Below are 558692 nucleotides of genomic sequence, written 5' to 3' on the forward strand. Positions count from 1 at the left end.
CCCCCCAAATAACTCCCCAAATAACCCCTCAAATAACCCCCCAAATAACCCCCCAAATAACCCCCCAAATAACCCCCAAATAACCCCCCAAATAACCCCCCAAATAACCCCCCAAATAACCATAAATAACCCCAAAAAACCCCGAATAACACTACAATAACACTAAAATAACCCTAAACGACCCAAAATAACCCTAAATAACACTAAGTAACCTCCAATACCCCCAAATAACCCCGTGGAACCACCAAATAACCCAAAATAACCCCCAAAAACCCCCCAAAAAACCCAAATAACCACAAAGTAACCCTAAATATTCCCCAAAATAACCAAAAAAAAAACCAAATAACCACCAACCAACCCTAAATAACCCAAAACCCTAAATAATCCTAAAAAACCCTAAAAAAACCCCCACAAACTTCCAAATAACCCCCAAATAACCCCCAAATAACCTCCAAATAACCTAGAAACCTTAAATTACCCCTAAGTAACCTCCAAGTAACCCCCAAGTAACCCCCAAGTAACCCCCAAGTAACCCCCAAGTAACACCAAAGTAACCCCCAAGTAACCCCAAAATAACCTCCAAATAACTCCCAAATAAGCCCCCAAATAACCCCAAATTACCCCCAATTAACCCCAAATTATTCCAAATAACCCAAAATAACCCAAAAAACACTAAAATAACCCCTAAATAACCCTAAATAACCGTAAATAATGCTAAATAACCAAAAAATAACCCCCAAATAACCCCAAAAAGCCCCCCAAAAAACCCTTAAACAACCCTTAAACAACCCCAAGTGACCCCAAATAACCCCCAAATAACCCCCAAATAACCCCAAATAACCCCCAAATAACTCTAAATAACCGTAAAAATAACCCAAAATAACCCCCAATTAACCACCAAATAACCCCAAAATAACCTCCAAATAACCCTAAATAACCCTCAAATAACCCTAAATAGCCCTAAGTAACCTCAAATAACCCTAAATAACCGTTAATAATGCAAAATAACCTGAAATTAACCTCCAAAAACCCCAAGTTACCCCAAATAACCCCCAAATTAAAAGTCAAAGTGTAAGGAAGTAGAAGTAAATATAAACTCTTCGTTCATCAGTATATATAATAACTCTTCGTGCATCAGTATATATATATATAAAGTCTTCGTACATCAGTATATATGGTATTTTTTTCACCAAGGCAATATATTTCCTGGGTAGTAGCAAGCTCCCAGTTGCTAAGCATATTGTACAATTTGCTTGAGAAATTATTATATACCTATATAAATTTCTGGCTACGTTATAACCCATGATACATAAGTGTCCTGTGCAAGGAAAGAATCTTACCTTGGCTATCGAACAGGGTAAATTCCAATCATCAAAGTATATATCTCAAAATGCAACGTGGCAACTAGGAAACCTGAGAATGTTACAAATAATAAGCATAAGTCACCATATTATAGTTAACTCTATGTAGACTGTAAAATGGAAAGGTTAGTCAACTCTCTTGATATAGTAATTGTTGGTTGGTTTTTTCCCCATCAGATTTCATGAAGAGTAAAGTGCTAGCAACTTTCCTTACATCCAAAATATAAGGTAAATGCATCTGGATTGATCACACATACTGGAGCAACATTAAGCAGATATAATAAGATGAATAGTACATATTTGAGTATCAATATTCAATATGTGGCTTCAATTCATGAATTTAAAGCCTGAAAGTTTCCAGTTACTAAACAGCTGGTACAAATTCCTTGGGAATTAATTAATATACCTTTCTACATTATAAAACCAATATAAGTGTCATGTGAAAAGGAAACAATCTTATCTTGGCTCCTGAAGAAACAGGAACATATCCAACACAAATCTTGAACAAAAAACAAAGTGCAGGTCAAACTATGATTAAGTACATGAATTTCAATGAATAAAGGTGTGGCTGTTTTACAAAGCAAAAGCAGTCAGTTTTACAGGTCTCATTGACAGAATGCTGCCATTTTAAACTAAAATCGCTACTTGCCCAGGTAATAAATTACCTACAAATAAACACATGGCAGAGAAGATTATTACCTTTTTAATTTTGTTCAAATGATTTCAAGCTTAAGTATCCTTTCATCCAGGGAAATACAGCATCCAGCACGGCAAATTAAAGAAGGATTTAAAAAAGAGCCATATTACTTTCTGGGCGTACAATGTAACATGCCATATATCACTAAAATGTTATGAATTTAATACCTTTACTGCCTAGCACGTTGAAAGATTCCCTCGAAATCGGCTTCATCTTCATATTAGTTATTAAAAGAGAAAATTCGTATTAAAATCGAAGCTGAATTAGCTAGCTTTTTGGGAAGAGTATTTCATATTGTACATGGTTTTTCTGCATTATTTCTGACCAAACGATTTGCTTTAGAAGATTAAGAGGAAAACAAAATACTTAACTTTGAACACACAGCACGACCAGCTTACCCACAAAGGTGAAAGTCACAAGTTCCACATGGCATCATCTCTGTGGCATCGCCATTTTGAAATTCACCTCCACAAGTTCCCCAACTGAATCAGTTGAACTGATATTAAACTATCACAGCTTTAAGAAAATATTTCTACTTCATCTTTTGACAACTGGCTGTTCAGATAAACTTATATACAACGAAAAAAAGCAAAGAAACCCTGAGCTACATTCAGTAATTCAGTGGGAACTAGCAGAGTGCAATGATCGTTGCATACCACCCCAGCGGGGGAAAGAAACCCCCACCGTGGCAGCATACAGCAAGTCGAAGAACTCAAGCCAGAACCCACCTTTTAGTCAACGGCGAACTCCTTCTTCTTCGAACAATCTTCAATTTTGCTGACAATCGTAGAAGATCACATGGTATGATAATGCCGATAAACTTCGGTGATAATTCAAAGTGGTTTGCTGATTTTAATTTGCGATTCCTGTGCGAATACTTGACCGATTTTAATAAAAATGGGACCCTTTTAAAGAAGAAATTGTCCTCAGTGGATACATGTTTTTTTAGGTCGATATGTTGCCAATTCGCTATGATATTCACCTTAAAGTGCATGCGTTTTATATATTATTCAATATTACACATCAAAGCAGCCTAATCCTTAAAATATTGCCCAAAATGAAATAATAGAAACCTTGGATCAAATGAAAATCAGACTTTTTGAAGATGGTGTTCCTGTACCGAGCACCATATCACTCACAGAGGGTTATTTTAAGGCAGCTGGAATGCTGATAGCTTGCAGAATTGTGCAAGGGGGTCCTGCACCAAATTTTATGGCACAGTGGGTGTTCGATTATTTTGCTCATGGTTTGCATCAGGTGCCTTTGTGCACTGATTACATCCAAAATGAGCTGCCAAAAAAGGTAGCTGAAAAGGTACAATTCACCCCATTATATTTAGGCTTAAATATTGTCACAGCAATTGCCATTGACGAACAACAAAATGCTGCCGAATCATTTAGGCAACAACATTTGAATTACACATGCACTGTAATTTTTAAACATAATAATTTTTTTGATAATGAGTTGCAAGAAATAATTTGTGATGATGAAGAGTTAATTACAGTGGTAAATTCAGTTGGTTAGGTTTGGTAAAAATATACTGCAAACTATTCATTAACCCACCATTTTCCTTCTGTTTTTAACATATCTGACTTCTAACTCACTCTATGAAATCAGTAAAAGCTTACATACGTGTTTATTAAGTAGTGTGCTAAAAAATGTTGTTAAGGACCAGATAATGAGGCAATAGATAATAATGAGCTTGCGACTGTATCTTTGACAAATATAGCCGAATATTGGAGCAAATATCATATAGCTTGCAATAAATATTGTCTGGAAAAGGCCTCCTAAGGGATAATTTATGCTGAAAACAATAAATAAATAATGATTGTGTAAAAAAATTATATTACATTCACATGTGATAGCAATTCTAACAGCATTGGGTAATAATAAAGGATTGTAATTATATCTTGTGTAATAATTGCAGTGAAATTAACAACCAGCATTTCCAAATTTTGCTTGATTGCATACAAAATATTAGCTTGAATTTGAGGTTGATATTGTTATTATATTCTAACTACAATGTTTAGGTTGAGATGTTATACCAGGAAATTACATGACAATTATCAATTAATTGTCCGATTTTCAGAAGTCTTCACTTCAGTCTCACCATGCACAAATATTAAAGCATCTACGAAATTTTGCGAGGTGAAGCGTCAGAAGCGATCCATATAGTTGAGTAAATCAAGAATAAGATACCAACAGTGACTTATTAAAACACGAGGCGTGGTTGTTCTTTGTGGTGAATATGGTTGAATTTTCGGGATTGTTTTTTTTTCTTGCTCAGGGAAGTGAGAGAACGAATAGTGAAACATCATGTAATACGATAGGTAGCCCAACACTGGTGTTCTGCGCGCGTACACGCTACTCAGTGATTAGCATATATTAATTTATACTAAGGTTGGCAACTTTATCACCAATTATCAATAATATATCACATACATACATGTCAAACTTCGATAATTTGGATCCAAAACCATAGTCAAGAACCTCACCAGTGTCAACAGAAATAACAAAATCAATTCCAAAGTTTGCAGTGAACCCTTGCTTAGCCCATGTGCCATCATAACTCACAGCAATCTCTGCAACATCTGACTCAACAATGACTGTGTTATTTCCATATCTACGAGACTAATTATTGGTAACTTTCAACTCTCCACCTAATTCCCAATTATGCAAGGACTGAAATGCACTTGCTAGGTTTGAAAGTTCAATCATTCGATAACCATACTCGCCATCAAAATCCTCTCTTCTATCTACAGGGTGTATAAAAAAAAAGTAGACAATTTTGAAATGTTAAGAAAACTATAAATTTATCAAAATATCTCATAGATTTATGCAAGTATGGGTACTTTACCATCTTCAGGTCATTCTAACACTAAAAACAAACAGAAAAATTAACCTCGAAAAATGGAAGAGCGGTTTGTGGAAGCATCATTTTGAATGGCTTGTGCAAACATGAATGAGAGGTTTAAAATCCAATTTGAATTCAAGGGCTGAACGTTTGGGTAATTGTTTACAAAGAATCGAAATTTCAGAAATTTTGATGAAAATTAAGTCAGCCGCGCAACTGCGTAAACGTGGGCTTTTTTCCGTTTAACTCGCAGCTTGAGTAACTTTTTTCATGCACGAATGATTTCATGCACGAGTGCTTGCTCGGGTGATTAAACTAACAATGGTGTTGTGAAAAAAGTTACTCAAGCTGCGAGTTAAACGGCAAAAAGCCCACGTTTACGCAGTTGCACGGCTGACTTAATTTTCATCAAAATTTCTGAAATTTCGATTCTTTGTAAACATATACCCAAACGTTCAGCCCTTGAATTCAAATTGGATTTTAAACCTCTCATTCATGTTTGCACAAGCCATTCAAAATGATGCTTCCACAAACCGCTCTTCCATTTTTCGAGGTTAATTTTTCTGTTTGTTTTTAGTGTTAGAATGACCTGAAGATGCCAAAGTACCCATACTAGCACAAATCTATGAGATATTTTGATAAATTTATAGTTTTTTAAACATTTCAAAATTGTCTACTTTTTTTATACACCCTGTATATCTTCACTTGTAAGCTTTCGTATTGAAGCAGTTTCATTCAGTGATGTTGACCCACATGGCGTTGATGTCACTGATGAAACACACTCAGAAGAGCTACTTTGACCATTGAAGCACGATTGTCTTGCTCATAAATCTGAATCCTGCAATATTAGAACAGAGTACGAAGGTATTTTATAAACAAAATCATTATCTGAGTATAATCTTTTATCCAAATTTAATAAACATCCAACAATCACTGTAAACATAAGTATACACAGTATCTCAAACTTAGATAAAATCGAACTTAGATAAAACTAGAATAAAACTTAGATAAAACTTACAGGAGATATCTTCCAGTAGTTGTTTTTCAAAATATTTATTTGGTTGTCTTTTAAAAGACAATTGTTGAATGGTTTTATAGGTGGTTTTAAGGTCCACTCTTCACTCTTGATGCGTCCGCCATTTTAATTTAGTTTTTGAGATACTTCATGTTGTGCAAATGAAATGGATTCACACCAAAACGAAAAATGTAAACAAAGCTCGCACATGCGTAGAAGCGACTGGAAATTGCGGTGAAGAGCGGTGAAAATTGCGGTGAAGAGCGGTGGAAATTGCGGTGAAGAGCGGTGGAAATTGCGGTGAAGAGAGCCGAAATTGCGGTGAAGAGCGATTGAATTTTTTTTTTTTGCCTGTTTTAATATCATAAAAAGTATATTCGATATCACATACTTTTTATAAAGCATGCACAATACAAAAGAAAAAAATTACGCATATAAACTTAGATATAAACTAGAGAAATCTACTTTATCTTATATTAGAGTTCCATTCCGACAACGAGATATCTGTAGTTGAAGGAATGTTTACAGTTCTCTAAGAAGGACTATCACGAACACACACAACGTGTTTTTTCAAGTCACAAATGCAAAATACACAAATATTAATAGAATAATACCCATTATTCGCTGCGAGCAAGCCTTTACGTTTCTCCTTCCCCATCTTTTGGCGCCATAGTTCGTTCTGAAATCAAATAAGCAAGGAAACACTAAATTAAAGTAACCGCTCACTTGCATTTGACATTTTCAACCGAAATATACAAGATAAAGCAGTGAAAATGGGCAGGAATATCACCATGTACCTAAGCAAGACTTCCAACTTTTCTCGAACTTCTTTGAGACTGCAAGTGCAAAGACTTCGTCTAGATTGTAGGTTCCACTGCCTTTTATTACTTCAAAGACAATGTTTTAAGCAGTGGTTTTTAAACAGGAGGCCTGGTAAATTTCAAAATTTTCTTGGGGGAGGAGATACCCCCATCCTTCGTTCCCGGGTTTTTGGAGTACAGGAGATGCCCTCCCCCTTGACAGTGCTCTATCCTTGCGGCCCTGACCATGAGGACCTATTACGTGCTAATCACAATGTCAGATATTTCCTATTTATTACGTAAATTACGTAATGATTCCACAACCATCTTTTTAAAATTCTTTTACGACAGTGTTCTGGGAATCGAACCCAGAAGCCACAAACGCGTTTTTATCACTATCAAACAACACGTTTTGGTTTGGCCCCAGGCCTGGACACTCTTTTGTAAAGCCAAACGAAAAGGAGGGAAAATGGAGTACCCGGTGAAAAACCCTCCAAAGGTAACCTGAATTTCAGGTTACCTGACCGGCGGTCCGAATTTGGTATTTTTATTAGATATCGTCCGCAATGACATGCACTTCAGTTATATTTCATGAACTCCGGTCGAAATATATGAAAAAACAAGCGGTATGGCTTACCTATTTGTGCTTCTGATCACCTTTAAACACTATGGGTACACCCCAAAGTAAGTGAAAAATGCACCCACGGGACCCCCTGAAGGGTGCCGTCCCATAATACCCCTGTGGCTTTTTTACCTTGTGCTTCGCTCACCGACAGGTAAGTTTTTACAGAGGGTTTTTTGGTCTTTTTTTTGTCTTTTTTAGGCAATCTTTTCCATTTTTTTGGCCTTTAATAGATACCTCCACTGTTTTGGCGAATTATGTCTAGCCAACATATTCGTAAACGCTCTCGTTCTCGAGATTCGTCGCGTCATTCGTCGCATGCGAAACGACACAAGTCTTCACGCTCTAGCGACGAGCGTCAGGAGATGTTCTGTACTGTTTTGGCTAATCTAAAGGATTTAAAATCCGACATAAGCTCGTGTAAGGCGAGAATATGCGACTTGGAAAACCACAGCTCGTTTAATGGCGTCTCAGAGCCCCTGCAAGACCAAAGCTTTGAGCGTGACTCTGACACACTCTCCGTTTCGGCGGGAAACGATTTCGACCGCCCAGACTCGTTACAACAGGGTCAAATGGCTACTCAGCCACCAAATTTGGCTATTCAGCCACCAAATTTGGCTATTCAGCCACCAAATTTGGCTATTCAGCCACCAAACTCGACTAATCAGGCATCAATACCAACAGCTATCAGCGCTCAAGCGGAGACCTTCCAGCAACAACCGGAAGCGACAGAGAATATTCCAGCCAGTCTTTATGACCCTGAAGCCTCGGCCACTTCTTGGGCCCCCTCTAGTGAATTTACTACCTTTTTGGAAAAGAATTTCCGAAGAAGGCTATCCTACGACCAAGTATGTGACATACTTGACGAACAGGCCGTTCCCGCCGTAGATTCACTTTTGGCTCCAACTTTAGACCAGTCCATGTTCCATCACGTCGCTCCTCAAAACAAAAAATTCCTTCAGGAGCGAGACAAGGAACTGGCTAACGTCCAACGATCTATGCTTAACGCTACTGGCCCATTGTGTTCACTGCACGACCAACTCGAACAGGGCGGTAATCTAGCTGCATCGGAGCTAAAAATAATTTTGGAGCAAACGCTTTGCCTCTTAGGCTCCGCCAATACACAACTGTCGACTTTACGTCGCAAAAAAATGCTTGCCTCTATTAACAAATCGAAAATCGACCTAGCAAATCAACCCTTGCCCAATGCAAGGAAATCGCTTTTTGGCGAGGATTTCCCGTCTATCGCCTCTAAAGAGGCAGAATTATCCCGCGGCCTCGCTAAAAATTTGGCACCATCAAAGGCGGCTGACAAAAGTAAGCCTAACTACCCAGGGCCGCGTGACTCAAGGTACTCAAACCTCCCGTCCAATAATGCTGCCTCAAAAAATGGGAAATATCAAAATTTTCGTCAACGACCAAAATTTTTTTCGTCCCCCCCGGCTACAGCCACAGCAGCGCAACTCCCACAGTTCATCGAACAGTGGAAAAGCATAACGTCGGACCCGAGGGTGTTAGAAATTGTTTCAGGAATAAAAATTATTTTTCGTTGCGTTCCTTTTCAAATGTTGCCTCAGGTGACAAAAGCCTTTCCGGAGACAGTTTCCATTTTAGAACAAGAGGTTCAGACCCTTCTAGAGAAGGGCGCAATACGGGAAGTTCCCTTCACAAAGGACGGGTTTTACAGTCGGTTGTTTTTAGTCCCGAAAAAGGACGGCAGTATGCGTCCCGTTATAGACCTAAGTCACTTAAACCGCTTCATAGAAACCTCTCATTTTCAGATGGAGCACTTAACAACAGTGAAGTCTCTCCTGAGACAAGGCCATTTTATGACCAAATTGTATTTAAAGGATGCCTACCTTTCGGTGAGTATCCACCTACAGAGTCAGAAATTCCTTCGATTTTTATGGAACAACAGAGCGTATCAGTTCCGTTCTCTCCCATTCGGTCAGAACATAGCACCTTCGGTGTTCACCCGCCTGATGAAACCTGTAACAGGGTTTCTGCGAAAACGGGGCATACGCCTGATCCTGTATTTGGACGACATGTTACTGATAGGTTCCACCCATCAGGAAGCCCATCTTTTCACTCAGATGGCCATGAATCTCCTAGAGTCTCTAGGATTCACAATAAACAGGGAGAAGTCGGTATTAACTCCTACTCAAGTTATAACATTTCTCGGTTTCACGATCAACTCGGTAACAATGCTCTTCACTCTTCCTCCCGAGAAAATTCAGAAATTACTGTCTCTATGTCGACAGATTCGCTCCGCCGACAAGATCCCACTTCGATCTCTAGCCCAACTTCTGGGCTTGCTCGAATCATACCGCACAGCGGTTTGGAAAGCACCCCTTTATTTTCGACACTTACAAGCCCTCCTCATCAGGGGCCTCAGTCAGTCGAACCACAACTACGAGACTCATGTTCCATTATGCTCCCAAACCAAAGAGGAGATCAATTGGTGGCTGAAGAATTTGACATATGTAAATGGCAGCCCAATTGTTCTCCCAACACCCGATCTAACAATCTTCACCGACGCTTCCTCGAAGGGCTGGGGGGCAGTTCACGGCAATGCTCGGACCAACGGAAGGTGGTCTGCCACAGAAAGACTCTTACATATAAATGTTCTCGAGTTGAAGGGTGCGATGCTGGGAATTTAGTCTCTTTTCAGGAGACAACGTTCAAAGATAATATCCCTGAACATGGACAACTCAACCGCAGTTGCGTACGTGAATCACAAAGGTGGAACCCACTCTCCGGACCTTCTCAAAGTAACGCTAGAACTTTGGGATTGGTGTATCAAGCGCGATCTCTATGTAGTAGCATATCATGTACCGGGGAAAACCAATGTGATTGCAGATTGGGAATCGAGAGATTTTGGGACAACAGCGATTGGATGATAGACCCAGTAATTATTTTCTCTTTCCTGAAGAGCTGTTCCACAGACCTGTTCGCCTCGCGTCTCACTCATCAACTGCCCAATTACATCAGTTGGAGGCCGGATCCCGGGGCACTTCACTCGGACGCATTCAGTGTGGATTGGAAACACCTAGAAGGATATGCTTTCCCCCCATTCAACCTAGTACCACGAGTTCTCAGCAAAGTAGTGTGGGACGAGGCGGAAGTGGTTCTTGTGGCTCCAATATGGCAGGCTCAGCCTTGGTGGCCCCTTCTACTCGGTCTGCTAGTGCAGTATCCCATTCTCCTTCCATCATCAACGAAACTTCTGATAAATCCGACAGACCCTCATCAGATCCACCCAATGAACTCCCGGCTCCATCTGGGCGTGTTTTATATCTCAGGCAACGATATCAGGCAGAAGGCCTTTCGGAAAATGTTGCCCAATTACTCATCTCAGCAACTCGACGTTCCACTCAAAAAACATATGACTCCAGCTGGAAACGCCGGTGCAGCTGGTGTCTTTCAAGGGAAGTTGATCCTTTTTCAGCATCTCTGAGGAATGCCCTCTCCTTTCTAGCCGATTGCTTTGACGAAGGTCTCCAATACCGATCAATTAATGTATTACGTTCTGCGTTATCTTCTACACACCCCAAGATTGATGGGTTTGCAGTCGGACAACACCCTTATGTTCTTAAATTAATGAGGGGTATCCTCAACAATCGACCCCCTAGACCTCGATACTCCTATACATGGGACGTGCACCAAGTAACAAAGCACATCAAACAGATAGGTAACAATTCTGCTTTGTCGTTAAAGCAACTCTCTCTTAAACTAGCAACATTACTGGCTTTCACATGCCCTAAACGTGTCTCCTCACTCTCAAAACTCGATTTGAATCATTACCGGCTTTCTCCGGAGGGCGCTATCTTCACGTTCACAACTCCAACTAAAACATCTCGTCCAGATGAGACGGTTACAGCTTTCTTTGCCAGCTTTCCACAAGATGTGACATTGTGTCCAGTAGACTGCCTCAAGTCGTATATTACGCTCACAGAACGAGTTAGGAGGAAGACCACAGAGGAACCTACAAACCTGTTTATCTCATACATTAAGCCTCATGGTGTAGTAACCACAGCCACTGTGGCTCGTTGGATACGTTCGTTTCTAAAAGAAGCTGGGATTGATACATCTATCTTTAAATCACATTCAGCCAGAGGCGCAGCTACATCCGCGGCAGCTAATGCACTCGTACCATTGGAGGAAATACTAAAAATCGCGGATTGGACTAATGCCAAAACTTTTAGACAGTTTTATTACAAACCTGTTTTTTCAACAGACTTCGGACATGCTGTGCTTTCATAGTCATGTACATTTTATTGTTCTTCCTTAGGGAGCTTTGTGTAAATTGTAGTTACAGAAGTTATTAAACGCTCTCCCTTCGTTGACTCATTGTAGTGTTGAAGTCTACCGCTTGTTTTCTCATATATTTCGACCGGAGTTCATGAAATATAATTCCAATTATACAAGGGCTGTAAGCCAGTTAGTATAATTGGGGTTATATGAGTGAACGAAGGGAGAAATATATGAGTCCCACCACGTTAACCCCCCCCCTGCAGAGTGGTGACTACGCTAAGTGTTAAAACGCCACAGGGTTATTATGGGACGGCACCCTTCAGGGGGTCCCGTGGGTGCATTTTTCACTTACTTTGGGGTGTACCCATAGTGTTTAAAGGTGATCAGAAGCACAAATAGGTAAGCCATACCGCTTGTTTTCTCATATATTTCTCCCTTCATTCACTCATATAACCCCAATTATACTAACAGGCTTACAGCCCTTGTATAATTGGAATTTTTATCTATAATTCATCGTTTCAGTTCCGCTAATTTCAAACCGAGTCCCAGGAATTGCCATGCAATTCTTGATCCTCGTTAATTCGATTCTTTTGGTGGTCTAACCTGCGGAGCGCCGCATATTTAGAGCGCGCAAAACATCATGCTCTTAGACATTCAACTGCGCTTTGTCCGACAATGGCAACGAAAATTATTTCCGAATTATTCAAATGTTCATTTTATGATAAAAAAATACTTCGTATTCACGACTTGCATGCTTTTTCATATCAAACTGATGTAGACGATAACACTTTTCTTCTACCCCTTTTTTAAGACATGCCTCATGCACTGTTTTTATTTTTATTTTATACGTTCTGGATTACGGTTGACCGAATATGAAGGAAATAAACGTAATCGGGCTAAACATGCAACTTACTCAATATGGCTAATCAATAATGTTCCCTTACCTTTAAATTTTCGTAACGTATAATTACCTTTGGTAAACAATGTATCGAATTTCACTTGCTTCATTGCTCCACTCCAAACAGTTATCTTCTTCTTCAACAGCATCTCGACGGTTGGGCGTGTAAGAAATTAAACAACATAGTAAGTGTGTCAAAATGCAAAGGGTTTTCTTTAAAGGGTTTGTTTTCCAGGCAAGAGAGTACTATACAATATTAAACCTACAGTTTAAACATTATACCTCGAGATACCCCCCACTATAAGTCCAGTTATCATGCAATGCAATTTGGGAGGTATGTTTTCTCCTCTTATACAAATTTCATCAAGTTAGTGAAAGTGATTAGATTACGTTTATTTCCTTCATGTTCGGGATTAATCGGATTTTTTAAAGCTTACAACTGCAAACCAAAAAATTAATACGAACAAGGGAAAAAGAAGAGTACTAGTGTCTAAACAGCAAAGCACTTATTTTTTTTCACTTCAAACTTCAAAATTCCATGCTAAGGTATAATTTTTGTTGCCACTGACGGACGGTCCTTCGAAACGCATTATAACAGGCTGAACAGAGAACTTTTATAATCATATAAGTACTCGCGATTACCTTCGTATTAATCTAAAATTAGGCTAATACGAATTTGATATTTTCTCTAACAAATTGCATTTTGTTAGTTTCTTTTGAACGCTTTAAAGACATCATGCATACGCAGACGCTACGTCGTTGGATTTCACACTTATTCACACAAGTGACAAAACTAGGAAATTTTTTATCGAGAAAACTCGAAAAATGCCCTCGTAAGAGCTGTAAGAAATTTCCTGTTATCATGCATAGTCGAAAAGGTTGAAATGCCACTTAATGTGTGAATGTACTAGGTTAGACCACCAGGAGGATCCAATGCCATGCAGCATGCACATGCACTAATCATGCATACCTATAGTATATACCTCAACCAGCTTCCACTTGATCCTGCGACGCTCCTCCAACATCTAATTCATCACTGATCCTGCGACGCTCCTCCAACATCTAATTCATCACTGATAATGCGACGCTCCTCCAACATCTAATTCATCACTGATCCTGCGACGCTCCTCCAACATCTAATTCATCACTGATCCTGCGATGCTCCTCCAACATCTAATTCATCACTGATCCTGCGACGCTCCTCCAACATCTAATTCATCACTGATCCTGCGACGCTCCTCCAACATCTAATTCATCACTGATCCTGCGATGCTCCTCCAACATCTAATTCATCACTGACCCTGCGACATTCCTCCAACATCTAATTCATCACTGATCCTGCGACGCTCCTCAAACATCTAATTCATCACTGATCCTGCGACGCTCCTTCAACATCTAATTCATCTCTGATCCTGCGACGCTCCTCCAACATCTAATTCATCACTGATCCTGCGACGCTCCTCCAACATCTAATTCATCACTGATCCTGCGACGCTCCTCCAACATCTAATTCATCACTGATCGTGCGACGATCCGTCTGGTCCTGCGATGATCCTTCAACATCTGATCCTGCAACGATACTTTAGAACAAAGATATGATATTAATTTCAAAGTCACAAATATCACTTAGATACCAGTATCATACCATACCATACCATACCACACCATCTGATCCTGAGACGATCCTTCATCATCTGATCCCGCAACGATCCTTCAACATCTGATCCTGCAACGATACTTTATCAAAATGATATGACATTAATTTTCAAGTCACAAATATCACTTAGGTAGCAATACCATACCATACCATACCATACCATTTGATCCTGCGACTATGCTTGAACATCTGATGCTGCGATGATCCTCCTGATCCTGCGACAATCCGACATCATTTGACAACAAAACTATGATATGAATAATTTCCAAGAGAGAAATGTCACTTATGTATAAAGCACTCACGATAAATTATATCGAACCTCCAACACTCCAACGTCAGTCACTCGTGGCCTTCGCATTGCGCACGCGAATACAAAATGTCATGCACGTTTGAATACAAAATATCATGCACGTTTGAATACAAAATGTCATGCACGTTTTAATACAAAATATCATGCGCGTTTTAATACAAAATGTCATGCATGTTTTAATACAAAATGTCATGCAGGTTTTAATACAAAATGTCATGCAGGTTTTAATACAAAATGTCATGCACGTTTTAATACAAAATGTCATGCACGTTTTAATACAAAATGTCATGCACGTTTTAATACAAAATGTCATGCACGTTTTAATACAAAATGTCATGCACTTTTTTATACAAAATGTCATACACGTTTTAATACAAAATGTCATGCACGTTTTAATACAAAATGTCATGCACGTTTTATTACGAAATGTCATGCACGTTTTAATACAAAATGTCATGCACGTTTTAATACAAAATGTCATGCACGTTTTAATACAAAATGTCATGCACATTTGAATACAAAATATCATGCACGTTTCAATACAAAATGTCATGCACGTTTGAATACAAAATGTGATAAACGTTTTAATACAAAATATCATGCACGTTTGAATACAAAATGTCATGCACGTTTTAATACAAAATATCATGCACATTTAAAAAAAAAAAGTCATGCACGTTTTAATACAAAATGTCATGCACGTTTTATTACGAAATGTCATGCACATTTTAAAACAAAATGTCATGCACGTTTTAATACAAAATGTCATGCAGGTTTTAATACAAAATGTCATGCACGTTTTAATACAAAATGTCATGCAAGTTTTAATACTTAATACAAAATGTCATGCACGTTTTAATAGAAAATGTCATGAAGGTTTTAATACAAAATGTTATGCAGGTTTTAATACAAAATATCTTGCACGTTTTAATACAAAATGTCATGCGCGTTTTAATACAAAATGTCATGCAGGTTTTAATACAAAATATCATGCACATTTTAATACAAAATGTCATGCACGTTTTAATACAAAATGTCATGCAGGTTTTAATACAAAATGTCATGCTGGTTTTAATACAAAATGTCATGCACGTTTTATTACAAAATGTCATGCACGTTTTAATACAAAATGTCATGCGCGTTTTAATACAAAATTTCATGCACGTTTTAATACAAAATGTCATGCACGTTTTAATACAAAATGTCATGCATGTTTGAATACAAAATGTCATGCACGTTTTAATACAAAATATCATGCACGTTTGAATACAAAATGTCATGCACGTTTTAATACAAAATATCATGAACGTTTTAATGCAAAATGTCATGCACGTTTTAATACAAAATGTCATGCACGTTTTATTACGAAATGTCATGCATATTTTAAAACAAAATGTCATGAACGTTTTAATACAAAATGTCATGCACGTTTTAATACAAAATGTCATGCACGTTTTATTACAAAATGTCATGCACGTTTTAATACAAAATGTCATGCACGTTTTAATACAAAATGTCGTGCAGTTTTCAATACAAAATGTCATGCACGTTTTAATACAAAATGTCATGCAGGTTTTAATACAAAATTTCATGCAGGTTTCAATACAAAATGTCATGCACGTTTTAATACAAAATGTCATGCACAATTTAATACAAAATGTCATGCACAATTTAATACAAAAAGTCATGCACGTTTTAATACAAAATGTCATGCACGTTTTATTACGAAATGTCATGCACATTTTAAAACAAAATGTCATGCACGTTTTAATACAAAATGTCATGCACGTTTTATTACGAAATGTCATGCATATTTTAAAACAAAATGTCATGAACGTTTTAATGCAAAATGTCATGCACGTTTTAATACAAAATGTCATGCACGTTTTATTACGAAATGTCATGCATATTTTAAAACAAAATGTCATGAACGTTTTAATACAAAATGTCATGCAGGTTTTAATACAAAATGTCATGCAGGTTTTAATACAAAATGTCATGCACGTTTTATTACAAAATGTCATGCACGTTTTAATACAAAATGTCATGCAGGTTTTAATACAAAATGTCATGCACGTTTTAATACAAAATGTCATGCGCGTTTTAATACAAAATGTCATGCACGTTTTAATACAAAATGTCATGCACGTTTTAATACAAAATGTCGTGCAGTTTTCAATACAAAATGTCATGCACGTTTTAATACAAAATGTCATGCAGGTTTTAATACAAAATTTCATGCAGGTTTCAATACAAAATGTCATGCACGTTTTAATACAAAATGTCATGCACAATTTAATACAAAATGTCATGCACAATTTAATACAAAATGTCATGCACGTTTTAATACAAAATGTCATGCACGTTTTATTACGAAATGTCATGCACATTTTAAAACAAAATGTCATGCACGTTTTAATACAAAATGTCATGCACTTTTTTATACAAAATGTCATACACGTTTTAATACAAAATTTCATGCACGTTTTAATACAAAATGTCATGCACGTTTTAATAGAAAATGTCATGAAGGTTTTAATACAAAATGTTATGCAGGTTTTAATACAAAATATCTTGCACGTTTTAATACAAAATGTCATGCGCGTTTTAATACAAAATGTCATGCAGGTTTTAATACAAAATATCATGCACATTTTAATACAAAATGTCATGCACGTTTTAATACAAAATGTCATGCAGGTTTTAATACAAAATGTCATGCTGGTTTTAATACAAAATGTCATGCACGTTTTAATACAAAATGTCATGCACGTTTGAATACAAAATGTCATGCACGTTTTAATACAAAATATCATGCACGTTTGAATACAAAATGTCATGCACGTTTTAATACAAAATGTCATGCACGTTTTAATACAAAATGTCGTGCAGTTTTTAATACAAAATGTCATGCACGTTTTATTACGAAATGTCATGCACGTTTTAATCCAAATGTCATGCACGTTTTAATACAAAATGTCATGCACGTTTTATTACGAAATGTCATGCACATTTTAAAACAAAATGTCATGCACGTTTTAATACAAAATGTCATGCACGTTTTATTACGAAATGTCATGCATATTTTAAAACAAAATGTCATGACGTTTTAATACAAAATGATCATGCACGTTTTAATACAAAATGTCATGCACGTTTTATTACGAAATGTCATGCACATTTTAAAACAAAATGTCATGCACGTTTTAATACAAAATGTCATGCACGTTTTATTACGAAATGTCATGCATATTTTAAAACAAAATGTCATGAACGTTTTAATACAAAATGTCATGCAGGTTTTAATACAAAATGTCATGCAGGTTTTAATACAAAATGTCATGCACGTTTTAATACAAAATGTCATGCAGGTTTTAATACAAAATGTCATGCACGTTTTAATACAAAATGTCATGCGCGTTTTAATACAAAATGTCATGCACGTTTTAATACAAAATGTCATGCACGTTTTAATACAAAATGTCGTGCAGTTTTTAATACAAAATGTCATGCACGTTTTATTACGAAATGTCATGCACGTTTTAATCCAAATGTCATGCACGTTTTAATACAAAATGTCATGCACGTTTTATTACGAAATTTCATGCACATTTTAAAACAAAATGTCATGCACGTTTTAATACAAAATGTCATGCACGTTTTATTACGAAATGTCATGCATATTTTAAAACAAAATGTGATGAACGTTTTAATACAAAATGTCATGCACGTTTTAATACAAAATGTCATGCACAAACTATTACGAAATGTCATGCACGTTTTAATACAAAATGTCATGCACGTTTTAATACAAAATGTCATGCACGTTTTAATACAAAATGTCATGCACATTTGAATACAAAATATCATGCACGTTTCAATACAAAATGTCATGCACGTTTGAATACAAAATGTGATGGACGTTTTAATACAAAATATCATGCACGTTTGAATACAAAATATCATGCACGTTTTAATACAAAATATCATGCACATTTTAAAAAAAAAAGTCATGCACGTTTTAATACAAAATGTCATGCACGTTTTATTACGAAATGTCATGCACATTTTAAAACAAAATGTCATGCACGTTTTAATACAAAATGTCATGCAGGTTTTAATACAAAATGTCATGCACGTTTTAATACAAAATGTCATGCAAGTTTTAATACTTAATACAAAATGTCATGCACGTTTTAATAGAAAATGTCATGAAGGTTTTAATACAAAATGTTATGCAGGTTTTAATACAAAATATCATGCACGTTTTAATACAAAATGTCATGCGCGTTTTAATACAAAATGTCATGCAGGTTTTAATACAAAACATCATGCACATTTTAATAAAAAATGTCATGCAGGTTTTAATACAAAATGTCATGCAGGTTTTAAAACAAAATGTCATGCTGGTTTTAATACAAAATGTTATGCACGTTTTATTACAAAATGTCATGCACGTTTTAATACAAAATGTCATGCACGTTTGAATACAAAATGTCATGCACGTTTTAATACAAAATATCATGCACGTTTGAATACAAAATGTCATGCACGTTTTAATACAAAATGTCATGCAAGTTTTAATACTTAATACAAAATGTCATGCACGTTTTAATAGAAAATGTCATGAAGGTTTTAATACAAAATGTTATGCAGGTTTTAATACAAAATATCATGCACGTTTTAATACAAAATTTCATGCGCGTTTTAATACAAAATGTCATGCAGGTTTTGATACAAAATATCATGCACATTTTAATACAAAATGTCATGCACGTTTTAATACAAAATGTCATGCAGGTTTTAATACAAAATGTCATGCTGGTTTTAATACAAAATGTCATGCACGTTTTATTACAAAATGTCATGCACGTTTTAATACAAAATGTCATGCGCGTTTTAATACAAAATGTCATGCACGTTTTAATACAAAATGTCATGCACGTTTTAATACAAAATGTCATGCACGTTTGAATACAAAATGTCATGCACGTTTTAATACAAAATACCATGCACGTTTGAATACAAAATGTCATGCACGTTTTAATACAAAATATCATGAACGTTTTAATGCAAAATGTCATGCACGTTTTAATACAAAATGTCATGCACGTTTTTTTACGAAATGTCATGCACATTTTAAAACAAAATGTCATGCACGTTTTAATACAAAATGTCATGCAGGTTTTAATACAAAATGTCATGCACGTTTTAATACAAAATGTCATGCAAGTTTTAATACTTAATACAAAATGTCATGCACGTTTTAATAGAAAATGTCATGCACGTTTTAATACAAAATGTCATGCACGTTTTAATACAAAATGTCATGCACGTTTTAATACAAAATGTCATGCACGTTTTAATACAAAATGTCATGCACGTTTTATTACGAAATGTCATGCATATTTTAAAACAAAATGTCATGAACGTTTTAATACAAAATGTCATGCAGGTTTTAATACAAAATGTCATGCAGGTTTTAATACAAAATGTCATGCACGTTTTAATACAAAATGTCATGCAGGTTTTAATACAAAATGTCATGCACGTTTTAATACAAAATGTCATGCGCGTTTTAATACAAAATGTCATGCACGTTTTAATACAAAATGTCATGCACGTTTTAATACAAAATGTCGTGCAGTTTTTAATACAAAATGTCATGCACGTTTTATTACGAAATGTCATGCACGTTTTAATACAAAATGTCATGCACGTTTTAATACAAAATGTCATGCACGTTTTAATACAAAATGTCATGCAGGTTTTAATACAAAATGTCATGCACGTTTTAATACAAAATGTCATGCAGGTTTTAATACAGAATGTCATGCACGTTTTAATACAAAATGTCATGCACGTTTTAATACAAAATGTCATGCACGTTTTAATACAAAATGTCATGCGCGTTTTAATACAAAATGTCATGCACGTTTTAATACAAATTGTCATGCTTGTTTTAATACTAAATATCATGCACGTTTTAATACAAAATTTCATGCAGGTTTTAATACAAAATGTCATGCGCGTTTTAATACAAAATGTCATGCACGTTTTAATACAAAATGTCATGCACGTTTTAATACAAAATGTCATGCACGTTTTAATACAAAATGTCATGCACGTTTTAATACAAAATGTCTTGCACGTTTTAATACAAAATGTCTTGCGTGTTTTAATACAAAATGTCATGCACGTTTTAATACAAAATGTCATGCACGTTTTAATACAAAATGTCATGCAGGTTTTAATACAAAATGTCATGCACGTTTTAATACAAAATGTCATGCACGTTTTAATACAAAATGTCATGCACGTTTTAATACAAAAGTCATGCACGTTTTTGTACAAGAAAGCAAGAACACTGGACTATCATCTCCTTCTAGAAATACATATTTCATTTTTTTATGTTTTAGGCGCTCTCTGAGCGATATTTTTGTCCGGACTATATAGTCGTCCAGATGGAGAAAACACAAGTGATTGGGGCCCCAGAATCACTCGTATTCACCCCGCATGCGCTTGATATGACCAGACTTCATGCAAAAATCATGCACAGGCGAAAAACTTGAAAATGAAGGAGGTAAAAAGAAGAGTGTTCAGTTTATATCTCAGTCAAAAAAGCCAAATTCGATGCAATTTTTACTCATGCATATTGTCGAAATCGAGTTTTGTATTTGCGTGCATTAATGTCCCAAGGCATGTCCGACATCTCCTTACGATTCTTTCGTTCTACAAATACAGAACTTCGGTAAAACAAAAGGACAGGGAAGTCTAGCATACTACAATCATATAACAATACAAAAAATTATATAGGCATTGAGTTTCAATCCGTCTTTCCCTTTCAAAACGAGCATTCCCTTTGGGCAACCCTGTCCGAAAAACGAATAGGCCAGCCTGGAAAGTTAGTTTCAGTCATAAAGTCCGAATTCATTTCTATATATCAAAACTATTCTAGTTTTGTCCACCCCGACTGTCCGTAAACAAAGTACAAACGTGTTTTTTTCAAGTCACAAATGCAAAATACACATATATTAATAGAACAATACCTAATTCGTTGCGAGCAAGCCTTTACGTTTCTCTTTTCCCATCTTTCGGCGCCGTAGTTCGTTCTGAAATCAAATAGGCAAGGAAAAACTAAATTAAAGTAACAGCTCACTTGCATTGGACATTTTCAATCGAAATATACAAGATAAAGCAGTAAAAATCGGCAAGAATATGATTCCATTCGCTCACGTCTTCCCACGCTATTTAAATCAACACAGCGATCAGTAAATTTGTTTACAAAGCCAAAGATCAAGCCAAAAGATGTTCAACCAACTATCACCATGTACCTTAGTAAGCAAGAATCTTCCAACTTTTCCTGAACTTCTTCGACTGATGCTTGCTTTTCGAGACTGCAAAGACTGAGTTTCGTCTAGATTCAACCGCCTTTTATTACTTCAACGACAAAGAAAATTCCAACGGACAATTTTAGCATTGACAACAATAGATAATCAACTAACTCATGGCAGATTCGCCCGGAATGGATATAAATTAGCTAAATAAAAATGTTTTGCATATTTCTATTGTCCGTTGTAAGTGATTAGCAAAATTCCGCTCCGTGAAGCGATTAATGGATATAACTCTTAGTTTGATTTAAAAGCCTTCTCTTTTCGCGTTAATCTTTTCAAACTAAAACTACAGGGTGTCTCAAAAAAAACGCAACCACTTATTTTCTACAATTCATATTGTTCATAAGCTCAATAGATTTTATGCCCCTGGGATTTTAAAATGGCTTCTAATCGTACAGTTCAACTGCTAATAGTCAAATCAGCTAAACTAATAATGGTGCAGCTAACAACCGAACGAGTTTTTATTGTCGTGCATGATAACTTGAATGCTAACTGTCGACCTTGTCAAATAAATTGTAAATAACATTTTACTCGTTAAATACTTTCAATTCAGCTCGTTGGTTTACGCACCCGACTTTGTTTACCGACGATTGTGCCGCTAGAATATGATTACAACCTTTCTCGCATTCCAGGGGCCAAACGTCTTTTGTGTTGTAGACCAAAGAGGATATCATGAATATTAAGTGGTTGCGGGTTTTTTTATACACCCTGTGTGACAACTTTTTTCTCGGTACCTTCTTTAACGCTATCTTAACGTAAAAAATGATCATCATTGGCCATTGCAGGCAGAATCAGAGCTCGAAACTTTTCATAACCTTGTACGCAGAGTATTTCATATTGAAAAAAAATAATACAACAATTATGTCAATAAAGCTGAAGATAGATGTAAGAGTAAAGACACACATATTACAGAACACATTCCAGTTCGCCCAATGCAAGCACACTTTACCAAATTATGCTAAGAGACCGGGCAAATAAAGACAGACAACACAAAATTAAAAAATACGACGGTTGAAAAAAATTATCCTAACTGCATCATAGTATTTTTATGTATATAAATATTACAAAGTGAAATAAATAAACGTATAGGTTAAAAATGACTATCTACGAATGTGATCTAGTGTTGGAAAAAGTTATCTATAGTGACCATTAAGTGTTGGAGCAGTTCACCAGCAGTGCATGCTCATGTAGGTGCAATGAAAAAAAAATTGAAGTTCAATAATATTGCGAGATCATTGTAAAAACATGCTCCAAAACTGTCGAACAGTGTTCTATTGTGGAAATTGATTTGCGAAGATATTATGTGAGGTTCTTTCCAGTCTATCTCCTCCAAATTAGATTTAGGAAAGAAATGAAGTTCTATTTTGGTGAGAACTCAAAAAAATCCTAGGTGAAGTGATTTTATTCAAAAGTCGGTTGTTTATAAGCATCTGATTTGCCGCCACATTTCTGCCAACTAAATTCAAATTCACGTTTTGTTATTTCAGCGCCACGTTTGCGAGTCAAACCTGTTTCATCCAGACTCAGCTGGTACATATCAAGATCGTCTGTGCCCGCGACCAGGACAACGTTCACTCCGCTCGGGTGTATCTCCAGCTGGCGGGCTATCCATTGCCCGTCAAAATGGGCGAACCAGTACCCGCGCTTCTTGAAGTCGTTGTCACGATACTCGTCACCGGGCTTCACAAAGGGAACGCGGAAATATCGCTGTGATCGACGCGGGGGAAGTCTGTAAGTTGGCTTACTAACGCTTGCATGACTTGCAACTAAAACGAGAAATTAAACGTTTGAGAACTGATACAGAGCTATCCAGTATGAAAAAAGTTAATTTAGTAAGAGATGATCCTTACTGGACCTCTAGGAAGAACAGTTTAGAACTGATAGAGCTATCCAGTATAAATAAAGTTAGTTTAGTTTAGGTTTCCTCCTGTAGTAACACTGGATCAATAAAAGATGATTCTTACTGGACCTCTAGGAAGAACAGTTTAGAACTGATAGAGCTATCCAGTATAAATAAAGTTAGTTTAGTTTAGGTTTCCTCCTGTAGTAACAACAGTTCAGAACTTATTAATGAACTTGCTAAAATAAAAGCATATAATGTTGATATTATCTATTTGCCAACCTTCTTCCACGACCTCTTGAGGTGCTCTTTGATCACCAGCACTTTGACCCGTCGACTTCGATGCCTTATTTTTATTTTTCCACTGATGATAAACCTTAAGACGGCGATGGAACTCTTGTTTACAAGCTTCTAATAACTCGACATCTAGAAAAACAAAAACAGAAGTCCATATTTTGTATTCAAAACTAAACTTTCCACAGGAACCAAGTAATGACAACAACACATACCGCACGAGGTGTTGATGGCGTCTCTTAACTCAGCATATTTCCATTTACTCAGGTCATATTTCTTATTCGGATCTTTCAAGGAAGCCGCTCTGTGGCGAAACAAGTTCATTTTTTTAGTATCTTGTTTGTGATAGCTGATCAGAATAAAGTATGTTTAGGTTTCCTCCTGTAGTAACATTGGATCAATAAGAGATGATCCTTACTGGACCTCTAGGAAGAACAGTTTAGAACTGATAGAGCTATCCAGTATAAATAAAGTTAGTTTAGTTTAGGTTTCCTCCTGTAGTAACACTGGATCAATAAGAGATGATTCTTACTGGACCTCTAGGAAGAACAGTTTAGAACTGATAGAGCTATCCAGTATAAATAAAGTTAGTTTAGTTTAGGTTTCCTCCTTGTCGTATAGTATCCAGCGGATTAACAAAGTGAATTATAGGAATGAGGTGCAGCTAGCGCCTAGCTGTTGATTCTTGGGACGACGAAGTCAATTCAACAAGTGACTGAAATACTGGTATTATACAAGAATATTCATGCACCAGTTAATTTTTACCATATGAATGCAAAGAAACTTTTCTTACGAACTGATTATTAGGCTATATACTCAGAAAGGAAAATACATATGTTCTTGTACTGAGCCTTTAGTAATCTTGGTACTTCAAATGTGAAGTTTCTATTTAATTGCTAACCTTTGAATTTGTTTTTAAAATAATATGATTTTTACATCAAACTTTGTGTTGTTTGTTCTTTGTTTCACAATCTCCGGGAAAACACGCGTGTTTTCAAGCGAGATTTAATGCGCGGCCATGTTTGCAGCAAGCTTGTCGCGACAAGCTTGTAACGGCCTTGTTATAACAAGCTTGGAACAGCTCAAGTTCAACAAGCTTGTAGCAAGTTGTTGTCAGACTTGTAGCAAGCTTGTTGGCAACAACCTTGGTACAGCATTGTCACAACAAACTTGCTACAAGTCTGACAACAACTTGCTACACGTCCGTCACAACAACTTGGGACAAGCGGTGCGAATAAATCTTGCAACAAGCTTGTTGAAACGAGCTTGCGACAAGCTTGCTGCAGGCTTGTTACAACTCGTGCGTTTTTACGTGTGTATATTTAGAAATGACGGACACGTGAACAGCGCATGCATATGATTAAGATAAGGCTTGGGAAAATAACATTAGTATTGTAAGCGAGGAGTAGAAACATAAAATAAAAACTTTACTAGAAAATTACATCGATTTAAATCATCAAGTTACGACACTCCTGTAGTAACAACAGTTCAGAACTTATTAATGAACTTGCTAAAATAAAAGCATATAATGTTGATATTAACTATTTGCCAACCTTCTTCCACGACCTCTTGAGGTGCTCTTTGATCACCAGCACTTTGACCCGTCGACTTCGATGCCTTATTTTTATTTTTCCACTGATGATAAACCTTAAGACGGCGATGGAACTCTTGTTTACAAGCTTCTAATAACTCGACATCTAGAAAAACAAAAACAGAAGTCCATATTTTGTATTCAAAACTAAACTTTCCACAGGAACCAAGTAATGACAACAACACATACCGCACGAGGTGTTGATGGCGTCTCTTAACTCAGCATATTTCCATTTACTCAGGTCATATTTCTTATTCGGATCTTTCAAGGAGGCTGCTCTGTGGCGAAACAAGTTCATTTTTTTAGTATCTTGTTTGTGATAGCTGATCAGAATAAAGTATGTTTAGGTTTCTTCCTGTAGTAACATTGGATCAATAAGAGATGATCCTTACTGGACCTCTATGAAGAACAGTTTAGAACTGATAGAGCTATCCAGTATAAATAAAGTTAGTTTACTTTAGGTTTCCTCCTGTAGTAACACTGCATCAATAAGAGATGATTCTTACTGGACCTCTAGGAAGAACAGTTTAGAACTGATAGAGCTATACAATATTATAATATTTACCTTTTAATAGCTTTTTGTTCCTCCATGGGTTCTACATTCGAGTTCAGGGATTATTTTAGTGTGCAGTGATAACCAATTTGTGCAGTGATAAATGAGATTTGTGCAGTGATAAATGAGAATATGTGCAGTGATAAATGTGGTATTTTTCGACAAATTACATTACATTTCATAGTTGCTTGTTAGAAAATTCTTTAAAGATGAGTGCTAAGTAATGTAGATGCATTGACATTTTGCAAAAAATAGGCCTATGTGAGAAAGTGTTGATATTTAATATTGCTAATGTTATAAAAATAGAGGATGGTGATATAGGCTCAGCTGGGATTTTGGCTCATTTGATAGCATGTATATAGTGTAATGCATGGGTTGAAGAATCAGAACAAGTAGGTCAGTCAGAAGTTTTTCTGTAATGTGGGGAAAATGATACAAATTTTATCCTTTTTGCGCTTTTGTGCAGTGATAAAATTTCCTTAAAATAATCCCTGTTCGAGTTGGATTCCTAAAATGAGAAAAAATTAGTATAGGCTTAATTCTGTCTAGCAGAAAGTGAACATAAACTTCCACACAGTTGAACAGTTAAACGGAAGCATTTAGTAGTATTAATCGCCAAAGAAATTGCAAAAATATTGAGATATAATACCTTTGCCAAACGCAAGGCCAGTTCGTGATCTAATCTCTCTTGTTCAAGAGCAGCTTGTCTGAAATAATAAAATTTTGCATTGAAAAAAATATCAGATTTAAAGCATTACGTGTGAGTCTATAAAAAGAACTCGGGAATTTTTTTGTAAAACCTCGCAAAGATGTTTATGGCAGCAAAAATAAGTTCATACCGAGATTTTGCCTCTTCTTCCTCTTTCCTTAATTGTTCCTCGATTTCTTTCTAAAAAACAGGAAAGATTCACGGTAAAATATTGCCAGAGGTGATCAAGTATGGTACGACATTAATACATAAAAAGCTTTGAAAATAATTCGCTTTTTTAAAATAATGCTATTATTTTAGCTATTTTCATTCGCACATGCACTTACAGAAATCAATCTTGTGGCGCATTACTGTAATATTTTGTTGCAAATTTTTAATGCCAATGCCTTATGTATATGTGCCAACAAACAAAAACAATCATATGCATACCTGGTTCTTGTTCACAGTTACCTTTGTACGAATTCCATTCTTCAAGTTGAGTTCTTGCTTCATCATTTTTAGCCGCACCATTGGACACTTCAGTAATATCATGCATTAATTTCACCAATTGCATTACACATTAAGTGATAAAACAGAAACATGCATTTTCAAAGAATCAAACATGCTGTATACATTAATTTAATTGTTCTGCATGCAATCCGGAATTTTTATTTATCATCAATGTCAAAATGGGAATTTCACTTAATGTATTACACATTTAGAGCAGACCACCAGGAAAACAAGCATGCACAGGATAGAATGTATGAAAACTGAATAATACCACCCATCAAACCTGTCTTCAGCCCATCATCTTCTGTCTTCGGGCGGCCCATCATCATCTGTCATCGGGCGGTCCATCATCTGTCATCGGGCGGTCCATCATCATCTGCTGATCATCGTCATCAGGTGGTCCATCATCATCTGTAATCGGGTGGTCCATCATCATCTGTCATCGTCAGCTGGTCCATCATCATCTGAAATTATTCATTTCTTAACATCTGAAATGATATGAAACAAGCTCACTTATGGTATGTTACCTGCATGAGCTCCACCAACATCATCTTCACCACGACGCTCATTGTACATGCGAATACAAAATTTTCATGCATTTTCGAAATTACATGCAAATTTAGCAAGATTTAACACATGCTTCATTCAAAAATGGGACAGACATTTAACACTCGACCATTATACCCCCTTTTTAAGATCATATCTCAACATGCATCTCTTTTTTTGTGTGCTCCAAGAGCAATATTTTGCCTATGCCGGACTAGGTCAGTCGAGCATACAGAAAGTATAAATGACCCCGGCCGCTGATCACTTATACTTACTCATTACTCCTGACAAAACATGCAAGATATAACCAAGGGTTGGGATCTGAACTGCATGCAATCCAAAAACAGAGGAGCCTCAAATGTCTGGGTATATTATAAAATGTCTGGTTTGATTTTGATTTCATAAAATGTCTGGTTTGAATTTAATTTTAGATTTTGTATTTGCATGAAAAATGGTAACATTTCTCCATCATTACAACTAAAATGAATAAATGAAAGAGTGATAATAAGTACAGTATAGGCACAATATCTACGTACCTATCAATCCATACTTCTGATGGTAGTATATGTTTATACAGGATTATTTAGGGTGTTCTAATAAATACTCCCAGTTTCAAGTAGGAATACTACAATAGGTGTTTCTATGTTGGTTTATTGTATTCGTTTCAAATCAGAAAATAGATTTGGTATACCACTCAAAACACAAAGTAGAGAAAATGTTAGTTTTCAGAAATACAAATCAGTCTAAACATAACATCAGGTTTTTACTTTTCACATAAAATAGAAAGAATATTCCGTAATGCAAAATTAAGGACATTTTAAAGGTGCGTTGAGGAAACACTGGTGATGTGATTGGTTTGCAAAAAAAATTGTCGCGAAAAAGTAGAATCGTTTCTTACGTTTGTCTGGGTGAAAAACGATTTCTAGGCACCTGTCATTTGGGGCTTTTAAACGCCCATTTTTCACCTTTTGACACACCAAGTAAATTCTAGTTAATTTGCCTTTACTGAATGACTGGCAAATGGCACAAAGCACATGCGAATCAACTCACATTTTTACGGGATCAAATAGAAACGCATTTAAATGAATAAACATAATATATCAATTTCTCAATGCAGTTATATTAGTAGCAAACGTCGATTATCTATCGTATAGCTATAAATGCAGCGCGCTTCAAGACCTTCATTTAAAAAAAAGACGGTGAGAAGCGAGATTTAAACAGCAAGAAGCCCCGCACGGCGGCACCAATACGCCAAAAATACCTTATTCTTCTGCAAATTGATACGAATACTCAGGCAAACTACTATATTTTTGCTTACGATGTAAGAAAGCTTCAAAAACTAAACAATATGTTCTAAAAGTTAAACCCGCAGTTGAAAAGGACCCGCGTCGCAAAAACACGCACATGCATGGAAACTCGCTAAAAACACTTAAAATTTGGACCTAATTCTTCTGCAAATTAGTAGGATCACTACGAATACTATGCTAAGCTATTCTAGCTTTGCTTACAACAAAGGAAACTTAAAAAATCAAAGCAATATGCTCTAAACGGCAGCGCCTAGTAGCGGCTTAAATACGCTGAAAAATTGGACTTAATTTTCTGCACTTAATAATTGACACTTATTGCCTTAATAATTGACACTTATTGATACGAATACTGAAGACAGAACCATTCTAGCCTGGCTGATAAACGTTTTAGTTCAATAACTAACAGATAAGAGACTATTTAACACATACTGTAAAACTCACGACCATTGAATCCAGCTTTCGTCGACAGATTTCGGCCTAAAATGAAACAGTAAAAGACAAAAAAGTGTTTAATAACTATTTAAATATTTGAAACATTGTTTGAATAATATCTGCGTTCTTTTTATGAAGAGTATTCAGAGATATACACACCTGGTTTTCTTTTCTTGAAACGAAGAGCGAATTTCCTTGCCACCGCAGCGTCCACATGGTCTTGAAAACTGACTGTCAATCACTCAATCTGTCAAAAACTGTCACATGACCGAAACTGCAGCTTGTGATTGGCTAATTTGGTAACACCACATTGCCCACAATGCAATAGACCACTGACCTGTATTTATTATGGACCAGTGAATTCGATTCTTCATCTGGACTATAACCTATTTTTGAGTGGGATAATGTTTCATATCTTTATTTCACTGTTTGGTAGTGTTTGCAACCTAAAACAGAACAAATTTAAGCAAATTCTTGATAAACCTCGCAATAATTGGTGCTCAGGCGGATCTGAAATAGCCTCACTGCCCCCATGACTGCCTCTCACCACTGGCCCCCCACCCACATTTATAGGTCAGTGAAGCCCAACGACCTCAATATACACTAGACAGCTGGATAATTTTTACGTTGGTTGAGACCGCTGATGGTGGAGACACAGAGATTAAGACATGTTGAGAGGTTGGTTCAGAAGCGCACGCGTCATTCTCAGTGAACTCTAATTCTACGCCATCCTGGTGTGTGCAGGAACTTTGTACCCCCATGAAAAAGTTCCTGCACACACCAGGATTGCGTAATCGCCATAATGTTTAAGTCATTACACACATTTTTCTCGGATAGAAACCAAAAAAATTCGTTGAGTTGCAGTAAAATGGTGACGATTTTTGTCAGATAGCTAGGTAGAAAATGTTTATGGCTCGCCAGACTTTTACTATTCAAAACTATCGCAATAGATCTAGATCACCTCCTAAGCAAAGATATTTAAAACAATTGCATGTTTTTGCCATCAATATTTTGTAAGATACGTTAGATCTCTTTTGCATCAAAAGTTTCTGATTTTTCGCAATGAAAAGGAAAAACTTTCTTTGTATAAGAGTATAATAAGACCACCTTAAGTCGTTCACACCAATAGGCCGTAGGATGAGCATTCAAAAGATGCTTAGAAAACGGATTCCGTTGCACCCCTCGTGAAACTACATAATTTTCACATGAATCAATAGATAAAAACTTACTTTATCAGAATCCGTCGCTCCCCAAGCGAAACAGGTGCACAATTGGGAAAACAATCCCTCCAAAGTTTGCTATATTCGCGCTTCGAAATATTCAAATCGCCATTGTTTTAGTAGCAAATGCGCATGCGCTTGTCAGCCAAACTCGCACTGCGCACGCGCATAAGCACGCACATGCTTCGAGTTATGCAAAATAATCATGGCTGAAGATATTTATAACACTCGAATATCCTCATGTTTTATTCATTTTCATGGCGTTACGGAGCAACTTTGCAAAGTAACACGCCAAAGGCTTAAGAAATTTCTTGAGTGTAGGTCCAAATGGGCCAAACTTAAATGTCAACAAGCTGAAATAGCTAAGAAATCTTACGAAAACATCGATGACGGATCTGTCAATTCATACATGGAGAAGAACCCTGACAGCATTAACTTAGAATGGTACCATCATATGAAATGCTGGAAGAGATTTTGTGATGAAGAGAAGATCCGTAGACAACAGCGAAAGGAAGAAAAAGGAGAAGGCACTAGCTCTGAAACTGTAACTCCTACCGAAGGACTACATGTAAAAATGGAACCAATGGAACCAAGGCGAAAAATTACACGACAATCAGTCGCAGACGTTAATAAGACCCTGCCTAAAAGAAACGAGCATGTACTTCCAGAGATATGTATTGTTTGTGGAAGAGATTCCTCTTAGTTCTCACTAGACAAGGTATGGTCATTTTGATAGATATAATTATACCAGAGATGGATAAAAGAAGATTTTTTTGAAAACAAAATCTTCTTTTTTCTTTTATTCATTAAAAGAAGATAAAAGAAGATAAAAGAAGATTTTTATTGTATTCATAAATCCAGATTTAACTATCCATAGTAACAAATTTTGGACAAATTTGAATATCAAGTCTGGTAGCAAACCATGAATTTATGCCTAAGACTGCATTTCCTGCGTTTTAAAAAAAGTATTTTTGAATAAATACAGCTAAATTGACTGAATTTTTAAATATAATTTCAATATTCTTGGATTAGAAATTCCTTGAAAATAAAAGAAGATAAAAGAAGAATTTCTTTCGAAATCAAAATCTTCTTTTATTATTAAAAGAAGATAAAAGAAGATTTATTAAAAGAAGGTTTGCCATCTATGAATTATACTAGTGCAATGTGCACTAGTAGCTGGTGCAATGTGCACTAGTAGCACAGCATTCTCGAGTTTGGTTTTAAAATATCTTGAATTGTGGTCAATTAAGTTTATATAGTCTTAGGGTAAAGTAGTTTCTAATGCTACAAACATCCAACTGTGTTATTAGCAGATATTAAGTTTAATAGTTTTGTTCACACCAGGTGACTAAGAAGAGAAGAAGAACCCCACTCATGTTGGCAGAAACAATTGATGCTGGTCTTCTACGTACAGCTGCCGAGAGAAAGAATGATGAACGGATACTCGTGCAAATCCGGGGGGAAGACTGTGTAGCACTGGAAGTCCGCTATCACAAAGTTTGCTACTGCAATCATACAAATTTTCTCACCAGAGAGACAAAGAAGCAATTGGAGACTGAAAGATCTACAGTGTACGAGAAGTCTTATGATGTCTTCTGTAAGAAAGTAATCGAGACTGAGGTCATCGCAAATAAGCAAATAAGGTACATGAAAGATTGCTGGAGAAATTTGTTATCATTGCTAAGGACACCGAGAATGTGGATGCATCTAAATATAGAGCTTTTAAACTCAAGCAACGACTGATGAAAAGCTATCCCCAACTTGTGTTCTATGTACCGAAAATGAGAAATGTTAGTGAGATTGTATATGTGGAAAATTTGGATTCTTCCGAATTGGTTGAGGAACATATGTCAAACAAGTCAGAAAACAACAATGAAGACTTTGATGAAGAGAGCTATACCGGTACCATTGATGATGATGATCTGAATTCCAACACAGAAACTGAGGGAAATTCTTAAGTCAATGAGTTACAAATTCTATACAATGCTGCATTGATTCTTCGCCAAAAGGTCCAAGATATACCAAAACTGAATCTTCCTTGGCCACCATTGGCATCTGATTTGACAATAGATAATGTGCAAAAAGTGGTTCCATGTGAACTTTTTAATGTATTGGCTTGGACTTGTGGATTCTCTTCAGAGCCAACTTTAAGTGAGTATGTGCCAATTGAGGGCAAGAACAGTTCCAAACTAACATCAATTGTACAAGACCTTGTGAATTTAGCATCTGGGGGAAGGAATCTTACACCCAAGAGCATAGCACTTGCCATGGCACTTAGACAACTGACAGGTTCAGCCTCAGTAATTTCTCTAGTGAGTGGCTTTGGACATTGCATGTCACACTCATTTGTATTGTGCCATGAAACTGCCCTTGCACAGATGAATACATCCAATGATTCTGCTATTCCTCCAGGCTTTGTTAGTGATGTTCCAACTACTCTTGCATGGGATAATGCGTTTGGCCAAGGCTATATTTAAGCGAAATATTTAACCTGTTTCTTGATTGTGTGAGTTGTATGTATATTTATATATTCTCCGTCCTGTTTGATACAGGTGGGTTTTTTACCTCACAAATTTTTATTGAATTAAGATGTTAATAAGTAGAATTATACGTTAAAACGGTATTTTGAAACAATAGCCAATAAATTGAAGTGATTTAGCATATGAGCAAGCAAAATGTACAATGTGTTTTAACAATATTTATTGTGTGTGTACTTATTCGTTAATATTACAAGGTTTGATTTTTATTCCGTGATTTTATTTTGTTATTTTTACATGGGAAATCGGGGAAAACCCACAGGGAAAATCCATTTTTCCTGTCTGCGCGTGCGCAGTGCGAGTTTGGCTGACAAGCGCATGCGTATTTGCTACTAAAACAATGGCGGTTCGAATATTTCGAAGCGCGAATATAGCAAACTTTGGAGGGATTTTTTTCCCATTTGTGCACCTGTTTCACTTGGGGAGCGACGGATTCTGATAAAGTAAGTTTTTATCTATTGATTCATGTGAAAATTATGTAGTTTCACGAGGGGTGCAACGGAATTGCATCTTTTGGATGCTCATCCTACGGCCTACAAGTGACAAAACTTTTCCTCGAGAAAACTCAAAAACACCCTCATACGAGCTGTGAGAAATTTGCTGTTATCATGCATTGTCGAAAGGGTGAAAATGTCACTTGATGTGTGAATATAGTAGGTTAGACCAGCAGCAGGAATAAGCCATGCACTACATTAATCATGCATTACTCTACCTATGATATGTAATAATACCTCAACCAGCTTCTACTTGTACATCCGTCTCATCGTCCAACATCTGATCCTGCGACGATCTTTCAACATCTGATCCTGCGACGATCCTTCAACATCTGATCCTTCAACATCTGATCCTGTGACGATCCTTCAACATCAGATTCTTCAACATCTGATCCTGTGACAATCCTTCAACATCTGATCCTTCAACATCTGATCCTTTCACATCTGATTCTTCAACATCTGTTCCTGTGACGATCCTTCAACATCAGATTCTTCAACATCTGATCCTGTGACGATCCTTCAGCATCTGATCCTTCAACATCTGATCCTTTCACATCTGATTCTTCAACATCTGTTCCTGTGACGTTCCTTCTACATCTGATTCTTCAACATCTGATCCTGTGACGATCCTTCAACATCTGATCCTTTCACATCTGATTCTTCAACATCTGTTCCTGTGACGTTCTTTCTACATCTGATTCTTCAACATCTGATCCTGCGACGATCCGTCTTATCCTGCGACGATCCTTCAACATCTGATCCTGCAACATCTGATTTTTCAACATCTGATCCTGCAACATCTGATTTTTCAACATCTGATCCTGCAGCGATCCGTCTTATCCTGCGACGATCCTTTAACATCTGATCCTGCAACATCTGATTCTTCAACATCTGATCCTGCAACATCTGATTCTTCAAAATTTGATCCTGCAACATCTAATTTTTCAACATCTGATCCTGCAACATCTGATTTTTCAACATCTGATCCTGCAACGATCCGTCTGATCCTGCGACGATCCTTTAACATCTGATCCTGCAACATCTGATTCTTCAACATCTGATCCTGCGACGTTCGTCTGATCCTGCGACGATCCTTCAACATCTGATCCTGCAACGATACTTTATCGCAAAGATATTACATTAATTTCCAAGTCACAAATATCACTTAGGTACCCGATCGTTCATCATCTGACAACAAATGTATAATAGGAATAATTTCCAAGAGAGAAATGTCACTTATGTATAAAGCACTCAGGATATATAATATATTATACCAAACTTCCAACACTCCAACGTCAGTCACTCGTAAGGCCTTCGCATTGCGCACGCGAATTTAAAATGTCATGCACGTTTTGGTACAAGAAAGCAAGAACACTGGACTATCATCTCCTTCCAGAAATACATATTTCATGTTTTTATGTTTTAGGCGCTCTCTGAGCGATATTATTGTCCGGAATATATAGTCGTCAAGATGGAGAAAACACAAGTGATTGGGGCCCCAGAATCACTTGTATTCACTCCGCATGCGCTTGATACGACCAGACTTCATGCAAAAATCATGCACAGGCGGAAAACTTGAAAATGAAGGAGGTAAACAGAAGAGTGTTCAGTTTATATTTCAGTCAAAAAAGCCAAATTCCATGAAATTTTTACTCATGCATATTGTCGAAATCGAGTTTTGTATTTGCGTGCAATAATGTTCCAAGGCATGTCCGACATCTCTTTAAGACTTCTTTCGTTTTAAAAAAACAAAACTTCGGTAAAACAAAAGGACAAATCAAGTCTAGCATAAAGTACATTCATATACCAATACAAATAATTATATAGGCATTGAGTTTCAATCCGTCTTTCCCTTTCAAAACGAGTATTCCCTATAGGACAACCCTGTCCGAAAAACGAATAGGGCCAGAGTTAGTTTCAGTCATAAAGTTCGAATTCATTTCTATACATCAAAACTATTCTAGTTTCGTCCACCCTGACTGTCCGTATACAAACTACAAACGTGTTTTTTCAAGTCACAAATGCAAAATACATATACATATTAACAGAACAATACCTATTATTCGCTGCGAGCAAGCGCTTGTGTTTCATCTTCCCCATCTTTCGGCGCCGTAGTTCGTTTTGAAATCAAATAAGAAAGGAAAAACTAAATTAAAGTAACCGCTCACTTGCATTTGACATTTTCAATCGAAATATACAAGATATGGCTGTAAAAATCGGCAAGAATATGGCTCCACTCACTAACGTCTTCCCGCGCTATTCAAATCAACACAGCGATCAGTCAATTCGTTTACAAAGCCAAAAATCAAGCCGACAGCTGTTCAAACCAACTATCACCATGTACCTAAGCACTAACTTCTTCGACTGATGCTTCCTTTTCGAGACTGCAAAGAGTGAGTTTCGTCTAGATTCAAACGCCTTTTATTACTTGAAGGTGAATGTGCATACATTATAATTTCGTAGTATAATTTTATTTTGAAGATCATAAAATATAGAGTTTTTTACGTTTTTACAACACTTTAATCATGTGATTTCAAAGATAACAAAAAATTCAGACGGCGAAAGATCGTTAAGGGGGGGGGGGGTTAATATTCATATGTTCAAAATGCTAACAAGTTATGAACTTATGCATGATTAAAAATATATCTGAGTACGCAAATAGGTTATATGTTCCATCTCCACAAATTATATATAAATTGTTCTATAAGGCTAGGATTCCTCTGGCTATATTTCATTTTGTTTTTCCGAATCTGTTAATTTCTTTTTGTGATGAATAGATTTTGTTTCCACCCATCTTTCTCGTAGTTTAAATCTAGAAAGATAAAGAAATTTACATTACCGCGCGTATATTAAATCAACACAAGCTACTTCATACTCGATACTGTTTTCAAAGATTCCATTGTTCAATCACTTTGGCACGTTCAAACAACGCACTTTTATGATTTATTCCAGAGATATTGGGGTTTTATATATCTTGATGTCTCTACTTTTGAATCGTATTAGTTTTAGTAACAGATCGTCCGTTGCAATGGCGACATACGTGTACAAAATTCACTCCAAAATGACCAATCGCCTCGGATAGTTGGAAAAGAACGGTGACCCCAAATTTTTTTCGTTCATATTTTAGTTGGAATAAAAACAATTAACAAAATATAAAAAAAATCAATAATGCTACATTTTTGAAAAATGCAAAAATGACATTTTTTCGATAATTTTTTTTGCCATTATAGAATCTTTAATTTTTGATATTATGAGAGACGTGTGTAGTACAATACAGCATGCAAAATATCCGCATAGGTCACCGTACGAGATAACGAGATATAGCACGCTTTTTTGGCCAAAAATTTAATCACGTGTGCAGTTTCACGCACGGGGTCCAAAACACGCATCACGTGAAACAAACACGCGTCGCGCGTGCTGTTCTGATTGTTCTGATTCTGATAGCAGCATTCATGTTTATGTTTCTTGCTGGTTTTGGCAGTGCGTTCGAAAATAAAACTAGACAAATATCGCGAGGCTATTAATGTTTCCACGCGCAAGAGAGCAACTAAATATACTGTATAGAGCCATCTTAAGTGCCTTTTTAACTGACCATATCAGAATGGGAGCATGTATACACTTCAAAAATATATAATGTTTTCAAAAATCGTTTGAGACAACGAACTAGGGGAATTTTGAAAAACAGGTATAAGAAATGTTATAATTCGGTGTTGTTCTTCTCATCTTTGTAGGTCATGTATGAATGATGCTTGCGATTTAATGATTTCAGTGAAACTTATTGCTGCTTCCTTCTTGGTTATCGTCAATCGAAAATCAGTTGTAATTGACTACATTCAAGTTATAATTAAAGCTTCAATTTTGCAACTGTTGTAATTTGCAACTACTCACAACGTCATCCTCTGTATCTTCGTCAGACAACATGACAGGAGGACATGAACTACTCCGCACAGTACTTGCGTTACTTGTACTTGAGCTAAGACTGTGGCTGGGATAGTTCGGTGTATAATCAGGAGTACCCTCTGCTTGAACCTGAGGTATGGTTTTCACGATAGCGTATTTCTTCTTTACTGGTCCGCGGTTTACAGGTTCAAGTTTTCCCAATGCAGAAGTACGTGTAAGCGCTGGAACATAACCTGTACTAACGTTTGTTGAACTTAAAAAAGAAAAATGTTTATCACTCACAACAACACGTCATTTTCATAAGGTATTTGTGAGGCTATAGAGCACAAAATTGAGAGACAGTACATCCATAGTCTACTTACCCATCAATGACATTTCTTTGTTTCCCATTTTTCTTATTTTCAGACGCATGAACGGATAAGGATGAATTTTCTTTCACTGAGGTTAAGCCTACATCACGCGAATTTTCAGATCTAGAGCGACGTCCACGAGATGATTCTCGCAAACTATCTCCATCTTTGGTTACAGATTTCTTTGACGGTGGTTTAATACTGCAAAAAAGGTATAGTTTTAAAAGCCGTTCTTTTTAAATGAATGGATAAATCTTAGGCCTGTTTTTCACCTTTACCGTACCGTAGAAAAATTTGGAATTGGAAAACTGCCTTGCAGAGTTTTTCCAGAAAAAAGTAACAACAATCTTTAAGCCTCGTTTGCAATCACACTCCATTAATCGGGCACCTGTGCCCATTTCATCCGTATCAGGGGGTTGTACGGGCACGGGTACCAATCTCATCCATGCTCGGCCTCTGTATTGGTAGCCCGAACACTAATAGAACTGGGTAAGGAAACCAATTTTATCCGTGCCGTACCAATAAATCGAGTGTAGTGTAAATGGGGCTTAATTAATAACATACCTGCTTGTAGTCTCAGGGTTGTAAGTTGATAAACTTCCTGCAAATGGTTGAAAACTAATAGGATCCATCGCTTTATACATATTTAGATCAATATCAATATTAAATCCTCCACACTCTGCGGCAGCTTTAACAGCATTTGCAAAGTCAGTGTCAGTGAGGAATGAGCCATCGCTACTTATACCACTTCTACGATCGGGACTGGAACATGGTGATTCGTCATCAGAACCACTTGTGTTAGTCACCGAATCAGCCCATTGCATGATAATATCACTGGTTATACCAGCGAGATCAAACGGTAATTTATTTTCAGATTTTCCTTTAGATTTGCCACTGCGTACAGAATCTGCAGTGTCTTTCTCAAAGTCCGACGCCATGTCGGCCGAGACGACGGAACCTGAGCGGCGGGGGTGGAAAGAAGAGGCATGGGAACGACCATACGTTGTCTCACTGCACATTGATGTAGCAGTGGGTGAGGGGGGTGGTGAACGTGTTGCCACACTAGAAGGAGGAGGGTGTGAAGGTGGCGGGGGTAACATATCTGCCCAGTTCACACTTGCAATTGTCAACCGAGGTAGAGGTTTAAGTCCTTTCCTACGTCCTGCTATAGAGCTACCCTGATTCGAACACTCACTGCCAGGACTACACGATGACTGACGACTCGAAGGATTACCATATCTATCATGTTTATACGGCAAGTGACTGTCACGCGCATCTTTATAATTATTCCGAGATTCTTTATTTCGTGTTTTCCCAGGATCAACCTCATTGCAGTTTTCAGAAATAGCAGTTTCATAATCAGGAGGAGCTTCTCCTGGGTATGGACTACGTGTGGTAGCTGTTCGCGAGGTTGAGGGTTCAGGCGTGCTCTCACACTTAGACTTCGCATTATCATAGTCACTTTGGCTATCAATGTTAGGACATGAAGGTTTTGGCGCAGAGGAGTAAGGATTGCGAGCTCTTTGGTTGTATCTTGAGGGACTGTCAAAATCATTTTCCGAATATTTTCTTGCCGGACGATTGTATTTTGCTACAGGTGAAAACAGCTGGTTTACAACTTTGATACAAAGAAATAGAAAAATGTAAATATGGCTCGAAGAATGGCCTCGCACAAGGATAAAAGAATCAATTAATAAAAGATGAGTTCGCTTTACATAACACTTTTAGCGCTAATCACTACACAATCTTGCAGCAACTATTTCGTGCACTGATATGAGAGTATATATATTAATAATATTTAAATTGTGCAAAGAGTCTCTGATGTCCAGCGGATACTGTTAATATAAAACATTGTATCAGGATCACCATGTTGGCACTAAATGAACACTGCAATTTTTTAACTTTGTGAAATAGCATATAATTTTGGATCGTAAATCACCAAATTCCTTGAATATCATGCATACACCGATTATTGATGAGGGAAATTTCCACATCGGTGTAGGACTATGAGAAGCTTTGCATATGAAGATGGTCAACGCTGTCGAGGAAAACTTTGGCATGCACAAAGAGTTTTGCAAACGCATGTAAAGGTCCGTTGTATAAAAGAGACTATACAACAATTAATGTAATAACACTAAACATTTATAAACAAGTCTTACCAGTGTCATCTCTTGTTAGGGATCGATACATTCTTTCATATTTGTTCGGTGTAATAGCAATGTTGGAAAAATCCAGATCACTACGTGTTTGTGACTTCGGTGAACCGCCTAAAATATAGAAAATACTGTTTTAAATATCCAGTATTTAATACTTATCTATTACAGGTAAATTAATGTGCTTTCACAAGATTTTACTACAATCCTTATTTAGTGTGTAACTTCACATCATAACTACTGGAACAAAAGTCTTGTCAACTCATCAACACCTTACATAAGTAACTGCATTAATTTTTTCGCTAGTAATTAATTTTACATTTCTTACAAAATTCGCTGTAATTTACACAGCCGAGTGTCTCAGAATTCATGATTATAACACTTACAAAAACAGAAGAACCTTCCAATTAAAAGTGTAACGAAATAGCGTTAACTCGAAATAACAAAATACGACGAAAGCGCGATAAACCTATTTGGTGGCGACACCGTTAATAACAATCACTGCTTTACTGTTCAGCCTGCGAATGGGCATTGTAGCATTCCTAATATTCCTTTTTGAACTAACAGCTATAAACACTAACAACCCGATAGCAATATATCAGCGCGGAACCGTCAAAATTCTAAACTTCAAATATTTGTTGTAACACATTTTATTAACGCGTGATTCAACACATTACGGCAGCGAGCTGAGATGATTCAGAAAGTGTTTCGTGATATATGCACATTGCACAGGCGAACAACTCTTTGTGCTGAAATGTTGAAGGACATGGGACATAGCTTGTGAACATTTTTTTATTGTAATCTCTGTAAATAATAATAAACCGTTTATCAAATTGTTTTATAGCATTAAATTAGTCAAATTACTTTAAACGCTTTCGCATTTCGCTTTTAACTTTATTTAAGGACAAAATTGGGCAATCTGAGTCGTAACTAAGGCCTGTTTTAGGCCTAGGATAAACGTTGCATTTCGGTCGCGTCAAATGCAATTCAAACACAATAGATAATAAGATGATAAGATGATCATGTGCCGAATCGAATGTAAATGAACTTAAACAAAGATTTTAGGTCATTAAGGCCTAAGTTATACGTCCCATGCATGTTGATCGCGTCGAATGCAATTCAAACAATAGATAATGAGATGATATTAACCATTATTAACCCATGCCTAAACTAGGTTCGTCAAATGAAATGTTCGACGTCTGAAACGGGCCTAACTTATACAACCGATCCCAGATTTGCCAGTTGGCTTATACACGTGATACCCCTTTTCAAATTCAAATTTGCACTGACTACAGTATTTCGAAAAGCACCTACTCTATTTTCCAATAAAGACAAAATTTAAACTTTAATTGTGTACTCACTACATCTGTAGACACTGCTAGATCTGCCATCATCAGCACCACATTCAGACAAGCTCTCCCTTCCTGTACGACTTGCGGGTGTTAGTGCATCGCCTTCAGCACTTGCTCCTTTACTAAACAAAACAAAATACCAAAAGATATTTAATATGTTCGTATAATAATAGTTTATAGACTTGGTTGTACAATATATATTCAATATAATGTTCTTGGTTTAATAACCACGCCATTATCCACTCCATTTTTACCACATGTGTAAGATTACCTTGGAGCCTTACGAACCGCTTCGGGTGAATTTGCGTCCTGTAATTCAATGGAGTCCACATCTTTCTTCGTAGAAGAACGTCTGCAGATACAGCACATTAATAAAATCAAAATAAGAAGAAGTATTACACCTCCTAAGGCACCAAGAAACCATGGCTGGATGATGAAATCTTTGATTTGGTCCATTTTCGATTTTTTGGTATTAGCAACAGGCAAGCGAAGTACAATGCTTTTTTGAGGGCTAGTGTAAGTGCGACCAAGTGTTGTTGCGACGCTCATCCAGATTGTATAACTTGCTCCAGGAGTTAAATCACCAATGATATAGTGATACAGCTCGCGAGAGGCAGGAATTAGGATACCATTTTCTGCTCTTCTTTTACGACGACGGGCTTCTTCATGATTGTTGACTGGACTACACCAAATCTAAAACAAGACAGGCATGATACAAGTTTATTAACACCAAAAAAAACATTCCGGTACAGAAGGCGGAGATTAATACCATCCTTAAAAACAGGATGTTTAATTTACAGGGTGGTAAAAAAAATGGTAACCAAACTTTTAGCGTGGAATTGTGCGCAAATTACTTGATAAAATAGCGCAATTCTTTCATATTATGATAGATCAGGCATTTCGCTTTTGAATGACTCATTCTTGTACTATTTAGAGAAAACCAGCACTCATTATTCGTGGCTTTGCATAGTTAATTGCCCCGCCATGTTCATGATTAATTGCTTTTCTATTGTCTGTCTTAGAGCAATTCTTACCGTACTTACGCATATTGGTACGCAAAACAAATCATTCAACACATACAAATCTTGATCTATCATATTATAAAAATCCCGCTTGCTAATGTAATGTAATGTAATGAAATAATTTACGCACAATAGCGCGCTTAATTGGGTTACCATATTTTGATACACCCTGTGTAATTATATCTAACTGCTTCGTGACAGCTCTTTGTGATAGAAAGGTATCCTAAGGTGGAAATGTTAAGCCTCGATCTAACATTTTTGTTTCTGAATCTACAATACCATGCAAAATCAAAGTGAGAGCGAGCATGTCTTTTAATAGCTGAAAAAGAAATGAGATGATTGTAAATTACCAAAGCGGAAATTATGGGGAGAATTGCGTTGAGTTGAATTGTGAACAGTCAATTTTTGGTTACAAGTACGATCGTAGTATAATTGACGTGTGTGAACAAGTTCAGACGTTGTAAAAATTGTTAAAGGTTTTTAGCATAGCTGTTTAAATCTGCATGAGGTCACAAACACTAACCGTGAAACAGTTACAGAGTGGACTTTCAATAACAATAACAATAACAAAAACCGACAATAACAATGACAATGGCATATTTACAGCATATGTCTTCAAAGTATCTTCCCCACTGTTTTTTTTCCACAGCCGTTTCCACGTGACCGTCAGACTATCCGAATCATTCTGTGTAACACTCATCTTTAATGTCACGGGTTCCTTTGACGTAGACTGATCCTTGTTTGTACTATTAAGACCCTTGAATGAGCCCTTAAACACCTGAACATATACACTGTACGTGGTTGAGTTTTGCAAATCACTAATCTTGTATCGCGTCGATAAGTTATTTTGAAGCGTTTCTATCTGATATTGCGATCGTTCGCCTTTAACTTTCCAATAAATATAGTAACCATCATATTTTTCTGGCCCATCTAACCTGTCCCATGAAACAACAAGCTCTCCTGCTCCTGCAGAACTTAAATTGATCTTTAATTTTCGCGGTTTAAAAACCGTAGGTATCCTGACTGTCGGACCTTAACAATACATACATAGTATCAAATGACCTTCCAAATAAAACTGACTTCTAAAATAGGGGTTATGGGGCACCAGCAACATAAAGAGCAATTACATGGAGAGTTACACGAAAAGATATCAGGGAATATGTATAAACAAAAATGTGTTACGCTGTACATTTCTAGATGAACTTACTTGTGGGAGAAGCTGACTTTGTCCTGATAACACTGGACAGTAGACTAGGTACACCATCTCCAATGTTATTGATTCCACATACAAAGAACATATATTGAGTGTTTTCTTTTAACCCCTGTACAACATATTTCCTTTCTGTAGAAGGGACATCGCGAGATGCATAATGTTCATCGCTTCTCAAATCAACATTGATATACCCAACAGCATAGACTATCACATAATCATCACTACGATCCCACGTGATACACGCCGAGCGATCGTTAAACTCTACAACTTTTACATTCTTTGGCATGCTTGGGACACCAGGTCTGATATTTTGAGACAAACGTAACTTTCCTAAAATAATGTATTTTTAATTATAATTAATTTTGCTTTTGTTAATTAATTATAATTAACACTGCTCATACAATATTTTTTACTCTCTGGTTCATAAGCGGAGGTACATTTACAAAGGTGAATAGCTGTGAAAAACTAGAAAATGGAGTTTAAATAAATACAGCAATCTTAAAGTGGATTTTGAGAAACCTATATCCCCAAGACCATAAAGCTTATAAGCTACCATATTTTTCCTTTTGGAAAGAGAAGTTGCTACTGCAGTACAGTGAAACACTCAAGTGTCTGCGAACACAGCAGATACCGCAATAATACTATTACACAATATCTTTAAATTCTATGAAACGAGTAACAAGTAAAAACAGGATTGGAAAATTTGAAAAACGCGCAATCGCGGGCGACGGTTAATCTAATCGCTTAGATTGACTTACCTGACTTAAGGCCCCGTTTACACTTGCGATTTTTGCTGCGATATTATGTGCGATTTTCCTCATTTGACAGATGTGAATTAGTAATTAGCTTACGAATGCTCTGATGTACAAGAGCTCCTGTTTGAACAGTAGTAACTAATTCACTCGTTCACATCTATCAAAAGAAAAAAATCGCACATAAAATCGCAACAAAAATTGCAAGTTTAAGCGGGCCTTTACCAATCAAAATTTCAACATTACGTCACATTGGAGAGTTGTTCGCAAGAGAACATCCGGTTTAACTGTAATGGTAAACCACTCTCACCTCAATATGAGAATACCTATTCATACAATCAATATATTCGACTTATTTATTCTATATTATATATACATACACTATAATAGACTTACCAGACACTTGCAGAACAACATTCTGGCTGACAGACTTAATTATATTGCCAGCAACACACTGATACGTTCCTTCATCACTTTGTTGCACTTTATTAATAATCAGTGAATAACGATGTTTTCTTCCTAATTGTTCATCTTTATAAATCACCCCATCACTCGGAACACCATCTTGACCAAATTTGAGCCATTTTACAGTCGGTTTTGGGTTCCCATTGACATCACAGATAATTGTTGCATTACTGTTAATATCAGCAGAGATCTTCCGTTGTGGTGTGGCTATATTTGGAGCATATTGGGTCTTTCTATAGACCCGAAGATTGATGTGACGTCTTCTTGCCCCTATCTTATTGCTAGCCTCGCATGTGTAGTTTCCCGCGTCAGAAATCTTTAGTGGTTTAAATATTAGGTACGCAGTTCTGCCAACTAGTTGAGCTTGAATATGTCCATACCAATGATTTACAACGTAGGGTTGATTATCCTTACGCCAAGTTATTAATGGAGAAGGTTCAGCATTTGCCAGGCATTTTAGTTTTACAGTTGATCCCTCTTTTTCATTAACGTTTGATGACAAATCTGTAAACTCGGGGATGTCTGAAAAATAATATAGCTTGGAGTTATGCATTCTTTGACTTTACGTCATTTTACAGCCTTTGTTTACACGTTATGATTTGTATGCTTGAGACAAATTATTAGATACAGGAGCGTCAAGAGATGGGGCGGACCTTGGAATTAAAATTAACCTCTACGGGCCAGAATCCACAGGCGCTTTTTCTCGGCGAATTTAATAAATTAATCCTGCTTGACTGCTTACAATTTAAAAGAAGCAAAAATTTCGTCCGCGGAATCAGGGCTTAATACGAGAACGATCACACTAGCTAGCAGTTTCTACAAATTTCTCGATTTTGAAGATAGGGATTAAAATAAATAAGAATCTAAGAAAAGAAAGGGAAATAAAACTAAATGAGAACAACCGCAGAATCTTCACATCCTTTCCTAGCATTAACGCTTTTGGCAAGAAGATAATTTCCACTCTATCCTACCCTTGACTTTCAAACGCAAATTATCATATTATCTGTCTGGGCGAACTTGGGGAAACAATATGATTCTTCTTATAATTCTTTCATGGTTAAAAAAGCTATGCCCGTATGTAATTTCGCTTAGAAAAAGCCGTCGGTATTTATGTTTTATTTTGTCATTTTGTCACAATTATCACCATATACACCTTATAGCTTGCATTTTAAAGAAACTGTATGTATAAGTCTGTTTATATATTCCACCAAAACCGTCTCTGTTATCGAATGGCATTAAAAAATTTAGATCGGGTGGCAGACTTTCTCCCAACTAATCTTAGGTATATACTTACAATGTAACATGAGATTAACAGTAGCCGAGGTATTTCCCTCACGGTTAACAGCGATACAAATGTACTCCCCAATATCCTGTCGTTTTAACTTTGTTAAAGTTAACGTTCCATCAACACTGGGCAATATCGTGTTATTCCCCTTCTTTTTCCATATTATCTTCGGGGATGGTACTCCGTTAGCTTTACATGACAGTGTAGTTTCCTCATATATACTGATATCAATGACTTTGTCTTTTGGTACAGATACAATCGTGGGAGCAACTACAAACGGGATGTCAATAAAATGCAATAATATATACAGGACATCTTAGGAGAACGGCACAGAACTATTATCATAAGAAAAATAAGTGTTATACAGGGTTTTCGCCTGTAAGAAAAATCGTATTTAAAGCTTTAAACCGACGTAAAAATACCACTTTCGCGTAAGATGCATGTTTGACAAACCAAAAATGTTGCCACGATCAGACACGCTTGACAACAGACCATTTCAGCATTTTGCGCTCGATCGTTAATATCAGTTTAACATCCTCTTCAAAATTTGAAATAAAATCCATATTTACGTGCAACATATTCTGTATATATTATTTTCTATATATACTCTTAACAGGCACACTATGTAAGCCATCTGTAAGCCATCGTGCTGTCAATCTGCAACTTGCCTGTGCACAGATTTAATCTTCTAGATCATGCAAACAATTGGTTTAAGCAATCCTTCTGACGAAAAGTTAAGATTTGACTTCAACAACGCTACCGTTACGCCAACGCTAACGGTTACAAATCTCAACCCGCTATAATACCTACATGACTGCGAGAATACAGAAAAAAAGTGGAATCTTTCTAACCTGTACTTGTAATAATAGCTGGATTACTGAGTATCCTTCCAGCAACATTCGTCGCTTCACATCTATAACTTCCTTCGTCATCTTTCTTAAAATGCTTAACAATCAATTTTTGTGAGCGTTCTTCGAGCAATACTCGAGTTCCGTCAACATCAACATTTCTCTCATCCTTTAACCATCGTAATTTAGGTCTAGGCTTCGCACGAGGTGGATTGCAAGTTAATGTCAATCGTCCTCCACGAGAAATAGTTTGACTGACAGGATGACGACGAAATTCTTTACGGATGTCTTTAAATTGGAATAAAAAATAACAATAGGTAACTGTGACGTAGATTGCACGATTTCAACAATAAGGACATTGATGACATTTTTTTGAGAAAGAAAATAACTAAAACTTCAAATAATTTTCGGGTGTTTTTGAGGCCAAAAGTAGTGGAATGATATGACTCGATCTTCAGATGCAGTACAGATTTCATTCAAGTAGTTCCATTACCACCTCATCCTAAAGAGGATTTAGGTGGACAATTGTCAAACAATAATTGACCACAAGTCTAAGAAGTCGAAGAAGACGACAAGTCTAAGAAGAATTTAACGTGACATGAGTGATTCTAGAATTTTTACAATTATCTATATTTCTATTTCAATAATACATCTGGTTTTAATGCGTTTTAAATAAATAAATAAATAAAATATTTTTTTAAAAACGTTCTCTGGTTGAAATATTAATTTATCACAAGCTTTTGGCTATAGTCCTAAACGTCAGTCTATATCAGTCTATAGCCTTCAACGTCAGTCTATATCAGTCTATAGTCCTAAACGTCAGTCTATATCAGTCTATAGCCTTCAACGGGTGGAATACAAATGTAAAAAGGACGCTAACAATGTAATATGAAACTACATGTATGTTAAATGTGGTATAACAATTGCCTAAAATAGACAAACATGTACGGTCATAATATTGGACCACGTGATTGATTTTGATGCGGCAGAAGTTAGTGACAAGGTCATTTTCGATTTCGATAATCTTGGCACACGGCTCTATTTGATCAAGCTGATAATGGCGATGCTTATAAAACTTTAAAAAAAGGGTGGGTATTTGCTTGTAAAAATTATATATCTCTTTCAGAGTCAGCACATCATAAATAAACTCACATGTAGTTTCATATTTCATTGTTAGCATCCCTTTCACATTTGTATTCTACCCGTTGAAGACTGGAGATTTAATATTACCCGAAAGCTTGTAAGTGCAAAAATTGTGTAAACCTGGTTGCACATGCATCTACTATATTTAAAATACTTACGTCCCAAACTGATATTAACAGTTCTACTTCGTGCTTTTTTACCATGAGTATCCGACACCAAACAATAATACTCTCCAGTATCTGAAATGCCCTTCTTTTTCTTATGAAGGAAACGCTTTATATATAAATGTCCATTACTCAGGACTCTCTTTCGCTCAATACTCTGAACAATTTGACCGTTATGATACCATTTATACTTTATTGGACCTGTGCCATTTGCCTCACAGATCAATTCTGCAATCCCACTTTTAGCTGCGTAAGTATTCGATGGTTGACGAGTGATTAAAGGTGCTAAAATAATATGATGAACCAATGTCAAAATGATTCAACCATGTTAATAGCCATGTGAGTTTGAATAAAATATAATTTGCAGTCAAAGAGAAACATGCGGTTGAACCGTAACTGGAAAAAAACAAAATTTAAGGTTTGGTGTGTGAAGTTTTATACGCCCTCAGTTGTTTGCGACAATCATGAATTATTGCTAAATATATTTCGTAACATTGCCAGACCTACCTTGGGCTCCAGCGAGCCAGTTTCCTTGGAAAAATATCCACAAGACGGTGGTGACCCAAGGAATTCGAGCCATTCTGCCCTACACAAAGCATTGATGGACAAATAAAATTAAATTTGATTGACCCGAATACACTTTACTGGGCTGTTAACGGGGCTGGTCAAATTTTTTTAGGTAGCTAATAGAAGGGTGTAAAAAATTTCTTGGTTAGAAATCCAAAAAATCTATCAAACCAATTGTCTAATCCTTAACAGCTTTTCGCTATTTTACATCAATTGACCAAACTCTTTCTAGTTCTTTTCTGCGCAGTTTGGTACAAGACAGATGGAAGAACGAGCCACAACATTATCGTCCTGGATCCTCAACTCCTTTTGCCAAAATTTCAGTGCGCAATTAAAAAGAAGTGAAACTACGAAATATGAGCAACTTTTATTAAAAAAACTGTATGCTAATTGAGCTTTTTTGAAATTTTTTTCATTCTTTATTTACTTCAAAAATTAACTTGGGATCAAAATATCTAATTTAATATAATATATATATTGCGGTACTGGGAATTCTTACCCTGTATTGTGACCAAGATGGGTTGTTTATTATAATATACTTAGGATAATCCAATGGCATGTTAAAGTGATAAAATTGAGCACTTAACATTACTTATATTACAAGCAAAACCAAGAAACATCAGGCTGGTTGTTAATTAGTAAAAACACAACTTTCAGGGAAATTGCGGCTCCCAACAATTCTTCACCTCAGAGTCATTAATACCTTTTCATGTCATTAATTTCCACAGAAATAACTGTACTATAAGGAAATCTATTAACATGTGTAAGATACCTTGAAAAGCATTCATGTCACTAAGAACATAGTACAAAAAGCAACTGGAAGGAGTCAAACAGTTCATTCAAATACTAAAGGAGTGTATATGAACTTTTCAAAGGTATTTTAATAATTGAAGGTACATATACTAAATGCCAAATATATGACCACTGATTTTGTTATAATGCACATTTAACCTCTGTGGTTCTCCAGCTAACTTTGATTCAGCATAATTTCTGTGTTTTAAATCATCATTACACTTAGGGGCGTAACTAGAATGATAATTGGGGGGGGGGAATATTCATATATTCAGTTCTGCCCAACAGACTTCTATCGTATGTTATTGCACTTACAAAAGAAATCTGTAGGGCAGAACTGAATATATGAATACTCACCCACCAATTATCATTCTAGTTATGCCACTGATTACACACGTGTGTATGAATGTATGTATGTGTAAATTTAAAAAAATGAATTGTTATAAAAATATAGACCTACCTAAATCCTTTTTAGGATGAGGTGGAACTGCTTGAATCAGAGATTTTATTGAATTTTATAATAATATATAATTTTATGTTACATGTGTGACTTGATTTTAACCATAATATTGTTATAAAGGTACAAACAGGATGGAGGGGCACATTTTCATTCAGGAAGAGGAAAGTGCAATAGGCTGAAAATGGCTGCAACTAGCAGCAGTTCACTGTTAAGGCCACTAACAGCTGCCAGGAGGGTTAAAATGTCTTATGGCTAAAATAGGATTAATTTGAACATTCTAATGATTTTACTATTTTATGTTGAGGGTTGAATGACATTTTGAAGGGGTTAAACACTTTATAAGAGGTTACAGGGTTTCTTGGGCAGTTTTAATTCCAAAGGGAAACCCTCAGGTTGGATAGGTGGCTCCCAGTTATACAATCCAGAAAGACTGTATTATCTATTATTATTATGGATGACGCGGACGCTCTGCGCCCGGCAGCGGCAGTAGTGGTATAAATTACTGTATGTTTTTTATGGTATTGTTTAAGCAATACTAGCCATACGTTTAGCACAGAAATCAATCTTTTGTCCTTAGCAGCTGGGTGTAATAGTTTTCTATTAACATATCTAATAAAGTGCTTGAACAAACTTGCCGACCGGCGCCAAGAAAACTAAACTTATCACAGGTTGTAAGAATCCTAATGACATATTTCTCCATAGGATTTCTCGCTTTAATATACCACTTGTAATACATATAGGGTCTGTTCAGGTTTAATCTATATTCCTTCGATATTTTACAATGCTTATAGCAATAGTTTATCGCCATTTAACCTGCGAGAAAGGATATATAAGCAGATATTAGGCGAAAGTAAATGAGCACTTGTTTAGGCACACAGAAATATTAAATTTGCAAACGAATTTTGAAATACAAGATGGCAGGCGTCCAAAAACTACGAAGCGTCATTGTCTAATTATTACAATCACATCTGCTACTAAATACGGAAAATATCAATGGCGATTCTGTGTCTCAGTTAGTGTTTTTGATGAAAAATCTCCATTAGATATATATTGCTTTGTTAAGGGCGCACTTCAGGGTGCTGTAGCAACCAAAAAGTATTACGCGTTGGTTCTGTGGTTGGTTAAATGGCCAAGTGCCAAGCTAGGCAATAAAATGATAGAAGGGTTGATAGAAAAAGTAAAACGTTTCGACAATAGAAAGCTAAAGCACCAAACCGAACGGGTTATACTTTGTAGTAATAACGATTGGGAATCTCGGTCGAAACCACGCTACATAATACAACATCAACACAACATCACATATATGCTTGATTTTGATTCATATAAAGAATATGAATAATCTAAAAGGGGTAACAATTATTACATATATCGTCTAAAGGTTTAAATGCACTGCGATGAACTATAAACTTGTGTTTTCGGGAAACTAACGGGGAACTGTTGCGTGAGAAGCACGCTGTCTCGCAGTTGGGCTTTACATATGCAAGACGCTTTACACAATAATGACAATATACATTTTTGATATGATAAAAAATATTCAAATAACTTCGCTTATAAATCATACGTATAGTATACCTTATCATATTGTGATGCAGCAGGCTTTTGCATTTTTTACATTAAACAGCAGAATTCAAAAAATATTAAATATTAAGTATACAATATCTGTGATTCGATGTTTAGTTTATAGCTTTATATTGTTGTACTTGTTTGGTTTAAGGATTCGTTGAAATTTACTATCACAAAACGTTTGAGTAAATAGATCAAGGACTATTCAAAGCATGATATAAAGTAATATGTAGAACAGGTTTTCAACCGAATAATACTTCAAAGCGCAAACGGAAATGTATTTAAATCAAAACAATAATACAACTTGACCCAACTTACCTCAGGACAACTTTTGCAACAGAGAGCAATTGTACTTACTGTAGCAACAATATAGCACAGTCATATAACTCTTAGTTCTTATAGGTTAACCAACCTCAAATTATCGAAATTTCTAGGCATATCTTACACGACTTTCCTCGCTTTTGTCTTGTGATTATCTACTAAAAATCCGATCATGATTCATGAGTTGTCGTGGAACACGGGAAAGCAATTCAATACCTCCTCTAAACAATTAGTAAAATCTAGCCAATCAGAACGGCGTATAATTTTGGGTGTATTATTTAAATTACCTCCCCCATTTTCCGGTAGTAATTTAATCCTTGTAGGATATCCTCTTATTCTATTGCATTCTAGCCTCGTTGGTAGTTTTATATACACGGCAATCGTTCGTCATCAGGCCAAAAGCACAAAAATTGTGGGCAACACTACAAAGGGTGAAATAGCCAATATTGGGTCCATAAATCTGTTTTGGGCCATCCGTCGGAAAATGTTTAATGAAGTCGTGATGACAACATGAAACGCATTTGATAATTCAAGTGGAGGAAAGGTGGTAGCAAAAAGCGGATTGAACCTTGAACCATTTTCGGGGTTAACTATGCAGGGGGTGCACACCTTAGTTACCAATAATGCTAGTGCGGGAGTAGTATATATTTTTGTTGTATAAAAAGGCACCTTTTGGAGAAGGTCTACCTCGTAAATTTTATGAGTATTATCAAACATATTCAAAAAACGTAAATGAACGAAGGATGAATTTTTCCCATTTATTTATTTCATTTATTTACTTGTTTAAGGAATTTTATTGAAATATAAGGACTTTTCGCCCTTTTCCTAGGGAAATTGAAAATTTGTTTGTGAAAGCACTGCAGTGTGTTCAGATCAGTGTGTTCAGATCAGTGGTATAAATACCGTATATTATTTTATTATATTATATTAACTGTGATATTATGAACCATGTTACATGGTCCATGTATAAAAATTCGGACCCTCGCTCCAGGGCCAATCAACATAAAGCGTAATAATTTATCACTTAATCCGATGTGACGAGACAAACTGACAGCTCGAATAACAGAGACATCGCTCACTGATCCGCTCACAGGCAAAGATATTATAACTTGGACCCGTAATACTAGATAGGTCAGTACTTTCGCCCCAATCATTGCCACATCATATTAATCGTATGGCTTCTTTGATTGTTTTTTAATATTTCGCTTTTTTGGCTTCTTTTTTTTCGCAAGTTTGGCTTTTCCCGAAAATAAGCGTTGTCACCTCAGTGGTTGTCACTCCGAGAGTTCGAGAGTGGTATCATCTATGATCGTAAGTCCATGCTACGACGAGGTCGTGACATATGAAAACTGCTACTATTGTGAGGAAACCAGTAATACTATGTTTTACATACGGCTCTGGCTTTACCTCGGGTTATCAGTGAGGTATAGACAGCCCAGATTTTGACTTGCGCGTGTGATACAACCACTAGCGCGTGTGATATTACCACTAACGCGTGTGCAGACGAGTAATAACAAAGCCAGTGAACAAAGCGTAGAAAACAAAGTAAGCGCGGCACACGCGCGGGTATCACACGCGCAAGTCAAAGTCAGGCTGCCTAGGCTAAGCTATGTTGTCGTTTTAATACTTTAAGGAATAAAAAAATGAAATTCACTTTATGCGGGCAATTGTATGTACTGTTTGCACTGTTTTGGATTGTAAAAGCCAACTTCAAAAGAAGATCGCCATGTTTTGCGAACTATCACAATGGTACATTTGGCAGTCAAACGAATGGAACTGTCTCTGTTAGCAAAGAGGACATTTATAATTTCCACTATATAGACCATTTAAGAAACGATACGGTATGTTTATGAAATCAAGTTTTAAATAATAGCAACTGACTGAACAGTGAAATAGGATTCAATAAATATTGAAAGCACTGCAGTCACATTCAAGTTTGTTGTTTACATTTTGAACTGTTCTATTTTTGAAATATGACGCACATGATTTGCTTTGGTTTTTTATAAGCTAGAGTCAGAAATTTTAGCGGCCGGCATGGCCCCACATTCTTATAAACAGAACAGAATCAACAGCTGCACAAACCCTGGCAATTGCACACTACCCGTCTGCAAATTGTTACCGAATTTTATTTAGGAGCATAATCTCAGAGTATATAGTACCAAATATAAATTAGGAATCAAAATCAAAATATTTTTGAAGTACCGTTATTATATTGTTTTTAAATATATACTGAGAGATAAATAATTGAACGTATATATAAATATGTAAGACTGTTGTGTGCATGATAATTAGATCATGCATATCTATAAAATTCCAGCAGGACCCAACCAGAAAAATGTCTTATACTGTTTAAAGCTCCCTTATTTTTTTAATAATTGACGAAAAAGATTGTGGGCTATAGGCCCCTTAGACCCTCTTCTCCATGGTCCCCATGGAATAGCTATCAGCACTCTATAGGATATGTTTTAGTTAATGCTAAAACATAGACCAATGGCGATGTCTGCTAATGAGTAGTTTGTTAAATGAGCAGTGGAGTAGCCAGCCTGACAATTTTGTCCCACTATGTAAATTTCATGTTATTATAATTATTCATGTCTTTAGAAATTTATTGTTTTAAAATATTAGCATAGCAGAACAAATCACCAGGCTGACTACACTACTGCCAATGAGCAACTAAGCAATATGTTTTGCTTGACAAGTGACCATCCAATCTGCCACAGGCATGTCAGTTGTTAAAAAGAAGAAACGTTTGTAAAAGAACAAACATAGGACAATACTTGATAATTCAAAAAACTTGGAGATGCAATGTTCCATTTTTCAATAGTTATTAAAACTAACTTTTATGTTGTTTTTTTAGTTTTTAAGGTATCATCTAAGCATATATTTGTATTTCATGAACTAATTAAAACAAGACAATCATGTCTGTAGATAATACAAAAGCTATGGAGGGCATATTTTTCGTTCCCCAACACTATTTTATTATTAAAAATTTTGAATTTACTGGATTTGTGGTGCTCTTTTAGCCAATAGCCATGATCATGAATTTATTCCAATGTAAAATAGGTCCATTGAACAATCAACCTCCCAACCATTTGAAATTCTTTTATATAGTCAGAATATTTGTGATGTATTAATTATACTATGAAATATTTAGGCAGTGATTGTTCAAGTTAATTCTAATGCAAGTCACAACTTTCCTTTACTGGTTGTCATACAACAACAGAAAGGTGTTTTATCTTGGACAATTCCATTTTCTGGCCAAGAGAAGTAAGTGTTGTATGAAACTGTATCTGTTAATATTAAACAACCTACTCACCATGGGCTGTTGGGCAATGTACAATTAACCTAGTCTACATCGCCAAATTATCTTATTGAAACATTGTTAATCACTAATAGACATAGCCTTTCTAAAAAGAGTGCTCATGCTGTTTATTTGGTTTGATAAGATTATAATTAATTGAAGAAATGAATTTGCTAAATAGAGCCTTGAAATTTCATTTTTTGCAGGTCAACATACGAAACAACATCTCATGTTTTATGTCCTGATAATCAATTCATAAAGACAAATATGACAAATCCTTTTTTCTGGGTGTCATTGTCGTCTTCATCACCATCTGTCGTTGCGTATTCTCTTTATCCCAAACTTTTAGACAATTTTATGTTAAAGTAAGTCTTTGTGTACACACACATTGTTATATCTACACTCCACAGTTGTTTTGCGGTTTCGGTATTATTAAAGAGTGGGTGCGAAAAAATATGTGGAAAAAATGATCGACCGCTCGTACTTTTCTACGTATAATATTGGTTAACATTTACAAAGGTAAATTCAGTTATGCCAAACGTAAATTCAGTTATACTATTGTCAACCTTGTTAATGCTACTACTCAGTTTTCCACTCGGTCGAATTCTCACAATTGAAAAGAAAATCGAGAAATTTTGTTCGATCGAAAAATTCCGCCTGGTGGAAAACCGGCTTAGGGGCTGTTTACATGAGCCCGGTTACCCGAGATTCAACGGAGCATGAGAAGACTTTGAGGTATTGAAATAAGTCTTTATGACACCAAACAAGGACATGCTATTGTTGTGGTGATTATACGACTGCCTGGATCATGTTATCTGCTCATTTTAATACCTCAAAATCATCTCACGCTTCGTTGAATCTCGGGTAACCGGGCTCATGTAAACAGGCAGGCCTTTATATGATCCTGCTTAGCTGAAATTCAACGAAGCGTGAGATGATTTTGAGGTATTGGAATAAGTATGCATGATTCGGCTGAGTTTTGACAGTAATGTAATCATTTAATATCTAGACAATATCATGTTCTTGTTTGGTTTCATAAAGTCTCTAAATTTCGGATCGATTAGGAGGCATTTCGATACCTGTTTTAACAGTGACATACAGTGTCTTGCCACAATATGGTTGCGTGTACATGCATGCCAAATGTTTCATACTCTAATTCTTTAAACGTTTCCAGACACAAGAGTCACGAGAAAATACGTAAAATTCTCTAGCGATCCTTTTTCCTCTCTCTGGTGTCCCATGCTGGAATATCTCTGTGTTATAGCTAGTATATACATGCAGTGTGTTTCAAAAAAGTACCTTTAACTGCAAAAGAATGATTTTAATACAGGGAACTTTTTGCAAATTTTAGGCAAATTCTTGCAAATATACTCAGTGCACATGTGACTGTAAATTCACTGATTAATTTTTAAAACAAGCAGTCGAGTTGTCACTTGTCATGCTAATAATAGCAGGTGCTTGTCGAATTGTTTTTAAATCTTGTGAACAGCCCCTAACTAGCATTTTGCAATAGTTCGAGTTTGAGTTATAGGTAAATAATGTTGCCTCCTTTGTGCTAGTCTTACAGAATACAGGAAATGAGCGACTGGTTTAAAGTAAAAACATCTCGTGCAAGTGATCACTAGAGAACAATTTCCTTTATTACCCGATTTTACGTACACAATAGAATTCGAAATGCTAAGAAAACGTCAGCAGATCGTAAGGCCTAGGTTATACCTCGCATTTTCGTCGCGTCCAATGCAATTCAAACAATAGATAATGAGCTGATAAACCTCTTTAAGCTTCATTATCATCTTATTATCTATTGTTTGAATTGCATTGGACGCGACCAAAATACGACGTTGAACCTAGGCCTGAGAAATATGTTCGTATTTGTCAATAAGGAGTGCAATTGCATTGCAAGTTGCGAGGAAAGTTGCACAGTGTAACAGCGTTTAAACGTCTATTCTGCCGATTCTCGTGTGAATAAATTATTGTAATTCTATTATGCTATTCTAAGATCAATAACGATGTTTCCAATTCAGTTTTTCTTAGAGCGCGCTAAACCAAAGTGTGCTCGAGTTTGAAATTATTCTCTTGACATTGCTTAATATAATTTCCTTCAGCCTTGATCACTCTCAAACAGTTTATGCGTCACCTTCCGAACCGATGGTATGTCACAGATAATTATGTCCTGTAAAATGTAAATATTTCCCCGGGTAAAATGTCCTGGGGTATAAGTCCAGTATATTGATACAGTATATATAATGTAAAGTTAATTAAGTACCTATTTATGTTTTATTAATTCCAGATAAATGCTTTTGAGTTTTCTAAAGATGTTGATACAGTGCTTGTGAAGGCAGAATCTAGGATGTCAGCTTGCAGTATTCTCTCAGTGCAAGGTACCAAGGTAGTAAACAAATTTTTATGACAATAGATTCGTCTATATATAGACTCTAAGTAAGGTCACAACCACCAACTGGTTCAACTTCGCGCTTATTCACGATGAATACAATTTGACATTGGATGCAATATTTTGCAATCTTATTTCACGTTTGTACTTTGTAATTGTTGCGTTCATGTTAATTATTTTACTGTTCATGTTCAAATATTGTTATTCTTATATTCTGTTCGTGTTTAAATACTGTTATTGTAGTATTCATGTTTAAATACCCATACAGATCAGCCGCTCGTACTTTAGTAATGCTTGAATATTGTAACAGGTCACTAGCTATAACGTAATTGGCTCACGCTGTGTTAGTGTTCTTGGATCGTTTTCTTGTTTATCTTCAATTTGTAATGTAACGAATAAATAGTTAAATAAATAAATAAATATAATATATATAATCACCAAGCTAATTTTTCATAGTGTCCGATATTTGATCTTGAACGAAATGTCGAATTTACTGGAAATTTTCAGACAATGAGATACAAATCTGGAATAGTCGTGAAGGTGAGATAATGTACACTTAAAGAAATCTTGAAAAATTCATTGTTTTTTGTTTCACAGAAAGAATTCACAATTTCTGTTCACAGAAAGACGATTTTCCTTCGTATAAGTTTTACATTGTAACTGTCGTACTGGTTGATAACGAAAGATGCAAATCGGGGAAAAATAATAAAAATCCTTTTAGAAATGATGATATCTTTAGAGGTAATTTTAGCACGTTTTATGTGCGCAGCATTGGCAGATGATAAAATAAGCTCTCATTAAAGATAAAACAGAATAAGTTGAATAGAATGACTTGCGGTTTGTGTGATTTTGGTGTAACATAGAGTTTGTGTTCTTTATGAAGGCAGTAGTTCTGTTGATCATGGTTTGAAGAAAAACAATGTGAAAAATGATAGAAAGAAATCTGTAACTCTTAAAATAGTCAAGATACCATCAGGTCAGTTACCATGCATGCATGCCTCGTTGTTAGAATACTTTATACAAACACTAGCCTGAGCTAGACAAATACAGACTATATATAATAATTTCGATCAACTTTCCTTGTTTTGATTAGCTATATCAACATTCATGCAATTCTCTCATAGACAGACTCATATTTTGATGAAATTGTGTATAAAGATAGGGTTTAATTTTGAATTGTTACAAATATTTAGAGAAACTAAAACGAGGGTTAACTTTAAAATATTTTACCCTAATATTTGCAGCAAATTCAATTTATCAACGTAAATTTGTCAACTGTTTGATTAGAAACCTTGACGCGAGAAAACCTTTAACTACACTTTCATGATCGGGATTTAATTTTTCTTTCTTAAATAGAGAATGAATATACCAAGGCTATTGTGATTCCTATTCTCGTATTTTCATTTGGATTCTACGTCCCCTCGGCATTATATATTTTATATCAGTAAGCAGTGTATATATTACATGCATGGAGCTCATTAAAGCTGAATGTCTGAATGTCTTTTAATGTTTTGAATATAGGGGGGCCATTTACCGTTACAATTTGTAATAATAATTTGTTTACGTGACAGATATAAAAATGGGGCGAGAAAACTTTCTGTTCCATCTCAGGATATTTTAGAAGACGAAGGTTAGGACCCTTTATAATAAATTGATTCCATGCAAATATATATTAAACCACTGCATGACATTGAAACCACTGACATGCAAATATATTTTAAACCAGAGTCTGTAGATCGTATAAGAACCTCTGTACAAGTAGAACAATTTAAACTATGATAGAAAAATTCAACATTATGATCGATATTTGGAACAACTGAAAGGCAATCGTTACATTTCAATAGATGAAGGTATCATGCCTGAGGGAGGTGGTACGATTTCCAACTATGGAACTACAGAGAGAGGTTTGTTTAATTGTTTTAAATTACTTTCTCAACCATGCCACTATACATGCATGGTTAATGGGATAATAATATTCTTAAGAAATCCTTATTGTTTCTGATGTAGTATCAAATCATATATGATTTAGGCAATGTTACGACGACGAGTGCCCAAAGCCAGACTTCAGAACTAAATGATATGCAAACAATACAACAAAGCATTGACGATGGTAGTCAGGTGGACGGGGAATTTGATTTTCTTCATGATATCGAAGAAGACAAAGAAATCTACAGATTGAAGGTTTTTATTGTTTCATTATACTTCCTAGAACACCAGTCGACTCGACTGCCAATTATATATAGCGTCACAACTTTGAAGCCCCATGCATGTTTACATATATCAATTTTGCACGTGCATGTTCTCCATCTTCTGTAGGAGAAAATTGTAAGCTACGAAATATCATGTGCATGTTAGAGGCCATGTGCCATTATATATAGTTCTCATTTGAACCAAACTATATATATATAGGCTATGCAGTTTTATAAACACTTTGTTTTTAGAAAGATCTTTGTTTGTCGGATTTATCGAAAAAGAAGAGAAAGCGACTGCAAAAGAAATATAGTCTTTATTGCTGGTTTGTTGCAGTTTTTTGTGCAAAACTGACTCACAATGTGTACTAATGATCATTATAGTTTATGGATTGATCGGGAAATATATTTTCTAGGAATCTTATCATCATTGCTGTGTTCTACGCTTTACCTGTCGTTCAGCTAGTCTTTACTTATCAAAGGGTAAATTAACTTATATATATACAATCATTATGGCTATAGTATAAGTTTTCTTTTCATATATGTATATAGTACATATAGTCTACAGTCAAGTCTTTTTATCAGGTATTGAACGCTAGTGGTGACCAAGATATTTGCTATTATAACTTTTACTGTAGTCGTCCTTTGGGACCTGTATCGTAAGTAATGAAAAGATTCTATGTTGTATGCATATATTGCATTAAATTATTAGCCTACTTAATTTTTGTGTCTCAACACCAAACGTATATATTTGATGTTTATAGGTCATTCAATAATGTCTACAGCAATATTGGTTACGTCATGTTAGGAATCCTCTTCTTTTTATTGGTTTGGAGAAGGTACGAGATATAACAGCTGGAAAAAACTTCGACTCAAACGAAAGCATACGTACAGCTCTGTATTCAACATTTCCTATTGTTGTTCTATTATAGAGATTTACAACACCAGAGAGAATCTGTTAATGACGAGGTAACGTGATGAAAGAAATATTTATGCATGCAACCTGGCGAAAATCTTTTTATTTTTTTTCTTTATTAATTTATTAAAATTTTAGCATCTAGGAATTCCACAACACTATGGAATATTTTATGCCTTAGGTAGGCTATAATGCATATTATCGATGTAATCAGAACTGTAACTTTTTTGTATTTATAATTTCTTCTCTGATTTATATACTTTATTTTTTCTTCAGCTCTATCTTTAATCATGGAAGGAATATTAAGTGCCTGTTATCATGTTTGTCCAAGTTACACAAATTTTCAATTTGGTAATTGTTTTTTATGCTGATATTTTCTCTCTGGCAATGAGTCAGAGTAATTATTGTTGAGAACAAATGACGTACCAGTCTTAAATCGTTGTAGCCAAGGATCGAAGTTATTCAAGCGATATTCTAAAATGCTTTCTTCTTTTATTTTTGTGCTATTATTAAATTATATACTTTTATTTTAATCCACTCGCCTACCATGGATACCCAGTTTATTTTGCAGGAAATCGTTTTTACAAGTGAAAGTATAAAACAACAACTTTAACGGTGAAAAACGGTGAAATCTCATGATCAATAGTTTATGGAAGGGCACCTAAGGGGATATGCGCTGGAAGACTTTTATGACTTTACTTAGCTGTTTTCTTTATTCTTTGTAGACACGTCGTTTATGTACATCATTGCCTGTTTGATCATTGTACAACTATATTCAACCAGACATCCTGATCTCGCGGCCAAACCTCACATCGTGTTTGGAACGTTTGCAGCTATTATTTTGGTTGCTGTTTCTGGTGTGGTAAGATCTAGCTTTATGTTCAATCACCTATGACCAGAAGGAAACCGCTCATGTATATGTACAGTGCGAAGCACCATATTAATTCAAATAGAAATTTTCATAAAATGGTATTAAATTTACACAATCCTGGCGGGAAACTATTCAAGGTTGTATAACTTCCAAAATATTCCTTCTAAAAATTAAATTGAGATTTAAAGTCCTACTGATGAAAATATGCACCCTTATTTCGATTTGGCAATTTTTCTACTGACACACGATATTAGTTTCATGCACTGATCTCATGTCGGAAAAACGGCGTTAATCCCATCAGAAAGATATAGAAAATCATTTATTGCCTAATATTTTATTGATATTCATTTATTGCCTAATATTTTCATTGTTGATACACTGACACACAAAATTGAGTTATTTGTTGACATGAGCGCCGTGAAGTCTGATCACATCAAATAGTCGGTCGTTCACTGAATCTGTGAGTTTCTTAATGGTAGACTTAGGGATGGAAGTTGCGGATTCTTTTATTGCCATCCACAGGTCAGTTTTTGAGGAATACTGCTTCCCATCATCGGCATAAACCTGGCGCTTAATGATCGACCACAATTTCTCAATAGGATTTAAGTCAGGGGAGTTTGGAGGCCAAATCATTAGGTTATCATTCATGAATCCGATAGATTTCAAAAACGCTGTCGTAGCCTTTGCCGCATGGGACGGAGCGTTGTCATGCATGAAGTGATGAAGATGATCTTCTTCAGTTGTGACAATGGAAAGTCATCCAGCCAGGGTTCAAGCACATTCTTCGAAAACTGGCAATACGTGACGGAGGTCAGTTTTACGAAATGGACCGACGAGCTCATCCTCAATAATACCACTCCAAATCATTACGCCTCCACCTCCTTGTTGCCGCCTTATCCTCGTGGGTCAATCATCACCGTTGAAACCCATTTTTTTCTAACGTTGCTCTTGATTCTTCAGTGAATAGGACAAACTTCGGTAAAAACAAATTCCGAAGAAACAAGACATCTTGAGAGTCAAAATATGAATCAAGCAAGACACAGGTTAAAACTGTAATAGGAATTTGTTTTTACTGTACTTTTTAAATTGTCGGCTGGTTTTTAGGACAAACTTCATTTCAGTTTTCATATATTTCTTGGACCATTCTACACGTAATCTTTTATGTCTCGAGGCCGGGCAAGGCCTTTTAGCCGGACTTTTGATTGCTGCAACCTTTCTAAGGAGACGGTGTCGGGTTGTTTTCGTCACATTTGGTAGACCATTCTCTTAGGAAATTCTTGCACTTGTTGATCCAGGTAATTTACGGACATCATGTCTCGCTTTGATACTGATACTGATTAAAATGTAAACATTGGATGTTTCCACAATTTTCCCCAAATGATCACAAATTTTCATGAATTATGCGGCTTATTTAAATGAGTATTGCTTAAATCTATTATAAAACTAATATCGGGTTCGCACTGTATATAGCCATGCAGGCATCAGATAAGTCGTATATGTACGATTTTGATCCGCGTCAATAATCTGTCCTTGATGCATGGCCCTGTATATAATTTGTCCTATACGTTGTTTGCAATTGTAGGTTTTTACGTCATTCGCGTTCTGGACAATATTCTGCTTCGTTCTCATAACCTTCAGCGTTTACTCGACAACTCAAATGTATTACATGGGAAGAATCCGTCTGTGTAAGTTTAGGTCTTAAAAAGTAAATATTGCTTATAATTGCTATAAATATATAAACGAATCTATTATTATTCATCCTTCTTTATTTTAGCTTTTTCGGAGATAAAAAGATCTTTTATTTTTTTAAAGCATGATATTTTTTCGTGTCCTGTCTACAAGGTATTTACGGAAACCACTTCACTTAACAATCTTTACTTTAATGTATCATCAGTGCATTCCATTGTAATTTTCCTCTTTTAGGACCGGATGGTTTTGCTGCTGTTGGCAAATCTTGTAAACTGGGGATTGTAAGTGAAATTATTTAAAACTTTAAAACAGTGAAATATCTTATTGACATGCATGACTACGAGTTATGACAGGAAACGTTTTTAATGTTGTTCATTTGAAATTTCGTCTGAATTACATATAACCAGAGATATAAGCCCCGTTTACACTACACTCGATTTATTGCACGGCACGACACGGCTAAAATTGGTACCCTAACGGGCCTAACCCAATTTTTTGCACAAGCTTACGTGATCGATTTTTAAGGCAGTATATCAGCTAGGGAAAATCTGCTCCAAGGTATTGTTAGGATAAGGGCTATTCCAGCCCCAATTTAACTTTTCTTACATATCTTTTCAAAGTGTTGCTCCCAAGTCATTCTCTTACCTAATTCTTGCACAAAGCTATAAAAACTGAGTCGACGTGTTTAATTAAGGGCAATTAATGGTATGGCGACTGAACCTAAAGATTTTGCTTCTTATTTACTGGCGATTTTAATCGTGAATGGATTAATATATTTATTATTCTACGTGGTTATGAAGGTATTTTCACTAAGTTTCAGACTTAAATATACTATATATACTATAATTTAACTATAATGCTTCATCTTGGGTCAAATATAAAAAGGCAAAAGGAAACAATGTTATATTGGACCTGAAGTAACTTTATGCATGGCTAACTGCAAAGTAGAAAAACAGACCGTTTTCTATACGACTTCAAAACTTATATTAAAACCAAGCTTTAATTTATTTTTATTTTCCAGATAAGAAACGGAGAAAAGATATTCTTAATATCTATTCTTTGTTCTCTTCTAACTCTTATTTGTTGGACTGGTTCTCTCGTGTTCTTTTTACAAGGTCTGACATCATGGCAGGTAAGTCATTGATTTATAGATCTGTTTGTTGCAGCTCTCGAAATGTTCTAACTGATATGTGTGAAGACAATGTGATCCATTCATTAAAATTTAGTGCAGGCTTATCGTGAAAGGTAAGCAGCGCATTTTGTTTTCAGACAGTGACGGGCGTTATTCCGCTAACGCAATGGCGGGCTGGGAAAGGGATCAATCGGTGGCAGAAATTATTCATAGCTTGAACCGAGGTCAGCCCGAGGTCTAACCGCGGTGAGACGGAGGTTAAAGCACGGCCTAACTCGGTCTGACAAATATTCCTTAAGACTTTTTCGATTTAGTTATTGTGTTGTCCTTCTCAGCTGTTCATAACATTTTGTTTGGAAGCAAACGGCCACTGCGAAATTATATATTTTTTTTACTTGCGGTCGTCTGCGGTTTCCATCGGTCGACTGCAACCGAATAGGTTATTTCTGGATCAGTAATGTAAAATAAAACTGTATAAAATTACCGTGGTCAAGTGATGTTTTGTTTGGCGAATTAGGTAGATGTAAATTGCAGCTTGTTCGATAAAGGTTATAGCTGTAATAATTGTATATGTATACATTTATCCTTAGAAAAGTCCAGCTTATTCAAGAGAAAACAACAGGGATTGTATTTTATTTAATTTTTATGATGATCACGATGTTTGGCATTTTCTGTCTGCTATTAGTCTCTTCTTGTCTTTTATGGTAAGTCATTTATCCATTTTTAGATGCAAGATAGCTAAGTTTATTTAAAACGTTTCTAAACTTCTAATATATTTGATGCGATCACCAGTTCGTTCCAGTTCACATAGATTTGGAAATACGCGTATTAATTCGAAATCACTTGACCAGTCAGTCACTGGCTACAACTTTCGGATGAATATTCTAAATAATCACATGTATATATCTATAATTTAATGATGTTGTATTTTAGATACTGTTAACGCTAAATGATGATCTAACAAGAACACCAAGAAATCAAATACGAGTGTTCTGAGAAATCTTTATTGATGTTTTGTATTCAATATACTTCAAGAATTTCAGGAATAGCAACGCTTTAATTTTAAAACTAAACATAATACATTCAGTGATTCAACTTACTGTCGTATTTCAACTTTTAGGCTATTATTCATGTAAACTGCCTGGTCTGAAAAGGCTGCATTAACGTGGGTTGCCACAATATTAGCAGTCAATGGCAATTATATATTCATATGTGTTGAACTATTGATGGTAAAGTAAACAATGATATATTTATTTACTCGTGTCGTGAAAGAGATCGCTCGTTATATCTTGAGATTCACTAATTTTGCGCGCCTAGTTCTTCAAAAACTACAGGAGTTTGCGGACTTATTCCTCATCCGATTCGGATCTAAAAAGTATATCAGCAGAATTTTAGAATATTATCTTCGTAAGGATAAGGATAAAGATAGTTATGGTGCACTTGGATTCGACGAATTTAGTTTTAAGGTATTAGTGCATGTAGTGGTTCAGCTAGTGTAGTGACAGACGTTTCATGTAATCAATGTAGTTCCACGATTTAAACCCGCGCGCATGAAGACCGGATGCGATTTAGTAACGTGATTTTTTCGAAAAAAACAAAACAGTTTAATAAAACCAAATTGCAATAAATTTCAGAAGCAAATAAATTTTACCCCGCCATAATTGTGCATTGTGACTGCTCTGGTATCCATAGCTTCCACAATTTGCTTTCATAATTATTTTTTTTGCATACATTTGAAAGCTAAAAATTCGCGCGACGTTACCCCACGCGTGTTTGACGTTGAATGTAATTGTACGAAACTTTGGATCGGAAAGTTTGTTGAATTATCGCTAAGCTCAGTAAGGACTATATACTGCATATACGAAACATGTGGAAAAATACCAATCTGTTGTTGAACTATCTATCATACGTTGTATTCGTAGAAACAAAACTATTCACTTACGAACTCGCAAGATGCTTTGATTTTTTCTTTTGCGCTGGAACTTCATTTTCTTCATCACTTGATAACTCTTTCTTCCTGCTTGTAGTCTCATCTTCTGAATAACTACCGTGTTTATTTTGTTTCTCATCCGAATCTTCCTCACTTTCTGCATTTTCCTCCATCCTCTCAGTTTCTGATTCTTCCATTTTCTCTTGATTTTTTTCACCATGCGATTCCTGTTCCTTTGTTTCTGTGTCTTCTTCATCCGAATCCTTATCACTTTTCTCCGCATTTTCATTGTCATCTCCGGACTCATTATCACTCCTCACATTCTCATCTCCAGATTCCTGATCGCTTCTCTCATCCCTAAATTCTTCATCATTTTCCTCAAGCTCATCTTTTGATTCCTCCACTTTTTCATCCCCGGATTCCCAATTGCTTTTTCCAACGTTCTCATTGCCAGAATCACTGTCACCTTTTTCTTTTTGATTTTCATTCGAATCATCTCGTTCTTCTATTTAGAAATAAAGATATTTTATTAACCAACTATTTTTATTTTTGATTAAAATATTCTTCCCAAACCAATTATACCCCATTTATTGACTAATAGTTCTTTTCTCTTTAACAAGATTTAACAAAAGGGAAAGGAAGTTCACAAACCTCCGCTACTTTGAGCACTGTCCCCAGTCGAACCTTTCTCGCTGTCTGACTTTTCATCACTAAAGTAAAGTATGAAAATTACCATACGTGTACTATGTATAAAGTGATGTATATATGTATTTCGAGAAGATAAACGAAATACACGAAGTTATCAGGTGCAAGTATAGGAAGTGCAATGTTTAGGTGTGACACCAAAACTGTAAAAATATAATGAAATTGAATTGGTGACGCTCAGAAAGCTGGTCAAGCCAGGAGTAAGGATTCCTTACCGTTCAATATCTTCAGATATTTTCAATTTATCGACATCGGAATCTGAATCTTCATCAGATGAAGTGATTATTGCTTTTGACTTGATCTTACGACGTCGTTTGGCAGATAGATGTGCGTCCTCTGGATCAACATTTTTCCTCTTACGCTGTGCAGGACGTCGCGCTCTACAAGCAAAAAAAAAACGGTCAAAGCGAATAAAGTTAGGTGTTTGTATGATATTACTCACTTCTTTTCTCCAAGTTCACCATCAGCTCGTTTCTTTTTCCTTAAAGCAATTTAAAAAAAAACTAAACGAAATAATTTTAACATATTTTAAAAATTCCACAGTTAAACCAACTTTTTCTTAGGCTCCTTCTTTGCTCTTTCATGGTCCTCAACTTCACTTCCGCTCCCGCTGGAGTAAATTTCACCAGTATCTCTTCCTCTCTAAATAAAAATATATTCCTTGATACATAACTGGCGGCAATGTAATAGACACTAACCTCCTGTGCATGAATACCCGTACTGTCATAGAGTCGTATATAACGACAATGTAGGCAACTTTCACGTCAAAAATATCCAAAAATAAGACTGTACAGTAAATATAAATGTGCTATAATTCCTTTCTATGCTACGCTTATTTACTACCTTTTTTTTCGTTTTCTTTTCTTTGACTTCTATATGTTCTTGTGTAAAAACCAACAAGCTCTTCGTAGCTTCTCTGAAGGTAGCTCTCTTTTCAAGCATAACTTTTTGTTGTTTTTCATTTTCCTCTTTCTTAAGACGCTATACAAACACAACAACACATTAACAAAACTTTCCCAAAAGAGGCATGATCCCGTAAACAATACCGTAAACAATACATACTCTATATGTCTAACGTATAAATATAACAAGTTTAATTTAATGACAGAACCATCCTCAAAAGATAACTTCATACGAAAGACAAAGACTGATATTCGTTAATTATTTTCAATAACGAATATGTTCTCGATTGCAACAAATTATCGAGCCAAGTAAAATTCTTTTCTAAATCGCCAACAAATACGCACTATAAATTTTTTTTAAAAATCAAGATTACCCTCAGGCAGTAACGGCATGGATTGTATCATAGTTATTATGTGATTGTTAGTTGATATTACTTGTTGTGTTAGTCCAAACCATGCATGCATGCATGCATGCATGCAGTGTATTTACATCTATTTTACCTCGTCTTCCTCCTTCTTTTTGCGTAAAAGCTCTTTCTCTTCTTCTTGCTTTCTTCTCATTTCTTGTTCTTGTTCATCTATCTTTCTCGCTCGACTAACGTGATATTGAGCCTGACTGAGCAAGTCTTGACATTGTCTAGCCTCGGATTGAGCCCACGCCAGATCATATTTCATACGATCACCATGGTGACTCAACCACTGGAAATTTCTAAAAAATGGAGGGTTAGCAAATATGAAATTCAAAATTACATTTGCCTGTTGCCAATTACTGTTGAATATCGATTATTTGAAATAATTACAACTTAGTTTAAGCGATACCTCTGAGCGTTTTCTAGTTCTCCAACAGCAGATAAGACAACTTTAAGTTGACTTTTTTCTGCCTTGAGAATTAATGTTGCTAATTTCTGCTGTACAAGTGAAGCATTAAATAGAAGTATTGTGTCGTTCGGAGCAATATGGCGAGCCTTAAATAAAAAAATATTGAAATCTTGCATGGTGAATTTATAAATCAATCATCAATTTTTAGAAAAAATTCCAGGGTGTATTTGTTATGCAGTATTTTCAAAAGTTATTTGTCTCAGTCTTTTGTCAGTGCTCCCCCCCTATCTATGCGAATAAGTTGTGGAAGCCCTGAATAATTTCAACATGATAAATTTCAATAACTTCAAATTTTACTCTTAGTAAGTTTTATCGTGACAAAAAATTAAAAATTATATAAATTGAAGTTCAATACACCACTCGCATAATAGACCAACTTGTGATCTAGGTAACAAAAAGGAAATATATTGTATATACATTTTGGAAAAATGGATACGAAAACAATCTCTAGCTATACTTCTGGTTATTTACGTTTAATTACGTATACTGTGACCAGCGGCATGCATGGCAGGCCCCGGCAAACGGATCGAAAACTCTGCATAAAACAAATACACGTGGTGTTTCCATATTGTAGAAAAGAAGCATCCTGACACTAGGATACGTCTTTGCTCGTGTAATAAGGAGCGTTCTAAGCACAATAAAACCATAGTCCTCTACCTTAATTAAAATATGACGACATTCCTTGAGTTTCCCACTTAAATAGTACGCTCTTGCCAAATACAACAAAACTTCGACATTGTGATGACGAAAGAACTTCTTTAGACAATTTTCATACTAAAAAATAAAAAGAAAACTGTAAAGAGAACAAGAGATCTTCAAAACCATCTTGTTGCACTCCCAACCCCCTCTCCTCCCTATCCTTCTTTCAAAACAACAGCCAGCCACGCTATAGCCTGCTTTCAATCATCTCTCCCGTCTCTATAACTCTCCAAAGCAACACCATATTTAATTCTTTCCTCCTCACAAAAACAACAAAAATACCATTTGTATGGCAGCAACATATTGTTTCTGCTCCACATAACTGTGTGCAAGATTTAACCACACATCGGCAACGTCTGCTGTCGCTTCCCGAACCTACAACAAGAAAAAGAAAATCACAGCTGTTGTATAGATTCGTGATCTTGGCTATTCCAGAAAACTAATGTTTCAACGTCTACACATAAGTATACCAAGTACTCTTTATTTAACAATTTACTTTTGAAAGTGTAGGCCTGTCATAGTTTTCCACACGACAAATTTGTATACTGTAGGTCTCCATGCAATTACACATGAAACATGAGTTCTATACAAACACACGTTAGTTTTACTTATCCTCAGGAAAATAGTGTTTGGTTTAATTTCTTAAAACCGTTATTTTACATGTCACATGCATGGAAAGTTATTTAAACAGCAATCACAGCATTCAAAAAACAAAGATGCATGCAATTGGAATAAACAAGACACCGTTTTCTTTGAATACCTGAGAAAAGATATCCCGTGCTTCTCTTTGGAACCCTTTATGAGCTAAAATACAACCTGGCACATAGGAAGTTAAAATTATACGAAATACCATGAGTTGTTGCAGGACACAATATATTTTCTCATTTTCCTAAAATCCAGCCTGAAAGACCTCGAAATGTCGACGTTCTTGTAATATTTTTCATGTAGTCTGTCTTATCAAGTACAAGTAACGAATGTCCACGAGTAATAGTTTAGTGAATATATACAACAGTCGTTATGTATGACATACCTATACCGTTGGCAGCATAAAGATTTCTTGAATCTTGTCTTAGCACTTGTTTATATAACGCGAGTGCTCTGTCTTGATGTCGCTTTTCTTTTGATTTATCTTTCGTTGGTTGGTGAAGGGTTTGCAGCCAAACGTTACCCAAAGCAAGCAATGAATAAGAATCATTTGCTGTGGATGGTTGTTTCAAAATTCTTTCAAACTTCTTTTGTCCTGGTCCCCACTCTTGTTTAGCGAGATGAAGATTGCCAATTAATGACCATGCGTCTGGATGATCCTGGATTGAAAATTCTAATTAACGTGGCCGGTAGTATATCAAGCATATTAAAAAGAATGAGAGCAATCTACAGACGTCTGATCACATGAAATAACTTGACTACCTGATTAATTTGTAATGCTTCTTTATACCAATCTGAAGCTTCGTAAATCTGACCTCGATCACGCGCCATACAACCCAGGCGAAGATAACCTGAGACAACAAAAATATAAACAGGAACTATGAACTTTCAAAATATGAACTTTCAATTGCCTCCTATATGATCAATCAATGAATGTAAATAATAATATACAGTGTACGTATGAATACTTACAGTCAACATAATTTGGGTGTTCCCTGAGAATATTTTTATATAGTTTATCAGCAAGATCAAATTCTGAAGTAGCTTCATGTAATCTTGCTAAATTGTAGTTTGTTGTCACTGATATAGCGTTGTAATAACTCTCATCATGTTCGCCTTCTGTTTGGGCGCGATTTAACGACGCTTCGTAAAATTTCTGAATAATCAAATTTATGATAATATAAAACAAAAATATTTAAAATAAAATATCTTAAATGCTAACGAGGATTAACCCTCGCAATGTGAGGTTGTTTATTTCATCCATTTCATCTCCATGAGAAAAATGTACCAAACTCACCTTTGCTTCATTAAGATTTCCCAATCTAAAATGTAAAGCTCCAACGTTATTTAATATTTCCGGAGGTACGTCAGCTCCTACTTTCTCTTTGAGTAATCTTGATGCTGTACCATACGCTGATAACGCAGCTTGCACATCAGTTTGTTCGAGGATACCAGCCAACTCGATCCAAGCCTCCACATCATCTGGGTATTGTTCGGTGACTTTCTTCAAATGACTCTGTAGCAATAAACACCAATGACAAAAGATACTTATATTTAACCCATTAGTGAGGTTTGAATGGACGATGATGAAAAACGTTTTGAGAAGTGTTTATACCATGCATGCTTGCGGATTTTGAATAGATAAAAAGTTCAACGTATTTTAAAAAATTTTGCCAAATAATAAGATATATTGCAAAGTCCTTTAAAATACCTTAAACTTTTGATATATTCAAAATCTGCAACCACGGTAGAGTGTAACTTTAAACCTAGAGCGTCTCAATGGTATATACCCTAGCTTAAGATGTGTTCGCAGCGATTTAATCAGCCAATCATTGCGTTCCCAACGAAAAGTTAACAATGTAATTAAGTACTTAGTAACGTAATTAAGTAACTCGTCCTATTAACACAGTAGTCTCAGGGTAATAATGCATTAACTGCATGTAGACATTTAACCTTGGCCATCTCCTTCTTCTCCATATCTTCAGAATTACTGTACAGAGATCCCAGAATTTTCATTGTTTCATAATTTCCAGGCATCGCTTTTAGCACCTTCTCAAAACATATAGCTGCCTGATAAAAACCCCCGAAAAAAAGTTTTATATCAGACAGAGTTATATACGAGCTATATGCTATTCTTAATGGTTCTACACACACATTGCTACATACATTATTGGTGTCCCCACGAGCAATATACATTTGTCCGAGACCAAAATATGGCAGGATAAAACCTGGAGAAGCAAACTGAGTAGCTTGATAGTAATACTGGAACGCTTGATCAAAATCACTCTAAATAAATTTTAATCAGCTATGAAAGACAGAAAATGACATGCAAAGATTGGAGTTATAAAAACAATAGATTGCGGCATATTAGGCATCGTGAGAAAGACGAATTTTGTTTAACAAGCATGCACATTACCTGCACATGGAAAGCTCTGGCCATTTGGTAACAGCTTTCTGCTTGCATAGCTTCAACTTCAGTACCATGAAAAGCGTGCAAAGCTAAATGTTGAACTTTTGTGTAATCCTGAAAAAAATAAAAATAACTGTACACCACATGCACTTGTCAAAATGATAACTAAACGCCACTGATAAAAATAATTTAGTAATTCCGCGATATCTCTGCACTCTAAAACTTCTCTGTCTCCATGTCTCTTCTTCAACCTGCACTCTTCGTTTATAAAATATATAATACAATTATATACATTGATGCGATTGTATACTTACTTTTTTGAAAAAGAAATGATTTGACAAATGATTTAAAACCATCGGATTTGAGTTGTCAATAGAATATGCTTTTGAGAGCAACTGTACGCCAGTTTTAATCGCATCGGGCTAAAATATACATTCTGAATGATAAATGCTTTTATACCTTTATTACCATGCAACTGTGATCACGAGATTAGTCTGTTAAATAATGCAATGTGCGCATGGATGGTAACGTTTTCGAGCGTTTTTATTTATGTTTTCACACCAAAATGGTTGCGAACACCATTAATTTAGGATAGAACTTAGAGCTAATTTAATTACCCGTTTTGATCGTGTGAACATACATGAAGGGCGTACGCGTTATTCCACAATAATTTACCTTTTTTGAGCTCAGCTCCATAATCGCAAGACCAACCATAGCCCCAGTACAATATGGATCAAGTTGCAACGCTCGCTCAAATGCAAGTTTTGCTTTTCCATCTTTACCAAGTTTGGCAAAGCAATGGCCCATACCAAGACGAACAGAGGCTAAATCAAGAAAATTTTCAATCGCTTCGATCATTATATACTGTATATACTGGGTCTCATAAAACATGGCCCTAGCTTTCTTTGTTAACATGTCCCTTTAGAATAGGGATACAACGTTATAAAATGGGATCTATATATAGATGTGAATGGTCTAAGCTAGCGATCGGGCCATCCAAAAAAGGAAATTTAATTCGCTTTTTGAAATCAAACTTGGCACACTACCTTGTTAACAACAAGCACTTGGGTATGTTGCGAGAGTTACCTCTCGCAACATTCCCGCGTGTTTGGATCAGGCCATCCAAACACGGAAACCATTAAGTAATTGTTTATTCCAAAATCATCAAAACTGAGATATGTTTCATTCGTAAACCCAGCGAGTTTCAATGTTGTGATCAAATTTCCCCGAAAATATACCTGGACAGTTAGGATTGGTCCGGAGAGCTTTCTTATAATATGCCAATGCTCCTTTATAATCTTTCTTGTTGAATGAAATACAAGCTTTTCCTAAAACCCGAAAAATGCTGATATCATTGTAGTAAAACCATGGACAACCTGCATGAAATGTTTGTGACACAAGAGAAGAATGTGTAGTATTAAAATCACGCTGAGACAAGCAACATATCGAAAACGTCGTGTTATTGTCTTTACATTATCTTACCCAACAATGCAGGAATATTGTTTCCAGACTAAAAGAAAAAGATGGAGATTCCTAATAACTATATAAACCTTTCTCCAACATTTCTTCAAAAACAGCAACAAATATTTGGCATTGAGGTACTACAGTACTTTAAAAATAAAGTTAGATTAAATTTAATTAGCTACAATGGAATACCGCACGTGCAGCTTTTTTAATATGCAAGGCAAATTTTTGCTATTTAGCATACTTGAAAAGTATTATTAACAAATATCTCGGAATAATACCTGAGCAAGAACGAAGTTAAATTGCGCATCAGCTTGATCGATCTTGTCTCCTTCCAGCAAACAGAAATATGCACGACCCAAGAGATGGTTCTAGCAAATTACCAATAAAACATAAACTTGCATATACATCATATACTCTTCAACAAAGGTTTTGTCAAAAATTTACCTGGTCATACATAATGATCTTGTCAGCCATTGTAAACAGTTGTGTCGCCTGAAAAGTGGTTTAACATGCATAATTTGAATAACAAAGTAGTTATATATGTACAGATGCACTATTTGTATATGGCGGAAATCCAGCATATATCATGGCTGATTTCTGATGAACTACTATAGAGTTGACTTCCAATGCAATTTTACATTCGAGAAATGTAAATTCTTACCCGTGTATTCTTCTAATTTGTAGTTGCCAAATTTACATATTTCAAAAGTGAAATTGGATTGCAAGTTGCAAGAAAAATTGCATGGTGTAACACGGCTTTTTAAAGAACATACTATTTAGAACAGACTCATATCCGCGCTATAGATTTGGTGGGCATTTAATTAACATCGCGCTAATAATATTTAGAACGGCAACGCAACGACAACGGCTGAAAATTAATAAACTTCTTCGAATATTTACATTAGCTCTAGATCACAGTTCAATGAATGGTTAAAAGAAAATCTTTTCTTATATTATCGATTCTACGGATGTAGTAGCCACAATAATATAAAAGTCAAATCCGAATCCTTAAACGATGAATTCATTTTCTTTTATTATTATTATATATTTAAATTATTATTTCTTAATCTTTTTGAAAAACAGTAGCTCTTCATTAAAAATTGTAGCCTCGTAGACGAAGAGAAGAAACAGAAAGAAGGCTTTATTATATACACAGATCATTCCTCACTCAATTTGAAAGAAATCTGTTCAAATTTTTGTAAATTTTAAAGAGAATTTTAAAAATATATCGCGACATGAAACTAATTTCTCCTTATATTTGAAATTCCTCATAAAATCATGAACATATTCGAGAATTAGGGATCATAAAAACACATGCACACACATGTTAATGCATGCAAGTATTTTCGCGAAATATTGATATTTTATATATCCATATTTATGTTTCACACTTCCTGACACAAGGAAGTATGCAGCCATAATTATTTTTCGACATATTATAAATAATTGTACAGTAAGCATGATTTAAGAAAAAGCAGATAAACCATGCTCTCCTGGATTCTTGGACATGCACAAAATGTAGCTACGTTTTTTTTTTTACTATACTGACGCCAGTTTCGGAATGGCATTAAAAAATATTTATTCCTACTCCTAAAAAGAATGTGTGCTTATAGCGAATAATCCATGCATTCTGGTCCAAACAACCAAATTCCTTGAGCAGTTTACTCATTCTGATTGCTTCTGGTATTTCGCACCTTTGTGAACATTTCTTTCTTTCTTTCTTTATTTTTCTCTTTCTTGGCTTCTTGAACGTAATAGGCAGCCAAAGTATCCAGGCAAATCATCCTATCTCGATCACTATTTGTGTAGTTGATGTTACTTTCTATTATAAAAATAGTTATCACATGCATCATTCTGTGGCTAATATATTATCTTTTAAAGAATATAGTCAACGAATCACTGCAAAAACACATGTAACAGTTAAAATAGTTCAACGTGTTTTTCACACTTGTGTTGGCTCAATAGAGACACAGACCCCGGGAAAGATTACTCCGGGATCACCTGGACCAGTTGACCTGAACTGGGGTACCAACTCTCTAATAGAAAGTGCAGTGGCCACATGGGACAATCGTAGTGCTTCTACATTCATCGGTATCTTAATTTAATGTGCCATGTTGTGCTGTTTTGTGTTATTTGTAATCTTTGTAACAGGTCACTAAAGTAATAGCCTCACGTTGCATGTTAGTGTTCCTGAGCTTCTTTTACTGTATTGTATCTAAACTATTGTTCGTAATTTTAGAAATTAAAAGCCATCATCTGCACTTGCATAAAGTTAGAACAGAAATTGCGAGACATCTCTATTATAACAGAGACTTGACTGTACAGAAGAGCTCTTGAAGATATAGAACTATCAATATCATGCAGTAATGGCAAATGAATAAACCGTTTTTATCATGCATTGACTTATGATTTTTTATTGTGTGCATCTGTAACAATAAATTAGTTTGTCGCCCTATACTTGCTGCCGGTGCTGTTGGTAGATATCTCAATTCACCGCGAAACAACAGGCAGATGGATGCAAGTGTCTGATTGGGCGGATTTGTCAGGCCATTACCCAGCCAAACTTGGGTATGACAAAATGTATCGCCCATCACGCTATGCTTTATGGTACAGGGGTTTAGATCACCTCGCAAGCCAGGCTTTTCTACCTACGCTCCACAGCCCACACTGTGTGTTAAGAAGTCTTAGATGACCACTTACCTGTCTTTGCAGTCTCTAACAACTGAACAAAATCTCTGGTTCTCCCTTCTTTAAAATATTGAATCTAAACAGAATATTTTACTATACATTAAGACTAGTGCACCTTCAACACAAGAAGTATTACTATATGTTTCACCTTTTCTGTTGCTAAATAGAAACACTGAGTTCAGATACAGAAAAGCTTAATTATCATTGATTCAAGGTATATCAATATTGATTTATGTTGTAAAATTAAATAATAATTGCATATCTTAAACATACCGCTAATACATTCCATATTTTTAGTTGGGCATTTTCCTGCTTCAGAATACTTAATACTTCCTCCCCTTCTGGTAACTGATCAAACTGCAGTTCTATAACCTAATGATTGAAAAAATGTATATTAATTAATTGCTTGAACACTAATTTGTCTCAGGGTGGTTTCTTAAAATATGGTTAACAATCTCAATTATAATGCATTGTGACTAATTCAATTTGTTTGCTGTGGCAAAATCACTTGAGATAAATGATCATCCATTGTATTCAGCACATAAAAAGAACAACAACAGAAACTAGTTTTTAAGGACGTCAGTTTCTTTTGGTAAAAAAGTAAGGAGTTTTTTTATTAAATTTGATGAACTATGTAATTCAACAGAAAAATATAGGCAAATGAACTTTGGGGTAAATTTTACAGAGTGATAAAATAAATTTCTTAGTAGTTTAGCTTGTTCTGATTCATTCAAGAACAGAACTATTACCAATGGTGGAAAGTTTGTATTGTGCAACCTAGATATCAGGCACATTTGATATTTCTTATATATTTACTAGTATTATTTTGAAATCTCAGTTGTGCAGTTTGCATACTTTCCAGCATTTTAATTACCTTTATTTTTAAAGACAAAAATAGTTAAAAAAAAAACAACTTGAATTTATATTGCATTGGTGTGGAGCATGTCAAATTGTCACTGATATTTAATTGACCAATCCATTTCTTTTAAAATAAATTAGGCAAAATGACAATTTTGCTATAAAAGCCACAAAATCGATTATGACAAAGAAATAGCATTCTGGAGCTCAGGTATTCAAATTCTAATTTAGTTTGCAAAGAATTTATCTTCACAAATAGCAGATGTTTATACCAAGTCAACTGGCAATGACACCCCTAATACTTCGTATTGGTAAAAAACTGATGAAAAAGATAGAGCATTAAATGCGTTACCAATGCTCAAAATAGTCTGTTTCCAAAGATCTAGAGGAAAGAAATTGGAGGAGAAAAACACTCTCTCCAAATAATATCCAAATTTCCTAGCTATTCAGAATGCCGGGACGTTATTTCGATATTCCTAAACCACTACATTTATACAATATAAACTATAAGTTCCTACAAGGTACAACTAACAGCAACAAATAACCACTTACTTCGTCTGTATCTCTCAAAGGAATCTCCACAGAAGTCGCCATGTTGCTTGTTTGTTTGTTTGACACCGCGCTCGATACCAGGCCATTGTACCAGTGAACCATAGGTAGAGATTATAAATAAGTAAAATAACACTGTTATTTATAATCTCTATAGCTTGAACACTGAAGCAATGACCAGAGGCTATTTATTCGCCATTTTTCCTCAAGCTAAACATATTCGTTCGTTCAAAATCGTTGAAGTGTTACGGCAAAACCCTCGCGTCATTCGTTGTAAAATTGAAGAAGTTACGATTTTTCTATTAACGATTTTTCTATTACAATCAAACATTTCTAATTGGAGATATATGGACATTAAAATCACAATATCAAAGAATTTCGGAACCCGAAACAGGGACAAAGTATTTTCCAATGCATTCCGGAATCTTACTGCTTAAGATGCTATCCCTGTCAGACCTCCCAAACACTTTGATATGCTATTCAATTCAATCTAATTATATAGCTTGTCTCCTCAGCAGCCATTTTAGTATGGGAGGTATAATATCAGGTGGGAAGATTGATTAGAAATATTAAAATTATGCATATACTACCACTCTGTCACTGGAGTGTGAAACAGCTGGGGCAACATGCAGTAAATGTTCCGTGACCTAACGGTAATCAGGATACTTACAAAGGTGATTATTGAATATTGTCACCACTGATTAGTTAAGCAGATATGGCCGGATATATTAAAATAGCGGGAAGTCGTTTTTTCGAAGACCATGATTCATGAAATGATGAAAAAAATGCTGCTTCTAACAGAACGAAAGCGACAATATGGGTCAATTTTGTAAAAACCTTTGTAATTTTCCTGAAACCATTTTTCACCTCCAGCTCGGTGAATATCACTGACAAAAACTCGGGCTTTTTGGTTTTGATTTTCAGCGATATTCACCTCATAATTGTGGGTTATTTTTTCACTTTTCAATCACGGCGAATGTTTGTTTTAACAAAACGAGGAGTTGATTCAAGCATCTCATAGCTAAACAAAGGTGACTGCAAGTTCGACAACAACATGGACTATCGTGTTCTAATGTTTCTCTGACTACGAAATTAAAACTGTTTTAATTTACTGTCTGGACATTTTTATCCAGTTAAAAGTTAAGAAGAGTTATGGCAACTAAAAAATCCCCGCGACAGTGCTTTGAAAGAAACACCGAAAGATCTCATCCGACTACACGAGCCAACATCAGACCATCTCATCAGACCAACATAATAAAGAGTTCAACGAGTTCTAAATGTTGCTTTATACACCTGTCCATAGGCGAAAACTTGAGACAATTGGACCAGTGTTGTTTTGTCGAGACAAATTGTTGTTGTCCTGTAATGATGTTTGAGAAAGTTCATATGAACAACATGTTGAATGTGATGGCAACACTTTACCAAGTCTAAAAATCTATGATGTGTTTAGACCCATTCTTTTTCGTGTCGGTGAATTCTGTTTTTAAACAGTGTCAGTGTGAAGACTTTAATTCACTACTTGTTTGTGTTTTTTCCCGCTACAATATTCTGAGGAATCTCTTAGGGGAGTGATAAACACAACATGTTAAGGAAATTCCTTTCTTTGTTCAGAGGCACGAGTCACAACTCGGCTACTACATCCATGAGGTCACAGATTTCCTGGAAAATATTGCGAAGATCTTTCTATACGTTTCGGAAATGCCACCACTATGTTGAGATTTTTACACACCAAACGAATATGATACATCTATAAAACAATCTTCATCTTTTTTCACGCGTTTGTTCAACAACCATACCTAAAAACTGTTCACTGCACTGGGAAAGTTCGCAGTAACTTCATAAACACGTGAAATTATCTTGTAATGATTTCATAAGCACCACTCTGCAGCTAATCTTTAAACAGTTCTCTTACAAGAGGTGGCACGTCGATCTTTCCAAACATTTCAAACGCACGATAGTTTTCTGTGGCATTAGCACTGTATGTTCTGAGTGTCGGTAAGCACAACAATACTTTAGCCAGTCTATTAGGTTGATCACTGTATTGACTTCGTACGTATTCTTGAAGAACTGACGAAATCTGTGACTGAAGATAACCTACTCTGGCCTTATTTTCTACCTCGGGACAATCTGAAATGAAATAGGCAGTTATTACCACAAAACCGGTGAATAATGGGGTAAGACCCTAGGAACATTGAGGGCCCATGCAGCATTCAACTAAAATAACGACAAACTACTTTTTCGCAACTGCATAGAATATTGCTTACTATAATATTAACTGTACTATTATTGTTTTATCAACATACTAATGAAATTACCGTGAGCATAATTCTTCAAAGTTAATATATTGGTCAGATTATATTACTAACCGAGGTTTTGCCAGACCACATCAACATGCATGCTGTAATAGTTTGTTAATACAGTATGTTTGTATTTTACACCTACTAATACTCATCGTTATATATCAAAAATATTTTATGTTCTATATCTAAATTTTTTATTGGTTTCCTCCTTTACTTTGTATATAACCTGTCCACGAACTTGACAGTACTAAAATTAGTGTCGTAAAGCGTGTTTGGTGATTATAATAAAGTATATTTTGGTGATTATTATTTGTATTTTACACCTACTAATACTCATAGTTATAATCACCAAACACGCTTTACGACACTAATTTTAGTACTGTCAAGTTCGTGGACAGGTTATATACAAAGTAAAGGAGGAAACCAATAAAAAATTTAGATATAGAACATAAAATATTTTTGATAAATCATTTAGATATGTCTATTGAGCAAAGTTAAGCCTAAAAGTTGTCAGATTTGCAGGTGCAAACAAAGATCTGAAAGTATATTTTAGGACACGATCTAGATATCTGGCAAGCAGTATGTAGCTACAAGTAGGTATATATAGAGAGACCAAAGACACTAATTGCATACCGTACCTGAGGTGAGTAAAACCAATGCACAAAGACAGGCAAACTCGTTTCTGTCCGGATGAAGAATTCTTAATTTGTTTGTGAATTCGTCATGATCATCCATCATGCCTTGCGACCATCCCATCTTCTTCACTTCACAATGATTCATGACTAACCTTCGACCAAACACCGTAGTACCTTTAGGATATCCTAGAGATCTGTAGGAAAGTCTGAGAAGGATTAGATCCATCCACGAAGCGCGAATCAAACATACTTTATCTTCCCATCCCAATTCAACAAAACCAGGAACACTTTTCGTCCAACGTACGCAATTCTTGAGATCTTCCAGTCCCGATGCCAAGAAGACATTGAGATTATACTCGCCATGATCATCTTGTATGTGCGAGGTATCAGCATCTGGAATCTGATCTGGCTCACCCTCTGTAAGTTTGCCTAAAATAATACATCTCAGATTCAGGGCATCAACATTCCTCTTCGCAAATAAAAAAATATTCCTCAGCTTTCTCATTTCATTGTGGGAATTTTCAATATATCAATGTTAAAAATGAGACCAAAAAATGACGGATAGGAGCTACGGTGTCATAGAGAAAGGATATAGCTACAACCGTTTGGATTGCAGTTAGGCAATTTAAAAAGCATTGGATCACTACATTTCTTTTCTGGGTAGGGCAGAGAAAAAGATTGCATCTGAGATAAACACCTTCGTGATATATCCACACAATCGAGGCAAGCATTGTTTTACAACGCCGCTCTACTTACTTAACATTCCCGTGACGTCAATATCATCAGTGGGAGATCTAGGCGAGGCTGGATCACTACATGAAGAACAAGAACTTGGACTATTTTCTTTACTTGGACGTCGCTTCTTTCCCTTATCTTTAACATCTTGTGTTTGAGATTTATGCCGATGCCGTCCACCCGGCATTCTATCTTCACGTACAGCTGAAAGAAAATACAGCTGGATTAGAGAATCATTTCGCTAACATTTTATAAAATATATATAATACTTCATTTCTTTAATGATAGTGAAATAAGTATTTACATTCCATGTAGTAAAATGTATCTAGCTAATACAATGAAAATGGAAAGACATTTTACACTAGGAGTAGCTTGTATATATACGCTTGCGTGCATACAGTTTCTTAAAACATTTAGGAAATACGAAAACAACGAAGGACATAATCTTACCTTCTTTTAACATTCCAGTTAAAACACATTTCTGATAGCGACATGCTTGACATTTGTTTCTTGTATATTGATTAATATCACATGATCCACTTTCTTTGCATGTATAAACCAGTTGTTTTTGTACAGTTCTTTTAAAAAACCCTTTACATCCTTCACAGGTGAAAACACCATAGTGGTAACCCGAAGCTTTGTCAGAGCAGACTACACAAGCTGGACCGATTTCATTATCAGAAAGAGGTTGTAAATTTAAGTCCGTGAAAACATCATCTTGTAGAGACGCACTTTGGCCATTCGTCTCTTCCTTGGGCAATGGAGGCATAGGAAAGTAACCTGAGTCAAACTTCGCCATTTATTTTACCTAAACATATGAAAATATGAACTATTTGAAACATAAAATTTCCGCAAGAGTATACACGCCACAGATAACATGAATTTTGCTAACATGACGACAATTAAGATACGGGCTTCAAAAAGGACTGAGAGTAATGACTAATGTCATGGTTATACACTCGGGAAATCCTCTAAGATCGACGCATTATGTCCGAAAACAAATTGTATTCACATGCAACCGAGTAGTATTACTATTTTATTATAATAATAAACACAAAAAAAGAATATATCACTGAAAAACCATTGCTGGTGTACAGGGTAACCATCAGATGAAAGATCCCGTGACAAGTAATGACTTACAGCTGCTGTGAACACCTCGAGCTAATGTACACGCTTATAGAACAAGCTGTGACAAACTGTATTAATGACGTCAGAGCAGCTGTGAGGAAATGGAATAAATACCAAGGTATATTCCACTGGGTTCGAAGTCATCAAATACGGACAATAGTTTTTATAATTAAGGCTGTCATTCATAAAACAGCGGCGTATCTTACGTAAGCAGTTGTGAAAACTAACGAGCAGGGTGTCACATTGTGAAAGACTACAATTGAAATTTCTTTCTTTTAATTACTTTCCCCAATTAGAAATTTTAACACACGAGTATTGCTTGTTCCAGTTTTATTGCTGGTACAACTAATATAAATTTGGCAACCAATTTAGAAAGAATTGTGTTTAGAAAGAATTCTTCAGTGCATAAAACACATAACCGCGTTATGAATGTAAAGAATTTTGGACAAAATAAGCAGTTTTGCTATCAATTCGTTTTGTTATAATAAAACAAAATATCCATCATAATAAAGAAACGTGATTTACACGTACAAGAAACCCAAAGAACTTTAGTCGCAGTCTCGTAATGGATGATTCGTTGTAACGAAATCCAGAAAAGAAAGAGCGATTAGTTGCGACATGTTTTTGAACAAGGAAAAAATTAAAAAATGAGAAAGAGTTTAGTTCAAGTACGAGTGTGGTGTTGTTGATCTCCACAGAAGGACACTGTCAAAACCCGGAAAAACATACAAGACAAACTAACAAAGTCAATCAAGATAAACTCCCCTTAGCAATTTAATAAAAATAATTTTTTTGATCAACAACTTCCGGATATCCTCAGACGGTATCACAGAACGGCTAAATAGAAGCTCCTATTCAAAACATTTTAATGAAACCTAAAAGACTGCACTTTAATAAAAAAGACCCCCAACAGCTTTTGTTATTTGGAAAATATGTCAACTTTGTGAAAATATACCGCTCTAACATATGGTGTACATTTATCGTTGTCCTTAAAAAATACCAGACGTATCTTTCCAGCAGAGATATAGTTAAGAAAGAATGCGGGATATATAAGGCAGAATGAGGTGCTTTAAAATTGATGTATGAAACCTTGAAAAAAAAACACTTGACTTGCGATGTAATTTTCCAAAAATGTTAACTATTTTCTTCCTTAATTTTGACAATTAAGTCACGAATACTTGTGGGTTTAAATCATTCGCATGTTAGCTATAGTAGTATGCATGTAGTCTAGCGTTGATTTAGCATTGAGGCACTATGTCTATAATCAATGCTAAATTAATTACAGACAATGTTTTTTTATCATGGATATGGAGAAAAATAAGGCAGCATCTTATTACTCTCAAATTTATATAGTAACACAGGTAGCCCGCTATTGGATTTGCTTTTAGTTAAATATTAAACACATTCTATGCAAAACGACATGAAGTGTCATCTTCCTTCATTCACTGCCGACATATTATCGCAGGCGCCAATTCGTGCGGTGCAGTGTAACCTTTATGTATATATTAATATATATTAATATATTTATGTATATATAATATATATCAACTATTTTCTCCACATCTATTGCTTCTAATCCAAAAAAATATATAAACAGAAAAGCTTTAGGTTCTCTAATAATCTTTCCCAGGTCATTTTCCAATTTTCTGGAATTAAAAATATAATGAACCTTTAATATAATAACTGATAAAAAACGTTAATAAATGTAGTGAGATGCCCTATAATCTTGGGATATTTATGTAGACAATAGTAGAACACTCACATCATTTTATCTTCTTAAAAATTAATGCTTAGCATTGCTTGTTTTAACAGTTTATTACAGCTACAAGGGTGCATATCTTCACCATGCCAGCTGGGCCTGACCTACTTTCAAATATTCATAGTTAGGACACAAAGAATGTAAAATATTTTATGAAAGTCTTTCATGGACAAAAACACAATTCAATTGGATATAAATCAAGCCATCCTGCAAATTGACATGCCCCATCAAAAAATTTAAAATATATATGAAATTAAAAAAATGTTTTGAAATCTGAACACATAAATGAGTCCATTTGCACCAAAATACATTCCATAGTTGTAATAGTATACTTGATTAATAAATAGAAAGAAATTAACAACACAGCATCATTCCAATGAGCAATGGAACAGGTAAAATATATCAGCCATGAATGTTGATTAATGTAAGTGGTATCAGAACTTCGCTGGAGTTACCACAAAGTCTGACAGAATCTTAATTACACCACCAGTCATGATGACAACTATTATAATGACTCTTTACAGTGCTCTGGTAGACAGCCTTTCCTTTTTTGTCCAAACATTTCCTGTGTTTTGTCTAATAGCCTTCTATTATAAGATATACAATAAATGTTTACAAACATCTTGAAAGTTTGCTTTCAAATTTTTCAACTGCAACTATAATCTACTATATTTAAACAACAGTAATTCAATTATTGGTGATTTACCAGTGAGTAAATATTTAATTTTAACCAGAAAATGGCTGAATGGTGGAATGCTGGTATATTTACAATGGATTATGTATTTTTTGTGTACACTCACAACACTGGTAAGCAGAAATTAAGCTAAAACAAATCTTGTGGCATTTATGTAGCAATATTTTCCTCTCTTAGCTAAATAATGAAGTTCAATGAAGCAAAGCAATACACAATGTATTGTAAGCAGCTGTCCTGTGATATGTGCTTATGCATGTCCTATTGTCTGCGATACATTTGCGATGTAGTCCGTTGATTGAAATATTACTCTAAAACGCACCATTTTCATATCTAGTGATTAAAATACATCACTTTGTAAATATTTCCGGAGATTTTTAATACAGGAAAGTCAAGCACTCACGGTTCAATATTTAAACATAAACTACTGATGTACTCATGCGTTCAGTCTTGCAAAGCCATAAACAACTTCGTCATTGATATAATTACAATTTTATATTTTTAGCCTAAAATGCGCGCAAATTTCGCTACATCTTTGAACAAATATAACAAATTCCTATAGAAGATAATATAAAAAGGAAATCTTCGCAGTAAAGGATGACACGTGCGACACGAAAATTTAACACATATATATATATAATATATATAAATATATACGTACTTAAAAACAAACGCTAATATGGCTTGGCGTCGGGTGAAGTATCAGAATATTTTAGCACTCACGCTTTACCCAAAACATCTACTACACGATAAAGGTATTTCAAAGCTAAATAAGTAAAATAACCAATCCAGTATATTATTATAAGATTTGTAATAATTACTTCTTATATTAAACTTGACGGTTTAAATCAAAGCAGAATATAGATGGCCGACTCTGCTAAGATCCTTAAAAAATGCAAATTATATAAACTGGGAACAGATCAAAAAAAGAAAGAACAATAACTGACAAACATATTATATTTAAAATAAAACCAAGACAATGTAGAGCACATTGTTCGTTTGTAAATCGTCATTTTAAGTCGACATTGAATTAGAAACAAGGTCCGGGGATGGGTTCCAACGGTTCTTACAAACAAGACCTCAGTTATCAAGAACGAAACAACACTAGATTTACGGCACATTCACAATAGACTTTTCAACGGAAATAATTTGCCTTCACACGTTTTGAGATAGTAGGAAACAGATAGGAAGCAATGCAGACACAAGCTGTCGCGATTTTACCATAAAATGCTGACAAGTATGAAATAAAACATCAATCCGCGGACGTGCTGTATGTATTGTGAATACTTCAAAGTTAATCGGGCCAAGATCTCCTTTTCTTCACAATGCAAATCACAGGGCTGCAAGTGGTTAAGTGTGTCGCTGTTGCAATGCACGAAGTGAAAAAGTACGCCTAAACGCTTGCTCATATAAACACGAATGCTTGTCGCCTTAGGAATCCCAATTACTCTGAGTAAACATAAAATATCGTATCTTACACTTACCTTTACATGTCCCGTAAACTCTGGTGTTGTGGTTGTTGAACAAAAGGCTTAGATTTGAATCAAATTCAACGCTTTCTTTCTTCCCAACAAACAAAACGCAAATCGAAAATCTTGCTTGAATAGATCACAACAGGGCTACTAGTGTCCAGTCCTTTTCCGGTTACGCAGGAGGAAAATGAGAAAAGCTCGCAAAATTTTGCGAACAGAATTTGCCTATGATGGGGAGCCTTTGAAAAATAAATCATCTCTGATCATCAAAACCTGCAATTGCTGATAAGTATTATGAAAAAAACACTCCCTGTTTCATCAGTCGTTCTTCTTCTCCAGAAAACAATTGGGTGGAGCTGCTGGTATAAAGGCTATTACATGTGGGCGGAAATCGTAATATTACTATTTTCGATTCTGTGTTTTCCGGTGACAAAATTTTCAGTCTACTAGATAAACAAGTAATACGATATAATATTAAGATGTTACTTTTATTGAAAAAAAACGAGTATGCAGAGGTACGGACTGAAAAGTGCATGAGAATAAAATTGGAAGTGCACAAGGGAGGCAAGTAAAGTTAATGCAGAATTACCAAGTCGATTCAATCGATGTGTTTACAACTCGCATAACCATGCATACCCCATCTCTAGGTGTGTTATTAAAAAAATGAACTATCAACGCGATTACTTTGTAGGCACGTGGTTGGTCCTGCTGATGAAACATGAATGGCTCGGGGTTGCAGTGATGAAGCATGCGCCACCGCTCCTGGGGCTAAATTGTAAAACTGTTTTTTTCTTGAAGAAATATCCCTTGGACACTGTATTCTTCATTCTTAGCAGTAAAAAACTCTCTTAAGTTCTCTGTGAATAATGTGCATGCAACACTAAGAGAGTTGATATTGATGCCTAGTCAACCTCTTGTGCATAGCCATTGGTCCGTTGAATTTTAATATCACCTCGTTAGGATTGCATGCAAATTGTTTGCAGTTTTTGTTTCCAGTCTTTGGACGCTCCAGTAAATGAATTGATAGCCATAGAATGATGTATCAAAAATAGCTAGTTTTTTTTATTCAAATTGTACCAATTCGCTAGTGCGACGCAAATCAGTAATTATCCTTCACGAATAGACTACCATTTTAATACAATAGGCTTTAATTAACTGAAGTACAAAGCCGTCTTGATCTTCTCTTAATAAAAACTATTTTCTTGTTACAAACTGTAAGTTAAACGACATTGCGGTTATAGCCCTAACTAATAGTAATATACAATAATTGTTGTTTGGCACACTCTGTCAAGACTTTTATTTCATGTCTAATTATTGGCATGACTGTGCACCACATCAGAGGCACCACATGTATAGTGTTATCATCGCTGAAGTGGAACGGACATTCATCGGAATCTCAGTGGTAACATTGTGTGTTAATTTCGTATCTTCTGTTGATATCAGGCCGTGTACGTATATTGTTTGTGCTTGTCAGGCTTAATTGCCATCAATATACTAGGCTTAGGTATTTGATTTTGAGGGTAACATGCCAACTCAGGCTCCAATGAATCTGTGGCTAAACGAGTGTGGTAGGTCAGAACTAAGACGAGTTAGTGTGCAAATTCATATTGTTGCACAGCTGCTGTGTATTATAATCTGAGACTACACGAGGCTCCCCAAGAATTACTTAATGAATAAGCGCCATCCAGACTCCAGAGTATATGAGAACGGTTGAAACCATGTCGACTATGGCATAGTCTGCCGTGATGTTATAGCAAGGGTGACACGATTAGACGTTTTGTATGGTACATGCAGTACATGGAAGTTTCAAATATTTCAGGCGGGAGCGTAAGAATCGATGATATTTCAGCTAAAAGCGGCAGCCGGAGAAGTTTATAATTGTAGAGGTCTAGAAGGCAACTAGGCCCACTACGATATACTGTATATGCTATTTTCATCGTTACTGATGGCGTTATTGAAGTGAAATATTTGAACATGACCAGAAACTTTATTTTAAATATAAATTATTACAGCGTTAATAAATCATATTTTGTTAAATTAGATATGTAGTATAAATATTTCTGCCAAATAGCTTGAAATCGACAAAAATACGAGCCTCAGCCAGGTGTCGCCTCTCAGACTCAGCTTTAAATAAAATATATGGACGTGCTGTAGAAATTTAAGCAGAAATTTGAAGAAAAAACAAAATTTGTAACTCGTGGATGTAACCGAGGTCAGCTTTTCAAGGTTCACTGTTTATGGTTACAGTAACGATGTCATATTTTGGTCAGCGCTATAATTTTCCACTCTGCTTGTAAAGATAATAGAATTTATCAATTAATCATAAGAATCGTAATACTAATATAATATTTATATATAGGTACATACATGTACACTCTTTGCATCGTCAGCCAAGTCTACGAGACAAATGACATTATAGGTTACACAAGAGTTTCATCTTTCTCATAATATGTATTTAGTTGTTGACCATGAGGATTTCTTTTACGATCTCTGGTTCTCAGTCGCTGGTTTGGTGGCGGGGGTAATATGGCGACCGGAATAAAAAAAGGCCGTCCCACTGACAACTCTGATGTAAAATGGCATATTCCATCTTTTTCACTACTGGCTGTCTCGCCTGAACTCGAGGCTGATTCCAGCGTGGGTCTACCATAAAAATCATCAAGATGATGTAACTTACCAAACTCATACGCCTGAGCTAATTCGTCACGTGATGAGCTATATTCTGAAGACGTTGAATCATAACATCTGGGGGGTCTGTACGCCAGAATGCGATCAACATCTGGAGCAATTATGAAATGTCCATCATCATATTTTGGTCGTCCTGGAGACATATTTAAAGGAAAGCAATGTCCCATTGATTGAAAATATATTCTCTCTTTCCCCTTTGGAGATGTCTCTGGTGAAATATCTTCACTTTCATTTGACTTAATGTCGTCAATTTTGTGCTCTTCATCTATTTGTCCTTTCATTGAGATTGTTCTGTGTTCAATTTCCTCTGGATCTATGTATTCCCTAAAATAAGATGTATATATTCTACACTAAAAGACTAGAAATGAGATTGGTGAGGATTTAACGTAATTCACTGGATGGTAGTTCAAAAAGTTCAAAAAGAAAATCTCACCTAGAACTCATCATTAGAGTGGGTGGTGCAGGTGTACCATTAGATGATCGTGGTGGTAAATACGGTTGATGATATTCCTTGTCACCTGTCCCGGGACGAGTATGTATTTCACTACGTGTCTCTGGCCCAATTCCTTCATCTGAAGACCCACTTGCCCTAGCTCCGCCATTAGGACCTATATGTGCGAAGACAGGATAACGTGTAGGTACCAAAGTCCCGTTTCAAAATAGGTTTGTGTGATCCAGTCAGAGAAAGGAAACGACGAAGTAATTGATGTAGTGTATAAATCTGGTGGGATTTGTGCTTGTAATTTATTTTGAGAGAATGTTCTTTATTAATTATTACCTGGTGTATAGTTACTAAAGGGTGGTGGGGGGTAGCCACTGGTAGCGTAACCTGATTCAGTTACTCTACCAGAGCTTTGTGGTAAGCTGAATGTTGAACCATTGTTTGACGCCGGTTCTTGACTTAATGATGACGAAGATCCGCCAAGATGACCATCAGTTGATGAACCTCCTGAACGACGTTTTACATTTCGTCTGCTGGAAAAAAATCGTTTGTAACTTATAACTTGTCTCGTAAAATAACGAAAAACCAATTGATCTTTTACTATTTTCAGGATAAAAAGTTGTTAACGAGGAGGTCGCCTTTCAAAAGACTGCGGTTATACACGTTATAATGGAGCTTTTAAGCGGAAAGTAACGTTGCAAAGGGCGACAATCTATATTGAAATCACATCAACTGGCGTGATATTATTTTACCTCCGATCTTTTGCAGAGATTCCCTTTGCAACAAACCACCTCCAGGCCTCAACAGACCCTAGATTGCAATTAGTAAACTTTTTTAGGAAACGAAAGTTGAAAAGAGCATTTTAGCAAAAATGTCTTACTATTTGACTTACTTTGAGCTAGTTTAGAACCAGGATTATATCCTAATTTCGTGAGCAAAACAAGAGTAACAATAACAATAATGATGAAAAGGCTAACTCCAATCAAAGTTCCCAAAACTGCAGAATCTTTAAATATTGTCTTCTTTGATGACTTCGTTTCAACTTCACTCTCTACGTCTTCCCCTTCCACTGGTTTCAGAATCGCTTTAACGATATAAAGAAATTTTTCTAACAGAAGATATGATTTGGTAACAGAAATACTTGCAATATACTTTCTGTATAATAGCTCCTAGTTCAAGGCATCTGTATTATCATTTTTATGATTGACACAAAAAGAGTATTTACATGCATCTTTACTAACCTCCTTCGACAAATATCATAACCTTTGGTTTGGTGAAATTCCCAGGTCCTATGTCATTCCTAGCTCTAATCTTGAATTCATAGCTTTTTCCAGAATCAACATTATTCATAATAAACTCGTTCGAATAACCTAGACGTTCTGCTTTCCATTTAAGGTCAATACGTCTCTGATATTTCAAAAGAAATCCAGTAATAATGGAATTTCCGTTGAAACCGTTACTCCATAAAATTTTGACTGCGGTTGAATTGATCCCAAAAAATTCGATATTTTGGGGCGGATCTGGCGGGGCTAAGGAAGAAAAGATAAGTAGAAATATATTTTCTCTTTCGTTATCATTTTAAAATCTAATTTAATGACTTACTAGTAACTTAAGGCGTGTTAGAGTGTTCAAAACAATAAGAAAACGTTAAGAAATGTTCGTATTTGACAACTTTACATGCCTCAGGAGTAGAATTTTATTTTAGGTTGCAAGGAAAATTGCATAGTGTAACAACACCACCTGTAGCGCAGCTTGAAAAAATTTTGAATTAGTGGAGACGAAACGCTTACCTTGAACCTTCAGGGTAATTCCTTTCTTTATGCTACCCCATTTGTTAGCCACCATGCACACATAACGTTTCGAGTCTTTTCTGTTTAAGTCATGAATAACTAAATGTCCTTCCATAGTCACATGATATTTATCACTATTTGTAACATCTATAGGCTTCTCTTTTGAATCTAACCACTTTATCTTTGGTTCAGGGAATCCAGAATAACTACATCTAAGACGAACTTTAGTTTTCCATTTTGCTGTGACGTCTCCACTGTGACTGTCAGTAAATGATGGAGGACCTACAAATATAAAGAAAAGCAAACAAGCTAACCTAGCGTGATTTCGTTTCCACGAACGTCAGAAACAACAGCCAAAATTACATAAATAACTTCTCGACGTTTCGAGTGCATTTAAAAATATCATTCTGATATCATATTTCGTTCAACCCGAATCTCAGAATCTACATTATGTACTTACCTCTGCTAGTGGTTGCCATGACGTCCTCTGTACAATTCCCTTCCCCTTTGCTAGTCTTAGCACAGACTCGGAAATAGTATGTTCGGTTTTCTTTCAATTTCTCAAACTCGTGAGATGTGCGCGTTCCATCAACATGAATAATATTGTAGTTACTTTGTTTGTGATGACCGTCGTCATTTGTGACATAATAAACCTTATAATGAATAATTCTTCCATTTGGTTCATCTGGTTTAGACCATGTTAACTTGATACTGTGTACTGATGTGGTCACAGCGTTTAGATCTTTAGGAGGACCGGGAACTAAATAATGATAGAGAATTGTAGATATAAGCTGGGCGATATTTTATTTTCTATTCTGCATGCATGTAACGATCTATAAGTATATCTAATATATCTAAATTCGTTTTCCTGCATGTTTTGTATATATTTCGTGAACATGTTACTTGTGGTTTTTTTGTTAATTGTGGAACAAACTTACCGTCTTCATCCGTAAGAATATTGACGGGTTTACTTGATATACCAGGGCCTTTGACAGTATATGCAGCAACCGTGATAGTGTAGTAAGTATATTTACGAAGGTTCGTCAACATGAAATTTGTTTCGTTACCACTAGCGCGACATTTCATAGCATTACGTCTGTCATCATAACATACATGGTAACCAACCAGAATGCCATGAATACTCTCTTTTGATGGCGCTAGCCATGATAGAAAAATGCTGGTCGACGTTTTCGAAATCACTGTAATATTTGTTGGTGGTTTACTTGGAACTGAAATTAGAATTGTGCTATATCAAACTTTTAAAACAGCATAAACGATTTTTTGTCAGTCTTTCTGTATTTCAACAGTTCTGGCAATGACGGGCGAGAGAACTAGAAGCGATTCCCGGAGGTATTACTTATTATAAAATGAATATAAAACGTCTCCTAAGGACCATTATACAAGAGTATTTTAGATGTTTAATCGTCCAATTTTCGTAAAATCGTCATAATAACAAATGCAATATTTAACAAAATGTCGCTATTATATACCTCCTTCCAAAGTACGCGTGGTTACAATGCTCGAGTTAGGACCACGCCCTGCGCTGGTAAACGCCTGCATCTTTACTATGTAATACGTGTATGGCTTTAGAGAATGTATTGTGGTTTTTCTGCCATCGATCAGTTTTACCATCTTCTTTGCGAAAGCTGAATGACTTGAATTTATCTTATACCAAACTATATAACCTTTTATAACACCATTTGCAACCTTTACACTAAGAGTCTAGAAAATATAGACAGTGTAATCTTTTAATGAAAGGAATAACATATATTTTAAAGCACGGTAATATACAATTAACATAATCATTTAAGCTGTTCAAAAGTTCACTGATCATTTTTTTTTATTAGTTTTTGCAGGCTTAATCATACACAAACAAGGAAGCCTACTTTGCAAACACCACACACTAATCAGAAATATAAATTGACATTGAATAAGGCTACCTCTCATGTCCTGGAAAGAACCAAGTCAAATTTCAAAACACCGAAAGCTTTTAATACTACACTCCAGTGTCGAGAGAGGGGGAGAAGACTTATTACACCGTGTTAATAAAATAAGGGAGTATAATCAAGCTAGATTCATTTGAATTAGGCAGATATAAACCCGAAAATCATTTTGTGATGATCTAAAGGCTTCAAATCTGTTTGGTGCTAATCATGATGGCGTCTGGTTCATAATTGTTCTTCCCAGGCAATCTCTCGACCATAATTCATCGAAATATCACCCTGGACTGACTCAGCGAATCATACGAGCCTCTCAATCAAACCATTGTCACTTGAATAAAGATAAATTCGTGCTTCTGTGTACCAAATTGAATGAAGATTTTAATTACTTGTGTGTATGAGAACAGTTGTCGAAAAATGCGTTTAAAAACATTAATTTTCGCGAACATTCAAACAAAAAAATGGCAAATGTTATGGCCTTAATCATTATGAGCCTTTCAATACTGCAAATTCACCTGCACACTGTACCGAGCGTTTGCCTGGGTGCAAATTGTACATCAGTTTTATAATACCACAGAAATCATGTGTGAAATAAATTATTATAGTATATTCACCTTCCATTTAATTCGAATACTATTATCACTTGGCACGAGTGTCAGATTTGGTGCAGCGGATGGAACTATAGAAGATTTTTAAAGAAGAGGATGCAAAGATTCAGTCGTGACCCGGCTCTAAATTCAACAGGTAATAAATAGATCGTAACATGTTTTGTTGCGGAGAAAAATGAATCTCACCGTCTTCCTCCGTATCAACGTCTGCAATGTCAGATGAACCACTCAGTCCCAGGGCATTTCTAGCTCGCACAGAGATTTTATAACTTGTGTATGGTTCAAGACCAGTGATGGTATATGAATTTTTCTCTGCGGTAATTGCTACAATCGCTCGTCTTGATTGATAGGTCGATACCCTATACTCAATTTCATAAGACAATATTTCACTATTGCCGTCAAATGATGCATTCCAGGAGATCGTAATTGATGTTTTTGTCTTAATAATGGAATTTCTGTATAATCTTGGAGGATATGGCCGCTCTGAAAACAAAAAAAAACACCAAACGGTATTAAATATAAAAGTACATGCAGATTTTGTCAGCCAAAATGCATATAATTGGAAATAGACTGGACTGTTCGTTTGAAGAAACAAGCAACTACGAGTCGTCAGATAAAAAATTCTTATTTCACCATTGCCATTCAACCTCTTATGCTAACCTCGAATTTCCAATGTCAACGTTTTTTCGTCTTTTCCAAAGGAATTGGCAACTTTACACATATATTTCCCGCGATATGTAGCAGCCGTCGACAAAATGGTTAAACTAGATTTAGATTCTTTTTGATATTGTTCAATGATAATATTCGAACTTCTTAAAATTTTCCGTCTGTCTTTTATCCAGGTAAAATTGAGCATCTTGTCTCCGGTAACTTCGCAAGTAAGTCTGGTGATATTTCCTGCATCAACCAAAACTGTGCTTATCCAGTTAACAATTCTTGCTGGAACTAAATGTATAAGAAAAAAGGCGTACTAAACAACAGCTACAGCCTATACGTGCAATGCTGATTGTTGTTTGATCATCATTTGAATGTGTCATGTCTTTCTGGTGGTTATGCATCATAAACGGGGTAAGTACACGAAGAAGTTCTGTAATTTTATGTCTAGTAGGATATATAATATAAACGTTTCTTTTTGTTACGTGCATGGGAAACTCACCGTTAACATTCAGTTTAATTGTTAAATGAGGACTAAAGGTATGAGCATTTTTGATCTCACACGAGTAATATGTTTCATCTTCAGCACTTGCGTTCAAGATAGTCAAAGAGCCATTATTTGTCAAGACAAAACGAGACGAATCCTTTACTTTCTCATAGCTTCCTCTTTCTAAACGTCGCCATATTGTCCTTGGTGTTGGAAATCCTGCTCCATAACATGCCAGTTGGGCGTTTTTATGTTCTAAGACGTCAGTTGTGTTAGGACTGTGAGGATTGATGAAACGCGGCCGAGCTGGAAAAAAAATCATTGTAGATGAGAAAAATGAAGGTTTTCAACAGTTTGACTACACATGGCGAAATAAAGACTTACTTATTACGAGTATCTCTTGAGTTTCTTTGTGAATACCATATTCCGTTTGTTTATGACAGGTGTAATTTCCCGCCTCACTCATCGATATACCATTAAGCCGCAATAAACATATATCACCAATTCTTTTAACGGTAGTTCTGGCCGATTCCTTTACTATTTTACCATTTTTTGTCCATTTGATACAACGGTCACTGCATAAAAAATTCAGTTTCGAAAGGCCTTCATCCATAATGTGAAGCCTGTACGACTCCTGTGGGGCGCCTAATGAATAGTATATTGAACATTTAACAAAAACCTTTCTAGATTTTTATAACCATAATTAGAAAACATTATTCAGTTTATCGTGTTTTTTTAAGAAATATTTTGATTTCTGTACACACCCCGGCCAGCCGCGGGCTGTTAAGCAAGACTGGAAGTGAATATTACATTGTGATACATAAGATATATTTTATGCTTGACAGCAAAACTATACGACGAATTAAAGATTATAGATACAGAACTCGATTGCAAAACGGTATGGAATTGAAAGAAATATTAACAGTAGCACGACACTAGTCATAAAGGTAAACATACCATAAACAGATAGATTAACACTGGCATAATCAGGAGATCCTAGTTTACTGCTGGCTTTACATGTATATTGTCCATTATCATGTCCCTGCTGCAATCCTTTGATCGTCAAAGTACTTTCACCGTCTTTTATTGATACGACCTCCTGTCGAAAACCTTGAGGTGCAACACCACCATTGTTATCAAACCACACTATTTCAGCCCGTGGGAAACCATTTGCTCTGCACGTGATGCTCACGTCCTTTCCAGACAGTCCAATGACATTTTTTGGGACATAGATCACTTTCGCTGGGCCTGAATAAGGAAATCATTCTATTTGGCGGATGTGTACGAACTCATTATCTATTTCAGTGTTTTAATCTCGCCGGAAATTATTACAACTTGGAAAATTCATTTTCCATAACAGGTAAATTTTTGACATAATTAACTTAATATAGTCGCCTGTACCTTTAACTAGAATTCTTGCCTCGCTAAAGTTTGAGCCAGCTCTGTTCATAGCTTTACATTTGTACATGCCACTATCAGCCGCAGTTACATTTTTTATCTGCAATGTCCACAAGTCATTATAATGTTTTAAATGTATGCGACGATCTGATGACTTCTTAATCAGGATACCATCTCGATACCAGAATAATTTCGCTTGTTCTTTGCCGCCTGTTGCTTTGCAGGAAATGTCAAGTTTTGCGTAAAGAGTGACGTTTTCTGCCTTAAATGATTCTGTTATTCTTGGCGCTTCAGCTGGTTTAACAAAAAAACTGACTGAACAGAACTGAAGATTCAAGCAAAAAACTCGTCCACATATAATATTGATTATAGCAAAACTCATCAGAATATAAAAATCTAATATTTTACCAACCTCCGACAATTAGCGAGGCAGCTCGATGGATGGTTTCGAGGCCATTACTAGCAATACATTGATAAATTCCTTCGTTTTTTCCCCAAACTGATGTAATAATTAAATCGTCTCCTTTTCTCACAGCATTGTAGTTGTTTTTCTTAGTGATTTCCTTCGCATTCTTATACCAAGTAATCTTTGGTGGAGGGTAGCCAGCAACTTCGCATGGAAATGTCGCATTCACAAGGTAGGTTTTACAGATTTTTGACGGTCCAGTAAGAAACACAAGAGGAACTAAAAATAGGACGTATATCACTAACGAGAAGTTGCATTCACGTTCGAAAATTACCAACTATAGTTGCATATTTGATAAATTTCTCAGTTGGCATTCAAGATGATTATTGGTGAAGTCAATTAAACCGTGAATAGTTACAGTTACACGAGAAACCAAAAGTTTTACAAACGTTGAGATGTTGGATACAATAGAGATTGAAAGCACTATTTTCTCATGTATTGCTGACGAAAAGGAAAAGGAAATACTTCGTAAAAACAGCTGATTTTTAAGCAAAAAAAAACACAGGTTACCTCGAACAAGAAGAGTGGAATTGACTGAAATTTCTTCATTCGTGGATTTGTCTCGGGCAATGCATGTATATTTACCGCTGTCTTTCACAATCGTTTTTATAATCCTCAGAGAGCGACTATTGACCATAGAATAACGACTATCAAAATTTATTTTCTTATTGTTATGTTTCCATACATATTCAACGTTTCTTGTTCGAGATGCCAAACATTGGAATAATACCATTTGATTTTGTACAGCTGTCATGTCTGCATCTGGGATAATATTAAACTTAAAAGGAACGTTTTGAGCGTCTAAATGGAACAAAATAAAGCTGTGAGTAGAAAAATGCTTTGATTGGATCAGAACAAACAGTTAAAATTGATAACAGCTAGATAACGGTGAAAGCCCAAGATATACTGACTACTGTATAGACCTTTGTAAACAATCTGCGTTTTACATGAGTTAGTCAGCTGGACTGAGCTTTTTTTTCATAGCTGGATATAGCCATGACTCAAAATTTTGTTACAAATCAGTTATTAGTCAAACAGGTCCTTATTATTATTTGAATTCGTGTCATTGTGAAAGTGGTGAATAGTCATGCAAGTACTGAAGCTGAGTACTTTGCGTATAGCATACAAATTTTTACCTGATGCGTCTTTTATGAAGAGCCTTGCGACATTACTGGCCACGATTTCCTTGGTAAGAATATTTACAACTATACAATAATACAATTTAGTAGAGTGTTCTCTTTGTACATCATGAATAACAAGATTTTGAGATGGTTTGGTCTTTTCCCTATCTGCAAACCAGCTTCTGATTTGAACATACGAGGAAACATCAGGTGGGTAAAGACAGGTGAATGTTGCTGTCTCCCCAGCTCCGTATACATACTGATCTGCCACCGAAACTCGAAACGATTTTACGATAACTAAAAATTCAGTAAAAATAAGAGTCGTAAAAAAACGAACATGATTTTGCTTAGATTGCCACTGGACAGAAGAAAAGGAACGACAAACCATACCTCCATGAACCAATGCTGGTCTACTCAATATCGCCTGGTTATTTAGTGTTAGGTTAGCCAAACATTGAAATTTTGCACGATGAACACCGGGAACTAGAATCTTAAACGGTTTAAACAACAATGTTCCGTTAGGAAGAGTTTGCAGGATGTCTGGTATGTTTCCAACCAATGAACCATTTCCAAAACGCCATGATATTAAGATCTGATTGTCACTAGCATAACTTGAAGTAGCTACAGCACTACAGTGAAGGTGCGCTGAGGTCTTGCTTGAAAATTGAATATCTGAGGGTTCTTCTGTGAACTGCAGAGGAGCAGCTGATTCAGCTGCAAAATGAAAACGTATATCAAATTGGCTGAGCCATGAGTGAACAACAAATATCGTTGCCTGCCTTAAAAATATACAATTTCGATTTGGTGGAAATTGTCAATCAAGGCTACAGGCCCAACCTGCAGATTTTCAACGATACATCCATGCAGACATGAAGTTATAATGATCTACGTATTTTTAAATAAACTCTTCCATATAGTTCCATCAGTTGTCATTTATTGATGTGTAATATATGTATTATCGTATTGTATGTTATGATCGCATGCAGCTATACAAAGACACTTGTGAAAGTCTATGAATGAATCTTGGAACTATTATTAAAGTTTCTTTATTAATGAATAAGAGAGAGAGAGAACTTTTGTTTCTGAAGACGAAGATGCATATTTTGTCATGAATATGTCGTGAAATATATCTGTGTCATAAATAATAATGATCTGAGCATGTTTAAATAATTAAAGAGCAACATTAATACAATTTATTAATTAATACCGAAAAAAATGAGTGAATCACGATGAATCACGTAAAATACTATTCTTTCTCAGTGCTAGTTTTACACAATTTAAAAATTAGGAAAGTAAATGTTGAAAAACCAGAATTGTTAATCTTATGTTTCCTATAGTTCCTATAGCTAAAAATATCATGCATGCCATTAAGAATGATATTGTTTCCTGGTTACCGCTATTGCATGCATGAGAACTTCTTGATTATTATGTATAATGAGACATTTCTCCACTTATTCAGTCACTACCGACGATAATTAAACTCTTAAAACAAAATCTGCAATAAAGTCAACTGGAAAGTTGAGGTTTAAAATTAATACGTTTAAATATTTTATATGTTTATCTGTGAAATATTAATATCCTGCCTTCGTGTGGAATGCACAGATGATATCATCTGAGGCTATTAATCTTACTGTCAAACCAGTTTTATCTCGAGTTTTATTGCAAAAGCGCAAAATAATAGTTACGTTGTTTTGGTTTAAATAGACATATAAAGAAACATGCATGCATGCACTGGCGAACCATGCCTTATATACATATTGTCACGATTTTCATTTGTATTTTCGAATTGTCTTTGATAAATATTGTCTTTTTGAAACTATAGACAGTATGAACATTATATTGTACATTGTCTGAAATACTTACGAACGCTTTACTTTTTCAGGACTGAAATAAATAGTCAGAACAAGACCCTAGCTGGGTCCTAGGACACGCAAGAAGTTCATTGAAACGACGCGGCGGCATAAACCACGATCAATCAAGATTAGATGACAAACAAGAACTGAATTTCAAATTTTAAAACGAAATTTCTCTTGAAAACACAAATTGTCGGATATCGAAAGCTATAAAATAATAATCTCAAAGATACTATATACCTCATATATATCCATATATTGGCATTTTTTGCCATAGCCAGAAACTGCATGTCAGTGTCATATACAAAGTACTGCACACGTTTTGACGAAAGTTACCTATAATTATATTATTGCTATAAAACGAACCTTAAATTGTCGAAACAAGAATAAAACTCTCCTTGCAATATATTAACACCTCAACACTAGTCACTCACTGCTTACTATAGATAGAATTTTACGATATTGGGCCGGTACATGGATTTAAAACCTAGACTAAAAAGAATTTTCCGTGTCATTATCTTTGAGAACGTGATATGCGACGAGTGATCCACATCTGACCAGATCATATACGACGGTAGTATAGTTATATTATTCTTTGCAAATAATTGCACTATATAATTATTTAGCCAGTTCTTTGGAAAACGCAGGCAAACACTCAGCGATCAATATATCTATTTTGATCCCTGCATGCATGTAAAAATACAACAATCTTTGTCAGACGAGAAAGTATAAATTGACGCTTAGACTCACGCTCAAACGATGATTATATAAACTGTTGATAAATATATATAATTTTCGATCATACCTGAATGTACAAGAGCAAAATCTTTTGTAAACAGCATCAAGAGAAACAGCTCCACCAGAATCATGTTGATGTCAGCTTCTCAACACTTCATATTATCTTGCGACCTCAGGAACTCGTTCATTTGGCTACCGTGTAGAGTAGTACGCATGATATCGTCAAACTGCGGTTACACACAGACTGTTTAAGTATGAAACTGGGCTTGACACAGCCATCACTTCATCTCATATGAAAGTAAACTATACGATGCTGCATTATAACAGGTGGCATTTGAATTTATTTACACAAGCTGGTAAATCCACGTTTACTTGAGACTACCTTGTTGAGTTGAGAGTCATGCACGTTTGAACATGCCCAACCACACGATGGTTTATAGCAGTGAATGATGACAGATAAGCTGAGATCAAGTTTCTTTATAGTCAACTGAGTATTTCCCTAATTCAAGAAAGAAACTAATATTAATTAATTGAAAGACACATATTGAGATTGTGTAAAATCCGAAAGCATGGACAACAATGACACAGTTACTGAGATAGAGGAATATATTTACCGTCTTGCAACACATGCGGAGAGACACAAGGGAAAAGCATTGAATGTATTTAGATGGTAAACAATCGATTTACCTAAACACACAACTTTTTTAACGACATAATTGTTTTGTACGATTGAACTGACAGGAAGCTTCTCAACATGCATGCCATATAAAGAACAAAGAATACGTTCAAAGTTAAACATTTGGCCCATTGTCATTGACCAAGATATTATATAGCTTCCTTGCGACTCCACGTCCTCATGACTCGTCGGTAACAACAAATGTAACTAATTAAAACATTCAGTGCATGTGACATGATGACCGTGCATGAAGGTACTGAGTAGAAAGATGTCACACTGCCACAACGTCTTTTTTTATGTTATAGCTATATGTATATTCAATAAAAACATTTATATTTCTAAACAGCCAAATTCGACATACAGATGGTAATGAGCCAGACCTAATTTGCTATTCTAAACAGAAAATTTCCATACTATAGGGTCGATAACAATCAATATACGCATGCATGCATGTATATGAATGTATTTGTAACAGATATTACTACATCCCATTCCCATACAATCAAGCAGCGACGTCGAAAGAACGCCACTACAATTGTTTGACGTTCATAATATGCCAGGAGTCTTAATTAGGTCGAAAGTAAAAAAGATTTCCTTATATTACGGGCAATTATCGAACCTTTTTCAAAGGAAGATATTCTGATTTTCTTGGAAGTAAGCCCCTTGAAGCAAGCCACACCTATATATAGGCTATAAGTCTGCTTTAACGTTTGTGCCAGTTTAAATATATTGATCCTTGCCCACCGAATACAATATGACATGCATGTATATATGAGTTATATATGTAAACTATATTATACTTAACATGGTTTTCATTTCAAATAACCTTCCCACGTCCCCTTGTATAAGGCGCTTAGCAACTTATATAGGCTTATGCAGGTATCGTGGAGGGTAAAGTCGAAGATTTAATATGATCTTGCAGTATATTGGTTTAAAACTGGTTATTATCATTAAACAAATCTAATGAAAATTTAAGCCATCACGTACAGACGGGCAAGTTTTCCTTGACAAGGAGCTTTGTGTGCCAGCTTTTCAACAAGGAAAAATGCTCGTGTGTACGGCCGTCCACGAAAACTTGACAAGGAATTGCGCAGTAGGAAACACCGCAACAATCTTCGAGCCAATCGAGCAGGTTTTTTGAAGTTTTTCAATTTCTGTTGGTTTTGAGATTCGGTCGTATACTCCGGAATTTTATCATGGCTCATATTATCGTAAAATATACTCGACGTATACTCATACCTATTATCGTAAAATTTGTCAAATTTTTCGCGTTCACATGCACGAGCAAATAAACTTTTCAACGAAAACTTGTTCGTCATACACAACAGCAAGTGAACTGGTCAAGAAAACTTGTCAAGGAAAACTTATTCACTAATCACTATATTACCCGGCAAAATTTTGTCCCTTTGATCAGGAGACAACTCTCTGAAGGTATGCATGTAGCTATTATTATACACAGGCAAAATTTCCACCATTTAACCTTCTTGATAACATCAATCAGTTGCGTGTGTCATGACAGAGAATGGGCAGCCAAACAATTTAAATATTTAAAAAACGTTAACGAATGACGATTTTCCGAATCAACTGTATATATAGATGAATGGTTATATATAGGAAATGTTCGGCAGGCGTTGGGCTGCATCACCCCAAAAACTTTTTAATCTGTGTGCCTAAGAAATGTTGATAAATGATATAGTGACTGTCGCTTTCGAAGAAATATTCGAAGAGGAATATTCATGGTAAGAATATATTGCCACCTAACTCTGAAACCTTTGCAAACTTATAAACGGTACGACGGAAGTATAATGGTATCTAGCTACTATTCCAGCCATTTCTGCATGGCATATTTCATTCACGCGGCTGCATAATAATTATTTATCAAAACTTGTTTCATTTGTCCGAATTCTCGGATATTTCAGATTGGTAACGAAGTTGTCGCATGAAATTTTGATATTTGAAATATTGATGGTTTAGGAAAGATTGCATGTTCATTTTAAGTAAAACAGAATGAACTTTAGACCGAGTTTTCTGAGTAATCAAGGAGCCATGCATGCATGGTTGTTATTGGTGGAATTTTTATAAAAGACAAAAAGAGCTGGAATAAACAAATTCACAAAGAAACTCATTTCATGTCTTCTTGCGTACCGTGTGTACACAAACTGTCTGGGAACGCCAGCTGTTGCTGGTGGTCTTTTGTCATCTGAACACACGTTACATTAGCGAGTCAGACAGGTAAAAGTTCTACTTTCAATTTGTCAAATTTTACTTTCAATTTATAAAATTTTCTAACCACCGGATGGGGATACAATATTCTTTTTTCATTCGCTACAATATATCTACATGTCTTTCTTACGCACATACTCATGAAGTAAACGAGCCAGTATATCATTGATATGACCATTCACTATGAAATAAAATCGGAATAGCGTGTACGAACTGGGATAAACGATGATGAATATTGAGATATAATGCTCAACATCAAACAAGTGTACAATAGGTCAGGCTGGTAAAGCCAATATTAGGAACGCCAAAGGACTCTTTATTTCCAAGTCAAAAAATCATGTTTGTATAAAAACTTCTTAAAGTCGAGTGACACTTACATATGCAATAACAACAGCATCATACGATGAAAATATTGGAACACCTTTCCAAATCATATTCCTTACAATTTTACAACTACTTTTGAAAAAAATATATCATCGAATAAATAGACCGCGAGGTTTATACCTAACTCGGTTGAATTAATGCTTATCATGGCCAGCTCTACGCATTTACGAGTAAAACCTAATAGAATAATATAAGTAATATTCTAATGAAAATTGTCATACCTGGCTAAGTAACTGTTTCTTGGCTGATATTCTCGTGTTAGAGCGAATAGCATTTGAATATGAATACATATCTAAGACTGAGCAATCATAAACAAAATATACAAACATACGTCACTGAGACCGCTAATTTCCGCTTTTCCTTTTGTTAGTCAATGAGGATAATAATTAGATATTCATGCACGTCTATTGTATGCACAGAATTGAAATGTTTTCGAACTTACAGAATCGTTATAAAAAGGCCTATATTGTTGCTATAAGCTGAATAAAGGATGTGAGATATCTTTACAATTTAAATAGATAATTTGATATATATACAATTAATTGTCCAAAATATTTTCGTAAAGTTAGGAAATCCAAATTAAAAGTAAGCTATATACTATATATATCAGTCACCAATAGCGAACTACATTTCCCCAGTTCACTGATCGCACAGGCCCTCGACCCCAGTACGTGAGAATTATCTCTATTCACTGCTATTTACCTCGGAGATGACCGATCACCTCGGAGATGACCGATCACCTCGGAGATGACCGATCACCTCGGAGGTGACGGACCATCCCAGAGAAGACCGTCGACAGAATCGAAATATTATTGCATTATTAAAAGCTTTTTTATTATTATCACCTGCGACATTTGAAAATGAGGCTTTAGTAGCATTGGATTGCAATCGCTAAGCAAGCAAATAAAAAATTTGCGACTATACGAAGTTCGAAAGGTCATGCATGGATTTAAAAATTACGAATAACTGGAGCAGCACATGGCGCATGCCCATTTCAACTGCCCTGTAGGTATCGTCGAAGCTTATAGACTTGAAGTATATAAACACGATTCAGAGGCAAGTGTTCGTCGTGCAAGTACATTTTTCCTACGCCTAGAATACATGCAAAGTAGTTACAGTAAAATTAAATAAAATATTTTTAAGTATATCCATGCATTTAAGTATACCACTCAGGTCTGTACCAAATAAAAACAACAATGTAAAATATCACATATTTTATATTTAAAACAATATTATTTATCCCCGTATTAAAAAAAGATGTATAGAATATTCTCCCATATATATATACATTAACTAATATATCACATCCTAAAAAGATCATTATTTAAAAAAATATGCAATTTTTTTATTATAGTGCAAACTTAGTGTGTTTTTTATTCCTTAAAGACAACACTATACGTCTCCATGCATGCACCATATTTCAAATTGAGCTTTACTTCATGTCACCGTAAATATTCTCGGTAAAAGGGTGACCATGCAGGACGAATTCTGTAAACTTATGAACCATGGAATACAATCTCTTACTTTTATCGATAACTAAATTAAAACCCTTGGCTTATGTAAAATGTGGATGTTCAAGTGCGTGCGTGCAATGTTTTACATTCTTTCTAATTAAATCGTGCATGTATTTTATGGGAAAAATCGTGTATACGTAAGAATCATTCATCTGCAGTCTCTTCATAACTACCTACGTTTACATAATCATCATCACCAAAACTCTCGGTACTGATAAAATTCTAAAAGACAACAGAACATAATAAACGGGCAACTAAAAAGCGTAAACATGTAAGATGCTGGTGTGGTGAGGAAGAGGGCCCAGAATATTTTGTAATTCTGACTTTTCGTCTTTTCAAAGAGAAACGAAACCAAGCCCTTACAAAAATTTCACATAACCATTTCACATATGAAATATTTCATATATGAAACCTTATGTGGAATTGAAACACTTCATATATGAAAATTTCACATGTGAAATTGTTTCATATATGAAAATTTCACATGTGAAATTGTTTCATATATGAAAATTTCACATGTGAAATTGTTTCATATGTGAAATATTTCATATATGAAACCTTGTGTGGAATTGAAACACTTCATATATGAAAATTTCACATGTGAAATAGTTTCACATGTGAAATCATTTCATATATATGATTTTTACCCAAGAATATTTCATATATGAAATGATTTCAAAAATGAAATGTTTCACATATGAAATAGTCAGAAGATAATAAAATGGCTGCATGAGTGAATTTCAATGTATGGATTGAACATTTATTGGATTAAAACTTAAGAGGTTTTATACAATAAAAATCTAAATACAAAAGTTAATCATATTAAATACATACACATATTTACATACACAATTAAAATACACAATTAAAAAAAACAATTTGGCTAACATTTAGAGAAGAACACTTATCAAGTTCAATTATTATTTTTCCTTTCCATGGCATTTTTTCATGATTTCATCCTTCATCTGTTTGCACATAGCTTTCCTTTTCACTATCTTTGCTGTTCTGCCTTACACATTCTAATAAAAAGTAAATATATCAGTTTATTCAAATGCTCTTAGGTTATCTCACTTTCAAAATTATTATAAACTAATTTCATCATACAAGACTATTCCTAGCTACACAAATTTTTACCAGCTTTATCACAACTTTAGTATATAAAGCTTCTACGGCTAAGGAAAAATCATGCCTGTTGCTATTAATCATATTATAAATATAAAAAACGGATATACATACCTTTTATCATTTAGCCAGATCAAATTGTTTGTCTTTATTTCCCTTGCCAGCCGAAGACTGATGATTCCTAGTGTGTTTCTAACTCAATGGCTGCCAACAGAATATTTGCCCATTTTTATTCATTTTTGGCTTGGTTCACTTCAACCCAAGCAGGTGATGTGGGCATCAACTAAGAGCAAAAAAAAATTATTGTGTTACTATTATACAATGTATTTGTATACTAGTTCTTACAGATTTTGTCAATATGTTATTAGCATTCATTCAATATGCCATGATGTGCAATGGACACAAGTCTATCTTTGAAAGACCAAAGTTCTTGTAAAGTTCAATTACCTGATCATGCAGCTATTAGGTCAATGTAAAAAAAAAAAAATGAATGACCAATACATTATTCGCAGCATTATTTTGCAACAACAGCACTCTGGTCAGTTCATTGTGAACAAATCTTAATTTTCAGCTAATTGAAAACAACAAAATTTTAAAAATCTTATTCCACTGATTGTTATTCCTGGTGATTGATGACTGTAATGATTTTGAGTCAGCCTGAGTCTGACTCAGATAAGACATGGCTTTCCCATCAATAATTTCATGTGTAAAAAATAACATAAGTCATAAGGAACAATATAAATTCCCTCGTATTTTCATATTACTGTTATATGAAAAAGGATTAAGAGTAATCAATATAAATTGAACAAATTGCCCGTGATTTATCTGTGATTACCGTGATTTTATATAATGTGTATATAAGATCAAGTCAAGCTGATCAACACAAACAATAACATACCCGACAATTTCTTTAAAACCATTCTTTAATAGACCACATGAACACAGCTTAACCACAGCTTAACCACATATCCCATTTATATCTATATTTGGACTATTCCACACGGATATATATTAAATTTTTACGCTAAAACAAGTTTCCCAAACCATATTTACGACAGCCAGCAGAAAGTTTGAGACGTGATGTAATATGAGACGTTCTTCCGAAGCACGGTTCGTTTACGAGCAATGCCGACTAAGCCGATCGAGGACTCTTCGGGTAGCAATCGGGTCATCCTCGCTCCCAGGCGCTTTAAAAATGGCTATCTTTAAAATAGGGAATGGGGAATGCGGGAATGCGGGAATGGGGGAATGGGGGAATGCGGGAATGGGGGAATGCGGGAATGGGGGAATGCGGGAATGGGGGAATGGGGAATGCGGGAATGCGGGAATGCGGGAATGCGGGAATGGGGGAATGCGGGAATGGGGCAATGCGGGAATGGGGGAATGCGGGAATGGGGGAATGCGGGAATGGGGGAATGCGGGAATGGGGGAATGCGGGAATGGGGGAATGCGGGAATGCGGGAATGGGGCAATGCGGGAATGGGGGAATAAGGGAATGGGGGAATAAGGGAATGGGGGAATAAGGGAATGGGAGAATAAGGGAATGGGGAATAGGGGGATGAGGGGATGGGGGAATGAGGGGATGGGGGAATAAGGGAATGTGGGGATAAGGGAATGCAGGAATGGGGGAATAAGGGAATGGGGGAATAAGGAATGGGGGAGTAAGGAATGGGGGAATAAAGGGAATGGGGGAATAAGGGAATGTAGGAATGGGGGAATAAGGCAATGGGGGAATAAGGGAACGCAGGAATGGGGGAATAAGGGAATGGGGGAATAAGGGAATGGGAGAATAAGGGAATAGGGGAATAAGGAAATGTAGGAATGGGGGAATAAGGGAATGGGGGAATAGGGGGATGAGGGGATGGGGAATAAGGGAATGGGGGGATAAGGGAATGCAGGAATGGGGGAATAAGGGAATGGGGGAATAAGGAATGGGGGAGTAAGGAATGGGGGAATAAAGGGAATGGGGGAATAAGGGAATGGGGGAATAAGGCAATGGGGGAATAAGGGAACGCAGGAATGGGGGAATAAGGGAATGGGGGAATAAGGGAATGGGGGAATAAGGGAATGGGAGAATAAGGGAATAGGGGAATAAGGAAATGTAGGAATGGGGGAATAAGGGAATGGGGGAATAAGGGAATGGGGGAATAAGGAAATGTAGGAATGGGGGAATAAGGGAATGGGGGAATAAGAGAATGGGGGAATAAGGGAATGGAGGAATAAGGGAATGGGGGAATAAGGGAATGGGGGGATAAGGGAATGGGGGGATGAGGGAATGAGGGGATGGGGGAATGAGGGGATGGGGAAATAAGGGAATGGGGGAATAAGGGAATGCAGGAATGGGGGAATGGGGGAATAAGGGAATGCAGGAATAAGGGAACACAGGAATGGGGGAATAAGGTGAACAGTGAAACCGGTGAACGAGTGAGTGGGAGAACCAGGCAATGGGGGAACCAGGCAATGGGGGAACCAGGGAACAGGGTAAAGGTATAACTATGGACTCATTGAGCAGCTAAACTAATAGTAACAATCTTGAGCCTAGCTGTACAATCCTAAATCATTATGCATCAAGTAACTGACATCAGCAATATATAGTCAACATATTGGCTCTTTCCTAATCAGCATACAAAGCTTAAAATCTTATAAAATATTTAATGAATCTCAGTCATTCCTTGGTAGTTATATGAAAACATTATATCAGAAAATATATAATCAAGTATATAATCAAGTAGGGCATTTAGATATTTATTGTAGTACAGGAAGTATTTATATGTATTCCAATAAATGTCATAAAAAGGTAATATACATACATAGTATTCAGTATTGCAATGTTTGCATGCCAAATTATACAGTGCAAACATTGCTTATTTACATAATTACCAAGTTATTCACAAAATGCACATTGTTGTTTCACTGTAACCAAAAATGTTTCTTTCAACAAAATATATTCATCATAATTATATGTTTCCCAAAAAGTTTGTTGTCTAAAATCAGTGGAGTAAAACACTCTAAATATACTATTAATTTTGAAAAAGCTATAGATTTAAATAGTATATATAGGGAAAATACTTTCTGATATAATGTTTTCATATAATTAGCTATAGGCCTGAGACTTCCTAGCTACCAAGGACTGACTGAGACTCATTAAGATTTTATAAGATTTTAAGCTTTGTATGCTGATTGGGAAAGAGCCAATATGTTGACTATATATTGCTGATGTCAGTCACTTGATGTATAATGATTTAGGATTGTACAGCTAGTTCATGCCTGGTCTCAGATTTTAATGATGAAAGGATTTATATTGTTAATAACACATCATTTTATGCAGTTACCCTACCCTTTTCTCTTCAGCCCCCAACCCGCTAATAAAGGATGACGGTCCTTAGTTATTAAGGGTCAGTGGGTTCATTTATAGATTTTGTTGAAAGCAAATGCAAACATACATGGAAATTATATACACAGAACAGTTTCTTGCCAACTAAATGAACACACTAGCACACAACAATACCATTATCTTAATTATAGTTTTAATTTTTACTGAAAGGCAAGTATATTTTGATTTTTCACTTTGGTAAAATCTAATACAAGAGTGCCTGAGTTTCACAATAACAATTTTAAAACACTTAATTGCCAGGTTGGCATTTAATAATAACAATAATTGTCAATAAATATATTTGCAAGTAGCATCCTAGATGCAGAGAGCCATAATACTGTATACACGCCTAATATATACTAACAATTGTTCCTTTCAGGCTCAAGACTGTTACTATTAGTTTAGCTGTTCAATGAGTCCATAGTTCCACCTTTATCCTGTTCCCTGGTTCCCCCATCCCCCTGTTCCCCCATTTCTCGGTTCTCCTGCTCACTTGTTCACCGGTTACCCCATTCTCTTATTGCCCCATTCCTGCATTCCCTTTTTCCCCCATTCCTGCATTCCCTTATTCCCCTATTCCTGCATTCCTTTATTCCCCCATTCCCTTATTCCCCCATTCCCTTATTCCCCCATTCCTGCGTTCCCTTATTCCCCCATTGCCTTATTCCCCCATTCCTACATTCCTTTATTCCCCCATTCCCTTATTCCCCTATTCCCCCATTCCCTTATTCTCCCATTCCTTTATTCCCTTATCCCCCCATTCCCTTATTCCCCCATTCCCTTATCCCCCCATTCCCTTATTCCCCCATTCCCTTATTCCCCCATTCCTGCATTCCCTTATTCCCCCATTCCCTTATTCCCCCATCCCCTCATTCCCTCATCCCCCTATTCCCCCATTCCCTTATTCCCCCATTCCCTTATTCCCCCATTCCCTTATTCCCGCATTCCCCCATTCTCGCGTTTCCCCATTCCCGCATTCCCCCATTCCCCCATTCCCGCATTCCCCCATTCCCGCATTCCCCCATTCCCGCATTCCCCCATTCCCGCATTCCCCCATTCCCGCATTCCCCCATTCCCGCATTCCCCATTCCCTATTTTAAAGATAGCCCTTTAAAAATAAATATAAGAACACTACAGGCTTTAGTGGGATTTGACCAGTAAAGACGTTTGACAGTCCAATTAAGAATTTTGAGATGCAACTGCATCACGAATTTTGAGATACAACTTGTGTTGCCCGCTTCTTGTATAAACGTCCCTGTAGCGACCAAGGCATTTCATAAACAGCTTTGCGCTCGAAAGTAATTTCCTAGGTAACCAAATTCCTTTTACATCAAAGCCCAGATGGGTAATATGTTAAAATACGCAAAAATGTTATGAAAATGAAAACTGATAATTTATGAACTTTTTACAATCTCACGTGTGAAAGAAATTTCATATTTATGAAATTTACTTTTCACATGTGAAGGTGAAATTTCATATGTATCAGCTTTTAATTATTCATATGTGAAACAAATTTCACATGTGAAGCTGGCATTTCATAAATGAAATTTATTTTTCACATGTACAGGTGAAATTTAATGTCATGAATGGTGACCATTTAAATCATTTTATTACTAAAGAAGCCAAGATTTCATGTATGAATCGTTTTACTTATAGGAAAACGTAATATAAAAAAAATAAATAAATTCATATGTGACAGTAGCAATTCATATTATGAAATTTTTTTTTCCAGACGTGAACGTAAAATTTCATATGATATTTAAAAAAATTCATATGTGAAAAACCAAAATTTGACAAATGAAACAAAAATTTCATATGTGAAATTAGCACTTCATATATGAAAATTCACTTTTCACATGTAAAAACTAATAAACGTCATACACGGTATAAATTATTTGATTGGAGACGCCAAAATTTCATGCACGAATCGTTTTACATATAGGAAAACTTCATTAAAAATTAATTAAAATTCATATGTGAAAGTAGCAATTCATATTATGAAATTTATTTTTCACATGTGAACGTAAAATTTCATATGATAATTTCATATGTGAAACTAAAATTTCATATATGAAACAAAAATTTCATATGTGAAACCAAAATTTCATATGTGAAACCAAAATTTCATATGTGAAAATAGCATTTCATATATGAAATTTACTTTTCACATGTGAAAATGAACGTCATACACAATTTAAATTATTTCATTGGAGAAACCAAAAATTTCATGTATGAATTGTTTTTTTACACAGGAAAACTAATATTAAAAAAACAAAATTCATATATGAAAGTCACTTTTCTTATGTGAAAATCAAATTTCATATATGAAGTTTTTCATTTCATATATGAAAATGGTCATTTCATATATGAAACTCCTATTTCATATATGAAATGTTATGTGAAATTTTTGTAAGGGAGTTTACTCTGAGAATACTAATAATATCATTTTTAAATAAGTTATGAAAAAGAGCCTGCAAGCGGCGACGGGAAGGAGAGAACAATACTTTTTTCCTGGTTTATTCATTATGCATTTATTTAAAAAGTAACTGTTTATCAATTTCGAAGCTAGATGAAACTCCCAATGCGATATCATAAGCGCATTAATGCATGGTTTATGTGCATGAAAGCAAGTTGACAGATAATCCCTGATCGATCATTTTGCACTATTTAATCTCGACTTGAAATTTATATAGTTTACTTGCATCTTTCAATTCTAATATTTATTTCCTTTAAAGAAGTGCTAAAAGTGTTTCTTGTATAAACAGTGAAACACGTTCATGCACATCAAATAATATCTGAACCAAGCACATGGTTCAATGCCATGCAATGGCAATGCATGCCAGGCCTATTAATATTGACGCGTACTAATATAGAATTATATAGAAAGTTTGAAATGATGCATGCATAAATATAAGACATATATATACTAATAAAGAAAGCTATCATTTCGCAATAATAAAGGAATAAAAGCATTACTGAAAAAATCATAAAGAGAAAAATTATGGGGTTTCAGCGATAAAATGCATTTCTTACCTGCTGAAGAGAAATTAAACGCAAGAATGTCGCAGTAAGTTCTGCAAAAGTCGGACGTTTATCTGGATTTTGTTGCCAACAGTCCCACATCACAGAGTACCTAGTTTTAAATACAAACACTGAAATATATAATACGCCTACACTTATACCTTACCAAAAACGTTTGACGCGGCTTAGGGTAAAACACGCGGACTTTTGTTTTAGCTTGTTGTATAATATAGAAAATAGAAATACAAAAATATAATATTTTATCCATTATTGAAACTTACACTTCATCAGAACAATGATGTGGCTTGGGCATCCTGTATCCTCTTTGCAAACCATCTATAACCTCGTCTCTGTTGAGGTCTGGGTATGGATTTCCACCTAAACAACAGATTTAAACAACAGAATTTATAGCGTGTGTAGATATTAATATATTGGTCACATTCTCTATTCCATGCACATGCAGGCCCTTCATTTATCATATTTAAAGAAAAGTGCTATATAATATTTACCAAGTGTTACAATTTCCCAAAGAACAACACCAAATGACCACCTATAAGCCAAAAAAATTAAGTGGTGAGGATTCGTACACTCTCTTCGTTGAAAAAAGTCCTAAACAGTCAGTTGAGGATACACATATGCATGAAATGCTACTACCGCAAAAAATCAAGAAAGAGGAATCGGCTTCATCACTTCCCTAAAATCGTCAGCGTTATCATTGACATTGGGTTCACTGGGCAGGCACGGAAATATTTGTAGATGATTTAAATCTATGATGGTTGATCTACACGCGGTACGATTTCACAATATAAATCTTAGCCGCTTTCCACAGCTTAAGTAATGCTTATAATAACTAGTTTCATTTGATAGGCTTTTTAGGAACAAGGAGCGTTTAAAAACTTACGCGTCACTTTGGTTGGTTGTAATCCCATTAAATATCGATTCGTATGCCATCCATCTTAAAGGAAGGCGACCCTATATGAAATTGTAGTTTATTAATGATAATAATCAAAGAAAACTACTCAGTGACGTAATTAGAATTTTCTTTTTTCCAACAATTAAATAAAAATATTCAAAATATCCACGTTGATAGACATCTAATCAAGAATAAATGCAGATTCTCTGGAATCTAATTAAACGTACTGTAAGAAAAGGAGGCGAAACAGACAAGGCTATAGACGTAACGTCCATGTTAATTCAGCGTAATTGAACTTACACCATTGGTCTTTCGATAGTAATTTTCGGCATAGATATCTCTGGCTAGACCAAAATCTGCAATTTTACATGTCTTATCATCACCAACCAAAATATTTCTAGCCGCTAAGTCGCGGTGAACACACTAAAAAAGTCAAATTTACAGTCATGACAAATAATATAATCACATGAAGCCGTTTCATTCACGCATAAAAGCCTTAGTCAAAAATAAATGACTGAAAAAGCAGCACCCGCGCCCGCGGTGCAGTGTAAAAACTCACCTTAATTTGTTCAAGATAGCTCATTCCTCTCGCAATCTGGTAAGCAAATGTTAACAAATCTTTTGATGTTAAGGTAGCACTGAAAGGAGCCAGATTGGAATAAACATCGTTAGTGTTTCCACGACTGTATAAAAGATAATCCTTTAAATTACCACCAGGGACATATTCTACTACAATCATCACTGTCTCTAAAAAAAAGAACGATCCAGTCAAAACCTCGGGAAGGGGAAGCCTGGCAGCCGTAAAATTTAAGATCATAAGTTACCTTTTCTACTATGTAATAGAAGCGTTTATAACAATTAATAATAATCAGGAAACACCACAAAAACATTTTTAAATACTGATAATATACAAATCATAATTTACAACTGAAATACCAGAAAAAGAACAAAAATAAAAGAATAAGAACCTGATCTAGTACAGCAACCAACCAAGCCAACAATATTTGGATGAGGCGACATTGTTTTCATGAATTCCAATTCATCAATCAATGCTTTACGATCTTTAATCGAAGCTCCTTCTACATTAAACGTAATAAAAACACGGTTTAATAATCAGCGTGGCGTTGTCATTCGTTGTTTTCTATAAACGAATGAAAAACTATGACAATAAAAAATAGCATCATTTTAGTTGAAGCCATCTTTTGTTTGCGTAGCAATTTACGGCCAAAATATTAGTTTTGTGCAAACTTTCATCCTCCCACGATCGCTACGTAGATCCAGGACACAGGTATGCACTTCTCTGCAATAAGATATGTTTCCGATATATATATATATGAATTCGTGAATTTTTAAACGTTTTTAAAAATATTCTCTCACACTATACAGGGTGTCCCAAAAAAAAGCAACCACTTAAATATGCAGAACATTAATACAGCTCTAAAGTGCAATAGATAAGCACCTCTGGAAATTGAAAATGGCTCTTAATCCTTCATTTACAATGCTAAAAGTCATTTTAGCCGAACTATGGTGCAAACCCGAACAATATTAATATTCTTGCATATTTAAGTGGTTGCGTTTTTTTTGGGACACCCTGTATGAATGTGCATGTGTGTCTCACGCAGAAACAATTTAAAAAACAGGTAAAATATTTCGTACCGCGTAACATCTTAACAGCCACAGTTCTTGAACCTTTTCTAGCCAGAATATCTGCTTTCCAAACTTGCCCAAACTGTCCTTCCCCAAGTTTCTTATCAAACTTCACACATTCATAAGGAATTTCCCATTCTCCTTTCGCTCGAGGTTTCAAACTTTGATATTTCGCTTTCAGTCCGAATTGTTTCGGTCCAGGCTCTAAATTTTTGCGGGGTTTAAACGAGATGTGAGGTTTTTGATGAGGAGCTCCAACATCAACTGTTGTATATTCCGATTGACTAGTCGATTGAGCAGGCTAAACAAGACAAAACAATTATAATATTTGAGGCTTTTCAAAAGAAATACCCATTATCATTTCAGCAGTTTGTCACTTTGTCTGAATCTACAATCTCATATAAACAAAGCAGAAATACTATTACGAAAACTGTCCTTTAACTTTGGTACTCACAAATACGTTCTATGTCGAAACACTGGTTTAAGGTTAAACGTACCGTGGCTGTATAACGAACTGAATGGTAAACACCTTCAGAATTATTATTCACAATTTCTTTCTTTCGTCGACAGAACAAGCATACGCACAAAATAACCAATATTCCTAATAATATTCCACCGACAACACACAAAATAATTATCAGGGTCACATGAGATGTCCCATCGGATTTGTTTCCAGCTGAAAATGCAATATAATTTAGTTAAATCAGGCTTGATGCGATTATTCAAAGGATATCCCAGAAATAATAAAAAACGACGAATGTCCAACCTGGAAATGTAGGTATAAATGAACGGGAAGAAGTTCCAGCTGAGTTGAAGGCAACGCATGTGAAATTTCCAATTGTCTTTTTAATAGATAAAGATCTTTCGTTTTTTTTACTTTTTTCAACGTATTTACTGTCTTTATACCAAATAAGACTTGGCGGGGGGAAGCCAGTCGCATTACACACCAACAAACCATCAATAATATAAATGGTCACTTCTGGTTTGACTAAAATATAAAAAAAATCAATAAATAAATAATGTGTTGTATTTGAGTTACCATGTGATCTACGCTAATTCACACAAAAAGTTACCAAGCAAAAACATAAGATATAAGACCCAGAGTCCTAAGGAAAGTTGTGAGGAAATCATCATGCAACAAGAATAACAATATAGTATAGGACAGTGAAAGTATCAACAATTTTCCTCATTAGTCACTGGAAACAAACCAAGACACAAGAATGTACAAAATATGCACTTGCCCATAACTTGTAGTTTTCCTTGAGCTTGAGCTAATTTTGACGTGTATTTTATTTCACATGAGTATATCCCAGCGTCACCATAATTTACCGATTTAATACAAAGTTCAGTTGAGAACTTCTTAATATATATTCCAGGTGTGCTAACACGATTTATTTGATATTTTGGGTTGCCTTGGGGGATAGGAGTCCCCATTTTTGACCAAATAATTTCAGGACTTGTTTTATTAGCGAACATTTGACAAGTTAGACAAACGTCTTTTCCAAACAATGCACTTTGATTTAGCGAATGTCGAATAATGGACGGATCTGAAAAAAAAAGTCGCAAATATTAGTATTTTGGGAATAATGCTCACTTTAGTTCTTTATCATGGCAGTAAATTACCTTTATAAACCTCAATTATTGTCGAGGCAGTAGCTGTTTCCCATTGATCTTTCACAACACATGTGTAGTTACCAAAACTTGTGATGTCAGCAAACGGAAAGAACAAAACATTGGAGTAAATATGTAAAGACAAACCACTTTTCCCGTTGATATGTTCGCCATTCTTTAGCCAAGAGTAAGTTGGTTTAAAAAAGTTTATTCCTTTGCATTTCACTTTGACAGTCCCTCTTTCTGCTAGGATAACATGTGTTCGATCAATTACAACTAAAAGATCAATTTGAATATTAATGATTTAACGTATAATCCAGTGTCCAATTCTTTTTCAGGAGGCAACTTCTAGAAAAAGTCCAGGATAATTTGAATTTTTTCTCTTTTCTCATTTTTATGCGAATTTTAAAAATATTTTTGGAAATCATTGGAGGAGGTGCAGAGAGATTATTCTAGGGCTTTAAAACCCGACAAAAAGTAGATTAAGAAAATGTGGCAGATAATCATTGTTGGCCTTGATATTTTTTTAAGAAACTACATCTTCTTTTGTCCTCTAGTTAGTCTCCTGAATCTCATTGCCATAATCATCGTCCTGTCGTCTTAAAAAGAGCGCCTAGTGCAACTATAGTTGATAAAAGCTAGAGCACTAAATTACTTTTGCCATCACATATTTAACGGAAGGCCTTACCTTTCCTGTTTTCAGAACAGATATTGTCACGTGTAGTATATTTAACCCATCGTGATCCAGGTCCAGTCATTGAGGAAAAAACGATATTTTCTTTGGAATCACAGTTTAAATATAAATCATGACCTGGTATCGTTAACAAATCATGATGACATTTCCATTCTTGTGTCGTTCTATTCAAGCAATTTTCCAGTTTAACAGTTTTCCCTGAGACAACAGGTTCAGTTGTTGATATGCAGGTAAAGTCTAAACCACTCATGAGTGCGCCATTACCACCCCGCATCCATTTCTGTCTACAATTATGTTTATTGCAATCTTCTAAATGTAATGAACTGAGAATGTTGCTCAAACACTTATCCTTCTCTTTGTTGTAAATTTGAAAAAACTCTTTATTATCTAAAACGAGGAGAAAGCATGTTGAAATGAGTGAGTTTCTGAAAATAAATGGCGTTCGCTGCTATTAACGCATCATGGCTTCTTTCAGTTTCTGCTTATTTTAAGCGTGTAAGTTATAAAAGTAAGCGTATAAAAATGTGATCTATTGAGTATTGAAGCAGATCTATTGACGACTACAAAAAATATCTTACAAATTAAACAGTACTTGTAGAATTAGACAAAAGAATTTCGCGACGTTTTGACCAAATGGCTTGATCGTCAGGAGAATTTTTTTGAAATTTGGGCAACAATTTCGGTTTGAAATTTATACAACGTTTGTTGATAAATAAGAGTTTTACTTTTTAATATAAAGGATGCTAAAACAGCTTTGTTGTAAAATAAGTTACTTTTCCATTTCAACATTTATTACATTATACTTTACCAGGATTATTAACAGTAAGGTTGAACTGTCTTGGTTTATACGCATTCAATTCATTTCTACACTCATAAATTCCACCATCGGATAATTCCACACAAAACAGGTGCAAATATGAGGATGATGGCTTCACTCGTGCTGTTTTTTTTAATTCTGTTCCATTCTTCACCCATATTGGTTTATCCATATTGCAATGCATAGTAGCTGTATCTCCGACATTTACAATTATATCTTCTATTTTTGCATAAACACCTGATAAAAAAGGTTCAGTTACTAAATTTACTGTTACTTGCCACTTAATTTACTAGCCACTTATTACCACTAAGTTTACAAGCCACTTCTTTAATAAGCTCCTTTAATAAACTAAAATGACACAGCTAAAATGGGAAGCCATACTAATTTTATCTGTGCTTGACCTTTGTATTAATTGGTAGCCTAAACACTATTAAAACTGGGCAAGGATACCTGTGCTGTGCCATGCCAAAGCTAGGCTGGGAAGATCAATGATACTAGTGATTGCCATAGGCACATAGCACAGAAAAATTTAGGTTAAGAAAATCAATAATTCAGATTAAGATGCAGAATGGTACTGTAGGCATGCAGGTAACAAGAAGGGATCAAAGTAGTTAGACTGGATGAGGAGATATTACATGCTGGAAAGTTTTGTAGTACAGACAAGGAGAAATATAAGTCTGATTGGAAAGATCAATTCAGAATGATGGGAACATACAAAAACAATGAGAGATATATAGGATGGGGACAATCATACAGATAATGGAGGGAATAAGGTCTGAGCTTTGAATGATTTAATCAACTGACAGGCATGCATTAGGGTTGCAGATTCCTCCCAGAACCACAATGGAATACATAGCTAGTAGCACTAGCCAATCAGATGCTCCACATTTGCATGCAACAGTACTTGAGTAATGTAATAGCTTCTAGTGACAGCTTAGTCCACAGCTTAGTGTAAATACTATCCTGACCTGAGGATATCATCAAATATATTGCTGCACACAGATAAACAAGGTTTTGCACCAAAGATTTTTGCACTTTACGGGACATATTTACTGAGAAATCTACAAAAGATAATGAAAGAAATGAACACTTAAATACCGCATCATATGTGTGCGTTTATATAATACTTAATTATTCATGGGACAAATATTACCTATCAGGCTATCAATATTATATTAAGTATGATCACTACCTTTTATATTTTAGCGTTAGTTTTTTAAAAACATTACTAACATGGACATATTTCAATATTATTAACACCGATATATTACAATTGAAATGGCATGAAGGATGGACAGAGCCTAGCTCAAGAAGTAAATGTATTATTACTTTAAACCTGGTGTTTAAACAGGTTCAAAGGCACGGTTAGAACAATTGATAAAATATTGTAAACAATGACCAGAAAGATTTCAGTTTTTCTTGTTAAAACAAGAAATATTTATAAAAAGAGATACAAGAAAACGTTACATAACTAAGTTTACCTGGAACACTAATTAACTGCAACTCGATAGTAACATTAAAACCCAAGGTTGAAACGTTTTATGGCTTGACATTTAACTGCACCTTCCGTTTTTGAAACTTGGCTGACCTGATGACAACGTCCTGAACGGAAGTACCTCTTCGACACAATGGGAATGGCAACCGAACGCCCATATTTGGTTTCATTATCCATTTAAATGAAGGAAATGAAGGTCATTCGGTGTAGTTCGGCAAATTCCAACTCGTCATTTTCACGGTATTAAATGCAGTTAAATAAATTTATTATCCCTTGTTAACCATAATTGCACCTCGCAATAAAACGGTAACCTAGCTATAAATGTTCTGAAACAAGGTTGTATGTTAGCAATTTGCGCACGTTCAAGGACAAATGCGCTTTCAAACTACTTTTTCTGATTTTCTGAAAAGCCGACATTGAGGCAAGCAATTTTGCAATGGGGAACGAAAATACAACTATTTGTGTTAAATTCTATTTTAATGCCATGACGGATCCCGAGTTGCAGTTAAAAATAGGGCTGACACATTGCAAGTGTGAGTCTGTGGGACGTTGCCAAGTCAGCATTGCCTAGTCAGTACATCAGGTTTCATACCTTTCTTAGTCTCACCTTAAACATCATGCAAAAAAATTGCAAATGTAGTCGGCTGATTCCGATTACCCGAGATGATTCTAAATACCTGAGTTTACCTTTGAAAGCGGTTTTTCATTGGCTCATCGCAAAATGTTTGATAATGAACCGTGAATGAGTTAAAAGGTAGAACTCTCTCTTTGTAAAATGAAGCTTTTATTGGAATAAATCTTGTATCCAGAGCCATAAGTAAAGAAAAGATATTTGAATTATTGCTTAGCCTTGCGTGTACGAGATTGTTGTTGCAATTTCAATGTTTAAGTGGATTCTTTTTATAGGTAGGTACCTGGACAACAAGGTGCAAAAAAACAAACACCTGGGATCACGATTGTTATATTATTATAGCTTTTATGTACCGTAAATCCTTAATTATTTGTACATCTTACTTAAGTAGAATACATCAAAAGATTCTTTCATACAATTAATTTAGTGAAACTACATTTTACAATCTAAAAATCATCCCTCAAAAAGTTTGTACAAAATACGTAAATTCTTTCAAGAACAGGCCTACTTATACCATCGAATATCAATTATATTTACAGTAAATGTGTATTTAAAAATATGTAATAATATTCTAAAAAATGGTGATAAGAACACATTCCTAGCATGTTTTCGAGACGGTCTAAAACAAAATCCTTAAACGAGGAAACACTTTTCTGATTTCACTCTTAACTGATTTCACAAATTTTGATCAGAAATGACTGAGATACAATAAAGGAAAGATGAGGTCTTTCCATTTAAGAATTAGTAGCCTTGTTCACCTGGTATTTGGATAAAGTAAAATACCGCAACAGCCGCCGGTTGGCAAAAAAACTAGGATTACCATAGGCAGCCCAAAAATGTTGGAATTACACAAGATAACTGACCAAATTACTTTCATCATTGTCTACATTGACATTACGCGATCTTCTTGTAGGGACCTCGGGTTCCGGGGTCCGTTGCTCAGAATCAGAAAAATGCTCAGATGAACTGTGTCGTGAACCAGGACGAACTAACTTGCCGCGAGCATTTATATACGGCTTACTTCCCCCAAGACTGGAATGGGACTACAAAGGAAACGAATTTGGCAGGGATTAAAGTCAAACATCTTTATATCAAAAGAGGAATTTAGTAAATACGGCTCTCTCTGGTGAGCACATATTCTGCATTGCACAGTTGTTGGAATAGTTGTTGGTAATAATTTAATAAACCTGCTTTTGAGCTGCTCTTACAAATCATGTATAACAATTTAGAGCCTCTGTTTTGCCCTCAAGCATGCAGTAATCAATATGAATAATTACTTACAGGAGATTTGTGTCTCTCCAATGTCGTATCAACAGAGTCACGTGGGTCATCAGAGTAACGATCGTTCCAAATTCCTTCTGAACAGAACCCATAATCAAGTTTACATAAAAATAAATTATACCACTAGCAGTAACAAATTTTAGAAGCCTCTACGATATACGTCATGAAATCTAAATGAAATTATGTAATAACCGAAGTTAACGAGGAAACCAGTTTAGTGACGACGTGGAGCAAACCACGTGGGCAAACCATGGGGGCTGGTTGCAACTCATATGACAGGGGGGGGGGCATTAACAACACAACTGCGAGCGAGCAGTAACGTTGACCGTATCTTAATATTTTATTTTTCATCTTTGGTTTACTTCTTGTTGGTTTACTCCTCGCTGTTGCTTCCACCGACAAAGTTGGTGTGAAGGTTCAGACTTCAGGAAGGGGTTCCAAGTAACAGTACTCGTTCAAGGCCAAACATCAATTACACTGTTTAACCATAAAATATTCAAACATGAAACATTCAACAATACCTGGTATAGAATGTGAATTTTGTAAAACTGGCATAGGAGGAGGTAATGGGTCGTCAAATGGGACGGCAGCTGGGTCATCAAGATCTAAATTACCATCAGGATACGGGGGGAGGGGAGCATCTGCTGTTGAACGTGGTCGATACGGGGGAGGAGCCCCACCTAGGCGAAAAAAATACAAACTTAATTAAAATTTTTTATAGTTTCAAAACACTCGTGAGACCAAAATGTCATCATAGACGAGTTTAAAACTCCATGGAACGCAAATGTTAATCCGTGATCTACGAATACTATCGGTGTAATAAAAAACGACTATTTCACTTAATACTTACGTCCATTTGACATTGGGAGATTGTTATTACGTCCTTTATTAACTTTGGCATAAACATCGTTTGGGTTAGCGCGGGGTGCATCACGTGGTGTATCAATATTATCACGTGATATTTTTCCATTCTGCCCGACTTTAGCATAACCTGGTTCGGAAGATAATTCTTCATCTGACAATTGTTGTTTTTGTTTCTTGTATCTGTATGAATCATCATCACTACTTGATCTTTCGTCATCATGCGATTTCTGGCCAAATTTATATGGCTGGTAAGCTTGACTATTTTCTGCAGGGTTTTTTCCTGTCTCGTCTGGGGTGAATGTATTCATATCTTCAGAGTCAGGAAGATAATAGCTATCTAAAAAATACACATCAAATATATACCTCAAATGTATTATTATACTATTTGGATAGGGGGCAGCATGAGAAGAATTTGAAAGAAATATTATTATGCATTATGCTATTATCGGCAGTTACTCCCCTACCTCTCGCCTTTTTCTTTTTTTCATGATTTCCATAATAGGCTGATTCAAAGGGATCATCTTCAACAGAGCCTATCAAACTGCGTCTTGTGACTATTTCAGCATTTTGTGTTTGCCTGAAAGTAGAATGTAAGTTCCTGATTTTCTTTGATTATGATTATCACTACTAAAGAATATGGACTATTTCAGATATGATTATAATTTACCGTCGCATAACAACAACTGTTTCGTCTGAAATAAAGAAAAAATCGGTAATTAAAACGTTACGATACTTAGAGAACACAACAAGGGATAAACTATTGAGAAATGTTTACCTCGTTTTGGTTTTTGTCGTCTTCGAATGAGACACAAAAATAAAACAAGGATAACAATAAGCAGAAAACCACCAACACCAGCGATGACAGCAATTATTTCCTCTTTACTTAAGGTACTTTCGGTTCTCTCACCGACTACGTTAGATTTCCACGGTGCCACTGCAAGAATGAAAACTTACATTAAATACACTTTCCCATTTTCAATTTCTACATTACAATTGTAGTAAAATTGCAATTTAGCATGAATATTACAAATATTTGTTTATTTTTATGCCTATATTTATATACCTTCCCCTCCGTTAGTAATTTGAATAATTTTTTTCGAGTTTCTTTCAACCGTCCATAAAACTTGAAACAAATAATGTTTCTCGGGGTCTAAATCTTCAATAATGAGAGGTTGTTGAACATCAGGGTCTGTCGCCCTTGTTTCCCAGGAAATTTCATCTTTCTTCTCACGATATCTAACTTCCTTTGTCAAGTTTTCTCTCGTGTAAATCACAAACGAAACTTTAACAATCTCTCCTCTGTGAAGTCGTTCTACCGATGCTATAGCAAAACGAAAGTTTTATAATTTTGTAAATATTTTCTTGTTCTATTTTTTTTCAATCCTAATCCAGAAATCTTCCCATATATACAGTAGCTATATAGCATAAAACAGTTTTAAAAAAAAACACATAGAACGTACCTGAGCCATAAAACGCTGGAAGGAGAAGAAAAAATATATTAGCAATAATTAAGAAATCTACACAAGTTACATGGCTAAATTGATTACGCATGAATTTATTCTTTACACTATAGAAATCATAGTTTACCTTCAGTCCTGAGTTTTATGTGGTTACTACTATTACTCGCTCCATCTTTATTGCGAGCTTGAACGTAAAATACATAATCTGTGTTTGCTTCAAGACTTTTTTCTATTGTTAAACAATTACATGGATCATCGATATCGTCGCTGATCACTGTTTGGTCAGCTCGTGATCCATAATAAACCTTGTACCACACGGCCTGTCCCCCATTGTATCCAGGTGTCCACCTCAGAAAAGCGCTTACGACGGAGAGTTTATCTTCGAAATTTTTAATGTTACTTTCCACTACTTCAAGTATTGGAGCTTCTGGTGGGCCTGAAATAGCATTCCACCTTGTTAAAAAATTCAGCCTCCTTCCGCCATGTTAAAAAATTCAGCAAATTTTTTAACAAGGCGAAAGCCGGGCAGCGCATAGCAGCGTCGATCTTCAAACAAGCGAAATGCAGAAGACGAAGAAACTGGGAAAATGAGAATTATCTCATAGTGAAGTTAGGACATTGTCCTTTTCTAATATGGTTCATTGAGTTGGATTATAATCGACATTTTGCTCCCTAACCAGCTAATCTAAGAATATTTTATTCAATGTAAGAAGAAACATTTTCTTCATTACAATACAAAACACAAGATGAAGTAATTACCTTTAGGACGAATTTCATAGATTTGAGTATCATTTCCACGATTATTGTACGCATAACATAAATACTTCGCACCGAATCTAGCTCTGACCTCCATGGTTAATGACGTTTCACTGGATGATTGTATACTGATAATATCTGTCATGCTTTCGTTCAATTCTTGCATGGCAGGATATGAAAACCACTTAAATTTGGAAACAGGCAAAGCATCAGCAATACAAACTAGTTTCACAACCTCTCCCGATTCTGCGCCTAGTAATGTGTCAGTAGCTGACGTTGTTGTGATAACAGGACGGGCTAAACACGATAAAAAAAAAAGGTTGAATATAACAACGATTTGTCAAGAGAAGAAATTTGTAAGAGTTAAATGAGGGGTTTTGTCGGACTCATTCTTCCACGCGGCCTATATCGCTTTCTGCTCGACTGTTGCGCTGGATTATATTCCAGGGGGGGGGGGCGGACATAGTTGCTGATAATGAAGGAGTAAAAATGACGGTAAGGTGAAAGTGGTGACTGCATGTTAACAACTATAAAAATGCAGTAGGTACTTACAATATATAATGACCTCACTCGATGCAGAAACGTTGGGCGGTATCCCATTGTCAGCGGTACAAGTATACAGTCCTTTGTCCGTGTAATCTACGTAAGATATACTGAAATAATCTCCCGTATAACGAAGTAGTGCACCATCCTTGATCCAATGTATTTTGGGCTTTGGTACGCCACTTGCATTACAAAACAGCAGTAATCTTTTTGACTCATTAAGGAAAACTCTTGGTTGAGGAGGAACAATTATCATCGGAGGAACTGAAATACAATTATATAGTTTTGTTGAAATTATGAAAAACAAGACGCCGTTCTGGCGTTAACTCCGGCGCACGTGCCAGTCTTCAATATAGAGCTTCTGAACATAAACAATACAGTTCGCGTATTGTTTCGCATACATATTCGCATTTAGATGCCTTGCGAACCTAAATGTTCGATCGCGAAATTCAGAAGCATATCGCAGTATAGAAGTTCAATTGTTCAAACATGTAAATAAACCGCATGATACATTCGCTTCGTCTTACAGTTTGCCTTTGGAATTTGCGCTTATATAGTTATATTAAATCTCCGATCCTGTGCAAACAACGCGACGTGTCAACGCGCCCATACACGACCACATCATCTTGTTAAACGGCGAAATAGCAGCGATATTATTAAAATAGGACCGGAATCTACATGTATTAAATATATTCTTACCCCAATTCTATCTAAACTTAATCGAACAGCATGAAAAGAACGGTTTATTTGTTCCTCTTGGAGAAATTGCCGTATCATGCGAGCGAAATCGAATCGCGCATTGGAAAATTAGCCAAAGCTGTGCACCACAACTCTTGGGAGATAAGACTGGGACGTAGATAAATACAGTCACATACACGTTTTAAATACAAGTAATATTTCGCGCCATTACACACTTGCGACGACGAAAAATAAAAAAAAAAAAAAAAAAAAAAAAAAAAAAAAACCGGGGCGAATTTTCAACTCCGTCGCTGACGCCGGAGTAATAAAAAACAAATTATAAATGATGTGAGTGATTAAAACCATTATATCGTTATATTATTAAACAAAAACATTACATTTATTTTATATCCCAAAAATATCATCGCATGTAATAACTAGAAGTGACACTAATAAGTTCACGGCAACCAGGTATTACTATATACTGTAATCCATCGCAATTATCGCTACTCTTGTTTAATCAATGAGAGTAGTCATAACACAAAGATTACATTAACGACCCAACGTTTCCTCACTCCGGTCTAGTGTCTTCATCAGAGGTGATCTGATGTTATGACGTCATCTATTAATCAGATGTAAATATTATTTTGCCAAATGGCTTCCGTCATCCCTATTTAGGGCACAAAGACTCGCATTAATATACCAAGCTTCCAAACAACGCCTTTGTCCATAACGATCGTTAGTGGTAATGACTTTAGAATCATTCCAAGCAATGTTATGGACCGTTTGTTTGACACACATGTTCTGCCAAGGCTGACTTTGAACTATCTAAGTTCAAAACAGCCTTTTTGATTTTCATAAACGTGTGCCGAACTGACGTTTTGTTTCGCCAAGATATTCTTTCACCACAGCCAATAGAGTATACAGCATGATTTTTCTGTTTGGTCGCTACGCGATCCTTGGGTTTGCCGAAAATATGTTCCAATGTCTGAAAGGCTGATTGATAAATGACGTCATGTTGAGAGTATATATATAAGGATCAAAGTTTGAGCGTCAGATCACCCCTGATGAAGACAGTAGACCGGAGATTACTTCCATTAATTAAACCAGAGTAGCGATAATTGCGATGGAACGGTGACACTGCTAAAGGAAGAGTTAACTCAAACTTACCTCTAACTAAAAGGTTTATATATTCTTTTTTTCCTTCGCCAATATAACTGCCACCAGCGCAAGATAAACGACCTCCTTGATGAGGTTCGATATTTAAGATCTGTAGATCTCCTTTAGACCTGTTTTGTAAAACCGTGCCATTTTCCCACCTCCAAATATGGTAAGTTGTTGCTGGATTTCCATGGGCTTCACACTTCAATGTGACGTCATCGCCAGCACGAACTTCTCGTTGTTCGAAGTCATTTTTATTTTTTACTTCTGGAAGATCTGCAATGACATATTTAAAACAATCATATTGACAACTGCATGGGAACTACATCAGCTTTCTTTCTTGATCTCTTCTTCAATGTACAGGTTTGTTTGACAGGTCATATCTTAGCTGCTGATATTCTTAGTTTTGAGATACTTTATCGAAACAATTTCCAGTAACCCTTTTCAAAAGCAATGGGAGGTCACAATGGCAGACAAAACCACTTGTTTTAAATATGCACAAAGGGATTTCTATTTAAAGTAGTGATCATGTAAGAATTCATTATGTATACAGTGTTCAAAACTGAGCTTATTTGCACTTGCATGCGAAATACTTTGGAATTGCTATAGAGCATTATACTCAATTGTTGCTTGCATACTCAATTAATCTTAAATGAACTGTCACACGCTGTTGTGTGCCGGGAATCTCTTCTGTTTTCCATTGTTCTATTGTTTTAATCATTTACTGTATATTCGCTTGAACGGGGAGTGAATATTTTTCAAATTATCTTTTGGAACTGTCATCTTAAATTGAAAAACTATTTACGCCACACTTGTCTGTTCTCTATGACTCTATACTTACACATCAAATTAAGTTTAACCGCTTTCTCATGACTTCCATAAGGTAGATTTTGCGCTTGACAAACATAATTGCCATTATCGTCTCTGGATGCAAACGGTAATATGAGAGTAGATACAGTCTGATACGTATTGTCTGCAAGTCGGCCAGTGATATAATGTGGTGGTGTATATTTTCTTGGTGTGCCATCTTTGAGCCAAATAATCTTAGCTGCGGGTTTTCCTTTCGCTTTGCATGTTATGGAAACGTTCCTTCCTTCAATTGCCCTCAACTTATCAGGAAGATCAGTTACTTTCGCAGGAACTAGTTAAAAAATGAAGAAATATAATGACAACATATTGTGTTGGAGAATGACAAACTTGAATAACGAGTCAAGAGTCAAGTGCATGAAGTTATATAAATCTATTAATTTTGTATGTTTAGTTTCCCAGTCTTCCTTGCAGTGCGAAAACAAATGTTACTGTACCTCTACTGGTCAATGGTTTAATTACTACATGCTGCAAAGTGTATTGTTTACATTTCCCATCATATGAAAAGCCAAATAAGGAGTGTATGTACAGTATATAAATTTTTACCTTTAATATCAATTACAAAGTCAACGGTTGGTCCGTTACCAAGTCTATTAAATGGAGTACAGCTCACAATTCGGCCATCAATACTAGCTTCCAACTTCACTTTTATTTTTCCTGTTTCGCTATTGCTCACTGGAGCCACGGCTCCCGTAAAAGAAAATCGGGCAACGGGATCGGCGTCGGCAGAACAATGTAGAGTGACGGTTTTACCAATGAGAAGAGCTTCAGTCGTATTGAACTTTGTATTCACCGGTTTATCTTGGAACAAAATATCGCACATTTAAATTTATGTGTTTACACAGAGCCCCTTTACATGGCCCTTCACGCGAATGCTACAGAAAGTTATGCGAAGAAGTTGGTCTATGAATTTCTATTTGTTAATGATTCTTGTAATAAATAATATTAAAAACTTACATCTGACAGTCAACTGCACCGAAGGTTCTTCATCAGCGCTTCCAGCTTTATTACTTGCTTTACAAACATATTTTCCAATATCACTTCTACTGACATTGTTAAACACTAAATCTGATCCTTTTGTTGTATCAGTCTCTAAATATCTGACATTATTCTTTTCCCAAACAATTTTTATTGGCTGTGGACTTCCTTCTGGTTTACATTTTAGTGTAACCTTGCTTCCTTCATCAACCGCGTCTAAGTTTTGGGTGTAACTACCCGCTGGATAGTGTGGCTTTACTAAATAGAAATGTTGAATATGAAAATATTGACAGTGTTGATTGTGGCCCGTCCTGCCGTCCAGTCAGACCAGTCTTATCAAAAGACATTCATTCTATCAGACAGCTACAGTAAGAACCAGTTAACTTCAAATTTAGAGTCACCATGCACAGTTAATATTTTGCACTGGTTGATCCGAAGAAAAATGAAACAACTTAGTGTTATTACTATTTACTATAATAGGGCAATAGTGATCTCTGCAATACTCTACAACGTCCATAACCCCCACGCAGGATAACCGTTTATATGTGAAGAACGCCCGCACATGCAAAATAAACATAGATCGAGATTAAGAGGTCTTAATTTCGAGTGGAATTATACACACTTCAAATTCAAGCCAGGAACAGTTAAAGGAAAAATTAGTCAACTATCGGTCCTCCGGCAGGAATCGAATCTACGCTTTTGCGATGCCGGTGCAATGCATGCTCTTGCCACTGAGCTACAGAGGTAGCTTACAAGAGCAAGCGTCGTTAATTTGTAGATGATGGTAATGCCGGTCAGTGCCAGAAATAAGTTAAAACTAAAGTTTTAAATGAATATGAGCAGGAGTGGAATTTTAGAAAAATAAGAAACATTTAACTAATTTTATGCAATTTTGGCCAAAGTAGCCAAAACCTCACATGTGATGTGAGCAGAATTACTGATGCGCACAAAATCGTCAGTCGATTCAGTCTAGATATTTTAGATTAAGAACTAAGAAAGACATAAAAAATAGGAGATAAAGCTGACTGTCAATTCCCTTCACTGCCAAATTCCTTAAACTAACTAAATTACGTAACTTACCAAGAACATTTAGTCTAATTCCACGTAATTGGGTTGATGACGAATATATTAATTTCAAGTAATATGAACCATCATCTTCTGTTTTAGCATCTTTAACATTCAATACAATCTCTTTACTGCTTCGACTGCGTGAAGCCGTCCATTTTCTCTTCGAGTAGTCAGCATTAGTAATAATATTGAATTCTGAACTGGAGTGTGCAACACTGACCAGTTTTCCTCCAGTTTGTATTACGTCGATGGTGGCTAGGCTAAATGTTTCACTTCCACTTGTAGAAAATGTCCATTTTAATTGAATATTACGACCCTCAAGGACATCCACCTCATCTGAATCTGAGCCAAATATTTTTAGACTTACTAAATGAAAAAATATATTTTTATGTGTTAATATGCAAAATGTGCTGTCCTACTGACATATTTTGAAGGAGACAATCAAAGAAATCAAAAACTTTTCATGAAGGATAGGAGAAAACAAGTCAACTTGACTTAACAAACAATGTGAGGTGATAGCTCTATACATGCAAATATGAAACATTGTAATTCAAATTCAAGAGAAGAATGAGTTAATACAGCAGAGGGAAACTGCACTGCAACTGTAAAAAAGAGTGAAGAAAAGAAAAGCATTGTTTCTAAATACAATATTTTCACTAAGGTTTTTTATGGTGACATTCTACCAATGTCTGAAAATGTCTAAGAATTATTTATCAATTTTTCAGTTTTATAGTTTCCATCATATCTTGACTATTCAATCTGATGTCAGTTTTGCATTAAAGTTTATTGGCTAGTTAACTTAAAGATTGGGAATAATCTATCATAAAATTATTGGACAAATTATATTACCGCTTTCATGGCCTTACTGTTCGACCAAAGAATAAAATAATAGCACACGTTAGGTGTATTATGTTAATAAGATACTGTTGATTTGTTCACTGAACCGTTTATCCAACACAAATCATCCACTGACCAATAAAATTTCTGGGACGAATGAAAAAATAGAGGAATACCTGAAGTAGCCTTTTGCAATATTTTAAAATTTACAGTATTAGCTATTTCCATTGGATTATATTTGATGAATTAAATATTGTAAATGATAAGGCTATATAAACAAAACACTTGAGACAGACAGCAGTCTCATAAAATATTGCACCCTACTCAATATTAATATTATAAGTACCAAAAATTTCGATTATGGCTTAGTTCTATTTTACAATGCAATATTAGTTACTAGGGTGAAAGAAAAATTTAAAGATAAAAGTATTAAAAAATCATTTCAAAGGTGTATAAGCAGTTGTGGTCTTAAGCCTTTAGGTATGTACGCTACAAATGTTTCTCTCATTGTAAAATGTCACAAGGATAAGAATAGATTGAGGCAATGGTTGAGAATGAGTCAAGGAATTAATTTATACAAGTCTACAAGATGGAGTCAATTTGCCTTCAGGAATAATGATTAACAGCAATATTTTACATCATTTTATTGAACTAATATACTTTATCTTACTATGTATATTGTTTATGTAATACTGTATAAAAAGACTAAAATTTTGGCAAACACGAAGTTGTATACCAAAAATACAACTAAGATATAAACAGTTGTTTTTATATACTAACATGCAAGAACTTACATACGTCATAAAGATCGAAACTTTATATTTGCTATGCTGCACTAGGATAAATTTGGGAAAACGGTGTCGGGTGGTTGTGTTGGAGGGAAACAACAATTAGAAATGTACAAATGTATCTATCATTTGTGATTATCCCAGTGTTACTAGTAAAGATCTTAAAAAACGAAATTGGAATTTTAGAATTACATAGCAAACAATAAACATTCGATCAGAATGCTTTGAAACACAATAATTTATAATTACTTTCACATAACTAATGGAGACAAACTTGTTTATGAAATACTTTCTCTTTCTTTATATGGTTTTTATCAATTTAAAATATTCGACCACCTCTGATAATCATTTCATGAACCAGTGAAACAAGGTAGGAATAGATCAACATTTGAACTTACCTGCGATGTTCAACAGACAAAACAAGATTATTATCGAGGACATACTGGCTCTTGACCACAATCACGCTTCCTAACTTATCAATTATGTAGCCATAGTTAGAACAGTGTTAAAATATAATATAAAAACAAAACTTATAGTAGTTCTTTGAAACCATAAAGAGTGTACAGATTGAATAATGAATTTGTAGCTTGGTCCGAATGTGCGAACATTGAACTGTAAACTATTCGTAACGACGGAAATAAGCCTGTCAGATATTTCCGCCAGTAAACCAATAAGATGACAGTATTTAAGCCACGTGATGCATACTCTATAGATAAATTATTCAGTATTTGTTCATAAGCGGAATACGAATGTTGGTAAACGCGGATAAGGGATAACGGATATCAGATGCTTTGTGTTTACTGAGTATAAAACCGAATACACATTGTCAGTATATTATCAAAAAGGATATGTCCATTCACTCTTTTTCACACTAATTATTTCTAACTATGTACTAATAATGCAATATTGAAGTATGTTTTTTTCATATCAACCTTATAGGCTAAAATGTGGTAATTGTGGTTTAAGTTCTTAGTTCTTTCACAAAACGCCAATAGCCTGTATGCAGACGTATAGAGTCTAGATCTACTCTGTACGTCTTCACGCAGGCTAGACGCCAAATTCTAGTGATATTTCGACTTGGTCACATGGTCATTCGGCATGCATCCGGCATCCACGTTTTCGTATACCCTCGCGAATAAAATTGTCCTATAGTGTTTCATGACATACATGCGACCACCCGACGATTACCTGATTACCTGCTGGTAGTTTCTTTCAGGCTTCGGAGTGATTGTTCTTTGGCATTTCTTATATTAAACACATCCTTCAATGAACTAAATTCACAACCTTCGAATATAACCAAAAACAGCGTGGCTGCTTGTCCAAAAAACTTCGCATCAAATGTGGTATAACAAGTACAAACCGTTTACCATCTCTCCTTTCCCGAAGGTTTTTACGTTGTCGAAAGGTCGAGAAATGATTTTGTTCACTTTAGACAGTTGTTATACGACATTTGATGAAAAGCAAAAAGACATGTTATAAGCATGCATTATGCACACGTAGATTAATATTCGACGTCGTTTTACTGAACACTATACTTATTATCGTGCAACACATACTGGGCAACAAAATATTATCAGCTGCGGCACAAATTTATTTTGCTAGTGCATGCAAACTGCAGCATGATTTGTGAAACCCGATCAAGTGCATAAGTAAAATGCCTGAAAACTATTTGGTGCATTTTCTCATCAGCGGGGAGTCGGGGATGTAAAACTGAAAGACACCTGTGTCGTTTTTAATGCTATAAGTGCGTCTTCCTTTTGTCTAAGCAATATTTGTTATTGTTTAGTGCTTCAACAACGGAAGAATAATTTCTATAGAATACCGATTCAGAAAGATGCAAACGTGCTGTGTATTATAATGATCAATTAATTAAAGTTAGGAAGGTGAGAAATAAGAATGAAGCAAGGTTAGTTTGGTCTAATAAAATCTCTCGCGCATCTGCCCAACTTCCTTGCTTTTATTTAATAAAAGAGACAGGAGTGCCTGTGCACACATTGAAACCTCTTGACAGTAAAACAAATTTTATTGGGCAACGGAATATTCGACGATTTATCCAAGGATGAAAAGGCGTACATCGTCGAATATTCCGTTGTCCAATAGAATTTGTTTTACTGCCAAGACGTTTCAATTGTAACAGCATGTGTGAGAATCAGCTTCAGCTTTCTTGTGAGGACAACAAAACTAAGTGGGCAAGAAAATTCAGGACGACTACGAGAGATTCTAATTTCATGCATGCGTTACGAACTCGTCCAAATTTTTGGCAATGAAACAAGATTGTTAGATCTGGTGTTACCAATTGATTTATCAGAGCCGGAACACGACGTCGACGTTTCAATCCACTCAGGATATGTTAACTAATCCTCGAAATCATCTGTATAATGCAAAGAATTTTGTCATACTAAAAATACGCCCCTCCTCATCGTTTTTTAATTAATCTTCCCCATTCACTGTGCTTTATAATCCCTAGTAGTTGTAACCATCGGGGTCGGCTCTATACTATACTAGTAGAGTATACTATAGAGTGAACATGAACGGTAATTATATATTGTTTCTTAAAACAAAATTTAAGGTCTAATCTATGGGCTTTTTTCAGATGATACTTTTCGTCTGTCCACGAAGTACCGCCTTCAACGAAGGACCTCTAGAACCTTCAGTCAGTCACCCAGTTTTAATAGACCAAGCTAAAAGCATGGAGTAGACATGTGTGTGCATATTTGTTGCGACCGGCCTTGTCATGAACCATATTTCTATATTTCGATGCGGAGCGTCGAATTGAGTAAGAATAATAGGTTAAAATACAGAAGAAAAAACATCTGTTGATTAAAATTGATCTTATCTGTTGACATTGTAATATGAACCAATATATGCAAGACTCGATTCAAGCCCAGACAACTGATTAAACTAGATTAAACATTTCCACACAAAAACGGACACGACGGAAGTTACAGTTCACACAAGCTGCATGTGTATAAATAAAAGCTTCTACAATATTGTCCTATTTCAGTTATCGTGAGAAAAAGCTCAGCATCCAAGGCATAACCAAGGCAAGATCCAGATACTCTCAGGTAGCTACAATCTTTGCCAGCGTTAGGTAGCAATTCTTTTATATCAGTTCTATTGTTAAGTACGTGGTGGAAATCAACTTTTTTTAAGTTATTGTCTAAGTAATAATATATCTATTGTTCGAATAATATTGATAATAATTAAAGACACCTCCTCACTGCTCCTTTGTTTTTTGGTTATCCGAAATTTCATGACGACTTTAAAATAAGGTGGAATATTGATTCCAGAATGAATTCATATCTTGAATTTCAAGATGACCTTATTTTCGGAATTAGTTTTTTTTGTACGAGCTCAAATATTCAACAAGCCATGTTTTCTGCTTCACTGGCTCGAATCGTCAGATTTATATAATGTTATATTCAGTAAATATCTAAACGATAAAAACAGTATTTTGGTTTTATTATGTTGCATGGGTATGTTTATCCATCACCAGCAGTATGATCAGAAATTTGATGTTCATATCTCATTATTCGCAAATGAATACAGGATAGGCTTGAGAATAGAGACTTTAGAGTAAAATTGATTCGATATATACAAAAGCAAAGCAACTAAAAAATATCTATTTTGAAGCTGGTATAACCGCATCCTTACCTCTTTTTAGTCAAAATCGATTGCTTGCAGACAACCACGGCCTTGTTCTATTAAATTATAAAGGCCTTTAAGTAATCAGTGGTGAAAATAGTCAAACCGGCCGTATTTTGAATTGAAATACAGCATTTCGGTGAAACTTCATTTCTCCTTAATTAACAGTATCTTCCCTAAATTTAGAAAATGGTCCAAGTCAGAAACTTCTTCCTTATTTTTCTGTTACTATTAGGTAATTATTTATTTTATTTTAAATTTATTATGCTTTACATGTCGTAACATTAATGGTCGCATAGAAGTCAATTTCTAAAAGGCGTTAAAACTATATTTCCCTGCCGACTGCAAAGTTTATATGCAACTTGTAAACTTACTTTTATGCATGAAATTATATAGAATAGTACATTGTTTGAGCTAATTAGCTGTCAGAGAGAGGTTAGTCCAAAGACAAAGTTTCGCTCCACTTATTTGAAAATATTTCAGGAATTTCCCTCTCCTCTTTACGAAGATCAGCTCTCCAATGAGTTTATTTTATCTAGGAATTTTCAATCACGATCATGTGTTATGTTTAACTCAACAAGACCTCAATTATATCGCCTCAAATCTGGATGTATATTATGAGGTTGTTGATAACTTAGCCAGTGACCAGATCTACACATCTAGACTAACTCTCACCAACAAAGGGAAGAAAGAGATAACGAAAGGACCTTGGGCAATTTATTTCAATTTCATTCGTCTTATTGAACCTGACCATTTAAAGGATAATCCAAGTGGATATGTTATACCAGATACCGGCTTAAAATTCGTTCACGTCAGTGGATCTCTTTTTAAATTTGAACCAGTTCAAGGTTAGTTATTACGTCTGCTATATTTCCGGATCTATTTAATATTTGTGGTGGATCAATGTTTTCTCAGAAGAGGACTTCCGGTCTTCCGCGTCTGTACCTCGCCCGTACAAGAAAACATGCATAGATATAGTTATTAGCTACCATGCCGCTGGTTTTCTCAATAATTTTTTTTGCGCGTTCAAGGTTTTCAACCACTTTCATCCAGTCAAAATTTATCAATCAAATTCAATGCACAACATCACTCCGTTGCAAGAACAGATGCGATGCCTAACTGGTATGTTTCCGCCGATGGACTTGATGCTGTAAATCTTGAAAGAACAGCTGGAGAAGAATTAAGTTTTGTTGGCAAATTTGACACGGCAAAAAAATGGAAACGTGGCAAAACGGATCAATATAATCCTTTCACACCAACACAGCGATGGGAACGAATAAAAACCGAGGAAAAGAAACCTGCTTTGGGATCGATCATCCCAACTCCAGTTGAACTTAATGCAAAAGATGAACTGTATGTTGATATCCATGACTGGAAGATTGTTTATACTTCGACAAAATTCGTGAATGAAGCAAACTATCTAGGACAGAAGCTAAAGCTTTCTGTGAATAAATACACTAGCGGAATGGATAGTAAAATCATTCATCTTTTGCACAAAAATGTTGATGTGAAAATAGATGGACAAAGCAGTACAAGTGAAGAAAGATACACAGTTGATGTAAAAGAGAATATGATAATTATATCGGCACCAAACCCAAGTGGCTGTTTCTATGGCATTACATCACTTTTAGCTATTACAGATATTGAAAAAAAACAAGTACTCAAGGTAAGCTTTGGAAGAAATATTTATTTTCTCAGATTTGCCTGTAAACAAAACAAGAAGCGTATGTATAGCTGCACTGCATGTATCTTGAAAAATAAAAAAAAATTTAAAGATTACCCGAAAGCTGGCTTTCAGATGACCTGTCGTCACTTCACACCAGGACCAGGAACATTTCTTATTATTATTGTTAACGAATCTCTACAGAGGATAGATATGCCTTGAGACTAACTAGTATACGTAAACACTGATTCTTTTTATAAAGGCATCAATAAAAGACGCACCACGCTTCAAGTATCGAGGTTTGATGTTGGATATTTCACGTAATTTCCACAGCAAGAGCTCAATTTTAAAAGTATTAAAGGCAATGGCGAACTACAAATTGAATAAACTTCATATCCACCTTTCTGATGACGAAGGATGGCGTTTAGAGATTCCTGGTTTAGAGGAATTGACAAAGTTTGGTGGATTGCGCTGTTTTGACGCGAAGAAGTGCTTAGCCCCGCAGATTGGGTCTGGTGCGGAAACATCAACTTCTGGGAGCGGTTATCTTACTGTTACAGAATACAAAGAAATTCTTCAGCTCGCAAAGACGCTTCATATTGAAATAATCCCGGAATTTGACATGCCTGGCCACTCTCACGCCGCAATAAAAGCTATGGAACACAGATTTTTGTTGTATAATGCCTCGAGCAATGAAACAATGCGAAAAGATGCTTCTGAATTTTTGCTAGCAGAACCTGACGATCCTTCCAAATATTTTTCAATCCAAATGTTTAGAGATAACGCTGTTAACCCCTGTTTGAATTCAACGTACAACTTCATTGAACATGTCCTATCCGCTTTAGTTCGTATCCATAAAAATATCTTACCGTTAAAACTGTTTCATATGGGAGGCGATGAAGTAGCGAAAGGTGCCTGGGTAAACTCTACCGCATGTCAGACACTTAATATCACGGATAAAGAAATTGATTCACTGAAGAAATACTTCACTAGTCGACTTTCAGCGATTGCTGCAAAATTGAATATAAGTTTTGCTGCTTGGGAGGACGGTCTTATAGAGAACGGTACATTATTCAACAAAACCCATCTTTCTCAAAATAGTGTGTATGGTTATGCATGGGATAATGTATGGGAGTGGGGTGCATTTGATCGAGCATATCGCCTGGCAAACGAAGGATACAAAACTGTTCTTGGCCATGCAACTCATCTATATTTTGATATGCCCTATGAACCAAACCCTGAAGAACGTGGATATTACTGGGCGACGAGATTCACGGACACTATGAAGACGTTTGGATATATGCCTGATAGTGTTTACGACAATGCTGAAGAAGATCGATATGGAAATCCCTTAAATAAGAAAGAACTTTGTAAAAAGGCAAGCAAGTGTCCGCCTCTTGTGAGGAAAGATAATATAGTTGGAATCCAAGGTCACCTTTGGTCAGAAACTGTGCGTACTGAAGACCAGCTATTTTATATGTGTTTCCCAAGGGTACTAGCGTTAGCTGAAAGAGCTTGGCATAAAGCAGAGTTTGAAAAAGATGCAAGTGGTCGGAGTGAAATGTTAAAAAAAGAATGGAGAAAGTTCGCAAATTTACTTGGTCATCGTGAGCTGAGAAAATTGGATGAAATGGGAGTGAAATATCGAGTACCATTACCTGGGGCAAAGTTGGAATCTGATAGATGGTTAGTGAGCTCTGCATTCCCTGGATTGAAGATAGAGTATAACGCTGGAACAGAATGGAAAGAATATAATTCTTCAGTGCCGAAGTTGTCAGGAAACGTAAGATTTCGTACCAAGTCAGCTGATGGGAAACGTAGCAGTAGAGAGATTGATGTATCGACCAGATCAGTAGTATCGACAGTATCAGTGGTATCGACAGTATCGTCGTATGGTTCGAAGATTGTCAGCCATTGTGCATTGGCTCAGTTCGTCATCTTTGTGTCAATCCTCTTCGTTACTTAATGACAAACATAAATGCGAACAATGGCAATAATAATCATAAGTGACTATATAATTGGTTTGATTAAAAATAATTTCATAGTGATCGTCAAAAAGGTAAGAAAGAGAGAAAAATATAGCCAATTAAATAAATTTTGAATGAATGATTTATTTACCCATATTCCTGAAACATTTGTGCCACTGAATTACAGCATTAAAAATGGTATCTGCGCTCAATTGTGACCATTTTAGTTTTAAATTTCAAGACATCGCCGCGATAAATTTCATTTGGTGAGAACTCTGCGTCAACTTTCTAGTCAGTAGGTTAAGCCAGCTTCCAGAGATTCCTTGAAGTAAAACACACTGACTTCGTTATTCAGAGTTTCTTGATATTTTAAAGTATCACCCAACATTCCTAAATAGACGCTATATCCGTATGCTTTCTTGCTCCGTACGCCTTCACTGACCAACATGAGGGCATCACGATTGTGCTGGACATTTCAGCTATTTCGCGGAACTAAAGCAGATGTTAACCGGCGATTCAGCAAGCAGCGATTAAGCTATAATTATGAACAATGTCTTCAAAGCCTGCGAAAAACGTTGTTCAAAATCAGGCTGCTATAGTGTAACATTGGTCATTCATATATATATTCGTCAACCGCGGGAACAATTATTTGCTTATACCTGCGAATTATGTAGTGTGTCTCTAAATATTCCAAACGTAAAAATTCAGTAAATTCGTACATTTCCAATCAACGTTATATTTCTTAACTTTTCCTGCCAGAGCGAAAGTTTTCTTTTTAAACTTTCCAGCATTTGGAGTTAGAGCACCAGTTAGGGCAATTGTGTTGTTTTTTATTGGTATCCTGTAGCTACCAATTCCAGCGTACGTAAAGCAGTACACACAAAACGCAAAAGTTGCCTTCACAATCGATTTCTTCAGGAGCGAGGTTACTTCAGACTTGATGGTAATCACCCTTTTCCGTTAGTTTTCATTGCAACATTTCGTGACAATGTTCCGTGTCTACCAATCTTTGTTGGTTCACCATCAGGTTTTAAGGCATATTTATAGGACTGCTGTAAATCCAGTTTTGAACAAGCGCGAGGTATTAGTTTCTGCTTTAACTTGAGTTTGAGCATGGCTACCGTCATTTTGTATATATACGGCTCCAACATGCACTGATAATGAAGATGGTTTAACTCTACTGTGCATTTACCGCGACCATTCAATCTGTAAACATGGAGTTTTTGAAAACCAAAGTGGTGGATAGGAGTTACATATTTAAAAATTCAAATGATTATCAGTCAAATATTTAAAAAAAGGTCGATAGCCAATCCTCGAGAGAGAAGTGTCATTTAAAAACATTATTAACCTAATTTTTTAAGGGGTTTTTTTTTACCTGATACAATCATTTAATTGCTCTGAACCAGCCCTTGCTCTGTTAATTGTATTGAGGCGTATTTCTTATATAAAGCTATCCTCAGCGCCTTGCGAGATAATCGCCCACTACTTCGACTTCATTCCACCACTCCAGTCGTTATATTCAAACAAATTGTTTTCTATAAAGTAACATTCAAGGCCGCTAAGAAGGGGGCTAGACGGGGCATTTTGCCCCGGGCCCCAAACCTGAAGGGGCCCCCGACTTAAAAAAGAACCTAAATTTAAAGAACCTTAAAAAGCCATTTTCTGGCGAACTCGACCATGGTCGAATTAGCCATTTTCCAGCCAATTCGACCATGGTCGAATTCGCCATTTACCGGCGGACTCGACCATGGTGGATTTTCGCCATTTTCCGGCGGACTCACCATGGTGGATTTTCGCCATTTTCCGGCGGACTCGACCATGGTCGAATTCGTCATTTTCCGGCCAATTCGACCATTGTCGAATTCGTCATTTTCTGGCCAATTCGACCATGGTCAAATTCGTCATTTTCCGGCCAATTAGACCATGGTCGAATTCGTCATTTTCCGTTTAATTCGACCATGGTCGAATTCGCCACTTTTCGGCGGACTAACACCCAATCCGAAAAAATTCAGAAAAATTCTGCGCGATCGCCGTGAAAACTAACGAAATGCCAAAAAAAATGCAAGAGCAAGTTTTTACCAATATAACTTACATATTTGAGTAGTTAGTATTTCGTATGTTTTATTTTTTATACAGTTATATATACATTATACATTTTCTTTCCGTTAATTCTACAATTTTAAAACCTGTCGGCTGTCGTGCCATTTCATTTATCCTTTTTTACAGAGTATATTCAAACAGAAATCTGCCTGCTGTTTAATGAATAATATCCGCTCTTCTGTTCAACAAATTCTCATAATCACAACAATTATATTCAGACAGATTCAGATATTCCTTGAAAATAAAAAAATTCAAGTTAGAAAAAAATTATAAATGAGTACAAAACAAATTATTGACATTCTGCTTACTTCGTGACAAGGTTCAAGTCTTTTCAATGTACACACCAACTGTTCGAATGTTGGCCGTTTTCGGGGATTCGATTGCCAGCAATCCAACATGACTTGATAACTGTTTATCAAAAAATTTCAGTCAACACAGCCACAGCTTGTGTGTCTGTCTCCAACTCAAGGGGAGATACACCATCTCAACTGTGGACATTGATTGTAGAATTTCTGGCTCAATCATGGGAAGACAGTTTAAATAAATCATGAGCAGGGAAAGCTAAAAGAGGGGTGGGATTCCAACTGTCATGCAGTTACACAAAAGAAGTGACGGTTGGATCCCTCCAACATATTTCTCTCAGTTTAACAGCAATTAGAAAATTCATTTAGTCTGAACGAAAACTGGAGTTCTCTCAGGTCTCTCCAACCCCCCCTGGCTACGCTGCTAATCACAAGAAGTGATAACTGTATTGGAACATAAGGCAAGCAAGCTTAGGTTCGTGCCAAGGATTGAAAAACAGAAAATAGACGTGAATAACCTCGAAAGAAGTTCACAAATAAATTTACTCTATGCATTTACATACTTACAGTTCGTTATCAACGTGCATTGGTTTTGGTATTCTGCGTCCTTGAGATATAAAATCTCTCACTTGATAACCATCCATTCCAGGGTAGGGATATCCACCTGTTATTTAGAATCACAGAATGCTAGATATATATTAAATATTATACGATCTTTGGGCAAACTAAACAAAAATCAACTACTTGGTCTTGACTTTATATTTACTATACTGTCTATATACTTACTTTCTCTACCATCTTACCTACTGTAAATATTTCAAACAGCAGAACTCCGAAGCTCCATCTATTAACAAATGACAATTAAGATTGCTGACTGCATACCAACAAGGTTATTTCTGGGTTTATCAAGGGTTCATCAAAGTTCAATAACTTACACATCACTTTTTGTCGTGTAAATACCACGAAGAACTGATTCAATAGCAGTCCATTTGATTGGAATAAGACCCTGAAAAATTTCGTTTTCATAGACAAAACAGGAAAGTGGAAATGAAATGTATTTACAAAGGAAGTTACGAGATCAAGATATTTCAACTACGATTAATTTAAGTTAAGGTGAACTGCATGACTTCTAACTTCTTAACCATTGTATTAAACTAACAATCTTTCATCTTTACCCGTGTTGTTCTCATGTATATTTCATTTCGTCTGATATCCCTCGCCATGCCAAAATCCGTTATTTTACATGTCCGACCAGAACCAACCAAAACGTTACGAGCAGCAAGATCACGATGGACAATCTTGATTCGAAAAAGGCAAAATTGTTACCTTATTAATCAACATGAGGTTAAATAAAGAAATATATAAAGAGATATATAAAGAGATATATTTAACAATTTTCTCAATATTGTGTATTCCTGAATATCCCTGAATATTTCTACTGTTCCGTAGACGAAGCATGCAGTCGATCGACCAAAGTGATTTCCAAACCGAAATTTTAGTTTTCGCAATCAAAATTCGTAACAATTTCTGCATTAAATATGCACATCGCGGCGTTTAATGATTAAAGTTTTTGAGTACATCGCCAAGTTATATAATATGTGGGGCTTAAGGATTGCAGCGCTGCCGGAAAAATATTTGTGGAGTTGCATCTCTGCGAAGAGAGGTAATAGGAAATTAAACAAAGTGGTTTGTTGATGTTGATGGTTGTTTTCTTTTTCGTTCAAAATGCAGTTTACGTATATATCACCTGCGAAGCACTCAAGTGTCTCAAGCCAATCACAGCAAGCGAACGATACGCCATCATTGCCACTGATGAGGTTAACTGAACCACACACCTTTTTTTTTGATAAGTACTCCATTCCTAGTGCAGACTCCATCGCAAATTTCATCAATTCCTGAGTACTTAATTCTGCCGCTGGAAGATGATCAGGATCAAAATAACATGAATCTTGAACACCTCTTAATTTTCTCAAGTATCCCAGTAAATCACCATATGGGACGAATTCAACAATAACCAAAGGACAATCCACTAAAAACATTATCACAAAAAAATATGGATTGGTAGATGGCGCACGCTGCTATGAATTTGAGATAGAAATACTAGTATGAAAATTAGGGGCAAAAATACGATTTTTAAGTGGTAAGTGGAAACAAAAACACTTCCATGTTCTATGATGCCATACTCGAATACATAGTCATAGATAATATTTTAATTATTAACCTCGTTCGCTTAAATAGATTGGCATAACCCGAAGCATGGTATTGTCTTGATTAACAAAAACTAACCTTCATACAGAACTGCGCCAATCAAACTAACCACGTTTGGGTGAGGTTTTAGTTGCTTCATAATCTCTAGTTCAGCTAAAAGATCATCTTTATCGCTGGATGATGCATTTTCTGAGCAAAACCAAAAAAAGTAATATATATCAATCTCACTTATTACTTGCATGTCTCCTCTTGGAGTTCCTCTATTAAGAATTATTATATATATTAAGCATCTAACTAATAAATGGCTTATCGCCAATAGGCTTACATTGAATCAATCCAAAACTGAATTTATGCTAATTGGCTCACGACAAAGAATAGCTACTTTCCAATCAGACCCATGTTTTAAAATAGACGGAATTCCTATAGACAAGGTTTCACATACAAAATCTCTAGGAGTTCACCTTGATGAAAATCTATCTTGGAATATACAGATCAAGGAATTAACAAAAAAAATTGCTTCTGGTATTGGCGCTTTAAAACTCGTTCGTTCATTTGTCCCAGTTGCAACATTGTATTTAATTTTTAATTCCCTTGTCCAGCCATATTTCAATTATTGCTGTACAGTTTGGGACAATTGCAATAAAACCTTGGCAGATAAACTTCAAAAACTACAAAATCGCGCAGCGAGAGTTTTGACCTTTTCAAGCTATGACACTAATGCCGACATCTTACTCGATAGACTTGGCTGGAAAAAGTTATCTTCCCAACGCCAATTTCAAAAGGCTGTCATGGTTTATAAATCACTCAATGGACTTGCTCCACAATACATGGGTTCCATGTTTGTAAACCGTGACAGTGTCAATCCTTATTCGTTGAGAAACACAAATAGTAAGCTGGCTGTTCCTAAGCCTCGCACAAACTATCTGAAGAATAGTTTTAGTTATAGTGGTGCGATGCTATGGAACAGCCTACCGATTGGGCTACGGCTAGCAAATAACCTATCAAATTTTAAAGCGGGCTGTTCCAAATTATTTTAATCTACATTCACATTTGTATTATATTATATTTCTTGTATATATTCCTTACACGGCTCTCATGAAAAGCAGGTATATTAATTATTTTTGTAATCTTATTTTGTAATTCATAATCTTGTCATTTGTCAGCATGAAAATCCTGATTGAGAATACCGTGTGTAAATAAAGTTTAATAATAATAATAATAATAACCTTTCACCATTTTAACAGCAACCATCTTCGTTTCACATGAATTCTCGTCATTTGTAATAGTTGCTTTGAACACAAAGCCAAATGCACCTTCTCCAAGCTTTTTACCAAGTTTCAAACGATCTCTCGATATCTTCCAAATATCCTTACGAAGAAGGGGTGCAGCTGGTAACTGGAATTCAAGGTTTAAAATAATTTTGATTATACAGAATTGTTTCACCTTTTTACTATAATTGCAAATAAATTATTAATCTATTTTGCTTACCAGAGGAACCTCGCCATTAGTTGTTGTACTACAAACGAAGTTTTCAGCGGAAAATTAGAACTTAGAATAATATGCAATGTTAGCACAACAGAAATTATTTACCTTGAAGTCGTGCTTGGCGTTTCTAAATATTAAGCAAAAGAATGAAATCATTATCGCTGAGTGGAAAAAAACTGCCCAGACTCCCCCCCTCCCGTTCCTCTTTCAAGAGACTCTCTAAATGAATACAAACGATTTATTTCACCAAATATCATGCGGTGATACTTACTTTTTCGTTTTCTTTCTGTACGGCAAAACCAAAGGACAATAAATAAAACAGACAAGAGAGAGAAAGCAGCAACCGAGACTGAAATATACATTATTAAAATTTGGGTTCTTTTCGATGAATTTCCTAAATAAATTAAAAAGAACAAAATAGCTAAATAATCTCATAGAAAAACATTACGCTCTTCTTTATTACATTGCAAAATTCAAATAGTTTTCCCTCCGTCTCTCGCCGAGGTATACGAATTATTTACACCGAATACACGCTGAAAGTGATTTTCTTTGTTAAATCACATCAGCTATAACCATAATATGTCGACTTTTACTACTTTTACCTGGCAGAGGGCTAACATCTGCCTTCACCAAGGCATATTTTAAAAGTATCAATTTAGAAACTCACCAGAAGTTCCAGCAGAAGATTTAATGTTTCTAACATGTGGGTACTCTGTCACTGTTGACCTACGTAATGTCGTTTCAGTTGGGTTATATGTAATCAAAGTTTGGCCTTTTGCATGTGATGTTGAAGAAGATGTAGACAGGACACTTGAAATTATTTTGCTTGACTGCAACGAGACGAGAACTAAAAAAGTGGGGAAAGAACTCAAAATTTTACCGTCTTTGTTATCTGCAAATCTGCAAATGACAATTGGTGAATTTAGCCTGATTTCAATTTAGTCGTAATTGTCGTGAACAAGTCCTTTTTGCAGATGAGAAAAAGTCTGGATGTAAATTTGTCTTTATTTCTGTATTTATATCGGTCATTGTTGACCGCACACACATAGAAATATATTCTATCACATCAATCACCTTGACATGTTTACAGTTTACGACAGTTACGACAATATGGAAACCAGGCATCAAAACTACAAATGACGACCGGTGAATTAAAGTCTGATAAATGACGACTGGTGAATGATCGCTTCAGTTCAAATGATGACCTATGAATCAGATCAGCACCTGCAGATGAAGACTTATATGAAATAGCACTGGCAAATGATGATCTGTGAAGACTGATAATGATGGTATGAAATGAAAGTAAAATTGATAATAAAATAGTTTTAACTTGCGCCATAACTGAATGTGAGATCGTTTATCTGCATACACTCTACGTGCATGTAATGTCTTCACCCTATTTCATAAGCTATAGCTATAGCAATATAAAAAATATTTAAGACACGATAACGTGGACGGGCGTATCGGATCTAATCTATATCATGTCAAATTTATTGTACGATGCCTTATTAAACCTTCGAGGCTTAAATGAGTAATGAGTTAGCATATATTTTTACCCTTTGTTTCCACGGCTATCAGTACTGTAACGATGATTATCCGTAATTTGACCATAGTGACAAACTAGCAATGACGCTGAACAATTCTCCCAAGGGTTAAATACAAATGGATTCAAACAAAATTTCCTAAAAATGTCAGAAATATTGATATATTCTCGACGAATATACGTTTTAAGTGAATGCGCATAGCATAGTTATTTTCATTTTCATTTATACCGTAGTAAGAGTATATAGTATATAGTGTACCAATGCCACCTAAATCAGGGCGACTTGTACGGATATCGTGAGATAGTTGCAGACTTTCAGGAACACAGCAGGATATCCGCTTAAACTTGTAATTCTGTCATTCCACCAAGTCGAGATGACAAATAATGACTACGTTGGTTGTCTGTTGTTGGTTGTTCAGTTACCCAAAATATTCACGCAATGAAGATCATTTCAGAATTAAGCAAATTTATAGGCAATTTGTAATTTAAAAGTGAAAGAGGGCGTGACTTTTTCTATTAGACTTCCCAGAAATGACCGACTTACAGTTCGCTTACACCTTTCACGAGCTATTTATAAAATTCCATATTAAATGTATCATGTGATTTTCCTTCTCAATTTCCGTACTACAAATTACTAACATCTTCTAAATGGTATCTACCGCATGTACTAATGTATAAACGATTATAGAAATGTTGAAACGTGTAACTTCAAAAGCTAAAACTAACAGTTACACGACGTATATTGAACAGCAAAGTATACTAGCATGAGAACGATAAGTCAAAGTTGACTGAAACCGCTATTTATGGTACTTCACAAAACGACACAAGAGTTAAGTAGAAAGTAAAAATGTTTCCTTGTCGATTTACCGCAGACGAATTATCAGATTAAAGAATACGATGAACTAAGTAATGATTGCCAAGATATTTCGTATAACCAGAGAGTCTGCATGGCTTTACAATTACAGTGCAGAAAATCAACCGATATCATTCAAAGCATAATTTTATCAAGCATAATTATAAAATATACTACTTGTTAAATTGCATAAACAACACCACAATCATGCCTATATATACACGAAACTGTTCATCGTTGTTCATTTTGCAAATTGACCAGCCAGCAATCTGCATTGCCATTGGGCATACGCCATACATGCATGCAGCGATATAATTCAAATACATGTTCACAATACAACGATTCTCGTTAGCTGTATAGGATTAGCTACAAAACGGAATTCCATAAAGCACGTAAAGAGCCACGTATTATAAACAATCAGGGTGTTAAAAGCGGAGGTTTTGAAGTTTAAATTGGTCACAATAAACCTTTGTTCCAAAATGCGTCGGATTTAATGATATGTGATGACGAAAACAATGCAAGATGACTTATTTTCACAGATTTTCATTAAGAAATTTAAATCATCGTTCATTCAGAAAGGTCAAAGTTTTCTTTGTATTTCTCAGGTATCGCTTCGTGAAATCAGTTCGAAGTTACAACCTAGCAACCCCCCGTAATAAGCATTCAGGAATGATTTTGGTGCCAGTAAAAGGACACTAACCTTTCACTAAGTACTGGTATAATACAACACACAACTGCACTGCAAGTCTGCAACCCCTTAAATGACCAACCTCACTTTTTACGACAATTTTTATTACTATTTTATGGTCTGCTTCGCTAGCGCGGTATGGCGTATGCCCAATGCAGATTGCTGGCTGGTCAATTTGCAGAATGAACAACGATGAACAGTTTCGTGTATATTATTTAGTATATAGGCATGATTGTGGTGTTGTTTATGCAATTTAACAAGTATATTTCATAATTATACTTGATAAATTATGCTGTATATACGTGAACGTTATCACTATATCAATAAATATCAATAAATACCTATTGATTAGTTATTACTATACTGATAGTAATGTTAACCAAAATCCACGATGGTATACAAATGAAACTGACGTTTGATACTGAAAGATCCTAACAAACACACAGAAATCCTTACGCTACCTTGAAGTTTGATTATCGTTTAGTAAACCAACAATCGCTGTATTAACATATAATTATATTTTCGTTTTCCTAGTAATAATAATAGCTTGACTGTTGAGTTATCGGTCGAGCCTACCTCGATGAATGTTGCTAACCACTACATATGTTCTACAAGTACATATGCCTCGTGCCTTTTTGTTTTATTTCTGAAGTGGTAGTTATTTTTATTTTGTAGATATTTTCTGGTCAACTTCCTCTGCTATTCTGAATCAATATAATAAAAAAACCGGAAGCTCAAAACAATAGTCACAAATACATATAACTGGAAACGCAGCTTATTTCCAAGAGGTCAAAATAGAAAGTATCGAACCAAGTTAATGCATTGTGAACAATAGACTAAAGTCAAGGTCGACACCAAAAGTCAAAACGTTGAACAATTTCACGCTTGGCCTAAGAATAAACGATCAGAAGGTTTGTCCTGCAAAAAGAAAAGAAATGGTCAAACCAAATGAACAGAGGCGTAGGGTGATTATCTTAACTGGGTGGCGGGTGCAACCCGTGCGTTTTCCAGACGAACACGTGGCACTTGAAGTGCGTCCCACTCACGTCGTATATGACTAAAGAGTAAAGCCCGCCGTACACGTGAGCTGAAGTAAGGATCACGCGTGGCTGTTCCCTTACGAAAAAAACACATGCGAAAACCACATGTGGAATCACATGTGACTCACATGTGAAATTGGAACCATTATATCACATGTGGTTCACATGTGGTGGTATCACATGTGGTTCACATGTGGTAGTATCATCACATGTGGTAGTATCACCTGTGTTTCACATGTGAGTCGCATGTGGTTCAGTACATGTGGATCTGGAACAACCACATGTGGTTCACATGTTAGTCTGTTTTGACGTTCACATGTAGTTCACATGTGATCCACACAAACTACTGCATGACACCTTTAATGATCATTAAATCACTCAAACACAGTATTACAAGGTGAAGTAAATTAATGCACATATATTAAAAACCATATTACAAAATGAAGTGAAACATTTGACTATGTTAAAGAGTAAAAGATACATCTGTAAATATAAAATAAAATGAATTATAATACTATAATTTATTTAGTCATCCTACTGTCCTTAATTGTTGCTAAGATCTTCCTGATTCTTTTTTCGGTTTTCCATTGACAGCCTAAATTCTTTGCACTCTTGTGTCATAACAGCTTTTAAAATTGTATTATTTGCTTGAGGAAATTTCATGATGACAAAAGCTGGAAAAAATATAAACAGGATTGTTAATTAATAGCAATTGCAGTTCATTGCAAACAATAAATAATTTAAAGTCAAATATAATTTCAATGCCTACAAAATAAAACATTAAATGGAAAGTGAGAATGTTATCTACTGTATACAAAAACATTAACAAAATAACAATCCATTCTTCTGAGAAACTGCTGTTGTTCATGGTCAACAGTGAATAAGGTTGTGCAGACCTAGGGAATGGCTAAGGGAAGGAATGGCTGAGGCAAGGAAGGGGCTTGAATCTTAGGAAAAGATGGTGGAACTTTGATGGTGTACATATTTTCTTGGTTTCAGCAAGTGCTGCTAAAACTGCCTCTTTAAAGTCTTAAATCCATCTGGCCATGTTGCTCAGTTGGTAGTACCAATCTGATACTGTGAGGCTTTTAGACCCAGCCAGAACATACAAAATATTTGAAATATCATATGTAAAAATACCTTAATTTCTTCTAAATTAGGTGTTTAGAAAAACAAAATACTGCTATACTGTACACAGAATATTGCTACTGTTTATAAGAATCCAAAGGTTATTGAATTAAGTTAAGGTGCAAGGGGTATTCCCTAATTTAGACCATATTGTGTACCGGTATATATCAAATGGTAATATGTTTCAAACCTTTATATTCTTCTTTGGTTTCTTATTGTCAGCACTGGTCACATCTAATCGCCTCTTCTTGGCTTTATTATCATCACTGTTATTGTCACTGTTATCCTCCAACTGCTCAATTCAAGCTAAGTTTTCATTAGTAACTCATTCTTGCTATCTGTGAAAAAACACAAATACTCGCTTTAGAAAATTTTATATATACACAAATATTTTATTGCTATACACAACTAAGTATGAGCGAGCGAGATGTGCACATGTTTGGAAGACAACATTCCACACGATTATATATCCCAGTCTCAGTTGGAAGGACATGTTGATCTAGAAAAAACTATAAACAATATATTTCTAGCGCATATAATGTCACTATGTTCTGCTTCTTTCTTTGCTAAAACATTATTACACCGCTATTGAGGATATTTCCCGGCTATCACTAGTGTGTATGAGCGAAGTATTTATACGAAGATGAATGATGATTGATAAAGTTTAATAAACAATCTTCTGATTACAATAATACAATTCGATGCGGACCGAGCTTAAATTATTATTTATATTATTATATAAGTGTCACTGAGATGCTTACCACTTTCTGCCAAAACGTTTCAAAATACGATTTCCATGCCGTCTTTGGGGAATTCATCTTTGAGTATCCAAACAAAACCATGCGATCCTTCTCGGGATGTTTTAGGGGATGTTTTGACTCAATCCAGTGAACCAGCACCTATTTCATTTCCAATCGTATTAGGAGAGTGACAAAGATTATCCTTTTATGTCTTTTATCAAATAAAATTGCAATCTCCTCGTCGAACAGCCAAGAATGTCGTTGTAAAAAATTTGAATTTTGAAACGAATGCGCAACCTCGTTCCCAGGGTTTTCGCCTAATGTGGCGTCACACTTGTTGGTCGTTGGGTTATTACACCGGTCGGAGATTGGCCTCAGATTTATAAATATTAAGACGAATGTATTATTACAACGAGGCTGAGTTTACTATTCGCTCATAGCCAACGAGGCTGAGTTATCTTATTGTTTTATTGTAAACTATAGCATTTAATAAGCAGCAGAATTTTGATATACTGTAAATAACCCGGCATATATAGACAATCCAATGAATCCACAAGACATCTTCTGGATTGTCTTAATCAGCAGTGTTTTTATGTAAATAACTTTATATATAGATTACCAAATATGTTAGATAGAGATTAATTGTAAATAAGAAGAAAACTTAAATATACAGTGTTACTTAAACTGAGCAAAGCAGTAACTATTATTTAGATGATTATGCACGTGTATTTGGGGAATAGGTATGTGGTATATGTATCCATTCACATTACAGAAGTTTGCTGATTCATTATAAGTTTGAAATACATTTTCATGGCAACCACATTTCGTTCACATAGGTTTATTTTCACATGTAAGCCTTGTGTGATCGCATATAAACCACATGTGATCACATATGAACAACTTGTTTGTAGAGACATTTCTCATGTGAACCACATGTGTATCTCATATAACCCCATCTGCATCACATGTGGTTCACATGTGCCCTCCATAGAACCACATGTTTTCACATGTGAACCTCATGTGTATCCAATATAACCACATGTGCATCACATGTGGTTCACATGTACCCTCCATATAACCACATGTGAACTACATATAATCACATGTGATCACATGTGATCACATGTGAAGCACATGTGATCACATGTGAAGCACATGTGGTTCACATGTACCCTCCATATAACCACATGTGAACCACATATAATCACATGTGATCACATGTGAAGCACATGTGATCACATGTGAAGATCATGTGATCACATGTGAAGCACATGTGAAACACATGTGGTTTGCATGTGTTGTTTTTTCGTAAGGGTTAGCTCAGCAAGTTACTCTCGTGTGCGGATAGTTTTTCGTGAGGAATTCGCGTCGAAAGGCAGGTTTCTCACGTGTGCGGATAGTTTTCGGGCTGAGCTAACAACTATAGGACGTCGCGAAAATGGCGTTTGGGGCGTATATGGCGTAATATGTCCATGTATGGTTGGGATTACGCCATATCCACGCCATTTTCACGGCGTTTGGTCGTCATGTCGTGTTAAGAGCTAAATTTCGCTAATAGATTTCGCTCATAGTACAGTGATCGTCAGATTTCAGCGCATATACTACTTGAGTTCGCAGAATAACTGTTAAATATTCCCTTTTTCTCAATCACAAAAGGTCGTAGGTCCCTAGGCAATGTTGGTGCAAGGTTGAATTAGTATCACTCTAGTGATAAATACATCGATAACACCAGCACATGATTATTGATTGCAAAACTTTCAGAATCTGTTTCATCACTAAACGATTTATCAACAGATGAGTGAGACGACATTTCAAATTACCGCCAGCAACTAGGCAACTAGGCAAGTTGAGCAAAATTATACTGTGACGACGTCGACTGACCGACGTCGCGTTTAACTGAACACCACAAGTTAAATAATATTGTCACACAGCCTGATCTCCAAATTAATCAAGTAAAAATTAAACTTGTCTATAAAGCTACCATACTTGGGGTGGAACTTCATGATAAATTAACTAACAAAGTCACCTCGGGAATAGGACCACCAATAAATCGAGACACTTGAATTTCGATTTATAATACCTTCATCAATCCTCATTTCGACTATTGTAGCGAAGTCTGGGATGCCATGGGTGTCAGTCTTTCACACAGGCTACAAAAACTTCAGAATAGAGTTGCAAGGGTAATAGTGAATTTTAGTAAGGATATTTCTAGACCAAATGCAATAAAAGGAGTAGAATGTAATGCATGGGTAATCTCATTGGACTCGTCGAGCCAAGTCTGAAAGATAAACTGGACAATGTACAAGGTTTTAAACAATTTAATTGACCCCGAGTTCGCTTACGGAACTGTTTGAACACAAGACTAAAGCCCGTTTTCCACTTGGCGAATTTATTCGCACAACGCGAAGCGATATCTGAAATCCAGTGATGTGATTGGCTTGCGAAAAAATTCGCCGCGAAAAAGTAGGATCGCTTTCTACTTTTTTATCTGTTCGCGCGAACAAATTTGCTTAGTGGAGAACGGGCTTAAAGAAAAGTTTTTTATACGAATAATACGATGGCGCTAAAATTTGGAACTCTCTATATACGAATTCGGATACATTGATAATCATTCAAAGAACGAATTCGTGCTCATATATTAAACTCTTTCAGCCATAAATCTAAGTTTCGTATTTTTAAATATACTATTGACACGTGTGTTTGCTCACGTGACGTATTGTAGCGTGGTGTATATCGTACATCGTATCGTTTGACTACTACTTCTACCAAAACTGAGGGTGTAGCACCGGAACCCCCGTCAGTTCCCCCCACGCTACGCCCCTGCAAGTGAATGTAAATCAATTAATCAAATGGTCAACATCAAAATCTTTTGTAACCAAAGAAAATAATTAAGACAAGGAATAACTGATGTCAAGATCGAAGAACTCAGCAAAATTGTCTTGCAAAGAGATATTCCATAGGTTTCAAATCTGGTGTGTAACATCTTTCAACAGCATAATTCCTCAACATTGTCATTGTTTAAATAGTTTCAAGATTTGTAGATTATTCATTGTGAAATTTTTAAACATGCTTTTTAATATGTAGACAGTGCACTGACTGAGATTTTACTGACGGCCATACGGAAAGTTAGGATATGTCTTGTTAGGATATGCTTGGCAAGCATTTGATTGACAGTTGTCAAAAACGGCAGGTGTATGTCACTTCGCGGGTAACTTTTGGGCCGGTTTTTTGAATATGCTTCTATAAAATGGAAGTCGGTTACAACAGCGAAAATGCTGGCAAAGCTTGAAATACTTTGAAAAATAACTGATAGCTACTCGTTCTGTTACTTCTCCGACCTCATTCTCATTGAGCGTGAGATATTAATATTTCGCAGTAACCAAATACAAAGGTTTTTGCGGTAATTATGTTTGAGTTTTCTTTGAGCAGGTCAAATTACCTTTCGCTTAAGCGTTTTTCCTGTCTGTCAAACTAAGCCGTTAAATGGAAAATAATAAAATCCTTTCAATTTTACGCCATTGCCATAGGCATGAGATCACTAATATTAATGAATGCCTGGAATTTTTACATGTTTTGTATATATTCGCAGAAATTAGAACCAAGTGACAAGTGGATGTAGCTTGTTATATATAGTTTAAAAGTTACAAACACAGCAGGGGTAATAGGCCATTTAGCCATTTTGCGCGGTTGAATATCTCAGAAGAAATTAATTTTACAAAGCCAAAGAAATTAAAAACGGAAAGGCGGGTGAAAAGTGGGACGTGTGCGACTGTGAACGGAAGCTGCAGCTTAATTACTTAATCGTCACATATTGTCTGCTGTGTCAACTGATATACATGGTCACACCGTCTCTAGTTATTCACTGCATTAATCTCGCGAGACAGCACAAGTCATAACAAGGACAAGGCTGAGATTTTATTGTAAAAACCTTTTAAATATGGTTGATTTCTGGTTTTATCTGCTATTCTCATGTGCAACATTTATTTATACAGGTTAGTCCAATTCATGTTTATCAAATGAAATTGCTTGAGCGCTCATTGTGTGTAGTAAGAACTAGCCTGACTGTCGTGGTTATAAAGTTATATCTCCTGCTATCCACATTTGCCTTTGCATGACTTAATTTTCAATTCATTGCATCCTACATTGAATATTTCAAAATTTTGTAATGAATATTGACTTATTGTGTAGATTGTAGTTGAAATTTTCCCTTGATTTAACTAATATGACTTCGCGTGATGTTAAAAACCCGAAAGTGAGACGAAATTTTCTGAAACAATTACATTTAATGAGACTCGATTTACTAAAAATGATACGGGCATTATTGTGATTATGTTAGGAAAGATACAGTCGCTTTTAAATTCCGGGTAATTATTTCGCAAACTATCATTTATCTAATGTTTTCATGATATGTCATTGAAGGCTTAATACAATCCCTGCAAATACCTCAAATACATTGCAAGTCATGATCAAAATTTACGGGATTTATTTTAAGCCAGAATCGTACTAGGGGTCAAAATATGGCATCATTGTGACAAGGTATTAAAACTGTTGACAAATATTACAAAAAACAACACAGGCGGCCTCCGCGTTGTATAAAAGACGGTGTAAAACGAAAAGAATGCTAATAACTTACTATTTCGAGAGGTATTATAATCGTTACTCATTACAGTATAAAATAAATGGGTATGGAACGTCGTGGAAGGTAATGTTAACTGTGTGATTATATGGTGATTTCCTGAAACAACTTATATACTCTGGAGTCTGGCTCTGCTTTTCTGGCAAGAAAATTTCCGCATGCATACGCCCATTGGCTATGCTCACACTGGATCGTATTACAGAATATTTAACTCGAAAAACTTTCACAGAAGGCAAAAGTTTTCAAAGCGTTTTGTCTGTAATAAATGCGTTGTATATATCAAGACATAAAGCCAACAAGGCGAACTTTAAGTTGGTAAAACACAGTGGATTTAAGAATTTGCTCAAAACACTATTTCGGCATGCAATATTTACTGAGGGGATGAAAAGTGTATAAGCTCAGGTGATATTTGATCATACATTGTTTGATTTACCTGTTTACTTTGACTGTTTTTGTTTCGGTGAGATAAAATTTAATAAGTCATGTTTGGACAGCTCAAGAGACAAGACAGTATATATTTTTAGTTGGAAAAATACATCAGTTAAAATAAATTGGTTCAAATTTCCAATTATAGGAAATTCGATAAATGCGAAAAAGTGACAAATGCATGTACGGTGCATTGAGCTGGTACGGTGTAGTCACCGTTTGCCAGCAGGCGTGAATTTACGTCTATGCGAGGGCAGGCAGGCTGGTGTGCATGTTCGCTATTTTTACCATTATGACAATTATTGCAATGAAAATGCTTAGGTTTTATCACTCAAAAACTGTATATTATCGCATAAAACACGATCTACCACTATTCAACTTACACCATTTCAACACACGGTTCAGTATTCACAAATTGTGATAATTACATGATTTTAAATGTTGAATAAAAGGAATTCACAATTTGTCAATTATCTTGTTTTTACATTGAAACGTTCAAATTATAAACAAACGTATCTCAAATGACGCGACGACACGCCTTTCATAATTGTGGCATCATTTCTAATCAGGATATAGTGTCGATTAGTTTGATGGTTAAATGATTATTATTTGTGATATGGTGCTACTATGATCTGCCAACCTGATAAGCTGTCAACACAAACCTGGAGTCTAGGTTTACTAGTTCAATAATGCTCTATGAACTGCGCTACTAACATTTGATGCAGTGTGAGTGGCGGCGTAATTGTGAGGGGTGAAGCGCTATTAGAAAAGGCTGGGTGGAAAGTATTTCAATTTAGACTCCGGTGAATATATAGCTTTATGCATTTGCGGACTATGTTTTTTAAAATTTTGGATAATATATGGTGGATATGAAATTATTTTTCATGCCACAAATTCCAGCTTGTTTGTACATGACTCCTGAGCTGTCGTTTGTTTCATCATGCACTGTCAGCAGACACGGCAGGTACTTCAGAATGACACATATTCCGAAGCCTGTTGACTGGTTGATAAATTAATTCCATTGGCATTGACGAGTTTATGACTGCATGTGACGCGGTCAGCTCGACGTTGCTAGCCACATTTTACTTGAAATATGTTACGGGGAATTATAATAATGCTGCCACTAAGTCTTGCCAGGACTTTTAAATAATCATACAAACATTTCCATTGTGCTAAGAACCTCCGATATCTATTTGATATTGCCGCCACATTTACGCTATAAAATACTTCTCACAATGCAATTGCTTTTATATCGTCGAAAAGCCGTAAAAACCTCTTATTTGAAGGCCCGGCGTTCTTCATTCATACTCGTATCTTTTGTCTCGCATGAGGTATTTGTTTGTTTTGTGAGTGCGTCATCCTGCCATTGGCCGCGTCTTCTGCATGTGCGGCCAAATTCACACAAATTCTACGTCCTAAGCCTAATCTTAAAATGTTAGCTATAGAAATTAAAACTAAATCAAAGCGTACATGTATTACTAGCTCATTCCACAAACCATTCTGGTTTCTATTTTTATTAATAGCAACCAAAATAGGTATGATGACATGCAGGCCTTCATTGACATTGTATATTTAAGAATCAGTAAGTCACAGTAACAATAGTTTATACGATGAAAAAATGAAATATCTTCATACTCAGGACTTTGTGAATAAAAACTCGTGCATAAAAAGCTAAAATTGCTGCTAGAAAGTATTCAGATGTTTTGCGTGCCGAATTTCTACGTAGCGTGACGGGCGAGTGATTATATTTTGTAAAATGTAAATATATTTACTCTGTTGATCAACGTGTATACATTTGCTTTGGACAGAAAACAAGACATATTTAAATCAGACACAATCCAAAATAAACAGACAACAGCGTGGTCTAATTACCACTGCCTTGGCAAAATTCCTCAGATCAAAAAGTCAAAAAGTTTCTTATACAACTTTCAAGTCTTTCTGTTATTGTACAGATGTAGTGAAGATATCCGTGAAGATATGTTTATGTTAGTATTTTTTAAAGCTGTTTATAAACAAATAATATATCAAACAAGAACATTATTGATTTTTCATAATCTTCTACCATGTGCAGTTAGATTTTGAAAAACAGCTTTTGAATATTGACCGCTTTCCTCCACCCTCATGCATGCATGATGCATCATTCGTGCTGCTTTCGTGTTCATACGACAAAGATAAAAAACGCGATCTTTCATCACAACCTGAATATTAGAAAAAAGGAAATAAATGTAGCAACATTCATTAGCTGTTTAAAATGATGTTTTTTAGAAGCATTTTAGAAGTATTTGCGGTCATTTCTGAGGCCGAAATTTTAACATTTTCCGGAGGGCACATCCTCCCTCCTAACTCTCACTACATTATGTGTCCACGTCGTCAAAATTCTTAGCTTGAAGTTGTTTGTAAATGGACCTCTTCTTTATCACAACAGGTGTTATAAAACTCATAACTCAGTTTCTCATGCAGGACTAACGAAGTTATCATTGAAATAATTTCCTTTTTTCATACAGAAGCAGCAGTGGAATGGATCAGCAGACCGCGAAGCACGTTATTCGTAAACGCTGGAGAAACAGCAAAAATAGACTGGAGATTTCCTTCAGGAGCGAGACTTATAACTTATAAGAAGAAGTCAACAATTTTCGAGGATGGAATTACTATTGCTTTTAAAAAAGGTTCAGTGAAACCTGAAATTTTAAGCGCCACCAAGAGTATCATCAGAATAGAAGATTCAGGAGCATTGAGCATTTTGAAGGCAGGACTGAAAGATGAAGGATATTACGCCATTGATATCGTCTACAACATGGGCATAACTCTCAAGGATGAAGTACGAATTAAAATTCAAGGTAAAGCACTGCTCAAGCGCAATGTATTGAAGAAATCGTTTCGTCTGTTCTTATAGAACTAAATTTGCTGCAGCGATTTTTTATCCCGCCTGTTTTGTTTTGTACATGAAACAAAAAACAATTGAAAACAATTTTTAAATCATTTTCCATTTCAGAGGCTCCTGCTATAACAACATTCCCCACTCACGCAAAAAGTGAAATATTCTACGTGGGAATTACCATAAACCTGCTTTGCATGGCCAAAGGTCGTCCTGTGCCTAAAGTACAGTGGTTTAAAGATAACAGTGATTCACCTCTAAAAGAGTCATCTGGATCCATTCTTTATCAAATCAAATCTGCTTCCAACGAGGATTCAGGGAAATATACATGTCTTGCAACAAACAGGGCTGGAAAAGCAAAACGTACCATTGAATACATAATCTACCGTGAGTATCACTTCACTTTTAACAACAAGCCTCAGGAATTGATCAATTTATTTTGTCTGCAAGGCTTGATAAATCAATATTTCTCATGTTTCTATAGGTCGACCATACGTTAGAGAGTTCTTTCATAACACGGCGTTAGATGGAACAATTTATGAAGGAGAAAGTGTTCGCTTGACATGTTCTGCTAAAGGAAATCCTCCCATCACTTATTACAAACTTCTACACAACGGAAAGGAAATTGCGAAGAGTTCAAGTGGAAAATACGTAATTGAAGAAGTAAAGTTTGAAAACAATGGCACCTACAGTTGCATACCAATAAACAAAGCTGGTCAGGGAGAAAATAAGACCCTTGTATTGTATGTTCTAGGTTAGTTACCAAATCTCCTGTTTAACAACATATAACAACAATCATTAACAGTCTTTATTTCGGAAGCATGGTTTGAAGTAAGAGATACAATCGCAGTATACGCTTAATCTGCAATGTAAATTTTTTGGTTGAACAAGACATCCGCAGTTCTGACCGCTTTGCATCAAAAAGATTTCCCACTTTATCCTGAAACTTTTTAACGCTCAGCCATGACTTATAACCACTTTAAATGTCATTTCGCGTTCAGTGAGTCCTGAGAATATTCCAAGACCCTTTGTAATATTTTTTTCTATTTTCACAGCGAGACCTGGTTATTGGGAGGAGAAACTGAAAAAAACTACATCTCCGCCAACTGTTAAAAAAAGTAAATAATTCTTCTCTCTATCTCAAAATATTACATTTGCATGCACAGTATCGTATATATAACAAAAAAAACTATCGCAGAAATGGACCCTGACAGGTAATTTGGGTCACCTGCTTTGGAAAGATCACAAGAGAAGCCAGAATAGTTATTTCCTTTTCAGGCTTTTCTGATATTTCATTCTAAAACATCATTTGTTTCCAGAGGATGAGAGTGAGACCGCACTAAAAGTCTGGGAACGATGTTGATAATTTCAACAAACAATTGTACTTTTTATTATTAAGCGACGGCAGTGACAAATGATAAGACAACACATGCAGATACAACGGAGATACCAAGTATTGTAACACACGAAACTCCAACTCAGGTTCAACGAGGGACCGGAATCATCGTGAAAGAAAATATATTTCTGTCAACTCTGCTCCTTCTACTGGCTGAAATAATTAAACTCACTGCGTAGTTGAAACAAAGAACAGTTACGGGATCAATACTTCATGTATGTATATACGGACACAATGGGCATATTCGTTTTATTGTAAATCTATCATCCCATGTATTGTTTTCCCAGCATCAATAACATTGCATGCAAGATTGCCTTTGAATTACTTATTGTGATGCAATCTCATACATACACAAAACGTATAGGAATGAAAAAAGGGATGGTTCACATTTCCAATTACCATAAATATATAAACACATCCATTATTGTTTTTGGTCCATAATTGAACTGGTCGAAGGCTATTCAGACGAATTAGACAATATCCCCTAATCTCTATATATAGTCTCTACGATACGATTATCGTGCATGCACAGGCATATATCATGCATGTAATTTGCATGTGTTTATATAATAACTGGGAGAAAACTCTTTGATATTTATTGTTTTATTATATGCAACTAAAGTTCAATGGGTAATATTTTATAGGTCATGTGTATCACACACCAATAAAATAATAATAATAATGATTCATTGTGTATTCAGTGAGTTCAATGCATCGAAACTGCGCGTCTTCTCATCAAAACGTTGCATGCCAAGAGAAAAGACTATACATTTGGGAATTAATCTCCACATTTTTGGTTTTTGGAATAGAACTAACCAGAAAGTAGAATTCCTACAAAATATCACTCATCGCAAATATTTATTTGCATGGTAAAGAAAAACTGAGTGTTTCATTTTCCTATGCACTTTCTTGTATATCATATTAGTAATTAAAGTATTGTACAGGGAATATTTAAGTTTCCCAAATTAGAGAACTGACATGCTTCGCCAAGTCAGTATTACTGTTTTTGTCACTTTATTACCTAAACATTACACTGCTCGTTACAGTGAGTAATATTCACAATCTTCAAAATATATTATTAAGTTCGAAATTCTCTGCTATATATAACCACGCTATATGCCTATCCTGACTGAATGCATATCCACATGCTTCAACACCTATTCAACACCACATCTAGCGGACAATTCCAAAAAATATTAAAATTTCCGAAGAATAATAAGAATAAACGAAATTTTGAAATTCGAGATACGAATAAAAAGAAGGAAGAAAAATTTGTTTAATGATCGTCTAAGGCCTGTTTTAGACGTCGAACGTTTCATGCGCCGAATCGAATAAACTTAAACAAAGACTTTAGCTCGTGAACATTAGGTTCGGCACATGAAAAGTTCGAGTTCGACGTCTAAAACAGGCCTTATAATACAATGAAATATAATTTCAGATGAAGGGTCCACCCAATGTAACGAAAATCTTCAAATGGTAGAATATCAAATTTCAAAAATTCTACATTTGCATTAATAAATAATAAATTGAAACACGATATTGTCTAAGGGCGAATACTGGGAACTAGATATAAAGTATTCTAAGAATCGATATAAATTGGCTTCTGCGAATGGATATTTCAAAGAATTGGTGGACATATAACCGTTGCTGTTGGTATTTTTTAACAAATTGCATGATTCCATACAAGAGAAGAAGACGGCAACTTGGTCATAATGCAGTTTAAAGTTTTTTGCTACTTCGTCTTAGGCTACAGCTTTTCCCAGGTCTCGCCGCGGATATTCAAAAATGGTTAGTAAGATGATAATAATAATAATAATTCATAGGAAATCCACAATAAACCGTAACTGCATAAACGATGGCGCGTACGACACGGCCCGTACGGTTCATGTTATCAAACAAATTTCAAACAACCGTACACAAGAACAAATTTTCGATTGTCTTTAGCGATATAAAGTAATGTAATATGAGTTGCAACGGATGTTTATGTCATTTAAATGCTGCCAAATTTATCGAATGTTGTTTAACACCAGCGGTTTAAGCATGCTTCACATAGCTTTGTGTAACACACAGAAGCATGCAGCAGGATCATAAGTACAAGTCATCATTAGAATGCATGTGTATTCACGTAAAATAAAATATATGTGTGTCCTTTTGTATCAGCAGGAAATGGCGTGATCAAGCGTGCGTGGAGATTGTATAATGTATGCAAGCATTAACAACCATGTTGTCCTAAGTGACTTCGATCAGTTCGATGTTTGATAGTAGTATAACTGTAGTATAACAATTATAGCAAACTAATTGTTTTATAACAATTTATTTAAGGTGGCGCTGAAAAACTTTTGAATGCTAAAATGCGAACAGTACTTTGTAAACCAGGACAAGAAGCAAGACTCACTTGGATCTTTCAAACTAACAAGAAAATATCATTTTACGGGATTGTATGGACCATTTACGATCGAATACATAAAAATTATACGAAATTGGTTTGGATTAACAAACACGAAAAGGTGTATCGACATTTCCACACTAAAGGACGGTCTGATTTTGACGTGAATGTCGCAACCAAAACAATAAATACAACAAAAGTACAACTGACAATTATTATTCCAAATGTTCAGGACATACATGAAAATAAATATGTCTGTCATGTTATAAGATCTAAAATTGGACCCAGTCAGATTGAACTGAAAGTTGAAGGTGAGCAAAGTGAAATTTTGATCATACAATTTCAATTCGAAATAATTTCACTTCGATCGAGATAATTTCAATTCGATGATTTCACTTCGAGATAATTCGCTTTCCCTTGAATTCGCCACCCAGGCAAATCGGGGAAGTTATTGACCGAAATTTTCTAGGTACTCTAATAATAGACCCGTATTTTGCGAGAATTGTTTTTCTTCAGAAACAGTGAATTTGTGGCACTTCCGTCACATGCAGTAGTAATATTATCAAACTTTAATTCCACGAAAGCACAAAAATGAAGTTTCCAAACATCACAGCCGCAGGTCGTAAAACTATATTGATGTTCGAGGAAAGCTAAAAATATTTTGGATACATGTAAAAACGCGTATATTGCACGGATATATGGCTTGATGAATGAAGTTGATATAATACACGGAATTGACGGAAGGAGATTTAAGACTGGACTGAGTGGCAATATTCATTCCTATTTCGTTTCCGGCTCATATAAACACGATCGTATGGGGTGTTTTAAAAAAATCTTAAAAAATATTAAAAAAATGTCAGAACGCTTCTAATATTTTCCTACGACGGCGTATATATAATCTAAAACTTTACGCATTGCATGGCAACGATTTTTGTGCGTAATACACTGAGTATTATTATTATTATTATTATTTGAGGTTTATTAAAACTTCTTGCAGCATAAGCTGAATTACAAGTTGAAAGGAGTGATATTACAAACATATTACATTTCGAACTTACTATCATACGGTTAAAAAGTCCAGAAGGGAAACTAAAAACAGTTCAATTCAGGTAGATCGATGATACCTTAAGGGTTCTACACTATATAGAGAATATAGTTACTTATCAATTGTATTTACAAGTTACGAAGTTTAAAATTCTATCAGTATTTATAGAGTTTAAACAACTTGGTTCATGTATCTGCCGTAAATAATATTCATGGTTAATACCAGCACTATTATTATTATTAAGAATTTCCTTCAAGGGACCAGCTAGTTTATTATCTCTGACGAACTTCTTGCAAATATCTTCTCGTCTTTCTGACAATGTGCGGAGACCAGCTTTGCACAATGACTCCTCATAGGGTAAGCCAGGGGCAATTATTTTCAAAGCTCTTTTTTGAACCTGTTCTATTTTTGCACTTAAGTACTCCGGGATCGCAGACCACACAGGGGCAGCATACTCTAAAATAGGTCTAATTAGGCTGCAATATACCATTACTAGTTTTTGACATCCAACTCTTGCTTTCCGCAATACACGAAGAATGTAAAAACGTTTATTAGCTTTCTTGATGATATAATCACAGTGTAAATTCCACGTGAAATCACTGCTTAGATAAACACCCAGTAGCTTATACGACGTTACTCTTTCTATTGTGTTTCCACCTATTTGTAAGTCTCGCAGTGGCAGTCTATAATGGAGGAAATCGATTACCATCTCCTTACATTTCTTTGGGTTTAGTCGCATACCTCTTGTGCAGGCATACTCCTGTATATGATTAACCAAAAAAGAGGTAACGCTAGGTGAACATCTTGGAACAACTTCAGCGGTTGATAAATCGTCGACAAATTTGATTCTAAGATCCCAGTCACGGAGTAAACTGTTCACCAACACAGCGAATAGAATGGGGCCTAGTTTGGTGCCTTGGGGCATACCTCCATTAGGGCATTTAAATGAGGATATCGTATCACGAAGTCGTACACATTGTTTCCTTCCCGACAAGAAGTCTCGAATCCATCTTACTACGGGAGGGCGCACATTCAGTTTTTCTAACTCAGCAACTAGGACATTGTGGTCGACTAGGTCAAATCCTTTGCTAAAGTCAGCGAAGAATACCCGAATCGAGCAGCCTCCTCTATCTAAGGTCTTTAAGGCGTTGTGTAGCAAGAGGACTAATGCTTGTGTTGTGGACCGACCTTTTATTGCGAACTGGTATGGATCAATCTGGTTAGCAATATCGTTTAATAAATGCTCTAAGGTGAAACTCTCTATTACTTTAGCTATCTGTGGTGTTAGTGCTAATGGGCGAAGATCATCTTCAATCGACTTCGGTGGCATACATTTGGGTATTGGGGAGATAATTGATGACTTTAGTAGATCAGGTATCGTTCCCTCAACCAGAGTACTATTATAAATGTCAGCTGTCACTGATGATAACTCAAAGGCAAAGTCACGAAGTACCCTATTAGGGATTTCGTCGGGACCGACAGATTTGTGCGATTTGACTTTCTTTAAGGTGCGATACACTTTATATGGATCAACAAATAAGTCGGAGTCAATTATATAGTCATCTTGGGTATTCAGCTCATCGCCAAGGGGAATAAAGTCCGCTGTTAAATTCACGAAATAGTTATTTATGTTCTCAGCCAAATCATTTAATGTAATGGCAGACTCACTCAATAACTGTTCGCACCAGTCGATCTGACTAGACCCAGACCCGAGCTTTTTCACTTCTTTCCACCATTTGGATATATCGCGATCTTTGATATTGTGAACCTGATTATGATAATATGTCTGTTTGCAAGATTTTACCTCAGCTTGGACCTTGTTACGCCAAAATTTAAAAAGGTAGGAATGTTTTCCATACTTTGCGAGAGATGCTTGTCTTTTAGATACAAATCGTTTTAGTTTATTTGACACCCATGGTTTATCACAAGCACGTACGTTTTGTTTTCTTAACGGGAAGTGAGTATTGATAGCCCTCATAATGTCTTTATAAAAAATGTTGAATTTATTTTGTGGGCCGACTTCATTGAAGACATTGGTCCAAGACTTGTTACATATCCATCTGCCAAATGCACGCACGTTACTATCTTTCATTTCTCGCCTATAGACAGTTCTCTTACAATCTTTACGCTTATCCTGCACATTTTTAGGGTTGATAAGTACTGCATAGTGGTCGCTACTACCAATATTTGGGAGTTGTACTGGCTCATTAAATAATTTAGGTTTGTTCACAATACACCAATCCAATATGTTATTGCCTCTTGTTGGTATTTTCACCAGTTGTGTAAGACCACAGGTCCTTGTAAACGAGGACATAGATATATTAGTACTGCAAGGATTAAAATCACCAGTTATAATTATTAGTGCGTCAGGGTACTTATTAAGGAATGAAATCAATGAGTCAACGTTTAAGTTAATGTGCTCAATCAATAGATCATTATCCTCTGCATTCGCGGACGGTGGATGGTAAATTACGCCGAATAAAATGGTCGATGTGTGACGTGGGAGCCGATACGGTTTAAGATGGATCCACAATGTCTCCAAACCAGGAGACTCCAATCTGTTCAATCTTTCTGCCGGGAGAGATTTGTGGGTATAAACACAGAGACCGCCACCAGTAGCTTTATTACAATTTAGCCTATCTTTCCTCATCAAAATATAGTCAGGAATATTGACTGCCCGGTCAGAAATTGCATCATTCAGCCATGTTTCAGTAATAGATACTACGTGGGCATAGTTGAGGTGGACAACGGTATCTAGTTCATCAATTTTTGACATTAAAGATCTAACATTTGCCATAAGTATAGGGGGAAAGGTTTGAAAGAAATGATTAATTATAGGTGGAACGGAGCTGTTTGAATTCCATTCACAGTTCAATTTATCGGATGATGGATTGGATAATAATTCGGATGGGGCACAGGGATATTGATCAGGGGCTTTAGTAGATGTGGACTCCTCCATGGGTCCCGGTAATATTCCTGAGGTAACAAAAAAGGATTGCGGTTAAGATATCGTGTCTCGGGGCATTGGTAAATAGGAGGGTGAGGATACACACGGCTATCAAGGTTAGGCTTAGGAGGTGGATTCTGCCCCAGGTCATCGTGAGAGAAGTCACACTTATTCCCTTTCAAGCAGTATCCTCTTCTGCGCAGAAAGGGGCAAGATATGTTCCGTTTCAGTACTTGAGATGGTTTTGGGTGTTGGTAGTCGCACCTGTCCCCTTTTAAGCACCGACCGCGGCGGGCAAGAAATGGACATGGGATTGAACTTTTTCGGGGGAAAGGGTGGTCTGGTTTTCTTTTCCCATGTTCACTCATTACCTTGAGAGGGGATTGCCGTTCCGGTTTTTTAAGTTTATTTGCATCATCATTTGCGATCGGGACTACACGTACTTCGTTAGAAAATGGAGTTACGGAATTGTCTGCGATATACACGATATACACAACCTGTGGAGACGTATTAACATTGGAGGATTCATCGGGGGATAGCGTTAGAGGAGATTCCTTATTGTCTGAATTCTGTTTGTTTGTGCCTACATTTGCATTAGTAACTTGATTGTTGGTCTCTCCTGACTCTCTTTCAGTATTAATCCCTTGGTTATTAGGTTGGGTATTTATATCTTGATTGTTTTTTGCACGTAGCACATAATCAGCTAATCTTATGATCACGAAAATGCACAATAGGGGTTTGTTCAACAATAGACATAAGTTTCGCTTTGAAGAACATGTTCTCATTATTCAAATTACATATCATTTCTTCTTGCCTGCTAATAATGGCTTCCAAGGATTGCTGTTTGCTTTTAAGTGAGTTTAACTCTGAAATCACAGTATTATACACACTCACCGCGTCCGGTCGTGATTCAAGGATTGCTATATCCTGCTTTATGCCTTCTATATCAGCCACGGAGACTGTACCCGAACAGTTACATATATAATTACACGCTTCTGTAGAGCAAGGCGTAGTAGCGAGGTTTTCGAACTTCAGTTTTAAAAGCTCGTTATTGTTCGCTTGAACTACAATTTTCTTCGATTGGGCGCCGTACCATTTAATTATCAGGTCCGATTCTTGGTCTTTAAACTGTTTAATATTGCCTCCTGGGGATTTCCAGCTCCCTCTGACTGCCAAATTCTCTTTTACAAATAGCTTTAACTCATCAAATGAACCAGACCACTGATAAACATCTCCGTCGACCGATAAATGTTTGGCAAGACTCATAATAATGTTTTTTGTTAGCTTTTATGCCTTTATCATGGATTAAATGGTGGAAATCACAGAGCTCAAAAGGGCACGTCTGCACTGCTCGGAGAGTCGATATATAGAGTAGCTGATTCAAAATTTGTAAAGTTAAATTTTCCGCATTTTACAACATATTCCGCAACCAACCTCTTTTCCTAGATCAAAAAGTAGCCTAATGCAAATGACTTGCCATTCTTTTCTACCAAGTCTTCAAATTTTCTAACTTAGGATTCGATTTGATATTTTAAATCACGTTATCTTTGTGTAGACCTTCCTCTGTCATCGACCACTACTACTTCACCGAACTTTAGGTCACCACAAATTTCGTCACCAGATGACTTTCGAATTGCATTTTCAAATTGGAAATTAAATGGTAAAATTACAACTTTATTGGGAGATGGCAACACAACTATTGTATTGGAAAATTCTAAAGTTACTTTGACGTGTTCTGTTGCTCACCTTGTGCGTTTGGCTTGGTTTAAAGATAATGTTCACCAGTTGGTACCATTTAAAGGAAATAATGTCAGTTTTACAAAAACGTTTTCTAAAGAAGATGAGGGGAAATATGAATGTGTTGGCAGAACACACGAGACTGAAATAACAAAAACAATTACGATCTACGTACGAAGTAGAAGTCTAGAAACACCTACAAAAATTCACTATGGTTCTCCCGTCACCAGAGGTAACAACTCAGCGTCCTCAAAGGTTTCAATACAGTCTTGTTTAAAAGAAAATTACTGTATGTAGAGGTTCTCCTCATACCCCATACTCTCTTTCAGTAAGTTACTCATTTTCCACGACGCGACATATACCGCAACCGCTTCACCTGGATTTACGTATGTGTAATATCCTATGTCGTTTTATAACTTTTTGAAAAACAATTTCATGCAGTCATAAATGAGTCATATTATTATTATTATAGGAACGTCTTCTCATTTAAACATCAAACAATCAATTATTGTTGTCACCTCTTCAGTTGGGTTGGTCCCTGTGGTTGTAGCGGCAATATTGCTGTACAGAAGACGACGGAGATGTATGTTTCAGGATTGTTTGTTTTATCACTTTTGTAAACTTTCACATGTTTTGCACAAGAAAATAGTAAAGTATAATAGTGATCAAGATTAACGCCGTCGTGAAAATTTCTAAACTGATATGAAAAAAATTTACCGACAGGAAAAAAAAATAACATGATGAAACGATATTGTATAGAGATGCATATTTTACCAAATTCGAAAGAGAGTTGAAAACATCAAAACTGGTTTGTTTATGATCTCCGTTGTAAGACCAAGAAAGTAATTTGACAGTGAATGGAATCGATCATTTACAAACCGCAATAAATAATATCTATAATGGAATAACTAGAACTATATCTATTTCGAATATTGTACCTCACCTTTGGAAAATTTGAAATTGTTTGGAAGTATACTAAAGCAGCGCTGTTTATTTGGGGCATAATAACATGTATCGATGTATAACTATTATTTAATGAATTTTCTTCTTGTTTTGGCTTTCCTATAGGTATGGAAACTAAAAGGTTCGGGATAACTTGCAAACATTTGCATAAGAAATAAAATTATTTACACTGGCTTACTGATATACCCAAATGTTGCATGGCAAACTTTCCTGTTTTAACTTTTTTCTTTACCAGAAATGTCAAGACTTCAGTTCAAAATACAGATATGGAGGTGCTGTTGAAAAAATTACTTACATTCTAATTCGTATTTAATAATACATAAACAAGGGGAGATAAGCGATATAATCTCTCGACGTTTCGTTTAATTTTATTTCATTTTGTATCCTTAATTCATAATGGTGTCATGAAGATGCTGAGACGACGAGAAATTATATCACTTATCTTTACTTGTTAAATGTTACTTATCCTTGCAATATAGCCAATTATATCACCAGAGAGCAATCACTTTAACACAAGTGGAGAATCAACCGTGTTTTACAAAAGAGACAGTCTCGATGATGGAATCACGACAATTACGTTTGGCGATGGATTACTTTTACCAGAAAGTACAGTGCGTTTCTCTCGTGTTCAACAGCGATCAGACAATCTTATCTTGAGAAATGGTGAATCGTATGAAATTGATCCTGGTTTACTTCAAGACATGGTGTTAATTGGGGAAGGTGCATTTGGAATCGTCGCCAAGGCAACATTACTGAAAGAAAAAAATGGCCGGGAAAGAAAAACTGTTGCCGTAAAAATGTTGAAAGGTTGGCACATGCAGTAATAAAGCCTCGTGTGTTTTATTTGCTTTTGTGAACGCGAAATAATTGTGGTTAATAATTAAGTTTTACATGACAAGCATGGCACCCTTGTTCAAAAGTTGGTAATGCCAGAAGAGTAACAAAATTATGCATTAATACAATAAAAATAAATCTTATTAATGAATATATTTTCGGCGACATTCAAACAACTATAAACTTCGTGAAAAATCAACTCGTCAAGAAAACTAGCCAACAGTTTACGCAAAGAAGGGCCAAGAAGTGAATTAGTCAAGAAAATTTGTCAAAGAAAGGGTTGGGGTTAGGGTTCTGTGCAAGGCTTATTAAATATTCGTATTAAAAATTCGTATTCATGTAATATTTGCTAAAACTCACAACGAAATTCAATCGCAACCCTGTTTAAGAAATTAAATCATTCAAATCAAGACCGATTCTACGTTAAGTATTAAATTATACTTTCTGTATAAGAAGAGTGTTTTATCTTTATCTCTACTGCATGTAGAAATTGCCTCACCAGAAGACAAACAAGATTTAATATCAGAGTTAAAAATAATGAGAGACCTTGAACCACACAAGAATGTCGTAGGCTTGATTGGATACGTCACAAAACCAGGTAAAGATCAGCTTCAGTGTGGTATTCTATACTCAGTAGCAGAAATCTCTTCCGTTATAAGATTATTATAATACAGGGCAGTCAGGGCTTGTATAGCTTGCGGGGATGACGGTAAAATGCAGCATCTAAAAAAATTCCAAATTTACGAAGCAAGAATTAGGCATGCACTGAGGAGAAGCGTATGATCTAATTACATCATTCACAATGATTTTAGCAGTGCAACAGATAATTGCCCTAATGTATTTCGAAACTGATTTAGCTCGAAAGACCAAAGACGGGTGCCACCGCGTCTTAAGATATCTTGCACCATTCCCTTGCCATGCATAGAGCCTTTTTAGAGGTATAGCTAGAGAATGACAAATTACTAAACATTCAAGTTGCGCTATTTATTCATTCAGGTCAGTTGTGTGTGGTGATCGAATATGTTGCTGGTGGGGATCTTCTGGGTTTCTTACGTAAAACTCGTGGTTTGGTTGACACTATTTACGTTGTACCAAATCACATTCAACAATCACATTTATCCCAATGTCAGTTGCTAGAGATGGCGTGTAATGTTGCCAGCGGAATGGCTCATCTATCTCGTAATCATGTATGTATGGCTACAACTTTCAGCGTATTTCGGTCAGGCACAACTCTTCGACTTGGAATTGTGCTTAAAAACATTATGCATCAAGATAGATCTTGATTATTGTGTTTTATCAAAACGAATAACTCTCCACATTCATGCAGCCAAAACGATTAATATTCGTTAGGTTATCCATCGCGATTTGGCCGCCAGAAATGTTTTGGTTGGAGCAAACCTAGCATGTAAGATCACAGACTTTGGAATGGCAAGAGATGCTAAGTCAAGCAATTATTATAGAAAAAAGAGTAGGGTAGGTAAAATTGATTGGACAATATCAATTATATATAGTATATCTAATTGAATGCATGCATGTTATCAACCTATATATTATATAAATTTAGGGTCGAATCCCATTAAAATGGACGGCCATTGAAGCTCTTGTGGATGAAAAATACACCACCGAGAGTGATATGTAAGTGCTACCATTATAGAGAAATTTGTATTTAAATCCATAATTATATTTACTGTTCGCTGTAATAATTGTAGATGGAGCTTTGGAATACTCCTGTACGAAATTGTAACAATGGGTATGTCATGATAGAACTGTAATTCATTTATGTCATATATATCAATGCAATATTAGATTTCACAATACTGAATACTATATTGCTCTTTTTAATCGCTGTAATGGCCAGTTTTTAACCCATTGTAAAGTTATAAACTGTTTTATAGGGGGCAAACCCTACCCAGGTTTGGGAGCAAGTGGAGTGATTCGGCGATTAAAAAGTGGTTGGCGGATGCCGAAACCAGCGCACGTCGATTCTAAATTGTAAGATATGGCTTGTACGTGTGATCATGAAGTTTTAACACATATTGCGATCATATATAGTACGCGATCATATACAGTACTGTGCAAAAGTTTTAGGTCACCCCTTAGTGATCACAATTTTAGAAATCTTCACAGTTTTACACACTTCACATGTTACATTCAACTATTGTGCAATTATGAAACAGCAGCGTATTTATACAGGTATAGTGACTCCGACGTTCTAGTATTTGCTACTACCACCACGAGCAGCGATTACTGCCGCACAACGACGAGGCATCAATGTTACCAGGCTATGTGTTTCATGGCCATCAATACCGTTCCATGTTTCAAAGATGGCTGTTTTAAGTTCCTCTAAATTCTTGCACAGCTTAGTTTCTAACTTCTTTTTTATCAGTTCCCAAAGGTGTTCAATGAGGTTTAGGTCAGGGCTTTGCGATGGCCAGGGACTGAGTGATATTCTCTTTCTTTCAAGCCATGACTTCGTCCTGTTCGCTGTATGACATGGAGCACCATCCTGTTGGAAAATGAAATCTTTACCACACAACTTTCTCTCATCTCGCCCAAGGTTGGCGCATCCAGCCTGCCATGAACCACTTTAAGGGTACCAACCCTACTGGCAGCCATGCAGCCTCAGACATGGACTTTCCCCCCACCGTGTTTAACTTTGGAGACTAGACATTCTACTCCAGTCTTTTACAGTGCCTGTCTCCTTCACTTTCTTATAAATTTCTTGAACAGCATACAGACCTATTTTCTGCCTCCTTGCAACGCTCGCTCGTTGTATCCTTCTTTTTCCAGAACAACAACTGCAGCTCTCTCTTCCACTGTCAAGTTTCGTCTCTTTCCCATCTTTTCTCTGGACAACTTTTGGCTTGTTAGAATATCTGTACTTTAAACTGCGAAACTGTATGTTTTATTTGTTGGATATATGTGAAGTGCATATTGTAGTCATTTGCGCTTGTACACATTTTCTATTGACTGTTAGGATGGATGTTGTACCCAACTCACCAAAGCTGAGAAATCATGATGAAAACTAAAATATCGGGTGTGACCTAAAACTTTCGCACAGTACTGTATACATATTGCATAAATAATATTCACAATGTTGATGATAATGACATGGACGGAATCAATCATTTTCACTTTAATCATCGCAACAATTGTTTTCAACCGTGTAGCTAACATAGCTATACATTACTATACCTGAAATGTTATACCTGAGGGGATCGCAGTTTTTGTACCCAGCTGATACTTGTTATGGATGGCTACCATATAAATATATATATATATATATATATATATATATATATATATATATATATTATATATATATATATATATATATATATATATATATATATATTTGTAGATACCAAATCATGTTAAATTGCTGGTCGAAGGACCCTGGTAACAGACCGTCATTTTCTGTCCTTGAAAGAACACTTGCTTCGTTTAGCAGAGACGCCAGTGTAAGTAAAATATAATCTGATACTGATATAAATTATAGATAATTGTGTTCACTTCACTTCGGGAAACAAAAAAACAAACCGGCTTTTTAAAGCCACAACTATAACACAGTGGAAAGCCACACAAGCCCACGAATCGCATTGGCAATGGCATTCTTTGCTCCTGCATGGAACCTATTACCTTCAATAAGCTTTTTACCATATAACCTGATGCATGGTAAATTAAATGCTTTAATTTTAATAATAATGATTAAATTTGTTGATTACGTTCCAGGATTATATCAATATTTCGGATTATGATGGCAATTTATACCTCGATACAGAAGGAAATAATTCATTGCAATCTGACAGTCAGATTGACGTGTAGCAAAGACATTAGAATTACAACAATACGATAAAAAGTTGGGGAATTTTCTTGAAACAAGACGCCTGCTCTGGCTTTAACCCCGACGCACCGCGCATGTGCCAGTCTTCCCAACACAAAGTTTCTGAACATAAACGCTACAGTTCATATTCATTTAGCGCTGCGAACCTAAATGTTGTTCGATATTCAGAGACAGCACATCGTATTCTAAAAAGTACAGAAGTTCAAAAATGTAAATAAACCATGTTTGCATACAATCATGATCGTGCTTATATTAAAAACTTTTGTTCATATGATAACCTTCTAGTTTATATTAGCGTTTGAATGCGGACATGATCGTGCGTATATTATTATCATATGATAGATATTAGATAACCTTGTAGTTTATATTAGCGTGTAGCAAATATGTAATAAAGGACATTATCAATCTTTACATTTCTGATTAACTGCTCTTTCAGTGTTGCACTGTGTTGAGCCCATAAAATACTAGCGTCAAAAATTCCTCGCGCATTTTGAAAATGTATTTAATGTTTCAGTCAAGTTTCGAGGCAAAATACTTCCAGAAAACTTTTAATTCAGACGAGAGATGATCTTCAAACTCTTCCAACCATAACTAGTATAAGAACCAAATATCTTATTTCTAAAAGTAAAAGGGAATGCATGTGTACTATGTAAAAAAGTTGCCTGAACTTAACCTAACCCTGAACAAGCAAAGTAATAATTATTACCAAAACTAACTACGGTGGTAAGTGGTGAGGGGACCTAGCATTTTACATTTATTTTTAAAGTTATCTCTAAGTCTCGATCCTTGTTTGAACTACATATTCAGTCATATTCAGTCATATTATAGAACCGAAGTAACTAAAAGCAATTATCTGTTATCTGTTTGCATGCATGACGTCATAATCTGTCATAAGGCGTCATCTTGGTTGACAGACACTACAAAGTAGATTTCTACTTTTTCTTTCTTTGTTTATTATATACCTATCTAGTATCTATACCTAAAATATCTCGTTGTATTGAATGGTATGTATCAACCAAGATGGCAGCTATTATAGCCTATACTGGCTGTAGGTTAGTCGTGGCCAAGGATACATGCTTGCACAGCCGGTGATGTGTCTATAAATAACTGCTTCAACTAGTGTTCGTGATGGTGAGTGCTTGCTCTCGTGCATGACAAAGAGTGGAGTTGCTGAGTACTGAGTAGTAAGTATAAGTATTTACATAATATCACGGCATTATTCATTATTTATGAGGTTCACAAATGAATTGATGCAAGAAGAATACTGTCAGTAGAGTCAACAAAATGCTTGAATGTGATTTCTGAACTGCACCAGATTGTGGACCTTCATCTAAATGAAAAATATATACAATGTGTTAAAAAAAATTGACAAGTACCGTATATATATATATATATATATGGCATGCCAGCCATTAAACGCTATGAATAGCAAATTTAAAAGTCAGAAATAATTGTTTTTCTACCAAAATTTAAGGTGTGTTGGCAAGATTTTTCCATTCCCGCACTATTGTTGGCTGTAAGACGGACATTATAATGATCTCTGGTTAACTCCACTATCCCTCCATCACAGTCAATAATACCCGTAGACGTACTATCATTGCCAGTTATATTATAACTGCACACAGGGGCAGGCGCACCAACAGCCTTTAAACTCACGAATACTGTATCGTTGCCGTTGGAATGAAGTACACTGCAATGCATGTCCAAGTCTAAAAGAAGAAAAAATCTATCAAAATTTTACAACTCATGTCTGTTATTTTGTCTAGAAACACAAGTTCAGTTCAGGCATGCAAACGTTGACTATATATAATATAGTTTTACACTATCCGTTACATCTTGTTTGTGTCTGCATGACTAAATTTTAAAATGTATTTTTTATACGTTAATATGTGTTCGTGAATAATAGATAATAAACGCAATATTAAATTTCTCAATAAACAGTTAATTCAGTTTACTTACAAATTATTTTAATTTTAATGTATATGGAACTCTGTACTTGGCCATCAGAGTTTTTTCCCTTGCATGTGTATCTTCCCTCGTGTTGTTTGGTTATATTGTTTATACGAAGTACAGCAATTCCATTACCGACAGCAATTTCTCGGGTTTCTTTGATCCATGTCACCGTTGGAGTAGGCACCCCAGATACCTGGCACCTCACATACAACGACTCTCCAATATCTTTTGTAATATCGCCAGTGTTGTTAACGCTCATACTATGCGGCTTTTCTTCAATAAAAAACACTTGTGTGACGTGATATATGCGGAAAGATTGAAATTTAAACTCACAAAAATAAAAATCTTACGAGAAAAAATTGTGATCATGGACGGCACTGTTCCATACACGAGTTTTACGTGCACATGCATGTACACAATAATACACAAGAATTCATTCTCCTCATCCGGAAAAAATAATAATTCTGCCATATAACTGCCGTGCATCTGTGTTGTACATCCTATCATTTACCCAAAAATATGCTATGATGCTTCAGCCGAGATGCACTTCATGTGTGGTTTTTTAATAACTACCCCAGACACAAGATGCATGCCTTGAAAGAAAATTTGAAACACGCTAAATTTTATTTCAACTGCCCTAAACTGTGAAACCCCCTAAAACCAAGACTCTATGAAAAAGTTACCCTAAAAAGGAAACACCCTAAACGTTTTTCCATAGCCATGTCACAAAGTAGAAAATAGCTACAAAGCTGCAACTTGATTCTATTACTTGATTCAGGCGAAACGTTTTGAGGCACTAGTACTAGTTGAAAAATATTCACCATTGATAATATATCCCTGTTTGCATAAAAAACAGCAAGAAAATAAATAAAAATAAATGAAAATAAAACAGTATGGAAAAATTTCTTACCAGTAACATACAAAGACACATTGGATGTATTAGACTGACCATCTTTCCCCAGACTTAATACTTTAAAACTGTAATAACCCGTGTCAGCTGTAGTTATATTATTTAAAACCATTTTAACAGAGACAGTAGTAAGAGTGAGTGGAACAGCCAAGGTGATGTTAACTCTAGTTTTGTCATCAAATGATTTAAAACTCTTGGTATGAGGATCAACTTTGAACAAAAGTGAACTGTCCCCACCAATGTGACTGAATAATTCTCCCCTCAAAATATCTTTATTAGTATCCTCAAATATCCAGACAAATGTCACTGTGGAACCTGTTTTATTGATCTTGTCATATGGCTTCACACGAAAACGAGCCTCTCCTATAGACAATGCACAACATAAAGGATGTATAAATATTTTTGTTATTTTGGTGCTGTGTATTTTAAATGTGATTGGCTCATTCATAGTCACATGACTTTAAATAAATGCAATGTTTCCCCCCAGGGAAACAGGTGAAAAACTGTTGCCTGCATATTATCATAACAAAGTAAAGTGGGTTTTTTAAATGAAATTGTTGTGTAACATGTATGTTTTCGTTCCTATATAACAAAACACTTAGACATGCAAACTCGGGAAACATTCAGCCTCTTGGAAAAACAAAACTCACTATTTCCCTCGGGAGCATACATTAAGTGTATAATAACTTGTACCTATATGCAATATTGATGCATAATGTTAATTTGATGTCTTGTATATGAACAAGACATTATTGTAACTGTCATGTCTATGATATATATTGCAAAAACAAGTCTAATGCTATATGGAAGATCCAATTTACAAATATAAAAAAATGTTTAATCAGCACATATACATACAACAATTAAACAATCATATTGTTAATGTGTAAATATGCTTGACTCAGTAACACTAAACAGATGAAAGGTCTGATGAAATATAGTCAGTTATTGATAAAGCAGTACTGCATTAATGGCTTCAGTGGATTTTGCTGCTCATATAAATTACAAGACAACAGACTATAAAACATCCATAAGAAGTGAATTGGATCCAACAAAATTGGATCCAACAGAATTGGATCGTGTGAAAATTGGATCACGTGAAAATTGGATCGTGTTAACAGACCTTAAGAGTTGATAATTAACTGGAGCAAGTTCTGCTGGTTAGCTGTATGAGATCTAGTTAATTCTTTAGTTAACATGATATATGCAAGTGATATATGCCAATAATATGGGCAGGGGTAATGTTGTTAGATTTATAGTAATGAACATTACCGCAAATATTACTTATTTAATACGTTGCTGAAACAATATAGAATTTCCTTGAATGTAGAATACACACACTGTTTGAGTTTTAGCACACTATTTGTCCGGGAAAAAATGATATAAATTATGAAATTAAAAGTAAAAAAGGCAAAACAAAACACAATAGAGTCATGAATATATCAGCTGGAATATGGAATAAAGCTTAAAAGAAGAAAATAAACACTAACTGATATTAATAAATCCAAATAAATATAAAACATACCATTTCCATTAGAGATGTGTATTACAATGAAAGCACCTATTAAAAGAAATGTCCACATTGCGAGAATTTAGTTCTAAATTTGTGAGACGCTTCTTCTTGCATAAATGCACCTGATTAAAATATTTTATTATTATTACGCCGGAATTCCAGGAGGTGTGACAATTGACACGCCGGGGGACCAACCCCTATATTGATGTGTATATACACGATACAACATACTGTGAAATACTGTATAAAGTGTATATCTCAGAGTATATACCCATATAAACATATTTTACTCATAAACGTACAGTTTTTTGGGAGATGTATGTCAAATGTATCGTATTACAGCATAGAAATACGACATTGATGACGGAAAGATTGATTATCACACTTGCACGAATGAGAGATGTTCCTAGCGTGCATTGCTTGTGGTTTCTGAATTTTTTATCAATTAAATCCTCACACTGTGAGATTGATAAAACGTCGGGCCCATGGTTTGCGAGGTTTATTTTTTAGGAGTTAGGCCCGCTTTTATAGACTTGGTTTTTTTCATGAGTCATGTCTCACGACCACTGCTCACGACCCGAACCTTATGGATTATGGCTATGACTAATGCAAATCAAATGATCCAATAAAGAACTTTTATAGAATTAGGCTCTGCTTCGCTCGGTTCATGAGAGACGTGACGTATAAACTAGAGCTTACAAGAATATTAGTGGTGAAACACAATACTTACTACAGACTACAGTGGATTCGTATAATCTATTACAGACAGAAAAAAAATATAAGTTTACTTCGTCAGTGGTATCTACAAAAATAGAGCGGAAACAAACACCTGACACTCTAACCACTGGCACGTCCGTTTCTATGGCGTCAAGCCCTCCTTGCTCAAGCACATGCTAATTAATAACGCACCAGCGTCCAGCGAGTTATCATCGACTCCTAATCGAGACACAAGCATATTGTATATTGTTTTTAAAGCCTAATTACTCGAGAGTTGTTGAGAAGGATTAGTGTTCAAAATGTTTTTAATATTTCTGTTCTATCTCTTGGGATGTTCATTTAAGGAAATAACAGGTGAGTAAACCCGCAAAATAGCAGTTTTAATTGAACCTCGGTACCTGCGACGGTATAATTATATCACATTTTGCTAGTGTTATATAAATTATAGCTATAGTATCGACGCGGTTAGGAATTAACTACATTGTGGGCAGGCAGTCCGCAGTCACATATGCCTGTTTATAATAAACAACTATAAACATGTTGCACTTGTAGTAACATTTGATTTCTAACAAAGTTAAAATGTTTTAATTGTGAAAATTGCGATTGTGTCAAGTACAAATTTTATAACAATGTATTTGATACAGTGATTTAGATTTTAGACGTATTTTCCGCATAACTTAGGTTTGATATAGCATAACAACGCCATTAACTAATCCAGATATTCAATAATGGACTATAAGTTTCAATTGCACAAGGAAATTAAGGAACTTCGGAATAGGAAACAATGTTTGTCAAACAACCACTAAACCAGTGAGCCAAACTCACAAACATTCTTTCCGTTATATCTAGATTATAACCCTAACCCTGTGCCATATGAAATCACTGATGTAAAAATGCATTCTGAATTATCAAACACATAGATTGTGTTATCAAGTATCACATTTTTATATTAATTGCAAATTCTTATACTTCAGTTTTCGTTGTAATATGCCAGGCAATGTTCAATTATTGTTTAACACTTATTATTGTTTAATCTAACAGCTGGATCTCCAACGCAATAACTTACCTTTTGATGGTAACGTTTTCCAAATGTTGAGTGCTAAAATATTGAACGTGGCACCTTTTTAAGTGGTACTCTCATTTTAAGTCTAAAAAATGCAAAAAGTAAATACTATATTATTAAATGATCTCTCTCAGGTGGATGAAGTCACCAATGCAATTATTCATATTAACTAACCAGATCAACAATAAAAATAAAAGTATTTTATAATATTTCAGCCTGATACATGTTTGACTACATTTTTGTATTACATATGCAACTCCTACTAATAAAATTCTGAAGTGATATGGCACCCCTATTTATTATTGAAAAATGGTTGGTTCATTTATATAAGTTTTATAGTGGTTGGCCCTCTCCTCCTGCTTACTTTAACTTGATCAGTTCCCATGTAAAGATTTTATCTTCTTGTCATGGTGCTTTTAATTTCATTTTTAGGATCGATATAATCATGGAAATTTACGAATTATAATATCAAAATCTGCCAACAGGCCTCCTTTTTGTTTGTAAATTATTAAAAAACACTCCTCCATCAGAATGCCCTCAGTACAACCCTGCCTAAGGGTGTTTATCAGAAAAGTCAATATATGACTAACTTGCTTATAGCTATCCTGTTGAAGAAATCCATTTTATTATAATGCATACTATGTATATTTGATGTGCAATCTGACACTGTCAAACCCTTTCATAATTGCATGGTATGTTCTGTACAGTAAGTGATAATAATCAATATTCAATACTTCCATGTCAAGATGTCTTCTAGTTTATGCTACTACTTCACACTAACATTTCACCAGAAGGAGACTACCCACCTCTGCATGACCCCAACATCTGATCTGGGCTACAAAACATAACATCTCATCAGTTGATAAATGGATAATTAATAATACAATATCAATAAAAACTTCAAGTGCAGTTTACTCTATCAAAATACCAATTTTTTTACAGGCATTACCTCATGTTCAGCACACACAATGTAGTAATTCAAAACGTATTTTTTCTGAAAACATGGACGCCATTACTGACGTCATCAGAATAGAGAATAAACCTATAATAAACTGAAAGCGTTATGATTATGGAAATTATTATACAACCAAACATTATTAATGAACTAAACATTTAGGAACTAAAAAAATTCGAAAATCGTGTTTATACTAGCCTCTCAGGACAGCACTTAGCACATCATATTTTGGGAGAGGGCCGGAGGAGATGCAGATCTAAATTTTGCCGACAAAATAGGCGTGATTTGTTATAGTTGGGTGTTGTCATTTATCAACATCAGCAGTGTAATTATAAATTATTCGCAGAACTAGGGAATCAGGATGACCAGTGCCGAGCTTTAACCCTATCCCCCGACAAATAAACCCGTTTAAAAATCAAACGGGTTTATTTGTCGGGAAATAGGGTTAAAGCTCGGCACTGGTCATCCTATATTATAATTATTATTTTGCAGAAATTACAGAACCGTGCCGCAAGTGATATTAGGCATATTAGTATTTTTATGCAATATGAATGTATTTTTATTTCAGGTGAACCCAGCATTACAATTGATCCACTTTCTTCCCCGGTACAATACGTATTTAATACAAGTGAAGTTCACCTTACGTGGTATTTCAAAGTACGGTTTTTATTTTATTGTGACCCCATGACAATGACCATGACAATGACCATGACAATGACCATGACAATGACCATGACAATGACCATGACCATGACAATGACCATGACAATGACCATGACAATGACCATGACCATGACAATGACCATGACAATGACCATGACCATGACCATGACCATGACAATGACCATGACAATGACCATGACAATGACCATGACCATGACAATGACCATGACAATGATCATGACAATGATCATGACCATGACAATGACCATGACAATGACCATGACACCGTGTGCACACCCGGCACTGGCGTAGCCAGGCTGACAATGAATTTCTAAAGAATTTAATAATTCTAATGACTTGAAATTTGCATAGCATGACCAAATTGTCACGCTGGTTACGCCGCTGGTACACGGTTACGTTTTCGGGCGTTTTCTTATTTGTTTTCACGCGAAACGATAGCGTAAAGTTGAAACCAGTTTAATGTATATTGAGCATATTTCCCTTTTATCGCGTATGTGTACAGGTAGGTGAACAGGGATTTAAAACGATATTTGATGAACGAGACAAAAACGATGTCGAAAACGCATGAAAACGACGGTCGTAAGCACACATAGCCTCAAAAACCTTACATGCGGTTTGGATATTCTAAAATAAATATTTAAAAACGTGATTCAATTGCAACTCTGACTTTAAGCTTATTGTTGCTTATATTTATCATACGAATTCAATTCTTTTTAGACCAGTGGTATCTCTTTCAAACCAACAGTGTACCTCTATGTTTACACAAGTAAAAGCTATAAACGTGCTTTATTACTTATTGGCACGGGCGAATATGTTGATGATCTCTACAAAAATAGATTGTCAGGATGGAGAAATATGTCTTTGGTGACAATAACTATAAAGAATTTCAATTCTGATGATTTTACAAACTATAAAATACGTATTGAACACACACTTGTAGCGAAAGCAGTTGAGTCGGTTAAAACTCTTCAAAAGGGGGGTAAGAAATTTTTGCTATAAAATTATAGTGTTGTCGTAGGGCACAGCCATCTCTGACTATTGCTCAAATAGCTGGGCTTATTATTTTGTGACAAGTTTGCTCTGTAATTGCTCACACTTCCATGGCACCACATTTACATTTTAAAATGAAATTCTGGAAAAAATCCAATCAGATTTCCCTAATTTCCCTAACTGACATTCTTAATATTTATAATTAATTGATCGTCACGAACATCTAATTTCAATACAGTGAAACCAACACAACCTCGAATAACATGTGACAGTGCAAAAGACGACGTTTCCAGAATAATCGTGAAAGAAGGTGATGATCTTGAGTGTTTGTGTTCTGCAACAGGATTACCTCTGCCAAATGTTGTTTGGAAATTAGCTGGAAAAAGAAGTAATAGCTCCGTGTTGAAGATTAAAAAAATATCGAGAAAGGAAATGAATTTTTACACATGTGTAGCAAATAATCAATATGGATTTCACAACCAATCTGTGCTGAATGTCCATGTTCAATGTAAGTTTTAGTATTTCTGTGTGAAAGTGAGTATTACTAATAAATTTGAGCAAATTAATTGCTCGATAATTTCCGGAACACTTCTATAATACCGCGTCTGGAACTAAAAATGTGTTTTTGCAAAGAATATAACAGAATTAATAAGTATTATATTTTGAACTGGACTGCAATTATTTGAAACGAAGGAAATGATAATTTACTTATTTTGTCGAGGATCTGATGTCGGATCTGATTTGTTGATTTTTGTACTCAGATCAGCTGAATACATCATTTCTTGCATCAGCGGTGATAGATGAGTTAGTTATACTTATAGGAAATATATTCCTTTCTCCGCAGATCCTCCAAGACTTCCTGTAATTACTTCGTCTAATACAAGTTCATATATTGGGAAGAAGATAAAATTCTCCTGCACCACAGATGGTGATCCAGCACCTGTATACTCCTGGATAACACCAGAAAACAGAATTTTGGTAACTGGCACAAATTCATTGGTTGTGACGCTGAATAGTTCTGCTCAGTTTGGCGCTTACATTTGTATCGCAAGTAACATACATGGGAACAATACGAGAAACATTACCTTAAGACAATTACGTAAGTTATCAGGTGTATATAACTATGAAAAACTTCATACCATAGTCCCTGCAAATTGTTCGGGCTTGTTCTCTTTTGATAAAACAGACTAAACTGTTATTGCGCGGAAGAACGTGAGCGTTTTAAGCTTGTGTTTGTTTAATATCATCATATAATTCTGTATCTTAGTTGTCCCTGGTAAACCAAAGGCTTTGACATATATTAGAAAAACATTTGAAATCACTATAAGATGGCACGAGCCAGATGACAATGGTGGATCTATCATCACAGGATACTTCATTAAAGTGAAGTATAAAACACAGGTCATTGCAAATTCAAAGACAAGAGAACTTCAGTATAGCATAGATGAACTTCAACGAAATACGACGTATACCTTCTGTGTAACAGCAGAAAACATTGTGGGAACTAGTAATGAAACATGTGCGGAGGTGTCTACATTGTATGAAGGTACATTTTAATTACTTTACAACGCAGTTCAACTGCAAATTAATACAGGAAAGTAATAATTATATAAAAACTCGTCAGTGCATGAATTCTATTACAGCAAACAGCACTTGCGTTTTTTTCTCAATTCTCGACTCTTCACTTTTATTGATTAGCTCTTTTAGTGGAAATAATCACATATATCAAGTATTATTACTTCAAAGCAGACAATACTTGAATATCTGCTTGTATAGTCACGCAACTGAAGAATACATGACAATGTTGTTCTACGTTTAGGTCCACCGGGTGTGTCAGAACCGCCGGGACTGTCCCTTAACGGAGACAGACTTGTTGTAAAATGGGTGAAAGTCGTTGGAAATCCAGATTATTATTTGGTGGAGCACAAAACAAAAGAATATGATTGGATGATATCTGCAAAACAAGGAGTGAAAATATTGCGATATGAAATACAAAATGTTGTTCCTGGGGAATTATATGACGTCCGAATATTAGCCCAAAATAAACATGGATTAACCTATGGAAAAGTCGCTCACTTCTCAAACTTAAATCGTTAGTATACAATCCAATGATTTTCGTTTTCGAAATCGAATCTGACGCCAAGGATAACTAGAAATTGTCAGTTTAGAATGTCCATCATGCAGTAAAGGACCAATTAAGGCAGTGTATTTCAAGTGTTCCCTAGACCTCAAATTCCATACAACCATTTTGCAATAGTCAGTGGGTGTAACCATGTGACAGTTTTAATTACGCATACGTATTAATATGACAGTAATAAAACTTTGCTAAAAGTAAACCTTTACTGATGATACCAATTGATAGCAATTATTTCATGACACCCATGATGACGTACACTGAACACACCAAACTGAACGAAGTTAGAATCATAAGTAAAGGAAAAAGACTATCAGTCGTAAACACAGATGTAATTATTCTCTTGTTTATTTAGTTTACCAAAGTGCTGCATCGGTGAGTACAGTGACGTGGTTAATGACTTCAACTGAAGCTAGTAGTAGCAGCAGTACAGAAAAACCAGTGTTGGATGAATCATCAGACGACTTCCCCATCCACGGCATTATTGCTATTGCTATTTTGTGTGGACTGATAGCTATTGTTGCTGTCTTGTTCATTGTGATGTTTTGCAAACGTAGATCTCAAGGTATGCTTACTTATACAATAACTATTATGTAAATGTCAAGTACTCATAGAGTAAAGTAAAAGTAGTGGAAAGAAAGTGACTCATTGTGTGGGAATTTTACTAAGAAAAAAATAAGCTCGTTAAATTTTTCAAAAATATGCAGCAGAATAGAACCTTGATTTGCGATGATTTTCACATATTCTTTAACAGGAATAAATTCTATAGCCGGTCACATGCAAGCATTTTCATTACTGCAATCATTATTTTAATACTTGCCAAGATCAAAGTTCGATTTTACAGAGAAATTAAGAGAATTTGGATATTTTTAACATTTCATGGGAAACAGACTCTAGAGTTAAAACGCCATGAGAAAATAAACTTACCTGTTTCATTTTATTTTTGTATAGGCAATGAAAGAAATCAGCCGTAGGTATCCTTTATTTTTTAGTTAGATACAACTGTAGTCTGCATGGTCTAAGCTTAGATCAGATTGAGAAGCAAAACAAAATATAGCTTTATATCATGTATTGCTTAATCTGACCCCTTTTTTATTTTTCACCGCAAATCGCCATTGTTATATGAATGCGTGCCACCAACCTGTAATTCACTTCAATTGCAAAATTATTAAAGTTCTACTACAACTCTGTCCCTCGGTGGAATTTCCTATAAGCCTCGCCAAGGTTTGTGTGTTGATCTACGGTACAAATCATATTTTATTATTCTTTTGTAAGAAATGTGGAGCATATAACAGGACCACTGGGTGATGTGTATGCTGTGGTTGAGAGAAAAAATACCAAGAAAAAAGACAAGGTTAATATGAAAAATATTGATATCTCCCTTGATGGAATCATTCGGATAGTTATTTTTATTTTTAAAAACCGAAATCTATCAGCAGAGATCTCTTATCCAATCTGTCTGTATGGACTGGATCCACTGTTGGATTTTTAGTTAAGACAGAATGATTTGGTCAGGGTCGTCGTTAGAATCTTAATTGCGGGGCTGGGTGTACTCGTATATATATGATCAGACAAATGTATGAGATATGACACTATATATGATCAGACAAATGTATGAGATATGACACCCCCTCCCCCTCAAATAAGTCCAGGATTTGTGAGTATTTTAATCCGGACTTCCGACTTTGACAAGTGGAGAAAATTTCTTTTAACACCATTACTACGGAGGGAGGGTAACTAATAGCATATACATATTAGTTCTTCGTTTTATACTATTGGCAATTCTAGTTCCCTATGAAGACAGCTATGCCCAAGCTACTTATTTCAACTTAAGTAAAATATCTTCTTTTTTAGAATGACAGGAAGGATTTGGTGTACGCTGAATTATCAGATTTTGTTCCCAGATCCGATGACAGTAGGCCACCTCCAAGACAGGATACTGACTATGCAGATATTGAGCATGTTGTAAAAGAACAAGCTACAGCGGCCAGTACTGATAACGATTATGAAGACATACCATTACGTTCTGACGAAGAACCATGCGCAAGTACCAAAGATGTTGAACGATCAAATTCTATATCAATTTAAATTTTATTTCCATGAGGCAAGAGGTTTAAGCAGTGTGACAGCACATTTTCTAGTTGTATATATTGATAAAATGGTGTTGAAAAAGTGGGTGCATGACAACTGTATTGCTATGGACGAATAAAATTCGCCAAGTTGCGGTTTTCACCTTAGTGGCACTGTGGGATATCAGCTGTGGGACAAAATAGACTAAATATTATATTAATGAACAATGATGTAATATTTTTACGAGGCCTGGCCCAGCGCCCAGCGGGTCCGCTAGTATTTTATGTTGAAGAAATAACAAACGATATAGATTATTGAATGTTAACGAAGGATCGTTTTTAAATTACTTGTAGATGGTGCTTTAGAAGAAAAAAGTGATATTCTAATTCTTCGTTTTCCTAATAAACAATCTACGTGACTGCATGCATTTAGTGGAAAGACATATAACGTTGCATTCCGTTATTATATATAGAGGTCAGCTGAGAAAAATCGAGCGCACCACCCCAAACACCCCCGCGCATGAAAACTATGGTTTTTTTAAGGTTTTTTTAATGCCAATATACATCGCTACATAGAAAAAACGCTTTTGAGTCAGTAAGACAACACTGCATGTATGTACACTAGGTGCATTCCCAAATTAGGGTCTGAGCTTCCTCATTATAGATGTCCTCTGATAAGTCTGATCTGCGCAGCCACATTGAATTACTTAACCTTAGGTATATGGTTTCCCAATGGGTGCTAAATTATTCTTTTCACTAAAATATCTATATACCGTCATAGTATATATGCATGCTCATAACTAGGGCGACGAGCCCTCTCCATGTATAATTATCTGTTTCAGTTTATTCAACTTATACGTCAGTAAAGGTATGTTTATTACATATCCAATATTGTGCTTAGACTGAACAGCTTATTTGAAATGCAAATTTTTATGAAATGACAGATGAAAAGATACATACAATCGGATATTTATACACGGATATTTCAACATCATGGTAAATTGATAATGTGAAACGGAATATAGCTGGATTTAAACTTTATTTTGAATGGTAGTCGCGTGTATTTAAAAAGATAATGAGTATGTGAATGAATGTGTCCTTTTTCTTAACCAAAGATCGAGTTAACGTTAGGAACAATTTGGTAAGTCATTTGGAGGTGAAAAATATTCATATTTCAATAAGAGTTTAAAGATAATCTCATTAGTTGGTATATAGGCTAAACAGTTTTTAAAATATTATACGAAACAAAGTCACGACCGATGATAGCTAAGACCAATGCAGGTATGTTGTGAGATATCAGCTAATATCATGTTTTACGATCAACTTCCTTCCTTGAACGCTAATTTATTGAGATTGCTTCACTTCTTCATTTACCTATACCTTGATATGTGATTTGTGCTGCTAGCTCTGATTTTGGGAAATTAAATACTGCATATTTATACATGAATACATTTCAAAATGCTTATGTGTCATACTTGCGTCTGTCTTGATAAAACTCCTGATATTCCGTCGGTATATATATCCGACATATAATATCATTATAAGTATAGGTCTGTAAGTCAATTTTTGCAAAGTATATGACTGATAGGATTTAGGGAAATTGTGGACCATTAGCCACTCGTTTAGTCAGTTTTCAATTAAACAGCAAACTATTAGGATAAGAATATATCACTACAGACAAAATTCGACTGACCTGTACATTGAATAGCTATATCATGTATATATAATATATATGTATAAATATTTCATTCAAAACAAATGAACTGCAATTTTGTTCCACAGGCAGACACTATAGGTCTATATGGTGATATATCACTTATATGAATGGAAACATTTTAAGACAGAACATGAGAATAAAATACAAAAAATTATATATACTGCAAACACGCAGTAAAGAGAGATTCCTTGTCACTAGTGAGCTGTATCCTGTAAACAATATATAATGAGCACGCCTATGTTGAGTCATGACAATTTCCTGGTTGATGGTACTTTGTTATTCATGCATTGTTCGTATGCATGATACCAAGGTATATCTATGGATGTAGCTACCATCTTCTTCCATATATATAGCTACCCCCTGCATGCATGGTGGGATTCATTTAACTATCGTGAAACTAATTTTTTTTTTACCAAGGATATCATAAACAAATTTGCAAGCATCGGGGGCCCAGTGGTAATGAGCATTTTTAAATATGATAAAAAGCATCAAAAGTTTAGTTAAGGCATTGTTACACGCGGTAACTTTTTTCATGCGACATGCATCGAAATGCAATTGCCAGACAAGCTGCATCAAGCGGTAAACGTTAGTGCTATACTTTTGCAATATTTGATAAAACCTTGCCTCGTCATGATGATGGTCATTGCAAGGCATGTTAGACCGCGCAATAACTTGTGCAACTTTTGAATAAAACTGAATTGCATCATCGTGTATAACAGCGCCTTTAATCATGGAGTCTCTCCAAAGCATTCGTTCAAAACATATTCTTTTGTTCATGAATAACTGATCATTGCGAAAGAAATTTCTTCTGTTACGAATTATTTTCTATATGAGAAAGCATTTACTGTGTTCTTTCTTTTCAAATACAGAACAATGAACATAAAGGAAAGTTTGGAATTCTCATCAAGTTACCTCAATGTCGTGAATGTAGTTGGTTCACTTCTTGGTTCATTTGTAATAATGATTATCGTGATTTTCGCTTGTGTTTCTCGTAAACAAAGTAAGACACAACGGCTTGACAACGACTAGAAAAAATTTTTAATATTCAAAGCATTTTCATTGAAATTTAGGACCCTGCATGCATGAGACGAATTGTCTCCTAAACTTCTATTATACCCCTGTCTAAGAGGCCACATGCACACGTACGTATATAGTTTTACCCACGTTAGCTTCTTCTGTTAGTTCTGTAATCAGTATAACATATTCGTTTCTTTGTTCAAACAGAAAAAGATAGAAACACAAGTCAGGCAAGGTATTGTCATCATTTTATTATACACCAGCTATCCTTGGTAAGAAACAATGGATTTTTTTTTCAAATATTGCCGTTATACTTGGCGCCAGTCCTGCAGTGATGTATTTCAGGTGGTCGTTGATCAAGAAAAAAAAATCGGAAAAAGAAAGTTCCAATATTATTCAAAATCTATTACCGATCATGTATTGTGATAGAATGCATGCGAACAATAGATAAAAATTTGCCAGATATTAATTTCGATTACTTCTGCATGTTACTGAATGTAAAATTAAACACGCTATAATCAGTAAATTTTATTCTCCTGATACTAACAGAATCGAAGAATCAGAAAGTGAATACCAAATACCAGACGTAAACAGACATCAACAAGGAGCCACTTCCAGTGATGGGGTATACACAGTGCCTGAGGTTTGATTTGAACACAATTTTAATTATAAAAATAGCCGCAGGAGACTAATGCCTGTGCTCCAAAGAAATACGCCATTATTATAAAATCCAGTACTTTATTTAAACAATGAATATAACCTCACCCAGGCGGACTGATGTAACTGCAAATTATATTTAATTCTAGCCTAACATCGTGTATACAGACTTGGATGTTTTGGCATTAAATTCTGGAGGCGGTAACAACAGAAGAAAGAGCAATGACCCTCCAACGCAATACGCTATCATTGATGAGGAAAAATTGAACGCTGCCAGAAAAAAACGAGAGGAAAGACTCTATGAAAACGTAAACATTACCAATAATACAAAACAACCAATTTACGATAATTTGGCAGTAAATGAAATAAATGCTTGACAATTTTCCTTAAAGCTATAAGACGTTGCTTGGTTGCAGAATTTTTGATTTCAAATTTATTTAAAAATCATCCGCGAGCCTGCTTTCATCTAAATGACATAATTGTATAGCCTATCATAAAATGTTAACGTTAAATACTTGTGAAAGTCCGAATTCAAAATCAATTATAGCTATTCATATATTTGTCCTTCGACAAACATTAAGCCTTAATCTTTGAGCGCACAAGACATGATAATGCATGAAGCAAAGAAAATATAAAGGATCTTACATCTTACCCTGTGCAGCTCGAAGTTTCAAAGGTTTTAAAAGCATTCAACGTTAACTGATGCTGTGATCTTCGAATTTGTAGGTATAATATATGTATACATATATATCATGACACTTGCCTCAATGCTTTGGTCAAAGAATGGGATATAAGAATCATTATTGAATAAAGTCACTGGATTTTAGGATGTTTTTTGAAATTTGTGTTTATTTTCAATGACTGCATGCCCATTTAAACGTTATTTTTCCATCTTTGAGGAAAGTTCTTCAATTTGAACTTTTGTCGTTTGCAAAGATTCCTTCGTACGTGTAAATTTATTGACTCTGGCCTTAGCATTCAATTGTCTTTCAACTTTCAGGAGAAATAAATCACACTTCTGTAATACCAGTTTTTCCATTTCCGTACTCTTTGTCTTTTTCAAACAAATTAGCAATTTCTTCTCTTTGAGTTGGAGTTTTACAAATTGTCGCGTGCTTTCTTCGTGTTTATTCCAATCTTCACCAGACGATTTCACTGCCTCTTGTAAATCACGTTTACAAACATCTTCACAGAGAGCTAGTAGCGACACCATATGAGAATCAATGTTGTATTTCTGAGACAATTCGAGGCATTCTAAACCAAGTTGTTTTAAAGCAAGAAAAGTACAATTGATTGTCTGATAATCAACAATAAATTGTACACTTTCCAATGCTCGGTATCCCAGAGTAGTTTCAAGAGACCGTTGTAAATCACGAAATGTGTAAAAATTCTTCGAGTAATATCCATACATGGCATTGATGATGGATGAAACAAGCTGTAACTGGGAGGTTGTTTTTGGCTTCACTTTCTTAAAACCCTGCATGTCAATAGCAAACTGAGTGAAAAGGTCTGATGTATCAGAATTATATTTTGCAAGTATTTTGGTAGTGCTTCCTCCTTTTGGAATAATATTTGTCAAATCTCTTTCATGTTCAATTGCGTTGACTAACTCTTGATATTTGGTCAAAACTTCATTGATTTTGAGTTTTAACTTCATGAGTTGATCATAATATTTTTGAACATTCTTGAGTACAGTTCCTTCATTATCCTGGCGTTCTTTGATCATATTTTGAACTTGAATATGAACTGCATGACTGTGACAACTCGCACATAACCGCAAGCACTCTCGTGTTTCAGGAGGTTCAGGTGGACAGCCCGCAACATCAAGTATAGCCCAACAAGAAATACCTGAGATTGCATCACAATACAGCAGAAGTTCCTCACTTGAACATTCCAGACATACAGCTTCGCCACAAATTCTGAAAATGATGACGTAAATCCCAGTCAAACGAGATTCTCATAGGAGTTTGATCATCTTTCATGATCACCTCTCATACCCAGTCAAACAAGGACATGGAGGAGTTTTCACGACGATTGACTGAAGACTTTATTCAAACTTACAATAAATATTTACTTTATATAGAACACTGACTGCTTTCGTTCGATATATGTAGTGCGATTAAATACTTAGAAAAATAAACAATGCAACAATCCTTGCAGGATATTTATCTGAAGGATGCAGCTAATCCCAATGCATAAGTCATCATGTAAAAAGTTGTTAATAATTTTGAACTTTCAACGGTATCGTAAATATGAATGTTTTAAGTTCACCGCCTTTCATTGCTAACTAGAGTAATCAGTGAAATTATTTTCTCTTACCTGCAATGATGAGCAGGGCGTAAAAAGTTGAATTTCTTTGTACAAAGGTAGCAATATCGTAAGTTTTTCTGTAATGGAGATAAAGATATTTTCAAAGTATTTATTGGCATAACATTGTCACTTGATTACGCACGTTCTAAAAGCTTAGTAAACTTCTTTAGAATGTTAGAAAAGCACAGACGTGCCACCAAGACCACCTACCAAGCCATTCTTTGGTATTTGCCACAATGGTACAGTCACAAGATCCACCATACTTGGTTTTTCCTCAGTCACGTGTTCTTGATATTTACATGTTAACCTGGCTAATCTATGAGATATTGTCGAGGTTATATCACAATCTACAAAATCAGTTGCGTCACGACCTTTCTGCAATGTTTGTGAACGGGACTCTTGGAATTCTTTCATACGTGATCGAGTCTTACCAAACAATTGTCCCTCTCTATTGAAGCACAAAATACAAACCTATAAAGCAACAAATAGACAAGTTTATATTTTAGAAAAAAAATTGTTTGCCTAATGCTGGTTTTTAATAAAGGAGTTTAAGAACTGTGAGTTAATAATCCATTCAATTACCTTGTAAAGAATTCCGTCAGGATCTCTTTGAGCAAGCAAGGACAATCTTTGAGTGAACGACGTACATTTATGACAAAATATTTCCCCACATCTAGAAAATGACACAACAACTTATAGCATATTCTACCTCAGATCTCTTTAGAGGACCAGAGGAGGAGTAAGGAGATGTACAAAGGCTTAATGAAACCTAGGGAGGTGTGAAAAAAATACAAAATGGTGTAGAAAGGCCTATGGAGGTTTAAGGATCTAAGAAAGTCTAAGAAGATGTAAGGAGATCTAAGAAGGGCTTATGATGCCTAAGGGAGGCCTAAGATGGTCTAAGAGGACTAAGCTGGTCTAAGAGGGCTAATAACGACTAAAGAGGGCTAAAGAAGTCTATGTGGGTCTAAGGAGACTTAAGGAGGTCTAAGGATCGCTAAGGAGATCTATGGCAATTTAAGTTGGTTTAGGGAGAGTTGGGAGCCTAAGGAGGTTGAGGGCTGGCGTGTAAGAGATATCTAAGGGGGCCTAAGGAGGTCTAAGGAGGTCTAAGAAGGTCTAAGGAGGGCTAAGGTGGTCCAAGAAAATCTAAGGAGAATTAAGGAAGGTTATGGAGGTCTAAAGAAATCTATGGAGGGTTATTTAAGAAAGTCTAAGGAGGGCCAAGGTGGCCTAAGGAAGTCTCAAGAAGGCTAAGGAGGTATGCTTAAGGAAGCCTAAGAAGGAATAAGTATAATATGCTATAATAGAGTATTTGATACACTATAATAGGGGTAACATAAAGTAAATACCAATTTATTTTTAAGATGAGGTGTTGAAATATTTAACCTTTAAGCTGCTAATGTACTATTAAAAAACCTACTGTCATGCAGGTCTAATTTGTACTATATTGAAATAATGTACTAATATTTGTACTATATTAAAATATAATAATTTATATTTTGGTCTTTTTATGACCATGACAATATATGTAAGTACACCAAAGTTCTGGTCTCAGACAATTTAATATGACAATTGCAAGACATATGTCATGCAGGAAGACATGTCCTAGTAGAATGATGTAAACAATATTACATTAGGATTGTGAAGCAAAATTTATGATTGCTTTTTATCTCCAAACCATCCCCATTGGCAATGTTAATGTGCATACATATTTTGGTTTTCAAATTACAATTGATACCATGGAATCACTGCATTTAAAAGAGGGTATGAAACTATGAAACTATGAACTGCCCCATTATTTTATCCAAATTAAACGCCATACAGATCGATACGAGGAGTATTATAAAAATGCATAGAGGACTAGTGTTGCTTGTTTGTGCACATATTCTAAACTCAACTTTTTTTACACTTCATCAACATTTTCCTCTCACGATAACCGCATTTCCTGGCGGATAATTTACCTGCGACAATGATGTTTCCTCTCCGTCAGTGAAAAATTTACCTTGCACAATTTATTTGCACATTGTTTTCTTTCTTTATCAGATATCCAATGACTTTTTGTTATAAACCTTAGTCGTCCTTCGTCCAATTTTCGTTCATGCTCCACAAGAAATAAATCAATTGAGGCAGAAACGTCGTTCCAGTCTGAATCAAAACCACATCTACTTTTGGACGACAATAACCCAGAAGCCATATTGATAATGACATCATACTATATATATACAGTATACTGTTGGGCTAACTATTATGGGCTAATTAGCTGGTGCCCGCCTACCCGATACCTTCCTGGTTCCTCTGTGCCCATAGCAAAGCTGCCACTCTGATTGGTCATTGGGAAACCTAATTTCACCTAGAGGGCCCTAAACTCCCCTACGTCATAAAATAAGGTGAGGCCGTGAGGTATAAGGTGAGGTGAATACACTTTCTTGTAAGCTAGCTTCAAAGTAGGGACTAACAGGTAATACACCGTCATGCTTTGCACTCACAAAGTTTGATGTTTAAAGTTTCGAAAAGACAAAACTTAAAAATTAAATCGGTATAAGTATCGGAACTGAATAATATAATAATACTATGTACATTAAGAATAAAAATATTTTATCAAGTCTGTTTGTATGCTGTAGCCCTTGCCTCAGTTGCATGCCTAATTGCCCTTGCCTCAGTTGCTTGCCTTGTTCGTCCGTTCTTGACTGAGCAACACTTATTTGTATTCAACATTCTTCAGTTACAATATTGGCAGTTGAGATTGTTTGACGTATTTACAAATACGTAGGTCCATGTTTCGAGTTTTGAAACTTAGAATTTAAATGTGTTGATTGTTTTATTAGAGACTTTCGTTTTTTAGCATCCAATTGTCTAAAACCCAGATCAGTATCACGGTCAAACGGTCTTCTTTCTGACTGAGTACCGTCTGCTTTCTAGAAATATTAACAGCACGGAAAACCATTACAATACAATAATGATACCATGCAATAATGATAGAATAGAGCTGCCATATTCCGGTATATTACACCTTATATATTGTGCCAAGATTGAAGATATCATATCCCGGTATTTTTTACCTTATACTTGTTATAGGCTTATAACCACTTTTTTAACTTCCAGTCTGTTTTATACCTTTGCATTGACTAGTTAACCTTGTCAAGTATAATATACACCCGTATCTTTAACAAGGAGGAACTAGTCTTTCGAATTTCGCATTAGAATCCTGGAAAATACTTGACCTTTGTAGGCATACCTTTTTTTTCCTTTGAACATCTTGATGAAGGTCCAATAACGATTCTGAACGATATCGTTTCTAAATAAACACGAAAAAATGTATGATACGTACATGATAACAAGTTCCTTCACGTCCGCACAATTTTTGCGAGCCTTTCACACCACGTTCAAATTCGATGTTATATATATAGTGTACTTACGTTATGCTCATCAACGTATTTTTCCATATCAACTTCTTTTTTTGTCTTTTCACGTTGTTCTGGTGGTTTAGAAGACGACTGAAAATATAACATTTCAAAATAAATCTAATCAGTATTGTATCATACTCGTTAGTTTATATCGGAAAACGTTTAATATTAACAGCAGACAAATGTGAGAGATGGAGGTGTCTTTAGTTTACTCAGATGAACAAAAATGTGAGATCGTGCCTCCTTTTTCTTTTCCCTTTGTGAAGGAGTATCTGTCCAAACTGATCTGTCACCAAGATTTACTTCTTTACTTCGAAACGTTCTTGGACCAAGGCCTGTCATATTAAAAGATTCAAATATATGTTGACATATACATACATAGCATATTTTGTAAAATCTATATGTACATGGTTTGTATACAAATTATATGCTTTACACAAATTAAATATTTCACACCATAACAAAAGCTTGAAGTAAAATATATACCAAAGTAAAAGTAGTTGAGGTAAAATAAAATTATACCAAAATTTTTTCCTAGTTCTGGGGGTAGTTCTGTCATCCATTCTTCTCTCTCAACCTTCTTACTTCTTGTACCCTATTAATAGAAGATTGTAAAGCTTTCATCCAAAGCTTTCAGCATCCTGGCCTCTTGGGCTTCTAGAAGGGCAAGGTTTAAAATTTTCACATCACTACTTAAAGAAATGCAATCTTGAAGTATTGTGGGAATGTTCTGCTGTAGCCATCATTAATCGTAAAACAAATAACTAAACAGTACATGATCTGCAATTCAATGATAAGTCTAGTTGTGTTCTTGTGAATGAGTTAACTTGAACTAACTAACAATTAAAGAGCAACTAAGCAAACAGATGCAAACTGTAAACTGTTATGAAAAGTGATGCAAAAGAGTTTTTAAAAATTAATGATAAAAGATCTGGGCTAACAGACAGAAAGTTCTGTATATAACAAATACACCTGGTGCTCAAACAAATTAACTGATGATTTAAGTTATAAAGATTTATTAAGATTGTTAAGATTTTTTTGATTTTTTTTCTTAATGATTTCCACAGCAGTTATTGGTCAAAAACAATGGCATATACCATCTCACAAATATTTGTTATACCTTGTTATCAGAAAGTTCATCTTTTTTAATTTTAGCACGAGATTCTATTTCTTCTTTACACCTCTTTATGTATTCATCTTCCTCCTAAATTGGCCAAAAAAATATCACAACTGTTTACTGTTATAATGCATTTGGTTACTATGCTAGTCAATATTTGTAGTCTTGTCACTCTGCTGGTCATTATATTATACAGACAATATGTGAATATGTTATATATGTGCCTTTTTATGTTATTTGGAAAAGGCAACTTTTTGAAAACAAGACTATAACATTTGTAACTCATAATGACAAGGTTACAGGAAAAATCATGAAATTTATATGATTTCAGACCTCATAAAATATTGAAAACTTAATTAACTGACACTAAGTTTTATAACAATTACATTTTGTGTAGGCAACTTTGGTCCAATGGTAATAGTCTCCTGATCGTCGTCATCTTCTAAGCTGGTTTGTCTTTCTTGATAAAAGAAATTATAGGGTAAGGGGCATATAAGAGTTGTCACTATATAAAAAGAATATTTGTCTTGTCTATAACCCCATTGCCCATTTGCACTGCCATCATCTAGTGAGTACTAAAGGTTCATATGGCTAACAAAAGCAATAGTAAGGAAGAAAGGTTTCTTCACTAGTTAATATATCTGTATTTTACAATATCTTATTTGCCAAATCAATTTGTCCCCCAGGTCTACTCTGACATCAGCCGTCAGGTGCAACTACTTGCAAGGGTCTACTGCACAATACACATGTCTTTACCTGACAGTGTGTTATCTTCATATGAAACATGAGGTCTGCATGGTCCAATAATACCTGCTGAATTTTGATTAAACCTAGGAGGCAATGCTGGACCAAATAGCCTATCATCGTCATTATCATCATTATCATTATCATCATCATCATTATCATCATCTTTTTTTAATATTGTGTCCGAAAGAGGAACAACAGATTCATTATTTCGGACATTTCCTACTAAATCCGGCGGTAACGCTGGACCATATACGAACTCAGAGTCACTATTTATATTATCATCATATTTGACGTTCAGTGTTGCAGGTTGTGTTTGATTATTGTGTGTTTTTCTCAAATGTTTTGGTGGTTCAGGTCCAAACTCCATTTTGTTGTTGAGCCTGTGGTCTTATCATGTCAGAGGTTTTGTGTTTGTGAAACACTACCAGTTAGCGCGCGTCATTGAAAAATAGAAAATTTCTATAAAAGTGACTGAGCGATCAGATTATCTCTGATCAGATTGGTGAGTCAGTCTTTTATTGAAATTATAGCAATTATAGAAATTTCTTCACTCTTCAGACAGTAACGTTATATGTCGATATTTTATTTTGAGTTTTGTGGAAGTGCGAATAGAATTATAAATAATCCATAAGTGATGCCCCTTTTTTATAAAGGTGTGCCACCTCTCACCTCTCTATAAAATTATACACGATGTAAACTCCATAAAAATTTAAAGATATTTTAAATTCGTTACTGGTGATCACGCTTGCTTGTACACCCCACCCCACTTGGTGATTGATCAGCTCGCCTGCACTCCACAAAAAATGAAACTATCCCTGGTCTCTCTATCATTATTTTGCTTTCATTTTATTGTGTTTGACTATCCTCCAATAACTGAGAAGCATCTTATCATAGCCACACCTGATTCCCCTAGCTGCCAGGCATACAAAACTGTTAAGCCATTACACCATATATGGGCCTATGATTGTAAATTCTTTCATTTTCCTTGATGTCATGTAGTGATGTCGAGTCTTAGTGTAAAACATATACTGTAGTGTCTTGGGCTAAATTTCATTACCCCATTCCACAGTGCCTATCACACATTCATTGTCATCCATTAGATGTTTTTCCGTAGAGACCTTTCCCTAATGTCTGAAATATTGATATAATATCAATCCAGCCATCTCTAGCTATCCAATATTCATTTCCTCCCTAGCTTTTGTTTTTCTGATTTCTTGTAAGAATTTCTATTTTAGACAATGCCTCCCAAAAAGGGAAAGAAACCAGACAAGGGACCCAAAGGTAAAAATATGTGATTGTGATGAGTGATTAGGGAAATTAAGTGACAGACATGGTTCCCAACCATGCATAAACTACTTTGGCTATATAGACAGAAATTGTGCACATTTTAAAATTATAGATATTTTATAGAAAATGATGGAGAGCAAGCTTCAGGGGGAAAAACAAAGAAAGGAGGAACTTCAGTTAAGGTCTCTATAAAGATAGTTATGCTTTACACACAGTCTGAGTATCCATGATGCAGAGACCTAGAAACCATAACAGCATTGGAAAGAACATATTTTACTTTTATCACTGCATACTGAAATTATGCATGGTGCAAACAGTTTGACGTCATACTTAACTCTTGATGATGAAAACAATTTTAAATCAGAATCATAAGAAAGATTAACGACAAAGAGCATTAAAAGCAATAATATTCTTTATTCTTAAGACCAGCTGAGGACACATTAACAAGGAGAACTATTCTCGCTGGGATGATTCAAACTGCTTATAACCTACTGAAAAGATCGTCAGAATGCATCATGAAATTATGAAACCCAAAAAAAAACGGGAACTGAACGTTTGACAAATGACAAGAATGCTCAGTTGCAGTAAAAACTAATTGACGTTCTTTGCAAGACGAGAATAGAAAGTTATTTTCTTTGTTTTGTTATTCGTCTTCCCGTACGTACATCCGTCTCTCTGTGAACGTGATGGATTGCGCTTGATCTTCTTATAAATCAATCCCTTAATTTTAAACAGTGCACGTAATTCATAAATCTGATTTGAAATGCTATTCGATAAAGAAAGGTTTTGAGCAAAGGTTTGAGGCTGTACTTGAGAGTTGAGTCTATTCCATTAGCTCAGGTTTTTGCCGCATATTTCGAATTAAAGCTTATTCAACACGAGAAAGTTCTACACAGGAATTAAGGCTAAAAAACTAAATAAAATGCGAGGCCTGAGACCATGTTTTATGGATCAAAACGATAATTCGTTGTTTAATCCTCCGTTCTGAACTTATGATTCTGAGGTTAGCAATGAGCGATTTATGAAATACTAATATATATTGTAGGTGAGACATATTTTGTGCGAAAAACATTCAAAGGTCATGGAAGCAATGGGTAAAATAAAAGAAGGGCAGAAATTTGATGATGTTGCAAGAACATACAGCGAAGATAAAGCAAGACAAGGGGTATATCGTTATTTATTCTGTCTAACAACTGTTTATTTCACTTCTGAAAAAAAAGATTTTTGCCAACTAATATTAAGTCTACCAACAAGAAATACTGAAATAGGTTCCCTTATCCCATTCATTGAACATCCCGAAAATATTTTTTTGTGCCTGATAAGTGGTGAAATGTTTTAGGGTGATTTAGGCTGGATGACAAGAGGCTCTATGGTAAGTTTTTTGTATTTACCAATCAATTCTACTCTGGCTTGATGCGCTATTCCCAAAATGGAAGAGTTATGCAGTTAGTAATAGTTCATTTTATTCACTTCTTTAGGTTGGTCCTTTTCAAGACGCTGCATTTGGTTTAGAAGCAAGCACAACAGCAAAACCTGTGTACACTGATCCACCAATAAAAACAAAATTTGGTTACCATATTATAATGATTGAAGGAAAAAAATAATTTGAAGGAAAATAATTTACAAATTACAATTTCTTCTTGCAGTCTGCTATGAAAATTTATTTTTCTTAAATATATTATCTCAACTTATTTTATCACGGCTCATTAGGAAAATTAGACTGCAGAATTATCCTGGAATCTTTCAGAAGTCCCTGGCCTGGGGACGGGTTTGTTCCGACTGTTTGTTGTTCATCTTCGTTTACACCGTCGGACGATATCAAGCCAGGCTGTATTTTTTGCGCTTTATCGACTATGATGAGGGCAAAATGTGAGGGAGAGAATGAACGCGATCCCCAAACCATAAATACCAACACATTTTTACACTTAAATAACTACACTCCCTGCAGTTAGCATGGCGATTGCAGTGAATCAGTTGGATCACTGAGTGGGATACGCGCAGTCGCGCACGTTCGATTTATTGTCGGCGGTCGTCATAATTTGACTTCTTAGTGAGAAAACATGATAGCCTCACAGTAGACTCTACCACACGAATCTTTATGCTTGAGTGTTTATTTCATATAATTGCGTGGTTAATTCAAGGAATATTACTAGTGCGTATGCTATTCACAGGTGCATGATTGAAATCAGAGGTATTTTGATAGGGCGATGGATAGATATCACTTATATCTAGGGATAAAGTAAGAATTACCTAATGTACCCATATATCCTCCCCAACCTTGTTTATCAATGGGAAGAAAATCACTGCATGTTTCTGAAGGATCACATTGGCATTCTAACCTAAACCTATACACAGTAAGATTACCAAATCTCAATGAGTTAAAATCATAGTTCTTTTGGCTGATGTAGAATGTTTCCTGATCTTGTTTTTTCTTTAGACATAAGTTTGTGGCAGCGTCACCTTCGTCGTAGTTTCCTTCGTTCATATTTTTTGTGATATTGACTGCATTATCAAATTTTCCTGAAAAATAAAATTTTCAAAATTGGAAAGATGGTCAAGAATAAACGGCCTCTTTTGATAACTGAATATGCCATGCTTGAATACGCTTCACACCGTTCTCCACGCAGTCACACTGTTCATTTCTGACATCTTATTCAGTATAAACAGGACAGTTAGTTATGTGGTAATGGTAATCTCAAAGAGCCCATGAAAATATTGGAATTTCATTACCTTGTCTACTCAGATTTCGATAGTGTTCAATACATTCTTTCTCTTTGTCAGTAATAATCCTCACTTTAGCAGGATACATCCAATACGTCACCATCATGACGTCGATTCCTTTAGGGGTTTCTGATTGGTTGTTAGAAAACGCTGCACTGATTCTTCCAGTTTGAATAAGTCTTTGAAATCCACCGTGATCTGGAGGCCCAACATGGCGTCTCTTTCGTTTTCTGATATTTTTCTTGTGCTGGGATAAACCATGTTCTAACCATTCATTCTCCACTAAAAGGAAAATGTGAATATTTTTACATATTTATACAAATATCACGTACTGCATCAATTTAAAATGAGTTTTTAATAAGCCTTTCTTCTCGTTTTGGTGGGTTTTACGTATTGTTTTCATAGTGATTTGAGTGGGGGTCAACCTTAATTCCTTCGACCCTTATGCTAAACAGGAGTGTGTCAATGATACGAAATTGCGTATGTTTGCTACGAAGTGCAAAGCATAAAGTGAACAATTAACTAACCCCAATTTATTGTGTCTCAATTTCGAGATGACCCCACTGGAGTTACGACGTCACATGAAACCCAAGATTTCAGGGTAACCGCGGAAAGTCTGATGTTTAATACACTTACGCGCGTTATATAAAAGATCTATTTATTATTAGTTTTTGAGGGCAAGATATTTAAGTAAAGGAGTCAGGACTGGCGGGAAGAAAGAACTACTGAACTACTCACAGGAGTCATAAATTGTATGTCCGGGAAAGCCAGTGCGCTTGTTCATGACGGACAATCGACTAAAACTCTTTGTGTTATATCTTAATTTACAGGTATCAGCTCTGCTTTGTTCATGGACATTTGTTCCTTCCACAAAGTCGAACCAGTCTCCCTTTCCTTCATTTCCAACACAGTCCGCAATCCAGAAGACGAACGCGTCATTACCATCGCCTGTCATACTTATGGTTAGCGGTGACGCATTGGACATTACGGAACTCTTGAAGTATGGTTGTGTCAATGGTTTGCCAGTTCTACCATCAAGTACAGCCACCTAACGTTGTTTTTTTAAAACAACAGTTTTGTATATCAGATAAGTGTCTTTAAAATAGCTTGGGATGTGATGTGAACAACTCACCTCAGAATAGTAGTACAACGGAAAACCTTTTCCGCGATTATAACGAACAAAGAAATCAGGAGTGTCGTCATCATTAAAATAACCAGCTGCCGGTGTGCTGAAAGAGAAGCAGAAAATTCACACGAGTCACGAGGCTAAAGTGATGCGAGAGCGTTAAAAACGTCCTTAATAATATATCATGCAAACCATAGCTTTTAAATAAGAAATGTAAAAATAAATACTGCACAAGACACAGCAGGGGAGAATTATAGAATCTTCACCTATATGTTTCACTACCAGGAAAAGAATGTTGCCAAATTTTCTTAAACGTTTCTCCATCAAAAGCAACAACAGTGGCATTAAACATAGCCATTATTATATCAACTGTCCCATCCTTATTTATGTCTGCTAAAACTGGTGGAACCATTATTCCTAAAATACAAAATAAGGTGGGCTTATTGCTTGATCATGACAGTATGTTTAAGACAACCTATTAAATTGAATTAACTCTCTCTCTACATCATAATAGACCAAACCTTTGTAGTTATCAGAGTAAACTACCACGGCACGATTAATATTTCCATGGTACAGTTCAATGACATCAATAGCCCACAATGAACCTGGGTGGGTTTCACCACCTGTTCCAAAGAGTGCAATGTCAGTTCCATTCAATAATGAATAGACAACAGGAGAGAAATATGTCTCGTGCTTGTCTGGAACATTTTGCCATTTCAAGATGTTGCCTGTCTTGCCAGAAAATAAAAATAATTTCCCAACCAATCTTTTCTTACTGTTTGGCTCACTATATACATAGAAGAAAAAGTTAGAAAATTATAAAGTCAGAAGAACATGCTTGTGTAAATAAAATCTGACAAATTTTTTGCAACAGTTTTGCCAAACTCTCTTCTCATGCTAAGATATGGTGATGTTGGATGTGTTAAAAAATTGTTGCATTTCATAGCAAATGTTGTGGTAAAGTAGTTCAGTTAAAGTTTCAGCATTATTTTCCTGGCAAAGCAAAATACTACCTGCAGGACACATCTGAAGGCATTGTGAGCTCATATGGGATAATCAAGGTATTAAAATAGTTCAAAAACAACATACCTGAGTGGATCACCACCATGAGTTGCAAGTATATCTAGGACACCATCTCCGTCAAGATCTCGTACAAACTGAGGCGTGTATATTCCCATTATCTCTTCATATCCCGGGTCATCCTTACCAAACCTCCATAACAATGTACCATGCCGAGCACTGATTGCCTCAAACACTCCAACTCGTCCAGAAATTAAACAATCACGAACATCATCAGAATCAAGGTCTGCATTACAGTTGACAGCAAATACTTCATGTATTGTATAATGACGCCACAACTCTTGACCTGTGCGGCCATCTAGGGCTAAAATTCCACCAAAGCATGGAAATGATCCATTAAAATAAATATCACAAGCTTTCCTTGGAAGACCACCAACAAAATACCCATCTAACACTGTCATAAATCCAATCAAGATATCGGGAACATTGTCTTGGTTGACATCATTTTGTCTAATTGCTGTTTCTGTCATTAATTTTGGAATAATGTGATGCCATATTTCTTTTGAAGTAAAAGAACTACAAGGCTTGACATTTGAATGACTGTTATTGCTTCTTACTGAAGCCATTTTATGGTCAGTATTTACTTTGTTCTGACCAGAATGAGCTTGCCCAAGGATCTGATCAACCAGAATTAACAACACTCCAACAACACACACAATAGTTAAAATAAAACACACAATCCATGTGAAGTTTCCAGATTTTGTTTTTATCTTCCCACGAACATGATACATTTTATGTTTTTGACGTGGTGGTATTAATGGTTCATCATGACTACATGCAACTATAACCTCATTCGATCCTGATTCACCACCATCATCTTCACTGGTACTAACATCATCACTCAAGTTGAAACGGTTTGTTTGAGCACGGTAAATATTCTTTAACGTCATATTCAGAATTCAATGATTTCTGGAAAAAACATGAATCAAAATGAATAAAATAAAAAACAGTTTCAGGATTTGTACCTATATATACCTAACTTTAACCTGGCTCACTGTTTATGTTGAGAAACTGAATAATTTAAGAATTTGTTTGGATTTAGGAGTAACTACAAACATAAGAATAAAATTTGGCTATTAGCATCATAGACAATTAAAGTTATTAAGACTTAATTAAATATTTAATGGATAATTGACTGTGAAAGTTTTAACCATTGTCATTAGCACAGTTTCTAATTGGAATGTAAACCTAAAATTTGAGCAGCTCAAATGTCAGCATGATTATTGTTCATTGTTGATGATGGCTTGGATGAACACCCCCCCCTTCATTTTCTATTTCTGACGTGGCGTTATGTAACTGATATATACTGTAATACACAATATAACTACATGTTTTCTTCCAGAAATGACTACCTAATTTGATCATTCCTAAAGACTTTATTTAAGGTTAGGCGGAGATTGCAAATTAGATTGTAAATAAAACCCAGCTATCATCTGTGCCACTGTTCTAATTCGAACACGTCAGCTTTTAAACACCATTCCGAGAATATGGCAATAAATACATTTTATTGTTTATGAACTTGTAATCATTTTACTCACCTAAAACAGAGGTTATCAGAACAAAAGGCCGACGATTTTTGTTCCTTTCTCTCAAAAAAAGCAAAAGATCAGCTCAAACAATTTGAATGTTGATAGAACCAGCTACATAGAGCCACTCATATTCGGTACATACAACGTACAAAGACACAAAGTAGGGAAAATTCTCATCTTTGTAAGTTACATTGCCGTGCAACAAAGATACGAATGACTAGTGGTCCAAATATTTCTTCAGGATTCTTTTTATATTGATTATTAAAATAAAATTGATAATTTTAATAGACTTAATAGTCAAATAAAATAATTGTGGTCTGTGGCTTCTCGTCTGAGCGAACTCTGACTCTCTGATGACCTTTGATCATGTCGCACTCCCCCCCGTTCCGGCTTAGATTAAAGGATAGGATAAGATGTCAAGAATAGTTCTGGACGGGGTGAATATAGAAAATTTGTATAAGAAAGTTAAAACTGTTCAGAATATTTCGAACGAAATAGACCACATTCCTTACCTATTGGACTATACTAACAGATCGATTGCGTATAAAGTAAAAATATAATATTCATGGCAATTTATCAATGGTATTCCGAAGCAGAAAGAAAGAAGTTGATCAACTGAAATCACTGCAATCTTCCTTAGTATCCAACAGATATTATTCTGGCAGGTAATGGCTGCAGCTAATCGTGCATCAAATGAAGGTGATGGACAACACCAAGACGTTTTACAGCTGCAGTTAGATACACTCCCTCTTGAATTGTTAATTGAAATATTCTCATATCTTGCAACAAGGCAAGACCTGATCTCATGTTGTAAAGTATCAAAGACATTTTATGCTGCAGCAGTCAGTCCATCATTATGGAAGTCATTATGTCAAAAAGTATGGAGAATTTTTAAAGATAAAGATGAAAACTGGAAGAAATGTTACACTGAGATGTACATCAACTGGGGTCGGTATGAAAAATGTTATAGCAACATTAGAAGAGCCTGGGATCTAATCGAGAAATACACAGAGGAATATTGCCCAACTTTATTACATGGGCTGAGTGAAGGTGCTTCAGAAGATGATTTGAATCAGGCTGAGATACAGAATCTTGGGGCAGGTACATTGAGGCCAGCTGGTTTAACTCTACTGTATGTCTTTGTTAGCGAATGATGGAGTAACATTAACACAGTTAGAAAGTGTGATGTTATTGGGGGTTTTTCTTTTGACATAACGCCCTGATTTTTTAAGAAGCATGACAAAATAAATATCTCAATGCTGTTATAATGAATGAAATATTGGGGAGTATCATCTGCTATAGGGAAAGTACTACCCAGAAGGGGTGTGAGGAGCTCAGAAATAATGCTGATTTATTTTGTATATGTTCTCAATAATTTGCTACTTGGACATTTTTGTTGTCAATGGGTTGTAACAGAATGAATTTAACCAACAATTTAAACACCTTTTTGACATTTCTTTGTTCCTAGGTGTTTGTTTACCAGATGACTATCGTTGTTTTCTGCGAATACACAATGGTCAGAAACATATGAACCGTCCAGGTGTGTTAGGATCAACAAGTATTGCTAACCATTCTAAAAAAGAAGCAATACTCAATGTAAAAGCCTCAACACTTAGTCTGGCACATATGCAAGGAGGGATTCGTGGATGTATACCCATCACATTATGTACAATAAACACATGTGGACATTACATGGCTATTACAGAAGAAGCTGGTCATAAACATGGTCGGATATTCTGGCCTTCCCTAGATAATTCTACTGCCAATCTCAGTGGTGGTGGTAGATTGCACTGCTTTCTAATGGCAGATAATTTTACACAATGGTTCACATCTTATGCAGAAAGTTTGGTTAAAGAACATTATCCAGTGATCAGGGGTGAAATATATCCTTTCAATTCAGCATCAACCCACACTGGTGATAATGGCATTACAGTGAAAGCAGCAACGTGTTTCTTGCCAGAATTGAGTTCTGTTCATCCACCACGTTTCTTCTTCACATATAGAATAACAATCTCAATGGATCTGTCATACCCAAAGGTTAGTCAAGCATTTTTAACTAGTATTCTCAGAGCTGGTTAATGGAAATCAAATACACACAGCAGTCTAGGCTTATTAATTGGGCATTCTTGTCCTCCTGCTATGCTGACTAAAATTGAGAAAATCTTGTTTTCCAGGAAGGCAGTTGTAAACTTCAGACACGTCATTGGTACATCACAGATGGAAATGGTGAAAAAGAAGAAGTACATGGTGAAGCTGTGGTTGGTAAATTTCCGACAATGGTACCAGGTGCAAGACACGACTACGTCAGTTGTACCAGTTTTACGACACCAACAGGAACTATGGAGGGCTATTATACATTCAAATTTCTTAAAAAAGAAGTAACGACAAATGCAGTAATTGCTCCAATGCATTTCAAAGCTCCGCCATTTGAACTGGCGTCTGAAAGACAACGAAAGCATAGCGAAAAACTCAGCCAGGCTGCCTCTGATTCTGAGTCAGATTAACTTTTGCTAGAATACAATAAATAATATGTCAAAGTCAAAATTTCTTTGATAATCTTCTTTGTTTTTGAGAACATTTTGTCTGTTTTTAAGAACCGTAAGAAACATAGGCGTCGAAGGTTACGCCCGGTTTTGGGGGCCGTGAATTTTTTTTTAGAATTTTTTTTGGGGCCGTGGAGCATAGTAGGTAAAAGAGCCGGGCTTGCGAGGAGACGAGGAGTCTAGAATCACGAGGTGTTACTTTAACTGGCGCGAAGAGAGAAATTTTTTAGATTTTACCCTAGAGTCTTGAACCCCTGTTCTTAATGATCGTAAACGTCGGCAAGACCTGACATGATAAGGTTTCAAGACTCACGAAAATTGTATTAAACAATCATGATTGTACATTAATTTCAGGTACACTTTTCAATTAGAAGAACACATTCGCATTTTACAACGCTATTTAAATGCATGTCTTTTCTGACCATCGGCATCATGCTTCGGCAAAATTTAAGCCATATATTTAAAAGTAAGTTATGTGACTATGTCTGGGATAATACTTGCTGCAAAGAATACTGTTCTTATGTAATTGTGTGCTAATTTATAGAAATTATGCAATTATTATGGTATAATATATAGGTATAGGCTATAGCCTATATAGGCATCAGTGGAGGAATTGTGTGAAACCTTTAGAGCCGGGTTCAACTTCTCGCGTATTTTTTATACCAGATCTTGATAGCCAACGAGATTGATGGCAACAATATATGATAGGTGTATTAGAAGTGTCTTATCCCCCTTCCCCAACATTTCGCTTCTTTGAGTTTTTTCCCATTGCCCTAGCAATGAATTTTAAACAGTGTATCAACAATTATTTTATTCGTTTAGACAGGACATTAAATTACACAACATTATTGGCTAACAAAATGAGAAACAATTCAACCTGCCAAAGCAAGTTGTAATTACTTCACACATTGTCCCATACTAAGGAGTTCCTTAAACTGAAAGTACAGTTTTTAAACAACTAAGATCAAACCTAAACATGGTTAACAAAACGGAATTTTTATGACAATTATCAACATGCAACACTAGCTACCTTCCCCTCTTCAACGATGAAAGTAAAATAAGTGGTATATGCCTAGAAAGCAATGTATAATAAGGCCGATTTTTTACTAGCCTTTTACCAAGTTACGACAATCATAGGTAAAACCTTTTTTTAGGTAAAATTTTAGACAATCATAGGTAAAACCTTAGAATCACCTTTGAAAAGATACAGAACTCAGAAGGTAGCTAGCTCAATTTTACACAGTATACACAACCTTTACAAAACTAACTATACGCCACATTTTTACATAATACATGGGGACAGGTATTATAATTTCACAACAATTTGATACTTACAAGTCAACGTTCCAACAGTAGAACGGTCGACAAGCTTAACATTACTCATGGAAACTAGATACAATGTTTATCCATGGATTCGTCATGTAAAACACAACAGTATAACTGCGCTTCTAAGGTAATACACTGTAGTTTTGGGCAGTTATAAGGTTGACATACAAAACTACAGGGAACACATGCAGTAAACAGGATAGAAATGTTACTGTGGTTGCCCGACCGCAAACGATTGAAAATTGAGAAAAAAATCAATCTGGTTTTTCCTGCAACATGCTATACTGTTTACTGCGAATGTTTAACTTTTCATACGCCGTTATGTTGGGTAGGAACAAATGTTCAACACAACAGCACATGCATGTGAGGTTTACAGGCATGCGAACCTGTTCCTCAAAGATCTTCACGTTGCTCACAAGCTGCATAATAAGCAGCACTTCCAGGTTGGTTTCACTTTCTTAATACTACTCTCCACAGTATCCTCCAAAAAGCACACAGTGTGGATAATTATTTGCTTGGCTAAGCTTATTCTTGCAGCAACTTATTTGTATATGTGCTCGTCTTTCTCTTATGTTTGGTTACACTAAATTACGGAGCTCAAACATAACAGGACATCTACCCTATATCCTTGTCATGGCCGCGCCCGGAATCACCGTTTGTTGGTTTGCAGCAGTAATTATTTTTTTCACATTCACTGGAATTTTTACATTTCAGTCAAATCAGTCGTACGATAATCTGCTGTAATAGGCATTTCATGTACAGCCTTTAGATGATTTTGTATAATTGAAATCTGTTTCATTTTGCTCCCGTTATAGCTCGTAAAAAAGCATTTAATTACGATATTTCAACATTTTTCTTTTGAACTGCAACAATGTCGAAAAATCCTGCAGCCATATGATAAATCAAAATTTGGCATCGGCATTGGATGCCATATTACCCACCCAACCCCATTTCGAAAATAGAACTCTATGTATTTACAGATATTTACACAAATTAGGTTAGGTTACGATTATACTAAATGGACTCTGGATGAGCTCGCAACCTCCACTACCAGTCACATCACGCTACGTGGAATGAAAGGATTTTTGAACTCATCTAGACAAACCTGTTTAACCGTAGCCTTTACCGTGCTATAAATATTGGCACTTTCATACGCCAATGTTTGATGTTTGGTCGGGCATGATAAAACATCATAACAATGACATACGAATGTTGAAATGTTTATAGCACGAGTACCAGTGGTTGCTTGCTTATTGCTTGCTTATAGAGAACGTGAAAAAACTTTAAATCCAGAAGTCACTTTTCGAACAAGCAACCACTGTTACAATATTACAGGAAATTTTAACATGGAGCAGAATACTTCGCCATGACATCAACAGAATTTCTTTTGGCGACATATACTATGATGGTAAGTCATTTGAGAGGAATCTACTTTGTCTAGCTATTTTTATTATCCACTTCATGTTAAAACTACCAGCACTATCCACTACACCACGTTGCCGCGATAGAGATAATTAAATAATTTATCGACAATTTACACAATGACATCACAATCTATACACTGTACAAATGGGACAGGACAAGCCGAGTAGTTTAGCCGTCGTGAATTAGTAATAGGGTTTTAAAATCTCCATAATGAAGCAATATACTGATCAACACCTAAAGTACCGATGTATTAAATGGAAAAATATTTTGAAGTGCGAAATTGAATATCACATATAGTACTTGCCTGGTCCCAGAATATAACAGACTTTGCGATATGTATTTCGATGATGCATCTCAATAACGTGTTAATCCACACACTGAGACTGAAACGCACAATATGTAAAATACTTCACTCACAACAACATTTCTAAACGTCATAATCGATATATGACGCGAAAGAAGGATACTTATTTTTCATCTTGGACCTGGTGGTACTCGGCAACATAGAGACTCTTGTCAATGCTGGAAGGAATGGCTTTGATATCGGTGCCGAGTTGTTGTTCAATTTTAAAAAGATCAAAACGATCATCGTAAGTAATAAGATTCACAGCCAGACCGAGATGACCATAACGTCCAGAACGACCAATGCGATGGAGATACGTTTCAGATAACTTTGGAAAGTCAAAGTTGATCACAACATTCACTGACTGAATATCAATACCACGAGTAAACAGGTCTGAAGGAAAGACATGATAGAATTAAATTCTATAACATTCTAGAACAAAAAACTATGGATAATAATCATCAGGCATTGATCATTTGTCTAAGATAACGATCATTATGAAATCAAATATTTCAGGCAGGCAGATGACTATAATTGCGGTGACAATGCTGAAATTAGATCTAATTCTTAAATATCATCACTATCATGCTTGACAAAAACTAGCTCACGAGGTTGAAAGAAATATATTTGGTACCACAAAACATCATGTTTGAAGTGTCCGTGGATAAACTGCGTGAGCTTTCCCATATCAAAAAGCACGTGTAGTCAAATTAACAAAGACGTATTTACTGATGCAGTGAATAAGAAAATGTGATCACGGTACCTGAACATACTAAATTTCGACATTCGCCCTTACGGAAATCATGAAAAACTCTGTTACGATGAGGTTGAGACATTTTTGAATGTATATAAAAACATGAATAACCAAGCTCTGTAATACGTCTTGCCAACAATTCCACTCTTTGAACAGAATTGCAGAAAATGATCGATTGATTGATTTGTAACTAAAAGTAAAATATTTGCAAATTAGCATTGGTATTTTAAAACTTGATCTGCAGCAAGATGATATATGAAACAATATACGTGACGCAATATATATTTAAAATTACTTCACACATATTTTTAAATTCATGTTTGCAAAACATATTTTTAATGCAAAGATTTACATGTTCACAGAATGGGTGACACACTATCAATTGCCTTCATACATGTATGTACAACTGGCAAAGACTTCTAAACAAGATTACATATTGTAAGTAAAAACAGAAGACACAAACCTTTGAAAATAACGTGTTTAGACAGTGTACTTTTTGCTTCTCTTCTACAAATGCATAGTACTAAAAAAAAGATTAGAAAAGAATTAAGAGTTTGTGTTCATCCATTTTTTATTTTCTGTCTTTGTATTGCTTCAGGAGTGTAAAAAATTAACTACAAATTAAACGTTGACAGTCAAAATTTCACCAGAACTTTGTGTCTTTAAAAACTTAAATCTTGCAACATAAAATTATTTGAAGTTTGCTTCATTTTATAATCTATACCAACTGTCTGATGGTGAAAGGATTTAAAAGCATATTATCTCATTTAAATTTTTAAATACACACCATAAGGTGGTTTTGTGACTGGTTTGTACATTTAGAAGAACAATATAAAACCAACCTGTGTGATTCCTTTTAATGTAAGTTCGTCCATTAAATTTATTTCATAAGGCTTCTCTAGATATTTTTCCTAAGACATTAATGAAATGTTAATTCTAATAACCCAAAGATGCTAGTATGGTACAAATTAAAACACAGACTTGTTAAAATTATATACCTTAAATTCTTTAACTGTGACTGGGAATGTTGCAGAGAATAAAAGAATTTGTCTGGCAATTGGCATGTGATGAATAATTTGTTCCATCACTCCTTTGAAGTCCTGAGATAAAAGTTTGTCTGCCTAAAACACAAAAGGTTTGGAACATTTCAAAAATATGAAATCAAACACATATGACATACCACTTTAACTTAGTTGTCAAAACATACAGTAGACTTCAATCTCAGTGATTCATTGCCTACAACATACCTCATCCATAACCACCATTTGACAATCTTTTGTATTGGCTAATTCCTTTTTGATGAGATCATAAATTCTCCCAGGAGTTGCAATTATCACATGAACTAAAATGGATTTTCACAAAATTATTTACTTCATAATTGTAGACCAAATCAATAAAACAGACTGGTTGAATTAATTAGGTTTGGCATCAAATGTGGTATAACAACTGCCTAAATAGACAAAACACTTCTCGACGTTTCCACCTGAGGGCCTTCGTCAGGAGAGTTTATTGGAATTAATCTAATTCGGTTTGGGGTTAACAAACTCCAATCAATTTTCAAGTTTAAGTTAGAAACAGGTAGGCATTGAATTGTGTAGAATATGTACACAAGAGTCAATGCCTAATGAAAATTGCTAAGTAACATAAACAGTGTGTTTTCAATAAATTACCTGGATTATATAACCTCATGATATCATCTTTCAAACTTGTACCCCCTGTAGTAACCATAACCTGAAGTCCATTGAGATGTTTGCCAAGTTCTTTACATATTTGTGATGTTTGAAGTGCAAGTTCCCGTGTTGGAACTAACACAAGGGCTATCAAATCAACAGTTATTTAATAAGGATAAAGATTCTTGCAAAAAGTCATAGAATAAAGAATTCCACCAAATTGTATTATAAGCATAATGCATCCAAAAAAAGTAACTGTTAGCTGCACACTAAACATTGAAAACATCTGCAAATTCACAAAAATATACAACTTGTCTGTTTTTAACATTAAAGGCAAATGGAGGCTTTATAACAAATGCCTCTAGTTTTAGGTATCTTCATAATTCTCAAGGCAATAATCAATATTCACATATTCTGTGGTATATTTCTTCAATCTTTTACCTTGAATACAATTTTTTCCCACATCAAGTTTCTCAAGAACAGGTATTAGGTACGCAGCAGTTTTCCCAGTTCCATTTTTAGCTCGAGCCAGAATATCTCGTCCAGCTAATGCAATGGGTATACTTTCTTCTTGGATAGGTGAAGGTTTCTCATAACCTTTTTCAAATATTCCCATTAACAATTCACGTTTAAGACAATAATCCTCAAAATCATTGCCTTTGGTTGATGTTACATCCTGTATAAATATTAAGCAAATATTTATTATTATATATTTTAATGTTGATTATTTGAATCTACAAAGAAATATACTTTTTCCTGCTCAAAAGCAGAATTACCACTTTCTAAATAGGCAAAAATTATTTTGCTACTGTCTATTGCTTTTTAAAACTAGGAAATGAAAATTACACACAAAAGAATAGCATGCATGATTCAAGAAATACTTGTAAAACACTTTTTAGTGATTTGGTGAAGGTTATATATTTAATAACATGTGGAAATGTGTAGGAAAAACTAGCATGCCATTCAGTCAGATTTTACAACAATCTATAGTTGTTCCATAGAAGTTTCATAGTTTGATCAATAAAACTGATCTTGATATCCAACTTTTTCCCCCAAATGCTAGTTAATCGGAGAACTAGGCACATATTCACTGCAGTTTTCACAACATAAAATTAATCATTCTTATTTTCTTCAGGGTTTTTTTAGATTTTTATAATATTATAAATAGATAGTTTTTTATAGTTTTTTATAAATAGATAGTTTTTTATAGTTATAGCTTTTTGTCTTAAAATTAAACAACAATTTTTAACCGCTCATCATTGAAACTGAAAATCTTCACCATAAAGGATTTTTTAATGCTTTGCTAACAAAGCCTTTTCAATTATTTAAATGGTGTTCATCCCCAGACTGCAGAGTTAGACACTTTTGAATGAGATCTCTGGTGCAGAATAATGACAAGCCCAAGGGCAGGTGCGCAAAATAGCCAGAAGTGCACACCCAAGTGCAGCACAAGTTTGCTGTAACTAAGAATATTGATGATTTCGGATTTCGTTTCCAAATATATACCATTTGCAGCGTGCGAAATATAGGGATGGAATTAACTCATTGAATATCCTTTACATCAACTCTAAATACCTCTACTTATAGTGTGACACGTGCACAGTGTTTTGCTGAGTAGTGAGCTGCTGAGTAGCTGGGTGCACAATCACTGCCAAATATCATGTGTAAAATTTGCTTAGGTGTGCGAAAATATTTGTTGAAAAATATCTCAGGTGCAGTGCTGTCTAACCCTGCAGTCTGAGTTAATCCCTTTGCAAAAGTCTTCCACATCAGTCCTATGCTTGCAAGATGGCATTAACAAACTCCAGAGAGGCATATATAATACAGCATTTCTAGATGTGTTTTATTGTGCTTGTACATGTACCTAACTTGCAAATTAACCTGTGGTGGTAATAACTCTATGAAGCACTATCTCTACAAAATATGACCTATTATTTTCCATTTTCCTTGCAAATTTAGAACCATAGAACAAAAAAATCCTCTAAATTAATTAAAGCTGTATACTCCCAACTGAAAAAGCGCTGTAATAAACGAACGTACGCCAGACGGGTGACGTATTAGTTTATATTTTATGTTTAATTAAAAGCAAGGGACTTAATGGTACTTGCACTTTATAAACAACGCCTAAGAATAATACCCGAAGTACTTTAACAAGAAATACAACAAAAAATCAAGGAAATAGCTATATTTGCACACAAATGGCACGTAGACAACGAATAAAATAAAAAAAAACTGGTGGCAATTTATCGAACCAACAACTAAACATACGGTGGTTTTTAGACGTCTATCTTTAGGTGGTAGGTTTAATTTTGTCTTCCAGCTATCGGCTCCGTCTCTATAAGTGCAAATATAACAGTTGTTAGCATTATGGAATCAGAATCTATGATAACAAAAAGATAGAAAGTACCTTTGCATGTTTAGAGCTTTATTGGAAATATTTTCAGATGAGGCTGTTGCCAAATTATTTTCGTTCATAGTTTCGTTTTAAATTTCTGCCGTTTTATGAATAATAAAATTCACGAATATTTAGAATAAAACTACGGAGTTCTTTCTTCGGTAGATAATAGGATGGAAGAGAAAATACAAGGATTGCAATTCAAAATTTTCACAATCCCTTTTTACTCTGAACGGCTTTGTGTGTCGTTTGTTACTTATTTCCGGCCTCTATGGTACCGGGTTCGTAGGTACTACTGAGCTCTATATTAAATTCTGTGGGTGGTAGGTACTGCAGCTATCAGTCACCAGTGACTATGGAGAATGGAAGACTTGCTCTCACTGAGCTATATAATGAGCAAAAAACATGCCACTAGCTCCTATTTGGCATGGTAGTTTGCCATGGCCCACGCGCACTGGACGCGATTCGCAAAAGCGATACGAATTTTCAGTTTTTTGAAGCAAATAAATTCAATTCCTGAAGGAAATTCTGAGAGCTATGGGCCCCAAACATGTCAAAATGTGCTGTCCTTGAGTAATTAACAAGAATATCATAACATGATAAAACCTAGTTACTTTTCAAAAATCAAAAATTCGTTGAAATTGCGTCGTGTTGGTGGATCGCGTCCGATGTGTGCCAGCCTTTACCAAGGCTCAATTCGATTTTTCATTTATTTATTTTATTTTATAAAAAATCAAACGTATTTGTCAAGAGAGGAAAAGCAGAAATTCTGAATCCACAATTCATAAGTATATTTACTGAAGAGGATCTTAATAATGTATCGAACAGTGTAAAACCCATATCCAGACAACTAGAATTAATTGTAAAGGAGTAGAGACACAACTGTTGAAATTAAAGGATGATAAGGCCTGTACCTGACAAGTTGTTCCCATTGATCCTAAAACTGACGGCGGTCGAAATCGCTTATACTTATTAATGCTTATAGACATATTTTAAACATCTATATTGACAGTGCTATTTTACCGAATCAGTGGAGGGAAGGCAACATCTGTGCCCTACATAAGAAAGGTGCAAGAAGTAATCCTAAGAATTACTGAATTATACAGGCCCGGCTATTTCTTTGTTACATGTAAGATCTTGGGACATTTATATAGCCATCTATTTAAACTGCTCTACTTATGTAAAATATATATATTTTTATATACCATTGTAAAGCCTTCCAATTATTTCAGATAAGTGATAGTTAACTAATATCTAAATTAAAATATTTGTGACTTTTGTGCACATTGCACTGCTGTAGTTCTATTTGCTTGTGTTCTGTGGCTATATACCCTACCTGTGAGGCAGCACTACACTTGCGATAGTAACTTCTAACTACATGTAATGAAACACACGTCAACACTTGCAGGAGTTGCAGCAATATGTAATTATTTATTGGTGGATTCCCAACCCGTTATAGATACAAACGTTCGACACGCGAAATAGGGCACAAGTGATAGTTTAGATTATTTTAAAAAGGATCTAATAAAACATTTCGAATAAATGTTTTCGGGTACTACTACTATAGGATTATTTTTTTAATTATCTAGGTCAGGCTAGATATTACCGCATGAGTTAGGCACAAACGCAAAACAGCTCGCGCGAGATGTAGTTAGTAGTTACCCTTCGTTTTCGTTTTCAAGCGTCTTCACATTCGTTCCCATGCCAAAACGGTGTCAAGTGGTCTCATAACTCTCATTATGCTTTGGAAAATGCACTCAATGATTTGTTTCGCGAAACTCAATTAATCATCGTCATTGCATGTTGACCATTAATTGTAAAGCCGTTGCAATTTTTAAGACTTCTGAAGGAAACTTTAAAATATTTGATTCTCATTCAAGAAATTTATATGGGATGCCACATCCATTTGGAAAATGCATATTGCATACTAGCATCTGTTCTGTTGAAGGTATAGAAATTATTTCGTGCATGATAGCGTGATGCTTGCACTAAAATGAACATCCGCACATAAGAATGCTTTTTATTTGTGTGACAATTTTCAATGTTTGTCAAGAGTTCTTGACAGGTTTTATTTTGATCCACCAATTCCAAGCTGATTAGCTAAGAGAATGAAACATGAGCCAATTACCTTGTGCAATTTACTAATGAGAGGAAGTAGTACACACTTTTGATAATTACATTGCACATACTTTTTGATTTTGGAGCCTTCCTCTCATTAGTAAATTGTGCAAGGTGATTGGCTCATGCTTGATGAGACCAAGGTTCCCAAACTAAATAACATAATTATCCAAGGGTATATTGAGACTGTCAAAAATGCTTATTACAAATATTCAACTTTCTCTGTATGAATATTGAACTTCTCATGGGAATAGCCAACATTCATCCTTATTTGCAAACTTGCAAACGATTATATATATATATATATATATATATATATTATAATATATATATATATATATGATTATTATACGATATACAATTATTTGAATGACTGCCATGTCTTCAAGGCAGCACTTCCCTTGCAATAATAACTTGCGATAATAACTAGTCTTAAAAAATGTTTAGAGAAGCTATTTATTGCTTAAATTAAGTTTGGAACTAATCTCAACCTTTTTTCGTATAAAACTTCGTAACACTTTAAACTATCATTTACTGAATCAACAACTTCATTTTGAAAACCAGCTTTCTCCTCAAGCTTCATTGGTTTTTCTTGGCTTCTTTTCTTCTGCAATAAACCAGTGCTATTCTTGAGTGTATCGTACCATCCATACCAGATTTCCCACTCTTTTGGTACTGGTTTTTCTGACTTCCAAGTTGTCATATTCTCTTGATAAACCAATCCAGTTTCTTCACAATATTTCTTCATCATTTCTTCAGGGTTTTCCAAGAGATCGTCAGCATCAACAATTACTGGAGAACTATCAAGCTCATTTACAACAAACTCGTATAGCTCCAGTAATTGACGAAAACCAACTTCTTCTGGATCAAAATAATCCCATCCTGTTTTCTTAGAGTTGATCGAAGCTCGGTAGAGCGATGGAACAGATTTTGTCGGGTTTCTTATCAGAAAGGTATGCTTATATTCTCCTAGACTTTTCTGGCGTAGGATATCATAATTGCCATCTAAATAATATGCCATGTCTTTGGAGAAAATAAATTCTTTCCCCTCATATTCTGCCATGAGATTTTTACTCACTTCGTCAAAAGTAGCCTTTGGTTGAATTGGATCTTTAGAGTAACGGTTGCTTTTTCTCTGAGGGCCAAAATAATACGCAAATGAGTACGGCTCGTGAAATATCTTTCCATTTTTAAGGTTCATGATTGTTCGTTCAAATGCAGTGGATACACATCTCGGTGCAGTCCATAAGAAAACTTTACGAACATTTTTGGACTCGGAAAAGCTTGCCATCTCTTGAATTGTTTTCACTCACGATCTGTTATTATAAACAGTCGAATGGAATTGGGAGCGTTAATTTTGTTATTTTGTTATTACGAAAATCACCTAAATACCAACAATACCGTGATGAATGGGTAACCCACCCACTGCCACTTTTCTCACTGTGAATACCGTTATCTAATATTCCTTAGACTCGGCTGTAAAAATTCCTTAAATGAGCAAAAATTTCCTCAAACTCACTAAAATTTCCTTAATCAGCAATGAGACAGAGAAGACAGAGGCAACTCAGGCAAGTCCTCCAAAAAAGGCGAAAATCGTAAAGAAAAAGTAAAAAGTATACAATTGAACTGAGTATGACCAGTGAATTATCTTAGCTAAAGCCTAAACATAGGAATGAAAACAGTGTGACAAAACACTGTAATATTAAAGTAACGTTATTTTTGAGAATTGTTTGATTTGGAGATGCTTTTAATCTAAAAATTAAAGAAATTACCCTGCTTCAAAATTCCTTAAAAATTCTTTAAAACTTCTATTTCCTTAAAAGTCTCCTTAAAGAGCCTAGTTTTCTTTAGTTTAAGGAAATTTCCATAAAATGAGAGCCCTGGTTATGAAGCTATGACACCGCTGTTGTAAATGCGTGGACGCTGACTTAAGTAACTTTGTTAATCGTATTTTGTCATGTTAATTTTGTAAATCTTTCGTAATTGTCTTTTTGTGTAAACTGCATAAAAGGGCGTTGTGCTAAAATATACAGGGTGTCTCAAAAAAGACGAAAACTATTATAAGTTATAAAGAAAGCGAATAAACGTTTGTATTCAATTCCTGATTTTACTCAAGCGTGCTAACGTTCCTGCTCGAGTAGTCGAGATATCATCACTTTTTACTTCATCTGTATCAGACCTGTATTAGAATATGCCTGTATTCCACCATGCGCTACCAGAATTTTTGCGCAAATAATATTTAATTTACTATATTCTTTTGTTCGCTACTGTTCCTGCTTGGGACGTTACTAAAGTAACAACTTACCAGTCAAGAGAAAATAATTTATAGGAGAATAGTTTATCACAAAGTTTTTGGCGCCTGTCTTTCAAAGTAGTTGTATTGAAGATATTAAGATTGTCCACGTAGAAGAGTCCATGCAGGAGATTTTATGTTTAGCGCTCTCTTTTGAACGCGTTCCAGGTCGTTGCGCAAAAATCCTGGTAGGGAATGGTGGAATGGGGTTTCATGAGCGTGATGAGCCAAACTTAGAACTTCGGGTCGATATGATTTAGATATTATTATTTTGTGTCGAACTAGCCATGTTTCCTTCGCTGAAACTGTGGTAGGCCGCCATTTACGCATGAGAATACCTTGTTTTATGAAATAACACATGGGCTCATTTTCTGCCTCGGCCTCGTTCGGCGCGTTTTGCATCAGTGCTGAAATTTCTGGGTCATTTTGTTGTTCAGTAATAAGGTTTGATGTTGAAAATGTTTCGCTATTTTCAGAACTGTCAAATAGCTTATGAAGAAATGTATCGGAAATATAATCAGTTAAATCTACCCGTTGCTTTTTGCTCATAGCCCTTGTAACGGCGTACGCTGGATATAAGACTTTGGGAAATAATCGGTTTATGGCTTAAAAATCGGATCAACGTTAACTTTACTTCCTGCTAGGTCATTCCCAAGCAACAAATGAATTCCGTCAAACGGGAGAGAGTCTATAACGCCAATTTGAACTTCACCAGAAACTAATTTCGACGTATATTTTTGTGCGTCAATTCCTCTTATCAAGGCATTTTTTCCTGAATAGGAAAGTTCGGAAAAGGAAGAATTTTGGACAAAATCAAAGACTGAGACGAACCGGTGTCTCGTATCTCAATTGGCAAACGTGTCGTTGTTTTAAAATGCAACCGAGCCGTTAAACACGAATGGTTCAAATACCTTCACGATAGGGTCAGCGTGGTCAAGTGATTTTTGATCAAGACCAGATTGTTGTGTGTTACTGGTTAATAGTTTGAATGGCTTCCTTTGTTCTGGTGGCCTAAGTTGGTGGTGGGATGTAACGCGATTGGTTTTGATAGTTACGAAAATTCTGATCGTGAGAGTGTTTGTTTTCAAATTCACCGTTGTTAAGACCGTTTAAATTCTCTGGATAAGGATATTTCCGCAATGTTTGTCTGTTTTCCGGATTGACAGTGCTATTTCGAGGAAAGGACTGCGTTTGTGACTTATTAGTGGAAAATTTATCAGTTAATGCAAATTTGTCTGTTAAGCAGTAAGCAAGCGGTGGCTGTCAAGTCTTTTGGTTTTTACTCGTTTATGAATGTGCGGACTTTGTTACTGATACATTTCTTGAATTCCTCAAGCAACATTAATTCGCGTAAACGTTGGAAATCTTTGTATATAGTTTCGGAAAGGCACCAGAGATAAAAAAGTTGTTCTTTCTCCTGGGCAAACTGAACATATGTCTTATTTGTATTTTTGTCGAGATTCCAAAATTTTTGCCGATAAGCTTCGGCAACCAACTCGTATCCTTTTAGGTTTTAATTTTTTAACAGTATCATAATCAGAAGACAACTCGGGTGAAACCGTGAAAGCTCAGAATAAACGTCACGAGCTTTTCCTACTAAAATGCTTTGGAGCAAAATAGTCCAATGCTCTTTTGGCCATGCACAATTTTTTGCTACTTTTTTAAAATGTAGAAAATACGAGGTGGAACCATTCTAATGTGTTTTGTAAACTCAAACATGGAACTCCTACTACTGCCTGAAGGATTGTCATTCTTGTTCTGATGTTCTAATCTTCGTAATTCTAGCTCTCGTTCTCTAATTGCAAATTCTCTTTCCTCACGCAACCGTTCTCTCTCCATTTCAATTTTTTTTTCTCTCGCTGCCACTGCCTTTCTTCCTGTTCTAGCTGCTACAGAGCTATTTTCTATGGACAAAGAGTTTTGACTGTTCTCACGTTGATATTCCTTTAACGGGGTCGACTCGAATGTTCCTTGTTTGACTAAGTGTTTCGCTAAAATTATTTGTATTTCGCGCTCTCGCAAAGTACCTCTTATTTCAATCTTAATGCCTTCCTAACGATATAAGGTCATCTGTAGGTTCCCGACTCTTCAGACTTAAATTACGACATTTTCCCGAATATAACTGGTTCACACGGTAAAAATTCCGCCATAATTCCGCTTATTTCATTTACCTTTTTTTTTCACCCAGTTTATTTACTTTACTTTTGTTTCAATTGCAATTACTGTTTATGTTTTGTGTTTATGCCGCGCCAATTCCCTAGATATTTGAACTTTGACTTTTTGCGTCAATTGGTTTGAAATTTGATAACGTTCGAGTGTGAGTCAATTATATTTATATAACTATTTATTCCTTAACTTTCCAACAGTGGCGTAGCCAGTCCGACAATTTAGTCATGCTATGCTAATATTTTGGTGATCTTTGACTGTGAAAACAATGAATTTCTAAAGAAATGAATAATGATAATAACATAAAATTTGCATAGCATGACTAAATCGTCAGGCTGGCTACGCCACTGCTTTCCAATAACAGTAATTAACGTCTCTATAAGATTAAGACCTTAAGAATATAATATATCTTTAAACGTTTGACTTTATTATCTCTGTCTGAGCACAACTTCACAAAGCCTTGTCTTCAACTTCAACTTTTTTTGTTCAGTACTTCTGCTTTTACATATAATATTTAGGCACTGCATGAGGCCTTACGAAGTATGCCATACGCATTTCTCTGCCCGTGGTTGGTTGCGCTCAGATTTTATACGCTTGGCTAACCTAAAACTACAAGTCATTTCCCCTACCCAATACAGTGCGTTGTAGCACATGCATGCTATCGTGGTTTGTGGTCGACAACTTGTTACGTGTTTGTGAGATAAGTGTGGATAGCTATATTTGCTTACTTATGCATGTAACTATTTGCTTACTTATGCATGTAAAGCCTGGTTTCCATATGACGCCGACCTGTCGCCGACTCATTGTTTGTAATCATCCAAGGAGAAAATGATTTCAGAAAGACAAAAGATTTCACTCATCAGTAATCACCGACAATAATACTTTGCCGACGTCGGCGTCATATGGAAACCAGGCTTAAGTTTGACTGAAGATAATGCTATATGGTTATATGAATATATTATATAAATTGATATAAGATGATATAGTGATTATACGTAATACAGTTGAACAATTAAGATGAATCAATATTCAATCCTCCCAGTCAATGTTCTACTCTCTATTGATCCTTTTTAGCCTATATATTTTAGCTGATACAAAATATTTCACTACTATTCTTTTATCTGCCATCATTCATCCTTAGTTGCAAACTTGCAAGCGATGAGAGAGAGAGAGAGAAGCTATTTATTGCTTAAATTAAGTTTGGAACTAATCTCAACCTTTTTTCGTATAAAACTTCGTAACACTTTAAACTATCATTTACTGAATCAACAACTTCATTTTGAAAACCAGCTTTCTTCTCAAGCTTCATTGGTTTTGCCTGGCTTCTTTTCTTCTTCAATAAACCGGTGCTATTCAAGAGAGTATCGTGCCATCCATCCCAGATATTCCACTCTTTTTGTATTGGTTTTCCTGACTTCCAAGTTGTCATATTCTCTTGATAAACCAATCCAGTTTCTTCACAATATTTCTTCATCATTTCTTCAGGGTTTTCCAAGAGATCGTCAGCATCAACAATTACTGGAGAACTATCAAGCTCATTTACAACAAACTCGTATAGCTCCAGTAATTGACGAAAACCAACTTCTTCTGGATCAAAATAATCCCATCCTGTTTTCTTAGAGTTGATCGAAGCTCGGTAGAGCGATGGAACAGATTTTGTCGGGTTTCTTATCAGGAAGGTATGCTTATATTCTCCTAGACTTTTCTGGCGTAGGATATCATAATTGCCATCTAAATAATATGCCATGTCTTTGGAGAAAATAAATTCTTTCCCCTCATATTCTGCCATCAGATTTTTACTCACTTCGTCAAAAGTAGCCTTTGGTTGAATTGGATCTTTAGAGTAACGGTTGCTTTTTCTCTGAGGACCAAAATAATACGCAAATGAGTACGGCTCGTGAAATATCTTTCCATTTTTAAGGTTCATGATTGTTCGTTCAAATGCAGTGGATACACATCTCGGTGCAGTCCATAAGAAAACTTTACGAACATTTTTGGACTCGGAAAAGCTTGCCATCTCTTGAATTGTTTTCACTCACGATCTGTTATTATAAACAGTCGAATGGAATTGGGAGCGTTAATTTTGTTATTTTGGTATTACGAAAATCACTAAACTACCAACAATACTGTTATGAATACCAGCGGCGTAGCCATCCCGACAATTTAGTCATGTTATGCTAATATTTTGGTGTTCATTGACTGTGAAAACAATGAATTTCTAAAGAAATGAATAATGATAATAACGTAAAATTTGCTGAGCATGATCAAATTGTCCGGCTGGCTACGCCACTGATCATGAATACCCACTGTATTACCTACTGTTATCTCAGAACGTCATGCCGAATATTCCTTAGACTCGGCTGTAAAAATTTCTTAAATGAGCAAAAATTTCCTCAAACTTTGAAAATCGCGCGACAATGGTTTTTAGCCAGCCTCGTACCCAGGCGCTTTATTGGAAAAAAAAAGGCAAGGCTGCATTCAGCGTAATATAGAGATCTGTGGCTAGTATGTGCGAGCGCGCAGGGGTGCTTGGGGAGGACGCGACAAATGAAGCTTCGCTCTCCCGTCGCGTCCTCCCCAAGCACCCTGCGCGCTCGCACATCCTAGCCACAGATTTCTATAATACGCTGAATGTAGCCTTTATGTTTTCCAATAAAGCGCTTGGGTACGAGGCTGGTTTTTAGCATTGAAATTTGCAAAATGCCAGTTCTGAATCAGCAATAGAGAGTTTTAGTTTGACGTTTACGGCAAACCGCCGTTTCACGATAGCCGTTTCACGTTGCCGTTATCACAAATTTGACTTTTAGTTCGCGGTCATTTACCTACACCTTATGTTCGAACGATTCAACATTGGCATTCAGTAAACAGTTTTGCTGTTAAATTGCTTTTAGCTATTTCTAATGCTTCGGTTTTTTCTAAATCAAATGTTATTTACACCTGGGTTGAAAAGAACCTATCGAAATACGATATCATGGTAAACCGCCATATTGCCAGTCGTGTTATTGAATAGTGGTAGAATAGTGGTATATAAAACTGGTAAACTTATTGAAAACAGGCTGGAAAATTAACACAAAGAAAATTTCGATATCCAATATGTCTACTAGAAGTGTTTAAACGTGAAACGTGGCACAATTGCAATGACAATTCGCTGAGGTAAAGGAGCTACGTGAAAATACACCTCCAGCGGTTGAAAACGTGAACCGCAAACGTCAAACGGCAAAATTTTAACGTCAAGCCGCGGTTTGCGGTTCGCGGTTAAAGAAAAAACGTCAATCTAAAACTCTCTAATGAAACAGAGGTAACTCAGGCAAGCCCTCCAAAAAAGGTGAAAATCGTATACAGCAAAATCCTCACGTAAATGCTCGTCGCAACCCTATTGCGATTTCCAAAGCAAGCTTAAACGTTAACCGGATAACAATGAGTGAAATTAAATGGCACCCTTACCGAATTGTTGGTAGGTGACTTCGTACGTCGATTGCACTTCCTCAGATGGTTTAACGAACGCTGTCGCCGGGAGAATTTTCTACGTAGTTGGTGATTAGAGATGAAGCATCATCTACCATGAAAGGCGAAGTGAAGACACAAAATGTACCTTTTTATAATTTTGATAGGAGAGACTCTTGCGCAAGTTTGGCGGTTAGGGCAGCACTTTGTGGTAATGGTTTAGTACTTGAGCCTGTTGCCGCTGGTCACGTGGCACCCAGATTCTGGGTGCTAAATGGGAATTTTCCTGTGGGAGGGGTGAGAGAGGAGCGTACGTTTGTTATCGGAAAATTTTCCTCGTAGTATTGTGTTTTGTCCTTCGAAAAAATAAAAAATATACATAGCTCACGCTTGAAGATTTTCTGTTATTGCAATTCAATAACACTGCCATGACCTAAGAAGAATGGAGTATTAAGTTACATGTTAACCATGGAATTATATCAAATTTCAAAAGAATACTCATTCAGTTTTCGCCAATGGCTACAGTCCCATTAAATCAGTGGACGGTTCCGGCAATTTTAAAACTGGGAAAATTCCGAATCTGGGAAGCAAAATTTAGAGAAAATCCATCTTTTGACTTATGTACTTCTCATCGACTGCACTAAATACCATACCCTTTTCGATGGCATAAAGCATTTCTGAAATACGTACAATACCCCCACCTTTTTCCGAAAAAAAGGCGATGTTTATCGCTCAAACGCGTCGTTTTCGAACATGATGAAAAAGGGTACCCTTTTTCGTTGATCTTGTTATTAAGAAGTAAGACGATAAAAGGTACCCTTTTCGGTATAATACGTCATTACATCGTTCGATGAAAAAGGGTACCCTTTTCGATGACTTATGACCTTTGTAATAAGACGGAAAAGGTATCCTCTTAGATTGGAATTTGATCTGTTGAATTCAAATAGGATTATATAGAAATGGTGTCAAATATTTATACCATTGATATCAAGGCTGAGTGTATAATTTATTGTATATTTTACAGTAAAAAAGAGCACTGATAGAGAAAAATATCGAAAATAAAAGGTGTCTAAAAAAACGGAACCTGCGCAAATATTTATGTATTTGTTACATTTCTGTGCCTCTGATGGGATTTCATATATTTTGACACGTATGAGTGAAAGCAAAACAAACCAAACATGTAAGAACTCTTTCACAAACTAATTATGCAGGTTCCGTTTTTTTGAAGGGCACCTTGTATATGCGAAAGAGTGACTATGTCCAAAATAATTATTACTATCGGTAAATTAGCGGCACCTTCAAGCAGGATTTCCCTGAGGTTAGTTAAGTCCCTTCGGTAGAAGCATTCGGCTATTCCTGTTTAAAGCATGGCATTGCAAGAGGACACCATTATTTCACAGTCTATAATAATTTTTTTTAAATCGATCGATATATATAAGTGTAGCCTGTCCACAGATTAATATAGCCCTTGGGAAAGGATATAACAACTATGATAATGGGCATACCGTACTACATATGTTATGGCTAGACTATAGTTGATAGACTATAGTGGCATGCAGATACAGGCAGCGAAGTATTTTTGGCTTTGTAGCGCATGCAATGTGACTGTTTCCATCACTGCATGGCCAGAATTATTTTTTAGTTACTCTGTGTACTATTTACAGCGCACTCTATCGTGTGCGGCAGAGTATAGTATACGGCACATGCATTCTCTATTGTCGGCTGTGTCGCTTTAAAAATGTCTAGTTTCTGAGTGCTAGGCCTTTAACAGAATAAAAACCGGAAGCTTCTTTCCAGGAACATTGACTAACCTCAGGGAAGTCCAGTTTCATTAATATGCGCTATTCTGCTGATAAGTATAATTATTTTGAACATTGTCTTTAGCATATATAATATATTCGATATTTTCCCTGCCATTTTTAATAAAAAACAAGAGAGAATAAATTATACACTCAGCCTTGATATCAATGGTATAAATATTTGACACCATTTCTATATAATCCTATTTGAATTCAACAGATCAAATTCCAATCTAAGAGGATACCTTTTCCGTCTTATTACAAAGGTCATAAGTCATCGAAAAGGGTACCCTTTTTCATCGAACGATGTAATGACGTATTATACCGAAAAGGGTACCTTTTATCGTCTTACTTCTTAATAACAAGATCGACGAAAAAGGGTACCCTCTTTCATCATGTTCGAAAACGACGTGTTTGAGCGATAAACATCGCCTTTTTTTCGGAAAAAGGTGGGGGTATTGTACGTATTTCAGAAATGCTTTATGCCATTGAAAAGGGTATGGTATTTAGTGCAGTCGATGAGAAGTACATAAGTCAAAAGATGGATTTTCTCTAAATTTTGCTTTCCAGATTCGGAATTTTTCCAGTTTTAGAATTGCCGGAACCGTCCACTGATCCATTAGTTCCGACCATACCACAGTTCGTTGATGAAAGAACTGATGGAAGCTAATATTGGCGGCAGTCAACGAACAAAGAATTTTTCTGATTAAGAGCAAAGAAACCCAAGCAAGCCAACTCTCTGAAAATAATAAAATCATGAACATAAAACTAGAACGGCTCTCGTCGGATGTTAATCAATTAGGCGTAAGAAGCAAAGAACTCGAAAGCCGTGTTGCGGAACTAAGGATGAAGTACGAAATTTTAAATCTGACTCTAAGACAAGTCAAGACCGTCTGGTAAAAATTCATGCTGAAATGGTAGCTTCTAACAAGGAGGCTGTGAAGAAGGAAATACGAGAGAAGTTACAAGCTACTTTGGAGAAATTTAAAGCGGAAATTGGAGTCGGCAGTAAGAAACCGCCATGCGAATCACTGTTTTACCTGGATGCTAAACAGACAGATGAATTTTTGTGCGACTCAATGTTACAACTACCACAGCCTGTGTCAACACGAAATTCCACGCCTCTGGACCGAAAGCAGCCCCTGTCTGCGTGTTTCAGAATATCCTTCGCCTGACGTTTCAACTCCTACAACAAAATAGCAAATATCATCTGGCCATGTACAACTGGCTGCGAGGTCCCTTCCAGTTTAGAAGCCAGCGACGTTTGATGGGCGGATGTCCTGGAAAGCGTATCACACTCAATTTGAGATTGAGATTCCTGGCTAGTAGCTTGAAGGGTCAAGCTCTCTTGGTTTTGTCAAATTTGCCAATGAAGAGCCGAGGTGATTATTCGACACTGGTGGCTGCTTTAGAGAGCCGTTTTGGAAACAAGAGACAAGCCGAGTTACACAGAATGAAACTTCGAAATCGTGTCCGTCGTCGAGATGAGAGTCTATCCGAGTTGACCGAGGACATCGAAAGGCTTGCCTGGCTTATCCAGAAGCTTTTAGTGAAGTGCTAGAAACTTTGACGAAAGACCAGTTCATGACGCTCTAAATGATGATGATGTACGTCTGCGGATGGCCCGCTCGGAGTGACGAAGGTCTTGCCTGGAATTGCTTTGGAAATTGAGTCGTTCAGTTTAGCAGCGCGTAGAAGACTTAGACCTGGCAGAACTTTATTTGACTTGTCCACGGAAAAGAGCGAAAAATGCCAGCAAGTAGGTTCGATGAGACGCTAAAAAGGAACGACGAATTTTTGACGGAACTGAAAAAGGTGACTGGCGAAATTCGTAGTGTAGTGAGGTGGGGAAGGAACGTCGCCACCAAGATTCAAGAAGAAATGTTGGAACTGTGGTAACGAACGTCACTTCCAAAGAGAATGTCCCTCCCGCGGTGAGGGGGAAAATAATATAGAACAGGGAAACGAGAGATCGTCGAGTCCAAGGGACAGGGTTCGACCATAAGCAAAGACGTCCCAAGTAATAGACCGCACGTACAAGCGTCAAAACGAGGAGAAGAGGGACTGATTGTTGATACTGGGAGTAATGTGTCTATCGTCACTCTCCATTTGTTACGGAAATTTGGTAAAGATCTCTCGTGTGTGGAGCCTGTTCACAACTGTTTACAATCAGTGACCGGCGAGAAGTTAGTAGTGCTTGGCAGAAGTAAACCCTAAAACTTGCAATCGATAACCGATAAATACTACAAAAGTTCCATGTGGCAGTTCCTGCTACAGCAACGCTATCGATTGGATTTCTGTGATGAAGTCATGCTAATGGGTGATGAATTGAAATACCTCAGTCTTCTACATTCATCCGAAGAAAATATAAGTAACTCTTGCTGCCAAGTAAGTGCAGTTTATTTCATCGAAAAGTCGAGTAGCTACAGACCCAAATAAAATCGACACAGTTGGGAAGTGGCCAAGACCAAATTTAAATGTCTCGCAGAGCTCAGAAGTTTTCTGGGCTTATGTTCGTACTATCGGAAGTATATTGATAACTTCGCAAATATTGCACAGCCACTTCTTTACCTTACGAGAAAAGATATGAAGTTTGAATAGGACTCTCGCGTTGAAGATGTTTTCCAGTAGCTGAAAGAACTAGCTGAAGTGAAAAAACTAAGATTTGCTGGGCACAATGGGACAGTTTGTTTATGCAACGACATCTTGTGCCGAAAATGGGAATCATCGGACGTTGCCTCAATAAGACTTCAAATCATATTGCCTAAGGTGTTGCGCAAAGAAGTGCTACTACATCTTCATCTTCTAACGGGGGGACATTTCGGGATACAAAAGGCCTACGAAAGAATAAAGGAAAAATTCTATTGGCCTCGGTGTCGTGAGGACGTAACGTTATGGTGTTCCGAAACATGCACTTTGTGTTCATCCAGAAAAAGGTCTAATCTAATGTTTAATTTTTATCTAATAGAACAGACGACCGTTCGAGGAAGACCGAAGCCAATAGCATTAGTAATTTCTTCGACAACAATTTCAGTGATGACGTTTTATTTTCTCCTAAAGTTGACTGGTAAGTTGTTATTTTAGAAACGCCCCAAGTAGGAACAATAGCGCGCAAAAGAAAATAGTTGGAGATAAGACGAATATATGAATATGCACCCTGGTGAATCTGGTCAAATCTGGGATTGTAAAACCTCAACAAAATACACTTTTATTCTCGGCCTTATTTAGGCTGAAAGTGACGGATGAATCATTTTATTCGGTATTTTTTTACACTTTTTATAGCAAGAGATTTATCATTAACGTTTCCAATATCATTTGCCAAGTCAGAAAATTGTTTCATATGAAAGTCCGACATATGTTGGACAATATTTTGCAGTTGTTAATATCCGTCTTACTAATTAATTTGGCTCCACTCACATTTTTATTTTATTACCTTAATACATGTTTAGAGAAGCTATTTATTGCTTAGAATCAGGTTTTGAAACTAATTTCAACCTTTTTTCGTATAAAACTTCGTAACACTTTAAACTATCATTTACTGAACCAACAACTTCTTCTTTTTCAAAACTTGCTTTTTTCTCAAGCTTCATTGGTTTTGCCTGGTTTCTTTTCTTCTGCAATAAACCGGTGCTATTCAAGACAGCATCGTGCCATCCATCCCAGATTTCCCACTCTGGTATCGGTGTTCCTGACTTCCAAGTTGTCATATTCTCTTGATAAACCAATCCAGTTTCTTCACAATATTTCTTCATCATTTCTTCAGGGTTTTCCAAGAGATCGTCAGCATCAACAATTACTGGAGAACTATTAAGCTCATTTACAACAAACTCGTATAGCTCCAGTAATTGACGAAAACCAACCTCTTCTGGATCAAAATAATCCCATCCTGTTTTCTTAGAGTTGATCGAAGCTCGGTAGAGCGATGGAACAGATCTTTTCGGGTTTCTTATCAGGAAGGTATGTTTATATTCTCCTAGACTTTTCTGGCGTAGGATATCATAATTGCCGTCTAAATAATATGCCATGTCTTTGGAGAAAATAAATTCTTTCCCCTCATATTCTGCCATAAGATTTTTACTCACTTCGTCAAAAGTAGCCTTTGGTTGAATTGGATCTTTAGAGTAACGGTTGCTTTTTCTCTGAGGGCCAAAATAATACGCAAATGAGTACGGCTCGTGAAATATCTTTCCATTTTTAAGGTTCATGATTGTTCGTTCAAATGCGGTGGATATACATCTCGGTGCAGTCCATAAGAAAACTTTACGAACATTTTTTGGCTCGGAAAAGCTTGCCATCTCTTGAATTGTTTTCACTCACGATCAACAGTCGAATAGAACTGTTTCGATTACTTTCAAACCTTTGCACATTGGTGCAGCTGTTGGCAAAATGAGGTTTTACGCCAGCGACAAATTACTTATTTATTTGAAACATATATCTTGATGGGTTTTAAATTTAATTGTGTTTTAATTGGCTTTTTATGGCTTTCTCGCGTTTTAAAGATTTTTATAGCGATTGAATTCAATCCAAAGTTGATGCTAAAAGCCTAAAATGTTTCATAAAATTCTAACTGGTATAATTCTGACTATACATACGATATTATTAAAGTAAAAAATATTAATAATGAAGTTGGATATCGTCAAAGTTTAAACAAACAGACATGCAAACCACAGGAGTGTCAACCGCGACGACGAAGTTCAAGGATTTTTTCCACTAATTTATTTATTCTTGTTTTTAAAATCTGATTAGTGATTAATGCGCTTGGCAAATGATATTACGATATGCCCCAACATGTGTAGGCTAAGCGTGTGTTCAAAATATTTGCAATTTCCACATCAATATACTATATATATACGCTGGTCCAAACTGAATAAACATTTCGAGGGTTCAAAATACAATCATATTTATACATCTTCATACAAGATGCGTATATCGTCTTTAGACTTTAAAATATTTACATAAAATAATTAATTGCTAAATGTCCATCATAAGTTTCTTTCAAAATATTCTGAATATTATCTAATCCTCTATTAAACGAAGCCTGCCACGCTTTTTTCGTAATCATCAATCTAAAATAGTGAGATATCGATCCAAATTTGTTCGGTTACAGTAACAACCTTGAATGAAACATACAAGTTTTACCTGCGATAAAATTTTAAGACTAGCCACGTTCTCTCTAGATCTTTTTCAGCGATAAGATTACGCAAATACTCCACAAATACACTCAAATCTTCCTCTAACGGATCTACAGCATTTTTAAAATTGCAAGGATTATTTGAGTCTATTTTAGTCAATTGGTTTTACTTTGTGAAATATATTTTGTGGATAATTTCTGTTATCAATAATATATAAATATATAAAAACATCGAATTGAAAAGTAGCTATATACCTTTTGCATCATTCGTCCACAGCTTTAACATTTTCTTAACGTCTGAGAGAGACTCAGCACCAGCAAGCTTCACCTGAAGATTGTTTAAGATTTTACCTCTTTGTGGTGAAGTATGATGGTTGATGGTGCAAATTGTAATACTGCATGGTTTCCAAGAGTTGTGATCATTTTGTTTTTAAAAAAATACGACATTCTAATCGCAAAATGAGTCTGAGGATACATAAATAACAAACTATTGCAAAGCTTTCGGTCCGTCATCCCGAGGTTTTTATACGAAGTGAGAGCTGTCGTTACAACCATGCAAAGGTCAAGAAAAACAATTGCAGCACAATTTTGAGATTTGTAGAATAAAGAGAGCATGTGAATGACCTGGGCCGGAGCATACTTACTTTCGTTGTTAGCAAAATTGGTGTATTAATCGTGTCGTCTTTTGGCTCAGTACATACGAATATAGCCGCATCATTCTTTGTTAATTTGCCGTTCTTTTTCTCCGCTTTTTCATCATGTTTCCTTTGTTGTTGATAAGCTAAATGGAGCTCGTCTCTGATACACTCTGGCAAGGCCTCAAGAACACTGGCATCAAACTGACAGCTACTTTCTTCTCTATTCGACTAAATAAAAATGTTTCAAACATTCGTGATCAAGTGCGGAATGCTGAAAGGATCCTCGTGTACGTATAAAGTGTAAAAGAGTTGAAAATAGGTTGAAAAAAGTAAAGTTACCATGCAGCTACGTAATTCATGCTTGAACAATAAGATAGAGAGTCAGAATGTCATTACAATTTTTCGTACGAAGCACTGACTGAGATATGCATGTGCCCTGGTTCTTGGTATTAGCCAAGACCGTGATGGGTGAAAAGTGAATAATACATAACAAATGTAGATCTGTCAGACTCGTAGCGACAGATCAATGACATTATACTGACCGTCTTCGAGGCAAAACGTTTAATGTTTTTATGCTTGACTTTTGATTTCTTTATGTTTCTTCCGGCAGTATTTTGATCTCGTTTAGCATTTTTAGTTAGAATATTTGGTAAATATCTAGTTTCTTCAGGTGCATCTTGGGTTTTAAAAGGCACCTAGACGGAAAGAGAACAGCAGAGGGAGTTTATATTATATCTTGTGATAATGATTACAAAGTTTAATATTGTCTACACTGCATGATGTGTATATAGTGAAAATGATTTTTAATCATTTTTTGATAACTTATACCTCTTCAGCAGCATTCATCTCAAATTTTTGGTTTCGTTGTTGGTAAAAAGTCTGGATATCCTTCTTTATCTCTTCCGGCAGAGCGGCAAAAACGGCTGGATCAATTTGTGAAGGCGATGGCAAAGCTAATGAACCAATTACACCACTTTCTTTGAAGCTCTGAAAACCGCTTTTTTCGGGGGATTTTTTTAGTGATTTAAAAGGAGATTTATTAGGCGAACGTTTGCTAAGATTGGCAGAGCATTTTGACCGCGAAGTGGCTTGAGGCAAGGAAGATTTCCTGCAATTTGAAAAAAAACAATAACCGCCTGAGAAACGTTTATAATCATTCGTAATGTTAATTAGAGGTGAAGCATTTGCAAGGTGAACTCTGGGAATCGATGAATGATCTTTCATCTCAATCACTTGTTAGAAGCTTATGAGTGTTTATTGCATGAACAAACAAACTATCCTATCGTTATATAGACACCGGGCGTTGTAAACACCGCATATTCAAACACTGCATGCTGTTTCACCGAATATTTATGCATGCATGCATGTAGCTAGTATTCATTTGAAGTTAGCTCGAGCCATGCAATTTAAAGTAACTTAAACCTTTCCACCCTAGTTGAAATACATTCTGCATGGCCTATAGGACCTTGTGGTAGCATAAAACATAGAAAAACACAAGATTATTGGAACTTGTTACTTACCTTTTTGATGATGAGACGCGTTTTGGTGAGAATACTGGTAAGCCAGGTAACAATGGTAATTTATTTAGTTCGTGTTGTTCACATTCATCTTCATTATCACTCAATTTTAACCTGAATTCTTCAAACGTTTCTCTCTCACACTGAATCTCTTCACACGGAGTTTGTTGCGGCGTGTTCAAACTCTCTTTTTGTTCAAAACCACTTTCGAGAGCTGAATCAAGAGTATTATCATTTTTGTCTGAAGTCATATTCGTCCCCGTCCTTGTTTCATTCCTAGAAGAAGACTCTTTCCTAGGATTCATAAAGCAATGCAATGTTTTGGGCATTGTGGATTGTTTCCTAACATCGTCAGAAAGTTTGCATATTTGAATCCCCATTCCGCGAATATCAGAAACAGACAGAGCTAGAGTTTTTAACATCGATATGCATTCTCTTGCGATAAGAGATTCATCGTCAGTGAAGTAATTCAAATTTGTTGATCGCGATATATTGTCGCATCGGCCGCAGCCCATAAATTTTGTTGGGTTAACAGGAGCATCTTTTTGCCGTACGCGTAACTAAGATAAGAAAGAGAGAAAACATGTCATATCAGGATTATATATATATTTATAGTGATTTGGATTGTAAAATTAAAGTGCCCAGACTTTCAAGGATCCGGGAATACCTGAAAGTTGTACACAATCATTCTATACTGAATATTGGCAATGTCTGACTATAAATTAACAGGAATATTTTATATACAACAATCGTTATAATAATATACATACTTTTATTGTTACTTGCTTTCCTTTTAAACCAGCTGATTTCAATCTTCTCTGAACCTCGTTTGACAAATCATGGATGAATTTTTCTGGTTCAGACTCCTAGAACATGCAGTAGGGAAAACATTATCTAGACAAAAGCCACCAATGTTTCTCACCAACGAACATATTTAACGATATAAGTCACACTTTCATGCACCTCTAAAAATCTGATTGCGTAATTGATTTCTGCAGAAACTGATTTTCTTTCACGCTCAACTTTCAGCTGTCGGTCGTCTTGGCCCCGGGAATATTTATAAAGCATCTCCCCCGTTTTTTGCCCAAACTCACGTCGCAAGACAGACATGGTAATACTTTGTAGTTCAGTACAAGTGATGACATTTAGATATTTTAACTTCTTATTAAGAGCGTGTCCAACACCTGGTAGATCCGCAACTTCCTGCTTACCTTTGAAGAAAATATGAAGTTGATTATTTATATTTATATCTATAATATATTTGTCCTATATTTAATGAGTTTTAAGAACTTCTTAGTCAAAGCATAGGAGCTAGCGGAGCCACCCTCTGTTGTTAGGGGGGGGGGGGTTAGTAACCAATCAGCCGAGTAAATTCTAAAGGCTATATTCAAAATTATTCTGCTAATAGCAGGTAATGATTTACAACTTGATTTAGTTCTAAACTTCTTCACTTCTTTAAATAGGTTTATCGAGTAAAGACAAAAATACACACGAACCAATAAACTCAGCAATATCATTATCTTGTAAATGAAACTGCCCGTTGGGTTTTGCTACTTTAGTAGACATTCGAGCCAGCAATATATTAGAGGCAAGACCAGCGGACGCTGGACAGTTGGTTTTCTTCTTTATTTCCTCACGAATATTCTGCACAACTTTCATTACTGGGAGACATTCTAAAGAAATGGTGTGCGAATGATTATATCACACATTTCCAAGAATATCCGGAGAATGTGAGACGCTGTAGTGCTAGGAAGATACACTATACATTGAGCATTTGAAATTAACGATGACAAAAATGCTTGCAAACCTTTATACGTGTTTTTAAAAAGTGAAATAAATAGCCTTAGCCTTTTAAAAATTTGCGAATTTTGTATCCCTTTAATGCGTACGCAGAGTAAACACTGAACATAACGAGTGAAAAAATATCAAGCATTGTCACTAACCTGATTCAATGTAATTTGTGAGATCAACAAAAGCCTCGTCGCAACTTACAGCCTGTATTTCATGAGTATGGCTAGCAAGAATTTCATAAAACTGTTGTGAAACTTGACGATAATCTTCAAATTGATATGGAACACAGATAAGATTTGGACACAACTTTCGAGCATTTCCTAACCACATGCCGTTTTTCACACCAACAGCTCTTGCTTCATAACTACATGATGCAATTTCGGAAGTTGAAGAATACGTCGATGAGGAATGAGAGTTATCTAGGATATGTTTAACAACGTAGATGATTTACTAAACTATTTGTAGCAGTCAGAAGAGCAATTATGTTGTAACAGACGTATAATATCACTGATAGTTAATGCTCACCTGGATCATTACTCCTACCAGAATGGCAAACAGCGACAGGCTTTCCTCGTAGCTCTGGCCTGGTTCGTAAAGCAACAGATACAAAGAATGAATCCATATCAATGTGCATTATAACACGTTTTTCTAAACTTGTTTTTGGTAGTGATTTTTTACGAGTCTTTAACTCCGTTGTTTGGATCAAACTGTTAATAAAATCCCGAAATTCGACGCCCCATGTGGAAAGATAATGCAAGCGAGAATTAGTGTAGTAATCTGTGACAAAGTTGGCATCTCCAGCTTTAGGAATGGATCCCTTCTTTAAATTACGTTGTGCTGTCTTCTTATCATTAACTAAACCAGAAGAACTTTGATAACACTTTTCCTTGCTTTCCACGGCATATTCCAGCAATGATTTATCATCACTTTTCAGACTTGATCTGAGCACATCAGAATTCTCATTGGAAGTAGTTTGTTTACTGTCCACCTGATATAAACCAGAAACACTAGATTCTGATTCTTCATTCTTCTCACGACTGTCTGAAGTTATTGTGTCAGTTACACTTGCATGATTCTCATGTGCAACTGAACATACTGAATGGGGCAAAGGTTTATCGAACTTGCTTAAAATTTCTCCATAATCCTTTCCAGCTCCATATAGAAGATATTTATGATAGGCTAGTAATTTTTTAGCTTTAATACTGTCCAATATCCAGTCAGGATGAACAACCTTTTCACCTCTAAGAAGTTAAATTAAAATTTTGAATTGAATGAAAAGGAAATGAAATATGAAAGGAACATTTATGAAAAGGAAAAGAAATGTAACGGTACATCAAAGATGGCCTGGGAATCAAAGTGTGGTGATCAATAGCCTTTACCTTAGTTCCTTTATTTTGCTGTTTGGTAGGTTAGTAGCAATAATATGAGTACACTTTGATCTAGAATAGTAATGTTGAAAGCCACCACCATATCTCTTCATTAACTGTTTCAGTTCATCAGAACTGGGTTCTAAAATCAAAAACTCGTATAAATATATTGTAAACAATAGTGCCACATAACATATCTAGCATCTCATTTAGGCTGGTCCTATAAGCTAGCAGCTATAGCTGGATAAATAAATGATCATAGTAAAGATGAGAGCATCACCTGTATATCCATTGACAAATATCACAACATTCTTAAAAAGACCATTTAGAGAACTAAAAAGAAATCTGGTATGAAATAAGCTGAGTGGCAGCAGTTATGCAAGCACTGAGTCCAATTAAGGCAAGAGAGTGTGAAGGTTACATATAAATTGCCTTGCTGCATTGTGAAAGTATTCTCTGAAAACCATCCAGATTTTTTAATGATAGGACGACTTGTGGGCAGACAGCACGACTTAGCATAAGCTTTGAAGCTTTGAGAAGAGTCCATTTCTAATATTGTCAAAGAAAATCTTTGTACCAGTATAATACATGCATGCATGCATGCATGGTTTACATGGTACCTAAGAGTAAAGACACTAGTCATACTACAAAAGAAAAATTAAATTTAACATGGCAGTTCTTTGGGTCAATTATACATACCTGTTATCATTTTTTTGAGTTTTAATAAAATCAAATTGTTTATCCAACTTGCGAATTTTTGCTTGCATATAACCTCCCTATATAAATATATAGATATGATCTTTCAGGTTACACTAAGTAGCAAAGTAAAACATTTGCTGACGCATAGCTTATGGCTTTAGATGAGAATAGGTGTAGAATAGATCTTATGCACATCATAGGTACACTTGACAAACTCTGCAGTCTAGCCACAGTTACTCCTTGGCATTCCCATATATAGTGCAATATAGTGGGAACTTCTTTCTGTTGGAAATTTATAACAAATTAACAATTATTGGGACTAATTAGAACCAGTTTGCAGGACTGTTCCGATGTTTCCGATCCACCTTAGTGAAAAGATTTCTGAGTTAGGAAGGACACCTTTGTATAAAACATCACAAGGGTCACTGAGGGGTGATAACTGATGGTAACAAGCACATTGTTATTTTTATAAAACTTACCCAATCATTAGAGTCATCTAATTCTCGTTTTTTTCCCTTTAAAGACATAATATTCAACTCTTTATAAACTTTTCATTTTTCTATGAAACGGACCAGGTTACTGAATAATACAATACTGACTATAAATTACTTTTTTACTGACTTTTTTACCACAGTTTAGAGATGTGTTTTTATTTTTACTGACCCTTCGTGGTTCCCACGCACAGGACACGCGTGGGCGTTCTGGCATCCCAGTTTCCAGACCCTCGCTGTGTGGTGCCGAGCTTCGTTTTGAAGTTTTATATAAAAATATTAAAATTTGTACATTTTTACTTTGGAAAATTGTTATTAATGGCAATAAAGAGATTTCTTCATTGTGATTGTTCAAAGTGGTGGGCTTAAAAATTCATGTTTCGGTGGAAATCATATTGATTATTGGTTTGCAGTAGCAGGAGTGGTTGAGTTATTTTGTTGTCAGTCAAGCATTTGACATCATAATTTTATCAATACTTTAATCAAAAAAGGACCAGTCAAGCTTGTGAACTCAAAGGTAAGCGAGGTTAAAGCATTTTGTTGCAATTCCTGGTTTGAGATCGATATCTAATACTTCAACTTATATTATAAAAATTATTATTGGTTTACACAGGTTTATTTACATTTTTAGACATCTATTTCTTGTAACATTAATATTATGTATTTGCACAACTTGTTTCTGTAGAAAATATCTTTGTATTTTCAATTTAGTGTCATTCTTTCAGACTATACTAGTGTGGCCAAAATAAACTTTATATAACTAAACTTTAAGGTGTGTTATGGGCTAGCTATACTAGTATACAATATTTGCCACTTTCATGTTAAACGCAACATTGTTTGAAATTATGAAGAACCACTGGGTATTTTTTCAGCTATGATGATTAAAATATAGTCAAGAATATATTATTTTTAAAATATTCTGCAGATTTCATTGTTTGAAACTCTCTAGTATATAATATTTAGCATCACTGCACGGAGTAAAACCCTGAACAGGTGGGCAATTTTTTAGGCAAGTAGGCTAGCAAGAATTTTCTTTTGCTTAGCCTATGATGACACTTGTTTTGAGACATAGAAAACTTTTAAACTTGTCTATCTGGGGAAAACCTATGCAATATACTTAGTGCCATATCAATTCACACTATTAGCAATTGTTTTTTTTTTCAAATCATCTGGATATAATCACAGTTGTATTCCAAGAATTAACTGCAATCAGCAGGTTAAATCTTACTGCCTATGTGTAATTGAATTATAATTATATCAATATTGGATTTTTTTTATTTTAGGGAAGATGCCATTATTTAGCTCAGCTAAGAAAAGTCCAGTGGAACTTGTGAGGTCACTTCATGAAGCACTAAGTACTATTTCAAAGGAACAATCTGGGAAAAAGAATGAGAAAGTATTTACTCCAAAAAGTGAAATTAGCACTAAATAAAAGAAACACACTGTTTGTTTTGATGATATGCTTATTGAAAGAAAACTGGGGCTGATATTGAACTCTGATCATGTTCACAAAATATTGCAATATTATGTTTTGCAATGCAGGATTCTAGCCTAGTATTTTAACAAACACATGTTTTTTATCAATCTCACACCTTTGGTGTTTTAGGCTTTAGAAGATATTGGCAAATATCTAGCAGCAATGAAGGGAATGTTATATGGAACTGGGGGTTTGTACTCTATAATAGTCAAGAAATAATGTTGTTTCTATACCCAAAATTTCCTCTCTAATGAACTTGCAGCCCCCTTTTAAGTCTCATCCACCATTTATTATTCACTATACTGTTAATAAGTCCTTACAACCCTGTGTTTTGATAAAATAGTTTGTCTATGTTTAACATATTCAGAACAAGAACCTCAAACAGAACTTGTTGCCCAGCTGTCCCAGGAGTTCTATAATAACAACACCATTCAAGCATTGTTGGAAAATCTGAAAAAAATGGACTTTGAAGTATGATATTACTGGTATTAATATGTGCAACATTAATTTTGTAGTTATGTTTTATAGCTACTGGTAATTATCATGAAATAAGAAATCATTTCCTTCCTGCATGTAAAATAATAAAAATGGAAACACTAATTCCATCCCAGTTATATGTTTACTAAATATTTGATTATGTCATTCTATATCAGCCTGTCATTAGTTTATTTGCAACTATTTATGACCTCATCAATTCTCAGGGCGCGCATACCTGAAATTTTGCGCAAAGTCAAGAACACCTGTTTATAATCCGGTTTTAACATCAAACACACGTTTTCGTCAAAAAGAAACCCTTTCATTTAGGCAAAGAAAGATGTTGCTCAAATATTCAACAATGTTTTGCGACGTCAAATAGGAGTTCGCTCACCAACTGTCGAATATATCCATTCAAAACCAGAAATACTCATTGTTCTTGTCAAAGGGTATGTCGTGTCTCGTGTTATGATGGAATGAACCTTGCCATTTCCAACCCTCGTCGCAAGCCACTTTCCACCACTGGCCTTTCACTATATACAATAGAGCCAATATCGTAGATAATAATTTCATCCACCATTCCATTTGTCTCACTTTTTTTTCCTGATATTCATCAACGACACAGCACATTATTATTATTATTATTACAATTAGTTGCCTTTTTTGTAGACGTGAATTATTTTCCCGTATTTTGTGGATGCAACGTTCCTTAATAAATCAGCATTTCAGGGTTTCTAACGAACATGGTAAACTTTCATGAACTTTCACTTATAATTTCAGCTATAACAATCCAGATATCGCATTAAATTGTGGAGTCATGCTTCGTGAGTGTATTCGCTACGAATTGCTGGCCAAATATATTTTAACTCATGAAGATTTTTATGATTTCTTTGAATATGTTGAGCTTTCAACATTTGACATCGCTTCGGATGCGTTTGCTTCATTTAAGGTAATGCTCTGGGTAAATATGTTACTGCATGTTTATTATAAAATATATATCTAACTAAGAGAGTGTCAAGGTGCTTTCTGGTGGAGGATTATTGTTATCTGATTTACCACGTGTCTTATATCGGAATTAGGTCAACTCTCGTGACGAAGGCCCTCAGGTCGAAACGTCGATAATTGTTTTGTCTACTTTAGGGAGTTGTTACACCACATTTGATGGAAAATCGGAATTACTTATATTATTGGGTTTTGCACTTCTTTCCTTGCATTAGAACATGAATTAAATTTCGATAGTTTTAAGAGTTGCAATTTTCGCAGATCGTTGTCCTCCTAAGAAAGCAATAGCATTCAATATGTTGATCGATCTGTTTTGTATTTCGCAGATCGTTTATAAAAATGTTTTATTTCCTTCAGGAACTTTTGACGAGACACAAAATGATTTGTGCTTCATTCCTTGATGAACAATACGACAAGGTATTGCCCTGAGAGGATACCAGTCAAAATGTATTTGTATTAGTAAGATTGATATATACTGGAAGTACCATCAATTATTTCAACAGAGGCCGTACCTTATGAATTTCTCTTTATAGTTTTTCGAATGTTATCGCAAGTTGTTGTTTTCTGAGAATTATGTTACTAAACGACAGTCAATTAAGGTAATATCTCGTGTATTCATTTTATAAGTGTGAAACATAATGTTAATATAACCTAACATTTTCAAATTTGTTCACATGTACTTGGATTCTGTAGCCACGAAGCCCAGGGGACTTTGGGGTTATCCAGATCTTTGGAAGAATAGCTATTTTTACCACCATCAAACTTTCTATGATCGACGCAATGTTTTTTTAGTTACTTGGTGAACTTCTATTGGATCGACACAATTTCACTGTCATGACTCGCTATATTAGCAATCAAGAGAATCTCAAATTAATGATGAACATGTTACGAGATAAAAGTAGAAATATCCAGTTTGAAGCTTTTCATGTGTTCAAGGTAAGTTTATCAATGATATCATAATGTAAATGATGTCATAATGTAAATGATGTCATACTGGGAATGTCATCACGAAAGTTGGCGTTAAGGAGGGCCTGAGATCGGCTTTCGAGGCCATGCCAGTGAAAATTATATTGTTGATGTGAAAACCTTTTTATAAGAATTCCTAAAACATTGTTCATTGCGTACTGTCTAAAAATATAATTGTATTCATACCATTTATCATCTAGATCTTTGTAGCGAATCCGAACAAGACGCAACCTATACGAGATATTCTTATAAAAAATAAGGAAAAACTTGTAGAATTTTTGGAGAATTTCCACACGGATAGAACAGGTTTGTAATTGAGTTTTTTGAAGTTGAAAAATTTAGGCTAATGACAGTATATTCAAATCCTAACATTAGATTTAATGGATTTTCCAAGCCCAGAGATACGCTAAATTTCGATGTCTTCTTTTTAACAGAAGATGAACAATTTACAGATGAAAAAACTTACCTCATAAAACAAATTAAGGAATTATCATAATTACCAAGTGCATGCTTTCTTATATATAAAGTTAGTTCACAACTGTAAATTTTCATTAATAATATAACATCTGCCTTAATTGCACTGTAAAATGACCTCTCTTTCTCTATAACAATGAGGAAAACTGACTGTCAACTATGTTTTACTGACTGGTGACAAAATGAGGAAAGGTTAATTTGTTACTAAGTATGAATCATAGAGGATTGCATAAATATTTGTATAAAGTATATTAACACGTTTTGATGTAATGCTGAAGATGGAGAAACGTTGCATAATGGTTGATAATGTAATTAATGCAAGTAAGAAATATTAAAAATAGGTACGCGACGCGTACATGTGCCTACCAAAATTATTGACTTTAATATTTGTCAGGTTTTCATCAGATGATCAGTTGTTAATATAGTTTTCCAGCTAACCCGGTTGGTTACTCAGAGTAGTATCATCACAATATTAATTTCATATATATACCTGAGTCTTATGCACTATTACTACAACTTTTAATTTTCCAATTAGTAATCGTTTGGGAACATTCATTTATTCAGAGCGAACATCTTTGCGAAATCTTACAAAAACACTCCTCCCGCTTTGCCAGTTCTGTCAGTTTCACAAAGTATACGGTGAAATTAAAGAATTTCGGACTGTTTATGTATTATGTGCCTTGTACGTACCACCTCGGGGCTGGCTGCTCTGGTGTCCCCCCCCTGCGAAATCGCACTGGACAATGGTCACCCCCGTCGCTACATTTCAAATTAAACAAAATGAAGAATAGTAAAAAAGTTATATCTTCTTGTGAAAAAGATTTCATCCTAACGTGTATACGCAATAGGAAGGTATAGTTTTATATTGGTTGTGTAATATAATGGAAGTCACTAGTACAATGCATCTGCACTGCACATACCATAATTTGCATCTTATATTTATCTACTAAGCGTATAGACCGTCGTCAATGTTATGATTACAGAAAACTAGAAATATCATTTGGAGTAGATAGAGGTCACTGTGAGGTTCAGTTAGGCAAAACAAGGTAAGGTGTACAATATGACGATCTTTCTACTGACTTTACCCCAAATATGAAATTTTGTAAGCATGTTGTGATTGTTGTCCCCTAAATAGTATATCTAGTATCTTTTATTTATTCAGAGTGCTGGCACAAGTTACTAGTGAGATAGTGCCTCCACCACCCAATAGACCATCAGAAGGACAATTGTTTTTTAATCTTGAACTTTCGCCAATGGCATCACCTGTTTATGAAACAGGAAGGTGAGGTTCTCATATTTTGATTCAGAATGATGTATAGAAGTGAAAGGTGTAGAATCACCATACAACAGAGTTAACAAGATTTTGATGTCACTATTAATTTAGACCATCAGAACATACAGCTGAACTAAACAGATTACTTGAAAGGGTTTACAAACAATCTCGTTGTGTAGATGTTGAGTCCCTGTGTATTGTAGCTGGTGAGAAGGTATTATTCGAATATTGAAATAATTTATATCTGTGCAATTATTGTATTTTCTAATCAGATCTAAATATAATTAGATAATAAGGTGAATTTATTTATTACTAAAATAAACAAGTTTATGTTACTCTAGGTATGGTCAATTCGTGTGGACATTACTGTGTTAGATGATGGTGGAAATATTATTGATTGTGCATCTATTGCTACCATCACTGCATTGTCTCATTATAGGTTGGTTTTTCTGGAGCTGTTATTTTTGTAGGGTTAGCATATAAATATGAGTTTGTATATTCCTTAGTGAAATATGCAACTTATACATCAAAATCATGTATAAAAATCTCTTAATTCAGACGTCCTGATGTGTCTGTTTCTGGTGAGGAAGTTACTGTCGTAAGTTAATTTTCATTGTTTCATTTAATAAACTCAGTTTATTTTTAACATTCCATTAGGAATTAGCTATACTGCCTTGGTCGGCAAAAATATGCAAAAATAATGCAACATGACCTTGATAAGTTTCCTTTTCTACATAAGTGCACCATTTTAATCCTATTAAAAGCGCAATTAAAAGAGTCATTTAATTTTTTTAGTTTTCAGCTGAAGATCGTGATCCAGTTCCTTTAAGTGTTCTTCACATTCCTGTTTATGTGACATTCGCATTTTATGATAACGGGTGAGAACAAGCAAGAGGCAGGCTGCAACTTTAAAAATTATGCAAGAATTATGTTTCAACAAAGCTGGATATTAATTCAAATATATATTTTAGAGGCTTACTCTTAGTGGATCCTACAGAAAGGGAGGAAAGTGTCATGGATGGCCAAATGATGATGGCAATGAATATTGATCGTGAAATTTGTGCAGTTCAAATGAATGGAGGATTATCATTAGAAGCTGAACAGGTACTCAGCACAATCCTTATGATCATGTAGTGAATGCATGTAAATTATGTAGTGAATTCTGTGTGTGTGAATGTGATAAAAGATTGGTGATCTGAAACTAAGAACTAGAAGTGATCTTTTGAACATGCATTATGTTCCCATTATTTATCTGTAGGTGTTAAGATGCTCCCAAATCACTGCTGTCAAGGTGGCTGATATCACTGATTTGATTCATAAAGCATTAAGGATGGATGAAGAAGCCAGGCAATATACTCAAACTTGGATAATACTACACATGCTATGTCATCAAATTTTTTTAATTATTGATGAAATTATTTAGAAAGTCGGGCAAGTTAAACGCGACCGGAATAACGCAAGATGTTCGTCGTATAACACTAACAACTGAAGAAGAAGCTGAAATGGACATTACAGAAACTTTGGAATCCATCACAACTCCAGGTTTTTTTGATACAACAACGCTTTTTACCTTATCTAACATGAGACACATGAATTCAGAGAACAAAGATGTTGGTTGAGTTGAACGTGCTAGGTAAAATGCGGATTATAACTGGTTATATGTTGAAGAATTGAAATCTTTTGTTGCAGAACATCGCACAAAAAGAAACGAAACGGAAGAAGCGTATCCTCTAAAATTAGTAAAATTTGTCATAATATTGTACGTAGCATAATATGCGTATTTTTTGTAATTTCCCTAATTCAATACTCTTAGAGATACCGCTATTAAACTAAAGGTAAACTGGACATAACTGATTATCATCTCTAAGACTAAGATAGTTTTAGGTTTTGAAACTATATTGTAATATTCTAATTCCTCTTCACAATCAAAGGGGCTTAATACTGCCGAGATTGGTTTGGGTGGATGGAACACATGGATAGATGAAAACATATTAGAACATGAAGATACCATGGCATCAGATCAAGAGAATGATAGTAAACAAGTTACTGGTATGTGATTATCTGTAGTCAAGTTAACTGGATGACACAATGTTGATGAACTAAAGAAAACAATCGCAATTCTATGTCATGTTTAGACGAAATTGTTTTGTCTGGTGAAAGTAGTGAAGAAGATGAAATCATCTTGCTATCATCCTCTAACATCACAGATTTTCAAGAGAAGTAAAACTAAATATAATTGATACTATATGCTGTCATGTGTCTCAATTTCTGAAATTTCTCGCCAATTCCCAGAATTTTTTAATTGTTATATGGATAATATTGTCAAAGGAAATACCCTAATTTCACTTTTTACTTTGAAGAAAAGTGATAAAAGAAAACAGAACGACAGATGAAATAAAAACAAAAGGAAAAAAGAAATAAATATCTCGTAAATAATCTACGGTTCCAGATTCAGGTGTTTGGTCCAGGTGCTGTTTTAGTGGGTTCGTTCACGACTGCTTCAGTTTATGCTTACAATTAGAATTGTCACAATTGACGAAAAGAACTATGACTGTAAAACTACATTAATAAAAAACAAAAATAGATCATGTGATTGGATCATTGGATTGGCTGTTAACTGATTCAAACGTCTACACTCGTCGGAAATGGAATCTGAACTAGAATCCACATTTTATTCATTTTTTATCAACCAAATCGAGAAAAACCGACTGTTCTTGGGTGTTCATATTTATGCCATAATTATGAGTAGTTGACAGAAATATTTCACGATGAAAGGTATTAAACGCTTGTCCGCCTGATTTGTCATAAAGCTGTGTTGATGTTAATTGTTATCAAAAATCTTTAAAATATGACAAAATTGTTCTTAAAAATTTTTACAATTTAGAAAGAGTTGTTTTGTGACATATGCACCCGGGATGTGCAAGATTTTGCAATTGTACCTTGCTTTTGCCATTTTGGTTGGTTCAATGACCAAAAATATCCCTTTTAATAATTGGCATTATAACACAGATATAAAATGTGCACACAAAATTATATTAGAGAAAAATTGAATATCTACATAACTAATCTTAAAAAATAAATTGATTAAAAAATAACATATTTACACGGCGGTAATAGTATAGAGATGTACGATTCATGCACCAAGGTCTAAGCTGAAATAATTTAATAGGCCTAAAAATTCTTGATGCTCACTTACTATAGAGTATCGTTACCTTAAAACCTTGAACTACTTTGTACAACTAAACTTGAAACTATAGTAATGCTACAATTTAATTCAAACTGGCACTGCGTTATGATCCATGGAAAAACTGGATGCGAACCCTTTTGCGATTGTAACGATTTTTTAACTACAGTTAGAAAAATTGTTTCTCAAAAGGACAGGGTTAAAATAAATACTTGTTTGTTCTTCAACCAGACTCCTGAGTCAGGATCTCAAATTGAATATTAATCAGTCTTGAATTGGTTATTAAAAAGCATCATGCTATGCCTCTGGTGATGAACGTCCGATGGACGCTTGCAACAATGTGGTTTTGGACAATTGCATCATTGCATGATAGGAAAATTCCAGGCAATCTCAATTTTACATATATCGTTAACACAATTATGACTGGAACTATATGATAACTCTTCTAGGTATATTTAAATTGGTGTTAACAGTGTTTAACCAACTAAAGAATGTGCCTTGTACAAAAATAGAAGCCTGATGACAGGGCATTTGAATAATGACTTGTGATGTATTTCATCTTTGGGAAGGATTTGTAGAATTGAACTAACTCGAGTAATGTGGACTGCGCAAAACGTTTTAGCATTAAAACCTGATTATTGTACCTAATGTATATTAGAAAATGTTTCCACTTAATTTCAGAGAAATCAAACTTGTGCTAAAAAACTACTCTTACAGTTGCACAAACTGACCCCCATTTATGAAATTGAAAAATATTACAGAGTAATTTATGATAATAATCACTTTGTGCCAAGATACCTTCACAAAATAAATTTTGTTTTAACCAACATGACAATTGTAGTTACCCAACACTACCAATGAGCAGCACATTACACAGCAGCCCCTGGAGTATTTCTTGTTTTGTCTGTTCTAACATAAGACAACTCACAACTTGCAGTAGTTTCAACTGGTGTTACTGCACATGGTTGCTGACTTGGTGTTGCTTTAAATACATAAAAATACTTATTTAGGCTTGCTTAGTAAACAACATGTATAAAGACATATACACTAAGAATATTATTATACATTAAGAATTAAAAAATTACTATAAAAACTCTGAGACCACTGTCTTATCTTATTTAAGAAAAAGTGACAGTACCTTGGACAAGTTGTCCTCGAGATATGCTACCATGTTCTTCCACTAAACCACCATTATGAAGAGCACTGTTATGATCACTTGGGGTGATAGATACAGTCACATCATTCTCCTGAGATGATAATCTTTCATCTTCTGATTGTAACTAAATAATAATGCAAATAAAATAAAGACTATAGCCAAGAAGTTACATCTAGGTGAGACTGCTGTACTATGGAAAATTACAACATATGTCTTAATGTCATTTCATATAATTTCAAAGCTTGTATCTACTCATATTTACTGCAGTGACTTTTTCTTACCATTCCCAATTCTTTCAAGATATTTGTCTTGCACATAGGACAAGTTCTGTGCTCAATTAACCATGGGTCCACACAATGCTTGTGAAACTCATGGCTAGAAAAGATTGACATTTATTTTAATTTAATAAAACATATCTATAAACAGAGCTCATAAACATGTTTGAAAAACTATTGAAAAATAAGTCCATACTTGCAAGGAAGCGTACGAAGTGTTTCCCCAGACTTATACTCTTCCAAACAGACAGCACAAGAATTGTTCAATGTGCCATCTTCTTCCTCCTAAGAAAATAAGAAACAATAAGGCATATATAATTTAGGTAGAGTGTTATCAAGTTCCTTCTGCTGAGGATGTGACAATAGTGTGATGCCCACCATTTTTTTATAATAACGATTCTTTATTATTATGTACTGTCATAAAATTATATTTGCAATTTTGCACAATATTGTCACTAAATTTTTTCATGGGACTTTCAACTGACCTTCTTGCTAACTGTTCGAGAATGAAGTTTTGCAATTGCTTTCTTTGCAGCAGTTGTTAGACGTCTCTATATTATAAAATGAAATATATAATAAAAAGCGTAAAATGCTTGTTTGGGGAAGTGTTTTGAACTGTTTAATAAGAAAGTAGATAGGAAGTAGTAAAAAGAAAGTAAATAGGAAGCAGGAAACATATGTTTTGAACTATATGTTACATGAGTAAAGACTAATGGCATAGCCAGCTATAATGATATAAATAGGCCATCTATAGAGCCTTATATGACTGTCTGATATTGAACACTCCCTGGGGAAAATTATGTTTGTCTCGGCAAAACTCTTAGATATTTTATTTATTGTGATATTTCAAATACAATTGAGTAATATGGTAAAGTTGCAGAAATCAAAGCAAGAAGTGTCTAATCACATTTCATTTCAGTTAAATATTTCCAGACAAAATTTAGGTGTTATTGCACAGATGTGCTGCATCTGACTATACATATTCCCAGATAATTGGTGAATAAAATAATCATACAATGCAATGGTTGTTAAAGAGCTCACTTTTGTATCCTAGTACTCCCAATTTTAACTGTTTAGTTTACTCTTGCAAGTTTATATTTAAATATTATTTCAATTACTGTAATTCTATAAAATAAGAAACGAAAATTGATACATTCTGACTTGTTAGAATCAATTTAAAGGCAAAAAAAGGCAATGTACGTTTAGAACGTGACTTTGAATTATTTATTATCGACACGACATTTAGACCTAAAAAGAATATATCAACTTCGTTCAGTTATCATTTGGTGTATGAAAGAAATAAAGAAAACAAAATATATGTAACGAAAGTCGTCCATTAAGTAAAAAACAGTTGAGCAATTTCCAAATCGTCAAGAACGGTCAGGCATAAAAATGCGGAAAAGAACAGTCTGAACAGACGATTAATCAAAACAAAAGGGCCGCGACATAGCTTATTTTTCAAATTATATAGAAATATAACTTTGAATTTTAATATCTAAATGATTTATTGTTAAAAATGTAAGAAGGATTAATACAAAGCTAACATTAATGTGGCGTTTATGGAAAATTTCCCAGGCTAACATTAAATGCTTTAGCCTATATAATAGTCCGTACACTATACACTACATACCTCAGTTTTATCTCTGGCGTATAAAAATCGGAATCTTTGTACATAGTAAAAAACGAGCCAAGCTAACGAGATGACCATGAGAACAATAAATGAAACGGAAACAAACAAGACCGAGATTGTATTGATTTTACGACCTTCTTGTGTTCTGCTGTATGTAATCGTCACATATACACTGGAATTATTCATTTCTGATATTATTTCATTCCCAAAACCATGAGTAATGCTAACAGCGACAACATCAGCATTTTTATGTTCCATTGTAAAAGAATTGCCTGGTTTATCTCCGTATATTATAACACCAGAGGCATTGTGTTGCTGAGCATTTCTAATTTTCCATGTAAAAAAACAACTACCCCTCTGTATCAATGCAATCCAAGGACTCTTCATCACTGGAAATACAAACTTCTTACAACCGTCTGTAGAAGCATGGACTAAATGTCCTTCGACTTTTCTGTGTGAACTGCTCGATCCATAACTGGCTTCGTTGATATCAGAACGGCAACCATCCTTCGAACACACAGTAACATTTACGTTTGCGAAGTAAGTGTCTGGTTCTGACTTATCGTTATATAAAGCACACGCGTTCCCTAACAGTAGTACAAGGGTTATAGAAAACATATATGTTTGTTGTAGCATCTTTTAAAAATCACAGATTGCTGTATTTTCGTATTTTTCTTTCTCGCGACCCCAACGTACGTACTCAGTTCCTTGGAAGATTCATGGATCACGTGACTAAAACAACGTCATTACGCCCTCGTGACGTAATGTTTGCATGCAATTATGCACACAAGGGGTACTTCCTTTTGCACAGCTTAGTCATAGAGTCTCGTATGTTTATTGAGACAGTATAGTTAAACAAAGTTTTTTTAGTTGAAATTAACTTCAGTAAAAGCTGCGTGTTTGCATATAGTGAAAGGTTAAAACAGCTGATAAACTACAGCTAGAAAGTTGAAACCGTGCCTGACTGCCTGCCCAGTGTCTGCTGTGTGACAAGTTGATTGCATTGCAAGTTTGCCACTCACATTCTTCTGTCTGACGTCATTAAGACGGACAATCTGACCCCTCGAGGTCAGTGTTCCGATCATTCTTCAGTTCAGAACTTATGGGTTTTTTCGACAAGAAACATGTTCGGATGCATCATTCCCAGGCTTTTTATTACTGAAGAAATTCATTTATGTAACTTTAGGCGGTTGACTAAAAACATACATAGCAGACGAAGGTGCGGAACAGTAACACTGCGCTGTTTGAGAATAAAAGGATTGAGAATAAAAGCATCGTAAACGACATAGTACTAGTGAAGGCTGCATTCACACAGGGTGGGTGGACGAATTTGGGATTGTGCTCAAATCCGTCATGTCCACACGTGCACACGCAGAACCGGTCAAATTTTTATCCACTTTACTGAATACTGTGTGAACACATGAACCTACCATCAGCTGCAAGCGATCGTCACTTTGGCTCTGAGGAACGAAAACTCAAAGTTTCATGGCTAAATAAATAAACATCCAACTAATAAAAATAATTTGAAGGATTAAACACATTTATTTCATCTGCAAATATTTAGTCCATAGAAACAACGGTGGTTTTCTCCGAGACGTAAATACCATCCAGAAATTTCCTGATATCTTTATTCTTCACCTTCGTCGACTGTTGGATTAACGCAGCTAAAATAACAAGAAAATTTCAATTTATCTCATCGGACATTCTCAACACAATTGATCTGAACTTAGGTTGAAACCAGGCTAAATTATAGGACAGACATCCTTCCTTCAAATGTCGTAAAATAATTTTCAATCAAATACTTGAACAGACAAAGTGTTCTCTCTCTTACCAGAATTTGAAACGAGTTCGATATCATTGCCCTCCAAAATGATCTCATCTTTCTGACTTGAATTTGCACAGGTCACACCAGGTCTGAGAGGTACCTTACGAATGTACTTCTCGCCCAAGAAATTTCTGATTTCTACAACGTTTCCATCATTTGTGCAAGTTATATTGATAGGAAAATGAGCGTACACAGCTCGCATCTTGTAACGGAATCCCTAAAGATGAAATACTTAATCAACCAATATATATATATATATATATATATATATATATATATAATTATATATATATATATATATATATATATATATACACACACTAAATATATATATTAAAGTCTGAAGGTCACCATGAAATAGTTCACTATGAAATAGTTCACATCCTTGTTGAAATTAATTCACACCATTAATTTTCACAGTAAATAAATCCACAAAACCTGCGAATCCACCAAACCTGCAAATTCACCACTGCTACTAAATTCACCATACTCTAGTAAATTCAACAAAACACACACACTGCTCACATTTCCAAAAAATCCACAACACTCAATGGTTTTACTACATCCCATTCACTAAACCAACCACATTTCAGTAAATTTTTCAAACACATGCACACCTTGTACCACAAACCACCACACTATTTAGTTGCTTTACTACCCCCACACTCCCAGTAAATCTACCTCACTCCAGTAAATTCCCAATATCCATTATTATCACTGAATATATCCATGAATGTCACTTACATAGACAACCCCTTTGAACATATTTTGGATGTGACTGCAGATAGTCCGTACACATGCCAACTCTTTTCGGGAGGCAAACCAAACATCAACCTTAAGTTTTTTCTTTGAGATAAGTTGTAATTCAAGACGAAGATGCTTAAATGTTCTTTTCAGCGTCCCTCGTGGTCCCTTTACAGTAACTGATCTGCTTTTGACATTAACCTCAACTAGAATAAATAGCATTTACCAGTGAGCTCTAGGCAAACTAGGAACATTAGACATGCTTGCACATTGTAACAAAGAAATACTCACCATTTTCCGGGATTGAAATTTCCCGAGATGCCAGGATGGTCCTCATGGCTACAAGGGACCCATATCAATATTAGAATGCTTTACATAGAATTGCAGAAATATGATAAGTGTAAATTTGTACTTTGAAGCAAAAACCTTATTACAGGTGTTGTAAGCCATTTATACAAAAGTAAAGAAGTCAGGACTTATTTCCCAAACTTCAAATAGCCATGTTGATTTAACAAAGGATACTGGTTTTTTATTGAATAGTTCTACTGTACTTGGTGTGAGGTTCTCTTGGTCTATGTACATATGTGGTCATAGTAATATTAGGAATAAAATATGCTCAAAGAAATCCTAATTCAGAGCTGCTCTGCCCACTGATGGGTTAATTTTGTATAAATAAAGTTGTGTTATGTTAAGTGATGGTAAAGACACTATTTTGATAATTAGATCATTCCATTAAATTCCATTAAAGTAATAACGAATGATTTGCTATGAATTGTAAACGTGAATGAAACATTCACCTACTTTTGCAGAAATATGTCAACCAGGGAAAGTTTGTTATTAACTTATCATAGTGCAAATTACTTTGACATTCGCTCATTTTGAATTAAACTATTTGAAAGAACAAGTCTCTTGGGGTAGTCTCATAATTCATTTACGTCATACTGTAAAATGTGTTCTAGTTCACCAGCACTACTGTAAACTGCTATAGTTCATATTTCTGTTCACAACTTATGACAAAAGAGACTGTGGGAAGATTATTGCATTTCAAACAAAGTCTATGAGTGTGAGCATGCATCAATCACTGAATCAGTGAAGCATGCAAATTTACCCTATATTGCACAAATTTATGTTGGTTTGTAGACACTCTCTTTCAATTTGATAATTCATTCTTTGCTGTGGTTTGTTAACCTTCCCATTCTCAAATTGCACAAACAAAATGAATGAAACAAGTTTTCGTTAAGCCATGGGATGCATTTCCATCCCGCAGGATAAGAACCCTGTATCCTGTCCCACGGGAGGAGGTACTGGATTTTTAAAACTTTTCCATGAATGGTACTGTATATACAAAATAAACATGGAAAAGAGCTCTGTATGCATGTCATTTAGTGGAAGTTCAAAACAAATGTTTTCCATTATTATGTCACATTCATTTACTAACATTCTGATTCCATCTTTTTTTAGTACTTAGTCAGTGTGCATGTGTTTCTTGAGTAGTGTAAACCAAACACTCAGAGTCTCAGACTTAAATATTGAAAATTTTACTTACTATTTCAAGCATATGGTTGCATTCAATTGAAGTATACAACAACAGAAACAAGCTGATAATGTATATACTTCAATTTGATACAACGTTTAAAGTAACTTCATACTTTATTTGTGGAAAGGATTTCTTGAAGAAGTATTGAAATTTTCAGCGATGTTAAAGGAATTAGCTGTACATATTTAGCAAAATTAATGTGAATGAAATAAGCTAGAATATGGAGAGTTGATACGCTGTGATGTCAAGAAGTTTGAAGTAAAATGAGACGGATTGAAATGATGAAAAGAAAATGTTTACCTCCAAGTTTATGATCGTTCAGAAAAAGACCTCTTCAAGCTTTGTAACCTCGCCTTCTCTATCACAATCTATCACTCAATATTAAAACCTTAATTATTCTTCAATCTCCCCAAAAATTCGTAGTTATCCACAACCTCGTACCCAGGGTCTTTACAGTTATCCATTGTGAGAAAACTTTTCCGTTTTAGTTTTTACATGAAGTATCACACAATGACATGCGAGATTGTTTCAAATTATTTGTTTTTTCAAATCTCCTAAATTAATTTTCAGCCTTCTCAAGTGGCAGAAAAGCATGAAGAAACGTTGACCACTTGCAGGCTATCCTTTATAATCAATGAAATATCGTCAACTTTTGTATAAAATATCAAATATAATGAATAAATTGCGTGGAGATTACAGGCATTTCGAAGAATGACCGCTTTGTGACGTCTACAGTTTTAAATATTATATTGACTTTGATTTTGTAACTTCGACGAACGAATACACACCACATCAAAACTACTGGGGAAGGTTTGTCGCTAATAAAAAGAAAATCAGACAAAACGATGCAAGATGGCACAAAAAGCATCCCTAAAATATTTGCCAATATTTTTATTGCATTTATTGGCGCTGGAGTTCTTGGCGTTCCCTACGCTTTTAAGGAGGTAGAAAATATAAAATATTTGTTTTTTATGTTGCAATCGTAGAATATAAACCAACCAATGGACCAAAACCAATGTCTCCTCTTATAAATATTTGTTATCAGATAGATTTTAATTACTTTATGGATGGTTAAATGTCCAGAATACAATTGATTATTTTTTCTTTGTCCCAAATCATACTCCAGTCTCCATACTGATTTATTTTTTCAATGATTTCATGTTATGTATAAATTTAGTAGCTTGGTGGTTATAATTTCTGCTTTCTGTGCTTTCTGTATATGTTATCCAGATTAGGATCTATTATTGTTAAGCTGGAGACCAATAGTAATATTTTATGGCAGTGATTCCAAGATAAAAGGAGCAAATTATGATTTTATGACACACAAATCAAATTTTATTAGAGGCTTTCTTTTTAATCTCACTTTAAAGCATAAAGATGTCAAGTGGGGACTTTTTAGCTGACTTTTTTTCACATTTAAATACATATTAATTCCAGTGTTCATACCTGTTGAAGCAAGTTCAATTTTAGTTCCAACACAGAACCTAATTTAATTTATTACCCATAATAACTGTATTTTCCTTGAGTCCATAGACTGCTCTTTTAGCTTAAATTTTTTATTGTATTTAGGATATATTTATGATATTTACATTATATTTACATTGGCCCAAATAGTATTCTCTAGAAAATAGAATGACATGCAATTATTCTTTTTTACTAGGCTGGGGTTATAGAAGGAGCTATTATACTGGGATTTATAGGTCTTGTGAGGTAATAGTTATAATACTATACTGGCAACCTCGCCGGCTAAAATCTAGTTAAATAAGAATATAAGTTGAATATAATTTCAGAAATCAGAGATAAATCTATACCACCTCACTGCTTGAATTGCTTTTTCCTCTCCTCTGTAATTTCTACCATCCAGTACTTAATCTTTTCATTTCATTCCTAAAACTAATAGTAATATCAGTAGATAAGTGGCGGTGAGAGAAATTGTTTAGTTTACATGATAGGTCGTCACCTTTTAGTTTTCATTGTAGTATTTATTTTTTGTTAGTACCCGGGCCATGTTACTTCTGATTGACTGTAAATACAAGATTCTTGGTAAGCAACCATATAATTATCAGAAGTTAGCATCTGAGCCTGATGAAAAGCCTGCAAAACAATCCAATGGCAATGTTGTTGATGTTGAGGTGAAGGAACTGAAGCCAAAGGTAAATACATTGAGAGAGTGTATTATGTTGGGCCAAACATGCTTTGTCAAGGAAGAGAACACTGCATACCAAAGATAGCAAACAATGTGTGGCCATTCCATGGAAACACTTCAAAGTCCAGTCCAGTTTTTCTGACAGAAATTTATCCAAGATTTTATAGATAACCAAACAACCCACCTCTTAATTCCTCTTGATATAGTCTGAAAAGACTAACCACTTCAAGCCTAGGAGGGCATATATATGGCATGCAGTATGTTTATTACCAGATGCCAAGTGCCCTGGTTCATACAAAAATACTGATGACATGCAATATAACCTCAGGTTAACAAAATGAGATGATGGCCATAGTCTGAGGTCATACCCCCAAGAGAATGAGGTCATATCTCTGAGAGAAATGAAGTTGTATCCCCAAGAGAATGAGGTCATATCTCTGAGAGAAATGAAGTTGTATCCCCAAGAGAATGAGGTCATATCTCTGAGAGAAATGAGGTCGTACCCCTGAGGGAAATGAGGTCATATCTCTGAGAGAAATGAGGTCATACCCCTGAGAGAAATGAGGTAATATCCCTGAGAGAAATGAGGTCATTTCTCTGAGAGAAAAAGATGGGGAAAATTTCTCATGATTTTGATAACACTTTTAGATCAATGCTCATCACGACTTAGAATTTGGCGATCTAGGTGGGTTAATTTTTAGCTGATCAAATTACACTTACCTTACTCCTTATACTTGTAATGTACAAAAAAAGGGAATATTACGTATTAATGTTAGCGGTTCAAACTGATCCATTGCGTGGTCAATTTTCAAATAAAACATATTGTCATATATTTCAAAGCCAAAGGTTGAACTAAAGGTTGATCATTTGCGCTATATTTTTTTCGCGCGAGAGAAATTTTTCGGTAATTTGTACATTATTACATCATATTGATAAATTACCGAAAAATTCCTCGCGCAATTTTGGGCCGCCTATGGAGTTGATATACCTAAATCAATCACCCTCTAAACTGCATGTGATGCGCGAAACAAATTGCCTGATTCACTATAGTTTTCTGTTTTACTGACGAAATTTCACCAAATAACTTTCCGTTTCGTAATAAGTATCAGAGTGTACAAGATATTTTTTCTCCCGAGTGTGTTGGGATCAAATTCACTTCTGACATATGGAATGTAATCTGTTATTGATGATAAAGCAGTACTGCGCAGTGGTACTGCGTTGGCTCTAGCTGATTTCTTAGCCATATCAATGAGCCATATTCATCAACAGACTACTTAGCATTCATCAGAAGTGGATTTGTTTGGACAAAATTGATTGATGTGAACAGGCTTATAGATCTTGGAATAATTATGTGTTTTCTATCTTCAGGATATCATGCGTTGGGTAAATCTGGAATCGTATTGGTGGACGGTCTTGTGGTTCTGTCTCAAGTCGGTAAGCTTGTCTAGGCCTAGGGTAATTGAGCGCATTCAATCATTTCATATGATATGGAATTATATTATTCCTAAATTATAAAAATTCACTCTTTTTTTCTAGGATTTTGTTGTGCATATTTAATATTTATTTCAGAAAATCTTACCAATTTCCTACCAAGATTTTCAAGGTAACGTACATTCAGTGAGCTCTGGCCGCTGCTGTGGACACGTTCAATATTTTCGGCATTTGTTTTTAGAAATCAGTATTTATTTGCAATGGTTTTTCCGCTAATCATTCTTACAAACGTGAGACAGTTAAAAAATCTCAGCATATTCAGGTAAGTATATATAACCGTGTTAGTTTTATTTCATTGGTAGTTTTATTTCATTACTGTCCTCTCCACAGTTTATTCGCAGATTTTGCCAACATATTTGCTTACTGTGTCGTATTTTGGTTTGATTTTGAGAATTTTGAAAAAATTGGGTGAGTATTCATTGTATATCATGATCATCATCGATTTCATGTCTGAACACTGTAATTTTGTTGTTTAGAGATGACATTCATAATTATTCCGCTGAAGGTTTACCATTTTTTATCGGGATTGCTGTTTATTGTTACGAGGTGAGATATTGGTGAGATGTGTTGTAGAGGAGAGAATGGAAAGAGGCTAGGAAGTCGGCAAGAATAACACACTAAATAAGTAAAAAAAATGCGGACATCCACGTTTCTTTTAATATTTCGCAAACTTTACAGTAATACTCCTGAGATGCTTTGTCGTAGTGATTTAATATGCATGATAAATCAATTACATGCATAAATTTTATCATAACTGCAAATTTGGTAGGGAGCTGGAATGATCCTTTCCTTGGAGTCATCTGTCGCCAAAGAATGTCAGAGTAAATTTTACGGGTAATTATTATTGGTAAAAGGAAAATCTTATGACAACAATATACGAATATACGAATCCACAATCACCGTGGTTCGTTGTTCTTGAAACGCGTTAAAACATGTTCAGTTTATTGTTTGTTATTTTATCTCATTTATCTCTTTTTATTCACCAGAATATTCAAATTAGCAATGCTGGTCATTACATTACTCTATATGACGTTTGGTATATGTGGATATCTAGTATGTAGACTATAAACTATAGAAAGCTCAGGAACTATATATTTTCACTTTGTAAAACGGTGGTAGCCTGCACGAGATGACAAAAAGCATACTCTTCCGTTTAAGTCTGCATGAGAATATTCACCTGAATCTTGATGTTAATTTCAGAACAGTTTCGAAAAATAGAATGATATTTCACGAACATATAGATTATCGTTTTCCCTTTTTTGTAGTCATTCGGTGAAAATACGAAAAGTATCATAACTTTGAATCTTCCAAATGGTAAGAGTGGCGTAGATTTATCATCAGGCAGAGGAATGCATGCAGAAGAGACATCCATGCATTCTCACCGCCTTTACCAATATGAGTTTATCATGCAAACAAATTTATCAGGTCTTTAAAATTGGTCATTATATTTTCAGGCAAATTTCCAGTGATTGTAAAGAGTTGCCTAATGTTCTCATTATTTTTTACGTATCCTGGTATGAGATGATTTATTGAAATATTTCTACAATTTATTGTAAATTGCAATGTATTACTATAGTAATATATGACTTGTAATATATTTTCCAGTCATGATGTTTCCTGTGTCAAGAATCTTAGAAATGAGGTTATTCAATGACCCCAAAACAGCAGATTATTATAAGTCTGTAAGTTTTTGTTGTTGTTTTTTAATTATTACTGCTGTATAGTGTTTTAAATACTACCTAACCCAAATGACACACATGCATTCCTCTTTTGAAATGCCACACGACGAAGCGAAAATAATTCAATCGAGATATATGGCAACTATAACGAAATTATGTTTGTGTCAGTTTCTCGACAACTTAAGCAGAAATAGTTAAATGTTTATATAACTATAAATTAAACAAGCATTCTTACATCCACAACAGAGGAAATATGCACTTATTTATGTTCTATTCTTGCGCATGCAGTTGCCGAGTTGCGTACGTCGTACGTCTCCCTTGGTCTTATACTGTGTACTTTCCGTGTCAAGTAATTTTTCTTTATTTTCAGAGTGTTGTTCGTTCAAGTCTAGTGTTGCTAACACTGGTGATTGTATTAACCATACCAAGTTTTTCAACATTAATGGCTTTGATTGGATCCTCGTGTTGCATACTTCTAGCTTTTATTTTACCAGGATTATTTCATTTGAGAATATTTAAAGGGTAACTTTGTTTATATTGTGGTTACATTATGTACATTAAGGATTCGTTTCAAACGTCGTGCAAGCTCCTCTTGTATCTAAACTAGTTTTTTATTATTTTAATGCGTTCGTTACATGCGAAGCACGAACAGACCCAAACTTATCGACTTTTATCGTAACGAACATTTTTATCCTTTAGAGAACTAACAATCTATCAAAAAATTTTGGATTATTTTCTAATATTATTGGGAATTGTGACGTAAGTTTAAACGCGGACATCTCTGTATTAATGATCCATCTTATATATAAACACCCTTTTAATGAATATACATTTGATTAAGCTGTATATATTACTAAATCATTGTGATTTAGTGTCAGTGAGCTTCGAGCCTTAAAGGCATGCAGGGTTGATTAAAATAAAACTGATTGATTATTGATGCGACAGTCTGCCCGGTTTCGAGAAAGGCCCATATACGAGGCGTAGGCCTTCCTCCATGCCAAGTAGTTCGAAATTTTCATTAATATCAATACGATATCTTTGTAGAGGATGTCTGGGCACACGAGATGCTGTGGAAAGACTTTTTTCTAAGGATAACACTGCAGAAATATAGATCATTTTATTACGATTGCTGTATATAATTTTTATATTTATCATTATAGACTATAAAATTATAATTTATACGAAATGTATGGCTGTAGTAATTCTATTACCACGTATGATGTATAATATAATATATCAATTAAAAGTCTACCGTATGAGCTAACTTCCATCACTCTTTTGAAAAATTTTTTAAGCATGAGCGTCATTTTTCAAATTAAACAATCCTTTCTGTCCTTGCCGGACAGTTAGGCCCCTTCGCCCCGTTCGGTCGAGATTTCAGGCTTTTCTTTTTCGCCTTTTAACCGACCAAAATTACGCTATGATCAGTGAGCTCTATATAATTATATATATAGAGCTCACTGGCTACGATAATCAATGTGTTTCCACCTTCGCCGGCTTCGGATATATTTTCCGCATTTATGTGATTGTTTTGTACCCGCGAACCAACTCGTTCCCTGCCCGCGAACAAGCAGAGAATAATCTTTCATAATTTAATAATGGTACGACGTCATTACTATGATCATACACTTTGGTGGAGTAACCCAAAAGACTTTATAATTAATAAAAAGAAAAATAAATAAAAACGCAGGTATGTTAATAAAGTCGAACTATGTACATAAGCCTGATTGTTGTTTCTCATACTTTTTTACCACTGTGGCTTAGTCGAGTACTCGCAATCTCACCTTTCAAAAAGAAGTTTTGGCGAATCGAAAATGATCAGGTCTCTGATAAAAGTGACGTACAGCAAAGATAAAATACCTTCATCTTCACGCTGTTTCACATTTCTTAGTAACGTTTTCGTTTCAGAATCTCTGGTCGCCAGTTAACTGGATGACTTTCTTCAGTCTACAGAAATACACAATATCAAGGTTTCGTATGTTTCAAGTGTGCATGATTAAAAAACGAGAATGATTATCTAAGCATGGATTCCTGCATACCGCTGTGTCATCTTCCTTGTATATCTTCACAGTTTTATCAGCTTCACACGTGATTAATCTACTCTGACTTTGATCAAATATCATGGCAAATACACCAGCTTCACTGTCAAGAGAACCAGGTTGAACTGTTGCCTGAAATCTTTGGAAATTGTAACCAGTTTTCCAATCCCAGAAATACATTGTACCGTTATCACCTGCGGCGGTTAATAAAACAAAATCATTTCAACCTTACTTATAGCTACATGTTGATAAACCTCGTTTGAAAAAGGCAATGCTCGATGAAATGAATCGTGTCAACATACCTCCGGTAACGAGAACATTGTCAGAGTTGATTGCCATGCAGTTGATAATGGAATTATGTCCTGTGAGATTTTGTAGGAAATTGCCATCAGGAAATTTCCATTGTTTAATATTATCTGGTGATGCTGTTGCGAACGCATATCTTAAAAGAACAGGCAGAAAAATGGTAGAGAAAGTCAAATATTAACCAAGTTATAGAGTGAGCCATCAGCAGTCAGATTATTCATCTCACAATGACATTTAACTTACTGTGTTGGATGTAACGCCATGGCGCGAATACTTTTCTTGTGATTAGTTAACGTAGCCTTAGTTTTGGCAGCAGCTAAATCCCAAAGACGTATTGTACAATCATGGCTACCTGTAATCACCTAGGGATATGAAAGAAACAACAAATCCATCAATACAGACTCGACTTCGGACCTTTTTTGGCCATTTTGACCGTTCAATGTTAAGCTTAATTATATAAAGCCCCAGTCACAACACAGTATGAAGATGTACTTCATGTGGTTTGATTGTCCGTAGTTTACCTGTGGTTCCGCAGCCTGTGTTTCAACCACAGCAACAGTATTTGTGTGTCCAGCAAATGTATGAATACACGCTTTAGTGCGCATGTCCCATACCTGAAACAGTTAACAAAATGTAAAACTCTTTCAGATGAATTGTTGTAATTCTCTTTGCTCAGTCGAGTCAAAATCCAGCAAAGCCTGAAGACGCGATATTTTATAAGAATGTAAGCAATCATATTCGATGTTCTTGACAATGAAAGTGTTTAAGAAAACGGAAATTTTTTGCGGAGATATTATACGTCTTCTAAAAAGGATCCAAAAATTCAGAATATAAAAAGTTTTGCTGGAGATTGGCGATAGAAGAAAATGCATTGCCAAAATAAAATGCCGAAAATATTTACCCTGGCTGTTGAGTCGCGACCACACGTGACTAATACATCAATCGTTGGATGAAGAGAAATATCATGAACAGCACTAAGATGACCATGGTAATGTCGAATAACCTTAAAGTAGAATTAAAACATCAGACAATTTATTATAAAACTTGCTTCTTTTTTCTGCAATAAAAAAACATGTTTTAACGTAACAGGCGCTAGTATACCTGTCACCAGGTAGCTACCTACGTGATATAACAGGTTCATTTTTCAAAAGGAAAATGCGAATATTTGGGTGAACAGTACAGGAAGTTTTTAGTAAACTGTACTGTAGGTACAAGACTCTCAAACAACACATGCTGCAGGATAGTTTTTAAAAATGATTCTTTCATCTAATTTTAACAGTGATAATATTCACCTTATTATATTCCAAATCCCAGCATTTCACTTGTTTGTCCTCACCACATGAAAATAAATATGGATGTCGTGTACTAACTACCAGACCCCTCACGGTACTGATATGTCCAGTTAGGGAGAGTTTTAAACGACCACTTGCTAAGTCCCAAATCTGCAAGGAATTGCTATGGTAGTGAAGTATTTTCAGCAGGATTTTCAGCACAATGATGCTCTTACCTTTATTGTCCTATCAGCTGACCCTGTGGCAAACCATTTGTTTCCAGGTTCTACAGCAACTGAACGAACCCACCCTGTGTGACCGCTGATCACCTAAGATAATATTACCCATATCAATCTTAAAAATACATATTTCAATTGATGATGAAAGTTTGAACTTTCAAAAAGTCCATCTTGTCTATCATTCAGAATTTATTATATATTTTGATGTATTCGCAAAACAGAGCCTGGCTCTCTTGCCTAATCTCTAAAATCTGAGAGCCTCAACATTTTTAACCATGATGCTGATAGTTGTTTTTATAATTGAGGTGCTAAGGGTATAAGGGTATGTGTAGTGATCTTACTCGTATTAATTTCCAAGGTGCATGCCACTCAGGTTTCGGCATTGTCAAAGCTCGTTTCTGAACGATGGCTGAAGATGACATCTTGTCTGATGGTACTAAGGCTTTAGAAGGACCAGATAGTCGCTCATTGCCACCGGATGACAGTGCTTTGTTTCTGATCTCTGAAACACCTGGAGTCTTCTTACTTGCTTCAATCCTGTCAAAGAAACATTCATTAGGATTGTATAACAAAAATGAGGTTCAAGTAACAAAAAGGGAATTTGATGATCCAATACAACTTACTGTGTTTTTGATGGAGGTAATGATTTCAAAACTTGTTGAATTCCAGTTTGGGATGGTTCTTGTGGAATTGTAATATTTTGATTGCTTAGAGGAATCCCTTTAAGATAATTAATATCAAATTACTTTTGCGTAGCATCAAATTCAACCATATGTTTAAAAAAACTCTCATAATAAAAATGAATCTATAATATCATTAAATACCTGGGGCAGCAGGATATGGATGACCTCCAAGTATTTGTGGTTCCTGGATTGGATGAGTTTCTTAAAGACAAATACATTAGCTGACAAAGAAGGCGTACAGCATATCAAGATGCACAGACAATATGGTATTGTGGTTAATCCACCATCATCTGAAATTATATTACACTACTCTTAGATAAATGCTCAAAACATCATGTCACCTTGTTCAGTATGATGTGTGTTATGATGTTCAGTTTCTCCTTGGATTGTTTCTTTTAATATGGGAAGATTTTTTACAGCAGAATATTCATCACGGATCTTACATTCAATTCTTAATTTATTGCTGAAAGGAAAGAAAGATTTTATTGATGTGGATACAAAAAGGAAAAATATATTTCAGTTATATTTGCATCTATGGAAGAGGAAAAAAACGCAATACTAATTTTTAAGAGGAAAAACCTGTGCATTACTATTGAAAAAACCGTACATTCCCTCCCGAAAAAAGCACAAAAATCATACTTTACAGGATGCTGCCATGCGCTCTTTGCTTATGTTTTTATATTAAAATGTTGAGGAGTAAATCTTTGGGTGTGGAGAAGTTCTTTGCAAATTGCATGTCTGATGTCTGTGGTCTGTGCTACATACCAATATTACCACCATTTATTTTATAGTAAGAAAATCATGTAAAAAATAGAAGCAGTGGCTAAATGTTCATTCCCAGTGGATTCTAGAACAATCCACTTTGTATTTAATCAAAAGTTACTATGATGAATAAACATCTCTACAACTACTAACCTTTCAGGATCTTTCTCAAGTGGAAATGTGTGATTGTGTAAAAACATATCATGGGTCCGTTTTAAAGAACGAAACACCAACGTATGTACAGAATGCTTTACAATATCCTTAAAGAAAATAGTTTTACTTTTACAGGCACTTGTCTAATACAATACAGATTAAGTTATATAAAAATAAAAAAGCCCCACGCTTACCTCGGCGGCCATATTGGAGAATATTGGAATTAGTGATGGGCGATACTTCGATACCAAGTATCGATACTCACCGATATTTATGATTTGCAGTAAATATCGATACTGCAAAATTTCGATACTGAGCCTACAGTATTTTAGGTCAGCGTTTTCCACCAAAAAGTATAAAAAATTTGATTTATTTTTTTTTGTTCGTCACTTTTTGTTCCTTAGTTCTTTAATTATATGCTACCAATCACAATAATTTCTGCCCATTTTTCATTTCGCGAAAAAACAAAGGGAAAAGCCAAAAATGTGAGTGGATAAATGCACGTTATGGTTTGGTATATGAAATTACAAACGGTAAAAAACGGCTCAAATTTCTGGTATCGGTATCGAAATTTGGTATCGATACCACTACAAATTGTCTGGTATCGAAGCGGTATCGTATCGATTTGAAAAAGCTGGTATCGCCCATCACTAATTGGAATAAAACAAAGCGCATGTGCAATGTGCATATCCTCTGATTCGAAATCTCAATTGACATGCCTCATGAAGTCTTCCCCCCTTACTTTCCAATAGTTCACCAAATAAAAACAGTATTTTTTTTAAATGAGACTTTTTCCTCATTCGTGGTATTTCAAATTTGACCTTGGAATTAGAATTTCACAGCATAGCTCTTTGTAAATAGCATATTCGCCTTAATAGCGTAGCACTTAGCAGTTTGTTATCCTGTAAAGGGGGGGGAGGCGTTTCTTATTTGGAAAAAAATATCGGGAAGAAGTGGCGCCGTGGCGGGAATATGTGAACATTTTTTTTTATTTCTTTTTGATCCAGTAGATAATATCTGTTGTGTATTTCACAATGGATATCAGTCAAGATGAAATATATGATTATGTTTTCAAACTTTTGAGCACCAGCGACGATATTGAGTAAGTTATAAGTTATAAGCACACGTGCAGCCTGATCCCTATAAAGAAGAGGAACGTACAGACATTAATTGCTCTGTATTTCATTGTGAAATGGGTTAAATTAGTAAAATAGTTATAAATAGTTGTGATAAAACTACCCATGTGATACAGTCCGCGGTTTTGTTTAAACGGCTTTGTGTTGATAAGGTTGATGGCAAGGTGTCAAAACAGGACAAGGCAATTAATAGTTATACTGCATGTGACCAGATTAGTTAGTTGCCATTGGAGAAGAAAACTAGACTATCCATGGTGTGTCACTAGAGGCACAATAGAGAATGAACATATCATACTGCTCTCTAGTGAGCACTTGATTGATCACAGCACTTGATTGATCAGGAAATGGATGATCAGTTCTGTAAGGTAGTGGCAAGCAATGCCCTAGATGCCAGTCACAAAGTATACTCAAAGTATATTTATTTGTTAAATATTTCATTGTTACATGTGAATCGCACATTCAACAATTATTCTGCTTCTTTTGTGTATAGTTCTCTTACAATGCGAAAAATCATAGATGGGTTCCAAGAGAAGTATGGCTTGGACTCAATTGAGAAGGAAATGAAATCTGAAGTGAGGAAAACTGTGGATCAAGTATATTCTCGATTAAATGAGAAAGAAGGTAATAATGCATTGCTAGCTAGTAGTTTGATTTAATATAATTATGTTGGAATTTAAGGAGAAGTATATTAAATAGTCTCATGCTTTTATGAACATGTAGGTGATGAAATTGATACTAAAAAGACACCTGTGAAGTCAAATATCCAGGAATACCCCCAAACAAAAAGCAAACGAAAAAGAGATGGATCCAGTGAAGAAAGTAACAGAAATTCAGCAGACGACAAAAGAAAGAAAGACAACAAGAAACAAAAAATCGAACATAACTATGATTCAGATGATTCTGTGAAGATATCTCTAGAGGAAAATAGCAGCAGGAAATCTTATGAGAAAGCAAGTACCCATCAAGAGCAGTCAAACCAAGGGAATGGAAAGAAGAACTTGAATGGAAAACACAAAAGAAAAGAAGACAGCAGTGATGACAGTGATTTGTCAGATGAAAAAAGTGAAAATGAGAAGAATGAAATTTTGGTTGTCAAAGAAAAACAAAACATGATGAAGGCTAAAGGTTCAAGTGAAAAGAAATATGCAGTTGACACTACAGACAGTAGTGACAACCAAATGTCCGAAGGGAAAAGTACAAGTTCAAAAAATAAGCCCACAATAGTTGGAGCAAGTGGTAAATATAATAAAAGTAACATTTCCTCTGACAGCGATGATTTAATGTCACTAAAAAATAAGCTAAAAAAGTTTGAACATTCTGTTGAGAACTCTGATTCAAATTTCACCATAGACAGTAAAGAACAAAGGAAGAAAAAACAGAAAAACACAACAAAGAAATTAAAAAAAACTAATAAGAGAATAGAAGATGATAGTGATATATCATCATCAGAAGATGATTTTGAAAATGTATCTGTTACGAAAAAAGACAAGATGACAACAAAAAATGATAATAGAAGTCCTGTAGATAACAAAAGTGATGATAAACTGGCAAGTCTCAAGAGTAAATTAAAAAACTTTGAAGATTCGGTTGATACCAAAGGTGAAAATCAGAAAAGAAACAGTGATTCATCATCAAGTGATGATGATGATGATAAAAGATCAAGTACAAAGAGTTCTGGTGAGTCTGCATCAGGAAAAAAGCAGAGTAGAGGTGGACGAGCAGAGAATGAAAGTGGCGATGATGAGAAATTTTTTGATAAAAAGAAAAAACGCGGATCCTATGTTGCTGGAAAGGTTCGTAAAAGCGACGATGTTTATAACTTTTAGTTTGAAGTAATTACTGATTTAATTCAATAACGTAAAAAACATATGGCAATTTTAGGAAGATCTAAAATCAAGCCGCAAGGAAAGAGAAGATAGTTCAAAATTGAAGAATTTAAAACGTTATCTGCGTGCATGTGGAATGCATCAAAACTACATTAAGTTTTTTGAAGAGTGTCGTTCAATGACGGCAAAAGAACGTAAATTAGAAGAACATATTCGTGAGGTTACTGGAATTGAAGGTAAGCTTATTTTTGACTTCATATTCGTGGCAAGTTTTCCCCACACGCCATTTTTCTTGCGGCATTTTACACATGTACACAAGAAGTTTGCAGAATAATTGATTGTGTCAGAATTTACTTTTCTGCTATTTAGGCCGTTTCACGCTAGAAAAATGCAAGAAATACAAGTTAAAGAAGGAAGAAGCAGATGAGTTAGCTGAGCTTGATGTGAGCAAGATTATTGGAACTCCGGGTATGTCGTATTTTTGTCCATCAGCAGTCATCAGCTGTTAACATATTGTGAAACAATTATCTGGTAGTTCTTCGCTCTCCTTAATTTAAAACTAAATATTTCAAGGCCTTAATCTCAATATTCTTAACTAGGAAAGTGTTTGATTTCTCGGAAATGCTTTGTTGAGATTTTATCTGCTTTTAGAAAAGGGCAAGAGAGTCACGCGACAATCAAGCAGTTGCAGCGTTTCCAGGCAAGCGTTCACACCAAGTCCCGTAGGAAAGGGAGTATTCAGCAATCTTCGTGATCTTCTGGATAGCGATGAAAGTGAAAATGAAAAACGTGAAAGAAAAACAAAGAAAACGATTGTTTTAGAAAGTGACGAAGATAAGGAAGATAACATCCAATCAGGAGATAGTGGCGAGGGTGATGAGAGCGAGGATGAGGATGAGGGGACTGGAGATGAAAGAAGAACTGGAGAAGAAAACAAAATATTAAAAAAGATGGGAAAGACCCTAGACTCGTCAGAAGAAAGTGACTGATTAATGTATCAGCAAAGCTATTTATCATATTTTATAACGACGATCGGGGAGTTTAAAAGGTTTGTAGATAATATTCAATGTTGAAACAATTATTGTAGATACAGTGGACTACAAACTGTATCATATAAATATATTTATGTTAGTTTGAAGCATGATGGACAATCTGGACGTTAAATGTTCAACAATATTTTACAATTTTCTAAAAAAGACTCGTTAAAGTGTTGACTATGTGATATATCATGCGTTTAATTCTCGGAATGTATTACGACCGACGCCCTGTACGTGCCGAACCTTGCCGGGATCCAGGTTTAGAACCTCCTGGTGAACCAGGTTGAGATCCAGATTTTGATCCTGCTTTTGAAGCAGTTTGCATTTGAGATCTTGATCTAGAACTGCTGCCTTTCATTTTTGTGGCAGAGCTCGCTGAGATACCAGAACGAGATGTTCCTGTTAAATAATTGGAAACCAACCCAGGTTAGGTTAACATTCAGGCGGTACTCAACTTTGTTGAACAGGTGGTCTGCCCTTTCTGAAAACCACGCTGAGAATGTAATACAAAGAAGAACAGGGTGCAACTGAGGTCTTAATCTATCGATTTAATACTCTAATCGCTTGTTGTTCAAGGACAATAGTGGCATATATGAGATAAAGGGGAGTACAGTGTAAATGGAAACTACAGTAAATAAACACTCACCAACAGCAGGTTTTTCCTCGAGATCTAAGCCAATATTCACTGAACCAACGCTACGTTGACTGTCAGCACTTCGTACTGAAGACATAGACCTTAAAAATTTCACATAAAAGTTCACAATTTGGTAGCAGGAATTATTCACCAGAAGCAGGAAACATTTCCACATTCGTTCTTGTCAAAAGTCTGTAGAAAAGCCTACCTGTTGGAAGCCAGGGATGAACTTCGGGATGACTGCACTGATGATGGTCGTGATCCTAAACGACTTGGTGAGGGTGGTGCAGGCAATCCAGCCTGATTAAAATATAATTGTGTTGCGGCGGACATATCAACATGTGTTTGAACAACAACACCAATCTGTTTCATGATATCCGTATTAAAATCACGAATTTCTCTCAGCTCTATATCTCTCTCTTCATGAGACTCCCCTTTTACTTTCTTGGCACTTCTGATTTCACGAACCATACGACTATTGTGCTTCCTTGTTCTCTCCTGGTTAAAAGTCAAAATAAACAAAAGAGAATCATTGATGCTCCATATTTTCTTGTAGTTTAGGCACTAGATATGATATTGTGACACAGAAAAACCTTGTGACAAAAGCTGTTTAATACAGAAAGACCAGTATTTCTAACACCCGGAGTTTTAATTTTGATTAGCTAAAGAGATTTTATACATATTTATAATGTGAGAATAGATTTTGTTATCAGGACATATAACAAATTAGTAACGTGAATACGTCAGCAGTTAATGACTGGGTTATAAAGAATTGTTGGATATCAAAAAGACCAAAAGTGGCTGATAATTCTATCTTACGGTCACAAACCTGTTTCGCTTTCTGATCATTCAGTTCATTATCGAGATGGGTCATTTTCGTCTGTCTTTCCTTTAGTAGCTCCATTAAATCCTGTTCATCTTTAGCAAGTGCATTTAATGAGCTATTCATAGTTTCAAGATCTTCTTGTACTTCACGGATCTGACGTCGTTTGAACTTGTATTTCTCCATCATAGCGCGAAGTTGTTCCTCGAGTTTTTCTTTCTCCTCGTATTCTTCACTCGTCGCATCAACTTTGTTAAAACTTTTGCGATAATTCTCATTTCGGTCATTCATCAAACGTAATGTGTTTTCTAGCGCCCTGAAAAGATAAAACACTCGTTGAAGTTTCTTGGAGCATGTATTAGGAATTATGATTGATTCCTCGAGGCACTTGCAGGACTAGCTAAGCTACCAAAATATATTCTACCACAAATCCTGTTACATGATCAGAAAGAAGAACCGTACTCTGTTGTATGACTATTCAACATTGTCCAGTTATATAACTTACCTAATTTCTTTCTCAGCTTTTCTAATTTTCGCATCCAGTTCATCGCCTTCCCGTTGTAATTCTTCCTTCTCTTGAGCAGCCTTGATGACGTAATATGCTTGAGATTTCTCTTCCTCTCCCTCCGGAGGTGCCATTGATACCATCAAAATCTCGTACCTATGACGTCATGACACAACAATTGATAGATAAAATATACGATTTTGAGAAATAAAGTTTGTTACAGATGTTTGACGTCTTCCTATCCTAGTCAACGGATATTTTATCATCACTATTCTATAATACTATTCTTTCTAATTCTTTCTAGTAATGTTAATTCATCCTACCTTTTTCTCAATTTTTCGATCTTAGATATACGATCATGAAGTTCTGCGCTGGAATAATAAAACACAATGCATCCGAGTTACAAATAACAATAGTTCAATTCTCACGAAGCATGCTACAACACTTTTCAATTTGGGGAAATGTATTCAATATTGTTCATTTATACCTCACAGTTTGTCTTTCTTCGTTGGCGCTTTTTATTTGAGCTCGAAGCATCTCTTTATGATCTTTAATCTCCTGTCGTCGCTGGTTCATTGACTGTAATGAAATTATTTCACTAAATATTAACCAAAATACGAAAGAACAACAGAACTGCAAAGGTATGATCAGGTAGCTCTCATTTTCAGATACACAATAGCTCTCAAATTGAGACAATATATTTTTCTCGTAGCTACATGCATCGTAATCTTATCCTCTAGAAAGATCAATATAATAGACACTTACTGCTTCCAGTCTCAATTTCCGTGTTTCTAAACTTAAAACATCATCAGCCTTGGAACTGAGGAAATCGCGTAATCTCTTGATCTCCAGTTTCAGAATATTTTCATCAACCATTGCCTCCTAAAATAGGCAATGTTCAAAGATCATAGAAGAGCTTAACAAAATTCATTGCGATGAACATCAACCATTCAACAGTGATTTTCATTTCTAACGACAATCACAGACCAGCCGGCCTAGCATGCAGGTATAACTCATAGATGACGGTTGACAAACACATGCATTACGTCTCTTATTACCTCTTTATTTTTGATAATTTTCTTGAACTCACGTTGTGAACTGTCATTGTGAAGATTAAGCTCCTCTAAACAGTAAAAACACATACACACATACACATATATATCACAATATTTTACACTATACGAATTTAAGATTTTCAACAACACGCGCGGTTGTATATTCCATTCATTTATTTGAGGTCATAACATTCTGGATCGTGATGAAATAAAAACTGATTAAGGTCTCACCAATTTTGCTGATAAGGTCAGCTTTTTCGTCATCACCACTTGCCAAAGAACGTTTCTCTCTTCTTAGATCATCCTAAATTACATCATTTCTTTTGTAAAATATTATAACACATATATATAGAACTCTATGGCAAGGTCTAAAGTATAACTTATAGGATTCATCTAATGAACAACATAATAAAACAATAGTTAACTTACACCAAGTTTTTTCATCTGTGCAGTCAACAAAGTATTTACTGAGTTTTGTTCTTCTAATTGACTGGATAACTCCTAGGTTATTAAAAAATAAACAAATTATTATTTAAAATTCGAAGATCAGGAATTATTAGATCAGGAAACATGGAGTGTTTTTAAATATCATAGCAAATTGTTTCCACAACAATTTCTTCACGGGAGGGCAGGGCTCACACATGATTCGAGGACACATCCCAAAACACAAATGTTTTCGTAACTCAATGTTTTCTATATATAGTTTGCCTAAGACGTTAAGACAATGGCAAGTTTGCAAATGAAAGAGTTATAGAACAGTTTTTTGTGTCCAAATTGGCAAAATAGACTTCCTATACAAGTAGATTTGTAAGTGTTCCTGTGATGTCTGATCAGAAATTATGAATCCTTGGTGTATGTAGAAAATTATTGCAAGTGCATGATGAATCTTTAAATAATTTATTTAATGTGCTATAATTCAAGCAATAAATACCTTGATTTTCTCTTCTAAAAGTTGTTTCTCCTCGTTACTTCTCTCTCCCTGCATTCGCATGAACTTTCTTTCGAGTTGCTGAAGCTGAAAGTCCTGAACGAATGTTTTTTTGAGAATTTATCGAACATTTTATTAAAAAAAAACTCGCCAACATTCCTAACGAAAGGCTAAGACGACGCGCAATTCTTTAAACTCTCTTAATGCATTAAATAACAAAATTCTGCGAACAGAGAACAAGTTACAGATTAACGAATAACGTTACTTTTCGTTGAAAGTTTTTAACGTCAAAAGCGGCTTAGGATCACGTGATATATATTTCCCGCCCTTTTTAGACGTTTTGCTTCTCGTTTTGAAGCGTCTGGACACACGTCTGGAGGTAAGACGATTATTTTAAAATATTACGAAATAATTAATGAGTTATTGCACGCTTTCTTCGTAAATTAACGACTATGAATCATAGACGGATTTTCTGGGGGGATGCAGGGGGGTGCAACCCCCCCAAGTATGAGTCATAACTCCCCTAAACAAATTGTTCACCCCTCCAAAAATAAATTACACCCCCTCCCAATTTTCCGCAGCATTTGATTTTGAAGTAAATTTTTTTTTATTAAATTGTGTCAGCCGGCAAAACCGATCTCAAGCAATTACAATTTTCACAATGCTCAATTTTCACCCCCCTAAAATTTCTGGCACCACCCCTGTAGAAAATATGAAAATCCGTCTATGCTATGAATACTTCTTGCTTTATTGCTAAGGCCTTGCTGACTTCTCCGTCGAAAATAAGTTAAATTTTGATCGTTTTAATAGACGTGAAATTTTGTGCGGCCAGCGCGGGACAACAGAATCCAACTTATAATAATATCAAAGGTTATTTGCGGATACTTGCACAACGTTTACCTGCATGTAAAGTATTTCCTGCTGTTTAAGAGAATCTTGATCTAACTTGTGAAGCTTGCTGCTTAAATTTCTTGATGCAGCTCTAGATCCCTGTAACAAAATGCAAAACACATGCGAAATATTAGAGTGCTTTAGAGTTAACTAGGATCTGTGAAGATGCAGCATGGTCACGACCACATAAATTCGGCTCATATTTGCATTCTGTATATTTTCTATAACAATCGTGCATTCCGCATTGATTTTATTCTTCATCACCATTCCTCTGTGCAGAGTGTGCAGACTATAATGTAACTAACGAAACTGACACAAAATATTATTTCATAAAGATCACTGCACCTGGATTTCAGCTGAAGTGTTTTGTTCCTTCACTTTACACGAATGTAATTCCTCAGTTTTTCGAAACTAAAATAGCAAAGTAAAAAAAGTTGGGTTGCAACATCATTCATTAAGATAATTTAACATTTTGTGGTATAGTTCTGCCAGTAAACCCACCTGTATTTCTCGAAGTCTTGCTAATTCTTTCTCAACTTGATGTATTCTAGCTTCTTCTTCTTTCAATAATTCCTCCATTGCAAACGCTCGTTCTTCAGCTGTCATAGTTGATTCGATGGTTTCTTTCAATTTCATATTTAACACGTCCCGTTCATTTTGAACATCTGACAGTCTACAACGAACGTCAGGAATTGATTTTTAGGCAAATTTTAAAACGAATACTGGTTAAAACATCATGAATACCAGCTAGCTTGTTAAATCAACAAGAATAAACATGAATGCACGCGTATTTTCATAACTGCATGTGCTTATCGTTGGGACAACCCCAGACCTGGGCGACAATCAAGACTGGACGTACAGTACTATACCACATACTGTATATAATAGATACAGTAAGTGACTGTCAGATACTAGACTTCTTATTCTTACTTTTCTTGTCGTGTTTTCACCTCCTTTTTCAAACTATTAGATTTTTCACGAGCATTATTGAGGTCTTTACCAGTTCTGTCAACGGAATATTTGAGGGTCTCGAGCTGTAAAGGACAATACTTTATGTTAGACTTTATGTTAGATAACGTAGATTGCAATAAAATTGCAAGGTGTCTGCATGTTCTCTCTTTGACGGTGCGCGACTTAAACATAACATTTCCTAACACATTCCACTAACTGTTGCAATGTATTTAATTAAGTCGGCAGGTAGGGGGAACCTTTGAAAATTTATGGCCTGCTAGCAAAGTTAAGCAAACGATAAATTTTTCAGTCATGCCATCAGCTTCTTTAACGGGGAAATTGTTCTCGTGTACAGGCGACCCGGGGATAATTTGCTCGGCTGTGCAAGCGAATCTTTATTGACAGTATACACAGTCAACCGCAGAAACATTTTTTTATATTTAATATGCACGCACACAGTAATTACCTCATCCTGGAACCGAATTCTGTCATTTTCCGCTTCTTGATACTGTAAGCGTAATCTCGCAGATTGTCTCTCCGAATTCGACACTTTCTTCTCTTTTTCAGCGTTATTGTTCAATTCATTGTCTAGAAAATTCTAAAATGTAGTAAAGATTATTTATAACGTGATGTCAATTCTGAATAGCTATCCATGTTATCAATGATGTTTGTTGAAATGTTTCTCATATAAATAACCGGCGGTCTCACTTGTCTATCCTTAATCAAGTCTTCTTTTGATCTGACTTCCAATCGAAATTCGGCAAGTCTCTATGAAATAAGAAACATCTTCAATATAGCCTAGCTGTAGCCTGGCTACAGATATGATACATACAGTTGTGCCAGTTAAGGACTATAGCTACAACGCTACAGTTGCTACACGTAAAAAAATTGAAGAATGTCAGTGTTGTAACACACACCACAGCCAACTGGTCCATTTCTCTGTCCCGCTTCTGCATCTGTTCAATGGTACTTTCCCATTGTTCCAGAAGATTTTGACGTTGTGCGTGAATCTTACGGAATTCTTCGGCTGTTTTATCCAACTCAACCTACAAATAGAGCGTAATTGCAGGATGAAAAACCAGAGATATCATAATTCAATCGTGCTAGTTATATATAGCAATGATACAAAAAACAAAATCAAATAAACTCTAATGAAAAATCTGTTCTATATTAGCTATATTATCATCGCCGTTATCTTACTTGTGCAGTCGCTGTACGACTTAATTCATGTTCAAGATCACGACGTTTCTTCTGACTTTCTTCCGTCATTTTTTCTGTTTTCAATGACAGAGACTAAAGAGAAACATTAATAACTATATTCCAAAGTAATCATAAAAATTATATATGACTATGAAGGTTTATATCAATGGTTGATATTGACCCAGCAGTTAATATCCTAATTAACCATTCATTATTATCAAACATTATCAGTGGCGTAACTAGAACGATAATCCGATAAACGATAGATATCCAGTTCTGCCATACGGATTTCTTTTGTAAGTGCAATAGCTTACAATAGAAATCCGTAGGGCAGAACTGACTATAAGAATATTCACCCCCCCAATTATCGCTCTAGTTACGCCCCTGAACATTATGATCAACCATTAATTATTATGTCAACTATGAATTATTACACTTAGGCTCTCAATTGTGTTCTGAGATAAATTTCATAACATATATAAATCTGTGAACATTACAAAATATCACTGCAATTCTGACTGACATACCTTCACTTTACTTTCATCTGATCTGGTATATTTCTCAAGAATCAAGGCATCTTCATCTTTTCTTGCTGATTCTTCAAGCCAAGCTTCTAAAGCTTTCTGATCCCAGTTCATTTGAGATTTTAATTCTTCCAACTGTTTTGTCTTTGTAAATATGTTGTTCTAGATAATTAATAAGGGGGTGTTTGTATATAATAGCATGGAGTAATTAAGAAATATAAATATTGACTGACATCGCTGTTGCAAAATACATATAGTAAATGCATGACCAAACATTTGCCAGAAACACATATTCAACATTAGTTACAAACCTCTGCAATATTTCTACGGTTGTCCAGCTCATTCAAGTCATTTTGTATACGTTTCATTTCATTTTGCAATCTTCCTTCTTCACGTTCAGCTAATATATGGGAAATTGTCTTAATCAGCACTATAGCTTGTTTAGCCAACTAAATTACATCAGATATTTAATGAAAGATGATTTCCAATTACGTGAAATTATATATCACAATAAGTAGAAGTCATATTTTTATTTATTGACTTATTTCAAATAAAAGTCCAATCTTATAAAATTTCTTTTCCAAAATAATTGGAATCGCTTATTTCAAAAATACTGTTTCAATTTTTATCCACTTAATAAGGCAACATAATGTGTGACCATCACAACATCACCAGATCATTATCTGGTTACCAAAATCTTACCAATTTGCCTAAAGTGATCTTCAGTTTCCAGTTCCCTTTTTCTGGCATTAAGAAGCTCCTAATAATCACAAAGCAATCAAATTGCAGAGGATGTTTCAGTATGTACAAGTCAGCAAACTCTAACCACATTTTAGTCAAAAATATCAGTTAAAATTTACGGATTTAGTCTGGATATTATAAACATATATAGGAGATGCTTAGATTTTGAAGAGTTGTCACAGATGTCATTTTGAATGGACTATTAACTGGACAAAATATTTGAGCAACTAACTGGTTATCACGCTTCAAAACAAGCAATTTTTTCACTTAATTTTATCATAATACATATACATCATATTCACCTGCGTGTGCTGAAGTTCCTGCAGGACATTTTTTAAATGTTCATTTATTGCATCAATTCTTTCTTTATGTTCTTCTACTTTATCTTTTCCATTTAGAATTTCTTTCTGTTTGCTATCAAGCTAAAAGAAAAACCCAAATACATCTAGCTTATGATGAAAAAGAAAATTTCCAAATACATGCATGATTTATGGGGCATGTTGATAATAATTAAACATATATTAGGAAATTCGGGTTGGTTACAAAAACTCATATCAAATTCTCTTTGTATATCTGCAAGTGATCTGAAATGATCAGTTGCAAACTGTGAGGGGATCAATAATCTGTTGTGAGCGCAATGCAAGCTAAGATCTGAGTTAAAATTTAACTAAATCAATAGCCTTTATAAACAAAATGCCTTTATAAGCAAAAATGGTTCAAGAACATCCAATATTTGGAGATGCTGTGATGAAATGTGGCATAACAGCTGTTAAAATGGACAAAAAACCTTTTTGATATCTCCAGTTAGGCGCCTCTATACTCTATAGGCTTTTGGATGAAATATTGAGTAGGTTTTAAGGCTGCCCAATAATGCCATATTTGACGATATTATAAAGTCATAAATGTATAACTGCGAAGTCTGATTTAATGCATTTTGTTCTTATTTATTAATGGAAAATTAAAAGGGTGATGCAACCATCTATAATAAGAAATTAAACAGGCAAATTCACACACAATCGTGTTAGTTGATTATCATATAAACATCCTGTACGGCTGGCCTGTACCTCGGTTTCAAGTTTTTTATTTTCCACATTAGCAACAGGCACTGCGATCCCTTCGTCCAAAGGAAAATCACTTAACACTGTCTCCATAATTCCACGCAAAATTTCTCTTTTTTACAGCTGTTTTCAATGCAAAAATCCAACTCAACATTCAACCAAACTTGTTTTCAAATTTTCGCTTTTCGTCCATTTTGTTAATTTGTTGCCATGGAAACAAGTGACGAGACAAATTAGAACCCAGACCTCGAAATCGAGAAAATTCAAGATGGCCGGCAAATTGATTAAATTTTAAATTTTGTTAAATATTTTGTGAGGGTAAATTCGTCTTTTATTTATAACCCGAGACAAGCAGAAAAACGAAAAAATCAACAATGGCCAAAAGTGGTGGAGAAATCTGTTCAGAAAATTACAGTTCTGATGGTTCAAATGCTTCTGACAACGACTTGATAGTTGAAGCATTTCAAGTGAGTAATAAACTCTCCACAGAGACAGAGGATTTACCAAGCGACGATAGCGATGCACCAGTAGGACTGTCATGGAAAGATAGCAAAGCAGTGTTTGAACAAGACAAAAGAGACAGAAATAATGCAATAAATTATGCCCGATCTGTGGATAAAGCAAGGAGACGCAAGAAAAACGAAATATTCGTGGCTCAAAAAGAGGCAAAATGGAAACTAACAAAACTACCAGACGACATTATAGAAGCTGTTGCTAATAAACCGAAGCAAATAGAATTGGATAAAATTGAGGAAGAAAGGGAGAAATTAAAAAGAAAAAAAGCCATCAAACATAGTAATACAAAGAGAAACAAGAAAAAACTAGCAAGAGAGGAAAATTGTCATGTTGTGATACTGGAGGATGAAGTGATCAAATCAAAGAAAGTTCAGGAAACAGCTGCAGAATTTTTGAGAAACCATTTCTACGGTGACAGGCTTGTGAGAACATCAGGACCAAGACAGTTAACAATGGAGTCAAAAAGCTCTGGTGTTGTAAAACCTGCTGTTAAATTTAACAACAAATAAACCTGAGTCATTGTAATTTTAGACGTTTTACTCATGTCATAAATAAAAGCTTATTAACAGTAAACAGTAAATGCTGGTCCTACTTGTCAAACCTTTCTGAATAAAAGAATTTTACAACTGTTTTCAATAATTCAATGTAGGTAAATTTGTTGGATCACATAAACTTGGGTAAACTGGCTAAAAGGAGTAAGGAGCTAAGCTAGAATGTCTAACTGAAGGTGTAAAGGGGCCTAAAGAAGGTTAAAATGGTTGCAAAAGGTATAAAAGGTTAAAATAAGCCTATAAGGAGGTGTAAAAAATACAAAAAATGTGTAGGAAAACCTATGGAGGTTTAACAAGGTTTAAAAACCCCTAAGGATATCTATATTAACAACTGATCATCTGATGAAAACCTGTTAGGCACATGTACGCGTCGCGTACCTATTTTTAATATTTCTCACTTGCATCTATTACATTATCAACCATTATGCAACGTTTCTCCTCTTATCTCGTCGATTTCATAGACTTTGGACCAATCAAAGGTTAGTGATAATGCAAAGACTCAAGACTCAGGTGTGTATATTAAATGTATATGTGAGTTGCTACTCTGTGTCACCAACCGGGCAAGCTGAAAAATTAGCTTGACCACGGCGCCGTGGGATATTGAAGCCGCGACCTTTGGTTTGCTAGTGCAATGCTCTTCCAACTGAGTTATAAGGTCAAGATGGTTCGAGTAGTTGATATTTCGAAACTCAGTCTAGTTCCTTCCATATCTGTGCGTCTTAAATGGATAGTGATAATGCAAAGTCTTAGGTGGCCGCCAAGCGGCCTCAGGACTAGACTGAGTCGGGGGGGGGGGGGCGAAGTGGGGCAGATTACGTAGGCCGCTTCGTGGTTCAGAGCGGTGCGTTGAGAATAATGCACCGTCATTGGGTTATACCGACGCTTCAGAATGAGACGAGAAACTTTGTTAAAACTTTTTTAGAAGCACAATACCTTTTTCAAACTACAAGATATTTTTACCAAATAGATTTTTTACTCAGTTATGAATTAAGACGTTATTACCATTCCTCTGTAAGACTAATCGTTTTATAAATTCATTTTTACCACAACGTGTCATTAAAAAGAGCTGTGAATAGTTTCTAGTATATTTTTACCCTATTACTGATGTAATTTCGGTACTAATCAATTTTAATGATAATTAATGAGATCTGACAAGACTGCATTCTCCATCCTTGGGTATTACTTTTTTATAAAGAACTCCAGATGGAAACGAGATTCGCAAGCTGAACACTGTCGTGCTTTCCGGCAGCATTTCTACCTATCGGCCCGTATCGGGTAACCTAGATAATTAATGGCAAATACATTGAGTGGTGTGCGTGAGATCAAACGCAAAACTACAAAATTGTAATCAGTTTAAATCAATAAGTTTGATTTAAAGGTAAATCAAGTTGCTTAGGTCTTGAAACGGTTTCAAGATTAATGACTGTAACCATAGGCGTATGGGACAGGCGTGGAGCAAGGGGAAGGGGCAAGGGAAGCTGCTTTCCCCCTAGGAAATTTAAATCTATTTCGGCAATATTTGCAGAACTCGGCGATAAGTCGGGCAATTTGAACTAGTGTCGGGTAATTTTTGCTAAAATCATTCACCTGTTCCTGCAAAATTTTTAGGCCCGTACGCCTATGACTCTAACAATCAATTACTTCTACACGATTCTATGTGATGATAACATGCAGAGCTTGTGTCAAACGTTTCTCCACATTTCCAACAGATGTGAGCCTTACACTGGGTACACGCTACGTGCGAACATCCCTTGTTTCTCTCGATCATGACAAAACATTTTGGGCACTTGCGGGTATCTGCTCTCGCGATCCATTCTTGATAAAGTCTGTTTGACTGCGACGGATCTTTGCTGGCTTTGAATGCTTCACATGTATCAAACATTTTATGAACTGAATCACCACATTTTCGACACAAACGAATGTTACATTCAGGACAGTCAAAAACATCTGGCTTTGGAGTGATTTCATATATCCAGGAACAATCAGGTGTGGGGCAGGGCTTGATGTTGGGGTTACCAATCATGAAACATTCCAACGAAATACGGTAGAGCTTTTCAATTTGATCCACATCTAACAGCTTTGAGTAATCTTCTTTGATTGCATAATACTCGCACTTTTCACACATACATTTCTGTGGAAACATGTCCGCACTTTTTACTGAATCAAAAACATTGTTAAGATACTGTGTGATGCAAGCAAAACAATAGGCATGACCACATAATGTAAGAAGATACGGATCTTCAACTTCACCAAAACAAACTGGACATTCATTAACTAAGTTTGCTGTTTCCCTCCGTGAGTTGGGTAAAGTTTGAAGAAATTCTTCTACTTTATTTTGAACTTTATTAACAGCTTCTTTGGAACCATGTAAAACAAGTTTTCGACGTCTGATCTCCATTGAAGCTTGGCAATCTTCCCCTTCAACAAGTTTGTTAAGATCTTTTCCAAAGTGTTTCAGAATCTCTCGGATTGCGCCAACAGGTCGATCTGAATGTCGTAGATCAATCTCTGAATGTCTGGTTTTTCGCAGGTCTTCGATCAATTTCTCAATCTGTACCCGAGCTTGGCGTTTTGCTTTTGAATTGGCGGTTATTTGAATACGGCGACCAAAGTTGTTGGTATAGATCATTGCATTGTTCTGTTTCTGGATCTCTTTGATTTTTGAACGCCCATATCCACTTGATAAGGCATTGGCTGTTTCTGCATCTTCTATCAATACGATCTCCGGGGCAACTAAATTTGATAAGGTAACTCCGATACTCTGGACCACCTGGAATAAAGATGCAGTATGGTATTATAGAAAACAAAAAAAAACAAAGATCAAAGGTTCATTCTATGATTGAATGAAATCACCAGCTCAAAAAAAAATTACAAATCGATCTGTAAATTTATTGTGACAGTAAAGCCATCATTTTTTGTAAAAAATATATTACCACGTCACAGAATAGATTGATTCTAAATTATTTTTCATATATACATCATAACGAACCTTGGGATCGTCTCCAGTCACGATGATCTTTCTACGTCTTCCACATTGCTCATTACTGATGGTGACATCATCTTTCTTTAGTGCTTCCATTTCTTTTTTTATTTTTTCAAACATTCTTCCATCACACATGACTTCTGCTTTCTCTTCAAACTCTATGTACACTGCTCTAACTCCGATTTCGTCCATCTCTTCGTTTAACTCCTGAATAACCTCCTCAGCGGTGATCAGATCTTCAAACAGTACTCTTGCACAGACCTTCTTATGAGCAACCCAAATATTAATAACTTTTGTAGCTCCAAAATCTTCCATTAACTCAATCAATTCCTTTTTCTCTTCTTCAAGGTTAATTTCGTTCAAAATGCTGGGAACAATAACCTTGGAGACGCTTTCAACTTGACAAATTGTACAGCAACTGTTAAGTATTTTTCTAACTGTAAACTCATCATCAGTCACCTGAATTGGCAGGCAGATATCGCCAGATTTCGTCAAAAATGCTTTCTTGCAATTGTTCGCCATATTATGGTTTAAATTTTCGAGTATTGCGTTGGTATCGTCATTTTTACACTTGATATAAGCTATTCCACGAGCAGGCAAAGGAAACCAGCTAACTATAATTCTAACACCGGAATGCTGGAAATACTCCAGGGTAGAAATACTTTCAACGCGGGCAGGCTTTAACATAATTCTATCAACATTATAGGGCAGATCTTCTTCCGGATCTAGTTCATTTTCCAGATAGTTTATTGCTTCTTCGGCTTCGTGAGCATCAGAGTAAGTAACGTTACCTTTCATACAACTATTTCTATCTTTCGCTTTCCAGACGGTAAAATGAATTATCATTCCACGCTTATTAAGTACTTCACGCACCTCATCAGAATCGACCTAAATAAAAGTATATCAAGTTATATTTAACGTATGGTTATTAAGTAAAGTAGTACATTAAGTATTTTGTGTTATTGAAGTGTAGACGTGAAGTAATGCCTACCAACCTTTTCACTCGGGTCGATTGTGTCAACAAAAACTTCAAATTTGCACGAGGTTCTGGGTTGAAGGATTAATTTCGTTTGCAAATTGTTTGAAACTAACGTTTTAAGGCCCCCTACATTTGAAATGACAACCTCTGAGTAACCATCAAGTTCATGTCTTCTTTTCTGGATCACATCGTTCACACGTTGACTGGCGTAATGAAGAGAATCCTTTGAGGTATAAACATCCACCATTCCTTTATCCACGCTACATTCGACTGCACAAAATACAGAATACTTTTCAGTTACAGATGCTTCTATCTGTTTTAGAGTAGAACCTTGAAAACCAATTACAGCTTTGACCATCTCTGGACCAACTGGGTGGAATCTTCGTCGTATAACTCTTGATTTATCAATGGCGTCTTCATCGATATACTGTAACATATGCATAGCAACTTCTGCCAACCATTCATAATGTACTGGTGTGATATTGAGTAAAAAGACTTGATCATTTGAGCTCTTGAGTTGCTGGTATAGTACCCAATCAGGTTGATAACCAAGACTGGCGAGAACAGATGATGGATGAATTCTTGCCGTCTGATTGGTGTGATTTGACGATACCACCATATAACCAAGTCTATCATGACCAAATGACCAAGCTATATTCTCGAAATATCCAGCTAATAAACTTTTAATTAGAGATTCCTGAATATTCTCTGCTGTCACGTTCATGTTGAGGCCGCGACCTCGCAGATGAGACAACGCTTCTCTAATCTCCCCAAACGTCTCTCGAGCAGCGCGAAGTAATTTGGAATTCAAAGCATTCTCCTTGCACCAGGCAACTTGCTCTTTCCTGGATTTCTCTGACCATTTTTTGTACACGTCAATTGCACTCAGCAGGTCACCACTGGTCTGACAGAATTCTTGTTTTTGAATGGCACATTCGTTTCTGATCTCAAGGTTTCCTCGATAGAAAACGTCATGACCGCTCGACATAAGTGCCGCAGCAATGATGATTTCATTTCCACATCCTCGATCAAGTCCCACAAGAAGCGCTTTTGAAAGCTGTGGTTCAGTCGGTAAAAGAAGCATTTCTTTTCCCAAGTCATTCAAAGTTCCGTCCGGGTCTAAAGCCCTCAGCATTTTCAAACTCTCAATTGCTTTCGTCAGCGCATCAGCTGGTGGACTTTGGACAAAATCAAATTGTTGGATATCTGTGACTCCTAAACTTAACAGCTGAAGTACAGCCATTCCAAGATGCATTTTTAAGATCTCAGGTTTTGTATTTCTCTCCATCTTTTCGTAATCTTCGTATGTGTACAAACAATAACACTTGCCTGGCTCTGTACGTCCTGAAAATAACAAAATAACATATGTCTGGAGTGTTGTGTTTATTACAATCCATTTCCTAGGAAAAGTAAAAAATTGGTGGTAAAATCGCGAAGCATTCTTATAATATTTCATAAAACGACTCTAAACTCCTATTAGCAAGAACAGTGTGGGTTATGAAACCCAGTGAGCGAAAGTGCTAGTCACCACTGCTTCATGACAGCGAACACGCTCCAGGGGACAATCCAAACTGTTGTTATCAATACGGGCTCTTGTTCAAGGTCTAAAAGCTTGCATACCTGCCCTACCGGACCGCTGTACAGCTGAACTTTGGCTCACAAGTTTAACCTCTAAAGTGGTCATATTTCTAGCAGGATCAAAAGATGGTTCTTTCACCATGCCTGAATCAACAACGATACGAATACCATTAATAGTCAGTGAAGTTTCTGCGCTGTTTGTTGCCACGACAATTTTTCTCTTTCCTTTGGGCGTTCGCTCAAAAACCTTCAAAGAAATTAAGAATTAAAAAGAGAAGAGAAACGTTAAATACATGCAGTTATAAAATCCTTTACAGTCTTTCAAATATTTTTTACCTTCAGAACACTTGCGAAAAAGCTCTTCATTATGAAGGCTAATTATGGCCTAAAATTTGGTATTTATATTTGTGATTGCGCCGCGGGCTAATTAATGCACCGGGGTAGCCTGAATTGATAAAATTCATCAAAATACCTTCTGTTGTTCATCTGATTGTAATTTGCCATGAAGAGGAAGGATGATGTTTCCTGTTCCTAATCTCTGTTCCAACTTATTACAAGTCTTCTCAATTTCATTCTGCTGTGTCAAGAATACCAAAATATCTCCCTTTTCTTTACTTTGACACACTTCAACAATCTTCTCATAAACACCACCAACATAGTCTGTTGGCCTTTCCTTCATGTAAACACGCTCTACAGGGAATGTTCTCCCGGGTACTGTCACCAGGGGGCAGTTACCAAAATATTGCCGGAAAATATCAGTATTTAACGTCGCAGAGGTCACGATCAGTTTGAGAAGAGGAAACTTAGCAAGTTGTTTCTTAAGCATGGCTACAAGTAAATCTGTGTGAATAGATCTTTCGTGTGCTTCATCGATCACAATATATGAATATTGTTTCACAACATCGTCTCCTTTTAAAACTTCATTCAATAAAATACGGTCAGTTACAAACTTGATAATTGTCTTGTTTTTTATCTTCTTATCTAAACCAACATGATATCCTACTTCTTCTCCAATCTCGCATCCAAACTCTTCAGACACTCTTTTTGCTAAACTTATTGCTGCTATCTTACGAGGTTGGGTTACTACAACTTTTTTTCGTTCATTTAGATTTTCTTCTGCTAGATATTGCGCCAGTTGAGTACTTTTCCCTGACCCAGTCTCACCAACAAGAACCACAACTTGACCACAATTGATGCGTTTCAGTATTTCTGTACGCTTGGCATATATTGGCAAACTCGCTTCAAACTTTCTAAATTCTCTTTCTGTTATGTTTTTATGAGTTTTCAAAACTTCCTCGATTCCTTTTCTATAGTTAACGCTGTGGTAATCTTCAATTTGCTTGTTGAAACTTTCTAAAAGTTGGCAATATTTCTTCTCAAATTCATTTTTTTGTTCTTCCAACTCTTGTTTCTTTCCTTTGTATGTTTTTCTTGCTTCTTTCAGACGATCAAACTCTTCTGATGGCATATATTTTTTTCGACGACTCAAATCTGGGGTGCGATCTTCAAGATCTTTCAGTTTTTTATTATTTTGCTTAAGAAGAGCTTCTTTTCGCTCATGCAATTTCTTCAAATATTCAACACGCTGACATTCTAATTTTCTCCATTCCAGTTCTTCTGTAATTCCAATCGCTGCTGTCACTTCGAGACTCTTTCCTCCAAGGCACAATTTGTTCATTTGATCAATTGCTTTTCCTGCGGAATCAACGGAATCGAAATACACGCGTGCGTAACTGTCTTTCACTTGTCTTGTTACATCAACAAAACCTTGACAGTTTTTAAAAACATTTTGTACGTCTTTTTGCTTGAACTTTTGATTTAAATTTCTTACCACAACATATGGCTTGTCTTGGTTTGTTTCTTTTGGTAGTCTTTTCCAAAATGGTTCTATTTTTACACCGTTATATGACGATTTTCGCATAGCTTCGTGTAATTTTTGGCAATCGCTTTGTGATTTTAACTTCACACAGCATTTCTCTTCTATTTGAACAACTTTTAAAATTTCCACGCTGTCGCATTGTTCATTAATAAATCTGAGAATGTTTTCTTCATTGCAATCGCGAGGGAATCCACAAAATTGGACAATATGATTGTTGATTGGCATCTTTAGCTTCTGGTGTTGCTGTTGTTGTTGTTCAAGTGATTGGTGCGGTTGCTTAGGTTTTAGCTGTTGCATTTTTTGTTGCTGCTGTTGATTTTGTTGTTTTTGTTGTGTTTGTTGGCAATGTTGTTCCTGTTGTTGGTTTTCCTGTTGTTGTTCCTGTTGTCGTTTATGGTGTTTTTCCTTTTGCTGATTTTGCTGCTGCTGTCTATGCTGTTGTGATTTCTGTTCTTGTGGCTTTTTTTGTTGTTCTTGTTGTTTTTGTCGTCTTTCTTTCTGTTCTTGTTCATGTCGTTCTTGTTTTTGATTTTGTTGTTGATTTTGATGTTGTTCCTGTCGTTTTTCTTGTTGTGGGCCATGTTGTTGATTGTGTTGTTGATTTTGTCTCTGATTTGGTTGTTGTTTCTGTTGCTGTTCCTTTTTCGTTTTTTGATGTTCCTGTTTTGTTGTTTCTGTTGTTGATTTTGTTCCTGTTTTCGTTTTTCTGAGTATTGTTTCTGTTGTTGATTTTGTTGTTGTTTCCGTTCCTGTTGTCGTTTTTCTGAGTGTTGCTTCTGTTGTTGTTCTTGTTTCTGTTCCTCTTGTTGTTTTTCTGAGCATTGTTTCTGTTGCTGATTTTGTTGTTGTTTGTGTTCCTGTTGTCGTTTTTCTGAGTGTTGCTTCTGTTGTTGTTCTTGTTTCTGTTCCTCTTGTTGTTTTTCTGAGCATTGTTTCTGTTGCTGATTTTGTTGTTGTTTGTGTTCCTGTTGTCGTTTTTCTGAGTGTTGTTTCTGTTGTTGATTTTGTTGTTGTTTCCGTTCCTGTTGTCGTTTTTCTGAGCATTGTTTCTGTTGTTGATTTTGTTGTTGTTTCTGTTCCTGTTCTCGTTTTTCTGAGTGTTGTTTCTGTTGTTGATTTTGTTGTTGTTTCCGTTCCTGTTGTCGTTTTTCTGAGTATTCTTTCTGTTGTTGTTCTTGTTTCTGTTCCTGTTGTCGTTTTTCTGAGTGTTGTTTCTGTGGTTGATTTTGTTGTTGTTGCTCCTTCAGGTTTTCCCCCTGTCTCTCATTGCTTGACGTTTGATTTTTCAGTTTGTGCATATCGTCTTGCTGCATATACTCAGCTACCTTAATAGAGACAGTGAGAGGTTTTCCATTGACTGTATGCCTCATTTTTATGCAGATTTCCATTTCGTTTCGGCTGTCAAATTCAATTTCACCACAACCGGGTTTGACGAGGGTAGTCCCTTTTATTCCCGAACACTTCTTACTGAATATTTCATACAGGTGTTTGCTCGTGGACACAGAGTGTGGTAAATTTTTTACGGTAACAACATGTTCATCTTGAACATGTTCATCTTGAACATGATATGCATGAGACATATTCCTCTCAGTCTTCTCATTTTCGACGATTATATTTTCATCGGATGAAAGAATATTGCCATCTCTCTGGTTTCCCTTGGACGGACTAGCTAGTGTCAGGCAACTCTCATTTTTAAGCCAGGCGTTAACTTTGTCATAGCTTCTTGGTATTTCCTCACTACCTAACAAAGGTTTATCTGAAATTTTCGCCTTTACATGGATCTTTCGTCCACGGAAATAGCTACCTTTCATTTGCTTAGCACAATTCAATGCTTGTTCTGCATTTGAAAATGCAGCAATAGCTCCGCCGAATTGTCGAGTTTTGAAAGCCTTTCTGAAGCCGGGATATTTTCCTTTGAACAAAGCAACAATCTCTTTTGGTGTTACAGAGTGTGGAAGGTTAGAGAGAAACACAACAAATGGATCTTTAAAGTCTGTACTATTTCTACTTTCGTCAGTAACATCACTAGTCTTGGAGGAAACAGACATTGAATCGCACACGTTCTCTGTTTTTTCGACTAGCAGAGTACCTGAAATATTTTGAGCAGTATTATCGTTCTTCATTCCATCGTTTGTATCATTTTCTCTAATGTCGGCATCATTTCTTTTTGCTTTTCCTAGTTGAGAACTCTCAACCTGGTTTCTTTCAAATTTACATCCTTGTTGGTAGGTTTTTGGAACTGCAGGTTGCGGAACTCTTTCATTGGCTTTACATTTTTTATTAATACTTGTTGTAACGTCCACACAATCATGATCTAATGAAACTTCAAAATGTCGTGATTGTGTTGCAGTGGTCAATGACCCTGTTGCGTTCTTATCATCGGATACTTCGTCCTGCTTCTCCGTCTTGATATGCTGATTGACTTCATTTTTTAACGAAGTGCTTTTTAAGCTCATTTTAAAATCCTTAGACTTACCCGATAATGGCATTTCATCTTTCATCTCTTTACCTTTAACAAGCGGGTGAGAAATTTCATTGCAATCCGACGGACTTTCTTCCTTGTTAGATGAAACCGAAACTACTCTTCTATTTTCAGTACAATCATTATGCACACCATTTGTAAAACCAATTTTATTTGAATTGCACACAGCATCATTGTCCTTATAAGAATTCTGTAGCTTCGGCGTTAGTGCTCCGGGTGATGGCATCAAATCATAAACACTTTTATCAGAAGAAACTATACAGTTGTCATTAACTTCCCCTAGGCCAGTAAGAAGTGTATCGTTTGCAAGTATTATGCTTTCAGAGGTGAAGTCATTGCTGGGGACACATAGTATTGATTCTGGTGTAACTGCCTCATCCAAGGTGTTATTATGAGAATCTTTTACGAGAATCTTGCTGTTGTACTCATTGTTACTGACCAAAGGTGCTCCATTATTAGATAAAGCATTAGTATTTTTCCTTTGACTAACTGAAGTATTGTATTTCCGGAACGAATGTGTTGATGTTATTTGTTCATTATATTCTGGTTGAAAGTAACGATTGGTGGAATTCTGCCCCAGTTGTTTGCAGTTGCCACTGTATGAGGTTTTTCCTGGTTTGATCGCATCATGTGCTTCATTGTCGATTGCATTTTCGCCAGTGATCGTCTTAGGGAAGTTTTTGACAGGAGAATCAGTGTTTGTCGTGGTCGCTTTCACGCGAAGATTTTCTTCATGCATCGTCTTCTCATTCATAGCTCTAGGTTGAATTGTGGCATTTTTCTTGGAGAAATGATAAGAGGGTGAGACATTGTTGGATTTGCTTGAAACAGGAGCATTTACCTCATCAACCATAAAAGCTGTCTTCTGATGTTTAACGTTGCTTCCATCTTGATCTTTCTCTGTCGTACTATACTTGATGCTGTACTTTGAATTGTTACTGTAGATCTGACGATTGTCACTGGTTGGCGTTGTTCGGGTATTTAGTTCAACCATTTTTGTGACTTTTCTCTCGGTAGTTGCTTCAATCTTGCGTGAGTGTTCATTTGCAGTGGTTTTCAGTTCTCTCTGATCAACTGTTGGTTGATGACTTTCGACAGATCTTTTTTGCTGATGCCACTTCTTGGATGGTCCTCCGTCTGTGGTGTCACATAGTGTTCTTGATAAACTGACATTCTTATTTTCTAAAGAATATTTTACTTGACTATACGGAGCTGCTGTGATGTCATTTCGAGTGGATGTTTTGGATGCAACATTCCGACACATTCCATGTGTGTTTCCGAGATCACTGCGCTCCATACCAGCCTGGAAACAAACATACCTGGCGTAAATTATTGAAGAATGCGCATGCCATTTTAATGCTAAGACATTTACGACTTCAATTGATAGAAACGATCTGATAGAAATGATCTAGGCTACGTAGGTCTGAGGGTTGAGCAGTTCTACGTAAATAACTCTGCAATAACTCTGCTAGGGTGAAACATCACAACAATGTAGTTTAAACTCTCCCACCCAAATCGTTACTAATTGGCGTAACTAGCTACAGCGGTAACATAGAGAAAGAATTTAGAGAAATAGATACAAGATTTAAGAGAAATAGATAAAACACTGCGAAACAAATACATTAAGATACTAAAAGTAAAAATTATACTGTATAGATAAAAAAAGTTTTGAATAAAACTTAAATCGGTTCTAATAGTAAATAAATTAAAAAACTGTTCTAGTTCCCCTTAGAAGAAGGAAAATCTAATAAGCTTGGGAAAAAGAAAGTTTGGTTCTGGCCCAATGCCATGACGGTTGAATAAGGTTTGGCTTGTTTATCTGCGATTTTCATTGTGGAATTTTATACATTCTTTGCCCATTGTTCTATTAAATCCAAAGACCCAAAACTCTTCTGTTGAAAGCTCTCTTTTTTTCGTTTTCATGTCTCAGGAGTCAGGAAGGTTTTGTCAATTGGTTGGGACTTATTTGATTCGGCACTGAGATGTACAATTCTAATATCAAATCAAAGGTCTCAATCAAGACGACTCACGGATGTACAAATAGCCGATTAATTCTTGGCTAGTAGATAACCAGATAAACAAGTTTTTAATACTAAGCGCGCAAAGCAGTTTGGTCGAGTTAATGCTAATAAAGAATGCGAGACCGTTAGCAATGACTCCCTGATACTCCTACGGCTCTCCCCTCCGCAGAGGCTTCGAATGCAAATGCGCTAGATTTTTAAAGATGACCGCTGCTGAAATTAGAAACGTGGGCCCGCGTTTCTAATTTCAGCAGCGGTCATCTTTTTAAAAAAATCTAGCGCATTTGCATTCGAAGCCTCTGCCGAGGAGAGAGCTCCTACGGAGTATCCGTGTGTCAAAAAGCAACCTAACCCTGCCTATAGAAGTCCCTGGTTTTGACGTCAAGCCTTGCGTCATCTTCAATATTGATGCAGTTGATGTTAATCAAATGATTCTCTTCTTACGTCGGACAGTAAGGAGGCCTCCAAATTACTAACAGCATCATGACGAGCTAAAAGAAGCCACCAGTTTTACAGTCCATCGCATCGAATAGGATCGTGTTGAAACGCTTTCCACAAGTGCAGTAACTTAGAGGATTTGGGATAAATTGTCATATCGCCACTCGCAAGGCGTCTTTGTTCAAAACGTACCCTTCTTCTTCCAAAGGAAGGACATCCAGCCACCTGGAAGCACCCTGGTCACGAGCTAAGGAAATTCTTCTAAGTTTATTGGTCCTGAAACATGAGATATTTGTGAGTGGTTTGTCCAAACTATCTGCTGATCTCTTTAATCTTGTGAATTCTTCAGTAATAATCTTGTGTTTGCTATGGTTTGATCATCTGGTGCCATATATTCCACATTACCAAGCACCATATTCCAGTATAATTGACCGTACCAAGTTTGAATATACCACATTCCTGTGGTTTATGGTCGTTTTGTACTCTTGTCATTTCGTACTTCTGCCGTTTCGTACCCAGGCCTGGTCGTTTCGTACCCAGACATAGTTGTTTCGTACCCAGGCCTGGTCGTTTCGTACCCAGACATGGTTGTTTCGAACTTTACACACGAGGGACTTAATGAGCTAGCTTTGCAACAACAAGAAGACAAATATATTTTATTTATATAGATTTTCTGATCTTAAATTCTGCCATTTTTATTTTATTTAACGAGATACGCACTCTATATCTATTATTTTTAAGGTATATCCTGAACTGATTGCAATAAAAGCAGTCATATAGCGTTTGAGTACGAAACGACTAAAATCGGGGTACGAAACGACCATCAATTAGAGTACGAAACGACCAGGGATATGGGTACGAAATGACAAGAGTACGAAACGACCTGACACCCATTCCTGTATATTTGACATTATTAAGGTCTAATATACCATGTACATTATGTCATTACCACACAGTAAACATACCACATGGTATATTCGATCCTACCAAGCGTGAATATACCATATTCTGGTATATTCTACCTTAATCACCAAGGTTTAATATACCATATTTCAGTATAATTGACTGTACAAAGTTTGAATATATACCAATACCACATACATTCCTGTACAATCGACTTTAACACGGTGTTATGTACCATATCGTGGTGTATATTTGATTCAATTAACAGGTTAATTATGCAGCTGTACCCAGTGGCGTAGCCAGCACGATAATTGGGGGGGCACATATTCATGTATTCGTGATACGCAGGATTAATTTCTTTTCAAATAAATTGTCTTTACAGTCTGTGAACATGAATATATAAATATGCGCCCCCCCCAATTATCATTGCTGGCTATGCCACTGGCTGTACCTAATTCAAACCTTTTTGGTTAAAGTAATTAAACATTCATGATGTTGAGCAATTAACATAGGAAGAATGGATGTGCAAATCTTTGAAAACTTAAGGGAGGCATACTAATTGGTCATTTCAACTGAATTAACTATGATTTATTAACTTTCATTTTTCAGACATTACTTGGCACTGCCAGTGAACTAAAGGTGAGCATACTTTTCCCAACATTAGGATGTAGTTGCCTTTTCTTTCATTTGAATTCCAATGTTATTGTTTGTCCTGGCTGGATTGATTACTCTAATTAATACCCTATATTCCCTAAAAAGCTTTATAGTCAGTTACTTAATTTGTCGCTTTTCAAAAAAACAACGACGCATTGTGATCACCAAATTGTGACTTTTTTGTAGTACCGTGGTATTATTGTTATTTATGATGATGCATGATGATATAAAATTGATAATCATGAAGACACATTTCTAGTTCAAGGGTCAATGAGAGGATTTTTGTGTATATATTATATGCAAGACATGTATTCGCCGACAACCTTACCACCCTTACCACGCATTTATTCCCTGGAATGACTGCTTCAACTGGTTTTCCATTTTTCGACGTTTCTGCAGAGGTGGATTGAGCCTTATCACTAGACGCCTTAGTATTCTTGCTGCCCATTTATGACCAAGAGACTTTAGTTCACCTTGATTCGCCCGTCATAATGACTTTCGCCCGTGATAATTACCGCATTTTGCGTTGAACCCTATAAACACAACTGTTTTAAACAGACTATTAAAACAGAGTCTTCTGAAAACTGAAATCCAGAAATATGAGCGAAATTTGGAATTCCTGGAACAACAGATCAAGTTTCCAGGAGTTGACACGTCTCACTTATTCAATCTAACTTCCGTCATGCGATGTTACTGTACATGTCGCTTTTGCTGAAAACGGCGCATGACTAGCGAATTCTTTTAGAAACGTATTTAGTACTACTCCTCTATGAACAATATCAGTTTTGTATGTGAAGCAAATCGAGTAGTTACCGGTAATTATACTACTTTCGGGTTGTATATTGTAATAATGCAGGTTTTTATCGGTGAGGCAATACTATAAATATAATGTATAAATTCATCAGGTGCTAGGGTGGTCTGAAAAATAGAAATATTGCCACCAAGCGAGGAACAGTGTCCATTTTGTTTTAGATGGGCGGCAACCAAAGTAATTCGCAAAAAGCTGAAACATTTCAACCGGAGGAAAACAAGGAAAATCACAGACATAGAGTTGGCCAAGCCGACAAATTTGAACCTATTAACGAAAACTTTTGCTTTCGCTATGGCACAGAAACAGAATTTTGGTTGTTGTTGGAACTATTCGAGAAACAATCAATTATACCAGCAGATGAGCTTTACAAATGGCTAGCAGAACAATTAGGGGATTCGACATCAATGATTGTAGGTGTTCAATATTTAGATGAACAATTTACAAATGCACCTAAACAATTTCTAGTTTATTGTAGAAACTGTGAGACCCTGCAGTTCGCTTTTGAATGTTTGTCAAGCGAGGAATTGAGTCGTCGTTCTATTTGTAAAATTTCATCATCCCATCCGTGTCATCAACCTGAAACCGAACTATTGACCGACGTCTACAGTCTTTTATCTACAAGTACAAGTCATTCAGTTGCTGTTAAAGAAAGATTCAATGTTTCCGACCAAAGTAAATATGTGGTAAGTTTAATTTATAATATATCCATGCGGTAGTACGCCTCGCAACTATGGAGTGACATAATTATTCATACTAGGGGGTAATCATTAAAATACAGATTCTTTTGTTTTCAAAGGGCCGGTTGTTCGAAAGGCTTTACTTTTTAAGGTAAACAGTGGATAAGCCAAATTTGCAAAAATACTCTCAAAGTCTCAATCATCTATTGCATGACTGGACAGTGCATAGACCTGCATTGAATATGTCTTCCATTGAAAATTAAACTATTTACATCTAATATTTCAGCTCAGTTGTTCAATATTATAAATAGATATTTCAGTTGTTTAACTCGTTTTCCATTTGAACTTATCCGCCGTTCAAGCTAAAAGCCTTTGAACAACCGGCCCCAGAAGATAGAGACTACTCAGACTAGAGATTTACAGCTGGAAAGAGCATACTAAAAATCCAAAATTTAATAATAGAATTGGAAAGTTGTTTGGAAAATGTTGGTATGTAATATCCTTTAATTGTTGTGTTTATCACAGTTTTTTTTGTACCATTTGGGCCCGGTATACACAAGCTTTGTACATACTGTACAGTGACCTTGAGTCCTTGACCAACTGACAATTTAAAAAAGGCAATTCAAAGAACAAATTACAAATAAAAAAGACATCTTGAAAAAAACACAATATAAGCTTCATACAAGACACAATTAAAACTTTCAACTTTATTTCAAAATCATTCAAAGACAGAATGATGTGAAAAGCAAAATTACCAGAATATGAAAATGATAGAAGTTCATAGAACTGCATGTTGAAGTTTTTGTATAATTCAGGTTTTACATGACACAACTGCAGCATTTCCTTGTCCTTTGATAACCAAAATTGCCCCTGGAAGCTTGTGCATGCCCTTGATTAAAAATGAAAGAAAGTAAGATTGAAAGAAAATAACTATAGGTCTAGGAAAAACCTGACCCACAAATAAAACCTCTTTGTAGAGAATGAAATAATTTATAGTTCACCTAGCTTGCGGGGGTATTTATAGTTGTCCCAGCCTGGTGAGGAACCATGTGATAAATCCATGATGCTCGAACATTATCATCAAACCTCCCTGGGAGAAAACCAAGACCAAGTGATTCCAAATGACAAGTACAAAAATGCAGAATGTACATCGCTGAAAAGTAAAGAAGGTTCCAGTGTCATGATTGCTTCAAGTGATGCGTCAAGTGATGACGTCATAGGTGCAGGGTACAGTAATCATAAGAAATTACCAGGAAAGAAAAATGTGACAGATTTTAATCCACCAATGGTTAACACGCCTGTTGATCGAAGTGGTAATTGGAATGGTAGTTGGAATGAGGACTTTGCTGACAGAATTTACACAGAAAATGTTGAATGTAATAAAGAAACATCTCTCTTCACTAACAATCCTTCGTTAAATGAAAAAGGTCGAAAAAGAGATTGTGTATCAAGTTTAAAGACAAATTCAGCAGTGGTTGCGAACAATGCGCCACCATCGACGAAATGTTTTTCTGTCAATGACTTGAATTCTGATAAATTAATATCCAAGAGAAATTACACGCTTGATAATGTCACTGAAAAAACAAATATAAAGATGCAACGTAAAAAGACGCAAACCAGTTGTTCTCGCTCTCGACAAGGAATGATGCAACATCCGCCGTTACAAACCAGTTCTTTTCGACCAGGAATGATGCAACAAATGCCGCTACAAACCAGTTTATCTCGCCCAGGAATGATGCAACAAATGCCGCTACAAACCGGTTCTTCTCGACCAGGAATGATGCAACACCCGCCGCTACAAACCGGTTCTTCTCGACCAGGAATGATGCAACACCCGCCGCTACAAACCGGTTTTTCTCGACCAGGAATGATGCGACACCGGCCGCTACAAACCGGTTCTTCTCGACCAGGAATAATGCAACATCCGCCGCTACAAACCGGTTCTTCTCGACCAGGAATGATGCACCATATGCCGCTACAAACCGGTTCATCTCGACCAGGAATGATGCACCATATGCCGCTACAAACCGGTTCTTCTCGACCAGGAATGATGCACCATATGCCGCTACAAACCGGTTCATCTCGACCAGGAATGATGCACCATATGCCGCTACAAACCGGTTCTTCTCGACCAGGAATGATGCACCATATGCCGCTACAAACCAGTTCATCTCGACCAGGAATGATGCAACAAATGCCGCTACAACACACTTATTCGCAGGAGCAAGTGCAAGCCAGTGATTTTTTTCGTAAGCCAAAATGTGATAACGAGTTTAAACAATCAGATTTGTCTAATAAAGTGCCTTCAGAGAGGAAAAAACGTAGCGAAGAAGCAAAACCTTCAAAATTTTCAGAAGAATATGTTCTTAGTTGTAATCCATTACAAGCAGAGATTATAGGAGACAATAAATTTTCGAAAGTGCAATGTCACCTGCAGGATAATGAAAGATATTTGGAAAACCAGAAGTTGCCAGAAAAAGAGAAAGATTGGGAAGAAAATGTAAAAAGAATACTTCAGCAACAACTAAGTCAAAAACATCATCAACAGCCTCCTAACCAACAACAGCAACAATATTTATCTGGCCAGCAACCAGAATATTCATCAGACCAACCACAGCAACACCAGAAGCTAAAGATGCCAAGCAACAATCATATTGTCCAATTTGATGGATTCCCTCGCGATTGCAATGAAGAAAACATTCTCAGATTTATTAATGAACAGTGCGACAGTGTGGAAATTTTAAAAGTTGTTCAAATAGAAAAGGAGTGCTTTGTTAAGTTAAATTCACAAAGCGATTGCCAAAAATTACACGAAGCTATGCGAAAATCGTCATATAACGGTGTAAAAATAAAACCATTTTGGAAAAGACTACCAAAAGAAACAAACCAAGACAGGCCATATGTTGTGGTAAATAATTTAGATCAAAAGTTCAAGCAAAAAGACGTACAAAATGTTTTTAAAAACTGTCAAGGTTTTGTTGATGTAACAAGACAAGTGAAAGACAGTTACGCACGCGTATATTTCGATTCCGTTGATTCCGCAGGAAAAGCAATTGATCAAAGGAACAAATTGTGCCTTGGAGGAAAGAGTCTCGAAGTGACAGCAGCGATTGGAATTACAGAAGAACTGGAATGGAGAAAATTAGAATGTCAGCGTGTTGAATATTTGAAGAAATTGCATGAGCGAAAAGAAGCTCTTCTCAAACAAAATGATAAAAAACTGAAAGATCTTGAAGATCGCACCCCAGATTTGAGTCGTCGAGAAAAATATATGCCATTAGAAGAGTTTGATCGTCTGAAAGAAGCAAGAAAAACATACAAAGGAAAGAAACAAGAGTTGGAAGAACAAAAAAATGAATTTGAGAATAAATATTGCCAACTTTTAGAAAGCTTCAACAAGCAAATTGAAGATTACCACAGCGTTAACTATAGAAAAGGAATCGAGGATGTTTTAAAAACTCATAAAAACATAACAGAAAGAGAATTTAGAAAGTTTGAAGCGAGTTTACCAATATATGCCAAGCGTACAGAAATACTGAAACGCATCAATTGTGGTCAAGTTGTGGTTCTTGTTGGTGAGACTGGGTCAGGGAAAAGTACTCAACTGGCGCAATATCTAGCAGAAGAAAATTTAAATGAACGAAAAAAAGTTGTAGTAACCCAACCTCGTAAGATAGCAGCAATAAGTTTAGCAAAAAGAGTGTCTGAAGAGTTTGGATGCGAGATTGGAGAAGAAGTAGGATATCATGTTGGTTTGGATAAGAAGATAAAAAACAAGACAATTATCAAGTTTGTAACTGACCGTATTTTATTGAATGAAGTTTTAAAAGGAGACGATGTTGTGAAACAATATTCATATATTGTGATCGATGAAGCACACGAAAGATCTATTCACACAGATTTACTTGTAGCCATGCTTAAGAAACAACTTGCTAAGTTTCCTCTTCTCAAACTGATCGTGACCTCTGCGACGTTAAATACTGATATTTTCCGGCAATATTTTGGTAACTGCCCCCTGGTGACAGTACCCGGGAGAACATTTCCTGTAGAGCGTGTTTACATGAAGGAAAGGCCAACAGACTATGTTGGTGGTGTTTATGAGAAGATTGTTGAAGTGTGTCAAAGTAAAGAACAGGGAGATATTTTGGTATTCTTGACACAGCAGAATGAAATTGAGAAGACTTGTGATAAGTTGGAACAGAGATTAGGAACAGGAAACATCATCCTTCCTCTTCATGGCAAATTACAATCAGATGAACAACAGAAGGTATTTTGAAACATTTTATCAATTTAGGCTACCCCGGTGCATTAATTAGGACGCGGCGCAATCACAAATATAAATACCAAAATTTAGGCCATAATTAACCTTAATAATGAAGAGCTTTTTCGCAAGTGTTCTGAAGGTAAAAAATATTTGAAAAACTGTAAAGGACTTTATAACTGCATGTGCTTAACGTTTCTATTCTCTTTTTAATTCTTAATTTCTTTGAAGGTTTTTGAGACAACGCCCAAAGGAAAGAGAAAAATTGTCGTGGCAACAAACAGCGCAGAAACTTCACTGACTATTGATGGTATTCGTATCGTTGTTGATTCAGGCATGGTGAAAGAACCATCTTTTGATCCTGCTAGAAATATGACCACTTTAGAGGTTAAACTTGTGAGCCAAAGTTCAGCTGTACAGCGGTCCGGTAGGGCAGGTGCGTTGTGGCCATGTTTAGCAAGATTTTAGACCTTAACAAGAGCCTTTATTGATAACAACAGTTTGGATTGTCCCCTGGAGCCTGTTCGCTGTCATGAAGCAGTGATGACTAGCACTTTAGCTCACTGGGTTTCATAACCCACACTGTTTCTGCTAATAGGAGATTAGAGTCGTTTTATGAATATTATAAAAATGCTTTGCGATTTTACCACCAATTTTTTACTTTTCTTAGGAAGTGGATTATAATAAACACAACACTCTAGACATATGTTATTTTGTTATTTTCAGGACGTACAGAGCCAGGCAAGTGTTATTGTTTGTACACATACGAAGATTACGAGAATATGGCGAAAAATACAAAACCTGAGATCTTAAAAATGCATCTTGGAATGGCTGTTCTTCAGCTGTTAAGTTTAGGAGTCACAGACATCCAACAATTTGATTTTGTCCAAAGTCCACCAGCTGATGCGCTGACGAAAGCAATTGAGAGTTTGAAAATGCTGAGGGCTTTAGACCCGGACGGAACTTTGAATGACTTGGGAAAAGAAATGCTTCTTTTACCGACTGAACCACAGCTTTCAAAAGCGCTTCTTGAGGGACTTGATCGAGGATGTGGAAATGAAATCATCATTGCTGCGGCACTTATGTCGAGCGGTCATGACGTTTTCTATCGAGGAAACCTTGAGATCAGAAACGAATGTGCCATTCAAAAACAAGAATTCTGTCAGACCAGTGGTGACCTGCTGAGTGCAATTGACGTGTACAAAAAATGGTCAGAGAAATCCAAGAAAGAGCAAGTTGCCTGGTGCAAGGAGAATGCTTTGAATTCCAAATTACTTCGCGCTGCTCGAGAGACGTTTCGGGAGATCAGAGAAGCGTTGTCTCATCTGCGAGATCGCGGCATCAACTTGGACGTGACAGCAGAGAATATTCAGGAATCTTTGATTAAAAGTTTATTAACTGGATATTTCGAGAATATAGCTTGGTCATTTGGTCATGATAGACTTGGTTATATGGTGGTATCGTCAAATCACACCAATCAGAAGGCAAGAATTCATCCATCATCTGTTCTCGCCAGTCTTGGTTATCAACCTGATTGGGTACTATACCAGCAACTCAAGAGCTCAAATGATCAAGTCTTTTTACTCAATATCACACCAGTACATTATGAATGGTTGGCAGAAGTTGCTATGCATATGTTACAGTATATTGATGAAGACGCCATTGATAAATCAAGAGTTATACGACAAAGATTCCACCCAGTTGGTCCAGAGATGGTCAAAGCTGTAATTGGTTTTCAAGGTTCTACTCTGAAACAGATAGAAGCATCTGTAACCGAAAAGTATTCTGTATTTTGCGCAGTCGAATGTAGCGTGGATAAAGGAATGGTCGATGTATATACCTCAAAGGATTCTCTTCATTACGCCAGTCAACTTGTGAACGATGTGATCCAGAGAAGACGACATGAACTTGATGGTTACTCAGAGGTTGTCATTTCAAATGTAGGGGGCCTTAAAATGTTAGTTTCAAACAATTTGCAAACGAAGTTAATCCTTCAACCCAGAACCTCATGCAAATTTGAAGTTTTTGTTGACACAATCGACCCGAGTGAAAAGGTTTGTTCCATCACTTCGTGTAAACATTTATATGATGTCTTTTTTTAAGATAAAAGTAATTAGTTACGAGGGGGCCTGCATGGGGACAACGTAAATGAGATAATGATAAGAGATTATTTCATTTTTTTTTTTTCTATTTTCATTTAGGTTGAATCAATGACTGTGCTTGAGATGCTCAAAGACGCCGGGAAAATTCTCCACTTTGCCACGACAACCAAGCCTGGGAGTGAAGGAAATTTCAAGTGGGGTAATGTTACCTACATTTCTACTGACGAAGCCGAGAAGGCAAGAAAATTTCTGAATTTTGTGGATCCACTTGATTTACCTTACAATGTCCAAAAAATAAAGCTCAGTCCCATACGCGTTGAAAGAGCAACTTCCCAGGATAATACGCAGCCCTCTGGAATCAAAGTTTTAGTTAGCTGGTTTCCACTTCCTGCAAGTGGACGAGCTTACATCAAGTGTAAGAGTAGAGAGGTAACTGACATGATAGTCCAGAACCTCGATTGTGTATTAGCACCCGTTGAATCACTCAAACCCAAAATATTCGTCAAAAAGGATTCAGGTGATATTTGTATACATGTACGCGAGACGGCCGACGAATTTACAGTAAGAAAACAACTCGAAAGTTGTTGTACAATATCACAAATTGAAAACATTTCAAAAATTAGTGTTCCGTCGAAACAGTCTAAGATTGATCCTGAAGAAGAGAAAGAAAAACTGATAGAAGTTTTAAAGGATTTTGGACCTGTGCGAATTTTGAAACCTTGGATTGCAAATAGTCAGAAGGTTCTGGCGTATGCGATATTTGAGGACTTAAACAGCGCTGAAAAAACTGTACTAGAGTTGAATGAAAGAAATGGCGTTATTGGAGCAAGAGCAATGTACCTGGAATTTGCGAAAAAAGTAGAAGTCATGTGTGATGGAAGAATATTTGAAAAAATAAGGAAAGAAATCGAAGCACTAAAGAAAGATGATGTCACCATCAGTAATGAGCAATGTCAGAGACGTAGAAAGATCATCGTCACTGGAGACGATCCTAAGGTTGGTTGTAAATATGACTTATATATGTTTGCTTTCATAAGTGTATTGTTCATTGTTGTGAACGAAGGTGCTTTGTTTCTGCAGAAAGTAGAATTTCCAGAAATTGAAAACCTAATTGTTATAGTTTGAATACCCAGCCGAGCACAGTGCATGGTTATTATCCTACACTGAGATATCTGCGTGAACGCAAATATATAAATTGTGTTTTTAATGGCTCGTTTATCTGTGTGCAACATAGTAGGTTAAAGTTTTTCCTCTTTGTGACACCTAGGTTTTTTCTCTTTTCGTTTCGTTCTACTTTATTATAATCGATGACCATGAGAGGCTATTATTTTTTCTATGCCCTTAATTTAGGTGGTGCAAGATATCGGAGTTACCATATCAAGTTTAGTTGCCCCGGAGATCGTTTTGATAGAAGATGCAGAAACAGCCGAGATTTTGTCAAGTGGATATGGCCGTTCAAAAATCAAACAGATCCAAAAACAGACCAATGCAATAATCTATACCAACAACTTTGGTCGCCGTATTCAAATAACCGCCAATTCAAAATCAAAACGCCAAGCTCGGGTACAGATTGAGAAATTGATCAAAGATCTGCGAAAAACCAGACATTCAGAGATTGATCTACGACATTCAGATCGACCTGTTGGCGCAATCCGAGAGATTCTGAAACACTTTGGAAAAGATCTTAACAAACTCGTTGAAGGGGAAGATTGCCAAGCTTCAATGGAGATCAGACGTCGAAAACTTGTTTTACATGGTTCCAAAGAAGCTGTTAATAAAGTTCAAAATAAAGTAGAAGAATTTCTTCAAACATTACCCAACTCACAGAGGGAAACAGCAAACTTAGTTAATGAATGTCCAGTTTGTTTTGGTGAAGTTGAAGATCCGTATCTTCTTACATTATGTGGTCATGCCTATTGTTTTGCTTGCATCACACAGTACCTTAACAATGTTTTTGATTCAGTAAAGAGTGCGGACATGTTTCCACAGAAATGTATGTGTGAGAAGTGCGAGTATTATGCAATCAAAGAAGATTACTCAAAGCTGTTAGATGTGGATCAAATTGAAAAGCTCTACCGTATTTCGTTGGAATGTTTCATGATTGGTAACCCCAACATCAAGCCCTGCCCCACACCTGATTGTTCCTGGATATATGAAATCACTGCAGACCCGAACGTTTTTACATGTCCGGAGTGTAATACCCAAACGTGTAAAAAATGCGGAGATTCAGGTCATGAAAAATTTGATACGTGTGAAGCATTTAAAGCCAGTAAAGGAATATCAAGATCAGATCAACAGTTGAAGGAGTGGGCGAAGGGCGCTAATACTCGCGAATGTCCGAAATGTTCAGTAATGATAGAAAAAAATTCCGGATGTGAGCACATGCATTGTACCCAGTGTAAGGCTCACATATGTTGGCAGTGTGGAAAGTTCTTTTCAACTAGTGAACAATGCTATGAACATATTCCCTTTTGCGACAGTCTTAAATGAGTGCATGATTCCACGTGGTATGATTTGACTTTTGCACCCTGCAGAATCACGTAAAGTAACTTCTCAACATAGCTTCTTTAGATGTTTATATAATTGGAAAGTGCATGGCCTTGCATGATGTGGCAATAGTGCCGAACGTTTATTCTTATTGTATTGGGTAAAATAGTTTGGTGATTCAAAATTTTTGTTCCTTCTATATTTCATGAACAGAAAAGGTTTGGAGTTTAAAAAAATTTATTTGTTGCTATTTTGATATTTTGCAGGTATGATATTATGATTAGCCCGCCTATTATGATAATTAGCCTGCACAGGCCATTGGCCGAGGGATAATAGTTGATAATGGTAGTTTCAATATTGGCGGACCTAAGTAACTCTAAGTAACCCCAAATAACCCTGTATTAGGTCATTCCAAATTTTCTGAAGATAGAAGAATTAGAAATGATAAAGCTGAAAGAAGTATGGTTATGGTTAGATTATTTCAAAACTATCATCGAATCTATTTTCAAAACCAATCAATTCTCAAAAAAGTGAAGATATATTCTATTTTCTCTCGATGTTTACAATTTTCAAAAACTGGTAATGCTTTGCCTCTAGTAACATATTATTCAAATGAAACTACTGAGTTGGGAAAATCAATTGAATTTGATATAAAATCAAACAAAGCAGCAAAAATCTTGGAGAGATTGAAAAATTCTAACAACAATACCTTATCAGGTTTGCCAAAACGATTATGGGGAGATGTGTTTTATAATTTAAACCAAAATAAAGAATTTCAAATGCTAGATGAGGTAAGAGCTTTTACAAAGAAATTGGATATAAATTGTGGAGAAGGTGCTTTGACAACATTGATAAGATCGTATGTTGCAAGAAATCAACCATTAGATGCTGTTCATGTGCTTGATGAAATAAAAGAAACTGGATTGTTAAAACACACAAGAACATATTTTCCAGTAATAACAAGCCTGGCTAAAGATGGTTTTCAGAATAAAGCATTTGAACTATTTGAGGAGATGCAACATCATACATTTAAATCAAATAAGGGTGTCACCCTGTCAATACCCTCAGATATGGTTGTTGCTCTAATTATGTCATGTATTCAAAGAAAATATAACAAAACTCAAGATATTTTGCACTGGTATAACTATAGTGGAAGACCATTGACAATGGAAATAATGAATGCAATAAAAGTGTGGTTATGCAATGATCCTGTTAATAACTGGGCCTTGGAAAAATGTCAAATTTCAAAAGAAAAAGGACTTTGTAACAACTGTGGAGAATGTTTAAATTCAGGTCAGCTGATGTCTAATGAAATAAATATGTTGAAATTAGATATTTTGCGCAAAATAGAAAATATATTCAGCTCAGAAACAAAAATTCGCCGGAAGGAAAGGTTTAGTAACTATGTCACTTTTTTGAAGCATTGTACTCCATGTGATATAATTATTGATGGAATGAGTATTGGATTGTCATCAAATGTTGACAAACTAAAGAAAAGATTTAATCACAATGCATTGTCAAAAGTTTCAGATCATTTCGTTCAAAGTGGCAAAAATGTATTAGTTGTACTTAACACATCAATACCACCATCATTTCTCTCAAAGGATGTTCAGTACTTCATCAGTGATGTTTATGATGATGACCTGTACATAATGTATGGTTGTGCAACTTGGAATATGGCACCATTTCTTGTGACTCGGGACAAGTTTCGTGAGCACAGATTTTTCCTGGCGAAGCCTAATCATGCCTCATATCTTAAATGGGCCCGCACACAAACTATAACATTTGGTTATGATAAAGACACACTAGTATTTCATGGAAAGACATATGATCCTGTTGTACAAAAGGGGAATTCAACTTGGCATTTTCCATTAGTTGATGGAAGCTGGTTCTGCGCTAGAAAGATATAACTGATACATTTGTCATTTGTACACTTTTTGGGGCTGCATAATAAGTCTCAGCTGACTTGTTAGCTGTGCTAACTAAAGGATCAATGAATGGCGTGAAAGGAGTAGGATTTACATAAAACGTAAGACTAATAAAAAATGAGCCACAGAAAAATAGATAGGATGTAACATAACAATTAAAGAATTCTATCTATCTTATCTTCGTTGTATCAGTCATAATTGCTTTCAATTCTCTCAATACATTCCTCAAAAAGCAACAAAATGTGCTAATTGGGTAATTCCTTGTCACTTGACAGTTGTCTGATTTCAACACTCTCTCCCCTCTTTGAACGAAACTGCGAATTCTAGCTCTACAATTTACCAAAAATTGAAGGTTCTTCCAAGAAAAGGTTTAAATTTTAAACGAGACAATTGGGGTTTTTGGGAATGGTTACTAGGTCAGTGTATAAGTGTATCGGTGAAAATATGTATGGGAAAAAATTTGTAAAATTCCCATCGTGGAGACGTCCAAAGTGTTGATGTCGTCAGTGGTGGACTTGTAGACCGATACTTGGTACATAGGCGTGTCGGCGTACCTTACGTACGGGCCAGCCGTCGGTCTAAAAATTTGGGGGGTGGAGGCGTGGAGCAAATGATTTCAGCAAAGAGTATCCGAGTTACGAGTACAAATTGCCCGACTTACTTACTTACGAGTACAAATTGCCCGATTTTAGCAAAAATTGCCCGATTGTTGGTGGAATTCGATAAAAATTTGCCCAACTTTCCTACCCAAACGCACGCCTATGGTAATATTCTTTCAATGTAAAAAATATTTCTTCGGTTCAGGTTGTATATAGAGCTCAGCTTTAAATATTACATGTGGCGGGAAATCTGGCCAATAGAATGCTAAGTGAGGAAATGTTGTATAATAATTAACAGAGTATTACAGTTGTTCGCCCTAAACATTTATCTTGTATGCGCTATAGCCTGACCACTTACTGAAGATATATATTACATAGGATTTTCGCACAGAAATATGCCACGGCGTAGCAAAGACCCTAACAAGCCAAAAGGGAAAATGGCAGCTTATACATTCTTCGTCCAAAGCGAAAGAGAAGCCATGAGAATTCGAAATAAAGAGAACGGTAAAAGTGATATGCCAGGTGGCAATACCTCGTTTGCAAAATTCTGTAGCGAGAAATGGAAGTGCCTAGACGATGCGAAGAAAGCTCCTTTCTTGAAACTAGCTGAGGCAGATAAAGAAAGATATGAGAAAGAAATGGCCACTTATGTCCCAAGCGAAGACAACGAAGCAAGCAACGATAACACCGAAACACCGAAGACAAAGAAATCTCGCAAAAGAAAAAGACATGTTGACGAAAATCACCCAAAAAGAAACAAGTAAGTCAAATGCGAAGTGCACGATTATCATTGCTAAGCATTGCTGGCTATAGAATATATCATTTAATTTCGCATAAGCATATTACTTATAAAAAAGGTTCTCAATTAGAAAGGACTACAAAAACGTCAGACCAGTGCAGACAAACGTCAGTGTATGTCTTGTTAGTTGTTATAGCGATTATTAACTGTACACTTTCTCCACAGTAAGTTCATCTGGTTTTGAACGCAAGTTACTAAAATATTCTACACATAATTTTATACAAATAAGCATAAAACACAAAAGGAAGGCCGAAGGTAAAGAGCCGGGGTAAACAAAAATGTAAAATGCATGAAATAATGTGGCTGGAACAAAAGACATTAGTACTAAATTTAGTTGAATACATTCCAGGTTGTCTCCCTTTGTTTGATATTTGAATTTGATATTTAAATGCGTGGGACTGTTTTATGTAATAAGTTCTTCATGGGATCATAAATGCCGGTCTTACCCTACCCGTGTCAAAATTCAAAAATGCTTGATACTAGGTTATATTTTTGGTAGATACACCTTCGATTAAATATACCCCGCCGTTATCAATCACGCTATTTATTATGGGTTTATGCATATACAGCGTTTTTAAAATTGCCAAAGGTTAAGATATAGAGGCGGAGTAATGTCAGTTTACTGTCCGAGAAATATGTCACATAATACAGTATTTTGCACGCGTGATCAGTGAAATGAAAACAACAATGTTTTTTATTAGAGACTTGGGCGTGACATTCTCTGACGTAGCAACGAAGCAACGCATGCACGCGTGACTGCAGGTTTTGACCAAGAGCGGCCAAGTTGCCCAAGCCCTCCTCCAAACCTTAAAAATCATTGAAAAACAGTTTTGCTTCGAGATAAAGTGTCCTAGTTCGTTGTAGAAACGTCTGTTCCAGCGCAACAATTCACATAATTCAACTTTAACAGTATACAATAATACGTGTCAACGTTACAAATGCCTATTAAACAGGCAAGTGCCCAAGAAGTGAACCCCCCACACGCCGCCCAGCCAACCCTAATGTGCTTCCTAGTTCCTACGTCTCTGCTTTTAAACTATTAAACCTAAGGTAATATCTATTTTCCAAACTTTTCAATTGTTTTGTAGAGCGGCCTTTATGTTTTTCTGTGACGACCACAGATCTAAAGTTAGTGAATCTCAACCTGAGTTGAAAATTACAGAAGTGTCAAAAGTCTTGGGTAAGATGTGGGCAGCGATTGATCCGGAAAAGAAAGAAATATATAACAAGATGGCAGGAGAAGACCGCGAACGTTATGCAAAGGAGATGGAAGAGTACAGGAAGACAACTAGTGAAGATACATCGAGTGCAAAAAAACAGAAATGAACAACGAGCATTCGTGTGTATGGTCCTTAGATTTTTCGTGGGAATCCGATAAGACGTTCTTTAATGATGTATATAAAGCTTGCTGTTATTGTTTTTAGTTCACCAAAAATGTTTTGACGAAGTTAACATTAATTTTGATATCATATAACTGTACTGTCTCCATGTTTACTCGAGACACTTTACAGACACTTTGTACACAGGGAAATTATTTTTTAAATTGTTTTGAATATATCTAAAACTCGTTGTTGTATTATTCGAAAACCATTGGAACAGGACTTTAAGATTGCAAGCTTCAGTCAAACCTGGTTTGAGGCTGGTCAATTGTCTTCGTGCACTTAGAGAAGGTGTTACGTGCAAGGTTCTATCTCTCTGCTTGTCTCGGATGAGTTAGATCCAGGATCGTTGGAGAGCCGGTATAGGTAGCCGGCCGGGGACCAAATTTGCAGTCTTCGTGGTTTTATAGCGTCACCGGCGTCACGGCTTTTGTCGGCAAGATTTAGTTATTTTGACCCATTCAGGTTATTTTTCCCTATTTTGGAAATGGAAGGCCCTTCTCCAAAATCGTGAACAGGTCTGTCATAAAAACTTAAGCACAACCGGGCAGTCGTGGGGAATAAAAATAATTTTGGCCAAGTGAAAACTAATCCCATCTTATTGTCTAATTCAGCCGGCTAAACACAGTAACTCTCGACTGTTATTCCCTCTTTTCCTCGCAAATTGGAAGGAGCCTTGACCAAATGACTGAAAAGAAAGAGTAATAATTATGAAAGAAAACTAAATCCTCGGAACTCTTAACAAAAGCTGCACAATTATTGTCATCTCAAAATTACGATGCAGTAATTGCAGTAAGCTCGTTGTCATGTGTTGGCCCTGTGCTTGTGGTAGTATTATGTGCATTTCTTATTTCATTACTCCTAGCGCAGAGCTCCTAGTCTTTCCTAGTCCTAGCGTAAAGCATCATATTAACACTTACTTCCGGTACAGAAAACAGCCAATAACAGAATAGAATGTTGTCACGTGTGTTAGCTAAAGTGATGAAACGGGAAGTTCGAAGACTAACCGTACACAATTTTCCACGACGTAAATCTGTAAAATGTCGATATGAACGGTTATCAGAGCGAAAGCGAAGATAATTCCCCTAAACCTCATCGAGTTTGTTGCTTAATTGAAGACAAAGATAGGTGTAAGAGATTGGCAGGACATGCTTGTTATTCAAAGAGGATTCAAAAAACTGTAGCTCAAAAGAAACTAAAACTTGCAGCTGCTGAAAGTGTAAGTTCTACTATTTCTCTCCTTATACTGTTTGAATATATACGTATTATTAATTTTCACTGCTTTTTCTCATTTTAAGGCCGGGCATATTTATATTTGCGGCTATCATAAGGACATGATTCAAAGTGCTCGAAATAAACGTAAACGCAAGGACTCAGAAGACGAGATAGATCGTGAAGAAGTATGGATTGATGTCTTGTAGATCTTTCCATTATTCTATGCCGTTACTTCAAAAATCTATTTCTTCAAAAGAGTATATTGAAACTGCAATTCTAGTACAAAAAAAATGTCGGATCTTCTAATTTTTTGTTGTAATTATTTGGAACTGTATATTTTTGAGATCATATTTTGAAAATTTTTGATGATTTATATATTTCACTATTTATATATCCTTGTTTTAGGTGGACGTGAGTGTACTGCAAACAAGTACATTGCGAAGATATAAGAGGCATTTTAAACTGCAAACACGACCTGGTCTGAATAAAACTCAGTTAGTAGAGGTAAGCAAAATTTTAAACGGATGTTTTCGTAATATATTTTGACCGCGTGTTTATACATGTCAATACTTCCCTGGTGAAATTTCTCCTATCGGCACTAGTGACTATGATGGGGGTCGGCTCCAAATGTCAACAAATGTTTTGATTCTTATGAGAAAACTGTCAGAAAACTATCCTCTCACATTCTCCTACTTGACTGGGTTTTTATACTTGACTGGGTTTTACTTGACTGGACTACAATGATACAACATGAAACCCAAAAATTAAAAATCCCTATGGGAAGAGGAGAGGCAGGCAAGCAAGTGCCAGATATAATAGTTGTTTATGTATGTTTGTTAGCTTAGATTGTCAGGGCATGAGATAATTTCACTGGAGTATTAATAAATGAGTACTAATTTTCATATATACATAATTCTCCTAAATTTGACTGAATTAACACCAGTGAATTGACATCCTGTTTGGGTGTTGTTGTATCATTTCAGTGCCACCGAAACTAAATACTAAATCTTTTATAGCTTGTGGCAAGGCGGCAAAACTGTCCAGTCTCGTGCAACCTTTGCATAATCAGTCTCATCAGTGTAATATATTCCACTGATATATATATATATTTAACTGATGTGACTAAGCAAACATCAAAATAATAAGATACATCTACATCTACAAACGTTAGGTCGGTAAAGTCCATATCCGGGTATCACACCAACCATATCTTTGGTTTTTTAGACAATTAGCCGACATTTCAAGACAATTCCAGCACCAGAGAGGGAAACCATTTCACTCTTTATTTATATGGCAAAAACAAGAAAAAGTAAACTTGATCAAAAAGCAGACAATGGTTAAAGTATATCTAGTATCATGCAATATACATAGAATATTTTAGTGATATGTATTAAAGTTAATAGTTTGTTAACCTACATTGATTGTGTGAAGATAAATGATGCAAATTATAGAACCAATTGTGGACTAATTTAATAATGATAGGTGAGGGTGACCAGTTTGTAGATAAGCATAGTCCTTCACCAGAACTTGATTAAGAAAGACAAAATGTGATTATATGTACAATGTAAATATACAAACTTTATACAATCTCGTGGTTCAACTGTTTTACCTTACAATTGATATTTACTCATTTGCCCTGCTTTAATAGCTTCAACAAGTATGGAAATTAAACAGTTTATTTGAATAAAAAATTGCTAGTTTCTTCTTACCACTATAAAACCATCACAGTCATCACTTTGGCTGGTAATGCTGCAGTTAAAACTGCGAATAACGTGCGAGTGAAGCGAAGTAATGAGCGTGTTATTTTTTTAAGAATACGTTGAGGTAGACTTCACGATTTTGTGATGTGTCAGAAAGATATTATCTAACCATTGTAAACTGCTTTGAAATACCGCTGTTTTTGTCGGTGAACTGCAGTAAAGCACGTAAAAAAATGAAACACTTGAACTGTCGTTTTGGGGAACAACTAAATGAACTAATTTACTATAAGATAACTGGTGAAGTCTTCTCTCTGTCAAATTCTAGCGATTTTTAGATTTCTAGAAAGAGTAATGAGCACCAAAAATAATGTGCACATCAGACAGTATACCCACACAACTTCTCAATTTTTATTTTTCAATGAAATCAATAAAATATTACATCATGAAAACTATTATAGCTATTCCTTGCAAGCAGTCTGCTTTTGACACCCACACTGGTTATAAAACTTCGCCGGACTCTCTCTTTATAAATATATACGTGGCATTTAACTGGGAACAATTTGGTTCATGGTTTTCCATTGTTGTGAAACAAACAAATCCTGAGCCTTAAGTTTCCTCGTAACGAAATCTCCCACGACCATCCCATTCGGCAACTGCCCAACTCCGCCATTTCTTCCAAAAGGAACAAACATGGCAGGATTTGATCCTTTGTACTTCTTTAAAACTTTTCCATCGAGTAAACATCGTATGTTGGTACAGAGATTATCTGCAAAGAAATATTAAAAGACGTGCATTAAACAAAGCCAAAGGCGTTCCGATTGAGATTATAACGAAGAACATAGAGCTAATAATTCAAGGATGCAGATTTTTGATCCAATGATGCCTAGAGGCTAGAAATGTTGAATGAAACCCTCAGTTGTTGGTCTTGTGTAAACACTGTGTCGGGCAATGGGTGAAAGCGAGAAAATTCATTGAATTTTAGGACTCTTTCAAGGCTGTTACATCCACTTACTGTCGGCTGTTGGTAGCTGCGTTGGCAAAAAATCTACCATTATTTCAATAGAAATAATATGAGATGCAGTACCTGCATGCATTCCTGCAACGAAAGCTTCTTTGATCTCCTTGGTATTACAACAATCACCGATGGCGAAAACATCCTCTAATCCTTCAACTTGAAAATAGTCGTTCACTTTGAGTTGGTTCTTGTCATCCATTTTATCCGAGAGACTTGATTGGTATGCTCCACTATTAACACGGAGACCAATGCATTTAATCAACAAATCGGCATCAATATTTGTTTCAGGGTTGCTCGTTGTTATCTTCAGAGGACCAGATACCCAACCAATTCCACCTTTAAACTAAAATTAAAGAACGATTTACACCTTTTTAGACGGACACGGTGTTTTTCTACCTATAAACTTTCTCTATATAGAGAAAAGCGCTTTTCAAAGGGATATTTAGCGCACGTTACTTACATCTACATCATCAAGATTTGCTCTTTCCCCCAACAAAACATTAACTCCTTTTTGCTTCACAACAGAGAGTAGCTTCGTATGAAATTTTGCAGTCAATGAAGGATCGCAAAGTGTTTCTCGATTGTGAATCACATGGATATTTTTATCGTCGTATTTATCAACAATTTCTCCCGCCAATTCAATGCCTATTGGCCCTCCACCAATAATAACAATGTTTTTACTTTCTTTCACCTATATATACAGCAATATTTAACGATTTCTTAATAATGGAAAATAGATCATGCTTGCCAGTTAATGTAGTGTTGGCAAACTGATTTCTTTACCTTATTCCGTAACTCTTCATACAACTTCGTAGCATTTTCCTGCGATGAGCCCAAAGGAAGCTTGCCTGATAAGGACACAAAAAAAAAATACAAAACAGTCCTAATACGTAACTTACCGCAGATAAATCTATTATGATGATGATATACCTGGAAAATCATTGGAGGAACCACAAGCAAACACTAAGTAATCATAACCAATTTTTTCCTCATTTTGCAAAGTGACATATTTCTCTGACGTGTTAACACCAATTACTGTGCCTTGTTTAAACTCTCCGTTTTTTATTGCAGGTTCATATGGGATCATTACCTTCTTCTCATACCCCGGATCAACTACTGTAGCTCGTAATGACGCAACGCAATGATGAAAATACGGTTTAGGGTCGATTAAAATGACATGACAATAATTATCTAAGTTAATAGCAACCGCAGCACCAGCATAACCTCCACCAACAATAACAACTTTACTCTCACTTCGAGCCGACGGTGAATTACCCATACTTCAATTCCTAGAAAATTGAAATATTTGCATGTTTTAACATTTAGACTTTTGCCCTCGTGTCTGCCGATGGAAATAAACCTTGTCTTCTGATTTATTTATACAATTTCCTTGTACAAAAGACGTACTCGGCAAAGTCGTTAATATTTCCCCAAGAGCTGGCAAAATCGCAACCTCGTTCCCAGATCGAGGATAATTTCTCTTTTAATTCACTTATGGTCCTGGGTATGAGATCGCATGGATTTAGGACACGGTAAATAAAATAAATAAAATATGTGGATAATTTTCTGCACGGTAGACGGAAGATCTGATGGGGTCTACTGCTACGAGATTGCCCATCTGCCGGAAACCGTGACTGGCCGGAAACACTGGCCGAAAACACCGGCGTCATTCCAGCAACATAAATTTAATAATCACAGTTAACTGTAAATTAACAAACGAACTATTTTCATCATGTTTAAAATATCCAGGGTCGCAACTAGACGCTTAATCAGTGTTGGAAAACATATTCACATATTCCACTTTTGCCCAACTGATTTCTTTCAAACGATATTGTTTCACCGTATTGTGAACATATTATTATTACTATATGTGAATTAATATCCACACCCCGCTAAAGCCCTGAGAATATCTAAAAGACTAAGAATCACAAGGAAAGTTATGCTGCATATATTGAGTATTTGGAGTTTCGACCTGAGGTTCAGCTAACTCTCCTGACAATTTGTCGTTGCAATTGATTGAAATCGTTGAAATTAGTGATTTGGCGTTGTGGTTGAAAGTTGAAACGTCAAGGAGAATCGTGCATATGCAAGATTTTCGACACGATGACTCATGACATCTACGATTTTCCCTTCTCAGAGGTCAAAGCGCTCATTCCACAAAATTACCTTGTGATTTTCTTCACAACCATTTACAGATATCTTTCACAATCAGACCCTCTTCTATACAACGGTTACTTTATACGTATGGATTAACCCAAATGATAAAATATTCTAATGAATACAGACAAGGTAATTTGATACTGGCCTTCTGTCAATAGAAAGACATATAATTATAAAGATCAACATGAATAATGATAAAAGAATAATAGGCCGTAGGATGAGCATCCAAAAGATGCAATTCCGTTGCACCCCTCGTGGAACTACATAATTTTCACATGAATCAATAGATAAAAACTTACTTTATCAGAATCCGTCGCTCCCCAAGTGAAACAGGTGCACAATTGGGAAAAAAATCCCTCCAAAGTTTGCTATATTCGCGCTTCGAAATATTCGAACCGCCATTGTTTTAGTAGCAAATACGCATGCGCATGTCAGCCAAACTCGCACTGCGCACGCGCAGACAGGAAAAATGGATTTTCCCTGTGGGTTTTCCCCGATTTCCCGTGTAAAAATAACAAAATAAAATCACGGAATAAAGATCAAACCTTGTAATATTAACGAATAAATACACACACATTAAATATTGTTAAAACACATTGTACATTTTGCTTGCTCATATGCTAAATCACTTCAATTCATTGGCTATTGTTTCAAAATACCGTTTTAACGTATAATTCTACTTATTAACAACTTAATTCAATAAAAAATTGTGAGGTAAAAAACCCACCTGTATCAAACAGGATGGAGAATATATAAATATACATACAACTCACACAATCAAGAAACAAGTTAAATATTTCGCTTATAGCCTTGGAATGCTATCCCGTTTCTGTAACTCAGTACTTGCACTTTGTTCCCTTTGAATGATAATGCCCCCAGTGATGTGAGTTGTCCCTTTGCCAGATCTAGTTTCTTCTGAGAAATCATCATTATCCCATGCAAGAGTAGTTGGAACATCACTAACAAAGCCTGGAGGAATAGCAGAATCATTGGATATATTCATCTGTGCAAGGGCAGTTTCATGGCACAATACAAATGAGTGTGACATGCAATGTCCAAAGCCACTCAATAGAAAAATCACTGAGGCTGAACCTGTCAGTTGTCTAAGTGCCATGGCAAGTGCTATGCTCTTGGGTGTAGGATTCCTTCCCCCAGATGCTAAATTCAGAAGGTCTTGTACAATTAATGTTAGTTTGGCATTGTTCTTGCCCTCAATTGGCACGTACTCACTTAAAGTTGGCTCTGAAGAGAATCCACAAGTCCAAGCCGACATTAAAAAGTTCACATGGAACCACTTTTTGCACATTATCCATTGTCAAATCAGATGCCAATGGTGGCCAACGAAGATTCAGTTTTGGTATATCTTGGACCTTTTGGCGAAGAATCAATGCAGCATTGTATAGAATTTGTAACTCATTGACTCTCGAATTTTCCTCAGTTTCTGTGTTGGAATTCAGATCATCATCATCAATGGTACCGGTGTAGCTCTCTTCATCAAAGTCTTCATCGTTGTTTTCTGACTTGTTTGACATATGTTCCTCAACCAATTCGGAAGAATCCAAATTTTCCACATATACAATCTCACTAACATTTCTCATTTCGGTACTTAGAACACAAGTTGGGGATAACTTTTCATCAGTTGTTGCTTGAGTTTAAAAGCTCTATATTTAGATGCATCCACATTCTCGGTGTCCTTAGCAATGACAACAAATTTCTCCAGCAAATCTTTCATATACCTTATTTGCTTATTTGCAATGACCTCAGTCTCGATTACTTTCTTACAGAAGACATCATAAGACTTCTCGTACACTTATGTAGATCTTTCAATCTCCAATTGCTTCTTTGTCTCTCTGGTGAGAAATTTTGTATAATTGCAGTAGCAAACTTTGTGATAGGGGACTTCCAGTGCTACACAGTCTTTCCCCCGGATTTGCACAAGTATCCGTTCATCATTCTTTCTCTCGGCAGCTGTACGTAGAAGACCAGCATCAATTATTTCTGCCAACATGAGTGGGGTTCTTTTTCTCTTCTTAGTTACCTGGTGCGAACAAAACTATTAAACTAAATATCTGCTAATAACACAGTTGGATGTTTGTAATTAAAAACTATTTTACCCTAAATAAACTTAATTGACCACAATTCAAGATATTTTAAAACCAAACTCGAGAATGCTGTGCTACTAGTACACATTGCACTATTGCACTAGTATAATTATATCTATCAAAATGACCATACCTTGTCTAGTGAGGACCAAGAGGCGTCTCTTCCACAAACAATACATATCTCTGGACTCGTTTCTTTTAGGCAAGGTCTTAACGCCTGCGACTGATTGGCGTGTAATTTTTCGTCTTGGTTCTATTGGTTCCACTTCCACATGTAGTTCTTCGGTAGAAGTTACAGTTTTAGAGCTAGTTCCTTCTCCTTTTTCTTCTTTTCGCTGTTGTCTACGGATATTCTCTTCATCAGAAAATCTCTTCCAGCATTTCATACGATGGTACCATTCTAAGTTAATGCTGTCAGGGTTCTTCTCCTTCTCCATGTATGAATTGACAGATCCGTCATCGATGTTCTCGTACGATTTCTTAGCTATTTCAGCTTGTTGACATTTAAGTTTGGCCCATTTAGACCTACACTCAAGACATTTCTTAAGCCCTTGGCGTGTAACTTTGCAAAGTTGCTCCGTAACGCCAACAAAATGAATAAAACATGAGGATATTCGAGTTTTATAAATATTTTCAGCCATGATTGTTTTGCATAACTAAGCGTGTTTCCACTTTGAAGCATGTGTGTGCTTATGCGCGTGCGCAGTGCGAGTTTGGCTGACAAGCGCATGCGTATTTGCTACTAAAACAATGGCGGTTCGAATATTTCGAAGCGCGAATATATAAAACTTTGGAGGGATTGTTCTCCCAATTGTGCACCTGTTTCGCTTGGGGAACAACGGATTCTGATAAAGTAAATTTTTATCTATTGATTCATGTGAAAATTATGTAGTTCCACGAGGGGTGCAACGGAATCCGTTTTCTAAGCATCTTTTGGATGCTCATCCTACGGCCTATAATGCTGGATCGACTGCGTCATTGCGCAGCGCAGCGCGGAAAGAAAAGTGGGACGAAGGTAATTAGAAATTCAATATGGCGGAAGGAATGACTCTTCTTGTGATATGGTTTTTACAGTGGTTTTTATAGTTTTCCTTTTGATAAAATAGCAAAGGTAATGTGCGTATTCTACATAATAGATTCGGATCATATGATTTTACCCACCCCCTGGCCGTTAGAGTCGTTTACCGCATCGGTCACTTCAAGGCACACATTTATATTTTAAATTAGCTTTAACTTCTATTTTAAATTGACGGTGTTTGAAATCGTTTTGGCATGGAAACGAATGTGAAAACGCGCGAAAATGTTACCGTGTGTCGTGTCACATAGCCTAAATTAATGTACACAAAAATTAAAAATAATAATATAGGATTTATTTAGAAATCAGAATATTTAAATTTGTTTATACGTATGCGTTTGCTTTTAATATCGTTTTCCAGGTAGTTCATTCGATGTCTTCGTTTATATCACTTAGTATTCTCCAAGTTGGCATTGAACTTATTATCACTGATTCATTCTTGCCACATAAATTCATCAAGAAACTTAGGCAGCATGTCGCATCTTACGCCTCTCTTTGTCTTTGATTTCATCTTGTTCTTACTCCAATGCAACTGGATGTTTGAGTATGAACACCTATTCGATTGGCTGTTCTGATCAAGTCACTTGTGTATTAGGAACATCACCAGGTCTAACATGGCTTTTTATTTCATATTTATGCATATTATGTAGCACCACATTCGAGCTCAGTCGCATTAAATACACCTTTCTTATAATGACGTCAAACACGGAAAGTCTTATGTTGCACGGAATTTAATTGGATCCGCAAAATTATCGAGCCAATCAAACTTGTGTTACATTATACTTTCCGTACTTGACATCATTATGAAAAAAGGTCTATTCACTCTTCACTTATAGATTAGGCACAATTAAGTCACTACAGTGATAAGAATATGGAGCTGACTAGAGATGAATCTAAGAGAATTCTGAGGCGAATTGGTAAGATTTAGGGCTTTTTTAATATTACCTAATGCATTGGCTCATGTTTCTTATTAAAATGCAGTTTTTGTAAAATATTTTGGTCATAATCCCAGCCACTTTAGTAGAATCAAGGAAAGAAACCTTAGCAGTTTTTTTTAATTCCTTTTTTCAATTTCAATTTATTCATCATCTCAGTATGTTATCTATTATATAGAGCTTGAAGCTTATTCTGCACTTGTTACTGCTCTTAGAGCTCAAGGTGAACTAGACAGGTGATATACTTCATGATGTATCTTTGAAATGGTCTAATCCAAGTTGTATTCATTTTATAAATTGAATTTTACAGACAGAAGAAAAAACTTCTTAGAGAACTGGGTGAACAGTTGAGGTTTGTGATATTTTCTCTTGTTCATTTCTCTCATTTTCTTTTATGTATTAATTTTATTATCTGATTCATAGCATTTCAACAGAAAGACATCGTGCTGAGATTCGTAGAGCAATTAGTGATGATAGATTATCTATGATTGCAGAATGGTAATTTTTCTGCCTGTTATATCAAATTAATAACTAGAAAAAAGCATTGGTCTTATTCTCCACAATTTTCTAACTTAGTGTTTGCGGATCAGATGCAAGTGTAGAGTGGGAATCCGAAGGCAGACGTGTTGTGCCATTAATGCCTCGTCTTGTTCCTCAAACTGCTTTTACAAGCTCTGCCACAGCAGCGGCTAATCATGCTGCTAGTGTAAACTCTACAATACCATCAACAACAAAGGGTAAGTATTGTTTGTAGCAATTATATTGTGTTCTTGATTCTTGAGCTGGTGTCTTGTAAATTTGTTGGGTAATGCTTCCATGCAGCGTTTTTAACTTGCAATAACTATTAATTTACAACAACAGTCGAAGCTTGTTCTTTACGTGTATATTAGAAATACGCTGTCTTTTACCAGTGTACGACGAGGCATTAAAATGATAAAAAAGAAAGTTCTTTAAATTTTTGAAAACTCGCGTCATTGAAAACTCGCCCGTTTGGTATTCATAACTAAACTACCCTTAAAAGCCGAGATAAATTTTTTTTGTATTTCCCGGTTATTGAGGTTGATTCAATACTCGCTTTTTACCAAACTTGCCTTCTGTCTTTATGCAGTACGGTTGAAAGACGATGATGAAGATTTTAGATCAAGGAAACGACAGAGAGCAAATAGTCCCGGAACTGTCCAGGTATAGAACTCATCAGTTAAACTTCTTTGACATCACAAGATCAACTGAGTGAAGGTTTCTAATAAGCATCACTTACTGTTTTTATATAGAAAGTAATTGTGACTTCAGTAACGAAAACATCAACATCACCCACAACAGTTCGTAAAAACACGACCATATCAAAAACACCAACATTACCTGGAAAACAAGAAAACAACCAACTGTCAGGCATGAAGATGACGTCATCAGCGACTAGTGTATCTAAGTCAATGATTTTGGGAACTAAGTCCTCTGTTTCCGTCGCTCCAAGTAAATACGTTGCTCCATTACCCGCAAGTTGTTTACAGGTAAGTAAGAAGTTTTCACAAAGTTGGCAAACATGATATCAAGTGTATTCAGCTAGTATTCCACATTACTTCGTTGCCATTTCAATACAAAAGGTTTACTGTGAAACTCTTGATGAAGTCGAGACTAACGACACTTGGCAACACATCACTCACGAAGATTAGAAAAGTGACCAGATGAGTCAAGGGCAACTCTAATTATATTTTTAGGCACACGCATCTGTAGTGAGTGGCAACAAAAATCGAATGAACCTCAATGTTGTGAAGACAAAACCAGCAAAACCTAAGATAAAAACATTGCCAGCCTCTGTGAAAATAAAAAGTGTATCAACAGGAATTAATGTGGCGCCTTCTGTAGTTCAGACCGTCGCTCAGTCATTGCTATCTATTGCAAAGACCAAAGGTAAGTACTTAGTGTAAGCGTATAATGACAGCATTACTGATAGCATTCTTTCAGTTGAGTTAAGTGTGCTGTAATCTCGCGTGTTTATTTCAAACTATTCATTTTGCCTTTGTCTCAGGTCCCGAAACTGGCGGCTCAACAAATAAGATAGGTCACGTGTCCAAAAGTCCATCAACCATAACTGTAGCTCCAAGAAGTTCAATTTCTTTGACGGCTTTTAAGACAACAATGCAACCAAAACAAAATCCTCAGGTTTGTTGTGGACATTACATGCACTTTATCCCACAGTACCCTAACTATCTAGGTTTGCTGTGGACATTACATGCACAGTAAATATAGGTATGTGGATGTCGTTACATGTGTTGATTATTAAAAAATACTTGTTATATTTCTATTTTAATGCAGTCCACGACAGCTACGATTCGTAATGCTGAGGGAATCTCTCGTCAGAGTTCTGCACAACTTGGCAAAGCAGTGTCTGTTTCAAGACGACCTCTTCCGGCTATTCTTCCTAAAACAATCTCACCAAAAACTCTTACAACTGTCTCATCCCCAGGTCGAAAACTTGCCTCTATATTACCTGCCCCAACGAAGTCGACGTCCTCAACTCTCCCCAATCCTCGCATTATTCCTGTCGTTGGAAGTTCAGGCTCATCACCAATCCCCATAGCACCCTCACCCCGCCCACCTCAGGCACGTCCTGCAAGCTTGACTAACTCTGCTGGCAACAAAGTAACCACAGTTTCCATTGCACCCGGACAAACTGCTGATTTTAAGAAGTATGTATGAAGTGTGTAGTACGTTAGTTTCAATGCATTTAAACCTTACCCGAAGCGTTGAATTATTTTGCAGAGATACCCAAAACAACATGTCATCAGATGTGCATGCCCAATCTCCTTCAGGATCACAAAATTCCAGCCCTATTTCCAGTAAATCTCTGGATAATATTCATGAAAGGTAAGTCTCAATAGTCAGTTAGTTTGCTCAAAACAGGAACGCTGCATTCTCTTTGTTAAGACGAAATCCGATTATTCTGCTTGTCTAATGTCTGCCTTTTGTAAACTGTTGAAGTATTTTGTTTTCAGAGAAACACTGTCACCTGTGAACGAAATAATAACCCTTGTGACTTCACCATCAAATGTTCCATTTGTCCCTTCATCTCCTGTGAAATCCCGTTCAAACCCATCACTCACTACAAGTGAAATTTCTCTGGAATGCAACGAAAACTTGCTCGAGGTATTCTAATCGTGTTTATTCCAGAATACGTGATATACTACTGATGATAGGATAATACCGCGTGATACTTGCAAAGTAAAAGATCAAGGCTAGAAAGCAAACAATAAAACTCTTTGCTAAGTATCATACTAACTTTCCTGACGAAGGCCCTCAGGTCGAAACGTCGAAAAGTGTTTTGTCTATTTTAGGCACTTTTCATACTACAGTTGATGCTAAATACTGTATAATTAATATTAATACCAAACTCGATATTATTTTGTTAGGACTTGGTTAAAGATGATGAAATTGCGATTAAGAAGCGATCTGCTAATCTTTCGTCGTCCACCCAACAAGTCCACGAAACAAATGAAAGCCAGAAAGATGTTGTAACAGATTCTTTACAACAAACTTTGAAAGATGCGCAGCCATGTGCTGAGGGTGATTTTAGTCCTGTGGAGGGCAGAAATGAAGCCACACCGGCTACCATAACGAGCACTTCAAAACCTATTGACCTTTCTCCTTTAGTAAGCGAACTTATTTCCAGCAGTTCGTTTGATTTTGATAAGAAGCAATTCGATGATGTTTCTGATCTTGTTCAATCCAATGATAATGGTGATCTTTTTGATGGCGAGTTTCCTGTGTTAGATCTCGCCACTGAGCTCAGTAATGTTTCTGAAACAGTGAAATCTGATGCTAAAAATATAGGCTCAATGGATACAATGGAAGAAGACAAAAATATTAAACAATTTAGTCCTGTTGAAAAACATGCGAGCGTCGCTACTAAACCACTTGAAGAGTTTTCAGCTGGTGATAGGCCAGGAGGCAGTGTTGCTTCAATCGAAGAAAAACAACAAGAATATAATAAGAAGAAGGATTCTCGAGATGCGGTTGTGTCTTGTCATGTGAATAAAGATGTTAACGCAACAGAACATTTACAAGACAAATTAGCGTCTCCGAGAAATAACAAGGTTGGTGATGAAGAAGAAGGAGAGCCCACAGCATCTGATGAAAATGTTTGCCTGAAAGAGAAGGTGGAAGACCATATCGCTGAGACGATGAAAACGTTTGAAGCTATGGACAAGCAAAAGTTGATCAAAGATTCAGAGCAGGCCATAACTTCGTTGTCTGAATTCCTAAAAGATGACAAAAAATTAGGCAACATTTCAGTTAGTAGCACGGCAGATACAATGTCAGAGAATTCACAAATTATTATTCACAGCAACGTTACAGAAAATAAACCAAAAGTTGTAAACACAACTAGTTTAGAAGCATCTGGAGGAAAAGGACAACAAGACGTTTTCTGGGATAGAGTACAAAGTGGTGGAAAACATTCCACAGAACAAACTGAAGCTGAAGTAAAAGAAGAGAAAGAAGATATCGCACCTGATCGTGATAATAAAGAAAGTTCTGTAAATAAAGCAGCTGTTGTAGTCGAGAAATGCTCACAGACAAATGAAACACAAGTCACTCAAGAAAAATTGAATGAAGGAAGACAAGAAAATACAGAAGAACCATCTAGTGGGTCAGAAGTTGGCTCGCCTGAGGGAAATCTTGTTCGCACAAGTAACAGAAAGCGTAAAGCACCCCCACCTCGTGATTTGTCGGTGCACCCTCCTGGTTGGGTTAGAAGTGCATTGCAGTGAGTTTTTTTTTTAATAATGTATATTCAATGTGTATTGTGGGATGTAGTTGTGAATTGTGTTGTGAGCTCTATCAACATTTTTGTTAAGCTTGACTGTGTTGCTGACAAAGCTAAGCACAACACAACACAACAAAGCTCAACACAACACAACAAAGCTCAACACAACACAACACAACAAAGCTCAACACAACACAACAAAGCTCAACACAACACAACACAACAAAGCTCAACACAACACAACACAACAAAGCTACTAAAACAACACAACACAACAAAGCTAAACACAACACAAAGCTAAACACAACAGAAAGCTAAATACAACACAACACAAAGATAAACACAACGCAAAGCTAAACACAACACTGACAAAGCTAAACACAACACCAAGCTATAAACACAACACAAAGATAAACACAACACAAAGCTAAACACAACAGAAAGCTATATAAACGCAACACAAAGATAAGCACAACGGCGTCAACGCAACACAACACAAAGCTAAATACAACACAACACAAAGATAAACACAACAGAAAGCTATATAAACGCAACACAAAGCTAAATACAACACAACACAAAGATAAACACAACAGAAAGCTATATAAACGCAACACAAAGCTAAATACAACACAACACAAAGATAAACACAACAGAAAGCTATATAAACGCAACACAAAGCTAAACACAACGCAACACAACACAAAGCTAAATACAACACAACACAATGATAAACACAACAGAAAGCTAAACACAACACAACACAAAGATAAACACAACAGAACACAAAGATAAACACAACGCAAAACACAACACAAAGCTAAACTCAACACCAAGCTATAAACACAACACAAAGCTAAACACAACACAAAGATAAACACAACACAAAGATAAATACAACACAAAGCTTAACACAACACAAAGATAAACACAACGCAAAGCTAAACACAACACTGACAAAGCTAAACACAACACCAAGCTATAAACACAACACAAAGATAAACACAACACAAAGCTAAACACAACACAAAGATAAATACAACACAAAGCTAAACACAAAACAACACCAAGCTAAACACAACACTGACAAAGATAAACACAACACAAAGCTAAACACAACAGAAAGATAAACACAACACAAAGCTAAACACAACAGAAAGCTATATAAACGCAACACAAAGATAAGCACAACGGCGTCAACGCAACACAACACAAAGCTAAATACAACTTACACAACACAAAGATAAACACAACAGAAAGCTATATAAATGCAACACAAAGATTAGCACAACGCAAAGCTAAACACAACACAACACCAAGCTATAAACACAACACAAAGCTAAATACAACACAACACAAAGATAAACACAACAGAAAGCTATATAAATGCAACACAAAGATTAGCACAACGCAAAGCTAAACACAACACAACACCAAGCTATAAACACAACACAAAGCTAAATACAACACAGCACAAAGATAAACACAACACAAAGCTAAACACAACACAACACCAAGCTATAAACACAACACAAAGCTAAATACAACACAGCACAAAGATAAACACAACACAAAGCTAAACACGACACAACACGAAGCTAATTAGCTCTTGGTTAATTCATAGTATAAACCTTACGATTGATTCTTTCTTGTCCAAAGATTGTTACAGAAAGTTTCAAGATTTCGCGGAAGTGCACGATCGAAAAATGCTCGTAGTGCAGCTTCATGGTTTCTGAAACCAGGTATTTTCAAATGTAAATTGATATTTTTGAAACCAGTTGGGCTAAATGGACGTGAAGGTATCATGTGAATAGCCAGTTTTATTTAATGCATGCTTTCTATTTTACACATTTTATGTTATTCCTTTTTTTATTTTCATAAAGTTGCGACATCGGAAGCACCTGGTTATTATAAAGTGATCAAGAGTCCAATGGACTTCGGGACGATAAAAACAAAATTGGAGGTATTTGAGAAATCTTGAAAGTAATGAGTTTTTCAGTGTTGCGATATATTTGGCAGTTAATAGACAGAAAATATTTCGACCTGCATGGTTGTTTAAAGTTGGGGTCCTCTTGGTCCTCTTGGTCCCCTATATACTTCTGAAGATCTCTGCTAGCTCCTCACACTTAGCAAGAATGATCTTATTGTTGTGTGTTTTATTTTCAGGCAGGTGAATATATTGCACCGTGTGACTTTCACCGCGATATGTTGTTAGTAAAAGCTAACTGTTGTAAATATAACCCACCTGGTCACGTCGTTCGCAAGGTTAGTTCCAAGCTTGCTTTTCTTAATATTTTCCTCGTCCTGCGCATGACTGTTGCTGTTCAACCTTTAAAGTTTTAGAAAAAGGAAATACTGATTACAATAAGTCGATTTCCCCCCCCCCTCCTCCTGGTGTATGTGATTCAATAAGCACACGTAATGACTAATGCTACTGAGCTGATAGCTCAGCTCACAGAGACCTCATAGCTCACATATAGTCCACATGCGGGGGATTTTGGGCACGAGTAGAAATAAAAAACAATAAAATTCTTTCTCACGACCACGCGTGTCTGATTCTCTAGTTTAAAGCCGACCGCAGACTTGAGGTTTTGGCTAAACTCTGACACGCATGCTCATTAATTAGATCAGCTTATTTCTCAAATCATTAGGAACAGACTTTCTGGCTTTGCTGATGGAAAATTTGATTAATTACTGCTTACCTAATCTAGTACAGGGTGACTGTATAAACCAATAAATATTCATACTGATTATTCGCTTTCTATTCGATCACAAAAGATCAAATATACTAATGAATATATTGCGTTTCTCATACTCCTAGTATGTCGTACAAAACGACAACTAATCTATTGTTCTTAAAGAAACTGAAAGTCCCAAAAACGTTAACAATATAGAAATGTATAGACACTCTATCGTTTCGTATTATTTATTGTTAAATGCTAATATGTAGCTCTAATATTCCTCATATAATGTCCCTAACAATCATTTTTGTGATAATTGGTAGTGTAACTCGAGTGTAACTTTTACGATTTTTGCTTTAGGATTGCGATGAGGTTTTTCAATTTTACGAGGCGGAATACGAGAGATTTGTTGAGAAGCTTGATAAGGTTTGTGCATGAAATGATTCATGTTGATTGCTTACATTTTCTGTCAACCAGTGGCGTAGAAATTAAGCACGATGATTGGGGGTTCATAACTCGGTTCCTTTCACGTCCATTAATCTCACATCTGCCACTTTCAAAACCAGAAATTGTATATTCATTGATAAGAAGTAATTGAAGTTAATGTGTATTATTTAGATATATTTACCAACACCGAAAAAGCAGAAACCCTCTCCTTCGTAACAAGGTATAGGATCATTTTATCAAGTATGTATTTCAGAACATTATACACTGTGTTTTGATCACGCCGGCTACACATGCTATTATAGTGAAATAAAGGCAGTTGCAGTCTAACTGTTAACTGGAGTTTTCAAAATCTGGCACTTTTCAAAATGTCTGAACACGATGCTGTATATACTATTATTTTTAAGAAATTCCGTGTGGGGACTTCGTGCGAATATGAAAATAATATGCAGGTATATATATATCTAAAAGGCAGGCATATAGAACTGAATTAAGTAACGTATAATATTTTAATAATTGCTCGAGACTCTTAATGTACGAATTTAGTTAAAAACATAAGTTGTGATCCAATGATCCAGTATTTATTCCATATCTTAGTTATTGTGAGTGATATACTTCTTGAAAAATAGATGTATTCAGTGCTTCATCTTTGACAAACTACCATGCATTGAGTGTTGAGTTATATCGCACGAATCTCGTCTTTGTTGAGGGTATTTTGAGATATTATTCATGTATAACATGTTCATTTGCCATTCTTCTTCCTGCAGAAGAAACAAAAAATTAAATTTTTTAAAATCAACGGCGTGCAGATTCCCTAAATATCATGTCAGGAAAGACCTAGGTTCAGCAATCGACCTAAAGAGCTCTACCATCCAAGCTAGGGTCTTGAATTCATTATATGAGATCTTACCCACTGTAAATGATTGTAGATAGGCTCTTTCGAGGTAATTCTCTTTAGTATAGCCTGAAATAAACAAGATAACGCCAGCTAAACACATGCAAATATTATCTTGTAAAATACAACGAACCACTATAGAAGAAAAATGACAGCGGTATGAATATCTTGAAGGTTGTTATCAATAATCAGGATACAGGGCATGCTGGATATTCGTCTGTAATCATACAATGCAATGTGGCTGTATATTTGATGCTATAAACACTAAACTTACCTGGTTTTCATGAGTCAGGCGAAGAAGTTCTCTTTGTCGCTTAGTTTTATTCAAACTTCTAGCTTGATAATTATTGTGGTTGTCTACAGAACCTCTTGTCCGCATAATTGAAGTCATTTTCTCCAACAGCAGTCGGTTTTCTTTATCAATAAGCGCAGATCGTTCTTCTTGTTTCTAATAATTTTCACCATTCATTTTGTGATATGTGAAATATTAAGTGTGAACTATTATATTGCAAAATGTATAATAAGTAACCAGTGGTTCTGCAAACTACAGTTTTTAACAAACATTTTAACCCAAGCCTCGTCATGCAAGTTTGTAACAAATTAAGTTGTTCAACTTCACCATATACGTGAAATGATTTTAAAAAAATTGGAGAGTGGTCCACCTCGCCCTTGATTTTTTTAATAACCATCACTGGGCAACAACCACTGTCTGTATGTATACTGTACAGATGATTGGAAACAGCGTCTTTGTCAAGGAAAGTAAGCATTTGTTAGATCATCCCATCTGCATATATAAGATGCCGTAGAGCCTGCCGTACAACAGGTAGCAACAATATCGTACTGTGCCTCATTGCTCACAGTTCATTAATTGTTTATCTTGAATCAGTTGCGACAATGCTGACTTATATTTTTAACAAGTATAAACAAGAAACATTACAACAAGTTGACGATTTTCACGCCGTGCACACGACCGACAATCATGAAGTTTCATTTAGTTATTCTTCGTGCATGAAATCAGAAATCATGATTTTCGTCAAGTCACTCACCTGCATTTTCTTCAAGTTTAAATGCAAATGAATATACGTCTCAGGTGACTTGTTGTCAATAACAGGGGATGAATGTTTGACCTAAAAACAAATTTTTGTCCTAAGATTCCTTAATTTATTAATCAAAATTCCTATCAAAGTGGATGTGAACTTGATCATTTCTGAAGTTGCAAATATTGACCAGAAAAGTAGGGTGCTGGAAGTTTATTACCTTGTGTCGGTGTGCGTTATACCTGCTAATATCCCAACGTTTTTTCAACAACATGTTGTTTGCTGGGGTTATCGGTTGATACGCGCGATGCATTTTTTTATTTTTAATTTATTTATGAAATGTTGTGAACGCTCTAAAGTACCACAGTTTTATCGTCGAAGTCTTTTTCCAAATTGTTACGTCATCTTATTAGCATAGTTAGCGCGCATGCGAATCTTGGAACATTGCATCTTCACATCGCGCGAATAAATTAGCCTAATAGAAAACGGGCTTTAGTCGTTATACTAGTCCTATATCCTGGCATTTTACTATTTTTCAACGTTCATACCATCGGCCAGACAATTCACTTTGCTCGGGGCTATTTTAATTAATATTGAGTTAAGCAAACCCCATTAAGGAAATTGAAATGAACTCATGTCATACCATTCGAGTGCGATAACGTGCCTGCCATTCTTTGCTGTGTTCCTAACAGGGTTCTTTAGATTTAGTTACAAGTTGATCGGAGCAAAAATACCTCGTTCATTGTCAATATTGCCCTAGACCCCAGTAGTTCTACTGGGCCATTACTCGTACAAGCTCGCTATTAAACGAGAATAGCATCATTTTGAATTCCTAACACAGGACAGTTTTTGATTTAGAGAATGATGTAACCTTACTTGCATGTTGCACCTTGTGCTGGGATATTTGTATTGCGAAATATCTAGTATGAGAATTGACAGTTCGAGTTTGACAATAAATCACTGTTCAGATTGTGAAGTCTGTCATATAACATGGGGAATTAACGGTTTAATAATTTGACGCTTGTGTTTTTAGAAATGTCATATTTAAAAAAACTGCGACCTGGTTGTCTTGCCTCTTGGCCCTAAGGCTAAGCATATTTGTCGACTGAGTTTAAAAGTAGCATGGCCGTCAATCGATTACTAGATTTTGCGGAAAGTAAGTTGAGTGCTGTGCAATGCCAAAGCTCCAACTCAGAAATTTCGTTGTAATTTTGGAATGTTCAAAATATCCAGCAACGTTTTAGTTTTTACGACGTGTTTTCATTCTGACCGCGTCTTTTTTATTTGAAGCAGCAAAATCTGAACAGGTGGAAAATATTTGCAAGCGCGGGCGACATCACAGAAAATCATCGACTAGGACTTAACTGTGCTAAGACTAAGATCCACTTTCTTATCGCGTGTTTCGATTAGGTATGTAAAATTGTAAATCCTTGCTAAAGGATCTCTCCTAAATGTCGTATTAAAACTAACAAACAGGTACAAACATAGCAACATAATACTTTTTTTTCTTTATGTTTTATTAAAAATCTTAAATATACATAATTGAACACGTCTTCATTTGTCTTCCATTTTTATATCTAGGTTAGACTGATACATCTGCGATAACCCTCACCACTAAACATAAACGTAATTCATAGATATAATAATTGTTATCTGAAGCAAAATGAATAGTTTGGTAGTCACTCATCACCTTGATAACATACCGACACAGGAGATTATAGACATGTTACAGAATATGAAGAAGAAGTGTTTCAAAGATTAAAGTCATTCTTATGATCAATTTGGCTAAAAACATCCCAATTTTTACTTTTAATAATTTAAATAGAAAAGTAATCATGTATTTAACTTGATGGTTTGTGTGTCCTTGTGTTCAATAATGCTGTCAAATACGTTCAACCTTTGTGTGCAAGCCAATGCATGTCTCTTTCGTACAACTAATAACATCAGTCATCAACATTTTATATTTTCTATCTATTTCAGTTTTCTTCTTTGACTATAGTTTCTGCTATTTCATCTGGATTTTCATCTGTTTTAACAGGTTTCTCATCTGGCTCTTCAATCACAGTATCTTCACCTGCTACTTTTTCTTCTTTTATTTCATGAACTTCTTTCTCTTTTCCACTGTCCTTCTTTGACCTTTCTTCTTTTTCTCTCGGACTGACTGATTTTCCTTCAACATCCTCTTGAGGACTCGCCGTTCTGCTGCTTTTCTCCTCCCTTGGTGACGTTCTGTCCTTTTTAGTTCCTTTCTTTGAGGTGCTTGTGTCTTCTTTTCCATCATTTTTTCTTTCCTTCAACTTTTTAGCTGCGCTTTTTTTGTACCATTCTTTAGGATATTTTGAAATGCTGTCCATGTATCCTTCTTTTTCCAACCAATGATCCTCCTGAAAATAAATGAAAGATTGTTTAGCATTTAAAATAAGATTATGTAATCCTCAGAGGTTCTTCATTTGCACAGATCAGGCATGGCTACCTCAAATAGACAGCTATAATGTTCCACATACCCATTTTGAATGGTCATAGACTGGTTTTTGAGCCAGAACCCTCTTTAAAATAGCCTATAAAATTAAGCGAAATGCTGGTATTTTAAAGAAATAGATTTCTCAGATTGATAATTAAATCATAGGACACTATAGAGGTTTTCAAACCTGATTCTCATGAGTAACACGTAACAACTCTTGTTGTCTTTTTGTCCTGTTCAGACTTTTGGCAGTATAGTCATTCCAGTTGTCCACTCTTCCTTTTGTTCTCATGATCTGAGACATCTTTTCAAGAAGGATTCTGTTATCTCTTTCAATTGTTGCTATTCGTTCTTCTTGAATCTGGAATTGAGGAGGAGAGATACTTTTGCAAAATGTAGACAATTTTGCGATATATTAATTATTGTTGTCTGTTGTGTGTTATATATAGGGTCATGGAAAAAACATTTTAGTGGTATGTATTTATCCTTCTTGAGTGTAACTGCCAAAGAAAAAACACAACATTGAAATAAACAAATGTCGTTTTATTTCAAATTAATAATCAATTATAATTTAAGCATGTTTAAGTTAAATGTGCTTATTGGTACTACTTCATAGGGTCATGTTTTATTTCTCGTATATGTTGGCATAATTTACAGCTGCATTTAGAGATCATATTTCGCAGCCTTTAATACCCCGTGTGAACTTTATGAATGTCCCTGTATACTTATATATTTATGCTTATATATTTATTTTTAACAGAGTCTATTCTGGCTGTTATCTTATGGACAAATAAAATAATGACAACTTTACATATTTACATAAAATATAAAAAAAAGTGAATTTATTGAGATATCCTATATTAATTTTGCCCGATTGCAACCATTCTTTTATATCTTTGACCTTATCTTGGATCTTATATATTCTGTAGAAATAATTATCTTATCAATAGCACAGAACTAGGTGAGCGTTATGTGGTATTTTCTGAACTGCGTTACAAAAAATACCTTCGCAGCAGGTAGGAACTATTGCGCATATAAATACTTTGAATGTATTCATTTCACTACAAACCTGTAATTTTTTTAATTTCAAATGAAGGTGCATGTATGTTCTGGGTGGTTTATTATCAACTACCGCTTTTGATGTTGCAACCTAAAACAAACCAAAGATCATATAAATATGAGATGTTTGCATCGAAATTCGAAGTATTACTTAAATTGATAACAAAATAATTTACCTTTCTGCGATGTTCTTCGAAATATGTGTCGTCCCATCTTTGCTTTAATAACTTATTACTCGCCGGGGTTATTGGTTGGTAAGAACGATACATTTTGAGCTGAGAAGGGAAGAAGATCTACCAAATCTTGTGTCTTGCGGTATCACAGTGAAAGATATCTCACTTGGTTACCGGAGTGTCATATAGGTTGCTAGGAACCTGTTGTTATAGTGATAACTCATAAGAGGGAAAACAATGTGATTGTCACATCATTTTAGTGTATCTGTTAATGAATGTTAACGCTCAAATTTAGAATCTTCCTTTGAAGAATAATTATTTTATATTTGAAATTATGATATGTGCATTTTCTAAGTTAGCAGATAAACACGACGCACTTTAGTCAGCGTGCTGTCAGCTGTCATCGACAGCTGTGGGATTATTTAGTAACCGGATTACCGCTCTAGGATTACAGATTATTGAAGTATAATACTTCTTTTCTCAGTCGATTGACTCGGTTTTCAGCATGTGAAGGGAAAGTGAGAATGGAAGACAAAACCAAACCAAAGAATTTTAAGAGTTTCTTCGACCATTTACGGACAAATTTGAACGAGAGAACGTCAGAACGAGTTAGTAACAGGGCGAATTGAGCGAATTACCGAGTAAAACACTCGAGAGAAGGCGGACAAAATTTGAACGGTTCCACGTAAACAGGCCGAAAAGGCGAATTTCGGCCAGTCTCAAATTCGTCCGGTTCAGTGTAAACGTGGCCTTATATTATTCTCTCGCATACACCCACCAGTGACTCCCACCTCCCACAGGTAACACCCCACCCATGACCCATACATTCACCCACATAACCACGAGGAAATTTTGTTACAATCAATACAGCGTTTATTAACAGAATGCCATGCGCGTGCCGTCCAGGTCCAATATGGCCGACTACGTGTGTAAATTTTAGATACAGTGAAGAAGTTGGCTTTTTTAATACAGTAGATAAAAGAAATCAGCGTATTAAATATAGAGCAAAACAGCATAGGAGTGATTATAACGACGAAGCAGTATTATGCGTTGTTACTACGAAGTGTTGGGTGTCGAAAGAGACGCTACCGACACTGAATTAAAGAAAGCTTATCGTGTTTTGGCTTTAAAATGGCACCCAGATAAAAACACAGACCGCCCAGAAGAAGCTAAGGATATGTTTCAAGAAATACAGCAAGCGTATGATGTTTTATCTGACCGTCAAGAACGATCTTGGTACGATAAACATCGAGAACAGATAATAAATGGTGGTGATGATTATATCGATGATAGCTTGAATTTAATGCATTATTTTCAACCCTCAGCTTATCGTGGTTTTGATGATGATGAGAAAGGTTTCTATTCTGTTTACTCGTTTGTATTTAAGACGATTGTTGAAGAAGATTCGAAATTTGTTGATCAATCAATCGTTGACGATATTCCCGTGTTTGGCTCGTCAACTAGTCCGTTTGAGGAAGTTAAATTATTTTATGATTACTGGCAAAGTTATTGCACTTTTAAAACGTTTGTCTGGCATGAGAAGTATGATATAAGACAAGCTCCAAACCGGCGATATTTAAGAGCAATGGAGAAAGAAAATAAGAAGTTGCGCGATGCTGCCAAGAAAGAAAGAAACGAAGAAATCAGAGAATTGGTTCATCATGTTAGGAAGAGAGATAGACGTGTCAAGGCTTACAGAGCGAAGAAAGAGGAAGAAGAAAAGCAAAAGTTATTATTGATAAAAGAAAAACGAGCCACAGAGAAAAAAGAAAGACTAGAGAAACTCAAAGATTACAAGGAACAGGAGTGGAACTCGATGTGTCATTTGGAGAAGAATTTGACTGAGATCGACTCGCATATTAATGAGGAGTTTGGGGATGACAACTCAAGCAGCCAATCAGAATGCGAGGATGAGGAGAGCTTCTATTGTACAGCATGCGAGAAATTATTCAAGTCAGACAAAGCCTTGAAAAACCACGAAAAGTCGAAGAAACATCGTGAAAGAGTTAGTTTGATTAAAGAACATATGGATAAGAATTTAGGCGGAGAAACTGGGCTAGTAGACGTACAACATGACGGAAGTGAATGTAAATTGACTATTAGCCTGAATGTTGAAGGTATTACAGAAAATACGGATGAAACTTGTGCGATTGATGTAGATGCTTTACATCTAAGAGACTCTCTCGATCTTCCAGCCTATATTAGTGGACGTAGTCGGTCAAATTCACGTCGTATTGTAAGATCGCCCGGTGAAGGTCATGAAGAACAGTCTGGTAAGTCGTTTGCAGATGAGGTTGCGAGTGCACTAGCGCATAAAGGAAAGGGTAAGAAAAGGTTCCAAAAAAGACGAAGTCTGGAAAAACGAAGTAGTGAAGAGGATGTTGATGGTCTTGGAGAGTATGGTCTTGATGAATGTGAAAGGAAAATGGTTGAACTTATTTTACAACACGACACAGAGGAAGTTGACGTTGAAAACCGCATGCTTAATATCACTGATAGTATTGCAGGCAAAAACATAAACATTGAATTTGAAGTTAAAGAGAATGAAACAAAACGGAAAAATCGTCGTAGATCTAAGAAAGACAAAAACGGTGATGCGGAAAATGAAGGTGTGGAGTTAAGGTGTAACGTTTGTGATCAGACGTATTCAACACGCAATCAACTGTTCAAGCATATTAATGAAAGTGGGCATGCTCTCAAGATTACAGATGACAACAATCCAAGTTTTAATGGAAGAAAGAAAAATGTTTCTTCAACATGAGTTAAAATACATTTGATGAGAAGGCAAAAGAAGCTTGAGGATATAAACAATTGTCGCTTCGGGTGCGTTGGAAAAATTGTCATTGTTTCTTTCTGAAGTATCACATTGAATTATTAATATATATTGCCGTCGATACAATCGGCTTGCATTCTGGCCGGAAATATTTGACGTAAATACTCGAGACAGTACTTGTAAGTCGAGCATAACATTCGGTTATATCAATAATGATATTTCGTCGCTAAGTCACAGCTATTTAGGACTTCTCTTAGTTATTATTAATAAATTTCAGTTTGCTATGTTATTTATTATTATAATCTTATGAGCTGGCAATCCGATATAGTTTCAGTTAATTAAGTTACCCGCGGAGTCACGCTACGTGATTATACAAGAACGAGTTTGGATGAGTATGTTCCTGTGATCAAAGAACTTTTATTTTCATACCAAAATTAAAGTTTACTTATTTGTTTTGATGCTGATCATCTTAAATTGAACGTAGTTAGAAGTATGACTTTTTTGCGTCGTAACTGAGATAGCATGACATGAAAGACGCGTACTCAGATTGCATTTTTTAAATGTCTTCACTGTCGGAGAAATGGTTTTTGTACTCAATAATATGCTGTAAATATTTTTGTTGATATATACTATTTATGCAAATATTGACAATCACTGCATTTTTTTACTCTTAAAAGCTGCCCAAGAAAGATGATTTTCTCGTCGTTATTTGTCAACAATCCTATTTTAGCTGTGATGACTTTTAAAGTTATGAAATTAGTTGAAAAGCAATTTAAAACAATGTTTACTGGTACTTTCTTTACGGACAAAGATTATTAAAGTTCCGCGATCGCTTATATTTCATTACGAGCCAGCTGCTATGATGATATATGTCGCGTTTATAATTTGTATAACTGATACTCAATTGATATTCATGAAATTTCACTCCAACTGTCAGAGGAAAAATATTTTTAACTAGCAGACGAAATATCCTGATAGTAATTGAGGTCGTAGTAATCAACAGTTACTCCCATGCAAAACAGACATGGTATAAAGATAGCTCAAACTGAAAACATCCTAATCGAGCAGTACTTGATATTCTGTCTTCAAAATGAAGTGGTTTCTATAGAAAGCGGTTGATTTGAGTGTGATTGGGATAAACTATTATTCAACAAAACCGCACCCCAGGAGATCGTATTTATCTGTGAATTTGACATATATATGGTGATTGTTCTTATTTACGGCTGCATACGAATTTCTACCAAAGTCTGGCAAGAGATTAAGAATCATGAGTGTTATTTTCCTCAAACTTTCAACAGTGAACGTTTGTTATATAAAAGAAGTGAATGTTTAAATTTCAATAATTCCAAGCGCATGGTGTGTAGTAATAAAGTGAGCCGCTTTTGTTGAGCAAATGAGACAGTCGCACAGCACAATGAACACATTTTCAATCAACTTTATCGACGAAATTAATAGGAGGAATGCAAATGTTTTTTTAACGAACAAATTTGGACGAAGGGGGATAAAAACCGTTTGCTGAAATTATGTACAACATTACTTAATCAATGGTGTGAGTTTATTAATTCCACGATACCGGAATAAAGCAACATCTTGGTACGAAAAATATAGATACTTAGTATCAGGTAGTATCATATCACTGTATCAATGAGCGGTGGTATGTCCACTAGTTGTAGGTAAAGACGTAAGAAAAGTTTGCCGGCTTCATTTCTTTGAACTGATTATATTTTAATATAATAAAATTCAAATAAGCATGCCGTTGTGGTTGTCTTTTTAGAAAAATACTCTAATGAATATATGAAAAAAATTCACAGAATCAAGTATTTCATTTTTGGCTCTGCCGAGGAGGATAACTTGTAAAGCTTACGACCGTTTGTTGAATCCTCAAAGTATCAATTAAGTCGTTTGAATAAATTCTTCAAGAAGTAATTAGGAAGCCGGAAACTTTAGTAAGCCCTGTTCTCGGTTTAACCTTAGTATGACTGCTTTAACCTACATCAGAGCAGAAACTACCGCGTCTGAATTTAACATTGCTGCGCGACAATTAGCACACTATGCATGCATTAATTGAAATAATAAATTTGTGTGTAAAAATACTGTTTTTAGGTTTAAACACAACATTCATAACCTTAATTGCGAGTGTGTTTTTTATATACAAAACAATAAGAAAATGGCCAGCTGTTAAAAGATATGATTTCCCAAAAAAGCCTAGTTTATAAATACAAAGGTCTACAAACAAACACTTTCTCAATTTGATAAATTTTAAAGTGCCACGTCAAATGCATTTGCACAAAAGATTGAAAGCTAATTTTTTCGTATCAATTAAAATTTGCAAAACAAATTTGCTCGTGTTAAAGAGGCTTAATAATAGTCGGTAATTATAAATCATTCTTCACAGTACTCATGAATTAGACGCTCATATCACTGACTATAATCTGAACGTTTATTAGTGGAAACACGCGTGACATGCAAGAGATTGGAGCTATTAAAACCAAATAAAGATAAGCATACACGAAAGAAATAAATTTGTGTAAAATAAATGTTTACCCTTGTGAATGCTAAAACAGACGCTTTATATAAAATTGCCAAATATTCGAGTGGATGACGAAAAGGGAAAAGCAGATAAGATTTATTATCAAGACTTTATATTTATCAGTAGACCATAGAAGTCAGTTTATCCGCAGGCTACAGTATCTAGGGTGAACCCTAGATGACCTATATGATGATTGCAATTCAACGGTAATGTGCGAAAGTTCATTGGTTTTCAATTATTTTATAAGTTGTCGCTAAAAGTTGCTTGAAATCTTTCCCTTTTCCACTACTAAGCCTATTTTTGCCTAATTATATTTTATCTTTTTTGATATCCACATTTGTCAGTGCAGCTTTTCACCACTCGTTTTTAAAGAGGGTCAATCGCATAAGAGCATTATCGTTGCACGTTTTTACGTTGGACCACTGAATGTCTCTATATATTATGACGTCAATATCTCGAAGTATGACAAAAATCTTTGCCGTCTGTTGTTTGTGTAGTGGTGTGACTCCGTTTTTGTTTGTTTCTGAGATATTTGCTGTTTTTAGAAACGCACGAAGTAACACAAGACACAAATATTTCTTCTCAGTTTGTATGTAAATGAAACCACTACAAGCCACATGAGAGTGAAATGACGAATGGAAGGTAGCCATTTAACAGCATGTGATCATGTGATTTGAAATGCTTCACTGTTTACAAACAAACTGAGTGAATCATCTGTTGTGTCCAAGCCCCTGCGCAGTAAAAGTAGTCTGGCCTTGAGGTGACCCTGGACTCGAGGATACTCATCACGCTTATCAGTGACGTTTTACGAAATTACAAACCATTGTTAGGAGTATTAAATACTGCTAGGTTGTTTCAGTAATTTATTTCTCGAGCAGTTGTACCACCTTTTTGCAATTTGCTATTACCCTATGTACCACAGAAACTGCTTGTCAGTAAGTCAGTTTCCATGTTGCTACAATCCCAGAATTCAGATAGCAACAATGTTTGCTGTGTTTCTTCATCGTTATAAGCAACATGCTTCCAAAATCTACAATAGTCAAGTTTGGTGATCATTTTAACAATGATTTAGAGCTGAGACAGCCTCGTCGTTTTTCTGTATCAAATACATGAACTCTCAATCATAATTTCATACACCGGCACAGTTGGCGCTGGGCGAGAAAGCGGAGAAAATGTTTGAAACGCGAACCTATCTAGCCGATTGTCGCTTTTTTGAGTCAGTCAGGCTGTCAACAGTCAGAAATTTCATTTCCTGACTGTATACAGACTTTTCGCACGCTATGAGTCAGTAAGTTGTTAGTTCATAGCTTTGTTAACCCATTAATTCATTCGCTTTCTAAATATAGCATATGATCCTAGCCCCTTTTTTGCCCAGGATAAATTACATCCGTTCCCACCTTATTTCTCTTGGTACAACTCAGGGTTGGTGTACCTCGTGCAGTTGATGGTTGGTAAGTTACTGAATAAATTAGCCAAATATTGCTATTGACGGGCCTTTGATTTCTTTGTTTTAAACAAACAAACAAAACAAAGTTTATGTGGGGTATGTTCAAAAATCCACCAGCCCTGGATCAGTGGAATAAGTCTGGCTTCGGTTGCTTAGTACATGATGTAAAATGACGTAATGTGAGATATTTCCGCAAGCCACAGGTGTATGGGTGGGCTCAATTCAATCGATGGTGAGGAAAGAATTTCCTAATATTTTTGTGAAAATGGTGAGGGTTTTTGTGTATTATTATTATTATTGTCAAATAGTAAAGATTTTCTTTCTACAGTACAATAGAACTTATATTTCTGTGCAATTATTAAGTTTCAGTATATACTGCTGTTCAGTCGACAAGGAAAGCTAAGACTTCAAAGATGGTACATGGCTATGAGTCAAAAAGATAAGAAAAAAATCACAAGAGAGCTTATATCAATTGTACTTGCAAGAAAACCGAAAATGTCAAGCTTCTTAGAGTATAAAGATTTGAAGATTGTTTATAAAAGGTAATTATATAACACAAAAGACTCCTTGCAGCTACCATTATGCACAATAATATTTGTATGATATATATGTACAATCTTAAAATTATACACCCTTTCGACAATAATGTACAGAGACATTTTTTACATTAGGAAGACTAGACATAAGAATGTTGGAAACTGACAATGATCAGTGGTATAATTATTAATAAAATGTACTGCCAAGATTATCACATACAATGAATTATATGCTATAAAAATGATATGAAAATTGTCATGTTCAATTGTCTTGTTGAACATCAAACATTTAGTTTGTTCAAACACTAAATCCATCCAGTGATAATAATAGAATAATGTTGTTAAAGAAAACTTGCTGTGCAGTTTGTTGATTCTGCAATACATATGATTTTGGCATTAATTGCTCCCCCAATTGTAATCTATTGGACTACTTTATTTAAATATGACATGGTCATGGCAATTTGTAATAAAACTTTTACCAAATTTTCATGCACTAGTTGATGTAAGAATTTTCTGGGTTTAAAATCTTGAAGCAGCTCCACAACAATTTTATTATTGTCACAATAATAATAAATGTCACATTTTACTCTCATTATTCAAACATAGCTCACATTATAATGATCTTTACTATCAGCAACATAATTTTCCCAATACAGTTTGAAACATTGTTACTTCAAATGTTGTGTATGTTGCAGGTATGCAAGTCTGTATTTTGTTGCTGCAATTGAGAATAGTGACAATGAACTGATAACTCTTGAGATCATTCACAGATATGTAGAACTGTTGGATAAATATTTTGGAAGTGTAAGTATCAAAATTGTTATGTAATTCAACATTAAACTGTCATATAATTCACATTAGTCTTTTTATTTAAATTTTTGTAATTGTTTATTCAAAAGTATATAACTAAAAAAACTTGAAATAAAATCTCAACACTACTCACAAGCCATATGAAAAATGAGCCATATAATAAATCCAAATATGAGCATTAATGAAGAGGTTGAGTCCAGTAGCCTTTGTCTGTCTTTAAGTCTGGTGTGTTACTAGTTTTTGATTGGGTAAAATTGCTTAGTATTAAGTAGTAATGATAGCTAATTATCATTGTTTTATTGCTAGGTTTGTGAACTTGATATAATTTTCAACTTTGAAAAGGTAAGTTGACATCAATCAGCAGTTCTCATCGCTATCACTCCTTAACCGGTACCTGGTTAGCCTATACCTGGTTAGCCTATACCTGGTTAGCCCAAACCTGGTTAGTCCGTACCTGGTCAATCTATGCCTGGTTAGTAGAATGTCCATACTATGCTTGTCCAAACTTGGCTAGCCCATACCTACTCCAACCAACAATATTTTCAAAACTTCATCTTTATCATCTTATAGGCATACTATATGTTGGATGAATTAATTCTTGGAGGTGAAATTCAAGAAACAAGTAAAAAGAATGTCTTAAAATCAATTCAAGCCCAGGACCTCTTGCAAGAAGTAAGTTGTACATTCTTAAAAAAGACAGTTTCTTCAGTTCTTTCAAACAGAACTTTTGAGTGAGCTTATAATAGTTTCTGTAATAATGAGATGTGTTTGTTTTTATGTCTAAAATTTTCATCAAATTGTAAGGTGGTGGGAGTATGGTCTGTGGTGACCTCTGTTCTTGTCTTTTAGGAGGGTGAAATAAGAAGTGCTTTGGAAGAGATGGGTTTATCCTAGTATCCCAAATTTAGTAAATAATCAAATTTCTCATCATCACCTTGTAAATTACTTGATGAAACTGAAAGTTAACATAATCAGCGTGAATTATTGTCCATTGAGCACCTCCAAGTAGCACAAGTTTTGATTATTTGACAACTTCATTTTTATCTAATGTTTTTCTATTCATTAATTCGTTATTTACTGTGATAAAAAGTTTATAATGCGCTGCTGTTTTTATTCATTTACATGTAACAATCGTCACATATATTCTGCAAATTCTGCAAACACTATCTCGTTGTTTTTCGAATTTTGTACCTTGGCTGATAAGCCAATGGCGATCCTGTCCAGAATAACAAAGATATTAGTCAAATGACAACAGCCTGTCTATGTTTTTCGTTTTAGTAATTCATTTCTACAAAATTTTCTTTGATTTTAGATGTTCTCGTGTATTTTTAATAGTTTCGAAGTATAGCGATGTTTGTTTTCATTTGATTGTGTTGAATGCAGGGGAGGGTGCAGTGCAGGGAGTGACTTTGTCTAGCCATTTTACAATATATTTCCCAAACGAGCCCCGCAGAGATATGGTTATTACTTGTTATATTCAGAATTTTGCATTTCTTGTCCTTCCAAACCATCCATGATTCTCCGCGGTTTTGCGACTTGACCCAATACCTTCGTTCGATTAAGAGAGAACACTTGGAACTAACCCGCGATGTTCAAATTTGTCAACCCTTACCAATGAAGAGACATGAGGCAATGAACATTCACAAATGCCTCTGTCAAGATTTCACAGTCGTTACGTTTTTCCGTCCTGACATGTGCTCTTTTGGACAAAGTCCAGACCAGACAGTCCCTCTAACACGGCACAACAGAAGACGATAAATAAAGATTATTTCTATTTTTAATTTCTTCGTAGGGGCTGGAAAATATTGCCCTGCACAACGGCAGAGAATTAATATGGCACAGTGATAATTTTCTTGTGAATTACCGTGTCTATAATCACATACTAGAGATTTTTGAAAGTGGTAGTACCCGTCTTACTGCGTTTCACTTCATGCCAGACGATTGTGCATGCTATATGTATTTCCACTGTTATCTAAACCTGATCGATGCAATTCTTTAATGCATCCGTTGCTTCCCCCTCGCCCCTGTTGAGAAAAGGCAAGAGAGGAAGGAAGCTTTCCCTTCTACCCAAGTGGTCCTGTTGTTTCCATTCAGCAGCTACCTCCTCCGCAGGTGCTAGGGAGGTAGGTTCAGCAGAGGGAGAATAAGCTTTGGCTGCTTTTGCAGGTTGTCGGCATTTATGAATAGTATTATTTTTAGTCAGAAAATATTGTTGTGTTTGAGATCTAAATAACAATAAAGAAAGCAGATCATTATCACTGAGGTGAGATATTTAGTTTCTGATCTCGTTACAGCATTGTTTTGCACAATTAATTTCCATCGTCAGCGATGTGTTTTGACTTTGTAAAATAATCAAAGCTTGTAGAATAAAGGATTTGGATTTATACATAGCATAAGTAAGAACAATCAGTGCATTCCATTAGTTCATCTTGTTGTTCCTAATTCATTTTTCAGGCAAGGATAAATATGAATTTTAATTCAAACTTTTTTTTAAAATATTGCTTTTTATAGTTTAAAGTTATGAACAGAAATTAACAGGTTACGTAAGTTATTTTAAGAACTGTTTTTAATAAAAAAGGGTTTAGACCAATAAAACACGCCGAAGCAGAATAATTTTAATGTATGAAAAAATGTAATTAATAACTGTTTTAAACAAAATAAATTTCATATGCTCGTCACGAGTGATATCTATATGACAAGTACTTGAATACGTCAATCTTTATATGTTCTGACTTTAACGTTCAACGATTCTTACAAACGTCCATGCAGCTTTGTATATGTATTGTTGAATGTTTATTATTTGTTTCGTTTGACAATTTAAAAAGAAGAAACTGTTCATTGAGACAAATCAATATTTTTAAATACGGCTAACCGAGTTTAATTTCTGAACTGCATTGTATTTATAACAATGAAGAAGACAATGTAATCGTTTCCGTTTACTTATATATAGGCTGAATATTATGTATATATTATTTACTGCAAATATATCAAGAATTGCTTGTAACTTGCTTCAAAGGTCAAAAGTAAAAATTCGAACTCCGTCAATCGATGCGGAATATTGCTTAGAATAATTGTGCCAAGTTTCATTCCGATCAAACAAGTAATGCTAGAGCCTTAGGGTTTTTTTAAAGAGCGTCGCCCCCTAACAAGAAGAAGAAGAAGAAGAAGAAGAAGAAGAAGAAGAAGAAGAAGAAGAAGAAGAAGAAGAAGAAGAAGAAGAAGAAGAAGAAGAAGAAGAAGACGAAGATTAGCAGCGGTTAGGGACCAGTTCCTGGTCCAAAAATGAAGAAAACAAAAACACCTGCAGTGGCATGTTCAACCTGATTATCATTCTACTATCAAATTATAAATTAAACATTTATTATGAAGGAAGCATCAATAACAGGAATATCTATGAAGGAAGCATGCATAATTTTTTGTGCAAGCTTTCATGGACACTTTTGAATTGTAAAAAGGGAACTAAAATTTGTATACATCAATTGTCGAGGTTGCAACACCACCATTTTTAGTTCTCCTTAACGATTCGAGGTTTCTTGCTTGATTACACCTGTGCCGTGGCCGTGGCTGTAGACAGGCTGTGTGATGTTTCTCATTCATTTAGTAAATATTTAAATTATAAATGAGTATTGGTATATGGGCAAATTGAAATTCATAATTCACGCTCAATTTGGGAACAAGATAAACGTTCAGGAGGAGAACAAGGGGACGTTCGTTGTCAAAATAAGTAATACTTCAACTGCATCTAACCAAATAGAATGTTTCTTAGGGCCTGTAGCGGCTATACGGCGCTAACGTCAACTTACAACTGCCTGGCTTGCACGGTTGGGTAAACGTGTTTAGAAGGCTAAAAAGACACCGTAGAATGTATAATGGCTCACATGCAGCAAACACGCGGCTTCTACAAAGAGGAAACATTTTTCATCACAAAAAAGCATAAGATATTTTATCATACAAAAGGGCACTTAAATCCTTTGGTCTTTCCTGTTCTGGATTAGTAACTTCCTTCATAAACATTTTAACGTCGTTAACTCGTTTTATGCCCGTTTCATGTTTCGTTAACGACGAAATGCATGCACGAAATGAAATCATTTTATTCGTCCGAGGGCATGCAGTTGTACCTTTTTGGATGCCAACGGCCATCTCCAACTTTGGAGAGGACATTATTTATGTCTATTTTTAATTATTTACTGGGTAAGACCTCCGGCTTCCACGCAGGAAACATGAAATATGATATCAAGACGTTGCATGATCTATCATATCATAGAAACCGTCAAACACTGCAGTCTGTTGCTTATCAGTTTGTAAACATTGATGTAAAGACAGAAAGGCGAATTAAATATATAAAGAATGGAGAAGTTTTGTAATATTTTATCTCTGGTGGCATTTCTCATCTTACTTAACATGCCACAAGTGACCGCTTCCACCAACAATTCAAACTCAGGTATATTCTAGCTAATATTTTAATACCATAAGTTTGTTTCTTAATGAGAATTATAGACTTTTATTCCTACAACAGGATATTATATCCTTATAGATATACTACTCTTTATTTACCCGTACTGCATCATACTTAAATTATCTTAAAAGCAAAGTTTCCGTCCCATAATGTCGTTATATATCACTCATAATTCAAAACGCTTTTAGTTTTACGTTGTACTTTATTGGTTGCTATGGAGTATGGTCTCGGTTACGTCGGATCGAATTAGTTTTACTTGTTGCAGGTCTGCCTTGTAATGATACTAAGTATAACTAAGATCCAATTTACTCACATTTCAGGCGACATTAATCAATAGACAAATGTTATTCCTGAGATGTGAATAATCAAACGCTGCATTGCTCAAAATGCGTAATTTTAGACGAACTATAGATCATGCAAAAGGCCGTTGATTTTGAGCCTGAACGCCTGAACCCCCGTTTTTTTAGGGTTGCAGTATTTTTCTGCTCGCTTTTTTGTTTAACTCTTTATTATTTACTATTTCACTGATACATATCACCATATGATTCAGACATCTCAACCACTATTAATTTAACTCGATTATTTCAGTAGGTATACATAATATAGTGTGAACAGAAGAATGATAATTTTTACAAAATATAATAGTAAATAATTTATTCATTTTACTGATTTAGTTGTGACTACAATTGGATCAAACACAATAAATGGTATGTTTTTGATATATCTTCATACAGAAAAATATTTCATCCCACTATTAATTCGCGTACACTTATTCAATGATTCTTGGATCTAAGGATTCTTGATTAAAATTCGTTTGCCGTATACCTAACACTGCAGCTCTTTTGCATGTGGTATTTTTCTCAATATGTTTTATTTTGTTTACCGTTCCAACGCTATTCTCTCTTGATTCCGTTCAGTCGTTACCATAAAAATAATATGCAGGGGAGGGTGCATGTAGAATAATTGTCAACCGACCTTCGCTCTGTTTTGGAGTCACCTGGGAAAGTCTGACTTCTCTCTTATCTTTCACGTTCTTCTCTCAATGCTAACGCAAACGCAAAATATATTTGAAAAATATCCTCCTCCATCATTCTTCATAGAGAAACACATCCAGCAGTTCTTCTGTGATATTTACACGTCGTGTTTTATTTTCTTTATTTTCAGTTGCTACGTCAAACACAGCAAATGTCTCAGCAACAGGTATGTTTCAAATGTTGCAAATTCAAACATTCAGAACTCGTGTGTACATAAAATTGGTTTTTGATATATTGGTCGTTGGAGATATTAGAGTACAAGTCTACTACTATTAAAGTACTAATCAGATGTTTAGAGGGTCCCCGATACAATATAGTTAATCCCGCTCCATATCAGTTTCATCTGGCAATTTCGACACCTTTGCGCCCTCGGCACTGTGTCCTCGCTATAAGCCTTTCGCAAGCTAAATAATGCGGACGAGCATGAGAACGCAAACGTAAATATATTCATAAATTATCTTTCTCCATTTTTAAAAATACATCTGAAAACTGCACTTGTCAACCGACAAAGACGTTTGCTCTGTTTTGGAGTCACCGGGGAAACCAGTGAAACGTAAAATATATTAAAAAATATCCTCCTCCATCATTCTGCATAGAGAAACATATCCAGCAGTTCTTCCGTGATATTTACCCGTCGTTTTTTATTTTGTTTATTTTCAGTTGCTACGTCAAACGCAACAAATGTCTCAGAAACTGGTATGTTTCAAATGTTGCAAATTCAAACATTCAGTCTCAGAACTCGTGTGTATATAAAATTAGTTTTTCGTTGGAGATATTAGAGTACAAGTCTACTACTATTAAAGTACTAATCAGATGTTTAGAGGGTCCCCTATACAATATAGTTAATCCCACTCCATATCAGTTTCATCTGGCAATTTCGACACGCTGTAAGCCTCGCTGTAAGCCTTTCGCAAGCTAAATAATACGGACGAAAATGAGCAGCTTCAGAATCATTTGCCTTGTTTGACATGTGACCAGGAAAGACAGAGTCTCTTAATCTCTGCTCGCTCATTTCTTCTCTCACGCAAACGTGAAATTCATAAATAAATCCGCCTCCAACATTTTTCAACTATAGATACATTATACTGTAGTACTTCTGTGATATTCTATTATTTATCTGATATTTTAATGCCATAAGTCGCTCAATACCCAATTTTTTTCGGTAAACATACGCTTAATCAATGGTGTAGAATTGAGGGTTGGCCCGTAGAGTCGAGCTTCCCTTCTTCAAGTTCTGGGGGGGGGGGATCTGACTCCTTATTAAAAATATGTAGATATCAACTAAGGGTAAATGGCATAAACAGCTGAAGTGTGAGATTATAATCGGTTAAAATTCGAGGTAAGTGTTCGTTGCAAACAGTAAATAAAAGAAAGCTAGCATTAAACGAGTTTAGGTCCATGCCAACACCATTTTGTACTACGAGTTCAGACAGACTCGGGATTTATTTGAACCAGCCTCGTCCCCAGCGCGTGTTTTTTTTTATACGCGCGACGAGGCTGTATTTTAACAAAAAACCCATTCTTTGTTTGGATTCTTTATACTGTGCTAATGGGATATTTTGCATGTGTTTAATTTTGTTTAGTTCCAACGCTATTTTTTCTTAAATCAAGTATGATACAAATGATTGAGATCAGCACTAAAATTTATAATAATGCTTTTGAAAATAGCACTTTTTAACCAATTTTTCAAAAACGTTTGCTCTGTTTTAAATTAAAGGGAAGGTTTAACCTGTAAGTTCTCCTGTTAAGGGCCTGTTTACATGGAGCGAGTTATCCCGGCTAGGCGAGGTGAAAACTGCATATAATGAAAGATTAATCAGGTTAAGCCTTAGATGTGATGCGCTTTTTACCTCGCCTAGCCGGGAAAACTCGCTCCATGGAAACAGACCCTAATGCGAAGGCAAACGTAAATATATTCATAAATGATCTTTCTCCATTATCTTTCATATATAGAAACATAATTTACAACAGTTCTTCTGTGATATTTACACATATTTTATTTTACATTGTAATCGACATAGAATTTCCAAGTACTACGAGCAGGGGATCTGATTATGGTATGTTGACGAATTATTTTAATTAATATAATTACAAAGGTGATTACTGAGGTTACTTTACAAAGGTAAAAACTAACTTTATTTTGCGAAAACATTCTTTTACTTGAATCGCCATAGGCAGCCCAATGACGAATTTTTTTATTTATAGTAAAAATGTACACTTTGATGAAATTCACATATATATGTCATTTATTTATATGCTAATATACTTAAATCCTGTTATTTACAACGGGCGACTTGCGGGTCTGACAAGGCAATGTAGCCTTTGTAGTTAGCTATTATATAGGATATATTACGATTATTATTATCATCACACTACATCTCACTTATTTATTCGCATACACTTGTTCGATGAATTCGTTTGGATACTTATCACTGCACCTCTTTTGAATGTGATATTTTTCTCCGGTATGTTTAATTTTGTTTACAGTTCCAACGCTATATTCCCTCTTGATTCCGTTCAGTCGTTACCAAAAAAATAATATGCAGAGGAGGGTGCATGTAGAATAATTGTCAACCGACAAAGACCTTTGCTCTGTTTTGGAGTCACCGGGGAAAGTCTGACTTCTCTCTTATCTTTCACGTTCTTCTCTCAATGCTAACGCAAACGTAAAATATATTTGAAAAATATCCTCCACCATCATTCTTCATAGAGAAACACATCCAGCAGTTATTCTGTGATATTTACACGTCGTGTTTTATTTTGTTTATTTTCAGTTACTACGTCAAACACAGCAAGTGTCTCGTCAATTGGTATGTTTCAAATGTTGCAAATCCAAACATTCAGAACTCGTGTGTATATAAAATTGGTTTTTCGTTGGAGATATTACAGTACAAATCTACTACCAGTAAAGTACTAATCAGATGTTTATGAAGTGTGAGATCATAATCGGTTAAGATTCGAGACAAGTGTTCGTTGCAAACAGTGAATAAAAGAAAGCTAGTATTAAACGAGTTTAGGTCCATACCAATACCATCACCGGCGATGAAATACAGGGTTTTTCAAAGACACCCCAATTTTGTACTACGAGTTCAGACAGACTCGGGATTTATTTGAACCAGCCTCGTCCCCAGCGCGTGTTTTTCCAGCAGTTCTTCTGTGATATTTACTCGTCGTGTTTTATTTTGTTCATTTTCAGTTGCTACGACAAGCATAGCAAGTTGGTCGACAACTGGTATGTTTCAAATGTTGCAAATTCAAACATTCAGAACTAGTGTGTATATGAAATTTCGGTTTTTCGTTGGAGATATTACAGTACAAATCTACAACTATTAAAGTACTAATTAATTAAGTTAGTACTTCTGTGATATTCTAGTATTTATCTGATATTTTAATGCCATAGGTTGCTTAATACCCTATTTTCTTTCAGTAAACATACGCTTAATCATTGGTGTAGAATTGAGGCCCGGCTCGTAAGGCCGAGCTTCCCTTCTTCAAGTTCTGGCGGGAGGGGAGGGATCTAACCCCTTTCCTGCGCTAAGAAATTAATAATTTAACTAACTTAATTAATAATTTAACGAAATTAATAATTTAGATAACTTGGCTTCGTTTTCACATTTGTCTGTAATATAGAAGTCTAAATTTTCAGGTATAAATGTCCCATTCAGAGCCTTGAAAAGGTGTGGGTGAAGAACTTAAACAGTTCTATCATCTTTCTGCGCTTTCCATTCAGAGTTCTATCAATTTTGGGCGCTTTTCATTAAGCGCGGCCAAAATGATCAGACCGGTCATATTTTGAATTGAAATCGAGTATTTTTTTTGAAAATATAGCGGTGAAACTGCATTTTTCGTGCGCGGATGTAAATATCGATGTACGTGAATGCAGACTTCTTAAAACACTCAAAAATACCAGTAATATGTCTGTACTGAAATACAACAGGACCAGTCTGGTCGTATATATAAGTCTTGCAATTATATTGTAGTTCCTCTGTGATTTTTTACACTTTTTTTATTTTTTCAGTTTGAGTTAAAGCATCAAACACAGAAAATAATTGTATATTTCTGATATTTTAACCCCATAAATCACATATTAATACATTTGATCAACGATTATGAGAAATTCTGGATTAGAAATAATGCATTCTTGGTTTGAAAACATTAAATATTTATTAACTCTTAGTCTTAGACTGCATGTGATATTTTACACATTATTCCATTCTTTTTTAGTTTCACATAAAAGATCAATCACAACACTGATTGGTAGGTTTTCTAGAATTTTAATGCACTTAATATACGTTTATTCTTAGAGATTGTAATTGGGTACACTGGACAATTTAGATTATATTTTCTATAACACGGATATTTATACTTATTTATTATATTGATAATAATTACCCACAACTTTAGCGACTCATGTATTGCTGGTTTTAGGCCTTTTAGTCGGAGATCTTGAAATACGGGTCTAATTGTGTGTTCACTAGCATAGACATAGGCATACAGGGTCAGGGGCTTTCACTCTCAAATATAACATGCAACTAAGTGGACCAGTATTTATATTGAATTAATTATTATTTCGCCTGATATATTGTTCGGATTTATGTTTGTGTATAAGTTTATGCATGACTTTTAAGTTTTCTTTCAGCATTATATATAGGCTGTTACCTCTAAAATCATATTAAGACTTATTAACTAAACACTATTTTTTAAGCAAAGCACAGCTTTCAGTGTAAACCCATGAATAAACATCGGCATATACTGGTGTCTGGTGAATCAATGTTGTAGGAATAGAACTGATAAGTGATAACCTTTAAATGCATGCCATTGGACGAGAAAATATACAAACATGTAAAATACGTAATTTTGTACGAAACCAAACGTGGTTGTTGGAGTTTAACAAATAATTTCAAATCGAATTTAAAAAGATACTTGAACTGTAAAAGGACACAGGTCAACCAAAATACGGAGAGGGGGGGGTCAAATAACTTCCAAGAAAATCCAACAGGAACAACTATATCTTAACACAAGACTTCGTTGACGCTAACGCGACATCATTTGTCGTTAGTTTGTTAATTAAAATTCAAGTATCACACAAACAAGCTACAAACTCGAGTACATGTTTGCCAGACACAAAAAACGACTTACACATATTTACATAAATAATCCCGTAGTCTGATTAGAAATGGTCTTCGCAATGTTATCGGTGATAACTGACGAATCTGGTTCATTTGAATAACTGAATTTCCTCCTCACAGTCACAGCCACAGACACGTCCACCACGGTCTATTTCGGTACAACTCGCACGGTAAATTCAAGTCACATCAATGCGACCATGACGACTAAAGCAAACCCTACCACTGTCACTGTCAATATCAACGCCTCCCAAACATCAAACGTCGTGACATCAAGTGTAAATATAACTAAAAAAAACCCTGAAGGCGATGAAGATGGTTTGAGCACCACCCAAATTGCGGCAATAGCGGGAGGTTGTGGAGCCGCTCTCATTATACTCATTATCATTCTTGTAAGTATTTCCTCACTGACAGAACAACCAAGCTCTTGCTCTTATGAGTCTTATCCACCATAGTGTATTTACATATGTAGATATGAGGGGGAACATTGTTAAACTGGAATCTGTGCTGCAACCCTCAGCATTAGTTACACTTTTTATTTTCTTTAAAATGTAAAAGTTAAACATTTGAAGTAAACCAGGCATTATAATACGGAATTTTTACAAGGACACACATTGTCTTTAGGTTCAATAATGTGTTCAGTGGCTGTCGAATATGTTCAGGGGCTGTCGGGCGGAAACGCGTCTCGGCCTCTAGATCATATAATTTTAAATTCCCAACTATCCAAGCGTATTTATATTCTTTATAATAGAAACAATAATTATTTTAAATAGTCAAATTAAAATTATATTAGACATTTTTGTCCATGAGGCATGATTTTTAACTACACACTTTTCCATTTACAAGGACACATTCGCCTTTTACAAGGACACAAAGTGTGTCAAAAACACGCGTATTATAATGCCTGAAGTAAACGACTAAATTTTTAATAGCAAACATGTTTCGGCTTACACTAAGCCATCTTCAGTGCGAAAATTTAGTCGTTTACCTCAAATGTTTAACTTGTCTTGTGCTATTACGAAATTACGGAAATGTAAAAGTATAATCAAATTATAAGATCCCGTAAAAAAAAACAGAAAAACACATTCAGTTCAGACAAATAAATCTGTTACATGAAATAGGAGGGTATGCGAAGGCCAGATGAGAATATAATGATTTCGTATCGTGCCATTAGTTTTCAATTATTCTCTTCTTTTTCGCCACAGATTGCATCCATTATTGCATATTTTGTCGCAAGTTTTTATATAAAAAGTTACAAAAACTAAATGTTGTTTCTTTCGTTTCACGACAGATCGTGTGGCGTCTGAAAAGCTCAGCACGACAAGGATCAGGAACAATTCATCCTTTACATAACGTGGGAGAAAATGCCGAAATGGAGATAGCTGAAGGAAATGAACAGGAAACCAAAAACAAATAATCACTTCATTTATTTCCAAGCAGGGGAAGTTAGTTTGTAAATTAAAAAGTAGCAACTCTTAGATCCCAGAGGGTTATTTGTAAAGATTGTAGTAAAGAAGTGTGTGATATAGGGCTTCTGAGAATAGGGGAGGAGTGGAGTACCCAAGGCTTGGGGCAATACAAACAAAGGTACGTATAGAAAGACATGAAAAAACACAGAAACGCTAAAAAAGGACACCCTTAAAATTTATTCTTGCCCCGTTCCCCAAACTTCTTTGTTAGGCGCTGTTTAGTGTAATGTACTGATATATAATGCAATGTATACATATAGTGTTTTATCGTAGTAACATTGTAGAATCATGGTGGTGTGAAATTGTGTAGGATAGTGATGGTAGTTACAATGTTTGTGTATAAGCGCTATATGCAGTGTGTTCCATGCCTATATTTCTATAGCGAAATATTTATTATTCAATCCTCATCACCACCACACGTTGCCGGTTAGAAATTCCATGTGAATGCAATAAAGCATACACTCTAGAGAGTGGATTATCAACGCAATTCTGCCAAAGATCAAATCACCAATATACACTGTTTAATGGTTTAAAAACCTTGATTCGTGCAAAAACATCCGCTTTCTTGGTATTTTTCACTTAAAAATGTAAAATTTTATTCATCCTTTCCCCCCGTATATAACTTAAATAGCCTTGTAGTCTTGATTGTATCGAGAGTCTTTGTAACAATAATAAACAATAAAGTAGGTTGTAAAACATATACAGTAGGTGGTTATAATTTTACTCTCAATATCAACAGCTCTTTTTTCAATGTAATCTACAACCCGAGGAAACAACTATTTGGACAGGACAGGCCCCTCACAATTGCTTTATTTGCAGAAAATAAGTTTTCATGACCATAAATTACACTCCCTCTCCCACCAAACAATGTTGATGAAGGTGAGCAATCATCTGGCACTCGCCTGAGACTGAGAGATGAGTACTTCAGGAACTAACCTGCGAGGTTAACTAGGAACCAACATTGAAACGGGGAAGTGGGGGTCTGCATACGCATACGCACGCCAGATTTTTAGAATTCACCTGAAATATTGCTAATAATTTGTCCTGCCCACATCAATTATCTCTAGGTCTAGGATTGTAGATTATTGGTAAGCTGAAATACGAGTACAATAGACCTTTTTCTTAATAGACCAACTTCTGATTTAGGCAACAAAAAGGGAACTTCAGATTGAAAAATCGGAAATTCCGAAAAGCGCACTAAAATTAGTAAAAATGTAAAATTGCCAAGTTTGGCTGCAAAGATAAGTGGCTTTATACATTGGGTGTTTTTTATACCATTTAAAACAGTCGAACGTTTCAAGAGCATTGTCTCTGCACTGCCGCCACTGATGAAAAGTTTAGTGAATATTATACGATTGTACGACTTTAACTTTTTTGGAATATAAAATAATGAATAAAATAATACTATTTAAAAAAAACAGGGGGGTGGTTTGTAGTGGGATCAGAATTGAGCCTTGGTCAGTGGTAACTACCATGGCAAATAGGAATTGGATTTGACACTTGACAGAGTTCAGTGCTAGCGACTGGTTACCAGTAGAACCAGCAGTGGTCACCAGGAGCCGGAGGAAATATTGGATGATTTAATGTCAGATTTCATGGCATGCAGATATGCATACCACACACATGCCTGATTCCGCGCAAGACGCGAATATTAATAATTTAACATTCAGAACGTGAGGTGCTCTTATTGGTCAGAAAGAAATATGTAGTAACTTAACTATTCTTAGCATTCTAGTTAAATATTATAAAACGTCAATTCATCATGTAAATAATAATTCATATCAAAATTACTTTCACTTCAGAAGGCTGAGTTGTGTTGTTGCAGTGTGTTTTGGGAACGTTGGATAAGTTCGTCTTCAAAAAATTTATTTTCTGGTCCCACAAGTGGAATAGCAGAGCATAGCAGCAAGTTGTTCCTTGGTTCAAAATTGTACTTTATATAATTAAAAGCGGAAGAAATGGCACCTGCGATAATGTTGCTTGTATATTTATTCTGTGAGTCTACTTTATATAATACTTTATTGCGCTTTTGTTCTTCCATAGGCAGCCGGACTGCCCGGACATAATATGTCTATATTATCATGTTCGATGGTAATACAAATCATTTTAATATTTCTTATTAACTTGACCAAACCTTAGCAAAATTTCTGAACTACAGTTAATTAATGGTAGGTTGTAATAATTTTGCAGGCATAGAATGAAATAATTAATCACTGTCCCGTTGAAATCGCAATCATCACGTGCTGTAATTTAGAAGCACGATTGTTGCACATTTAGAACAGATAATTGAGCAAGAAACTAGTTGTGGCCTAAAACGTTTGTTTAATTTTGCGACTACGTGAGAAACTTGAGTTTTTTTAATTTAAATGTACACAATGTCACTCCTTTTGTCCTTTTATAAAGCAGACGTTATTTTAACTTACTTTAAAATTTTAAATGGATTTTACTCTCACTAAGAAAACTATTCTATATGCAGAATCAAGAATGGGTAATGGTTGTGAGTAATACATGATTACATGTAGAGTCTAGGGTTAGTGAACAATGCATCTTGTATAGTCACAAGAGTTAGGGCTTTTAATCATTACATCACTGAATACCTGAAACAGCTAGGATCTTTCAAATTGCACAACTGTAATGAAAATCACCCAGAGTAATTGCATAGCTCCAATCAGTTAGCATGTTTGGAACAAATAAAGTTCATCATGTCTTTAATATGAACAATTATAGCCATGACTTTACATCTTGAATAAGACTGCATTGCCGAATGATCACAAAAGTAACATTTAATTTCATAGCCACATGCATGCATTTGATAATTATTTTTAGCACAGACTGACATGGATTAGAGTGGTCATAGTTGCAAACATAATGAGAGTTCAATATAATTTTATCATTACAATATATTAGAAATATATTGTATTATCATTACAATATATTTGCTAGAAAAAATTACCTGACAATAAATACCCTTCAAATGTGAAAATCCACCAGCCCTTAGAATATTAAAGTCTCAATAGTACGAAAATTAAGTTTAGAAACTGTTATCTCACTTATCTGAGCTCTATATTAATATGCATAGCAATATATTGCATGGTTGATTATCCTGAAAAACAATTAAGATGAGGCATATACAGCAATTGATGAACATTCTTTCACTCAGAAGCCTTAGAAGGCTGTTCTTTTACCATGATGATACGGTATCAGTGATGATAATCTTCTAATTTAAAGCTCAGCATGGTTCTTAAGTGCATTTCTCTTGTTTGATAATGAGGTATCACATGACTGGCCTTAATTGATTGCACACTGGCCATGACAAACATGACAAACATCAATATAATAGTTGCAACAAATATACTGTTACACTGTAAATCCATAACTTATTAATTTTTCTACTTATTAATTGTAGCTCTGTCATATGGACAGAAGAATCATTCTTCTTCAAATACTCTGCTAATCTTACAATCTGGTACCTCTGCTGTATCATATTCTGAAAGTAAAATGTCTGTTAGAGTTGGTGTAATTGGGAGTCAAACCTTTACTGGCCATGTGTCACCTAGTAACATGTTGCCTGTCTCTTCGTCATATGCTGGTCAACTTACAACTGTGAAACCAGGTCAAACTAGTGTTTTAAATACAGAAATTAACCAGAGAAATAGTACTCAAACAGCTTTACCAACACTTCCTTCAAAGGTGCTTGTCACTTCTACTTTTTTGAAATATTCTGCTTTGAGCTCACATATTTCCATCGAACCATCTTTTGGGCAGACTCTGACGCATTCTGATACCTCTGGTCAAATACCTCCCACAATTTCGACGCATCGTATAAAGGCAACAAAACCACAAAAACATTCATCTAATTTGTTTGTTAGAGCAACATCAACAACAATGTATGCTTCAAAACAATCAATGACAGTGTCCTTTCAGCTATTTAGCAACTTAACCATTAGTTCTGATTCATACTTGGCAAGATCGTCACCATCTAGTAATGTCGTTACGAATCCAAACATCTCCATATCATCTCGTGCATTCATTACTTCTATGGGTCCTGACCGTCCTGTTTCCTCGCTGTCTATTACGAAGCTAAATCCAACCTTATCTAAAGCGTTATCTCAAACGTTCGTGAAAAACACTGCCCTTTCTTCCCTATCTCACGTTCAAAAATCCATGCAACCATCTACGCATTTGATGATGAATTCTTCATCAACTATGTTGTATACGCCAGTTAAACCAAGTACCACAAGAGGGAATATAATATCAAGAAATATAAGTTATCATTATAAAGAGAATGCATCCACTGCTGTTTGTCACAATACATCCAAAGGTAGGTAATAAGGTATTCTCATTAAACGATCGAATTTTAGTGAATTGATTTTCTAAAATATATCAAACGTTCGTGAACAAGCCTGAATATCTTTTTGCTTCAAAACTATTTCAGTCAATTCTGTGCTGGGTTCAACAAGTGTTGCCGTGAATTCTGCATCTTCCAAACTGGCTCAAACTAGTTCCTCAATGACAATGTTCACCCTCCAACCTTCCTCACCCCAACGAAAAGCAAATAAGACCGTCATTACTTCTTTCCCACCCACGTCTAAAACGTCCAAGACCAAGTCTGAAGTAAAGTTTTCTCTCAGTCAGTCCTCAAACCCAATGGCAATGAATGCAACAGTATCTAAATCTAATATTCAGAAATCCATTCCAATGCCGTTTTTCACGATAAATTCTTCTTCAACTATGGTTACGCCGTATAAAAAAAATGAATCCGTTGTAATACCTCACCATACATCAGGTAGGTGATTTTTGTTTTGTTTTAATGTTTCTTGTTTTTAATTAATTAATTAATATAATTCATTACGCCCGGCCGAGCTAGCCACTGCACTTGTTTGTGTCATTTGTGTCCATTTCTTTTGATTCACAGATCCTTTACAACTGCAACTAAACGACTTTCTACATTTTCGAAGTGTTCCTACAAAATCCTGTTTAAAACCAAATAATAATGAATGATTGATCTCTTGTAGCTCCAAGCTCTGAGAAGTCACACACACCTCTGATTGTGGGGTTGGCGGTTGGTCTATCTCTTGGTGTTGTTCTGGTCATTGTGATTATTGTTTGTTACAGACGTAAACGATCATCATATCAATATAATGTCTTTTATGATGAACAAAACATTGTAATGCATCCATTTGATTATTCTAAATAAGCATCGATTGTTATGAGTTCAGTTAATAGTATTCATTAGGCATAACGAGGGGGGCCTGAACATCATGAACATCATGAGAACCTAGAGGATGGAATTTTAGAAAACTCTGCATTCATTTAACCTTGACACAAAGAGGAAGCTTAAACGTATAACTTTACACACTTTTGCACAGTAAAAAAGATTTTTAAAAATATTTTCAGCAAATTTTAATGCGAAGAGCGGGCATCACAATTATAACATAGATAGGAAATGGCTTCTTTGGATTCCCCCGTGGTTGAGGCCCCCCTACATAATCAAAGGTTAATGCGCGATTTTCATCAAAGTGATGTTCAAATTACTTAATTTAATTTGCGATAATTTATATTCAGTTAGTGAACAAGGATATATTCTTCGGCTTGTAAGTGTTCTTGATGAACGGTATTATAAAGATCAAATTCCTTAATTTGATAATAATTAGTTGAGCTGACTCAATTATAGAATTTAGTCATAATTGCTTTTCCGTCGTTACATGAGGCGACAGAGGCGTGACTTTATTGACGTGACTTGTGACTTGTGATTACTGATAATCAGGCATTCTCGTTCCCAAGCTCCGAGAACGTCGTTGTGGCGTTATTAATAAATAGTGATATTCACGATACCAAGTGTAGCTAGTCTGACTGTATGCATAATGAAGAGTAAATTTACATCATTGTAATTAAAGCAGAATAATAGACGAACAAGCTTTTCTCTCATAATGCATAAAAAGCAACGTGTGGCATTTTTATGTTGATCTATGCCTGGCCGCTCGCTGTCAAACACGCCCGATTCACTGGAAACTTGTCAACTACACCTGCGTATATGTATGGATTGATTTAAAGAATGAAATGAACTCCAATGGTTGTTTTCAGGTGCAGTAAATTACGAGTTTGTAAAAGTTTTATCATCAGTCAATTAAAAAAATGTCGAAGAGCATGATTGTCCAATTGCCGAAGACAAGTGTTTGCTAATTTTTTTCATAGCGACTTACGGCTGCTAGAGCATGTCAGACCGTAGTCATGATTATCATCTGTCACAAACTTGATTCAGTGAAGAAAATCTGCTCAATAACTTGCACAATGAAACTATTGTAGCTAAATAAATGCATGACTTTACTCAGAGTAGACAATCGACCAAACATTAGAATCCTCGTTCTTAAAAAGCGTTTTGATTGGCAAACTATGAGTCGAAGAGTTTGTCAGGCATTTGCAGCTCGTGCAGTTCAGCTCGGAGTATTGCCATATTTTGACAAAACAAAAATCACATTTATTTCCTAAAAATATGCTTATTTTTATTGATCTTTTACTAGAAGTTTACTATACCAATTACTATACCATCATATAAGTACGAGATATGCATTTAAGACGTCGAGTATTACATTTTAATTATGTTCCTGGTTTTGTAACATTGGATTTCTTTCCAAAGGATATTTTGTAGTTATTCTGTATCGTCAATATGTTCAATTGTTTTGTTGGTGCAGATATATGTGTACTTTTCACGAATGCGGTTGGTTTAGACGGTGCAATAGTTTTTGTTGCTGGCTTTACTGAGGCACCAGTGGTCACTATCGCTGAACTGGTCACTTTGTTGGTGGTACGAGGAAGTGAAGGTGTTGGTGAGGGTCGTTTGGTTGCGGTCTGTGTCGCAGGTTTAACGGGGGAGGGACATATAGGCAAACCTTGTGAACAGATGGGTTTGTATGCTGGATTTTGACACAGTGTGATATCAACACAGATACCATATGCTGGTTTTTGGTTTGGTGATGGCGCTGGAATGAAACAATTTATCATGTTTCATGGAATAGATCGTAATCAAGTTGTGCGGCGAAGGTTTTCCCAACGATGAAGGCAATCATGAAAATATGCAGTTAGGGCTTCCCTTGACAACCCGCCTGTTTTAAAACTTATATTTGAATATTTGATATAAAAGCTAAAGGTATTTTATGCAGTGAAGAGTACCATGCAGGGTGCCGTTGTGATAAACCGTCAGAAAATACGTAAAATATACGCCATATACGCAAGAAAGTATTAAATAAATAGAGTTATATTGTCATTCCTACACTACTAACATGGAAGATAACACTCGACAAGAAACTCCTTGGAAGAATTGTGATCAATAAAAACGTCTCGGTACTTCAAAACGTTATTGTTGAATCATGCACGAGGGCGTATCGCAATTCTTATATAAACTTTAACTTAATTAGTGTATCACATGACAGGTGAAAGGTTCGTGGTTGATGGAAAGGTCAATTTTCCACAACACTCTGATATTTATTTCCATCGAGCGAAATGTCTGAAATCTATAACTAATTTGACTTGTACATGCATTCACAGCAAACATGGGTCCAATATTGTTATGTTCTTGGCGCTAGGTATCTATCTTAAATTATGTACACAATGCTTCATCTCAATGTACATATCATTATAGATGAAGTTATATCGAGGAAATTTTCAAGTCAATGATATAAATCATCTTATCTTCATATCAACATGGCGGAGATCAAGTCAAAACAATACATCTCGATAAAAATCAAACAACACTTTGTTAATCCATTTCAACATACATTATCAATTAAACCTACCAACAACTGCAGCATCCGTCGTTTTGACTGACCATAAGAGAAAACCAAATAAGAAAAAATGATCGTTCATTTCTAGTTTTTTCCGATAATTACTAACAATATGAAGATCTTCAAAGCAATGACATCGTCCAGTAAAGAATATTATTACCCACCTGCAATACCACCCGTTGCAATGATTTGAAGTCAAAAGATTAGTTTACTTTAATTGCTTTGGAAAAACAAGATTTTATGAGTTTTGTGGCTGCGAAGTAAATCAGAACATATCAGTAAGAGTATGGACAGTTGATTATCATAGCCGGTCAATATATAGACATGTTGATACCTGTTGATATATTATCATAGACAAAGTTCTATACACACGGCAGTTATCAAGTATATAGCGTCACATTACTGCCGCGGCTTGGACTGCTATGGCTATGCGGCTGAGGCTATGTTTAATCAGTAATGTATGGTTACCGCGTAAAATGTAGTAGGAATTTCTATATTTTTATACTATATATTTTGAAAATCATTCCCTAATGAAATATTTCTAGCATGATAATTTTATTCTACTACTTGGCCATGCTGAACATGACTGTGCATGCATATCCACTGCTTGGTAAGGCTTCACTTTTCGTTACAAATTAACGTAATCGTTGAACGCCAATTACCCAGCCAGGTGGCAAAACAATTTAGTTGCATCCTTCTTAATAATTATAGCATTCGATAATCAGTCGAAATTCATCTGCCGTTTCCATTCCTCATTCGTAAAATGTATATACTGTAGCTATATAAAATAAAATTACTTAAGAAGAATTTTTCTTGAGTAAACCAGACGTAGCTAAGTAGAATAGTTTCGTTTCTTTCACTGTCTGCAAACGGTCGAAACCCACTGTTTTCCTACGCTGGAACTAATCTCCTCATTTGTAATAATAAGTCGACCGAAGCGGGTTCATTTGACTGATTACAACTAAGAAGAAAATCAAGCGAAAAAAATCAAATTTTGTTTCGAAAAACTTCACGAACCACCTTAATATTATCTGCCTCATCTCAACTTTATTTAGAAAAACATGTCGATATCTGTGGATATTAGGGAGGAACGTTACTGCATGAATATTATTTGGAATAACGTATAAAAAATCAAGTGTGCCAAAAGCTTTATATATATAGCTGCGTGCTTTAATTATTAACTGATTTTTTCAACTGTTTCAATATTTATTGTACTGGCTCATTGAATGCAATAACTTTCTGTAAAGTTGATTGTCTCAATCATTTAGACATCCCTTTATCTTAACCATTAAGACAACTAGAGAAAAAGATATTAAAAGACTTTTAATAACCATGCAAAATCCATAACAGCACCACGATCGCTCTATATAACGAATAAACTAAATCTGGTATTAGACGTAGTTTAATAATTAGGCACTGCGATTAAGGGTGCAATGTCACTTCGGATGGTTATTAGTGGAATCCTTCCAATTGTTATATCATGTTATATCATCTGATACATCAATAACAAGTATCAAGGTATCAGAGAGATCCAGCATTGTGATTGGTATGTTTCTCATGAGATATTTCGCAGTTGCATGTCTGGTATCCTCATACTATATTCCCTTGTTTTCCGGAGATCTATACTTAAACTTGTAATGGCCGTTTGAAATGGAACGATAGTTTTGGTCGCTTGTCACCTTATCAGAGCCATCTGTCACCACCACTTTGATAATTATTTTTCTGCTACTGGTTTCTACCACTAGTCGCTTTGTTGTGTAGCTTTTTTGGATGTATATCAGTGTCTGGATGCATTAATACTAAGGTTTTATTGTAGGGAAAGTTTTATTGGAAAGCCAAATTCCGAAGTTTACATGTCTAAAAAAAATCTCTTGCAACTGAAAGATATCTGATCAGGTATACCATTCGTAAGTGACTCCAGCTTATGTATACTAATTAGTATCACGCTTCCGTCTGTTATATAATTTCAGTGACATTACAAAGAATAAACAAACACTGATGTGCGGTTTCCAGCGCAGGGAGATAGACTCTCTGGGCTGCATGATTTCATGTCCTGTTCTAGACAACCATTCGATATTGGATTCCTGTAATATAACGTTGTATCTCCAGACCAGCATTGATCTATAGTGAAAGAAACAAAATGTCCATCAATGATTTTGAAGGAACTCAGTTTTGGTTTCTTATACCATGTCAGGGGCTTATTCAATAGTTAACCAACTACTACGTGTATTCATTTATTTATTGTTTCCAATGCGGATTGTTTCACTAAATTTATAGGTAGAGGATTGACAGCTGCCTCCTAGAAACAATTGAATCTAGAAAAGTTGGGAGGTGAAACATTATATGGAGGATTGAGAGCTGCCTCCTAGAAACATTTAAATCTAGAAAAGTTGGGCATGTGAAACATTTGTGAAACAATATTTTTTAGACTCACCGAAACTCTTCACGCCAAAATAATTATATTTGAGTTCTTTTACTTTTTGTGCACAACTACAGACAAAATCTTGAAGAAATTTGTTCCAATCTTCACCACGAACAGACCACGTCTTTCCCTCTTTGAGCAAGGGTAATACTGGTTTTAGAATAAGTGAAGGAAATGATGAGTTTGCTATATTTGGATCAGCATAACATCCCATTTTGACATAACTGACGTTACATTTTTTTACTGGAGCAAGTTCTTTAACCTGTGTTGCTGAAAGTAGATATAAAATTAAAAGTGTTAAAAGAGTATAAAAATAGTCAAGCCTACATGCGTCTATGCAATCATTGCAGAGAGTTTTGCAAAAACGAACGCAATTTATAGCTATTTAATTGTTAGCTCTAGCTTCATTTGCGAGCTAGTTTTTTTGTTATTATTGGAATGCATGCATTCTAACGTCAAACCTGCGCCAGGCCCTTGTTGCCCCCAGAGATGTAGCAAGGATTTTAAGGAAGTGGACCAGGCCGGCAGTGGGACTCGAGACAAGTCTCAGGATTTCAGTCAGAGGCATTATTGATGGACAATTTCGATGGGCACGATCACATACAGATTTTTGCATTATTGCCGGCATGACAATGATTCACTTCCTTTTCTCAGGGAGGGAGACAAAATTTTACCAGCGGGGCACAAAATTTAGTATTGACTGTGGTTGCCACATGAGAAAGGTTAAGTACAACTGGGTTTGCGATCTTTCTATGGAAACGTATACCTGTTACCGATTTCAGTGCAGAACCCGTTTGAGAGAGATAAATAAAGAAATATCTTGAAGTTTACCCTTATACAAGCCTGTGTTTGCAAGTTTGTCTTCAGTTCGCATTTTGCAAGCGTGCAAACTAAACTTGTGGCTAAAGTTTAGTTGTGGTTAACACTATATACTAGCTGTAGATTAGCTGTAGTTACTATATAGGGCCTAGAGATTAACTTTTTGCTGAGGTTACCAGGCCAGGTTCTATTAAATTCGAAATTTTCCTGATGATTCGAAATATTTTCATCTAAAAACCCTGCGATGACATTTTTATCGACTGTACGATGTCGAGAACATTTTTTTTAAAATTAAACAGTGAATAAAATTGGCTTACTGTTATTGGAAGATGAGTGTTGAACTAATGTTAGCATTATTCGACCGTAAAAACATAAACAAACACCTGCTCTGGATGACAAAGGTAGACTTGCAAGAGAATAAGCCAGCTATAAAAGCTCTCTGGTATAGTAAACAAACATATATATGAAATTATTATTATATATAGCTAGTTCATATAGGCCTTTATTTCATTAATCGCTGCTCCACATTTCATTGTTTGTGATAGTGATAATATAGTTATATACTTACTGTTATGAATTCCACTGCTGTTTGCTCTAATACTAGTGTTTGTGTTGAAACTTGTCGGCAACATATTCACGTTTTGAATTTCGTAAATTGACAGAAAAAACGCCAGAAGAGGAGAAAGAAAATGCGTTTTCATTATAACTGTTAGCGCTGCGCTAAACTTAATAATGTTATCTGAATTAAGAGGAATTCAACTTTGCCCAGTTTATAGCATTTTCATGAGCAACGGATTAGATCATCGCAGTTATATGATTAATGTTGACAGAGTTTTTTGGTTGCACTATTGAAGCGGGTAGATCATATCTTCTTGTGAGGAAAGATAGCATTTCTTCAATGCTATTAATGATTCAGTTTCACATACAGATCTCCCTATTAAAGTGAAACTAAATGTGGTGTTTTGAATTCCAAAAAATAGTTTTTTGCGTGCAAATAGCTTTTACATGCAATGTATAATTGGCTATAGACAGCTTTTTTACAATACAAGAAAAAACATACTCCGAAAAATGACATTTTGAAAACTCAACATGGGTGATATTTCGACTTTATTTCAAAGTCACTGTCAAATCAGAAGCGAGCTTTTATACTCTAGCTATCTGAAATATCGTCAAAGCTAAAGCTACTGTCCTCATTTGTGTTCTCGTCTTGATATCTTCAGTGATGTGAGTCATGCGATGTCAACGACCACAACAATTTTGTGCACATTGACCAGTCGCACATTTCGGTAATGCTGAACATATTGGAAGTTGTTTGGCGCAAAGGTTCATATCGATACATATTCCTAAAAAGTAAATGATTTTAGATTTTTAGTGTAAAAAAGCCTGAAACCGTGCAACAATATTTACCACAGAAAATAATAAAGATTGTTGCATGGTCGAGAAATATAGGCAGGATATTCTGGAATTTATTCAGCATAAGTTATGGTTAATATTGATTAATGTCATGCAAGTATCTAAACTAAAATTCCACATTAGTAGTTGTTCAGATGAAATGAAAGATGAAATTTTGTTCATCTGCGGTTCAGATGAGATGAAAGATTTTGTTTATTCTATGCCTTAGTCGGCAGTTAGACGTATAACATTTAACACTAGTCTGTATTCATTATCTTTAATCTTTATCTAAACCTGATTGCAGGCTAACTTTACCTGGACAACTACAACATGAGGGTGTGACAGATAGGGCTATCCTGGTAGTACTTGGTCTTATTAAAGATAAGGAAGCTGTAGGACATGTCAACCATGCTGGCCATGGTATAGGTAGGACTGGACCCCCTGGTTTCGCAACAAGTGGCAGACGATCTGAATATGGAGAGAAAGTGAAATTATCTTAAAAATTCAAATGCAGCGTATTTAATAGCAGAAAAGTATAACTACTAGAGGAAGTCAAATATCCGTGAAAACTACTGACTTAACACTTTAGTCGATTCTCTGTTTGCTTGTGCGGAAGGTATGTTAAGTTGAGGTGACTTTTCTAGTTTTGGAAGAACTCTAGACAAGCCAGTGTTGACATGACTGATGCTCCCTTGCTGGTGGGAAATATCACGTTGTGAATCCTCACCACCATTATTTTTCTCCGACCTTTTTGGGTCGTCAATTTTGACTGTATCCATCGTGGTGCCATCTTTTTGTATTCTGAAGATTAAGAGATTTTTCGTTTGTACCATAATCAGTATATCGAACAGGAGCGAATCCAGACTGATGCGACTTAGGTGATTGCATTAGTCAAAATTTCTAAACAATTTCTAACACAAAAAATTAAATACAAAATTGGTGTAAATTAAGACTAGTCTAAATTAAGACACGATAAAAAATAGTGATGGTCTAATACACCTGAATATGGTATGTTCAATATTCTGGTATATTCGACCATGGTCGAGTATAAATTCTCATCGCCATTTTGAAGCGGTGTCCTTCTACAAGTCGTTGTATTTGAATATTTTTATTAGGACGTTGTAGTATTGAAATTGACGGCGTATGACTGGCCTTTCTCTTTGCTACGCTTCACCTCGTTCCGGCAGACGTTAGGAAATTGGTACGTTAATTACTAACCTAGTAATTGTTAGAGAGCGTTTTTCACTTTCTCCTATTTCCATTTCACTGTTGACAAACAATCTGTTCTGGAAAATCTTCATCAGAAAAGAAAAAAAAGAACAATTATTACTATTTATTCGCCAATGACATAAATAATACTGGATGATGAAACTTACTTTCTGCTTATTCTTCAAAACCTGCGTTCGATTTTGTGGTTCATGAAATCGTTTGTGTTTCCAGAGTTTGGATAATGATTGGTCTAGAATTGAAAGACAGTATTTCCATACTCTGAGAAGTTTCTCAGTCACCCCCCTGAAAACTGATTTAGAGAGAGTGGACATGAGGTCAGGTGGGGGGACCCGATGAAAATTTTGAAATCCAAATGACTTATCATAAACTCTGGCCAATCTGGCTTGCAGCCCCAACCATGCACCGCTCGCTTCGTACGGCTACTCGAGATCTTTTAGGTAAAACAGTTTTAACACAACTCAAATTGCGAGCAAAGCTGGTTCTAACAATCGTTTTACCTGACAAGCCTTGATACAATATGAGGACACACAACACAACAAGTACGTTTTTCAGATCACTCATGAGGTGCATTGTGTGCACAAATCCTGTTTGAATCTAGTGGTAAAGTAAAAAAAGAAAACGTAGTATAGACTACTGAATAATGCTACCTCAGTACTAAATATTTTATGATTTATTAAAAAAAGGTCGCGAAGAAGACAAGTTGTTTGCACACCTTCTAACTATAATCAGTGATTCTTTCAACCAAATTCGCCAGTTTAAATCTGCTTTGCTGGAAAACAGTATATATCTATGAACAATTTCTCTTGTATATAGTAGGAGATACTTGTTTTGATCTAGAATTGCGTCATATATAGTCGATTCTTATCAAGACAAAGGATGGAGAGATACCTGCATCGGACTCCGTTGTAACATTAGAATGTTGTATTTTTATTCTGCTTATGTTTTTGACGATAGCAATGTTCTTTTAACGGCAGGTTTTGTTGTAAACATGTTTAACATGGCCCCACCATCATTGCAACGAGCGGCTTAAACTTTTTATATTCTTCACAAGTACAAAACAATTTCTCACGCGCGGCGGCAGAGAAATTTTCCCCTTTTCTTCACTTATACTAGCAATTTTCAACTTTGATTAACTAAGTACATAAATTACTGAATGTTGGTGGTTTTTCCGGAGAAAAGGCAGAAACATACAATTATAGTATATTTAATTAAGTACCTTGTTTTTCCAGTCTTGTTTTTTAGACAAATTTACGATCAAATACGCGAATGCATATCATGGCTTTTGATCAATGAGACAATGACCTGACCTGTTATTCTATCTTTCGATCCGAACAATTTATATTTCGTTGAGGTTGAGCTATCATTTTACTCATAAAATATGGACGAGTGGAGTGGAATATTTTACATCTTGAAAATGTCATAATACACTACAGCTTAACAGCTATCTTTATTAGTTACTAATCTGGCTATTTTTGTGGTGCTATTGATTTATTAGTAAGTAAAAATATATATGCCTCTTGGAATGAACAATTTCTCAAAGGAGAGGACTAAATCCTGTAGTTTCATCGCAGCCTTTGGAAGCCAATGGAGACATATTCATGGAGGCATATGGAGGTCTATGGTGGTCTATGGAGGCCCATGGAGGCATATAGAGGTGTACGGAGTGAATCAGGGGCGGACTGGCCTACAGGGATACCGGGAAATTTCCCGGTGCGCCCCTGATTTACATGCCGTTTGGCGCCCCATTTTGGAGAAAATTATGGAAGAAATGATAAAACCATTGAAAGTAAAACACATGCAGGAAAGATAATCTGTTCTAAATCATGTATCAATTGAAACTGCCAACATTGTAGTGGTCAAATTTTAAACGCGACATGGCAGCACACGTATTTTCAATAGCTGTTGCTCATGTTAGAGCTACAAATGGCGCCCCCTTTTTTATTTTTCCCGGTGAATCATGTATAGGCCAGTCCGCCCCTGGGAGTGATATGGTGGTCTATGAAGCAACACAGAGAGATATGGTGGGGTATGCGAGTGCTAGTAAGATTACGAAACATGATACACTAACCACTCAGCGAGATCATTTATCATACATTGGCTTTCCATACCTCTTCCACTGACCACTTCCCACTAACTTCCCACTAGCTCGACCCAGTGACTGAGGCCATTGCTCAACTGTGCTCAACCCCACCACATGATTTCCCGCCATATTAACCACGTGATAAAGAAATTGAATTTATTTCTCAACATGGCTGCTGTTGACTATAGTGCTGAAAAAGGTATTTATAATATTTTATCTCGTTTTACAAAGAAAAGTTTATGTAAAGATAAATAATTTTCAATTTTTTATGCATTCAGAGACTTTCATCTCTTTACTTTGGCCCTTCAATCCTTTTTCGTGTATTTTATTAGACAGAACGTGCAAAGCATGTTTACTAGTTATTGATTCATTTGTTTTGTGTTGTTGACTAGATACTGCTAAAAGATTTTTAGCCGAGTTTTATGTGGATGGTCCTCAAGGTAAAGAATTCAAATATGGAGAACAGCTGGTATGTAAATGTTGATAAACTTGGGCCGGTACTTTGACTATATGTGGGTTCCAACCCGTTAAATATTTCAATTATGACCAATGCGTCAATGACCATGCACTGGAAGTCTGGAGGAACGAGATTTTGTGTCATCCAGAAGTAGAAATGAGCTCCACCAGCTTTCGTTATTGCCTCTACTTTTAAATCACTTACTAAAGCAGATTAAGATGACAGCAGCTTCATGTGAATTTCCTAATTTGAGGCATGTTTTCTGTCATCTTCCATCTCATTGACTAGATACTATGGGAGATGTTGGGGAGGCTATAGTGGTTTATGGTTGTTTCGTAGTCTTGTCATTTCGTACTTCTGCCGTTTCGTACCCAGGCCTGGTCGTTTCGTACCCAGACATGGTCGTTTCGTACCCAGACAAGGTCGTTTCGAACTTTACACATGAGGGACTTAATGAGCTAGCTTTGCAAAAACAAGAAGACGAATATATTTTATTTAAGCTCATTTCAACTGCCGAAAAATATATCCGTGATCTGTCCGTTTATTTTTTACTTATACAACTGAACACTAACTATTGACACAAAGATCTTTGTACACCGGGTTACATTAAAGGATCCGCCTCACTTTTCCTTCAGAAACTAACTGAATGTTAAGTTCTACAAGCAAGGCTTCCTTATGAAATAGCTCAATTAGCCTGTAGAACGGTATTCCACGACGACCAAAATACATTCAACTTTAGCAGCACTTTCTAGCCTCCCAACACGTGTCGCACTTTGGAGCGCGTTTTGGAAATCAAAGACATCGCCAACAGTCCAACACGCGTACAAGACGAACACAGATAATCTTCGGTTAGGTCTTGTAAAATTTTTAAATCTCTCGGAGACAGGTTCTCACAACAAGAATGGTACCACATGCATTCGGCATCCTTCGCAAAAGATCGAATTGTCATTGCATTGCAGACTGCAAGTACCACATGGCCATTTGCGCTTAAGTGTGTGTGTAGACTTTCGGACCATTTTCAAAACGATTAATTTGAACTGCCGAATGAAAAACTTAAATGTTGCAATACAGAGTTTCAAGTCAACAAAGAAAGTGGTTTTTATCAACGCTTTTAATGAACTGATTGCAATAAAAGCAGTCATATAGCGTTTGAGTACGAAACGACTAAAATCGGGGTACGAAACGACCATCAATTAGAGTATGAAACGACCAGGGATATGGGTACAAAATGACAAGAGTACGAAACGACCTGACACCGATGTTGGGGAGGCTATAGTAATTTTCAACTGGTTTGAAAAGCCTACTATATGGCAATGGACATGTCACTTTATTTCCCAGTATCTTTGACTCCGGCATCCTCTCAAATCATACTATAGAAAAGATCGAGGTCAGAAATTTCTTTGTACAGGCTAAGGCTATGTTCTTTGCTTTTCTTAGCAATTTTCATGGTTTATCACATGTGCAATTTCTGTATTCTTTCATGTCCTTTTAAATTAATTATATTAGGAGCTGAATATTATTTTAAAATGCTAGGTTAGTCCCACTTTGAACAAAAGGTTTTAAATACCTGGAAATGACAAATTCCTTGTCTTAGCTTTTTAACATTATTTTTTTGATGTACTCCACTTATTTAGGTTAAGATTGCTCATCGGGAACAAGTGGAACTACTCGTGGAGCTGGATGATATTGCAGAGGTATTTCATTTGTTCAACTTGATCATCATACTTGGTAATAGTATTGTGGTGTACATGGTAGTTCATTCTTTACATAATATTAATGATGTCACTGAAGTATTGAGTGTAATTCCTCTCATTTTAATGTTGAAAAGAGTTATTCATACAAAGCATGTTAGCAGGTTATGCAGATATAATCCTAACTCCAATCAACATTTTTTGAGACAATTAGCATATAAATGGTTACATGCAATAAAACTTTTAATCAAGCTCTCTTTTCTAAAGATTGATCCAGATTTTGCTGAACGTATAGTGGAAAATACGCGAAGATACAGTAAGATTTTCTCTGAGGCAATAGATGAAATGCTACCAAGCTACAAAGATAGAGAGGTCAGGGGAATTTGTCTTAACCTGTTTTATGTAATCCACTGACCCTACATAATTATAAAATTATTGATTTTGTAGAAACACCTCATATATTTTTTATTCTGCAAAGGAGTAAACAAATGTTGTTTATACATTTGTAGGTTCAAAATAAGGATTCATTGGATGTTTACATTGAACATCGTCTCCTTATTGAACGTCAAAATCACCGAGAGGGGGAAGTTCGGGATCCACGCGATAGATACCCCCCAGAATTACTAAGAAGATTGTAAGCATTACACTTCATTAATTTGATAACTGCATGATAAATATCCCCAGAAATACTAAGAAAATTGAAGCATTACATTTTGATGACTTTGTTTTATTGCAGTGAGGTTCATTTCAAACAACTTTCAAGTCAAAATGCATCACCAGTGCGAGACGTGAATGCATCTAGTATTGGTAAACTGGTTTGTGTCCGGGGTATTGTAACAAGGTGTACTGAAGTTAAACCAGTTGTTCAAGTTGCAACATATACTTGCGATAGATGTGGAACTGAGTCTTATCAAACAGTAAGTTGATATTGTGTAACATTGTCAGAGCTTTATAAAAATATTTTAGGATCAATCAACAGAATGTGTTTTTAGGTGATGTCAACCACCTTCATGCCACTGATCATGTGCCCTGGCAAGGAATGTGAAACAAACAAGTATGTAGAAACTCCCTCGAATATATACTGCATGTAGTTAAGCCTTTAAGGTGAAACACGCTTCACAAGTACGGTGTTTGTTTTTTCAGAAATAACAATATTGTTGTTGAAACAAATATAGACTACTGCATATTTTGTAAATAAGATGTTTTTCCACACGTGATAAATGTTGTGAATGATCAACTTGTTTAGATCCGGTGGACGTCTTTACTTACAAACCCGAGGATCAAAATTCCTGAAATGTCAAGAACTAAAAGTTCAGGAACACAGTGATCAAGTGCCAGTTGGAAACATACCACGATCCATGACAATCATAGCCAGAGGTGAACTAACTAGATTGGCTGTTCCTGGTGATCACGTGGCTATCACGGGAATATTTTTACCCATGATGAAAACTGGTTTTATGCGCATGACGCAAGGACTAATGTCAGATACATTCTTAGAAGCACATGTAAGTATGGATTACACATTTAAAATTTTTTTTTTACTGTCATAGTTAAGCCAACAAGCGGGTGGACAGTGAAGCAAAATAATATTCTAACTGCTCAAGTACCCGAATACCTTTTGTCATTTTCTCCCATGCCCTGTCATAAAGGATATTCGTTCGTTTCCTTTAAAACTTAGGGTTATCTTTGCAAAATGCGTAGTAATGTTCTTCACTGCGCTTCCTCGTGTGTCACAATCCGTTCGAGTAGATTTTAACAGGTTTTTTCAACTTTTCACCAGAGGATTGTTAAAATGAACAAAACTGAGGACGAAGAAATTACGGAAGAACAACTAAGCGATGAAGAAATTATAAATCTTTCAGGAGGTGAATAATACGTTTCCTATTGTCACTTAGGGTTGCATGCGTTCCACTGTCGCCTTTTTTGCACGTACGTACACGCACGTAAAAATTTAAAATCATTTAAATGATCATTTGAATGAAATCAGCGATTGAATAGATGAATAAGGTTGGAATCTGTTGATAATTTGGTGTGTTTTTTCCAGCATAAAATTAATTATACAACAACTTAGAAGGTTTTAAGCCTTTACGTGCGTGTACGTACGTGCAAAAAACGCGACAGTGGAAAGCAGTCCTTACGATACTGCGCCAGCCATTACGATACTGCATATCATGATACAACAATGACGTTATAAACCAAACCATTACTTAAATCTTAATATGGTAAAGTTGTCGACTGTATCTTCATTATACAGAACCTGATTTCTATGAGAAGTTGGCATGCTCCTTGGCTCCTGAAATATATGGTCATGAAGATATTAAGAAAGTGTTATTGTTATTGTTGGTTGGTGGTGTTGATAGATCCCCAGAAGGAATGAAGATTAGAGGTAAGATACTGTACAACAATGCCATCCGTGTGCTGTATCGTGTTCTGCGTGGAATTTTTAGTTTTACCAACATTTCATATCATTTTACAGGGAATATCAATGTATTACTAATGGGAGACCCTGGTGTAGCGAAAAGTCAACTGTTATCCTACATTGACCGTCTCGCTGCAAGGAGTACGTTAAAGGATGATTTCTTCCACTTCTGATCACTGGCGTTTTAATTGCATCAGTTCCAAGCTTATTTCTCTCATATAATTTTTAAATTATTAATTCTAAATCTCCGGGTGATTTAATCTCGTATATAGAAAAATATACCGAATTATCTACTTTGGAACTAGAATTTCTTTAGAATTTCCTTTTCGTGATTTCGGAGGGTAAATCTTGCATATCCCTCTGACTTATAGCAAAAGTTCAGCCAGAATTTTGATAGATATAACGGTGAAGTGAAAAACGTATTTCTTCAGGTCAATACACAACTGGACGAGGTTCATCAGGTGTTGGTTTGACAGCTTCTGTAACACGAGATCCAGTTACAAGTGAAATGGTTCTTGGTAAGATATTTAAAATATCATTTTGTGTAAACGAATATACTTGTTTGATATGCATAGATTAGCTTGTTCAGTTTATAAACCTGAAAACATATTATTTAGAAATTTCGCTGAAATTCAATATCTTTTATTTTCTATATTTGACACACGCCATACAGTATTAATTCAGTTCACTGTTGATATTGCCTTTATTTCGAATTTTTACTGGAGATCATAACTTAAAGGAAGATTTTGAATGACAGTACATCCGTTATAGCTCACGTCTACATGTTTAGTATAAAAATAATGACAACTATACCTTGTTCATTAATGCCATTGGCACCACCTTCGCTCACGTCAACTTCTTCTACCTTAGAGGGAGGTGCTTTGGTCCTAGCTGATCAAGGAATATGTTGTATTGATGAGTTTGATAAAATGATGGATGGTGATAGAACAGCGATCCATGAAGTGATGGAACAACAGACCATATCCATCGCCAAGGTTAGATTTATAAATATACTAATAGTGAATATTTATGGTAAGAATATCTTCATGAGGTAAAAGATTTGGAATCATCTTCATTATTTGATTTATATAGCACCAAAATAGCAATGAATACTTTAGCGTTATTTATCTGGTTAACAATTTGTTTTTATAAATGATAATCCTATCGGCCATATCATTCGGACTGCGTGCGATCACCGTACGATTATCATTGTGGGTGATTGAATATAGTGAATGCAAGCGTGCAATTGGAAAAACGTGCATATCTTTATAAAAAGCTGGAACTAATTCTGATTCCTTTATGATTGTTTCCATGCAGGCTGGCATCCTTACAACATTGAACGCTCGAGTGTCTATCTTAGCTGCAGCTAACCCTGCTTATGGTCGTTATAATCCTAAAAAATCAGCTGAACAGAATATTCAGCTACCAGCAGCTCTTCTTTCAAGATTTGATATATTATGGTTGATTCAAGATAAACCTGATCGTGAGAATGATTTAAGGTAAAAAGATACCTAATCATATTTCCCTAATGTATTAGTAGGATGATGAACATCCCATGTTACTCCAGATTATCCCTAGTTACTCCGGGTTAAACCGTATTCTTAAAATGACTATATATGTGTGAGTGAAACGAAATCTCAGTTTCTCTCTGTCTTCTACTCAATTGTGTGTACCAAAGTTCGTTATTTTTGTTTGTATATCATGGCTTAGTCTTCTTATTCAAGTCTATTCTCCCCGTTTTCAAAGGGTAAATTACACTACTTCAAACCTTTAAAATGTCTCACAATCTGGTGATTTTATTTTAGACTTGCTCAACACATATCATATGTACATCAATATTGCTCCCACCCACCAACACAGTTTCAGCCTTTGAATATGAACCTAATGAGGTAAACATTAAATAGTGCATTCGTAATTTACGTATATACCAAGTATTTCTAAGGCTTTATTTTTGTGGGACAACAAATATATACATATATGTTGAGGTGTGCATATGATTGGCCAATCAGAATTTTGTACTTTAGAGTTAACTACGATCAAACGAGCTAAAATTGTAGTTTTTTGCCCGGGGTTATTACTGGAGCTCGTGTTATAAAGGATATTCTTTGCTCTCATTCTTTGCATTGACTCTTATTTCCAGACGTTATGTCGCTGCCTGTAAAGAGAAACAACCAGTTATTCCAGAAAATTTGACAGATTTCATCGTCGGTGCTTATGTTGAAATGAGGAAAGAAGCGAGAGGAAATCGTGAATCAACATTCACTTCACCTCGAACATTGCTCGCCATTTTACGTCTAGCAACAGCATTGGTAAGAAACGAGCAAAGTCTAATGCTGGCCTAGGAATATTTCACAATGTCACGGTTTTGTTCACATTTTATTCCAACGTAATAGGCTCGATTGCGCTTGGCCGATGTTGTTGAAAAAGATGATGTGAATGAAGCAATGCGGTTGATGGAAATGTCTAAAATATCTCTCCTTGATGATGAATCAGTGGGAAGGTAGGTGTATGTTCTCCTTCATCCCGAAGTCTGAATTGTAATGTTTCTTATTATTCTACAAGTTAATACTTTTTGATTGTTTCCATGTCGTATACGTCCTAATCCTATATAGCAGATTTCAATTATCACTGTGTAACAGAGAATGGTGTTCTTATTTCTTCACTTAGACATGTTTCGCCAGTAGATGCTATATATGGCATCATTCGTGAAATGGCTGGTCAAGTTAGCAGTGTCAAGTAAGTAAAACATCTTAGATTTCCTGTTACCTAAGAAGAAAATGCCTGGCATGGTTTGTGTATATATTATCCTTTATGCGTAAAATTATTATAGCAATTTCTTTAATTACGCACATATATTGGAGCATTATTGTACATCAATCTTGGTTTCCTTTTATCGCTTAAATCTATTGTTTTCGTAAGAAAGATTAATAGCAAAAGTTTTTGTTTAATATAACTATACACTCTTTAGATAATAAAGCAGTCGTATCTGGTCAAAATAATGTAAAATTAATGGTTTCCTTGGTATGTTTGTATTTTTTTAACGACGCAAAGTTGATCTTCCTTTTTTTAGATTGGAAGAAGCAAAACAACGATGTTTAACGAAGGGATTCACTCCTGATCAGTTTGAGAAATGTTTAATGGATTATGAAAATCTCAATGTTTGGCAAATCAATTCCTCGAAAACAAAAATTACATTCGTACAGTAGTTTGGCAACTAAAGGCGAGGAGCACTTGTTGGTATTTTGATCGCTGAATTGTCTAGTTTGGTGTATGACAGTACCAGACAGTGCACAGGAGAGAGGATGCTTTTGTCTTCACATCATCCATTCAAGTCGAAATCGGACGTCGAAATCGCAGCGTGTCCGTCCTTAGATTTTTTTATTTTTGTATCTAGTAGTCCATCGCATTTTTAGTAGCCCAGTGTAATATTTATATGATGTTCCTTTGTCTTTCTTCTCTTGTAAAATAAAACATCTTTGGTATACCTAAATATTTAATGGGGTGACGGGCGGTGGAACTTCCATAATGAAAATACAACCTCCAAATGATAATGGATGACAAGCTTAGATATTCCAATTTATTTTTGCCTGATACTCAGGTTATTATAAAGCCTGGCACTCAGACTATTCCTATTTGTATTCTTTGCCTGATGAATCTTAATACTGGTGGTACTCAGGCTGTTCTTTTTAGTGTCTTCCCCCGATATTAGAGTTATCCAGTTAATGCTGGTACTCAGGCTGTGCCTATTAGTATTTACCTGATATTCAGTTAATCTTAATGCTGGTTCTCAGGCGGTTTTTATTCGTATTCTTTGCCTGATACTCACGTAATCTTACAGCTGGTACTCCGGCTGTTTTTATTCGTATTCTTTGCTTGGTGAATCTTAATGCTGGTATTCCGGCTGTTCCTATTCATATTTTTCACCGATATTCAAGTTATCCAGTTAATTCTGGTTCTCAGAGTTGCAAAAAAGCTGCGGGTACCACCCGGAGGAAGGTTTGCTTTAAATGATGTTTGTGAGGAAGGTTGAAAGCTGAACGCTCTAATTGATCACATGCGTGTAACAAAATACCGAATATTTCTTTATGCTGGTTGCCACTTGACTCAGTGACATAACGTCAAGGTTTTCAAAACTTGAAACCTACCGGAGGAAGGTTGAACTATTTTTGCAACTCTGCTGGTTCTCAGGCTGTTCTTATTCGTATTCTTTGCCTGATGAATCTTAATGCAGGTAGTACTCAGGCTGTTCTTATTCACATTTAATTCTGGTACTCCGGGCTAATCTTTAATACTGGTACTCGGTAATCTTTAATGCTGATATTCAGGTAATCTTTAATGCTGATATTCAAATAATCTTTAATGCAGACATTCAGGTAATCTTTAATGCTGGTACTCAGGCTGTACTTTGTACTGAGGTTATTTATCTTACAGCTAGTATTCTGGCTGTTCCTATTAGTATTTTTTTTTCAAATTCTATTTTTTTAATCCTATTAGTATTCTTTGCCTGATAATCAGGTTATCTTATAAATGGTTCTCTGGTTATCGCTATTGGTAATTTGTCTCATGTGCACATTTGCATGGGTTACTTATAAGCGGGTACTCGGGTTATCCCACTATTGGTATTCATCAGCACATCCTCTGGTTATCCTTATTCGTATCCATTGCCTGGTATTCAAGTTATCTCTTCAAAGGTTTTCTAACGTTTTTTTCTAGCGTTTCCTTGCAAGTCTTTAAAAGTCATAATTGTACCCAAATTAAGATTTCACCGCGATAAAACCGCAATAAGTCATGGATTGATAGTTATATTCTTTTTCTGTACAGTTTATACAAAAGTACCATTATATATTTCTACATTATTACATTATCCACGAACGCATTTCACAAGATGTATATATATGGATATGGTAACTCAGGCTATGTGCACACGAGTGTCGTTTTCCAGCGTTTTCAAAAATCGTTTTTGTCTATATTTTATTGTTTAGACGCCCTGTCCACACGATCCAAAGAAATATTTGCTCAATATGTTAATCTTCAACTTCTATTGTAAATTGACGATGTTCGAAACCGTTTTGGAATGAAAACGAATGTGAAAACGTTACCGTGTGCACATAGCCTCAGTATCGTTTCATGCGATACCGATTTGAATTTGAGAGTTTATTTTTAAAGTACATGATATTAGGTTCTTATAAGAAAAAAGTATAGCCAGTGTTGTCTATACAAAGAACAAAACTGATCAGTTTTGTAGTTTTGAATAGCCTGCTGAAAGTCGTGAAATAGAAATACATTTGACCGTCGTACAGAGACAAATATAGTCTGATTTTACGCTATGATATATACATAACAAAGTGAGAGCTTAGCCTTTGGTGAAATGCGACGAGCAGCCTGGAGCTTGTGGGAATTCCTCTGTCTATTGTCTGAAAGACATTCGCACCCTCCAGTCTGAAATTTTTGATCAGACGAGTTATGCCGATGGTTAACTTGTAGCCATTACGGACGGTCGTCCTTTAGGACGTTGTGATATATGTCGGTTTGAGAAAACGTTTGAATCTAACGAAACAGAACTAAACAGTCCACCACGTCAATGTTCTGAACAAAATATGATACACTAAAATGTTTTGTTCAACGCCGCGGCAAAGTTAAACAGTAATCAAGAAAACAACTTCCAAAGTAAGAGGACTATAGTTTGTTGTGATGTTCAGCAATTCCTTTGATACTATTATTTCTCGGGACTCGGGAAATATCGACTTGTATTTATTCTTGACAGCATAATATTCAGCATCGATTTTGGCTGTTAAAAACAAGAAAAATAAAGTAAGGGAGTTTTACGTTGCTGTGTTAAAAAGACTGCCTCTTCTTTTGGTTATCTACTAGGTAATTTCTTCAAACAAAAATTTCCGGGCTTTGTGTCCATGACACACAACATAACGTTTGATTTTGATTTTAAACAATTCTACTGTAATACTGAACAGACATAACACCTTTTGATGTTTAGAATTCCATTTCAATCTTGTACTGGAGCAAATGTAAAACAATTTGTTCCATCCAGAGAATATCTCTTGTTTGTCTCTTCATTACTATTTGAACTAAGTGATCTAGCTAAAGGTGACCTAGGTGGGGTGTACTTGGGACGATAGTAGGATACTTTAGGATGATGTGAGGTATCACAAAACAACATTGATGTCACAGGAGTGGTGGGGGTCGTGGTTTCTATGCCTGAGTCATCATCATTGTTTATATGTGAGTTAGTTGTTTCACATGTCTCATCAGAGGACGAGTGTTGCATTGGTTCATGGAATGCTTTCTTTGCCGGGCTCTGCATACTAACATCAACACCATCTGGAAAGACTTCAAATACAAACAAACACATAAGATTTCTTAGAAATACTGTAATTTTGGTTGTCTTTGAATATCCACATCTTACACTTACATTTTCGTTTGTAGCTTAGTGTGCTTTGTCGGATAAGAACAGGGCTTGAACTTCTTCTAAAATATCAGATATTTTTAGCCAAAGTTAACAACTGATTAACACAAGAGACAGTTTAGAATAATTATTTAGTTTATTTTCAATACACTACCTTGATACTTGTCGAGTTGGGCTTGGAATTGGACTTGGTGTCAAACTTCGAGATCTTGGGATAAGCTATAAACACACAGGAATTTGTTAACATGGTCCAATCTCATTTTACCTCTTACTAAACAAGATTCATGTCATAAAACATTCCAAATTGATTTTTCTTTCTTGGTTGGAAAACCAATTTAACTGATACTTTCATTCATATGATAATACATATCAATTCTTGAAAAATACAAGAAACTTAGCGCCATAATTGCAATTTGCCTATTCACATACCTTAGGCAAGCTTGGTGTGATATTTCGTGTTGGTGATGGTGAAGATGCAGTTGAAGATGGGTAATAATTAGTTGGATCATCAATAGAATGACGTCGATCATCACAACTGGATGGACTATATAGGTTTCTTCTAGGTTGGTTCTATAACATTAAAGTACTTACATACAGTTATTGAGATTTTGTACATAATTTTGTATAGGAAATAATGAAAAATAATTGAATAACTGAAAAGAAACATATGTCAGCAAAGGACACATCAATTTTTGCTGGTCCATCAAGCTTACCGTCATCAAGGATTCACAGCTTGAACTTAGGAATAATGATGTGTTTACCATCCTAAATATATGACCAATAAAACTGTTTCAATTAATTCCACATTATACAGTAGCAAATACATGGAAAGAAACCAAATAGAATTTTCACAATCTGTGTTTAGTTCCATTACTTTACCTATCTTGCTCTGTCTCATCTATAAACTCTTCCTACAAAAAATATTACAATAGCTAGGACTAGGAGGTTGTGACAAAGGCATTTGGTTGTGTTGCAATAACTCAATTGCCTTTATTCGTCAGACTAATCATATAAATGAAGGTGAAAATTTTGGAAAACATTTTTATGGCTAATTTTCCAGTACCAACTGCTCATGAACATAGGAACAGATTTACAGTTATGTATATTCACTGATTTAATGATTACTAGAGCAATGCTCATGCATCCTTATGAGAACATTTAGATCTTATCATGTTATTCAAAAAGAAAAACATTAATCAGCCAACTGAAAAAAAATGGCTTGACTACAGCTTGTCTGGGTATGGCTGCAAACCAGAGTCAACTAATATGAACGTTCACAATCAATCGATCATAACAGACTTCGCTCTCAATCATTCATGGTTGAGTGCTCTGGATAGTTGATATCTGGAAAAATTGCCAAATTATGGACTTTGGGAATTTACTATTAACATATTGTACTTTTCTCCTAATTTATTTCTGATTAATTAATATAGAACGGAAAAACTGGGGTAATTAGAAAATCGCTAACTTATTATTTAACAAAACAAGGACTTTCATAGAGGCACTCTGAGCTCGACATAATAGTTTGGCATTTACCTTTCTTATTTGAAGCAATCTTGAATGAGGTGAACCCACGGGCTAAACACAAAAAGAACGTTATTTAAAACCAAAAGATATAGTAATGTATTTCAAATGATTGTAAAGCCGATCATTCACAGCTGACATAGGTGATCCATTAGCCATTTGACTTGTGCTTGAGCGCCTATTTCGTGGCGTTACAGCAGGAAGATATGATATATTTGTTTCAATAAGGTTAGCTCCATTTATAAGTGGTGCAGAATTAGATCTTCGTAAGTTAGTTTGAGGTGTATTTTGTTGTTCATCTGTGTCCATTGCTGCCATAATGTTGTGTTATATACTATCTATTAAATATTCTAATATTCCATATCATAGGCACGCAAAGCACTGTGGATACAGTCCGGCGTCTGCTTCGAAGTCAAGCTGCTTTGGTTCCGGCACCGGAATTCCGATCTTTTCAAATGGCAACACATGTGGCAAATACATATCCCAAGTTGACATTGGTCACATATAAACGAACTATACAAGTAAAAAAAAAATGAACGCGAATTCACACAAACACTTTAGAAACACCGAAACCTTCACTCCTCTGGCGCAAACCTCGTTCTACTTTTTTCACAAAATAGGACAATTTCATTACAAGTTCCACTCAGATAACTTTCTTTACTCTATAGTTTTGACTGACTTTTAATCGCAAAAGTGCATCGAAAAATGCACTTTACATCCTCTTGTCTAGTGACTCTAGTCGAAGATCAAAATCCCAGCCAGAGATTTGCCAGTAACGGGAAGCAAACTCTTAGAATAAATATAAGAGCCCAGCTAAGAAGTTTAAAAACAGTTGAAATTTTAAAAGATTTATTGCTTGTAGTTGAAAGATTGAAAAAACTATGTTTCTCGTTGCATGAAAAGACTGGACATAACCCCAAGAATTTGTTCACATTTCCAGCCAGAGGTACAATCCTGGACATAATTGATATGGGCAGGACAAATTATTAGCAATATTTCAGGTGAATTCTAAAAACCTGGCGTGTTTATGTACATGTATGCAGACCCCCACTTCCCCGTTTCAATGTTGGTTCCTAGTTAACCTCGCAGGTTAGTTGTTAGTGTACTCATCTCTCAGCCTCATGTGAGTGCCAGGTGATTGCTCACCTTCATCAACATTGTTTGGTGGTAGAGGGGGTGTAATTTATGGTCATGAAAATTTATTTTCTGCAAATAAAGCAATTGTGAGGTGCCTGCCCTGTCCAAATAGTTGTTTCCTCGGATTGAATGGATAGGTCAGTGGTTCTAGTTCAAAATTTAGGAAATCATGGAATGTTTTCTGACCATCTGAGGAATTTCTGATTTCAAATTATGATATGGCGGACGGAAGATTGACGAACGTGTTTCGTTTTCGTTATTTTTCTCTGATTTGGTGTTTTTTAAGGTCTAAATAGACAATAATTTGCAAAAAGTAAACAACATCAAACCTTGTTTCTGCTATGGCATTGACAAAATCTGAAGTTGAAAAGTATATCAGTAAAATCGAAGGACGATTGAGTCCACACGAGGTATATAGAATATAAAATATGTGCACTGGCGGGAAATGTTCATTATGTGAGGGTTTATCGTTGTTAATATTTTGTTTAGCGAAACCTGAAAGGTTTAATATTTGCCGATTTATTTAAGAAGGCTGGAGAATTAAAAACGGCAAAAAGGTAAAAGGAGACAAGGAGTTAGTTTTGTCATTTATGTCATATCGATGACACCCTCATGAGTGAAGTTGCAAAGTCATTTTTCTCACTTATTTGTTTGTTTCCAATAACTTGATGTTTTGTCAGAAGAAAGATAGTTGAAGAACTTTGCAGGATTTGCTTCTCATCATAGCAATTAAAGCATTGGAAGAAACTCTTCAATTGAAATATTCCATGTGATACTATAGAATTCATGAATGCAAGACTACCAAACTATCTTGTAAAACCAAATTTTCAAACATATCCAAGGCAATATTGTTTATTAATTAAGTTGTCAAACCAGTCACACTTTTTGCTATGGCTTCTAGGCTCCCTATATTAATATCGCTCAGCTTTACTAAGGATTTGAGTAATTTTATTAATGTATCTTCATCCTGTATAGGTATACACTTGCCTACATGAGTGCAAACAGCAATGATTACAGGTATGCTTTTCTAGAAAAAAATAGCAATTGTTTAACTACTGTACATTATATTATAGTTCATATTTATTTGCCTCTAAACACTTTTAAAGGCTAAACATATAAGGTTTTATTAGAGCTCACAAATTTCTTGGTGAATTGTTTGAAGAAGGTCAAGATTATCAAAGAGCTTTGGAGTCCTACAAAAGGTTAATTTTTTTCTAATATGCACCTGTAGTTAGGATGATAATTCCCAACTATCTCTGAAATTTAGCATTATTGCTGTATTTTAGCTAAAAAACATGTATATGCACTATATAGACTTTTGAAATTAAGTAAAAGTGGCAAAGCTTTCAGGACTTCCTTATATTATAAAATTATAATTGGTCCATGGTTTATGAATATTTTTTGATTAGTATTTGACACTCTTTCTAAATCAATATTTCTGTTTTCTTTTAGATCATTTGCAATAAACAATTCTCAAAATGATGTTCTCCTTAAAAGTAAGTTTAAATGATCAATAATTTTACATGCATTATGACTATATATGGCAGTCTGAAAAAGGTAACAGTTTATTATAAATGGTATATGAGTACAAGGAATGTCAAGGTCTAGTAACTATGCATGCATGCATAACTGTTCTTCCAGTTCCACTAACAAACAGCATTTAATTAACAGTTGTTAAACTTTACACTGAACTGAAGATTGATCCTGAAATTGCCAAGGTATTTATATTTCATAACATACTACAGTAGAAACATTTGTCAGGATATATTCAATACACCAAACCAGAAATTCTAAAATTTTATTTAACTTCTAGATTTTATTTAAATGGAAAACGTTTTTATATTAGAGCAGTTAACTTAAACAGATTTTCTGTTAGGCTTGGGCTGATCATGCAAGTAAACGAATACCTGGACATCCAGCTATATTTGACTTGCAAGTGAGTTCTTTTTTTCCCTTCAGTTTGTGTCTAAATTCAGCAGTGGATCCAGTGCAATTTTGTAGGGCAAGGGGGGATGGGGCAAGTACAATCTGTAAGGAATATTAGAATATATATAGAATATGTTTATTCAAAAATTTCTAAAACAGAGATGGTGCTGCTTAGAATATGTCTCGTGCAACACTCCCTATGGCTTGCCAGTAGTGGTGTGCAAACCTCCATCCCTATAAAATCCTTCATTGATTTGTTCCCCTGCGTGTTAGGGCTATATGTCAAGTTTGTTCAAACAGTCCAAGGTGTTGTAGCCTGTGTGCAGAAGCAATGTCCCCTTATAAAGTATACAACAGACCATGCAATGTATTTATTGTGTTTAATTTCATTTTTAGGTTCACTTACTTGAGTTAAAGAGACCTTCTAATTTTGATGAGTTGATTGACCTGATTGCAGGCGAACTGGTACACATGAGAATTACAAAATGGTTCATTCAAATTTTTTAAGAAATTTGAAACTACCAAAATAACATACCATAATTTTGTCCACATAAATTTATATAGACCCAACGGCCACATGATATTTCTGTACATACAAGATTGGTGGAGACCTACATTAAAATGGGTGAGAAAAAATTTCCAAATACAAAGAAATTATACGAGAGTTTCTCTTGGCCTTTGCCTTGATTGCTGATTGATGAGTTGCATTGGCCATGTGTGAAATTATCGTGTCCAACACATAACGTAATAACTGGGATACAGCATTTTTTGCACACATGCACGCTCAATAATTGTTAAATATCCCTGGTATGTGACAATTATTAAAGTGTACAGTCTGGATTGTTGAGTGTATTGTAATGGCAACTAATTTTTTTTTCTTTCTTTCTTTCAGACCATCTGGATGATGCCTATGAACATTGTGTATCAGTGAACAAGACAAAGGCATTTCATAAAAACTTGCCATGGTTTGTCCAGACTGTTGGTGTTTTAGAGGTATTAAACTATATATTTTTTAAAAATGTCTCTACATACTTTGACATTGATTTCTGACTGGTGTTCTGCCATAATTCAACCTTGTTCACAATCTTCTTTTTTAATATGTTGATTTAGAAATACCTAGAGTTTATAGAAGCACAAGGTAATACCATATTTTATGATATTGTCTCAACAACACTTTGTAATTGGACAATGTGTAGAGAATGCATTTTATTATATTTCAAGTTGTAAACCATTCTCCAATGTCAAGACAAAGTATTTTACAAGAAATTTACATGGCTCTATTGACTTCATATTGTAACCTCATTGAGCTCAATCTCTCTCAATCAACCCTGAGAAGATCTTCAAGATCACTTTTAAGGTACAAGTTGTTTCTCCTGTGATATCTTTTAGTATTTAATAATTCATTTATCCAGTTTTGATCTGCCACAGACCTTTATTATTGCAAAACCTCTGTTGTCAATTCTTGTATATTTTAAAATGTCCATGTATTCAAACAAGAACGGAATGCTTAATCAAGAGTAGTGATAAGGAGCAGAACTTTTTTAATGCTGCTATTTTTAGTATTCTTTGTCACTTTAAAAAAAATGTTCTGAGCTAGTAGACCCAGTTTAATGGTTGGCTGTATTTTCTTTTTTTTTTCAATAATGTTCATCTATTTCAAATGCAATCTTTAGATGCTTGCAATATGATATATTTTGTTTTTGTTTAGGCTTGATCAGTTATTGTACCAAGCAATAAATCTTGACAATGGTTTTAGTAATTCTACTGATTTAAGTGAAGCAAATGAATGGGATGTTGCAATCACAGAAATCAGAGCTCAATTATATATGCTGAGTGGTAATTTGCTATTAAGACTGGCTAAGGAGGTTTGTTTATTAAATTGTTCTATCTTTCTCATTAAGAATACTAGATATTTCTGTGTTTAGATGAGGTGATCTTATTAAAACACGCGATTGTTGTTTACGATAGCCCGAGATGAAACATTTCCAAGAAATATACATTAAAAGGTTCACTTTTGGCGGGAATTTACTGGGTCTTTAAATTTCGAACATGAGTTTCAACCAATCAGCGCTCGCGTACAATTAGGTATTGTAAGGTTAGGGGACAAATGTGGTTAAAGAGCAGAGAATTGGGCTTAAAGTAGATCTAGTACGAAGCTTCATCTTAGAGGACGGAGGTTGATATAATAATTTTGCTAATATTTTTTGACGCAGGGTTACTCAACATGGTCTCAATCGTTAGAAATGGCTACGGCCTGTTATGTAACATCTTATCGTGTCCCTGAACCAGAAATGACGTCATCTTGGGTTGCAAAATCATCGAGTGAAAGAAATCCCATCATGTGGTCCATTTTAGCTTCTTCACGTCTGAGTGTCACTGGTGAGAATAACTGAGAATTGATTTTATAAAACCAAGACGATTGCAACATGACTGAAAGGAAATTAGTATTTATTTATTTATTTTTATTTACAAGTTTGTTGATAATCGTATACAACTTCAATCATAATTCCTTTTTTACCATTGGGCCAGTAAATTTAAATCTATAATAGTTAGTAGCTAATACGAGACTTTCTTTAATTTTCCCACTGTGCATGGCTCCAACTGTTGCTTTTCTTGTTTTCTAAAAGAACGTGTATTTTAGGACATTTGATCCTTGCTACACTAAATCGTTATGGTGAAGAAAAAATTAACAACATACTTTTGAATTTGTGCTCACCTCAGGTATGATGATTCATCGAAACGATTTTTCATTTCAATGCAACACATATCTCAGCATGCTGCTGGAGTTGTAACAATAATGTTGTCAGTTAACAACAGCTCAACTCACATTCTGTTATCCACTTTGTTCGCGTTATTTCAAAATTTTGCAAAGAAGCTTAATTATGTTCACATGCACCTTAGGGGCAAGAGGACATTATATCTACTTTATATGGTCACGACAACGACTTCTCTAAGGTAAGAGACGTCATATCAAAACAGTGCATGCAAGATAATCTTCTTTTTTTAATTCAATTTATTTTCAGTTGTTTTTGAGTGAAGACGAATCATTTCTAACTCCAGAATTCATCATACCAGGTCAACTTATAAAATACGATGAAGGTGGGTGATTGTCGTGGTTTTCACGCACATTGATATGCTGGATGATCTTCAAGATAGACTGAACTGAAAATATTGAATTAATTTTGTTAATCTTTTTCTTGTGTAGTGCTTATTAACAAAAATCCTCTGAATCTTGATCTGATAATCTGGATTGGTCTTCAATGGTATCAACATGGCCAGGAAACAGAAGCTGGAAGTATGAAAAACTCTCTCAACTTTTTAGCTCAGAATAATTTAGGAAACTACTTCTATTTTTTGCTATCTTATCTCTTTGAATTGGACTGTGATCTTTCTTATCAACCTTTGGCCAGGTGTTCAAAACTACATTTCCGTTACTAACTGTGGTTAAAAGTTAACCCGTGATCAGGAAGAAATATTAAGCTAGCCTTGTCGGTTGATTCAAATCTTTTATCAAGTGTGGTATTATAGCAAACGCTTGTTTTTTGTTTTGTGTAGTTGAAATTTTAGTAAGTCAGTTGTTTGAAGGATTGCGGATGGATGTTCATGACGTGTCTCAATGTGCTGCAGACTTTGTTTGTCTCCGAGATATTGAGGTAAAATAACGATCAATAAATAGATTATACCCAGTTGATCTTTATCATTCCTTCGCCTCACTTCTTTAGTCTGTATATAACGCGGTTCTTCTTTAAACTTGTGTTTTTTCAACAAGTGCTGATCGTACATTTACAGTGTAGAAACTAGTCATAACTAGACTTTCTTTGGTTGTCATCATATAATTCTCGTGCTGTCATAGTCTGTAATGATAAACCAGTTTTAAATTTACTGCTAACAATATATTTATCCCCCGCCTACAAATTGATTATTAAATGGAATGTAAATATACGTTCAAATCAAAGAAAATACTCAACCGTTCGTCCTTTACGAAAAGACCTTGGAGGAATGGGTGGATATTATGCCAAACCGCGCTTTGAAAACACTTTTTAGAGCTCTGGCCCTGGACATTAACTCCGTTTGTATACCATCCTCGTTCCCAGGCTTCACACACAGTACGCGAAAAACCGGGGAACGAGGATGTATGCATACTATTTCAAAATGAGAATGAGTTTTAAATAATACAAATGATTTTTATTGCAGGCGTTTATTTATGCTGTTATTAAATGCAGCGCCCATGAAATATTTGAAGATCTTGATGTTGTTTATGAATACTATCAGCCAAAACTACTTCCATTATGTCTCTGTGATTCCCTCTCTATCCCTACACAAAAGGATTGGTGGAGTTCTGTATATGCACTCTTTCGTGGAACACAAAGGTATATAATGTTATGAAGTGATACGTCGTGATATATTTAGATTCTGCACGACGTTGTTGACCCTGTAAGTAGCTAATAGCAACACTCCTAACGTTTCGTAAAACGTCGACTAAATCTACATGGATACGGCTCAGGCATCTTAAAAATATTTTAGTGTATCTGGGAGTGGTAAAGCCAAAATGAAAGTTCAGCAAGGACTTGAACAAATACGTGTGATAAAGAACGAAGGAATGCATCCTAAGCTTGTTACTCATTTAGCCACAAGTTTTGGCCAAAAGGTAGAGCAAGCTTATCTCCTTGCACCTTATCTCCTAGTACTAATACACTGAATATTGTAGCTCTGTTTTATACAAATTCAGTTAAATATTTTTCTATATTTTTCCACTGCATGGTGCTACACAAAATATTGACATTAACCACAATATTTTAGTCGTTGTTATTGAAAGATGCTGCAGGGTATTCGCAGTGGTTCTACTCTGTTCATTGGAAGGTAACTAAACTATATCTCACCATATTTTTTTTGATTATATTTTATGTTCGAGTGAAATGGCTTAAAAATTGTTTTATAATTTTTTATATAGAGTTTTCAGTTTAGGAGTTTGCATTACTGGAACGTTGCATTGAGCCTTTTTGAAGACATGAAGAGGTTTCCTGTTTTTCTCCATATTTTATAAATGTACCCTATGCTAAACCTTCCAACATGTAATATTATCAATGGATCATTTTTTAGGAATAAAAATCCAGGTTGCCCAAAAGATCCGCTGTTTCCGCATAATCTCAGCTATTTCGAGGTACTTTCTACTATGCTATCATGTTAATTATTTTAGACATTGCAAATCTTTCATGTCATGCGTATTCAAGCCTTGACGAACCCTGAAAAATGAAATATCATTGTCGAACTTGTTGAACTTGAATGGTGTTTCAAATGTTGAATGTAATATGTATCTATTATAGCACCACGATATTCATCGATATTTCCGAGAAGCGTGTATGACTCTGGGTGAAGCAGCTGTAGAGAGAGGAGATTTTGAACATGCATTGAACCTTTTTTCTCGTGTTGAGTCATCGCATGCCGCGTGGAATGAAGCTCAGGTATGTTGGTCTAAGTCCTCAGTCCTCTAACAGGTTCTGGGTTCGAGATTATGTCAGTCCAAGCCTCTCTACCCCTTTTTTTAAGACTCTGTCGGTTCGAGATTGTGTCTCCTAAACGTGATCCCCTCAAGAGATACTTTGGGTTCGAGATTGTGCCAGTCCAAGTCTCCTAAACGGGATTCCCCAAGAGAGACTTTGGGTTCGAGATTGTGCCAGTCCAAGTCTCCTAAACTGGATTCCCCCAAGAGAGACTCTGGGTTCGAGATTGTGTCAGTCCACGATCAATAATGACATATAGCCCTATCATATGAACTTATAGGCAAGAATTTAGATTCAAATTTATATTTGTTTAGATTTTCAAACATTTAGCAGGACTTGAATCAAGCAATGCTGGTGTTGATGATCGTGCATACGATTCGTACATAAATTATTTAAGTGATACAAAAGATAAACTGATGTTGTGCCTTGAAAGACTCGAGTATGATAAGGTAGTGTATGTCGTTTCAACTTAGATAATCCACCTAAAAATATCGTGCAGTCGTCAATTTAGCTCACGGTAGATTACTTTTGTACCAAGAAAGTAAATGCGATGCTCGTCCAATTCAGTGGGCGTACAAAACGGGGTCTAAGGGGTGCATGTAGTCCTCTAGATTTGGCAGAATTAGTAAAATGTTAAGTCTAGCAATGTTTTGCTGGAATCATTCCCTCTACCCATCAATTATTTTATTCTCATACATCTATGCCAATTTTTATTAATTCAAGGTTGTTCGTGAGGCTGTTGAAGAAGAACTTGCTGCAGTAGAATCTTTGATGAATGAAAGAAAATCGTATTATCATGTTGACCCGAGTGAGTTATTACAAGGCTATGTGTGTTATAACGTATTATTAACGTATTAGTAACGTATTATTATTATGCTACACCAACAGATGTTTTGTAAACCCTGTAGAGCTGAATTTTGTAACCGTACTCATTTTTCTATTCCAGGAAAAAGCATCGATTTTCATCAACTTGATTTTGATGCACTGAAAAGTCCAGTGTGCTCAGATATCACGGAGTCTGGAGAAACCATGGCTTTGAAGGTGGAGAAAAAATTTTATTTTTCCATATTTTTCCAGTTTTTTGAAAAATAGTTTTTTGCGTTATGTGAATTTCATTTGTGTGGCTCAATGAGTATTTCACGGAGCTTTAGTGACGGTTATTAACCTGAGGCTCTCGGAGAACAAGAGAGGATAAGTTACATTCAATTGCTCTAACACACTGCATGGAGTTCGCAGTCTGGAGATATTAGTCTGGTCATTCACTGCGATAAACACAAAAACATAAATTTGTTAAATATTCCATTCCCTATTATTTCGTAAAGCAAAATAAAAGAAATTGAAGTGTGTGTCAAAACTCGTTTGATATAGGAAAACGACACTAAGGAACTGTTAGCGACTGTGAGTGAAGTAACTCTGGATAATGGCTTTCTTCGTGAACAAGTTTCTATTCGAGATGAACAAGTTTTAAGACTTTCCAGACAAGTGCAAGACCTGCAGGTCAGTTGACATTTCCAGCTACAGATTGTTTTAATCTCTTAGTGTTGGTTATTATTGCTGGAATTTTATCAGCGAACTATAATAGTAACAGTCCTTTAAAGTGTTCCTCCATGTCGGCAAGTTTTGGTCAACCTCGAGTCCCTAAAAGGTGGCAAAATATTTTCCCGAGATGTCAAAAATATCCCTGGTCAGATATCGTAAAATTCCGCCCACTGCTGCAGCCAATCAGATTGCAAGAAAGGTTAGGATTCCTTCCGCTGCTGATTGGTAAAAAAATGAACATAATTATCCGGTATTGATTGTAAAGTTTTATTTTTGTTCGATTTTTTAGAGTGAACTTGCAAGATATAAACAAAACGGAGACTTTAGTCCGGCGTTTTCATTTCCTTCTGAAAGATCAAGTCCATTAGATAATTCTGAATCAACTACAGTTCATCTTGAAACAGGAGAGAAATTCACGCGCCAGGGAATTTTCGCGAATAACATCGTAGTTCCTACAGATCGATATGATGATCCTTCGTTTTTCTCTGGTCTGAGTAAAAGTAATACTCCTGATAGAACTCAGGGTGGTCCAGATGACTTGGACGGAGAGGAAACAGAAGATAGTGAGGATGAAGAAGATGGCGAGGGCGATAATATCTTTTTTGAACCAATTGTACAGCTGACAACTCCAGTTGAATTTAGGTCAGGAGAAGAGGATGAGACGGTGATATTTGAAGAAAGATCAAAGCTATTTCGTTTCCAGAACGGCGAGTGGAAGGAACGTGGTTTAGGAAATCTCAAGTTGTTATGGAATAAAACGTCTGGACAAGCAAGGATCGTAATGCGACGTGAAAAAGTTCTCAAGATTTGTGCAAATCATTTCCTCACTCCAGATATGAAATTGAGAGCTGGTATAGGCTCAGAAAAGTCGTGGATCTGGAGCACTCTGGCTGATATATCCGATGATGAAACTAAACCAGAACAGTTTGCTGCCAAATTTCAAACGAAAGATATTGCAGAAAATTTTAAGACCAAGTTTGAAGAATTACAAAAAAGAAAAGCTTCTTATGAACCAGAGTTGCCAGCAGTCTCTCCATTTGCGGCTAATCCCTTAGCGACAAAACCATCGCCAGATCGCATAAATCTTCCTGTTTTATCTTCAAACGTACCTTATTTGTCATCAACACCCAGTAAATCCAATGCTGAATTGAAATTAACAAAGCCTGGTGAACCGAACCTTGCTGATGGCCGATCTAACGGATCTACCATTGAAACACCATTTACGCTCAGCATCCCTGTTGGACTAAACCAGAAAAATGATGGTGTGTCTAATGCCTTAAATTTTTGGAACCAACCTCAGATGTTTCATGGAAGTCTTAACATGCCCTTTTTTCAGTCAAACAAACCTTCAGACAGCAAACAGGAACCACAACCATCACCCCATCTTGATCCTGAGCAGACTTCATCTTCAGCTCCCCCACAAAACAGTCTAACATCGGCCTTACATCCACAAAACACATTTTCATTTACCTTTGCGAAGAATCCCGATGTACAAACTGTTTCTGATAAAAATGAAAGGATTTCATCAATTCCTAGTGGTACATCTAACGAAGAGGAAGGTAGTGAAAATCCAAAGAATACGAGCATATTCGGTGACGCTTCTAAAGTTGGAGGTTTGTCATTTCAAGATCTGGCTTCACAAAGCGGAGATGGAGAGTCGTTTTCATCACATGGCACTGGCGGTGCAGGCTTCACTGGTTTTGGAAAACTAATTTTCTCCGTTCCAGACAACGAACGAGAGGAACATGACATCGAAAACGAGGCAAATATTGATTTTAAACCAATCGTTTCACTTTCGCTTGTAAAGAATCAGGCAACAGGAGAAGAAGGCGAGATGGTGAAGTTCTGTGAAAGAGCCAAATTATTCAGATTTGATGTAGCAAGCAAGGAATGGAAAGAGCGAGGTGTTGGTGAAATGAAGCTGTTGTATGATCCTTCTTCTGGTAAATCTCGTGTAGTTATGAGACGAGATCAAGTACGCAAACTTTGTGCTAATCATTTAATCCTCCAAAGTACAAAATTGAAAGCAAATACAACATCTAACCGTTCATGGTTGTGGTACACTCCCGCTGACATGTCGGACGGTAAACCTAAAGCTGAACAACTTGCCGTCAGGTTTCAACAAGAAGAAACTGCATCGGAATTTAAAACAATATTTGAGGAGCTTCAATCTATTTCTCCAACGTCTAAAGCTTGCGATCCCGATGCCGACCAAGACACGTCAACTAACGTAGCAGCAACTTCACAATTGAACAGCGATCTCAAGCTTCAATTTCAACCTCCTGCTGGCTCATGGGCTTGTGACACATGTATGGTCCAAAATCCCGAGAAAAATACTCATTGCATTGCATGCCAAGCAACTAAACCTGGTCTGTCGAAACAACAACCAAGCAATCAATTCGCGTTTGCTCCAACAGGTTTCTCTTTTGGTTCATTGGAAACAAAAGATGACGTTTCACAGAGCGACATAGTAAAATCTGATCCTAATTCAGGATTCTCATTTGGTTCTCCAAGTTTCTCTTTTGGATCACAAGCACGCGAAGATAAAATTGCACAAAGCGACAGTAGAAAATTTTGTCCAAATTCTGGATTTAATTTCAACGCACCTACGTCGTCAAGTAATGTTAGTAAAGATGTTACTTTTGATCCTGCGATAAGAAGTAAGGATGCAGAATCGAGTAAACTGGAGAAGGGAAAGCAAACGTTTGACGAGGACTATTTTGACAGTGAGGATACGGACTCTGATTCTGATAGTTCTGAGGAAAGCAGTTTTCTTAAATTGCCTACTCGAAATAATACGAACGATCTGAGTGAGAAGGATCTTCGGTTAATTTTCAAACACTCTGAAGGTTCATGGGAATGCGAAACATGTTTAATACGAAATGGTGCAAATGTAGTTGAATGCGCGGCGTGTAAAACACCAAAGCATTCACATGGTGTATCCAGTGAAACTCCTCAAATTCTTGGTGAGAATGTGGGTCTTGACAACAGTGGTGTCGCATTTTGGCCAGGCAAATCATCCAGCACTGAGCTCACTGGTTTTAACTTTCTTGTACGTGACAACTTGTTAACAAATCAAGGGTTTAGTTTTGGAATGCCGTATTCAAGCACTTTTGATAGTACTGCTTCTGCTTTACCAGCTCAAGACAAAACAGAGCAATCATGTTACACCAATGTTCACCCACAATATGCTTCTGAGGATCAAAAGCACAAGTTTGAAGCTTCAGAAGGTGGAACAAAACCTGCTGACACATTCATATTTGGTCAATCTTCTTCCGAGCAAGAGAAATCCAGTTCTTCATATCAATTAGCCGGCAACACAAACAAATCAACCTCTAAACAAGAAAATATAGGATTGGGTTCTTCACAAAATGATAGCTTTACCTTCGGAAAGTCGTCAGGTGGTGAGTTCAGTCTTGGAAAGACGCCAAGTGATGGGTTCACATTTGGAGATGGCCAAAACCAACCATCTGGATTTAACTTTAATCAACCAACAAGCAAAAGTTCAAGTGAGAATAAAGGCTATGGGTTCGGAACTTCAGAAACTAGAGAGCCCACTATTAGTTTCGGTGGCGTTGACAATCAGGATATCGTTAAACAATTTAGCTTTGTATCACCTGCAACAAATGACCAACCAAATAATGACAAGGCAGGTAGCTTGCAATTAGAAAGTGAAAAACCAATGAACAAGTCCATTTCAACGATGAAAGAAGAAGTTAAAAACTCTACCGAGCCTCTATCCCGCGGTGTTTTCACTTTCCGTTTGGATATCCCAGAGGAACCAACTTTGACATCGCCAAAAAACAAAGATCTGAATGTTAGCGAGGATAATCCCGAGGATGAAGATAAATCTGTTGTATTCAAACCAATCGTTTCACTCCCGAGTCCAACGAAACAAACAACAGGTGAAGAACACGAGACAACATTGTTTTGTAGTCATGCTAAACTCTTCCGCTTCAGTGAATCATCTTGGAAAGAACGAGGTGTTGGAGAGATCAAAGTGTTGTTTGATTCAAGTCGACAACGTGGTCGTATCATTATGAGACGAGATCAAGTCCATATCGTATGTGCCAACCATATAATATCAAAGGATATGGAACTCAAACCAATGGGTTCATCTGATAAATCATGGGTGTGGCATGTCCAGGGAGATTTCGCTGACAATGAGACAAAGGAACAGTTATTTGCCGTTAAATTTAGAGACGTAGACACTGCTTTGGCGTTTAAATATGCTTTTGAAAAATGTTTAGATGCGAAAATGAACTTGCTGGATGGGGTTTCTGGTAAAAGTGAAGCTGTTGTGGTTAATGAGATTTCTGCGACGGAAGAACAACGTGTTCGAGCCGAAATGTTCTTGTTACCTGCAAATTTTTACGTTTATGAAAACCAAAATAAACTCGCGTATGAAGATCGTGAAGTGGAGGAAGATGCTCTGAAAACGTAAGCCATAATTATTTCTATATCTTCCCATCAAAGCTATTTTTATTCCATTTGTTGCTAGAGAGAGAGAGAGAGTGTGTAGTGGAAGCTAGTGAAACATTTTGGTAGATTCTAGCAAATGTTACGTTTTTGTGTTATAGTTTTAACTGATTTTGTAATTTATTTGTAGATTATCAACGGCTCAAGCAAGTGTAACTCCTGAATCCAATCAACAATCATTTATCTTTGGTTCAACTGATATTACATCATTGTCATTCAGTGCTCTTGCCAGTGGCATTGGTGGAACTTCTGCTTTTGGAAAATCGTTTCCAAATAAAGAATTTGCTGGAGCTGGTTCAAAACTGTTCAACCAAAAGAACAGTGAAGACCTTCGAGACGACGATCCTGAAAGTGAAGTTAGCGGAGTTGATTTCAAAGCAATTGTCCAACTTGAAAAGATTGAACAATCAAGTGGTGAAGAAAATGAAGACGTAATTTACAGTCAACGTGCAAAATTATATCGTTATGATAAAGATACTGCCCAGTGGAAAGAACGAGGTGTTGGAAATTTAAAACTACTAAAACATAAAATAACAGGACAGGTTCGTGTGTTAATGAGACGCGATCAAATTCTTAAAATATGTGCTAATCATTTCTTGACCGCTGACATGGAACTGAAAGCAAACGCAGGTTCAGATCGTTCATGGGTGTGGCATACCAGTGGAGACATAGCTGATGGGGACCCTAAAGTTGAACAACTTGCTGTTAAATTTAAGAATGCTGAAATAGCACAAGAATTTAAAGAAAAGTTTAATTTGTGCAAAGAAGAACTTGTGAATGATCCAGATGGGAATAAAGTGAATGTTGATGAAGAGGTTGATCCTTTGATATTGAAACAGACAGAGAAACACGGCTTGGATGTGGATTTGATGTTTAGGACTAAGGCATTGGATAAAACTGCAGAAACAGTCCATGCTTCCAAGACCGAAATAGATCTGGGAAATAGCGAAAAACAAATTAAGTCCGACGACGCAACTTCGCCAAAAGAAACAACTGTTCTTCTGGCCGACGACCGCATTTTTAGCGAATTCAAAGACACTGAAGAACAAAATTTGTCCACAAATCATGAAAAAAAACATTTACCCGCAAAACTATCTTTACCTCTCAATGATCCTGGCAAGACTCCATCAAAGTACGCGTCACCTGAACAAAGCAAGGGGTATTCAAGTAACCAAATAAAAACAAGAACTTCAAGTTCTTCAACTAAATCACCGCCAAGGGAAATTCTTACCAGTATCGATCAAGCGAGTCTAAGTTCTGAGCCAGTTTCAACAGTGAACTTTAATTTACATTCTATCGTCGCAAGTAAAGCAATCTTCACTGGTCTAGAAGAAGAAGTCACATTTCAAACGACAAATAATGATGCAGGAAAAACAGACGTTGTTAAAGAACTCTTCCCCGATCTTGAAACGAATGGCAGTGAAAAAGATGGGGAAAAAGATGAACAAATCGACTCTGACGTGAAGTCAAATTCGCTCCCTAAAAGTGGTAAATCGGTTTTCAAATTTGGATCAAACGAGATTTCAACTTTATCATTTGCCTCGCTTGCTGGTCAGTCACGTGGCTTCACCGATAAACCCGGCGATAAAAAAGCATTTCTTGGCAGTGGTGAAAAGTTATTCAGTTCAAATGATGAAAATGATCCTGAAAGAGAAGTTGAAGGGTCTGACTTCAAGCCTGTCGTTTCATTACCTCATGTTGTTGAACAAAGAACTGGAGAAGAAAATGAGAGTGTTGTTTATTCTCACCGTGCTAAGTTATATCGTTATGACATGATTGCAAAACAATGGAAAGAACGTGGTGTTGGAGATATAAAAATTTTACTTCATCATGATACAAAACGATCTCGAGTGGTGATGAGAAGAGACCAGATACACAAACTTTGTGCCAATCATTATATATCACCTGGTATGGAACTTAAGGAAAATGAAGGCTCAGATCGATCTTGGGTGTGGTCAGTTGACGCAGATTTTGCAGATGGCGTGGCGAAGAACGAACTTCTTGCAATTCGATTTAAACATCGTGAAGATGCTGTGATGTTTCGTGATAAATTTATAGAATGTCGTGATGGTGAGAAAAATGAAATAGAGGTGAATAAATTGTCAAGTTTGGAAGAAAAATCAAGGAATGAAGACGATGACGTTGACATAATCTTTGAAAAACTGCCATCCAAAGAACAGCAGGAGCGGGCAGAACTTTATCAATTACCGAAGACGTTTTATTTCTTCCAAGATGATTTGAACGACGAAGTTGAAAAGACGTGTGATGGAGATTATGAAGTTAATGATGTGCAGAGTGGTGAAGATGATGTTGTGATTATTTTTGAAAAGATTGCATCCACAGAACAGAAAGAACGAGCACAACTCTATCAGTTGCCACAAACATTCCATTTTGCCAAAGAAACTGATGATGACAGTTTCGTTGAATTTGATTCAAAATCATCGCAGGCAATAAATAAGAAAGTGGAAAATGTCTCGGAAATATCGAACGTGAGCAAAGAAGATAATAAAAATGATGGTGAAGAAAGTGTTATCACCTCACCGGGAATTTATTTTGAAGATGAAAAATATAGATATAAATTTAGTGTCGTCGATGAAAGGTAAGGTATTGTTGTGGATACCCGTATGTAAGAGTGAAATACACCTGAATTGAAATATATTTATCATGTCTTTCACGAGACCATATTTATTTAAAAAATGTTAGAAAAAAGGACCATCTCGTGACTTAATTGTATTGTAATAACGCCATGTTCTCAATACATTCGTGTGCTCATTATACAATATGCTCAATATATTCTTTTGCTTGATTTTTTTAGTCCAATGAAAGCCAAAGAGGACAGCTCGACAACGACAACGTACGCACACTCGTTTGTGTTTGGTTCTCCTGATACCTCTCTCATTGAAGCCGCCGGTAAAACCTCTGGCTTTTCTTCCACTCTGAATGAAAAACAATCTTTGTCTCATCCACAAACTGCTTCTCAGGATCTAAAAGAGATGTTTAAAGCCCCTGAAGGTTCGTGGGACTGTGATATATGTTTGATATCAAATCCTAAGGAAAGTGAAACCTGTCTTGCTTGTCAGACTCCCAAACCTGGTCAAACAACATCTAGCACCTTCGTGTTTGGTCAATCTTTCTCCGGGCAAGAGGAAATCAGTTCACCATTTCAATTTGGCGGTAGTACAAACAAACCATCTTCTGAAAAAGAAGGCAGTGTACAATTGGATGTTTCGCAGAGTGATGACTTCACCTTCGGAGACACGACAAGTGGCGGTTTCAACTTCGGAAACACGACAAGTGGCGGTTTCAACTTCGGAAACACGACAAGTGGCGGTTTCAACTTCGGAAACACGACAAGTGGCGGTTTCAACTTCGGAAAGTCGTCAGGTGATGAGCTCAGTTTTGGAAAGACGCCAAGTGATGGGTTCACATTTGGAGATGGCCAAAACCAATCATTTGGATTTAACTTTAATCAACCAACAAGCAAAAGCTCAAGTGAGAATAGTGAGAATAAAGAACCAGGCTTTGGGTTCGGAACTTCAGAAAGAGAGCCCACTATTAGTTTTGGTGGCGTTGATAATCAGGATATCGTTAAACAATTTAGCTTTGTATCACCTGCAACAAATGACCAACCAAATAATGATAAGACAGGTAGCTTGCAAATAGAAAATGAAAAACCAATGAACAAGTCCATTTCAACGATGAAAGAAGAAGTTAAAAACTCTACCGAGCCTCTATCCCGCGGTGTTTTCACTTTCCGTTTGGATATCCCAAAAGAACCAACGTTGACATCGCCAAAAAACAAAGATCTGAATGTTAGCGAGGATAATCCCGAGGATGAAGATAAATCTGTTGTATTCAAACCAATTGTGTCACTCCCGAGTCCAACAAAACAAACAACAGGTGAAGAACACGAGACAACATTATTTTGTAGTCATGCTAAACTCTTCCGCTTCAGTGAATCATCTTGGAAAGAACGAGGTGTTGGAGAGATCAAAGTGTTGTTTGATTCAAGTCAACAACGTGGTCGTATCATCATGAGACGAGATCAAGTCCATATCGTATGTGCCAACCATATAATATCAAAGGATATGGAACTCAAACCAATGGGTTCATCTGATAAATCATGGGTGTGGCATGTCCAGGGAGATTTCGCTGACAATGAGACAAAGGAACAGTTATTTGCCGTTAAATTTAGAGATGTAGACACTGCTTTGGCGTTTAAATATGCTTTTGAAAAGTGTTTAGATGCGAAAGTGAACTTGCTGGACGAGGTTTCTGGTAAAAGTGAAGCTGTTGTGGTTAATGAGATTTCTGCGACGGAAGAACAACGTGTACGAGCCGAAATGTTCTTGTTACCTTCAAACTTTTACGTTTATGAAAACCAAAATAAACTCGCGTATGAAGATCGTGAAGTGGAGGAAGATGCTCTGAAAACGTAAGCCATAATTATTTCTATATCTTCCCATCAAAGCTATTTTTTCAAACTGATTTTGTAATTTATTTGTAGATTATCAACGGCTCAAGCAAGTGTAACTCCTGAACCCAATCAACAATCGTTTATCTTTGGTTCAACTGATATTACATCATTGTCATTCAGTGCTCTTGCCAGTGGCATTGGTGGAACTTTTGCTTTTGGAAAATCTTTTCCAAATAAAGAATTTGCTGGAGCTGGTTCAAAACTGTTCAACCAAAAGAACAGTGAAGACCTTCGAGACGATGATCCTGAAAGTGAAGCTAGCGGAGTTGATTTCAAAGCAATTGTCCAACTTGAAAAGATTGAACAATCAAGTGGTGAAGAAAATGAAGACGTAATTTACAGTCAACGTGCAAAATTATATCGTTATGATAAAGATGCTGCCCAGTGGAAAGAACGAGGTGTTGGAAATTTAAAACTACTAAAACATAAAATAACAGGGCAGGTTCGTGTGTTAATGAGACGCGATCAAATTCTTAAAATATGTGCTAATCATTTCTTGACCGCTGACATGGAACTGAAAGCAAACGCAGGTTCAGATCGTTCATGGGTGTGGTACACCAGTGGAGACATAGCTGACGGGGACCCTAAAGTCGAACAACTTGCTGTTAAATTTAAGAATGCTGAAATAGCACAAGAATTTAAAGAAAAGTTTGATTTGTGCAAAGAAGAGTTAAAAACATGTGAAATATTTGACAATAATGGTAAAGACATAATTGAGAAGCAAAGGTAGTTAACGACATATGGCAAACATGTTTTCGCTTTCTTGACTTTTTTCCGTCGTATTATTGCGTAATCTAAAGTTATTTATAGCATGTTATTGTAATGAGATATTTTCATACTTAAAAGAAGGCATTAAACTATTACACGAAGAATTCCTCAGGAAACTTTCACAATGATGCTATTATTTGTTTCCATTGAGTTCATTTTCCTCTTCTTTATCTTGATTTTCCTGCCAATATCTTGTCAATTCTGATGAGATGCAGGCAAATGTTTTGAAATCTGGTGCATTATTGTGGCTTATTTATTTTTGTACCTGAAAAAATTATTTTGAGAATGGTCTCAGTTTAAATAACCTAAAATTTGGAACATAGAAGAGTTTGCAAGGACCGAATTTGATCACGTGAATCGCACACGTCTCAAACTCTGATGATTATTACCTTTGGTGATTTTAGATTAACTGAAAAGGACGAGGATATTCATGCGTCTTCCTCGCTCAGTGTTTCATTAAAGAAGAAAGATTTGGCTTCACAAGTCACATCTGAGACTTCCAGCGGTAGCTTGTCTTGTGAGAACTTATGTGACAAAGGTTTGGTCTCAAGAAATGATACAGAAAAACTCGAGAAAAAAGAGGAAGCAAAGTCTAAAGGCAGTAGAGCTGAAAATAAAGAGGCGATATTTCCTGCGAAAGAAATACATCACAGATTATTTCCCATATCTCCGTTCTACAGAGATTACCTGCGCAGTTTGTCAAATCAAGATATTCAAGAAAGAACTTTACAACTGCTGTTTACTCGAGATGCTGAAGTTTACTTTTTTGACGAGACTGAAGATAATTGGTGTGAACGGGGATTTGGATCTCTGCAGATTATATGTTACAATAATGAATACCATATCTTCATGTCAGACCAAAAGAAGACATTTCTAGCTCACCAGATCACTCCTGCAATGGATCTTAAACCAAACTCAGGGTCAGATCGCTCATGGGTGTGGTTTACATTGGCGGATCATAGCGATGTTGTCGTTGCTGAACGTAAATTGGCCGCCGAGTTTCAAACTGTTGAAGATTCGTTTGAATTCAAGAAAATATTTGATGGATGTCGTGACGCAAGTGGAGTTCCACATGAAGGGCATGTTCAAGCAATGGCCGCTAGCTTTAATTCGAACGCACATAAACTTCCATCTCATCAGCCCAAAAGCCCTGCCGCAGCTAAATTACAACCATGTGATGGTTCAGAATCTCATTTTCATATCTGGCGCATTTGTCCTGATTGTAAAGTTGAGAATAGTTTAGAGAATGCATCATGTCTGGCATGTGGCAATATTTTCACCGCGAAAGACCTTTCAGTCTTAAAGAAGATAAGGAAGCCTCAAATATTCCAGCCATCTTTATGTAAGTTCAAAAAAGTAAAGCCGACTCCTGAAGTTAACGTAACAAGAAAGTTAACAGCCGAGAGAGCAGTCATTGAGTGGTGGAAATGTATGTTTTGTGGTGTCGAAAACAACCTGGAAAATCCACATTGCGTTGTTTGCTTGGGCCCTAAATATTCGAGTTGTTCTCCGGAAATTACTGCAATTTTAGATGAAATTTCAAAGAAATGATTGTTGAGTGAAATGGATGAAAATGTGTTACAGCATGCAACTTTCCTTGCAACATGCTGTTGGTTAAATGTACATACAAAAGTATTACTCGTGGGGTTTATAATATATACCACAGTATTACCTCCTACATTCACAATGCTGTTATAATGAACAATTATTGAATGAGGTTGAGCAGGATATGAGGAATTATTAAGGCCGAGGTTTGTGTTATCTGCCGAAGCCGAAGGCTGAGGCGGATAACACAAACCGAGGCCTTGATAATTCCTCATATCCTGCGAGAACCGAATTCAATAATTGTTTTATTATTTATTTGCAAAAATTTACCTTTCCTTTGATTTAGCCATTCGTATTTTCCCGCTTTTAGGTTTTGGCACAAGCCGCATAAATTAGCGTGACGTCATACCGTGCAATAATTTTTTTCATATCTGACGAAGTGACGTCAAACGTGCAATAATTTTTTTCATATCCGACGAAGTGACGTCACTGTCCAAATTTGGGCAGCTGCCGAGCGGATATGACGATTTCGCCAACAGCTGCTGGCCAATCAAAACTCTTGACTCATTTTCAATAAATAATAATTATACTTACGTGGTGTACCTACAAGCTAAATTACTTATCGATTGTCACCATGCAAACATACAAGAATATTATTGCTTGGTATGCTTAATTGATTCCTATTGTGAAAGTTGTGGGAATGCAAATTCCAAAAAAAATCACACGATAAGATGTAAAATATGATTGGCTCGAAAAGGAACTTAAAACCTGTTTTTCTTGTTTTCTTTATATAATTATGAAAGGCAGACAATATTCTCTCAGATCTCAGACTATCATTTTAACAAGGTCTTGCTTAGGAAAGTGCCTGAAAGACTTGTGGAGAAATGTTGAGATTACTAACTCGCCAACTATTCCGTAAAAGTCATGGCTTGTTAAGCGTTACGACTAGGTTAAGTTCTGTTGCGCTGAATGTCCAACAAAATGATGAATTTTTAACCGTGCATTGGAACGATGGAAAGGTGGACGAATTTCCTCATTTTTATCTTCGAGAGAACTGTAGCTGTCCAAAGTGTTTTCAACCTTTAAAAAATGCCAGAAATATGTTCGCACCGAAAGAATTAGACTTTAATGTAACTGCGAAAACAGCGAAGTTAGATTCCAATCATTTAAATGTTAAATGGACAGACGGGCACACAAGCATCTATTCGCTGGAAAGTTTAAAATCATTAAGGTATGTTAGTCATTTCAATTCTTAATACTTATAATTCTACGGCTATGCAAATGGTATCATTGATAGACATGCAAATCAGTTCCAAACGCTAGTGTTTTGTATCGGAAGGTCTTTGTAATGATTTGCATATCTCTTCAAGTCTCATTTGAATAGCGTGAGTGTACAGGTTGTATAAAAAAAAAGGTTCCAACTTCAACACGCTATTGTACATGAACTACGTAGTCTATAAACGAATTGTTTATTGCAATTACATGCATTTACAATTTTTAAAGAGATTATGCGCCGATGCCTTCAACTTGACCACCATCTCTATCGAAACAAAGTTGACATCGCCGCCGCATTGCTTGCAATGTTCTCCCGATGTGAATTATTCCTACTTAATATGCATATGCAGGTAGTTTATTCAGAAGCCAAATTCTTCAATTAAGTCCCAAAGGAAGTTAATTTTCAAAGGTTTTAGTCCCAACTCTCAGAAGTGAAAATATGCGATTTTGACTAGTCATACAACACGGCCGCTCGTGTTGTAAACATTACTTATCGATTGCGCAATGTTAGAGAGGAAGATCACGGAAAAAACTTGTAAATCCTGTTTAATTATACACCGTATCGACTCGTAATTATTGCAGACACGCTAAATATTTCGTTGGGTACGTTGCTCGTTGTGGTACTTTAGCGAAAATTGAAACAGGTCTAAGATCCAGGCAGGCTGTTATTCCATTATAGAAAGGCAGTTTTATACAGCATCCTTGAAATTTAGGCAATTTTTGCATAGACATGGCTGTGCATCAGTGATATCATTTTCATCCTAAATCATTGTAAATTGTCATTGATGTTTTTGGCATCTAAAGTAGACCCAGACCAGTGTCAGTGAGCTCTATAGATTATATATACTAATAGACCTCACTGACCAGCCTTTAGTTGCCCTTCGCATGGACCTCGGCGTATTATTTTACTTGTGACTCGCATTTTTGAGGCTATGGCAAGGCCATTTTGTCAATTGTGTATCAATCGTATATTCTGAGATCGAAATATAAATCAAAATACGGGATGCACGAGTAACTACAGTCCTTGACATTGCCAGTTTTTCCACGGCACTGTCTGCCAGACTGCCACTGATATGAGCACATGTGATATCAGAGATGAATCCGGAATCCCTAACATCGCCGATGGTGACGGAAACTGCGGTTAGATTGTATATCAATCATTCAATTATTTCCTAAAAAATCTGTGTTACTGCAATAGTTTTGTCTTGTACAGTTGTTTTAGTTTAAAGATTTAGTTTTTTTTTCACTAGATACGAACCAGCAGGTGATAGTCCTGACGTACTGACAGAGAATATGCAACTGTGGAACGACAAAGCATCATTTGATAATGGTACTCTGCCAGTGTTCGACTTCCATGAACTACTGGTAGACGACAAATTACTTTATAAATGGCTCGTTGCTCTGGCGTTTGAAACAGGAATTGCAAAATTAGAAAATATTCCACAGGAAAGACAACAGTTGAGCAGATTGGGTGAAAGAGCTGGATATCTTTTGTCAACAAACTATGGGTAAATAATTCTTTGACACTGCACGCCCGATTAAATATATTCAGCCAGGCAGGTCGCGTTAAAAGAATCGAGATCTGACAAAAACTTCATATTGTTACATGTACTTCATATTTTTAGCATTTGTTACGACATTAAAGCCTACAGTCAGGATGTAGCACGTGACACTGGTTATACAACAACAGATCTATCAATGCATTCAGATTATGTTTTTACTTCTTCACCACCAGCTGTAAGTAATCAATGATGACTCGTTTTAGATTCTCAATAATATAATTGACATTGTTTCTTATTCCACAAACCCTGGCTGTATAGATCGCAATGTTCCACTGTTTGCTCCAAACAGAATCAAAAGGTGGTGTTAATCAGTGGATTGATGGTTTTGACGCTGCTCACAGACTCTACAAAGAAGATCCAGAATCGTTTCATATTCTCACGAAAACAGCGGTTGCTTACCGCAATATCACTAAAACAGAAGTTGGGGAGTTCCATAATACTTCCAGGCAAAATCTTATAAGGTTTGAAAAATTATACAAATGTCGTGAATGTTAGTAGCGTCTTAGTTGTTATTAGCAAGGGAACAAGTTAATCGTTAACAAGTTAATTCGTGAGCGAACAAAAACTGACACTTGATTGACATATTAGATAGAGCAAGAGAGAGAGCGTGCGAGCAAGTGAGATTAGAATTAAAATAAAAATATCTTAAACAAAAGCGTGAAAATACTTCTTCAAACCAATTGTGGGAAACAACAAAATTCTCCACAAAGTGGCACCTTCGACGGCGATTATTATCTATTTGTGACTTGGAATTTATCGAGAATTAATCGGGGTTTGAGGATGTATTTTGACTAAAAAATCGAGCGTGACATGGCGGTGACGAGACAACAAAGTCAACGAATTGATCTTGAAGCACAAGAGCAGTCGGGTTTATCTAATGAAACGGAGACGAAAGTAGGAATCTTCCAGTCAGTATTGCGAAAATTATCATATTTTAACCGAGCAACAACCGAGATTTTGAGAGGGAATTCGATAGAAGCGATTAAACGACAACAAACAACACTAAAAACCAAAGTAGACGAAGCTTATGATTTGATTGTATTAATACAAGGCTTGAAGGTTGATGCGGGCCAAGAAGATGAAGTTATTGACGAGTGGACAAACGAAAACAAAGGCAAGTTACGCGTATTTGAGGAGGTTATAGAAGAGTTAAATAATAAGCTTTTAGACGACGAAGGAAAACGAAAGGAAATTGAGCGTCGGGAGAAAATTCGACAAGAAGCAGAAGCACGAGCTCAAATTAGAGATGAGGAAAGAGAGATAGAATTGGCAAAGCGTGAAAGAGAAGAAGAGTTTGCGTTATCTCTTGAGGAAAAGAAGCTAGAATTAGCTGCTGCGAAGCGGGTTAAAACGAAGTTGCCTGAGCTGCAAATCTCGAAATTTCAAGGAACTCATTTAGATTGGGTTCGGTTTTGGGGTCTATTTGAGACCCAAATTGATAAAGCTCCCATGAAAGACGAAGCAAAGTTTGCATATTTAAAAGAACATCTTGTACCTAAAGTTCGAATTACAATTGATCAATTACCACTGAATAGCGAAGGGTATGCAAAAGCGAAAAGGATGTTGGAGCAAAGATATGGTGACGCAAGCGAGGTAGTCAATGCACATATTCAAGAAATTCTGTCTTTACCTACTATTACTGGCGTATCAAAACAAAAGATACACAACTTTTATGACAGTCTTTTGGGGCATGTTCAAGCTCTTGAAGCATTCGGAAAATTGGGGGATGTTGCAGGAAATGTAAGGATGACGTTGGATAAATTAGAAGGCATTCGAGCTGATTTAACGAGAACCTCATCAGATTGGAAAAGGTGGACTTTCCCGGAGTTAGTTGAGGCATTACGACAGTGGATTGAGCGAAACCCATTACAACAAAGTGATAAAAAAGATGGATTTTCATGGAAAGATGGTAAGCGAGATAAGTTATTGTTAACAAAGGAACAATCTAAACATTGCGTATATTGTGAAAGCAAAGATCACAGATCTGTGGAATGTGATAAGTGGTGAATGTCAGTGACCGGAAGAAAATTCTCAGCGACAAGCACCGGTGTTTCAACTGCACTGGCGAAAAGCATAGAGCAAGTGATTGCAGAAGTAGGAGCCAATGTTACAACTGCAAGAGAAGGCATCACACTTCTATTTGTGATAAACTAAACGCAAATCAAAAACTGCTGTGTCAACCTAGTGGGAAGGATGTAGTTTATCCAGTTGTGGTGGTAGAGATAGGAGGACTAAAGTGTCGAGCACTTTTAGACACTGGGTCTGGGAGTTCATTTGCATCAAGCACGTTGTTAAACGCAATTGGAAAAAAGCCAATAAGACAAGAATTTAAATCAATAGAGATGATGCTTCAAACAACAACAAGGAAGATTGATGTTTATGAGGTGGAGATTGCAGCTGTTGATGGCAATTTCAAGATGTCATGTGAACTGAATCGAATCGACAAGGATGTGCTAATGAAAGTGCCAAATCCGAGGTATAAAGAACTTATTGAAACCCATGAACACCTTAAAGGAGTACATATGAATGATATTGATGAGAAAGCACTTTTACCTGTGCATCTAATCCTAGGTGCCAGTGATATGTCTAGAATCAAGACAACTGTACCTGCTAAGGTTGGGAACGATGGGATGCCAATCGCTGAGAAAACTGCTTTGGGATGGATTATCATGTCACCGGGGCGAGAGAAGAACCATTCCTACTTGATGTTTACCAAGAGCTCCCAAGAAGACTACATGCATCTTTGTAGTCTGGACGTGCTTGGATTAGAAGACCATGTTGAAGGAGATCAAGGGAGCGTGTATCGAGAATTTAAAGAACAGCTTACTCAGCAAGAGGACGGTCGATATGAGACATCGTTACCATGGAAGGCTCACCATCCGGAGCTGCCGACCAATTACCTTGTAGCCAAGAGGAGATTTCAGTCATTATTCAACCGACTTGACAAACAGCCTGAACTGCTGAAGACTTATCATGATATAGTGGAAAATCAACTCAAAGATGGAGTGGTCGAGATTGCGCCTGAGAAACCTGAAGGGAGCCGAGAGCATTACATTCCCCACAAACCGGTAGTACGAGAGCAAGCCGAGTCTACGAAAGTAAGAATTGTGTTTGATGCTTCGGCAAAAGCTGATCAAAAATCCCCATCATTGAATGATTGCTTGGACATTGGTCCCCCACTCCAAAGAAGAATCCTTGACATACTACTTCGTAATCGACTTAAACCTATTCTCTTAGCTGGTGATATAAAACAAGCGTTCCTACAAATAGTGATTAGAGAGAACGAGCGAGATGCGATGAGATTTTTATGGATAAACGATCTACAATGCAAAGAGATGGTGGTGTATCGTATGACCAGAGCGATGTTTGGGCTAGGCCCAAGCCCATTCTTACTCGGAGGGACTTTGAACGTTCATCTCGAGAAGTATGCAGAGCACTATCCACAATGTGTTGAAGAATTATCTGAAGGAACGTATGTTGATGACATAAACATCGGAGGTGATAAAGTAGAGGAGACGGTAGTACTCAAGGAGCAAGCCAAAGAAATTCTCAGCGAGGGAAGCTTTGTTTTGCACAAATGGCATTCTAATGCTGCGGAGTTAGAGAGTGACAACGTGGAAGACGGAGAATCTACCTTTGCTAAAGAAACTTTGGGAACTAAGCCATCGGAGACCAAGCTCCTGGGACTGGGATGGAACAAAAAGGAGGATACTTTGTCTGTATCACTACCAAAGCAGAAAGTAGAAATGACCAAACGGATAGTTCTTCAAACAATGGCGAGAGTATATGATCCCCTGGGTTTAGCTAGTCCATATTTACTCACAGCTAAAGTAATCTTCCGTGATATATGTGATCGTAAGCTCGGATGGGATGCTGAATTACCTAAAGATCTGAAGGATCGATGGAAGCGGTGGTTAGATAGATTACCAGGCAGTTTAACCTTCCCAAGAAGTATCCCTCGAGAGAGAGTCGTCACTACCGAGATTTACATTCATGGTTTCGCTGATGCAAGTATTCTGGGATGTTGTGCCGCTGTCTACGTTGTGACCAAACAGGGTGCTCTAGTTTCTCAAGGGCTGCTAGTGTCCAAAACGAGACTGGCAAAGCGAGATTTAACAATTCCAAGATTGGAACTAGTGAGTTGTCATATGGTCTGCAATCTTATTGACAATGTCAGAAAGGTTCTTAGTCATCTTCCAGTGATAAGCGTTTGTGCGTGGAGCGATTCGACCGTTTGTCTACAGTGGATTAACGGACAGGGTAACTATAAGCAATTCGTAGCAAATCGAGTGAAAAAGATCACCGAGAAGCAAATCGAGTGGAAGTATGTTCCAACTCTGGAAAACCCTGCAGATATCGGCAGTCGAGGTACAACACGAGATCTTCAAGCGAATGAAACCTGGATGAAAGGGCCTAGTTGGTTGAGTGAAACTGAAAAATGGCCGGAGCAAGTAAAGATCAAACCGAGCGAGAAGTCCGAGTCAGAAAGTCGAATGATGAGAGAAGTAATGAAAGTTACCATTCAGAAAGAGGCCGATTTCATCGATTGTTTACTAGAGAAATTCGGTCTGACTAAAACTGTTCGAATTTTAGCTTGGGTCACGAGATTTATTGACAACTTCGTGTGTGGCAAGAAAGTCAACGGACCATTAGTGACCGAAGAAACACAGAAGCAGATGAAGTTCTTGATTAAACGCGCACAATCCGAGAGCGAAGCACTTGAGATCTTCAAAGTGGATTCTACCAGATTAAATCTTCAAAAGAATGGCGAGGGAATATACGTGTGCCAAGGACGAATCCAAGGTGAATATCCAGTGTATCTGCCAGCAAAACATGTATTATCTGAATTGGTCGTAAAGCAAGCTCATATGAAGACCCTGCATGGGGGAGTTGCCCTGATCATGAGCAAAGTCCGTGAAGAATTCTGGATTCCTAAATTACGAACTTTGGCGAAGAAAGTTCTCAGTTGTTGTTATGGTTGCAAGCGGTTCCATATAGTGCATGAACCAACTCCACCTCAAGGTAATTTACCAAAAGAAAGAACCGAAGGGATGACGCCATTTGAAATCGTTGGTGTAGATTATGCTGGCCCTATTTACTATCGAAACAAGAACAATGAACAGAAATCGTATATCCTTATCTACACCTGTTCCTTAACAAGAGGGCTCCACTTGGAACTTTTACCTGATTTGAGTTGTGAGGAATTCCTGGCAAGTTTCAAGAGGTTTGTAGCGGTTCGCGGTAGACCAAAGAAGATGATTTCAGATAATGGTAAGACCTTTCATGCTGCGGCGAAGTGGATTAAGAAAGCAACCCGAGATGAAAGGTTTCACGCATTTCTGCACGACTATCAAATTCGATGGCAGTTTAATCTGAGTAAAGCAAGTTGGTGGGGAGGTATGTTTGAGAGGATGGTCGCGTTGGTAAAGAATTCGTTGTACAAAGTTGTTGGTTCTGCAAAACTCACCTACAAGGAGTTGCAGGATGTGTTGCTAGATATCCAGATAGCACTCAATAATCGACCATTAACGTATTGCGAAGATGACGTGCAATTACCTGTTCTCACGCCTAACCTGATGATATTGGGTAAAGCCAATTATTTATTGGAACTTCCGAGTGCTGAAATTGAAGATGGTGATATGCGAAAAAGAGCAAAATATTTGAAGAAATGTAAAGAGGCGTTATGGCGGAGATGGCGAAATGAATACATGAGAGCGCTTCGAGAAAGACACGACTTACGACATAACGGGAAAAGCGGAAATTTACGAGAAGGTGATGTGGTACTTATCAAAGGAGAAGGAAAGAATCGAGGAACGTGGAAGATCGGAATCGTGGAAAGATTAATACCGGGGAGAGATGGAATTGTCAGGGCGGTGAGACTTCGTGCCGGCAAAAGTTATCTAGAAAGACCTATTCAGTTTCTTTATCCAATGGAGTTACACAGTGATGAAAGGGGCTCGGAACAAAAACCACTGAATCCCGAAGTTGAAGAGTTTAAGCCAAAGCGGAAAGCGGCGGTTGAGGCAACAGTGAATATTCGGCGAATGCAAGAGCTTGAAAATGAAAGTGACTAACATTTATGCATGAGTTATACAAACGACTGGAAGTGACTGGGACAATCTAATAACAGTCAGTAAAACAGTTTATATTCATATTTTTATATTTAGGATGTTTAAAAATAGGGGGAGTGTGTCGTGAATGTTAGTAGCGTCTTAGTTGTTATTAGCAAGGGAACAAGTTAATCGTTAACAAGTTAATTCGTGAGCGAACAAAAACTGACACTTGATTGACATATTAGATAGAGCAAGAGAGAGAGCGTGCGAGCAAGTGAGATTAGAATTAAAATAAAAATATCTTAAACAAAAGCGTGAAAATACTTCTTCAAACCAATTGTGGGAAACAACAAAATTCTCCACACAAATTAGTGCATTTAGGTGTGAGACGTAACTCTCATTTGAAGCTAAATTGATCAGTGTAACTGCATGAACCTCAACCGATGCAGGCCTCAACTGAGCTACTTGAGACTGAACAAATGTATTTAATATGTGCGATATTTCTTTACGTTTTCAGTGTGGACGATAATGGTAAGCTGTCTCAAGTCGGTTACTGTGATGAATTCCGTGATCGACACATGCCTCTCGAACCAAAGAACATGAGGGCATTTTACAAGGCTTATATACGTTTTAGCGAACTATTACTGGACAATAAATCTTCATTTTGGTATAAGATGCAAAACGGTGATGGTATGAGTATCAATAATCACCGTGTACTTCATGCTCGTACTGAATACGAAGATACAGCAAATAACTACAGAGTTTTACAACTGGCATATATGGACTGGGATTGTGTGCACTCCAAGATCAGAATATTATCAGAACAACAAGGAATACCATCTCCTGTTTAACTCCATATTGCAAAACCATCGGAAGTGTAATGGCGCGCATTTGTCAACAGACAATAAATATACTAATAAAATATACACAATCATCCTATATATGCATGCTTTTTAGGCCACATTAAAACTACTCAGTAGGTTGAATCATTATAAGTGGCGTATAAAGTCCACTGAAAACTTTGAAACGATAGTTATTCAAATGAATTGTATAACAGAGTTAACGATCATTGTAAGTTTACCCTTGATGTCAACGGTTTCGTAACTGATAGTGTTGGGTATAAAGAGGAGAGTTATCTCGAAGGGTTATGACTTCGAAGAGTCATGATCATGACCACGCCCAACTCTCCAGATGTTCAATTGAACTAGCATGAGAGAGTTATGTTTGACGCAAGAAGACGGTCAAGAGTTAAAATTTTTTTTAACACTGAGTTCTTTTGGAAGACGATTCCATAAATTTGGTGGTGCAAATTTGAAGGCTCTGTCTCCGATTGACTTAAATGATTTCTGAGGCTGTACATCCGGAAGTACTTCATTATTTATTCGCAGGTAATAATTTGGCGGTTCTCTGATTCAAATTAGATCACTCAAATACTGTGGAGCTAGCCATGGATTACTTGAAAGATTAATAAGAGAATCTTGAATTCAATCCGAAATTTAACAGGAAGCCAATGGAACTCCTTTAAAAAGGGCTGATGTGCGCAAATTTTGGGGCTATGTAAATCAACTTGGCAGGAAAATTTTGAAATCTTTGTAACTTTGAGATTTGATGAGCCGGTAATCCGTACAGTAAACGATTGCAATAATCCAAGCGAGAAAGAACAAGCGAACGAACAAGTGTTGCTGTAACATCCTTGGTTAGATATTTCCGGATCTTTGGAATATTATACAAGAAATAAAAAGATGTTTTGCATACTTAGTTAATTTGTTGTGAGAAGGTGAAGTTTGTATCCATCACAACTTGAGGTTAGAGGAAGGAGCTATTTGCTTCTCGCAGACAGAAGCTATGACTAAAGTCTACTTTTGATACTTAACATGCATTCTGTCTCATCATCGTTCATTTTGAGTTTACTTTCAATCATCATTCAGTCACGCAGGTCTGAAATACAGTTTTCTAATTTTTTTAAATTCAATTTCTAATTTTTGTTCGTTCGGGTAATTTGGGTTAAAGGAGCGATAGAGTTGGGTATCGTCGGCATAGCCATGTGATTCTTGTGAGTTTTTGTTTGTCAATTTTTTGTTTTCGGAAAACATCTCGCTCGCATAGATGATAAAAAGTAGCGGACCAAGGCAAGAACCCTGTGCAACACCGTAATCTAATATAAATTCTTCCGAGATTGAAGTGTGTACGTAATTTTCTATTCGTAAGATAAGATTGAAACCAGGTTGAAGCAACACCATTTACACCAAACTTGTACTTCAAAGAGTTTAACAATATAGAGTGGTCGATCGTGTCAAAGGCAGCACTTAAATCCAATAAAACCAATCAAGAAACACGCTGATTGCTCATATTCAACAAAATGTCATCGTTTACTTTAAGTAGAGCTGTTTTATTACTATGCTACTTACGGTATGCAGATTGTAATTTGGGATAAAGTGCATTCAGTAACAGGTGATTGTTTAATTGTTTGAAAATTGTTTGGGAACTCAGTATTTCAGATGATACTTTCTTAACAGGTAAAGTCTCTTTATAGAACAGAGTAATTCCACCTCCCCCCTTGAGTCAGTGCGATGACTGAATCAGATAGACGATAGCTAGCAGGGGTGCAGTCAGATTTTGCAACAGTATCTTTGTCATTGAACCAAGTTTCAGTAACGGCAACAAGCTCAGGTTTGACATCACAAATATAATCATTAAAAACGGCTGACTTCGGGCATTCATAGAGATTAATTTAAAATATTTTTCACAATTCGTGTTTAACGGTTTCTTTGACGAGGCTCCGGTGGTCCTGTTGGAGAATTCATCGGAGGAAATAGAAGGGTAGTTCATGTAGGGATAGGGATATGGGTGACTCATGACTGGTGAAAAACCTTAAAGGTGGTATGGAATTTGCTTGTAAAAAGGAGGAGGGGTGGATAGTAATCATAGTATCGCTGTTGGTGAGATTGAGGGCTGCTGTACGTTGGCATGAAAGAAATCACAATTTGAGCCTTTCAAGTAGTAGCCTTTTCTGCGTATAAATGGACATGGAATCAGGGCCTTTGGGGTGGTTGTGGGTCCAGGTGGTAGATTATTCAAATCTGGTTGTGTGATTTACATTATTTCGATTTAGTAATTCATTCTCGCCCACAACTTTAGAACCAGGAACGTTGGGAATTTCAATAGAAAATAACACTTACGTCAGGGGCATCAAAGTAATTTGTTTCATTACTATTTATTCTATTAGCTACGATCGTTTGTACTGCAGCCCAGTTTGGTATAACTGTGGAGCGATTTCTTTCTCCACTTTTAACAAAGTCTTCCCAAAATTGTTTTATGGTATCAGCAATAAAGTTGATTAAATTTGATAGTGCTAAGACAGCTTCGTTATTAATACTCTGATTTTCTTTAAGCTCTTCAATCGTAGCGTGAAAGTTAACACATTTGCATGAAGACGATTTCGAAATAGCTTCACTTGAGCGGTTCGAATTGCCAATGTCAAAATGTCAATACTGACAAGCATTTATTGGATAATTGTACCTGCTTCACTACTTTCAAAATGCAGCAGATTTTTGGTCTTTCGCCACGAGATCGAGATGCTATCAGTCTTGAAAGATTTCTTATCACCTCCGGGTTGCTCCCAAGTTCCGTCTAATTTTAAATCCTCGCTGATAAACTTCTTTAAAGAGCCATAATCCCCAGCCCAAGCAATACGGTGAATACGGTAGGTTATCACAGACAGAAGCCATTTTAAGCGAAAGGAATTTTTGATTTAGAGTTAACAAAGAAAAATCACGGAGCTCTAAAGACACGTCTGAGCTCTCCAATTTACCACTTCTTCCCTACGAGAGATTTATTTGATATTACTCTCATATTCGTCAGCAAATCTGAATCTGACGTGCCACGCTCGTCGCTGATTAAAAGTGTAGGTAGTCCAGGTATATATATATATATATATATATATATATATATAATAATATATATAATATTATATATAATATATATATATAGGTTATCACATGAGGGGCGAGGTGATATCAGTTTTATCGCTTGAGGGACGATATCATAAATGTCACGAGTGAGCGCAGCGAACGAGGGTCATTTATGATATCGTCCTGAAAGCGATAAAACTGATATCACCTCGTCCCGATTGTGATAACCTGTTTATCACATACTTCCTTTTTTTCTATAAAGCAATCGACATCGACTGAAACAAACCTCGAACTGCTCGAGTCAGCCATCTTTGTTTTGACAGCGGCAAATGCAGCGGGACAAAAAGCGATATCAGTGACAAAAAGCGATATCAGTGACAAAAAGCGATATCAGTGACGATATCGTTTTTATGTCACCCTGTTATCGCCCTGATAAAGGCACAAGTATGTGATAAATATATATATATATATATATATATATATATATATATATATATATATATATGTCAATGGTTTACCATAGACAATGCAAAGATAGATATGTCTTTTGGATTGTCTATGGTTTAATAAAATTTCGATAAAAATACATTTTTTATTTGCAATATTTTTATTTGCATTTTTAGGTTGTTTCAAGTCTAAAAATGACAGATAAATTTAGTAAATATATCCAAGGTGTTTTGTATCAACTTTTTTTTCAAGAAACTAGGGTAACTTCTGTGTCTCAAGCGATGGTATTAATGTATGCAATATATCTTTTGTCGGAGAGTTGCCAGCCTGAGCTAGGATAATTATATACATAAGATAGTATGACGTACCCGCAATGACCGGGCTGCTATGGCATAACCAGAATAAAACAAAGTAGAAATTTCCTCTCGTCTAGATCTTCCTTATTGACGCTACACAAAAGAGGCAGCTAATAAAACAGATTCTATATTCTGATGTATTCCATGTTTGTGAAGTGTGAAGTATATTTGCGGACAGAAGATTACGATGCGTAAAAAATGTTGCAATTATCTTACTTATAACTGCAACATGATGAAGCAACAAATAAACAAAATTAGGAAGACTATCGCTAGTTTATAGTTTTATAGCTACTGTGGCAATGCATAGCAACATATCTTGAATGGATTGCATTTTTTGGCTACATAAACGGCGTTTCAACTTTCAGGATTTTCCCAGTGATTTTCCTAAATATTCCCCATCCAACTGTTCACGTGCATATGTTCGTTGGCGGTTCCCGTGATCTGCTATTTGTGGGGTTTAATATATACCTCTCTCATTCATATTGCAGCTGTTTGGCTTAATATTAGTTTTACCAAAAATGCCGTTCATAAAATTAAGCTAGAAATGAAAAAGATCTTGGACAGGGATTTCGTCCGGAGAATTTTTTCCTTCTTGTGCAAGAGTTCGAAGTCCAACTTGCTTGCTATGCTTAATTTATTCCCCCTACTGTGAAGAATTGTGGGAATGCAAATGCTAAAAAAAAATAAATTTGCACGATATTTTGTGAAATATGATTGGCTCGAAAAGGAACTGAAACCTGTTTTTCTTGTTTTCTTTATGTAACACTGTGAAAACAAGCATTCCCTCAGACTTCAGTCCACTATCATTTTAATAAGGCCCTGCTTAGTGCTTAGGAAAGTGCCTGAAAGACTTGTGGAGACATGTTGAGATTGCTAACTCGCAAACTATTCCGTAAAAATCATGGCTTGTTAAGCGTTACGACTAGGTTAAGTTCTGTTGCGCTAAATGTCCAACAAAATGATGAATTTTTAACCGTGCATTGGAACGATGGAAAAGTGGACGAATTTCCTCATTTTTATCTTCGAGAGAACTGTAGCTGTCCAAAGTGTTTTCAACCTTTAAAAAATGCCAGAAATATGTTCGCACCGAAAGAATTAGACTTTAATATAACTGCGGAAACAGCGAATTTAGATTCCAATCATTTAAATGTTAAATGGACAGACGGGCACACAAGCATCTATTCGCCGGAAAGTTTAAAATCGTTAAGGTATGTTTCTTATTCCTAATATGCTAGCCATTTCAATTTTTAATACTTACCATTCTACAGCTATAATTATCGATTAAAATATGATTGCACGATTTTAGAGAGGAAAATCACGAAGAAAAACTTGAAAAGCCTGTTTAATTATCGACCGTCAATTATAAACTCTTAATTATTACAGACGCGAGACACGCTAAATATTTCGTTTAACCCGCGGTGTGTTGCTCGTTTGTGGTACTATAGTAAATAAGACTAGGTCTAAGATCCAGGCAGGCTGTTATTCCATTATAGAAAGGCAGTTTTATACGGCATCCTTGAAATTTAGGCAATTTTTGCATCAGAAGCAGAGGACCTCACGTTGTTATGAGCAGAACAGATGCGCAGAACGGACTTTAATACTTGCACTTAAAATACATTTCTCGCCGACGCCGAGACGTTTCCCAAGGCAATGGCTGTACATGCTGTGCATGCTGTGCATGATATAAAGTTCATCCTAAGTAGACCCAGACCTTGATAAAGTAGAAAGGATGGTGGCTCTTCGATATACCCCATGGCATGACGATTAGTTAAACAATCTGTTATCAACACGTTAACATCCGTTAGTGTTAGGAAATCAGTTTAAGGGAGATTTGATGCATCTTTACTCCCTGATTAACAAAGGACAAGTACAGGAAACAAAAAAATTGCGAATAAATTACCCATAACTCATAAATCTATCTGTGCATCACGCTATCGCCAGCCTTCAGCGAGAGCTTATCATACCAGAAATTCAGGAGATTAATTACCATAAAAGTTTATAATGCCAGGATTTCGCAATAAAAAATGGCTGCCTGGTTATAATAGATTATATAAGGCACGAGACAAAATTTGAAATTAAAGCAACTTCTGTCTTAAATATTGCAGTTGCCGAGTTCGATTTAAGACGGGCAGAAACTTAGTAATGTTTTAAGATATTTTTCATATTTTTATATTACCTTTAACAGGTTCCCCAGGCCCTGTAATATGTCTTTTCAGCAACTTACATTATATATACTTGCAATACAGGGTGTCCCAAAAAAAGTCCCCGCTATTGAAATGAAGATTTTGTTGGAATTTGAATGCATGATCAACGCAGTAGTGTGTAAATAGCATATTTATTAGGTTGAGGCATTCAAATAAAGCGTCTTGCTTTCAATTGGGTTTATCATAATATTAAGGCAATCAGATTCGAACAAAGGCTTGATTTCAATAGAGGGGACATTTTTTTGGGACACCCTGTATAATGGTTTTAGTTGCTGAAATGACATTACTGGGGAACCTGTTAAAGATAATATAAAAATGTGAAAAAAATCATAAAAGTTCTGGGTTTCTCCCGTCTTAAATCGTCTTGTCCGCAACTGCAATATGTAAGATAGAAGTTGCTTTAATCAAATTTTGTCTCGTGCCTTGTATAATTCTAGATCTATTATTAATTCTATAATTCGATTAGGGCATTATGGGCAGTATGTATTATTTGTAAGACTGAGAGAGATGAATCCTCGACCGTGTTTAACATTGACGATGGTGACGGAAACAGCGGTTAGGTTGCTTATATGAATCATTCAATTATTTATTTAAAAATCTGTGATGCTGCACTAGTTTTGTCTTGAACAGTACTACAGTTGAAATATAGTTTTTTTTTCTTACTAGATACGAACCAGCAGGTGATAGTCCTGGCGTACTGACAGAAACTATGCAACTGTGGAACGACAAAGCATCATTTGATAATGGTACTCTGCCAGTGTTCGACTTCCATGAACTACTGGTAGACGACAAATTACTTTATAAATGGCTCGTTGCTCTGGCGTTTGAAACAGGAATTGCAAAATTAGAAAATATTCCACAGGAAAGACAACAGTTGAGCAGATTGGGTGAAAGAGCTGGATATCTTTTGTCAACAAACTATGGGTAAATAATTCTTTGACACTGCACGGCCGATTAAATATATTCAGCCAAGCAGGTCGCGTTAAAAGAATCAAGATTTGACAAAAACTTTAACTTGTACTTCATATTTTTAGCATTTGTTACGACATTAAAGCATACAGTCAGGATGTAGCACGTGACATTGGTTATACAACAACAGCTCTACCATTGCATTCAGATTATGTTTTTACTTCTTCACCACCAGCTGTAAGTAATCAATGATGACTCGTTTTAGATTCTCATTAATATAACTGACATTGTTTCTTATTCCGCGAACCCTGGCTGTATAGATCGCAATGTTCCACTGTTTGCTCCAAACGGAATCAAAAGGTGGTGTTAATCAGTGGATTGATGGTTTTGACGCTGCTCACAGACTCTACGAAGAAGATCCGGAATCGTTTCATATCCTCACGAAAACAGCGGTTGCTTACCGCAATATCACTAGAACAGAAGTTGGGGAATTCCATAATACTTCCAGGCATAAACTTATAAGGTTTGAATAATTATACAAATTAGTGCATTCAGGTATAAGACGTAACTCTCATTTGAAGCTAAATTGATCAAGTTAATTTCACTAACTTCACCTCAACCGATGGCCTCAACTGAGACAGAACAAATATATTTAATATGCGCGATATTTCTTTACGTTTTTAGTGTTGACGGTAATGGTAAGCTGTCTCAAGTCGGTTACAGTGATGAATTCCGTGATCGACACATGCCTCTTGAACCAAAGAACATGAGGGCATTTTACAAGGCTTACATACGTTTCACCGAACTATTACTAGACAATAAATCTTCATTTTGGTATAAGATGCAAAACGGTGATGGCATCAGTATCAATAATCACCGTGTCCTTCATGCTCGTAATGGATACGAAGATACAGCAAATAACAACAGGGTATTTCAACTGGCATATATGGACTGGGATTGTGTCCACTCCAAGATCAGAATATTATCAGAACAACAAGGAATACCATCTCCTGTTTAACTCCATATTGCAAAACCATTGGAAATGGCGCGCATTTGTCAACAGACAATAAATTTACTAATAAAATATACACAATCATCCTATATGCATTCCTTTTAGGCCACAGTAAAACTACTCAGTAGGTTGAATCATTATAAGTGGCGTATAAAGTCCACTGACATTTTTGAAACGATACTTCGATAGTTATTCAATTTAATTGTAACAAAGTTAACGCTCATTGAAAGCTTACCCTTGATGTTAAGTTTCACAACTGATATAGTGGTGTAATCCATATCAGGAAAATCGGTGCTGGCTCTCTCATGCTTGTTTATATTTCGGTAAGAAAACATGCATTCGTCTCAATAAATACAACTTCTTTACTTTGAGAACACAGGCGTGTGGTCGGAAAGTTGTCAGCACACGAGTTTTTTATCTTCTTTTGTGAAAAAACAATTGAAACAAAAAGTCAAAAACAACCAGAAAAGTGTGCACCAAATCCACATGAAGTTTATATAACTTTGTCTGACCTTATTTCTACGTCGAGTCACCACCAATTATAAAACAAAGGATGAGATTATTGATAAATCTCAATATCATGTACTTATATCTACTCTTTAAACCGCATTGTGCATAAATAAAATGCGACGTATATATAAACTAGAGCTATAATATCCAATATAACCAGAGAGCAGCGTGGCAGCGTCTTCAAACAACTTAGCATCAAATGTGGTATAACAACTGCCAAAAATAGAAAAAACACTTCTCGACGTTTCGACCTGAGGGCCTTCGTCAGGAGAGTTAGTTAATTCATACTAACTCTACCTCCTGACGAAGGCCCTCAGGTCGAAACGTCGAGAAGTGTTTTGTCTATTTTAGGCAGTTGTTGTATCAAATTTGATGCTAGGCCTATAATATACCTATCAATGCATATTATTATTTTGATAATATAAAAATTTTCAAGCATAATTATTGTATTAACGAATTTGAAATAGGATGTAAGAGAGGTTTCAACTTTCAAGTATATAAGCGTAAGTAAAATATAAATTCATATTCAATTTAAAAGATATGAAGTACTTAAAAAATTCGTATGATATTGCTTTTGTAGACGTTTAAAACAATGCCAGCCAGTGCTAAACGGACACGCCAGCCTGCATATATGTTGCAAAATCAGAACTCTGCTATTTATTCGTTCATATCGTCAATACGTCTAGGCACAAGCTCTATATAAACCTTTTAGCAACTCTGTTTACGTTTGGCGACTACAACCCCCCTCGATCAAATCATAATTCAACCCCCGGCACAGCCTGGTACCCCGGCAGTAACGTTTCTTGGAATTTAATAGACTAATTTACATTGTCCATATTTCAAGTCCATATTGTCCATATTACAAGTCCATATTGTCCATATTTCAAGTCCATATTTCATAAGTCGGTGGATGTACTAAATTATCGTAAAGTTAAAAGGTATTCAGGGTAATATTGGTTGTCCTGGAATATAACGTACATCGTGGGATTACTAGGGTGATCAACAACGGAATCATATCGTAAACCAGGATTATACGGATCATTTTTTGGTGGTGGTGCTTTCATTCCTGACGCACCTCTTGTGTACTCGCCAACAAGTACTTTAGCCATGTACATTTTTCCTCGAGATCCCAAGGCCAAGGTGCGCTTGCAGGCATATTTAATCGAGTACGACGCATCTCGAGCGAAATAGACACCATTGCCGTAAGCAACACCTTAAAAAAAGGTAAAATAAAAATCACACATTTACATGTGGGAGCGTAGAAAATCCAACGAGCAGACCCAATCCAATTTCCCGAGATTTTTTTCTAGTTCAGGCTTTTAACGCGGTCACATGAAAATTGACTGGGTCGATACGATTTCTTTAAATACTCGGTTGCATTCGTAGCTTAAGTTTTGCCTGATGAAGAACAGACATATCAGCAAGAACACTGTATAAAAGGCATATTCTTGTAAAGGCATAATTATTATCCGGTATGAACAGTAATCGGAAAGCACATATCCTCTCTAAGATTCTCCAATATACATTTTACGCACGATAAGTACAACCCGAGGCTGGGGAAGCCAGGGAACGGACTTAAGAAAGAACGTTGTGGTGAATGTTTTATGCAACCATTGTCGCAATAATACAAACAATATAATGAGGTATGCGCAAGTGTAACAAATACAAATAGGACAGGAAAAGTTTTTTATAGCAATGATCCAGGACGAACTAGCCAAAAGAGGGTCTTGGAAGCAGATCATATGAATCAAAGCGCCTGGTATTCTTCTGGTTGTTTAAATCAAACGAATCTCGGTCGCAAATTTGTCCATGCAAGTAAGCGGATCATGTCCTGAGTACTTACCGTTAACCCCCGCAAAACTTCGGCTGAAATTATGAGCATTGATTGAGTCAACATTAGCGGCATCGGTCCCATGAAAAAGTCGCATTTCATTGATTTGACCTCGCATAGATTTTTTGAATGTCATGTACATGGAATAGAGTTGAGGATTTTGAATTCTCTCCACGTAATAAAGTTGATCTGGTTTTCCACCTCGCAATACAAAGTGGTTAAGAACTTCTAAGTATTCTGGCGATGATGGTGCAAGTCTGACAAGTTGTACGACTTGATTTGCGGACTGATTCGTCCAATTAGATGGCAGAGCTAAAATTAGAATCAACACACAGTTGTAAAATCATCTGATACAAAATATCATGATAGACTATGTTGCAGCGCATCAGCAGTATATAGAATAGCAACGGGTAAAACGTATAAGATTACAAACCTGCTTCAGAACCAATTAGTTTCCTGGTTAATTTTCTTGTTTGTCCGCTATTCTTGTTCCTGGCAACCATTTGAGCAAAATCGACATTATATTTTTCACCATCCAACTCTGTTATTTCCACCTCGGTCTTTCCATTCATTCGAGCGATCTCAAGGGCACCATTCAACTCTTTTTTGTAGGGCATTTCTTTAGTGCTCCTGAGATCACAGTAATACCACTGCACAGTCTGGGAGATGTAACTAAGCTGTTGTGTCCTTTGCTGTTCTTCGGAATGTCGATTAACCAATTCTGTTAACTTATCCTTCGTTTCAAGCACTTTACTTAACAAACCTGTGATTGAAACAGTCGTTTCGTTGACACATGCTATTCTCAGACATTCATCCTTTGCTAATTGCTGTAATTTATCCCAATGTTGAAGTACAACATCAAATAATCTTTCAGCCTCGATGGTCTTTGATGCAATGTGGTTATCAATGAATTTTTGGATTTCGATAAAAACAGGAGTGATGTCTTCATTAGAGCGAGCGTAAACTTGCAATTTCACGTTTTCAACTGAACTGCTTGTCACTAGCGGGACAAATGTAGGCCTGGGCCTTGAAATAGATCTCGTTGAGTCTAAGAGGATAAAAAAAAGAAATTAAAGGAACAAACCTCGCTCACGGTTTACAATTCTACGGCTACGGAAAGAATTTTCCCAGCTTGTCCAGCGACAAAAAATTCCTGATTTATAGATATCGTTATTGTTATTGTGATGATTTGAGGTAAATTACTTTTTTAATTACTTTTTATAAGTGAAGTCATCATACACAAGACTAGAAAATCAAGGCTTGATAAAACTTACCGTCCACGAGCTGCGGTTGAGCAGGTTTTCGTTTAATACCCTGATCATATCGTACCAGCTTTATTTCCTTCAGCCTACTAGAATGATACGCCATCACGCTGAATTGCTCGATTTCTTCCCTCATAACACGCAGCACTACATCTTCAGGAAACTTGTGGTTTCCAGTGCCTATCAACGGCATAGCCACAGTCCTTGCTGATAGTCGAGTGCATTCCACCAGGATTTTTTGAAGCAGGCCGCGAAGAGTCTGAAAAATAAGAGAAAAAAAAATTAAAACTACATCATAGATGCCAGTACGACATGGCTTTTCTGACAGGATATATAGCATATGGGCATCTGACATAGCTAATATAGAGAAGAAAAATACCTAATACAGCCGTAGTTATGTTTACCACAACTTTCATAAAGATGAGGCAGGAATTTTTCAAGAAATCATTTGTAGAGGTAAACAAAAAAGACCTGGCTGTAGAATTAACCTTACATGTTCGCCTCTGCCAGATTTCCAATCAGAACACACTGCGTGTATGACGTAACTGCATGGCAGGTCTCCACCAATGGTGGTAGCTATGTCACCAGCTTCAATGCTATCATGTTGACTACACGCGGCTACATACGAAGGTCCACCAACAGAATTTAACACGCGTCCGACCATCGTTGGATGGTTTAGATCAGAGACTGCAGAACTGACCAGAATATCAGCCTAAACATGAATAAAAGAATAGACATAGAAATATTGAATAAAGTCAAAATCCGAGACCCGAGAATTCATTGGAAGAGAATTACGTTGTCATGATATGATGTTCTTTTCTCCTTCAGGTATAGTTCAGATACAATTCACTCCAGCGAAGAAAAGAATAGTTCCTAAAAGAAAGACAGGTTTAAAATACTCACTCTTTCACGTGCAATATTGCCATACTTCCAAGACACAGCAAGACCTTCCCTGGTTGTAAAATTACACTGATCAAACGGATCCACTGGAGCAACAGGAACTTGTTTTATTTCTCTTCTTTCTCGTAATCGTTCTGTTCGTATTGCTCCAACATCGAACCAAGTTTCAGCTTCAACTTTGGTGTGATCGTCAGCAACTACTATTATTATGTTGCTGTCAGCTTCAATGCCTTTGATGTTTCTTCGACCGTTTTCACTGGAGAATAATTTGCTCATCCCGACTGACGTGTATTCTTTAGATTCGGTGCAAATATCACTTCTCAGTTTCAAAATACGTTTCTTGCTTTCATTTAGTCCTGGCTCTGTACCAGTGAACACGAGCTTGTTAAAATGTATCTCAATCGTAACTTGTTCTTCTTTGAGGTCAGTCTCTATTTTTCCAACTTCGTTTCCTAATTTTTCCTTCATGAAACGAGCAATGCCGGGGGGGAGAGGCATCAAACAGGATTCAATCTTACGCGAGTCTATGAAGTCGTCGACAATTTTTTGGTATTTTTCGACAAGATGCTTAGCGCCGTGGAGTTTAATGTCACGTCTTTTTGTACGCTCAAAATTGATTTGGTAATCAACAAGCTCTTCTGAATCGATGGCTTTGGTGACATCATACCATTTCTTCGAGGAAAATATGTGGTCATTCTTCAGTGGTAAACTTATTGTTGCTTCTCGTATGTTGTGACACAAACATTCCTTTACTTTCTCACATTCCTGTAACGATTTAGCGACGACTTTCAAGCAAGATTTAGTCTCAACTAAAATAACGGAAACAATTTCTTGTTCAGATAAACGCTTCTCAATAAAGTCTAAGCCTTTTTCTTGAGACACGAACTTCACTACTTCAAGAGGTAGCTCTAACTTGATGACATTTAGCTCCTTAACAAGTTCATCAAATTCCCGTTTGGCAGTCAAAATGGCTTCATCTGTTCCTACGAAACGTATCTGATTCCTTGCTTGAGTAATATTTGCTTCAACGATCTCAGGATGATTTTGCTTTAGTGTGTCTAAGAACTGTGTATGCTCCAAATAATCAACGTGATCACTTGAAACTACAACAAACTTTACAATTTCTTTATTTTTCTGGCTTTCCTCCTTAATACTTTGCAAGAAACATTCAACGACTTTAACAACAGAGGAAAGTTCGTCTTTTAGACCGACCAAAACTAACCATCGATTGTTTGATGCAAGCCAACAACTCGCGTCAAAAGGGAGAATGGATTCCTTCAGACTTTCTAGTCCTTTGCAAACTGAACCCATCACATCTCCTTGAATTTCATAACTTTCCTTGCGAAAGCGTTGAAAAAATCTCGTGACCACACTTTTGCATTTTTCAGACCATTTCGGAACAAAATCCGACTGATCTTCAGATTTTTGTATTACTGTTACAAAACCAATGCCAGGTTTCCATTGCAGCTCTCCATTTAGTTTTGCCAGTTGATCTTTCAATTCTTGCGCAAATCTTGTGTTGTTCATTGCAAATTTTACGACGTCGTTGTTAATTTTCACAGAGATTGGTTCTAGTTTAATTGGTCTACCACGTGTAGCCGCTGACCTTGTTTCGTCGTTGCCCGCGGTTGTAAATTGCGGACTGTTTTTGTTTCGCCAATTAACAGAAGATGAACCACTGTTTTCATCCGCTGAACTTTTAGACTGACTTCGGGCTCTACGACTTTGATTTGGGACTTTGCCAAGTGCTAGAAATATAAAGAAGAGGAAATTTCTGACGAATTTCTGACGAATTACTGACGAGGCTGTGGCAATAGAGGAATTAAAAACGCCAAAATTTATAGGGTTTTGGTACATTAACTTGGGCTTTTGTTTTTTTTTAATAACAAGAATGCATTGGAAGTGGTGAAGTGTTGACGTCAGAGCACGAAGTAAATAAAAACCCGGAGACGATAAAAAAACCACACAGTTCAAAACTGACAAAATGAATATTGCATAAAAAGAAAACATAAGAACATTACCACTAGTTAGCCTTATTCTTGAAAGAAAGCTCTCGACGTGTGCTATAGTATTTTCAATTTCACTTCTCACGCATACAACAACCAGTGTTTCTTTTTCCAACGCTAAAGTGCAGGATTTTAAGGTGTCTTTCAATGGTGGCAATTCTTTCTCAACCAACTCATGAATTGACTCTTCAATTTTGAAACTTCTTTTAGCGAAAATTCCGACATTCTTAATAAACTTTTCAATCTTCTCCACTGCATCTCTTAGCTCAAGTATTGGGCTTACAAGAATGACATTCTTCTTCTCTGAATCCAACCAACAAGCTGCCCCAGTAGAACTAACATCTTTCTGAAGGGTCGGTAGCGCTTCCAAATGTGACTCACGAATGCTTTCATCCAATTCAAAACACTTCTTGTGAAAAGAATTGCAAAAGACAACAACTGCACTTTCGCAGCTTTCTCCCCAATTATCAATATTTCTTGAATCCATTTTATCGATCCTTATAAACCCAGGTTTTAAGTGAGGCGCTGCACCTAAAGATGCAAGCTTAGCTTTGAGTTTTTCAAAATATTGCTTTCTTTTCATAAGAAATTTCACAATATCATTGTCTAATTTGACAGATTTCTGAAGCTGTTTCAATGATTTATCATTGCCAGTTTCTTCTGTGCCTCCCAACCAGCGCGAACTTCTCTCGTCGTTTAACAAAGTTAAGGGATTGTTTTCAGCAGCAACAACCGCTTTACTGCCAGGATCCGAATGCTTTCTCCAATTTCTTTGACCGCTTTTTTGAAATCCTGTTTTAAAAACAAGAAAATAGTAGGAGTTTGTTGTTTCACAAATATACAAACCATAATTTTTTCCATTGTAATAAACGTTATTATCCCAAGCACACTCTCCTCACCACAACTACCACGACCATTATAACAAAATAAACATAATTTTACTGAGGAACTAGTGTGGTTGGTGCCAAGCGAGATATTTTGATGCCTTTAAATCGCTGGAAACGGCTATTTTATCGTCTTATATGTGCCCCCCAGTAAGCGATTGAACGATTACCTCCTGCATGCGACATATTACAGACTCGTTTATTTTTTGAGGGAGGATACCGCTTCCTGAGACCTTGCTTAAAGGGTATCAACTCAACAGTTTAATTCTATTTCAGGAATTTTCACGCTATATATATGATGAATAATGACCACCATCTGCACCATAACTCTTAACAATGACATGAAAATATAACATATACTACCACCATTGCCATGACTATATTCATTTTTATAAAGAAATACTTTCATTTCTTACCATGATCTTTAAAGCTCTGCAAAAACTCCTTCACAATCGCAAGGACTTGTTCACGCTCTTTCTGCTCAGTCATCACAGCTAACTTCGTGTTGTTATTCTCGATCCAATACGCTGCTGTAGTTGATCGCAACATGTCACCAAGCTTTGGTAAATGTGTCCGTACTAAGTATGCTTCATTTATATCCAAACAATCCTTACGAAAACGGCCACAAAAACCTTTCACTTTTGAACAGCAACGCTTTCTCCAATCTTTGACAAATTTTGAACCTGGTTTCTTAGTAACTTTTATACAACTTTCATCAGGCATTAATAACATGACAGAATGCAGTTTTTCAAGTTGAACACTCAGTTCTTTTGAGTACATCCCCCGTTTTGAAATAAATTTCACTACATCTTTGTTCAATTTTATAAATCTTTGAAATTGCCGCGATGCTGTTTTTCCAGTGGGGTTAGTACTAACATCCATGATAGGCTCCTGGGGAGAGCTTTCATGATCTTTCTCTTCCTGGCTAATAGCTTCATTATTATCATCATCATCATCATCACTGCCTAGGTATATAGAACTGGTTGTGCTTTCATCATTTATGACATATTCTTCTTTTTTATAGCCAGGTTGTTCGCAATCTGTTTCTTGAAATCCTAATAAGGAAATGAACATATCAGCAGAATTTAGACACCAGTTTATGAGAACAAACTTTCTTCCACAAGTTTGCTAAAACTCGACGACTACTAAAATACTAAGAACGGCGCAAAATGTTTAATCCGTGCAGATCATTTGCACGAGTCTTTAGCATTTTAACTTTTCTATGCTTTAACACTCTTTTATGCTTTGCGCTAATTTACTTCATGACCGCTTAAAGTTTATTTTGTAAGGAAGGGTAACATGGAAGATTTATAGATAAAGCCTTGCATACTTCAAAACTGGTTTCCCTAAAATACAAATGCATCCAATGACAGGCATGAATGTGAAGTGTTTACACCTTGATTAAAAAAAACTCTTCGTTGTTATGAGACTGCTATAGGCTGTCATTATGCATAATCTTGACGGTGCATCACGAGACGGTATAAAAACTACAAGTTCTGAACGTGTACGTGTGTTCGTGAATGACATCAGTGTCAGTGAAGTGAAAACACGTTATACTTCATTTCAAAAGAATCTGTGTGAATGACATCAGTGTCAGTGAAGTGAAAACACGTTATACTTCATTTCAAAAGAATCTGTTTTTCTACTGAGTAGTGTTTCTGTATTTTGTTCACTGTTACCCGGCTCTTTTTACATGCAACAGCTCAAACTAGGTAAAATTCATTTCAAACCTGTCGCCATTATTCTTTAAATTTCGTCCAAGTGTTCATGATGTTTACAAGATCTCGACTCAATTCCTTGAGCTGTAAGACAAAAAAGTAAAACATTCAGAGCGTCAATGCCCGGTTTGAGGAGAGGCCAAACTCTGCAAACAGATATAACTAGTATGTCCCCTAATTACAAAAACTGCCTGCGCCGGCGCATGTGTAGAAACCGCGGATGATTGATTGCATCAGGTTGTCGCCCTGGTTGTATCTTTGACGGTCCGTGTCATAGCCCCATCTAAAATACTTATATTTATACCTTTTTATTCATATACAATATATGTAGGTTATTTGGGCAACTTGGTTATCAATGCCCTGGTGGCGTACTGACGGACTATTTGTTCAATTACACATTTTGTAATGCATGTCATGTCGAGTTCATGGTCCTTCACATTCTTTCCCATTTGTTTTGATTTAAAAACTATTTGTTTTATCAATTCAGCTCAACACTATTTCGAATTATTCATTGTTCAACACTATTTGGTTAGTTAGTTGCAGGGTTTTATCGGGTATTTGTCAGTAGAAAAGCTTCTGTCACTGTCTTTTTTCATGATGCTATCAACCATCAATACGCAGCCGGCCATCAATGATTCTGTCGACCATCTATGCCGAAATCAAAACGCCCTGTGCCGGTGTCCTAGCATATTTGGACCAGCTTAAGATGCCCCCCCGGCCCCCGGTCCAACTCCGGTAGAAAAAATGGATCTACAGCATAAGGTTCTCAATCCGTTAGCAGATTTTGACCTACTCGTTGATTTGGAACAAATATTTCGCACATTTTATAAAGCGATCTTATTGTGTTTTAATTAAATATCGAAGAGCTCTACATTTATTATTGCCCAAGGATGAAAAGTTACATGAAAAATGGTACGTTTGAAACAGGCACCTTATATATTTTACCTAAATTTTTACAGTGGGTTCAATTCTGGGGGGGGGGGGGGAGCGTCCCTCTAGTAGATATGGGCCAGGGGTGGCAGGTGAAGTATGAAATTTGCTAGTATGACTTTTTTTTAGGAAGAAAGATTTCAAGCTTTACCAAAAGCAAAACTCGAACTTGTACGCGTAGTAGGTAAGGAGAAACGAGGTAGATGAGAAAATTGCAAGGTCAGTGTAGAATCAATTCACATCTGACAGTTATTAATGTTATTTGCAAGCTTTAACAGTTAAATGGTTTAGAAATATATTTTGGCTCACTAATTTTGAAAGTATAGTAAAATGAACTTTGTATTCATTGTGGTATAACAACTGGAGAGTTAATATATAACCTCTATAGGGGCAAAGCATTTTTTTACCAAAACTCAAAAGGAAACAAAACAAATTGGAATTTAACACATTGTCATTGCCAGAGATACCTGATAGCAGCTGTTATACCACATTTGATGGAAATTAAGTTGTTTAACAATGTAGCCATGCTGTTCCCTATATATATATAGGCTAGCTTGGTTATATTGTAAATTTAGTAGAAATACAAAGTTGGATTGGAAACTGTTGTAAAGTCAGACAAAAATAACTTTGCAATAGTCTATTGTAATATATATAGTATCCTATTGCCATACCCTGCGACTGATTTGTCATGCATGTGAAATACCAGAATAGTATTGTCTTATTGGTTGTTCATATGACCAAGTTAATTGTCCTAGCTCTAATCACTGAATCATGTTTCAAACTTGCTGTACTGGCTTCAAGATTTGTGTGAAGTAAAGCTGGAAAGATTTTCCACAAGAAAATGGTGAGAATGTATAAGTTTGAGTTGTTAAAAGACAAGTGTTGTGGATAAAGAAAGATTTTCATGACTTTATTTCTATTATGGATATAAATATAGCATACTATAAAGCCAGTGAGAGGGGGAGGGTGGGTATGGGAAGGGGGCAAAATACCCAGGGCCTGGAAATCTCTTGTAGGCTATAGCTGGTGCAATCTCATCCCCCAAGCCTGCAATTTCTTCAGATAGCTGGTGATGCCATAGATATATGGGTGATGCCTTAGTTGATGGAGAGGCATTGACTCCAAGTGCTAACTCAAATATTCTTGAACTTGTCCCTGGTTGTTTAAGTAACATACTGAGTATATAGCTCAGCCTCAGTATAATTGAAACCTGTAGTAAAGAATAAGACTTCTTTGTCTGCAGAGGCTTTTCATAAATTCTAGGGAAAGTAACTAGTCTTTGAAAAGACGTGTACGTGCTCTAACACAATATATATTGAAACACGTTTTGGAGCTAGAATAACGATAACTTCTTAAACATGCATGATTACTACTGAATTTTTATTATTTAGTAGCTGTAATCATGTTATTAGAAAAATTTAGTATTACAAAAAAATTTAATATCAAAGTCGGCGGTGAACTAGCGCAAATCTTGAACAGCGAGTCGTTGCCACGTACAACAACCTTTATACGCTTTACGTACTTTTAACCTTTAATTTCAACTTGAAAGAATTTATAATCTGGACTATATTTTTTACGACTTACCTTGATTTCTTAGTAAATAGTTATAGAAAGAAAAATAACGTGTTGTCAGTTAAACCAGTTGCTTTGCAGAACTGAATTCCGGCTAACACTCATTAAATTCCTGGAAGTAAAAGCGAAAGTTATGATCGAGACTTCCGCTTGACATAATTATCGAGAAGAATATATTTTGCATGAATCAGAGAATTCAGAATTCAATATTTTATTCATGTTTAATACACTGCACAGCCAGAACGTTCTAGTGCTAACAATTTGACGTTTGTTGTTAATAGTTTAATATTGATTGTTTGAAAGGTTTACGTTTTAGTGTAATTTTGTCTGGCCACCATAAAACGTGGGAACAGAGACACTACAAAAGCATTGAAGAACAAAAGCACATGCTGGTAAGATAAAGTTACGTCGGGTTTAATACGATGCCATTTACGCTTTTAATACTAAACCTTATGGCTAATATATCATAAATGAAATAATCTCCGCTCCACAATGCGATATTACTTTTATTACAAATGCATCAACTGAAATATTTTCTGTATTTCTATAAATTAAAATATACAATACACAGTGCAGCAAAATACAGTTGTAGGAAGACCCCGTTATTTTAGAAGCTTTTGCATTCAAAAGAGCCAGTGGATATTATCATGAATACTGTATAAAACATGTCAAATTACTTAGATACCTCTTACATTCTGCCAGGACATTACTTAAAAAAACATGATCAAAGACCAAATTAGCAAAATAGAGGAAGACAAGGGGGGTTGACCATCTAAAGAATGCCAAAATATTTCGACTATAACTTCCCAACTTGGAAATTAAATCTCCTAAATAGTTTCACATCCTTAAGCCTGTGTTTTTTATATATTATTCATTGGTGATGGCAATTGTCAGTGGTCATTGATGTCTACCTATAAAAATGATCTAGTCTTCACTGATAACCAACAATATGGATTGTCAAACATTGCCATTGAATTATGTCGTATATGGAAATCAGGCTTCATGATCACCAGTTTCATGTACCATACTTCTGGCATCTTAGATAGTCCAAAGACGAATACCAGCCAACAATTTCAAAAGTACAAAACAAAACCAAATCCAAAGATTAACATTGCCAAAATAACAATTATTCTCCTTTATACAGTGATGGAGAGCTATGACATTCAATCTAAGCCCAAGGGCCAGAAAACAGCGGACTATTTCTTAAGTCTACCAAATGAAGTCCTGGTGAAGATTTTCTCTTACCTTGAAATCCATGATGTCATGTATCTCAGCCTAGTATGTAAGCGGTGGAACAGTGTTTCCAGCGCAGATTCTTTGTGGGAAAAATTTGTGCCAAAATACCCAGGAATAAATCTCCCAAAAGCAAAGACCCAAAAGAATATTTTTCGAAAGCTCTGGTCTGATGGAGTCCAAATTGGAAAAGAAAGATGGTTGCCCAACCCACTGCCTGATCTTGTAGAATATAACATTTCATTGGAGAAACATAATAAAGAAAATATTCCGAAAGAAAGTGATGAAATATTTTCACTGTCGAAGTGTATGCTTTATCTTCGTTTAAATCCACTTTATCATTTCACTACTGATGAGGTTAAACATGATGATCCTCTCATGGGGAAAATTGTTCATACACTTTGTGATAAACTAGGACACATTTGTAAACCTGGTGATGAAGAGCCTGATGTTCCTGTACCGGATACAACATCTCTCATGGGCATCGTCTTTTTTGGAGATAAGAAATTTGCAATGTGGTTGATTGCCTATTGCTGTTACGATTCACGAACGAGTGAGCATTGTTTCCTGAAGAGGAATGAGAAACTAATCGATGAAGAAGGCCGTATTATCGGCCCAGGAGTTGGTGATGCTTTCTTAGTTCCGGGAGGAATGTGTTTGAGCAAGAGCCTTTTTGATCAAATTCGAAATATTGTCGTTGGTACAAATGACCGATTTATAATTTATAATGTCGCTCTTAGTTATAGAAATGAACAATTTGATGAACTTCCCTATGCGAGGCAAATTTTAGTTAGCGACACAGCAGTCGTTCTTTGTGCAGGCCGAAGATTTGCAACTTCGTAACTTCTAAATTTAAAGGTGATATGTTTGAAACTTTTAACCCTACTTTCAGGGTAATTGTCAAACCAAATAATTTTACGGGGTTTTGCATTTGGATCAAGGACGTCAATCCAGAAGGGAGGGGTTGGGAACAAATATCTAATTGTCCGCCAGTTTTTAACGTTTGTGACAAAATCTTTTTACTTCACGATTCAAATGTTCGATGTATAATTAATACAAATACATAATTATTACTATTAGCCTCGCACTAAACTATACCTAACCCTTATGTTGGGAGTGATACGACTGCAGAAGTCGTCCACTCGACCCAAGCGTTATAGTCGGTTCAAAGTGAATGTTAACACATGGATATCATCATTCAACTTCAAAAAATAGGTAAGGTACTTGTCAAATTTACGCTGGAATGTAAAGGGTCTGGGTGAAACTGGTGAATTCCGACCGTTCAAAATCTCTATTCCTACCGTTCAAAATTTCACACGATCCAACTTTGTCGGATTCAATTGACTTCTGACGTATGGAATGTGGTGTTATTTGATAAAGCAGTAGAACTGCATTGGGTTGATTCGCTGTCCACAAATATGTACATTGCAAGTCGAACGGAGTGAACAAACTGTTAAACATCCATCAGAAGTGAATTGGATCGTGTGACCGGACCTTAATGTAATCAACGTCTTATCTTCAAAATGCATTTGCGCCCATAATATGGACTTTTCAGATTCAATATCTCCCCTATTCTTGTTAATTTATAACCATATAAACATGAAAAACCAATAACAACCGAAAATTCCCAAATTAGTTTCTGTTATGCTTTTTTATCTTATTGGTAATTTTAACAGGGTATATCGCCAGAACTTACAAAATCAAACTGAACAAAAAAACAAGCTATTTCATCACAACGAAACAAAATTTTTATCATCGTTACAACTTGGCATCCCAGGGAAAAGATTTATAGGATAAGCTTCCATAGCTGAAAACAATTTACTCAATTCGACACTTTGTTGAGAAAATCCTGTGGGTAGGTTTTCAGCAAAGAATGTGGTGCTTTTGGTGAAAGTATTTGATGGTGAATGACAACACGCCGCTGTCCACAAGTACGATGGCACATTAACCCTATACCCGTTTCCTCCTGGTGTATTTGAAGGTCCAATAAAATCACTGAACCCTGATCCACCAAAGAACCTTTGCTCGTTTTTCCCATATGTTGATGGTATACTGCCGACAATGACGTGCAAAGGAGAACTTCCACAGTTGCTTTTTGCCCATTCAATCAGCATTGATTCGTGTTTCTGCCATGATCCCGAATTTAGAACGCCAAATTGTGGAACTGCGTTTGTATATACGAACGTTTGTTGACTTCTTATCAAATTAGGTGTACCGCGACCATAATTGGCAGCAATCAAGTGACCTCTGTGAACACGGGTTTTAAGATCATCTTGTGGTCCAGTGTTTGGACATACCGTAAATAACCCAAGTGATATCTTATTTTCAGCTCTGTACCAATTACTTTCAATGTAATACACTTTGTTAGTTAGTGATTCGTAGCATAGCTTGCGGTTTAGTGCGTCTTTATAATCATCATCATTTTGTTGAAAAGATGGGTCTGCCATTTCGGAGCTTTGCCTAAATTTATTCGAAGGTCGTTTGTATGCAGGGTCATTATACTGATCAGCAGTCATAACAATTGTAGCGGCAAGTGGGATGCGATTATTACAATCGTATATAATACCAAAGTTCCCAGGCTCACAAATTTCAGTAGTTTGTGGTGTACCTAAAGGTGTAACGTCCGGGATGTACTTTCTCAGATTTCCTGCTAAACCAGGACGGGCATTGAATGTATTTTTACTGACGTCATATGTACAGGCACCAATAAAATTACAAGCACAGTTGTTCATCAAACCATTTCCTGCGCAGTTAGCTTCGATCTTCGAGAAATGCACCAAGTATAGATTCACCCACAAAAGCAAGCAACTTTGTATTCCAGTCGTCATTGTCAAAATCGTTGTGATCTAAATAAAACAAATTAATAATACGTCTTGATCACTGACAGAAATATGCCCTATTTCACTGTACTGTAGATTTGCAACGGGATGAAAACTTTAGCTAGAACTATCCATGCATTCAAATACTTGGCGAGTGGGCTAAATGGGAAAGCAGCTATCCTCAGAAAAGCACACGTAAAACAAATTACGTAAATTTTCACCCTAAGTCATGAGAAGGGGGGGAGGGAAATTGAAAAAACTGCGGTAAAAACAATCGTGTTTGCGAGCATCAGTTGACTGGGAAAATTAGTCATAGGCCAAAGTGACGTTTTTAAAAATAATGAAAGTTTAGCGGTTAGACCTATATATGCATGATGACGGATTTATGTATGTCTGATGGAGATGTAATCAGTAATATAATGAATATATGAATGCCCGCTCGCATTAAAACTGAAATCCACAACCTACCGTAAGTTAAGAGTAACTCTTCACTTCACTGCACTCCGTGATATAAAGTACGTGTTTTGGCGTATTCAGAATGTTTTTTCTCCATGCAAATAAAAATGCTGGGTGCATGTGGAGTGGGCGTGGTTTATCACGAATATTAGCCTGTCATGCAAGGTTTGCACATATCAAGTTGAAAAACAATTATATCAGCATTTACATATGCTTCCCTGTGCATATACAATATTGCACATACTGAATGCAGCGACTTATATATTGAAGTAATATGTATCGGCTCAAATTTTTAACACAAAACTGCATGATATCCATAAAAAGGTGTGGTTCATCACGAGTTTTTTAGCCGGTCAAACTTCAAAGGTTGTTGATACTTGATATTAAGTAAAAAAAAACAATTATATGCAATAAAGGCATTTTTTGCCTCCCGGAATCCAAAATTATACTTGCTATTTCAGTCCTGATCTAGTTCCTGCTTCTACGATTAAACCACTGGTATTAATATGACTTAGAAACAGAAAGCACTGACCATTAATGCATATAATACTCATGTATATAATCACTACAAGTGAACATGCGATGAATGAATCAAAACTATCCTTATGTGCGTGCATGACATGCAGTAAAAAGCAGAAATCAGTATCAATGGTTTTGATTAACAAAGACATTTCTCCCACTGTATATACACTAACTTTTATTATATATTATCTGACAAACGATGTCGTGGTAAGAATATGTTTAATATCAGTTCATGATGCATGGTGATGCCGATGCGTATTAAAAATAGATCATACAGCAACGATTTGAAACAGCTAGTTGTATCGTATCGTAACGTAGTGTATTTCTTTGTTTCCGAAGTATCAGTTCGATCAGAACTAATGACTTTAAAACAATGAGATACGCTACGTTTCGCTACGATACGGTTGAAGTGGAAAACGACCTTAAGACAATCATATGCACGACTTTAGCTCCTGTTTATTCAAAGAGCTATATAATTATACGGCCGATAGGAAAATAGTCTTTAAAACATAGCTTTATTCCGCACTTAACAGATGGTGCCTCGTGCACTGAGTGAAAGACAATATGTCATGATCCTTCTCGTTTTATGTATAGTCTCAGCGACTTGTATGTATACTTTAAGTGAATCTAAATTTTTAACAACCTACCGTAAGTTAAGAATTCCTCTTTACATCACTGCACTCGCGGTGTTATAAAATACGCGTCTTGGCGTATTCAGAATATCATATTTTGTACGAGGTTGATTTTGTCTTCATGCAAAAAAAATGCTGAGTGTGGAAGTGTGTGTGGTTCAAACAATTATATAATCATTTTCTTTAACACCTCAGTGCTTCCTCAAGCTCAGTGCTTCCCGGAATCCCAAATCATACTTCTCTTATCTAGTTCCTGCTTCTATACGATTAAGTAAAACTGGTATTGAGCACCATAAATGCATATAATACTCATGTATATAATCATTGCAAGTGAAAATGAGATAAATGAATCAAACGTAGCCTCAATCGTGACAGTAACAAGTAGAAATTATCAACGATATTGTGGTAGTAATATATGCATGTTTAATTTATTGCATGCATGTGACGATTCGTGGAAACAGGAACTCGAAAGTAATCTGCATGTGATACTCCCACGCTTTATTGAAATTTGAAATTGGAATAGTTGGTGGCGTATTAGTCGGAACAAATAGTCATTTGCAAACAGTCTTCAAAGAGTGCACTATATATTTTATAGATTCAGCAGATTAATGAACTGCTTTGGTGAGAAAAGCGAAAAAACGAAGGTAAGTCTGATAAAGTTAAGTTGCATGGAATTGGGAGAGATTCAAATCGATTGATTAAACTACACACACCGTGATTTTGTTACATCACTGACATTGCATTCCTGTATATTTGAAAATTGATTGGCATTGATGTATATTTTGAAAATTCATTCCATTTTTGAAGAATGGAAACAATTATTACTTTTATTGATGAGGATAATTTAGTAGGATTAACTGATTTATTTAATTTAATATAAGGGGGTAATTACCACTTTAACCCAGTGTTCATTTTAGTTTCAATTGTTTTTTTTATCCAGGATTCAGTACGGCCTTCCGAACTATTTGTGCAAAATGTTCAATTAAAAAAGCAAATCGAAGAAATGGAACTTCAGGGAAAACGAAAAACTGATGAACAAGATGGGTGGCCTTCAGGTTACTTTCATTTCATGAAAGTAAAGGTATTTTATTTTAATGTAATAAATTAATATGTTTTTCATAAGTGAGAAGTAAACATGCATGACTTGTGAAATTCTCGAGTGTAAGAATCTCCGAGGTTAAAGGGTAACTAATCTTCCGAATGGCTGTCGAATTCCTCGCGACATATATATATATACTAGCAGCCACATGGAGTGCTTCACATAATCACATTCCTCGATTTGATTATAAACAAGTTCAAGTTTGAATTTAGTTTTAGAATTTGACACATGCTCCAGCTCACCCAATGTTAACAAACTAATTTTTTATTAACTAATTTCTTAGGTTCATTGATAGTTTGACATTTTCATTATTGACGCGTTGGTCAATAAAGCATAAGTTTGCATGACACCCCCCCACTGATCCTGACTCGAATTCGCATAAATTTTGATTGTAGATATGGAAGAGATATGTGAAGTGTCTTCTCATCGGGATATTACTAACCGGGGCAATATTTCTATCATATTTTATCTGGAGTGCAGTTTCTCTAAATAAGAGGTAATGACTCAACTATCCATATTCGTATTTTGAGGGTCAGACTAAAGCTTGGTTCACACTTAAGAATCCTAAAGTGTCATAAGAATTTGGGATTCCCTTTTTCTGAGGTCACTGGTGTGCAAAATGCTTTGTCTATACTCTATCGGAAAGTAATACAATGGATCCCCGATTCTTAGGAGCGGGTGTGAACCAGGCCCGACTATATTTGAATTGCGTATAGATTACGAGTTTACTGCTTATTTTCGAACTCTTCTGATTAGACCGAGCGCGTTGATGAAAGCAAAAAGACGGATCTTCATATGCATTTTGGTAAGTTGACATTGAGCAAGGTTGCCTTTGTTGTTTTGCCGTAGCAAAAGCGTGAAAGTGTTTCTGCCAAAATAAATTTCTATATATACAGTGGCGTAGCCAGCCTGACGATTATGTCGCCCTATATAAATTTCGAGCTATTATAATTATTCATGTCTTTAGAAATCTATTGTTTTCACAGCGGTCAGTGAACACTAAAATATTAGCATAGCGGGACAAATCGACAGGCTGGCTACGCTACTGTATATATACCAAAGTATAAAAGTACTAAAATGTTTCGCAATATTTTCTAGGAACAAAAACTATTCGGCAATGCTCAGATACGAACCAAAACCCAAATCTCAGAAACACTTTCCCAGATTTGGATTACGCTTTCCTGGGGTATGATATTATCAAAGGTTACCCCAATTCTAATGGTCATGATCCTGGTTTCGCCCATCAAATATTCTCTGCTGATTACAGTAAAGATCAACAAACAGCCGATTGTCGTTACAGTATTCCTAAAGGTTTGTCTGTCATCCCTGATGTATCCTGTGTAACATCTTTCGCCTCGACGATCATACAGAATACGTTTGAACTACACAAATCTCTTTCAACATCAGTCTCAGCAAGTGGTGGTTTTGGTGCTTTTAGTTTTTCTGCTAGCTCAAGCTACAAGAAAACCTCATCTGAAGTCTCGTCAGGAGAGAAAGTATACATTACATCTTCAGCGAAATGTTCTTATTACTTCAGTAGAGTTGATTTCACTGACCCTCCACCTCTACATCCAGGGTTCATCCGCTCAGCGAAATCATTAGAAAAAAACCATACAACAGCCAACTTAATAAAATTTGTGAAGTATTACGGGACACATTTTCCAACAACTGTGGTATTTGGAGCACGGTTTCTGAAACAATACAGCATGAGTTCACAGTCGTACAAAACAGCGTCCTCGAGATCCATCAGTGTTTCAGCGCAAGCAAGTTATTCTGGTTTAATCAGCGTCAGTGGAGGATTTAGTTTAGACAAAAGTGAAAGAGAAGCGGCCTCACAATTCTCTAAAGAAGTTGAAACAACGACAGTTACTGTTGGGGCAGCTCCACCAAGCAACGGGGAGGCTGCTTACTGGGCAGCAACTGTCAAAGAAAATCCTGTACCAACATCCTATAAAATTCAACCAATCTCTAATCTATTTACAAGTGTGTTTATGAAAGGCACTGGGATCAATTACGATTTCTTAAGAAAGAAGTTAGTTGGAATTGAAAAATCTTATTGCAAACAATTACTCCTTGCAGGAACTGTGAATAATTGTGACGAATCCGTCTCCGTGGGAATTATAATAAACCATTATACTCTCCCAAATGACATTTCAAAATTCACAGCTGCAACAGAATCATCTTGTATTTCAAGATGCTTCGAACACCTTCACTGCTTGGCTATAGTTTATACAACCACGTCAAGTGACAATTGCTTTTTTTATGACGCAAATCAGGAACATATTATCCCGGATAAATCGAATGCCAAAGCGAAGATAATAATATTTCCTACCAAGATTAGGGATGATAAGAAAGATTTTAAGGTGAAAAATCTTCGTGTTTCAACCCAAGCTCGTCCGAATAGTACCACAACGGTTGATGCGAAATCGTGCAGGAAAACATGTGACCAGGATTCTTCTTGTGATGTTTTCAGTTTCTGCAGTGCGAAATCTTCCTGCTCCAGTGAAAGAAACAATTGCAGGTTGTATTCATCCAAGTCGGTGATCACATTTGAAAAAGCGGAAAATAAGTTTGAATGGATCACGTATTTTATTTCCTGACATTAATTAACCTATACTCTACAATATTTACTCAATAACTTGTCAATTGATAATAAATCACTCGAATTAACCTTTTTCATAACTGGAATGACATTGCGTAAATCTTATGGTAACAATTTAGAACCATAATTTTCTTATCAACCAACAGTGTAATAATAAACAGCAAATTTTTGCTCAATATAAACATGCAAATATTCCTCACCTTAAATTTTTCACGAAATTTATCCGCAGGCATCAAGATCATGTCAAAATATAGTAACAAACAATGGGCTCTCCGCAAACGAAATATTCCTGTGTGTCCGATAAAATGTTTCGAAGTAAAACCGTTTTGGAGGGTCCATTATATTTTCTAAAATTTTAATTACTCTATGGTAGCTGTAGTTAATGTATAGTTAATGATTTTGATGTATTAACGAAGTAACTAAATCTGTGTAATTTTTAATTTTTTTCCTGCATTGGTAGTAGAAAACGTCGTAGTTTCTAGTTGGTAGTATTGCAACTGTACACAATCATGAACTAAATTATAATGTCATTTTTATTAGTAGAACGGTATTTTGCAGGACCCTAACCAAATGGATGAAACACAGGTTCTTTAAGTAAAATTGGGTACAAACTTATACACGGTTATACCCGATTTTAAATAAGGAGCTTTTAGGCTCTAGTAATTATCATTGGTTGTGACTCACATCCTCCCAGCCCCACCCCCCTCCAGGACATCACCGAGTGTGGACAATTTGACGTTAATGGTTTTGTATGGAATGAAGTATCTCATTGGATGGCAGGCTCATACTTCAAGAAAAATAAAGTCAAAAATCAAAATCAAAATCTTTTAAAATAATTTTATAAACTGAATACGAAAAAAATGTTCTAAAATTTTAAAAATGAACTGGACATGTTTCAAAAAAAGATGATGTAATGGAGAAAAGGAAGAAAAACCGCCTGCAAAGCTCTTGGCTTACACAACAGCACAAAAGTCGAGATTCAAGCCGAACCAATTCAGCCAAATCTTGTAGTACTAACAGAAATTTTGTTTTTGAACAAACTGATGTAAGTTATGCTATTAATATGGTTAGATAGAGTAGGTATTGTCATTGGGAATGTCCTGTGAGATCATCATGTTTTAGGGTGAGGTTTTTCAGAATTCTAAAAAAATAAAAAAATTTTTGTAATTAAATTTGATATTAATAAATTAAAGGTTCTACAAAAAAGATCAGGTCAACAAGAAAAAGTGATAACGTAAGTAAAACCACATGTCTACGTTGCAACACCATCAGAAACTTCTTCCAACCGTCACTTGACTCATCTTGCTGTTAGATCATGATTAGTATTAGATCATGTCCGTCCGTTTGTCTTTCTGTCCGTCCGTCTGTCCTTATGTCTGTTTTCGTTTTTAAATAGAGGTGGGTGGCCTTAGCTAGGGTGTTATAGCCCTGTTGTCACCTGCCTATGTATGTGTCGTTGTTTTTCATGTACATGAAGTTTTGAAATAATAATAATAATAACATCACTACGAGAACAAGTTTAATATCCAAAAATTTAATATCAAAGTCGGCGGTGAACTATAGCGCAATTACACTTGAACAGCGAGTCGTTGCCACGTACAACAACCTTTATACACTTTACGTACTTCTACCTTTTATTTCAACTTGAAAGAATTTATAATCTGGACTATATTTTTTACCACTTACCTTGATTTCTTAGTAAATAGTTATAGAAAGAAAAATAACGTGTTGTCAAAACTGAATTCCAGCTAACACTTATTAAATTCCTGGAAATGAAAGCGAAAGGTATGATCGAGACTTCCGCTTGACATAATTATCGAGAAGAATATACACTGGCGGTCAAAAAGAACTGCTCAAAACAAGTTAAACTGCTCTCAAATGAACATAAATGTCCCACTAACAATATATACGAGTAAATATAGACTAGATTACATGCTAAGCTGTATGAAATATTAATACTTTGTTGATCTTCCTTTGGCCTTATAATTGATGACGGCCTTACACCGGCTTAGCATACTTTCTGTTGAGGTGGTAATCTTAGAGGTCATAGGAAATTCATCCTATGGACAGTCTTTACAGCAACGCATAAATCATGGACCCTTTATGAATGAATTCCGTTCTTGCGCTATCCCCTTGACAGTGTCCCACAGATTTTCAATAGGGTTAAGGTCTTTTGACTGTGCAGGCCAATCCATTTCTGTCACACCCTCTTCCTGCAACCATTGTTTGACTATATCTTGGAAGTGTGGCAGGTTGCATTACATTATTGAAATATTGTTTGGAATAAGAGAATTAAACAAAATGTCTATGAAGCTCTCTCCTATATTCGCTTCTTTTTCATGAATTTGTATCTAAACAGTTCTTTTTGACCGCTAGTGTACAATAAAAAATAGAATGTCACGATTCCTGTTACATACGATAATAGCAACATTTGAGCAGTTCTTTTTGACCGCCAGTGTATTTTGCATGAATCATAATGAAATCAGAGAATTCAATATTTCATGTTACACTGCACAGCCAGAACGTTCTAGTGCTAACAATTTGACGTTTGTTGTTAATAGTTTAATACTGATTGTTTGAAAGGTTTACGTTTTAGTGTAATTTTGTTTTTATAGTATATCTGGCCACTAAAAAACGTCTGGCACTCATTGGGAACAGAGACCATTTTGGCAGCCCAGACCAGTACATGTTTTCGTTCTCGTGGCGCTTTCGCGCGTGTACACGAGTCTACTTGGTCTAATATTATGAGCATAATAATAAACCATATAGACTCGTGTACACGCGCGAGCGCCACGAGAACGAAAACATGTCTGGGCTTCCTATATGCATAGACACTACAAAAGCAAGAACAAAAGCACAATTCTGGTAAGATAAAGTTACGTCGGGTTTAATACGATGCCATTTACGCTTTTAATACTAAAACTTATGGCTAATATATCATAAATGAAATAATCTCTGCTCCACAATGCGATTATATATTCATGCACACTTTTCAAATGCATCAACTGAAATATTTTCTGTATTTCTATAAATTAAAATATACAATACAACAATACAGTTGTAGAAAGACCTAACGTTTTTTAGAAGCTTTTGCATCCAAAAGAGCCAAAAGAGAGTGGATATTATCATGAATACTGTATATAACATGTCAAATTACCTAGATACCTCTGTTACATTCTGCCTGGACATTACTTTAAAAAACATGATCAAAGACAAAATTAGCAAAATTGAGGAAGACAAGGGGGGTTGACCATCTAAAGAATGCCAAAATATTTCAACTATAACTTCTCAACTTGGAAATTAAATCTCCAAAAATAGTTTTACATCCTTAAGCCTGTGTTTTTTATGTATATTTTTATTCATTGGTGATAGCAATTGTTAGTGGTCATTGATGTCTACCTATAAAAATGATCTAGTCTTCACTGATAACCAACAATGGATTGTCAAACATTGCCAATGAATTATGTCGTATATGGAAATCAGGCTTTGTGATCACCAGTCTCATGTACCATACTTCTGGCATCTCAGATAGTCCAAAAACGTATACCAGCTAACAATTTCAAAAGTACAAAACAAAACCAAATCCAAAGATCAACATTGCCAAAATTACAATTATTCTCCTTTAAACAGTGATGGAGAGCTATGATATTCAATCCAAGCCCAAGGACAAGAAAAAGGCAGACTATTTCTTAAGTCTACCTAATGAAGTCCTGGTGAAGATTTTCTCTTACCTTGAAATCCATGATGTCATGTATCTCAGCCTAGTATGTAAGCGGTGGAACAGTGTTTCCAGTGCAGATTCTTTGTGGGGAAAATTTGTGCCAAAATACCCAGGAATAAATCTCCCAAAAGCAAAGACCCAAAAGAATATTTTTCGAAAGCTCTGGTCTGATGGAGTCCAAATTGGAAAAGAAAGATGGTTGCCCAACCCACTGCCTGATCTTGTAGAATATAACATTTCATTGGAGAAACATAATAAAGAACATATTCCGGAAGAAAGTGATGAAGTATTTTCACTGTCAAAGTGTATGCTTTATCTTCGTTTAAATCAACTTTATCGTTTCACTACTGATGAAGTAGAACATGATGATCCTCTCATGGGGGAAATTGTTCATACAATTTGTGATAAACTAGGACACATTTATAAACCTGGTGATGAGGAGCCTGATGTTCCTGTACCGGATACAACATCTCTTATAGACATGGTCTTTTTTGGAGATAAGAAATTTGCCATGTGGATGATTGCCTATTGCTGTTACGATTCACGAACGAGTGAGCATCGTTTTCTGAAGGAAAACGAGAAACTAATCGATGAAGAAGGCCGTATTAACGGCCGAGGAGTCGGTGATGCTTTCTTAGTTCCGGGAGGAATGTGTTTGAGCAAGAGCCTTTTTGATCAAATTCGAAATATTGTTGTTGGTACAAATGACCGATTTATAATTTATAATGTCGCTCTTAGTTATAGAAATGAACAATTTGACGAACTTCCCTATGCGAGGCAAATTTTAGTTAGCGACACAGCAGTCGTTCTTTGTGCGAGCCGAAGATTTGCAACCTCGTAACCTCTAAATTCAAAGGTGATGTTTGAAACTTTTAACCCTATTTTCAGGGTAATTGTCAAACCAAATAACTATTGATTAAATGTTACGGGGTTTTGCATTTGGATCAAGGACGTCAATCCAGAAGAGAGGGGTTGGAAACAAATATCTAATTGTCCTCCAATTATTAACGTTTGTGACAAAATCATTTTACTTCGCGATTCAAATGTTCGATGTATAATTAATACAAATACATTTTACTATTAGCCTCGCACTAAACTATACCTGAACCTTATGTTGGGAGTGATACGACTGCAGATGTCGACCACTCGACCCCAGCGTTATAGTCGGTTCAAAGTTGAATGTTAACACATGGACATCATCATTCAATTTCAAAAAACAGGTAATGTAATCAACGTCTTATCCCCAAAATGCATTTGCGCCCATAATATGGACCTTTCAGATTCAATGACAATATTTCCCCTTATTCTTGTTAATTTATGACCATATAAACATGAAAAACCAATAACAACCGAAAATTCCAAAATTAGTTTCTGTGATGCTTTTTTATTTAACTGGTAATTTTAAAAGGGTATATTGCCAGTACTTACAAAATCGAACTTAAAAAAAACAATGTTATAACAATGAAACACTTATATATAGAGAGGTTTTAAAGGGTCTTAATTTCGAGTGGTATTATACACACTTCAAATTCAAGCCAGGAACAGTTGATGGAAAAATGAGTCAACTATAGGTCCTCTGGCAGGAATCGAACGAACTACTGCAAAAAATGTCCGTTTTGTAGTTCATTCGACCCAGTCAAAATCTCGATTTGTAAATGTCTGTCTGTCCGCGTAAATCTATGCGAAATTTACTCAAATATCAATTTGTAAATGTGTCTCTCCGCGTTTATACGAAATCATTGCTATTGTACATTGATCATGAACTGGCAAGTTCTTGGAGAAAAGATACACTCGCACAAATAACAGAATACTGTGGCAAGAGCATTGCACCGGCATCGCGAAAGCGTAGGTTCGATTCCTGCCGGAGGACCTATACTTGACTCATTTTTCCTTCAACTGTTCCTGGCTTGAATTTGAAGTGTGTATAATTCCACTCGAAATTAAGACCCTTTAAAACCTCTAAAATATAACTGCATCAAGTGAAGTGCCGAAAATCATAATTGATTTACCTTCACTTATATATATAGTTATATATTTTTAAGAATAAATGGACATGAAATTTTTATCATCGTTACAACTTGGCATCCCAGGGAAAAGACTTATAGGAGAAGCTTTCATAGCTAAAAACAATTTACTCAATTCGACACTTTGTTGAGAAAATCCTGTGGGTACGTTTTTAGCATAGAATGTGGTGCTTTTGGTGAGGGTATTCGATGGTGAACAACACGCCGCTGTCCACAAGTACGATGGCACATTAACCCTATACCCGTTTCCTCCTGGTGTATTTGAAGGTCCAATAAAATCACTGAACCCTGATCCACCAAAGAACCTTTGCTCGTTTTTCCCATATGTTGATGGTATGCAGCCGACAATGACGTGCAAAGGAGAACCTCCACAGTTGTTTTTTGCCCATTTAATGAGCATTGATTCGTGTTTCTGCCATGATCCCGAATTTAGACCGCCAAATTGTGGAACTGCGTTTGTATATACGAACGTTTGTTGACTTCTTATCAAATTAGGTGTACCGCGACCATAATTGGCAGCAACCAAGTGGCCTCTGTGAACAGTGGTTTTAAGACCTTGTGGTCCAGTGTTTGGACAAACAGTAAATACCGGAAGTAGCATCTTATTTTTTGCTTCGTACCAATTACTTTCAATGTAATACACTTTTTTAGTTAGTGATTCGTAGCATAGCTTGCGGTTTAATGTGTCTTTATAATCATCATCATTTTGTTGAAAAGATGGGTCTGCCATTTCGGAGCTTTGCCTAAATTTATTCGAAGGTCGTTTGTATGCAGGGTCATTATACTGATCAGCAGTCATAACAATTGTAGCGGCAAGTGGGATGCGATTTTTACAATCAAAAATAATACCAAAGTTCCCAGGCTCACAAATTTCAGTAGTTTGTGGTGTACCTAAAGATGTAACGTCCGGGATGTAATTTCTCAGAACTCCTGCTGAACCAGAAAAGGGATTGAAGGTATTTTTACTGGCGTCATATGTACAGGCACCAATAAAATTACAAGCACAGTTGTTCTTCAAACCATTTCCTGCGCAGTTAGCTTCGATCTTCGAGAAATGCACCAAATATAGATTCACCAACAAAAGCAAGCAACTTTGTATTCCAGTCGTCATTGTCGAAATCGTTGTGATCTATATAAAACAAATTAATAAATACGTCTTGATCACTGAGAGAAATATGCCCTATTTCACTGTACTGTAGATTTAACGGAATGAAAACTTTAGCTAGAACTATCCATGCATTGAATTACCTGCATGGAGAGTGGGCTACATGGGAAAGCAGCTAACCTCAGAAAAATCACAGGGAAAACAAGTCAGGTAAATTTTCACCCTAAGTCATGAGAAGGGGGGGAGGGAAATTGAAAAAACCGCGGTAAAAACAATCGTGTTTGCGAGCAACAGTTGACTGGGAAAATTAGTCACAGGCCAAAGTGACGTTTTTAAAAATAATGAAAGTTTAGCGATTTGACCTATGTATGATGACCGATATATATATATATGTCTGATGGAGATGAACCCTAATGAAGGTGTACACAATCAATAATATCAGTAATGAGTAAATGCCCGCTCGCCTTAAAACTGATAATTACAACCTACCTTAAGTTAAAAGAGTGAAGGCCGTTTTCCACTTTAACCGTATCGTAGCGAAACTTAGCTTATCTCATTGTTGTAAAGTCATTCGTTCTGGTCGAATACTTCGCAAACAAAGAAATACGCCACGTTACGTTACGATACGGTTGAAGTGGAAACTCTTCACATCACTGCACTCCGTGACATGCGCGAAGTACGTGTCTTGGCGTATTCAGAATGTTTTCTCTCCATGCAAATAGAAATGCTGAGTGCATGCATGTGGAGTGGGCGTGGTTTATCACGAGTGTTAGCCTGTAATGCAAGGTTTGCATATATCAAGTTAAAAAACAATTATCAGCATTTTCTTTAACATCTGCTTTCCGGAATCCCAAATCATACTTCCTCTTTCAGTCCTGATCTTATCTAGTTCTTGCTTTTACGATTGTAAGTCACTGGCATTGAAAGCACCATAAATGCATATAATACTCATGTATATAATCACTACAAGTGAAAATGAGATGAATGAATCAAAAATAGCCTCAATCGTGACAGTAACAAGTAACAAGTAGAAATAATCAACGATGTTGTGGTAGTAATATATGTATGTTTGATATATTGCATGCATGTAACGATTCGTGGAAACAGGAACTAGAAAGTAATCTGCATGTGATAATCCCATGCTTTATTGTAATTTGAAATTGGAATTTTGTGGCGTATTAGTCGGAACAAATAGTCATTTGCAAACAGTCTTCAAATAGTGCACTATATCTATAGATTCCGGCAACAGATTAATGAACTGCTTTGGTGAGAAAAGCGAAAAAACGAAGGTAAGTCTGATAAAGTTAAGTTGCATGGAATTGGGAGAGATTCAAATCGATTGATTAAACTACACACCGTGATTTTGTTACATCGCTGACATTGCATTCTGCACATCCGAAATACTCGTCTTCAGCATATTCTGTCTAAAAACAAATATTTGTCCCTGCGAATGATGTATATAGCTATATTTTGAAAATTCATACAATTTTTGAAGAATGGAAACAATTATTACTTTTATTGATGAGGATAATTTAGTAGGGGTAACTGATTTATTTAATGTAATATCATTGATTTCATATGATAAATAAATTCCAGTGGTGTTTTACAAAGGGGGTAATTACCATTTTAACCCAGTGTTCATTTTAGTTTCAAGTGTTTTTTTAACCAGGATTCAGTACGGCCTTCCGAACTATTTGAGCAAGATGTTCAATTAAAAAAGCGAATCGAAGAAATGGAACTTCAGGGAAAACGAAAAACTGATGAACAAGATGGGTGGCCTTCAGGTCACTTTCATTTCATGAAAGTAAAGGTATTTTATTTTAATGTAATGAATTAGTATGATTCTCATAAGTGCATGAGAAGTAAACATGACTTGTGAAATTTTCGAGCATAAGAACTTTTCCAAATCTCTGAGGTTAAAGGGTAACTAATCTCCTGAATGGCTGTCGAATTCCTCGCGACATATATATACAGGGTGTATCAAAAAATGTCCCAAATGTTAAATTTTCGTTTTTCTCGATATTTTGCAGAATTTGGCAAATTTTTGTGTTCCTAGAGATAGTTAAGACTTCTCTGGTATACCAAGGCGAAGTTTGGTTTTTCATTAACAAAATTATGTTACCGGGGGGGGTGTTCCTTTCCACTGATATTTAGAGGGCTTGCGCGCAAAAATGTGAAGCTGAAATTGAGATATTATTTAGCTGTCTAAAAGTAGGAAAGCTTTTTAATAAACTGTCAACGTTTCAGGAAAAATAATCTTACTGGGAGCAACGCGCGACCCCTAAAGGTGACAAATATTTGAGTGACTCAAATTTCATTGCGCGCAATAGATTAAATGCATCGTTGATTTTAGTGTGACCGATCTCATGCAAGGCTGGGCAAATGAATAAATTAAAGCGAGAAACTGAACACAAAAACAAAGCGATTTATTCGTGATGTTAATCCTCAGCATGTCCACCATTTCTTTTTAAGCAAACCGCGACTCGTCCGAGCATAGTAAACACTGAACAGCGAACCATTTGTCTGTCCTGCCTCAAATTCTCTGTGATAGTCTAAAAACGAATGCCAGCCAACAATTTCAAAAGTTCAAAACGAAACCAAATCCAAAGATCAACATTGCCAAAATTACAATTATTCTCTTTTAAACAGTGATGGAGAGCTATGATATTCAATCCAAGCCCAAGGGCCAGAAAACAGCAGACTATTTCTTAGGTCTGCCTAATGAAGTACTGGTGAAGATGTCATGTATCTCAACCTAGTATGTAAGCGGTGGAACAGTGTTTCCAGCGCGGATTCTTTGTGGGGAAAATTTGTGCCAAAATACCCAGGAATAAATCTCCGAAAAGCAAAGATCCAAAAGAATATTTTTCGAAAGCTCTGGTCTGAAGGAGTCCAAATTGGAAAAGAAAGATGGTTGCCCAACCCACTGCCTGATTTTGTAGAATATAACATTTCATTGGAGAAACATAATAAAGAACATATTCCGGAAGAAAGTGACGAAGTATTTTCACTGTCGAAGTGTATGCTTTATCTTCGTTTAAATCCACTGTATCGTTTCACTACTGATGAGGTAAAACACGATGATCCTCTCATGGGGAAAATTGTTCATACAATTTGTGATAAACTAGGACACATTTGTAAACCTGGTGATGAAGAGCCTGATGTTCCTGTACCGGATACAACATCTCTCATAGGCATAGTCTTTTTTGGAGATAACAAAATTGCAATGTGGTTGATTACCGATTGCTGTTTCGATTCACTAACGGGTGAGCATTATTTTCTGGAGGAAAACGAGAAACTAATCGATGAAGAAGGCCGTATTATCGGCTTAGGAGTTGGTGATGCTTTCTTAGTTCCGGGAGGAATGTGTTTGAGCAAGAGCCTTTTTGATCAAATTCGAAATATTGTCGTTGGTACAAATGACCGATATATAATTTATAATGTCGCTCTTAGTTATAGAAATGAACAATTTGACGAACTTCCCTATGCGAGGCAAATTTTAGTTAGCGACACAGCAGTCGTTCTTTGTGCGGGCCGAAGATTTGCAACTTCGTAACCTCTAAATTCAAAGGTGATGTTTGAAACTTTTAACCCTATTTTCAGGGTAATTGTCAAACCAAATAATTTTACGGAGTTTTGCATTTGGATCAAGGACGTCAATCCAGAAGGGAGGGGTTGGGAACAAATATCTAATTGTCCTCCAGTTTTTAACGTTTGTGACAAAATCTTTTTACTTCGCGATTCAAATGTTCGATGTATAATTAATACAAATACATATTACTATTAGCCTCGCACTAAACTATACCTGAACCTTATGTTGGGAGTGATACGACTGCAGAAGTCGACCACTCGACCCCAGCGTTATAGTCGGTTCAAAGTTGAATGTTAACACATGGATATCATCATTCAATTTCAAAAAACAGGTAATGTAATCAACGTCTTATCCCCAAAATGCATTTGCACCCATAATATGGACCTTTCAGATTCAATGACAATATTTCCCCTTATTCTTGTTAATTTATGACCATATAAACATGAAAAACCAATAACAACTGAAAATTCCAAAATTAGTTTCTGTGATGCTTTTTTATTTAACTGGTAATTTTAAAAGGGTATATTGCCAGTACTTACAAAATCGAACTTAAAAAAAACAATGTTATAACAATGAAACACTTATATATAGAGAGGTTTTAAAGGGTCTTAATTTCGAGTGGTATTATACACACTTCAAATTCAAGCCAGGAACAGTTGATGGAAAAATGAGTCAACTATAGGTCCTCCGGCAGGAATCGAACGAACCAAAATGATTTGACTACTGCAAAAAATGTCCGTTTTGTAGTTCATTCGACCCAGTCAAAATCTCGATTTGTAAATGTCTGTCTGTCTGTCCGCGTAAATTTATGCGAAATTTACTCAAATATCAATTTGTAAATGTGTCTCTCCACGTTTATACGAAATCATTGCTATTGTACATTGATCATGAACTGGCAAGTTCTTGGAGAAAAGATACACTCGCACAAATAACAGAATACTGTGGCAAGAGCATTGCACCGGCATCGCGAAAGCGTAGGTTCGATTCCTGCCGGAGGACCGATACTTGACTCATTTTTCCTTCAACTGTTCCTGGCTTGAATTTGAAGTGTGTATAATTCCACTCGAAATTAAGACCCTTTAAACCTCTAAAATATAACTGCATCAAGTGAAGTGCCAAAAATCATAATTGATTTACCTTCACTTATATATATAGTTATATATTTTTAAGAATAAATGGACATGAAATTTTTATCATCGTTACAACTTGGCATCCCAGGGAAAAGATTTATAGGAGAAGCTTTCATAGCTAAAAACAATTTACTCAATTCAACACTTTGTTGAGAAAATCCTGTGGGTACGTTTTCAGCAAAGAATGTGGTGCTTTTGGTGAGGGTATTCGATGGTGAACAACACGCCGCTGTCCACAAGTACGATGGCACATTAACCCTATACCCGTTTCCTCCTGGTGTATTTGAAGGTCCAATAAAATCACTGAACCCTGATCCACCAAAGAACCTTTGCTCGTTTTTCCCATACGTTGATGGTATGCAGCCGACAATGACGTGCAAAGGAGAACCTCCACAGTTGTTTTTTGCCCATTTAATGAGCATTGATTCGTGTTTCTGCCATGATCCCGAATTTAGACCGCCAAATTGTGGAACTGCGTTTGTATATACGAACGTTTGTTGACTTCTTATCAAATTAGGTGTACCGCGACCATAATTGGCAGCAACCAAGTGGCCTCTATGAACAGTGGTTTTAAGACCTTGTGGTCCAGTGTTTGGACAAACAGTAAATACCGGAAGTAGCATCTTATTTTTTGCTTCGTACCAATTACTTTCAATGTATACACTTTTTTAGTTAGTGATTCGTAGCATAGCTTGCGGTTTAATGTGTCTTTATATCATCATCATTTTGTTGAAAAGATGGGTCTGCCATTTCGGAGCTTTGCCTAATTTATTCGAAGGTCGTTTGTATGCAGGATCATTATACTGATCAGCAGTCATAACAATTGTAGCGGCAAGTGGGATGCGATTTTTACAATCAAAAATAATACCAAAGTTCCCAGGCTCACAAATTTCAGTAGTTTTGTGGTGTACCTAAAGATGTAACGTCCGGGATGTAATTTCTCAGAACTCCTGCTGAACCAGAAAAGGGATTGGTATTTTTACTGGCGTCATATGTACAGGCACCAATAAATTACAAGCACAGTTGTTCTTCAAACCATTTCCTGCGCAGTTAGCTTCGATCTTCGAGAAATGCACCAAATATAGATTCACCAACAAAAGCAAGCAACTTTGTATTCCAGTCGTCATTGTCGAAATCGTTGTGATCTATATAAAACAAATTAATAAATACGTCTTGATCACTGAGAGAAATATGCCCTATTTCACTGTACTGTAGATTTAACGGAATGAAAACTTTAGCTAGAACTATCCATGCATTGAATTACCTGCATGGAGAGTGGGCTACATGGGAAAGCAGCTAACCTCAGAAAAATCACAGGGAAAACAAGTCAGGTAAATTTTCACCCTAAGTCATGAGAAGGGGGGGAGGGAAATTGAAAAAACCGCGGTAAAAACAATCGTGTTTGCGAGCATCAGTTGACTGGGAGAATTAGTCACAGGCCAAAGTGACGTTTTTAAAAATAATGAAAGTTTAGCGATTTGACCTATGTATGATGACCGATATATATATATTAATATATATATATTATATATATTATATATATATATATTAATGTCTGATGGAGATGAACCCTAATGAAGGTGTACACAATCAATAATATCAGTAATGAGTAAATGCCCGCTTGCATTAAAATTGATAATCACAACCTACCTTAAGTTAAAAGAGTGAAGGCCGTTTTCCAACTTTAACCGTATCGTAGCGAAACGTAGCTTATCTCATTGTTGTAAAGTCATTCGTTCTGGTCGAATACTTCGCAAACAAAGAAATACGCCACGTTACGATACGATACGGTTGAAGTGGAAACTCTTCACATCACTGCACTCCGTGACATGCGCGAAGTACGTGTCTTGGCGTATTCAGAATGTTTTCTCTCCATGCAAATAGAAATGCTGAGTGCATGCATGTGGAGTGGGCGTGGTTTATCACGAGTATTAGCCTGTAATGCAAGGTTTGCATATATCAAGTTAAAAAACAATTATCAGCATTTTCTTTAACATCTGCTTTCCGGAATCCCAAATCATACATCCTCTTTCAGTCCTGATCTTATCTAGTTCCTGCTTCTACGATTGTAAGTCACTGGCATTGAAAGCACCATAAATGCATATAATACTCATGTATATAATCACTACAAGTGAAAATGAGATGAATGAATCAAAAATAGCCTCAATCGTGACAGTAACAAGTAACAAGTAGAAATAATCAACGATGTTGTGGTAGTAATATATGCATGTTTGATATATTGCATGCATGTGACGATTCGTGGAAACAGGAACTAGAAAGTAATCTGCATTTGATAATCCCTTGCTTTATTGTAATTTGAAATTGAAATTTGGTGGCGTATTAGTCGGAACAAATAGTCATTTGCAAACAGTCTTCAAATAGTGCACTATATCTATAGATTCCGGCAACAGATTAATGAACTGCTTTGGTGAGAAAAGCGAAAAAACGAAGGTAAGTCTGATAAAGTTAAGTTGCATGGAATTGGGAGAGATTCAAATCGATTGATTAAACTACACACCGTGATTTTGTTACATCACTGACATTGCATTCTGCACATCCGAAATACTCGTCTTCAGCATATTCTGTCTAAAAACAAATATTTGTCCCTGCGAATGATGTATATAGCTATATTTTGAAAATTCATACAATTTTTGAAGAATGGAAACAATTATTACTTTTATTGATGAGGATAATTTAGTAGGGGTAACTGATTTATTTAATGTAATATCATTGATTTCATATGATAAATAAATTCCAGTGGTGTTTTACAAAGGGGGTAATTACCATTTTAACCCAGTGTTCATTTAAACACTTTAACCCAGTGTTCATTTTAGTTTCAATTGTTTTTTTAACCAGGATTCAGTACGGCCTTCCGAACTATTTGAGCAAGATGTTCAATTAAAAAAGCGAATCGAAGAAATGGAACTTCAGGGAAAACGAAAAACTGATGAACAAGATGGGTGGCCTTCAGGTCACATTCATTTCATGAAAATAAAGGTATTTTATTTTAATGTAATGGATTAATATGATTCTCATAAGTGCATGAAAAGTAAACATGACTTGTGAAATTTTCGAGCATAAGAACTTTTCCAAATCTCTGAGGTTAAAGGGTAACTAATCTCCCGAATGGCTGTCGAATTCCTCGCGACATATATATACAGGGTGTATCAAAAAAATGTCCCAAATGTTAAATTTTCGTTTTTCTCGATATTTTGCAGAATTTGGCAAATTTGTGTTCCTAGAGATAGTTAAGACTTCTCTGGTATACCAAGGCGAAGTTTGGTTTTTCATTAACAAAATTATGTTACCGGGGGGGGTGTTCCTTTCCACTGATATTTAGAGGGCTTGCGCGCGAAAATGTGAAGCTGAAATTGAGATATTATTTAGCTGCCTAAAAGTAGGAAAGCTTTTTAATAAACTGTCAAAGTTTCAGGAAAAATAATCTTACTGCGAGCAACGCGCGACCCCTAAAGGTGACAAATATTTGACCAGGGGCGTGCTGGCCAGGGTCGAGACAATGGGAACTCGTTGTGGGCCCCTGGCATAATGGGCCCTTTAGACCATAAATTGAAATTTGAAAAAGTGTTAAATACACAACAGTTTATAAATTAAAGCAACCTTTATAGAAGAGTTGTATATTAGCTAAATCATGATGATGTCCTAGACCTGTATTATTAAGAGCTATTTTATTTGCATATCAAGTACGTGGCCAAAGTTAGCGTCTCGTTACAGAATCGCGTCACCGTGTAAGGTTACTTGAAGTACTAGTATTCCTGCAACCTTCGTGTCATACAGTATAATAAAGTGGAGACAGTTTGTCTAGTTTGTTTTTGTTTGGATCGCGCCTTTGGGCCGCTAAAATGTTACTTATTCGTTGTTCTTCTTGAAGACCCAGCACGCCCTGAATATTTCATTGCGCGCAGTAGATTAAATGCATCGTTGATTTTAGCGTGACCGATCTCATGCAAGGCTGGGCAAATGAACAAATTAAAGCAAGAAGCTGAACACAAAAACAAAGCGATTTATTCGTGATGTTAATCCTCAGCATGTCCACCATCTCTTTTTAAGCAAACTGCGGCTCGTCCGAGCATAGTAAACACTGAACAGCGAACCATTGGTCTGTCCTGCCTCAAATTCTCTGTGATAGTCTAAAAACGAATGCCAGCCAACAATTTCAAAAGTACAAAACAAAACCAAATCCAAAGATCAACATTGCCAAAACAATTATTCTCCTTTAAACAGTGATGGAGAGCTATGATATTCAATCCAAGCCCAAGGGCAAGAAAACAGCAGACTATTTCTTAAGTTTACCCAATGAAGTCCTGGTGAAGATTTTCTCTTACCTTGAAATCCATGATGTCATGTATCTCAGCCTGGTATGTAAGCGGTGGAACAGTGTTTCCAGTGCAGATTCTTTGTGGGGAAAATTTGTGCCAAAATACCCAGGAATAAATCTCCCAAAAGCAAAGACGCAAAAGAATATTTTTCGAAAGCTCTGGTCTGATGGAGTCCAAATGGGAAAAGCAAGATGGTTGCCCAACCCACTGCCTGATTTTATAGAATATAACATTTCATTGGAGAAACATAATAAAGAAAATATTCCGGAAGAAAGTGATGAAATATTTTCACTGTCGAAGTGTATGCTTTATCTTCGTTTAAATCCACTTTATCCTTTCACTACTGATAAGGTAAAACACGATGATCCTCTCATGGGGAAAATTGTTCATACAATTTGTGATAAACTACGACACATTTGTAAACCTGGTGATGAAGAGCCTGATGTTCCTGTACCGGATACAACATCTCTCATAGGCATAGTACTTTTTGGAGATAACAAAATTGCAATGTGGTTGATTGCCCATTGCTGTTTCGATTCACTAACGGGTGAGCATTATTTTCTGGAGGAAAACGAGAAACTAATCGATGAAGAAGGCCGTATTATCGGCTTAGGAGTTGGTGATGCTTTCTTAGTTCCGGGAGGAATGTGTTTGAGCAAGAGCCTTTTTGATCAAATTCGAAATATTGTCGTTGGTGCAAATGACCGATTTATAATTTATAATGTCGCTCTTAGTTATAGAAATGAACAATTTGACGAACTTCCCTATTCGAGGCAAATTTTAGTTAGCGACACAGCAGTCGTTCTTTGTGCGGGCCGAAGATTTGCAACTTCGTAACCTCTAAATTCAAAGGTGATGTTTGAAACTTTTAACCCTATTTTCAGGGTAATTGTCAAACCAAATAATTTTACGGAGTTTTGCATTTTGATCAAGGACGTCAATCCAGAAGGAAGGGGTTGGGAACAAATATCTAATTGTCCTCCAGTTTTTAAGGTTTGTGACAAAATCTTTTTACTTCGCGATTCAAATGTTCGATGTATAATTAATACAAATACATATTACTATTAGCCTCGCACTAAACTATACCTAAACCTTATGTTGGGAGTGATACGACTGCAGAAGTCGTCCACTCGACCCCAGCGTTATAGTCGGTTCAAAGTTGAATGTTAACATATGGATATCATCATTCAATTTCAAAAAACAGGTAAGGTACTTGTCAAATTTACGCTGGAATGTAAAGAATCTGGGAGTCTGGGTGAAACTGGTGAATTTCTACCGTTCAAAATTTCACACGATCCAACTCTGTCGGATTCAATTGACTTCTGACGTATGGAATGTGGTGTTATTTGATAAAGCTGTAGTACTGCATTGGGTTGATTCGCTGTCCACACTATATGCACATTGCAAGTCGAACGGAGTGAACAAACTGTAAAACATCCATCAGAAGTGAATTGGATCGTGTGACCAGACCTTAATGTAATCAACATCTTATCCTCAAAATGCATTTGCGCCCATAATATGGACCTTTCAGATTCAATATCTCCTTTTATTCTTGTTAATTTATAACCATATAAACATGAAAAACCAATAACAACCGAAAATTCCAAAATTAGTTTCTGTGATGCTTTATCTTATTGGTAATTTTAAAAGGGTATATCGCCAGAACTTACAAAATCAAACTGAACAAAAAAAAACAAGCTATTTCATCACAATGAAACAAAATTGTTATCATCGTTACAACTTGGCATCCCAGGGAAAAGATTTATATGATCAGCGTTCATTCTTGAAAACAATGTACTCAAATTGAAACTTTGTTGAGAAAATCCTTTGGGTACGTTTTTAGCATAGAATGTGGTGCTTTTGGTGAAGGTATTCGATGGTGAATGACAACACGCCGCTGTCCACAAGTACGATGGCACATTAACCCTATACTCCCTATACCAGTTTCCTCCTGGTGCATTTGAATGTCCACTAAAATCACTGAACCCTAATTCACCAAAGAATCTTTTCTCGTGTTGCGGATATGTTGATGGTATACAGCCGACAATGATGTGCAAAGGAAAACCTCCACAGTTGTTTCTTGCCCATTCAATGAGCATTGATTCGTGTTTCTGCCATGATCCCGAATTTAAAAAGCCAAATTGTGGAACTACGTTTGTATATACGAACGTTTGCCGACTCAAACCAGGTGTACCACGACCATAATTGGCAGCAATCAAGTGACCTCTGTGAACATAAGTGTGATCTTCTATATATCCATTGTTTGGACATTCAGTAAATAACGGCGGAAATACCATATTTTTTTCATAGTACCAATTACTTTCAATGTAATAGTCTTTTTTAGTTTGTGATTCGTAGCATAGCTTGCGGTTTAATGCGTCTTTATAATCATAGTCATTTTGTTGAAAAAATGGGTCTGCCATTTCGGAGCTTTGCCTAAAATTACCGTGAGGTCGTTGGTATGCATGATCATTATACTGATCAGCAGTCATAACAATTGTAGCGGCAAGTGGGATGCGATTTTCACAATCGTATATAATACCAAAGTTTCCAGGCTCACAAATTTCAGTAGTTTGTGGTGTACCTAAAGGTTTACGACGGGCTAAAGATGTAACGTCCGGGATGTAATATTCTCCCAGAACTTCTGCTGATTTAGAAAAGGGATTGAATCTTTTATTACTGACGTCATATTTACAGGCACCAATAAAATTACAAGCACAGTTCATCAAACCATTTCCTGCGCATTTAGCTTCGATCTTCGAGAAATGCACCAAATATAGATTCACCAACAAAAGCAAGCAACTTTGTATTCCAGTCGTCATTGTCGAAATCGTTGTGATCTATATAAAACAAATTAATAAATACGTCTTGATCACTGAGAGAAATATGCCCTATTTCACTGTACTGTAGATTTGCAACGGAATGAAAACTTTAGCTTTAGCTATATATATATATATATATATAGAACTATCCATGCATTCAAGTACTTGGCGAGTGGGCTAAATGGGAAAGCAGCTATCCTCAGAAAAATCACAGGGAAAACAAGTTTTCACCCTAAGTCATGAGAAGGGGAGGGAAATTGAAAAAACCGCGGTAAAAACAATCGTGTTTGCGAGCAACAGTTGACTGGGAAAATTAGTCACAGGCCAAAGTGACGTTTTTAACAAAAATGAAAGTTTAGCGATTAGACCTATAATTATATGATGACGGATATAATGTCTGAGATGTAATCAGTAATATGTAATGAATAAATGCCTGCTCGCATTAAAACTGATATCACAACCTAACGTAGGTTAAGAGTAATTCTTCACATCACTGCACTCCGTGATATAAAGTACGTGTCCTAGCGTATTCCGAATGTTTTCTCTCCATGCAAATAGAAATGCTGAGTGCATGCATGTGGAATGGGTGTGGTTTATCACGAGTATTAGCCCGTCATGCAAGGTTTGCACATATCAAGTTAAAAAACAATTATCAACATTTTCTTTAACATATATATGCTTCCCGGAATCCCAAATAATATATACTTCCTTTTTCAGTCCTGATCTAGTTACTGCTTGTAGGATTAAATCAATTAATGGTATTAAATTGACTTTGAGAGTACCCACAACCTACCGTAAGTTAAGAGTAACTCTTCACTTCACTGCACTCCGTGATATAAAGTACGTGTTTTGGCGTATTCCGAATGTTTTCTCTCCATGCAAATAAAAATGCTGGGTGCATGCATGTGGAGTGGGCGTGGTTTATCACGAATATTAGCCTGTCATGCAATGTTTGCAAATATCAAGTTGAAAAACAATTATATCAGCATTTACATATTCTTCCCGGAATCCCAAATCATATATACTTCCTTTTTCAGTCCTGATTAGTTCCTGCTTTTACGATTAAATCAAATAATGGTATTAAAATGACTTTGAGAGTACCCTATAATGCATTAAAACATGGTTATATGGGCTACAATATTGCACATACTGAGTGCAGCGACTTATATATTGAACTCACATGTATCGGCTCAAAATTTTAACACAAAACTGCATGATATCCATAAAAAGGTGTGCTTCATCACGAGTTTTTTAGCCGGTCAAAGGTAAAAGAAAAACAATAATAAGCAATAAAAAAATTTTACCTTCCTAATCTTATCTAGTTCCTGCATACTTCTACGATTAAACCACTGGTATTAATATGACTTAGAAACAGAAAGCACCATAAATGCATATAATACTCGTGTGTATATATAATCACTACAAGTGAACATGAGATGAATGAATCAAAACTGTCCTCATGTGTGCATGACAGTAAAAAGCAGAAATTACCAATGGTTTTGATGTTAACAAAGATATTCCTCCCACTATATATACGCTAACTTTTATTATATATTATCTGACAGACGATGTTGTGGTAGGAATATGTTTAATATCAGTCAGTTCATGATGCATGGTGATGCGTACCACCGTACCGTCTATATATATACACATTCCTAAGACAATCATATGCACGACTTTAGCTCCTATTTATACATACGGCCTATTGGGAAATAGTCTTTAAAACATAACTTTATCACGCATTTAACACATGGTCAATGGTGCCCCGTGCACTGAGTGAAAGACAATATGTCATTATCCTTCTCGTTTTATGTATAGTCTCAGCGACTTGTATATTGAACCTATACATGTATACTTTAATATAAGTCAGTCTAAATATTTAACGACAAAACTGATATCCACAACCTACCGTAAGTTAAGAATTCCTCTTTACATCACTGCACACGCGGTGTTATAAAACTCGTCTTGGTGTATTCAGAATATCATATTTTGTACGAGGTTGATTTTGTCTTCATGCAAAAAAAAATGCTGAGTGTGGAAAAGCATTTTCTTTAACACCTCATGCAGTGCTTCCCGGAATCCCAAATCAGACTTCCTCTTTCAGTCCTGATCTTATCTAGTTCCTGCTTCTACGATTGTAAGTCACTGGCATTGAAAGCACCATAAATGCATATAATACTCATGTATATAATCACTACAAGTGAAAATGAGATGAATGAATCAAAAATAGCCTTAATCGTGACAGTAACAAGTAGAAATTATTAACGATATTGTGGTAGTAATATATGCATGTTTGATATATTGCATGCTGTGACGATTCGTGCATTAAAACAGGAACTAGAAAGTAATCTGCATGTGATCCCATGCTGTATTGTAATTTGACACTGGAATTTGGTGGCGTATTAGTCGGAACAAATAGTCATTTGCAAACAGTCTTCAAAGAGTGCACTATATATTTTATAGATTCAGCAGATTAATGAACTGCTTTGGTGAGAAAAGCGAAAAAACGAAGGTAAGTCTGATAAAGTTAAGTTGCATGGAATTGGGAGAGATTCAAATCGATTGATTAAACTACACACACCGTGATTTTGTTACATCACTGACATTGCATTCCTGTATATTTGAAAATTGATTGGCATTGATGTATATTTTGAAAATTCATTCCATTTTTGAAGAATGGAAACAATTATTACTTTTATTGATGAGGATAATTTAGTAGGATTAACTGATTTATTTAATTTAATATAAGGGGGTAATTACCACTTTAACCCAGTGTTCATTTTAGTTTCAATTGTTTTTTTTATCCAGGATTCAGTACGGCCTTCCGAACTATTTGTGCAAAATGTTCAATTAAAAAAGCAAATCGAAGAAATGGAACTTCAGGGAAAACGAAAAACTGATGAACAAGATGGGTGGCCTTCAGGTTACTTTCATTTCATGAAAATAAAGGTATTTTATTTTAATGTAATGGATTAATATGATTCTCATAAGTGAGAAGTAAACATGCATGACTTGTGAAATTCTCGAGTGTAAGAATCTCCGAGGTTAAAGGGTAACTAATCTTCCGAATGGCTGTCGAATTCCTCGCGACATATATATACTAGCAGCCACATGGAGTGCTTCACATAATCACATTCCTCGATTTGATTATAAACAAGTTCAAGTTTGAATTTAGTTTTAGAATTTGACACATGCTCCAGCTCACCCAATGTTAACAAACTAATTTTTTATTAACTAATTTCTTAGGTTCATTGATAGTTTGACATTTTCATTATTGACGCGTTGGTCAATAAAGCATAAGTTTGCATGACACCCCCCCACTGATCCTGACTCGAATTCGCATAAATTTTGATTGTAGATATGGAAGAGATATGTGAAGTGTCTTCTCATCGGGATATTACTAACCGGGGCAATATTTCTATCATATTTTATCTGGAGTGCAGTTTCTCTAAATAAGAGGTAATGACTCAACTATCCATATTCGTATTTTGAGGGTCAGACTAAAGCTTGGTTCACACTTAAGAATCCTAAAGTGTCATAAGAATTTGGGATTCCCTTTTTCTGAGGTCACTGGTGTGCAAAATGCTTTGTCTATACTCTATCGGAAAGTAATACAATGGATCCCCGATTCTTAGGAGCGGGTGTGAACCAGGCCCGACTATATTTGAATTGCGTATAGATTACGAGTTTACTGCTTATTTTCGAACTCTTCTGATTAGACCGAAGCGCGTTGATGAAAGCAAAAAGACGGATCTTCATATGCATTTTGGTAAGTTGACATTGAGCAAGGTTGCCTTTGTTGTTTTGCCGTAGCAAAAGCGTGAAAGTGTTTCTGCCAAAATAAATTTCTATATATACAGTGGCGTAGCCAGCCTGACGATTATGTCGCCCTATATAAATTTCGAGCTATTATAATTATTCATGTCTTTAGAAATCTATTGTTTTCACAGCGGTCAGTGAACACTAAAATATTAGCATAGCGGGACAAATCGACAGGCTGGCTACGCTACTGTATATATACCAAAGTATAAAAGTACTAAAATGTTTCGCAATATTTTCTAGGAACAAAAACTATTCGGCAATGCTCAGATACGAACCAAAACCCAAATCTCAGAAACACTTTCCCAGATTTGGATTACGCTTTCCTGGGGTATGATATTATCAAAGGTTACCCCAATTCTAATGGTCATGATCCTGGTTTCGCCCATCAAATATTCTCTGCTGATTACAGTAAAGATCAACAAACAGCCGATTGTCGTTACAGTATTCCTAAAGGTTTGTCTGTCATCCCTGATGTATCCTGTGTAACATCTTTCACCTCGACGATCATACAGAATACGTTTGAACTACACAAATCTCTTTCAACATCAGTCTCAGCAAGTGGTGGTTTTGGTGCTTTTAGTTTTTCTGCTAGCTCAAGCTACAAGAAAACATCATCTGAAGTCTCGTCGGGAGAGAAAGTATACATTACATCTTCAGCGAAATGTTCTTATTACTTCAGTAGAGTTGATTTCACTGACCCTCCACCTCTACATCCAGGGTTCATCCGCTCAGCGAAATCATTAGAAAGAAACCATACAACAGCCAACTTAATAAAATTTGTGAAGTATTATGGAACACATTTTCCAACAACTGTGGTATTTGGAGCACGGTTTCTGAAACAACACAGCATGAGTTCACAGTCGTACAAAACAGCGTCTTCGAGATCCATCAGTGTTTCAGCGCAAGCAAGTTATTCTGGTTTAATCAGCGTCAGTGGAGGATTTAGTTTAGACAAAAGTGAAAGAGAAGCGGCCTCACAATTCTCTAAAGAAGTTGAAACAACGACAGTTACTGTTGGGGCAGCTCCACCAAGCAACGGGGAGGCTGCTTACTGGGCAGCAACTGTCAAAGAAAATCCTGTACCAACATCCTATAAAATTCAACCAATCTCTAATCTATTTACCAGTGTGTTTATGAAAGACACTGGGATCAATCACGATTTCTTAAGAAAGAAGTTAGTTGGAATTGAAAAATCTTATTGCGAACAATTACTCCTTGCAGGAACTGTGAATAATTGTGACGAATCCGTCTCCGTGGGGATTATAATAAACAAATATACTCTCCCAAATGACATTTCAAAATTCACAGCTGCAACAGAATCATCTTGTATTTCAAGATGCTTCGAACACCTTCACTGCTTGGCTATAGTTTATACAACCACGTCAAATGACAATTGCTTTTTCTATGACGCAAATCATGAACATATTATCCAGGATGAATCGAATGGCAAAGCGAAGATAATAATATTTCCTACCAGAATTAGGGATGATAAGAAAGATTTTAAGGTGAAAAATCTTCGTGTCTCAACCCAAGCTCGTCCGAATAGTACCACAACGGTTGATGCGAAATCGTGCAGGAAAACATGTGACCAGGATTCTTCTTGTGATGTTTTCAGTTTCTGCAGTGCGAAATCTTCCTGCTCCAGTGAAAGAAACAATTGCAGGTTGTATTCATCCAAGTCGGTGATCACATTTGAAAAAGCGGAAAATAAGTTTGAATGGATCACGTATTTTATTTCCTGACATTAATTAACCTATACTCTACAATATTTACTCAATAACTTGTCAATTGATAATAAATCACTCGAATTAACCTTTTTCATAACCTGAATGACATTGCGTAAATCTTATGGTAACAATTTAGAACCATAATTTTCTTATCAACCAACAGTGAAATAATAAACAGCAAATTTTTGCTCAATATAAACATGCAAATATTCCTCACCTTAAAAATTTTTCACGAAATATATCCACAGGCATCAAGATCCACAAACGAAATATTCCTGTGTGTCCGATAAAACGTTTCGAAGTAAAACCGTTTTGGAGGGTCCATCACATTTTCTAAAATTTTAATTACTCTATGGTAGCTGTAGTTAATGTATAGTTAATGATTTTGATGTATTAACGAAGTAAATTAATTCTGTGTAATTTTTAATTTTTTTCCTGCGTTGGTAGTAGAAAACGTCGTAGTTTCTAGTTGGTAGTATTGCAACTGTACACAATCATGAACTAAATTATAATGTAATTTTTATTAGTAGAAACGACAAAATATTCTTCACTTTCTGATGCGGTATTTTGCAGGACCCTAACCAAATGGATGAAACACAAGTTCTTTAAGTAAAATCTGGTACAAACTTATACACGGTTATACCCGATTTTAAATAAGTAGCTTTTAGGCTCTAATAATTATCATTGGTTGTGACTCACATCCTCCCAACCCCACCCCCCTCCAGGACATTACCGAGTGTGGACAATTTGACGTTAATGGTTTTGTATGGAATGAAGTATCCCCGGTTAATGGCAGGCTCATACTTCAAGAAAAATAAATTCAAAAATCAAAATCAAAATCTTTTAAAATAATTTTATAAAAATACGAAAAAAATGTTCTAAAATTTTAAAAATGAACTGGACATGTTTCAAAAAAAGATGATTTAATGGAGAAAAGGAAGAAAAACCGCCTGCAAAGCTCTTGGCTTACACAACAGCACAAAAGTCGAGATTCAAGCCGAACCAATTCAGCCAAATCGTGTAGTACTAACAGAAATTTTGTTTTTGAACAAACTGATGTAAGTTATGCTATTAATATGGTTAGATAGAGTAAGTATTGTCATTGGGAATGTCCTGTGAGATAATCATGTTTTAGGGTGAGGTTTTTCAGAATTTTTGTAATTAAAGGTTCTACAAAAAAGATCAGGTCAACAGGAAAGAGTGATAACGTAAGTAAACCACATCGATCACTCCCAGAACAAGATTTTCTTTAGGATTTTTTCTGTATTATGTTATAACTTGTAATTAATTATGACTGGCAAATATACAAAAATGATGTTTTTAATAGTTCATTGATTGTACTAGCAAAACTGAGAGTTTGAAATCTCTCTCACTAAATTTTAGACACAGTCTCAAACGAGAAAAATCTTTATTAAAAAATCTTTCCTAATTGTTTATCATTTATAAATTATAATAGTCTCTTATTGCTACCAATACAATACTTAGGCTACATATGCTAATGACTATACTATGTTTGACCTATATTGGTAATTATACATTATTAGAACCTTTTTCTTTAGTAAAGCTGGAGTTCATGTGATCAGCAATGCTCCATCTGGAATAGCAAGGTTTGTACAGTACAAAATAAGAGTGATGATACATTACAAAGCAAAAGTAAAAGCATTAAAGGAAATATACAACTTTTCCTTAAGTATTTTTATATATAATTTATATTCTTATGTAGTATTGAACTTGACCCCATATTTATTTCTATGGATGAAACAAAATGGATGTTTAATGATTTGGAAAGCCAGATTCCTTGGCAAGAAAAAAACATTAAGGTTCAAGGTACATAATACAATATAATATTCGAATACTGCACCCTGATGTATTTAGGAATGTTGGTTATTTCAATATTATGGTAAAGCACTGACCAGTATTAGTTAATTAGTATGTTTTAGAAGCATTAAATAAGTGAACTCCAGCCATTATTTGTTTTAGGTCATTATCACCGTCAACCTCGTCTCACTGCCTGGTTTGGAGATTTTTCTTATGAATATTCAGGACTTACTCTGAAACCTTTCCAGGTAAATTTTGTTCATCTTTTTGTCCAACCAGAATTTTGTCCATCTTCCGTTAATAATTACTCTACAACCAAACTGAAAACTATACTTTACTATTCTGTAAAGTGATAATTAATGTAAATACTATAATGCTACATTCTTTAATTCAGTGGTCGCCGCTTCTTAATATGTTACGCGAGAGGATTTTGAAGATGACAGGACTCACCTTTAATTCAATGTTGGCAAATCTTTATAGAAATGAAAAGGATAGTGTGGTATGTATATAAATCACTAAATTGAAAAATTACCTTCAATTGTTAGTATTGATCCTTGTGTTGCTTAAGATTGACTCAGATAATTTAACCAACAGATATCAAACCCTGAATGCCACTCCGAATTAATACTCTGTATAATATGGACATTTTTGCCGCAGAATCTATTCTAATTTAATTAGGATTGGCATTCAGACGATGAGTCATCACTTGGAACTGATCCTACAATATGCTCCTTGTCATTTGGAGAAACTAGAAATTTTGAAATGCGAAAGAAACCTGAAGATGTAAGTTAAGCGATGCTGTCTTTCCTGGATGAAAAATGTTCTAGTGATAAGTAAAAAAGTTAACTATTTTGTTTCGGTTTTTGTTTTATTTTGGTATTATTTCATGTTCATGTTTTAAAGATCAGGCCTTAAACGTACGTACTGTACGTGATCCATCTTAATAAATGATTAATTTACTAGAGTTAGAATTCGTGTGTGAGAATTAAATTATTGAAGTTAATATTTAAATAAAACAGAAAAAAAAGAGGCAACAAATGTATTTTTTATTCTCATAAGGTATAATAATTTATCTTACCATTTTGTTTTAAATATGATTAATTTACACACATAAACCTTTATTACAGAGAAAAACTTTGACCTGGAAAAAAACAGCATATCTGTGATCATTTTTAGGGAGATGATTATTCTGACGTTGAAACAATAAAAATACCACTGCCATCCGGTAGTTTGTTAATAATGTCTGGAGCAACTCAATCTGATTGGCAGGTAGGCTGCGAGGAAAAATATATGAAAAATATCATATAATCAAGTCACTCTTCAGTTCTGTGTATAGAATTATAGTTACTGCACGTAGGTTAAATTATATTCCGTCGCAGATTCTATAAATCATCTGAACTCAAGTTTGCATAGATTATCCGGTTAATTAACTGATGAAAGTTAGGGAACTGACATTGAATGTCAGTTCCCTAACTCTTTGCTTTTTGGTTTTGTTTGGAATTACCAACGTATTTGAGCTGTGTTAGCGGTTGTATCAGACAGTTTGTGATCTAAATATTGTTAGGACATGAAACGAATGAAAATTACAATCTGCATTTCAACAATTAAATTACGTTCTATATCGATATGGATCGAGTAATCTGGTAGTTTGGGCAATCTGGTATTTATGCGCGAAAGACGAGATGAAAGAGACACTTTTTCTTCAGTCGCCACTTGTTTTTTATCAACTAACACTTAGCAAGTAACGTGGCAATGCAGTCAGAATGCAGAATTTGCAACACTATTCTATTTAGTTTTTTACGAATACTAAACCTTTTTTTTACTATTTCTGAATATCTGTATAATTATAGTATTTTTTGTTTTAGCACCGTATTCCAAAAGAATATCACAGTCGAGGACCTCGTATTAATTTAACATTTAGAAACATAATACTCAGTCATGATACGTAGTTTTTTGTGATGTTATAAATTTTTGGATGTCAATCATTGCTTCCGTGCCAAAAATAACCATAAATGGCATACAACGAGATTGAAAATTCTAGAATACATATACATAACTATGCAGAGTACATTTGTGATTATGTCGTAGATTTGTGATTATTGATTATTTTTCTTCGCAATAATTGTGTACATTTTTAGCTATTGTAAAATGAAGACAATTTTTTGTGTAAATATTATTAAAACAACCTAATACGGGATCATATTGTTCGTTTATTTTCCTTTTTAAAAACATCTTTGTCGAGAGGAACGTTTTTTCTAAGAACAGAACCAAAATCAAACTAACTACAATTTCTCTGATTCAGAGCAAGATAATGATTCAAGAATTAGAGAAGAAATACTCTGGCTCTTGCGGGAAGATTGCCTGTCTGAAGATATCTGAAATTGGAACAGTAAATGTAAAAACATGTACGAGTTTTTGCAGCAAAAGTGAAGATATGCCAATGATCTCCTCTGGTTATGCTGGATAACATTATATATTGCAATTTCACATGTTGTTTTCGCCATGTTCTTTTCACCAAAAGTCAATCATGTCAATCTCCTATCGATCATGTGAAAACAACATGGAAAAAAACCGTAATGGCAAAAATGACGAAGACGCAAATCTCAAAAAGATCGGATGCTTTCTGATCAATGTTTCTGATCCACCACTTACAACTGCTTGCAGTGCTTGGGTTTGCTGTGGCATACGCCCCGCCCATGTTGTTAGAGGCCATCTTTGTTTTTAAAAGTAAAATTTTGAAAGATGACTTGATTTTGCTGTTGAACAATACGCAACCATGTAATGTACAGTAATAAAATTTTATATTTTCAACGATGTCAACGCAAATAGCCAAGGTGGGAGATCGTGTAGAGGTGACTGGTAAGAACCTGACTGGAACAGTCAAATATGTTGGCTCGACCATGTTTGCATCTGGGAAATGGATTGGAGTAGAATTAGACGAAGGCAAGGGAAAGAATGATGGTTCAGGTATGGCTCACATATTGTTTTCACAATTGTCGAATAATGCAGTTTGAAATTAGACTGTTGACATGTGTTCATATATGTTTACCATATATTTGCCAGAGCCTTTTTTAATTTTTAAAATTGCTATTTCATAATATTTTTTAGTTCAAGGAAAACAATATTTTACATGTCCAGACAACTATGGTATATTTGTACGACAGTCTCAACTTACTGTCCTCACAGACATGGATGTTTCTCCTCCTCAAAAACCATCAGTGAGTAAACTCCCCTCTCTCGGAATACCAAAACCTAGTAGCAGTCGGATACCTGGATCCTCAACCCCCAGTAAAGAAAAAGTGAAAGAAGAAAAGGATGAGGTAAATATACAGTATTAGACCTTAGAACACATTAATTTGTAAAGGTATGAAAACAAATTATGGGCTTAATTGTTGCAAAAAATGGTATGATATTTTATTTACAATGTCATCTAGTGTTTTTCATCATAAAAATTAACTGCCCAATATAGAATAGTATGTATTTTTTATTTTAGTCTGAGAAAACAATGCCAAGTTCAAGTTTATCCAAGATTGGTCGTCCTTCAAATGTTCCAAGTACCGGTACTTCCATTCCTGAACAGAAATCAAAGCAACCTAGTGGTCTTCAACGACCAACATCAGTTCGACCATCGTCTGGCTCAAAGCTCACTCCTCCTCAATCAAGTGGACTTCAAACACCATCAAAATCTTCTGCTAGCACTAAGTCAACTCTTCAAACCCCCGGGCAGACACCAACATCGTCCCGATTACAATTTCCACACAAACAAGTGCAACAACAAACAACAACTGTGAAACAGGAATCACCACCGGAACAACAGGCTAAGAGGGTACCAAAGCAACAACAACAGAAACAACCACAACAGCAACAACAACAACAACAACAGCAACAACCATCACCACCACAACAACAACAACAACAACCAGAGAAGCCAAGCAGTACCTTGTCCATGAGAGATATAGTTGAGTTACAACATCAATGTTCAGAAAAAGATCGTCAAATTCAGGATCTTGAAGAAAAACTGGCAACAGTCAAACAAAAGCGCCTGGAAGATAAAGTTAAATTGAAGGAACTAGAAAAGACAAAACTACAACTTGGTCAGGTAATGTATTATAATTGTATTAGGCTGTATTTATTTCTTTATATAGTAATTCCTCACTAATTACCACATACTGTAAAGAATAAAGAAAGATGTTTGTGAACTTTGTTGACTTGCATTTTTAGTTAGTAACTTACAAGACAAAATGGCAAGAATCTCAAAAGGACCTTCAAGCTCAATTAAAAGCAGCTAAGAAGGTAACTATTTTCACTTTCATATTTTTTGTATTGCCTGAAGATATTTGAGTTATTATGTACATTCATTCAGGAAGTTCAAGAACTGAAAGAGGCCCATGATGAAGAACCTGATGATTTAGCTTCACTTCAAGAAGCTGTTGAAATGGCCACATTGGATAAAGAAATGGCAGAAGAGAAGGTAGCAACACTGTTACAGTATCACTACAACAGTCAACAGTGACACCCTCAGTATTTTATCTTTGATTGTTTTTACTACACTCAATCTACCTACAATTTAATACTATATACTACTACTGTATATATTTTCCCACTCATCTTTCTGCAGTTTGTCTACAAAGAGCAGGCACGTTTTTTGCATCTGTTCTATATGTTTCTCACAGCTTGAATCTATGATGCAAGAAAATGAAAGTCTGAAGGAAAAGATGGAAGAACTTTCACTGGAGTTAGAAATATTGAGAAGTGAAGTTTCAGATGGGGGTATGGAAGCATTGTTTCTTAGATGTAGACTTACAGAGATCCATGTTATCCATATATATATATATGTACATCTGTTTTTGATATAATATTCATTGTTACAGGAATAGAAGGAGCAGCAACTAATGCAGAGATTAAAACATTAACAGAACAAAACACTAAGTTGAAGGAAGCCATTATTAGGTACTGAACACAAGCAGAACAAATTTGACGATATTTTTGACGTATTTGCGAGCACTACAAATAAAAATATTCATATATCAAAGAATACCTGCAATAATATCCCTTCCTTCCATCCATGCTTACTGCTATTGCTGTCGAAAGTATGAAGCCATGGAACAATGCTATTTTCTATTATATTTACATTGAGCAAAATATTGTAAATGTCCACAATATGGTATAACCACTGCATTTCTAAAATACGCAAAAACACTTAGTTTCGTCAGTTTCAGCGCGAATTAAATGCCCTTCACGAAAGGTCGGTAGGTCCAAAAGTGTTTTGCAACATAGTAAGTGTTGCACATATAATGGCAAGATGCTGCTAAGCTGCGCCTTGGTTATTTTAAAACACATCGCAGAATTGTAACAAGAAGAAATTACTCTGGCAGATAACATGCAGGAATGCTTCCCGCCTAAACCAGGCAATGAGGAAACAATCATTTCAATAATTCCGTCTTTTGTTGTTTTATTAGCTTCAGAGAGTTGATTCAGTCGGAAAAGTATGAACAACAAAGATTGAAAAAACAGTTCAATGACATAAGTAATAATATGACGACACTGCAAACTGAAAGAGATAAATTAAAAGAAGAATTAATGGCAAGTACATCTTATGATTGTACATACTACGTCGTCCAACCAAATCGTTGGCTTTAGTTTGCGCATGAAAAACATCGCTTTTATTGCCTTTGTCCTAAAGTCTAAACAACGGTAAAGGGCATCAATATACGTATACTATATGCCTTGTTGTATTCTAGAAACACACGAGATCAACCAGTGTATCATCTTTTTTTACAGGCCTCTGAAGCAACAGTGGATGAACTTAAGGAACAGGTAATAATGGTATTGCACTGTAGGCCGTAGGATGAGCATCCAAAAGATGCTTAGAAAACGGATTCCGTTGCACCCCTCGTGGAACTACATAATTTTCACATGAATCAATAGATAAAAATTTACTTTATCAGAATCCGTTGTTCCCCAAGCGAAACAGGTGCACAATTGGGAGAACAATCCCTCCAAAGTTTTATATATTCGCGCTTCGAAATATTCGAACCGCCATTGTTTTAGTAGCAAATACGCATGCGCTTGTCAGCCAAACTCGCACTGCGCACGCGCATAAGCACACACATGCTTCAAAGTGGAAACACGCTTAGTTATGCAAAACAATCATGGCTGAAAATATTTATAAAACTCGAATATCCTCATGTTTTATTCATTTTGTTGGCGTTACGGAGCAACTTTGCAAAGTTACACGCCAAGGGCTTAAGAAATGTCTTGAGTGTAGGTCTAAATGGGCCAAACTTAAATGTCAACAAGCTGAAATAGCTAAGAAATCGTACGAGAACATCGATGACGGATCTGTCAATTCATACATGGAGAACAGGAGAAGAACCCTGACAGCATTAACTTAGAATGGTACCATCGTATGAAATGCTGGAAGAGATTTTCTGATGAAGAGAATATCCGTAGACAACAGCGAAAAGAAGAAAAAGGAGAAGGAACTAGCTCTAAAACTGTAACTTCTACCGAAGAACTACATGTGGAAGTGGAACCAATAGAACCAAGACGAAAAATTACACGCCAATCAGTCGCAGGCGTTAATAAGACCTTGCCTAAAAGAAACGAGTCCAGAGATATGTATTGTTTGTGGAAGAGACGCCTCTTGGTCCTCACTAGACAAGGTATGGTCATTTTGATAGATATAATTATACTAGTGCAATAGTGCAATGTGTACTAGTAGCACAGCATTCTCGAGTTTGGTTTTAAAATATCTTGAATTGTGGTCAATTAAGTTTATTTAGGGTAAAATAGTTTTTAATGCTACAAACATCCAACTGTGTTATTAGCAGATATTTAGTTTAATAGTTTTGTTCGCACCAGGTAACTAAGAAGAGAAAAAGAACCCCACTCATGTTGGCAGAAATAATTGATGCTGGTCTTCTACGTACAGCTGCCGAGAGAAAGAATGATGAACGGATACTTGTGCAAATCCGGGGGAAAGACTGTGTAGCACTGGAAGTCCCCTATCACAAAGTTTGCTACTGCAATTATACAAAATTTCTCACCAGAGAGACAAAGAAGCAATTGGAGATTGAAAGATCTACATAAGTGTACGAGAAGTCTTATGATGTCTTCTGTAAGAAAGTAATCGAGACTGAGGTCATTGCAAATAAGCAAATAAGGTATATGAAAGATTTGCTGGAGAAATTTGTTGTCATTGCTAAGGACACCGAGAATGTGGATGCATCTAAATATAGAGCTTTTAAACTCAAGCAACAACTGATGAAAAGTTATCCCCAACTTGTGTTCTAAGTACCGAAAATGAGAAATGTTAGTGAGATTGTATATGTGGAAAATTTGGATTCTTCCGAATTGGTTGAGGAACATATGTCAAACAAGTCAGAAAACAACGATGAAGACTTTGATGAAGAGAGCTACACCGGTACCATTGATGATGATGATCTGAATTCCAACACAGAAACTGAGGAAAATTCGAGAGTCAATGAGTTACAAATTCTATACAATGCTGCATTGATTCTTCGCCAAAAGGTCCAAGATATACCAAAACTGAATCTTCGTTGGCCACCATTGGCATCTGATTTGACAATGGATAATGTGCAAAAAGTGGTTCCATGTGAACTTTTTAATGTCTCGGCTTGGACTTGTGGATTCTCTTCAGAGCCAACTTTAAGTGAGTACGTGCCAATTGAGGGCAAGAACAATGCCAAACTAACATTAATTGTACAAGACCTTCTGAATTTAGCATCTGGGGGAAGGAATCCTACACCCAAGAGCATAGCACTTGCCATGGCACTTAGACAACTGACAGGTTCAGCCTCAGTGATTTTTCTATTGAGTGGCTTTGGACATTGCATGTCACACTCATTTGTATTGTGCCATGAAACTGCCCTTGCACAGATGAATATATCCAATGATTCTGCTATTCCTCCAGGCTTTGTTAGTGATGTTCCAACTACTCTTGCATGGGATAATGATGATTTCTCAGAAGAAACTAGATCTGGCAAAGGGACAACTCACATCACTGGGGGCATTATCATTCAAAGGGAACAAAGTGCAAGTACTGAGTTACAGAAACGGGATAGCATTCCAAGGCTATATTTAAGCGAAATATTTAACTTGTTTCTTGATTGTGTGAGTTGTATGTATATTATATATTCTCCATCCTGTTTGATACAGGTGGGTTTTTTACCTCACAATTTTTTATTGAATTAAGTTGTTAATAAGTAGAATTATACGTTAAAACGGTATTTTGAAACAATAGCCAATGAATTGAAGTGATTTAGCATATGAGCAAGCAAAATGTACAATGTGTTTTAACAATATTTAATGTGTGTGTATTTATTCGTTAATATTACAAGGTTTGATCTTTATTCCGTGATTTTATTTTGTTATTTTTACACGGGAAATCGGGGAAAACCCACAGGGAAAATCCATTTTTCCTGTCTGCGCGTGCGCAGTGCGAGTTTGGCTGACATGCGCATGCGTATTTGCTACTAAAACAATGGCGGTTCGAATATTTCGAAGCGCGAATATAGCAAACTTTGGAGGGATTTTTTTCCCAATTGTGCACCTGTTTCACTTGGGGAGCGACGGATTCTGATAAAGTAAGTTTTTATCTATTGATTCATGTGAAAATTATGTAGTTCCACGAGGGGTGCAACGGAATTGCATCTTTTGGATGCTCATCCTACGGCCTACTGTGGAAAAGATCAGAACTGCATTTTTACAATTTTGATTGCAAAATTAAAAAGAATGGTTGGAAAAAACTCTTAGGTTGATTTTGCTATCGGGGCTGAGGAAATGGTCGAAACTTTGACTGACAAGAACTTGGAGCTTGGTGAAGAAATTGAATCTTTGAAAGAAACTGTTCAGGAATTGGTAAAATATATTCCACTTTAATAATATCCTCTACCACATGTGTTTTAAATTGCAAAGTGGTTTCTAACAAGAGAGTTGTTTTATGCAAGAATTTATACCTTGTAGCTAGTTTAGCTGTTTAGGTAGTGAAGACGCTTTTCTGTGCAACGAGTTCCGATTACCTACTCCATAATGATGTTGTTACCTTTATTATTCAAACTCTTTTATATATTTCCCAACCTAAAAACTGTTCATGTCATGTTTTCAGGAAGCGTTGCAAGACTTAAATGAACAACTGGAAGAAACACACAATCAAACAGAAAATGAAATGCGGGAGGAAATTGATATGAAAGAGAATTCTATACGCGAGGTATAAAATAATAAACACTTTGTTTCTTTTAAATACTTTCAAACACAACGCATCACTTTCAAACACAACGCATCAATTTCAAACACAACGCATTACTTTCAAACACAACGCATTACTTTCAAACACAACGCATCACTTTCAAACACAACGCATAACTTTCAAACACAACGCATCACTTTCGAACACAACGCATCACTTTCAAACACAACGCATCACTTTCAAACACAACGCATCAATTTCAAACACAACGCATCAATTTCAAACACAACGCATCAATTTCAAACACAACGCATCAATTTCAAACACAACGCATCAATTTCAAACACAACGCTTCAATTTCAAACACAACGCATCAATTTCAAACACAACGCATCACTTTCAAACACAACGCATTAATTTCAAACACAACGCATCAATTTCAAACACAACGCATCAATTTCAAACACAACGCATCAATTTCAAACACAACGCATCAATTTCAAACACAACGCTTCAATTTCAAACACAACGCATCAATTTCAAACACAACGCATCAATTTCAAACACAACGCATCAATTTCAAACACAACGCATCAATTTCAAACACAACGCTTCAATTTCAAACACAACGCTTCAATTTCAAACACAACGCATCAATTTCAAACACAACGCTTCAATTTCAAACACAACGCATCAATTTCAAACACGACGCATCAATTTCAAACACAACGCATCAATTTCAAACACAAGGCTTCAATTTCAAACACAACGCATCAATTTCAAACACAACGCATCAATTTCAAACACACAACAACGCATCAATTTCAAACACAACGCATCAATTTCAAACACAACGCATCAATTTCAAACACAACGCATCAATTTCAAACACAACGCATCAATTTCAAACACAACGCATCAATTTCAAACACAACGCATCAATTTCAAACACAACGCATCAATTTCAAACACAACGCATCAATTTCAAACACAACGCATCAATTTCAAACACAACGCATTACTTTCAAACACAACGCATAACTTTCAAACACAACGCATCACTTTCAAACACAACGAATCACTTTCAAACACAACGCATCAATTTCAAACACAACGCATCAATTTCAAACACAACGCATCAATTTCAAACACAACGCATCAATTTCAAACACAACGCATCAATTTCAAACACAACGCATCAATTTCAAACACAACGCATCAATTTCAAACACAACGCATCAATTTCAAACACAACGCATCAATTTCAAACACAACGCATCAATTTCAAACACAACGCATCAATTTCAAACACAACGCATCAATTTCAAACACAACGCATCAATTTCAAACACAACGCATTACTTTCAAACACAACGCATCAGCAGAAACTCTGGTTGTTGCTAGACGATGCAGGCCTGCAGGATCGTTTAACGTTGTTATATTTCCCTGTCACTAACACCACTATTAGTCTAGGACGCTCTACTCTACCGTATTTTATTTTGCTGCGATACTTTGAGCGAGTCCTAATCCGTATTCAGTGAATTAATGATTTATAATTTAATACTTTATTTTCACCGTTAGTTTGAGAGGAAATTGGAAGCTGCCCACAAAAGTATTCTTGACCATCAACAAACTATCGAAAAATTCCGAGAGCTCGTAACTGAACTACAAGTGAGTTTTGTTTGTTCTTATGTTCATGACTTCGAGAAAAACTGTTGCAAGTAAATGAACAATAAATATAAATATTTTTATATTGACGTTATATAGGACAGGATTAGAGACTTACAAGAAGCAGGTGAAGATGGAGATAAAGTTGCTGTTGAAACACCATCAATTCCTGAAATTATCAATTTCAAAATCCAAGCCGAAGAAACTAAATCACACGCAAAGGTTGACTTTCATTTTATACCCTCTCAATTCTGTTACGTTCGATACCAATTTTCATCGTCTTTTTCATTTTTTTTGTATATAGGTGATGGACAGTGAATTACAACAGTTTGAACTACAACAATGTAGGGAAAGACTAAACATGATTGAATCATTTCTTCCTGAATCTTTTACAAGACGAGGAGGTTTGTCCTTTGAATTTTGATCAGCGCTTTATTGCCTGGCAAGGCGTGTGCAAAATATTTTGGTAATCTTATGATTATAAAATGAGCCTGAAAGCGAAGAATAGAGCTTGCACACGAAAGTGTCTTATCGAACGTAAAACTATGCTACAGAAGGCAATCAAACTACAGCCCACATAATAAGAAGAGATTCTTCGTAGAAACTACCAAATTACAGACAATTTTAAATCAATTATAATAACTTGTAGGTACACCACGTAAGTATTAAATACTGCAGTATTTAATACTTACGTGGTGTACCTACAAGTTATTATAATTACTAAAGTCGCCATGCAATCATACAAGAAAATTATTAATTTTAAATCAGTTTAAAAAACAACCCATCTTTTAGCCTTTGTACAACTGATGCCTGGAATTAGTAAAAGTCTGGGAAGCAGGATCTGCATTAGTCTCCCCTATCAACTGTAGTTTAATTTGAATACATGTTGTTAATTTTCAGGAGATTCAGATGGAATATTGCTGCTGTTATTAATGCCAAGGCTCGCTTTCAAAACCAATTTTCTTCAAAAAGAATTGAGAGAAAAGGTATTTTTTATATTCAATGTTAATATGAAGTAACTAAGTTAAACATGCAATGCGACATAATAGTTATCCAGTAACTTATTATTTTAGTATATCATACAGTGGGTGGCCTTAGTTAACTATGTTATCATTGTTGATCTTTATTTTAGTTTGACATCTCAGCGCAAATTGAAGACCCTGAGTTACTAAAAGGAAGCAATGGAGAACAGACAAATTTTGCTGCAAATTTCGTTTTTACTTTATGTACATTTCAATCTGTAGTTAAACAGTTTGAAAGGTAAACAAATGAATTTTTGTTATTTGTTGTTGTAGTCCTGGAATTAGACGACCATTCTTGTCATTTTTGTCTTCCAGAGGTCTGTCAGAATGCAACAGCGGAGCCTTTGATCGAATTGTTAGTACTTACACTGAACTCGCGTCACACGAGAGAGTTCTGGATGACTTCATCAATCTCCTTCGGAAAGGTCAGGTATGGATAAAGATAGATGAAGTATTGTTTGCGTTCTGCGATGTAGTTGCGCCTCCATTGTCCCTTAACTAGGAACGTAACAACCATCTTAAAACTACTGAGAATACAAATTATATATAATTATAAATTTCCATATTGCGTTGAAGAACAGTAAGATTGTATCTTTTATCTTTCAGCTTGATGATAATGTTCCAATGGAACCCCTGAAAAAAGCGATTGCAAATTATACTGTAAGATGAAGTTTTAGAATAACAATTCAAATCTATGATATCTAATTAATACTGTAAATGAAAAATACGAGTTTTTATGTTTTTTAATCATTCAATCAACGAAGGCACAAGAGTTTATTCATCTCAAAATGTGTTGTTGTTTTTTCTTGTTGTAGATGATGGCGAGTTTTCATTTCAGTCATGAGATTGCGTCATGCTCTGACTTCTTGCAAGATCATCTTGAAATACTTAACTCGGGTTCTGATGGAATCTCAATTGGATTGGCAAAGTTCAAAGAAGTTTGTGGAAAGGTAGCGTAAAAATATTTTATTTTGACATTCTCGTCCTACAACAGTACATGTCCTGCGCGCGTAGTTGTCCCTTGAAATACTGCATGGGAATCCTACGATTCTCACCCGTGGAAATGGCGTCATCATTTTGATACATCGTATTGTTACATTATTTGGATGCTACGAATGAATGTTGCTCAACAAACTGGTCGACCTTGAGAGCATAACTTGCACAAATCTTAATCTTGTATATTTTTCTTAATATAGAATTGCGATGAGGGAAGCGAATTGGGGACATTATTTTCTGATATTGAATTACGCAATATGGAAGTTAGACAGTTATCTCGAAAAGTATGGATGTTATGATAATGATCATGTTTGCACATGTTTGGAGGATAATCATATTTTCTAAGCCAGAATAGTCCGCAGTGTATAGCTGCTGCCTTGCCGCGACTTCGACCATAAAAAATGGCACCTTTGAAATACGAGATGAAATTTCCTGATCACTCTATTGATCGTATTTTTTCCCTCAGATAAAACGTAGAGGTATTCCCCAAGAAAACTCGAGTCAACTCGCGCTTTCAAAAGAGGTACTGTATTCGATCGTTTTACATTTTTCTTCAGGTGTTTTTTGCAGAATTCCGTTTCTGTTATCTGTATTTCTGATTACAGTATGATGTCCATGATTTTTCTTCTTAAGAGATTCAGTCGTTGAAAATGATGACATATTTATCTATTAAAGGTCCAAGATTCTTTGCGTAATTGTCTAAAGACGTATGAGAAGACGGTCCAGTTTATTTATGAGTACATGTGTATTGTACATGAGAAGTCGTCAGCTCTTGCAGGTATTAATCCTCCACAATCTTCTTTTTCATCCGGGAGACCTCGTTATTCTAAGTTTTAACTGGCCAAAAACGGCCGGATCAGTAAAAGCCGCCTGGACGAATGCCTGTATTCAAAAACCTCTCTGACACTTCTCACACTCATCGAGTGCAACATAAAGATTTTGTTATTACTTAACAATGAGAATGTTCATTCTTAATCAATGGAAAGATTTAGGGTAAAACACCGAAATTCAAGCTCTTATTCGAATAGAAATACCGCTATGGAGAAGTTATGAAAAGATTGAGATCTCCCACTTCATGGGTTTGAGTATGAGTGAGCTTTTGAAATACAGGTGTAAGAGAGATGCAATATTTCACCAAATATATCCGACATGTGAAATTTATTATTAGAATTACATTTTTCAGTTTTAATTTTTGGCAGATGATGAATGTCTGTTGAGTGGTCAACTTGAAGAAATGTCGCAAGATATTGCTACTCTTGTCTTTGAAAACGAGACTGATGCTCCCAAGGAGTGCCTTAGGTAGATTATACCAGTCATCTACTGTAGTTCTTTTTCGTTATCAGTTAACGGATAAAACACTTCATATACTGATTATATGATTTCAACAGTAATCTCTTTTTGCTAAAATTTTTGCTAATCATGATAATATATGCTTGTCTTAGTTCTGCATTCAATGACGTCATCGGATATCTTTCAAGCTTCTTGATCAAAATGCAAGAAGGAGAATATGATTGTAAACCAACAGGAAAGACCAAGGTACTGCTTGGGAGAGCCAAAATATCTGCTACACGACATGCCTCGTGCCTGTGGTAAACGTTTAAAAAGAAAAATTTGTTTAATGTTTACTGTACAGGCGGAGTTACCATATGTCGCACGTGCAAAGGCATTACGTCACGAGTTAGCTGAATCAGGAAGTTCTGAAGAAAAGCTTGTTGCGAAGGATAAAGAATTGCATGATTCAAGAATAGCGTTAAAATTAAAGGTTTGTGCAAGTTTTATTATAAGTATGAGGTGAATTCGATTTGACCTGTGGCGTTGTTTGCAAATGAAAGGGTTGAAACAGTTTAGTATATTGATGCATGATGATTGATCAAAGATGACTCGCGCTGGAATGGGCGTGATGTTGTTAACTGCATTCTATTCTCTGCTTCATCACCTGTTCGATGAGGTTCCTTAATTCATTTTACAGCACAAACTTATTCCCCTAAATCGTTGGGATGTTATATAATATGTAATATGCACTTGCTGATCGATGTTCTGGTAAATGTCTGATTTTCAATTATTTACAGTCGGAAGAAGTTTCTCAGGCAAATATTCGTGTTGGTCTACTGGAGAAGAGGCTTGATAATGCATCGAAAGAGGTAATTTAGAGGTTGTGTTTTATTTAACAAGGTGACTGCGTAGGTGACTGCGTCTGCATAGCGTTATTCCATGGTTGGAGTTTTAGTAGAACAAAATATGTTGAGTCTGAAGACAAAAATAATTGCTTCAACTAATTCACAGGCTGATTCTCGCGTGGAACAAGTCAATAAGAAACTGGAACAAACAAACGCTGAACTGGAGAAAAAATCTCGGTTTGTTAAAATATAAGGCAGATACAGTAGTTTATTATACAAAACACACTTCTCTGTTCTGGTTAAATCTTGAAGACTCTCTCATTTCATGAGCTCTCTGATCTTTAACAATGTTAACCACATTAAATATTTCTTCTCTTGTATTAAAGCGTTTATGAAGAAACAATGGATGCACTTCAAGCCGACATTGATAATCTTGAGAAAGAAAAGGTAGACCTAAAGAAGAGATTAGATACTTTATCTAAGAAATCTCTACTACAAGATTTAGCTCGACAGACTTCGGGTATCGGAGCTTTAGTGGCTGGTGAGTTTTGATTTGATTTTCTTCTTTAGTTTTGTTGGATATGGTCGGTGTGAATAAGTTACTGTCGTTCATTTTTTTATCATACATCATAGCACTTATAACTATTCGTTTGTTTCCATCTGTCAAACGATGAAAATCGCACTGAAAGTCGCATCAAGTGTAAACAGGTATTAAAGGTCGGTGAGTTACGTCGTCTGTTTTGCAGGTACTGCAGGCAAGAGTGGTAGTGGTGCCTTCAGAGGTGCTCCAGGATCGTCTGGTGAACCAGTTCAAGTTGTCATAAAAGATTCACCAGTTGTTTTGCGACAGGTAGCTATGTTTTGAGATTAAGAATCCAATACAATTACTTTTGGAAAGTCTGAATTATATTCCCCAATCTTTTCACATTTATTGATTTTTGTCGTGAATTGGTTCAGTAATGATTATACATGCAGCCTTTATGTTAGTTGATGTTATAAACACCAGTATTTTTACTTTTACAAGGTGGACTCGCTAAAAGCTGCATTGAATTATGTCAAAAATGAAAACACAAGAATTAAGGGAGAAAAACTGAAGGTATGAGGAATATACCTGACCAAGATAAAACACATCCTACAACATCTTGCCATATCTTGATATACATATATAGAAATCGTTGCTAAACCAGGATGAACTATTACAAGCTTGCTGTTATACTGCATGTATTCAAATAGGAGAAAATGAACTAATGGAATTACAACACTGTTCAAAGCACAAACAGCGGAGGCCAACCATAATGAAAAATTTCTTATGATGTTGCAGGCCAGACTACAGGCACTTCCTCCCATATTTGTTCCACCAAAACTTGGTTCTGCCCCATCGACGCTCAACGCGAGTGAAAAACGTCTTGAAACACTGGCCAAGATTACTGAGTATTCCAATGATGTTCAATCATTACTCGAGGTAAGTTCTCAATCAATCATTTTCCGCTCTGAAAAAGCTTCCATAGCCGTCCTTGCTGGTGAATTTCTCAATGCCGCGAGTTTCATTCTGCATATTCCTGTTTCTTTTTAGAGCATAAACATACTAAATGCGTCTCCTCAAATTGTTGATTTGACGAAGACTAAAGCAGGTGGGAGCAGGGATTGATTATGTATTATATCATTGATTATATTATTGATTATTTCATTGATTATATCATTGATTATATCATTGAATATATCATTGATTATATCATTGAATATATCATTGAATATATCATTGATTATATCATTGATTATATCATGAAATATCTTTTTATAATACTATTTTCTGTACAGTAAATATAATTGTAACTGATCAAGGATTTTATCTGCATGCTTTGTATTCAGCGAGAAACTCGTTTAAAGAGATAGACCGGAGAGCTAGATTGAAAGAACTTTTAATGAAAAAAGATGAAGTAAGATCTTTGTCATTAATTTCAGAAGTAATTTTATTTATATGTTCATTTGTTTTTGTTAACTTTTCTCACGCAACTTAAGATGTTTGAAGGTTGGATATTTGTATTTTACTGGTACATACATCATCAAATTAATTCCTGTGTATCGTATATTAGTTACAGCAGAAAATTTATCAATTGATGGCATCCGTTAAACCAGGAGCAAATGTAAAGACATCATTCTCATCATTTATATCTCCAACATTTTCCAAGGTATTGCCAACTCATTTTCTAAGATCATCAGGTAGTTTGCAAAGAGCGTAAGAAAGAGCGTGGTTGAATGCAACCTCGTGCCCAGGCTTATTCAGTGAGCCATGTTTAGGTGGGGTATATTGTAGTGATGAATAATTGACTTACAGCTAGTGTTACCCTAATACAGACTATACAGCTATAATTATTTGCAATGCGTGGTATTAGCTTTGTTTCGACAATTTTAATGTTTTTATATATTTAAAGGCTTTGCAAGAGAAGATCACTCCTGCAGTTCTTGGTAAGATAACTATTCCAAACGTATCAGACGACAAAGGAAAGGTCTTTCCGGTAACTCTTCGATCGAATGAATTTAGAAGAATTCATGAAACATTTTTGAACTAATTATATATTTTGAAAGCCAACATATTTACCCGATGTGTGAGGGTGTATGCAATTAATATATTATGGTAGAACTGTGTTTACGAAATATCAATTTTTGTTTTGATTTTTGATGTCCATTAACACCATAATCCATATATCATAAATATTCTCTTCAGTCGGGTATAATTGTCAATTTGTCAGATCTGTTTTTTCCCTTTGACTAGACACAGTGTTTTTTAGGGATTTGTTCATTATTACATACATATGTACAATTTTTACATCCATGTTACTCTAACGTAATTTCTCCTTTTCCACGCTCAACGATAAAATGTTTTTCTCTCACATGTAACAGCCTCACAGTATCTTCTGTCTACCAAGCATGCATCATGCATGCTTGTTAAATAAATTATTGCTTCCTTTACCCCAGAATTTTGACTAAGATTGAGCGTCCATGGTTCTGTAGGACTAACTATAATGTTTTAAAACTACATAGAGCTAACAATATTTATTCTGTTTTTCGACTTGGTAATTCTTTTCTTCCATTTTCTGAAAATTGCCAAAAAATTGTTACAGTAAAGCCCCGCATAAAAGAACCAGTGAATTTTGACTTCAGGCTGAAGTGGTTCTTTTATAACAGGTACTTAGAAAGAAATCAGGCTGAAGTGGTTCTTAACTGGTTCTTATTTCCAGTCAAAAACAATTGTTCCTGGTTTAGAGTTTTAAACCTCTTATTGTATACAATGAGACTAGTAAATGAACTGTAATTTAACTGTTAATTATATAAACTATAAATGTAACTTGTCTTTAACTAGAATTGGTAATTGTCTAGCCCTTGGGGGCAGATCTTATCATCATTTGAACCATCAGCTGTTAACAAACAGCCAGTTTTTTCAAACAATCTTCTAAAAAATTCTTTATTTTTACTTAGCTCCCTCCATGCCTCTGCTGTCCACTTTGTCATAAGGATCCTTCTTTCTCTGGCTGAGAGTTTGTCATGCCATTTTTCTAGATTTTGTTCCTCCTCCAACCACCTTTCCATTTCTGCGGCTATTTTTACTTTCATCATTTTTCCACATCCTGCATCAACTGGCTGGATCTTATCCGTGTGATTTTCAGGAAGCATGTACACTGATGCATTGATTTCATTAGTACCTGCTTACTAATTCAGCTAAAAGTTTAATAAGGTTTCTTAAGAACCAGTTTCATTTGTCAGCCTGAAGTGGTTCTTGTATTTTGGGTGCTTAATTGCCCAAATTTCAGGCTGGTGGTTCTTAACCCACTGGTTCTTTTATGCGGGGCTTTACTGTATCAATCATTCCATAAATCACCGGATTTAGAGCTGACGTTCCGATGATATAAAAGAAAAACATCCACTTCCAATTATTTTCAAATGGAGTTCCACTGATTTTCCCAAGCATGATTAGAATCCACCACAGTTGAACTGGTAAAGCACTGACCGCATAGCAGACTACCACAGTGACACTGACAATAAATGTCTTCACGTTTCGTCTGTGTTTAGAGATTGTGTTATGTTCATTATCTTCTTGAAAACTTTCCTCACTCAATGATAAAACCGTGTTATTATGCTTCGCAAGGGTGACACAGATTTTCGAGTAAAGTATTGTAAGAAATATGATGGGAATAAAATAATTGACAATGAACACAAACAAAACAGAAGCGTTAAACATGTATCTTGGCCAATCCCCAAAACAACCTAAAATAGGGTCGTATTTTAAAGCCCAGATATATGGTGTTACGCAGATAAATGCAGCCAAATACACAATTAGAATAATGATATTTAGTTTCCAGCGCTCTGTAGCTGGCTGAAACGGGTACACTACAATGCGAAATCGAAAAATTCCGATTATAACCATAAGATAAGGTGACGCAGTGAAAAATAGAAGTTGAAACGGAATAAAAAACTTGCAAATAATCGTTGAGCGAAGCATAGTAAATGTTGGTTCCCATAATTGACCAGCCTCGTCGAAATAACTTAACAAGACCATGATATCACAAATTGCAAGGTGGAAAACTTGATAATAATAGTTCATATTCAATAGGCGTCTTTGTCGACAAATCGTCGCAGCGACAAAAGTGTTGCCAAGCACACCAAAAAGAATGACAAGAAATAGTACTGCAGCTGAAAAACGATGAGATGTTGGTAAATCAGCAAAAGTTGAATTTTCAGTCGAAGCCATGCTAACTGTTCCGATTATGATGTATATAGAAACCTTCAATTGAAACTAATCTAAAAAATCACCTGTTTTTTTAAATTGAGTTTAATTGATGAAATTAAAAAAGGAGCATACAAATGCCGCCAATAAGCCTCAGCATTATTATATTTACAAATAATTTAATTAGAAAAATTATGAAAAGTATATTGAACAAAATTTTGAACTGTTATAAACAGTTTTCGCTTTTTGAAAGACCTCACTTTTCGTGTTCGCTATGTTTAAAAAAATCGGTCAAGCGTCCATATTTAATGGCGAGGAGTGAGGAATGATGATACGCCACTAAACCCGATTTAAATTTACGTATTTGCCATTTCCTATTCTCCCGAAATTGATTTCGATCAAAGTAGTTGCTGCCACAATGATAAATAAATACTCATCAAATGCGGTATAGTACAGTCACAACTGTCCTAAAATTTTATGGCAGTCAACAATTGCAGCTGAAAATATTAGCCTTGTACGCAACAAGCGCTATAGGTTTTCGTTACGATTTCGCAAACTTTCTTGCGCAATTCGGTGTATTTGACTCCCATGCTCAAATATAACAATATTCTTCACCAATTTCATTTACTTTACGGTTTCAATTTCTTCTACGTTTCAAATCAGAGGCTAATCTGGATGCATCTGGCCTAGGAATTGGACAATTGATGTCTGCGAATACACCGCTGAATATGAATCAGTGATATGAATGCAGAATGCGCAGGATTATCTATAAATGTGTCGTCAAAAATAATCAGCATAATATGCATTCATCATGTGTGCAAGAATTTTATTGGTTAATTATGAATATGACGCGCTGTGGTCACACCCAAGCGCATGTCCATCATAAGATATGCAAAGTTCACTGGTCAATAGTCACAACTCGCAACACCAGTATTTGTTTGGTATTAAATAATACCTCAGCAAAGGGATTATGGTTAATTTGGAACATCATTGCTGTTCTGATAGGAATATCCACATAAACTTAATACGTGTGTATCTCTACGGCAGGATAAAAGATAAATAATTGGAAACTTAAACCGTGAGTACTAATCGCATTTGTTTATTATATACAGTACATTATATGGTTCCAGGAGCGTTTTAGAAAACTACAAGATATGGTTTTAGATGATTGTGCTTTGCCTTTTGCTTTGGCCTACTTTTTCAATCATTAATAATAGTCACAATAGTTTAATATCTCAATATTTTTCCCTCTTGAAGGCGTTTCGATCGGGAAAACCAAAGGCACTATGCCAAGGGGAACCCCCATATTCTCCTATGGGTAAAAAATGTGCTGAGTAAGCTTATTATTGAAGGAAAAATGCTTTTTATCATCTTATTTCAGTTATTTTTACTAAAAAGATGTATTTTACTTCATTATGAAGTGGAACATCTATCATCTTGCGATTTTTGTCTATTGAACAACACTGTATAAATTTGTGCACTGATTTTAAATAAAGGTTAATATTTTATTAGCATAACTGGCTTAATGGCTTGATAATTGGAATCTGTTATTGATGACTCTATCATAGAAAATTGTGTAATCTCTATCTTATTGCTGACCAGACAAGCTGAAAATGCATGAACATGGTCGGAATTAATCTAACAATCAACCTTTGTGTAACCTTTCAAATCTCCAATAAAACTAGCTGCCAATTCAGCTTGCATGGTTTCAAAAATATATAGTAAAAGTAGTGCTACAGCACAATGGGGTTATGCTAGCCTAAAATAATTTCCTTCTAAGAAGGTTTTTTGGTTCAAATGCCTATACTAAACCAATACTTTAGCGCTAGGTTTGTGGCTTTAAATTTACACAGAATTATTTATTGCTTGTAAGCACACCCCCATCCCTCCCCCACAGGCCTCCAATCCCAGTCAATGTATATATGTACATGTAGTGCATGTCAGTTTAATTATTTCAAAAAAATAAACACTTTACAACCATTTTCTTTTTAATATCTAATATCTATACAAGTTTATTTGTTAAAATATAATTAATAGTTACATTTATCTACAATCTCAAGTGTTTGCATGTTAGTATAATATTGTATGTTGTATACTGCAAGAATAAAAGAACCCATATTGATATACATGTTAAAAGTAATCTGTGATATTTAAACATTAAAAATTATAACAAGCAATAAATCATATTTTACAGTAAAATGGATGAATGTACATTAAATGTATTTACAAACTAAAAGTATTGTATCTAAAACACACAGCCCATTGGATTATAAAGCAATCGTTATTGGAACATTTTATGAAGTGCACTTAATTATTAACAGTTGTTTTGGGGTAACTGTAGCTTCGTATATTCTATGCATGAAGTAAAAATGCACCGAAATACGACTCATGGCTATTAAAGTAGTACAATTTGGTGAATGGTGCTGATACAGAGATACGTTGCCCCTTTGTAAGACGGAAAACGCCTCCAACATAGTTTGTGTTGAATTTATTATGTGAACTTGCACTGCTGTGTCCAGTTAATTTTACTACATCATCAATTTTCACTCTGTGAGCCATCACTGAAGTATCGCCAGCATAATAATACATCTGTGAGTAAATGTAGTAATATCCATCATGGGCTACGTAAAGATAACCATTACTGTATAGCATTCCTCCTGATGTGTGACCAACAAGCCACTTGGTGATCCTGTTGTATGCTAAAAAATGTAAAAATGCATCAAAAACTCATTTATATAAACGTTGTATTAGGGTGGTCCATTTTCACAGCATCATCTGTATGCAATGATAAACCATTCATTGCACCACCATAGTTCACCCTTTCGTGTTTTAAATTATATTTGAAAAACGTAACCTTCAGAAGATATTGTCTTGGATAGTTAATTTAAAATTGTAGTACATACATAAGTCAGGTCTACGTGCGCGACCATATCCAAGGAGATGAGCAGATTCAGCATACTGTAACAAAGAATAACATCACGAAATGGCTTCCTCGTTTATGAAATTTAATCATAAAAAAACCCTGTCACGTGGGTTTTACTTTGCTGGTTAAAAAGACGAATCTAAACTTCCGAGAAACATGGTTAGTCATGGTTAGACACACGCAGAAATATTCTTCATGTTATGGACATCAACAAGAGGCTTGAATGTGAACATTCAAAACAAATCAAAATGTACCCATTAGTTTAGATTAGTTGTACCCACACACAATTGTACGCAATTTTTCAGGACCTCGGACCAAACTCCTTAATTATAACCTCTCAATACTTACTGTTGCTGTAGGTTTAACAGTGGGTGATATTCCAGGGGGTCCCCGTGCACCTGGTGATCCAGCGTCACCTAGAAATAGAAGTATTTATTGTAAACATAGACTTATGTCCCAAGTCTAACTCGATCTTTACAATAAGTGACGCAGCAAGTTAAACACGGGCGATAAGGGGATCAGAGAGGTGAAGAGCGAAAACTGCTGGGAAGACTAGACAAGATCCTGTCTTGTGACGTCATGAAAACGGAACTTTGGGGATAGATATATCGTGTAATCAATAAAATATTGCATTGAAATTTATATTTCGGATTCTTAAAGATGGAAATATTGTTACTGCTGAGACTAGGAGAATAGTAAAATTACCTTTCTCACCACGATCACCTTTTTCTCCAGTTTGTCCTAAATGATAATTTAATGGTGTAGTTAAATCAAATTCATTGGGGACATTGATTTTCGCAAGGTTTCTGGCCTGTTTCTAAATAATGTAATATTTTGTTCGAGGGTTGGTAGCTAAATAATAAAGCCAAACTCCGTTACACTAGTTCTTTGATATTAATGGCGATTTGGTCCAAAAGCTAAACTACCATTCCTGCTTTGATAATTCGATCTGTCCTAACAAACCTTTAATACGTAATGCATTATTATGATGCAATATTTGTCAAATTTGTTCCTGGCTTTCATGCTTTTGACATTGTTTTAAACCGTTCGTAAAATATCTTTATTTTTCAGTTTCAAAATGTGTGGAAAAGATATATATATGGTGGTTAACTTGGGATAAACATGTATTGAATGAGGTAAGAATTACCTTTTGGTCCTCTTGGCCCTTTGGGACCTTTAGGTCCTCGAGGTCCTAGAGTGAAATAGAGTTATAAAGTTAGTTATAAAGTTAAGTCATTGATTTCTTTATAGTCCTAAAGTTATATAATATAAAACGTTTGTTGCTGAATATCCCCCTGAGATATATATAATACACATATAGCAGTAAAAAATAAACATTCCAAGAGATTTTAATATTCTGGTCTTGGCAGATACATATTTGTGCAGACATGTACCTCAGAGTGTATAGGGTATGAATCGACGGAAAGTACTCGGTTTTGTTTCTTAAATGTTCGCATTCTTCCGGTTTCACTGTTTTGTTGCCATGCAAAGAGCGCGAAAGCAAATATTTAGACATCTTGATAAGTGCATATTATTTTTGGACTCAAATCAACGACATCCGAATCTAATTTCAACCAAGTAGAATAGTTTTATTGTTCAGCGCTTAAGCGTGTACTTAAAATAGCGCAACCATCCCAGTTGGTAAACAGATTAAAACAATGACGGAATGTAAGCATTCCATGTTATTTTGACAACTGAGTGCGCCGGTGTACCTAACACGTGTGAGTTGTACCATAGTACCGAGGTACATCTTCTCCACTCAGCTAAAACTTATGACATTCCTAGTCTAAAATTTCAAAGCAATTGTCGAATGATAGTTGATCGTTGTTACAGTTATAAATACACGAAATGGTCTAAAATCATCAGTTTTTCAAGTTTTTCAAGGAAAAGGCTAAATATTGCAGCGTACACAATTCTCACGTTTTTCGTCGATTGTACTAATTGATGATTGAAAATAAAATGATGATGAAAAATCCAAAATAGCAATCCAAAGGCCGAGTTACCAACCATGTTTTCCCAAGGCACGTTAATTAATACTTGTTTTTCTTACGCAATTTTAATTCACATTTCTTGGCAAAACAAAGAAAATCATCATTCTAGGGTAAGGTTTTTCTAAACAATAATTTACTTCGTTCCAGATTTATAGTTTCTGGTAACAAAATACAAATTTGTAAGAACACTGTTTTGTGGAGAAAAAAATAATTATTGATCTTGATCGAATCCCTATAAACTTTATATTTCTGAGTTGCACCATTTTCACACGCTTATTTCTTCCGTTGCTATGACAAGCGTATGTTGTTTGATATGACGATTGATATTCAACGTGTTTGTTGATTTTACTAAAACCATTCCATTGTTTCAGCGCATTCTATTGTTTTCTTCTTGCATATTTTGTTACATTTTTTACAAGTCGCAATTCACCGGCAGTTAATGCACCTCAGGTGTGCACAAATAAGACATAGTGGAGGCCTGGGATCAAGTTTTTAAATGAAAACGAGAAATGATTTTCTTTCTCAAGCATTTATCATTGCTGTTTGACACAACCAAACCTACTTGATTTTGGGTAAAGATTCTAAAAGTATAGTTTAATGTCTGTTTGTCATGAACTAATGTGTTTGAGTGTCTCACAAATCTAAATTTTTATGACAGTCGATCTGTCTCAATGTTGTATTGTAGCACTTCCTGTTGCGACTTTCAAATATCCGGAAGTTGACTTCAAGGATTGCAAGAAACCGTAGCTTTGTTACAGTACACCGAATTTCAATTTGGTAGCAGTCTATATAAGGATATTGTATGCATGATGAGATGGTATAAAAATTAAATGGTGTTGGAGAGTCGTGGAATGGAATAATCGTGTGGTATTTTCGACTAATCCATTCTTTGTTAATTTAATTGTATGATATTTCATTCCGTTTCCTTCCGTTCTTCATTCTCAAGCGTGTATTTACATTCAGTCCAAAGTTCGCATTCTTTTATAGTGACGTGTCGTACAATCAACCATTTTAAGCGCTGTTGCATTCACTCAAAATAATTTGAAAGTTTAAACGTCTCTCCATTTTCTGAAGTCATTTTTTTTTTCCAGTCCGGAACAGAAAGCTTTTTATATTGCTGTAAAACGTAAAGCTTAAAAAATGCATGTATAGGTTGCTCTGAGATGAACATAAGTATAATATATATTGTAATGGTTTGTTTTTCCAAGAGCAAGCTGAGCAAGTTGGCAGAATTGCTTTAGGCTTGAAAGATATGAGCTGTATTGACTTACACGAACATTTTTAGATATCTGTGTTGAATATTCTTGAGAACATAACATGTGTGATGTATCAACTGTCAATTACAAAAAACTAGCGATACTATGGCATGCAGAAGTATATTTTCGGACAGTTGTAGTTTGTATATAAAATACCACTGACGAGGGTCTGTTTTTCACAGCTAGGTCAGTTGAAACTTAATAGTTTTTTTATTAAACATATTCGCATTAGATCCCCCGGCCCACTCCAAGTCTGAGTGGTGTGGTGCAATACTAATCACGATTCACGACAAACAACCCTCAACAATGGTAAAAGATAAATGGGTTTTAAATAGCATCCGGAGGAAACTAATGTTATTTAATACAAAGGAAATTGCATTTCATACACAAAGAAAGCCTGTCTTTATACTTTTCTATATATTTATTTCTACAAACTCACAGATTGTGTGCTAAATTTTGGCAACGCCTCAATATATGCTGGTCAAATAATGTCAAATACCAACCGTTGCTCGTGCCTTTGAGCAATATGTATGTCTGTATAGTTGAAGAATAAACACAAACCAGGAGAAGATTGTTTTTAACTCAGAGAAAGGAAAAAAGAAATTCAGGAAAGTGAAAATTCATCTCGTCTTCAATTTTTGCCATTGTACGCAACAAATTAAGAAGTTAGACCAATAAGAAGACAGCTTTATGATTACACGTGTGTTGACATTGTCAGAACATAGTCAACATACTGTTTCCTAATGTTTATATATCGAACTTAAGTACGTAAGATAAAAAACCCGTACGCGCACGTATTGTAAAGAAAAACTAATTGTATCATATTCTATTTTTCGATTTAATCTTGATGTAGACTGTGACTTGTGACCCCAGCTGTTTCTGAGCATTTTATATAGCGCGGCTGATATCATTTACAAGATTATCAATTATTAGAAGGAACCTTGGATTTATCAATCTTCTGTATTATGTTGTGGTTATCGCAACGAAAGGCAATTTCTGAGCGTGAAATTACTGCATGTCTGTATTAAATAATTCTAATATGCGTGCAGCATGTGTTTTAAATTAATCGACGTTGCATTTCGTTCTTCACCTTGACATATTATGCATGGCGACTGATGAGCATATCGTGAAGAACAATTTTAGGTGATTTTATTCAAGTACTAATGCGAAGGATAAATACCTGTCTCTCCTTTCTTCCCTCGTCGTTTTTTACCTGAAGTAAATCATACAGTGTTAACCACAAAGTCACGATAGCAAGCTCAGATTTTAGCTCAAATATCACAACACCTCATCCATCTTATGTATAAAAGAAGTTAAGACAGGCAGGAAATAGGTTATACAAGACTTCAGTGCGCAAAACAATATCTTTCTTAAAAACATTAAGATCTTTATGTTAGGATAGTTCTTCGTAGGTATTTATTCTGGATAAATTAGCTAAAGGCATAAATCTAAGAAATATGGAGTACAATAAAACTCTTATATATAGCTATTATCATTATTGTAGGTCATGCATATTAATATTATTATGCTGTATATATCAATCTTACCGCAGCATCTTGAATTTGCATTTCTTGTTATTCTGGAAGTTCCCTGTGCCTTCTCTAGAACATCATTTTGAAAACTAGCTGTATCCATAATTTCTTCCTAGTAATAAAATCGTTTTCTCTTCAAATGCCGGCTGAATATCAAACCATGAATAAATAAAACAAAATAGACCGTGTTTGCCATTCAACTTGACTTAGCTATAAGAATTTTGTCATAAGATAATGTCAAGCTAGGATTACGTTCATGTCTTAATTCTATTCCTAATTTGCATACAATACAAAAAGGCAAATTTCATTATTAAATAAGACAATTTTACATCGATGACACATGATCACAAAAAGCAAGATCTAGACTACACATGCCGAAATGAAATCATCCTGAAATAATACCTGTATCACCTGCAAAGTAGGAAATTCATCTTTAGGTTTGAGTTGCGCTTTGTTAGTGGTACTTGGATATGACTCTCTTTTATCATCATTGTTCTGAATATTCGCCTTAACTATTTGCTTCAGATTTGCAATCTGAATTTGCTGATGTGCAGCGATTATTATTAATAATAACGTAAGAGCTGAATTTAGTACGACAGCCACCATCAGCGATTTATTGCTCTTTTCAGACATAATTTCAGGTTAAATTCATTCAACAGTTTTGTTATATGAGAGTGTGATATCTGCTGTAGCGAAATAAAACACGACCATGTACTGTTGAGATGAACTGATTCTCTCAAAAGGTCACCATGGTGTTTTGTACCTTCGCCACAGGATATCCTACATTCTTAGAAGAAAAATATTAATTCCGGTTTCCGTTCATATTAATTGCCAGGAAAACATTGCATGTACAACAGACAATGGGACAAAAACTGGGCGCAGTAAATTTGGAAATTAGTCAACTTAACACCCTTTGATTTACGTGAGAAACGTTTCAACAATTCATGTTTTATTGCCATCTTTGAAAGATGATTAGTTTTCAAGCTTAATTCTGATTAGCTGCTGGATCATATTGTCATTAGACACTTCTTTCAAGTTCATAAATAAGTAGTTTAAATCTCATCAACACTGATCTGTATATCTGCAAGGCGAAATATCAATGAAATAAAAGCTTCTATATCTTTAGACTTGTGTTACTAGTTAAGACCATATTAATAAAAACTAATTTAAAGACAGGCAATCTATGCCCTATATAAGTACACTATGATTAAAGATTTCTCTTTTAAGCCCAATAATTTTTGATATGGTACGGGAAAACTGTCCAGTAACCCAGTAACAAATTTCATCCGTAGCAATTCTATCCGTTTTCACCAATTTCAATTTAAGGTTTGGCACGCGGATGAACTTGTGATTGATATAAAGACTATACCTGAATAGATTGATCAAAATTTCAGCCGTAGCAAACCCAAAATCTTCCATCGTGTAAGTAAGGCTTTAGTCAGTTGTTATTTAGTTGATGTGAAGTTTTTGAAAGACTCTACGAGGCTGCTTCTGACATTATGTTGGCACGTTTATACATAATAAGCGTTGTAAAATCGCGACCATGCATGCAGAGATTGAGGGCCGGTGCGATCATTTGGGTATCTTGACTATGATAGGATGACCAAGTCACCAAGACAATTGCTTAATTAGGAAAACTAATTTTGGTATCACTAAGCTGTCGTTTTTTACTTTTCCTGCTCCAATCGCCCACTCCTTGGCCTTTGCTTACGGGCGGCTTCTTAGCAGAAAAATTACGGGATATTCATGCATAAGAAATAAATAACTCTTTCCTTCCCTGGGCAGACCCATGTGATAATAATTCATCTAATCTGATTGCATATGAAACTATCTCTTTCATGAAACAGTTTGTAATCAGCTAGATGTAGGAGAGCAATTAAGCAAATCGGTGAAAGTAGATCAATTGATTTCAATTGATTTCAATAATGATATACAACATAAACGTTTCCTCTGTCTTTATTTTTAAAATGTTGAAAGGCAATTATTTCTACTTCTTGAGTATAAAAACTTTGTATCATTTGATTATGTTTCTCTGCTGTTAATGAAGTCAAGACTAGGAATGAATCATGAATGCTCCAAAGTATGATTCAGTCTTGGTGTACATAAATAGACGGATGGATGTCGTACGAACACTAATTTTCTGGCCAGCCTTAATTGCAAACACACCTCCGATATAAACTGTGTCAAATTTCCTGGTAGAATTTATAATTGATTTGATTGCCCGAAGCTCTGGTTTGTTGTCAATGTAAAGAGAAAACGTAAAAAATAAAGCATTACCATCGATCGAATATAATTGACAATAAATATAGTAATATCCTGTTTTGCCAACATGAAGATAACCATTGGAGTACGTCATCTGTCCCTTCACATGGCTTACATTCCATGACTTCAGTATGAACGCTATAAACACATTAAAATAAAGCATGAAGTTGTGGAGAACAGCTGAACTATCTAGAGGAAAAATTTATAATTTTATGTGTCGTGTGCGGGTTCGTAAGAATTCTTGACCTTTACCTCTGTTAATTATGTCAGTCGGTCTTTGCTGTCCACCATGTCCAACTATGTGCGCTGACTCGGAGAGCTGCAAAGCAGAAAAAATATTTGTTTGACAATATTTCTTTGTTATATCTTCTCACTGCTTGCAGCTTGTGCAAGATAAATCTTTCAAGAAAAATTATGTGTCGACGTACCGCGCTAAATCCTTGATCACCTTTGAGACCTAAAAAAACGTCAGTTTAGAATGATCAGTTTTTTCTTCCTCTTTCTGGCTTCGCTTATTTTTTACTAATAGTGGACATGCAATGTTCAATTGCTATTTCGACATTGAACATATTATGGCTAGTACGACCGTAACTTTGTTGCTATGAAAAACCTCCGTTGTACTCAGTTGTACTCAGTTGTACTCAGTTGTATACTAACCAGTGAGCTGGTAACCAACCAAGATGCATGGCGTGGCTGACGTCAATACGTCAGCAAGTTAATTTTTCAATATCGCATTAATTTTGCTGAGGCCGGTTATATAAAAGCTGGATAGCGCTATCCATCGGATAATGATTTTTTCAATTACCTACTATTCGTATAGCTTTGATTATTTAAACCGTAGTATTTTATGCTCTTCAAGCAGTTGACAACGTGGAAAAATCACCATCCCGCGCGGATATCGCGACCAGCCCTGTGAGCTCTCTCTCTATATATAGAGCTCACTAGCTGATCGCTCAGCCTTCCTACAACCAGCCCCAGACCCTTATCGGCTTCATCTTAAACATTCCCTCGTGGGCTGAGGAGTAAATTGAAGAAACAGGATGTGTTTGTCTACTACATTTCAACTGACTAGAGGGAGGTATATTTTTATTAGCTGTACCAGACGGTTAAGATCCCAAATTGCAATTTGACAGTGACACTCCGTCTAGAAGTTTTATAATGAAGCTGGCGTTGATAGAATATTTATTGAAAGAACATCGATTTTTTTTTCAATTTAGTACGTGACTGATTCTTTCGTGACCATGTGTGACCTGTGGCCATCACTTGAATTCTCCCAAGGTAAATATTTTTCTTTGTACCTTATTCATCGTGAAATATATATGAGGGACTATATAGAGTATAAAATTAAAGAAGTAAGAGACCACCTTTGTCCCCTTTATCTCCTTTTGCTCCGAGAATCCCTGCTTCACCTTTCTGTCCTAAAAATGACAATATATATGAAAGTTATAACTGGAGGCAAATAAACCCTTTCAAAGATTATTTTACTTCTTAAAGTTTAAATTCGAATTAAACGCACCTTTTCGTCCTCGTTTGCCTCGAGATCCTGAATTAAAAAAATTATAAACGTTTGAAGAAAATGGCTAGCTGTATATGCATGTATGAAAACACAAACTGAAATTTCTGAAACTTTTACCTTTTGGTCCTTTCTCTCCTTTCTGGCCTCTGGCTGTAAAAAATATAGATAAATATATTAAACCTGCTTTTATGTGTAGGTCTATAAGCAGGTCATGTTGTATAAGGGGCCATTATATACATAAGTATCTGTATAGCTTAGTGTATTTTTACATAATGTCGCTTGACCTATTAAAGTGTTGATATTTAAAGCTTAGTGAAATGTGCAGCCTTGCCGCTAAATTTGCTTGGCAACTTGCCTAGCTGGTTGCATGTATTAAAACGAAATTAAATCTTAACAAAAGGAATATTATCTCTTCGTATCATTCGCAAGTGGATTCATGCAGTGAATCTGATCTTCTGGTGTTGAAGTTTGAAATGACTTGACGTGGAAATATAATAGTTGCTAAATAAACAGAACTTGGTTATATAGACATGTTTAACGTTTAAAATCTCACCACAACAACTTGTTTTAGTGTTTCTTTTGTTTCTTAAAATTTGAGGTCTTTTGTCGTTGCCCTCCCGGTTGCTCTGGTTGTCCTCTTTATACCCATCTATTTTCTAAAATAAGATTTTTTCGCAAGTGGATTAATATTTTGTATCCTCGCTATTATTTCTACCTACAATGCTAGTCTAGTCAGCTTACAGCGACCTGACCTGTGACATATACTGAAATTCATTTCTTTCTTCTGTCTCCAAATCGATGTTTTTCTTTTCCGCTTTTTCTAGTTTGTTCTCTGACTTAATATAAACATGGCTTCTCAGCAATTCTTTTAGTTCGTGAATTTCTCGTTCATGCTGAGCAATGCGATTATTAAATCGTATTTGGAAATGCGTCATGGTCGCCAACAGTAATATTGTAATTATGGCGTGAACAGTCGTGAATATTTCCAGAGGGCGTCTTCTGAAGATCTGAACCGATTTCTTTCCTTCTATTTCACGTTCTGTCATCTTTCATCTAGTTTTGCGATAAACTTTTATTTCAATCACAAGGAAATTCACTGTGTTTTTATTTCTTGGAATCGAGACCCGTCAACATGCACTGCTAGGCTTGAATCAAGTTACACTATTATCTTTCACCAAGGTTATGTTAATAATTCTAAGGCCAACAATTATTGACTATAGTTCCATGCCCGCAAATCGGAATTTTGCGTGAAATGAGCTAAACGTACGTTATTTGCATGTTTAGCGCTATTCTGTGAAACTGCATAATGTATACAGCTTGTCTAGTCTAATTCATTGCTTCCCGTCTTCAATCACGTTTTATTGTTTTTTCTTCAAACTATCAACAAGCTAAATTCAAGGAATGTTAAAAAAGACACTTCCATGGATTCATATAAGATATGTTTTTATCAGGAAAAACCTGCCTGATGATGTCAGTAGATGCAGTGAGCATTAATCAAAATAATATTTTCAGTACCTGTTTTGATTTTTTAAAATTCTTGTAAAATCATATTAGCCACCAATTTGGTTATTTTTTCACCGCATATATATTGCCGTATGCAACCTCCCCTATTTTTAAATAGACGCTATTTTAAATCTTGTTTTCTACCAAACTCTATGGTCATTAATCTCAGCGGTAATTAGGATACCCATAAGTCATTTTTAGAAATACCAATTGTGTTTATTTCTTGCCCTCCATATTTTTAGACCTTATTTATGATATTATGTCATTGTTTACTTCTCCATGCAGCTACATTGTTTTTATTCTTATTACTCTGTTATTATACAAATATCGATTTATTTACATTTCCTGATTAATACGCGTAATTAAAAGATCCACCAAATTAAAATACAGTTAAACTATACAGTTGTAAAGCCTATGGATTCATCAATTAATTTCTAATAGCGTGTATGTACAATAATATTAATACAATATGTCATTGTTAATAGTTCAGTCTTTTAACTGTAGCATTTTTATATATAACTGTTTGCATGTAATGTGTGGTACCATTATCCACCTGGATTTGAAACTAGAAACTACTGAGGTACAGCGTTGCTATGATCAATGAAATATCAACTAGGAATGAATCATAAATGCCCCAAAGTATGATTCAGTCTTGGTGTACATAAACTGAATCTCGAATTTCGTACGAACACTAATTTTCTGGCCAGCCTTAATCTTAAACACACCTCCGATATAATCAGTGTCATATTTCTTGGTAGTACTTATAATTGATTTGACTGCTCGAAGCTCTTGTTTGTTGTCAATGTAAAGAGAAAACATGTAAAATGTAGCATTGCCTTCTGTCGAATATAATTGACAATAAATATAGTAATATCCTGTTTTGCGAACATGAAGATAACCATTGGAGTACGTCATCTGTCCCTTCACATGACTTACATTCCATGACTTCAGTATGAACACTATAAACACATTATAAAACTTAAATTTACGTAAACTCGACTGCAACAAACTCAATGCAGTTCTTTAAAGTTATAGCTATAAGAACAAACATGAATGAACCATATGCAGTATATAAGCCTGTAATTTGCTAAAAGTTCTTGGTCAAAACGTAGAGCTTCGAACGCTTAATTGAATGTTTGGTGTTTTTTAATTTATCATAAAATTTTATAAAGGACGTTTAACGCTTACATCCGTCTTCAAAATCATTTGGTTTTTGGCTGCCCCCAATTCCAACGATATGTGCTGACTGAGCAAACTGAAAAGTTTAAAGCAGCAGATATTGATATATTACGTAATCACTCTTTCCAAAGCACAGATGAATTGATTCTTGATTGAAGTGCTGTTCCACTAAATTTAAATACAGCAGACCGCGAATAATAAAAAAAAACTTGAGGCATGTATATTCAATGACGTTTTGTTGCCTTTCTCGTGCTTGCTTTATTCGTTGCCAAATTATAAAGAGAATGAATTACCTCAGCTCCTTGTTCCCCTTTATCACCTATAAAAACAGCAGTCCAAATAAAAGATTTTGAGTATGTACCTTTTTTTATTTCCACTCTTCTCATGATTAATTTACCATTGGCACCTTCTCCTATTCGGTGTAAGGGATTGGTGCAGAGCTAAACAGCCTTTGAATACGTTTTTAGTCATCAATTCACCATAGCATCATAGTCACCATAGCAAAAACGTTAGACTATATATTTACACATACACCGGCCCATGCAGTATATGTCACATTATGACAGTAAAAATCACATCTCAAACCTTTACTTCCTGGTTCGCCTTTCTGCCCTAAAACGGAATGAAAATCCTTTAATTAGGTCCACTAATTTATCGCTTTTTTCTGCTCTTCTTATTATTATGTTTCTTTTTCCTATTTTCGTAGTTTTGTTGCCATTTAAACGCACCTTTTCGTCCTCGCCTGCCTCGAGAACCTAGAAATGTTTGGGAGAAGAACCGTATAAAAAACATCTTGAACATACACTAGTGTTACTATAGCTGTCAAATTATATCCATTGCAATGTAAATTCTTGCCTTTTTGTCCTCTGCTTCCTTTTTGTCCTCTGCCTGTAATATTACTACAGTTTAGTATTAGCAAGTGTGGTTAGGATATATGACGATAGCAAATGACTAACAGCGTGTAATGTGATAATTTTTTAAAATCCTAATGAATCGTATTTCAGTTGCAGCACGTTCTCAGTTCTCTGATGCATGCATGTAGATTTATTTTATTAAACTAGATGTCTGCTGCCTTTCATTTTCAAACCGCTTGAGGCTGAAGACTGACAACAAACTTGCTATAATAAATTGATTGTTTTAATTTCACCCTGTTTCACTTGTCGTTTTTCTATCATTTTTAAATTGATGGCTTATGTATCATTTAACAACCCTGACATCATTCCTCGCAGAAAAATAATAACGATGTTGTTATATAAAATAGAAAATAGCATTCAAAATTATTTGAAAAAGAAGATAGATTTTTCGGTTTTGTCAATTTTACTCCCATTTGTTTATATTAGGACTAGTTTCATATTTCAGTGCTTTATGTCTGCAGAATGCAACTCAGTGAACTCACCACAACATTTTGATTTAGCGCTTCTTTTATTTCGCAAAATTTGTGGTATTTCATCATTGCCCTCTTCACTGTCATCTTCATTTTCCTAAGGGTTGATGTACATTATATTTTAAAATCATTTTTCGTTGGTGGCTGCCCAATTGTTTATATGCTTGCAGTATCCTGACCTTTGGCATGTATTTAAATCTGCTTCGGTCTTGAAGCTCCAAGTCGTTGTCCCTCATAATCTCGCCTTGATTTCCAGTCTTAGTATATTCATGATTTCTTATCATTTCTCTGAGCTCTTTATTTTCTCGTTCTTGTTGAGCAATGTGGTCTCTCAGTTGTATTTGGACATGCGTCATTGCCATGAACAATAACACCGTAAATAAGACGTGAATAATCATGAAAAATATCACTGATCGTACTTTAAATACTTCAGCAGATTCTCTTGCTCCTAATTCACTTTTTGTCATCTTTTAAACTAGAACAATGACTGCAGATTGTGAATGCAAGAAGAACGATAAATGAACCTGAGATACAATGAATTATACTGTGTGGTTCCTGGAATTATTAAACCTCTCCTAAGCGCTGAACAGCTGAGATATAATTTTTCTTACCATCTTCTATTGGCTGGCCTTTGTCAATATCAAGTTACACGTGCTGCTCCAATAAATCACTTCTTATTATATCGATCAATACGTGGAAATCGTACATATTAACTGGTGTGTGTGCAAAAAAGGTCAAAAACTTGTGTTAGTGGCTCATGCATATATGCAATATAGGTATCATACCCTTGCAAAAGCTACACCTTTACCCACAATAGTATTTTTAGCCATTGGACATTGCTACTGTATAAATTATCAAAAAAATTATAATTATACATCATAAGAGGAATTTTTTCCAATGTCACCACTGCACCTCCAAAATCTTCAAAAACATTCAATCTGTAAAGTGATTTAGGGGAAATACGCCAAGTCGAGTTTTTAGGACGTTTTTATCGAAATTTGCAACATTGACATAGTTTTTATGTGGGGGGGGGGGAATTTTTAAATAGCTAATATTCGTTTGGTATTCTGGTTGCCCCGTGGACCATTTTTATATCGACAAAAAACTCGTCAAAAGCTAGCTATAACGGTATAATAATATAGTTACAAAAGCTCATTAAAATTTCTGTGAAGTTTCTTTTTTACTTTATTTAGAAATTAAAAGTGACAATATTCATTGTGCCTGTCGACCCTATAGAGTTGAAAGTTACCTCTAAAAATATATAAAAATATATAACACTATAAAACATAAACATACTTATCAATATATCTGATAAACTAATAAAGAAATACGGTTAGTTACAGTTGCTAGAGTTGACAACTTTATTGTTTCATGCCATATCATGCTATAAAACTTGAGAATGAGCCTACACATTTAATTTTTTATATAATTTCTAATTTGGCATGATCAATTGACCTGAGGCCGATACAGTTGAATAAACTTTGAGCTTACACGATTTTTTTATAGCTATAAAAAACTAGCCCCCACTATCTTCTACAATCGACCCCTAAAGTTATTTTCTTCACACGTTGATGAATAGACAATTCCCGAACTTGTTCTCTAGCCGAATAAAAACTTCCCAGCAAATAGCAGATTACTGCATTGCCTGCCGCAAGCAAATTGAGAAATTGTTTATTCATTGTATGATTTATGATATTAATTAGGGGCTGTTTATATGAATCCGGCTGGCCCAGTTAAACGATCTGACTTTTGCAAATGATTGTGTTGCAAGACTTCGTGCATGTCGTATTATATAGTTTGATTGTCATATTTTCAGACATGCAGAACCACTTGACGCTTGGGGGAAAACTAGAGTGATGATTTCACCAGAGTTGACCCCGTATTGTGCAAGCAAGGATAGTCAAAATGTTCGGGTTTTTAACATGCAGTATTTATAGTGAGGTCATGCAAAACCATCTGATCGTAATCGTTGAGTAAACATTTGTTGACATCTTGATATCAAGCTGGGTCGACCGTTGTTTTTTCTTTCCTTATTTCCCTATACTTCCCTAAATACAGCAAAATCGACTATGCATGTTATATATAGCATATGCTCATATGCTCATATGCCTATATGGTATACACTATAAAACCTTTTCCTATTATTTGGCCCAAATGAAATAAAAAGGGATGTTTTATAAGTCTGTTTGGTGGTTACGATATTACTTCACTCAAAAGCTGTAGTAATTAAACATAACCAACAAAACGATAGAATGTGCTTTGCATATACATATTAACCCTGAAAGTGCTCTTATTTGCGAACTAGAAAAGCTCCAAAGAAAGCTTCGTACGGAGAAAAACAGTATAACACATTCGTAATCGTAGGAGATAGAGTGATTTTGTCGCCTTTGTTAAGTTTAAAAGTGCCTCCGACATTGAATGTTCCTCCATTTTTTGCAATAACTTTCGATTTCAGAACTCTGGTGCCGTTGATTGACATAATGTGTCCAACTTCATGTTCAGTGCTTCCACAATAAACCATTTGACTGTAGATGTAGTAAAATCCTTCAACATTTATCGTGATACGCCCGTTGCTATAGGCAATGTCTCCGGCCTCTTGTGAAATTTTCCAAAACGAAACGGCTGCAGCTGTAATGTAACAAACATTTGCCTGTTTTTTAAACTGGCGCGTCATATAAGGCTGCTATAGTATGCATTTTTCGCAAATCGTACCTTCCAAGTTGTTCAAATTTTTATCTTGTCTTCCATCGCCGGTCATATGAAGTAATGGAGTTTCCTGATAATAATTTCAGTTAATAATTGAGAAACATAGAAATAATGATATAGCCATAAAAATAAGATAACATACGATACATGCAGTCACCGTACTTGAGTATTTGTCAATGAATTTTTTCCGCAGGATTTATCACAGACGCCTTGATCACCTGTCAATATAAAACGTACGTTTGAAAATTGAATTTTTCCCAGCTTGCATGCATGTTGGTAGCACATGTGTAATACCGATTAATACGCACTATTAATAGTTTTTGCCTCGCATTTGGTTCAAACAAAACGTGAGATTAATGTGAGATGATCTGCAATCTTTTACCCCGTGCATAAAATCCTGCATGCGCTTCTTTTTAAACAAAAAACCTTTCGTACATGACCATTTATATAAACATCACAAAATTTACAATATATAATTTTAATTTAAGTTTAAGTTTGTAAATTACTGTAAATTACAAGAGTTGATAGTCTACCTTTCTCCCCTTTCATTCCATTGCTTCCAGTCTTTCCAGGCAAACCAATTTCACCGTTTCTCCCTGGATCGCCTTTCTGACCTGCGTATAGAAATCCTTGTTGTCATAATATGCGCACGCACCCACTGAAGCGTTTGTTCGCGTCTTTCCACGCGACAATAAAACTTCAAATCGTTTTCAGAATTTTTGAAGAAGAGAAACAATCAGAATTTTTGAAGAGGAGAGGTATAGACGCAAAAACAGCAATACGTGTAATGTCTGTTACTCGTATTGTTGATGCAGACAGGGGACTAATATTGATAGATGGGGTGCAACGGAGAGAAAATAGTAAAATAGAAAATATTGACCAAGGTTGAATTGGGAAACTTGGTACTTAAGTGGTTGAGTAAAAAATACTAGGGCGCTGCATACATACATGCACGTACTTGCCATTTGAACTAAATCTTACACATGCAATTGTTCTACAGTTAAACATGTTTCACAATGGGCATAAACTGTTAAAAGTTTACACTTTACTTCGTTGAAGAGAAGTGTGGTGGCTAATATTTGACATGCACTGATTTGCGACTCTTTTAATTTAGATCTTCTGGCATAAAAATTTGGCGAACTGACTTTTAAAGGTGGGTAGCCTAACTATAGTTTTTTTATATATAATTACACAGACTACTAATAATCACCGCTGACCATATAACCAACACATATTTTGGCAAGTTTCGAAAACAAATATAATGCCGCTGATATTGAACTTATTAACGCAAGGGTAATTATTCCTATTTATGTCTGTGGTTATACGAAATATTACTGTTATATTTACGAAATTAGGCTTGTGACGGTCACTTTCAGATTTTTATGACATGACGAGGTTTTATATATGCGATAAAATTAACTTAATTGTTGCTTTCTTACCTGGTCTTCCTCGCTTGCCTTTTACTCCTAGAAAAAAGTTAAATATCTTATTTAATATATTATACTATTTTTGTTGTCTGAATAGTTCAGGCAGCCGTTGGATGAGATATATTCGTAATGGTGACGAATGCCGCCATGCAGATATTTATCTTTATAATGTTTGCTGATTTAAAACCGAGTCAGTAGGAAAATTGCATGTGAACCAGTCAGAACATAGAAGGTGTATAGCTATAGCTACAATAAATGTTAGTTATGCATGATGCCGGCATACTATCCATTTATTCGCATAAATTTGGTAACATTCATATAAGAAGAGGATTCAAAGGTAAAAGGAACCTGGGTACGAGGTTGAAGAGGATTTAGACTCTATCTTCGCACTTTCATGACCAAATTGTTGGGCTCAAATTTTAGACCCTTCAGTTAGATCGTCGTCTTTTTCTAAAGTATGTCCGGCATATCAGATGTTGTTGCAAGCTAGGGAGTAAATTTCTCTTTTGCTTTAAACTAACATCAACACATTTAATGAAAATTTAATATTCACCCCTCATACTCCTTATTCCCCTCATTAGAAATGCTAATCAAAATTGCATTCCATTATTCTCGTTGTAATGAATTCGGTTGATTTTGTAATTAATTATTAGAAACTTTACCGGGTCCAGGAGAACAGCTTAGTCAAAAAGATTCCTTTTGTTTGAATCTTAAACGTTTATAGACTATCGATCATTGTATTATCTTGTCGTGTTTGTTTCTTGTCTACATCGGAATTGAATATTGACTCTCCGCGCCCAGTAAACAAATGCTTCTGTAGGAAACGATTGATTCTGGCTGCTTATGTATTTTACCGTTTCCCCTGAACGACAGAACTTCGCTTGCGTGCTTAGTAGCAAATGCTGACCAATTTCAAAATTTCTTGTATTTATTTGGACCTCTCACGTATCCAGATTCTTAATTGATAGACGACGTTTATTATTATTGCGAAGATTTTCCTCGCTCCGGGCCGATAACCACCGATATGAATCATATGAATGATATGGTTCATAATATGGTGTAAAATGAGGCCTCAGCTTGTTGGTATTTGCGCCTTCAATCGTAAACAGTCGTATATGCGTGCATTCGTGTTTTTATAAATATTTATTTATAAAAGGGATTAAAATCACTTGTGTGTTGATGAAATTATTTTTGTCTCGTTTAACATGGGGTGATTAAGTAGATATAACTAAGTATGGCTGTATTTCCTAGTATTTGCACCATGGTTGTTCCTTGTTAGCATAATTTGCTTTCATTTCTTTGTGAGAATTATTCAATTTATTCTTAAAAATCTGGGCACTACTAATACTATAGTTATAGTATCTGTGCTAACTATCAGTGATCGCGCGCCAGCTGCATGTATGCCAACTGAGAAATAACACTTGAGTATATTTCATGGCCTTGGCCCCTAATGGCAATAACAAGGGTGCGAATTTGCACACAACAATATGAATGCTCACCACAACATAGTTCAGTCTTTTTCAATTTCTAGAAAGAAATGATATTCGTAGGTGAATAAAACATGTGATTAATTTCTTTGCTACCACGAAATAAGGCGACCATGGCATAGACAATGCCTTGGCAAGTGTGACCTTTGCCTTTGGTTTACAATATATTAAAATGCCAGCTTACGTACCCCTTCAGAACCTGTATTCGTGTTTTGATCATTTTCTGAATGCGTTACTTGCAATTTTTTCCATTTACTTCTCAAGTTTCGATTTTCTTCTTGCAAATGATTTACTTGGAAGAATACATACACAACTGCCATTACTAATACAACTGAAATCACTGCATTCAGAGTAATGACAGCGATCGCGATAATTCGTCCATAGTTAGATTGAGCCATGTTTATAATAACGTTGTGTGCAGTATCATTGCAAACTAGTTGCTTGAATGAAGGATACCAACTCTTTTTACATTTTATATATTCCGGTTGAATGTATTTACTCAAGATGTTATTTATGGTAGCATGTGTTTGTTCGTTCCAGGAACTGACGTGATTATTAACTTGAACCAAAGACTTCTATTGTTTAATTCTTTGAAAGAGAATACACTCGATATCACTTCTTTCTACATCCGGTATATTACAGTGCTTATAGCAATTACAGTTTTACTTTCATATATCAAGTAATGTTCAATTGTACTGTAATCGACGCCGTAAGCAATTTGCCTGTACCTATGCACTCTATATCTGGCTATGAGAGTGTAAAAACATAAAAGCGTCTTGTTTTACCTGTGTTTAAACTGTATTTCACTATAGCATAATTGTAAGTCTACTATTAATAGCGCATTTGAAAAACTCAAATTTTATGGTAATTTGGGGAACTAGACTAAAATCCCCCGCATCAGCCATGGCATGAGGTAGTTATGATGCGGGAAAACCCGCGTTCGTTATATATCCGCATGCAAATGATCTTTCGAAACCTTCCTTCATTTGTGTTACACAATTTTGCTCGCTCTAATAAATTCCGTTCGTCTTGTCGGGAAAAAGGCAGATTTTTATCATGATGATTCACGCTAAATAGAAAAATATCTTTGTCTTTAAATCGAATATAGAAAACTTTATCGCCAATGTATAAATTAACTCAGACTGTCTTTATGATATTCCATGCTGACCATGCACATTCGAGTCATTGTATATACTTGCATCAAAGTTATAAAGCCTATATTTTTATGCCTTTTAAAAACCCTTCTAACGAATTTTTTGTGTGTATAGATTAACGAACCCTTTTGACTGTATTATCCACATTAATCCCGTGATATATGTTTCTGATACAACCTTTGTTATCAGATCCATAATTAAACTATGATATCATGGGTGTAGCCACTTGTTCATGCATTAGTTGGGAACTGCCTTCGTTTAATAAGAGAACTTAGATTTAGACGTAGGAATTATAATTTAGTAAAGTTTCACCGTTTTTATGTCATGCTACGTGATATTTGCAGTCATGTAAGCAGTCAAATGTTGATAGGAAAGCGATTGTGCGGGGGGCAGCAATTTCCCCTTTTTGCAGAAAAACTCCCTTATGACTGACGTTGAAACATCGTGTTTATGGCTATAGGAACATATTGCATGGAAGAGAATTAAAAGTTCTGCTTTATAAGTCATTTGGCTTTATTAAAAGATGTTTGACTACGTTTAAAAATATAATATATATACCGACGTTTAAAAATATACCGACGTTAAATCTGCTCTGAGATCATACAACAGGAAGCATGCAAGCGGCAATAAATATAGCATTTGATCTGGTCATTATAGTTGTTTGCTTTTTGGGGTTTAAACTATAGTTCAGGCAATCAACAAAAGGGCTAAAAGTGCATGTATAATTAACTTAATTCCCCATTCTGGCTTTTTACAAATAATGGTATATATAGTTGAACCTGCGCGGTGTTCAAAAACAAACATACGTGCTTGGTGTTTCCACAAATTGATTTTTTAACTTATTATATTTCACTGTGCAAAATTTCAAGAATATTCTTTAATTTCTCTGTTCCCTTATAGTTTTTGACATTTTGTAATGTTTTTTTTAACATTTTTGTTTATAGTTGTTTTGCTGCTTCGCGAGATAGCCTAGTGATCAAGCACTCAATTAAGTTGAAAGTGCAATATATGTTATGTAATACTGTTACCCGAAGCGAGGCGAAGCGAAATAAAATTAATTTAATTTGCACCCACGTTTAAACAATATTCCTGTTCGCGCCTTGTATATTTTAGTTGACATTCAGGAAATGTATGTGACTAGGAAGTAGAAAAAAACAACTATTTACAGTTAAACCTATACTCTTCCCTTTATTTTATGTAAATTAACGGTTCACACAAGTTCAGGTCTAAAAATAATTGCCATTGTACACCGCCAAAATACAGTACACGCGTGAAGCTGAATTTACTATTTTATGTATTTGTGTGATATACTTTGCAATATATATAGGAATACTATAATATATAAAGCTACTCATATAAGGTACATACTTCGTGGGGCAAGTTTATCTTGTGTGCGACGAAAAAAGTTCTTGTAGCTAATTTAGTTATTGATCGGTTAATTTGTACTTCCAAAGGGTGAGTATAACTATACTAAAAGTAATGTATAATACAATGCTATAAAATAATGTTATTATCTACAATGCATGATATATGTATATATAAATATGAAATATGATCCCACTTTTCTACTTTTAAAATAGTGACATGCAAATATACGAACAAATTGACTTTAGCAATTTTACATAATTATATATATCATCCATATTCATAACTATTGCAAAAGAACGTGTTAATTCCTGTTAGTGAGGAGCTTAAGTTGGTTTTTCATGCAGCATAAATGCTCCAAAGAAAGACAATGTTTCATTAAAATAATAATACTTTGCGAACGGTGATTCAACTGAGATCTTTTGTCCTCTCGATATTTCAAAAATACCACTAGTGTATTGAGTTTGGTATTTTCTCGTTCTGCTTGCAACACTATGGACGGCCTTGAGAATTCTTTTACCATCTAGATAAACCTCATAACCAATGTATGAACTAGTTCCATCATAATAGAACATCTGACAATACACAAAATAGACACCATCGATTCCTATTGTAAGATAACCATTCCTGTAATGCATTCTCCCAGATCGGTGCTGAGCTTTCCATGTCACTTTTGGGCTCATCACTAGAGATATAATTAAAGAACTGACTATTATTGGCAAGGTTTAGTAGGTAGTTATATGATTCACCATATGCGCCTGGTTAGTCAATAAACCTGATACTTATTATTATGATATGTTGTTTTGTTTGGCAAAGTATGATAAATAAATTAGTTATCTAACCTTTGTTACCACTTTCTGATTTTATTCTCTTTCCCGAAGCAACAATATGGGCTGAATGAAGATGCTATATATAAATATATAAATATGTAAATATATGAACGTATAAAAGATGGTAGGTTACTGATAATCAGACCTAAATTACTGACATAAATATGAAAATTGAATCATTTGCTCGAGCTGAGTTATATTATACGTCGTTCTAACATAATCAACCTTTCAACCTTAAAAGCTTGCATGTGCGGAGTAAACGACCACGCAACAAGTCAACGAGGACTATCATTCCAGAGGTTGAAAAAGAACTTATAGATTTTGTTGTAATGTAAGCATCTCAGATTTTACAAACCTGCAAGAGTCTAATATTAGTAATATACTCTTTTTCGACCAACAGCGAATTTTCATTTCCCAAAACGTCAAACAATCAGAGTCACAGATTTCATGCAAGTTAAACAAAAACTTGTTTTTCATCATCGAAATTCATCGACACGTGCTTCTAATTTAGCAGCCTATGTTAAGCACATGCAGTGTCTTTATCATGTGCTAGTTCTGAAGATACGTTAAAACCGGTTTTCACATCTTAATTTCATCCGTCGTGTTAAAACTAGGCGTCAAAGCAAATACAAGTCTAAACGCAGCCTTATCACCTTAAGCATAGTCACTGGGAGAATCGTCGGAAAATTACCTCTTTTAATTTAATTCTTAAAATACAGATAACTGTCTGTTAACGCAAAAATATTAGGTTGCAACGTATCTTTCAGAAACAACATGTTTCAAGGATTTAAACCGCCCATATCTCAAAGAAATACCGGTAAAAAGTACTGAAAAACTAAAAAACTGTGCTTACCTTGACTACTTTACCTGGAAGCCCTTCATCTCCTGTGTAAAGTTTTAGATAAAAACATACAACTATATGAATCAATATGTGAATAATTTTATTCAGGACACGGTTGAGTAAACCTTAAATTATGTTTGTATGCGGCTAATTTTTTCATTTTTTTTACGTCAGTCATACAAAATACCAATTTATGGACAAGTGTCCAACCAAATCGTGGATAATTAGTCCTCAATTAAAATTGACCTCAAGATAGTATCACCCCGGAATAAACGATTTTTTGGGGGGGAAACCGAATATTTACTCACCTTTGATTCCTTTTGATCCAGTCGCTCCTTTTTCGCCGCGAACACCTGGTTGTCCTGGTGAACCCTGAGGCCCAGGAAATCCTTGAAATCCCTGTGGTCCTTGCATACCTTTATCCCCACGTTCTCCTCTTTGTCCCCGAGGTCCAGTCGTACCATCCCTACCGTCTCGTCCTATCCTCCCTTGATCACCTTGATCACCCTTATCACCTGCATGATGATATTCTCCTTGAATCGCATTCTATTTTGTATTCTTGTTTATCTCCTTTTTTAATTTCTATTTTCCTGACTAGTGTGGTTGCCAGGTTTTCTCACCTTTCATTCCTTTTAAACCATTTGATCCAGGTGATCCATTTCTGCCGCTAACACCTGGTTGTCCTGGTGTTCCCTGAGGTCCAGGGAATCCTTGATATCCCTGTGGTCCCTGCATACCTTTGTCTCCACGTTCACCTCTTTGACCTGGGGGACCAGGCAAACCGTCCCGTCCAAAGTACCCCTGATCACCCTTATTACCTGCATAAGGACCAATATATTCACTTTATTTAGCATGGCATTATGCTCGAATGATGATATTATTATTATTTTTGTGTCTTCTCAATCTTTGGCTGAAGTGTTCACAAACAGTCTAAAAATTATTCAAGTCCTTCATGGATGAAATTAAGCTTCTTTCACTTAATTAACTCGACGAAAAGAATACCTTATTCATTAAAAATAAAACCACACAAACCTTTTTCTCCTTTATTTCCTTTGGGTCCTTTCACTGGCTGCTGTTGAGAGCCTGGAAGAGAGTTAAATACTACGTACAATTTGACGCCATTTTTGACTTCCTATTTTTTCCATTTTCTCTTCTAAGGTTATGATTTTTTACTGTTTCAGTAAAAATCTTGAAAAATAAGTCAATGTATCCTAGACTAAAAAATATAGAATCAGACGTGACTCGACAGATGTATCAATGCCGTAATTTAACTATTTTAACTCAGTAATAATGCTTTAAAAACACAGGCTAATGGAGGGTGCCTCAACAAAGCTATAGGTTTTGTAATATTAATTCCTATAGCGATGATTTCAATGGTTTTTCGCTTGCTGAACACAAGAGTGTTTAAACACAATTGATTAGAGCTTTTAATTACTAGGCGCATAAAATCTTTTCATTAACAGAAATGTTAAAATTTGAGCATCTCTGCTCTCCTGGGTTATTCCCTCCTGGCAGGAAAACAGAGAGGCTACCTCCACTCTATGATACAACTTTAGTTGGACTATGATACAACTTTAGTTTGCGTTTGGCCAAAAACAGTGGATAAAAAAGCACACTCTTATCTATACACTTACTGTTGTTTTTCCTTTGGCTGGAGTCCAAATTCCTTCTAGACCGCTGTTCAATGTTTTCCTTCTTTCCAGCAAAAAGCTATATAAAATAACGTCTAATACATAAATGTATCATAAAGTCCGATATATCGAAATTTGACTTGCCTTATAGAGATTAAAGCCAACAGTATGTTTGCATTAAGTCTGACGCTGGCTGTATAATTTTAATAATTTATAATTTTTTATAAGGTAGTTCGTGCACCGATAAACTATCTATTTTAATTCCGAGTTAAATGCAAGAAGTCTGGGCAGGGATTTTCATGTCAATCAACTTTTGAACGAAAATGGCACAGTATTCTATAGCAGTATGTCAACATAGCTAAATTTAACCAGCCAGCTTAAGGATAATGACGATAAGCATTCATGTCATATTACGGAGAAGAAACAAACCTTCAACACATCATTACTTTGCAATACAACGTCTTCTCCATCATCACTTCTGAGCCTCTCAGAAGCTGATCTTATAAGCTGATCGTTTTCTTTCACGTTATTTCTCCTTAACTCCTCAATAATTCTCTCATGACGTGCAATCGTCACCCAGGCTAACAAATGACTGACCGTAATCAGGAATGCATACAGCAATGCGATATTTAGCACACACCGAGGTACCTCAATATTTTTTATCCCTTTGGAGCTCATAGTGAAACTCAATGATTTAACTCTCCATTCGACATGTGCAAAACAAACGAATTTAGCACGTTGAAATTCAGGGTTATCTTGAAATTGCTGTTCTTCCTGGAAAACTATTGTTTGATAATGCAGTTCTGTTTGTTTGCATTTGACAATAGTTTTTACATGCATACAAAAGATATGAATAATTTAATACTCCTGGTGTGCATATACATCGCAATGACAAAACATGTCACTAGAAGGTTTACAACGAAGCAATTTCGCCTACAGTTTCGTAGTAAAATCATTATTTCGTTACCTTGTCGCAAAGATAACTATGATATTATTAATGCACGGATTACTTTCTCTGCTGCTAAAATGTCATGGCGAAGGAGATTTAAGCCACAATAAATACAGGTTAATTGAAAGGAATCCCTGTCGATCTACTGTTTCATATGACAATGCTATCACTGTAATCGTATCTTAAATGTTGCGCATGGCTGTATTTCTACGTATTTAAGGTAGCTAGGTGCTGTTTAAAGAACAGTTCCCAGATAATTCTAACCATTTATATGTTGACATTTGTTCGTACTATCATACACTGAACATTTGTTCGTACTATCATACACTGAACATTTGTTCGTACTATCATGCACTGGTTGCATTGCCTATTCCTGTCTCAAGATATGGTGCTAAAATGGTAGACCTTATCTAAAGTACTAACGTCTAACGACCAGACTCCTGCCTTCGGAACCTTCGTCTTGGTATTTAGGTTGCATGCCTTTACCCGAAAGACTTTCATCCACCTCAAAGTTAGTGGTAAACATGATAAAACATAATAAACTAAAGCAGACCTCAGACAATCGCACTAAACTAACCGATTTAATCGATTCTTTCAAACTGGCCTCAAAGTCTTCGTCTACATCAAGTTGAAAAACATTAACTAATGTTGAAATATAATTTATTGTTTATTTACATTTTTTTTAAAAAACTATTTACAGTTGCATAACGTCGAAATATTCGTGAATGATAATGATGTATTGATATATATAGTATGTTTTTTTTTACTGTACACGTAACGAGTGTAGATAGCTTCCAGGTATAGGAAGTACCAGCTACTTCTATTGGTTATAATACAAACTTTATATTCATAGTCATTAAACATTAGGTGTATCACGTATATACATTAGAATGCAATACAGGTGCATTGTGCGATAATGAGGAATGGTGGTAATTTAGGACATAACGGTGACGGCAACATGACGTTCCTCAGAGTTATGAATGTAAAATGTATGCGCCAAAGAACGATGAAATTTCGTTGATAAAATATTTTCGTGATATGTTTGTCCCCACCCATATTCTCTGACCCTTGGTTATTTTAAAAACACCACCTGTATACTGTGTATAATATGGTTTATAAATGTCAATGACACTTGCAATGGCTTTTAGAATTATCTTGTTATCGATGTACACATTAAATCCAGTAAAACTGCAATTACCGTCGTAATAGAACATCTGACAATAAACATAATATGTTCCGTCAGCATTTACAGTGAGGTGACCATTGTTATCGTAATTCAATTTGCCAGAAATGTGCTGTTGTTTCCAGGATTTTACTCTATAAACATCTATAAAGAAGGGATTTTTTTCATCATTTCAACACTAGAAGAATTCCCAACCAAAAAATCTATGGTCGCGTTCCACAATTCACGTAAAATAGTTTGATCTCTCTTAGGTCTGGAGTCCCTCTCTAGTCCTTATCCCCCAAATTGTACGTTAAAATATGAAAAATAATTCTAGTAAAAATTCCTTCATATTACCTCCGAAAGGCGGCGGCGAAATGAGAAGCTTGTTCACACCACCGACAATGTGAGCAGATTCTTTGTTCTTAAAAAAATAATAAAGTTGAGGGTTTAATAGAACGTATTAGCTTATTTTGTGCTTTAATTGCAAGCAATTCATGCAAGAGAACGTTAAACGAATTTTATAGAAAAAATGAAATCTATAGTTATTGTATGAGTTATTCTCGCCTGCAACACAGCCCTGCATAAATAGGCTTTCGAGCAATGTTATTATTGTAGTTTTAGTTACACACACACCACTTGGGCACTTGTGTACACATATGCCCTGCCCTGCATGTCCCAAAAAGTTAATATTATGATAAACCCAATTGAAAGCAAGATGCTTTATTTGAATGCCTCAACCTAATAACTATGCTATTTACACACTACTGCGTTGATTATGCATTCAAATTTCGACAAAAGCTTCATTTAGTAAGGGGGACTTTTTTGGGACACTCTATACAAGACTTACAAGTCGAATCAAAGTGTTTACTGGTTTCATATGACAAATGACTGTGACAAAGTAATTGTATTGGGAATTTGAGATCACTTTTATTGTTGTATGAATGATGATTGGCTGACCCGGTCGTTATTGGTTGGTTAATTGTTTTATGGATCGTGTGGTGCCTAATTGTGTTGAGAGAAAATACAGCTTTATGAAATAAAAAATTGCAAATGAATTATTGGAGCACCAGCTGTTGACAGTTCGTGAAAAAAAGCAATACAGCAAAAAACCTTCAGCATATTTATTAGTATGGATTGGAGAATTAAATTAATAAAGTTCCAGTATAGGCATGTTATTACCTCGTTTAACTTTCGAACTAAAACTACAATAATTGTGCATTTCTTAAAGTGTGCGTGTGTGTATTTGTTGAATTGGATGAGGTGTTTGAGAACAATAGTTAAGGGTCGTGACCTTTCACTTTCGTTACGACAAAAAAATTCAATTAAGGTACCTTGAAACTGTATTTTCCGTCGTCATCCTGCAACATGTCTTGAAGTTTCTTGATTTCTTGACGCTGGTTAAACACCTGAGGCAACATAAACCCCACAAGTGCCATCAGTAAGAATGTGAAAAATACATTCAGTATGATGATGCTGGTAGTCAAATTAAAGCGACTTGATTTCATTGTATCTCCTATTTAATAGTGCACCATACAATATTGCAAATAACGCCGCTGCATGTATGCAAAAAGAAGTAGGATCCGAGCTCTGGTAACTTTTCCGCAAAACCGCATGCGCCAATCTCAAGCCAGCACCAGTCTGTTGAAATCTGAGTGTTACCTAAGTGTTATGGTATTTTGTTTACCGTCTCAATATAATTTGATACTTATAATGTAACCAAAGCTTAATCCTAGATTGAATTTATTATAATATATAATGAAGTGTTTTCATCAGCGTGCATTTCCTAGGTCATGCATGTTATATAACTATTACATGAGTATATTGTATATAACTCCTAATTTGATAATTAAATTATCTCTCAATGAAAGATAGACATGGTGGATAAGGCAAAATGTCTATTGCAATATATATGCTAACTTTACCCATATAGCCTTGATCTGATATAGAATATTAGAGAGTCGTGTTTTTCGGAGTTAACTAGGTTATAACTATGCAAGATATAGTTAAAGTGTTTTGTACAACCGCCCCCAGGTTTTGATTCATTTAATTAGGTTTGATTGAAAAACAAAACAATTTACAGTCCTGCACGCTGTTTTTAATCACAGAGAAATCGAATCCAACAAAATGAACACACATTGGCATGTGAATAACATTTAATATGAATTAAAAAGTTGGTAGAAAACCTTGAATAGAAAACCTTGAATGTATACTATACATAGTGTAATATTAATAAAACGGAAAAAGAATGCCTGTGGGTTGAGCACAACGAACTATGCATGATCTTGATACCTGAGGAGAAATTAAATATATGTATAATACTACCTACAGATGTTAGCTATTTATTTAAGAAACTTTATGAAATACCTGAATCGTACCTATAGTCGATCTGTCTATAGCAAGATAGTTTGCATTGGTTTGTTATTGGTTTGTTAGTAATGTAACAGGATCATAGCTAAAGCAATTTAATATTATCAATTTAGGAAACAGTATCTACAATTAATATTTACATTTTATATCATTACCCAATACAAATGAATGCTTCCCAAAGTTATTTACAATCTTGTGTGTTATATTTTTTCTACAAATTGCTGAAATTTCTTTTAAAAACAGAAATTCTATTTATTTTATTAATGCCGGCCAGAATATGCATGATCCCATAATGATTTACCATAATGATTTACCATAATAAAGAAGACGATTGAGATGCCGTTATAAAAAGATGTTTTTTAATTTTTTTTATAAAATTTTTGCGTCTAAAAACAGTCTCATTTTCACCTTGTATCCCTCTTGTTTCGTTCACGATACTATCCATTGATAATCCTGGAGTTCTAATGATTAAACCATATGATTGAACATATTTGTTTCCGCTTTTAAACGTTCTCGTTAGGTTGAATTTAAATAAGGTGTATAGTTTAGTTTTTAGTATTTGATAAAAAAGAGGTGGTCTTGATAATTCAAATCATTACTGTAGAATCACATGTGGACTAGTGGCGTAATATTATGGTAAATGATTGATGGGAGATGATTTATTTACAAAAGGCTAGGACTTTACAAAAGACTTCATACGCTTGTTCTCTCAATCTTACAGCGATAATCGTATGCGTTAAGGATGCAACATAAATGCACCAAAAAATGCCGAACTTTCGTTGAAAAAATATTTTCTTTTAATTGTTGTTCCTACCCAAATACGCTGGCCCTTGTTGATCTTAAAAACTCCACTTATAAATTGAGTATGGTATGGTCTATGAAAATCGACGATGCTGTATATCGCTTTCAAGATTCTTCTGTTGTCAACATAAACATTGAAACCTGTGTAAGTGTTGTTACGATCAAAATAAAACATTTGACTGTAAACAAAGTAAACACCCTCGATGTTTATGGTTAAATGGCCATTTTGGTCATATTCCATTTCACCAGATCGATGTTGTTCCTTCCAGGATGTGATTTTATAAACATCTAAAAGTAACAATCATCGTAATTGATACTCTTACCCACAATCATTCTGCACGGTATCAAACGTAACTATGCATGCCGTGCGAATGGAAAGGGTTTGTGTTTGCCAGGGTTATAAAATAGTTTAATCTGAGTCTGAGAGTTGTAAAAAAGAAGAAATGCATACATCCAGTGTGCTTTTCGGTCATAGAAATCGAGGCTTCAGAGGAAAACCTTAATTGAATTAGCTACTGTACATCTTTGGATGGAAGCTAATTCAATTTTTAATAGGGTCCAAACATGCAGCGTTCAATTATTATTGCGTAATAAAAAATAGTTTACCATAAATGTGAACTATGGTTGACTATATTAAAACACACACTTCATGAGTTGATACGTGAACCTACCTCCAGGAGCTGGGGCAGAGGGAACCATATCACCGCTACCAACAATATGGGCTGATTCTGAGTACTAAAATATAAAATATATCGCACACGTTGTAAAGACATTAAGTTTACGTTAATGATCAATTTGACGACACGCTTTGGTCATGTTAGACCCTTTCAAATTAAATTACTGCATCAAGAATTATTTAATTCAGCGCTAACCATCAATGCTTCTCCTGGTTTTCCTTCATCTCCTGGAACAAGAAGATTAATAAATATATAAGGCCTAAATATTCACAGTAACGTTAATTTAGTATTTAATATTTATTTTGTTACGCTTAATGTTTCATTACGGCCTTCTTTCTACACTGGTATATTTCATAGATAAAATTAGTTTGTTTCAGTTTCCACAAAGCAAGCTGTTAATCAAAATTATTCGAACCTTTTATTCCAGGAATACCTTCTTCTCCTAAAATTACGAGATACAGACATCGTTAGTATCATCACTGGGTCGATGTGGCGTCTACAACTGTATGAATAGTTTATGACCGTGAGTAACCAGTCAGTTTGTATAACTTGCTAGTGTTCATGCAAACTTAAAATATTTACTAAAATTCTTTTTCATGACTTAATTAATGGACCTTTTGTATGCAGCACCATTGTTTCCAACTAAACTAGCTACAGGATTCTTACAAGTTAAATACTTTATATAACTTATTTTAGATACAAGAGCGGTATTATATACCTTTATCCCCCTTTTCTCCTTTATCTCCTATATTACCAACAATTCCTCTATCACCTTTATCACCTGTATTACCCGTAGGCCCTTGAAAACCTCTTTCACCACGATCCCCCCGCGGTCCACGAGGTCCAGTCTTACCTGAAGATGAAGGTAAAGATGAAGTGTCACAACCCCACCCACGCATTGTTGTAAGCTCATTGAATTTGTGAATAAAATTCTTATAGATTTAACTTGTAATTGCTAAAATTTGAGCTCCATGTGATATTCAGTCCTTACCCGGTTTTCCTCTTCCTTTTTTTCCCTTTGCACCTGAAAAATCAATAGACAACAGCGTTTCAAAATTTTAAAAGAATATTTTGAATCTCAGATAAGAAACTTCTCATATAGAAATTTCACCCTTCAGTTTCTTCGAAACTTAATGTGAGAAAATGCAAGTGGAATATCGTGGGGTTAAATTTCCTCAATTTATACCTTTTTCGCCTTTTGCACCTTTTTGGCCGACACATTTTTCGTTGCACTCTTAACAAGAGATATGAATAACACTGTTTAAAAACTTTACTAGCTAGCCCCCCCCCCCCTCAGGACGGCCCTGTCACTGATGACGCAGTATTACCACTGACAATGACGATCATGCATATAAGTTAAACAATTATTTCGCCATTCAAGGATTGCAATCGTGATTGCAGTTTCATGTCGTTTCATGAAATGAGAAGATTCGTACGGCATGTCACTCGTACAATTTGCAAAGTTCTACTATGTCAACTGACAAATTTAAGACGATGGAATTAACTCAGAATTATCTCAGCTGGAGCTATATAGGTTAAGCTCTTGAGGTATGATTGATGGGGATAATTTAGAACTCTATAGCAAAGAGTGTGATTCGTGCGAGTGTGAACGACGACGAACCTTGAGTCTAAATTATTTCTATCATGCACTATCATTAACTTCAGGGATAATTGGCAACAAGCCATATGTAGTGACGGCTGCATGTTGAGCTTAACCAGCAGAGATAATCCTCATTTTAATTCTATCAGTATCAATCCTGAGTTAATTCTATTTGTATCAGCGTTTGAAAGTTTCGAATCGGACGACAGAATACCCCAGCACCGCCAACGAATGATTACGAATCGAATTTTATCCAACATCTGCGCACGTTTTATGTCTATAATTATTGTGAATCAGTCTGGTATAAAACGCATTTTCGTGACTTTAGAAAATACCAGTGACCTGTGCCGTGACTGTCATGGCGATAATCGCGTGTTGATATGTAGTTGATATTCATGCATGTTGAAAATAACAATAGCAATATTCTTTCTTAGCAGAGGCTAATAATCATTGCTCACCAGTTTTCCTTTTTCTTTTCTTTCCTTTGGCTCGTCTTAACCGAGGACGACTCTCGTCTATTTCCTGCGGTTTTTAACATATCAATATCAGTATGCAAATTTGGTTTCATCTTGTATGCGTTTCGACTTACAAGTTATTATGTAGCTTCTCCGTGCAGAATACATCGGTCTATTTGGTCATTGCCACTATTACAGCAGTATCAGTGATTCACAGATTATAATTCATGTTACTATATCTGGTACGCGAGGCTAAGGCATACCAGCACTGTAAAATTATTTTGTACTTTGGGAACTTCTGTTAGTATCTCATTACCCAAGGCCAAGGCTAGACATTGTCAGTGAATAGACGTAAGCTTAGATTCGTGGAGTATTCAGAATTTAGCGTTCATACCTCGTCATCGTCTTCCTGTATAAGGATGTCGTTTTTACCACTCGTAACGACCGCAGTATTGACAGCTTGAGATGGATACACTTTGTTTTCAACCTCTTGTGTATTCAACATTAGTCTCAACTCTGCAATACTCTGTTCATGGCGGTATATTGTTACCCACGCTAGCACTAGACCACTCGTGACTAAAACACCATACAAGAGGCCAATGTTTATGACATATACTGGCAGCTCGACGTATTTTGTACCTTTAGAGGCCATATCGCACTACATTCCTGTAAAGCTGATGTAGAGTAACATGAACACACTATGCTCCTAGCTTCGATGTTTTCGTCAGCTGAGGAAGCTCAGACTTCGTGCACTGAAGCGGCTCAGAGTTGACCCCTTCCAGGAAAACAGTCAATTTGTTTATGTATAGCTAGGTGTTATTTTTGTTGGCTATGTTTTGTCGTTACTATATTCAGTGAGCTGAAAAATGATAATCTCAGTACGAAATAAATCTAGCAACGAATCAAGTATAAATGAAGGGACTATTTTGTAGTTTCAGTACATTTTATGGGTAAACTTGTGACGTTTCAATTATGCATCGAATTTTGGCTAGCAGCTTCGAATATGTTATATGTATACGATTAATAATGCATTGCCATTGTCATTGTGCTGTTTGTAGCTTTGTAACCCGCTACAGGAACATCATTATATGGTAAAATTGTTCGACTTAAAATAGACAGTCTGAACTTCCTGTTGCCTGGTTGGACGAGTTAATTATTTTAATTGTTCTGCGTGCCTATAACGTCTTGATCGTATCTTTTTATCAATGATCATTGACATTGACATTGATAACATCATTGAATGTTAATTTACAACCTGAGGTATGTGATGCTGGTGACGATTTTAGGATGATAAAGATGCGATTATTAGGATCAAACCGAGAACGTTGTGAAAAAAGCAAGTAAGCAACTCGAGCCTCTGGCAGAAATCAAACCCGCGTCTTTGCGATAACACGCAGATCAGGGTTATATTACGACTAAGCAACGAAGAATTTTATGATGTCGTGTTTTATGGCGGATTTAACAGTGTAAAACTGTTTTTTATTAGTTATAAGGCAGCTTTTCGCTGTCGCGTTTTTCAATTTTTTTACACCAATTTTTTTAACGTCAATTTTTTTACATCAATTTTTTTAACATTAATTTTTTTTAACACCAATTTTTTTAACATCATTTTTTTTAACACCAATTTTGTTAACATCCATTTTTTTTAACACTGCTTTTAGTGGTTGCTCGAAAATTCAAAAATTCATCCAAATCGGTCAAAATCGTGAAGGGCCAAAGTACCCATACAATTTTGGCCAAAATTGATGATTTTCAAAAGTTTTCAAAAATGTCCTAATTGGCTTCAAATATTTACTAAGACAAGTTTATTTCGTTCTTGAGCATATCTGGTTGGCTTTTCGAAAATTGAAAATTTCATAAAAAGCGGGCAAAATCGTAAAGGCCAAAGTGCCCTTACCATTTTGGCCAAAATTGATGATTTTCGAGAATTCTCAAAAATGTCTTAATATGCTGAAAATGGTTTCAAATATTTACTAAGACAAATTTATTTTGTTCTTGAGCATATTTGGTTGGTTTTTCGAAAATTGAAAAATTCATCAAAATCGGCCAAAATCGTGAAGGGCCAAAGGTACCCTGGGTTAAAATTGATGATTTTCGAAAAATTTTAAACATGTCTTAATATGCTGAAAATGGCGCATATTTGGTTGGTTTTTGGAACATTGAAAAAGTCGTCAAAATTGGCCAGAATGGTAAGGCGTACCCCTTACCATTTTGGTCAATTTTGACAAGTTTTTAAACTGTTCAAAAACTGTCTTAAAATGCTAAAAATGCCTTCTTAAACTAATATCTTTCATTTTACAGCATATTTGGTTGGTTTTTGGAACATTGAAAAAGTCGTCAAAATTGACAAAAATGGTAAGGCTTACCCCTTGCCATTTTGAAATTGACCAAAATGGTAAGGCTTACCCTAACCATTTTGGTCAATTTTGACCACTTTTTCAATTGTTCAAAAACTGTCTTAAATTCAAAAAATTGTTTCCTAAGACTAATATCTTTCATTTTAGAGCATATTTCGTTGGTTTTTGGAACATTCAAAAAGTCGTTAAAATTGACCAAAATGGTAAGGCTTACCCTAACCATTTTGGTCAATTTTGACCACTTTTTGAATTGTTCAAAAACTGTCTTAAAATGCTAAAAATGGCTTCGTAAGACTAATATCTTTCATTTTAGAGCATATTTCGTTGGTTTTTGGAACATTGAAAAAGTCGTCAAAATTGACCAAAATGATAATGCGTACCCCTTACCATTTTGGTCAATTTTGACGACTTTTTAAACTGTTCAAAAACTGTCTTAAAATGCTAAAAATAACTTCGTAAGACTAATATTTTTCATTTTAGAGCATATTTGGTTGGTTTTTGGAACAATGAAAAAGTCGTCAAAATTGACCAAAATGGTAATGCGTACCCCTTACCATTTTGGTCAATTTTGACGACTTTTTCAATTGTTCAAAAACTGTTTTAGGATACTAAAAATTGTTTCCTAAGACTAACATCTTTCATTTTAGAGCATATTTCGTTGGTTTTTGGAACATTGAAAAATCGTCAAAATTGACCAAAATGGTGAGGCTTACCCCTTACATTTTGGTCTAAAATGAAAGATATTAGTCTTAAGAAACAATATTTGGCATTTTAATACAGTTTTTGAACAGTTGAAAAAGTCGTCAAAATTGACCAAAATGGTAAGGGGTAAGGGGTAAGCCTCACCATTTTGGTCAATTTTTACAACTTTTTCAATGTTCCAAAAACCAACCAAATATGCTCTAAAATGAAACATATTAGTCTTACGAAGTTATTTTTAGCATTTTAAGACAGTTTTTGAAATGGTAAGGGGGGTACGCATTGACCAAAAATGGTAATGCGTACCCCTACCATTTTGGTCAATTTTGACGACTTTTTCAACTGTTCAAAAACTGTCTTAAAATACTAAAAATAACTTCGTAAAACTAATATCTTTCATTTTAGAGCATATTTGGTTGGTTTTTGGAACATTGAAAAAGTCGTAAAAATTGACCAAAATGGCGAGGCTTACCCCTTACATTTTGGTCAATTTTGACGACTTTTTCAACCGTTCAAAAACTGTCTTAAAATGCTAAAAATGGCTTCCTAAGACTAATATCTTTCATTTTAGAGCAAATTTATTTGCTTTTTGGAACAGTGAAAAATCGTCAAAATTGACCAAAATGGTAAGGCTTACCCCTTACCATTTTGGTCAATTTTGACGACTTTTTCAATTGTTCAAAAACTGTATTAAAATGCCAAATATTGTTTCTTAAGACTAATATCTTTCATTTTAGAACATATTTGATTGGTTTTTTGAACATTGAAAAATCGTCAAAATTGACCAAAATGGTAAGGCTTACCCCTTACCCCTTACCATTTTGGTCAATTTTGACGACTTTTTCAACTGTTCAAAAACTGTATTAAAATGCCAAATATTGTTTCTTAAGACTAATATCTTTCATTTTAGAACATATTTGATTGGTTTTTTGAACATTGAAAAATCGTCAAAATTGACCAAAATGGTATGGCTTACCTCTAACCATCTTGGTCAATTTTGACGACTTTTTGAACTGCTCAAAAACTCTCTTAAAATGCTAAAAATTGCTTCGTAAGACAAATATCTTTCATTTTAGAGCATATTTAGTTGGTTTTTGGAACATTGAAAAATCATCAAAATTGACCAAAATGGTAAGGCTTACCCTAACCATTTTGGTCAATTTTGACGACTTTTTCAACTGTTCAAAAACTGTATTAAAATGCTAAAAATTGTTTCTTAAGACTAATATCTTTTATTTGATTGGTTTTTTGAACATTGAAAAATCGTCAAAATTGACCAAAATGGTATGGCTTACCTCTAACCATTTTCGTCAATTTTGACGACTTTTTCAACTGTTCAAAAACTCTCTTAAAATGCTAAAAATTGCTTCGTAAGACTAATATCTTTCATTTTAGAGCATATTTAGTTGGTTTTTGGAACATTGAAAAATCATCAAAATTGACCAAAATGGTAAAACTTACCCTAACCATTTTGGTCAATTTTGACGATTTTTTCAACTGTTCAAAAACTGTCTTAAAATACTAAAAATAACTTCGTAAAACTAATATCTTTCATTTTAGAGCATATTTCGTTGGTTTTTGGAACATTGAAAAAGTCGTCAAAATTGACCAAAATGTTAATGCGTAACCCTTACCATTTCAAAAACTGTCTTAAAATGCTAAAAATAACTTCGTAAGACTAATATGTTTCATTTTAGAGCATATTTGGTTGGTTTTTGGAACATTGAAAAAGTCGTAAAAATTTACCAAAATGGCGAGGCTTACCCCTTACCATTTTGGTCAATTTTAACGACTTTTTCAACTGTTCAAAAACTGTCTTAAAAAATGCTAAAAACGGCTTCCTAAAACTAATATCTTTCATTTTAGAGCATATTTAGTTGGTTTTTGGAACATTGAAAAAGTCGTCAAAATTGACCAAAATGGTAAGGCTTACCCTAACCATTTTGGTCAATTTTGACCACTTTTTCAATTGTTCAAAAACTGTCTTAAAATGCTAAAAATGGCTTCGTAAGACTAATATCTTTCATTTTAGAGCATATTTCGCTGGTTTTTGGAACATCGAAAAAGTCGTCAAAATTGACCAAAATGGTAATGCGTACCCCTTACCATTTTGGTCAATTTTGACGACTTTTTCAATTGTTCAAAAACTGTCTTAAAATGCTAAAAATAACTTCGTAAGACTAGGTATGTTTCATTTTAGAGCATATTTGGTTGGATTTTGGAACATTGAAAAAGTCGTCAAAATTGACCAAAATGGTGAGGCTTACCCCTTACATTTTGGTCAATTTTGACGACTTTTTCAACGGTTCAAAAATTGTCTTAAAATGCTAAAAATAACTTCGTAAGACTAGGTATGTTTCATTTTAGAGCATATTTAGTTGCTTTTTGGAACATTGAAAAATCGTCAAAATTGACCAAAATGGTAAGGCTTACCCCTTACCATTTTGGTCAATTTTGACGACTTTTTCAATTGTTCAAAATCTTTCTTAAAATGCTAAAAATGGCTTCCTAAGACTAATTTCTTTCATTTTAGAGCAAATTTTGTTGGTTTTTTGGAAAGATCAAAAACTGGTCAAAATTGGCTAAAATGGTAAGGCTTACCTCTAACCATTTTGGTCAATTTTGACGACTTTTTCAACTGTTCAAAAACCGTCTTAAAATGCTAAAAATGGCTTCCTGAGACGAATACCTTTCATTTTAGAGCATATTTAGTTGGTTTTTGGAACATTGAAAAAGTCGTCAAAATTGAGCAAAATGATAACGCTTACTTCTTACCATTTTGGTCAATTTTGACGACTTTTTCAACTGTCTTAAAATGCTAGAAATGGCGTCCTAAAACTAATATCTTTCATTTTAGAGCATATTTGGTTTGCTTTTTGGAACATTGAAAAGTCGTCAGTTTTGGTTCAAGTATTAAAATGTATTATTTTATGGTAAGTATCAACAGAGGATGCGGTGGCCTAGTGGTTAAGGTACCGCCCTACCAAATTGTGAGCGTAGGTTCGAATCCTGCAAGAGAGAAGTGCAATTTTTCCCACCTAAATTGCTATTTGATTTAAAATTCTGCAAATAGGATTAAGTCGAATAAAGAACAAGAGCTTTTGATAAATGATGCTGTGGCCCTTATTCTTTAATTTAAACTTCATCGAAAAGGATTAGGTCAAATAAAGAACAAAAGCTTTTGACAAATGATGCGGTGGTCGAGTGGTTAAGACGTTGACCTCCCAACCCGAAGACAAACGTTTCAACTCCTGGCAATGCAAAAAAATTAGCCTGAAAAATTTCCGCATGATTTGGAAGCTTTAAAACAGTTAAAAGACTCCCCGGCCTTTGCGAAAGACCGTAAATTGAAAAAAATTTGAAATAAAAAAGATTAAAAAGAAATTCTTGCGTTAGAGAGAACCTAAAAATTGAAGAAAAAAAAGCACAAGTAAAAAAGTTTTAAAAACATGTGTCTTCTAAAGAGCCTAAAAATGAAAAAGTCGGACGGAAAAAATTTAACAATTTCCCGCTTTTAAAAAACTCATGTTTACTTAACTTTTTTTTCACGAAAATTTGACAGGGGGATTTTCTCGAGACTGAAAAAATTCACTTTTTTTCACTTTTTTAAAATTCTCTTAGATTTTTTTTTGACGAAGAAGTAGTTTGTCTTGGGTTGCCTGTGTCTGTCTTGGGCTATCTGTGTCTGGCTTGACACAGGTAGCCCAAGACAAAATACTTCCGCGTGAAAAAAAAAATCTAAGAGAATTTCAAAAAAGTGAAAAAAAGTGAATTTTTTCAGTCTCGAGAAAATCACCCTGTCAAATTTTCGTGAAAAAAAAATTTGTTAAGTAAACATGAGTTTTTTAAAAGCGGGAAATTGTTAAATTTTTTTCCGTCTGACTTTCATTTATAGGCTCTTTAGAAGACACATGTTTTTAAAACTTTTTTTATTTGTGCTTTTTCTTCAATTTTCAGGTACTCTCTACAAGAATTAACGCAAGAATTTCTTTTTAATTTTTTTTATTTCAATTTTTTTTCAATTTACGGTCTTTCGCAAAGGCCGGGGAGTCTTTTAACAGTTTCAAAGCTTCCAAATCATGCGGAAATTTTTCAGGCTATTTTTTTTGCATTGCCAAGGGTTGAAACGTTTGTCTTCGGGTTGGGAGGTCAACGCCTTAACCACTAGACCACCACATCATTTGTCGAAAGCTTTTGTTCTTTATTTGACCTAATCCTTTTCGATGAAGTTTAAATTAAAGAATAATTTCGGTGGGAAAAATCGAACCTTTCCCATGCAGGGTTTCGAACCTAGACTTACAACCTGGTAGGCCGTAGCCTTAACCACTGGGCCACAGCACCCTCTGTTGATACTTATCATAAAATAATACATTTTAATACTTGAACCAAAATTGATGACTTTTTCAATGTTCAAAAAAGCAAACCAAATATGCTCAAAAATGAAAGATTATTAGTTTTAGGAAGCCATTTTTAGCATTCTAAGACAGTTTTTGAACAGTCGAAAAAGTCGTCAAAATTGACCAAAATAGTTAGGGTAAGCCTTACCATTTTGGTCAATTTTAACGATTTTTCAATGTTCCAAAAACCAACTAAATATGCTCTAAAATGAAAGATATTAGTCTTAGGAAACAATTTTTCGAATTTTAAGACAGTTTTTGAACAATTGAAAAAGTCGTCAAAATTGACCCAAATGGTAAGGGGTAAGACTTACCATTTTAGCCAATTTTGACCACTTTTTGATCTTTCGAAAACCCACCAAATGTGCTCTAAAATGAAAGATATTAGTCTTACGAAGCCATTTTTAGCATTTTAAGAAAGTTTTTGAAAAATTGAAAAAGTCGTCAAAATTGACCAAAATGTAAGGGGTAAGCCTCATCATTTTGGTCAATTTTGACGACTTTTACAATGTTCCAAAAACCAACCAAATATGCTCTAAAATGAAAGATATTAGTCTTACGAAGTTATTTTTAGTATTTTAAGACAGTTTTTGAACAGTTGAAAAAGTCGTCAAAATTGACCAAAATGGTTAGGGTAAGCCTCACCATTTTGGTCAATTTTTACGACTTTTTCAATGTTCCAAAAACCAACCAAATATGTTCTAAAATGAAAGATATTAGTCTTAAGAAACAATATTTGGCATTTTAATACAGTTTTTGAGCAGTTGAAAAAGTCGTCAAAATTGACCAAAATGGTAAGGGGTAAGGGGTAAGCCTTACCATTTTGGTCAATTTTGACGATTTTTCACTGTTCCAAAAAGCAAATAAACTTGCTCTAAAATGAAAGATATTAGTCTTAGGAAGCCATTTTTAGCATTTTAAGACAGTTTTTGAACGGTTGAAAAAGTCGTCAAAATTGACCAAAATGTAAGAGGTAAGCCTCACCATTTTGGTCAATTTTTACGACTTTTTCAATGTTCCAAAAACCAACCAAATATGCTCTAAAATGAAACATATTAGTCTTACGAAGTTATTTTTAGCATTTAAGACAGTTTTTGAACAGTTGAAAAAGTCGTTGAAATTGACCAAAATGGTAAGGGGTAAGCCTCACCATTTTGGTCAATTTTGACGACTTTTTCAATGTTCCAAAAACCAACCAAATATGCTCTAAAATGAAAGATATTAATTTTACGAAGTTATTTTTAGTATTTTAAGACAGTTTTTGAACAGTTGAAAAAGTCGTCAAAATTGACCAAAATGGTAGGGGTACGCATTACCATTTTGGTCAATTTTGACGACTTTTTCAATGTTCCAAAAACCAACGAAATATGCTCTAAAATGAAAGATATTAGTCTTACAAAGCCATTATTAGTATTTTAAGACAGTTTTTGAACAGTTGAAAAAGTCGTCAAAATTGACCAAAATGGTTAGGGTAAGCCTCACCACTTTGGTCAATTTTTACGACTGTTTCAATGTTCCAAAAACCAACCAAATATGCTTTAAAATGAAACATATTAGTCTTACGAAGCAATTTTTAGCATTTTAAGAGAGTTTTTGAGCAGTTGAAAAAGTCGTCAAAATTGACCAAAATGTTTAGAGGTAAGCCATACCATTTTGGTCAATTTTGACGATTTTTCAATGTTCAAAAAACCAATCAAATATGTTCTAAAATGAAAGATATTAGTCTTAAGAAACAATATTTGGCATTTTAATACAGTTTTTGAACAGTTGAAAAAGTCGTCCAAATTGACCAAAATGGTTAGGGTAAGCCTTACCATTTTGGTCAATTTTGATGATTTTTCAATGTTCCAAAAACCAACTAAATATGCTCTAAAATGAAAGATATTAGTCTTACGAAGCAATTTTTAGCATTTTAAGAGAGTTTTTGAACAGTTGAAAAAGTCGTCAAAATTGACGAAAATGGTTAGAGGTAAGCCATACCATTTTGGTCAATTTTGACGATTTTTCAATGTTCAAAAAACCAATCAAATATGTTCTAAAATGAAAGATATTAGTCTTAAGAAACAATATTTGGCATTTTAATACAGTTTTTGAACAGTTGAAAAAGTCGTCAAAATTGACCAAAATGGTAAGGGGTAAGGGGTAAGCCTCACCATTTTGGTCAATTTTTACAACTTTTTCAATGTTCCAAAAACCAACCAAATATGCTCTAAAATGAAACATATTAGTCTTACGAAGTTATTTTTAGCATTTTAAGACAGTTTTTGAACAGTTGAAAAAGTCGTTAAAATTGACCAAAATGGTAAGGGGTAAGCCTCACCATTTTGGTCAATTTTGACGACTTTTTCAATGTTCCAAAAACCAACCAAATATGCTCTAAAATGAAAGATATTAGTTTTACAAAGTTATTTTTAGTATTTTAAGACAGTTTTTGAACAGTTGAAAAAGTCGTCAAAATTGACCAAAATGGTAGGGGTACGCATTACCATTTTGGTCAATTTTGACGACTTTTTCAATGTTCCAAAAACCAACGAAATATGCTCTAAAATGAAAGATATTAGTCTTACAAAGCCATTTTTAGCATTTTAAGACAGTTTTTGAACAGTTGAAGAAGTCGTCAAAATTGACCAAAGTGGTAAGGGGTAAGCCTAAGGGGTAATGTTTTGATTACAAAATAACCAAGGCACATTTAATGAGATTATATACAATAATTGAATATACTATTTATTTTTAATATCATCCATAACAGTTTTTGTCACAGTCTGCAATCGCTTTTCCTATATTTGGTACGATTATCGACAAGCCAAGGCTGGAGAAAAACCGAATTAGCGAAGTAACGATACGCCGTTTGTTCTGCCAAGTCAACCTCGGCTGTTGTGAACCTACGTAGTTTTGTCCGATGACCAAGAAAAGCTGATCTAAAGAAATTAATCACAAAAAGAAAAGTTTTGACACGAAAAAAAAATGAGGAAAATAAGTTGGGATACAAAAAAAAAATGATAGGATAAAATATTTTGACAAAAGAAAAAAAATTGGACACAAGAAAAAATATTGAAAGGAAAAAAAATTAATTATCTGGGAAAAAATTCAGACAAATTTTTTCTGAACACAATAAAAAATTTTGACAAGAAAGAAATTTTGATGTTAAAAATGTTTCGACACAAAAAAAATTAAGAGGAAAAGGAATATGGACAGAAAGAAAAAAATTGACACAGAAAACAAATTGTGGACACAAGAAAAAAAATTTGACACGAGAAAATATTTTGAAGCAAGAAAAAAATTGAGAGGAAAAAGGAATATGGACAGAAAAGAAAAAAAAAATTGGCCGGAAAAAAATTAGGTACCTACAATGACTAGTACAGTGTGTTTGATGAGTTCAAGGAACAACTCACCCGGGACCAAAGTGGTTGGTACGAGACACGCCTCCCGTGGCGTGGCAACCACCTTCCATTGCCCAACAATGAATCTAACAGTTTGCGACGATTAACAAGTTTAACGAACAGACTTGAGCGTCAGGGTTTAACAAGCAAATACGGGAAGATAATCGAGGAACAAAAATCAGAGGGGATAATCGAAAAAGCTGAACAGCCAAGTGTAGGAAGAGAATACTACATCCCCCAGAAAGCAGTTATTCGACCTGATGCAGAATCTACAAAAATCCGAGTTGTTTATGACGCTTCTGCAAAAGCACGTAACGGCATTCCATCGCTGAATGAGTGTCTAACCCCCGGCCCCTCGTTGCAAAATAAATTGTGGGACGTGTTAGTGAGGGGACGCTTTCATCCATTATTTCTGTATTCAAATCGGTCATTGTTGACTGCACACAAGAAAATATTCCAGATCAATCACATTAGCCATTGTGACATGTTCCGACACGACACTTACGATTAAGTGGAAACGACCAGAGGTTGACACGTCTCACAGACGCTGAATTGAAACTGTTCAGAATACAATAATTATATCACACGATTCTCACCTGGTTGGAAACCAGGAATATTACTGTAGAAACTGTATTTCCCTTAGATGTCAGACGACCAGAAACCCATTTATCAAAAATGTAATTTCCGTAGTTTGTGTCCCCCCATAGACCTCCATGCATGGGGGCGCGCAGTACAAGAATTTTTTTAATACTTCAAAATGTTACGATTCTTTCAGGACGACTGGAACAGGATGCCTTTTCGGCGAGGCAAGAAGCACATAACGTTTCTCACCCTTTGCGCCAGCTGTGGTCCGCGTCCGTTAATATAAATCTACCTCCCCCCGGATGCAACTAAACGAGAACGCTCAGCCAGACAAAAGATGACATCGTCAAATATGAAGCTATAATATTTAGCCTAGCCATAAGCGACCGATATTTTGTGTGGAATTTATGTATTTCGTAAACTGCGTTTATGTGAAAGTACATTTAAAATCATAGATTAACAGGCTTATTTTTAATCTTTGCGCGAAGTATTCTCGGTCGAGTGGTTATATTTAATAACCATTGCAAAAATTATTATAGGTTATTTTGTTCAAAAATTTTTTACCAACATGCTCATATATGCAAAAGCCTTTAAAATTTCAAATGGTTTCATTTCTGATTAAAACCTTTCCCGGCTTAGAAGAAATTGTTGTATTGTTGGAATTCTGATCGTTTATTCAGAAGCATTGTTGAACTGCAATTTAAAGCACTTATGGATCATCTACGCCATGCAGTGTTACTACTACGGGTAGAAAGCTAACGCGTGGTAACGACTAACGAGGTTTCCAGAAGGTTTATATTTATCAAGTTAAAACAGCGAGATTTTGAATGTTGATGATTTGATCAAACGGATTAAACCGTTCAAACTTGTACGAGAATACGCGAGCAGCGTTAGTCAAAATAAAACTAGGGAAAAGTCTATGTATTAGGCCAGACGAAAGAAAGAATTCAGTTGCCTTTTTACATTCTTTAAACTAGATAGAATAACTAACAAAATGAAACCAAAGCGTCCATTGATACTGAAAAAATCTGGCAGGTATTTCCATGTATTAATTTGTAATGTCATGTAAGGGCTGTATAAGTACATGAACACTTACACCTTTATCAAACCGGGCTATTCTTTTTTAACAGTAGCTAATATGCTCACCTTGGCAAATTACGATTTTCTTTTACCTTTTATCGACAGCATTTTTAAATCTACCCAACAAGAACATTCCCTTAGGGCACCCAAATCATAGAAAACAACAGCATTAAAATATTTTTTAAAAAAACTACACGGCAAAGCCTTTGAAAGAATAGTTTACAACTAGTTGCCGGATAACAAATATTCGCCTCAAGCTTTTTTAAAATTTGGCTTGTTTATTTTTATTGTACAATACAGTCAACTTGCAGGGTGATTTTTTGAAAATCTTTAGTCAAGAGGAACCGGAGTACCCGTTAAACCTCCTCATGCACAAAAACATTAAACATACGATTCCCGTACGGCAACATCACTGCCGAAACAATGACATTTGTCATTACATTCATATAATATCTTCTTCAGAATTAACTTGGGCTGGGCTGCATGACAGATTTCGTCCAGGAAGACTAGCATGGCAGCAACAGAGATCGTGAACATAAGAAAATAAGATGCCATATACCAGTACAAATATAATCAGTTTAAATAATCCCAATTACCGTCCAGTTTTCCTGCGGTCATAGTTGACAACATAAAGACAAAATTTGATCTGACAAAACGGACTAAAAAGAATATTTGTTTAATAAAGTTAAAATGTAATCTCAGTGCATCATGCGCTGGTTCTAGAAGGAAGCCCCTTCACAGTAGGTGCAGGAAGTAAGGTAAGGATTTAACAGGCTCGCATCATTTTGTTGCTAAGGAATCTCCAGCATCACTTTATAGCCATTGGGATTGTCTCTTCGTTCTCATTGATATACAACCATCTCGTCTTAATCTTGAGAATTAGCCAAATGATACGAATGAGGTGGTGATTAAGAGAACATCTTGAAGTCTTGAAGAACACTTATTCGGAGTTATTTCGATCCACGTCTAAAGTCACGTATCTTGAGAATGTGGTCGTTCTTTTATAAGCACCAGGATGAAGAAGGTTTGTATTGCATTTCCATTTGGCTGTATCACGTCTTTCAAAATCAGTGAAGTGCTCATCAACTTCTCGTCAAGTGAAATTATAGTCTAAAGACGAAGCTTTGCATGCTTTAATTGGAAAACATGCAGTTTATTGCGACAAAGAACAGTGTTCCGGGAATTGAACCCAGTAACCGTGTGTACAATCAGCTTCCATTTGACCATGTTTTCTATTCTGAGGGCGTTTACGTCAGACATTGAAAAGTCTACTAGGTTGCGAAAACATTCTCAATTTTTTATCCAGTATAATGGGATATAAATAGTCAACAGAAATGTTTAGCTTTCATGCAATTTTACTTGTGAAAAGTTTATATTTCGTATGGAAAACCAACCATAAACGCGGTTCCGAACGCACGGACACTGTTTTTTTACGAGGGAAACCAGAGTGCCTGGAGAAAAACCCTCACCGAAAGCCGGAATAAAACACAAAGTACACAAGTTTGAGATTTTATTAAAACAAAGTCATGTATTACAACAAAGTGTGTGTGTGTGTTAAAGATATTGAAATCAAGAGAGAGGAGACGGACAATTTTGGTCCTATTTTTATTGATACTTCACTAAGCATGTATTACAAAGCGTGTGTGTTTTTTTTACATATAGTACATCATTAATATACGAAGACATTAAACTATTACTATCTAAAACCGGTTACAAAGTAGGTGCGTTTAAGATCATGATATTTAAATTTATAGAACAGTGCAGGTTAAATGTTCGGCATATTTTAGTATAAATTGTGCATGTCTTTTTACAGTGTACTATTGCGTTTCTTAATTCTAAGACTGATCAGTAAAACATGCATTAATGTAAGTAAGTGTTTCTAAGTTTCTAATGTGTTTTTTTTGTTCTTTATATAGACTTAACCCACTAACTATGATAGAGTACTGAATAAAGCTTAAATGAGAACGAGGACTTAATATATTAATATACGCAAAAATGCCTGAGTTCAGAGCACTTAAATTCAAGTTACGTTCGTCTAAAAACTAAAATTATTCTGCTGACAAATCATAGGCAGTGTTCCTAATAGTTTCGTTTTAAGATGTCAAACTGTGCATATATATTTCAAGGATCAAGTTAACTTAAAGATATTTCATGAGCCCTTATAGAAACAGCATGAATGTATACACAATTGTCCTTGAAAACTTCATTGCACATTTTAGAGCTGAGGCATATAGCCAGAGCATGCTGCCCTTGTAGAAACAAGGTTTAGAAAAAAATACCACAAGAAATGGACCAGTTTATATTTTTGAGGCTGAGGCATATAGCCAAAGCAACAATTAAAGTGTCGAAACCAAGGGCAGCATCGAGTGTAAATTTTTTTTTTCAAGAAATTCAGTCAACATTTTTTGAACCATGCAAGGGATATTCCCAAAGCAAGCTGCCCTTATAGAAACAGCCCCAGGAGTACAATTCAGACTAATACTTTTAGAGCCAAGGCATATAGCCAAAGCAAGCTGCTCTTATAGAAACCACCACAGAATTACATTTTTTTCTTTGAAAAACTGGTTTGAAAACTTTTAGAGCTAAGGCATAAAGCCAAAGCAAGCTGCTCTTATAGAAACAGCAATGAAAATAACACTGCAACGTTATTAGATATCCCAAGATACCTGCTAACACTTCGAACCACATAGCAAAGTCAAACAGTACAGACAAAAAGTGGCGCCTTACTTTTCATAAGCACTGCTCGACGAAGCTAAATGATTGGAAATCTCACAGAGACCTTGGAAAAATAATAAAGTTACAATGCCACTGCCAATGTTTGTCTCGTAATTGGTTTCTAACTATAGTAGAAATAAGGCATATATCGTTTCAAGACAACAGCATGCACCCCCCCCATCCATTGCTTATTTTCTTCAAGTAAATTCAAATTCATTAATTGAGAGCATGTGTGTGTTAACTTTGATGGCATAAATTCATGTATTACAGAATAGCAAGACAGTATAAGATATGCCGTAAAATCAATGTTTCTGGCTTGAATATTAACTGTAGCCTTAAGTGAATGCAATAGATAACAGATATAAACTAGAAGCCATTATATAGGCCATGGTTTGCCATGTATTTACTCGTGTGCGTGTCTATTTTATGTGCAACTACAGTATCTTGAGGTATGCATGGTGCATGTTTTGTATCTGTTCATATTTTGATATAAATCATGTTTTTTCATAAATATACACAATATTATATGTTCAATTACAAAATATAGTAAGGCAAGATATAATCGTATATTTACAATGTTTGCTGAGAAATCAAAAACGTATTTACATACAAATAATTTTACAACCAGACCGAATGGTGACCCTATAGTTATCATTTTACAATGTTAATTCCGAAAGCCGCAATTGACCGGATTTCATTTTACAATGTTAATTCCGAAAGCCGCAATTGACCGGATTTCAATTAAGAGCCGAAGATGATTTCAATCAGGACAAGATAGAGAAAGAGGAAAGAACCTATGGGATTATGTCTGCCATTTGTGGCTGTGATTTGTGTTAGTGTGCATGGCTTTTTAGCCTTTTCTTATGTGAGATATGGGTATAACAATTGTGATATATGTTTTTAGTTTTATCAGACAAATTATCAACCTAAACCTTAGCGCAGCCCTAAGCACAAGCGAGCAGTCTAAGCGCAAAACCGATTAAAATATATTTAACCGAATTTAAGAAACGTTTGCTCACATGCATCATGCATTAGCTATGTTCCTGGTGGCCAGAACTTAGTTAACTGAATTTAAAACTTTATTTAACTTAAGTTCGTTAACTAAATTAGTTAACTTCGTTAAGTTAATCATGCACAGACTAATCCCTGCATGCACATTTTTTGACCACCAGGCTACTCTAACCTGTAACGATGCCCGGGCATCGCTGAACGTTGCTTTTTGGCGTCGATTTGGCGTAGTTTTGGCGTATATTAGGCGTCGAGTTGGCCTACATTAGGCGTAGATTTGCCGTCGAGGTTGCCTACATTAGGCGTAGATTTGCCGTCGAGGTTGCCTACATTAGGCGTAGATTTGCCGTCGAGGTTGCCTACATTAGGCGTAGAGTGCCGTCGAGGTTGCCTACATTAGGCGTAGAGTGCCGTCGAGGTTGCCTATATTAGGCGTAGATTTGCCGTCGAGGTTGCCTACATTAGGCGTAGAGTGCCGTGAGGTTGCCTACATTAGGCGTAGAGTGCCGTCGAGGTTGCCTACATTAGGCGTAGATTTGCCGTCGAGGTTGCCTACATTAGGCGTAGATTTGCCGTCGAGTTGGCCTACATTAGGCGTAGATTTGCCGTCGAGGTTGCCTACATTAGGCGTAGATTTTGCCGTCGATTTGGCTTGTCGGTAATAGCTCAACAGAGCCCATCAACCTGAAATAAGACTAAAGAAATAAGCAAACTACATTTTTTATTGAGAAGAAACACACGTAAAATCGGGATTGTAAACAGACCCAAAACAACATCTATAAAACCCCTCTGGGTTTTCAAGTATTTCCTTGCCATTATTCATATCAAATTATCATGCGGCCGTTATCGTTCTTGACCTGGATCATGCATATAACTCCCCATTGTTCGGTTTATCCAAAAATGTTCAATTGCTTAATACTCACGTTTTATTATGAACAGGTTTTGTCGTTGTTTCAAATGGCTTGACCCGCTAAATCGCTACCTGCAATAAAACCAAAAGAATGCTTGTCATAGACAGCGATTTCAAGGATTTACCTTCGATGAAGGGAGCTTAAATATCGGGAGAAAACTTGCGGTGATTATTCAGTTGAGAGGACGCATGATGCCTGATCAAGCGTTTCAAGTTTATCATCCTATTTTGAATAAAATAGACCCAAAATTACCTGTTCATTTCAGCAACAAGTGTTGAAGAGCAGCTTTGGACTTGCCGTCTCTTGAAATGCGAGTCATCTTGGGGAATTTCAGCTATGGGTTTTCTTTCCCAGCTCATTTCTATATTCGGTTTGGTTTTAGCTTTTAAACTCCACCTGGAAGAACAAAAGGCAATGTTAGTTTACTGGTTTGGTCTTTATAACTCAATTCAAAGGTAATTGCTTGCGATTCGAACAAAGGTTAGCGGCTCACATACGATTTAGCGTATATTACCTTTCTCATGTCATCAACAAGTCCCAAGAAAATGCGTAGACGTGCTTTCTCTTCAAAGGCGAGTTATCTTGAGTCAAATGCGAGTCGTCTCGGGCAATTTCAGCTACAGTAACGGACTTTTTGCCCACTTCACTTCATTCAGTTTGGTTTTAAACTCTTAAACTCCACCTGGAAGAATAAAAGGCACCATTAGTTCACTGCTTAGGTCTTTAGAACTCAATTCAAACGTAATTTGCGTGCGGTTAGAGGGAAGGTTAGCGGCTCAACGGTATATGATTTGACGTATATTACCTTTCTCATATCATCAATATTTCCCAGAAAAAGCCTAGACTTGCTTTCTCTTCAAAGGCGAGTTATCTTGAGCCAGTTCAGCCACAATTCATCGGTCGTCAATCTCTTGTTCACAAATTTCATCGTTTAACTTCGCTTTAATACGTCAAAATTCTGCATGAAAAGAATAAAAGCTACGTTAGTGCTATGCAAGTTTGTATTTGAAGCTGAACACAACACGAGAGAGGCATTCAAGACGTAAACTAAAGGCACGTGGAACCTCAGCCCAAAAGCTCACGATGAAACAAGCTGATAAAACACGCAAAGGGAAAGGAATATTACCTGGTATAATACCAACGACAGTATGTCAGAGATAGTAAACTTCTATTAAACTTCTCTTCTGCTGAAGACGATAGCAATCTGATAAAAATTTCTTTTGAAATTTTCTTGGCATGGTGTAGACTCATCTTTATTCTTCGAAGACCAGCGCTGAAGTGATGTCTCAAACTGGAATCAAAAGCACATATTATTCATTTCACCTGCTCCTCGTGTCTGCAAAATAAAGTCATCCTATTGGATGAACACTCCCGACCTGACAGCTCAACAACGCTTTTGATTGGACGTTCATAGTAATTTAAATAATATGATTAATTAATTCTCTTCTCCTGAGCCTGGACATCAGAAATGAATTTCAAAAATGAAAGGAAAGAATTAATCATATTATTCAAATTACTATGCTCGTCCAATCAGAAGCAATGTTGAGCTGTCAGGCCGGGAGTGTTCAGCCAATACGATGACTTTATTAAATAATATCTAGCTTTGATTCATCGTTGCCACATCACAACATGGATAACACGGAGTCGGAGTTCCGGAGCCGGAGTTTCGGAGCCGGAGTCCCGGAGTCAAAATTACGGAGTCTGACATAATAATATTGGAAAACACGGAGTCAAAAATTATGGAAAACACGTAGTCTGCCAAAAACATGGGAAACATGGAGCATAAATGTTTGGAAAACACGAAGTCAACCTAAATAAATGAAGGATCGCTCATAAGTCTATACTAATTTTTGATACCACAGTAATAGTATAAAAGAAAGAATACACAATAACAAAAGATTATAGCTGTAATGCCTCTTGCTCAAAGTCATAGAATTATTGTTGTAGCTAACAACATTACGTGTCCTTATATCACCTTAAATCACCAAAACTGCATGCCACATCCAATTTCCTCTTTGTCTACAATATCCTCTCATTTAAATTGAGGAGTATTATTTATGTTTTTCGGTCGTTTATTTACCAATTGCGAAATAGCAAAAACGTTACGCGTTACTGACCCCTAGGGCCGGCTGTTCAAAAGCCGGTTAGCTTAACCCTGGGTTAACTCAAAGAACGCCACCCCCCATTAGGGCTACCACCGTCCAGGTGCGCTTTAGGTGCAGCTAAAATATGTATAAGAACGGTATAGGAACATTAGAATCGAAATGTTATGAATATTGAACATTAATAAAAACATAGAGTATAGATATAACTAGAGACATACTATATAGCTTGTGTATATACTTAGAAAACAAAAGAGATTCCATTTGCTGTTAAAATAGTATTTACTGTGAAACTAGAACGTGTAAGTTGCAATTCGTAGGAAACGCTGAAAAGGAACGCCTTCTTTTTGAAAATAGTATTTACAGCTACATTAGCTTCTCTGAAGAGACATTTTTCATCACAAAAAGGGCACTTTTGGTCCCTTTAAAAATTTTGGGAGGGCACGTGCCCCCAGTTACCTTTTCTCACAACAACGCATGGCAGCAGTGTTAGGAAACGTCTCTTCTGGAAAAGGAAAGCGTGATTGATAACAATTTTTGTCGAAATTTTCGGACGTAATAGTGACTTGTCTTTATCTTTTGAAGACCAGCGCCCAAATGATGCCTCGATTTTGAATATGAGCGCTATTCATTTTACCTCGTGTTGGACAATAAAGCTATGCTATTGGCTAAATACACCCGAGCTAACAACTCGACAATGCTTCTGACTGGATAATCGTGATATGATTGACATGGTGGTCAGTTCCAAAACTCGTGATATGCGAAACATGCACGGTTATCAATTAAAAGTACAATTTTGGGAGGTAATAAAATTATCTTTAATATACGTACTGTATGTAATAAAATTATGTTTAACATATACGTAGGTAATGAAATTTAACTGCGCGAGACGCAGGTAATTAACAAAATTTTAACACAAACATTACCAAATTTTATAAGTCTGATCGATCAATAGTCTATATAGTCCATATATAATACATATCTGAATTTCTTGTCGCTATTACACTAAAAGCCTGAAATTAAACAACTATTCTATATCTCATTTACTTCTGCAAAACTAAAATTTGTAAAATAAAATTTACTGAAAACTATCTTTAAATTTTGCATGAGTCGGAAGCTGTCAGTATATACGAAATAAAACTTCCTAGTAGTGATTATCGTTGTTGTTTTGTGATTCTTCAAAGAACATGAAATCCTACAATGATAACAAAAAGTGGTTAGGATATATTTTCTTAGGACCGACTTTAGCTAGACCGCTTAATTGGGGGTGTGTATATTCGTATCTCTATATATTTCCCAATAGCGTTCCGTACAAAGTCCATTTTCCACTCGGCGAATATACTTGCGCGAACTAATAAAAAGTAGGAAACGATCCTACGTTTTTGCGGCGAATTTTTTGTCAGACCAATTACATCACCGGATTTTAGATTCGTTTTTCCTTGCATAATTAGCCTAGTGGAGAACTGACTTTAGCAAATCTGGTACAATATCGGTTAATGGTTAAATATGATATGCTTACAATCAAAAATGCAGCGCCCAACATTGTGGCTTTCATCTTGACATCAAGATCCATAGGAACTAGAAAAATATTCAAGATTTTAGCTTATTCTTGAACTTGTTCTTGAACTTGTTCAAACTGCATGATCGTGGAATACGAGGTTGGAAATAATCCTGGATCGATATTAAGAACGTATAAGAGCGATAATACAGTATATTTCTACAAAAGAAGAAAGGATTGTTCTACTCACATGTGATTCCAAAATTGTCTGCATCGGTAAATGCCTCTTTGATGAGTCCACTCCATTGCTTTGAAATTTTCCCAACTTGATTGACACCATCAGGAGAGAGGACCTGATGACGAAGATATATGAAGACGAAGAGAAGAATTAGTAATGTTGGTTAAGAACCTGGGGTCAATAATTGCTAACATTATGCGCTCTCTCATGCAACGCTAACCGTGTACAAACAATGTTCTTCATAGCTTAGTGGTGGATAGAGAAATGTTTCGGATGTTGTGGTAAGATTAAATCAATACAAATAATAATTCCTAAAACTGTCTCTTTTACTCCCAGCGTTTCTCAAACCACATGAAGTACAATGAAATAGCGACAAACCCTGTATTCAACATCTCCGCACAAGTTACACTGACAGAATGGACCCTCAATACGAAGCATTGTTTCACGTGTTGCTGTCTGGATTTCAAATCTTGGGAAGAAAATCGACCATCTAAAAAAAATTCAATGCAACGACCATTATGAAGATTTTTTGTCACAGTTTTTCACGTCCATTTTTTAGCATCTCCCCACAACACTTTTTGCGAAACACTGAATTCTTGACTAGCATACTACATGTAGCTAACAACGTTAAAATCAATTTTATTGCCGTCAAGTTTGTAAAGATGACTCACGCACTTTACAAAATTACGGGAATACAGCTCATTCAAAATGGGATTTTTTTAGCACTAGATCAGTGTTTCAACACGAGCGTTGTATGTAGTTATAAAAATACGACCATAAATTAAACACACATCATTACATCATTAGGGAACGTTATTTTCTGTCATGTCATTTATATATAAACTCGAAACGTAAACTCTACGAGATATATATATATATATATATATATATATATATATATATATATATATATATATATATATATACATTATACCGGTACTTACTTTTGTACAACGTAGCCTATCACATTACCCGGAGGTGACTGAACTTCCAACTCTTGTAAGCAACAAGGAAAGAGACATGATGAACAACGCAATGGACGAGTAAGATGAATCACTTCCCTTTGCATATTGTCAAATATTTGGATGTCAAATGGACGACTGGGGCCACAACATTGTCGTGTACAACAGTCAGTATCTATAATAAGAAATTTCATAATTTTATAGATGACGAGTCCACATTCTTTTAACAATTTTTTCTTCAATTGCTCGCTCAATTATTTGCTTTTCCTAGAAAGCAGTTCATTCTTATATTTCTTAATAATCCAAAGAAACTTGCTTCATTTCTTCAGGTTTTTTGTGATGTTGTGTGATGACAATTTTTTCGTTCTTCTTTGCAATGAAAATGTCAATGCAACTTTTGAAAAATTCAGTGCTAAAATTTCTTTACTGTACATGTGCACCAGTACAAATGTTTCAGTGTTTGAGGGTTTTTTTCAGACTAGTTTTCACACGAAATTATTCCGGAGTTCATCCGTCCTGGTTTTTGGGTACCCACAAATACAGTACATATATGTGCTTATAGTTTTCACAAGCTTATAAAATTTTGTATTCCTATATAAAAATTAATGTTCCCCAATTTACCTTCAGCTGCAAAATATACTTGTTGGCCAAGAGAATTCTGGACTTTGTACTTGTTGTTTGTCTCAAATGAAGTGAATGCTATGATGGGAAATACATAGTTTTCATACACATTTTCATACACAGCTATTAGCCAGCCATTATCCACAAATCCATAGATTTGCATTCTTTGAAAAGTGAATATCAATGGGAGTACTAACAGCAATGGGTATAGATTTACTACAATTAAATATTTAATTCCAACACATAAACAATCATACAGTTTACCTTCCAACAACTCCACTTGCTGTTTAATCAATAGTTGATCAATTTGTGTAAGATATTCCAGGCCAGGGGGGCAGTCCTGTTGCACAACAGGAGCTGGCATCCACCCTCCAGGTTGAATTGCTACGGTAGGAGCACCTTAAGAATAATAATACATTTCTAATTAATGACAACATTTTAGATGGTATGAACTTTTGAAAATAACTGAAAGTTGCTTAAAAGCTATTGTAAAATAGTTACTTAAAAATATTGTATAATTAGTAAAATAGTTAGCATCAAATGTGGTGTAGCAACTGCCTAAAATAGACAAAGCACTTCTCGACATTCAAACCTGAGGGCCCTGACGAAGGCATTCAGGTCGAAACGTGTTTTGTCTATTTTAGGCAGTTGTTATACAACATTTGATGCTAAGTTCTTCGAAGATGCTGCCATTCTGCTCCCTAATTATATAGTAAAATAGTTACTTTATAATATTGTAGAATTGATATAGTGAACATTAATCCTACAAGCTAATGCTATCCAAATTGAATAATCAACCTGAGGACTATGAACCAGAAAGCCTTCATCAGGATGATTCCAGTATAATAGGGGAGGTTATATAAGTAGTAATGCTTCTGGTAAAAGCCCTTAGGTAATTGAAACATTGAAAAGCTTTTTTATTCATTTTAGGCAGTTGTAGACATTTGAAGAGACGCTATATTGAAGATGCTGCTCTGACTGCTTCTACTTAGTGATCTTGGAATGTGATTAAACAGATGATAGATCACTGCACTGGGAAACAAAAAACACTTAATTAAGCGGATATCGGAAGGAGATCCGGGAAGTTGAAACTTAATAGTTATTTTTCTACACTTTTAGCAATAACTGGACGATTTATAATTTCAAACTTATAACTACATGTACTATATACCATTTTATAAACAGTTACGCCGAATTACATTCTAATTCCTATTTTGATCAGTGCGGTATCAAAATATGTAAATATTCTGACAACAAACGTCCATATTCTGCATGAAAATTCCGTGCGAAATTTGATTTCTATCATACGAAAATGAGCGTGTTGTAAGGATTTGCTTCAAATTTCTATCACATCAGTTCGAGGTATCACTTTCAAGTTTCAATGGCTACTTCACATAAACATTTAGGCCCAATTTAGTATTTTACACTGTACATCGTAGTGACAAAATAGCCATGCCAAAGCAAGTTTTACCCTGTTTGTTTTTAATAACAAGAAGTTACATGCATGATCTACCAAATGAAAATTCTGGGGACAAAGATATTGTAAAACTGATAAACTGATGTCGTGATCTGGTGAATCCGGTATAGTGTAAATAAGTACACGTCCTAAAGTGAATCCAATATTTACATTTAATAAAGTTTTATATATTCGTTCGCGTGAAAACAATTACAATATACTTATATACTGCGGCGATAAACTGAAACAATGCTCAGACAATGAAATATATTTCACTGCTTACCTGCGCCATATTGTGGCATAGGTTGCTGTTGTAATGGTGGATAACCAGGTTGCTGTATTTGAGCATTAGGATAGCCTGGTTGTGGTTGTGGTTGTGGCGTTGTCGGTGGATAACCTTGTTGTGGTGGTGGATAGGCAGATTGTGGTGGATAACCTTGTTGTGGTGGATAACCCTGTTGCGGTGGATATTCCGGTTGTTCTGGGTAACCAGGGTTTGATGAAGGATTCATATTTTTTTAAGTTACTCTTTTGAACGAAGTATAACTGGTATATATTTCTTTAATTGCGAAAGAGCAAGTATTTTCATATTGCAAGTGATCGTAAATAATTAATGCACGCAGGTCGCGGAAGTCACATCTGCAAGGGCGAGCGATGACGTAATTTAATTATGGCCTTTTTTTGAACGACGGCAATAGCAATGCAGTCACGATTCATGAATAGGAAATTGTAGGATTGCAAATACATAGCTGGCTAAAATAAGTTCGCCTTTTGACGCACAAACGAACTTCCTTTAACGTCAGTCTCAAGTGTTCTTCCTTTGGCTTTATCTATCATGACTAATAATCATGACTACAACTCACTGATCTGTACTACTCGGCATTCCAAAGGCAAAGTTGAACAAGCCTGAAACAGGGAATGCGCGCGAAGCAGTTTGTTGATTTGGGCTGAGATTAGTTACCACATATGCCAATGACATGAACAATTATAAACTGAATTAAGGCTATTCTTCATTACCGTCCGCTTCACCCGACGGGGGCGAAGCGGCTTTTGAAAATCTGCTCATGTGACCGTGGCCGGCCTGAAAAAACATTAAACAAAGAGTGGGTTAAGCGGACGTAACGGAGAATCGCCTTTAGGCTTTAATTAAGAAGGGCCAGTGAAGAGAGCAAGTTCCGCTTGGGAATATTGTTATCAAAGTCTGTCAGAGCCGTCAAAATGAAATCCAATTCACTAGTTATACAGATTAAAATGTTTCTTACAAATTCTTTATACAAAAACACTATAAAGGCTTGCCAAATATTAAATGAAAACAAAGTTTTGTTTCTATTCATTATAATTAGAACTTAATCAAAGTCCCATGAGGACCTCCTTGATGGAAATATTAATCCAGTTCTAATTTCAGCCTATTTAGAGGTTTTTGCACTCTCACATTAGATGTGAGACTGTGGATCACAACAACAAACTTTCCTCTTATAGATAAAGCCAGGTACAATAATTATATACAAATGTACTTTATATCTCTGGTATTATCACTGCTGTTCCTGTGTGGCAAAATGGTGTATTTAGGAATATGCCAACTATCACCTGCCAATTCTTTGGACAACCCATTCTTTCTGGCACAAAGGACAACGATTGTTCTGAACAACCCAAAGTGACATACAACAGTTATGAAACGAATGATTGCATTCTCCCCAAACAACTAAAAAAGTTTTTATAATAGTCATTGTAAGTCTGTATCCTTCTACAGTAATGATTTTGATGGTTTGGGATAGTATATAGTGCTAATAATGGTAATAGAACAAATAGGAGCGCTACTAATTGATTTAAAAGAAATAAATAATTTCAAGACAAACTCATATTTTTTTTCTGCAATTTTATATCAACTGCAACCAAAAATTCATAAGAAGACCAAAGATATTCTAAAGTTTACTATTATAATCTGCCTCAATCAAGTTGTGTTGAATAATAACATTAACCTACCAACACATTCTTCTTGTTTACTGTTGGCTTGACAGCGAAGGCAGGCATCTAAAACACAAATTCTCAAATAAGATTGGCAGTAGGTTAGTCTGTGTTCTAGGTTATGCTGTAAGTGCAAATACTGTATGTACATAAAGTGGTGTGGACTGGCACACAGCTTAGCACAGCACCGGTTCCATTAATGCAAACAGATAACATATTATTCGTTTTAAAATTTAGAAACCCAAAATCGGCAAGAGCATGACATTGAAAATGATTCAGCATATCCCCTAAGAATGACCAGTTAACAATATAATATGCAAGAGTTAACTCAGACAAGTTTCTGGCATCATGGTTAAAATGCAGAAAAACTGAGCAGTGACACCCCCTAATATGTACCCTAATATATATAGAACCACTTCAGTTCATTCACTGAAACTCATCCACTTAAAGTTGTCTCTAATACCGTAATATTTTAGTTGTGTTTAGCTCTACTGAATTCCTTATATTGTATATATATTTATATAAAATAAAATAAATGAAATATTCCTCTTCATAATTTTATACCCATGACTTGTACTCTACAAATGGCACATGTGTCACACTCAACATCCCAAGACCACATTGCAACGGCATTCCACTTTTTCAACGTGAACAATTTTTCTTCTTTCGATTTTCCTTCACGATCTCTGTTTTGGTCAAAATTTTCTCCATTGTCGGTCGCCATCTTGCCCAATTTCATTTAAAAGGGGGGGGGGGTAGGCGTTGGATAAAGGAGGACACTAGGGGCACAGGGTAAGTAATAGATACATTTAATCTATTACTTACTCTGTTCTAGAGGGGTACCTCTTTCGTCCTAACACTAAAACCTCTCCACAAAATCGGTTATATCGTTATGATACTGATTTCGTGATTTGCGGTAAGGAAATGGTGGCGATACTGACCTGTAATAGGTAGTAATTCTTGTATAGGTCAGTGGGTGGCGGTTACACAATGCTAACAACACCACAAAATCTGACCTCATGCCAGGGAGAATGCTGTCTCGTTGACAAGCAAAACCTAAAACTTGTTTTACGAAACAAAATATCAATTACGAGCCAGTAACTCGCCGAAGATCTCTTGTAAGCTTATTGTCAGACAGAAATAACAGACAGAAAACCTTGCAGTAAAAGGTTTACCTACAAATTTGAAGAAGCAAATAAGTACCAAAGATAAAAAGGAAAATTAGAGAAGCTGTTGAAGGAGAACTGAACCGAGAGATAACAAAATTTTAATAGCAAAATTATTTTTACATCACTGCACGCTAACGTATTTTAATTGGTAAACTTTTACAAAATTGTTTAGTTTTAAATACAAGATGCAGCCTTGTAAATTATTGTTGTTCAGTTTTCCTCCACTTGACATTCATTTTATTCACCGGATACAGCAATTGGCACACACAACCAGCTATTGTGTCGTTTAAAATATTTCTCTGAACTTCTAACACAATTTTTACATAAAGTATGTAGAATACTTTGTTTCATTTTATAAAATACAGTATTTTACAAAGTGTTGAGAACCAGTGAAACGCGGTGTGTAATGCCCTGCATATCTCACGTTCTATGTTCACGTCAGTATTTGATTACGATCATCATTCGATGTTACACTGACGTTTGTCTTCCCCGAACCAGTGGCTTTGCAAACTCAACGAATTCGTCTATCAAGACAGGCCATGCACCTGAAAATAAAACGTTTTTGTTTTGTTGCTCTTTTCGTTATAGTACTAGTTGCGTTTATATAGACAGTACGCAATCTTGGAAAGTTGTGAATACAGTATAACTAATAAACAGCTCAATATTTACGTTGTTATCCAATACTTTAAGGCCATTTAATTTCTTTAAGGCCTTCCATTTTCCAAAATGGGCAGTTCTAATTGGAAAATGGGTAGTTCTAATTGGAAAATGGGCAGTTCTAATTGGAAAATGGGTAGTTCTAATGGGTAGTTTGGTTTTGATTTAGGCCGCCGTTCATATACTGAATCACGAAGCAGCAAGAAATGGCTAGTTCTGTTTTCCTATCTTAAGATGACCCCTGACTTCAAGCTGCATGTGAAAGTACCCTATTGGCCTGATTAAAACCAACCTATACATTGTTTGTTTGTTAAAAAGCAGCAAATTCTATCGGGAGTCATGTTCAATCAGGACTAACCTTCTTCATCATAATTTTCCATATCATCGGTTATCATATTACTAAAATCAAGAAGCAGATTCCACGTATCCTTTGATATTGCGTGTTTATGGTGCTCCTTAAGAAAAATAAACTTTACCGATGAGTACACCTTGAATAGCAAATGCAGGGACGAATCCACAATATATCCCAAACGATCCCCTCAAAGTTGGGTTAGATACGCACTGTCCACTGAATATATCACAGAAAAAACATACCCGTAAAAATTCGCACCAAAGGTCTAGAAATTTAAATTTTCCCCTTAGGACAATATTCCAATAAGCTATAGCCATTTCAAGGTCTGAAAAATAATACAAAATGGAACAATTAATATTAATAAGCAATTGAACCTATTCAGGTTACCGTCGAGAAAGGAAGTATAGATAGGCAAAATGGCTTATGAAAAATTACGATTGTTTGTGGTCGGATTATTTTCAAGCAGCTTACTGAATAAAGAAGGTTGTTATAAGACTCTGAAAAGGCGTTCGGCGTCATTTGGTGCCCAGTCTTCGGCCTTTACGACAGTATCATGTCGGTACTGTCAGAGTGTCAAAGTGGGGCTTTCCGAAACACTCCTAAGAGTCCTCACGTCCTCAAATGCAATTTTCTGCACAGTTGCATAATCTCGCGGTAATTGTCGTGAAAGATACCACCCTTTCTTCTAAATGCCACTGAATACCTCTTCAACTAAAATCCCATAAATGTTATCCATTGCATGCAATATTCTTACCTAGACTCTTCTGGCCAGGATTTTTTGCGAAGCTAAAAGTAAACTGATAAAAATCTTTAAACTTCTGTATATCTGATATTTCATTTTCTATTAAAGACAATCTACTTCGTAACCGATCTACCGAATCGCATCTGGGAAGAGAAAGACATAAACAGTTACGAGGTGATTATCACGCGATAAGTGAATTTAATTATCACAAATAGAGGATTACAAGAAAATTACCCTATTTCCGTCATGCCATCAATAAATTCTTTTCTAGAAAATTCACACTGTGTCGCTGCCTTAAACTTCCAAGCGATAAGCAATACTTTGATGCTAGTAGGATCCAAATTTAAATCCTCACAAAACTTGCCAACACCTTCGGCCATAATTTTGTCTTCATCTCCAGGCTCTATAAAACATTTTTCAGTATGTCAAATTATGCAGATGTTGCCTTTTGAAGAAGAGAAGGCGACACTGACACTCTTCCTCTGGAAGACTGAAAACACAACAAAAACGAAATGTTGCGCAACAAAAGCCCCAAGATGGTTCTACATCTGCTAAATTAACCGGTTTAGTGGCGATGCATCATGTCGATTGAGTGAAATGTCATATACAGCCACTGCATGAAGAAGAAATTGAACGGCATGTAAATTATACTCAAATGTTATAGTTATTACAGAATGTATTGACGTAATTATAGGAGAAGTGCTAACAGTCTAAACACCAGAGTGAAACGCTGGACGTTTTTAAAAATACCCACATTGTGGTGGGGAATACATTTAGGAAATTTTATCACCGCAATAAATATATATATAATAAATATTGATATATGATAAATATCGCATTTTATTACTGCACATGCAAAATCTCTCTTTTATTCTGCGCAAATTGTGTCTTATATAGAACAATACCTGTATTGCATAATTTTTTTTATGCTAGAAAAGCAGGATTGTCCCGAGTCGTCAATAAAGCCCGCGTTTTTTTTGCTCTGGTGTCCATTGATATGAATCAACTTTGATAGCATATCCAGTACATGCAGTTATCAATGACATGAAACCAGGTAAGATGACGGTTAATCATGTTTTTTCAATAATTTTAGAGTTCACCGACTTCTACAGGACTAAATACTGATGAGTGACAATATCTGGCCAATCAAGTTACTGAATCTGGGCAGGGAAATGGTAGTGAGTGCTTTCACAATCAGCCCTCTAAATACCCAGAATACGCAATCTACAGTAGGTCTAATGAACCAAATGAACTAAACGAATGTCCGGAACTATCATTAATACAATTACATGCGGTACAAGGGAGGTCTTCAGTTTCCCATAGTTTCTTTAACTCATTTATTTCAGCGAATATATAATCGATAATTCCTGTTAACACTACTTTCACTATTCACTGTTTGTGCAGGTACAAAATCATAAACGTTTTTCTGTATTTGGGTAATCTCAAAATATATATCAAAACATTGATGACCGGATTAAAAAGGTAAAAGAAATCGATAATGTAAAGAAATAAAGTCTTAACATAAGACACACCAGTGTACTTGATATAACCACCTAATGTACGCGGGAGTACACCCAAAACAACACAGAAATTCATGATAAATATTGTAGATATGAAATTATTTTGATTCTTTAAACGTATCTTCATTGCGCGGCAAAAAGCTTCGGAGCTTCTTTGCTCAACAGTTAGCGTCAAACGTTGTGTTCGTAAACATTTATAGGCGAGGATATTCATTACTTGAGTGCTGATAAATAAGATAAACTCGTAACTTGTAAATACTTCATACGGAAGCAAAGGAGCCAACTTTTGAGTAGAAACTGAAAGACAAGTGTAAATAAAATTCACCAGCCATATTGCAATTATAAAAACGAAGGACGACCGACGACTGACGTGTACTTTGTGCCATAATGGTTTAGCAACTGAGAGATAACGTTCAAAGCAGAGGCCTGTTACAGAAGCGAAGGTCATGTAATACGAAAATCCGTATATTGAATAGTTCATTGTTGCTGCCACTTCAGGAAGATTATGAACACATCTAAATCGGGTCATGGCCAAACATAACTCCTCAGCAACAACGAAAATATTGATAATATCACAAAGAGATACGTTTATGATAAAATATGTCGTAGGGGTCCGAAAACATTGCAAGGGATCTTTAAAAATAGCGCGAAGAAGTAGACTGTTAGCTATTGCACCTGCCAACGTTATTATCGAGTAGGCAACCATATTCCATGTTGATAATGATACAAAAAAGATAGTGCAGCTTCCTAAACTTGTAAAATTTGTTGTGTTTCTCATAACTTCTGAATGCTACGGTTAAAGTTAAATTTCCTTTGAAGTCATCTTGTACAATTACTAGACATAATGGAAACATTGAAAGACACAACATATTAACAAATCCATATCAGCAAACTCATAATATTAATACTAATACTACTATGAACTAACTTCTCTTCTTATAAATTTATTTAAATAAACGGAAAGATTAAGAAAAACAAAAATTAATAAACCTAAAGTAGTAATGAAAACATGCGTTGACATGACAGATATAAAAGCATGATTAATAGCTACGGATGCGATAAAAGTAATACCATATCTTGGCCCGATGTCATAACGAGGGCTTTTTTAATTTATATTTTTGAAAAATTTTGTTATTTTCAGAATTAAGTATTTTAATTATTTTTTTGTTGGTCGTCACATCAGGAACCATTGTCAAATAATTGTTGAATACATCTCACTGTTACTCATCTTCAAAAAGCAACAATGAATTCTAGCAATTCTACATTTAAAAACTCAATTTATGTTCCTTCGATATTTTATGCTAAGACTACAACATGGAATATCTTCATTTATTTCTCACTATCAGTAATAGGAACAATAGCTCACGTCTTTCTACTTGTTGCAATGTTTAAAGATCCCTTAAAGTGTTTCAAAGATGCTACTTCGCGTTTCATTATCAACTTGGCTATCACCGACCTTTTGAATCTAATGATAACAATCGAGGAATTTTCTCTGACACGTACACGATACGGCGGGATATTTGGTTTACCACAGGCGGGTCTTGCTGTTAATTTTACAATATATGATTTAGTAGCATTTCTAACGTACCCTTCAATCTTTTCTCTGTCGTTAGAACGAAGCTTAAGTGTTATTTTCCCACTGTGGCATAAAGTTCATTTTACCTCTAGTGTTTGTTATATCTGGTTAACAATATTATGGTTGGTTTGCGCAGTTTTTGCTGGAGTTAACTACAAACTTTTGGAAGAAAACAAGACAAATATAATAAAATTCATGTTGCTGCTACCCGAAGCATCATTCTCCTTGCTGACTATTGTATTTTACTTCATCTCATGTGCGTCCATTAGGAAGCAACAAACGGGAACAAGAATGAACAGTTCTCTATCAGAAATACATCGTCACAGTATTCAAGCTCGCCTGAGAACACAAAACCAGTTCCTATTCACAATTTTCATTGTTAATATTGGTCTTCTTTTTGCGTTGATTCCATCAGCAGCGCTAACATATTATATGCAAGGCTTTACTCTTCACACTATTGAGAAACCAATACGTCTTGCAGCAGCATTTTATGCTACAGATATTCTCCTCCATCTCAACTTTGCAAGTAATCCATTCATTTATATCTGGCGTTTACAGAAATATCGCAGAACCTTTTTTACAATGTTCTTAAAGACGTCAAATAGGAACAGAAATATATGAAATTCATGCAATTACCAATTCTTTATCTTAAAAATAAGATAAAACGTGCAATAAAATATTTTATTATCAAAATAGCTTTGACTTTGACTAAACAGCTGTATAAAAAATATGACTTTCGATAGATTTCTATTCAATAAATTTCCAGGAGAAATTATTCAATTTTTTTATTTTTTAATTGTTCACCTTTAAAGTTGTTTTTTCACAATATCAGTACACAGGATATATATTTTCATTTGCACTTCTTACATAGAGCAATTTATTATATTATACTGGTATTTTCTTTTCAACTTCCTTAATTTTTGTTCCATATGAAATTTAAGAAATATAGAAACTAGGTGATCAATGGTGTCCTCAACTTTGAAGGTATGCAAAAAATTATACAAAAACATTTGCAAAGAGATGAAATGAAACAAATTCTTAATATTTCTTATAATAGCAGGATAGCTTTCACCTAAAATATTAGTAGTTTGCTCAGCAGTATCTGCAAAGTGTAGGTGTATTTGTTTAAGCAGGTGTATTTGTTTTTCACTACACAAGCAAAGTTGCAAACAGCCATCAACCTTCATGATTTGTATATTAATATATATATATATATATATATATATATGTGTGTAAAACAATGTGCCCTCCCGGCTATCACCAGAGCGCAATGGTGACTCCTGCACTTAGGACAATATATATATATATATATTTAGTTGTCTTTGCTGCTGTTGCTTTGAGACTTCCCTTTCAGTAAATATCACCACTGATCATATCGCAAAGTTTGAACGTAACATAGTTAGAATACATTATGAAGCTATTACTTGCAGACAATTTGGAAATTTTCCTTCTTTCAAACTAAAATCTGCATCATACTTGTTTTTTCATAGAATCCATACAGAATCATTGCAATAATTTAATATTTCATGCAATTATATCTTGTAGTTGCATTTATATGTTAATAAAATGACCTTGTTAGCAATTTGTGTGATACCAAAATGAAAAAATATATTTATGGAAAGTGTAGTTAATAATTTAATAACTGGATAATTGGCACTTATACCAAGTATGAAGTTGATGTGATTGTACAGTAAGTAAATATTGTAATGTAATTTTTAGCAGACAGCTTTCTTTCCTAACTAACATTTTGTGCAAAATATTTTCAAAATAGAAAGAAAAATATAAATATCAATATACCTTAATAAATAATTTAAATTCATGTCACACAAATAATTACAAGGACTAAATTTTGAATACCTTTGTAACGTTCGAACAAATGCTGCAATTTCTTCTTATCGACCGTTGTCCTAGGTTCTTTCATGTATCGATGAGGATGCTGGAAGAATTGATCTGAGGCAACATCCAGCCTCCAATCATGCTGACTTAAACAGGAAATTGCTGATTTCTCATCGGTCTGAGTAAAAGCGATAAACTGGCGAACTTTGTCTCTTTGTGATGACTTTAGTCTGTGCTATAGAAAATATCAAATAAAACATTCAAAAATAAGCACTTAAGGGAAATCTAAATAAACCCTCGAACAAAGAGTTTGTTATTAAAATAACAGAAATAACGTACCATTTTAACAGATTATTTACCCGCCCATGAGGACACCATTACCAATGATGGAATGCAGGCGCACTTTCTCCCTGAAAGATGTTGTGGCGCGATTACTCCTAATTACATGAAGTATTGGGATTTAATCATCGTTGTCCAGGGGGGCATCTTGCTTCGTTGATTTATAAGATTGTTTGAAAAAAATTAAAATGATTTAAAAGTATTTTGCAATCTAATCACTTTGAAAATTTAACAATGCCATTTAGCCGGATAACAGCGTATCTGTTATATTTACATGTACTTAATAAAATATTTGGTACTTAATTAATCTTTTTATCAGTCGGGTTGAAAACCCCCCTTCTCAACTTCTCCGGTCTTCTTTCAACTTTCAGTATCACAACTGAATTGAAAATTATAATGTAATGGAGCGAAGTTATCTGTAATTGATGGATGGAAATAACATCCTGTTGCAAAAGGCAAGTAGTGTGATAAAAATTGATATTCCACGTTTTGAGCGAGTTATCGACCCAACCGGAAAGAATTATACCGTGTATAAGGTTCTTATCGC

General features: G+C 35.7%; 73 protein-coding genes and 9 long non-coding RNA genes across 119 annotated transcripts in view; 38 read left to right on the top strand and 44 right to left on the bottom strand.

The window, feature by feature from the left end:
• Nucleotides 1-2808: 2808 nt before the first annotated feature.
• Nucleotides 2809-6042, bottom strand: LOC114535721. Its single transcript, XR_003688354.1, has 4 exons — nt 5931-6042; nt 5590-5750; nt 4505-4814; nt 2809-2963 (listed from the first exon to the last, which is right to left on the bottom strand). It is a non-coding gene; the product is annotated as an uncharacterized LOC114535721 (long non-coding RNA).
• Nucleotides 6043-23034: 16992 nt separating this feature from the next.
• On the bottom strand, nt 23035-30956 carry LOC114535687 (unconventional myosin-VI-like). 6 transcript variants are annotated; one of them, XR_003688346.1, is made up of 11 exons: nt 30853-30956; nt 29961-30069; nt 29783-29870; nt 29621-29668; nt 27866-28361; nt 26980-27802; nt 26790-26847; nt 26153-26648; nt 25777-25865; nt 25550-25693; nt 24213-24300 (listed from the first exon to the last, which is right to left on the bottom strand). XR_003688346.1 is itself a non-coding variant. In XM_028556986.1 (10 exons), the coding sequence occupies exons 7-10, from the start codon at nt 26176-26178 to the stop codon at nt 23264-23266; spliced, it is 624 nt and encodes a 207-aa protein (XP_028412787.1). In that variant the 5' UTR covers nt 26179-26648; nt 26790-26842; nt 26980-27802; nt 27866-28361; nt 29621-29668; nt 29783-30069; nt 30853-30956; the 3' UTR covers nt 23035-23263. The 6 variants fall into 6 exon arrangements, 2 of the variants coding, with proteins under 2 accessions (XP_028412787.1, XP_028412786.1); XR_003688347.1 differs by having other exon boundaries at nt 29783-29880; XM_028556986.1 differs by lacking the exon at nt 24213-24300 and adding an exon at nt 23035-23628 and having other exon boundaries at nt 26790-26842; nt 29783-30069.
• Nucleotides 30957-32786: 1830 nt separating this feature from the next.
• On the top strand, nt 32787-33541 carry LOC114535688. Its single transcript, XR_003688349.1, has 2 exons — nt 32787-32994; nt 33256-33541. It is a non-coding gene; the product is annotated as an uncharacterized LOC114535688 (long non-coding RNA).
• Nucleotides 33542-36285: 2744 nt separating this feature from the next.
• On the bottom strand, nt 36286-52418 carry LOC114535612 (roundabout homolog 1-like). Of its 2 annotated transcripts, XM_028556891.1 has the most exons (15): nt 52222-52418; nt 49029-49107; nt 48516-48806; nt 47218-47502; nt 46376-46636; nt 45013-45603; nt 43859-44194; nt 43256-43683; nt 41901-42322; nt 41639-41751; nt 40284-40391; nt 38689-39715; nt 38137-38325; nt 37763-38027; nt 36286-36686 (listed from the first exon to the last, which is right to left on the bottom strand). In XM_028556891.1, exons 2-15 carry the CDS (start codon nt 49099-49101, stop codon nt 36681-36683), a joined length of 4395 nt encoding a protein of 1464 aa, XP_028412692.1. In that variant the 5' UTR covers nt 49102-49107; nt 52222-52418; the 3' UTR covers nt 36286-36680. The 2 variants fall into 2 exon arrangements, with proteins under 2 accessions (XP_028412692.1, XP_028412691.1); XM_028556890.1 differs by having other exon boundaries at nt 49029-52418.
• Nucleotides 52419-53800: 1382 nt separating this feature from the next.
• Nucleotides 53801-65967, top strand: LOC114535615 (SID1 transmembrane family member 1-like). Of its 2 annotated transcripts, XM_028556894.1 has the most exons (27): nt 53801-54065; nt 55379-55491; nt 55732-55890; nt 57631-57676; nt 57816-57914; nt 58374-58457; nt 58541-58658; nt 58801-58893; nt 59274-59361; nt 59489-59547; nt 59762-59821; nt 59947-60098; nt 60359-60432; nt 60523-60589; nt 60692-60765; nt 60871-60945; nt 61039-61075; nt 61161-61203; nt 61299-61373; nt 61748-61884; nt 63476-63578; nt 63668-63735; nt 63817-63863; nt 64277-64382; nt 64604-64714; nt 65305-65418; nt 65648-65967. In XM_028556894.1, exons 1-27 carry the CDS (start codon nt 53868-53870, stop codon nt 65708-65710), a joined length of 2463 nt encoding a protein of 820 aa, XP_028412695.1. In that variant the 5' UTR covers nt 53801-53867; the 3' UTR covers nt 65711-65967. The 2 variants fall into 2 exon arrangements, with proteins under 2 accessions (XP_028412695.1, XP_028412696.1); XM_028556895.1 differs by lacking the exons at nt 65305-65418; nt 65648-65967 and adding an exon at nt 64852-65290.
• LOC114535613 (RNA polymerase-associated protein CTR9 homolog) lies at nt 65703-78537 on the bottom strand. Its single transcript, XM_028556892.1, has 29 exons — nt 78450-78537; nt 77313-77411; nt 77052-77115; nt 76046-76173; nt 74796-74843; nt 74630-74719; nt 74367-74394; nt 74123-74212; nt 73560-73708; nt 73199-73306; nt 72891-72998; nt 72641-72760; nt 72428-72544; nt 71772-71990; nt 71447-71630; nt 71237-71325; nt 70860-71133; nt 70590-70645; nt 70112-70204; nt 69788-69904; nt 69071-69216; nt 68753-68960; nt 68193-68330; nt 67903-67991; nt 67792-67830; nt 67565-67729; nt 67296-67354; nt 66657-67149; nt 65703-66082 (listed from the first exon to the last, which is right to left on the bottom strand). The coding sequence occupies exons 1-29, from the start codon at nt 78489-78491 to the stop codon at nt 66061-66063; spliced, it is 3582 nt and encodes a 1193-aa protein (XP_028412693.1). The 5' UTR covers nt 78492-78537; the 3' UTR covers nt 65703-66060.
• Nucleotides 78538-78729: 192 nt separating this feature from the next.
• LOC114535619 (retinoic acid receptor RXR-alpha-B-like) lies at nt 78730-87316 on the bottom strand. The gene is made up of 5 exons (XM_028556902.1): nt 87179-87316; nt 82567-82924; nt 82138-82320; nt 81385-81810; nt 78730-80573 (listed from the first exon to the last, which is right to left on the bottom strand). The coding sequence occupies exons 2-5, from the start codon at nt 82913-82915 to the stop codon at nt 80335-80337; spliced, it is 1197 nt and encodes a 398-aa protein (XP_028412703.1). The 5' UTR covers nt 82916-82924; nt 87179-87316; the 3' UTR covers nt 78730-80334.
• Nucleotides 87317-89150: 1834 nt separating this feature from the next.
• Nucleotides 89151-105029, bottom strand: LOC114535608 (Down syndrome cell adhesion molecule-like protein 1 homolog). 4 transcript variants are annotated; one of them, XM_028556884.1, is made up of 24 exons: nt 104856-105029; nt 101734-101850; nt 101419-101578; nt 99151-99474; nt 98776-99057; nt 98150-98440; nt 97586-97858; nt 97177-97467; nt 96733-97023; nt 96160-96420; nt 95791-96081; nt 95295-95579; nt 94821-95117; nt 94641-94705; nt 93577-93808; nt 93025-93315; nt 92547-92846; nt 92087-92368; nt 91538-91825; nt 91189-91380; nt 91049-91106; nt 90633-90829; nt 90288-90462; nt 89151-90178 (listed from the first exon to the last, which is right to left on the bottom strand). In XM_028556884.1, the coding sequence occupies exons 3-24, from the start codon at nt 101480-101482 to the stop codon at nt 89587-89589; spliced, it is 5622 nt and encodes a 1873-aa protein (XP_028412685.1). In that variant the 5' UTR covers nt 101483-101578; nt 101734-101850; nt 104856-105029; the 3' UTR covers nt 89151-89586. The 4 variants fall into 4 exon arrangements, with proteins under 4 accessions (XP_028412685.1, XP_028412686.1, XP_028412683.1 ...); XM_028556885.1 differs by having other exon boundaries at nt 90633-90826; nt 101419-101850; XM_028556882.1 differs by having other exon boundaries at nt 101419-101850.
• An 850-nt stretch (nt 105030-105879) lies between these two features.
• On the bottom strand, nt 105880-133348 carry LOC114535610 (hemicentin-1-like). Of its 3 annotated transcripts, XM_028556886.1 has the most exons (24): nt 133152-133348; nt 131141-131494; nt 130040-130318; nt 129629-129883; nt 129057-129356; nt 128225-128491; nt 126386-126640; nt 125837-126130; nt 120315-120407; nt 119338-119583; nt 118524-118916; nt 117848-118111; nt 117466-117771; nt 116991-117212; nt 116722-116900; nt 116234-116525; nt 115546-115656; nt 115137-115324; nt 114878-115000; nt 114566-114636; nt 114174-114214; nt 113946-114042; nt 113677-113776; nt 105880-106370 (listed from the first exon to the last, which is right to left on the bottom strand). In XM_028556886.1, exons 1-24 carry the CDS (start codon nt 133192-133194, stop codon nt 106293-106295), a joined length of 4851 nt encoding a protein of 1616 aa, XP_028412687.1. In that variant the 5' UTR covers nt 133195-133348; the 3' UTR covers nt 105880-106292. The 3 variants fall into 3 exon arrangements, with proteins under 3 accessions (XP_028412687.1, XP_028412690.1, XP_028412689.1); XM_028556889.1 differs by lacking the exons at nt 105880-106370; nt 113677-113776; nt 113946-114042; ... (11 more) ...; nt 119338-119583; nt 120315-120407 and adding exons at nt 121259-122515; nt 122754-122827; nt 123275-123433; ... (5 more) ...; nt 125078-125092; nt 125205-125513; XM_028556888.1 differs by lacking the exons at nt 105880-106370; nt 113677-113776; nt 113946-114042; ... (11 more) ...; nt 119338-119583; nt 120315-120407 and adding exons at nt 121260-122515; nt 122754-122830; nt 123275-123433; ... (5 more) ...; nt 125078-125092; nt 125205-125513.
• On the bottom strand, nt 106509-108456 carry LOC114535624. Its single transcript, XR_003688336.1, has 3 exons — nt 108169-108456; nt 107385-107553; nt 106509-107167 (listed from the first exon to the last, which is right to left on the bottom strand). It is a non-coding gene; the product is annotated as an uncharacterized LOC114535624 (long non-coding RNA).
• Nucleotides 133349-134489: 1141 nt separating the features above from the next.
• Nucleotides 134490-140337, top strand: LOC114535614 (beta-hexosaminidase-like). Its single transcript, XM_028556893.1, has 6 exons — nt 134490-134636; nt 135758-135818; nt 136585-136633; nt 136938-137246; nt 137430-138064; nt 138324-140337. The coding sequence occupies exons 3-6, from the start codon at nt 136588-136590 to the stop codon at nt 140025-140027; spliced, it is 2694 nt and encodes an 897-aa protein (XP_028412694.1). The 5' UTR covers nt 134490-134636; nt 135758-135818; nt 136585-136587; the 3' UTR covers nt 140028-140337.
• Nucleotides 140338-142164: 1827 nt separating this feature from the next.
• LOC114535618 (fibroblast growth factor receptor 1-like) lies at nt 142165-149995 on the bottom strand. 2 transcript variants are annotated; one of them, XM_028556900.1, is made up of 15 exons: nt 149784-149995; nt 147680-147805; nt 146791-146970; nt 146395-146517; nt 146229-146250; nt 146127-146154; nt 145865-146033; nt 144717-144827; nt 144266-144459; nt 143606-143728; nt 143366-143436; nt 143234-143274; nt 142998-143094; nt 142437-142536; nt 142165-142362 (listed from the first exon to the last, which is right to left on the bottom strand). In XM_028556900.1, the coding sequence occupies exons 2-15, from the start codon at nt 147732-147734 to the stop codon at nt 142285-142287; spliced, it is 1392 nt and encodes a 463-aa protein (XP_028412701.1). In that variant the 5' UTR covers nt 147735-147805; nt 149784-149995; the 3' UTR covers nt 142165-142284. The 2 variants fall into 2 exon arrangements, with proteins under 2 accessions (XP_028412701.1, XP_028412702.1); XM_028556901.1 differs by lacking the exon at nt 149784-149995 and adding an exon at nt 147896-148581.
• Nucleotides 144941-145749, top strand: LOC114535622. The gene has a single exon (XM_028556905.1). The coding sequence runs from the start codon at nt 144989-144991 to the stop codon at nt 145673-145675; it is 687 nt and encodes a 228-aa protein (XP_028412706.1). The 5' UTR covers nt 144941-144988; the 3' UTR covers nt 145676-145749.
• A 674-nt stretch (nt 149996-150669) lies between the features above and the next one.
• LOC114535625 lies at nt 150670-152233 on the bottom strand. The gene is made up of 3 exons (XR_003688337.1): nt 152137-152233; nt 151566-151713; nt 150670-150921 (listed from the first exon to the last, which is right to left on the bottom strand). It is a non-coding gene; the product is annotated as an uncharacterized LOC114535625 (long non-coding RNA).
• Nucleotides 152234-155967: 3734 nt separating this feature from the next.
• LOC114535620 (hemicentin-1-like) lies at nt 155968-162127 on the top strand. Of its 2 annotated transcripts, none has more exons than XM_028556903.1 (6): nt 155968-156107; nt 159682-160014; nt 160170-160439; nt 160537-160806; nt 161108-161170; nt 161452-162127. In XM_028556903.1, the coding sequence occupies exons 1-6, from the start codon at nt 156053-156055 to the stop codon at nt 161625-161627; spliced, it is 1167 nt and encodes a 388-aa protein (XP_028412704.1). In that variant the 5' UTR covers nt 155968-156052; the 3' UTR covers nt 161628-162127. The 2 variants fall into 2 exon arrangements, with proteins under 2 accessions (XP_028412704.1, XP_028412705.1); XM_028556904.1 differs by lacking the exon at nt 155968-156107 and adding an exon at nt 159552-159602.
• A 920-nt stretch (nt 162128-163047) lies between these two features.
• LOC114535616 (fibroblast growth factor receptor 1-like) lies at nt 163048-175546 on the top strand. 2 transcript variants are annotated; one of them, XM_028556897.1, is made up of 16 exons: nt 163048-163236; nt 163771-164145; nt 169382-169795; nt 169893-169949; nt 170036-170146; nt 170632-170647; nt 170762-170798; nt 171006-171333; nt 171848-171958; nt 172357-172547; nt 172711-172833; nt 172925-172995; nt 173070-173110; nt 173256-173352; nt 174722-174821; nt 175093-175546. In XM_028556897.1, the coding sequence occupies exons 1-16, from the start codon at nt 163161-163163 to the stop codon at nt 175183-175185; spliced, it is 2241 nt and encodes a 746-aa protein (XP_028412698.1). In that variant the 5' UTR covers nt 163048-163160; the 3' UTR covers nt 175186-175546. The 2 variants fall into 2 exon arrangements, with proteins under 2 accessions (XP_028412698.1, XP_028412699.1); XM_028556898.1 differs by lacking the exon at nt 169893-169949.
• A 46-nt stretch (nt 175547-175592) lies between these two features.
• LOC114535623 (vascular endothelial growth factor receptor 1-like) lies at nt 175593-181426 on the bottom strand. Its single transcript, XM_028556906.1, has 7 exons — nt 181364-181426; nt 180311-180336; nt 179593-179628; nt 178068-178430; nt 177164-177430; nt 176668-176913; nt 175593-176534 (listed from the first exon to the last, which is right to left on the bottom strand). The coding sequence occupies exons 4-7, from the start codon at nt 178177-178179 to the stop codon at nt 176428-176430; spliced, it is 732 nt and encodes a 243-aa protein (XP_028412707.1). The 5' UTR covers nt 178180-178430; nt 179593-179628; nt 180311-180336; nt 181364-181426; the 3' UTR covers nt 175593-176427.
• LOC114535617 (neural cell adhesion molecule 1-B-like) lies at nt 180311-188632 on the top strand. The gene is made up of 11 exons (XM_028556899.1): nt 180311-180651; nt 182884-182972; nt 183717-183978; nt 184228-184497; nt 184834-185088; nt 185257-185535; nt 185809-186081; nt 186479-186688; nt 187075-187093; nt 187399-187477; nt 187978-188632. Exons 1-11 carry the CDS (start codon nt 180597-180599, stop codon nt 188209-188211), a joined length of 2025 nt encoding a protein of 674 aa, XP_028412700.1. The 5' UTR covers nt 180311-180596; the 3' UTR covers nt 188212-188632.
• LOC114535626 lies at nt 182083-182662 on the bottom strand. Its single transcript, XR_003688338.1, has 2 exons — nt 182310-182662; nt 182083-182195 (listed from the first exon to the last, which is right to left on the bottom strand). It is a non-coding gene; the product is annotated as an uncharacterized LOC114535626 (long non-coding RNA).
• Nucleotides 182982-186605, bottom strand: LOC114535642 (histidine-rich glycoprotein-like). Its single transcript, XM_028556928.1, has 3 exons — nt 186484-186605; nt 186383-186397; nt 182982-183309 (listed from the first exon to the last, which is right to left on the bottom strand). Exons 1-3 carry the CDS (start codon nt 186603-186605, stop codon nt 182982-182984), a joined length of 465 nt encoding a protein of 154 aa, XP_028412729.1.
• Nucleotides 188633-189108: 476 nt separating the features above from the next.
• Nucleotides 189109-192016, top strand: LOC114535712. Its single transcript, XM_028557017.1, has 5 exons — nt 189109-189333; nt 190779-190909; nt 191134-191161; nt 191476-191569; nt 191733-192016. The coding sequence occupies exons 2-5, from the start codon at nt 190783-190785 to the stop codon at nt 191958-191960; spliced, it is 477 nt and encodes a 158-aa protein (XP_028412818.1). The 5' UTR covers nt 189109-189333; nt 190779-190782; the 3' UTR covers nt 191961-192016.
• Nucleotides 192017-192429: 413 nt separating this feature from the next.
• Nucleotides 192430-196096, bottom strand: LOC114535711 (vacuolar segregation protein PEP7-like). The gene is made up of 5 exons (XM_028557015.1): nt 195858-196096; nt 194476-194566; nt 194104-194364; nt 193903-193970; nt 192430-193502 (listed from the first exon to the last, which is right to left on the bottom strand). The coding sequence occupies exons 1-5, from the start codon at nt 196088-196090 to the stop codon at nt 192464-192466; spliced, it is 1692 nt and encodes a 563-aa protein (XP_028412816.1). The 5' UTR covers nt 196091-196096; the 3' UTR covers nt 192430-192463.
• A 350-nt stretch (nt 196097-196446) lies between these two features.
• LOC114535671 (GPALPP motifs-containing protein 1-like) lies at nt 196447-199620 on the bottom strand. Of its 2 annotated transcripts, none has more exons than XM_028556967.1 (8): nt 199228-199620; nt 198804-198877; nt 198421-198504; nt 197823-197895; nt 197541-197635; nt 197313-197390; nt 197132-197191; nt 196447-196811 (listed from the first exon to the last, which is right to left on the bottom strand). In XM_028556967.1, exons 1-8 carry the CDS (start codon nt 199529-199531, stop codon nt 196653-196655), a joined length of 927 nt encoding a protein of 308 aa, XP_028412768.1. In that variant the 5' UTR covers nt 199532-199620; the 3' UTR covers nt 196447-196652. The 2 variants fall into 2 exon arrangements, with proteins under 2 accessions (XP_028412768.1, XP_028412767.1); XM_028556966.1 differs by having other exon boundaries at nt 199174-199620.
• On the top strand, nt 199580-202096 carry LOC114535672 (peptidyl-prolyl cis-trans isomerase NIMA-interacting 4-like). The gene is made up of 6 exons (XM_028556968.1): nt 199580-199666; nt 200400-200445; nt 200575-200633; nt 201497-201616; nt 201791-201823; nt 201930-202096. The coding sequence occupies exons 2-6, from the start codon at nt 200403-200405 to the stop codon at nt 202053-202055; spliced, it is 381 nt and encodes a 126-aa protein (XP_028412769.1). The 5' UTR covers nt 199580-199666; nt 200400-200402; the 3' UTR covers nt 202056-202096.
• A 6-nt stretch (nt 202097-202102) lies between these two features.
• Nucleotides 202103-207248, bottom strand: LOC114535670. The gene is made up of 8 exons (XM_028556964.1): nt 206917-207248; nt 205388-206287; nt 204820-205085; nt 204565-204715; nt 204305-204401; nt 203911-204220; nt 203182-203454; nt 202103-202971 (listed from the first exon to the last, which is right to left on the bottom strand). The coding sequence occupies exons 2-8, from the start codon at nt 206266-206268 to the stop codon at nt 202670-202672; spliced, it is 2280 nt and encodes a 759-aa protein (XP_028412765.1). The 5' UTR covers nt 206269-206287; nt 206917-207248; the 3' UTR covers nt 202103-202669.
• Nucleotides 207249-207373: 125 nt separating this feature from the next.
• LOC114535674 (F-box only protein 3-like) lies at nt 207374-209514 on the top strand. The gene is made up of 3 exons (XM_028556970.1): nt 207374-208008; nt 208376-208944; nt 209082-209514. Exons 1-3 carry the CDS (start codon nt 207576-207578, stop codon nt 209409-209411), a joined length of 1332 nt encoding a protein of 443 aa, XP_028412771.1. The 5' UTR covers nt 207374-207575; the 3' UTR covers nt 209412-209514.
• Nucleotides 209515-210246: 732 nt separating this feature from the next.
• On the bottom strand, nt 210247-217629 carry LOC114535637 (probable ATP-dependent RNA helicase ddx6). Its single transcript, XM_028556922.1, has 10 exons — nt 217376-217629; nt 217237-217303; nt 215410-215644; nt 214969-215115; nt 214546-214640; nt 214297-214419; nt 214141-214209; nt 213762-213821; nt 213308-213488; nt 210247-212937 (listed from the first exon to the last, which is right to left on the bottom strand). The coding sequence occupies exons 1-10, from the start codon at nt 217441-217443 to the stop codon at nt 212669-212671; spliced, it is 1314 nt and encodes a 437-aa protein (XP_028412723.1). The 5' UTR covers nt 217444-217629; the 3' UTR covers nt 210247-212668.
• Nucleotides 217630-219835: 2206 nt separating this feature from the next.
• LOC114535697 lies at nt 219836-220907 on the bottom strand. The gene has a single exon (XM_028557002.1). The coding sequence runs from the start codon at nt 220770-220772 to the stop codon at nt 219945-219947; it is 828 nt and encodes a 275-aa protein (XP_028412803.1). The 5' UTR covers nt 220773-220907; the 3' UTR covers nt 219836-219944.
• Nucleotides 220908-224864: 3957 nt separating this feature from the next.
• Nucleotides 224865-226089, bottom strand: LOC114535685. The gene has a single exon (XM_028556982.1). It carries the CDS (start codon nt 225955-225957, stop codon nt 225130-225132), a length of 828 nt encoding a protein of 275 aa, XP_028412783.1. The 5' UTR covers nt 225958-226089; the 3' UTR covers nt 224865-225129.
• A 6434-nt stretch (nt 226090-232523) lies between these two features.
• Nucleotides 232524-233601, bottom strand: LOC114535689. Its single transcript, XM_028556987.1, has one exon. The coding sequence runs from the start codon at nt 233476-233478 to the stop codon at nt 232642-232644; it is 837 nt and encodes a 278-aa protein (XP_028412788.1). The 5' UTR covers nt 233479-233601; the 3' UTR covers nt 232524-232641.
• A 235-nt stretch (nt 233602-233836) lies between these two features.
• On the bottom strand, nt 233837-240989 carry LOC114535627 (DNA repair protein REV1-like). The gene is made up of 16 exons (XM_028556908.1): nt 240806-240989; nt 240327-240403; nt 239908-239960; nt 239640-239769; nt 238786-239501; nt 238413-238679; nt 237966-238142; nt 237433-237680; nt 237240-237335; nt 236473-237029; nt 235781-236060; nt 235495-235647; nt 234959-235180; nt 234570-234642; nt 234323-234425; nt 233837-234249 (listed from the first exon to the last, which is right to left on the bottom strand). The coding sequence occupies exons 1-16, from the start codon at nt 240851-240853 to the stop codon at nt 234135-234137; spliced, it is 3315 nt and encodes a 1104-aa protein (XP_028412709.1). The 5' UTR covers nt 240854-240989; the 3' UTR covers nt 233837-234134.
• Nucleotides 240990-241029: 40 nt separating this feature from the next.
• On the top strand, nt 241030-245711 carry LOC114535629 (calcium-binding protein 39-like). Its single transcript, XM_028556911.1, has 11 exons — nt 241030-241334; nt 242101-242213; nt 242424-242484; nt 242662-242765; nt 243099-243217; nt 243549-243717; nt 244128-244187; nt 244304-244369; nt 244563-244706; nt 244937-245042; nt 245171-245711. The coding sequence occupies exons 2-11, from the start codon at nt 242106-242108 to the stop codon at nt 245230-245232; spliced, it is 999 nt and encodes a 332-aa protein (XP_028412712.1). The 5' UTR covers nt 241030-241334; nt 242101-242105; the 3' UTR covers nt 245233-245711.
• Nucleotides 245712-245925: 214 nt separating this feature from the next.
• On the top strand, nt 245926-249068 carry LOC114535628 (exosome complex component RRP45-like). Of its 3 annotated transcripts, XM_028556909.1 has the most exons (15): nt 245927-246062; nt 246162-246256; nt 246373-246492; nt 246595-246697; nt 246825-246922; nt 247042-247081; nt 247279-247361; nt 247455-247587; nt 247742-247830; nt 247907-248025; nt 248173-248206; nt 248297-248318; nt 248415-248532; nt 248619-248703; nt 248844-249068. In XM_028556909.1, exons 1-15 carry the CDS (start codon nt 245991-245993, stop codon nt 248902-248904), a joined length of 1272 nt encoding a protein of 423 aa, XP_028412710.1. In that variant the 5' UTR covers nt 245927-245990; the 3' UTR covers nt 248905-249068. The 3 variants fall into 3 exon arrangements, 2 of the variants coding, with proteins under 2 accessions (XP_028412711.1, XP_028412710.1); XM_028556910.1 differs by lacking the exon at nt 248297-248318 and having other exon boundaries at nt 245926-246062; nt 248173-248222; XR_003688339.1 differs by lacking the exons at nt 248297-248318; nt 248844-249068 and having other exon boundaries at nt 245926-246062; nt 248173-248242.
• Nucleotides 249069-249567: 499 nt separating this feature from the next.
• Nucleotides 249568-253469, bottom strand: LOC114535714 (RING finger protein 150-like). Its single transcript, XM_028557019.1, has 6 exons — nt 252729-253469; nt 251584-251649; nt 251295-251383; nt 251105-251198; nt 250806-250947; nt 249568-250649 (listed from the first exon to the last, which is right to left on the bottom strand). Exons 1-6 carry the CDS (start codon nt 253362-253364, stop codon nt 250537-250539), a joined length of 1140 nt encoding a protein of 379 aa, XP_028412820.1. The 5' UTR covers nt 253365-253469; the 3' UTR covers nt 249568-250536.
• Nucleotides 253470-254247: 778 nt separating this feature from the next.
• On the bottom strand, nt 254248-257185 carry LOC114535701 (60S ribosomal protein L9-like). 2 transcript variants are annotated; one of them, XM_028557005.1, is made up of 5 exons: nt 257135-257185; nt 255589-255636; nt 255298-255503; nt 254560-254770; nt 254248-254392 (listed from the first exon to the last, which is right to left on the bottom strand). In XM_028557005.1, the coding sequence occupies exons 2-5, from the start codon at nt 255632-255634 to the stop codon at nt 254289-254291; spliced, it is 567 nt and encodes a 188-aa protein (XP_028412806.1). In that variant the 5' UTR covers nt 255635-255636; nt 257135-257185; the 3' UTR covers nt 254248-254288. The 2 variants fall into 2 exon arrangements, with proteins under 2 accessions (XP_028412806.1, XP_028412805.1); XM_028557004.1 differs by lacking the exon at nt 257135-257185 and having other exon boundaries at nt 255589-255690.
• A 146-nt stretch (nt 257186-257331) lies between these two features.
• Nucleotides 257332-263364, top strand: LOC114535639 (amino acid transporter AVT3A-like). Its single transcript, XM_028556925.1, has 17 exons — nt 257332-257778; nt 258495-258544; nt 258831-258987; nt 259629-259665; nt 260349-260414; nt 260517-260583; nt 260653-260733; nt 260802-260879; nt 260948-261017; nt 261241-261305; nt 261458-261524; nt 261737-261785; nt 261926-261985; nt 262077-262153; nt 262521-262672; nt 262850-262909; nt 263195-263364. Exons 1-17 carry the CDS (start codon nt 257680-257682, stop codon nt 263259-263261), a joined length of 1302 nt encoding a protein of 433 aa, XP_028412726.1. The 5' UTR covers nt 257332-257679; the 3' UTR covers nt 263262-263364.
• LOC114535638 (pleiotropic regulator 1-like) lies at nt 262656-267821 on the bottom strand. Of its 2 annotated transcripts, XM_028556924.1 has the most exons (15): nt 267798-267821; nt 267604-267710; nt 267030-267151; nt 266830-266889; nt 266629-266725; nt 266347-266542; nt 266003-266095; nt 265788-265937; nt 265397-265498; nt 265017-265109; nt 264739-264857; nt 264492-264631; nt 264190-264383; nt 264011-264097; nt 262656-263247 (listed from the first exon to the last, which is right to left on the bottom strand). In XM_028556924.1, exons 1-14 carry the CDS (start codon nt 267807-267809, stop codon nt 264038-264040), a joined length of 1545 nt encoding a protein of 514 aa, XP_028412725.1. In that variant the 5' UTR covers nt 267810-267821; the 3' UTR covers nt 262656-263247; nt 264011-264037. The 2 variants fall into 2 exon arrangements, with proteins under 2 accessions (XP_028412725.1, XP_028412724.1); XM_028556923.1 differs by lacking the exon at nt 262656-263247 and having other exon boundaries at nt 263394-264097.
• Nucleotides 267822-268553: 732 nt separating this feature from the next.
• On the top strand, nt 268554-271732 carry LOC114535665 (dentin sialophosphoprotein-like). Of its 2 annotated transcripts, XM_028556960.1 has the most exons (7): nt 268554-268705; nt 269230-269360; nt 269460-269975; nt 270090-270532; nt 270621-270801; nt 270935-271033; nt 271217-271731. In XM_028556960.1, the coding sequence occupies exons 1-7, from the start codon at nt 268638-268640 to the stop codon at nt 271552-271554; spliced, it is 1776 nt and encodes a 591-aa protein (XP_028412761.1). In that variant the 5' UTR covers nt 268554-268637; the 3' UTR covers nt 271555-271731. The 2 variants fall into 2 exon arrangements, with proteins under 2 accessions (XP_028412761.1, XP_028412760.1); XM_028556959.1 differs by having other exon boundaries at nt 269460-270532; nt 271217-271732.
• On the bottom strand, nt 271686-281099 carry LOC114535664 (coiled-coil domain-containing protein 39-like). The gene is made up of 25 exons (XM_028556958.1): nt 280919-281099; nt 280157-280276; nt 279816-279873; nt 279425-279513; nt 279117-279275; nt 278590-278682; nt 278307-278435; nt 278098-278157; nt 277856-277987; nt 277369-277472; nt 276940-277111; nt 276784-276849; nt 276448-276537; nt 275551-275643; nt 275049-275120; nt 274851-274923; nt 274623-274687; nt 274330-274446; nt 274052-274143; nt 273888-273935; nt 273565-273720; nt 273066-273375; nt 272445-272734; nt 272249-272337; nt 271686-272001 (listed from the first exon to the last, which is right to left on the bottom strand). Exons 1-25 carry the CDS (start codon nt 281003-281005, stop codon nt 271817-271819), a joined length of 2949 nt encoding a protein of 982 aa, XP_028412759.1. The 5' UTR covers nt 281006-281099; the 3' UTR covers nt 271686-271816.
• An 89-nt stretch (nt 281100-281188) lies between these two features.
• Nucleotides 281189-282022, top strand: LOC114535666 (bud site selection protein 21-like). The gene has a single exon (XM_028556961.1). It carries the CDS (start codon nt 281287-281289, stop codon nt 281935-281937), a length of 651 nt encoding a protein of 216 aa, XP_028412762.1. The 5' UTR covers nt 281189-281286; the 3' UTR covers nt 281938-282022.
• Nucleotides 282023-282946: 924 nt separating this feature from the next.
• On the bottom strand, nt 282947-298719 carry LOC114535643 (ATP-dependent RNA helicase DEAH11, chloroplastic-like). The gene is given in 11 exon segments (XM_028556929.1): nt 282947-284749; nt 284969-285850; nt 285958-287285; nt 287562-287766; nt 287992-290072; nt 290173-290333; nt 290335-293183; nt 296234-296429; nt 298140-298273; nt 298386-298537; nt 298635-298719. Coding segments are annotated over 8 exon segments (8754 nt in total). The 5' UTR covers nt 296345-296429; nt 298140-298273; nt 298386-298537; nt 298635-298719; the 3' UTR covers nt 282947-283612.
• LOC114535658 (ATP-dependent RNA helicase DEAH12, chloroplastic-like) lies at nt 295796-306435 on the top strand. Of its 2 annotated transcripts, none has more exons than XM_028556947.1 (7): nt 295796-295881; nt 296869-297390; nt 298409-301651; nt 301877-302081; nt 302372-303699; nt 303847-304743; nt 305098-306435. In XM_028556947.1, exons 2-7 carry the CDS (start codon nt 296869-296871, stop codon nt 306235-306237), a joined length of 7335 nt encoding a protein of 2444 aa, XP_028412748.1. In that variant the 5' UTR covers nt 295796-295881; the 3' UTR covers nt 306238-306435. The 2 variants fall into 2 exon arrangements, with proteins under 2 accessions (XP_028412748.1, XP_028412749.1); XM_028556948.1 differs by lacking the exon at nt 295796-295881 and adding an exon at nt 296437-296711.
• A 75-nt stretch (nt 306436-306510) lies between these two features.
• Nucleotides 306511-308350, top strand: LOC114535660 (mitochondrial ribonuclease P catalytic subunit-like). 2 transcript variants are annotated; one of them, XM_028556950.1, is made up of 2 exons: nt 306511-307527; nt 307839-307956. In XM_028556950.1, the coding sequence occupies exons 1-2, from the start codon at nt 306696-306698 to the stop codon at nt 307859-307861; spliced, it is 855 nt and encodes a 284-aa protein (XP_028412751.1). In that variant the 5' UTR covers nt 306511-306695; the 3' UTR covers nt 307862-307956. The 2 variants fall into 2 exon arrangements, with proteins under 2 accessions (XP_028412751.1, XP_028412750.1); XM_028556949.1 differs by having other exon boundaries at nt 306511-308350.
• LOC114535662 (high mobility group protein DSP1-like) lies at nt 308178-311080 on the top strand. Of its 2 annotated transcripts, none has more exons than XM_028556956.1 (3): nt 308178-308263; nt 309140-309521; nt 310649-311080. In XM_028556956.1, exons 2-3 carry the CDS (start codon nt 309157-309159, stop codon nt 310884-310886), a joined length of 603 nt encoding a protein of 200 aa, XP_028412757.1. In that variant the 5' UTR covers nt 308178-308263; nt 309140-309156; the 3' UTR covers nt 310887-311080. The 2 variants fall into 2 exon arrangements, with proteins under 2 accessions (XP_028412757.1, XP_028412756.1); XM_028556955.1 differs by lacking the exon at nt 308178-308263 and adding an exon at nt 309009-309030.
• An 878-nt stretch (nt 311081-311958) lies between these two features.
• LOC114535663 (histone deacetylase complex subunit SAP30L-like) lies at nt 311959-313844 on the top strand. Its single transcript, XM_028556957.1, has 4 exons — nt 311959-312158; nt 312238-312339; nt 312560-312658; nt 313379-313844. The coding sequence occupies exons 1-4, from the start codon at nt 311988-311990 to the stop codon at nt 313493-313495; spliced, it is 489 nt and encodes a 162-aa protein (XP_028412758.1). The 5' UTR covers nt 311959-311987; the 3' UTR covers nt 313496-313844.
• Nucleotides 313845-314247: 403 nt separating this feature from the next.
• Nucleotides 314248-317819, bottom strand: LOC114535661 (apoptosis-inducing factor 2-like). 3 transcript variants are annotated; one of them, XM_028556951.1, is made up of 7 exons: nt 317329-317819; nt 317036-317177; nt 315800-316158; nt 315653-315717; nt 315330-315560; nt 314939-315212; nt 314248-314620 (listed from the first exon to the last, which is right to left on the bottom strand). In XM_028556951.1, exons 3-7 carry the CDS (start codon nt 316146-316148, stop codon nt 314400-314402), a joined length of 1140 nt encoding a protein of 379 aa, XP_028412752.1. In that variant the 5' UTR covers nt 316149-316158; nt 317036-317177; nt 317329-317819; the 3' UTR covers nt 314248-314399. The 3 variants fall into 3 exon arrangements, with proteins under 3 accessions (XP_028412752.1, XP_028412753.1, XP_028412755.1); XM_028556952.1 differs by lacking the exons at nt 317036-317177; nt 317329-317819 and adding an exon at nt 316842-317013; XM_028556954.1 differs by lacking the exons at nt 317036-317177; nt 317329-317819 and adding an exon at nt 316277-316568.
• A 2332-nt stretch (nt 317820-320151) lies between these two features.
• LOC114535702 (BRCA2-interacting transcriptional repressor EMSY-like) lies at nt 320152-329862 on the top strand. Of its 3 annotated transcripts, none has more exons than XM_028557008.1 (20): nt 320152-320242; nt 321043-321123; nt 321320-321377; nt 321452-321493; nt 321565-321639; nt 321718-321878; nt 322250-322323; nt 322413-322649; nt 322857-323049; nt 323168-323301; nt 323455-323828; nt 323902-324006; nt 324135-324285; nt 324549-325903; nt 327563-327645; nt 327787-327866; nt 328070-328168; nt 328945-329010; nt 329203-329271; nt 329436-329862. In XM_028557008.1, the coding sequence occupies exons 2-19, from the start codon at nt 321078-321080 to the stop codon at nt 329245-329247; spliced, it is 3378 nt and encodes a 1125-aa protein (XP_028412809.1). In that variant the 5' UTR covers nt 320152-320242; nt 321043-321077; the 3' UTR covers nt 329248-329271; nt 329436-329862. The 3 variants fall into 3 exon arrangements, with proteins under 3 accessions (XP_028412809.1, XP_028412810.1, XP_028412808.1); XM_028557009.1 differs by having other exon boundaries at nt 329203-329251; nt 329436-329861; XM_028557007.1 differs by lacking the exon at nt 329436-329862 and having other exon boundaries at nt 329203-329413.
• LOC114535644 (uncharacterized protein CFAP97D2-like) lies at nt 329664-331273 on the bottom strand. Its single transcript, XM_028556931.1, has 5 exons — nt 331181-331273; nt 330970-331050; nt 330198-330371; nt 329939-329992; nt 329664-329789 (listed from the first exon to the last, which is right to left on the bottom strand). The coding sequence occupies exons 1-5, from the start codon at nt 331271-331273 to the stop codon at nt 329664-329666; spliced, it is 528 nt and encodes a 175-aa protein (XP_028412732.1).
• Nucleotides 331274-332479: 1206 nt separating this feature from the next.
• LOC114535668 (uncharacterized protein CFAP97D1-like) lies at nt 332480-334838 on the bottom strand. Its single transcript, XM_028556962.1, has 5 exons — nt 334657-334838; nt 334491-334571; nt 333609-333782; nt 333465-333518; nt 332480-333344 (listed from the first exon to the last, which is right to left on the bottom strand). The coding sequence occupies exons 1-5, from the start codon at nt 334747-334749 to the stop codon at nt 332937-332939; spliced, it is 810 nt and encodes a 269-aa protein (XP_028412763.1). The 5' UTR covers nt 334750-334838; the 3' UTR covers nt 332480-332936.
• Nucleotides 334839-335565: 727 nt separating this feature from the next.
• On the top strand, nt 335566-339117 carry LOC114535713 (dnaJ homolog subfamily C member 21-like). Its single transcript, XM_028557018.1, has one exon. The coding sequence runs from the start codon at nt 335699-335701 to the stop codon at nt 337412-337414; it is 1716 nt and encodes a 571-aa protein (XP_028412819.1). The 5' UTR covers nt 335566-335698; the 3' UTR covers nt 337415-339117.
• A 2495-nt stretch (nt 339118-341612) lies between these two features.
• On the top strand, nt 341613-344104 carry LOC114535657 (AP-1 complex subunit sigma-2-like). The gene is made up of 6 exons (XM_028556946.1): nt 341613-341671; nt 341767-341945; nt 342635-342743; nt 343056-343091; nt 343320-343421; nt 343599-344104. The coding sequence occupies exons 1-6, from the start codon at nt 341633-341635 to the stop codon at nt 343641-343643; spliced, it is 510 nt and encodes a 169-aa protein (XP_028412747.1). The 5' UTR covers nt 341613-341632; the 3' UTR covers nt 343644-344104.
• A 2756-nt stretch (nt 344105-346860) lies between these two features.
• On the top strand, nt 346861-354843 carry LOC114535715. The gene is made up of 10 exons (XM_028557020.1): nt 346861-347190; nt 347880-347912; nt 348370-348405; nt 348900-348935; nt 350261-350296; nt 351014-351049; nt 351436-351471; nt 352464-352496; nt 353489-353757; nt 354657-354843. Exons 1-10 carry the CDS (start codon nt 347097-347099, stop codon nt 354780-354782), a joined length of 735 nt encoding a protein of 244 aa, XP_028412821.1. The 5' UTR covers nt 346861-347096; the 3' UTR covers nt 354783-354843.
• A 1626-nt stretch (nt 354844-356469) lies between these two features.
• On the top strand, nt 356470-360779 carry LOC114535720 (serine/threonine-rich protein adg2-like). Its single transcript, XM_028557024.1, has 4 exons — nt 356470-356829; nt 358241-359155; nt 359270-359620; nt 359850-360779. The coding sequence occupies exons 1-4, from the start codon at nt 356793-356795 to the stop codon at nt 360029-360031; spliced, it is 1485 nt and encodes a 494-aa protein (XP_028412825.1). The 5' UTR covers nt 356470-356792; the 3' UTR covers nt 360032-360779.
• Nucleotides 360780-361219: 440 nt separating this feature from the next.
• On the bottom strand, nt 361220-362769 carry LOC114535716. The gene is made up of 2 exons (XM_028557021.1): nt 362628-362769; nt 361220-361814 (listed from the first exon to the last, which is right to left on the bottom strand). Exons 1-2 carry the CDS (start codon nt 362695-362697, stop codon nt 361432-361434), a joined length of 453 nt encoding a protein of 150 aa, XP_028412822.1. The 5' UTR covers nt 362698-362769; the 3' UTR covers nt 361220-361431.
• A 1218-nt stretch (nt 362770-363987) lies between these two features.
• Nucleotides 363988-366611, bottom strand: LOC114535700. Its single transcript, XM_028557003.1, has 3 exons — nt 366425-366611; nt 365050-365307; nt 363988-364736 (listed from the first exon to the last, which is right to left on the bottom strand). Exons 1-3 carry the CDS (start codon nt 366555-366557, stop codon nt 364591-364593), a joined length of 537 nt encoding a protein of 178 aa, XP_028412804.1. The 5' UTR covers nt 366558-366611; the 3' UTR covers nt 363988-364590.
• A 4040-nt stretch (nt 366612-370651) lies between these two features.
• Nucleotides 370652-378671, top strand: LOC114535632 (DNA replication licensing factor mcm7-like). The gene is made up of 19 exons (XM_028556915.1): nt 370652-370757; nt 370951-371027; nt 372650-372709; nt 372974-373078; nt 373216-373340; nt 373443-373623; nt 373699-373760; nt 373953-374211; nt 374487-374571; nt 374961-375092; nt 375183-375266; nt 375557-375643; nt 375996-376120; nt 376443-376624; nt 376931-377014; nt 377266-377434; nt 377519-377625; nt 377793-377861; nt 378196-378671. Exons 1-19 carry the CDS (start codon nt 370673-370675, stop codon nt 378329-378331), a joined length of 2214 nt encoding a protein of 737 aa, XP_028412716.1. The 5' UTR covers nt 370652-370672; the 3' UTR covers nt 378332-378671.
• A 1249-nt stretch (nt 378672-379920) lies between these two features.
• On the bottom strand, nt 379921-383437 carry LOC114535645 (protein FAM122A-like). Its single transcript, XM_028556932.1, has 9 exons — nt 383203-383437; nt 383083-383124; nt 382426-382457; nt 382260-382311; nt 381976-382116; nt 381701-381765; nt 381553-381608; nt 381104-381470; nt 379921-380913 (listed from the first exon to the last, which is right to left on the bottom strand). Exons 1-8 carry the CDS (start codon nt 383386-383388, stop codon nt 381127-381129), a joined length of 918 nt encoding a protein of 305 aa, XP_028412733.1. The 5' UTR covers nt 383389-383437; the 3' UTR covers nt 379921-380913; nt 381104-381126.
• Nucleotides 383438-384363: 926 nt separating this feature from the next.
• On the top strand, nt 384364-405312 carry LOC114535630 (E3 SUMO-protein ligase RanBP2-like). 3 transcript variants are annotated; one of them, XM_028556913.1, is made up of 35 exons: nt 384364-384617; nt 384697-384764; nt 385183-385224; nt 385338-385409; nt 385660-385703; nt 385879-385925; nt 386084-386143; nt 386530-386598; nt 386698-386758; nt 387026-387126; nt 387244-387271; nt 387355-387490; nt 387842-387998; nt 388347-388512; nt 388775-388854; nt 389035-389088; nt 389157-389232; nt 389339-389428; nt 389689-389786; nt 390328-390503; nt 390658-390781; nt 390934-390993; nt 391085-391149; nt 391234-391294; nt 391458-391595; nt 391949-392083; nt 392358-392442; nt 392581-392675; nt 393003-393131; nt 393463-397613; nt 397783-400251; nt 400468-400916; nt 400947-402087; nt 402160-402855; nt 403302-405312. In XM_028556913.1, the coding sequence occupies exons 1-35, from the start codon at nt 384549-384551 to the stop codon at nt 404446-404448; spliced, it is 12639 nt and encodes a 4212-aa protein (XP_028412714.1). In that variant the 5' UTR covers nt 384364-384548; the 3' UTR covers nt 404449-405312. The 3 variants fall into 3 exon arrangements, with proteins under 3 accessions (XP_028412714.1, XP_028412713.1, XP_028412715.1); XM_028556912.1 differs by having other exon boundaries at nt 400468-402087; XM_028556914.1 differs by lacking the exons at nt 384364-384617; nt 384697-384764; nt 385183-385224; ... (24 more) ...; nt 392581-392675; nt 393003-393131 and adding an exon at nt 393143-393372 and having other exon boundaries at nt 400468-402087; nt 403302-405309.
• A 14-nt stretch (nt 405313-405326) lies between these two features.
• Nucleotides 405327-407774, top strand: LOC114535646 (gamma-butyrobetaine dioxygenase-like). The gene is made up of 4 exons (XM_028556933.1): nt 405327-405673; nt 406968-407225; nt 407343-407454; nt 407538-407774. The coding sequence occupies exons 1-4, from the start codon at nt 405327-405329 to the stop codon at nt 407772-407774; spliced, it is 954 nt and encodes a 317-aa protein (XP_028412734.1).
• Nucleotides 407775-409621: 1847 nt separating this feature from the next.
• On the top strand, nt 409622-413353 carry LOC114535647. Its single transcript, XM_028556934.1, has one exon. The coding sequence runs from the start codon at nt 409622-409624 to the stop codon at nt 413351-413353; it is 3732 nt and encodes a 1243-aa protein (XP_028412735.1).
• Nucleotides 413354-418844: 5491 nt separating this feature from the next.
• LOC114535633 (gamma-butyrobetaine dioxygenase-like) lies at nt 418845-422943 on the top strand. Its single transcript, XM_028556916.1, has 5 exons — nt 418845-419254; nt 420917-421174; nt 421285-421396; nt 421480-421682; nt 421844-422943. Exons 1-5 carry the CDS (start codon nt 418908-418910, stop codon nt 422175-422177), a joined length of 1254 nt encoding a protein of 417 aa, XP_028412717.1. The 5' UTR covers nt 418845-418907; the 3' UTR covers nt 422178-422943.
• Nucleotides 422944-423224: 281 nt separating this feature from the next.
• Nucleotides 423225-434000, bottom strand: LOC114535634. Its single transcript, XM_028556917.1, has 10 exons — nt 433797-434000; nt 431295-431366; nt 429981-430619; nt 428696-429472; nt 426678-428422; nt 426268-426486; nt 425787-426033; nt 424946-425560; nt 424525-424824; nt 423225-423894 (listed from the first exon to the last, which is right to left on the bottom strand). The coding sequence occupies exons 2-10, from the start codon at nt 431302-431304 to the stop codon at nt 423602-423604; spliced, it is 4845 nt and encodes a 1614-aa protein (XP_028412718.1). The 5' UTR covers nt 431305-431366; nt 433797-434000; the 3' UTR covers nt 423225-423601.
• A 4-nt stretch (nt 434001-434004) lies between these two features.
• LOC114535636 lies at nt 434005-436105 on the top strand. Its single transcript, XM_028556921.1, has 2 exons — nt 434005-434176; nt 434929-436105. The coding sequence occupies exon 2, from the start codon at nt 434931-434933 to the stop codon at nt 435858-435860; it is 930 nt and encodes a 309-aa protein (XP_028412722.1). The 5' UTR covers nt 434005-434176; nt 434929-434930; the 3' UTR covers nt 435861-436105.
• On the bottom strand, nt 436035-439933 carry LOC114535635. Of its 2 annotated transcripts, none has more exons than XM_028556920.1 (2): nt 438305-438333; nt 436035-437863 (listed from the first exon to the last, which is right to left on the bottom strand). In XM_028556920.1, the coding sequence occupies exon 2, from the start codon at nt 437843-437845 to the stop codon at nt 436748-436750; it is 1098 nt and encodes a 365-aa protein (XP_028412721.1). In that variant the 5' UTR covers nt 437846-437863; nt 438305-438333; the 3' UTR covers nt 436035-436747. The 2 variants fall into 2 exon arrangements, with proteins under 2 accessions (XP_028412721.1, XP_028412720.1); XM_028556919.1 differs by lacking the exon at nt 438305-438333 and adding an exon at nt 439462-439933 and having other exon boundaries at nt 436036-437863.
• Nucleotides 439934-441311: 1378 nt separating this feature from the next.
• LOC114535684 lies at nt 441312-443557 on the top strand. The gene is made up of 2 exons (XM_028556981.1): nt 441312-441350; nt 441644-443557. Exons 1-2 carry the CDS (start codon nt 441341-441343, stop codon nt 443143-443145), a joined length of 1512 nt encoding a protein of 503 aa, XP_028412782.1. The 5' UTR covers nt 441312-441340; the 3' UTR covers nt 443146-443557.
• Nucleotides 443558-444006: 449 nt separating this feature from the next.
• Nucleotides 444007-471435, top strand: LOC114535655 (alpha-ketoglutarate-dependent dioxygenase alkB homolog 3-like). Of its 5 annotated transcripts, none has more exons than XM_028556945.1 (9): nt 444007-444192; nt 444341-444381; nt 468987-469034; nt 469151-469254; nt 469408-469493; nt 469640-469744; nt 469924-470028; nt 470422-470514; nt 471111-471435. In XM_028556945.1, the coding sequence occupies exons 1-9, from the start codon at nt 444061-444063 to the stop codon at nt 471192-471194; spliced, it is 798 nt and encodes a 265-aa protein (XP_028412746.1). In that variant the 5' UTR covers nt 444007-444060; the 3' UTR covers nt 471195-471435. The 5 variants fall into 5 exon arrangements, with proteins under 5 accessions (XP_028412746.1, XP_028412744.1, XP_028412742.1 ...); XM_028556944.1 differs by lacking the exons at nt 444007-444192; nt 444341-444381 and adding exons at nt 468307-468485; nt 468595-468635; XM_028556943.1 differs by lacking the exons at nt 444007-444192; nt 468987-469034; nt 469151-469254; ... (3 more) ...; nt 470422-470514; nt 471111-471435 and adding exons at nt 444847-444932; nt 445763-446012; nt 446520-448074.
• LOC114535656 lies at nt 465294-465648 on the top strand. Its single transcript, XR_003688342.1, has 2 exons — nt 465294-465337; nt 465598-465648. It is a non-coding gene; the product is annotated as an uncharacterized LOC114535656 (long non-coding RNA).
• A 505-nt stretch (nt 471436-471940) lies between the features above and the next one.
• On the top strand, nt 471941-487150 carry LOC114535650 (dynactin subunit 1-like). Its single transcript, XM_028556937.1, has 35 exons — nt 471941-472212; nt 472354-472565; nt 472739-473344; nt 473467-473538; nt 473609-473716; nt 473919-474015; nt 474117-474195; nt 474705-474828; nt 475027-475062; nt 478024-478128; nt 478376-478477; nt 480038-480127; nt 480224-480346; nt 480429-480528; nt 481025-481110; nt 481257-481384; nt 481462-481576; nt 481753-481806; nt 481962-482096; nt 482343-482426; nt 482609-482665; nt 482818-482920; nt 483342-483441; nt 483585-483678; nt 483776-483904; nt 484212-484283; nt 484426-484496; nt 484646-484800; nt 485006-485109; nt 485284-485355; nt 485581-485721; nt 485833-485890; nt 486129-486196; nt 486353-486448; nt 486692-487150. The coding sequence occupies exons 1-35, from the start codon at nt 472059-472061 to the stop codon at nt 486827-486829; spliced, it is 4068 nt and encodes a 1355-aa protein (XP_028412738.1). The 5' UTR covers nt 471941-472058; the 3' UTR covers nt 486830-487150.
• Nucleotides 475128-477855, top strand: LOC114535652. Its single transcript, XM_028556938.1, has 3 exons — nt 475128-475910; nt 476110-476920; nt 477182-477855. The coding sequence occupies exons 2-3, from the start codon at nt 476551-476553 to the stop codon at nt 477460-477462; spliced, it is 651 nt and encodes a 216-aa protein (XP_028412739.1). The 5' UTR covers nt 475128-475910; nt 476110-476550; the 3' UTR covers nt 477463-477855.
• A 2729-nt stretch (nt 487151-489879) lies between the features above and the next one.
• Nucleotides 489880-498085, top strand: LOC114535710. Its single transcript, XR_003688353.1, has 3 exons — nt 489880-490060; nt 492977-493041; nt 498011-498085. It is a non-coding gene; the product is annotated as an uncharacterized LOC114535710 (long non-coding RNA).
• LOC114535705 (ectodysplasin-A-like) lies at nt 491036-497537 on the bottom strand. The gene is made up of 8 exons (XM_028557012.1): nt 497087-497537; nt 496700-496796; nt 496333-496365; nt 493053-493097; nt 492611-492646; nt 492254-492321; nt 491886-491940; nt 491036-491681 (listed from the first exon to the last, which is right to left on the bottom strand). The coding sequence occupies exons 1-8, from the start codon at nt 497315-497317 to the stop codon at nt 491335-491337; spliced, it is 912 nt and encodes a 303-aa protein (XP_028412813.1). The 5' UTR covers nt 497318-497537; the 3' UTR covers nt 491036-491334.
• Nucleotides 498086-498737: 652 nt separating the features above from the next.
• LOC114535648 lies at nt 498738-503808 on the bottom strand. Its single transcript, XM_028556935.1, has 8 exons — nt 501215-503808; nt 501016-501118; nt 500574-500612; nt 500463-500489; nt 500311-500364; nt 499375-499403; nt 499199-499265; nt 498738-499084 (listed from the first exon to the last, which is right to left on the bottom strand). Exons 1-8 carry the CDS (start codon nt 501506-501508, stop codon nt 498738-498740), a joined length of 960 nt encoding a protein of 319 aa, XP_028412736.1. The 5' UTR covers nt 501509-503808.
• A 1665-nt stretch (nt 503809-505473) lies between these two features.
• On the bottom strand, nt 505474-511272 carry LOC114535706 (complement C1q subcomponent subunit A-like). The gene is made up of 7 exons (XM_028557013.1): nt 510337-511272; nt 510161-510188; nt 508674-508700; nt 507768-507848; nt 507397-507452; nt 507241-507304; nt 505474-507156 (listed from the first exon to the last, which is right to left on the bottom strand). The coding sequence occupies exons 1-7, from the start codon at nt 510544-510546 to the stop codon at nt 506819-506821; spliced, it is 804 nt and encodes a 267-aa protein (XP_028412814.1). The 5' UTR covers nt 510547-511272; the 3' UTR covers nt 505474-506818.
• LOC114535709 lies at nt 507024-522714 on the top strand. The gene is made up of 3 exons (XR_003688352.1): nt 507024-508387; nt 522356-522451; nt 522625-522714. It is a non-coding gene; the product is annotated as an uncharacterized LOC114535709 (long non-coding RNA).
• LOC114535703 (collagen alpha-1(XVII) chain-like) lies at nt 512252-517461 on the bottom strand. The gene is made up of 8 exons (XM_028557010.1): nt 516399-517461; nt 515973-516048; nt 515371-515421; nt 514959-515156; nt 514647-514853; nt 514351-514382; nt 513510-513573; nt 512252-513352 (listed from the first exon to the last, which is right to left on the bottom strand). The coding sequence occupies exons 1-8, from the start codon at nt 516807-516809 to the stop codon at nt 512994-512996; spliced, it is 1398 nt and encodes a 465-aa protein (XP_028412811.1). The 5' UTR covers nt 516810-517461; the 3' UTR covers nt 512252-512993.
• Nucleotides 517601-519729, bottom strand: LOC114535707. Its single transcript, XM_028557014.1, has 3 exons — nt 519415-519729; nt 518438-518504; nt 517601-518245 (listed from the first exon to the last, which is right to left on the bottom strand). Exons 1-3 carry the CDS (start codon nt 519586-519588, stop codon nt 517893-517895), a joined length of 594 nt encoding a protein of 197 aa, XP_028412815.1. The 5' UTR covers nt 519589-519729; the 3' UTR covers nt 517601-517892.
• LOC114535704 (inner ear-specific collagen-like) lies at nt 520163-524748 on the bottom strand. Its single transcript, XM_028557011.1, has 9 exons — nt 524378-524748; nt 523987-524050; nt 523115-523162; nt 522920-522952; nt 522647-522781; nt 522344-522370; nt 522124-522155; nt 521923-521986; nt 520163-521539 (listed from the first exon to the last, which is right to left on the bottom strand). Exons 1-9 carry the CDS (start codon nt 524633-524635, stop codon nt 521187-521189), a joined length of 1014 nt encoding a protein of 337 aa, XP_028412812.1. The 5' UTR covers nt 524636-524748; the 3' UTR covers nt 520163-521186.
• A 16016-nt stretch (nt 524749-540764) lies between these two features.
• LOC114535654 lies at nt 540765-542379 on the bottom strand. 2 transcript variants are annotated; one of them, XR_003688341.1, is made up of 6 exons: nt 542239-542379; nt 541918-542070; nt 541627-541794; nt 541365-541508; nt 541125-541183; nt 540765-540885 (listed from the first exon to the last, which is right to left on the bottom strand). It is a non-coding gene; the product is annotated as an uncharacterized LOC114535654 (long non-coding RNA). The 2 variants fall into 2 exon arrangements; XR_003688340.1 differs by lacking the exon at nt 542239-542379 and having other exon boundaries at nt 541918-542089.
• A 1664-nt stretch (nt 542380-544043) lies between these two features.
• Nucleotides 544044-548608, bottom strand: LOC114535653 (phospholipid scramblase 2-like). Its single transcript, XM_028556939.1, has 8 exons — nt 548273-548608; nt 546798-546932; nt 546534-546611; nt 545895-546087; nt 545329-545440; nt 544963-545065; nt 544734-544792; nt 544044-544409 (listed from the first exon to the last, which is right to left on the bottom strand). The coding sequence occupies exons 1-8, from the start codon at nt 548499-548501 to the stop codon at nt 544359-544361; spliced, it is 960 nt and encodes a 319-aa protein (XP_028412740.1). The 5' UTR covers nt 548502-548608; the 3' UTR covers nt 544044-544358.
• Nucleotides 548609-549232: 624 nt separating this feature from the next.
• LOC114535673 (RING-box protein 2-like) lies at nt 549233-550694 on the bottom strand. Its single transcript, XM_028556969.1, has 3 exons — nt 550519-550694; nt 549973-550020; nt 549233-549691 (listed from the first exon to the last, which is right to left on the bottom strand). The coding sequence occupies exons 1-3, from the start codon at nt 550691-550693 to the stop codon at nt 549573-549575; spliced, it is 342 nt and encodes a 113-aa protein (XP_028412770.1). The 5' UTR covers nt 550694; the 3' UTR covers nt 549233-549572.
• Nucleotides 550695-551199: 505 nt separating this feature from the next.
• LOC114535680 (DCN1-like protein 1) overlaps nt 551200-558692 on the bottom strand; it is a 19996-nt gene continuing 12503 nt past the window's right edge. The window contains exons 1-7 of one of the 2 annotated variants that reach the window (XM_028556976.1): nt 558146-558243; nt 557828-558041; nt 553109-553277; nt 552887-553017; nt 552375-552457; nt 552139-552235; nt 551200-551668 (exon numbers count right to left, since the gene is read on the bottom strand). In XM_028556976.1, coding sequence (XP_028412777.1) covers nt 551592-551668; nt 552139-552235; nt 552375-552457; nt 552887-553017; nt 553109-553277; nt 557828-558041; nt 558146-558148 — 774 coding nt within the window. In that variant the 5' untranslated portion in view covers nt 558149-558243 and the 3' untranslated portion in view covers nt 551200-551591. Of the gene's footprint in view, nt 551669-551790; nt 551860-552138; nt 552236-552374; nt 552458-552886; nt 553018-553108; nt 553278-557827; nt 558042-558145; nt 558244-558692 lie in introns of those variants that run through there. The other variant, XM_028556977.1, reaches the window with a different exon arrangement.
• The window catches only part of LOC114535681 (sorting nexin-24-like), a 1311-nt gene continuing 1102 nt past the window's right edge, over nt 558484-558692 (top strand). The window contains exon 1 of the mRNA XM_028556978.1: nt 558484-558692. This exon is cut by the window's right edge and continues 1102 nt beyond it. Within this exon, the coding sequence (XP_028412779.1) occupies nt 558571-558692 (122 nt within the window). The 5' untranslated portion in view covers nt 558484-558570.

This window comes from Dendronephthya gigantea, unplaced genomic scaffold, assembly GCF_004324835.1.
Source record: "Dendronephthya gigantea isolate DGI-Jeju-01 unplaced genomic scaffold, DenGig_1.0 000122F, whole genome shotgun sequence".
In the NCBI taxonomy this organism is placed as follows: domain Eukaryota; kingdom Metazoa; phylum Cnidaria; class Anthozoa; order Malacalcyonacea; family Nephtheidae; genus Dendronephthya; species Dendronephthya gigantea.

Coding starts and splice junctions, on each gene's coding strand:
- LOC114535715 (XM_028557020.1), top strand. CDS start 347,097: ATGGAGAAGTTTTGTAATATTTTATCTCTGGTGGCATTTCTCATCTTA. Junction 347,191..347,879: donor CACCAACAATTCAAACTCAG/GTATATTCTAGC, acceptor TTACTGATTTAG/TTGTGACTACAATTGGATCA. Junction 353,758..354,656: donor TTATACTCATTATCATTCTT/GTAAGTATTTCC, acceptor GTTTCACGACAG/ATCGTGTGGCGTCTGAAAAG.
- LOC114535613 (XM_028556892.1), bottom strand. CDS start 78,491: ATGGCGACTTCTGTGGAGATTCCTTTGAGAGATACAGACGAA. Junction 71,631..71,771: donor GAAATCTTAATGAAGCAAAG/GTGAGTTTGGTA, acceptor TTGATTATTCAG/AAATTTTACGAAGCGTCGTT. Junction 69,217..69,787: donor GTCGTCATATTTTAATTAAG/GTAGAGGACTAT, acceptor TTTTTATTTAAG/GCTCGCCATATTGCTCCGAA.
- LOC114535689 (XM_028556987.1), bottom strand. CDS start 233,478: ATGGCAAGCTTTTCCGAGCCAAAAAATGTTCGTAAAGTTTTCTTATGG.
- LOC114535614 (XM_028556893.1), top strand. CDS start 136,588: ATGGTCCAAGTCAGAAACTTCTTCCTTATTTTTCTGTTACTATTAG. Junction 137,247..137,429: donor TAAATTTGAACCAGTTCAAG/GTTAGTTATTAC, acceptor TGCGCGTTCAAG/GTTTTCAACCACTTTCATCC. Junction 138,065..138,323: donor AAAAAAAACAAGTACTCAAG/GTAAGCTTTGGA, acceptor CTTTTTATAAAG/GCATCAATAAAAGACGCACC.
- LOC114535697 (XM_028557002.1), bottom strand. CDS start 220,772: ATGGCAAGCTTTTCCGAGTCCAAAAATGTTCGTAAAGTTTTCTTATGG.
- LOC114535668 (XM_028556962.1), bottom strand. CDS start 334,749: ATGTATCGTTCTTACCAACCAATAACCCCGGCGAGTAATAAGTTATTA. Junction 334,572..334,656: donor TCGAAGAACATCGCAGAAAG/GTAAATTATTTT, acceptor GGTTTGTTTTAG/GTTGCAACATCAAAAGCGGT. Junction 333,519..333,608: donor GTGTTACTCATGAGAATCAG/GTTTGAAAACCT, acceptor TTAATTTTATAG/GCTATTTTAAAGAGGGTTCT.
- LOC114535647 (XM_028556934.1), top strand. CDS start 409,622: ATGATGCTTCAAACAACAACAAGGAAGATTGATGTTTATGAGGTGGAG.
- LOC114535716 (XM_028557021.1), bottom strand. CDS start 362,697: ATGAACGATCATTTTTTCTTATTTGGTTTTCTCTTATGGTCAGTCAAA. Junction 361,815..362,627: donor GACGGATGCTGCAGTTGTTG/GTAGGTTTAATT, acceptor GTTTCATTCCAG/CGCCATCACCAAACCAAAAA.
- LOC114535623 (XM_028556906.1), bottom strand. CDS start 178,179: ATGGTTTTAAATAATATAACTACAGCTGACACGGGTTATTACAGTTTT. Junction 177,431..178,067: donor TGTGTCTTTGTATGTTACTG/GTAAGAAATTTT, acceptor TTTTTATTGAAG/AAAAGCCGCATAGTATGAGC. Junction 176,914..177,163: donor CATTAAAATTAAAATAATTT/GTAAGTAAACTG, acceptor TTCTTCTTTTAG/ACTTGGACATGCATTGCAGT.
- LOC114535672 (XM_028556968.1), top strand. CDS start 200,403: ATGCCTCCCAAAAAGGGAAAGAAACCAGACAAGGGACCCAAAG. Junction 201,617..201,790: donor AAGATAAAGCAAGACAAGGG/GTATATCGTTAT, acceptor GAAATGTTTTAG/GGTGATTTAGGCTGGATGAC. Junction 201,824..201,929: donor GGATGACAAGAGGCTCTATG/GTAAGTTTTTTG, acceptor TCACTTCTTTAG/GTTGGTCCTTTTCAAGACGC.
- LOC114535648 (XM_028556935.1), bottom strand. CDS start 501,508: ATGACAGAACGTGAAATAGAAGGAAAGAAATCGGTTCAGATCTTCAGA. Junction 501,119..501,214: donor AATTTCAGTATATGTCACAG/GTCAGGTCGCTG, acceptor ATCTTATTTTAG/AAAATAGATGGGTATAAAGA. Junction 499,085..499,198: donor GACTGACATAATTAACAGAG/GTAAAGGTCAAG, acceptor ATGTGTTTATAG/CGTTCATACTGAAGTCATGG.
- LOC114535661 (XM_028556951.1), bottom strand. CDS start 316,148: ATGGGTAATTCACCGTCGGCTCGAAGTGAGAGTAAAGTTGTTATTGTT. Junction 315,718..315,799: donor TTCCTCCAATGATTTTCCAG/GTATATCATCAT, acceptor TGTCCTTATCAG/GCAAGCTTCCTTTGGGCTCA. Junction 315,561..315,652: donor ATGAAGAGTTACGGAATAAG/GTAAAGAAATCA, acceptor CTGTATATATAG/GTGAAAGAAAGTAAAAACAT.
- LOC114535666 (XM_028556961.1), top strand. CDS start 281,287: ATGGCCAAAAGTGGTGGAGAAATCTGTTCAGAAAATTACAGTTCTGAT.
- LOC114535655 (XM_028556943.1), top strand. CDS start 446,780: ATGGAGAGCTATGATATTCAATCCAAGCCCAAGGACAAGAAAAAGGCA.
- LOC114535670 (XM_028556964.1), bottom strand. CDS start 206,268: ATGACGTTAAAGAATATTTACCGTGCTCAAACAAACCGTTTCAACTTG. Junction 205,086..205,387: donor CATGGTGGTGATCCACTCAG/GTATGTTGTTTT, acceptor CTATGTATATAG/TGAGCCAAACAGTAAGAAAA. Junction 204,716..204,819: donor TTACTCTGATAACTACAAAG/GTTTGGTCTATT, acceptor TTTGTATTTTAG/GAATAATGGTTCCACCAGTT.
- LOC114535687 (XM_028556986.1), bottom strand. CDS start 26,178: ATGGAGGAACAAAAAGCTATTAAAAG. Junction 25,866..26,152: donor GAACAAAAAGCTATTAAAAG/GTAAATATTATA, acceptor GTTTCGCCACAG/AGCAGCCTCCTTGAAAGATC. Junction 23,629..25,549: donor TCAAGAGGTCGTGGAAGAAG/GTTGGCAAATAG, acceptor TTCTCGTTTTAG/TTGCAAGTCATGCAAGCGTT.
- LOC114535714 (XM_028557019.1), bottom strand. CDS start 253,364: ATGCTACAACAAACATATATGTTTTCTATAACCCTTGTACTACTGTTA. Junction 251,384..251,583: donor CTCGAACAGTTAGCAAGAAG/GTCAGTTGAAAG, acceptor TTATTTTCTTAG/GAGGAAGAAGATGGCACATT. Junction 250,650..250,805: donor TCGAGGACAACTTGTCCAAG/GTACTGTCACTT, acceptor ATGTATTTAAAG/CAACACCAAGTCAGCAACCA.
- LOC114535711 (XM_028557015.1), bottom strand. CDS start 196,090: ATGGCTTCTGGGTTATTGTCGTCCAAAAGTAGATGTGGTTTTGATTCA. Junction 194,365..194,475: donor CTGACGGAATTCTTTACAAG/GTAATTGAATGG, acceptor GTTGCTTTATAG/GTTTGTATTTTGTGCTTCAA. Junction 193,971..194,103: donor AAATACCAAAGAATGGCTTG/GTAGGTGGTCTT, acceptor TCTCCATTACAG/AAAAACTTACGATATTGCTA.
- LOC114535616 (XM_028556897.1), top strand. CDS start 163,161: ATGCAGTTTAAAGTTTTTTGCTACTTCGTCTTAGGCTACAGCTTTTCC. Junction 173,353..174,721: donor GCGCACGTCGATTCTAAATT/GTAAGATATGGC, acceptor ATATATTTGTAG/ATACCAAATCATGTTAAATT. Junction 174,822..175,092: donor CGTTTAGCAGAGACGCCAGT/GTAAGTAAAATA, acceptor ATTACGTTCCAG/GATTATATCAATATTTCGGA.
- LOC114535629 (XM_028556911.1), top strand. CDS start 242,106: ATGCCATTATTTAGCTCAGCTAAGAAAAGTCCAGTGGAACTTGTGAGG. Junction 242,485..242,661: donor AATGTTATATGGAACTGGGG/GTTTGTACTCTA, acceptor TAACATATTCAG/AACAAGAACCTCAAACAGAA. Junction 244,370..244,562: donor CTAAACGACAGTCAATTAAG/GTAATATCTCGT, acceptor ATGTTTTTTTAG/TTACTTGGTGAACTTCTATT.
- LOC114535657 (XM_028556946.1), top strand. CDS start 341,633: ATGGTGAGGAAAGAATTTCCTAATATTTTTGTGAAAATG. Junction 341,946..342,634: donor TTGAAGATTGTTTATAAAAG/GTAATTATATAA, acceptor TGTATGTTGCAG/GTATGCAAGTCTGTATTTTG. Junction 343,422..343,598: donor CCCAGGACCTCTTGCAAGAA/GTAAGTTGTACA, acceptor CTTGTCTTTTAG/GAGGGTGAAATAAGAAGTGC.
- LOC114535608 (XM_028556884.1), bottom strand. CDS start 101,482: ATGATTCTGGTGGAGCTGTTTCTCTTGATGCTGTTTACAAAAGATTTT. Junction 98,441..98,775: donor CTTCATAAAAGACGCATCAG/GTAAAAATTTGT, acceptor TGTTCCATTTAG/ACGCTCAAAACGTTCCTTTT. Junction 94,706..94,820: donor CGTTGATACGGAGGAAGACG/GTGAGATTCATT, acceptor AATCTTCTATAG/TTCCATCCGCTGCACCAAAT.
- LOC114535630 (XM_028556912.1), top strand. CDS start 384,549: ATGGCATTGACAAAATCTGAAGTTGAAAAGTATATCAGTAAAATCGAA. Junction 386,599..386,697: donor ACCTGATTGCAGGCGAACTG/GTACACATGAGA, acceptor AAATTTATATAG/ACCCAACGGCCACATGATAT. Junction 387,272..387,354: donor AGAGTTTATAGAAGCACAAG/GTAATACCATAT, acceptor TTATATTTCAAG/TTGTAAACCATTCTCCAATG.
- LOC114535634 (XM_028556917.1), bottom strand. Junction 429,473..429,980: donor GCAGAGCTTTAAAGATCATG/GTAAGAAATGAA, acceptor TTTTTAAAACAG/GATTTCAAAAAAGCGGTCAA. Junction 426,034..426,267: donor AATCTGGCAGAGGCGAACAT/GTAAGGTTAATT, acceptor CTTATTTTTCAG/ACTCTTCGCGGCCTGCTTCA.
- LOC114535628 (XM_028556909.1), top strand. CDS start 245,991: ATGAAGAATAGTAAAAAAGTTATATCTTCTTGTGAAAAAGATTTCATC. Junction 246,698..246,824: donor GTATTGTAGCTGGTGAGAAG/GTATTATTCGAA, acceptor ATGTTACTCTAG/GTATGGTCAATTCGTGTGGA. Junction 247,588..247,741: donor TATCATTAGAAGCTGAACAG/GTACTCAGCACA, acceptor ATTTATCTGTAG/GTGTTAAGATGCTCCCAAAT.
- LOC114535662 (XM_028556955.1), top strand. Junction 309,522..310,648: donor AATCACCCAAAAAGAAACAA/GTAAGTCAAATG, acceptor ATTGTTTTGTAG/AGCGGCCTTTATGTTTTTCT.
- LOC114535685 (XM_028556982.1), bottom strand. CDS start 225,957: ATGGCAAGCTTTTCCGAGTCCAAAAATGTTCGTAAAGTTTTCTTATGG.
- LOC114535658 (XM_028556947.1), top strand. CDS start 296,869: ATGGGCGGCAACCAAAGTAATTCGCAAAAAGCTGAAACATTTCAACCG. Junction 301,652..301,876: donor AATCAGATGAACAACAGAAG/GTATTTTGAAAC, acceptor ATTTCTTTGAAG/GTTTTTGAGACAACGCCCAA. Junction 302,082..302,371: donor ACAGCGGTCCGGTAGGGCAG/GTGCGTTGTGGC, acceptor TGTTATTTTCAG/GACGTACAGAGCCAGGCAAG.
- LOC114535664 (XM_028556958.1), bottom strand. CDS start 281,005: ATGGAGACAGTGTTAAGTGATTTTCCTTTGGACGAAGGGATCGCAGTG. Junction 277,112..277,368: donor GTGAAAACACGACAAGAAAA/GTAAGAATAAGA, acceptor CGTTCGTTGTAG/ACTGTCAGATGTTCAAAATG. Junction 274,144..274,329: donor GGAAATTGAGACTGGAAGCA/GTAAGTGTCTAT, acceptor ATTTCATTACAG/TCAATGAACCAGCGACGACA.
- LOC114535633 (XM_028556916.1), top strand. CDS start 418,908: ATGTTGAGATTGCTAACTCGCAAACTATTCCGTAAAAATCATGGCTTG. Junction 419,255..420,916: donor GAAAGTTTAAAATCGTTAAG/GTATGTTTCTTA, acceptor TTTTCTTACTAG/ATACGAACCAGCAGGTGATA. Junction 421,397..421,479: donor TTACTTCTTCACCACCAGCT/GTAAGTAATCAA, acceptor CTGGCTGTATAG/ATCGCAATGTTCCACTGTTT.
- LOC114535665 (XM_028556959.1), top strand. CDS start 268,638: ATGGATATCAGTCAAGATGAAATATATGATTATGTTTTCAAACTTTTG. Junction 269,361..269,459: donor TCGATTAAATGAGAAAGAAG/GTAATAATGCAT, acceptor ATGAACATGTAG/GTGATGAAATTGATACTAAA. Junction 270,533..270,620: donor GATCCTATGTTGCTGGAAAG/GTTCGTAAAAGC, acceptor TGGCAATTTTAG/GAAGATCTAAAATCAAGCCG.
- LOC114535663 (XM_028556957.1), top strand. CDS start 311,988: ATGAACGGTTATCAGAGCGAAAGCGAAGATAATTCCCCTAAACCTCAT. Junction 312,159..312,237: donor AACTTGCAGCTGCTGAAAGT/GTAAGTTCTACT, acceptor TCTCATTTTAAG/GCCGGGCATATTTATATTTG. Junction 312,659..313,378: donor ATAAAACTCAGTTAGTAGAG/GTAAGCAAAATT, acceptor TTGGTTTTTTAG/ACAATTAGCCGACATTTCAA.
- LOC114535618 (XM_028556900.1), bottom strand. CDS start 147,734: ATGGTCAAATTACGGATAATCATCGTTACAGTACTGATAGCCGTGGAA. Junction 146,034..146,126: donor CTAATGGCGAGGTTCCTCTG/GTAAGCAAAATA, acceptor CTTGAATTCCAG/TTACCAGCTGCACCCCTTCT. Junction 143,275..143,365: donor TACACGACAAAAAGTGATGT/GTAAGTTATTGA, acceptor ATTTGTTAATAG/ATGGAGCTTCGGAGTTCTGC.
- LOC114535652 (XM_028556938.1), top strand. CDS start 476,551: ATGAGAAATGTTAGTGAGATTGTATATGTGGAAAATTTGGATTCTTCC. Junction 476,921..477,181: donor CTCTTCAGAGCCAACTTTAA/GTGAGTACGTGC, acceptor CTATTCCTCCAG/GCTTTGTTAGTGATGTTCCA.
- LOC114535642 (XM_028556928.1), bottom strand. CDS start 186,605: ATGCCGTGGATGGGGAAGTCGTCTGATGATTCATCCAACACTGGTTTT.
- LOC114535660 (XM_028556949.1), top strand. CDS start 306,696: ATGGTTATGGTTAGATTATTTCAAAACTATCATCGAATCTATTTTCAA.
- LOC114535705 (XM_028557012.1), bottom strand. CDS start 497,317: ATGTCTGAAAAGAGCAATAAATCGCTGATGGTGGCTGTCGTACTAAAT. Junction 496,797..497,086: donor CTACTTTGCAGGTGATACAG/GTATTATTTCAG, acceptor TTTTATTACTAG/GAAGAAATTATGGATACAGC. Junction 493,098..496,332: donor AGGGAAGAAAGGAGAGACAG/GTATTTATCCTT, acceptor ATTTCACTCTAG/GACCTCGAGGACCTAAAGGT.
- LOC114535704 (XM_028557011.1), bottom strand. CDS start 524,635: ATGGCCTCTAAAGGTACAAAATACGTCGAGCTGCCAGTATATGTCATA. Junction 524,051..524,377: donor TACAGGAAGACGATGACGAG/GTATGAACGCTA, acceptor TAAAAACCGCAG/GAAATAGACGAGAGTCGTCC. Junction 522,953..523,114: donor AGGTGCAAAAGGCGAAAAAG/GTATAAATTGAG, acceptor TTGATTTTTCAG/GTGCAAAGGGAAAAAAAGGA.
- LOC114535632 (XM_028556915.1), top strand. CDS start 370,673: ATGATTTCCCGCCATATTAACCACGTGATAAAGAAATTGAATTTATTT. Junction 375,093..375,182: donor AGAAGGAATGAAGATTAGAG/GTAAGATACTGT, acceptor ATCATTTTACAG/GGAATATCAATGTATTACTA. Junction 376,121..376,442: donor AGACCATATCCATCGCCAAG/GTTAGATTTATA, acceptor GTTTCCATGCAG/GCTGGCATCCTTACAACATT.
- LOC114535639 (XM_028556925.1), top strand. CDS start 257,680: ATGCAAGATGGCACAAAAAGCATCCCTAAAATATTTGCCAATATTTTT. Junction 258,545..258,830: donor GGATTTATAGGTCTTGTGAG/GTAATAGTTATA, acceptor ATTTTTTGTTAG/TACCCGGGCCATGTTACTTC. Junction 262,673..262,849: donor CATTTGAGAATATTTAAAGG/GTAACTTTGTTT, acceptor TTTATCCTTTAG/AGAACTAACAATCTATCAAA.
- LOC114535713 (XM_028557018.1), top strand. CDS start 335,699: ATGCGTTGTTACTACGAAGTGTTGGGTGTCGAAAGAGACGCTACCGAC.
- LOC114535612 (XM_028556891.1), bottom strand. CDS start 49,101: ATGGCTCGAATTCCTTGGGTCACCACCGTCTTGTGGATATTTTTCCAA. Junction 41,752..41,900: donor GCGGTTCGTAAGGCTCCAAG/GTAATCTTACAC, acceptor TGTTTTGTTTAG/TAAAGGAGCAAGTGCTGAAG. Junction 40,392..41,638: donor TAGCAGTGTCTACAGATGTA/GTGAGTACACAA, acceptor TCTATATTTTAG/GCGGTTCACCGAAGTCACAA.
- LOC114535706 (XM_028557013.1), bottom strand. CDS start 510,546: ATGGCTCAATCTAACTATGGACGAATTATCGCGATCGCTGTCATTACT. Junction 510,189..510,336: donor CGAATACAGGTTCTGAAGGG/GTACGTAAGCTG, acceptor ATTTCTTTCTAG/AAATTGAAAAAGACTGAACT. Junction 507,157..507,240: donor AAATTTGAACAACTTGGAAG/GTACGATTTGCG, acceptor GTTACATTACAG/CTGCAGCCGTTTCGTTTTGG.
- LOC114535646 (XM_028556933.1), top strand. CDS start 405,327: ATGTTGAGATTACTAACTCGCCAACTATTCCGTAAAAGTCATGGCTTG. Junction 405,674..406,967: donor GAAAGTTTAAAATCATTAAG/GTATGTTAGTCA, acceptor TTTTTTCACTAG/ATACGAACCAGCAGGTGATA. Junction 407,226..407,342: donor CTTTTGTCAACAAACTATGG/GTAAATAATTCT, acceptor TCATATTTTTAG/CATTTGTTACGACATTAAAG.
- LOC114535645 (XM_028556932.1), bottom strand. CDS start 383,388: ATGGCAGCAATGGACACAGATGAACAACAAAATACACCTCAAACTAAC. Junction 383,125..383,202: donor ATGGATCACCTATGTCAGCT/GTGAATGATCGG, acceptor TTTTGTGTTTAG/CCCGTGGGTTCACCTCATTC. Junction 381,609..381,700: donor CCAACTCGACAAGTATCAAG/GTAGTGTATTGA, acceptor CTGATATTTTAG/AAGAAGTTCAAGCCCTGTTC.
- LOC114535622 (XM_028556905.1), top strand. CDS start 144,989: ATGCTAATTGGCTCACGACAAAGAATAGCTACTTTCCAATCAGACCCA.
- LOC114535702 (XM_028557008.1), top strand. CDS start 321,078: ATGGAGCTGACTAGAGATGAATCTAAGAGAATTCTGAGGCGAATTG. Junction 323,302..323,454: donor AACCAAAACAAAATCCTCAG/GTTTGTTGTGGA, acceptor ATTTTAATGCAG/TCCACGACAGCTACGATTCG. Junction 324,007..324,134: donor CTGGATAATATTCATGAAAG/GTAAGTCTCAAT, acceptor TTTTGTTTTCAG/AGAAACACTGTCACCTGTGA.
- LOC114535673 (XM_028556969.1), bottom strand. CDS start 550,693: ATGAAATTGGGCAAGATGGCGACCGACAATGGAGAAAATTTTGACCAA. Junction 550,021..550,518: donor TTGTAGAGTACAAGTCATGG/GTATAAAATTAT, acceptor TTTGTGTTTTAG/ATGCCTGCCTTCGCTGTCAA. Junction 549,692..549,972: donor TAAACAAGAAGAATGTGTTG/GTAGGTTAATGT, acceptor AAACTTTTTTAG/TTGTTTGGGGAGAATGCAAT.
- LOC114535619 (XM_028556902.1), bottom strand. CDS start 82,915: ATGGCGAAGTTTGACTCAGGTTACTTTCCTATGCCTCCATTGCCCAAG. Junction 81,811..82,137: donor TGACGTCACGGGAATGTTAA/GTAAGTAGAGCG, acceptor GTATTATTTTAG/GCAAACTTACAGAGGGTGAG. Junction 80,574..81,384: donor ATTGGTTTTACTCACCTCAG/GTACGGTATGCA, acceptor ATTTCATTTCAG/ATTGTCCCGAGGTAGAAAAT.
- LOC114535720 (XM_028557024.1), top strand. CDS start 356,793: ATGGCACCTGCGATAATGTTGCTTGTATATTTATTCT. Junction 359,156..359,269: donor TTGTCACAATACATCCAAAG/GTAGGTAATAAG, acceptor AAACTATTTCAG/TCAATTCTGTGCTGGGTTCA. Junction 359,621..359,849: donor AATACCTCACCATACATCAG/GTAGGTGATTTT, acceptor GATCTCTTGTAG/CTCCAAGCTCTGAGAAGTCA.
- LOC114535703 (XM_028557010.1), bottom strand. CDS start 516,809: ATGCATGTAAAAACTATTGTCAAATGCAAACAAACAGAACTGCATTAT. Junction 516,049..516,398: donor AAAGTAATGATGTGTTGAAG/GTTTGTTTCTTC, acceptor TATTTTATATAG/CTTTTTGCTGGAAAGAAGGA. Junction 515,422..515,972: donor CAGCCAAAGGAAAAACAACA/GTAAGTGTATAG, acceptor ACTCTCTTCCAG/GCTCTCAACAGCAGCCAGTG.
- LOC114535617 (XM_028556899.1), top strand. CDS start 180,597: ATGTTTTTAATATTTCTGTTCTATCTCTTGGGATGTTCATTTAAGGAA. Junction 180,652..182,883: donor TTCATTTAAGGAAATAACAG/GTGAGTAAACCC, acceptor TTTTTATTTCAG/GTGAACCCAGCATTACAATT. Junction 183,979..184,227: donor TAAAACTCTTCAAAAGGGGG/GTAAGAAATTTT, acceptor ATTTCAATACAG/TGAAACCAACACAACCTCGA.
- LOC114535674 (XM_028556970.1), top strand. CDS start 207,576: ATGGCTGCAGCTAATCGTGCATCAAATGAAGGTGATGGACAACACCAA. Junction 208,009..208,375: donor GATACAGAATCTTGGGGCAG/GTACATTGAGGC, acceptor CTTTGTTCCTAG/GTGTTTGTTTACCAGATGAC. Junction 208,945..209,081: donor TGGATCTGTCATACCCAAAG/GTTAGTCAAGCA, acceptor CTTGTTTTCCAG/GAAGGCAGTTGTAAACTTCA.
- LOC114535620 (XM_028556903.1), top strand. CDS start 156,053: ATGGTTGATTTCTGGTTTTATCTGCTATTCTCATGTGCAACATTTATT. Junction 160,015..160,169: donor AGTACGAATTAAAATTCAAG/GTAAAGCACTGC, acceptor TTTCCATTTCAG/AGGCTCCTGCTATAACAACA. Junction 160,807..161,107: donor CCTTGTATTGTATGTTCTAG/GTTAGTTACCAA, acceptor CTATTTTCACAG/CGAGACCTGGTTATTGGGAG.
- LOC114535707 (XM_028557014.1), bottom strand. CDS start 519,588: ATGAAATCAAGTCGCTTTAATTTGACTACCAGCATCATCATACTGAAT. Junction 518,505..519,414: donor ACGGAAAATACAGTTTCAAG/GTACCTTAATTG, acceptor TATTTTTTTAAG/AACAAAGAATCTGCTCACAT. Junction 518,246..518,437: donor TTCGCCGCCGCCTTTCGGAG/GTAATATGAAGG, acceptor CCTTCTTTATAG/ATGTTTATAGAGTAAAATCC.
- LOC114535701 (XM_028557005.1), bottom strand. CDS start 255,634: ATGAGGACCATCCTGGCATCTCGGGAAATTTCAATCCCGGAAAATG. Junction 255,504..255,588: donor AATTTCAATCCCGGAAAATG/GTGAGTATTTCT, acceptor TATTTATTCTAG/TTGAGGTTAATGTCAAAAGC. Junction 254,771..255,297: donor TGTTCAAAGGGGTTGTCTAT/GTAAGTGACATT, acceptor TTTCATCTTTAG/GGATTCCGTTACAAGATGCG.
- LOC114535700 (XM_028557003.1), bottom strand. CDS start 366,557: ATGAAAACGCATTTTCTTTCTCCTCTTCTGGCGTTTTTTCTGTCAATT. Junction 365,308..366,424: donor CAGCAGTGGAATTCATAACA/GTAAGTATATAA, acceptor ATCTACTTTCAG/CAACACAGGTTAAAGAACTT. Junction 364,737..365,049: donor TTTTGGCGTGAAGAGTTTCG/GTGAGTCTAAAA, acceptor CTTTCACTATAG/ATCAATGCTGGTCTGGAGAT.
- LOC114535635 (XM_028556920.1), bottom strand. CDS start 437,845: ATGACGACTGGAATACAAAGTTGCTTGCTTTTGTGGGTGAATCTATAC.
- LOC114535615 (XM_028556894.1), top strand. CDS start 53,868: ATGAAATTCACTTTATGCGGGCAATTGTATGTACTGTTTGCACTGTTT. Junction 55,891..57,630: donor TTAGACAATTTTATGTTAAA/GTAAGTCTTTGT, acceptor AATTTCCTTCAG/CCTTGATCACTCTCAAACAG. Junction 65,419..65,647: donor GTCTCTTCTTGTCTTTTATG/GTAAGTCATTTA, acceptor GTTGTATTTTAG/ATACTGTTAACGCTAAATGA.
- LOC114535712 (XM_028557017.1), top strand. CDS start 190,783: ATGAACATAAAGGAAAGTTTGGAATTCTCATCAAGTTACCTCAATGTC. Junction 190,910..191,133: donor TTGTGTTTCTCGTAAACAAA/GTAAGACACAAC, acceptor TTGTTCAAACAG/AAAAAGATAGAAACACAAGT. Junction 191,162..191,475: donor AGAAACACAAGTCAGGCAAG/GTATTGTCATCA, acceptor TGATACTAACAG/AATCGAAGAATCAGAAAGTG.
- LOC114535671 (XM_028556966.1), bottom strand. CDS start 199,531: ATGGAGTTTGGACCTGAACCACCAAAACATTTGAGAAAAACACACAAT. Junction 198,505..198,803: donor CAAAGTTGCCTACACAAAAT/GTAATTGTTATA, acceptor TGGCCAATTTAG/GAGGAAGATGAATACATAAA. Junction 197,192..197,312: donor AATACGTTGATGAGCATAAC/GTAAGTACACTA, acceptor GTGTTTATTTAG/AAACGATATCGTTCAGAATC.
- LOC114535644 (XM_028556931.1), bottom strand. CDS start 331,273: ATGCATCGCGCGTATCAACCGATAACCCCAGCAAACAACATGTTGTTG. Junction 329,993..330,197: donor GCCTGACTCATGAAAACCAG/GTAAGTTTAGTG, acceptor TGTTTATTTCAG/GCTATACTAAAGAGAATTAC. Junction 329,790..329,938: donor TCTACAATCATTTACAGTGG/GTAAGATCTCAT, acceptor TTTCTTCTGCAG/GAAGAAGAATGGCAAATGAA.
- LOC114535638 (XM_028556924.1), bottom strand. Junction 266,890..267,029: donor CACACATCATACTGAACAAG/GTGACATGATGT, acceptor TTTGTCTTTAAG/AAACTCATCCAATCCAGGAA. Junction 264,632..264,738: donor ATGGCGTTACATCCAACACA/GTAAGTTAAATG, acceptor TGTTCTTTTAAG/ATATGCGTTCGCAACAGCAT.
- LOC114535610 (XM_028556886.1), bottom strand. CDS start 133,194: ATGTCCTCGATAATAATCTTGTTTTGTCTGTTGAACATCGCAG. Junction 116,901..116,990: donor ATTTATACCTACATTTCCAG/GTTGGACATTCG, acceptor TTGCATTTTCAG/CTGGAAACAAATCCGATGGG. Junction 116,526..116,721: donor CAGTTCGTTATACAGCCACG/GTACGTTTAACC, acceptor TGTCTTGTTTAG/CCTGCTCAATCGACTAGTCA.
- LOC114535627 (XM_028556908.1), bottom strand. CDS start 240,853: ATGTCTTTAAAGGGAAAAAAACGAGAATTAGATGACTCTAATGATTGG. Junction 240,404..240,805: donor TAGATGACTCTAATGATTGG/GTAAGTTTTATA, acceptor ATATTTATATAG/GGAGGTTATATGCAAGCAAA. Junction 234,250..234,322: donor GTCTTAAAATTTTATCGCAG/GTAAAACTTGTA, acceptor TCACTATTTTAG/ATTGATGATTACGAAAAAAG.
- LOC114535653 (XM_028556939.1), bottom strand. CDS start 548,501: ATGAATCCTTCATCAAACCCTGGTTACCCAGAACAACCGGAATATCCA. Junction 545,441..545,894: donor ATAGGCTACGTTGTACAAAA/GTAAGTACCGGT, acceptor AATTTTTTTTAG/ATGGTCGATTTTCTTCCCAA. Junction 545,066..545,328: donor GCGGAGATGTTGAATACAGG/GTTTGTCGCTAT, acceptor CTTCGTCATCAG/GTCCTCTCTCCTGATGGTGT.
- LOC114535637 (XM_028556922.1), bottom strand. CDS start 217,443: ATGAACGAAAATAATTTGGCAACAGCCTCATCTGAAAATATTTCCAAT. Junction 215,116..215,409: donor GGGAAAAAATTGTATTCAAG/GTAAAAGATTGA, acceptor TTGATTTGATAG/CCCTTGTGTTAGTTCCAACA. Junction 214,210..214,296: donor TCACAGTTAAAGAATTTAAG/GTATATAATTTT, acceptor TTAATGTCTTAG/GAAAAATATCTAGAGAAGCC.
- LOC114535650 (XM_028556937.1), top strand. CDS start 472,059: ATGTCAACGCAAATAGCCAAGGTGGGAGATCGTGTAGAGGTGACTGGT. Junction 472,566..472,738: donor TGAAAGAAGAAAAGGATGAG/GTAAATATACAG, acceptor TTTTTATTTTAG/TCTGAGAAAACAATGCCAAG. Junction 482,666..482,817: donor AACTCGCGCTTTCAAAAGAG/GTACTGTATTCG, acceptor TATCTATTAAAG/GTCCAAGATTCTTTGCGTAA.
- LOC114535636 (XM_028556921.1), top strand. CDS start 434,931: ATGGAGAGCTATGACATTCAATCTAAGCCCAAGGGCCAGAAAACAGCG.